Genomic DNA, 407,097 nt, shown 5'->3' with positions numbered 1-407,097 from the left:
CGAGTACTGCCTGGTTTTCGTATCACCTGATTCAGTAGGCACAGAGGTGGGAAGGCAGTTGCCTCTAAGTAATCCCATGGAAATCAAATCGACATGTGGCTGGGATGAGATTTGACTTCACGTCGTTCACTATCCAACCTAAACCTTGTATAGGACTTCAAAGGATTTTGTGGTTTTACATGCTCTTCATTGAGGAGTTTCAGATTGAGGATGGGACGCCATGGTGAAAAAAAAAATGAGGGCTGGAAGAGTGGTCCCACCTTTCCCAAAACCTCTATGACTGCCTGTTTTTGTAACAATGTCAAAATTTCCCCTGAAGAGCAAACTTTGGGACGGGATCTGCTAGTGCTGGCGTAACTCTTCCTCCTCCCAGAAAGGCGGACCAGAGGTAAACTATACTTTGTATCCTACTGATACCGTCTTCAAAACCCACTGATCTAATCTCCCAAAAAGAGGAGTAAAACAGGATAATCCACAATTAACAAAATAGTGATGGGAACACTATACATAAAAGTGAACAACACTGACATGCAATAACAGGTGGGAAAACTAGCATTAGCAATAAACTGCTACCCATACCCCAAAAATGTGGTACAAAATGGGACAAGACACACTCCCAAAACTGTTTCAAAGACCTCCCAAGTAAAAAAAGGTTACTTACCGGGCTGCACAGGAAATATGACCAGTTATTCCTTCTTCTGAAATACATCAAAAAGGTCCTGATTATTTATCAGGACCTGTGTTAAACACAGTTCCAAGCAAATTGAATTACAAATTAAATCAAAGCACAAAACAAACATTCTAGACACTTTAGGTGGTAGAATTAGAAGGGCATTAACCAGAAGGGTCAGGTAATAGAGGGTGCACAGTGTTTAAAGTTTACCAGTTTCATTCTAGAAACAGTAGAATAGAGTAATAAGGTTGTGAGGAGACAGGTAAGCAATGAGCAAAGTAAATGTCTATGTCAATTTAGGTGGTCAAAGGTCCATGTTTTCATTGATTTATATAACTGGTACTTTATATCACTTTTATAGTGGATCCTTACTAAAGCAACCTAAAGACCTAAAAAGTATTGGAATTGTAAAAAAAAAATATCCTCTGTTAACTTCCGTACAAAAATTTCAATCGTAAGCCTTGAAAATAATACAATTGTGTGATTTGATAATGATATAGTACTATGATTATAAAGTGACTTCACCTAAATGTGCTCGAGAGTTGCTGTACAGTATTGAAGCCTCGCCCCAAACCGTGTGCGGCCATCTGAAAAAGTTAACTTTCTGTTGCTTGCGATCGTGACGTTTTGTTTGTGTCGCTACAAAATGCAGACAGCAATGAAATGTGATACCTTGTTATCTTTAGCTGGACCTGAGATGTCCATCGCTATAATGTTTATACACTGTGCTGTGGGTATTGACCGCAGCTGTATGTACTGACTGTACAATAGTGTCTAATTACCGACGGTAGCAAGCTGTGTGTGTATTTTCTGGGATCGAACACTTCTGTTACACCTCATTCCAAACTAGTTCAGATGAGCGGCATAAGAATTTCTTTTTGCGCGAGTCTTCACACCCTTGAATAGCTGAGTATCTGCGTCTGTCTAACAATGGATCATCACCAGGGCAACCTTAAAGTACCAGAATTATAAACAATCCTTGGATGAGAGCAAACAATAACTAATGAAACGAACCAGGTAGTATAAACTGGATTGACATTGTGAAGATGGTGGGACAGGCCACATGCTTGTTGTTTGGTGCTTAGATCAAACAAAAACCTAACACTTGAAACAAAATCTCAAAGATTATGGAAGAAAATATACCTTTTTTTCAAGAATGCAACAGAAGATTTAATAAAGGGTAGATCATATAATATTAATACCTTCCCATATCAAACTACATAAACACAAGGCACACGGCATATATCCACAGTGAAGCTTTTAAAGAATTTCACTTCAAAGCTGGCAATGAAGTGAAAAGAACAGACAATAAATTTGTACTACAATTCACACCACCGTGCTGTGGATATATAACTGGCCACAACTATTGTTCCTGTTTGCCCCCATCCCAAGCTTCTAGATCAAATGGGGATGCTGGGCAGGGGAGTTGGTATGGAGGGGTTGGGGGGGAGGGTTGTTGCCTATAATGAGCCCATTGCAGAATGATTCCATATTTAATACCTTGATACCAATGCACCATATATCAATCTAAGGGACCGTATAGGGGCAAAAATATATTAGATAAACGGTGATGGTCAATTGCAAACTCCCAACAGATTTCCTCCATAATGTTGAATGCCCAGTTTGAACCATTATGTTTTAATCCCTTCAGTCTGACACAAACTGACTATTGCAATCCTCACAAGTTTTTTTTTTTTTTTTTTTTTTTTTGGGGGGGGGGGGGATTACCATCAAACAATGTCCCTTTTGTTGTAATCCCTTCATAGTATATTTAACATATGTTTTGGCTGTACAATGAGGCTCTTCAAAGGAGGCCTGCGCTGTCAAGACGGTCCAAATGTGTGCGATCTGTACTGTTTAATCAGATTAAAGATCTCTGACTTTAAGAAACATGATTCCATGCAAGCGCTCACATGTTGCGAACATGCCTGATGAACTTGCTTACTAACCAATGGCAGGTGATTGACTAGATCGTAGTTGTGGTCAACACAATGAATATTATGATTTGCAGTCATAGACAGCAACTTGCCAAGTTTTGCGGAAATTGTTAGGTTCAATAAAATAGCGCCCTCTGTTTATTTTAAGGAATGGCTAGTAAAGTCCCACTGCAAACACATTAATGATTCCATGAGGCCATCAGAAAATGGTTGCCAGTGCAACCATTTTAATAATTCCATGAGTCCATCAGACAATGGTTGCCAGTGCAACCACATTAATGATTCCATGAGTCCATCAGACAATGGTTGCCAGTGCAAACACATTAACGATTCCAGTGGCGTAGGAAGGTCCTTTTGCGTTGGGGGGCTGAAGACTGTTGGCCGGCCTGGGGGAGGGGTCTAAGGGGAGGGGGTGACCCCCTCCCCTTTGGATTTTTTTTGCATTTCCAGGTGGCCTCAGATGCAATTTGTTGCAATATAGCACACTTCAACACCCACTCCATTTTGTAAAGAATTTTGCATTTTCACCTGGCCTTAGATGCAATTTGGTGCTTCAAATGAGATTTTTATCTCATTTGGAAATGAAAAAGGGGTTTTCTGACTTGCGGAGCGGGGGGGCGGAACGATACTTCCGCCCCCCATATTTTTCACTGGGGGGGCTGGGCCCCCAGCCCCCCCGGTTCCTATGCCCTTGAATGATTCCATGAGTCCATCAGAAAATGGTTGCCAGTGCAACCATTTTAATAATTCCATGAGTCCATCAGACAATGGTTGCCAGTGCAACCACATTAATGATTCCATGAGTCCATCAGACAATGGTTGCCAGTGCAAACACATTAATGATTCCAGTGGCGTAGGAAGGTCCTTTTGCGTTGGGGGGCTGAAGACTGTTGGCCGGCCTGGGGGAGGGGTCTAAGGGGAGGGGGTGACCCCCTCCCCTTTGGATTTTTTTTGCATTTCCAGGTGGCCTCAGATGCAATTTGGTGCAATATAGCACACTTCAACACCCACTCCATTTTGTAAAGAATTTTGCATTTTCACCTGGCCTTAGATGCAATTTGGTGCTTCAAATGAGATTTTTATCTCATTTGGAAATGAAAAAGGGGTTTTCTGACTTGCGGAGCGGGGGGGCGGAACGATACTTCCGCCCCCCATATTTTTCACTGGGGGGGCTGGCGCCCCCCAGCCCCCCTGGTTCCTATGCCCTTGAATGATTCCATGAGTCCATCAGACAATGGTTGCCAGTGCAAACACATTAATGATTCCATGAGGCCATCAGACAATGGTTGCCAGTGCAAACATGTTAGTGATTCCATGAGGCCTTCAGACAATGGTTGCCAGTGCAAACAGTCAACAAAACGTATAAACAAGAAGGTATTCCATGGAGTTACAAAATAAATATTCATGCAAACAATGCAGTCACTACAGCACTTCTTGATGGATGGGACAATTTCAGCTATTTCATCGTTTGACATTAACAAGAACGTTTTTTGATTGCTAATGTTAATATTTCTAGCAATTTTGTTAAGCCATCAACTTTAGCTACTGGAATATCCTTGACTTGAAACTTGACATAAGTTAAGCACACATTGAAGGTCACTTTGGTACATGCACGAGTTTGGCCAAGTTTGATTTTTACTTCCTTTGAGCATGTGGCCTTTGGCATTTTACAAATTACTAAACAGACTGTAGATATTAAAGTCTGTGATAGCCTGATTGTGCTTCAATTTATGGTCTGTATTGTTATTTTGGTGTGTGTGTAATGGTCACATTGCTGTTTTTAGTAGCTTGACCTTTGACCTCTGTCTCTATGACATCCTTTAGTCACGCAGGCGCAACAACCTATGCCCAGACACATGCCCACCACGTTTGAAGTCCATCTTCCCATCAGTTGTCTGCAAAATGCTTTTTCGCCTTTATGACCTTTGACCTCCTTTGATCACATGACCTTTGACATTCGCTGCAAACTTGCAGAATGTTGCATCCCAAATGGATTTGAGGATTTTGTCATTCCTTATAAGATCATGGCTAAAATAATGTTTTTGGTTATTTGACCTCTGACTTCTCACCCGATGACATCATAAATCATGCAGGCACTACATCCCAAGTCTAAGTCAATTGACTGGTTGTACAGTTTATGAGGAGTTTGCGACACACTTTTCTGTTCAGAAACATACACTGACACACACTTACACTTATTACTTTTTGACCCCTTATTTAAATATAGTATTACGTCAAACGCATGTTATTGTACCAGCCTATGATGCCCCCAATAAGTCAAACAAACCACAAAGTTTCAGTTGAGCAGCTCAAGTGGTGTCAGGTGGGCAGTACACTACGACTACGTAACTCTGATTCATAGTTCAGATTCATTCCATTTCATTGTTGAACTGCAACAACAATTGGTAAAGTCTGCATTTTTGCATTTCACCTCATATTCATTCCATTTCATGGTTGAACTCCAACAACAATTGGCAAAGTCTGCATTGTTGTTTTTTCATTCCTAAAAGAAATTGAATGGATTCCCCATAATTGCTTTTTCATTTACTCCTTTCAGGCGATTAACAGCTAATTCAATAATGATATTACGTCACAAAAAGTTCAACAGGATACAACAGGATTGAATGATGAACAGATATGGGGGTTATTTCTTCGGGGCTGTCTTGACTTACCAGTTGTCACATTAAAAGAATAAAGGTTAGGTGTGAAACACAAACGACCCTGTTCGGTTTGATGGACCAGGTCAATACGAAGACATGTAGCCAGAATGGCTAAACTATTTGAAATAGTTTCTTTATAGATTCTGCATGTGTTAGGACACTGACACTAAATTAAATTGAAAAATAGGGTAGGCAAACAAAAAAGGCTAGGGCTTTTTTTTTTTTTTTAAAGGGGAAAAGTTCTGGAAAAAGTACATGCCAAGTAAATGGTTTGTTAAAAAAAAAAGGAATAATACAGATTTGATTGGCTTTTCCAAATATTTCTTCTGTACTTTCTTATCTAAAAAGGACATCTGCAAATTAAGGCTAGTTTGTTATAACTGATTGTACAGATGCTTAGCTAATTAACTAGAAATTGTCAACATGGGTTTAACAATATATTAACATAACATCCAGTACGCAGCATTGCGTTCCTCTAAACAGTCATCTTATTGGGTGCATTATTCAGTGGTAATGGTGGGCAGTAGGCAGGTACGGATGGTGCAACAAACAAACATTCCTCTTCTTATAGCATATATTGTGTTCTATCCTATTAAATCAGGTATTGTATCCTATTTATCAGGTATTCTATTCTATTAATCAGGTATTCTATCATATTAATCAGGTATTCTATTCTATTAATCAGGTATTCTATTCTATTAATCAGGTATTCTGTCGTTTTAATCAGGTATTCTATTCTATTAATCAGGTATTCTGTCCTATTAATCAGGTATTCTATTCTATTAATCAGGTATTCTATCCTATTAATCAGGTATTTTATCCTAATAATCAGGTAATCAATGCTATTAATCATGTATTCTATCCTATTAATCAGGTACTTTATCCTATTAATCAGGTATTCTATTAATCAGGTATTCTATCATATAAATCATGTGTTCTATCCTATTTATCAGGTATTTTATCCTATTTATCAGGTATTCTATCCTATCAATCAGGTATTTTATCCTATTAATCAGGTATTCTATTCTATTAATCAGGTATTCTATCATATTAATCAGGTATTCTATTCTATTTATCAGGTATTCTATCCTGTTAATCAGGTATTCTATCCTATTAATCAGGTATTCTATTCTATTAATCAGGTATTCTATCATATTAATCAGGTATTCTATTCTATTTATCAGGTATTCTATCCTATTAATCAGGTATTCTATTCTATTAATCAGGTATTCTATCATATTAATCAGGTATTCTATTCTATTTATCAGGTATTCTATCCTATTAATCAGGTATTCTATTCTATTTATCAGGTATTCTATCATATTAATCAGGTATTCTATTCTATTTATCAGGTATTCTATCCTATTAATCAGGTATTCTATTCTATTAATCAGGTATTCTATCATATTAATCAGGTATTCTATTCTATTTATCAGGTATTCTATCCTATTAATCAGGTATTCTATTCTATTTATCAGGTATTCTATCCTATTAATCAGGTATTCTATTCTATTTATCAGGTATTCTATCCTATCAATCAGGTATTTTATCCTATTAATCAGGTATTCTATCCTATTAATCAGGTATTCTATCCTATTAATCAGGTATTCTATTCTATTTATCAGGTATTCTATCCTATTAATCAGGTATTTTATCCTATTAATCAGGTATTCTATCCTATTAATCGGGTATTCTATCATATTAATCCGGTATTCTATCCTGTTAATCGGGTATTCTATCCTATTAATCAGGTATTCTATTGTATTAATCGGGTATTCTATCATATTAATCCGGTATTCTATCCTGTTAATCGGGTATTCTATCCTATTAATCAGGTATTCTATTCTATTAATCAGGTATTCTATCCTATTAATCAGGTATTTTATCCTGTTAATCGGGTATTCTATCCTATTTATCAGGTATTCTATTCTATTAATCAGGTATTCTATCATATTAATCAGGTATTCTATTCTATTTATCAGGTATTCTATCCTATTAATCAGGTATTCTATTCTATTTATCAGGTATTCTATCCTATTAATCAGGTATTCTATTCTATTTATCAGGTATTCTATCCTATCAATCAGGTATTTTATCCTATTAATCAGGTATTCTATCCTATTAATCAGGTATTCTATCCTATTAATCAGGTATTCTATTCTATTTATCAGGTATTCTATCCTATTAATCAGGTATTTTATCCTATTAATCAGGTATTCTATCCTATTAATCGGGTATTCTATCATATTAATCCGGTATTCTATCCTGTTAATCAGGTATTCTATCCTATTAATCAGGTGTTCTATTCTATTAATCGGGTATTCTATCATATTAATCAGTCTTTACAACATTTCAATTTTGTAACATATCTCGGATCACTCAATCCTAAGGTCCCTAACAGACATTCATTTACTCAATGCTGATTGGTCAACTTTAACATTTTCAGTGGCAGCATTATACGGTACACATTCATGGAGTAAAATAATATTACCAAAATACTATTTCAGGAGAAGTCACATGAATTATGCAAAAGGGCCACATTTTTATTGATAGCGACAATGATAAACTGTTAATAGTATGCCGGTGTGATATTACCAATATACCATTCATACCATCATGTTATTGAAGCCAATTTCAGTGGCCCTGTCTTGTTCTAGTCTGGTCCAGTCCTCATCTTGTTAACAATTGCACCCTGGCTCTTTGGACATGCAGCCAGTCAATATATGTATTTTTTTTCTTTCTTTCTTGGGAGTCCTTTACCTTGTTAAGCCTGAATTGGCTTTTTAGAGGACTTCCCTCCACATGTATATGTCTGTGGAAAATCAAATAAATAAATAAATAAAAATCATTACTAGTCCATATTTATAGCTTTACATAGCAATGTAGGATGAGGCATATACTGCACAATACAGTAAAAGCTGCAATAATCTGTAAAAAGAAATATGATAACAAAATATACCAGTTGGTAATATTATTTGATAGTTAAAATAAAGCAGTAGTGGTGACACCAACCAATATTCTCATTGGCATCCTGTTCAACAATTATACCCAAAAAAAAATATGATTTGAAATAACCTTTGACCTTCAATAACAATTAATAACATCTAAACTGCAGCTACTACTCAACTTGTGTACCACTAGCCATACACTGATGAGTTTATTTTCAATAATGCAAACAGTGGTTCTAAACACTTTCAATGAAGCTGAAACCATAAATATCCTTCAAGCAAGTTTTAGCCTCTGATTGCCTTAATATTCAAAATCTAGCATGAATCAGTGTCATAAATAGGATTGTATTAGAGCAATCTAGATTTTTCTGACTGACTCCAAAGAAGGGTGACTCAATATCCACAAACTAATACTTTCAATTCAGTAAAAAAATGACTTTCAACTTTTGGAAAAGATAATACCATCTAAATAAATTTGAAACACTGTAACTTTTTAACCTCTCTAGCACATTAAGAAAGATGTTTGTCGTTGCTTATGTAGATGTAGATAGAATGAATAGCTTTAAAGGGTCTATAGACAAAAGGATTTTGGCTATAGATTTCTTCACCTACATGGTAGAAAACAAGAACAGATTAGGCTTTTCAATAGCACTCTTCACATAATTTACAAAAATATAACGGGTATATCACCACATATGACATCAAAGCCGAAACCTGAAATTCAAACTGCAATTGTTAGATTAAACTTTTCAAAACTGTCTCAAGCAATATTTTTGGACGGTCAATCAGAATAAATCAGTTAACACTATAACAGTATTATTTTTTTATCTGAATTTTTCTCCGACTGTAATAAATTTAATAAAAATGATTAAATGATGTAAGAAACACAGTAAAAACAAATTGGAAAACTAAATCAAAGCCTTCATATAGCACTGCAATTAACTTCCGGTGTTTTAACTTTTGTAATTGAGCAGCCTATATTTTTGAATCAGAAATGATTCACTTAATAACAATAATAATAATAATAATAATCAGGCAGTTATTTTTATGACACTTAAGCGACCACAAATGTGGGAGAAACCCGCAAGGGCTTATGGATTACAACTTTCATGTCGGGTGGCTTCTAAGTCAACATTTTAACTCAAATTTGGAATCTTTTAAATTTAGAGAATCATTTCAGATTGGAAAACGTATATTGCTCTTGGCTGAAAAACCCACCTTACTATGAACGGGCCAGAGATCGAACCCCGAACCTCCCAATTGCAATATAAGCATTAAGAGATAGGGACATTTTGAAGATGTTCACTGCTTTCCGGTGATTTTTGGTTTATACATTTTTAGATTAAAAATTACGGGGTGTAGTTCACACGCATAATCAATAACGACACATCATTGTAAAGAGGACACAATATTCTTCAAAATGACATAAAAAAGAGTTTTCTGAGTGCTATACTTAGAAAGTTATGAAAAAAGTTAGCGCGAACTATGCTTATTTTGTAGCAATATTTGCTGCGTAACGGTTTGTTTTGAGTTCCAAGAAGGATTCCATGTGTTTACGTACATCAACTCTCTTTAAAGATGCTAGTTGCAATAATTTGGATTTAAAAATGAACATAATAAATTCTTCCTCCATTTGTATTCAACAGAAGTTTGCTTTAGCTAGTCATATGAAGTAACCAGTCAAGTTCACAATATGCACTGCAGAACCATATAAGAATGAATATAAATTTATTCTTTTATTGAAAATGATTTCTATTCAGTAGGTGCTTTATATTAACCCAAACTTGATAGTCTTAGAATGCTAACGGAAATTCGTCAGCCTACACAAATGAGTAATGGAATGTCAGCATAGTATGAAAGAGATCTGGGCTGTACAAACAATGTAACCAGGTTACCAGTGTTACGCCTGCTTTTGTCAAACAAAACAGTAATATATCAAATACAATACACTCTACACAACAAAAAAGGAGGAATTTAATTAATGTTCTTGGAAATACCTTGTCTTCAACCAATTCTGCTATGTATAATTGTCTTTATGTAGGTTTGACTGTAATTTTAGCTTTATCATGTAACTATGACCAAACAAACAAAGATGAAAAAGTGAAGGCTTTTACACCTTGTGACTAACATGTCATCATCAAAGCCTCCCCACCCCCAAGATAAGATATTAATTTGTTGATATGCACATGCACCTAGTGTAAAATGCATGTATGATGATTTTTTTTTATCTTGCTATAAAGATTTCTTGGGAGTTGTAGTTATCTTGAAATCATAAACTTCATTGACAAATTTCAATATTTATCACTTCTTTCTTGTCCATGATATCTCAAGATCTCAAAATGGTATTTATAAATGCTATCTATTGAATAGGACCTCATATGTACCACTGATTGTATCAATTGATGTGGCACAAACTTGCACATCTTAAATGTTAGAGTTATCATAATGACTTATATAGTTGAGGTATGTGAAACCTGTCGAGTTGACTTATACACACTGCATTGCACAAGAATTATAATTTTAAACAAATTTTTGAAAGAACAACCAAAAAACAGATGTGCATCTCCATCTCTGGTGTTAAACTCTGGAATTCATTTGATGATAAACTGAAGAACAATGGAACCCAGTCATTATTTAAGAAATGTACAAACAAATGTTGTTATCCACTGCTAGTTCAAATTGATTATCTCCATTAATGTAAAATATGTATAAATGCCCAATCTTTTCTTTCTTTCCTTTCTTTTTCTCTCAATCTTTTCTTTTTTTCCTCAATTTTCTGTTATTTTTGTAACTTTATGTATGTTAACTTGTCTTGACTACTTCTTTTGTCTATACTTTTCAACACATATTTGAAGGAAAACGATTCATAAGTATTGCACTTCAGTTTTTCTCCTTTTCCACACATTAGATCTTTGGTAGCTTTCATTGAATTATATATAATACCATGATTATTTGATTATATGTATTGAATTCTTGTTTAAAATTTACTTATCTTTTGTGTTGGAAATAAACAGTTTCATTGTCATTGTCATTCATAGTGCTACACTAATGCGATCTGGAGTGATTTACGTCAAGCATAACCAAAAAAAAATCCTGACATGCTATCCATCTCATCATCATTAGGATATTATTACTGTATTTTTAATCCTGACGTATATTCTGTATTATATATTTGTAGATTTTTCTTTTCTTTTCTTCCAGGGAGTCTCCTACCTTGTTAAGTCTTTTTAAGACTTTATAGGAGACTTCCTTTCCCATCGTACACAATTGGCGATAAAACAAATAAAGGAATTATAACATGCATATGTCTTGTCTGTTGGCAAATCTCAATCAATTAGAGTCATTGTAACAGTTTAATCAGTTTCAGTTTTGTTTCAGTGAGATCCATAGTCATTATTAAGGAGGAGAACAATGCCATAGAAACCTGCACTCTGTAATGAGTTACCATTTAAGCATAGTTCCTTGTGCAAATTGAATAGGGAAGTCTACTTAAATGGATAAGATGAGTCTTTCCCTTTAACCCCCCTTCCCCCCCCCCCCCAAAGTCTGGTCATAAACAGTCTTTGAACATGAGAAAAGTTAGGTCATTGGAAAGATAACTCTTTTATAGAAATCATTTTCCATTTCAAACTAACAAAAAAAGGAACTTTTACTAGTGAAATGGCCAGTTGAAGTTGTGTCTCTATGAAGAAAACCATAGGAACTACCTGAATCAGCTGATTCATGTGGTCATATTTAAAGGAAAGGAGTGAAAGGAAATTGTGAGTAACATATTTCTAAACATTTGCAACAAGCTAGCTATAGATAATTCATAGCGTTACACATCAAAGGTTTTGTTTGCAAAACTAAATTCAAATCATAAAAGCTCTCTCTACATGGTTCAGGTAATTGCTGCCACTCAGTCTCGTCAAAACAGAGACACATCTGCTCCCTCACAATCTGAAATATTTAGAACGAAGCAAACAAATCATCATTTCAAAAAAGTCTTCAACATGGGTAGAGGTTTACTGCATGCTGATAACTTGTCACTAATTTGGCAAAACACAAAAGGCTTCCAAACACGTTGGTATGGTTAAATCATACAGACAAGTCCTGCTTCAGAGAGTAGGGTTAAAGAGTAAACCAAAACAAGGGCATCAAAAAAAAAACACGCCAGTAGCACTATATGGTCTATATGACTACTGTGACAAATTTGACAAAACATTTCACTCTAATAAAATTTACACAATCGTTTCAAACATCATTTCCAAAGACTGCATGCAAACATGACCACAATAGAAACCCATAAACTTAACCATAAAGACAAAAGGCTTTGTGATTCAATGCATTACTGCCTATAAAACCATTTGAATACTAGACTGCACAGTCAGGTTTAATTCTGGAGACAACACCCAGCCACAAGAATTTTTTTTGTTCCTTCTTCCGTGGTTAGTTGCCCCAGGGGGAGTGGATTTTCCAGGGCTATGGCAGCATCCCCTCAGTGAATTAGTCAGCTTCCTTTCCCTATGGCTGCTTCTTGTTAGTTTTTTAAGCTTCCAATTCTGAATAATTGTTTGTCTACTTTGTACTTTTTCTCCCTTTTTACTCTGCTTTTCATAACTGCCATGTTGCAGGCGATGTGCTTGATCAGGCTTGTCCCACCTAATACCCCACCCCTCACACAGATTGCAAAAAAGGTATTCAAGTTTTGAGCATCATGGCCAGCACAATTACACACATGTGGCTCTATGCAACAAATATGAAGTTCCTCCGAGTTTATTTCTCAATCAGTTACCAGTTTTTAGACCAGTTTGACCTCTAATGTCCTTTTGACCTTAATGACCTTTCTGTACTCACTAGGACAGGTTTTATGTACAGTATGTATAAACATCAGCCAAGCATTTTTATAATGACTTTAATAAAAAGCACTGTACAGATTTGTCTATTTTAAACAATCCTATTGAAGCGATATTCATTGAAACGAATACACCTAGTAACGAAAAGTTTATCGTTGGTTGTGTATACAGAACTCCCAACAGTTCGAATGATGATTTCAATTTAAATATGCAGCCTACCCTGAGCACCATTGCTAATGACCACTGCAGTACCTATATTATGAGAGATTTTAATATTGATTTATCTAAAGCAAGCATATCTATTGACTTTCTTAACCTTATTTATTCGAGCGGGTTTTATCCCACAATAACTAAACCTAATAGGGTTAGTCCATCTTCTGCCACCATAATTGACAACCTTTTAGCCAATGTTGATGACGTCTGGAATACTTATTACAGATATTAGTGACCATTTTTCTATTATTTTTCATGCCTCTGGGAATCAGAGTACAGTTAGGTATTAACCCATTGCAAGTCTGTAATAAAAGCAATTAAGAAAATTAATAAGTTTATTTCTGAAATTAAAAGTAAAACATGAGATGAGGTGCTTACTAAGCCTGACGCTAACACTTCTTATAATGCTTTCTTTGATTCATTTAATTCAACGTACAATACCTGTTTTCCATTACATAACATCAGTAAAACAAAAAGGAGGAAAAAGAAACACCCTTGGATAGCTAATGGAATCTTAAAATCCATTAAGAGAAAAAATCAGCTATACAGACGCTACCTAATGAACAATACTAATGATAGTAGGTCAATAACTGTAATTGGTAAAAAGAAATTCTGGGACCAATGCATATTCATATTTGAAACCTTTGACCTGCACTCATATGTGATCTGTGTCTGACTTTTGTGGTTTATTGCACAGACCTCAACCAGGCTACTAATTCAAAGGGGGAAAAAAAGAATTATTTTAGGTTTCTTGTATTTCTTTGTCCATGATCCTGTGTATGTCACCAAAAGCATATAACTTATGTCCATTTAATATTGAAGAGGAAATACACTAGGCAGTGCCTTGTATAGAATAACCTGTAGAATGCCACCTGCATATAAAAGAATTTTATTTTGAAGGAAAAGTCCTCACAACAGTACCAGGTGTTTTCTATGTTGCAACTCATTGGTATTGCATAAGTTCATGATTTAAAATTATATGCTACATTTGAAATATGATATCTGTTTCTTACACTTGACCTGTATTAAAGTAAGGCCAGATAAATGCATATGAGAACTAACACAATAGCTTGCCTGAGATCTCCCTTAGTTTAGAATGACAGTGTTGCAAGGTAGTTGCTTTTGTTGTAGATTGTAACCTGTCACATTACAAGGTAATGCAGATGTTCTATAGGTGAGAAGAAACCTAACAAAGGATATAAGGTTAAAAAAAAATAAGTGCAGAAAGGCTATACGTATTTATCAGGAACACCATAGTGAGTTAATATTTGTATCTGTAAAAACAAGGTGATGTTGATTTAGTTATAGAAAACAGAAAAACAAGAGACAAGAGTTGTATAATAAACAGGTGAAGGTTTGAATTACCCAATTACAATGACTGTGAGGTTACATGGAAGCATAGAACAGAGGGCCTACATTTCACCTACATAACATACATTTCAACAATACGGTTACTACTATATCATTTTTCAAATTCCTTGCCATGTCTATCTATGCTAATTGAATAATGGCCTATATGTTAATTTGAAACTTTTTTTTTTTTAAGCTCACAATTAGAATTATTTTGACTTCATAAATAGAAAGATTTCTTTACAATCTGCAAAATCTAATACAAATAGCAGTTTAAATATAACCTGGTTTAAAAATAGATTACTTGAACATGGTTTGCAATTGTTCAATTTGATACAGAACATAACAGTCAATAGGTGTGTTTCATCTTGTTATAAAAAGCCAGTGCTATATATGTATATATATATATATAGGTATATGTTGATACTAGATGAGACTAGTGGAACACTAGTAGTTGTTACTCGGAGTTTCACGCGTTATAGCGATCTTCAGACAACTGGTATATAGGTATATATTTCTGCTAAACTAAGAAACTCATGAGTGAGTCAACACTACAGGCTGTAAAAACATCTCAACGGGTCACGATATATATCAATAAAGACAACTTTGGTCTCAACTTTTGGCAGGTTCAATACATAAGATTTGATAAAACTCATGGATATTGCTTGAAATCTGTTTATGACACACCTACAAATACTATATATATACTATACTATATAAAGGAATTATGAAGGCATGGATCAAAAGCAATTGATATTAACATCAATATGGAATTTCTAACCTATTGCATAATCAATGGCTGCTAACTGTGTATTGTGCTGAGAAGTAAGGAGCCAATTTTCAGAGTGAGCGTATTCAGAAACACAGAGAGCGAAAATTAGAGAGTTTAGAGGTTAGTACTGTATCATATAAATTGTCTTTGATCCCTGCCTTCGTTATTCCTTTAAGTTTCTTGTCCTTACTGATTGATCAACTTGAAAGTCAACTTGACAGTCATCATGAATTAATTTAACCCCCATTTGTTTTCTTTCTTGTTACCATGTTTTCTCACATTCCCATAAACATCCTGCCCTCATAAATTCCAGGCAGGGCGATGCTCATTTTCCAACATGTTTACCAAGAACAATTAAGTTTATTCAAATGCAAGGCAGCCAGCCCACTCATGGGTAGAACAAAAGGGAATTGCCAGACATCAAATATTTAGATTTGGTCTGGAGTAAATTGCCACAATAGATATTTTCAAATGATCAATTTGGCCTGTGCAGTTTCAAACTGCAATAGTAACTACTTTGAAGCAATCCTTTTATTTGATTGGATTTATCTTATAATTAAGGTTTGCATGTGTAAAGGGAATAATTCATCAGTCTCCCATCCCAAAATGCTGGTAAGCAAAACATTCAAATTGCTATAGAAGTTGAAAATTGTTTAGCAATTGTTTCCACAAGAATCTAAGTGTTTTTTATTAAATTATAGAAAATGCACAGCCATAGAAACTGCTATACAAACTAGATCACTAAACTATTCCATAATTTGGTCACTAATTAAGAAATTATCTGCAAGACAAAAATAGATTGATGAGAACCAACTATTCATTTCGGAGGGCCTGTTACATGTGAAGGGAGGCGGTGGTACTGTGTACATGACTTTGGGTCCATCTAATGGTATTTTACCCAATTCTTATTTCAGAAATTGTCCAAACTCTGTGCAATGTTTTAGGATCTTCCTGGTTACATCACTGTTTCTGGGATAACTAATTATTTATGATGTTTCCTACACAAACAAAGGTACCCACAGAAATAAAAAAAGTAACAGTTTTACAAGAAATTGTTGGATAAAAATTATCTTGTGCAGCTTTAAAGTTATCAAACACCTCAAGACGAAATGTAGGTGGACGCTACATGGTTTGGAGACACACCTTCATACATCCCAACCCCTCGCCCCCCCCTCCCTTACCACCAAATTTTCCATTCCTCCCTAAAAGTCTTTGATGTGCTTACAATAGCACTATTACAAGAGTGAACACATAGTAATGGAACTTGTAGACTTGCCCGAAGTCTCTCACGTGATTCTCTCTTCCACCTCTCATCTAATGCCTGTTCCGATCCTTCTCTCAGTGACTCCATAACATTGTACCGCTATAATCAGCCTACTTCTACTGTTCCTTGCAACACGCCCTCAGCTCACACGTACTTGTTTCAAATGGTTCGTGTGCTTTCTACATACACACGCACGTAAGTTGACGTAACGTACTGTTACTGAAGCGGTACTGTTTGATCGAGCTGCCTGGGGCGTATAGTATGAGTGTAGAATAAAAGCCCGCTCGTATCATATACGCTCGCTGTGCGTGTTGGTCGATATGGAACGTGAGAAATTGTCGTGCTTGGTGGCGGTGCAGTCGGAGAAGCCTTGAGAGGGTGTCATTATAAAGAGAGTGGACAGTGGAAGAGGAGGGGAGAATCATATAAATCCTATTAGCTGCAGTGGGAGAGAAAATCGCGAGAGACTTGGGGCAAGTCTATGGAACTTGTCACACCTCATAAACAAAGACCAACTCTCTCATCAACCCTTATCCTCCCCTCATGTCTATCCCTCTTCTTATACCCCCAACCTCCAACTTTTTAACCCTTTCTCTTTATGTAAAATGTACTCCAAAAATAAGGCCATGTTCACCTACAGTGGATTTGTAGTCCCAGTATAATACAAGCTGAATTTATCTCTTTTTCTCACAATATTCACCTGTTACACCTCTGTCACAATAGCTACCCCATTGCGGACAATGGACAATGGAAGTGTAAACAATAGTGTGGGAGTCTGGAGTGTGAAGTTGTACAGTTCAAAATCTTTGACTGAAACCTTGAAAGATAACACCATTTTTCATTAATTATTTACACTAATATTGACAATGAAAACCACTCTGTGAGACGACAAATGAACAAACAATTAAGAAAGGCTTTTCAAAAGTTCAAGAAATCTGGAACTATTTAGAGTTGAAAACTACCTCCGTGATCACACCAGGTTATTTTAAGCTTGACTTGGCATTCTACACAGAATCTGTCACTATTACTCACCTAAATTAAAAATAACGAGCAAAGTCGCCAAATTCAGAAAAAAGTGTTGAAAATCTCTGAAAATATTCGCTCAATGTACTGACTGAAGATGGTGTTTGTGGGAGGGCATGCACCGAGTAGAATAATTTATCCAGAATTGCAATGTCAAACCGAATTGTGACACAAATCCAAAGCTACATAGCAGTTTATGCACACAAAACCATAGTGCTTTAAGTAATTTTTAATTTTATGAAAAAATAAAATATGAGAAAAATTGCTAGGCAAAATGTAAACACTGCATTATGCCCAGTATTTCAATGACATTCAATTATCTGCATGCTTATTCTAGCTATTGAATTAGTCTGCTTAGATAACACTTTCCAGTTTTATAACTATTTAGGTGGAATGATAGAAAAGTTAAATAAAGTATGAGCACCCACTGCGTGGTATCACAGAAACTATCCCTAAAATAGACTTCTTCTATCCTCCCACCAAAACAATTTAAATACATTTCATTTTACTAAGAACTACACCAGCAATTTTCTTACCAAATCGTGCTTGACTTCCATTCAATCTAGGACCTGGTTTTGTTTAAAAAAAAAAATAGTTTGATCCCACCAGACATTAAACACACACACAAGTCACAAGATCTTTTCACCAATCCATGGTTTTTGTATTTTGACCTTTGACAATATTTGGACCAACCTTGCATAAGGAAATAAGCATATATATATATATATATATATATATTATACAATTACGCTTGCCTGTTAAACAGAAGGCAGGAGCTTCACACCAAAGTATCATGCCATTATCTCTGCAATCATTAGATAATAAAATGAGCGCCTGGGAATATTTGCATGAATGACTCTAAGACCATTGTCATGTGTTATCTGTCCACAATCTATAATATTAAAGACCACACAATGCTCAAGTTCACTTTTAGTGAGGCCTATGGTTTTCCATGGATGATGAACCTCTTGGATGCTAAGTAGTAAGTTTTATGGTTTTTAATTTCATACCCTTTGAGCAGTTGAATGCATCACACTGTAGTAGTAGAAGAAGAAGAAACATTTCCACAAATTCTCACGTTCATACCGACAATCCCCATACTACCTTACCTACAAGGTTGCAGCAGGAGTCCCCCTACAAACATGACATATGTATTTCCTTTTCCACAAAATAAGGCGCCTTTACATTCAGTTAGGATAAGCTGTGTTGAATGCATGAAGCTCTAGCTGTAAATATATAGTGTGGGAGAAATAGAGAATATGATAGTTGTTTCCCTGTTTGATCCCAAGGATGGTTGTCCTTCAGTGAGAATAGCCAAGAATAGTAAACATGCTTGGAGAGTGTGTTCTTTAGAAAGAGGAAATTATTGCAGGGAAGGAGGGGGGGGGTGGGGGATGGTTGTCACATTGTCTGAAGTTTTCTTTTCACTTATGTATGAGTCAACTTTATTTGAAAGACAAGAGATGAAAGGCAGAAACTTAAAAGGAGAGAGGGGTAGGTGGTTGATGGCAAAAAGGCCTAAGGAGTGTCTGGAGGTGGATAGGGGAAAGAGGTTTACATACACATACATATACAACTGCCAGCATCCTTCCATAACAAGATTTGGCTTTTAGGTTGTGCAATGCTAAATGGCTGGGACTACCATGAAGGTTTTTTATTTTCTCTGTATCACTTTTTGCCCCAAAAGGAGGGGGCGGGGATCAACTACCATTTAAGAGTTCAAGGGTCCTCACATTGCTTACCTTCCAGATACATTACCAAACAATTTGCTCCACTTCCTGACACATTTGATTATCATTTTTAAGAAACCCCCCCTCCCCCCCCCCCCATTTACTATGACACTTCCACTGAATTAGATTACAGATTGTGAAGTAGACCTATGAGTGGAAAAATTAGGTTCACAGGCTGGAAATGATATCCAGAACTCTTATAAGAGTTCAACCAAGTGGCACATAGAAATATTCAGATGATGTCATTGACAGAAAAGCCAAAGAAAGTTGGTGGCAGTATTGCTTTTCTCTTCTAACAAAGAAAAGGAAAGTATAGACCATATGAAAGTATAGCTTCGTTCCCGACACAAAATGACCATTTCTTTGTACTATATCAACTGCAAACCATTTCAAGGATTGAGGGTCTGACTTAGGGGTCAAATCAGGATGGCATTATTAATGAATAATTTAAAGTCAATCAAAATATTCATTTTGCTAATTTTGATAATTTGTAGCTGGGATGTACTGGGTTTATCAAGCCAATTGTTCCTATTGGTAGTTTATTTGCATTGCTTGCCTCCTGCTGTGTTCTATGTATTTATCATTCACTCCCTCTGTAAATTCACCCAATACAGGATACAGACAGATTGCTAAATTATGTAGTGCCCAAATGCAACACAAGCAGCACCATGTAGAATGATCAAACTGCAAGTTTAAAAAAAACATTATGAAAAGCATATTTGAACATAATATCTAGTAACAATTGACATACAAGGCACTTACTTCTATAAGTGTTGGAATAAAGCACATTTTGCTGAAATGATTGAGTCCAAACCATAAAAGTGTTAATTTGGGGGTTTGTGTACATTGTCTTTGTGTGGATGAAATTTTAGGAGATCCAAGGCCAATTCTCTGTGGCTAAAATTGGCTAAAATATGATACTTGCTCAGAGTCCCACTCATAAAAGTGTTAAGTTTGGGGTTTGTGTTCATTTTCTTTGTGTGGTTGAAGTTTTAGAGATCCAAGGCCAATTCTCTGTTGCTAAAATTGGCTTTTGCGTAGAATACTTAAAGGTGGCGGCCACAGGAATAAAACTAGGAATCATTTGCTAAAAAATATAATTTGGATCATTCTGTGTCAAATCACGGATGGCTATTGCTGGACCCTCCTAAAAAATTACCACTTTCATTGCATTGCTTCAAAATTGGCTGATATATCACACTTTGAAATTCCGCAGTTAGTCCCCACTATGGCATGTTCTTGATTTGTGAGGTCTGATATCTCAGCAATTAAACATTCTACTACCTACTATAGATTCTATCCCATATGGATAGAAAATAAAAAATTAGGCTACAAAAGCATTGTCTTCAAAATTGAATAGTTTGGCACTTTTAAGTTGACCTAACTCCACAAGACAATGCTTTTATAACCTAATTTTTTATTTTAAATTTTAATAATGGGTAAGGGGTCGGAACTGGCCAGATTGGCAACTTGATATAGTGGTTGGGGAAGAAGGGGAAATGCTGAGTAAAATTTCATTGGGTACGGGAAACTGTTAATGGTAACTTACGACACAGGCTCATAAAAGCTGTGAGCAAGTACTAGGCCTTTTAGGGGCTTGTTCTTGTATCATCAAGATCTTTTCGTAATATTATCTACATCAGTCATTTAAGGAACTCATGCAATAAAATCAGTTGAAAAGTGCAGTATTGTTATGCTCACAATTTCAGTCTAGGCACTCGTTTTACTTTATGCTGATTTCCTACATTCACAGCTAGTGTATTAATAACCTAAAACATTTTCACAGACGCTGTGTAAGGGAGCTGTATACCATACAGTATACATGTGCATGGCATGATGTCTAGGCCTGCATATATAGTAACTAGTCTATGGCATAATTTCCTGCCTGGAATTTGACCGGAAAGATCCGCTCTGTTTATATCTACGTAAATAAGACATATACGTAAACTTCAAACGTTACATATGGCGACGAAATCAAGTAAAAACATCACCTATCATCATGGCAGTAGCACTGGACGTGGATACGGTGGCACCGTTTAAAATGACGGGCGACTTTGCAAGTATGTCTCCTCGATGGAAACGTTGGAAAAGAGCATTCACCTTTTACATAACAAGTAGGGGGATAACCGACGACGTACAGAAAACTGCATTACTACTACACACGGCGGGCATGGATGTACAGGATCTATTTAAAACGTTGCCAACACTACAACCTTGTACTAGTAGTACAGATACGACGACAACGCAAAGTAAGTACGAGCTTACTATGAAAACATTAGATGACTATTTCACACCAACGGTCAACGTGTCCTTATGAACGGCACATATTCCGCCAAATGAGACAGGAGGAATCTGAAACCGTTAACCAATTCCTAGCGCGATTAACGCGACAAGCGGTAAATTACGAGTTTGGCCAAGAATTGAAGGAGCACGTTCATGATCATGTGATTGACAAATGTAATTCATCAGCTCTATGGCGTAAATTGTTGACTAAGGGACAGGGCTAAAATAAGATAATTTACAAGAAATTACTCGCGTAGTGGAAACCGTTGATGCACAGATGAAAACAATGGAGTTAGATAATATCCATGGGTCAAACTTGATCACTGAAAAGTCAGAATCGGTAAATTGTGTAGGCCAAAGGTCAGATCTGGTGAGGCCCAGCCTTAAAGGGGCACACTGGAATAAAAATAAAAAGGGAAAAGCTAATAATAAAGACAATGGTTGTTATCGCTGCAGTAGAGAAGGACATTCTTCACCCGATTTAAACTGTCCCGCAAAAGATAAAGTCTGCACAGAGTGTCACTGAATAGGGCATTTCGCGAAGATGTGCAAAACCAAACCAGGACATTATCAAAAGGGGAAGCAAAAAGGGGAAAGACAAAACCGAAACAGAAAAGATGATGATGAAGTCAATCTAGTTGACTTGGCAAATGACTTTGCCTTCGCAGTGACCAGTTCCCATAAGTCAGGCGTAACAGTAGATGTAAAAATAGGGGGAGTCAATGTCGAGATGCTGATCGATTCAGGCGCGTCATGCAACATCATCGACAAAAATACATGGGACAATTTAAAGAAACAACGGATAACTTGCGAGTTGACAAAAATAGATGAGACTTTGTATCCATATGGAGGCGGAAAACTGCTTAAAGTGCTAGGAAAATTTGCAACGACAGCAAAGATCCGTGAGGCTAAAACCGAAGCAACATTCTATTTTATCGATGGAGAAGGTTGCCCTCTATTAGGGAAAGAGAGCGCAATCGAGTTGAATGTGCTTAAAATCGGACTTGACATTAACCAAATAAAGAGATCACAGTATATCCCTGGGCAATACCGGCAATGTTTTGAAGGATTCGGCAAACAAAAGGATATCAAGCAAAAATCCACATTAATCAGTCCGTGAAACCGGCAGCACAAAGCGTACGCAGAATTCCATTCAGCCTCCACCCAAAAGTTAAGGACACGTTGAAGGAACTAATGAAACAAGATATCATCGAAGAAGTAAATTTAAAGGCCTGACACTTTGGGTAAGCCGGGTAATTATAGTTCCTAAATCTGGGGGCGATATTCTATTGTGTTTGGACATGAGACTAGCCAATGACGCGATCATCCGGGAGAGGCACCCTATCCCTACGGTTGAAGAAGTTCTCTAAGTGATTGGTAGTTGCACGCCTACTAATGCACGCCTACTAATGCATATTGTATATTCGGGGGAATTACACTGTAACAGTATACATTTAGTTATGGTAAGCATTAGCCTAAAGCTAAATCATACCTGATTTCTTGTTTCACCCTACTGTTATGGTTTTGCATCTGTATTACCAAAAAAAATCATTCGGTCCCAATCTATTGATTTTCAGCAGCTTCACCAAACGATCTGTCAGGCTAAACCAATAGGCAATATCCACGCATATATGCGCAAGTTTGTTTCATCATCAAGTGTATATAACGAAATGCAATAAATCATACTCTCAAAAATGTACCTGTGATGACACACTCCTGTACTGGCTTCACCTTTGTGTGTGTAAAAAGTATAACATATATGATCTATGCATGTCGTCATGCCTTCAACAATTTTTACAAAATATTTGGGCCTAGCTTAATGACATGTTAGACCAGGCTCTCCAATTAACTAAGCTAACTTCGGTGACCTCAACCATACTGCGAAAAGGGGCATAGGAAGCAGTAAGTGGGCCTAGGCCTACTACCGCCAGCAAAAGTAGCCTGAAAATGATAAAGCCTAACGTGCCTGACCTAGCATAGGCTAATCGATTCCTATATCAAACGCCACACGTACTATCACAACGTGCCTAGCCTAAACCAAATGTGTAATCTTGTAATCATATTATTCGAAACCGTTAAACCAGATTCATCTAGTGGTGTATTGCTGTTCTGTGTCTCGAACGTTACGTCGGTGTTTAAACGAGGATAGTACACAAGTAACATTTTGGTTTAGTTCTGCCGTGAACAGCTAATGTAGCTTTAGCAGACGATCAGCTAGTTGTCAATAGTACTAGAATATGCAAATATCGGCCGGTGGTACAGTAGTGTTACGAAAGTTGCTGGTGCCGTTGGTGTCCGCGTACACAATATGCAGAGCCGTGTGTATGGCTCTGACAATATGTAAGTAAACAGCTTTATTGCTGCTTCCGCTAAACCAGTTAAGTCTTTATTTGAATCGCTTGTATTATTTCATTATTATACTGATACATGGCACTTGCAAACGTTCATCATATTAATTTTCATATTCGTATTCATCATCAGGCGCGTATCCAGGGGGGGGGGGCGTTGGGGGCGCGCGCCCCGGGTAAGAAAAAGAGGAGAGAAAAAAGAGAAGAGAAAAAGGAAAAAAGAGGGAGAAAAAAAGAGGAGTAAGGAGAGGAAGGAAGGGAAAAGAAAAAGAAGAAAGAGAGAAAAAGGAGAAAAGGAGGGAGTAGAAGATAAACGCCAAGATACCGGGAAGAGAAGAGGAACAATCATAATTACATCACTATTATATACACAGGGTAGCCAGTGACGAATCGAGGATTACGGAGGGGGTGTGCGCCTCACCCTTCCGCTTACACCGACCAACTCCATTTTTGACGTTTCCATTTTTCCTCTCTCACTAATGTAGATATCTATATATATACCGGTACTATATATGATAAAGAGTGTGTATGTATGGACGCCTTAAATTGTACAATTGTGCTATGAAACCAACTGTGGCTGGTCTCGAACTCGACCGAGTCGTCGGGGAACATGACGAACTCATCACTTCTTGAGATTGTTCCCATCTGCATGAAAACGCACGCCCACAAACATACGCCCACCCCTCTTATCGCTTCCCGATGAGTTACGAAACTTAATTAATGACCTTCGCCCGTAGTACCAAGACCTTGACAAAATCCGACAACACACCACTTCATCGATAACAAGTGATCGGGTATATTAGTGACGTCTAGAGGTCGTGCAACTGACCTACATAGAGTGTGACCACTTCCGACTTTGCAATTTCCCAAGATCAGGCCCTCAAAAATTCCAAGAAATCCCAAGGGCACTGTACTGTATGGATATCTAGCAATATCTAGCGATAGGGATGAAAATCCTAAGATCTTCCCTTAACTGAAGGCAGATAAAGAATCGAAGCCTTCAGTGTGTAATGAACTTGAAACTGTGCGTCTTTCGAAATGAAAAGAATGTGGGGCAAAGTAGCCTAACTCCTATGGGCTCAGACCGTACTAACCAGGTGGCCCCGACCAAAAGGGGGCCCCGCTATACTGAAGCACAGAAAAAGGGTTTACCTCTTTGGATAGGGGGGGCCCGTTTTACTGGGAAAGAAAAACCCATGCAAAGACTGACAAGACAATATACATATTTTCACGTGACACGGAATACGGACATCATGATCATGGGCTCATTGGGTATTAATGTCTGTGTCGAGCTAGTTATGTTATTTATTATTATAATCGAAAACGAAGTATATTATTTAAAACCCAATTCCAGCCAATGTTGTACTGAGTACAACATCGGGACATATGATTTTTTGAAAAATTCTAAAACAATAACCCACCACCCAACAGACTTGAAACTGCGTTCATTTGAAAAAGAAGGCAGGGCTTGCATATAAATATAATATAAAAGGTAAGAATAAAGATGCCTTCGGTGTATCTGGTAAGTAAAAAAGCACGGGAAATTAGGCTTAGATGGAGACAAAGTTTCAGACGAAATTAGGTTTATGCTAAGGTTTGATTACTGTATTTGTACAGTAGTCTCCATTTTACTCCATACAGTATAGGGGGGCACTTGCCCACTCCCCCTGGAAAATCACAAATTAAAAAAAAAGTTAAGCATTTGACATTTCAATGATTCCCCCCCCCCCCCGTCAACCGACAGTTCTCTAGTTATGTTCATTGCATACGGACCCATAATGCCTTACTGAAATTATTGAAAGTCAAAATCCTAAGACATGAGATCTCAAAATATCCGATGTGTAAATGCAACGTGAACGGGAAGTGTCTTTTCCGACGATCTAGGAGTATATTTTGGCAAAGAAATCGTCGTGCGCTCCGCGCCAACCGATGGTGGCGCTCCGCTTAGATAGTATCAAGGAGTGTGTTACACTTTTATGACCTACTGACTCCCCCCCCCCCCCTTGTAAACATTTCTGAGGACGCCCTTGCTTAGACCTCCTGATAGGGGCCCCTTTGGGCCAGGAGCCCGCCAGGCTCATCGTTACACCCGGGTGGAACATTACACAATAAACAGATAATAGTTACTTATTTCAGTCTCCTTTCAACTATTCGATTTTTTAAAGCAAACAGCAGATATCACATCATATCAGTGAGCATGAAAATGGCGCTCCGGGATGAACAGCCTCCAACTGTAGATATGTGTAGTGCTCGGTTTCGGAAATATCTGGTATTTTTTTATTTCCTTCAACGAAGTTTTTTAGTAGCCGTTATAAGAGGTTTTAATAGATGTACACCAATAAATTAACTGTGTCTGAATTTTCGAAAATTCCCTGACCACCATTCTTCATCATTATTCCCTCCATGCAATTTTTACCGGTCTGTTAGGGGTTGAAGGTTTTCCTGTATTGGTTGTCCAGAAATTTTGTGCAACATTATGGGTATGTTTTGAAGTGAATTTATTCACGAGAATTTGTGAATTTTCAAATTCTGAACAAATAATGGGCTTAAAACCTTGAAAAGTGAGGCTTATGGGTATTGTGGGCCGCGACGTAGAATCACCTACAAAAAGCAATGATCCACAGGAGATGCGGTGAGGTCGAACATGATGTGTGACTGGTGACATCTTCTAAAAGGTTATGGATGAAAAAACTATTGGGAAATTCTTGGTTCTCAGGCAGAAGTGTAACATCTGGTTGGTCATTTCAAGCCCGAGAAGTGCCATTTCCGGTGATCTGGGGGTATCAAAACCAGAAATTATCTTGTACGCTGCGGTGGCGCTCCGCTTAGATAGTAATTCGCGCCCCCCCCCCAGGGTTAAAAAATCCTGGATACGCCCCTGATTACCATTGACATAATCATGATGAACACCCTTGCTAGCTTGGTAAATTTGGAACTATTTAATTATTCGCCCGCCTTGTCAGGTGACTGCACGTGATGTATCTTCACATGTCAATCATCACCAAAATCGGAATTTGGAATATGTTAATGAGCTCTATCGATGATATGACGATTTAAATAGGTATATGTCAATTTGAGTTGCTAGAAACTGGTATAAGTCCAAGGCAATTGACTTCTACCGATTTAATTCGACATATCATCGATTTAAACTAGTAGATGTCGATTTAACTTGACATATACCGATTTATTTTACATATCATCGTTTTAAATTGGTATATGTCGATTTAAATATGTCGATTTAAACTGGTATAAGTCGAATTAAATTGGTATATGTCGATTTAAATTGACATATGCCGATTTAATTCGACATATCATCGATTTAAACTGGTATATGTCGATTTAGATTGACATATACCGATTTATTTTACTTATCATCGATTTAAATTGTATATGTCGATTTAGATCGATGATATGTCGAATTAAACTGGTATATGTCGATTTAGATCGATTATATGTAGAATTAAACTGATATATGTCGATTTAAATCGGTAGAAGTCAATTTAAGCTGCTGGAAACTAGTATATGTCGAAGGAAATTGGTATATGTCGATTTAAATCGGTATAAGTCGATTCCCCACAATTTGAGACTGATTGCCCGCCATAGTGCTGTACAATTTTGGTAGGTTCTACTGCATACACCACTGCGCATAAACGTAAACAGTATACTGTATTCAAATTTCAAACCAATCCGTTTTACTATATTCATTACACGTTAACCCAGATTCAAATTTCTTACAAACATTTCAAATGGATGAGCGAACGATCTTGCTAGTCACTGTTTTACTGCTGATGTCGTATTTGAGGCTAATGCAACATCGAAGGCATTTAATATTAGGTCTTAACACCTAGGAAGGTATATGCGTAGGCTAATGTAACGTCATTATATGCTAGGCCATACGTAAGGGTTCTAGCCTTTTAGTAACTGCCGTAGCAACCGAGTCCAAAATCATCCGTTTCGAAGTAATCATAAATTACCGTTTTTTGGCCTCTTCAAAAACCTGTGAGTTTGGCGTACAATGAATTATGGTTTATTAGATTTAAGTGGACTGTCATTCAGTTTGTTCTAGTCTCACGAACTTAACGGTGAATTTTATGCAGTGTTGGTCGAATCGGTGCGAAGAAAAATAAAATGTGTTTACGTAGAGCGTCGTTAGGTAGTGTTTCTGTTAAGAAAGGCCCGGCCTGACATTTGAACAAACACAACGTAGGTATACCCATGGGGTCATGGAGCTATAAACAGCTCTATGGTATACCTCACGCCTACTGCACGTTCAAAAATACCCGCCAAATTACAACTGGATAGAGCGGATATTATAACTTAGTCGGAAATCTCAGGTCACCATAAGTCCGCGACCGTTCACATTACATTTATCAAGAACGCAAGAGGGATTGCAGAAACCCCGAAAGAAGGATTATTCTTAAAAACGCACGCAGACTTGAAGTACGAGTACGCGAGCGTAATTCACACAAACATACATACACATATACACACACACACACATACACACACACACGCATACATACACACACACACATACACACACACATACACCCATATGCACTCAAACCGATGAAAGCATCATACTTCTATGACATCGTGCAATAGCACCAACATAATATTGGGTTAAAATTGCACAAATTCATTTCTATGCAGAGCATATTTTTTTAATTCAAAATGGTATCTTAAATGATTTGATTTAATATGTATATTGATATTTCCTAATTATTTTCAGTTGACTAACACTTTGAAAACTGTTGCTTTTTTTTACTAACTCTTAATTTGCCTTTAATCGCTTTTATGGAATTTATCTATCATACGTTTTATTCTCTCTTATTGAAAATAATTGTATTTTATGCTATTTATACTGGAACGGAAACTGAAACTATAACTAGATCTAACAGCTAGGACATGTTTCTTTTGAATTTATGTGTGCTATGAAAAAGAGGTTCGACCCACACCCTCTACCCACTCTTGTTCAAACATATATTTATTGGATGCCACCATATACAATTTGAAATGATAAAACTACCATTAATTTATCATGCACAACCAACCTGAACATTCTGCAGCTTGCTTGCATTTTGTGTGCATTGAAACCTTAGCTTGTTTTAGTAAACTTGTATAACATTCTGTCCAGATGTTGATCAAGGAATGAAAAGAATGTATTTTCACAGGTTTACATTAGCAAGACTTGAGAAATCAGCAGAAAGCTGTACAAATAGAAAAATCTGATATTACTACCAAGTATTATTCTCAGTATTGTTACTGGGATTTTAAGAGTTGCGCCAGCGCCGGGATACAACATCTTAAAATTGTTTGCGTCCGCTCAGAAAAAAACTTGCGTCCCCACGTTCCTCCATGAAAACATGCACTTTAAATTACCTCTACAGGAACGCACAATACTTAGTTATAATGACCCCTGACAAAAACATTGGCTTGTGCGCAACGGATATCCTATAGTTATAGGTTTATAATGTGCATATTGACAATCATAAATGCAAATTATACAACTCATGCCTATGGAAGCGTGGGGACATTAATATTATATGTATTATCTTAGATTACAAATAAATTCATGTGTTTGCACTGAAACCCTTTACAAGGTGTACTTACCAGGTGCGTATCCAGGGGGGGCGTTGGGGGCGCGCGCCCCCCGGGTAAGGAAAAGAGAGAAAAAAAAAAGAGAAGAAAAAAGGGAAAAGGAGAGGAAAAAAAGAAAAGGAGGAGAGGAAGGAAGGGAAAAGAAAAAGAAAAAAGAGAGAAAAAGGAGAAAAGGAGGGAGAAGAAGATAGCCAAGACCTCGGGAAGAGAAAGATTCCTATTATATACACAGGGTAGCCAGTGACAGATCAAGGATTACGGAGGGGGTGTGCGCCTCACCCTACCCCTTACCCCGACAACTCCATTTTTGACGTTTCCGTTTTTCCTCTCTCACTAATGTACTTGAACTCGACCGAGTCGTCGGGGAACATAACGCATTTCGGGAAGGGGGCGACCGCCCCCCCCCCCGAGCAAATTTTCTTTATGACATCGCTAGTAATTTCAAAAAAGACAATGCTTAGATGCAACTTACAAGGCCTGGGAAGTGTCATTTCCAGCGATCTGGGAGGCATTTTCGGCCAAAATTTTTCTTGTACGCTTCGCGCCAACTCATGGTGGCGCTTCGCTTAGATAGTTTGCCTACAGGCTTCGCCCTCCCTTGGCAATTACTCGCTACACGCCTGTTCGAATTTGTAAAGCAAAGAGCAGATATAACATCATATCAATGAGCATTGAAATGCATGTTCCACGATGAACAGCCTCAAAAACTGTCAATGTGTGTAGTCAAAGGCATAAGAGCCAGATTGGATTTGGGGGCTGTAATGACTTGCCCGAAAAAAAAGCCAAAATTTTTCGCGCGCTAAGCGCGCATTCAACATGTCGATGCCAATATCATATAGGCAAGATCGCTCATTACATTGTATGGCATCGCGTACCGCACGGTCCGTCAAAGTTGCACATTATACCGCCGAATGCTAATGTAAACAACCAAATGTCTTATGTAGATGGAGAAAAAGCATACAGATCCTTTTTTGTCAAAACTCTCTTTTACAGTAGTAATGTCGGCCAAGCTTACAATTTTATTTAAATTACCAAGGAGATCATTTTAAGCTATTCATTGCTATTTATTTTTCTTTCAGTAGGTGCCCGAAAAAAATGGGAAAACAATTGGGGGGGGGCTGCAGCCCCCGCCTCCTACGGGACCTACGCCTATGAGTGAAGTGTTCGGTTTCGATATACCTGATATCGGAAATATCTGCTTATTTTTCTGTTCCTTCAACCAAGTTTTGTAAAAGCCATTATAAGAGGTTGCAATATTTCTACACCAATAAATTAACTGTGTCGGAATTTTCGAAAATTTCCTCACCAACATTCGTCATCATACTTTCCTCTACTCGTTCAATTTTGACCTGTCTGTTAGGGGTTGAAGGAGGTTTTTCTATATTGCTTGTCTATAGATTGAATTTTCTGCAACATTATGGGTATGTTTTCAAGTGATTTTATTCACGAGAAAAGTGAATTTTCAAATTTTCAACAAGTAATCGGCTTAAAACCTTGAAAAGTGGGGCTTTCGGATATTGTGGGCCGTGACGTAGAATAACCTACAAAAGCAATGATCCATAGGACATGCAATCAGGTCGAACATGATGTGTGACTGGTGACAATCTTCAAAAAGGTTATGGATGGAAAAAACTTTTGGGAAATACTTGGTTCTCAGGCAAAAGTGTACATCTGGTTGCTCATTTTCAAGCCCGAGAAGTGCCATTTCCGGTGATCTGGGGGGTATCAAAACCAGAAATTTTCTTGTACGCTCCGCGCCAACCGATGGTGGCGCTCCGCTTAGATAGTAATTCGCGCCCCCCGGGTTAGAAAATCCTGGATACGCGCCTGCTTACTATATAAAGAGAAGTGCAACTCATAGCAAGAATATTTTGACATAATGTGGTAGCCCATAGGGGCCTACATGCAATACAGACACAACTCTTTAAATGTACATTAATATTCACACAGATTGAAACAGATTGAAAGAGGAAGGTGCCAACTGCATTATCAGTACGCAGCTGGTACGGTACGGTGCCAGCATTATTTTAATATATGCCAGCATTAATTTGAATTTATGTCCACATCAAATCAATTTTATGTAGACATAAAAAAGTCCTGCCTCCTGATATGTCGTCATAATATCTGAATTTTGCCCACTGTGGCCAACCTTACACCAGGGAGTTCCATAACAACTCCCTGGTTACAAGTAGTTGCATTGAGACCGTCGGTATAATGCGCTGTATAAATAAGTTATTTAAACATAATACGTTGTGTTTATTGAGCACGATAAATGCAAAAATGTTTGCAGACAATGGTAGGGACTATTAGCCAAACAAATCACAGGAAATTTGGAAACGCATCATTGACTGCTTTCAGCATGAAACTTCTTTGTAACGGGAGTGTTTTTAACCTTCTACTTTGCGGTTAATTGTTATCATTTATTTGTTTTGAAACAAATTCAATCATCTATACAAAGGATTGGAAGAAATGTTGGTTCTTTTGAGAAGTTGCGGGTTTTTTTTTAAAGAAAGAAAGAAAGAAATATATTATTCCAGTACGAAAACATGTTATTGGAAACCTGCTCAAATACCGAATCCTGTGTACTCCTGTTTTTACACAATTTACACGTTGACACTGAGGGTGATATCTACGATTTGTGCAAACAGATGAATATTTTTTTCCATAGTTATAACACTAGACACTCAACTGCCATTCATTTGGATTACCCACGATTAGTTTTAAATACTAAGTCTGTAAGATTTACTGGTGCCACATTTTGGAATGCTCTCGAACCCAAACTTAAAAAATCACCAACCTTATCAATATTCATAAAGCAACTGAAGCTATATTTGTTAAACAATGATTTGAAATATATGCGTTAAAGTTATCACATTTAATAATGCTACTTGTGCTTCCCGTTCGGGAAGTGGGGGGGGGGGGGGGTAGTTAGCGTATTGTATTTAATTTGTTCATGGTGAATCTGCACTTTATGAGTGTACAAGCGTAGCTTTTTCAGATTTTCCATGCTTTTTTTCTTTCTTTGACATTGGTATTATACATTATTGTGAATGTAATTGTAAAAAAGAAAAAAAGTGAAATAAACGAAACGAAACGAAACGAAACCCCCTGGTTTAAAGTTGCAGGTAAAACAGCATATCTATTAAGTGTTTATATGAATGAGGAATCGTTAAAACGGAACGCCATTACTCTTTTAGAGATGAGTAACCATTTTCTTTAAAACTTTCCTAGCTTCCAAAATTGTTATTATTTTGAATTCTTATACATGAACTCATACTTTCATTTGTGGCTTCATCATCTGTTACTAACAATGTGTTCAAATTTGTTGTATCACAGTGTTCTTGTGTTTAATTGTTTCTACCTGGTAAGTTGCATCACATAATTTAAAAAACCAAAAAGCATCTATACGGTTTCAGTTTACCGTTAATCAATGAATCACAGGTAGGGATGTGTCTGTTGTATAAAGCTTTACAAGATTGATTGCCCTATACACAACAAATAATAACAACACCACTGAACTGAACAATGTGGTAACAAACACGTATTTAATGTAGATCCCACCCGTACAGTATACCTTTAAAGAAATGTGTAATACCCACACGTTTATAGTACTCGAGTCCAGTTTTCTGCACTCGGACTTTAGACCAATTCCAATTTGGTATATCATCTTGCTTGGAAGATCTTTTATTTCTGAAGTTTACTCTTTGAGTGTCCAGAATGAGCACTTATATGTAAGGAGTCAATACAGTCTTACACATTTAGCCACACATACAATGAATATCTTCTTGTTTAAAGCAAATCATATGAAGCCAATGCTTTGATAAATGGCTGCTATTCGTCATATCGTAGATTCTTTGGCATAAACGATAGTGGCTTTCTAATTTATATAGAGACTGTGTGTATACGGTAATTCTCACAATATAACTCCATTTCAATTAGATCCTTTCATTGTTCAAAGCTGTTTCAAAGTTATGGTTACAAAGATAAAACGGTGATCATTAGATGTCATTTTGATCTTAGTAATACAGTGAAAAGCAGTGTGATGTGACAAACAATTATTCACAATGACACAGGCTGTCCTGAAATGACCATTGAATTCAACAACTGGCTTCTTGTACTAAATGTGATACATCAAAATACTAAATATGACATCTGTCCTTGTTAAAATATTGTGATAAACAATGGTTTCCACAATTTGACCCCTGGTGAACTCAAACGAATATATGACCTCCGCCCACAACATATCACAATATCACAATATTGGGACTACTAGCCCCCTTCATCATCTACATGGCTGGCTGGTGAATGCCAGCTGAACATACACTCTCAGGCGCGTATCCAGGGAGAGGCGTTGGGGCGTGCGCCCCCCCCCCCCCCGGGTAAGAAAAAGAGGAGAGAAAAAGAAAAGAGAAAAAGGGAAAAAATAGGCGGAAAATGAGGAGGAAGGAGAGGAAGGAAGGGAAAAGAAAAAGAAAAAAGAGAGAAAAAGTAGAAAGGGAGAAAGGAGGGAGCAGAAGAAAAACGCCAAGACATCGCCAAGATGGTGGCGCTCCGCTTAGATAGTACTTTGCGCCCCCGGGTTAGAAAATCCTGGATACGCCCCTGTCATCCAATTCCATACCGATTTCATATTGCTCCAAAACATTTCCGAGCGTTTCTGCATTGCGCTCACATAATGATTTATTGACGCGTGTGTTATACAATGGATGATTCTTAGATTTTGTTGATTTCTTATGAGCTGTAAGCGGAAGAGGTAGTGATTTCGGGGTTGTCGTCCTCGAGCCCCGTTAGGCTAATTGTTTCTACCCCCCCCCCTATACTAATAAATTCTGTATCTTTTCCGAACGCTTTGTTTGAATATACTGTTTTATGACTGGGGGTCCAGTAATCATCGTCGTAGGCTATATAATTAAAGCTCATTTTCTATTTTTAATCATGCACCGCTGGTGTAAAGCAAATAACTAGGCCTTTATGAATAAGTTTGAAAGTAACACTACTGTACATGGGCCTCCGGAATCTTTCCTTACATATCGATGACTTGCACATTTTACAATATAAATGTATCATTACCATATCACTAACTGCGTCAGTTTTTTTTATCATAATAATTGCATCAGTGAGCTTGACTTATCGTTTCTACTGCTTGGTTAATATAATGTCTGGGTATTGCTGTATTTCCTCTATGTTTTACAAATATAAGTTCCATAATTTGACATCAAACGTTATTTTGCATCTGGATCAGTTGGTCGTCTCACTAAGAATATTTTACCATAGTTACCAAAGTTTGAATGAAATTATTAAATAAATTGTTATTTTGTTTGTTGTGCGATCATCGTTTACTAGTGTAGAGATTTTCATATAATTAGAATAACATAAGGGGTGTGCATTTTATTTGCCCTGATGGTATTACATTCCAGCCAAAATCTCAAACTGACTTGCGTTTTCAAAGTAAAAATATCAGCCAATAATTAGCGTAACCATTTTTTTTTTTTATAACTGTCAGTCGAAAAATGTTCGTATTCCAGTGGATGCACTAGAAACATCAACCGATTACTATTTCTGAAGTCAAGGTTGCAAATGTATATAGCGCCTCTTGTGGCAGCCTTCCTGTTTAGGTCCATACATAAAACTGACTGCACGGGCAACAGCACATTTAAACAGATTTCGTGATATCGGCTTTACACTGTAATGTTGTGTTATTATTAGGTGGCCACTGAGTGTACGAAAATGCCACGAAACGGTTGTTTTGATAACCAGAGAAAGTTAGTTTACGAATAACTGAATTATTTTAGATGTCGGATATTGTGGAACTAACAGTTAGTAATTTACTGAATCGCTTATTCACTGCAATTAATGATTGTATCTCTACAATCTGAAATGAAAATTAGGTGTGTCGTTGTAAGTTAGTGATTGGTAGTTGCCAAAACTGATCAATGCTATGTTATTGACTTGGGTGGATTTATAAAATAAAGACATGACAAGTCTCTGACTTCAACACATATCTATTTACAAGGAAAACATAAATATAACTAGAACGGAAATAACAACTTAGAGACATCAGGTAGGAATGTGAAGTGATGGCACACCTCGTGTACTGCATATACATCAATACTTGGAGACCTTTGATTGGTCTATTCGAGTAACATGTACACGTCACGTTTTAACATAATATTACGTAACACATCACATTACAGTCAGTTGTTCTGATGTAACACAACCTGGATAAGGAAGCACAAAAGCAAATTACAAACTAGGATTCTTGTGGTCTAGGGAACACCCGCTACTCATAGCTGGTATAGTATAACTACTGTTCATATCCTGTAACACATGTTACCGTGTTACGAACACAAAGTAGTAAATACTGTTTAATGCTATTCGTTTAATGGAAGAGTATGAATAGGCCTATGGATATACCCGAACGTGGCCTTTCTTCGTTCTCGACGAATTGGCGTAATTTAAAGGGAGGTGCAAACTGGAATCAACCGGTACCGAACCTCCTTTACTTCATCTCGTAGGCATTTTCGTCTTCGTAGACTCCTTGTCCAGTCGCGCAGTTCTTTGTCTTACACGGGAACAAGTTAACAGCTTTGCAGTTGTTACAGTGCCACTTGTAACACATGTTACCGTGTAACGAACACAAAGTAATAACTGATGCACGGTTGTGGGACATGAACAGTTGTTGCTGTAGCAGCTATGAGTATCGTGGTTGTGGGGAAATCGGGAAAATATTTCCTCGATGACAGCGTTACCGTGCTTCAGTAGGTACAGAGGTCAAGGTTCATAAATATATTACAAACAGTTAGTTTATTTCCAGTAACCTCTGGAGGATTACAGGAGGTACATTTCAATACTACAGAAATAGAAGTGCACACGGTAAGACTGTGATATGGGCAGAGGTAATAGGTCATTTTTGGTTGCGAGTAATAGCTAAAATGCTTCTTTTTTATTTAAAAAAAATTGTATTCATCTGATATGTGATTGTATGTCGTCTTACGTTACGTGGAATGCCATTTCATGCACCCATCATATCCATCGGCTTTATAGTTTACGAGGAAGTTTTCCCTACCGTCATTGACCCACAACCTACCGGTATATCTTTTCACCCTAATGATTATCCACTTATGTTATTGTGGTAAACTGTTGTAGCCTACCCCTCCCACCATTCACTAATGCTCAATTAATAATCCATCAAGTGCCAGATCAGTGACACAGTGGATGTGTAGTGGGCAGCATTTCATAGGTACCATTTTCCAAGTACCAAGTTGTTGATAAATTATCATGATCATGGTGAAGAGCCTACTCTCCTTGAGGGCAGCTGTTCTACAATCCTTTTACTACCATATAGCATGGTATGGCAATGTTCATCTGCCCCACCCAGCCCTCCCATCAATGTTCTTGTCTTTAGCATAACATTTAAAATCTGGAAACGTCATTAAGTTAGAGTGATATATATTAAGATGAGTTCTTATATGACCATGAAGCCTACAATATGAGACAAATCTTCCAACTTTCTGCTTAAAAAACAAATCAGAGGCTAAATAATTTACATCTTTATCATGTTTTCTACCCTAGCGTATGAAATTCATTCAAAGCCCAACGTCGAATGTAGCCTCCGACACCTAAATCGACCCGAACGGGAAAATTAGACCAATATCAGCTTGACATCATTCCTCGAATTGATATTTCTCACATTTTAACGATGGACTGACACGGTGCGAACATGACTTTCACCTTGACAAGTTTACATATTTCGTTGGTGACAAATACAAACAATTGTGACAACTACAAACAATTGTGTAGATATAAGAACAATACACTTATACCAAGTCAAAATCCTGTCTCACGGTGTATTGAATGAATATACGTTTCACTCTTAGTAAGTTAACAACCTTGTCAATTATAACGTTTGTTCACAACTAAAGAACTGTTTACCTCCAGCTAGATAAACATGTTCCATTTTACTTTGAGGCCTTATAAGGTCTTATTTGGAGGTAGTTTATATACATGGGTCTCACACTAAAGGTGTATACAATATAGTGTTTTTTATTAGGCTATCTGAATGATTATATAACCATTTGTTGTTGTTATTCTTGTTTTCTCGTTGTTGCTGTTGTTGTGGGTGTTATTATTGTTATTGATTTTGTTGGTACTTGTTTTGTCGGATTTCTCCTTCATTTTATTTAAATAATTTTCCGAATGCGGACAAAATGAGACGATGAAGCCCAATTTCCATTTCACCAACCTAACTCAAAATAAGGTTTGCTACTCTTACAACATTTTTACATCTAATGTACAATGCCAAAGAGAAAGTATGAATAATCTTATACGTTCACGTTGAAGAGCAGAAAATTTGCTTCAAATTTGGAAGACAAACAAGCAATTTAAATTTGTAATTTTGCATCTACCAGGACAAACGTGTTTGCTTCACTCCAGTACACAGTTTTCATACGGTTCGTACCAAATGTAATATATAAATTCAAATGGACATATCTCAAAAACGGCTTGTAAGCATTGAATGAAACTTTAACCAAGATGCATGTGTCGCTCATCAAATAGACCAATATCGCATCAGACAACATGATATGCGATGTAAAAACTTCAATCGCTTCCACACGATAGAATAAAACGTAACTTTGATGTATGTGAGGTGAAATTGTCATAGTATTGGATCAGCGGCTGATTGGCCTATACCGGCACTATAACTGCATGGGAACTACTGGCGTAAAAATGCGCTCGTTTTCCGCTTGATCACACGACTAACTTTTCTTAAGAGGTGCCAAATGCGCTGCTTGTGTCAAAGCTCCAGCGCCGTCCGTCGGTTTAATCACTGAGCAGGTAGCAGTTATTAATATTCAAATACCCACTTGTACTGATTTAGCCATTAAAGCAGTGGCGTAGGAAGGTACTTTTGAGTGGGGGGCTGAAGACTGGTGGCCGGCCTGGGGGAGGGGTCTAAGGGGAGGGGGTGTCTCCCTCCCCTTTGGAATTTTTGCATTTCCAGGTAGCCTCAGATGCAATTTGGTGCAATATAGCACACTTCAACACCCACTCCATTTTGTAAACTTAATTTTGTATTTTCACCAGGCCTTAGATGCAATTTGGTGCTCCAAATGAGATTTTTTTTCTCATTTGGCGCCCCCCAGCCCCCCGGTTCCTACGCCCTTGCATTAAAGACTTCTTTGTTAGTATGTCAGACATATTGCTGTAGCCATGTATATGGATATCTTACCTTGGCCTAGATGTATATAGATTAATTGACATATTTCATGGTTTCTCCACTGTATGACTCAACATACAAAGTATAGCTTTCTGTGTTGTTTCGAGAATTGCATATCAAAGCTTACCATGCATGGGGTTGATGGAAATAAGATTTATTATTTCAACAATTAGCTAAATCAGGAAATCCTCCTAAATAATTCGGTTGCCAATTTTGAGAAAAAACAAAACATTCTATGTATTTGAACTAAAATTCGTTGATTAACGGCGATGGACTGTGTTGATATGGTATTGTTATATATAAGATAACTTATCGCCAACAAGCTGTTTTTCAAGATCACAGTATACAAAAGACGTTCAACCCCATGGACACAATTGGTGACTTCGCTACCAAGCGTTGTTATTAAAAAGATCTTTCGCTCTGCTCTCTCTCTCTCTACTCTGCTGGTAATGTATAGACGTGTTAACCGGAACAAATTCTACTCAAATTAAAAGTCATATCTCTTCTTTTGAACTCTACCGCGAATAGTTGGCAAAAAACTAAATCCCTTGCTTATGTGTCAAAAACAACTTCCGCTTCAGATTCTAAAGATGTATTTAATTAGCACCATTTTTTTTTATGAGTTCAAATACTGTTTACACACTTCGTTTGGAGGAAACTGATTAAACTTGTAGATCACGTACTTACGTCTATCTTCAATACATAAATAAAATACACCAGAATGCCTCCATGCGTATAAAGGAAGTTTAACTAAATAAACAATTGCATTCGTTATCCTTTGGAAATTTATAACACACGTAGGGAAGGGGGTGGGGGGAGGTATAAATCCCTCATAAAATATTATTATCATAATAACAAGATAAAGGAAAAGGGTTGGGGTGGTGTGTGCGGGGTGGCGGGGTAGCGGGTTATCTGTGCAACCGATGTGAATGCTCCGCATTCGTAGGTATTACGAAGTGCTAAGTACAGAAGTAATACCCGTCCATGTCGCGGGCAAGGTAGCGGGGGTAGGGATGAGGTTGGCGCAAAACTAACTTTGAGTGTCTTGCGATCTGTGCGGTTCATTACTCTGTGAGCGTTTCCGTCCACCGTCACTTATACGATACATCAGTATGCAATATATAGATCAAAGGGCCATATTCTTACACTAATCGGGCATGATTCTGTACATGACATACAAATGAACTGGAAATAAATGGGAGGATTAAATGTATTTCTCAGCTATGGACAATGTGACAATGATATGACAAAGCGAAGTATTGTACACTGTTAGTCAAAATTTCCATAACAATTTTTTGTTAATAACTCTAGATATGTTGTTTCCTTAATGTAGACCTTTTTCTTCAAAAGAGATTTACTTTCCTACTATAACCTGCTTGCTGATTGATCCATATAATGTGATACATTTGGAATGTTTTCTCAGTTCTAATGTGGTTTTCAAGAATTTCATCAGCGCTTTGCAACTTGTTCGTAAAAACATTATTTTCCTAACTGGATATATGATTTTCTTATCACACACACGTATTTACAATATGTCCACCGGCCATAGGGCACTCTGCGCCAAGATAGACGCCAACCAACCAAAGGTATATATATATATATATATATATATATATATATATATATATAAAGTAGAGTAAGGCAAAATATGTCACCAAAAACAGAACTAGTATTGTTCGATATAGGTGACAAACGCCTACAGTGGAATTACGATCTTCCTTACCGGTTTCGAACCTCTGGACATATAATCAGCGTCCATAGCCTAGTGGTTAGGGTGTCCGCGTACAGAGCGGGAGGCCCGTGGTTCGAATCCCGGTGGAGGCTGAAAGTTTTTTCACTGTTCTTGATTTTCCAACTCATTACGATTTTCATTTATATATATATATATATATATATATATATATATATATATATATATAAAAATATATATATAAAGGTCAAAGTTCCATCCGAACCGCCAAATGCGCCAGTTGCTTCAATGCCCAACCGCCGTCGGTTGGATCCTTTAGCCGGTAGAAACCCATAGGCCTACCCCAGTCAGTCCCTGTCATGGATTCTGACTTTATAACTCACATGGAAAGATTTCGGTTCTTTTCATGTCTATTATGAAGCTAACAGTTCGTGCATGAACTCACAGTATGAAAACCGTTATATTCATTTTCCCAGAAGCATGACCAATCATTAGCCGGTAGAAACCCATAGGCCTACCCCAGTCAGTCCCTGTCATGGATTCTGACTTTATAACTCAAATGAAAAGATTTCGGTATTTTTCATGTGTATTATGAAGCTAACAGTTCGTGCATGAACTCACAGTATCAAAGACGTTCTATTAATTTTCCCAGAAGCATGACCAATCATGTGTGAAAGTACCTTGTAAGTTTCTACTGGCCAGGTTTAGCGTTTGTCTTTTACAATAACAGGAGAGTAGTAATTGTGAAGTAACTTGAAGGTGCACGACATCAAGTGTTTTCAGTTAAAGATATTGGTAAAACTGCTTCATAATTGCGATATGATCAAATCATAAACATAATGTCGCTTCGCAAAACAAACTTAGCATTTTGTCTCGGATTTGTTATTTTGATAATAGGAACAGCTGATATACAAGGTATGTATATATCATATGTTTTGTTCATATAAGTGTTTCATTATGATCATGACCTAACCAATTCTTTAGTTGAGCATGGTTTCGTTTCTTTGACAACTTGTCTAAACAATAGCTATATTGTTCTTTAACAGTTACAATGGCGTCGAAATGTACGTTTGAAAATCTACAATATTATGTTTTAAATATGTTAAGGGTTTTACGTTCGGGCTATTATTTCCTTCCTTAATGTTTCTATGTGGTCGCTTTAAAAGTTTCATAGCCTATAGTTCTAAATATGCTTCTGCACAGCTTTACCAAGCAAATGATATCTTTATATTACTGCAATGAAACGTATATGACTGCTTATAACTAATGTATGAATAATTATTTACAGCTGTGATTGTAGTCAGGGAAACATTCAGACCCAATCATTTAACAAGGGGTATAATTCCATATCAGAGCATTTAATCCAGCGAATGTTTCAAACTAGCATCAAACTTCCACGAGAATGGGATCATGGTACTTATATTGATTTACTAAAAGCATTCGACACTGTCGATCATGATTATGTTGCTACATACGCTTAAAGCCTTTAGAATGTCAGAGAGTGTTGTCTCCTAGTTCGCTTCATATTTGAAAGACAGATATCAGGTAGTCAAAATTAGTGGTGTGTTATCTGGTAGTAACGCTATAAATTGTGGAGTGCCTCAAGGTTAGAGTTTGGGTTCACTCATATTTTCAATGTCTTTTTTTTTTTTTTGGTCCTAAATTGGTTCAATAAGCGGGTGATTCTGCATTATTAGCGTCAAAAAATAATACTTATCTGAGTAAGGAACTTCAAGAAAATCTAAATTAATAGTAAATTTGATTAACAAACTGTCTTTACATTTAGGGAAAACTGAATCGATACTATTTGGACCAACTAGAAAGCTAAAGATTGCATCCTAACTTTAATATTCACTGTAATGATACCAATGTGATTTCTACCACTTTGTGTTGAGGATTTGGGAGCCGGGATCAATTCTGACTTATCTTGGTGAAAGCATCTGGTCAGGAAGTTATAAAGAAGGCAAATACTAGATTTCAAATATATACATATACGTTTGTTGTTCGTGGTTTTGTGAGCTAACTACAAAGACCGAAAACATTCTCCAAGTTTGTCAGAACACAGTTATACGTCCAAGTTACAGTTGTATACGTCTCAAGATTAACACCCTCTACCTCTGCGGGTGTGTATTGAAAATATCTTGGTACAAGAATGCAGCTTACCATATAGCCTACAACATACTTGCTATGAAAGCTACCAGATTATATAAGTTCATAGTGAAAGAGAACCGAGCAAGAAGATTGAATGCCATATAGAGAACTATGAAAAGAATGGACATATAATCAAATAATGCAAAAGTTTACCAATCCAGCTCAATATCCCCCCCAAAAACCGTTTTTAATGTAGTTAACATATTACTGAGGATGAAATAAAGCAAAAGTATTTTGAGGAAAATTGTCTGTTTTTAGTAAATAGCAAGATCCTAACATTGTATTCTTTTTTTTGGGTACATAGGCCTATATGACTAATTATTAGCTACTGAAGCAAATCATCGTTATTGCACTGCTATTATTCATTTCCAGTGAATCAGTGTTTGCTACCAGACGCTTTATGACAATAGCTCCTTGTACAATTGTTTGTGTGTTAACGCTATCGTCCACACAAAAACCTCTCACCTTTAACTGGTTCAATCCGCACGCAAATATTTAGAACGATTTTGTTAGAAAATAGTATCGAAGGGGTGTTTGGGTTTGATTATTGTGGTCTTTATATTCATTCGCTTTAGACATAAAAATGACAAACCACATTTGACATAAAAAAATTGAACTATAAGGATCCCTTTCACGGAACTGTTGCCTTTGATGTTGAATCTCGTGAGGTGAAATTTATGATTGATTTGAAAACGTTATAAGCTACTCGTATGCGCTACTTAACGTACCTAATGAATATTCATTGGTTGTCACGATGTAGTAAGGCAGTTATGAAACTCCCTCGCTATATGTGATAACGAGGAGGTATGATGCCTAAGGAATCTGCGTATTAATTTACATGCGTTTGACACGAGGTCAACCTTTAATAATTTGTATTGAATTTAGCTTGGTTGTGTACCACATCACTACGTTTTCTTTTAGTACTCTGGGCTTGGTTGAATCATTCACTTAAACTTCTGTGCTCTGTAAATTCTGCTCAAGAAAACGTCATTGAAAAGGGCTACGGGGGTTGTCAAGAAAGGTTTGCGAAGTCACCAAAATTGTCAACGTTAATTGCCTGAAATCTTCATTGGTTTCAAGATATTGGCTCCATATACCAGCCACTGTAAATTAAACTACTTGGCTCTGTTTTCAAGCACCAAACGCTGGAAAGTTTTGGCTCCTATTTAAGCCGCCAAACGATTGTTTTGACCAGGGACAGAAAAACTTTGTATGCTTGGTTCAATCTTAGCTGTGTATTCTCCAAAAGGTGAAATTACCTGGAACAAGCCGTTCATCTCTTGTTACCAGTTCCGTAAACGCGGCATTCGTATAGCCGATCGTCCGTGATTGGGTCGTCCGTAGCTGTTCGTCCATAGTTAGTCACCAGTGGTCCGGTATTGGTATAGGGCGTTGTAACTTAGCTTATGGAGTGAACCGATCTGTCACCCCAAATGAACAAGGCTAACAGCTAGAGCATGTCTCGCTATTCTTTATCAGCTGATCTGTCTGTGACCTCATTAAAGCGATCAAGCTGGACACGATCTAATTCCCGCGTAACTGACAGAGTAATCTAAGGGTAAACTTAAGTATTTGTTTTTGTATATTGTTATATGTGGACCATCGAGGAGGTCTTTTTAGGTATTGACTTATTAGATAATCACAAGGAGTGCAATTTTTCAGTCAATTTGATTGTCTTTTGTTTACCACATGTACCTCTTGGCCTCACCCACCCGTGACACATGGATCCCTTATGTTATGGGGTCATTCACTTTGTAGCAGATATGCTGTAGAACATAACCATAAGTCTTGTCGGTAAAGGTTACGTTGCGATATCCATTTTTTTTTTCTGGTGGGGAGGGGGAGGCCCAATTTATTTTACTGGACAAACATAGTCAGATGTAGGCCGATCCTGACAAGCAGAAATAAATGAAAGCAGTATATAGCGACTGATATGGTATAGTAGTTACATGTTCATAAAGTATGTATTACAAATTCATCACGCAAACGGCGTTTGTTGGTGTCTTGGCAGAGATTAGGCAGAAGTGGTCAATTCATTGAAGTAACTTTAACAATTTAGTCCTAAGAGATTATTGATGTTGTTATGTAGGAGTATTCCGGACATTAAATACATTGAAACAGAATATCTGTTTTTATTTTTTTTACTTTGTCTTGCATTAAATTTCTTAATCTATGACCAGCACAATACTTCTGCCTATGATAAAGCAGCAACTGCAAAACAACAAAAACCTCACGAATCTGTAAAGAGTGAAAATCGTGCCAAAGCTTTAAAAAGTATAAGATTAAAGTAGCTTATCATTTTATAAGTCGTAAACTTGGTTATGTATTTATACACAAAACACTTACACGTGTTCCATTGTGAGAGAGTAAAGTGATGAGGCTGGTGTGGAGGTTCCTTCGAGTCACCGGCGTAACGAGGCAGGACAAAGGATGGATGAGGTCCCTAAAGTGAGCGAAACGAGCAAGTCCGAGAACGTACTTGCGAAATGAGCTTTACACACTTGTTAAGTCTTGAGAGTATCTAAGCATCCTGGGTTCCCCCCTCTCATACCTTGGCGTCCCGTCGCTGCCATTGCTGTCCCCTGCTCCTTAAGTTTCTTCTTCACGTCGTTGTCCGCAAACACTATATGCAAATGTTTTCTATATCTTATCCTAGCTCAAACGTTCGATTCTATACCACCAGTCATCAATGGATGTCCAGATGACATTATTAAATTCGCCAATGACTCTTTGGAAGTTCCCGTGTTTTGGAGCCAGCCAACGGCCTCTGATAATTCACTGCAACAGGTGAACAGAATATCTACTCATTTACCGGGACACAGGTTTCCAGTTGGAAGAACTTTAGTGACGTATCACTTTCTGGATACAACAGGAAACGTCGCCATTTGTAGCTTCAATGTCAGTGTTATATCCGGAAGTAAGTTTAAATTATTATTTATGAAAATAAAAAGTAAACAGTCAGACTTGTCCGTGCTCGTAGTATTCTAGCAACGCTCTATGTACTCTCCCTAATGGATGTGTACTAGTATGTATTCGGGACATTTTAGCATATACTATTTACTGTTTTATGCCATTGTATTCTAGATTTTTTGTAAAGCGCATAGATGCATCGCGCGTGGTGCGCTGTATAAGATTTTATTTTCATTACATTAAATTGCATTACTATTGATACAAGTACAAACGTAAGTACTCAGACCCACGCTTAGAGACTTCCTATTCCTACACATATAACAATGGAATTATACTTGTAGTAGTAACCATGCTGTTGTATTTATAAATTGATGACTGCGGTCCTTGTGTCTCCTTTAAGTTCAAAGAAGAAACAAATTGATTAAATGTAACATAATGAAAAACCTGCTTGATAATAGTATGTCTCCATGCATGCGGTAGCCGTTAGGTCAGACAAATGCTAACTTATAACTTGCTTTCAGCGAAACTAAGATACGACTGATGTGATAGTTAATATGTTAAGCAATATATGGATCAATCCTTTCTTTGGACATATTTTACTTTCAAGGTATCGTGAGCCAATCAGCTGTCAATGGTCCAATGCCTACTTGACCCAAGCGCGCTATGAACTAAAGTATCTTGGTCAAAAAACACCCACATAATCGTATATATATATATATATATATATATATATATATATATAAATAACATTTCCAACTAAACAAATATTAATGCAGGAGGCTGTTACAACTTATTCTCTTCGTTACTTATTGGAACATTTTCAAATGTAACTTCAGTCAGTGTGATTCGATAAATCTACACATTTCATGAATTGTAGAAGCATCGATTGATCTTCAACCGCCGATCATCTCCAACTGTCCAAGCGATATAAACCGTGTTTCTGACGGTAACACTTTTGTACATGTCTCGTGGACCGAACCAAACGCCGAGGACGAGTCAGGGAATGTAATTACTGTTACAAGTCCCTATTCATCGAGTGGTTTCTACCGTATGGGATCTACAACCCTTATAACATACGCTTACAGAGATGACGCAGGCAACCGAGCAGAATGTGCCTTTAATATCATAATATCAGGTAAAACAAATTACTTGTATAGGTATCATGTTCTATGTGTTACACAAATAATGCTCTCTCACTAATAATGCAATGCTACTTAATTTATCTTTGGCCATTTGTCGAGGATACATTTATTCCAGATTAAAATAAAACAGGAGGGTCATCTAACCGTACATTTAAAATATTCATTTAACAAAACATTCATCACTCACGAATCCTGTTTTGAATCCTAAAGTACTTTCGTGATTTTATATTCCATATAGGTTTAGTTGACACGACACGATGTTACCCGTTTGATGTAAGACTGAATTTCTCTTGCGAGTCGTCACACATGTTGCTGTGAATTTTCGATTTATTTATATTTTCCTTTATCTACCGTTTTCCAGCTGACAGTAATGTCGACAATACTCCACCAGTTATCGATGATTGTCCTAACGACGCTGTTCTCAATATTAACCAGTACGATGGTCCGATAAGTGTTACATGGGATCAACCTACCGCCACAGACGACTCTGGTCTTCCTGTAATAAGATTCAGAACTCATTTGCCTGGAGAAAGCTTCCCTCTGGGAATCACTGAAGTTACTTACACTTTCACCGATCAATCTGGAAACTCTGCCGTTTGTAACTTCAATGTTAGAATAGAATTTGGTAAGACTGTGAGGTTGATGTTAATTTGGTTCAAGGGTAAGGGCATTACACGCTTCAGCACACACGGCTCTGTTTTTCACAACATCAACACAGACCACTAAAGCCCATCTACTGGCGTCATTTAGAAGTGATCAGCATCGTGAAAAATATTTGCGTCTATTTGATGTATTAAGAATCATGCACTGATTAGTCTCGCAATTCATTATATGTTTCAGAATTATAAGTAACAGTTCAACTTCAATTGTAAATGTTGGTTTGGATTATCAAAACTATTTCATGCATTACAAACAATAGAAAAGTATCTCCGCATGGTGCATCATATCTTATTTATTCCTTCAAAGGTTTAGTTGACATGACACCACCGGAGGTTTTCAACTGTCCTGATACGGTATCAGTCTCTGTACCATTCGGTACTCAAAATACACCAATTTCATGGATCGCTCCGACGGCTACCGATGATTCTGGAAATGTTAATGTGGTTCCAAGTCATAATCCAGGGTTCTCTTTTCCTATTGGCTTGTCAGTAGTGACGTACACATTTGCTGATAGGACGGGGAATGAAGCTAGTTGTACTTTCCTTATCTTTGTGACTGAAGATGGTAAGTTTGCGATGTTACCCCTTTTATGTAAGACTGAATTTCTCTTGCGAGTCGTCACAAATGTTGCTGTGAATTTTCGATTTATTTCTTTTTTTCTTTTAACTATCGTTTTCCAGCTGACAGTAATGTTGACAATACTCCACCAGTTATCGATGATTGTCCTAACGACGCTGTTCTCAATATTAACCAGTACGATGGTCCGATAAGTGTTACATGGGATCAACCTACGGCCACAGACGACTCTGGTCTTCCTGTAATAAGATTCAGAACTCATTTGCCTGGAGAAAGCTTCCCTCTGGGAATCACTGAAGTTACTTACACTTTCACCGATCAATCTGGAAACTCTGCCGTTTGTAACTTCAATGTTAGAATAGAATTTGGTAAGACTGTGAGGTTGATGTTAATTTGGTTCAAGGGTAAGGGCATTACACGCTTCAGCACACACGGCTCTGTTTTTCACAACATCAACACAGACCACTAAAGCCCATCTACTGGCGTCATTTAGAAGTGATCAGCATCGTGAAAAATATTTGCGTCTATTTGATGTATTAAGAATCATGCACTGATTAGTCTCGCAATTCATTATATGTTTCAGAATTATAAGTAACAGTTCAACTATAATTGAAAATGTTGGTTTGGATTATCGAAAACATTTCATGCATTATAAACAATAGAAAAGTATCTCCGCATGGTGCATCATATCTTATTTATTCCTTCAAAGGTTTAGTTGACATGACACCACCGGTGGTTTCCAACTGTCCTGATACGGTATCAGTCTCTATACCATTCGGTACTCAAAATACACCAATTTCATGGATCGCTCCGACGGCTACCGATGATTCTGGAAATGTTAATGTGGTTCCAAGTCATAATCCAGGGTTCTCTTTTCCTATTGGCTTGTCAGTAGTGACGTACACATTTGCTGATAGGACGGGGAATGAAGCTAGTTGTACTTTCCTTATCTTTGTGACTGAAGATGGTAAGTTTGCGATGTTACCCCTTTTATGTATGACTGAATTTCTCTTGCGAGTCGTCACAAATGTTGCTGTGAATTTTCGATTTATTTCTATTTTTCTTTTAACTATCGTTTTCCAGCTGACAGTAATGTTGACAATACTCCACCAGTTATCGATGATTGTCCTAACGACGCTGTTCTCAATATTAACCAGTACGATGGTCCGATAAGTGTTACATGGGATCAACCTACGGCCACAGACGACTCTGGTCTTCCTGTAATAAGATTCAGAACTCATTTGCCTGGAGAAAGCTTCCCTCTGGGAATCACTGAAGTTACTTACACTTTCACCGATCAATCTGGAAACTCTGCCGTTTGTAACTTCAATGTTAGAATAGAATTTGGTAAGACTGTGAGGTTGATGTTAATTTGGTTCAAGGGTAAGGGCATTACACGCTTCAGCACACACGGCTCTGTTTTTCACAACATCAACACAGACCACTAAAGCCCATCTACTGGCGTCATTTAGAAGTGATCAGCATCGTGAAAAATATTTGCGTCTATTTGATGTATTAAGAATCATGCACTGATTAGTCTCGCAATTCATTATATGTTTCAGAATTATAAGTAACAGTTCAACTTCAATTGTAAATGTTGGTTTGGATTATCGAAAACATTTCATGCATTATAAACAATAGAAAAGTATCTCCGCATGGTGCATCATATCTTATTTATTCCTTCAAAGGTTTAGTTGACATGACACCACCGGTGGTTTCCAACTGTCCTGATACGGTATCAGTCTCTGTACCATTCGGTACTCAAAATACACCAATTTCATGGATCGCTCCGACGGCTACCGATGATTCTGGAAATGTTAATGTGGTTCCAAGTCATAATTCAGGGTTCTCTTTTCCTATTGGCTTGTCAGTAGTGACGTACACATTTGCTGATAGGACGGGGAATGAAGCTAGTTGTACTTTCCTTATCATTGTGACTGAAAATGGTAAGTTTGCGATGTTACCCCTTTTATGTATGACTGAATTTCTCTTGCGAGTCGTCACAAACGTTGCTGTGAATTTTCGATTTATTTCTTTTTTTCTTTTCACTATCGTTTTCCAGCTGACAGTAATGTTGACAATACTCCACCAGTTATCGATGATTGTCCTAACGACGCTGTTCTCAATATTAAAGAAATATCATTAATTCTGAAAGTTTGAAATGACTTTTAATAGTTCAAGCCAGTTCCATTAGCTTTTAGACTCTTCATTTCATTTTTCTAGTTGATGATACACCACCTGATGTTACCTGCATACAAGACATCACAAGAATAGTGACAATTGACAGCACTGGTACCACTGTGTCTTGGACAGAGCCAACAGCTACTGATAACTCAGGAGTTGTTTCTCTTCAGTCTAGAAGTCATGAACCTGGAGACTTTTTCAGCCCAGGAACAACACAAGTGACATACATCTATGTTGACCCAAGTGGACAAACAGCATTTTGCATTTTTACTGTCACAGTTACTCCAGGTATGAGTACAATCCTGTAATAGCTTAAGATTTAAAGCTGTTGACAGAGAAGCACACCTTTATGGGTAACATTGTGCTAATAAATGGCAAGATCACTGTGATGTAACATTACACTGATAACTCTACTTGAAATCAAAGCTAAGCATCTGCAGTCTCCAAAACAACATTTTGTCTTTCCATATTTTAGAGGACAATGTCCCACCGGTTGTGAGCTGTATTCCAGATGTGACTGAAACAACACCATTAGAAACAGGAGGAAGACTCGTCTTCTATACTGAGCCAACAGCAACCGATGACTCTGGAGTTGTTTCACTTCAGCAAAGAACCCACGGTCCAGGAACCTTCTTTAGTTCAGGAGTAACACAAGTAACTTATACCTTTGTTGATCCCGCTGGAAGCACTGCTGAATGTTCATTCAGGGTCATTGTTACTGAAAGTAAGTCTTTTTAAATGCAAATAATTTAATAGCTAAGCCTTATTGGTCCACAATACAAATCACACTCAATGATTGTGTTGCTGATATATTAGATGGAAATGATTTTGAACAAAGCATCATCAGTTTGTCTGAAGTAGTTTAACAGCTTGCAAACTTTGTTATTTCTATATCAGCCAAATCTAAGTTGATGTCATCATTTATTATACTGTATGTTCAGTTTAAACTGTAATTAAATTGACAATTTCCTAGCTCTTTCAAAGTCAATTTGAAGCAAATTCTTGATGTAATTTTACAAATGGCTCTCTGTGTAAATATATGCTCTTAGCCATAATAGTTAATTCAAAGTTGAGTTGCCAATTTGATTAAAATATTAACTTTTAAATCTTCAGTTGACCAAGTACCACCAGTGATAGCATGTGTAGGACTAGATGTAACAGAGACCATACCTCTGAACGGATTTGGCACTACCGTCCAATTCCGTGAACCTACTGCTACTGATAACTCTCTGACTGCAAATCTCCAATCAAGAACACACACCCCTGGTCAATTCTTCCAGAGTGGAACCACAGAAGTAACATATGTGTTCATAGATCCATCAGGAAATACAGCGGAATGTTCATTTAACATCATCATAACTGAAGGTATGTCATAGCTTTGTTGTCTTTTCTCTATGTAATTAATACAACTGTCACCTTTATCAGTTTTTCCTACTAGCTTTGAACTAGATCTATGCTATGGTCTCAAGCAAGAATAGACATGTGACATTTAACAACCTGGCTACTGGGGTCAGCTTTCAAGGAGATTTGATAAAAATGGTTAATTGATCAAAATTGCCAAAGAAAAAGATTTATGCGTTAAGTTATATAAATACAGATGCACTATCATTAATGGTGTCTCAGAAAAAGTACATTAAGCAGCATCTAAAGGGTTAATCAGTACGATGGTCCGATAAGTGTTACATGGGATCAACCTACCGCCACAGACGACTCTGGACTTCCTGTAATAAGATTCAGAACTCATTTGCCTGGAGAAAGCTTCCCTCTGGGAATCACTCAAGTTACTTACACTTTCACCGATCAATCTGGAAACTCTGCCGTTTGTAACTTCAATGTTAGAATAGCATTTGGTAAGACTGTGAGGTTGATGTTAATTTGGTTCAAGGGTAAGGGCATTACACGCTTCAGCACACACGGCTCTGTTTTTCACAACATCAACACAGACCACTAAAGCCCATCTACTGGCGTCACTTAGAAGTGATCAGCATCGTGAGAAATATTTGCGTCTATTTGATGTATTAAGAATCATGCACTGATTAGTCTCGCATTTCATTATATGTTTCAGAATTATAAGTAACAGTTCAACTTCAATTGTAAATGTTGGTTTGGATTATCGAAAACATTTCATGCATTATAAACAATAGAAAAGTATCTCCGCATGGTGCATCATATCTTATTTATTCCTTCAAAGGTTTAGTTGACATGACACCACCGGTGGTTTCCAACTGTCCTGATACGGTATCAGTCTCTGTACCATTCGGTACTCAAAATACACCAATTTCATGGATCGCTCCGACGGCTACCGATGATTCTGGAAATGTTAATGTGGTTCCAAGTCATAATCCAGGGTTCTCTTTTCCTATTGGCTTGTCAGTAGTGACGTACACATTTGCTGATAGGACGGGGAATGAAGCTAGTTGTACTTTCCTTATCTTTGTGACTGAAGATGGTACGTTTGCGATGTTACCCCTTTTATGTATGACTGAATTTCTTTTGCGAGTCGTCACAAACGTTGCTGTGAATTTTCGATTTATTTCTTTTTTTCTTTTCACTATCGTTTTCCAGCTGACAGTAATGTTGACAATACTCCACCAGTTATCGATGATTGTCCTAACGACGCTGTTCTCAATATTAAAGAAATATCATTAATTCTGAAAGTTTGAAATGACTTTTAATAGTTCAAGCCAGTTCCATTAGCTTTTAGACTCTTCATTTCATTTTTCTAGTTGATGATACACCACCTGATGTTACCTGCATACAAGACATCACAAGAATAGTGACAATTGACAGCACTGGTACCACTGTGTCTTGGACAGAGCCAACAGCTACTGATAACTCAGGAGTTGTTTCTCTTCAGTCTAGAAGTCATGAACCTGGAGACTTTTTCAGCCCAGGAACAACACAAGTGACATACATCTATGTTGACCCAAGTGGACAAACAGCATTTTGCATTTTTACTGTCACAGTTACTCCAGGTATGAGTACAATCCTGTAATAGCTTAAGATTTAAAGCTGTTGACAGAGAAGCACACCTTTATGGGTAACATTGTGCTAATAAATGGCAAGATCACTGTGATGTAACATTACACTGATAACTCTACTTGAAATCAAAGCTAAGCATCTGCAGTCTCCAAAACAACATTTTGTCTTTCCATATTTTAGAGGACAATGTCCCACCGGTTGTGAGCTGTATTCCAGATGTGACTGAAACAACACCATTAGAAACAGGAGGAAGACTCGTCTTCTATACTGAGCCAACAGCAACCGATGACTCTGGAGTTGTTTCACTTCAGCAAAGAACCCACGGTCCAGGAACCTTCTTTAGTTCAGGAGTAACACAAGTAACTTATACCTTTGTTGATCCCGCTGGAAGCACTGCTGAATGTTCATTCAGGGTCATTGTTACTGAAAGTAAGTCTTTTTAAATGCAAATAATTTAATAGCTAAGCCTTATTGGTCCACAATACAAATCACACTCAATGATTGTGTTGCTGATATATTAGATGGAAATGATTTTGAACAAAGCATCATCAGTTTGTCTGAAGTAGTTTAACAGCTTGCAAACTTTGTTATTTCTATATCAGCCAAATCTAAGTTGATGTCATCATTTATTATACTGTATGTTCAGTTTAAACTGTAATTAAATTGACAATTTCCTAGCTCTTTCAAAGTCAATTTGAAGCAAATTCTTGATGTAATTTTACAAATGGCTCTCTGTGTAAATATATGCTCTTAGCCATAATAGTTAATTCAAAGTTGAGTTGCCAATTTGATTAAAATATTAACTTTTAAATCTTCAGTTGACCAAGTACCACCAGTGATAGCATGTGTAGGACTAGATGTAACAGAGACCATACCTCTGAACGGATTTGGCACTACCGTCCAATTCCGTGAACCTACTGCTACTGATAACTCTCTGACTGCAAATCTCCAATCAAGAACACACACCCCTGGTCAATTCTTCCAGAGTGGAACCACAGAAGTAACATATGTGTTCATAGATCCATCAGGAAATACAGCGGAATGTTCATTTAACATCATCATAACTGAAGGTATGTCATAGCTTTGTTGTCTTTTCTCTATGTAATTAATACAACTGTCACCTTTATCAGTTTTTCCTACTAGCTTTGAACTAGATCTATGCTATGGTCTCAAGCAAGAATAGACATGTGACATTTAACAACCTGGCTACTGGGGTCAGCTTTCAAGGAGATTTGATAAAAATGGTTAATTGATCAAAATTGCCAAAGAAAAAGATTTATGCGTTAAGTTATATAAATACAGATGCACTATCATTAATGGTGTCTCAGAAAAAGTACATTAAGCAGCATCTAAAGGGTTAATCAGTACGATGGTCCGATAAGTGTTACATGGGATCAACCTACCGCCACAGACGACTCTGGACTTCCTGTAATAAGATTCAGAACTCATTTGCCTGGAGAAAGCTTCCCTCTGGGAATCACTCAAGTTACTTACACTTTCACCGATCAATCTGGAAACTCTGCCGTTTGTAACTTCAATGTTAGAATAGCATTTGGTAAGACTGTGAGGTTGATGTTAATTTGGTTCAAGGGTAAGGGCATTACACGCTTCTGCACACACGGCTCTGTTTTTCACAACATCAACACAGACCACTAAAGCCCATCTACTGGCGTCACTTAGAAGTGATCAGCATCGTGAGAAATATTTGCGTCTATTTGATGTATTAAGAATCATGCACTGATTAGTCTCGCATTTCATTATATGTTTCAGAATTATAAGTAACAGTTCAACTTCAATTGTAAATGTTGGTTTGGATTATCGAAAACATTTCATGCATTATAAACAATAGAAAAGTATCTCCGCATGGTGCATCATATCTTATTTATTCCTTCAAAGGTTTAGTTGACATGACACCACCGGTGGTTTCCAACTGTCCTGATACGGTATCAGTCTCTGTACCATTCGGTACTCAAAATACACCAATTTCATGGATCGCTCCGACGGCTACCGATGATTCTGGAAATGTTAATGTGGTTCCAAGTCATAATCCAGGGTTCTCTTTTCCTATTGGCTTGTCAGTAGTGACGTACACATTTGCTGATAGGACGGGGAATGAAGCTAGTTGTACTTTCCTTATCTTTGTGACTGAAGATGGTACGTTTGCGATGTTACCCCTTTTATGTATGACTGAATTTCTCTTGCGAGTCGTCACAAACGTTGCTGTGAATTTTCGATTTATTTCTTTTTTTCTTTTCACTATCGTTTTCCAGCTGACAGTAATGTTGACAATACTCCACCAGTTATCGATGATTGTCCTAACGACGCTGTTCTCAATATTAACCAGTACAATGGTCCGATAAGTGTTACATGGGATCAACCTACGGCCACAGACGACTCTGGTCTTCCTGTAATAAGATTCAGAACTCATTTGCCTGGAGAAAGCTTCCCTCTGGGAATCACTGAAGTTACTTACACTTTCACCGATCAATCTGGAAACTCTGCCGTTTGTAACTTCAATGTTAGAATAGAATTTGGTAAGACTGTGAGGTTGATGTTAATTTGGTTCAAGGGTAAGGGCATTACACGCTTCTGCACACACGGCTCTGTTTTTCACAGCATCCACACAGACCACTAAAGCCCATCTACTGGCGTCACTTAGAAGTGATCAGCATCGTGAGAAATATTTGCGTCTATTTGATGTATTAAGAATCATGTACTGATTAGTCTCGCAATTCATTATATGTTTCAGAATTATAAGTAACAGTTCAACTTCAATTGTAAATGTTGGTTTGGATTATCGAAAACATTTCATGCATTATAAACAATAGAAAAGTATCTCCGCATGGTGCATCATATCTTATTTATTCCTTCAAAGGTTTAGTTGACATGACACCACCGGTGGTTTCCAACTGTCCTGATACGGTATCAGTCTCTGTACCATTCGGTACTCAAAATACACCAATTTCATGGATCGCTCCGACGGCTACCGATGATTCTGGAACTGTTAATGTGGTTCCAAGTCATAATCCAGGGTTCTCTTTTCCTATTGGCTTGTCAGTAGTGACGTACACATTTGCTGATAGGACGGGGAATGAAGCTAGTTGTACTTTCCTTATCTTTGTGACTGAAGATGGTAAGTTTGCGATGTTACCCCTTTTATGTATGACTGAATTTCTCTTGCGAGTCGTCACAAATGTTGCTGTGAATTTTCGATTTATTTCTATTTTTCCTTTAACTATCGTTTTCCAGCTGACAGTAATGTTGACAATACTCCACCAGTTATCGATGATTGTCCTAACGACGCTGTTCTAAATATTAACCAGTACGATGGTCCGATAAGTGTTACATGGGATCAACCTACCGCCACAGACGACTCTGGTCTTCCTGTAATGAGATTCAGAACTCATTTGCCTGGAGAAAGCTTCCCTCTGGGAATCACTGAAGTTACTTACACTTTCACCGATCAATCTGGAAACTCTGCCGTTTGTAACTTCAATGTTAGAATAGAATTTGGTAAGACTGTGAGGTTGATGTTAACTTGATTCACTGGTAAGGTTATTACACGCTTCAGCACACACGGCTCTGTATTTCACAACATCCACACAGACCACCAAAGCCCATTTACTGGCGTCACTTAGAAGTGATCAGCATCGTGAGAAATATTTGCGTCTATTTGATGTATTAAGAATCATGTACTGATTAGTCTCGCATTTCATTATATGTTTCAGAATTATAAGTAACAGTTCAACTTCAATTGTAAATGTTGGTTTGGATTATCAAAAACATTTCATGCATTATAAACAATAGAAAAGTATCTCCTAATGTTGCATCATATCTTATTTATTCCTTCAAAGGTTTAGTTGACATGACACCACCGGTGGTTTCCAACTGTCCTGATACGGTATCAGTCTCTGTACCATTCGGTACTCAAAATACACCAATTTCATGGATCGCTCCGACGGCTACCGATGATTCTGGAAATGTTAATGTGGTTCCAAGTCATAATCCAGGGTTCTCTTTTCCTATTGGCTTGTCAGTAGTGACGTACACATTTGCTGATAGGACGGGGAATGAAGCTAGTTGTACTTTCCTTATCTTTGTGACTGAAGATGGTAAGTTTGCGATGTTACCCCTTTTATGTATGACTGAATTTCTCTTGCGAGTCGTCACAAACGTTGCTGTGAATTTTCGATTTATTTCTTTTTTTCTTTTGACTATTGTTTTCCAGCTGACAGTAATGTTGACAATACTCCACCAGTTATCGATGATTGTCCTAACGACGCTGTTCTCAATATTAACCAGTACGATGGTCCGATAAGTGTTACATGGGATCAACCTACGGCCACAGACGACTCTGGTCTTCCTGTAATGAGATTCAGAACTCATTTGCCTGGAGAAAGCTTCCCTCTGGGAATCACTGAAGTTACTTACACTTTCACCGATCAATCTGGAAACTCTGCCGTTTGTAACTTCAATGTTAGAATAGAATTTGGTAAGACTGTGAGGTTGATGTTAATTTGGTTCAAGGGTAAGGGCATTACACGCTTCTGCACACACGGCTCTGTTTTTCACAACATCCACACAGACCACTAAAGCCCATCTACTGGCGTCACTTAGAAGTGATCAGCATCGTGAGAAATATTTGCGTCTATTTGATGTATTAAGAATCATGTACTGATTAGTCTCGCAATTCATTATATGTTTCAGAATTATAAGTAACAGTTCAACTTCAATTGTAAATGTTGGTTTGGATTATCGAAAACATTTCATGCATTATAAACAATAGAAAAGTATCTCCGCATGGTGCATCATATCTTATTTATTCCTTCAAAGGTTTAGTTGACATGACACCACCGGTGGTTTCCAACTGTCCTGATACGGTATCAGTCTCTGTACCATTCGGTACTCAAAATACACCAATTTCATGGATCGCTCCGACGGCTACCGATGATTCTGGAAATGTTAATGTGGTTCCAAGTCATAATCCAGGGTTCTCTTTTCCTATTGGCTTGTCAGTAGTGACGTACACATTTGCTGATAGGACGGGGAATGAAGCTAGTTGTACTTTCCTTATCTTTGTGACTGAAGATGGTAAGTTTGCGATGTTACCCCTTTTATGTATGACTGAATTTCTCTTGCGAGTCGTCACAAACGTTGCTGTGAATTTTCGATTTATTTCTTTTTTTCTTTTCACTATCGTTTTCCAGCTGACAGTAATGTTGACAATACTCCACCAGTTATCGATGATTGTCCTAACGACGCTGTTCTCAATATTAACCAGTACAATGGTCCGATAAGTGTTACATGGGATCAACCTACGGCCACAGACGACTCTGGTCTTCCTGTAATAAGATTCAGAACTCATTTGCCTGGAGAAAGCTTCCCTCTGGGAATCACTGAAGTTACTTACACTTTCACCGATCAATCTGGAAACTCTGCCGTTTGTAACTTCAATGTTAGAATAGAATTTGGTAAGACTGTGAGGTTGATGTTAATTTGGTTCAAGGGTAAGGGCATTACACGCTTCTGCACACACGGCTCTGTTTTTCACAACATCCACACAGACCACTAAAGCCCATCTACTGGCGTCACTTAGAAGTGATCAGCATCGTGAGAAATATTTGCGTCTATTTGATGTATTAAGAATCATGTACTGATTAGTCTCGCAATTCATTATATGTTTCAGAATTATAAGTAACAGTTCAACTTCAATTGTAAATGTTGGTTTGGATTATCGAAAACATTTCATGCATTATAAACAATAGAAAAGTATCTCCGCATGGTGCATCATATCTTATTTATTCCTTCAAAGGTTTAGTTGACATGACACCACCGGTGGTTTCCAACTGTCCTGATACGGTATCAGTCTCTGTACCATTCGGTACTCAAAATACACCAATTTCATGGATCGCTCCGACGGCTACCGATGATTCTGGAAATGTTAATGTGGTTCCAAGTCATAATCCAGGGTTCTCTTTTCCTATTGGCTTGTCAGTAGTGACGTACACATTTGCTGATAGGACGGGGAATGAAGCTAGTTGTACTTTCCTTATCTTTGTGACTGAAGATGGTAAGTTTGCGATGTTACCCCTTTTATGTATGACTGAATTTCTCTTGCGAGTCGTCACAAATGTTGCTGTGAATTTTCGATTTATTTCTATTTTTCTTTTAACTATCGTTTTCCAGCTGACAGTAATGTTGACAATACTCCACCAGTTATCGATGATTGTCCTAACGACGCTGTTCTAAATATTAACCAGTACGATGGTCCGATAAGTGTTACATGGGATCAACCTACCGCCACAGACGACTCTGGTCTTCCTGTAATAAGATTCAGAACTCATTTGCCTGGAGAAAGCTTCCCTCTGGGAATCACTGAAGTTACTTACACTTTCACCGATCAATCTGGAAACTCTGCCGTTTGTAACTTCAATGTTAGAATAGAATTTGGTAAGACTGTGAGGTTGATGTTAACTTGATTCACTGGTAAGGTTATTACACGCTTCAGCACACACGGCTCTGTATTTCACAACATCCACACAGACCACCAAAGCCCATTTACTGGCGTCACTTAGAAGTGATCAGCATCGTGAGAAATATTTGCGTCTATTTGATGTATTAAGAATCATGTACTGATTAGTCTCGCATTTCATTATATGTTTCAGAATTATAAGTAACAGTTCAACTTCAATTGAAAATGTTGGTTTGGATTATCGAAAACATTTCATGCATTATAAACAATAGAAAAGTATCTCCGCATGGTGCATCATATCTTATTTATTCCTTCAAAGGTTTAGTTGACATGACACCACCGGTGGTTTCCAACTGTCCTGATACGGTATCAGTCTCTGTACCATTCGGTACTCAAAATACACCAATTTCATGGATCGCTCCGACGGCTACCGATGATTCTGGAAATGTTAATGTGGTTCCAAGTCATAATCCAGGGTTCTCTTTTCCTATTGGCTTGTCAGTAGTGACGTACACATTTGCTGATAGGACGGGGAATGAAGCTAGTTGTACTTTCCTTATCTTTGTGACTGAAGATGGTAAGTTTGCGATGTTACCCCTTTTATGTATGACTGAATTTCTCTTGCGAGTCGTCACAAATGTTGCTGTGAATTTTCGATTTATTTCTATTTTGCTTTTAACTATCGTTTTCCAGCTGACAGTAACGTTGACAATACTCCACCAGTTATCGATGATTGTCCTAACGACGCTGTTCTCAATATTAACCAGTACGATGGTCCGATAAGTGTTACATGGGATCAACCTACCGCCACAGACGACTCTGGTCTTCCTGTAATGAGATTCAGAACTCATTTGCCTGGAGAAAGCTTCCCTCTGGGAATTACTGAAGTTACTTACACTTTCACCGATCAATCTGGAAACTCTGCCGTTTGTAACTTCAATGTTAGAATAGAATTTGGTAAGACTGTGAGGTTGATGTTAACTTGATTCACTGGTAAGGTTATTACACGCTTCAGCACACACGGCTCTGTATTTCACAACATCCACACAGACCACCAAAGCCCATTTACTGGCGTCACTTAGAAGTGATCAGCATCGTGAGAAATATTTGCGTCTATTTGATGTATTAAGAATCATGTACTGATTAGTCTCGCAATTCATTATATGTTTCAGAATTATAAGTAACAGTTCAACTTCAATTGTAAATGTTGGTTTGGATTATTGAAAACATTTCATGCATTATAAACAATAGAAAAGTATCTCCGCATGGTGCATCATATCTTATTTATTCCTTCAAAGGTTTAGTTGACATGACACCACCGGTGGTTTCCAACTGTCCTGATACGGTATCAGTCTCTGTACCATTCGGTACTCAAAATACACCAATTTCATGGATCGCTCCGACGGCTACCGATGATTCTGGAAATGTTAATGTGGTTCCAAGTCATAATCCAGGGTTCTCTTTTCCTATTGGCTTGTCAGTAGTGACGTACACATTTGCTGATAGGACGGGGAATGAAGCTAGTTGTACTTTCCTTATCTTTGTGACTGAAGATGGTAAGTTTGCGATGTTACCCCTTTTATGTATGACTGAATTTCTCTTTCGAGTCGTCACAAATGTTGCTGTGAATTTTCGATTTATTTCTATTTTGCTTTTAACTATCGTTTTCCAGCTGACAGTAACGTTGACAATACTCCACCAGTTATCGATGATTGTCCTAACGACGCTGTTCTCAATATTAACCAGTACGATGGTCCGATAAGTGTTACATGGGATCAACCTACCGCCACAGACGACTCTGGTCTTCCTGTAATGAGATTCAGAACTCATTTGCCTGGAGAAAGCTTCCCTCTGGGAATTACTGAAGTTACTTACACTTTCACCGATCAATCTGGAAACTCTGCCGTTTGTAACTTCAATGTTAGAATAGAATTTGGTAAGACTGTGAGGTTGATGTTAACTTGATTCACTGGTAAGGTTATTACACGCTTCAGCACACACGGCTCTGTATTTCACAACATCCACACAGACCACCAAAGCCCATTTACTGGCGTCACTTAGAAGTGATCAGCATCGTGAGAAATATTTGCGTCTATTTGATGTATTAAGAATCTTGTACTGATTAGTCTCGCAATTCATTATATGTTTCAGAATTATAAGTAACAGTTCAACTTCAATTGTAAATGTTGGTTTGGATTATCAAAACTATTTCATGCATTATAAACAATAGAAAAGTATCTCCGCATGGTGCATCATATCTTATTTATTCCTTCAAAGGTTTAGTTGACATGACACCACCGGTGGTTTCCAACTGTCCTGATACGGTATCAGTCTCTGTACCATTCGGTACTCAAAATACACCAATTTCATGGATCGCTCCGACGGCTACCGATGATTCTGGAAATGTTAATGTGGTTCCAAGTCATAATCCAGGGTTCTCTTTTCCTATTGGCTTGTCAGTAGTGACGTACACATTTGCTGATAGGACGGGAAATGAAGCTATATGTACTTTCCTTATCATTGTGACTGAAGATGGTAAGTTTGTGATGTTACCCCTTTTATGTATGACTGAATTTCTTTTGCGAGTCGTCACAAACGTTGCTGTGAATTTTCTATTTATTTCTATTTTTCTTTTAACTATCGTTTTCCAGCTGAAGATGGTAGGTTTACATTACAACCGCATCCCCTTTAATTTACGTTTTAAATATTAATATTTAAAGATTTTTAATAATGCCTAACGCTCAATAAGTCTGGGAAGAAATAAGATGAACTTTCTATTCACTATATTGTTAATTAGTCCATTAACGGATAATTTGCAATACAAGTGCATAGTCAATCACTTCGATTAAGCCCCAAATACTCCACCTACTGTGTGTATGTATATCACTTTTAATATGTAAACTACGTATGCATAATAGGCCTCCAGGCAGAACATTTTTTAAATTTGCAAACCATATCACCTTTTGTATCTTAGCACCCTTCATATTACCAAACTCTCCTTAGACCCCTCCCTTAGCACGACATGAAGTTATCCTCCCCCTTACCCCCACACACCACCACCACCGCAAGAATGGTAGCTGCACCTCTGACTCAGAAATATACGACATATGGTTTAAAGAAAGAACCCTGTGCATGACATGAACCCCGTGTTTTATTTTGGTGTTTCTTCAACTTGAAACGATTAAATAACATTGAGACATAAATGCCATGGGATGTTATGTTAAATTTCGTCAGCTACGAAGACTGACGAAAATTAACACAACATCCCATGGCATTTATGTCTCAATGTTATATAATCGTTTCAAGTTAAAGAAACACCAAAATTAAAACAGTGGTTCAAATTTCGGAGGTCTAAAAATTGCATCAGTGACAAACACTGACCAAAAAAACCCCACACAGTTTAAAAGTCTAGTAATGTATGACATTACAAATAATTGTGAAATGCACTGATCGAAATGAAATGAATTAACCTATCATATCCCTGCAGTGGAACTGTTGGCTATCCAGATGTAAGGTGGATCTTACACTTCGTTATTCCATTGCGTTCTTTAAAGTAATATTTTAGTGATTTTTTTCATCAAATAAACTTCAATCAACTTCTGCAGATGACATCGAACCCCCGGTGATCGACGGCTGTCCTTCCAATGAAATTGTGCAAACGAGCAATTCATATGAAAGAGTTTCATGGTCAGAGCCAACCGCTACCGATAATTCTGGTAGTGTAAGGCTTGTTGCAGGACCATCTTCGTCTGCTAGGTTTTTCTCAATTGGCGTCTCGACCATCCAGTACACCTTCAGAGACGAAGCGGGGAATGAGGCCAACTGTTCATTTAACATCACCATAATGACAGGTATTTACTTTTATTCTTAATCATAAGGTAGCCAATGGGAGTACTTTTTATATGTTACAAAAAAGTATGGGAGATTTTCAATTGTACAAAGTAAATGTTACCATAAGCCATTGATGACGGGATCATGTCGATATTTGAAATACACCTTTTTTCACATTCGGTAGGAAACAGAGGACGCCGGGAACTACGGGGGTTTTATAACGAATATCATTCAAATACGTCATCGGGTGAGTGTAATATTTTGTACCGTATAAATGCGATTTAGAACAGCAAAATTACTTAACGGCAAATTTTCATTGATATACTTTATGTAAACCCGTCCATATATATTGACCCTCCAATTATAGTATCGAAACAACATATATTATTAGTTATCGAGTAACCGTGGCATTGTGTGAAGAATTAGACTACTACTAACGGTGTAGATCCCCCCTCCCCCATTCCACTAATAAATTATGCCATACTCACACAAAGTATCTATAAGCGTAATCCTGCTTTTAGAGCTACTTATAAATGTAATAAATAGTCTCAATATACTCCACTTTAACGTCTGACTTTTTTTGTGGGGGAAGACCCCATACACATGGGAGACGGCTGCAAAGACCCCACGCAGAGATGCATCACCCTTTATAAAATTCTTTATGCCCCTCTGGCCCTTCCATAAATTAGGCACAGTCCCTGATCTAAATTAGCCGGGCAAACTATGAAATTGGCGCTGCCTTTGAAATCCTGTGCAAGCCACTATATGTCTTCTCCTGTATCGTGATTTACTTACAGTGTTTCAAATAAGCAGCATTAACAATAAGCATGCTCATATTTAATAATTCAAGAGGAACTGCTTAAACGTTTTGTTTTCAACAGAATTAATGTCAAGATCGTCATGCTTGAAAGGTGTTTTACTAACCGTCTTGGTAATTGGCTGTGTCATCATCGCAAGCTTGGCTCTGATTGGTAGAACCAAGTTTCGAAATAGATCGTCTCAATTTGAATGGTCTCCTCTAACCTCACCTTCATCGACAAGTAAAGTGTGACCCTTCCTCTCGGTGTTTCAACAGGATAACAATAGGTCTCTTACCAATTCCATAAGACATGTCTTACAACTAATTGATTTCTAAAAGTATGCAGATTAGAAATACATCGATAGATCATTGAATCAATACTCAGTCAGAGTAGCTTGAGTAATGATCGGACTGAAAAATGCTTTACTATAATTTACTGGTTGTATATGTAAACCGTAAGCTAAGCTGTGTACCAACGACAGATAACCCAACTGCCATATTTCTGTTTCATGGATTCAGTATCTTGTGTTTACATGGTGTACCCTTTGAAAATCCAACGGCAAACAATATGTGGATACTAAAAACAACTATAGAAAATAATTAGCCGAATGAACCAATTGAAATGCGAAACTATCACCTTGTTGAATGTTATGACAAAACACCGCTTTCATTATTGGCATTATTATAAACGAAGTGACGTATTGTACTTCATAAGTGTATAGATTGTTGTTAGCTGAGCTTTTGCTAGAGTTAGGAATAGCGAGCATTGGTTTGAACTAGAGAATGAACAAGGACATAGTGAATACGTTGCACATGTGATTTTTTTCCTGTATGGTGAAAAGGGTGTTGTAAATGACCGATGAACAAGGACATAGTGAATACGTTGCACATGTGATTTTTTTCCTGTATGGTGAAATGGGTGTTGTAAATGACCGATGACTTTTGTACATTGGTATGGTACGGGGTATAATGATGAAAGTAATGTGAAAAATGTATTAAAAAGCCTGTAATTAGTAAAAGTAAAATTGCTTCTTATTTCGTATTCTTCACGATCAATCTCCGAGTTATATGACTGATTTGGTGAAACGCTACACGCCAGCTAGGGCATAACCGGTACCGTCCCAAAGTCATCTTTCTCTAGTTATTCCTCGTACAAACAAAGTCACATATGGCGATTGTTCGTTCAGTGCAGTAGGTCCTAAACTCTGGAATTCTCTTCCTCGTCACTTGAAAAATATCATATCTATTGACACTTTTAAGAAGCATTTGAAAACTTATCTTTTTAGGCTTGAGTATGGGTATTAATCTTATTCGTCGTTTTATTCACATTACTGTGCCCATTTTTAAGTATATTTATATTTTTATGTTCTTCATTGTGTTTTACAACCCTGTCTTATATCATTGTTTTTTTTACTTTTACTGCTGTTGTTATTACTTTAAGGTTTTCTTAAGTTGTTATTTTATATTCCAGGTATTGGTTCTTTTGTATACAGTGCTCCTGAGCATGTTTTATTTCATGATAACAGCACTTTAATATTTGGTATTTATTTATTATTATTTCAGAAAAATCTACCGTGTGCAGAATGTGTACATATATGAAACGTTATTGCTAATTTTACAGATACAAGTTAGTAAAAGGTCCGTACATCAGTATTGGCCCCAAATTTTAGCACGCCCCAAATTGCTAGAAGTCTTCAAAATACATGCTGGAAGTTCTGATTCTTCGCTTTTTTTGTTTATGTTACAATAAACAATTAAATATCGCACTGTTGGGAATTTCAGTTAAGTGCTTGATGGAATTTCTAGCATATTTGAGAGTAATACTGATGACCTACTCATCATACTTGGCAAATATATATTTCCCCCCGGCACTTGTTCTCATATTTTTACGGGGATGAGTTTCTTAAATATTCATCTCTGAATTAAAGATAATGACACATTGTACTTAAGATCATCTTGTTTAAAAAGGTTCGATATTGTGTTTTGTATTTGCTAAACTTACCATATTTCTACGTATTTTTGTGATAATTAATCACAATAAGCACACAAAAGACATCCTGCACACTAGTTCTTTTTTTCTTTATTTCTAAATAGATCTTTAATACAAAAAATGTTCTCTCACCCTATGATTTCTTGTCTTGATGCTGTAAATATGCTGAAATTCATATTTTCATCATCAGTAGCGCATGTGTGAAGTAGGCCTACATATAACGACTTGAAAACAATTCTTACGGATAAACACATCATTCTTTAAGAAATTAATATGAATAACAGAAGCTGCTAATGTAATCAATTGCAAGTTGACACCTTATAACATGTTTGTTTATTTGTCAATGTACAATAATAACTAGAACTGAGAGTTTTATCATATATAAGCAGGTGCGTATCCAGGGGGGGGCGTTGGGGGCGCGCGCCCCCCGGGTAAGAAAAAGAGGAGAGAAAAAAAGAGAAGAAAAAAGGAAAAAAGAGGGGAAAAAGAGGAGGAGGAGAGGAAGGAAGGGAAAAGAAAAAGAAGAAAGAGAGAAAAAGGAGAAAAGGAGGGAGTAAAAGAAAAACGCGAAGACACCGGGGAGAGAAAGAGGAACAGTGACATCATTACAGCGCTGAAGGGTAGCCAGTGACGGATCAATGATTTCGTAAAAGTGTGACTCACCCTACCCCTTACACCGACAACTCCATTTTTTGACGTTTCCATTTTCCTCTCTCACTAATGATCTATATATGTACTATATATGGTCTATCATAACGCGTGTGTAGAATTGTGCTATGAAACCAACTGTGGCTGGTCTCAAACTCGACCGTGTCGTCGGGGACACATGACGCATTTTGGGATGGGGGCGACCGCCCGCCCCCCCCATTCAGCATTTTTTTAAATGATATCGCTAAGTAATTTCAAAATAGAAAGTGCTTAGAGGCAACTTACAAGGCCTGGGAAGTGTCATTTCCAGCGATCTGGGAGACATTTTCGGCCAAAATTTGCTTGTACGCTTCGCGCTAACAAATGGTCCTGGGTAGTGCCATTTCCAGCGATCTGGGAGGCATTTTCGGCCAAAATTTTCTTGTACGCTTCGCGCCAACCTATGGTGGCGCTACGCTTAGATAATTTGCCTACAGGCTTCGCCCCTCCCTTGGCAAATTCCTCGCTACGCGCCTGTTCGAATTTGTAACGCAAACAGCAGATATCACATCATATCAGTGAGCATGAAAATGGCGTTCTAGGATGAAAAGCCTCAAAACTGTCCGACTTGCCTGAAAAAATAACCAAAAATTTTCGCGCGAGAAGCGCGCGTTCAACGTGTTCATGTCAATATCATAAAAGCAAGCATCGGTTATTACATCGCATGCCATCATGTACCGTACGGTCCGTTAAAATTGCGCAGTATTTCGCGGGATGCTAATGTAAACAACGACATGTCTCATGTAGATGTATAAAAAGCATGGAGGTCCAATTATGTCAAAACTCTCTTTTACATTAGTAATGGCGAATTAGGGGCTGCACCCCCGCCGCGCAGTGGCGGAGCGTCCATACGGTCGGGGGTGGATGCCCCCCCCCCCCCCCTGACGGACTCAAATGGACTGCTGGCGCCTTTTTCAGCTCTTTACCACTTTTTACTTATTCTAGATTATTAACTTTTTTATTGCGCTCTCATCTACTTATTGACATTTCTCACATTTTGTTGGTGTAATTTGGCGATGACACCTTATTCTTCGTTTATCTGCAAATTAGCCAGGCCCGGAAAGGGTCATTTCCGGCGATCTAGGGAGTATCTTTATTCAAAAATTTTCTGTACGCTACGCGCCAACCAGTGGTGGCGCTCCGCTTAGATAGTGTAGAAAGCGCTCCTACAGACCATTCTCGCCACTCCTGACCAATACCCCTAGCTCCGCCACTGCCGCCGCGCCTCCTACGCCTATGTGTGTAGTGTTCGGTTTCGGAAATATCTGCTATTTTTTCATTTCCTTCAACCAAGTTTTATAATAGCCGTTATAAGAGGTTTTAATGTTTGTACACCAATAAATTAACTGTGTCTGAATTTTCCAAAATTTCTGACCAACATTCTGCATCACATTTCCCTCTACTAGTGCAATTTTGACCGGTCTGTTAGGGGTTCAAGGAAGTTTTTCTATATTGGTTGTCCATAGATGAAATTTTGTACAACATTATGGGTATGTTTTGAAGTGAGTTTATTCACGAGAAATGTGAATTTTCAAATTCTGAACAAATATGGGGCTTGAAAAGTGGGACTGACGGGTATTGTGGGCCGCGACGTAGAATCACCTACAAAAGCAAAGACCCACAGGAGATGCCATCAGGTCGAACATGATGTGTGCCGGGTTGACAAACTTCAAAAAGGTAAGGATGGAAAAAAAAACTATTAGGAAATACCTGGTTCTCAGGCAAAAAGTGTACATCTGGTTGGTCATTTCAAGCCCGAGAAGTGCCGTTTCCGGTGATCTGGGGGGGTTTCAAAACAAGAAATTTTCTTGTACGCTGCGCGCCAACCGATGGTGGCGCTCCGCTTAGATAGTAATTCGCGCCCCCCGGGTTTGAAAATCCTGGATACGCGCCTGATAAGTTACCTCATGAATAATTTTTTTCTTTTTGGCAAAAAAAAAAAAATCTATACTGTACAAAGAAAAACGAATATAATTTTATCTTAATTCACAAAGTCATGTATGTCGATCTATTCTTTGTCAGATACGCCCGTGAAATGTTCACAAACTTTATAAATCCTTTTAATTGTTATGAAACATGGTTATTAAACAGTGCAATTCTGTTAGGAGATGAAAACACTTCTGACCCATTTCTTACCCTTCACATTACTTGCACACATTATATAATCCTTCATTCCATTTAGAGCTACTTATCAAAACCTAAATGATAGCCTTAATTATAGGGCGGGACCCCACACCAACCATATATAGGTGTTGGCTGCAATGACAACACGACAGCACCCCCTCCATTATAACATACTTCATTCACATCTGATACTCCCATAGAGATTCATGTCACCACCTAAAGCAGCCAGGGTGGGACTTTTGTTGATTAGGCTACTAGGCCAATTTATTTGCACAACCTTGCGTTAAAGCAACATGTATCAGACCTAAATATTTGTCTCAGAATGCTCCATTTGTCTGTGGTCGACCAAAGACCCTCTAGAGAGAGGTCCGGTAAAAACGTGACCCAACTGAATTGCCCTCTTTTATGAAATCCTACATTCGCCGCTGGCCCTTCCACAAAAGTCCATACCGTAATCAGTCGGGGAAATTGGAATTTACCCTCCTACCCCGCCTTCAAAATCCTGTGCACGACACTGCCTGTAGGTCATTGATGGTGATTTATTTGTTTCAACACATAGTAATACAAGGTGAACAAGACAATATAACTGCAAATAAGTAATATATGTGAAAGGAAGTAAACTAAGAAACCCTTGTGGGCTTAATCGAATAGAGTACTCCCATCAAAGAAAATAGAAAACCTTAACACCTAAAAAAGAACCCACCCCCCAAGAAAAACAGATAACCTTAACAAATAAGACCAAAAACACTACCCCCCCCCCAAAAAAAAAAACACCACCACCTACTCCTACCCCTTACAACGGATACAATCAATAAAGGCTTTCATAGTAATTTTTCAGATGTCGCCTGAACGAAGCCACGGAAGTGTAGGATTTCAAGTTTGATCGAAAGATTGTTCCACAAAGAAATAGATCGATAACGGAGGCTTTGCATACTCTTTGAATTACGACAAAAAGAAGCACGTAAATGACCAGCTCGTCTAGTATCAAGGGCGTAGGAACCGGGGGGCTGGGGGTGCCAGCCCCCAGTGAAAAATATGGGGGCGGAAGTATTATTCCGCCCCCCCCCCCGCTTCGCAAGTCAGAAAACCCCTTTTTCATTTCCAAATGAGAAAAAAATCTCATTTGGAGCACCAAATTGCATCTAAGGCCAGGTGAAAATGCAAAAATTTTTAAAAAATGGAGTGGGTGTTGAAGTGTGCTATATTGCACCAAATTGCATCTGAGGCCACCTGGAAATGCCAAAAAAATCCAAAGGGGAGGGGGACACCCCCTCCCCTTAGACCCCTCCCGGGCCCAGGTCGGCCATCAGTCTTCAGCCCCCCCCCCCTTACTCAAAAGTACCTTCCTACGCCACTGTCTAGTATTATAACTGTGAATAGAGTGACCAATTGTATAAAAGGTAGCAAAATAACTTGGAAGCAGATTGTTCATAGCACGATAATTAAACGTCAGAACATTTAAGGAAATGAGATCTGTGAACTTGAGCACGTTTATGGAGGAGAATAAATGACTGGTATTATCACGTGGATCGGCTGTTAACAATTTTACTTTGTTGACCACCACCCCTAATCAATTTCTATGGTTTTAAGAAGGTAGCTACTTAGCTACAACTCGTTCCTCTTCACAGTCATAATAAATCGTGTATGCATTGCAATGTGGGAATAGTAGTGATTTGATTGATATGTAACCGTACAATATGTGCATCCCAACATACGTGCGTAAATGATACCCCACATTCACTGCCATTGTCACAAACATTGTCTGGCTAAGAAGCATAGAAAGATCCCGGGAAAGTGAGCGGTGGTCATAGAAATTGCGGTAGGTCAATGTCTGTGGCGGTGGTCAAACAGTTTCGGTTTTGAAAGATGGGGAACGAGATTTAATTGGACAACGTATTCCAAACAATGATTTTACCAAACATATGGATGACCAATGAATCAAACTGGGATATAAAATACATATTAGTGAACCGATTCATCATCAAATTTCTTAAAATAATTTATTGTGTCATTTTTTGTGTCGATGTAAAATCCGATGACGCTACCTGAAGAGTTGTATGTGAGACTGACAGAATTTATCATTTAACAGTACCCCCAGTGCAAATTCGACGTTTTGGAATGAAGTTCTTGTTAGGTCTTAATCAAACTTACAACAACTACACACAATGACCTCCGACGATGATGATGATGGCGAGAGCTTCTTTACCTATGGAGAACCATTAGATGATGATGAAGGTGAATATTACGCACATAATGAATCCATTTTATTTGAAAGTAATGTAGCTCATTGTAAATTTTTCGCCGCTAGTAGTATCATTTTATATGTGCACCAGTTGCACGAAATTTACGACGTAGATTATTCATCGGTAACTCAACAGCTCTGTACCTGTCCAGTAGCCGTATGAGTGGTAATGTTTTACCACTATTCGCGTGCAAAGTGCAATATTCACGTGACTTTGTCACGGTGATATGGCCATGGCAAGAATGGTACAGCGTTCAATTAACATGAAGTTGCACTTACAATTCTTGATTGAAATACAGTAGGCCTAGCATGAGTAGCATGTACATTCTTTTGACATAGAACAACACAATCCTTGGTATGCTGTTGAGAATCATCTCTCGTAATTGTAGGTAACATTTGCACAGCCTACCACCTCTGTCAAGTTAGTCGGCAAGTGCAGATAACAGGTTAATAATTCTAAACGTAATATGCCCATTTATCTTGACCCGGCAGTAGGCTACCTGTGTCTTTCAACTCAGGCCTCTATCAAATTTTACGAAAACGAGTCAAGTTATTCCCCTGCAGCTGGATTAATAACATGGCAGTCCTCCAATTTTTTGTTCAGCTGTGGGATAGATAACATGATATGTCTCTTTCATCCAGATGGTTGGGAATGAATGATAGTGCTTATTCATCCAGTTGCTAGCCCGGGAATATAATGATGCATTCCCTTATTCACCCAGCAGTCGGTTAAATAATGAGGGCACTACCCCTTATTCATCCAACTGTTGGGCGGATAACATGATACGATTCTCTTATTCTGTCGGGTGAATAGGCACGACCATAAACTAGATGCGGTCTCATCAAAGAAAGTTACCCTATTGTAAGTGCAGGGTGCAGATTTTTAGCCTAATTTTGCTCTCTTTATGGAACTAGTATAACAGGGATACAAAGTGGCACTTTTGAGCAAATAGTAAGTTAGGATATATTTACAGATTTCTCAAGTATTATGTCTTAAACTTTACTTAGACTCAGATTGGCTATTGACGTAGAGCATAGTATACACTAGCATAGTATATTACACCTTGTCTTCATCAATACACTAAACTAGTTGCAGCAAATATCAAGAAATTAAAATAAAGTCAATAGGTAGTAACCATGGACAATTGCCATTTCAAGTTTGGGTTTGGTTTTTAACTTTTTGCTAGGGTTATGAAGTAGATAGCAGTTTTGCCCGGATAATAAAAATATCAGCAACTTAACTTTTAAGGGCAACTGCTATTTGACATGACTGGAGATTTTATATATAATACATTTAACACATTTACCACCTTCTCAAGTTGAAGCAATTTCTTTTAATGTAACTTTGTAGTGTATACTGTAGGACGTTTTGCCAGTATTGTTATGAAATATCTTATATCCCTTAGCTCTTTGAATGTTTGTAAACACATGAAGTTCACTTATCTTCTTGAATTTTCCCCTTTATACAGATGGTCCAAAATTGAACTTAACTGCTGTTGAGAACCAAGTGGTAAAGGATGAACAGGGGCGAAGACGCTTCCATGGTGCCTTTACGGGAGGTTTCTCAGCAGGTTATTTCAACTCTGTTGGCTCAAAAGAAGGTAAGAAGTCATCTAGTTGACATGGATTTGAAGTTGCTTAAAAAGGCATTGAAGACTCGCCCCAAACCGCGTGCGGCAATCTGAAAAAGTTAACTTTCTATTGCTTGCAAGTGATGTTTTGTTCGTGTCGCTACAAAATGCAAACAGTAATGAAACATGATACCTTGTTATCATTAGCTGGACCTGAGATGTCCATCGCTGTATCGTTTATACACTGTGCTGTGGGTATTGACCGCAGCTGTATGTACTGACTGTACACTAGTGTCTGATTACCGACGGTAGCAAGCTGTGTGTGTATTTTCTGGGATCGATGGTGGTGTCTAACACTTCTGTTACACCTCATTCGAAACTAGGTCAGATTACCTACATGAGACGTTTCTCTGTGCACGAGTCTTCAAACCCTTTAAGGTTAAAATTTAAAGTGCTCATTTTTAACCACCTCAAAGTTCAGGTACAGAGATAGACATTGGTAAGGGTGTGTTTCTTTGTCAATTCTGTCAAAGACTGCCAAGTCTAATTTTACTGCAAAGTTTTGGTCCTTAGGGTAATAATGGTCAATATAATTGAATAGGAGTCAAGGAGTGGCTGTTGAGGAAATGCATTACTTTGATTTCATTTAAGGGATAAAGTATATTTAGTTAGTCAGAATTGTGGTGACTTTCTATGAAAGATTTGTCATTTTTATGCTTAAAAAAAAATGTGATATCCTGTTAATTCATTACTGTTGTCTTTCACAGGATGGACCCCATCAACGTTTGTCTCTTCGAGGTCTAACAAGAATGAGGGAAAGAAGAACCAAATTGCTGAAGACTTCATGGATGATGAGGCTAGTATATTTTGTTCTCCATCATGATGTACCATACTCAGTTCTTTGACAAAGAAATCATACAAATACCCTGAGAGTCCATTAAATCAAATAGTGGCTGAAATCATTTATGAAGCTATTGTACTGCTCATTATTATGTCTTTAACAAAAAACCATACAAATACCAGACAAATAGAATTATACTTCGTGGATGATGGTGCTACCATACTTTGTTCCCTTTCATGGCTATCATTATCTATGTTCAAACCTCTAACAGACACCATACAAGCTCCACAGTCGATTGAATCAAGCAGTCTCTGCATTTAAACAAATAGTGTCTGAACTGATTTGATTCAGACACTCTTGAAACTAAAAGTGTCTGAATTAAATAGTGTCAAGCTCCACAGTCAATTGAATCAAATAGTGTGTTTGTTATAGTGAGTATTTAAAGACCAGAGCATCATTCTTGCAGACTTTAAAATAACTGTATTTGAATTGACTTGTTGAAATTCAATGTTTAAGCCATAAATATTCCAATTTTCAGCCTTTCATGTATGATTTCAGTCACAAGAATTGCTTAACCTGTCGAAAAAACTGCCATTGTAGGGACAAACGAGGGTAAAAATATTGATATTTGTTGTTGTTCAATTGCAAAACTTTTTGTCAGTTTACTAGGTATGGCTATTGTCACCTTGCAAGCTGATAGCAACAATGACAGTTTAACTTTCCAGTTTCAAAGTAATACGTCTGTCAGTGCACAGATATTTTGACATTGTCGGATTCATCAATTTAAGTCAGTACATAAGTCTTGTGTTCCAATTTTATGCAGGATCTTGGTGAATATGGGATTGCTCCAAGAAAACTCAAGACTGCTGACAAGTTCACATCTTCTGCCAGAGTTCCCAAAAGAAGTGGAGACGATGAAACATCAACGATACCAGGCTTAGCACCCCTCAATGATTTGGTTACAGTCACAAAGTAAGTTTATGTTTGTAATATTCTACTGAAGATTTTTTTCATTTCATTTTTTACTCCATACAAAAGCAATGTGCTTCATTAGTTAGTCTTGTCTTCCATATTTTTTTTCCCTCAGAAAGTTGTCATTACTGTTGTTAATTGAGTCAATACTTGGATTGCCAGTTTCTTTAACATTTACAAACCATATGAAAATTGACCTATTGACCCTAAACCCTTACATGTCCTGCTGTCACAAAATATCTGGGGTGAAGGTAACTCCGTCTGAGCATTTGTAATGGAAAAGTAGTAAAACCACGTAGTACACTAGAAGGTTGGTAAAATTAAGTTTAATTCTCTCTCTCTTTCTCTGTTTTAGTGCATCCATTGGAGCTCAAATATTAAAGAGAATGGGTTGGAGAGAGGGCCAAGGTGTTGGGCCTAAAGTGAGGAAGTATAAGAAGAAGAAGAGCAAAGGTAAACTACTCTTTATTCTAAAGGAACAAACAACTTGTAGACTTACCGTGTTAGTCAACAATTTAATGTTTTTCGTCCAGATTTCCCCGTTAGTTGAAACTTGACAGAATCATCAAATATCCTTATTTAATGTGATTTCAAGTTAAGTATATAGAACAGCATCTCAGTGCTTTGACTATTATTGTCAAGTTATCACATTACCCTAAACATGCCAAGTCTACAAATATAGTTGGTTTGATGTGTTGTCAAGTTACAGGCAATGCAGCAACTCAACAGCGTGACAAGTTTTCGTCAAGATAAAACAACTAAAATGTACAAAGTCGTTGTGATGTTTCGCTTTCTAACACGATAAGTCTCAAAATCACCTGTCCCTTTGGAACCACCATAAACAGATGAATCTCAGAATTTATTGTGGATGTTGAAATCCTACATGTAACTACTTCATGCAGTTTTATCGGCAAATTATTATTACCATAAATAATTTGTAATTAATTAAATTATTACAATAAGTATTATTATGTAATTGCTGTGTAGCAAATGCCAGGCAAATGTCATTATTGATTCTTTCATTTTTCTTGGTCTAGTCCTTTTCCTGTTAAATTGTAACATTAATATTCTCTTGATAGTTATGGCAGTTCCTCTGGAGAATAAAACAAAAAGCAAATTAATAACCAATAACCAAATAATAATCAATAGTCAGGCTTTTACAAAGCTTAAGCGACCATGAATGTGGGAGAAGCCCGCAAGGGCTTTTGGATTACAACTGTCATGTTTGGTGGCTTCTAATTCAACATTTTAACTCAAAATGTTAGAATATTTTCAGTTTAGAAAGTCATCTCAGATTGGAAAACCATAAATTGCTCTTAGATTAAAAACCCACCCGCGATCGAACCGGAAACCTCCCAATTGCTAAGACTCATTGTTTCAATTGTTGCCGCCTTTATTCACTCGACACCAGTTGAATTTGTGAAGTGGTCTAAAATTTTGTTTGTATCTTACGTTCTTATCATCCAGGAAAACTTGGAAACAAGGATGAACAGGGAGGCGAAAGCATTCCAACGTCAGAGGCAGAGAAGTGTGAGGATGAGATGAGTAACTTCTTGTTTGGTCCGGATGATGTTCAACAATTTCTATTTCAAATGAAGAGCGATCAGAAAGGACTGGGTTACAGTGGGATCAACCGAGACACATCTGTGTTAGGAGGGCATATGAACCTTTTCGGTGATGCACCACCAGTGAAAGGCAAACGAAAAGGAATAAAAGGCTCGGTTGGTAGCTCCGTTTTCACTGCAAATTCTGACTAAAACTGTTTATTCACGTAACATTTCATGTTAATTCAAAATATACAGTGCTCTTAACTTATCCAGATTTACATATTAAGTAAAAATGTCTAAATGCCCAAAAGTTTCACAGTTATTGTTTCTTGGATCAGAAGTGAAGTCCAAATTTTTGGTCACATTTTGTTTCCTTTAATAACATAAAAAAAATATATAATGGGTAAATATGTGCTGGTATCGTTTGCATAAACACCATGCTGCGTTACCATTAGTGGTAGAGGAAGTACTGGAAACTGGAGAAATTTTGAAAAGAAGAAATCAAATTGTTTCTCTTGAAGAGCAACAAAATCTGCATTTTTTTGTGGGGTCATTTTTATACATGGCATATTTAAGCAGCCTATTATGTAAACTATACAGCAGAAATTTTGCTTTTAAAAGAATATTCTGATAGCAAGCAATGTATTATTCATCATAAATAGAAAAATATATATATATACTCCACAATGTTTGATGCCAAAACCCATTTCATGATCTTGTCCTAACTGGAGTAGTTGGTTGATTGGATTTTGACCTATTTTTGTGGCTAAATTACTCCAGAAAGTTGGTCACAGTAAGCTGTCTGGTAAATCAGCATGGTAGATGTTTGTCAGCAGTTTTACCTTTTGTATCATCTTCTTGTTAATTTATCTGTTCATTTTCAATAAATTACATTTTGATTCTTCACATAATGTCTTGTGTCTTCTAAGAGAGTTTCCATTAGAGAAATATGTTTTCAGATAGCTGTTTAATTTGCCTATGTAGTGTTTCAAATCATTAAGATTCCGAAGGCAACAGTAAAAAAATGTTGAGAATAACTGAAAAACAAAGAGCATTAATTTCTGTGACATCTTTTTCAGGCTTTTGGAATTGGTGCGTTTGAAGAGCAAGACGATGATATTTACTCAACTGATGATATGAATATGTATGACCAAGTCCTAGGGGGTGAGGATCAATCTGAAAGGAATTTTGGATGGACTGCTCCAAAGACCACTGGTGAGTTTGTCTAGTGATATCTGCTGTCCATCACATTAACTTCATGAAAGTGGAAACGTTTCGATTTCAAATAACGTCATCCATCTAACTTTTTGGAAGCACTTGTTTGTAATTGGGTATCCAGTATTAGATTATGTTTACAAAGTCCATGAAGTATACTAATCAAAATGAGATTTTGCATTTTTATAATTGTCAAGTGGAATAAATTCTCTAGATTCAGTATGAATTTGTCCTCCAGATAATTTGTCATGTTGGTATTGATGAGGTTCATGAAGGAATTTGGAAATTACTCAACGTTTTCCACTTTTTTCTTCATTATTTGAATTGAAACAAAACAAGTCAAGTTGATGAACTTTATTGTTTTGAAATTTGTGAACACTTTCAAATGTTAGGTACACATGTGATGCTCAGTTGTGATTCTTTTGGGAAGTTTCTGATGTAATTGTCGAAATGAGTGAGTTGCTGCCAGTAACTTACATTTTACAGGGAAAGCATCACCAACCATCATTGTGTCTCACTGAATGGAGATGTTTGAGATAAACATTCATCATTTACCCCCTCCCCATTCTTTGTAGAAAACTAAAACATCAAATGTAGCTATTTACATATGCCACCGTTTGAAAGTCATAAAAAAAGGTTTCTATTTTGTTCAATAAGTAATGTCTGTTTTTAGGGAAACCTTATTCTCATTCTGAAAGTGAAAATTGCCAACAATGGCAGAAGTACATAAAGTTACAGCCTTAAAAAGGTCATGGCAAGAAGCTGCGATTTTCGTCAATGTGTTGACGTCATTTTAGGGAACCATGTTTTGCTGGTTAGCATTAACATATTACACTTTTATTGTCAACAATGTCAATAGTTGATAAAAGACAGCCTTTGACATTTTAACAGCATCATCTACTGGTAACACCTATGTCACAGACTAATCAGGTCATGAATAAAGGAACATCATAAGAATCAAGAACTTACAGCATATACAATGGTTCTTGGTTTGCATAAGTAACCTTAAGCATTTTAAATGATCCTGTTTTCACATCAAAGTCCTGGAGATTTGGTCAATCTTGTATGTTAAGCAATAATGAAACAATGATGTGGATCATATATACTTATGATTTATATGTATTATTATTATTATTGCTTTTCCATGAAATGAATAGTTTACCATTACAGACCATTTTTCTTCTCTTTATCAAAACTATGTATACATAAGTCACTAAATCACCCATTTGCTTTACAGCAATGGCTTAAGGTCAGCTCTTCCTAAAGAAGCCTTTTTTTTTAACACGTCGACACCAGCAATCCATGCGATGGTGATGGCGGGTGTGTATGTATGTGTATGTGACATTTCAAAAATTTCCTGGTGGATTAACTTCAAACTTGGTATGTGGATCTATCTTGAGAACAAGAACCCTTTTCTGTGAAGGTCAAAGCTCATTTGTGGTCAACATCAGTCAAAGTCTGAAAACCTTATAAACAGGATAACTCAAAAGTACATCTTTGTGGGAGTTTATGTGTAGTATGTAGATCCAGCTTGATGAGTGTAAGAACCCTATTGAAATTGGTGGAGATCAAAGGTCATTTGCAGAAAACATAAGTCAAAGTCTGAAAACGTTGTAAACATGACAACTCAAGAAATACATATATGTGGAACTTCCTACGTAGTATGTAGATCCAGCTTGGTGAGTGTAATAACCCTATTGAAATAAGTGGAGGTCAAAGGTCACATGAGGTCAACATGGGTCGAAGTCTGAACACTTTGTAAACATGATAGCTCAAAAAGTACATCTGTGTTGAATTTCACACTTAGTAGGTAGATCCAGCTTGGTAAGTGCAAGAACCCCATCGAAATTGGTAATGGTCAAAGGTCACATGAGGTCAACATATGTCAAAGTCTGTAATCCTTGTAAACATGCCAACTTCATACAATTAACCTGTGAGTTCTCTGATGCTATATTCTTTTGGTGAACATTGTTTGGTCAATTTCAGTTTAGTTTTGTGAAGAGGCCCAACATAAAATAGATCTGAAGTGATCTTTAACAATACATTAAGTCATCCAGGAAATGAAATTAGCTGCAAAGAGTTGTTACTCTTGTATTGGGTGCTTTTAGACACACACTCAAGTGGCCCATATCAGTTTTCACTCTGAGCTTCAAGGTCAATAGTTACCTCAATAGGTCTCAAAATTAGCTCAAGGGATCAACAGGTTATCTCAGATGGTCTCAAACTTGGCCTGATTCTCTGTGATTTATACTACATGACCTTGACAGTAAGATGTGAAAATATTTCACAGTGTATAAACAATATCATGTAACTCTCATTCATTAATAACAATTATTAAAGGGATGGATGATGGCAGAGCTGATTTGCTAGCTCAAATTTGGTAAATGAAAATGTCCATTTGCTCATATAAGATCTATGTGTCTATATTCCACCTAGGGAGACTGTTCTATCTGAATATCAATTGATACATTTTGGAATAAAAATTCTATGCTTTAAAACCCTTACCAGTGAATTAATTGGTTGATTCCCACAAGTGAGTGCTAAACATAAGAGATGGAAATCTCTGATCTTTTCTGGTTTGACCAGTGAGTTACTTTTTGAAAAATCACAATAAACTTCCTTTCCTTCGGATGAAAGAGGCCTTCACAAGTACACAAATGATTCAGAATCGATATTCAGTCACCTACTTTTGTCATTGATATTTTGTGTTGTTTTGAATTGTCAATTCCGTAGCATCTTAATAACGTTTCAGTTCCTCCTTACCTAGCAAAGTCAAAGCATTTTTCCAGGTTGCCATAGACTTACTGAAGTCAAGAGAGGTAGAAAGGTTGACATAGCTTGCCCTTCCCACAATTTTTCAGGAAAGGAATGTGCTTACTCTTTTTGCTCAAAATGTGACCTACAGGGTCACAAAAATTTGGATCTCTACCAATTTTTACTCTCTTTTGTGTTTGCCGAAACCAATTCGATAAACTTGACAACTTTGAACAAAGACAGAAACTCCCACTCTGTTTAGGCTCAATCGGGCAAACATGGTCCATTTACTCTGCCTTTATCTTTAATCGGTCACCTTATCCCTCCAAAGCCTTCAAAAAAGTGTAGACGATATTAGCTAACTAGTTTTTCGTCTCGATTGCACGGTTGTTATTACTCTGCTTTCAGTCTCTGTCACATAGATAGAATATAGATTTGTAGACAATAAACGGTGCCGTTGTAAAACTGAAATATGCAGCTACGCATGAAAAGAAAATCAGTCATGCATTAACCCCAAAGTACAGCATAACAGAAAAGGAACATTTCTCAGAGCTAATGTACTTGACACCTCAGAAGTGTCTAGGTATTTCACTGAATGTGGTTATTGTCACCATCAAATTCCTTTCTGTAGAATTGAGCTATTTTTGCAGCACATTGTGATGAATTTTAATATAGCATTCTGATAACTTTATACTAGTCTGGGGAATTTTGACTCTGAATGTTAAAAGTATTCCTTCAAATGAGCATATTATAAGATCTAACTTTTGCATTGTTCTTTTGACCATCATGTGCAGCTATAATTCAAACGTAATTCTTTTATAAATATAACATTCTTGAAAAAACTCTTGGCAAAACGTTTCACCATTAATGGTGCTAATTTGGTACGTTTTGATGGCCGGTGTAGTCTACATGTGGATCAAAATGCATCTGAAATTCATATACTGTCGTTAACCTCTAAAAGACTTAAGAACACTGTTTGTTGTCATATGTGTACTGTATATGTGCAAGCAAGACAAATTAACAACAGGGAAGGTTAAAGATGGAATTAATTTTGCAATACATATACTGTATGATCTTTATACCCTACAGTAGAGATGTACAAATAACAGGCGTACTGACACATAGAGTAAAATTATGACACAAAAAAAAACAATATTGTTTTTAAACTGGATATTGATGAATTGGTTACTTGTAACGTCTCCTAGAAAAAAAATTGCGTCATCTCTTCAGTTTACATAATTTATGAAGAACATTTGAACTTGTTAAAGAGTTTTACACTTGTATGCCAACTTTTGTGTTTACTATGGAGCAATACTTAAACTTCCCAATGTGCACTGTAATATATATGCCCATGGTAGGTCCCAGTACCATACCATTTTTCTATGCCTGAATTGTAGCACAGTTGCTTTGATAAAGTGTTTATTGATATCTGAATTTTTAATACTTAAAGTATTCTATGATTTCTTTCATTAAATTTATTTGTTTCTTCACAATATAAATACAGAGAAGTTAACTAAGTGACAAAACATATCAACAACAGGGAAAATTGTGAAAGGAAGCACTTCAAAAAAACCCAGATGGCTTGTCTAGTAGAGCGCTCCCATAAGTAAATAGAGGGAACAATACAAGAAAGCAGTAACACTTATATCCACCCACACACCAACCCAATACGTATAACCCACACACCCCACCCCAACCACCCACAATACATATATATATGTATACAAAGTTGAAATCAAATACATATATACACACATGCATATATACATACAGTATATAAGTATAATAATTTACTATGCATTATGAACTGTATAATAACATGTAATACCATATAAACATTTAAGTATAATATATATATTTTTCAATCTAGCTTCATCCCAGGGCTGCTTGGATGGTTTTACTGCTGCTTCTCAAACAAAGGCTCTCGTTAAGAAGGTAATGCAATGGAAACATCATCATAACACACAATTATTACATTATTATTAGTCCAACTGAGAATAACTTTCGCATGTATATTTACTGTACCTTTATAACTATACATTTTTATTAATTATTTATGAATATTATGTAAGATGGTAAAGAAGTGTTACATGGTTCGATGCATATTTGGAATAAACATGATTTTATAATGATACCAACCATTCTCATCTATCAACATTTCCTTCTTTATGTATAAACATTGATTAAAATTGAAATATCATGTCATATTCCATTCTTCTTATTACGCACAGGTCTCTTATGGTATTTGGTATTTATGGTATTTATTTGTGGTATGTGGTATTATGTGGTATGTGGTATGTATTATGTGGTGTTATGGTATTTATTTGCGTACTGTATCCATAATGAGAATGTAGTGCCAACGTGATCTAGATGCGTGTTTGTCTACTTGTTGTATATTTACTTTGACAGTTCAGTTTAGAATGAATTGAAAAGGTTTGTAAACAGGAAGCTTTGGAATAAGATTAGATAATAAATGAAGAAAGCTGAGAAGTCTCTGTACACTTCAAACCTTAATATGTCCTATCACAATTGTGGATAATTTACTTTGTTTGGTTTCACAAATGGTGTTAGATTCACCCTGATTATGTCATATTGAATCAATGGAAGGAACACTTTCTTTTTCCAAGAAACAAACAGAAGCTGCTATCATTCTTTAGCAAAGTCTATCACGCTTAAAAAGCAAATATTATCCATTGCATCGGACGACTATCGCATGTTTTTCCATATGTGGTTACAGTGTAAAATTTAATAAGCAAATTCCAAACAGCTCTGCTTTTTCAGATGTATTTGGAAAGTTCATTCTTTTATTTACGTCACTGACATTATTTTGTATTTCAAGTGGTAGCATTGATTCTTGTGTGAGATTTTGTATTGAATTTCAGCTACATTGTTACACTTTGTAGGTAATTCAACATATGTAACCATGGGAACTGTAAATTCCATACCTCTTCTTACTTTACAGATTGTAGTGTGTGTATCTAGTTGCACTGTAAAAGTTATGGAGGATTTAAAGACTATTGTAATAGAGTGTGGTTAATACTGTAGATAATCATTTAAATGAACTCAGCCATTGGGTAGATCACAGTCCCCATTTAGGTAAAATTCAACTTATTTTAGTTTAGCACTGGCCTGGACAGATTTTCTCATCGAAGCAAAATCATGTTTGTTAATACAAAGTATAACTTTGCATAAGGAATACATTGAGCTACTACGTATGTATGTAAATGCAGTTGCTTCAGAGAACATTAACAGCAGAGGTTTGATCTACTGCACTGTATTTAACTGTACATAGTCTCTGCCTGGAATAAACATTTTCATGGCTTGATCCAGGTCAAACTCACTTTTCACATAATAATAAATGTTATCTCTTTTGGCTGTTCAAACTTGGTCCATTGAAGTTGATAGGATACTAGTGTAAATGGACCCACAGTGGATCCCAAATTATGTTGTTTCCTACAAACATTGATCACTTGCCCTTTAAATGAGAAACAAAGTGAACTAAGATTATCAGATATATGGAACGAGTAACATCAGATGTATTATGATCGATTCCCATAGGTGTTTGCTCCTCCAATTTTGCCCAGCGGATTTCAGCCTATTCACACATTTTCTGAGGTGGAGCCTCCCAAGGAAGTAGAGAGGTATTCACGGTTCTCCTTGAGCTCAAATCAGAGGTCAGCCATGCTTGGAGAAGAAGTTCTTCCAGGTAAAACTGAGAAATGAAGCAACTTTTATAGATTCAACCTTTTTTTTATTTTTTTTTATTATACTGCTGAACAAGGAGTTTGAGCTTTAATAAGTCATGAAAAGATGACATGTTAGTCCATCATATGGAAAATGCAAGATCTATGAAAATCCTTTTTTTCCGGTGATGACTAAATGTAAATGTCATTTCGCTAGATAGTAACCGTCTGGCCTATTTCTCAACAGTCCTATGTTATATACAGATGTCTACTGATTAATTCAACTTTTGCAACATTCAGTAGCAACAAATTTGAACCTGTAAAACCACTTTTAATCTTTAAAGGTAAACCTACCACACCGGAAAACAAGCTTAGTGACAGACAGGAATCAAGAATGGAATTTGGAAGAGACGAAAAACAACAGCATAACGAAAAGCAAGCAGGTAAGTTTAAGGCTAGGTCTGCAAATCGTTAGTATACGGTTCCTCAAATTTGACCTTAATATGCAAAGACAAATTTGCATATAAGAATTGGGACCGAGTTTTGTGTTGACGTCATCTTGTGCAACAAATGGCGATATAATCGCAGCTGTTAACAGGAGACAACATACCCTCATAGCATCTTTATTGTACATTTCACTGTAAATATACTCGAGTTAAGCCTGTATGAAATGAAACCCAACTGTATGTAAATCTAAATAGATATAAAGCAAACTAACAGATTTTACTCATTGGAATTCAATTTATTTTGTATCTAAGCATCCTACATTGTGTGAAACTGGAGGAAAGAATATGATGGAAATAATTTATATATCGTAACAATTTACAAAGTTTACTGAAAGTATTTGCATGTTAGAAAAAACATATTTTTATTAAGTTATTAATGTTTGAATGTCCTTCTTCCTCTCCTTTCTCTGATTTTATTTTTGTGCCCCAGGTGATGAGCAATCTATACCCCAGGGTATCACTGAATGGGAGAGACAGAGGGGCAGATCAGAGTTGACAAGAGCAGCTGGACTTCACAAACCAGTATCATCCATGATGGCTTCAAGATTTGTCTCCGCTCAGTACAAGGATGAGGAAGTAGTACAATATGGAGAGACTAATCAGGTAGATATATTTTAGAACAAATTATTTCCATGTAAAAAAAACTTTTTCGTCCCAGCAGGATCTGGGAATATCAAATTGTGGGTCTCAAAATGAGCCAATGTTAATCTGATTAGTAAAAAAGAAACTTACACAATTGGTTAATATCTGTCAGTATGTTGTACATAAATGCAGCTCTTTCATTTTTTCTGATGCCAATTTCACTCGAAAATGTTTCAAGCAGATATTTGTCCAAACAACGTCTCCTCATTCTCCTGCACAATTATCATCTGGTCTCCACTCGCTTGGTTTGCTTCATAAAACTATATTATTATTATTTTTTTTTTGTGTTTGACTCTCTTTAGGGGATTAATTCATTATTCCTGTTTTTATACAGGAGGATAAAAGCCAGCACGAAAATGCCGCAGAGATGAAGATGTACGGGAAACTGACCAGAGAGCTGTTTGAGTGGCATCCAGATAACCTCCTCTGTAAAAGATTTAATGTTCCAAATCCTTACCCTGGGTAATTTTCATATCATTTAGTTTTATCTTTAAAATATAGCAAAATATCCACATAACGACCAGTGAGGTATATCTCTTTTTATTTCTCTCTTCCTGTTTTGAGTAAATTGTGACGGTCCTTTGTCAGTTTCATTTCTCCCTATAGTCAACATCTTTAAGCTTTCGAGTATATTCCAAAAGCATAAATCTTAGTTAAAATCTTAGCGAAATAGTGACCATTCCTATAACTTTTTAGCATATTTGCATGAAATCTTAAAGTTGGGCGATATCTATCATAAGTTAAATAATAACTGTTTCATAAGAGCCTCTCTGTTGTACTTCATCGAATATATAAGATATGGCTTCTTACTGAACTGTCAGCATTCATTGTCAATTTAATTCTAAATCAAGCATTCAAACAATACAAAGTATCGTATTTATCTAACTGAACGTGTGGAACTTGATTGAATTGAACAATAGGGCTGGAAATAAGTGGTTAAGTATTTGCTATTGTCGGTATTAAAAGTGAAATTGGTTGAATGGAGGTCGTGACAGGTTGACTGTACTTTTTAAGACCTCTTTAGCTTCGTTCATACGTTAATTCGGTTATAAGCAAAACAGTGAAGAATAAAAAATAAAAAACAATAATAATAATAATGATAATAATATAATATCATTACAATTGCACTCATCCACTCTGCGGAGCAATCAAGCCACAGAAAAAGGAACTCCTTTAAGAGGTTTTTTTTGTTGCTTATCAATCTCAGGTACATAGCACATACATATCTAGGGTTGGGAGGGGAGGGGTAGGGAATGCAGAGATGCCAACCAGTACGATTTTATCGTATTTAGTACTATAAAACAAGTGAAATACGATAATACCATATTGCCTCTTGAAAATACGATTTTTCATCTTTCAAAAAAAAAAAAAAAAAAAAATTTTTTTTAAAGGAAGCGGAATCGCAAAGAAACATGTACAAGTAACCCCCCAAACCCTGACAAACACATTGAACAACGAGCCTACATGGGCGGGAAATACGCGGAATCGGCAGCTTTACAATTTTCTCATTAAATGTTAATGAAAAAGTAAACATTTTACTTGCCCGTTCTTACCAGTAAAACATTTTTCTGACATTTGACTGGCCCGGGGCCAACGGGCCAGTGGTAGTGTCAAGTTTTTGTGAAAATCTGATTTTTTAGGATATTCAGTCTGTTTTTTTGTGTCAAGAGGTTGGCATCTCTGGGTATGTGACATCGAAGTTTGATCAGATTTTCTTTGAAATTCAGAAAGTCATTATATAAGACCTCTTTAAAGCGCCCCATGTTGTTATACTTTGTGTTAAATGACTGGGCTTTGTGCAGGAGAGCAATTTTGACAATCACTCTCCCCCCCCCTCCAACTGTGGGTCCGTAGCCAGGCTTGACCATACCCCCCCATTCTTGCTACTGTGCCTCCCTCCCGCCTCAATTTGTGGCACCACCATGTGTACAGAATTTTCACAAAATATTGGATGCAAGTAGTTTGCAAGCCCTCCCCCCACCCCCCATAATATGTTGGTGGCCCTTCCCTTGCCCTCCCTTGCCTCAAGCCAGATTTAACCTTTTACCTCTGTAGTTAGATAAGGTCACATGTGACAATTGAGTGTGTGTGTGGCAGAGAACTGACCTCAATATCTGTAACCTTTTTAAATATTACCTAAAAGGGAGGTGTACCATCTGTGGATAACAAAACCATTGTGCAAAGAAGGTTCAATATTTCCCTCATGCAGTCTTTAAAATCAGGGCGATTTATTTAAATGAAGAAATCTTTTCCTTTTTCTGTACAACAATAAGCTAATCAAGCCTAAATGGTGGCAAGTTCAAATATTGACTTTAGTCCTGCTTTAGAAGTTGTCAATAAACTTTAAACAAAGAACCTTCACACAACAACAGGTATGGATATAAACTAGGGTCTCTTTTCATTGGTCCTTCATGGTTGAGTAATCATTGGCCCCCAGGGTAAGATGCCATTAAAAAGTTGCAATCTGTTTTCAGTGTAAACCCATAGTTACATTGTATATGTTGATCTAAAGGAGTGTATGGTTACTATACATGACAACTATATCAATATTTGTCCAGTTTTTAGTAGGCCTATGTATGCTGTTTTGTGAAATCTGATTCATTTTCTCATCCAAAGTAGAGTTGAGGACATTAAATTTCTTGTCATTTTTCAGATCATCTCTCGTTGGTGTACCGACCATGCAGAAGGAGAAAGTTTCTGTTTACAATTTTCTGACAAAGACGACTAGTCTTGATGAAGTCTCTGTACCAGCTATTACAGCACCCACTTCTATCTCTGTGCCCTCTGTGCTCTCTGAAAGGTCAGACAATGGTAGCTTGGCTCCTCAGTCAGAGAGCTCGAAGAGGAAGAAAAAATCCAGATGGGATATTAAACCAGCCATCTTAAGCATCATTGAAGAGAGGAGAAAGAATGTAACTTCGGATAAAAATGAACCCGAAACTAATGAAGAAGGAGAGGAGGTAAAATATCGATGAAAAAAAATTAAAACACCCCACCCCCACCCAACATCCCCCACCCCCACCCAACATCCCCCACCCCACCCAACATCCTCCAACCCCCCCCCCCCCACCGCAGCCAAACCCCAACCCCCCTTAGCTTGTTCCATAGACAAATTTCATTGTTGTTGGTGTGCAGCATTGTAGGTTTATTTGTTTACAGTAATTATGCCACTCACTGGTGGATACATTACTTGAATCACTTTGAGTTCAATTGTTGGCAAAATGCCATAGAATGTACTGTGCCTTCTAACCATCAGGCCACAGAAATATAACGTTTGGTAGTGATTCAAGTTACAGCTGTTTAACACACTTTTTGCAGAGCGTAGAACCCGTAGGGGTCAGTGGTTTGATTCCAGTTGAAATCAATTTGATATTGTTCGTTTTCAAGAAATGTTTAAAACAGGAGAAAACCCGTTCCAAAAACATATTTCTACAAGAAAGTTGTGTTGATTGGTCTTTAACTATCTGAGATTCACAACTTCAGCTCTCCTCCCCACTTCCTCCCCCGCCCACCCACCTCCTCCCCCGGCCCCTCCTCTTTTTCAAAGGATTTTACTTTCTTGGGTGCTTGGAGATGTTCTTGTCTGTGGATTTGCAGAGAAGTGACAAATGTCTTTCTCTTGATGACAGAGACTACTGGCATTTCTGAAAATTGAGCTCGATAACATTGCTGATTGTATATGTCTGTTTGTAGCCATGCATGTAGGTAAAGAACTGTTAAGCAAAAGAAGCCAATATTCCGTAGACAAATTTTCATGTGCTAATCCTCAAACTTCAATGTTTTTCCTTTTCTTGGTCCTGACTAGGAGACAGAAAATCGTCCACCGAGGGATCTTTTTAATGCCATATTCAATGAATCAGATTCAAGTGATTCAGAGAGCTCCGGATCTGATTCGGGCAGAGAGGATGATGACCAAGAAGGAAAAACAAAAGGTTTACATAACTGCATATCTAATTATTATAAAAAAATATTTTATGCTGTAACCATATATAAAACCATTTCTCGCAGCCTCACTTTCCCCTGCCCCCATCACCTACATTCCCCTATCACACCTCCCCTCATCCCCTCCCTCCCCCAACCACCACCTTTGAACTAAATAACTCCCCCATCATTGTTTATCATTAGAAAATGTGTAGCTGTTCATGCCTTTTTTAGACAGAGACCTATTTAAGGTCTCTCCTACCCTCTGTTGCTCAACCTCAAACCCACCCCTTAATTTCATGGATTTATCTGTATTCCAAGAATAGTGCCATTTACAGTTATTTTCTGCTTTTTCTTTTAACCTCAATGAAGCCTTCTTTCTTGTAAGGATAACAGTTAGAATCTGGGTGATCTTATGTTCGACTAAAGAAATTATTGCAGGTCCATCTATCTAGATGTTAGTCTTAATTTTCAACATACTCATATATTTAGATATCTGGAATGCTTCACGTTTGATGAACTTGAGCAGATCCTGATTGATAAATGTTATATGCTTAATGTATTGTTGACTGTTTGTACTTGAAATCACTTCTAACAAATTAAACAAATATGAAATGGAATCATAAAAATCATATCCTTTAGTTCTTCCTCTGAGGTACTGTTGAATGGTCCATGTGCAAACTAGCTATTTCCAGCTCCCATTGATTAAAAGGATAGCTTCTCTCTACGCCTAAGAATTTGGTATTAAATTGCAACCTGCACTAACGGTACAAACTAAACAATAGGTTTATAATTATTTCGTATTCGGTTATAGTTATTAATAGTCTGTAACATGGGGTAGCTAATATTTTCGCGTAACTATTAAAAGCAATGCTCTCATTTCATTTTCAGGTTCTGAAGAACCAGAAGATGTGATACCTGTCAAAGATGAAAAGGATCCAGGAAAACTAGAAGCAAATTTTCTAGTAAACACTTCCAGAGATGGTGCAGATCAGTCGAAGGAATGTATGAGCGAAGAGGACGAACTTTATGGACCAGCGCTTCCGCCCGCATCTTCCCTCGTGCCTACCCACGTTCATTCCTCCGGTCATGATGGGGCGAGTATCTCTGAAGCAGGAAAGAAACATTCTAGACATTCACATGGTAGCAGACACAGGAAGAAACACCAGAGGCATTCATCAGAATCTAGGAGCTCATCGAGGAAAAATAAATCTCAAAGCAGCAGCAGAAAAGAAAAGAAGAGGAAGAGAAGAAAAGTAAGTATTTTAGAAAAGAATTGAATGAAGAAATAGCAGCGACCGTTTAGCTTAGCAGTACCGTTTAGCTTAGCAGTAGAGATTCTGCCATGAAATATTATAATATCTGGAGTCTCAGAGAAGTACCCATGTTTCTTCAACTAGACCCTGCTTTTCATTAAATTTTAATACAGAAAGAAAACCGAACCAAACTTGTAAGCTCATGGTTGACCTCTCGACAACACATCCACCAACTCCTCCAACAACGCCGTTTGGAGATAGTTTCAGATTTGTCCTTAAGACTACCATTATTTCAAGGTTCTGTGGAACAGCATAGTTTGGTTTTTCAGAGATAATGCCTCAATAATGGGATACCCCCTTGCTACTGATGTAATGTAACTGGTTGACTTTCAGACAGGTGCCCCAAGGACGGTTTACTGTCTGTACAGAACTTTTGAATCTGTTTCTGACCACCAGGCAACCCTAATCATCGTTCCTGCATACCCATACATCTTGTGGAGTGACACCGAAAATGAAATGGGAATTAGTTTAACGTTATGTTCCAGTTACATGCCAAAGGAATTTAAGTATTTAGTTTTAACATATTTATGGTTGTGAAGTCGATGCCCTCGACATGAAGAGTTTACTCTTGTAACATGAATTACATGATTGAGTTACATTGTTCGTGTCTTTGAACGCTTGAAGACATCCTCTGTTTTCGTGATTAATTTGCAGGAGAAGAAACACCGTAAGGAATCACACAGAGAAAGGTCGTCCAGAGATAAACAGAAGAAAAGAAGTAATAAGAGTAGTGATTCTTCATACAGCAGTGCTTCAGAAGGTTGAAAAATTACTAACGTTGCCTCGTACGCGTCGACTATTGTATCGGAGGGAACAGCCGAGATGGGACACGCAGATATTTCCAGTGCTTATGTATGGTACTTACCAATATCACAGAGCAAATCCATACCCAAGATATTTACCAAACATTTGTTTGTTTCAAACTGACTTGTTGAGAAGTATCTGTGTACTGTGCAGCTTACTTTGTTAGTAACAGAAATGGAAAAGGTATCGAGCGTAGGTGTAGAGACATTCGCAGAGTTTGATAAATAATTGAAAATATGATGTTGCTATTTCAGATCCTATATTGAACAGTCCATGTGATCTTGGGTAGGAATTTCAAGCAGAATGTACCTCTTCTCCAAAAATGTGGAGAGTATCCTGTTTCATGATGCAGCATATGTGGCATAGTTGCAGAAGTCCGGAGCTTCTTGGATATGCCGATGAGGGATGTGGTTGATAGATGGCCCCTATCGGGGGGGGAAGGGGGGTATGGTTGACCACATTGCAGGATGTAACTTCTTCTTTTTTTCCCCGTTTTTTTCAATAACTACAGCACATCGTATTAAGAGTTAATTAGTGGCCCAGGAACTATACGATAAAGAATAAATGTATTCCCACTTTCTTCAGTTGTTCATGAATATTCCATGACTTTATGGAAACTTGACAAAAAAAGGGGGGTCCATGGCATAACTGTCCCATGGGCCCTACCTAGCTCGTGATGCCCTTGGGACCAGGTGGTCCGGTTGAAGCTCCTTTGAGGTTTAATTTAAGGTAATTGTTGTGTGATGATTGGGGTTTCTCTTTTTCAACAAGGCTAGTCAATTGTGTTTACAAGTACAAGCTATTCATTTTTGAATTTGACGTACCAGGTGTAAGAAGCTGTATCATATTATGGAATTATATGAGAAAATGAACGACAGTTTCCCTGTGTTTTTGTTTTGTTTTTGTTGTTAGTTTGTCTCCTGCATACACTAAACAAAATTTGTCTGTCTTCTTTTTTAGTGCGCTGTACCCATGGAAGGAACTTCATAAACGTGTTAAATTAGTTCTCTATCAGTAACAAACTTGTAGCTAAGTTAACTATCTTCAGTTTTATCAGGAATTGAAATTAATTTGAATTTATTTGAAATAAAATCAAGTAGTTAGAAATAGATCAATTTTTGCAAAGTGAAAAATAAAAAGAGAAAAATCGAAACATTGTTATACAAAGTTTTACACCCATTGCATGCACTTGAACCTTACAGAGAGTGAGGTTTTTTGCTTTTAGTAAATTGGAACGTTTACATAGGACATAGGTAAAAGTAGCACTCTGCTTGCCAACACTTAAGGGCTTGTTGATTGGTTCCATGAAGGATGACACAATTACATAATCTAACTTATGGTAACAGTTGAGCAAATTTCAAAACTAACAATGTGAGCAATTCATCCCTCCCTCAACTTAAATATAGAAATGTGTGTTCACTTTTCTGGTATGTCAAAAAATTGGCGACTTACAGATTGTAACCATATTTTTACACCTGACGGCAAGGGCAGGCCGACCTATCGGGCATTGCCAGAGCATTCGGGGCCCACTTAACATTATTGTCTCCGAAGCAAATCTGTACACTTACGTGCAATTGCTAAGTTTTGTTCCAGTATTGTTGGCTTTTTCCTTGTAAGATATGTTGAATGCAGATGTGAGCCAATTTGTCAATGGGGAAGGGTTGGGCTATGTCACTAGTTTAAGTGGTGACACAAAAGATCGTCTTTGGCCCGGGTGCCCAGATCACCCTCAGTCACCTGCCCGTTGCCTGACAGGGTCACTAGTAATATAAGGCAAAGCCGTAGCGATTTATATTCGCCAAGAAATAAAAAATGGTGGTGTTAGATCGTGCACTTGCTGACGTAACGTGATCCGATTAACTCGAAAGCCTTGACCAAAGGCGCATGTCGAGAGCCAGACCAGGAACAACAATCCGGCGTCCACTCTTAATCATCAGTCCCTTAATCCCCTGCGCCTCCCTTTTAATTCGCCAAGCCAAGGGCGTAGGAACCGGGGGGCGGCGCCAGCCCCCCCCAGTGAAAAATGTGGAGGGGCGGAAGTATCATTCCGCCCCCCCCGCTTCGCAAGTCAGAAAACCCCTTTTTCATTTCCAAATGAGAAAAAAAAATCTCATTTGGAGCACCAAATTGCATCTAAGGCCAGGTGAAAATACAAATTAAGTTTACAAAATGGAGTGAGTGTTGAAGTGTGCTATATTGCACCAAATTGCATCTGAGGCCACCTGGAAATGCAAAAAAATTCCAAAGGGGAGGGGGACACCCCCTCCCCTTAGACCCCTCCCCCAGGCCGGCCATCAGTCTTCAGCCCCCCCCCCACTCAAAAGTACCTTCCTACGCCACTGCGCCAAGCTATAACAAGTCATCGTTTGCTAACCTTGTGTTTACCTATATCCACGTAATCTTTTATTCCCCGTTAACCCCACATACCTGTCTCACACCCACCGGTTCCCTTTTCAATTAGGGCTAATGTACATTCGTTACATTGACTGTTATTTACTGGTCTGAACCTAATTATTACCGTGTGCTATTTCTCACACAGATTTTTTTTTCTCCTTTTTTTGTTTTTTTCAGTCTGTCCCAGTAAAATTTCGCAAATCGGTGTTGATAACCCAGATGATAACTTCTATTGAGAAGGCAACACTTTACACTTGGTGGTAAAAGCTCACAATACGCCTTTGTTCTTGAGAATAATGGTTGCTCTGCAATGCTATTGGATTTATACCAAATCGCAGCCCTACGTTATATTTCTCTTTAAACTAGTACATCAATTCCTTTCTCTCTCTCTCTCTTTTTCTTGCTGTCATTTTTTTAAATATTTTTTTTTATAAGCTGTTTGCTTTTAAATTGCGAAGGCGGTTAGCCTCCAGGACAATGTTTGCACAAGCTGGTATTATGCCACAAAGATTGCCAATTGGGTATGGGTATCAGGGGTCAAAAACATTCTGTTCAGTACAGACAGTTACACAAATAGCACAGTATTTCTGTGAAAACTGGAAATGGAACATACACGACTTAGTCTTCAGTTTCATTTCTTCAAGTAACAACAATCAGATTTGTTGTTTTATGAGTTCAACTAAAAGCTCCAAATCAGGGGCCGGGCATGAGACTGATCTTGTGCGCCGCAGTGATATTTTGCATCAAATCCTGATGTCGTAACACTAACAAAACAAAACTGAAAAAAAAAATCCCGGAAAATATTACTTTATATGGGAACTTAACGATAAAAGAGTTGTACATGCGCATTGCCCAGCTGTTGTGTTTAAATAGTCTGTCATGAGTGGGTCCTAATGAGAAACGTACCATATTAATGTTTCATGTATTCCCTTTTGGTTTGTCAGTGAATTTATTGTTTCAGTCTATTTATGGTAGAATAAAAAACAGTTGTTCCGGATGTTTTAATGATATGACTTGAAAAAGCGGGCGGTGGGAGGGGGGCGGGGGTTGAGGTTGGGAGGGGATTAAGTTCAATATATTCCCCGACTGATTTAGGTAGATACAGAAACCTTTATGGAACGGTCAGACCCGGATCCAAGATGTCAAATGGTTCTATTCTGAGGCATATTTATACAACAAAGAAGGTCCATCAATTATTAGGTCTATAAACGTATACGATTATTACGCACGAACGGTAATAAATACTTTTGAATTAAAAAAAAAATCGGCTGAAATTTTTGTCAGGCCAATTAACGATGGAGGTGGAGAAGATGCTCCACCCCATCGCTTGTGCAAACCATCGGTGTGGGCCGCATTGTTAGAGTTTGGACAATTTTCTTGGTGTCTTCCTGGCTTTTTTTCTCTCCCTAATGGTCCTTGATGGGGACTTGATTGTCCCTCCTGGTCGTTTATTTTCACCTATTAAAAACATACCATAGGTTGTGTCTGTAGGGTGTTGTGTGTATGCACGGAAGTGTTGCTAACCTGGGAAAATTTACCTTGTCAAGTGGAGCGTAACCAAAACTTCGTGTGCTTCAGACGATAACTTTACCCAATTGGGTCAGTAGTCAACAACTTCTTGTTATGAAGGGCCGCAATCGGATAACTAAAATGACGGCTCAGAGAGGACTCGTGTTAGTTATTTTCTTTGGATCCTTACTGCTCTCAGTAGATGGACAATTAGGCAGAAGTAAGTATCTTCTTAATTTAATCGACTTTCTGAAACTGTTGCAAAGCGCAAGATTTCAAAGCTCTGGAACGCGAGATATCAAAAAATCTTTGTAAAACTTGTAAAAATTATATGGATGGAAATACCATGCTCAGAGATAGGTGGTTAATGTGATGTGCGCTGTTATATATGAACGCATTTACGCTCATTCCCCAATGTAAAATGTTATTCCATCTTGAGTACGTGTAATTTTCAGAGTAATTGGCCATTATATGTGATTAATATATATAGGCCTATGCGCGTGTTTTTACCTTATCATACCTTATCATACGTTTTCGTAAATAAGTGCCTTTCCCGCAGGAGTTCTTTTGGTGTGATTATAAAGTTATTGTTTTAGCGATTCATAGTTAATCTTATCGCATTTCATGACTTTCATCAGAAAGAATGTGCTATTGTTGTCGTATAATTTCTTGGTGAACTATGTCTAATACAGAGTTATATTACCATTGTTCTGATGTACACAGACCTGCCGGAGTCATGTGAGCAACCATGATCCAGAAGTTTGGGCAAACAAGTACTTTTTACAATTTCGTGCGAGGTTGAAAAGTGGGACGTATATCCCTCAACCCATCCCCCCCCCCTCCCATCACACACAACAGCTGGATCCGCGCCCTCCGTTAAAACGTCCTTCATATAAGACCCCGAGGAGAGGTAGTTGGGACCGTGGTCGGTTCGTACCAAGCAGATGAGAACATTTTAATACAGGACTCGTAAAAGCTTAAAGCAGGCTACGTAATCAGAACATAATTTATTTGTAAATAGCAATAAAGCTCCGTTCTCTGACTAAACAGAGTGATTAATACAAGACTAAACTATGGTCCATACTTACAATTATTGTTGGAAAATTTGTTTTTGACCAATGGAAGTAGAAGATATAATATGCAGGTGCGTATCCAGGGGGGGGGCGTTGGGGGCGCGCGCCCCCCGGGTAAGGAAAAGAGGAGAAAAAAAAGAGAAGAAAAAAGGGAAAAGGAGGGGGAAAAAAGAAAAGGAGGAGAGAAAGGAAGGGAAAAGAAAAAGAAAAAGAAAAAAGAGAGAAAAAGGAGAAAAGAAGGGAGTAGAAGATAGCCAAGACCTCGGGAAGAGAAAGAGGAACAGTCATAGTGAAAGCGCTGATCCCTATTATATACACAGGGTAGCCAGTGACAGATCAAGGATTACGGAGGGGTGTGCGCCTCACCCTACCCCTTACACCGACAACTCCATTTTTGACGTTTCCATTTTTCCTCTCTCACTAATGTATCTATATAAATACTATATATGGTCTATCATAACGCGTGTGTGTATGGACGCCTTAAACAATTGTACAATTGTGCTATATGGAACCAACTGTGGCTGGTCTTGAACTCGACCGAGTCGTCGGGGAACATGACGCATTTCGGGAAGGGGGCGACCGCACTCCCCCCCCGAGCAAATTTTCTTTATAACATCGCTAGTAATTTCAAAATAGACAATGCTTAGTTCAACTTACAAAGCCTGGGAAGTGTCATTTCCAGCGATCTGGGAGGCATTTTCGACCAAAATTTTTCTTGTACGCTTCGCGCCAACTCATGGTGGCGCTTCGCTTAGATAGTTTGCCTATAGGCTTCGCCCCTCCCTTGGCAATTACTCGCTACACTCCTGTTCGAATTTGTAAAGCAAAGAGCAGATATAACATCATATCAGTGAGCATTGAAATGCATGTTCCACGATGAACAGCTTAAAAAACTGTCTATGTGTGTATTCAAAGGAGTAGGAGCCCAATTGGATTTGGGGCTGTAACGACTTGCCCGAAAAAAAGGCGTCCAACATATCGATGCCAATATCATATAAGCAAGCATCGGTCATTACATTGCATGGTATCGTGTACCTTACGGTCCGTCAAAGTTGCACAGTATACCGCCGAATGCTAATGTAAACAACCAAATGTCTTATGTAGATGGAGAAAAAGCATACAGATCCATTTATGTCAAAACTCTCTTTTACAGTAGTAATGTCGGCCAAGCTTAGAACTTTATTTTAATTACCAAGGAGATAATTTTTAAGCTATTCGTTGCTATTTATTTTTCTTTCATGCAGTAGGTGCCCGAAAAAATGGGAAAAATTTGGTTGCGGGAGGGGGGGGGGGGCTGCAGCCCGCCTCCTACGGGACCTACGCCTATGTGTGTAGTGCTCGGTTTCGATATACCTGATATCGGAAATATCTGCTATTTTTCATTTCCTTCAACGAAGTTTCATAATAGCCATTATAAGAGGTTTTAATATTTCTACACCAATAAATTAACTGTGTCTGAATTTTCGAAAATTTCCTCACCAACATTCTTCATCATACTTTCCTCTACTCGTGCAATTTTGACTTGTATATTAGGGGATCAAGGAGGTTTTTATATATTGCTTGTACCATAGATTGAATTTTGTGCAACATTATGGGTATGTTTTGAAGTGATTTGTATTCACGAGAAATGTTAATTTTCAAATTCTCAACAAATAATGGGCTTAAAACCTTGAAAAGTGGGGCTTTCGGATATTGTGGGCCGTGACGTAGAATCACCTACAAAAGCAATGATCCATAGGACATGCAATGAGGTCGAACATGATGTGTGACTGGTGACAATCTTCAAAAAGGTTATGGATGGAAAAAAAAAACTTTGGGGAAATACTTGGTTCTCAGGCAAAAGTGTACATCTGGTTGCTCATTTTCAAGCCCGAGAAGTGCCATTTCCGGTGATCTGGGGGGTATCAAAACCAGAAATTTTCTTGTACGCTCCGCGCCAACCGATGGTGGCGCTCCGCTTAGATAGTAATTCGCGCCCCCTGGATTAGAAAATCCTGGATACGCGCCTGATATGCATCTTCGTGAATTTTTTTTAATGCAGTTCCTACATTGCGTTTTTGATATAATTAAGAGTTGAAGTTGTCACTGTAAGTACCACGAACAAAATTGAAGTAACCAGGTGTAATGTCATAGTTGCACAATGACAAAATTGTTTTCTTAATGTTTCACTTTATTGCTTTCTTTGGATTGGATAGCGGTTTAAGTTTGCCTCAGAGGATGTGAATTTATCTACGCACGCCCCCACAACTGAATCTATTCATATGATCATACATCTCGATTTTGAAGAAGATGTACATTAAAAAAAACATCAAACAAAATTTGTCCGGGTGCATCTATGACATTACACACGCAATTGTACAAAACGTGTCAATTTCAAATGTGTTTATCCTGTAAACGAGCAGATAGAAATTAAATGGAATTTGGAAGTGGTGGGCACAGCAAAATGACTCCAACATGCGTGGGCACAGGAGGTAAAGCAACCTGGCACCAGTGCGAATGAACTGAGCCATGTCGGCGTGGGGTCCCTTGGTGGGAGAAAGCTGAAGATTTGCCGTTTCATTATTTCCAGAATTTATATTAGCTTCAAATCAGCAGTAGTTTTGAGGTAGACGTAGGCCAAATTAATGTCAGTCGAATTGAAAGAAAATTGTGTATCTTCCTGTCTCAGAGTTCCTTTTTGGACACGGCAAGGTTCCTTATTTTAGTGGTCGCCCTGTGAGCGGGACCGAACATGAGAGGGGGCATTTTCACTGCATGCGTATTGAGTGGACTCTGATTTACTTGATTGGGCTACTCGATAGGCCTACATGTATAGTTTGTTATCTAATTACTTAAACTCGACGTACTTTATCATTGTGAAGTTTCCAGAGAACTGCTGCATATGCACTCAGTCAAGTGCAGTGAGTAGAATTGACCTCAATTCCAACATGTTTGCATTTTATGCTCGAAGGATTCTCTTTCTTTCGCAACAAAGAGAAAACCAAAAACTTGTAGTGCAGTTTTGCGTGTGATGCTTGTAAAGAAGTTATAACAATTAGCTAGCCAAGAACTTGGGCATTCTTTGCAATAATTAAATCAGACTGCAAAAATTCTTGAACAACGCTCTTATAGAAACCCTTTGTACAAAAGTCTCTGTTTAATGTTGGGTTCAGGAAGAAAGGGTTCACCCCACCTTCTAAATGCAAATAATTTACCGCAATAAAACTCATCGGTGCATTTTGAATGGTATTCTGGTGACAAACAATGTGATACTTATATTGAAGAGAAAAACATTCCACACTGATAGTTCACAAGCCCGTCTTATTATAACCCCCCCCCCCCCATCCTAAGTCGAGATATGTTTTATTGAATGTGACCTTTTTTAAGCTGAGGCTGGCTAAACCTTCAATTACTCCAGTCACAGCAGGGTGTATGTAGTGTCATATGGGCAAATAGTCGTTGGAGGCATTGAAAACATGTACATACATATATAGGAATAAACAACATAGCGAACACTACGTATGGATGAGCGATTCTTTTGATAAATTTATATGTCCCAAATGACTAAGAATTAATGGTCGGTGTCGGGGCCGTAGCTGTAGAGGGGTGTGTGACAACACCTATTCATCCGTGCATTCGACAAAATTCTGCACCAGTTGAGAGTTTACCCTTTTTTTGTAAATCATTGTGGTGGTCAATGCCAATCTAACTTGTCTACTAAAAGTGAATAATTTGAATTAACAAAGTAAAATTTAAGAAATATTTACTAAAGATTGAGAATTCCTAAAAATATAATCAGTTTACAGCTTTACCAAAAATAGTTTCATTTTGCATCTAAGCCACGAGGGTTACATAAGCATTGACGTAAAAATGGACTCGCACTTCGTTTATAACACATATTGTTGGTATTGTCTTTCTTTTGGTCGACAAAATATGGCACTACCCCCCCCCCTATATAATGCTCTGGTGACGCCCCTAGTCGGTGTGTCTCTTATTGATGGGTCTTTGGCGTTTTAACCATGTAGCCTTTCACATAGTAATCTGTGTGCTAGATAAGGAAGTCTAGCCATTTGCTTTGTAAAGTCTCTCGCATGTCACTGTCATTTAGCTGAGCGTCCGGTAGTTAGGGGATAACCTCTCGAAGGAAAAAATACCCCAAAGCAGGGACGTAGCCAGGGGGAGCAGGGGGAGCGACCGCTCCCCCCTTTCAGTGTTGATTTTTTTTTTTTACAAACTGTCGTTTTTTTAGCATGGTATTTTGTCAGTGCTCTTTTGATCTTGAATACTCGTCAGCCCCGTTAACTCGATTGTAATCGTAGTAACATTCACGCCTACTGATTCAGCTACTTACTTAGTTTGGCAGATGCAATTAGCTAAATTTAGCTTATAGCCAATTACAAGCCTACAGTTGGCCACTGCGTAATAAAATACATATATATTGCCTACCTAACCGCACTCTATGGAATGTCATGAACTGTATGCACAACAACGTCGACAACGTTCGTTCTATGAGCTAGTCGTCCTTATAAGTTGTTGCACGAACAGCATGTTATGAAGCTAAGATAGCAATCGTACGTGATACGCACTTCCTATAATAATTATTACACTGCTAATACACTGCGATAACGATATTTGTTTTTAGGCCACTGCATATCTGACTATATTGCAAAATATGAAATTTTATATTGTCCATCAGTTAAAGTTCGTCAAATTTATTAAAGTCCAGACATTTGACAATAAACAAGAATCATCCTACTGGAAAAAAATGTAAAAGAGCACTATGTTTGTCTTTCGATATATTATGTAAAAGAACATGTAAAAGAATTCAAACAGGAAACAAAATCTGTTGATAATGATATCATATGATCAGGGGCGTAGCCAGTATATATGTAGCACTGTAGGCCCGGACCTACATTTTTTTGGCCAAGTTATCTTTTTTTAAAAACAGCCATAATTCAAATCGATAAGCTTGCTGGACGAGTTTAAGAGTCTATAGACAGGAAACACTATTGAAATGAACGTAGCAAGAATATGGCTAAATTAGGTGACCTATTCTTCTGTCATCTAGGCTGTCATTTCTATCGCGTGCCATTTCATTCAAAAGACTAGGATCCGATCTTGTCATTTTTTTAACTTGTAGTTAAGAACCCGTTTACGCAGATAATATTTCAGTTGAGAAAACAGTTGAGAAATTTTCATCAGATGGCAATCATCGGATAGCTCTCGCCTTCTCTTATTAGGCTAACTTAAACATTTACTAGCTACAGTTGTATCAAAGACAACTACTGGCCATAGTTGTATCAAAGACATTTCTGGCCTATCTTTGTATCTACAAGTATCAGAAGTTGAAAAGTAAGACTACTCTGTACATGTACCTTGCTAATTTTAATACATTATGTAGTATTGAATTACGTACTATTTTAACTCGTTTGTTTTTTGGGGTTTAAAAGTGATATTGAATGAGGTGTCTCAAGTTAGCAAGAGGCCAGGGAACCAGAATGAACACTCGGGAAGGGCCGTTTCCGGCCATCTGGGGGGTTTGTAAAACCAAAAATTTTCTTGTACGCTCCGCGCCAACCGATGGTGGCGCTCCGCTCAGATAGTCGTGCCTACAAATTTGAGAATCCATATCAATCGCAAAAAGGGCTCCCCCCCTTTCAAATTCCTGGCTACGTCGCTGCCCCAAAGCATGTAAAAACGAAACAATTGATTCATTCACTGTCACTGAATTTAGATAAAACCGAGCGAAATTCAGAGCTGTTCAAAAAGTGAGGTCTCTAAATCGATAATCTAAGTTTTTCGAGTCGATAAACTCAGTTTATCAGATTTTCTTGAGGAACTATGCTTTTCGATCGAAAAACATAGTTCCAATTCGATAAACTCGGTTTATCGAGCGATAAACTCAGTTTATGGATAAACTCAGTTTATCGAGCGAAAAACAGAGTGAACGGCGATAAACTCGGTTTATCCAATTATTGCACATGTGGCGTGCCATATTATCGAACAATTGTGTTTTCCGGTCAATAAACTGAGTTTATCTAAATCTGGGGGGGGGGGGGCTAAAATGTCGAAAAATAGACTTAAAGGCATTAAAGACTCGCCCCAAACCGCGTGCGGCCATCTGAAAAAAGTTAACTTTCTGTTGCTTGCAAGTGACGTTTTGTTCGTGTTGCTACAAAATGCAGACAGTAGTGAAACGTGATACCTTAATTGTTATCTTTAGCTGGACCTGAGATGTCCATCGCTGTATCGTTTGTATAATGTGCTGTGGGTATTGACCGCAGCTGTTTGTACTGACTGTACACTAGTGTCTAATTACCGACGGTAGCAAGCTGTGTGTGTATTTTGTGGGATCCGTGGTGGTGTACATTTCTGTTACCGTCATTCGAAACTAGGTCAAATTACCGGCATTAGCATTTCTTTTTGCGCGAGTCTTCACACCCTTTAATAATATCTTTTTATCATTGTTAATTTTGATAAAAATAAAATAAAAAAATGATTTTTTCCCCCAAAATAAATGGTTACAACTTTCTAACGTTGTAACAAACTATGTCTGCCAGGAAGTATAAAAAGGCAAGGGTAAATGGGATGGGGGGAGGAAATGAAATAACAGTTATGTCTTATATGTTATGCCCAAACAAATGGATAACCTGCTCAGAATTAACGCCAACCAAAACAGATTTCTCAAGCAGATGCCTCTACAGCATCGCTGCTATTGCTTGAATAGTTTGGATATCCACATTCCTGGTATCAGTTGCCCGATCAAGAATTGAAGTTAACGAAATTGTAGGACCTGAACGAAACTGGGACCACTTATTATAGTATATCAGAACAGAACGTGCAACTTGTTTTCCATCATAGTGAATATGAGTCCATTGAAGAAATTTAAAATAAAAAATATTCAATATATATTACTATCATTAAAAAACAGTTTTAATTAAATATTAGCCTACCTATTATCCCCTGTGACCTTATTTTTTAAATAGGATACAGGGTGGATTTCCCATGAGGACTGTACGTAGAACTTCAACCAAGCTATATGCGATGGCATAAAGTGTGTCTTAATCATTTTGACTGTAGTGTTAGCCTTGGTCTATATACCATAGACTTCTGTTGGCTTATAGCCAGCCTAGTCCAGGTTCCGTAATTCTTTCTTACCTCATGCAATACTCTTATTTAACTCGCGTGCAAAGCGATTTGGCCACAGTGTGTGATCTGTCACTTGCAGCCCTCTGTGCTGCCTCTGTTACTGTTCTGGTTCTGCTTATTATAGCTGTTCACTTATAGTTTGTTTATTGTATGACTGTGTTTGTATTCACTACTATCCATCCATCCATCCATCCATCCATCCATCCATCCATCCATCCATCCATCCATCCATCCATCCATCCATCCATCCATCCATCCATCCATCCATCCATTCTAGGTACAATGTCTGTAAGCATTAGGCCAACTTATGAACTCTAATTTTATCTTGGGGTTTGTCAATTTTTGGAAAACAAGTTAGAACTTTTTAGTTGTAAAAGTAAAGTCTTCATAAATTCAGTCACAACTTCCTCAGCTTTTACCAATTTTGTGAGTTGAACAGTGCATAAAGTAAGAGAATTATTTAGATTCATGAAGTATGATGAAGTTAGAAGTTTAGAGAATATAGGCCAATAGGTACAGAATAATTCTTACTGAGATTGAGAAACCCATTCACCGTTCTTGATGCAATTTACTCCTGATCTGTGAATGCGCAAATGTATGCTTTGACATGCAACCTGGTGAACCGAAACAATACAATCTGTTTTTAACTGGTAGACCTTAGAATCATTTAAAATGAAAGGGAAAAAAGAAGAATCTTTTCTGAGTCTTCTCCATACAGTCTTCTCTGACCACCAACACTATTAATGTAGGACATATATGTTAGAGCATGGAGGTAAAACCCTCCATGGTTAGAGTATGCATTCCACTAAGGTTTGATTTGAATCTCTCATGTCTGCACATTCGTACATGACTACTGTTTAAAATGTTATTGATGGGGGGGGGGGGGTGGGAGGGGGTTGGTTGGGAGAAATTCCAAGTGTCATTTTCTCTTAACCTCTACTTTATGTGAGTAAATGCTTTTGGTGTAGTATTGCAGATGTTTCTATTTATTTGTGATAAATATAATGAAAACCCTTGGACTGTTCTCAGTATTTAAATAAACAGTCAGGCATGTAATCATACCAGTGATTGTGATTTTCTCTTTGAAAATGCTGCTGTGAACATTCCTTGGCAATCTGCATGCCTCACCACTACATTGCTCAATTTGTTACCGGACGTAACCTATGAGAACAAGTTTCTTGTAGGTGTATAGCCAATGGGATCCTCAGCATTTATGCAAAGGGCACTGTTACATTCATTCTTAACATAATAAATATCTTACACCAGTTTTCTGTTGTACCATAATGCTGTGCCTGGATTTAAAGAAAGATAAACCACAGATTCTACAAAAATGAGACCAGAGATATGGGTGGAAATTCATGTTTCCTTGTGATAATAGATATACTATGTTCAAGCAATGTTGTAATGAGTCACTGAAACTGTAAACTAAAGCGGACTTTGTCAACTTTGTGCTATTTGATATGTATTATAATATCATCTTGGTTTTCTATCATATTTTATTTTTCTCCTAGATAGAAAACAGTTTTTCTTTTTCTCTTTCCTTAGGTTGTGATAACCCTGCTGTTTGTTCACCACCTAGTAGTTCCTGCTTCAACAGACCACTTCCACTTAGTCCTCCACCTTCTGCTGTTCCTTATGTGTGTGACTGTAGTGCGGGAACCAACATTGGATTTGACTGTGCCAGTGATAACAGTATGTCAAAAATATGATTATGCCTCAGCTAAAACAGTTCCATCTCAACTTTTGCTTTATTATTATTTACGAGGGGCAGAATGTGATAACTGTAGTGAGAATTTCAATGAAACCCCTGCTTTTGCTAAAATACAAACTGACAATGACATTTAAACAGTTGATCTCTGAAGAATTGATTTTAAACATTTTACATAATTTTAATTTAATTTAATATATTTTAGTTTAATTATTTAATGAGGCTACCTGTTTGACTAATGAACCAAGTTGAGAAGGTGTATAAAATATATAATGCACAGTAAACATCACTTTTACAATACATTTCTTCCAGGATATTTTTATTAGAACATTTAATCTTACAGTTTGCCGATTTTGTATGAATAACTGTTTTACTACATGTTTGATATTATTAAGAATCAGCACAAAAAATTGTTTTATAGCATTATGCTGCCAACAAATTCCATGTTTGCTTATATCTTTCATTGTACTATCTGAGGCTAGTTTGCATATCATTATAGGGATAACCATTACAAGTAAATTCCTGAGCTAAGTAATTTTGCTTTTCTCAAGGTTGTCTAACAACAAAAACATATATATACAAATATAACTGCAAACGTGTGATGTTACATAGGGTGTGAACGAAATTGTTAAGGTGCGAACCAGGTGCCCTCATTTAGTCCTAGTGACTTGCTTACAACAGCCTGAATCGGAAAATAGATACTAGGTACAGTAGACTACTAGACATGTTTGCATATGACATGTGATAAAGGATCGAAAAAATCAAAACACATCCTGCAGGTTTTGTGGTTAGGGTCTCAACATGTAGTGTTGAAGGACACCAGTAATTATTATACACCACTATCAAAGTACTCTGAACGATTCATTTAAGAGCACCATGAATTTGAGATATTGAATTATTAACTTCGTGACATAATTGCTATTATTTATACATTATTGATACCTTTGCTTAATTTATATGGTAAAAGTTTTGTTGCTGGGATTGGACATTCTTTATTTAAATTATTGATTTCATTATCTTTGGCAATATGATAGTCAAACCAATGAAGCAGGGTTATCTATTAGACAAACATTTTGTTGATGTGTCAAATAAAAGGAACGCTACATATTAAACGTCAAGCTTTTAGTTGATAGTGTTTCTTTTTTTAACTTAAAAATGTGCATTATGTTTACTTTAAAATGAAAGAAAAATACATTTGTAATATGTTGTAAAATATATATAAATATATATTTTTTTTGCAGTTGCAAGAGATCTTATCACATGCTATGGAAATGGTTGTCGCACTGGATCCTTCCAGTCTGAGAATTACCCAAACAAATATCCCAACAGATGGTCAGCTACCTATTTACTTTATATTCCTGGGGCAACCCGCATCAACTTTGAGTTCACTGGAACTGGTGGATTTGGTCTGGAGTCCTTCAAGGATGACCTCTATGTAGGGGCAGGACTAGACTTCATTGAGACAGATTTATCAGAAAATAGCACCGCTGTACTGGATGGCACAATTCGTTTCTTCGACAATAGAACACTAAATGGACAAATATATCCACCACCATTTAGTCTAGAAACAGATACTGTATGGCTCTTCTTTTCTTCAGACAAAAATCTTGTATTTAACGGTTGGCAGTTGAGTTGGACTGCAGTTGGTAAGTGGTACTTTCCTGTTCTTTCCTGTGTTTTGGCTTTTTTCATTGCCATCTGTGATTTGCAAATAGAGAAATTATGGCAGTGTTATTTATTAAGAACAAATTAACTCATGGAAATAGTAATGTAAATCTCTTTTATTTGTAATAGTATAAACTGTGATAGCACAGAATCAAGATGACATATATGTACAGTAGTACACAGAGCTTCATTCACATGAGTTATTCCATCAAGTGAGAAACACAGTCAATTGCCAAGTGTAGTACATTCAATTTATAAGAGAAAAGGGTAAACAGTTAATCAATCCATTGTGTTTGAGACAAAAAAAAATCTAAAAATAAATGACATGTAGCGTTGTAAGCTGCTTTGAAAGCTGCACATTTGTTGTGCAAATACGTATGTATCAATTTAACGTAAAATTTATCAGTACAGACTGTCAACACTCGGTCATTCTCTGTGATACCAGTTAATTTTTTTACACAGCATGTACCGTATCTAGAATTCAGGGTTGTGCTAGTTAGGATGTGGCCTGTCGATATTTGAACATTTCATCTGCTGTTTTGAAACATATCCTTGAAGATCATTTGTGGGGCTTTGCAGGACAGTTCATAGGAAATATAAACTTTTGGAACTGCTGTAAGCCCTAAGATGCCTTTCACATCTTGTATAAAGCAAACTGCAAAATGACCTTTCTTCTTTGTTTTAGTTGATACAACACCCCCAACTATCATACAATGTCCAATGGATATAACCAGGATCATAGAAAGGGGTACTGCCACCCCTTTGGTAATAACATGGGACCCGGAACCTTTTGCAAATGATCTTAATCCACCGGTAACACTTGTTGCCTCACACGATTCAGGGGATTTATTCGACATCTCAACAACTACAGTGGTTTACACATTCCGGGACCGGTTTGAGAACGCCGCCAACTGTACCTTTGTTGTTGATATCATTGCAAGTAATGTGGTATTCGACTTCTACTTTGTTATGCTCTTTACATTTTAAATGCAATAAGTTTTTTATTATTAGAAAAAAAACTAACAAAGATTGTCGATTATACTGATTATGCACAAGCTAACGAAAATATAGACTAACAATAACTCTTGCCAAATATGATTTAGGATTTTGTCATTAGGTATAGTGCTATATGAACGCAGTAAAAGGGAATACCTTTAGTCAAATAACTCCTGAAATTGATATTTGACAGAATTTACATAAAAGTACAATTTTCCATTATACTTGTTACAGTGGAATCTTGAAACAAGCTTTTGAGGAATCACTCTTGATACAATTTGGCAGGATTCGAGTTCAGAAGCTGGAGAATTTTTACAACACATCACAATTGCCCAAAACTTGAACCAATAGAAAAGCAGAACATTGACATTGTACAGTAAACTATGTTTCACTGATTGGACTTTTGTGTTGCTATATGGACTTTTGTGTTGCTATATATATATATATATATATTTATATAAATATATGTATCTTTCCAATTCAACACTCCAAGTACATTAATATATCAAAAATTGAAATTAACTCAAGCAAATATTCGCCTTAATTTCCTTTTTATTCTGACTTATATCTACTTCAAATTTGTTTTAAAACATTAGATTGAATACATACCATGTAAAATATTCCCACATACTTTGTCACTTAGCAATTAATATCATTTTGCATTCTGAATGGATAGCGCTGATAAGAAAATTTCATCAACTCAAAAATGTCAAGTTTATGTGTAATTTTTGGATTAAATTCCTTGCATCATGACATCCTGAGTCAATATATTACTACTACTAATAATAATAATCATAATACGTAATATTACTTAATACTTAATACTAATTAATACGTAATATTAATATCCTATACATGTTTTGATAATTAACCAGTTGACAGAGTGCCACCAGAAGTGTTTGGATGCCCTGAAGATATCAACAGAGAAATAGAACTTGGCAGTGCAGATCCTATCATTTTTTGGGTGGAGCCTTTTGCTACAGATCTTGGTGAAGTAACCACTGTGAGAAGCCATGAACCCAGTACTCCCTTTCCGGTTGGGATTACTCAGGTTATATACACGTTTTCTGATGATGCTTCACCTCCAAACACTTCCCCTTGCCGATTCCTAGTAACGGTTACCACAGGTAAAATAACTTGTCGAACATTGCATCTCTTTTTTTGGCACGATATCTCAAAATAAACTTTTCTCATTATAACTTATTATGATTTATATCATCAGAGCAAACTTTTTTCATATAGTTTTCCCAACTGTCAAGTCCTTATCTCTGTAATTAAAGCAACTTTCCATGTTTTCCACCATTATAGTTTTACTCAAGATAAGATTCCATTGATCAAACTAAGACAAACTTCCATATTTTCATTTTCCACAAAGTGATGAGCTAGCTGAGCCAATGAGCTAGTAATGAATTATTCATTTATTCTCTGAATAAGTAATGAATAAATTGAGACATTTTCTTCAGTGATTCTCTTTGAAGCAATGAATTTACAGCTGTGTTGGTCACCTCCAGTAGCTTTTCACATTGCACATGTGAAGCTGGAAGCATGAACTGTTTATGGTCACACACATTAAGGATATTCTGCACTGGTATTTGAAAGAAGAGTTTGGGGTTCAAAGAGAAGATCATGTCATACCATTGATTAAGATTCTTTTACTTTTTTTTATTGTACTAAGAACCACTTAATTACATGAGTTCACGACAGGCATATATTACAGTGGTTTAACTATCTCGTATAACTGGAATGTGATAATGTCTCTATGATATTTCAACTGTAGTATCTGAAATATGATTCAATTTAACATGTTATGGTTGGAGATACAAACAGAAACTTTCTCAAGGAAATATTTAAGATTAGCTCTCATTGATTGATTTTCTAAGCAAGGAGTCCTCTCGGTGCTACGTGTTGACATTGATTTTGTTTTATTGAAATTTGAGCTTTGTCACAGTCAGTTGTAACACAGATTTTAAGGAATGTATGACCTATTTGTTTACTCTCTGTGGTATTTTTCCTTTTCTTTCATCTAGTTGACACAATTCCACCTGACATAAGCAACTGTCCAGAAGAAGGTGTCAGAGAACTAATTGAGTTGGGCACTCAAGGAGTAGTCATAACATGGACTGAGCCTTCCGCTACTGATATATCTGGGACAGCAAGGCTGATAGACAGTACCAGGAGATCAGGAGACTTTTTCCAGCCGGGCACTGAAGTGGTCACTTACACCTATTCTGATGCTTCCAACAATATGGCAACATGTACCTTTATCATTGTAGTTATCGAAGGTACTAACAAAATGGATCTAACTACTACGTTTGTCTCACATACCCTCAATCATACTGGCTGTTTTCTTTTGCTGCAAATGACTTGCTGAACTTGAAACAATTGAATTGTCTTCCAAACCATAAAAGATTATGGGTATGACGTTTCAGAACAGTAGTACTGCATGACTATGTTGCTATTGACTAGATGCATGCATGTGTCAGGCAAATCTTAGGACAAATTAATGCTTTGCATATGCATACAATGTACAATCACTGTAGAGGCTTGAAGATTTATTTTGGTATGACATATATAATAACTGACTGTACAGCTAGTAATTACAGAGATGATAACTTTGCTGGCCACTGTTAATCCCAGCTAGGTCATTGGCCACCTGATAGTAAGTCACACGTCACTAAAATAATTGATGGCCACTCAAACCATAACTCATCATACACTACTAACCACTTCATCTAGAGTGATTGACGATAACTACTGATGTGAATAGCCTACTGACTGCACCGGCAGTGATAACACAAATGATAACACAGATGCCCACTGAAACTCCCAAGTCATTACTAAAAGTCACTCAAATTACAGATGTCTCACTCAACACCATAACTCATTATACACTACTAACCACTACATCTAGAGTAATTGATGATAACTGCTGATGTGAATACTGACTGCACCGGCAGTGATAACACAGATGATAACACAAATGCCCACTGTAACTACCAAGTCACTCAAATTACTGATGGCCTCTCGAAACCATAACTCATTATACACTACTAACCACTACTTCTAGAGTGATAGATGATAACTGCTGATGTAAATACTGACTGCATCGGCAGTGATAACACAGATGCCCACTGTAACTACCAAGTCATTCAAATTACTGATGGCCTCTCAAAACAACAAATAACTTTACACTATCATCCACCGTTACTCCCAAGGCACTCCACTCTGATGCGAACTCCAAACCACCAAAAACTATATGGTGGAGACCCTTGTAAGTCTCTTTCTCTTTAAATAATATTCAAGATTTGTAGAATCAAAAGTTGAAGAAGATTTGAGAAAACTGCTGTGATGATCAGGGTTATCATAATCTTCCTTCTTTCAGTCGATACAACTCCTCCCCTGATCATTGAGCGGGTAGGCAACATTGAGCAAATAATTGAACGAGGTGTTCCTGGAATTGAAATAATTTGGCAGGAGCCGTCCTCCACAGATGTTTCAAATACTGATGTTTTGCTCTCAAGAAGTATTGCACCAGGATTCTTTTTCACTGCTGATGCAACAACTGTGATTTACACCTTTACTGATGAGACGGGAAACACGGCCACGGATTCATTTTGTGTGACTCTCATCGTTGGTGAGCGTCTTCCTTTTAAATCCGTCCTTCTTTCGGGATGGTTTTTAAACTGTGATTTATGTTGTTCTCAAAATGTTGTTTGCAGCATGAACAATATTAAAAGGATATTTAGTGTCCCTGCATTTTGTTTTGTAGTAATAATGAAATGATAAAACAGTCAATAATAAATGTGACGTGCTATAAATCAGATACTTAAAGTGATTATTGGAAAGTGGAAGGTTCAAAGAACATTTGATGTGATCAGATCTCACAAAAGGTAAAAGTGTTTTTCAATCATGCTCGGAGGATTATTCATTAATCACAAACGTGAAACAAAAGAACGGATCAGATTGCCTGACTTTCTCATCTCTTACATTGGGAGGATGAGATATTGTACTACCTTTGCCAGTTGTGCCATATATAGCTATTTCAGTTGTTATACAACAGCTGCCATGGTAATGGTTGATTTTCCTATCGAAATATGTAGTTGCCATGAGAACGGAGGTCGGAAGTCACATAGATAAATGGCAAATGTATATTTTATACTAGTACCCAGTCCTTAATTACAGGCCTCATGAAAATTAGGAGCATAAACCTATCCTTCACTAAACCGAGATCCAGCTTAGGCCACACTAGCCTGAACCTAACTGTTATGTTAGGACTGGGCAAATGGTTAATACAAATTGGCTACAAAGTAAAAATATTGGGTCTGGCCTGATCCAGTTATGTGTCAATACTTGGCATAATTGGCAGGGATAGAGGTTTCCAAAAATGTCTACTTGCCACACAGGGTTAGAACGAAAATGGGAAAGTTGCAGTTTTGATACGTGTTTCACTTTGGGTTCTTGCTCCAGCCTATCACTTGAAAACCTGTGCGTGTTTATGAGCCATATGTACGCTGCAGTGTGCCTAGGTGCGAAGCCTATGTCTATTTCCTGCGTCTAAGCGTGCAACAGGACAAAGTCGGCCTAGTCATGTATAATTATCTTCATGCGCCATTTGAATTTCACTAATTGACAATAAGTGGTAGTCTTTCTAGTGATAAAAGTTAGTATTAAATAAACGCAAAACAAATTACAATTTCCCAATAATTTTATCACTGCTAAAAGTATGATTCAGGAGTCAAGACTCCAAGCCTAGCTTTGTTCAGTGCTAGGTTCGCAAAAGAATGTAGTCATGTTATCTTCAAAAACATCATTGCCAGATTGCGTAGCTAAAAATAAATTTACTGATTTGAAATCAGTGTTTGCTTATGGTGATGAGATATGCAACTCATTGGATTGCCCTCTTGTCAATTGTGTTTCTAATACTCTCAGAGCTGTTCTTGCAAGGGTTTTGAATAATATTGGATGGATTGTGTAATAAGCATGAAAGAATGGTAGAAAATATGTGTAGCATGCTTTAAAAGTATAGTGGGTTATTTGTGGATAATAGTTCTGATTATGACACACAGTGATTATATATGATAACTAACAATCAGCTGTTGCTTGCTACTCCTATTAATAAAATAAAAGTTCATGAGTTTAGAAAGCCTTATTTCAGGTTCTTAGCAGAAAGACTAATTATTTTGTTCTAAGGAAGATTGTGCAAATATATTGTCGGCAAAGAATAGTGTGTGCTTTTATGGATGATGCTTTTCATGATACACAATGTCCGTGATATCTATCAAGTATGGTAACTTACAATCAGTTGCTGCTTGCTTCTCTAATTAATAAAAGGAAATAGTTAATGATGTTAGAGAGCCAAATGATAAGATTGTACAAGTCTATCGTCTGCCAAAGGTAATGCTAGCATATCTATTTGTCATCTCTGTTTGGCAAAGTAACTGTTGAGGAGTACTTATATTTGAAGTCACAGTTAACAAATATACTTATCATTGCAGAAAAAAGGGGAGAGGGAGGGGGAGAAGGGGGAGAGTGGAGGAGAAAAAGGAGAAAAAATGGAAACAAAAAAGAGGTGTAATTGAAATATATATCTAAAAAATGTAGAAATGTAGATAATTAGTTCTACCTCATGATGCCTTTGAATTTGCATAAGATGCTCTGGTTGTGCGATTCTGAAAAAAAACAAAACATATTTGTTACCATTGTGCTATATTATGAATGTGGTGCAGCTTCATGCCTGTAGTGCATGATATCCAACTGCATACCAATGCTCACTCTTTTCATTGCTTTCTCAGTGGATACTACTCCCCCAGATGTTTTTGGATGCCCAATGGACATCACAAGAGAAATAGAACTAGGTAGTGAAGATCCCGTCATCTTTTGGATTGAGCCGTTTGCAACTGACATTGGTGAAGTTACTACAGTTAGCACTCATCAGCCTGCCACTTCATTTCAGGTGGGCTCGACACTGGTTACTTACACGTTTACAGATGACGCGACTCCTCCTAACTCCGAGTTCTGTGAATTTATGGTGACAGTCTCGACAGGTATTTGAATATATTGTTTCCCTCTGAGTTTCTTTCTAATTCCATACTGTGTTATATATTAAATGCTGACTTAGAGCTGAATCAATTAAAATATATTTATTTCCTGGAAAACCTTGACAATGCATGGAAAATTCAAAACTGAGTAAGTTAGAAGGTAAAGTTTGAAAGTCGGGAAATAATAATAATAACTAAAATTTATAATGCGCTAATTATAAACAAAATAGTTGTCAAAAGCGCCGTACATATATAGTATATAGAAAAATAAGACATATCATTAAGTCATACAAATATGGGAAGACAAATGGAACTTTCTGCAAAAGACAGCAAGTTTAAAGAAAAATGTAATTGAAAAAATATATTGTGATGATATTCAGAGTAATTGTTACAAAACTAACAGGGCTTCTCAATGTGACTCATAGCACCCTGACAAAGGTATAAGAAAACTAACTCCACAAATGGAAGGACATGTTTGTTTTTTCTTTCTTGGATGTGATTTTGCATAATGACGTCTACAGGGAATGTAGATTGGAAGGGAAACTGCTAAATAGATTGAAGAACCAAACAAATATCCTGATGCCTGCCGCACTGTTTTATTTTTGCTTTTACTTAAATTTTTTATGTATTTTTGATTCACATTTGAGTATCATCTTGGAAATTTTGAAAGGAAAACTGCAGTTTTCTTCTCTCAGTTGTAGCTGTAAGAGAAGTGTAGAAAGAACGCAAATCTTAACGTTTTTTTTGTTTTTTTGTTTATTTATATTTTATTTCTCTTATATTTCTCTTGCATGTGCACAAAAAAAGTTAAATCAGAAGTGGTATCGTGGAAGGAAAAATTCTTAATGAAAGAAAAGACAATAAATTAATTAGAATAGGCACGACAAAATATTTATAATACATGGTGCAATTGAAGAAAATTATACCAATATTATTATTAATATTATTTGGTAAATCAACAATGGAAAGCTGACTGGGAAATTAGAAACAACAAAATTTCAAGGAAATACTTTTGAGTTAAACAAGAAATCTCAGCAATTGTAGGAGTTTGAAGTGGTATCAAATTTGCAAATCCACACGTTTTGATCTTAGTAGGACCAAGGGGTAGCTATAGGTAGTACCTTTGAGACATGTGCCTATAGATGCTGGCTGATTTGGTAGATTGAATAAAATGCTATTTTTTTCTCATCCAACTATGTCTCCATTTAGTAGAAAGTCAAAACAAGAAAATGATTGTAACAAGTTTGTTCATTTGTGTCAAACTTTGAGTCGAATAATTTGCACCTACAATGATATGTTCTTGAAATCTTTTAAAAATGAAGGTGACTTTTTCTTTAATACAGATACTTTAGCAAATTTGTGATTTAATATCATGTTAACTTGAGGTGCTTACCCCTTAATAGTTAATCTGAGAAGGATGCTTAGGCAAATTGGTTATTAGCTATTTTATCTTATTTCTTTCTGTATTCCAAAGTTGACACCACTCCACCTGCTGTCACTTGTCCTATGAATATCTTTGATACCGTTGAACTTGGTATTTCTGGACTTCCGATTACCTGGGTAGAGCCTGTGTTTTCAGACGTGTCTGGTACAGCTTTCGTGTCTGAAAGGTCAAACTTTCCAGGGGAATTTTTCTTGGTTGGAAGTACTGCTGTCATGTATTCAATATCCGATGCATCTCAAAATACTGCAATTTGTGCATTTACTATAACCATTTTGTCAGGTGAGTTCATGTACTTTTTTATTCTTGATGAGCTTTGCAAAACGTAGTCATTTTCTTTTTTAACTTTGTTGTTTATCGGTGTATTTGGCTATAGCTTGATCCGTCCATTTCAATCACGAATTCCTGTACTAGACGTAGTAGCTTGGTAAAGCTGTTTCTTCTTAGTTATCATTTAGAGGTTTAAAAAGTGGGATTGGAAACAAAACAAGTCTATCCGCTTTGACACATTTCATAGAATAGGAAGCACTAGCAACATATTTCTGGAAGAGTAACTTACCTTGAGACAATCATATCATAAGTAATTAAGCAGGGCTCTTCTGGAAAGCAGTGCTTCTGCACTGAGCAGGACTACCCTCATTAAAGATGACAATAATAAAAAATATAAAAAAATACACTGAAGTGATCTGTTAACTTGTAAAGGGAGAGTTTTTGCATACAATTTATTTGCTTCCTTCTTTCATTCATTAATTTTTTCTCCACAGTTCCACATTTGTACAGTATAGTTACTGTGCGGTTACAAAATATTGGCGTGCAAAATAGTAAAGCTGTAAGATCCAGTGTGGTTTCAAAATTAAATTGGCGTAAAAGTTGTTAAAGGAAGCCCCCCCCCCCAAAAAAAACACCCAAGGGCTAGTGGGGTGCAAGAAAGGTAAAGAGAAAGATTAAACACAAACAACAGCTTAGTCACAAAGTATGCAACCTTCAAAGGATGACTAAGTGTGGTCTGTCATAAACTGGGTAGAAAGATAACAACATGAGAAGTTGTCTCACAGTAAAATAAAAAAATTAACTTCATTGGTACTTGTCTGCCACCAATTTAACTTCAAATGGTTCTATTTGCTTACTTTTCCTTAAAATATAATATACATTGGTATCAAGCTTCCCTTCCAATGTATTCTGAATCCAATGAATGAGTGAATGATTTGTATGAGAATAGCAAGCAAGAAACATTTATATGTTAAAATAAGTAGACTAATAATTAATGATTTTATAGTGCTTTGGATGGGCCATGATTAATGAAAATATTGTTTACATATTAATTCTATAAATCTTAATTTTTATTGTTTTACTAGTGGATACAACTCCACCGTCAGTCACATGCCCAGCGGACATAACACGTGTTATTGAGCTAGGCGAAAGTGGAATAAACGTAGAATGGGATCTACCCTCCGGAACTGATCTGTCAGAACCTGTTACAATTGTTTCGACGACCCGTCAACCTGGCTCATTTTTTACTGTCGGCCAAATAGAGATTACCTACGTTCTAACAGATGCTGCCTCAAATCAAAACTCATGTAACTTTATGGTTACTGTTACTACTAGTGAGTTTCTGGACTTTTTTTGTCTTTTTATGTTAAATTTGTTTTAGCTCAAAAACCACAGCCTGTGATTAGACTGAAGACGTGTACCGGTCAAGCGGTGTGGTATAAATCTGCTCTTTGCACTTGAAAAATATTTGTGCAGCTCTCCTGTAAAATATGCTGCTCATTTTTCACTTAAAGAAACTCAATCTAACCAGTTTTACTTTGTAACGCTATTTTCTCTTGCTATGGGATCTACCCAGGGTTATTCGCATTAGATACGTGTTGAAGCTGAACACAAATGTTGAATAATTATGATCTACAATTGTCATGTAGTACATAATTGTTATTCCTTCCCCAGTGGATACAACTCCTCCCAGCATCATTGGCTGCCCAGGAACACAGGAAGCCACCATTGAATTTGGCCTGCAAGGAATCGAAGTGTCGTGGATAGAACCAACAGCTTTTGACATATCTAATGTAGCCAACCTAGTGTCAGTATCAGCACTTCCAGGTTCCCTCTTCATGGTTGGCGATACCAATGTGACTTATGTATTCGCAGATAGCAGTGGAAATTTGGCCACGTGCTCCTTCATAGTCACAGTTTTAACGGGTGAGAAACAAGCAAATTCAGCCTGTAAATGTGAAATACAGGGAAAACTTGATCTTTCTTCTCAAAAAGCAAAGGAAGTGGTTTTCATCATTGATTTTTCAAGAGCAACACACGTTGCCCTAAGTTGATATCAATTTCAAATGATTTAAAGTACCTATCGTTATGAGCCTCCAATGTATTTCAGATATGGGTTACTATAGACTATTAATTGTCTTCAGTGAAATAAAACGAAAAGAATCAAATGTGTATTGATATTTAACTATATAGGTGACCAATGCTCTAACATTTTTTTCTTGGGGAGTAAGAGGGGGGGGGGCTATATTGATGACCCTTGTTTTGAGTGGGTGGGGGCACAAGTTGGACCCTGTGCAAGACACTGCATTTATCACACCGAGCAATGTTATTGCCAAATTTCATATTGGCAATTTAATTGCTCAAGACTGACCAAGGCTGATTTGGTGGGCTGTAATAATGTATTTCATCCCATGCAATGAATACATACATGCATAGCATAGCATAGTGAACAATTTTTCTCTTTGAATATTAATCAGTGCTTCGAATCACATCTTTTCATACAGGGATCAGATATTGAAATTAACGAATATCACCTAATGATATTATTTAATAAATTATATTAGACTTAACAGTATATTACATTTTCATTTTAATGTTGAACAATAATGTTTAACATGTTTTCCTTCCATCAGAGGATACCACACCACCAGAAATACCAAATTGTCCGAACACTATACAAGAAACAATTGAGTTGGGCAGTGATGACCCGATAATTGTATGGGTTGAACCAGTTGCTACAGACCTCAGCGGTGCCTCAGTTTTCAGTAACAGCCATACCTCAGGCAGTACTTTTCAAGTGGGAGAAACAGTGGTCACCTACTTATTCAGTGATCCTTTCGGGAATATGGCAGTGTGCTCTTTCTCAGTTGTTGTGAATACAGGTATGAGGAGCATAAACTACATTTATAGTGTCAAAGAGGTATACTAGCTTACTGTATTTCATGGACATATTTTTTGTTAAGAACATCATTGAAAAATTAACTAAAGCTCAGCTGTTTGAGACATTGCAATATATACCAAGATTTGGATCCAGGTTTTAGGGAGAGGAGGGAGGTGGTGTGTAACCCCACCCCCACCCATTTTAACATCACATAAGAATTCAAAAGTAGGTATCAGCACAAAAACTTTCATTTGGACCTGGGCAAGGATGCTTCTAGACCACTTGCATTAGAAATTGGCTTCAATGACCCCAGGGTCACATCCCGCCCCTTTTGAAAGCTAAGTATAATTAAAGAGCTATATTTATTTTCTTATATATCCTGCCAAAAGGGTCTCTGAAGTTAACGGCAAGACATAAACATTATTTATTACACGATAGCTTACAAATAAAGCCGCCATTCCAATGGGAATCAGACCCTGATTTCTGATTTAAAGACATGGATGTTCATGTGGCTCTCAATGAAATTCCAAGCAGTTGAAATAAGAATTAGTTTGAGTAGTATGATGTAGATCCACTGCTACATGTTACTGCTGGTTGATCTTCGTGCATAGAATTTTTTGGCCCATGTATTTGCATTTTTTCTCCCTACAGTTATCACAGTTGACGTATTAGGCTACAATAGTTAATAGTCCAGTGGTAAATTTTGTAGGAGTAGCTTAATAATCATAATGACTATTCCTATCCTTTATCCTTCTTTATTTGTCTTCATATTTTATTCTTTTTTAGATGTAATCCAGTGATTAAATACTTTTACCTTAGACAGAGATAAAAGAATTCTATTATTTAAGGGAAGAGAGCGGCTAAAAAGTTTAAATAGAATATTTGTCTAGAATGCCCCTGTTTCATATTTAACATTCTTTATTACCTATACATGTATTCTACTGATCCTAATGAATATCTTTTATTGTAGTGGATACCACCCCACCAGTCATCTCAAATTGCCCTGTAAACCAGGATGTAGTGGTTGAACTAGGAGACGAAAGTGGGACGGCCCAATGGGGAGAACCGACTGCAACAGATTTATCAGGAGTAGCTATCCTATCGACAAGGACCCATATACCGGGGGAGACCTTTCCAGTGGGTCAGACAGTAGTGATGTACATATTCACTGATCCCAGCATGAATTCAGACTTATGCCAATTTGTTGTAATTGTTCGAACAGGTGATTCAAAAGTTAATTTCACCCTTTACTTATAAAATCACACACTGCTGTTTTATTTCTCTCTCTTTAAAAAGCAATGTTTGCAGTCCTGAAGTTAAATAATTTGCCTCTTAATCCTGTTAAAGTTTCTGTCAGTTGCTTTCTTGATATTGTTTCAGAATTGTTTTCTTTTAGCCCTTGAAATTGTATGAACTGGACGTTATTCGATAGTATCCAGAAGTCTGATCTTCCTATTATACCTTTAAGACGGAAGTTGTGTAATTCCATGATGGGTAATTTTGGCCTATTGTGGGCTGATAGTGACGTTACAGAATGATTAAAGTGCTGAAATTCCTGCAATGGGACAGGAACTTAATGAAATGCAAATATAAGTATCAAAATGATGTAAGTTGAGTATCAGACGATAAAGAAAGGCACAGTGAGGAGTAGAACAATACATTGGCATTTTTTATCCTTTTCTTGCAGATTGAGCGCTGACATTGAAAATAACATTTGCTGATATTGTCAGAATACTTCAAAATTATTTTGCCCAAAGTCCAACATATGATTTATACTACTTGTAAAGAAATTTAGAAACTGACACTTCAGACTGCCTGAACCTTGCTGTAGGTTACCCGAATGTTCAAGTTTGTCGGCTCAGAAAGTTCATGTCAATTGAAAGGTCGTTTACTACAAGTGAATTAAAGTAGTAAATTAACTTTTTTCTCAGTTTTGACAGTTAGTAGTCTCAGGATTAGACAACTGACCCCTCACCCTGTGCCCAAACAAGAGCAAGTTCAAAACGGTTTTAAGAAAAATGTGTTTGATTTGCCAGATTATTTGTTTGAATTTCAATCAATTTTCTTTTTCTTCTTTGTTTGCTTATCTTTGAAGTTGATAGTATCAATCCAGTATGTCAAGATGTTCCAGAAGGTATTTCTGTTATGTTGGAATTAGGGGAACAAGGTGTAACAGTTGAATGGACACCACCAACTTGTTTTGATTTGTCCGGTGTGACTACCTTGACACCATCTCATCTCTCAGGATCCTTCTTCCTCATTGATACCACAACAGATGTTACATTTACTTGCGTGGACCCTGCCGGACTGACAGGAATGTGTTCATTCCCAGTCGTTATAATTCCAAGTAAGCACGTCTGCATTTTAAATGTACATTCGTTTTTACACAGAATACTGACTTGGAATTTTGGGATGCATGCTGAAATTGGCCAAGAGCTTTATTAGTTTCACAAATGGATAATAAATAACATTTATTGGGAATAGAGATTAGCAGCTATGACTTATTTTGTTCAGGTAATGTTTCAACAGTAGAATGGATGCTAAGGTGGCTGAAACATCCTGCAGCCGAGCTGCACACGATGCATTCTATTTGCACTTTTCAGTTTCAAAAAATAGGTGCTGCTGGTCTGCCAAGGTAATCTCTGTTAATTTGTTTTGAGTCAACCTTGCTGCAGGGGATTTTGCAGCTGCTGTTAGCTTTCCCTTTTGACACAGTGCCTTAATTGCTCTGTGTTTAAAAATGTCCATGTGCTGTTTAATGCAAAGGATTGCCAAAGAGTATGGGGTCCATCAATAGTTGATACAATTTTGTATCTGGTCTGTAAAAAACTTTGCTTAAAGATATGACTGTGAAACTGCTATCTTCCTCATCATTGTCATATCTTGAATGGGATACTTGCCTCTTTCCAGTTGACACCATAGCCCCTCGGATCATCAGCTGCCCCTCTCAAGAGTCTACGATTGTAACCATCGAACTAGGAGAACCTGGGGTTATGGTTACATGGCAGGAACCGATGGTATCAGACTTGTCTGAAGTAGTGCTGGTGTCCCAATCACATATGTCCAATCAATTCTTTGTGGTAGGACCCACAACAGTAACTTATGTCTACAGAGATTCCAGTAACAACATGGCTAACTGTCAATTTGTTGTTTCCGTACAAACAGGTTGGTATCATTCCTTATGCATACTAAGATATTGCACAATAAGTTTGCTTGTCCCAAAATGTTGTTTAAGTTTCCTTTTATATGGGACACATATCATTTTCCTATACTATATTTTAGTAATCTATTCGTATGTTGTGTTCAGTTAAAATTGATGTAGTTGTTAATTTGCTATTACATTAATTTGTTGTGTAAATATTTATCCAGATGTTTCACCGGTATATATGTATATATATGTTGCACCAGTAAATATATTGTAATGTAATTAATAAAAAAAATTAACGAAGTCAGATGGGAGCTTAGTGAAAAAAAGTGAAGATAATTATAAATGCTAACAGCAAGTGCATAATCCTTACGTGTACAGTGCCCTTTCATTGATCTTACTTGACATTGGTATTAAACCAAAGATAGTACAAGATTTCAAGTTGTAAACCTAGTTTGGTATATTTGAGATGGCAGAGAACGTTTTCGTGAGTTCTGAAAGCTATAAATGTCAGCATGTATCAGTTTAGCGAATGGGCATTTGCTAGTTTCCTAGTGGTGGGTATGAGATCCAACTGAGTTGTGCAGTATAGAAGCTAGAAGGCAAAGTGATCATGTGACATCACAAGCTTGTTTGTACTGATTTCTACTGTTGGGCTCATTTTCAATTTCTCTCAACCTGTTGCACTCAGAAGTGTGTTTCTCTTCTTATGTTTTATATTTTGTGCAATAAATATGAACTCCTGATTTTGAGCTATGCCAGTATACTAACAGGTGCTAACAGTCATATTACTAATAACAAGTCTGAAATTGTTCTTAACTAATAATTAGTAACATAAATGCAAAACTGCCCCCAACCTGTGTCACCTGTGTGCTTGCAATTCAATCTGATTAAGAAGTCACTTAATCATGAAAATGACAAAGTGTTCACTATTTTAATTTTAATTCTGTTTCAACTGGTTTTCATGTGCTGAGATATATTCAGTGGTTGGACATTCTTATCATCATCAGTTACTACAAGTCCTGATGTCTTTTATTATTCAAAAAGCTTTAAGTTTTGAGTTTATCATAAACAGATATGTTTCAAAAGTTTGCCATTTTAGACTGAAAGACTTAACTTCAAACTAAAAATGTCTTGTCTTGTCATTTCAAGGAATAAGTTTAAAAAAACCTTGCATTATTTTACTGAAATTGCTATTTTTTCTGCACTTATGATGGGGTTAAAGCAATGCCCTCAGCAGGTTTAAGTGCATGCAAGTTTCCAGATAGATACTTATCATAAACCTGTTGTTGTATGGACATCAATTTATATTCACTCTCAGCTGTATACAGAACCCTGAAGTGCTAGTCTTAATACAGCCTAATATATATCTTGAATACTACTTGCTTCCTTGACTTTCAGAGAATTGAAACTTCTACTTGTTTCACTCTTTTCTTCAAAACAGCGCTTACTATGCTAACAATGTTGTAGACATTACCACTTATATCCACTACTTCTTGCATTTGTATAATGCACAATCTATCAGGGTTTCCTACAACATATGCACTGACTTCCTTTTTAGGGATAAAGGAACAGCAAGACATAAATAAGAGCTAGTGAGAATCGTGCTTTTATGAAAAAATGTTTTCCTTGTCAGATGTGGAAAATATGCTCACGCTTCATTTAAATTACTTTGAACAGTTTTATTAAACCAAACCAAAGGTGTTAAACAATTTTATTGAGATTTTTACATAAATAAACTTCTCCTTTTTTCAGTTCAGAAACATTAAATCTTACTGCAAACAGTAACATACATTTTCAGGACCTTCCTACTAGCTATAAAAGAGATTTAGGATCATAGGTGTTTGTCTTAATGTAGTTCGAAGTAAATCCAAAGCATTGACGATTATCATTTGTGTCTCTTCTCAATCACCGCCTTTCTTCATTCATCCTTCAGTCATCTGAAGTATTGCTTGAATTTCATTTGCATTTAAGCTTCACTGTATGAGCTTGAAACTCTTGGAACCTTTATACTCCGGTATTATATCAATAATTGAAATGATCATTTACATTTTTACATTCAAAATCTGATCGTGTAACTCTTTGCAGTTGATACAGTTGCTCCAATCATCAGTTTGTGTCCAGTTGAGCAAACTATTCAAGTTGAATTGGGAGTTACTTCGGCTGTGGCATTCTGGGTGGAACCAACAGCCACTGATGTTTCAGGAACAGCAACGTTATTGTCAAGATCAATTGGTCCTGGAGAATCTGTTCCTTTGGGAACCACCATAGTTAACTACATCTTTACTGATGCCAGCTCAAACACTGCAACATGTACTTTCTCCATAACTGTTAGTCCAGGTAAAACAAGTTTTCTTTGGGTAACTTTTAGAAAATATAGAGTTTATATTCAATATCAGATATATAAACTGATTGCTGCTTAAGAGGTATCATTTACGCAATATGGTAGATTGTTCGAATGTGTCGCAAAATTAACATAGTGTAGCATGTGGCAGTATTTCTTGGGTAAATTATCTGCAACTTTTCAATTAGTTGAGATCAACTTTAACCACGTTGTTATCATATTCCTAATTCAAATAACAGAGTGTCATATGGGGGTGTTTTGAAGAAATTTCCAAAATGGCTTACTTTCATACTGTTGTTTTTATGTATTATAGTGGACACAACACCACCTGTAGTAGTATGTACAGAAGATGTACCGTTTGAAGTTGAGCTTGGTACCACTGGGACTATTGCAGTGTGGACAGAGCCAACAGCTACAGATATCTCTGGAGTTACATCCCTTACAGAGAGATCTCATAGCCCAGGGTCATTCTTCTCTGTTGGAAAAACTACTGTGACATATGTGTTTTCTGATAATACTGGCAACTCAGCAACTTGTATATTTTGTGTATGCATAACAACAGGTTAGCATATTTCAGTACATGATGTTGTAACTGGGTGAACATTTAGTTCATATATCCGTATTGAATCTTTACAGTTAAGAAGACTACATTTGGTCATTTGAAACCATATACATGTGATGATTGTGGATAAACATTTCTCTTATGAATTAGATACACAGAGATTTACTAGACAGCCATAGAATTGTTGCATCCATTCCTTCACTAATTTAAGTCCTCATTCAGTGGTTGCACAGCAGCAATTTTAGTAGGTCAAAGGATCCTGGTTCCTTGTAGGTATTGTACCAAAACCAATTGTAGTTCTTCATTGATGAGCTTTGATTCTTTCATATCGATGACGTTTGTTTACACATTCTCATAGTCACTTAATAGCTACCAGTCTCTTGTCTTTGCCCTATAAGTAAAACCCATATCTCTGAATATGTGACTTGAAAATGATTTACCCTTTCTTTCACAGTTGATACAACACCACCAACTTGCGCAAATGTTCCTCAAGGAGTATCTGGTGTAGTAGAACTTGGAGTGACGGGCACATTAGTAGACTGGGTAGAACTAACATGTGAAGATCAATCTGGAACAGCATTTGTGACTGAGCGAACACATGTTCCATCTTCATTCTTTGAAGTTGGAATGACAACAGTGACTTACACTTGTACTGATACTTCAGGAAACTCACAGTTATGTCCGTTTGTAGTTACTGTAATAACAGGTAATGGTGGTTTCCAGACTTGATATTGATTGACTCAGTGGTGAAACATGTCACATAAATGATCATAGTGCGTATGCTGAAATATGAAAGATCATTTATTGATTAAAACTTTAATCTTCACTGTATATTTGTGGGTAATGTAATTGATCTTGTTGTCTCTGATTTGTGATGAAAATGGCAGTAGAGGTAAAAAACAATGGGTAACGTAGAAGGTGTTTTGTTTGTTTGTTTGTTTATGAGTCATGACTGTTTCTTTATGATCTGATCTCTTTGGTTTCAAGTCTATTATACCAGAGTTTGTAAGTGATTGAAAAACTCAGAATTAATCCTTAAAGTCACTTTGGTTGTTTATATTGAACAAACTATTTTGTCACTCATATTCTTGATGACTTTTGTTTCTTTGATACCAACTTGATTTAATACTTCATTCACCTCCTATATGATTATTTTGTTATTTACCGCTTTGAAATAATCTACTTTAAGATGACTGCTTGTTATTTTTCCTTCCCAGAGGACACAACTGATCCTACATGTGTGAATCTTCCAACTGGTGTAGCTGAGTTAGTTGAGTTGGGTGTTCCTGGAGCCATTGTAAACTGGCAAGAACCAACATGTGACGACCTTTCGGGAACAGCAACGGTGACAATGAGATCAAATGCCCCCTTTTCATTTTTCTCGGTGGGAATGACAGTTGTGACCTACACCTGTACAGATCAGGCAATGAACAGTGGAATGTGTTCCTTCACAGTCACTGTAACTGCTGGTAATTAATATTGTCTAAGTTACAGAAATATCTAGTTTAATTTGAATTAACTTGAAAGTAATTGCTATTTCTTATAGAAATCTCTCTCTTTCATCTGGTTTCACAACCTATAAACACAGCAGTGAAGAGTTGACATCATTTTGATGAAGTATCTTGCAATTTATATTGAAGAGATTTCCTTATCATATAAGTTTCAGCGGAAATGGTTTATTTGTGGACAGATCTCAAGAGCTAAAGGATCCTTATGTGGAGCTGAATCTTCAGCCAATGTGCCTGTGGGGACTAAATCATGATTTGGCAAAACTTAATAGACATCTGAACGACACTGTACAACCTTTGACTGCACTGACTGACTTCATTTTCCCTTCAGTCGATAGAACGGCACCGATGTGTGAGAATGTTCCAATGGGCCCTGTTGGACAAGTAGAAGTTGGTATGGCAGCTGGGACTCAAGTCAGCTGGCAAGAACCAACCTGTAATGATATATCTCAAACAGCAACTGTAACAGATAGGACGTTCCCTCCAGGCTCATTCTTTACTGTGGGACAGACAGAAGTTATATACACTTGTACTGATGCCTCAGGGAACAGTGAAATGTGTGTCTTTAGTGTCACAGTTTTTGAAGGTAACAGTTTCATATTATAGAGCAGCTTTTCAAACTATTTTATTTGCATCTGAGAGTTGTAACTGAAGATCAACTTTGGCTGAATAGCTTTTCAGTCCAACTGAGGTGGTTATCATTTACATATGAGGTAAGAAAATTGTGTATTTGCTAACTTTCAACATACTTGTGGAGGAAAACAAATAGCGATAGTTTGGTTAATCAAGCACTATTTTGCTCAGCTTGTGTCTCGTGAGCTAATAATATGATCAAGACTGTCATCTCCCTTAATTGTGGCTCTCATGTATAATGTTAGTACTGTAGTTTATATCTGATAACCATGTTGTTTCTATTAATGAAATCAAATCCTTAAATTCCTCTGTTCTTGTTACATTTTGCATTTATTGCTGAAGGTATTCTTTGTTGTTCCTGCTGACCCCCTTTATGTTTTTTGACAGCTTAATTTCTTTCATCTTGTCATACTCTATTCGTATCTTGATTGACAGTGGACACAACACCACCTGAATGTACTAACCTACCAAATGATATTAGACAAATCGTAGAGCTTGGAACAGCTGGTACTGAAGTCTCCTGGATAGAGCCTACTTGTTTTGATCTGTCAGGAACTGGTCGAATTTCTATGCAATCAGCCACCTCGCCGTTTTTCTTTTCTGTTGGGATGATGCTTGTCACATATACATGCACCGATGCTTCGTCAAATCAGAATACTTGCTCCTTCACAGTGACCATAGAAACTAGTAAGAACATATCAATATTCATCATATATTCTCTCTAGATACCCATGTTAACCTATAGAAGTATTAATTGTGCTATTTAAGTGTTTCTGTGTATACGGTAACGAGATTATCATGTGAAGTTTTCAATCAATGGACGATAACAGGTAATACTAGCATTTAGTATGCTTCACTTGTCAATAAAAGCAGGCTGGGTTGTCTGCCAAATTGACTTTTGATTATGTATATTTTTCAGAAGCCACAATATTTGTTCTGTTTTTTTCTCTGAACTTGCTCAAGTTTGTTAATGAAATGAATGTCAATGTCAAACCTTTGTGAATGTGAATGTCAAACCTTTGCAGCTTACCACATTTTTCATAATCTGCTCCCAGCAAATTTCTTTGCTAACAATTCTGAAATCCACAAGTATAACACTATGTCGGCTGATAACCTTCACACCTCTCGTTTTAGAACTAAAACTGCAAATCATTGTTTGAGAATTTGTGGAAATTTTTCTTGGAACTCATCGTCACAGGATATTAAACATTATAGCACTATTACATCTTTCATAAGAAAATTAGGAAATATCTATCTGAGAAATTACCACATTTCCCTCTTCTGCATTTCTTTTGTTATATTTTGATTTGTTATGATCTTAGTATATACATTTCCTTATCCATTTGTATTGTTTTGACTGCATGTGACGTGCTAGACAAGCCTAAAAAGGATTCTTTAGGTCACTTTCTTTACAATGTACCTAAACGTCGTATTAATTAATATATGCTTGTTTTACGTTTGTACGTTTTGATAAACAAATAAATGAAATGAAATTCTTAGTACATGGTATCATATGAGTTGTCTGAACATCCAGAATTGTGGAATGAAATTGAACAGATGAAGGCAAACTTTGCATAACCACCGTGATTTTGGTGGATTAGTTGTTGAGTGTATATTGAATGTCTAGATTTTACCAACCATTTCTATAATATGCCTTCAGTCTACTATAAAATACAAATTATGATCGTGTTACTCTTTGCAGTTGATACAGTTGCTCCAATCATCAGTTTGTGTCCAGTTGAGCAAACTATTCAAGTTGAATTGGGAGTTACTTCGGCTGTGGCATTCTGGGTGGAACCAACAGCCACTGATTTTTCAGGAACAGCAACGTTATTGTCAAGATCAATTGGTCCTGGAGAATCTGTTCCTTTGGGAACTACCATAGTTAACTACATCTTTACTGATGCCAGCTCAAACACTGCAACATGTACTTTCTCCATAACTGTTAGTCCAGGTAAAACAAGTTTTCTTTGGGTAACTTTTAGAAAATATAGAGTTTATATTCAATATCAGATATAGAAACTGATTGCTGCTTAAGAGGTATCATTTACGCAATATGGTAGATTGTTCGAATGTGTCGCAAAATTAACATAGTGTAGCATGTGGCAGTATTTCTTGGGTAAATTATCTGCAACTTTTCAATTAGTTGAGATCAACTTTAACCACGTTGTTATCATATTCCTAATTCAAATAACAGAGTGTCATATGGGGGTGTTTTGAAGAAATTTCCAAAATGGCTTACTTTCATACTGTTGTTTTTATGTATTATAGTGGACACAACACCACCTGTAGTAGTATGTACAGAAGATGTACCGTTTGAAGTTGAGCTTGGTACCACTGGGACTATTGCAGTGTGGACAGAGCCAACAGCTACAGATATCTCTGGAGTTACATCCCTTACAGAGAGATCTCATAGCCCAGGGTCATTCTTCTCTGTTGGAAAAACTACTGTGACATATGTGTTTTCTGATAATACTGGCAACTCAGCAACTTGTATATTTTGTGTATGCATAACAACAGGTTAGCATATTTCAGTACATGATGTTGTAACTGGGTGAACATTTAGTTCATATATCCGTATTGAATCTTTACAGTTAAGAAGACTACATTTGGTCATTTGAAACCATATACATGTGATGATTGTGGATAAACATTTCTCTTATGAATTAGATACACAGAGATTTACTAGACAGCCATAGAATTGTTGCATCCATTCCTTCACTAATTTAAGTCCTCATTCAGTGGTTGCACAGCAGCAATTTTAGTAGGTCAAAGGATCCTGGTTCCTTGTAGGTATTGTACCAAAACCAATTGTAGTTCTTCATTGATGAGCTTTGATTCTTTCATATCGATGACGTTTGTTTACACATTCTCATAGTCACTTAATAGCTACCAGTCTCTTGTCTTTGCCCTATAAGTAAAACCCATATCTCTGAATATGTGACTTGAAAATGATTTACCCTTTCTTTCACAGTTGATACAACACCACCAACTTGCGCAAATGTTCCTCAAGGAGTATCTGGTGTAGTAGAACTTGGAGTGACGGGCACATTAGTAGACTGGGTAGAACTAACATGTGAAGATCAATCTGGAACAGCATTTGTGACTGAGCGAACACATGTTCCATCTTCATTCTTTGAAGTTGGAATGACAACAGTGACTTACACTTGTACTGATACTTCAGGAAACTCACAGTTATGTCCGTTTGTAGTTACTGTAATAACAGGTAATGGTGGTTTCCAGACTTGATATTGATTGACTCAGTGGTGAAACATGTCACATAAATGATCATAGTGTGTATGCTGAAATGAGAAAGATCATTTATTGATTAAAACTTTAATCTTCACTGTATATTTGTGGGTAATGTAATTGATCTTGTTGTCTCTGATTTGTGATGAAAATGGCAGTAGAGGTAAAAAACAATGGGTAACGTAGAAGGTGTTTTGTTTGTTTGTTTGTTTGTTTATGAGTCATGACTGTTTCTTTATGATCTGATCTCTTTGGTTTCAAGACTATTATACCAGAGTTTGTAAGTGATTGAAAAACTCAGAATTAATCCTTAAAGTCACTTTGGTTGTTTATATTGAACAAACTATTTTGTCACTCATATTCTTGATGACTTTTGTTTCTTTGATACCAACTTGATTTAATACTTCATTCACCTCCTATATGATTATTTTGTTATTTACCGCTTTGAAATAATCTACTTTAAGATGACTGCTTGTTATTTTTCCTTCCCAGAGGACACAACTGATCCTACATGTGTGAATCTTCCAACTGGTGTAGTTGAGTTAGTTGAGTTGGGTGTTCCTGGAGCCATTGTAAACTGGCAAGAACCAACATGTGACGACCTTTCGGGAACAGCAACGGTGACAATGAGATCAAATGCCCCCTTTTCATTTTTCTCGGTGGGAATGACAGTTGTGACCTACACCTGTACAGATCAGGCAATGAACAGTGGAATGTGTTCCTTCACAGTCACTGTAACTGCTGGTAATTAATATTGTCTAAGTTACAGAAATATCTAGTTTAATTTGAATTAACTTGAAAGTAATTGCTATTTCTTATAGAAATCTCTCTCTTCCATCTGGTTTCACAACCTATAAACACAGCAGTGAAGAGTTGACATCATTTTGATGAAGTATCTTGCAATTTATATTGAAGAGATTTCCTTATCATATAAGTTTCAGCGGAAATGGTTTATTTGTGGACAGATCTCAAGAGCTAAAGGATCATTATGTGGAGCTGAATCTTCAGCCAATGTGCCTGTGGGGACTAAATCATGATTTGGCAAAACTTAATAGACATCTGAACGACACTGTACAACCTTTGACTGCACTGACTGACTTCATTTTCCCTTCAGTCGATAGAACGGCACCGATGTGTGAGAATGTTCCAATGGGCCCTGTTGGACAAGTAGAAGTTGGTATGGCAGCTGGGACTCAAGTCAGCTGGCAAGAACCAACCTGTAATGATATATCTCAAACAGCAACTGTAACAGATAGGACGTTCCCTCCAGGCTCATTCTTTACTGTGGGACAGACAGAAGTTATATACACTTGTACTGATGCCTCAGGGAACAGTGAAATGTGTGTCTTTAGTGTCACAGTTTTTGAAGGTAACAGTTTCATATTATAGAGCAGCTTTTCAAACTATTTATTTGCATCTGAGAGTTGTAACTGAAGATCAACTTTGGCTGAATAGCTTTTCAGTCCAACTGAGGTGGTTATCATTTACATATGAGGTAAGAAAATTGTGTATTTGCTAACTTTCAACATACTTGTGGAGGAAAACAAATAGCGATAGTTTGGTTAATCAAGCACTATTTTGCTCAGCTTGTGTCTCGTGAGCTAATAATATGATCAAGACTGTCATCTCCCTTAATTGTGGCTCTCATGTATAATGTTAGTACTGTAGTTTATATCTGATAACCATGTTGTTTCTATTAATGAAATCAAATCCTTAAATTCCTCTGTTCTTGTTACATTTTGCATTTATTGCTGAAGGTATTCTTTGTTGTTCCTGCTGACCCCCTTTATGTTTTTTGACAGCTTAATTTCTTTCATCTTGTCATACTCTATTCGTATCTTGATTGACAGTGGACACAACACCACCTGAATGTACTAACCTACCAAATGATATTAGACAAATCGTAGAGCTTGGAACAGCTGGTACTGAAGTCTCCTGGATAGAGCCTACTTGTTTTGATCTGTCAGGAACTGGTCGAATTTCTATGCAATCAGCCACCTCGCCGTTTTTCTTTTCTGTTGGGATGATGCTTGTCACATATACATGCACCGATGCTTCGTCAAATCAGAATACTTGCTCCTTCACAGTGACCATAGAAACTAGTAAGAACATATCAATATTCATCATATATTCTCTCTAGATACCCATGTTAACCTATAGAAGTATTAATTGTGCTATTTAAGTGTTTCTGTGTATACGGTAACGAGATTATCATGTGAAGTTTTCAATCAATGGACGATAACAGGTAATACTAGCATTTAGTATGCTTCACTTGTCAATAAAAGCAGGCTGGGTTGTCTGCCAAATTGACTTTTGATTATGTATATTTTTCAGAAGCCACAATATTTGTTCTGTTTTTTTCTCTGAACTTGCTCAAGTTTGTTAATGAAATGAATGTCAATGTCAAACCTTTGTGAATGTGAATGTCAAACCTTTGCAGCTTACCACATTTTTCATAATCTGCTCCCAGCAAATTTCTTTGCTAACAATTCTGAAATCCACAAGTATAACACTATGTCGGCTGATAACCTTCACACCTCTCGTTTTAGAACTAAAACTGCAAATCATTGTTTGAGAATTTGTGGAAATTTTTCTTGGAACTCATCGTCACAGGATATTAAACATTATAGCACTATTACATCTTTCATAAGAAAATTAGGAAATATCTATCTGAGAAATTACCACATTTCCCTCTTCTGCATTTCTTTTGTTATATTTTGATTTGTTATGATCTTAGTATATACATTTCCTTATCCATTTGTATTGTTTTGACTGCATGTGACGTGCTAGACAAGCCTAAAAAGGATTCTTTAGGTCACTTTCTTTACAATGTACCTAAACGTCGTATTAATTAATATATGCTTGTTTTACGTTTGTACGTTTTGATAAACAAATAAATGAAATGAAATTCTTAGTACATGGTATCATATGAGTTGTCTGAACATCCAGAATTGTGGAATGAAATTGAACAGATGAAGGCAAACTATGCATAACCACCGTGATTTTGGTGGATTAGTTGTTGAGTGTATATTGAATGTCTAGATTTTACCAACCATTTCTATAATATGCCTTCAGTCTACTATAAAATACAAATTATGATCGTGTTACTCTTTGCAGTTGATACAGTTGCTCCAATCATCAGTTTGTGTCCAGTTGAGCAAACTATTCAAGTTGAATTGGGAGTTACTTCGGCTGTGGCATTCTGGGTGGAACCAACAGCCACTGATTTTTCAGGAACAGCAACGTTATTGTCAAGATCAATTGGTCCTGGAGAATCTGTTCCTTTGGGAACCACCATAGTTAACTACATCTTTACTGATGCCAGCTCAAACACTGCAACATGTACTTTCTCCATAACTGTTAGTCCAGGTAAAACAAGTTTTCTTTGGGTAACTTTTAGAAAATATAGAGTTTATATTCAATATCAGATATAGAAACTGATTGCTGCTTAAGAGGTATCATTTACGCAATATGGTAGATTGTTCGAATGTGTCGCAAAATTAACATAGTGTAGCATGTGGCAGTATTTCTTGGGTAAATTATCTGCAACTTTTCAATTAGTTGAGATCAACTTTAACCATGTTGTTATCATATTCCTAATTCAAATAACAGAGTGTCATATGGGGGTGTTTTGAAGAAATTTCCAAAATGGCTTACTTTCATACTGTTGTTTTTATGTATTATAGTGGACACAACACCACCTGTAGTAGTATGTACAGAAGATGTACCGTTTGAAGTTGAGCTTGGTACCACTGGGACTATTGCAGTGTGGACAGAGCCAACAGCTACAGATATCTCTGGAGTTACATCCCTTACAGAGAGATCTCATAGCCCAGGGTCATTCTTCTCTGTTGGAAAAACTACTGTGACATATGTGTTTTCTGATAATACTGGCAACTCAGCAACTTGTATATTTTGTGTATGCATAACAACAGGTTAGCATATTTCAGTACATGATGTTGTAACTGGGTGAACATTTAGTTCATATATCCGTATTGAATCTTTACAGTTAAGAAGACTACATTTGGTCATTTGAAACCATATACATGTGATGATTGTGGATAAACATTTCTCTTATGAATTAGATACACAGAGATTTACTAGACAGCCATAGAATTGTTGCATCCATTCCTTCACTAATTTAAGTCCTCATTCAGTGGTTGCACAGCAGCAATTTTAGTAGGTCAAAGGATCCTGGTTCCTTGTAGGTATTGTACCAAAACCAATTGTAGTTCTTCATTGATGAGCTTTGATTCTTTCATATCGATGACGTTTGTTTACACATTCTCATAGTCACTTAATAGCTACCAGTCTCTTGTCTTTGCCCTATATGTAAAACCCATATCTCTGAATATGTGACTTGAAAATGATTTACCCTTTCTTTCACAGTTGATACAACACCACCAACTTGCGCAAATGTTCCTCAAGGAGTATCTGGTGTAGTAGAACTTGGAGTGACGGGCACATTAGTAGACTGGGTAGAACTAACATGTGAAGATCAATCTGGAACAGCATTTGTGACTGAGCGAACACATGTTCCATCTTCATTCTTTGAAGTTGGAATGACAACAGTGACTTACACTTGTACTGATACTTCAGGAAACTCACAGTTATGTCCGTTTGTAGTTACTGTAATAACAGGTAATGGTGGTTTCCAGACTTGATATTGATTGACTCAGTGGTGAAACATGTCACATAAATGATCATAGTGTGTATGCTGAAATGAGAAAGATCATTTATTGATTAAAACTTTAATCTTCACTGTATATTTGTGGGTAATGTAATTGATCTTGTTGTCTCTGATTTGTGATGAAAATGGCAGTAGAGGTAAAAAACAATGGGTAACGTAGAAGGTGTTTTGTTTGTTTGTTTGTTTGTTTATGAGTCATGACTGTTTCTTTATGATCTGATCTCTTTGGTTTCAAGTCTATTATACCAGAGTTTGTAAGTGATTGAAAAACTCAGAATTAATCCTTAAAGTCACTTTGGTTGTTTATATTGAACAAACTATTTTGTCACTCATATTCTTGATGACTTTTGTTTCTTTGATACCAACTTGATTTAATACTTCATTCACCTCCTATATGATTATTTTGTTATTTACCGCTTTGAAATAATCTACTTTAAGATGACTGCTTGTTATTTTTCCTTCCCAGAGGACACAACTGATCCTACATGTGTGAATCTTCCAACTGGTGTAGTTGAGTTAGTTGAGTTGGGTGTTCCTGGAGCCATTGTAAACTGGCAAGAACCAACATGTGACGACCTTTCGGGAACAGCAACGGTGACAATGAGATCAAATGCCCCCTTTTCATTTTTCTCGGTGGGAATGACAGTTGTGACCTACACCTGTACAGATCAGGCAATGAACAGTGGAATGTGTTCCTTCACAGTCACTGTAACTGCTGGTAATTAATATTGTCTAAGTTACAGAAATATCTAGTTTAATTTGAATTAACTTGAAAGTAATTGCTATTTCTTATAGAAATCTCTCTCTTCCATCTGGTTTCACAACCTATAAACACAGCAGTGAAGAGTTGACATCATTTTGATGAAGTATCTTGCAATTTATATTGAAGAGATTTCCTTATCATATAAGTTTCAGCGGAAATGGTTTATTTGTGGACAGATCTCAAGAGCTAAAGGATCATTATGTGGAGCTGAATCTTCAGCCAATGTGCCTGTGGGGACTAAATCATGATTTGGCAAAACTTAATAGACATCTGAACGACACTGTACAACCTTTGACTGCACTGACTGACTTCATTTTCCCTTCAGTCGATAGAACGGCACCGATGTGTGAGAATGTTCCAATGGGCCCTGTTGGACAAGTAGAAGTTGGTATGGCAGCTGGGACTCAAGTCAGCTGGCAAGAACCAACCTGTAATGATATATCTCAAACAGCAACTGTAACAGATAGGACGTTCCCTCCAGGCTCATTCTTTACTGTGGGACAGACAGAAGTTATATACACTTGTACTGATGCCTCAGGGAACAGTGAAATGTGTGTCTTTAGTGTCACAGTTTTTGAAGGTAACAGTTTCATATTATAGAGCAGCTTTTCAAACTATTTTATTTGCATCTGAGAGTTGTAACTGAAGATCAACTTTGGCTGAGTAGCTTTTCAGTCCAACTGAGGTGGTTATCATTTACATATGAGGTAAGAAAATTGTGTATTTGCTAACTTTCAACATACTTGTGGAGGAAAATAAATAGCGATAGTTTGGTTAATCAAGCACTATTTTGCTCAGCTTGTGTCTCGTGAGCTAATAATATGATCAAGACTGTCATCTCCCTTAATTGTGGCTCTCATGTATAATGTTAGTACTGTAGTTTATATCTGATAACCATGTTGTTTCTATTAATGAAATCAAATCCTTAAATTCCTCTGTTCTTGTTACATTTTGCATTTATTGCTGAAGGTATTCTTTGTTGTTCCTGCTGACCCCCTTTATGTTTTTTGACAGCTTAATTTCTTTCATCTTGTCATACTCTATTCGTATCTTGATTGACAGTGGACACAACACCACCTGAATGTACTAACCTACCAAATGATATTAGACAAATCGTAGAGCTTGGAACAGCTGGTACTGAAGTCTCCTGGATAGAGCCTACTTGTTTTGATCTGTCAGGAACTGGTCGAATTTCTATGCAATCAGCCACCTCGCCGTTTTTCTTTTCTGTTGGGATGATGCTTGTCACATATACATGCACCGATGCTTCGTCAAATCAGAATACTTGCTCCTTCACAGTGACCATAGAAACTAGTAAGAACATATCAATATTCATCATATATTCTCTCTAGATACCCATGTTAACCTATAGAAGTATTAATTGTGCTATTTAAGTGTTTCTGTGTATACGGTAACGAGATTATCATGTGAAGTTTTCAATCAATGGACGATAACAGGTAATACTAGCATTTAGTATGCTTCACTTGTCAATAAAAGCAGGCTGGGTTGTCTGCCAAATTGACTTTTGATTATGTATATTTTTCAGAAGCCACAATATTTGTTCTGTTTTTTTCTCTGAACTTGCTCAAGCTTGTTAATGAAATGAATGTCAATGTAGCTACCTTTGCAGCTTACCACATTTTTCATAATCTGCTCCCAGCAAATTTCTTTGCTAACAATTCTGAAATCCACAAGTATAACACTATGTCGGCTGATAACCTTCACACCTCTCGTTTTAGAACTAAAACTGCAAATCATTGTTTGAGAATTTGTGGAAATTTTTCTTGGAACTCATCGTCACAGGATATTAAACATTATAGCACTATTACATCTTTCATAAGAAAATTAGGAAATATCTATCTGAGAAATTACCACATTTCCCTCTTCTGCATTTCTTTTGTTATATTTTGATTTGTTATGATCTTAGTATATACATTTCCTTATCCATTTGTATTGTTTTGACTGCATGTGACGTGCTAGACAAGCCTAAAAAGGATTCTTTAGGTCACTTTCTTTACAATGTACCTAAACGTCGTATTAATTAATATATGCTTGTTTTACGTTTGTACGTTTTGATAAACAAATAATTGAAATGAAATTCTTAGTACATGGTATCATATGAGTTGTCTGAACATCCAGAATTGTGGAATGAAATTGAACAGATGAAGGCAAACTTTGCATAACCACCGTGATTTTGGTGGATTAGTTGTTGAGTGTATATTGAATGTCTAGATTTTACCAACCATTTCTATAATATGCCTTCAGTCTACTATAAAATACAAATTATGATCGTGTTACTCTTTGCAGTTGATACAGTTGCTCCAATCATCAGTTTGTGTCCAGTTGAGCAAACTATTCAAGTTGAATTGGGAGTTACTTCGGCTGTGGCATTCTGGGTGGAACCAACAGCCACTGATTTTTCAGGAACAGCAACGTTATTGTCAAGATCAATTGGTCCTGGAGAATCTGTTCCTTTGGGAACCACCATAGTTAACTACATCTTTACTGATGCCAGCTCAAACACTGCAACATGTACTTTCTCCATAACTGTTAGTCCAGGTAAAACAAGTTTTCTTTGGGTAACTTTTAGAAAATATAGAGTTTATATTCAATATCAGATATAGAAACTGATTGCTGCTTAAGAGGTATCATTTACGCAATATGGTAGATTGTTCGAATGTGTCGCAAAATTAACATAGTGTAGCATGTGGCAGTATTTCTTGGGGAAATTATCTGCAACTTTTCAATTAGTTGAGATCAACTTTAACCATGTTGTTATCATATTCCTAATTCAAATAACAGAGTGTCATATGGAGGTGTTTTGAAGAAATTTCCAAAATGGCTTACTTTCATACTGTTGTTTTTATGTATTATAGTGGACACAACACCACCTGTAGTAGTATGTACAGAAGATGTACCGTTTGAAGTTGAGCTTGGTACCACTGGGACTATTGCAGTGTGGACAGAGCCAACAGCTACAGATATCTCTGGAGTTACATCCCTTACAGAGAGATCTCATAGCCCAGGGTCATTCTTCTCTGTTGGAAAAACTACTGTGACATATGTGTTTTCTGATAATACTGGCAACTCAGCAACTTGTATATTTTGTGTATGCATAACAACAGGTTAGCATATTTCAGTACATGATGTTGTAACTGGGTGAACATTTAGTTCATATATCCGTATTGAATCTTTACAGTTAAGAAGACTACATTTGGTCATTTGAAACCATATACATGTGATGATTGTGGATAAACATTTCTCTTATGAATTAGATACACAGAGATTTACTAGACAGCCATAGAATTGTTGCATCCATTCCTTCACTATTTTAAGTCCTCATTCAGTGGTTGCACAGCAGCAATTTTAGTAGGTCAAAGGATCCTGGTTCCTTGTAGGTATTGTACCAAAACCAATTGTAGTTCTTCATTGATGAGCTTTGATTCTTTCATATCGATGACGTTTGTTTACACATTCTCATAGTCACTTAATAGCTACCAGTCTCTTGTCTTTGCCCTATAAGTAAAACCCATATCTCTGAATATGTGACTTGAAAATGATTTACCCTTTCTTTCACAGTTGATACAACACCACCAACTTGCGCAAATGTTCCGCAAGGAGTATCTGGTGTAGTAGAACTTGGAGTGACGGGCACATTAGTAGACTGGGTAGAACTAACATGTGAAGATCAATCTGGAACAGCATTTGTGACTGAGCGAACACATGTTCCATCTTCATTCTTTGAAGTTGGAATGACAACAGTGACTTACACTTGTACTGATACTTCAGGAAACTCACAGTTATGTCCGTTTGTAGTTACTGTAATAACAGGTAATGGTGGTTTCCAGACTTGATATTGATTGACTCAGTGGTGAAACATGTCACATAAATGATCATAGTGTGTATGCTGAAATGAGAAAGATCATTTATTGATTAAAACTTTAATCTTCACTGTATATTTGTGGGTAATGTAATTGATCTTGTTGTCTCTGATTTGTGATGAAAATGGCAGTAGAGGTAAAAAACAATGGGTAACGTAGAAGGTGTTTTGTTTGTTTGTTTGTTTGTTTATGAGTCATGACTGTTTCTTTATGATCTGATCTCTTTGGTTTCAAGTCTATTATACCAGAGTTTGTAAGTGATTGAAAACTCAGAATTAATCCTTAAAGTCACTTTGGTTGTTTATATTGAACAAACTATTTTGTCACTCATATTCTTGATAACTTTTGTTTCTTTGATACCAACTTGATTTAATACTTCATTCACCTCCTATATGATTATTTTGTTATATACCGCTTTGAAATAATCTACTTTAAGATGACTGCTTGTTATTTTTCCTTCCCAGAGGACACAACTGATCCTACATGTGTGAATCTTCCAACTGGTGTAGTTGAGTTAGTTGAGTTGGGTGTTCCTGGAGCCATTGTAAACTGGCAAGAACCAACATGTGACGACCTTTCGGGAACAGCAACGGTAACAATGAGATCAAATGCCCCCTTTTCATTTTTCTCGGTGGGAATGACAGTTGTGACCTACACCTGTACAGATCAGGCAATGAACAGTGGAATGTGTTCCTTCACAGTCACTGTAACTGCTGGTAATTAATATTGTCTAAGTTACAGAAATATCTAGTTTAATTTGAATTAACTTGAAAGTAATTGCTATTTCTTATAGAAATCTCTCTCTTCCATCTGGTTTCACAACCTATAAACACAGCAGTGAAGAGTTGACATCATTTTGATGAAGTATCTTGCAATTTATATTGAAGAGATTTCCTTATCATATAAGTTTCAGCGGAAATGGTTTATTTGTGGACAGATCTCAAGAGCTAAAGGATCCTTATGTGGAGCTGAATCTTCAGCCAATGTGCCTGTGGGGACTAAATCATGATTTGGCAAAACTTAATAGACATCTGAACGACACTGTACAACCTTTGACTGCACTGACTGACTTCATTTTCCCTTCAGTCGATAGAACGGCACCGATGTGTGAGAATGTTCCAATGGGCCCTGTTGGACAAGTAGAAGTTGGTATGGCAGCTGGGACTCAAGTCAGCTGGCAAGAACCAACCTGTAATGATATATCTCAAACAGCAACTGTAACAGATAGGACGTTCCCTCCAGGCTCATTCTTTACTGTGGGACAGACAGAAGTTATATACACTTGTACTGATGCCTCAGGGAACAGTGAAATGTGTGTCTTTAGTGTCACAGTTTTTGAAGGTAACAGTTTCATATTATAGAGCAGCTTTTCAAACTATTTTATTTGCATCTGAGAGTTGTAACTGAAGATCAACTTTGGCTGAATAGCTTTTCAGTCCAACTGAGGTGGTTATCATTTACATATGAGGTAAGAAAATTGTGTATTTGCTAACTTTCAACATACTTGTGGAGGAAAACAAATAGCGATAGTTTGGTTAATCAAGCACTATTTTGCTCAGCTTGTGTCTCGTGAGCTAATAATATGATCAAGACTGTCATCTCCCTTAATTGTGGCTCTCATGTATAATGTTAGTACTGTAGTTTATATCTGATAACCATGTTGTTTCTATTAATGAAATCAAATCCTTAAATTCCTCTGTTCTTGTTACATTTTGCATTTATTGCTGAAGGTATTCTTTGTTGTTCCTGCTGACCCCCTTTATGTTTTTTGACAGCTTAATTTCTTTCATCTTGTCATACTCTATTCGTATCTTGATTGACAGTGGACACAACACCACCTGAATGTACTAACCTACCAAATGATATTAGACAAACCGTAGAGCTTGGAACAGCTGGTACTGAAGTCTCCTGGATAGAGCCTACTTGTTTTGATCTGTCAGGAACTGGTCGAATTTCTATGCAATCAGCCACCTCGCCGTTTTTCTTTTCTGTTGGGATGATGCTTGTCACATATACATGCACCGATGCTTCGTCAAATCAGAATACTTGCTCCTTCACAGTGACCATAGAAACTAGTAAGAACATATCAATATTCATCATATATTCTCTCTAGATACCCATGTTAACCTATAGAAGTATTAATTGTGCTATTTAAGTGTTTCTGTGTATACGGTAACGAGATTATCATGTGAAGTTTTCAATCAATGGACGATAACAGGTAATACTAGCATTTAGTATGCTTCACTTGTCAATAAAAGCAGGCTGGGTTGTCTGCCAAATTGACTTTTGATTATGTATATTTTTCAGAAGCCACAATATTTGTTCTGTTTTTTTCTCTGAACTTGCTCAAGTTTGTTAATGAAATGAATGTCAATTTAGTTACCTTTGCAGCTTACCACATTTTTCATAATCTGCTCCCAGCAAATTTCTTTGCTAACAATTCTGAAATCCACAAGTATAACACTATGTCGGCTGATAACCTTCACACCTCTCGTTTTAGAACTAAACCTGCAAATCATTGTTTGAGAATTTGTGGAAATTCTTCTTGGAACTCATCGTCACAGGATATTAAACATTATAGCACTATTACATCTTTCATAAGAAAATTAGGAAATATCTATCTGAGAAATTACCACATTTCCCTCTTCTGCATTTCTTTTGTTATATTTTGATTTGTTATGATCTTAGTATATACATTTCCTTATCCATTTGTATTGTTTTGACTGCATGTGACGTGCTAGACAAGCCTAAAAAGGATTCTTTAGGTTACTTTCTTTACAATGTACCTAAACATCGTAGTAATTAATATATGCTTGTTTTATGTTTGTACGTTATGATAAACAAATAATTGAAATGAAATTCTTAGTACATGGTATCATATGAGTTGTCTGAACATCCAGAATTGTGGAATAAAATTGAACAGATGAAGGCAAACTTTGCATAACCACCATGAATTTGGTGGATTAGTTGTTGAGTGTATATTGAATGTCTAGATTTTACCAACCATTTCTATAATATGCCTTCAGTCTACTATAAAATACAAATTATGATCGTGTTACTCTTTGCAGTTGATACAGTTGCTCCAATCATCAGTTTGTGTCCAGTTGAGCAAACTATTCAAGTTGAATTGGGAGTTACTTCGGCTGTGGCATTCTGGGTGGAACCAACAGCCACTGATTTTTCAGGAACAGCAACGTTATTGTCAAGATCAATTGGTCCTGGAGAATCTGTTCCTTTGGGAACTACCATAGTTAACTACATCTTTACTGATGCCAGCTCAAACACTGCAACATGTACTTTCTCCATAACTGTTAGTCCAGGTAAAACAAGTTTCTTTGGGTGACTTTTAGAAAAGATAGAGTTTATATTCAATATCAGATATAGAAACTGATTGCTGCTTAAGAGGTATCATTTATGAAATCAGGTAGATTGTTTCAATGTGTAGCAATATCAACATAGTGTAGCATGTGGCAGGATTTCTTGGGTAAATTATCTGCAACTTTTCAAGTAGTTGAGATCAACTTTAACCATGTTGCTATCATATTCCTAATTCAAATAACAGAGTGCCATATGGGGTTGTTTTGAAGAAATTTCCAATATGGCTTACTCTCATACTGTTGTTTTTATGTATTATAGTGGACACAACACCACCTGTAGTAGTATGTACAGAAGATGTACCGTTTGAAGTTGAGCTTGGTACCACTGGGACTATTGCAGTGTGGACAGAGCCAACAGCTACAGATATCTCTGGAGTTACATCCCTTACAGAGAGATCTCATAGCCCAGGGTCATTCTTCTCTGTTGGAAAAACTACTGTGACATATGTGTTTTCTGATAATACTGGCAACTCAGCAACTTGTATATTTTGTGTATGCATAACAACAGGTTAGCATATTTCAGTACATGATGTTGTAACTGGGTGAACATTTAGTTCATATATCCGTATTGAATATTTACAGTTAAGAAGAATATACATGTGGTGATTGTGGATAAACATTTCTCTTATCAATTAGTACACAGAGAATTACTAGACAGCCATAGAATTGTTGCATCCATTCCTTCACTAATTAAAGTCCTCATTCAGTGGTTGCACAGCAGCAATTTTAGTAGGTCAAAGGATCCTGGTTCCTTGTAGGTATTGTACCAAAATCAATTGATGGTTCTTCATTGATGAGCTTTGATTCTTTCATATCGATGACGTTTGTTTACACATTCTCATAGTAACTTAATAGCTACCAGTCTCTTGTCTTTGCCCTATAAGTAAAACCCATATCTCTGAATATGTGACTTGAAAATGATTTACCCTTTCTTTCACAGTTGATACAACACCACCGACTTGCGCAAATGTTCCTCAAGGAGTCTTGGAGGTAGTAGAACTTGGAGTGACGGGCACATTAGTAGACTGGGTAGAACTAACATGTGAAGATCAATCTGGAACAGCATTTGTGACTGAGCGAACACATATTCCATCTTCATTCTTTGAAGTTGGAATGACAACAGTGACTTACACTTGTACTGATACTTCAGGAAACTCACAGTTATGTCCGTTTGTAGTTACTGTAATAACAGGTAATGGTGGTTTCCAGACTTGATATTGATTGACTCAGTGGTGAAACATGTCACATAAATGATCATAGTGTGTATGCTGAAATGAGAAAGATCATTTATTGATTCAAACTCTAATCTTCACTGTATGTTTGTGGGTAATGTAATTGATCTTGGTGTCCCTGATTTGTGATAAAATGGCAGAAGAAGTAAAAAATAATGGGTAACGTAAATGGTGTTTGGTTTGTTTGTTTATGAGTCATGATTTTTTCTTTATGATCTGATCTCTTTGGTTTCAAGTCTATTATACCAGAGTTTGTAAGTGACTGAAAACCTCAGAATTATTCCTTGATGTCACTTTGGTTGTCTATATTGAACAAACTATTTTGTCACTCATATTCTTGATAACTTTTGTTTCTTTGATACCAACTTGATTTAATACTTCATTCACCTCCTATATGATTCTTTTGTTATTTCCCGCTTTGAAATAATCTACTTTAAGACTGCTTGCTATTTTTCCTTCCCAGAGGACACAACTGATCCTACATGTGTGAATCTTCCAACTGGTGTAGTTGAGTTAGTTGAGTTGGGTGTTCCTGGAGCCATTGTAAACTGGCAAGAACCAACATGTGACGACCTTTCGGGAACAGCAACGGTGACAATGAGATCAAATGCCCCCTTTTCATTTTTCTCGGTGGGAATGACAGTTGTGACCTACACCTGTACAGATCAGGCAATGAACAGTGGAATGTGTTCCTTCACAGTCACTGTAACTGCTGGTAATTAATATTGTCTAAGTTACAGAAATATCTAGTTTAATTTGAATTAACTTGAAAGTAATTGCTATTTCTTATAGAAATCTCTCTCTTCCATCTGGTTTCACAACCTATAAACACAGCAGTGAAGAGTTGACATCATTTTGATGAAGTATCTTGCAATTTATATTGAAGAGATTTCCTTATCATATAAGTTTCAGCGGAAATGGTTTATTTGTGGACAGATCTCAAGAGCTAAAGGATCCTTATGTGGAGCTGAATCTTCAGCCAATGTGCCTGTGGGGACTAAATCATGATTTGGCAAAACTTAATAGACATCTGAACGACACTGTACAACCTTTGACTGCACTGACTGACTTCATTTTCCCTTCAGTCGATAGAACGGCACCGATGTGTGAGAATGTTCCAATGGGCCCTGTTGGACAAGTAGAAGTTGGTATGGCAGCTGGGACTCAAGTCAGCTGGCAAGAACCAACCTGTAATGATATATCTCAAACAGCAACTGTAACAGATAGGACGTTCCCTCCAGGCTCATTCTTTACTGTGGGACAGACAGAAGTTATATACACTTGTACTGATGCCTCAGGGAACAGTGAAATGTGTGTCTTTAGTGTCACAGTTTTTGAAGGTAACAGTTTCATATTATAGAGCAGCTTTTCAAACTATTTTATTTGCATCTGAGAGTTGTAACTGAAGATCAACTTTGGCTGAATAGCTTTTCAGTCCAACTGAGGTGGTTATCATTTACATATGAGGTAAGAAAATTGTGTATTTGCTAACTTTCAACATACTTGTGGAGGAAAACAAATAGCGATAGTTTGGTTAATCAAGCACTATTTTGCTCAGCTTGTGTCTCGTGAGCTAATAATATGATCAAGACTGTCATCTCCCTTAATTGTGGCTCTCATGTATAATGTTAGTACTGTAGTTTATATCTGATAACCATGTTGTTTCTATTAATGAAATCAAATCCTTAAATTCCTCTGTTCTTGTTACATTTTGCATTTATTGCTGAAGGTATTCTTTGTTGTTCCTGCTGACCCCCTTTATGTTTTTTGACAGCTTAATTTCTTTCATCTTGTCATACTCTATTCGTATCTTGATTGACAGTGGACACAACACCACCTGAATGTACTAACCTACCAAATGATATTAGACAAACCGTAGAGCTTGGAACAGCTGGTACTGAAGTCTCCTGGATAGAGCCTACTTGTTTTGATCTGTCAGGAACTGGTCGAATTTCTATGCAATCAGCCACCTCGCCGTTTTTCTTTTCTGTTGGGATGATGCTTGTCACATATACATGCACCGATGCTTCGTCAAATCAGAATACTTGCTCCTTCACAGTGACCATAGAAACTAGTAAGAACATATCAATATTCATCATATATTCTCTCTAGATACCCATGTTAACCTATAGAAGTATTAATTGTGCTATTTAAGTGTTTCTGTGTATACGGTAACGAGATTATCATGTGAAGTTTTCAATCAATGGACGATAACAGGTAATACTAGCATTTAGTATGCTTCACTTGTCAATAAAAGCAGGCTGGGTTGTCTGCCAAATTGACTTTTGATTATGTATATTTTTCAGAAGCCACAATATTTGTTCTGTTTTTTTCTCTGAACTTGCTCAAGTTTGTTAATGAAATGAATGTCAATTTAGCTACCTTTGCAGCTTACCACATTTTTCATAATCTGCTCCCAGCAAATTTCTTTGCTAACAATTCTGAAATCCACAAGTATAACACTATGTCGGCTGATAACCTTCACACCTCTCGTTTTAGAACTAAACCTGCAAATCATTGTTTGAGAATTTGTGGAAATTCTTCTTGGAAATCATCGTCACAGGATATTAAACATTATAGCACTATTACATCTTTCATAAGAAAATTAGGAAATATCTATCTGAGAAATTACCACATTTCCCTCTTCTGCATTTCTTTTGTTATATTTTGATTTGTTATGATCTTAGTATATACATTTCCTTATCCATTTGTATTGTTTTGACTGCATGTGACGTGCTAGACAAGCCTAAAAAGGATTCTTTAGGTTACTTTCTTTACAATGTACCTAAACATCGTAGTAATTAATATATGCTTGTTTTATGTTTGTACGTTATGATAAACAAATAATTGAAATGAAATTCTTAGTACATGGTATCATATGAGTTGTCTGAACATCCAGAATTGTGGAATAAAATTGAACAGATGAAGGCAAACTTTGCATAACCACCATGAATTTGGTGGATTAGTTGTTGAGTGTATATTGAATGTCTAGATTTTACCAACCATTTCTATAATATGCCTTCAGTCTACTATAAAATACAAATTATGATCGTGTTACTCTTTGCAGTTGATACAGTTGCTCCAATCATCAGTTTGTGTCCAGTTGAGCAAACTATTCAAGTTGAATTGGGAGTTACTTCGGCTGTGGCATTCTGGGTGGAACCAACAGCCACTGATTTTTCAGGAACAGCAACGTTATTGTCAAGATCAATTGGTCCTGGAGAATCTGTTCCTTTGGGAACTACCATAGTTAACTACATCTTTACTGATGCCAGCTCAAACACTGCAACATGTACTTTCTCCATAACTGTTAGTCCAGGTAAAACAAGTTTCTTTGGGTGACTTTTAGAAAAGATAGAGTTTATATTCAATATCAGATATAGAAACTGATTGCTGCTTAAGAGGTATCATTTATGAAATCAGGTAGATTGTTTCAATGTGTAGCAATATCAACATAGTGTAGCATGTGGCAGGATTTCTTGGGTAAATTATCTGCAACTTTTCAAGTAGTTGAGATCAACTTTAACCATGTTGCTATCATATTCCTAATTCAAATAACAGAGTGCCATATGGGGTTGTTTTGAAGAAATTTCCAATATGGCTTACTCTCATACTGTTGTTTTTATGTATTATAGTGGACACAACACCACCTGTAGTAGTATGTACAGAAGATGTACCGTTTGAAGTTGAGCTTGGTACCACTGGGACTATTGCAGTGTGGACAGAGCCAACAGCTACAGATATCTCTGGAGTTACATCCCTTACAGAGAGATCTCATAGCCCAGGGTCATTCTTCTCTGTTGGAAAAACTACTGTGACATATGTGTTTTCTGATAATACTGGCAACTCAGCAACTTGTATATTTTGTGTATGCATAACAACAGGTTAGCATATTTCAGTACATGATGTTGTAACTGGGTGAACATTTAGTTCATATATCCGTATTGAATATTTACAGTTAAGAAGAATATACATGTGGTGATTGTGGATAAACATTTCTCTTATCAATTAGTACACAGAGAATTACTAGACAGCCATAGAATTGTTGCATCCATTCCTTCACTAATTAAAGTCCTCATTCAGTGGTTGCACAGCAGCAATTTTAGTAGGTCAAAGGATCCTGGTTCCTTGTAGGTATTGTACCAAAATCAATTGATGGTTCTTCATTGATGAGCTTTGATTCTTTCATATCGATGACGTTTGTTTACACATTCTCATAGTAACTTAATAGCTACCAGTCTCTTGTCTTTGCCCTATAAGTAAAACCCATATCTCTGAATATGTGACTTGAAAATGATTTACCCTTTCTTTCACAGTTGATACAACACCACCGACTTGCGCAAATGTTCCTCAAGGAGTCTTGGAGGTAGTAGAACTTGGAGTGACGGGCACATTAGTAGACTGGGTTGAACTAACATGTGAAGATCAATCTGGAACAGCATTTGTGACTGAGCGAACACATATTCCATCTTCATTCTTTGAAGTTGGAATGACAACAGTGACTTACACTTGTACTGATACTTCAGGAAACTCACAGTTATGTCCGTTTGTAGTTACTGTAATAACAGGTAATGGTGGTTTCCAGACTTGATATTGATTGACTCAGTGGTGAAACATGTCACATAAATGATCATAGTGTGTATGCTGAAATGAGAAAGATCATTTATTGATTCAAACTCTAATCTTCACTGTATGTTTGTGGGTAATGTAATTGATCTTGGTGTCCCTGATTTGTGATAAAATGGCAGAAGAAGTAAAAAATAATGGGTAACGTAAATGGTGTTTGGTTTGTTTGTTTATGAGTCATGATTTTTTCTTTATGATCTGATCTCTTTGGTTTCAAGTCTATTATACCAGAGTTTGTAAGTGACTGAAAACCTCAGAATTATTCCTTGATGTCACTTTGGTTGTCTATATTGAACAAACTATTTTGTCACTCATATTCTTGATAACTTTTGTTTCTTTGATACCAACTTGATTTAATACTTCATTCACCTCCTATATGATTCTTTTGTTATTTCCCGCTTTGAAATAATCTACTTTAAGACTGCTTGCTATTTTTCCTTCCCAGAGGACACAACTGATCCTACATGTGTGAATCTTCCAACTGGTGTAGTTGAGTTAGTTGAGTTGGGTGTTCCTGGAGCCATTGTAAACTGGCAAGAACCAACATGTGACGACCTTTCGGGAACAGCAACGGTGACAATGAGATCAAATGCCCCCTTTTCATTTTTCTCGGTGGGAATGACAGTTGTGACCTACACCTGTACAGATCAGGCAATGAACAGTGGAATGTGTTCCTTCACAGTCACTGTAACTGCTGGTAATTAATATTGTCTAAGTTACAGAAATATCTAGTTTAATTTGAATTAACTTGAAAGTAATTGCTATTTCTTATAGAAATCTCTCTCTTCCATCTGGTTTCACAACCTATAAACACAGCAGTGAAGAGTTGACATCATTTTGATGAAGTATCTTGCAATTTATATTGAAGAGATTTCCTTATCATATAAGTTTCAGCGGAAATGGTTTATTTGTGGACAGATCTCAAGAGCTAAAGGATCCTTATGTGGAGCTGAATCTTCAGCCAATGTGCCTGTGGGGACTAAATCATGATTTGGCAAAACTTAATAGACATCTGAACGACACTGTACAACCTTTGACTGCACTGACTGACTTCATTTTCCCTTCAGTCGATAGAACGGCACCGATGTGTGAGAATGTTCCAATGGGCCCTGTTGGACAAGTAGAAGTTGGTATGGCAGCTGGGACTCAAGTCAGCTGGCAAGAACCAACCTGTAATGATATATCTCAAACAGCAACTGTAACAGATAGGACGTTCCCTCCAGGCTCATTCTTTACTGTGGGACAGACAGAAGTTATATACACTTGTACTGATGCCTCAGGGAACAGTGAAATGTGTGTCTTTAGTGTCACAGTTTTTGAAGGTAACAGTTTCATATTATAGAGCAGCTTTTCAAACTATTTTATTTGCATCTGAGAGTTGTAACTGAAGATCAACTTTGGCTGAATAGCTTTTCAGTCCAACTGAGGTGGTTATCATTTACATATGAGGTAAGAAAATTGTGTATTTGCTAACTTTCAACATACTTGTGGAGGAAAACAAATAGCGATAGTTTGGTTAATCAAGCACTATTTTGCTCAGCTTGTGTCTCGTGAGCTAATAATATGATCAAGACTGTCATCTCCCTTAATTGTGGCTCTCATGTATAATGTTAGTACTGTAGTTTATATCTGATAACCATGTTGTTTCTATTAATGAAATCAAATCCTTAAATTCCTCTGTTCTTGTTACATTTTGCATTTATTGCTGAAGGTATTCTTTGTTGTTCCTGCTGACCCCCTTTATGTTTTTTGACAGCTTAATTTCTTTCATCTTGTCATACTCTATTCGTATCTTGATTGACAGTGGACACAACACCACCTGAATGTACTAACCTACCAAATGATATTAGACAAACCGTAGAGCTTGGAACAGCTGGTACTGAAGTCTCCTGGATAGAGCCTACTTGTTTTGATCTGTCAGGAACTGGTCGAATTTCTATGCAATCAGCCACCTCGCCGTTTTTCTTTTCTGTTGGGATGATGCTTGTCACATATACATGCACCGATGCTTCGTCAAATCAGAATACTTGCTCCTTCACAGTGACCATAGAAACTAGTAAGAACATATCAATATTCATCATATATTCTCTCTAGATACCCATGTTAACCTATAGAAGTATTAATTGTGCTATTTAAGTGTTTCTGTGTATACGGTAACGAGATTATCATGTGAAGTTTTCAATCAATGGACGATAACAGGTAATACTAGCATTTAGTATGCTTCACTTGTCAATAAAAGCAGGCTGGGTTGTCTGCCAAATTGACTTTTGATTATGTATATTTTTCAGAAGCCACAATATTTGTTCTGTTTTTTTCTCTGAACTTGCTCAAGTTTGTTAATGAAATGAATGTCAATTTAGCTACCTTTGCAGCTTACCACATTTTTCATAATCTGCTCCCAGCAAATTTCTTTGCTAACAATTCTGAAATCCACAAGTATAACACTATGTCGGCTGATAACCTTCACACCTCTCGTTTTAGAACTAAACCTGCAAATCATTGTTTGAGAATTTGTGGAAATTCTTCTTGGAACTCATCGTCACAGGATATTAAACATTATAGCACTATTACATCTTTCATAAGAAAATTAGGAAATATCTATCTGAGAAATTACCACATTTCCCTCTTCTGCATTTCTTTTGTTATATTTTGATTTGTTATGATCTTAGTATATACATTTCCTTATCCATTTGTATTGTTTTGACTGCATGTGACGTGCTAGACAAGCCTAAAAAGGATTCTTTAGGTTACTTTCTTTACAATGTACCTAAACATCGTAGTAATTAATATATGCTTGTTTTATGTTTGTACGTTATGATAAACAAATAATTGAAATGAAATTCTTAGTACATGGTATCATATGAGTTGTCTGAACATCCAGAATTGTGGAATAAAATTGAACAGATGAAGGCAAACTTTGCATAACCACCATGAATTTGGTGGATTAGTTGTTGAGTGTATATTGAATGTCTAGATTTTACCAACCATTTCTATAATATGCCTTCAGTCTACTATAAAATACAAATTATGATCGTGTTACTCTTTGCAGTTGATACAGTTGCTCCAATCATCAGTTTGTGTCCAGTTGAGCAAACTATTCAAGTTGAATTGGGAGTTACTTCGGCTGTGGCATTCTGGGTGGAACCAACAGCCACTGATTTTTCAGGAACAGCAACGTTATTGTCAAGATCAATTGGTCCTGGAGAATCTGTTCCTTTGGGAACTACCATAGTTAACTACATCTTTACTGATGCCAGCTCAAACACTGCAACATGTACTTTCTCCATAACTGTTAGTCCAGGTAAAACAAGTTTCTTTGGGTGACTTTTAGAAAAGATAGAGTTTATATTCAATATCAGATATAGAAACTGATTGCTGCTTAAGAGGTATCATTTATGAAATCAGGTAGATTGTTTCAATGTGTAGCAATATCAACATAGTGTAGCATGTGGCAGGATTTCTTGGGTAAATTATCTGCAACTTTTCAAGTAGTTGAGATCAACTTTAACCATGTTGCTATCATATTCCTAATTCAAATAACAGAGTGCCATATGGGGTTGTTTTGAAGAAATTTCCAATATGGCTTACTCTCATACTGTTGTTTTTATGTATTATAGTGGACACAACACCACCTGTAGTAGTATGTACAGAAGATGTACCGTTTGAAGTTGAGCTTGGTACCACTGGGACTATTGCAGTGTGGACAGAGCCAACAGCTACAGATATCTCTGGAGTTACATCCCTTACAGAGAGATCTCATAGCCCAGGGTCATTCTTCTCTGTTGGAAAAACTACTGTGACATATGTGTTTTCTGATAATACTGGCAACTCAGCAACTTGTATATTTTGTGTATGCATAACAACAGGTTAGCATATTTCAGTACATGATGTTGTAACTGGGTGAACATTTAGTTCATATATCCGTATTGAATATTTACAGTTAAGAAGAATATACATGTGGTGATTGTGGATAAACATTTCTCTTATCAATTAGTACACAGAGAATTACTAGACAGCCATAGAATTGTTGCATCCATTCCTTCACTAATTAAAGTCCTCATTCAGTGGTTGCACAGCAGCAATTTTAGTAGGTCAAAGGATCCTGGTTCCTTGTAGGTATTGTACCAAAATCAATTGATGGTTCTTCATTGATGAGCTTTGATTCTTTCATATCGATGACGTTTGTTTACACATTCTCATAGTAACTTAATAGCTACCAGTCTCTTGTCTTTGCCCTATAAGTAAAACCCATATCTCTGAATATGTGACTTGAAAATGATTTACCCTTTCTTTCACAGTTGATACAACACCACCGACTTGCGCAAATGTTCCTCAAGGAGTCTTGGAGGTAGTAGAACTTGGAGTGACGGGCACATTAGTAGACTGGGTAGAACTAACATGTGAAGATCAATCTGGAACAGCATTTGTGACTGAGCGAACACATATTCCATCTTCATTCTTTGAAGTTGGAATGACAACAGTGACTTACACTTGTACTGATACTTCAGGAAACTCACAGTTATGTCCGTTTGTAGTTACTGTAATAACAGGTAATGGTGGTTTCCAGACTTGATATTGATTGACTCAGTGGTGAAACATGTCACATAAATGATCATAGTGTGTATGCTGAAATGAGAAAGATCATTTATTGATTCAAACTCTAATCTTCACTGTATGTTTGTGGGTAATGTAATTGATCTTGGTGTCCCTGATTTGTGATAAAATGGCAGAAGAAGTAAAAAATAATGGGTAACGTAAATGGTGTTTGGTTTGTTTGTTTATGAGTCATGATTTTTTCTTTATGATCTGATCTCTTTGGTTTCAAGTCTATTATACCAGAGTTTGTAAGTGACTGAAAACCTCAGAATTATTCCTTGATGTCACTTTGGTTGTCTATATTGAACAAACTATTTTGTCACTCATATTCTTGATAACTTTTGTTTCTTTGATACCAACTTGATTTAATACTTCATTCACCTCCTATATGATTCTTTTGTTATTTCCCGCTTTGAAATAATCTACTTTAAGACTGCTTGCTATTTTTCCTTCCCAGAGGACACAACTGATCCTACATGTGTGAATCTTCCAACTGGTGTAGTTGAGTTAGTTGAGTTGGGTGTTCCTGGAGCCATTGTAAACTGGCAAGAACCAACATGTGACGACCTTTCGGGAACAGCAACGGTGACAATGAGATCAAATGCCCCTTTCTCATTTTTCTCGGTGGGAATGACAGTTGTGACCTACACCTGTACAGATCGGGCAATGAACAGTGGAATGTGTTCATTCACAGTCACTGTAACTGCTGGTAATTAATATTGTCTAAGTTACAGAAATATCTAGTTTAATTTGAATTAACTTGAAAGTAATTGCTATTTCTTATAGAGATCTCTCTCTTCCATTTGGTTTCACAACCTATAAACACAGCAGTGAAGAGTTGACATCACTTTGATGAAGTATCTTGCAATTTATATTGAAGAGATTTCCTTATCATATAAGTTTCAGAGGAAATGGTTTATTTGTAGACAGATCTCAAGAGCTAAAGGATCCTTATGTGGAAGCTGATTCTTCAGCCAATGTGCCTGTGGGGACTAAATCATGATTTGGCAAAACTCAATACACATGTGAACGACACTGTACAACCTTTGACTGCACTGACTGACTTCATTTTCCCTTCAGTCGATAGAACGGCACCAATGTGTGAGAATGTTCCAATGGGCCTTGTTGGACAAGTAGAAGTTGGTATGGCAGTTGGCACTCTAGTCAGCTGGCAAGAACCAACCTGCAATGATGTATCTCAAACAGCAATTGTATCAAATAGGACGTTCCTTCCAGGCTCATTCTTTCTTGTGGGACAGACAGAAGTTATATACACTTGTACTGATGGCTCAGGGAACAATGAAATGTGTGTCTTTATTGTCACAGTTGTTGAAGGTAACAGTTTTACATTATTAAGCCGTTTTTTATTTTTTCTTAATATTTGAAATGTTCCTATCTTAATTTTTTTTTGCTTCATCTAGGAAATGTGGCAAATCTATAATGTTTACTTTTCTGTAAATTTGCTCTGTTCTTAAGTCTTTATTAAAATGGAATTTAAATGGTATTTATTGCTCTGTGAACTAATCGGTGACTGAAATATTACCTAGAGGATCTAATATCCTATTTCAGATCAATTGTCATGACGATGTCATTCTCTCATTTTTTTTTCTGCATTTTTTCCTTGTATGTCAGAATGTCCTTGTTGGTATAATTTGTTGAGTTTAACCTTCTTCTTTCCCTTTTGCCTCGTAAATCTGAATACATTTTGAACATTTTATATCCCAGTTGATAACACACCTCCAGTCATCGATTGCCCTGAAGATGTCTCTCTGGTGGTAGAGATTGGAACTGGCGGTGCCACAGCGACTTGGATTGACCCTGTGGCTACTGATTTGTCTGGTATGGCGACAGTTTCATGTGATTTTGTTCAAGGAATGTTCTTTCCTACTGGAGAGACAACAGTAACATGCATAGCAAGAGATAACTCCAACAATGTCGCCTCATGCACCTTTATAGTCATCATAGCGGAAGGTAAATCAAGAGCTGCTTTTTATCTTCGAATGATGCTTTTATTCTCCCATGCAGTCAATCTTAATAATTATATATATATATATATATATATATATATATATCCGTTTGATACATAATTATGTTCCAACGATAAGAAAAGATTTAACTTCATCTTTGAATAAATTAAATGTTGTAAAAATGCGTTTTCGACGTGCCTCACTTAAAACATCTGATAAAAGAAAGATGGTTGAAACTTGTTATGTTTATTCATTATATATATATATATATATATATATATATATATATATATATATATATATATGTTTATTCATATGTGATTCATATGTGTTATCCTATAATAATAATAATCACACACACGTGTGTGTGTGTGTGTGAAATCCTATCTTGAATTTGTTGTATTTTTGAAATGTAACTTATTAAGCTAGGTTGTGTCGGTATAAAATTCATTCACTTTATTACTGGTTTATGTGTTGTATTTTTGGACTTTTACTTTAATATCCATCTATAAATCATAAAGGCAAGTAGTTTTAGTTGTTTCTTGTTTTTCATTGTTGGATAGTCACCTGTCCAGCAGCTTATAGGATATAATAGATAAGAGATCTATTGCAAGTACAGTATTTATTCTGTGGTCATGGAATATCGTTGGGGAAAAGTGTAAGTATAGGAGCTCTGTTCATGAATTTTTAATTTTTAATTTCAGTTGACTCTATACCACCAATAGTGACATGCCCACCAGATACTTCAAGAGTCATTGAAGTCAACAGTGGACCGGTGCCGGTGTTCTTCCAACGACCAACAGCTACCGATAACTCTATGGTAACGCCAACAGTAGTATCTCAGAGTCATAGTTCGGGTGATTTATTCGATGTGGGTAAGACAACTGTGGTCTTTCTGTATGCCGATCTAGCGGGCAATCAAAACCAGTGTTCCTTTTGCATCGAGGTACTTGAGCGTAAGTGTGTTTTTAATTTACCTTTCTCTTCAATCAAAACAAACCCAAAGTCAAATAGTGATTATTTGGAGCAGGTAAATGCACATATTAAGTGGTTTTTTTGGTAGAGTAGCTTCTGTATTCATTATTGCCCTCTTTTTGAGATTATTCTGTGCTAAACTCCAATAGCTATGCAGGTCATAACTTGAATATAATCACAGATTTTTACATTAAGTAACAGAAATTTCCTAAAGTTTTTGTATGTGGTGTAAGTAATAGATACTAATTTAAATGTTTAAGGAGTCAACTACATATTAAAACATGCCACCAGAGTATGTCAACCAGATATTAATAGCCTAACCTTATTCATAGAAGGGTATTTGAGGTCAGATAAATTGTGATTGGGGAGATTAAAATGTTCGGCAACAGGGAAACCTGGATTATTATTGCGGATACTTAGCAATAAGGTCTAGTTTCTTCCATTTCATTAGTACAACTGAAGAAGAGCCGTGTAAACGCTCGATATATTTTGTTACCTATTTAACGTTCTAAGTAATAAAGTTGGAAATGAAAGTATCATTTTTTCCATTTTTTCCTTGTATATATATATAGATATATATATATTCTATAGTAGGTGATTTGAAGTAAATTGGTCCAGGGTGGAATTATGTAACCAATGGTACCATTTTCGAACTAGTTTGACGAGTTTTGTACGTCAATGTTTTGGTGCGGGGTTTGCTTTTGGCCTCTTTGATGGCAGCTTAAAAAAACGAAAGAACTGTCTGTTAACCTTCTCAATTGGTGTTGTGACTATTCTTTGGTGAGAGAATCAAAATCGACTTCAGAGGAGCAAATGCGTTGAATGCGCAAAGCTTGACTGTATGGAATGTTTCTGGTACAATGACTCGGATGGCAACTGCTTGGTAAAAGGTAGTTGTGCTTGTTTGTGGGTTTATCGCACAAGCCATTTTGTAGTGTCACAGTGGTGCACAGAAAGTGAAAGTCATGTCTAGAAAAGTCTGCAGTAAATTTGGTTGTGTGATGAAACAAGTACATGCCATCAATGAAAAGTTTGAGATATGCCTTACCATGGGTTCATATCATGAAGATGTCATCAATGAAAGGTAACCACGGATGTGGTTTCAAGTTATGCTGAGACAGACATTCTTTCTCGCTGTTTCCCATAAAGATGTTGGCAAAAGAATAAGCCATTTTGATACCCATTGCTTGGGTATGAACCAGAGGGGGGAAATGTTTGTTGCCAAATACCAGATTATTGCCAATTTAAAAAGGTTTAGGTATCGGCATCACCATTCCAACTACAGACTATACCATAAAACAAAATGTTACCAAAAACCTTTCTGCAAAACTCCAAACATTGACTGTTTTACTTCCAATCACCTACTTAATTTAATTTTTGTATCTCACTCTCACTCTAAATGCAGCATAAGTTGAATAGTTTTTTTTAACATTTATCATGATTGATCTCCAGTATAAGGAAAAACGTGTCACAAAAAGGTCGTAATTCCACTGTATGTATTTGTCACCTGTATCGAACAATACTAGTTTGTTTCATCTATATAAATATATGTTCCAGAAATCATGTTCCAGTGAATTAAAATATTGTAACCTTCAATTTCCTGGGTTTTTTTTCCTTCTTCTTTCTTTCAGAGGATACCATGAGTCCATTAATATCAGCATGTCCTAGAAATTTAGAGCAAGAGACAACTTTGGAGCTGAATACATGTTTTGTGTCATGGACCGAACCCACGGTTAGCGACAACTCTGGTTCCGTATCATTAATAGAGCAGAGTCATCAACCATTCAGTCAGTTTGAGGCTGGAGTAACCACCGTGACATATACATACGCTGACTCTGCTAATAATCAAGCCATGTGTTCATTTACTGTAACCTGTAATCCTGGTGAGTATAAATAAATAAATAAATATTCTCCATTTCTTGGAACTTTTTTAAAGGATGAAGTATTCCGCAATTGCGATTTCGTGACTCTGCGAGCAAGCAATTACGGTAAGTTGCGGTGGGGGGGGGGGGGGGAGTGGTGAGTCTACATGTCTTCAGTAATTATGCTCATCAAATATTAAGACAACCATGTACTACATTTTGATTGTCAGAAAAGCAAATATGGTTGCCTGAAAAAATATAGCAAAACAACAATGACCAATATGTACTGTAGAAGAGATGTGTAAGTATGGTGAATAGAACACCAATACGTACACTTTAGGAGAGATGTGTTAGGTTTGGTGAATAGAATGTCCAGCTTTTGAGGGTGATACCATTGTTTCTATTTGACCTATTTGAGGATTTGTTTTAGTCTGAATTTGACATCTCAACCATCATTTTCATCACATATGATATGGGTTTGATCAGTTTATGTTGAAATTTATATAGGATGCCTTCATCTCTCAAAAATTCCTGAAAATGATTTTGGATTTGTTTGCATTATTCATATCCCACTAATTTCTTTGCGTGACTAGCGTGACAAGCGTGACTGAACACTTCTTCTAGAGATTTGTGATCTCCTCCTGCATTTCTGACTAATAGTCACAGTGTAGGCCTGTTCCTGTAATATTTGTTATGAAGCTTTCTAGGGGAGTCTTACTGTGTAGTATGGGTGCATTGATTTTCTGAATGCTTGGTGACTATTTACAGTGACTTCTCCCTCTGCCATGAACACAATATGACAGGTTGTTTTGTGGTCTCCTGTGATTTTTTTTTCCTGCAAATTGTTATATACCAATAAAGAAATAGAACTTTTGTGTATGTGCAAAGGGTAATGTAGTAATCGACGGGAACATTATAACAAATCATTATATTTTGTTATTGTTATAATGGCTGTCTGCCATGCAGTATGAATGTTTTTTTCTGAGTAGAGGTGACATTAATGAGATGGTGTGTCCCCGGTATGATGTAAGTTTTATAATCCTAAAAGCAACAACATTCTGCTAGTTTGTTGTAAGGTATTTAGCTGCTTCAGAGAATGTCGTAGCTTTTATGTAGTAATATTGTGTTGTAGCTATTTCCTTGAATGAAGTTATATTGTGTTGTAGCTATTTCCTTATATATAAATTATTGTGTTGTGGCTATTTCTTTCTTGTCATAATTTCAGTGGACATGATAAGTCCGTTTGTCTCATGTCCTGGAAATGTCTTGGAGACCATCCCTCTTGAGTCTAGTTTCTGTTTTGCTACCTGGCAAGACCCTCAGGCATCGGATAATTCTGGCACTGTTTTCTTAAACAGTCAAACACATCAACGTTTGACCTCTCCATTTCCTGTTGGAGAAACTGCTGTGACCTACACCTATGGGGATCCCTCCAACAATATAGGAATGTGTTCATTTACTGTCACATGTGAACAAGGTGAGGAAGATAGTTAATGTCAAATTGCTTCTATTTCAGTCCCTCCACAACTACTTTCACATACTCACCATCCTCTATTCCAACCATCTTCAGCTACCACCTTTTACCTAGCCCACCATCCCTTACTCCATCCCTCCTAAACTACCATCCCTCTCTAGTCCAGTTTCTGATTTGCTACCTGTTACAGACCCTAGGTCACCTTATAAAGTTTGGCACAGTGTTTTTAGAAAATCAAACACATCAGTCATTTATGTTTTGTTACCAGAATGACTGAAACATCCAGCCACTCCCAATCACCCCTACTCCCAACCTTTATGCCACCATCCTTTATCCCAACCATCCTCTACTCCCACCATCACCACTGACCCTTCCCTCCAACATATGTTATTCTCATTATTTGCAAATGTCTCCATTCCATCCGTGTTGGATATGAATAGAAGTTACAGCGGCAGACAGCAGCTGTAAACCTGAGTCGATCATATTTTTGTTTCAGTATATACAAGTACAGTAAAACTCGAATTATCCAATCCCCCTTGTACGCAAACCCCCGATTTTCTGAACCGTCCATCCATTCATTAATAAAAGTCTGGGGGCCTAGTGTTCTTGATTCCAAGTACTCTACAGTACTCAATTTATGTACGACGTATTTAATGTACAACTATCTTCGGTCCCGACCAGTTCGGATAATCATAGCTTTACTGCATATACATTCTCTTTTCTATTCTTGCTTGTCTTTCTATCTTGCCCTCAGTGGATGGAGAACCTCCAGTATTAGTTTGTCCCCAAGACGTAACAGCCGTTGTAATCGAGGGTCTCCAGGGTACGATGGTCTTCTTAAACCAGCCGACAGCTACGGATAACTCCGGGCAAGCTCCTTTCGTTTCCCTCAGCCGTGAATCAAACAGCTTCTTTCCGGTGGGAACTACGTTAGTGGTGGTTACAGCAACAGACGCTTCTGGAAATGGAGCCACTTGTTCCTTCAATGTTATTGTTATAGAAGGTACTGACAACTTAGTCAAGGATATTCTCTGACTCTGCTATAATTGCATATAATGTGTTCTCTGGTTGCATGGCTGCACTAGTCATTAGATCTGTGGCCTGCATGATGATCGAACATCTCTGGTTACATAGCTGCACTAGTCATTAGATCTGAGGCCTGTATGATGCTCATCTCTGGTTGCATAGCTTCACTAGTCATTAGATCTGTGGCCTGCATGATGAACATCTCTGGTTACATAGCTGCACTACTCATTAGATCTGAGGCCTGTATGATGCTCATCTCTGGTTGCATAGCTGCACTAGTCATTAGATCTGTGGCCTGTATGATACAAATCTCTGGTTGCATAGCTTCACTATTCATTAGATCTGAGGCCTGTATGATGCTCATCTCTGGTTGCATAGCTTCACTAGTCATTAGATCTGTGGCCTGTATGATGCTCATCTCTGGTTGCATAGATGCACTAGTCATTAGATCTGAGGCATGTTTGATGCTCATCTCTGGTTGCATAGCTGCACTAGTCATTAGATCTGAGGCCTGTATGATGCTCATCTCTGGTTGCATAGCTGCACTAGTCATTAGATCTGTGGCTTGTATGATACAAATCTCTGGTTGCATAGCTTCACTAGTCATTAGATCTGTGGCCTGTATGATGCTCATCTCTGGTTGCATAGCTTCACTAGTCATTAGATCTGTGGCCTTTATGATGCTCATATCTGGTTGCATAGCTTCACTAGTCATTAGATCTGTGGCCTGTATGATACACATCTCTGGTTGCATAGCTTCACTAGTCATTAGATCTGTGGCCTGTATGATGCTCATCTCTGGTTGCATAGCTGCACTAGTCATTAGATCTGTGGCCTGTATGATACACATCTCTGGTTGCAAAGCTGCACTAGTCATTAGATCTGTGGCCTGTATGATGCTCATCTCTGGTTGCATGGCTGCACTAGTCATTAGATATGTGGCCTGTATGATGCTCATCTCTGGTTACATGGCTGCACTAGTCAGTAGATCTGTGGCCTGTATGATACACATCTATGGTTGCATAGCTGCACTAGTCATTAGATATGTGGCCTGTATGATGCTCATCTCTGGTTGCATAGCTTCACTAGTCATTAGATCTGAGGCCTGTATGATACACATCTCTGGTTGCATGGCTGCACTAGTCATTAGATATGTGGCCTGTATGATGCTCATCTCTGGTTGCATGGCTGCACTAGTCATTAGATCTGTGGCCTGCACGATGCACATCTCTGGTTGCATAGCTACACTAGTCATTAGATCTGTGGCCTACATGATGCACATTTTCTTATCACCTATTTTGTACTTCAAGAAAATATGTTATGTTTTAGTAATCTGTACATCCACATGTATACTTTGAAGACAGAGTTGTATTTTCTTTTTTACGAATTCATTTAAATTAAAAAGTAAAACAAGAGACAAGTGTCCTCTGTTTAATAAGAACTGTTAAAATCAACATTATTTTCATTTCTACAGGGAATCCCTGTGACCCGAATCCATGCAGTAATGGTGGTGTTTGTGTCATTGACAGTCTGACCATGTTTACCTGTGTTTGTCCTGACTGCTTCGAAGGGAGGATTTGTGAAATTTGTAAGTTTGTAGCTTGTTAAAATTGCATAAATTTGTGTTTTCAATTTGAAAGAAATATTGTTATCACATGCCAACTTGTTCCTCTGTATGAGTAGATCTATAACAAACATTTTCACTGACTCACTAAACACAGGAAACTTGCTTATCTGATCACATTTTGACAAAGTTGTCTTCAATATATGGATAGTTTCAAAACAATTCAATGTGTTCTAGCTGCAAATTAATGTTTTATTTTGTCTTTGTATGACTGACTTAATTATTTTGTAGGACTGAAGGAGTCATTTTTTATGACTGGGGGAGTTATTTTGCATGTCTGACACTGTTATTATATGACTGACCTAGTTATTTTGTAGGATGGACTCAGCTATTTTGTATGACTGACTGTTATTGTGTAGGACTGACGGAGCCATTTCATATGACTGTCCGAGTTAGTTTGTATGACAGACTGTTTTTATATGACTGACTCAGTTATTTTGTATGACTTACTCAGTTACTTTGTATGACTGACCTAGTTATTTTATATGACTGACCCAGTTATTTTGTTATGACTGTCTCAGTTACTTTATATAACTGACTCAGTTATTTGTTAGGACTGACATAGTCATTTTTAGACTGACAGGGTTAGTTTGTATGACTGACTCAGTTATTTTGTATGACTGACTCAGTTATTTTGTATGACTGACTTAGCTATTTTGTAGCACTGACTCATTTATTTTTTTATGACTGACTCATTTCCTTTTATGACTGACTAAGTTATTTGGTAAGTTTTGTATGAGTGACTGTTATTGTGTATGAGTCGTTTTACTGGTCAACAGAGTTAGTTTGTATGACTGACTGTCATTTTATATCACTGACTCAGGTATTTGGTATGACTGACTCAGTTATTTTGTATGACGGACTCAGTTATTTTGTATGACTGACTCATTTATTTTCATGACTGACTCATTTACTTTTATGACTGACTAAGTTATTTTGTAAGTTTTGTATGACTGACTGTTATTGTGTATGATTCACTTTAGTGGTCAACAGAGTTAGTTTGTATGACTGACTGTCATTTTATATCACTGACTTAGTTATTTTGTATGACTGACTCAGTTATTATGTATGACTGACTCGGTTATTTTGTATGACTGACTCAGTTATTTTGTATGACTGACTCAGCTACTCAGTTAGTTTGTATGACTGACTCAGTTATTTTGTATGACTGACACAGTTATTTTGTATGACTCATAGGCGTAGGAGGCGGGGGGCTGGGGGGGCTGCAGCCCCCCCAACCAAAATTTTTGGTGAAAATTCGGGCAATATGGTGATAATTTTTCGGGCACCTACTGAAAGAAGAAAAATTTGTAGTGTGTTTTTCAGTTTGTTTTAGTGAAAATTCGGGCAATATGGTGATAATTTTTCGGGCACCTACTGAAAGAAGAATAATTTGCAATGTGTTTTTTCAATGAGTAAACTGATATTATGATTGTAACGACTTCCCCAATAATTATAACCAATATGGAAGGGTAATAACACGGAAAATATAACCAAAATTTTTCGCGCGCTTCGCGCGCGTTCAACAACTTTATGTGCATATATAGGCATTTATCGGTTATTTGCATATGATTTCCGTAATAACCGATGAATGTCTATATGATATGCACTTTACAATGTTGAGCGCGCGCGCAGCGCGCGAAAAATTTCGGTCATATTTTTCGGGCAAGTCGTTACAGCCCCCCCAAATCAAATTAGGCTCCTACGCCTATGGTATGACTGACTCAGTTATTTTGTAGGACTGACTCAGCTATTTTGTACTATGGCTGACTTCAGGATTGAGCTTCAGGCTAGAAAAAAAAACAAGACCTTTAGTTCTGGACAGTATATAAACAATTTAAAACATCACGGGTCAGAATATTTTAGTTTACATAATCAGCTTTCGATGAATTTTCTATAAATGCAACATTTTCTCCTGATGAAATCAAAGAAATGTTATCAGCTATTAAATTATTATTATTATGATTTTGTTTCAAACTACTGTAAACAGCTTTTAGATGGATTATCAATGAAGGCAACATCTTATCCTGATGAAATCATGCAATTTTATGAAGCTTATCATCATTAAGAATGACATTCATATCTCTTCTTCTTGTTCCCCTCAGCACTTGACGCTTGCTCTAATAACCCCTGCCAAAATGGTGCAGCCTGTCGGGCAGTCGATGGTTCATGTGATGTCTTCACCTGTGAATGCCCACCGTGCTTCTCTGGAGAATTTTGTCAAGACTGTGAGCCTAATTTTAATTTACTTTATAGCTCTTTGCCTTTTATTATTTATTTTTGTTGGTGTGTGTATATCAACCTGTTTTTGTTTATTTCATCGTCACTTGTGCTTTCAAATTAAGATAAAGTCCAGTTCAAGCTAAACGTACCCATAAGGATATTCCAACACATGAAAACATGTCAGTACTATGTATTCAATATTTCAATTTCAGTAAATGGCAAAAGTTTCAAAATTTTCATTTCACAATCTGTATTTTAGTAATAACAAAATAGTTTTTCGAAGATAACAAAGAATGAAAATTTAAAAAAAATTATATTCTAATGTATGCAGTGTCCACCATTTCTGGTGTGCATCTACGTTATAATGCTGCTCTTCACATATTGGTCTTTCTCAAAAGTTATGGTCCAATTTCATAGAAATGAGGAATTGTCCTTTATTTTTTAAGGTTTTGTCCCATTAAACAGCTTAATAGGCTTGTCGGGTCTGTTTGTAGCAGTAAAACCAAGAAATGTCAGCAGGTCGTCTACCTATAACAATGCAGGATAAGTCATGATAGACTAGCTCTTCAGTTTGCTGCTTAACTTGAATTTACTCTAGCCTGAATAAATCAATCATGTTGCACTTAGTTATTGTGCCAATTACATGTGTAAATTATTGTGTTATACCCTTAAAGTATAAAGGGTTAAAAGTTAATCACAGTCAAACAGTTTCATTATCTTTGAGCAACGGAATAAACGCATTCCGACATATTTTAGTATCGGTTGATTACCACCTCATTTATTCGTTCTCTATATACTAATTTTATATAAACATATAGAGGTACAATCCTTATTTTTTTTCTTCCTTCATTTTCTTTCTTCCTTTCCTGGGAGTGTTTTACTTCTGTAAGCCCCGAATCTTCCTAGAACTTTCCCTTCCTGATTTATATTTAACTTTATCAATTATATGTGCATAAAATATACTGTTGTGGAAAAGCAAATAATGTAATCATAGAAGCAGAAATGACTTTTGGCAGTGTATATACACGTTTCTGTCAAACACCTTGCAATCTTCCATAGGAAGTTTTACCTTCTCATTCATCTTGTCCATAGTTTGTACATTTTAAATAATTGCTTAATAATAACCTTCAATATTCTTGGTATTATTTATATTTTTGTTTTTTATTATATCATAGTCCGTGATGCTTGTGAAAACCACCAATGTCGGAATGGTGCCGAGTGTTGTCCCGATGTCAACTGTCTTACGTACAGCTGTCAGTGTCCGACATGCTTTAATGGACCTTTCTGTGAAGTTGGTAAGTTGTTCAGATACCACACAATTTAAAGATCATCATATTAAGTAATTGCCCCCGAATATATGCTAACGAGATCAATTCCAAAACCCCAGCAAGTACTTTATAGTGACTTTCTAAGACAGAAAATTAATTGTCTAATTTTTAACATTCTTCAATCTCCGGGACTTATTTGGAGGGTTAGAAGTACTTTCGAAGAGCAGTAGCATTCAACCTTTAGCAGCAAATAATGTGGAGTCACTGTTGAAAAAATCTATCCATTGAATGGTAACGCACGCACAGCACACATAGGGGAAACCCGATAATCAGAGCAGTTCCTGGAAGATTCAATATTCAAGATACTTACTGGCAGGGTCAGGGTTAATTCTCTCCTCCTAACTTGGGAAGTTATTATTTGATGCAATCATTTTGATACCGAATAGTAAAATAGTCAATAGTTTTACCAGCTAATAATCTTACCCTAGTTCAAGGTAAGTTATATTACGACAGACAGAAGTCAGCAAAGCCGTCTTTTACTGAGAATTAGTTCTCGGTTTGCTTTAGTCTACTACCAACACCGACACCGCATTTACCGCTCAGCTTCGAAGGATGTTGTGGTCGAGTGGCTAAAGGCAGAAATAGGAAATCCAGGTTCAAGTCCTGGACAGATCATTATGTTGTGGCCTTGGGCAAGGCGCTTTAGTCTCCATTCGCCTCTCTGTTCCCCAGGTGTTTAAATGGGGACCTGCAAGGTAACTTGTGAATATAGTCCTGTGCCCTGGTTTGTAGTTGCACCCTATGGTTAGTCCCCCTCCCCCCCTCCCCTAGAGATACATTGAAATTCTGCACAGTGCCTTGGGAATGACTGTCTGAATCGTGCAGACCTGGGTGTGACAAAGTTACCAATGGCCAGATTCTAAAAGTTGTGTGAGAAGGCCTTGCCTATACAAGACTGTAAAACTTTAGCTCTCAAGGTTGTTGTATGGAGATAACATTGCAAGAACCATAGCGATTGTTTGAATTTTGTAAAGAAACATTTGTAATACAACCAAGGTCCTGTAGTACAATATTACTAGAGTAAGAAGAGCATTTGTTTCTTGAAACATCTGAAAGTTGATGGCAATAATATATGAATTAGAAAAATTTGCTTAGTTTTTGTTTCGCGCTCCAAAATACGAAAAGAAAACAAAAAGAAAGAAAGCGAAACAAGTAGTAATAACAAAATATCTCACTACTTATTGTAAAAGGAAATTATACTATAGGATACTAAGTATATTCTATGTGAGGACTAGTTCTGTTTATCTACATCATTCATGGAAACATTGCACTTCATCTGTATAGTAACTTTATATGAAGCTAAGTTCTTTAAATCTGATATCCATGAGTGTTATCATCCTGTTGATGAATATGATGATTATTAAATAATGCTCTCTTGTTTGGCTTTCAGCTATTAATCCATGTACCACCAATCTCTGTCAAAATGGTGCACAGTGTCTACCAGACTTTACTGGAGATTGTTCAGGCTATGCATGTATTTGTGACGGCTGCTTTACGGGCAGACTATGCAATCAACGTAAGTAACTTTACAATTTTATTCCCTTTATTATTAATTTGTTTTCCTTTAGAACCTGCTATGTATTTTAAAGTGCTTTATCTCGCTCTGTCTCTCACTCTCTCCTTTTACAGTTGAATTTTCACTTAAAATTATATTTCATATTTTTTTACGGACATCTCTTTCGTTGGAGCAGCTGGGTATATTTCCTTACCCATAGTTTCATAATATTACACACCAGGAAAGCCTATCAGATTCTCTCAGGTAGTGTAGCTACTGCAATGTTCTGTACATGGGTATCACTTCCTCCTGACCAGGAAGGATGCAAAAATGGTGATAAATTTACCCTCAAATTGAATTAATGGTTGTAGCAATTTTGCCCTCTTTGTAGGCTTATGCTACTGTGAAAGTGCACTAGGCATAGACTACATATTTAACCTAGCTGCTTTAAGGGTGGTTACACAGTTACCACGGAATTGATTTCACATATCATTTTTTCAAGCTTGTCTTCTGGTAGAAATAAAGCTGCCACTTTCTATCATATTTTGTTTTGGTACACTCGATGTAAAAGAATAGAAAAGAATGAAATCATCGTCCCTTGTGCTTTTAAGGGGGTTTTGTTCCCAGGATGACTTGAGAGGCCCTGAAATCAGAGGTTTTAGTTAAGAAATGGAGACCATATGTTCAAGACAGACTCAGGGGATGGTCCTGGGGACATTTGCTGCTCCTACCGAAGGTTCACAATCGCGTATTGCAAATGGTGCTGATCAGTCTTACATGACAAGTTTGACATACATTATTATAAGAGTATTACAGATCAAACATTTAATACATTTTGCAATATTTTCAATTTGAAGACAGAAGCCAACGGTCTCTGCAAAGAGTTCACATGCATGAGTGGTTTTGTATTTGATGACAGCCTGTAAACTGGTTTTACTTTCCCTTTAATGTTTCCATTAATTCATAGCATTCGATATCTGTCAGACCAATCCATGTCAGAACAATGGACTGTGTACCAACGATAACAATGACTGTTATCGATTCACCTGTCAGTGCTTTGGATGTTTTACTGGACTCACTTGTGAAATAGGTAAGTTTTTGAAGCCATTAATAGCAACTTTCTTTAATATTCAAAACCCTAACACATTGCTTGTATCAATAACTTGATATGGCAAAGTGACAAAAAAAATCCAACACCACATATTTCTTTGTAAATAATTATTTTGTTCTTGTTTATGCTGAGGTTTTGTGTGATAATGTGCTAAATAAGCATGTTGACATTTAAAAAAAATACTACAGATCGATATTTGAGCAATTTGTTTTCATCTTATTTATCTCTTTGGCCTAAGAGTTGCTTACTTTCAAATGTTTTCCTCAAATGGAAGACATGTTTGTAAATATCACAGATTCCAAAACAATTTTCAGCAAATTTATCCTAACTTGGTGTTAAATTTTCGGTAAAAATTATTTTTGAAAACTTTACCAATATTGTGAGATGTATAGTATATGTAGATGTTACTCATTTCAAGGCAATCTTCAAGCAGTTTAACCCAGTTCTAGATCCATCATTTCTGTGAAGGGAACCTGATGTGTAATCAATACAATAATTATTATTAATTTCTCTTCAACCAGCATTCCAAAATCCATGTTTGCCAAACCCTTGTACCAATGGTGGACAGTGTACTGTAGTTGAGACATCCTGCAGTTCATACATTTGTAACTGTCCTAAAGGGTTCATAGGCATCAACTGTGAAACTGGTAAGTCAATTATTTTCCTTCTTGTAGTGTATGTTGTTTTTAGAAATACTGTCAATGATGTGAAAACCAAAATAATAAAGAAAAAAGGGAAGTAAACGCCCCTCCCCCTCTCCCCTCCCCCCGGTCTTGAAAAAAACCCAGATGCTGAGCCTCCTACAACTGATGGTTCTCAAGGGATGTTACCCTGGTGGTCTTAGACATGTTTAATTTTTTTCATGCTAGGCTATAAGAAGTTAATAATATTGCTTTCAATGAAACGCCAAATTAAGCAAACATGCAACTTTTTGGCCTGATTGGCTATCCTTGTAGCTTTGTCTCCTTTTGAGAGCTGTTGATATCATGTAATACATATGTCTCATGATGTTTAATTTCTTTCATGTACCTCATCACTACAGTACAAGTTGATAACAGCAATCCCTGCAATAGCTTCCCCTGTGAAAATGGAGCCACCTGTGTTGCATCTGGCATTAACTACATTTGTATGTGTAGAAATGGATTTGCAGGCATCAACTGTGCTGACTCTCTTGGTAAGACATAGTGCAAAGCTTAGATATATTGCAGATAATCCATACGTTTAAATAAGATAAATATGCAGGCTTGTCCACGACAACATTGGTGTTTAGAGATGACTTTTAATCCCGAATTTGATCTGTGCTAGATAAGTCTGTCTGCGTAGTTTATGTTGCAATGATACCTTTTTTCGTTGTTTGTAAAATGTCTCATTAAACAATTGTTGCTCATCTTTCATGATGTTTAGACACTTAAACGGTTAACCACACAGCTGTCCATATATCTGTTTAACCAAAACATCATTGAGAATTGCATTAAGAGTTTAATAGCCAAGTGTGTTCTTGCCTGGGTGGCATATTGGTAATTACACCTCAAAGTGTTAATTCTACATATTTTAGGCAAGTTTTCATAGGTGGACCAATTGAAGAGTATTTCAGAAATATCTAAAAATGTATTGCCATGAATTTGCAGTTGCAAAACTTGCAAAAGAAACCTGTAACATTATCAAGTAGTGTTTTGCAGATAAAATAGAGAAAATGTGGAGACAGCTAGGAGTTCATTAACAAATTTTGAACGATTTTTTAAATGTTTTTGTTTTAGCAAGTTGATGTTTATATCTGCACTGAAGACAAAGTTGGCATCATTACAAAGTGCAGAATTTTGCACATCCTACACATCATAGTTAAAATCGTTTTGGTTTATCGTTTATCAATTCACGCATGACAGTGCATGACTTAAACCTACCAGGTTAATTACAGTCATCTTTGGGCAGACTTAAAGCCCTGAATTGTTCTAGAATTTGAGTTTTGATGACCAGACATTCCAATAAAAAAAAGATTGATGAACTTATAAACCTTCATGAAGACGAGACATTACATGTTATTTCTTGAAATGATTACTCTATACTAAGTTTGCATATGTAACACACCCCCAATACCCTAATAATAGCTAAAATCACTGTTGGATATAAGAAGTGGATGCGGATGACATAGAAACACACCCTCCAAATAGTCACGGTTGGATGGTCCTTGTGGCAGAACTCTTTAACGGTAGGGTATTCTCGATTTTACCATTGATGATTCTCTGTCTAGGTGAACGACTTCTAGGTTCATTCGACATATTTTGACCTTTCTTTACAGTTGCACAACCTCAGTTGCAGCTTGCTTGCCGCTCCAATCCATGTCAGGCAAATGCTGAGTGTATTAACAGCTTCCATAGTGCATCGAACAACTTTGTATACCAGCCTCAATACAGTTGTAGATGTTCCAATCAATTCACTGGACAAAATTGTGGAGACTGTAAGTAAAGTGATTATCCATGCTACCTTTTGTCTTCTGTTGACTACTTTGACATTCAGCGTAACTCGTTAACCTCATTAAAAGGCTCCTGCCAGATGTCGTCCCTTTATGAAACTGATTATTTCTACAACTACTCGATTCCATCGGCTCATGTCATGAACCATTTCTCAGTTTAGCTAGCCCTCATCATGTACCCCATCTGGTAGTTTAAAATGACTCTTGAGTGATAATTTTCTCTATAATAATCAACTGCCGAAACTAAATATATTCTCATATATTATTATATATATTAATATATGGCTATTGTAAATTAATAACACAGCAAAAGTAAGCGGATAGACTAGGTGAATACATGTGTTATCTCCTTTATGTGTTATCTTGCATTTATACTATCGAGATCTGTGGAGATAAGCTAAGTAAAGAACATCTGATGAAGTTGGAAAGAGTTAAAGACATAAAGCACACAACATATGACCTTCAAGTGTCTTGCTATATTCACTATACATATATTGACTATAATGTATAGAGCAGCAGTCTTTTTCGGCCCAGTACCCAGGGCCTTCCATAATGACTCGGCAGCAGCCATTGGAATCGATCCTCAGAGTGCATGAAAGCTACGGCTTTGAATATGCATGAGGTCATCGTCAGGGGTGAATTTGCACTCTCGTCAAAGTAAAGTAACAAAATTATTATTCTTTGTAGTATTCATGTGTAGGATTTTTTTGCAAACGGGAAAATGATAGTTTATGACCGTACCTGTGTCTCCTGCAGTCGCCGGAGTTGCATTATCTTTCTGCAATCCAAATCCGTGTTCCAATGGTGGCAGCTGCAACAACGCTTACCACAGCTTTATGAGTGAGGTGGATTATGTCTGCACCTGTCCTGTAGGCTTCAGAGGACAGGACTGTGAATCCGATGGTAAGTGATAAAATTGGCGATTAAATATGCGATTAAATGTGCGATAAAACAAATAAATAAATGAAGTGTGTAATCGATTCTTGTGTATCCTTCTTGATATTTGTGTTGAGTTTTGACCATAGAACAAGGCAGACAAAAAATACACTTGATTGTGAGACCGAAGACGTTATTAAAAGATGTGAAGTTATCTTTTTTCGAGCTAAATTAGTTGCCTTTGATTTGACATTTGGTGTTAAGTAACACTCCTCACCAATTAATAGAGCACTTCAGTATTTTATTTGCCAGCTGCCAGTATCATCAATGAAATGTTTTCAAATATTTTGATTTGTTCCAAAGTTGGTAATCCGTGTGACAGCAGCCCGTGTCAAAATGGAGGTACCTGCACGCCGTTTAATACATACTTTTCATGCTCATGTTTGTCTGGATTCAGTGGACTCTTTTGCCAACTAGCAAATGGTGAGTGGCTTCGTTTTTTTTTCAGACGTTTTTTTATTATCTTAACCTCTGTGTACAGTGTCTAATTCCGTGCAGCATGGTAAGGATGAATTTTAATAGTAGCAACAAAACGAATGGTCTCATCATAGGAGTGTTAGCTCAGTGGATAACGCTGGTGCCTTTCGAAAATAATGTCCCGAGCTCGAGTAACTCCAAAATTAATGTATGTCGTCCAGTTACAGAGTTGTTTACAATTGACAATTCTCTATCATGGACGTTAAATATGAATGTAAGAGACTGACATCGGTCAGCTCGCGGCTTTGATAAGCCAATGAGGCTTCTTCGCGAGTTCCTGCTTGCAGGAGGATCTAAAAAGGAGGATCATTAGAATATTTGGTTTGAAAATATAAAATCCCAGAATAAATACCATTTCTAAAGTATTTTTGATAATGTGCATGAGCTGTACCTTCAGGTTTGTGTAACCATCTCCTGTGTTTGTTGTGAGGTCGTTGTTGTTTAGAACACACACAAAAAATCCCAAAGGTAATACAATTACTAGGGTATGTAGTGTTGCAACAGCCTTTGCTTGAGCATATTCTACCTTCCTCTACCTGAATAACTCCATTGTTTCAATAAATATGGAGAAACCAAACTATAGGCCCTATAGAACAACTACCACATCTAACATATTTCAACATATTTAGGGTTATTACAATCTTTCTTCTAACCTTCACAAAAGAAAGGAACATTTTGGTGATAACAGGATGAATTTGATAATGGTGGTTAGTTTGGAAAGGGGGCAGGGGTAAGGGTTCATTGTTTGGTGTGGTAGGAATTTTTCTCTGTTAATGATTAATGCCATCATATGCCCTCTATGTAACTTGAAATTTAGAATGTGTGTAATACTCCGTTGACAAATGAAGAACTAATTAATTTACTGATTTTGTTATTTTTGCCCAGCTGGAAATGTCCCTAGTGTGTTTAACTGTCCATCGGACATCACAGTATCTACAGCGGGGACATCGAGCCAAGCATCCTGGCAGGAGCCTATTTCCTTTGGTGGAGTTGGTACTGTTGAACAGGTATACAACTCTCATAACCCTGGAGACTCTTTTCCGGTTGGAGAAACACCAGTTACTTACGTGTTCATGGACTCCGCACTTCAGTTTACGACCTGTTCGTTCTTTGTGATAATCAGAGGTGAGTTAATACCTAGAACAGAATGAAAGTCTGACCTCACAGTACTGTTATGGCATGCACATTTCAACAGTCTGATCAATTTTTGTGGCCATGTTAGAGTGTAAAATGTAAGTTTGTGGTCTTTTATCAAGCAAGAATTATATGCCTTTTGATATTTTTTTTTGGCAGGCAAAGCAGATATTTCTTAGTCTTATCTATAAAATGTCGATAAATGTTTTTGCTCTTGTCTTCATTTAATATAATTTTCTATAAAATGGTTAGGGTTAACGAGTATGCTTTTCTTATGATCTTAGATACAGTTTTAGGACATTTGAGTGGTTAAGGCCAATCTTTGATACAGTTTTAGGACATTTGAGTCCTTGAAGCCAATCTTTGATACAGTTTTAGGACATTTGAGTGCTTGAAGCCAATCTTTGATACAGTTGTAGGACATTTGAGAGGTTGAGGCAAATCTTTCATGCAGTTTTAGGACATTTGAGTGGTTGAGGCTAATCTTTGATGCAGTTTTAGGACAGTTGAGTGGTTATGGCCAATCTTTGATGCAGTTTTAGGACATTTTGAGTGGTTAAGGCCAACAATTATTCTTGGTCATTTTGGGGTATAATTCAGGAAATGCAATGCTCTGTTCTTGTTATGTTGTAAACGGTATCTGAGGACCTGTAGGGGTGTGACACTAGTAGAACTAGCCAAGCAGAAAGACTACTAAAAGCCCTTCAAGTAAAGTTCGTCTCTTTAAACTCTGGCCTGCAGTACAGGCTCTCTATTTTTAACCTGCCATAGCTCTTTATCTTGCATGTACAGATAGACTGTAGTTTTTGAACAATCAACTAACCCAAACCATGTGTGCTACAACAAAAGTACACCATTTGACTGAAGAATTATAATAATTAGTAACAATCCTACCGAAAGCCTTTTGTAGGGCCACTCCATAATTTAAAGAAACCCAAATAAAAACATTAAATTGATATTTGCCTTATCAATTTCCTTAACTGTCTTGTTCTGCTTGTCACATCAGGAGCAGCAACCAACAGTCCTTGTGATACAAATAACCCATGTCCACCAAATGAAGTGTGCATCTTCTCTGAAATAACTATGACGTTGACCTGTGAACCTTTTGGCAACCCACCTAATTTCATGCCTGGTAAGATGCTATTAATTCCCCGCGGTGTTAAAATAGTCTAAGCTTTTCGGACATATATGCAACAGACTGGGCTGTTCTGTGCTTTTCTTTCAACAGTAGTAGTGTCATTATATTTCGGACTGATGAGTTAACCCATTGTATCATAAAGTAAGATTAATGAATTATGACAATGTTACTATAATCTCAAGATGATGAGTGATCTCATTGTATAATTACGATAGCTTGATGGATGATGCCAAATGTTATCATAATCTCAGGATAATGCGTTACCTTATTTGTATCATAATTTCATGTAACCATAAGAAATTGAGTCTTTGGATATGGTATAAGTCTCATCGAACATAACTTATAGTTTACCAACTCATTCTTCCCATGTTAATTCAGTTTGTAAGGAATACTATTTTGTCCAGGTACATGCAGATACATGTCAATTTAAAATGCCTTCAGTGTGATAGCCCTATACTGGAATATGTGGAAGAGTTTCACAGTTTCCATATTCTTCAAAGTTGTTGTCTGTCAAATTGTGTTTGTTTGATTTTAATTTATCAGCTTTTGAGAGTAGAAGGAAGAGAGATGTCTCCATACAAATACTACGAGACGATGGTAAGATATTCCTCTCCTATGGGGTTGATGGTATTCCTTTCATATATGATATAGTGTTCCTTTCATATCTGATATAGTGTTCCTTTCATATATAATATAGTGTTCCTTTCATATATGATGTAGTGTTCCTTTCATATATGATATAGTGTTCCTTTCATATGATATAGTATTCCTTTCATATATGATATGGTGTTCCTTTAATATATGATATAGTATTCCTTTCATATATGATATAGTGTTCCTTTCTATATGATATAGTGTTCCTTTCATATATGATATAGTGTTCCTATCATATATGATAATGTGTTCCTTTCATATCTGATATAGTGTTCCTTTCATATATGATATGGTGTTCCTTTCATGTATGATACATGTCATGCTGTGTTGTTAATGATACACCAGACAAAATCTTGATGCATTAGCCAGTCAAGAAAATGATTTAACTGAGAAAGGAAAGAAATCCACCTTTCGGGATGATGTACCGATCAATTTGGGTATATACATAGGGATATCAAAATAGAAATCATTTAATAACCAACCATGAATTGTTACGTTGCAATTTTTATTTCTCTTCTCTGCTGGGAAATCTATCTAGATTATTTCCTGTCCAATTTAAATGATTCCTTCTACACAATGTGCCACTTGAGTTCTTTTTCTAAATGAGTTGTATACTTCCCATGCAATATATCAGCCATAATGATGCACGCTAAGTACATCCACAACGCCTTCATCAAATGTCTTTTTGAACAGAGTAAAACTCTGTAAGGCTAGCGGGAGAGTTGTGCAGTCCCACATCTTCCATGATAAAACTGTTTAACATTAGAACTGAAACCTGAAGTAGTCGATGACAGTCTAATTACTGTGTACAATAAACATAGATGATGAGGGCTAGAGGGGCTATCCACTCTTGTTAAGACCAAACACAGAACAACTTACTACTGCTGAAAAATAAACACTTTTATAGCTGTGGAAGATTATACTATCCTCCTTGTTCTATATTTAAAGGCATTGAAGACTCGCCCCAAACCGTGTGCGGCCATCTGAAAAAGTTAACTTTCTGTTGCTTGCAAGTGACATTTTGTTCGTGTCGCTACAAAATGCAGACAGTAATGAAACGTGATACCTTAATTGTTATCTTTAGCTGGACCTGAGATGTCTATCGCTGTATCGTTTGTATACTGTGCTGTGGGTATTGACCGCAGCTATATGTACTGACTGAACACTAGTGTCTAATTACCGACGGTAGCAAGCTGTGTGTGTATTTTCTGGGATCGATGGTGGTGTTTAACACTTCTGTTACACCTCATTCGAAACTAGGTAAAATTACCGGCATTAGACGTTTCTTTTTCCGCGAGTCTTCACACCCTTTAATTGTTAACGTTTTACAATGTCATGGTCTTTCTTTACAGAGTACGGTACAGAGTGTCCCTGCTTAAACGGAGGAAGGTGCATCATTCTTGTGGGTAACGGAACTTTCTGCCAGTGTCATGCTGGTTACCATGGCAAGATTTGTGAAGGTAAGGCTGTGCAGAAATATTCTCAAAGTTAAATATTAGTTCTAAGGGAATAATGATGAGTGTCAAAAGTATAAGATGTTTAATGAATGCCGGGTCAAGGCACATGTTTACTTACTGTACGTCCATTGTAGAGTAGTTTAAATTACACTTAATTTTTTTTATCTTGTAGTTTATTTGTGTGATAAGTGCAGCTACTTTACCAGATTCAAAGCTGTTGGGGAAAAAATATTCAACTTGTACGCTTTATTAGATGTCTATATATCCTGTAATGACTTTTTGCAAGAGCTAATTGGAAGATTATTTCATAGCCAAGTATGAAATTTTCTTACCAAACTCACAGTGTAAGCAATGTCCCTACACTACAGGGAATGTATTAGTATTCACACTTTGCAAAGCAGCTTTGAAGTTAGATAACTTTTGTTTTTCATAAAAATGATGAAACCTACATACAAACAAACAAAAAACTGCTGAAAATGTTTACAATTTGCACAGAATTTTGCTAGGTTATTGCAATACCCACTGAAGTATTCCATAAACTTTCTTTTCTTAATTGGTTTGGTTTGTCTTCTAGATTCTAACGAGCAATTGGAAGAAGTACTGACAGGGGATGATGAGGAGGAGAGGCAGGAAGCATTATTTATAAAAGTAATCCTGGGTTCCATGTTGATCATGATGGTTCTTTCTTTAATAATGCTGACTATAAAAATGATTAAAAGAAAACAGGAAGTCAAAACTGATGAGAAACCAGTAATCACCTAGATAATTTAGCTTTCTGTTATATCGAATGTGGAAAGTACTCTATACACGTATTGCGTTTATTTGTTTGGTATGTGGGATCAGACAGTGTTTGATGACTTCATGAATGAGACACTTGGAATATAACGAGCACAAATATTTGGGGTACCACTGACATCTTCTGTGTAATTGTGAAATATGATTCGTATCTTAGCGATATATATATTCCTGCATTCAATTTCACTTGCATGAAAATCAAGCCAAACTGTGTATTCTTTTAATTCTGCCTTTCCTTTGTTCTGTACTTATTACATATAAAACCTAAAACTATGGTTGAAATTTTTATTATTATATCAACTGCTTTCTATGCAATTCATAATCTTCTCAAAACTATCCTCAGTGTTGTTAAATCCAACTGTACAATGAGAGATGAAGTTATAGGGTAGATTTTGGTCACTGTTCAGAGAACATATTAAAATGACTTTGGAAGCCCTCATGTGAGGGTGTGATGTCATTTAGACAAAGACATGTCTTATCTGTCTGTATGCACTGTCATTGAGGAAACTAGGAATTCTATACCTACTTACAACTGCATTTTGAGTTTACGGACAATTGCATCCACATCACTTTATCAAGGACGTTATTTTTCAGTCTGGAAATGCTTTCATTAGGTCTGTTCAAAGTGCAGATGATTATTTAAGTCTTGTCAGGTACCACTCAGAACCGGTTTGAGACTTCACTAGTTTATTTCTCTCTAGGTGTTGTAGTACAGGGATACTGAAAGTGTTTAACTTCTTCATTTCCTATAACAAAAGCCCCAGTTGGATTGTACAACTATCTGGTAGTATCTCCAAAGCCAAAATTAGAAAGATATATCGGCCTTCAGAATATGCCTCATTGATCAAACTATGAGATCAAACTAATGATCCTGGTACAAGACATATTCGGGATTTACACAATTCATCCTCAGCAAGTTTTCTGTTACTTTGTGTTTTTGTAATGGACTAGAACATTTGTCACTTGAAATGACTTGTATTAACCGAAAAAAGAAGGGGGGGGGTTAAAATCATGACTTTAAAAGGTTTGATTTCTTTCTTTTTCTGATGCGTCCAATTTGTAAGACATATCGAAGCTTTTGGAAAATAACTAAAAAAAAAGCATTCTCACTTTGTTTTCTTGTCCAGTGTGGAAGAATTGATAAATTTTGGAATTTCTTAAAATTATACTTGTATTGGGACTTCTTTTGAAATGTTAGTTTGCTTTTTGGGCACTGCAGATGTATTAAGTAATAAATCAATTTCTTTGCTATTTGATTTGATTTTAAGGGTTACTGGGAAAGAGAACAGTACTATAGCACAAGAAGATGAAACGTTGATTTAATAGGAAAGAAGCGTATAATTTTATTATCTTTCGTAAACCATCCTGAAATAATGAAAAATGCCACCAAAATCATGGAAATGAAAAAACTGTTGCATACATTGCAAATGGTACAAAGTAAACATTTGTAACGTGTTGCCACTGTTTCTTTATTCACAATTAACTCGTAATTTTGATATTCAATTTCTTTCTTTTTGCAAATTAATGACTTTTGTACAAGCTTGCAATAAATTAACTTCTGCCATGATATACCCTGTTGTTTCCATAAATTTTACTTCAAATTAATCATTTCAATTCCTTTTTTAACCAAAGTAATCTTCAAAGATGCAGTTTGGCGGAAGTTAAGTTGTGGACCAGACTCCCCGCTTGATAATCAACATTCAAACAGCTTCAATTGATTTTGAACCTCTGGCGCTCACTATCAGACCCAGCGCTCACACTATTAGACCCTGCAATCACACTATCAGATCCTGCGCTCACATTATCAGATCCTGCGTTCACACTATCAGACAGTGTGCTCACTATAAGACCCTGCGCTCACTATAACACCCTGCGCTCACATTATCAGATCCTGCGCTCACATTATCAGACCATGCGCTCACTATCAGACCCTGCGCTCACACTATCAGACCCTGCGCTCACACTATCAGACCCTGCGCTCACTATCAGACCCTTTGCTTTTGATCACTGAAAAGGAGGTTACCGCACTATAAGTAAACGTGCAAAAGCATAAGCTTTGTGTTGTACAGCGCTGCTATTAATCCTTACTACTATTGTGTCAAGCAACGGAGGAAATAGGTGAAAGCCAATCCTGAGACTGCATTACATTACAAAGTTAACACCAAGTACTGATAATGCACAGGATCTGATCCGCTCCTGATCGTAGTCTATCACAACGTTCAAATTGTGGAGTCTGATCCACGTTTAAAATATATACAGTACAAACCAAAACCACCCAGTGGGGGCGGGAGGGGGGGGGGGGTAAAGAGCTTGCTTATTCTCAATTTAAAACAGTACTTTTGATTTACAAGCAGATAGAGAGTGTCGTAAGTGACAAACAGCTGCAAATGAGATGCTAGGAATCCAAGGAGTTTGGTAAAGAAAGTGGATCCAGAAATGTACATGATTTAAATCCACAGTACCAGGTAAGGTATCCATGAGTATTATGTCTGATGGTTTTGTCCAGTTAGGTTAGATCTTCATGAGCTGTATAACAAAGAAAATGTTCAGAGAATTAAACTATCACTAAATATGAGCCATTGACATATATCTTTGTGTCGAGAGAAATGAATTTTAAATTTAATGATGTCGTCTTTCATATGAATGTTTTGCTTACATTCAAATTTGTTTCTTTTGGGAAGTGATTAACTTCACAAAAATGACACTAATTGCATCATCGATAGATATACTCACCATGATTGTTGTTGCTATGGCTCTATTAAACTGTCAATGGAAAAATAAAATACATATTTCAGATATGAATACAAAGGAAATAACAGTTTTGTAACTTTTAATGTGACAATGGTATAAGCAAAAATATGCGAGAACAATCTCATACATTTCAAAAATGGTGCAATTATTTCAGAGTCGATTTTTTTTTATATTTAGGGTCCTCTTTATTAGAATTATAATGAATCAATGGAATAATATGGATTTTACGTGCCATTTTAACTGCTAATATAAAAATGCTTTTAAGTTAAAGAGGGCCTCCTAGCAGGATCTTCATCCTATTTACAAATACCCAAGTACCCAAACTACCTCGGCAGATGACATTGGATTATCTCCTCCCGAGGGGCTCGCACATAGGCGTAGGAGCCCAATTTGATTTTTGGGGGGGGGGGGTTGTAACGACTTGCCCGAAAAATATATCCCCAACATTTTGTTGGCGCGCCCCATCCGCATTCAACATGTTAATGTGCATATCATATAGGCATGCATCGGTTATTACATCGCATGCCAATAACATACAATCATTTGCCGTGTTATTACCTTTCCATATTGGTTATAATTATTGGGGAAGTCGTTACAATAATAATGATCATAATAGTATCAGTTTAACCATTGAAAAACACATTGCAAATTATTTTTCTTTCAGTAGGTGCCGGAAAAATTCTCAGCATATTGCCCGAATTTTCACAACAATTTTTGGTTGGGGGGGCTGCAGCCCCCCCCAGCCTCCTACGCCTATGGGCTCGCATATTAGTCTCACTGTATCATGTGACAACATGATTAACCTTATGGGTGGTTACTGTAATTCCTATGCAGATGGTTAACCTCTGTTGATTGACATTTATGACATTACGGCTCTCGTTGCTACCTTGAAACGCTTGTGTCGAGTACTCAATAGTATCTCTCGCTTTGTGTAGCAAGCATAAAAATGTAAATACACTAGAATATTGAAGTGAAATGTTAGATTTTTTACCTGGAGCTACAATAAAGAAACTGCAGACAGCTGTGTTTGTGAAAGCATCTGTAAAATGGTAAATGACATTAATGGTTTGGCCCCTGCTAATGAAAACTCCTGGGAAATGTGTCTCGGTACGAGTGACTGGTGGTGATGCATCTGTAGCTGTAGGAACTTGCCAAGTCACTTGCTCATAGTTGGATGTAAATGATGTCACTGTTATATTTCCAGGACAGCCTGCAATGTTTGGGGCAGTTGTATCCAGAAGGGCTTTCAAGAGAAACAGCAAAAAATCATGTACGAGTTTGTAAATCTCCGGGTACACTTTACACCTCATCAAAACAAATGGGAGAAATTAAATAAGAAACGTACATGTGTGTAGGCATACATATATCATAGAATGAACACGAATAGTACATAGTCTGTAAATTACGAGCAGGTAAAAGCATCAAACTCTCGATAATTAATTGCAGATGATTCACACACACACAAAACAAAAATGTACATTTCACACAAAAAAATTGATAATATTTGGTAAAAAGGGATTTTCGGTCCCAACTTAACTGCTACCTACTGTAGGCTACTTGCCACTACTGATTATCATTAAGACACTAAATGCGTATGGAAGTATAAAATAAACTGAAAATAGAATTGAATCAAGCAAAAAATAAAATAAATAAATAAATAGAGCAATCAGTGGGTTAGGGAAATCGGTTATGAAGAGTATGGGAACCATCCACCAACCTTGTTGACACAGTGGTCCCTGGAGGTTTGCTCGACATATGCAGAAGAAGTCTGGTGCATTGGCAGACGGGATGCATGTCCCTCCATTCAGACAAGGAAAGGAGTTGCAAGGGTTACCTAAATGTTAAAGATGTTACAGATTGATTTACATTAAGAATAGTAATGTATACATTAATATTGTAGATTTCAATATATTGTGACTCCTAGACATACATCTCAGCCACCTAGCTTATCTCTAATTGAAAGTCTGCAATATATCTACCCACTTCATTCACTTTTGCAAATGATTTAGATATGTCAAAAACAAGAAGAAGAAAAAATAGAAAAATAAAACACATTGTTTTGTAGGAGGGAGGGGGGTTTTAGTAACCTTTTAAGGTAACCCTACAACACCCAGTGGTTAGGATGTGAATGTCTGCAAAATTCTACCCAATTCTTCTATTTTTTTTGTAAATGCTTCGCACATGTCAAACACAAATAAGTAAACACAAGTTAGAAGATGAACAAGAAGAAATTAAAAGGGGATTGGAGAGGTAGGGGGTAAGTAAAATTTTCAAGGAAGGGGGAAGAGAGGGAGTGGGTAAGTAAAATTTTAAGTAACCCTGGTGCACCCGTAAGTTATGCTGCTTGCACTCACTCACACATCACATATCTAAAAGATGGATCTTCATTAAATCTTGCATTATTTGTATTACATACATGCATGGAAATGTATACCGTATAAATAAGTACAGCTTTAAATAACCTTGCTACAAATTTTCTCAGCATCACTGCGAGCCTACTAGGTTTAAGTGACATCAAAATCATCAGTATTAAGTTTGCTTTACTCTTACCAATTCTCTCACACAATTGTCCATCAAAAGTGGGTGGACAGTTGCAGACAAACCCATTTACAGCTGTTCGTTTTATTACAAATTTTATTACAATTTATTACAAAAGTTAGGGAAACGCTTAAATAAACTTTATGTAGTTATGTAATTAAACTTCCATTACAAAGGAAGCATGTAACAGCAACGAGTGCATGCAGAGATGAAGATGAACGGCATGGAAGTTTCTACATGAAAATTAATGATCGATTCAAATATCGAAAAAATTGAATGCTGCACATTCAACAATAAAATTTTGCAGAAATATATATGAAGCTTACCATTTTGACATCTGTCTCCTTCAAACTGGCCTGTACATAAACAGAGAATGCTTGATGCCGCTATCTGTACACAGGTACCTCCATTTTCACAAGGCTGAGAGGCGCATGTTACTAATGCTGTGAATAAAAAGTAACCCTTGATCTTTAAATTCAGTGAACGTAGACAATGACTTTGAAACATTCATTACCAGGATAAGATCATAATTGCGATTTACAGGTTGCAAAAAATTTACATTAAAATATAACCCCAAACCTGCAAATTTTCAATACTTTGAACAGGGTTGTACTGATTCACCTTGGTTCTGATTGCATACTCCAGCACTGAACAAGATACCCCAGCACAGAACAAGATACCCCAGCACAGAACAAGATACCCCGGCACAGAACAAGATACTCCGGCACAGAACAAGATACCCAGGCACAGAACACGATACCCTGGCACAAAACAAGATACCTGGCACTGAACAAGATACCCCGGCACAGAACAAGATACCCCGGCACAAAACAAGATACCTCAGCACAGAACAATTTTTGGTCGTCTAAGCTAAGTATGTCTAATCGATTCTTTAAGATTAAGGAAATTAAATTCTTACTATTAGTCTGGCATCTGTCTCCTTCAAATTGGTTTGGACATTGACATAAGAAGCCTGTCACACTGATTTGCACACAAGTACCTCCGTTCTGACATGGCGTAGAACTGCATGGGTTTGTCCCTGAAAATTGTTATCATCGTTAAAGTTATACATATAAAGGAATATATTTAAGCAAGTCATTAATAACTGAGAGAGATGTACATACAGAAAGAAAACAATGTTGTCCCTAATCCTTTAATCTTCTCACATGATCACAATAATTTAATTCATCAAGTGAAATGCAAGTCAAGGTATGTAAGGTCAAAACCCTTCATATTTTGACTCTTTGTCAACTTTTCTTATGAAGTGCATATGAGTTGTTATTCCCCACATTTAACACGATTAACCAATATTTTTTTCAATACAGAGATTCAAAAATGAAATTCTAAACCTCCCCCATCCCCACCCCCATCCCACCCCCTCATGCTGCAGGGATAGCTTCACTTAGGCAGTGAGAAATAGACAGCTCACAAGTTTCACTTTCCAGGATACTCACTCTGTGAACATGTCTGTCCAGTAAATCCAGGTGGACAGATGCAGGAATCTACGCCGGCGACCTGACGACAAGTTCCGCCATTCAAACAAGGATTTAGTTGACAACCAGTGGAAGTACCTAAGAACAAATAAAAGAAAAATATATTTTGTCATTCTCAAAGACAATATTCATGCACCAATCTTAGCTAGAAAAGCAAAAGAGGAAAGATCTGGTTTTCGATTTCAGACAATTAATCGATAACACTGAGAAAAAAACACACTTCTTCCTGTATACATGTTAGAAATCACTGTTCACATAATATGGGGCTTGTTTCGTTTCAACCGTTTATTCGTTCCGATCTTTCCCGCAAGTAGCTTTCTGGGCCTTCTTACTCAGTTATGTAAGGTAAAAGACGGTATCAGAATCCCTGGTTGGTTTAGTTTCTAACTCCAGTCTGTTGTCCCCATAATTCCTTCACCAAAACAAACGACAGGTCAAAGGTCGCATAGAACTTATGTTTTCAGATACTAAGCATGAAGACCTCCGTCGAAAACCATGATGTGTTAACAATGAAACATGCACAACATTTCATACAAATCTGTTGCCTGCAAAGAAACGGGAAAATGAAAGAAGAAAAGGGGGCCCTTGACTGAAGATCCATTGACTTGCATATTGGGTAGAACTTGTCTAAATTTCAAGTTTCATGATCGTTGATCCAGTCAGTGATTTACAGATACTGAACATCGTACTGCATACAACATATAGTAGTTTTTGTCACAAGATGCTTACATAATACCCGCAAAAAGTTTATTAGGGATCTTTATTGCTCCCATAGGATAAACAGGTAATAAAACTGTGTCACTTTTGTGTTCTTTTACATGATAATTACACAGCTTCTGAGGAGAGTATGACCTAGTTTACAAGATATATTTCTTGTTGACTATCATTTACCTTGAGTTACAATAATGAAGAAAGAACAGCTGTTTCTATTTCCCGATACATCCTCGTAAACGTACTCGACCTCCTGGTTGGTCCCGACGCCGTAGAAGGCCCCAGAGACAGCGTTCACGCTAACTAGTTGGACTGGACCTCCCGAATTATCAGAAACCTGTGGTGTAGGCCAACTGACCTGGGCACTGCTGGCCCCTGGGGATGCTTGGACAACAATGGTTTGTTGAGGGCAACCACTGATTGTTGGTGGTATAACATCACCTAAATATAAGACAAGACATGCAAGGGGGAAAAAATAAAACTTACAGAAATCACAATTAAAGTTAACGATTGTGCCCAAGAGATCACTTAACATCTCAAAGTCATCAGAATATAGATAATTCAAACGTTGGAGGTTTAACAGTCTTGTTTGAGGCCAAGGCCCTCTCACATGACTTTACAACTTAACCCCTGGTCATTGGTAACTTGTCACACCCACACACCAAAGTGTGCACAATTCAAACAATCCTTCTTGGGCCACTACAGCGCACCACAGCCATGGGTCCCCCAGGGGGATTTCCCACAGGATGCAGATACAAACCGGCGCACGCAACTATATTTACAAGTTACCTCGGTTACCTGGGTTATTTTACAAGGGGAAAATGTGGTTAATTCAAGCAATGAATTCACTATAACTTGTTACAAATCTCACCCAGCAATCCACAGGTAGAGCCTGAAAAGCCAGGACGACACTCACAGACAAAGTACTGATTGAAGGGAACACAGGTCCCCCCATTACTGCACGGAATAGTAGAACAAGGATTGCCATCTGCAAAGAACAAGAGCTACTATGAATCAGATTTTTTTTTAAATTTTTACTATGGTTGAGTTTTCTCACTCTGTTATTTAAGTCAAAACCGGAGATTGAAAAAAAGACACGAAAGTAGAACAATACATAAATTAAGGCTCAAAACAAAGCTCAGGTGAGCTTATAAGCATCCTTACATAAGTAGTAGCGACAAAACAAAAGAGACAATATCAGAAAGAATATAAACAAGAGGAAGAGAGAGATAGAAGAAAACAACCTGCAAATTATACATCATTAAATAATTAGGTTAGTTTTAATGAAGCAGTGTTTAAAGATTCTCTTCAAGGAACATAAAGAATTTCAACACTGAATGTGAACCCCCCCCCCACCCCAAACAAAAAGCCCATAAAGGTCTTCCGTTCACTGTGTTTGTCTCAGAGACCATTCTAAATTGTCTACTTTGCCTCCCTCTTCTATGTACAGCTGCAAACTAGAAGGCATTTGGACCCTTTTAATGGGAAAGTGCTATGGATGTTGTGTTGTAGAGAGTAATTCACAAGTGACTACATTGTTAATGCATTCTCACCTTAGTTTCTCTTTTGAATGATTCTCACACAAACACCTGTCGAGCTTTCATCGCGTTGTTAAAATCTTCTTACCTTATTTTCTCTTTTGAATGATTCTTACACAAACACCAGTCGAGCTTTCATCGCGTTGTTAAAATCTTCTAACCCTAATTTCTCTTTTGGATGATTCTTACACAAACACCTGTCGAGCTTTCATCACATTGTTAGTACCTCTCTTTTGCTGCTCAGTTTAGTGAAACTTTATATAAAATTCTCAGAAATCACCAGTTGGTTGGTAAGGAGTTCCACCTAGGTATTGCACTTGAGTACAACAACAGTCATCTCTAGGTATTGACAGGCGTGGTCTCAACAAAGGAGAAATTAGACCATGCCCCCGGATATCTCTATCTCTCTCAAAATATATTTCCCAGAGAGATGGTAATTTCTTCTGCATACATTGCTTTAGATCGCTTAAGACTGGATCATTTCTCCAACCATCCCTAAACAGTCAATCAACAGATTATCAAGCAATTATATACTTTCATCAAGAGAAGAATCACCAGAGATCTCAGTCCAACCAATGTGCACCAGCAGAATCCTACATTAATACCATAAATTGCTTAAACGATAAAAAGCTCAATTATTTGCCAAGTGACGTAGACAGCAGGGTGGAAACAGATGGCTAAATCCAATTAAATGCATCCATTTCAAACTAGCTATATATTTTGGCTAAAATCCTGTAATAGTTGTCAGTTGAATACTCAGTGTAAAACATTACCTCACCCTGCTGCACAAGTGTTGATACTTACATGGTATGGTGCAGACTTCACCAATGAAACCGATTGGACAATCACAAAAGAAATCGACCCTGTCATCAAAGCTGCAATAACTATTTAAACAAGTCCCTCCATTCTGACATATATTGCTTGACTGACATCTGTTCAGCTGAGGGACTAAACCTATGGGAGAAAAGTGACAGTTGAATGAAATATTTACACCCATTCCGTCTGCAGAGAGCCTTTGAGTAGAATTTGGTGAATGGCCTGAAGCCGACTGTTGCATTTTGTCTGAAACTATATATCCTCTTTTAGGGAGCTACAACATCAAGTTTCAAAATTCTAGAAAGATTTTATCTCTCCACAAAAAATCAATCAAATAAAATAACAAAACAAAACAACAATAATTACAAAGAACAAAACAAATAGTGAAACTAGTTGATAATCATAAGTAAAATATCTATAAACCGAACTGCTCTGTGCAAAGTAGTCTAGGCTAATATGCACATCTGTTATGAAAGTTCATTTATACTAGGTCAAGGCAAACTGCCAAATACTTGTTGTAAATATATTACTTTTCCGATGAATATTTAACCCACCTGCATCAAAGAAATATTTTGGAAAGACAATCAGTGTAAACGATACTTACTGGTCAAAACGGTACACCGTTCTCCCGTGTAACTATTTGGGCACACACATGTGTATTGTGGGGTGTAGGTGAGGGAGCCACTACTGGTTGAATAACTGTTGAAACAACTGCCACCATTAGCACATGGCGATGACACACATTGATCAAAAAAGCTGTTACTACCTAAATAAAATGGGGGAGGAAACATAAACATTATAACAATTTAAATGAAAGAACTTTCATGGAGTAGAAAAAAAACAGTAGACATAAATCAAAAGTGATATTATCCTCTATCATTATATGTTTACTTTCATTTCTTGTTTTAAATTCAATAACAACAACTTTATTCAAATAATATTAAATAGATAGTGGAGCTCCATGGTCAAGATGGTTAAATTTTAATTAAGTAGTACATTTTTGCTTAGTCACTTTTCATGACCATATATAACCTGCTTAAAACCAGATTCGTTTGGATTACTTGTACAATTTCCTATGCAAAGTCAATGACAGAAGTTGTTTCTTTCCTTGACTTTTGTTAACTTAAAGATTCGGTATTCTGCCCGTGAGAGTTATTCAGCCCATAGTTATAACCACCTGCTTTGGTATTCTGCCATGAGTTATTCAGCCCATAGTTATAACCTCCTACTACGGTATTCTGCCATGAGTTATTTCAGCCTTTAGTTATAACCACCTGCTTCCGTATTCTTGTCATGAGAGTTATTCAGTCCTTAGTTATAACCACCTGCTTGGGTAAACTGGTCATGAATTGTCCAGCCCTTGGGGTTATCACATCCCATTTTGGTATTCTGTTGATGAGGTATTTAGCCCTTAATTATAACCACCTCCTCTCATATTCTGGTCATGAATTGTCCAGCCCTTTGGGTTATTACATCCCATTTTGTTATTCTGTTGACGAGGTATTCAGCCCTTGGTTGTAATTTCCTGTTGAGGGTATTCTGTAATTCTCTTAATTGACTTAGCTAGAGTGATGTTATACCAAAGGCTGCAGCTCTTACCTGTCTGCTGTCTACAGTTAATGCCAGTGTAGCCATCCCGACAAAGACATTTATAAACACTCCCAGAGGAGACACAAGAGCCGTCATTTTCACAAGGAAAGTTGTTGCATGGATTTTCCAGGATATTAACAGCTATATCAATAGAAAGTATAGATATTGGTAAGTATGAAAAATATGGTAGAATGAAAATTAAATAAATATATATAAATCAAACATGGACTAATCGAGCAGTTAAGAGAAGACATATTGATATGTTTTACCAATAAGTCATGTGAACTTCAATGTATGATAGATTGTTACAATTTATCAAACACTTTTTGTTTACAAATTCACCTTAGAAAAAGAAAAAGAAAATTGGGAATGTAGAAAATTTAATTCACAAAGCATCATCTGCCATTTCCATTTTTACGGACACAAGGATTAGATACATCGATAAGAAATTGTTTTTTTACTTTAATCACAGAGACTTGAAGCTTCTTAGCCACAGCAGGCTAGGTCTTATTTAATCTATCCTGATTTTATTAATCAGACATCAGTTGCAGATTAAGAGGCTATTTTTGTCATGCCATTCCTTGAAAGGTAAGTTTGATGGCTTGTAGCGTGCCTAGTAGGGATCAAACAATGAAAATTGCAACAACTAAGAAGTCAATCTAGAAGCAAGAAAAACAGTGATTAGCTGTGTTTATTCAAATAATCAGGGATCTGATTATAATTCATGAATATGAACAAAAATTCATCAAAATTAATTTACGAAAACAAATGAATTTTAAGTTCAAAGTCACACAGATCCTGCACCTTTGAGATGTGCAGTTAGACAGTAATAACTGCTTAACAAGAGAGAACAGTAAATACTACTATCAATCAGTCTGCAACAACATTACCCTTTCTTAGAATAAAGGCAAAGTTTTAACTTGCTAATCTGCATAATGCATATGGTCAAAGGTCAATTCATTCAAACGTGGTACGACGCAGGAGATGACTTACAACTTTCACAGCGTTCTCCACTGAACCCGGTCTGACATGCGCAAAAGAAGCCGTAACACGAGTCCGACCTCCTGATACACTGACCACCGTTAAGGCAAGGAGTGCTGCTACATGGATCAGGAATGGCTGGAATGACAAAAAACAGACCACAAAATATAAGCAAAATATTAGAGAAGGTCGAGGCATTTTGGGGTTACAGGTAGGGGTGTAAAAGAAGGGGTGTAATAGAAGGGGTGTAATAGAAGGGGTGTAATAGGGGGGATAATAGGGGTGTAAGTAGGGGTGTAATAGAGCAACTAATGAGACAGGATAAATGATGATTCATGAACTAGGAATTGATGAGAGAGACCACAATAATTTATTGGATTATTGGAGTACTGTGAGATGTTTTATGGCAAGACATTTATCCACCAGGGTGTGAATACATGGATAAGACAGAGATTCCAAACTATGTGGATGTCGGAAATCAATTAGTATTACGCACTATCATAGATAGGAAATGCCAGAGTAGAAATGAAATCACTATACTGCAATTCATTTAACAATAAAAGCTGTGCTATCACAGTACAGTCAACACTAATGTAAATTTCACTTACTTCTTTGAGTGCAGCCGATCGCAAATATAAAGTTTTCATATCTTACAGGACAGATGGGGGGGGAGGGGGGAGGTTAGGGGCAGATGGGTCAGAGGGTTATAGTTCCAGGGACTGGGGAAAATATGGGAGGAAGATGAATGTAGACTTCTCTTCATAATATGCTTTAAGATAAAATGAAGAGTTTCAAGTTAAAGGAGGCCTGGTCACAAAACTGTCAAAGTGGGTGTCCAACCTGGCCCTTGGCGACATGCCGAATAATGGAAACCAATTCATTTACCTATTGCACAAAACTCTCCTCGGAAACAGTTAAGACATTCACACGTATACTGATCACACTCTACAGGGTCTGGTATGCAACTGGCTCCGTTCAGACATTCATGATTCCGGCAGGCACTGACTCCTGCGAAATGAAATTAATTTGGATTTCAAAATAGAAAAACAATCTATAATATTGATAGATTATCACTTTCCAATTAAAAATTTTGAAGCAATGATTATACAATATTGGTAGTTCATTATTAGCATGACGCTATAACTTATCAATTCCGCAATTTTCATAAGAGTACTTTTGACTTATTCGTTACCAATATATATAGATATATATATATTACAAAGAAAATCAATTTTGAATAAATGACAGAGTACATGTCATATTGTCATATGAAGGATGCAAGAAACTTAACATATTTTAATTTTCCATTTGCTTTTGATTACCTTGTGCAGTTTATAAATCTACATTGCTAAATATGAACTGTCCTCAGACATGGCTAAGTGAATATTCAGTTAACGTTCATAGGAAAATCATTCCACAATCAATAAGATTTTCATATATATGTTCATGCATGGCCTGCAATGTACTGCAATGTGTAATACATTTTGTATAGACTACTGCTAGACCTAACTAGATAAATATACTATATTTGGCTATACCTGTTAAATGAGATGTAATGCTACAAAATGCCTGTTACGTTAGGGGGGCGGAAGGGGTTTGGTTGGGGGAGAGAGAGAATTGTTAACATGCTGCTGAAAGTCTGTTTAAAGGATTGGTTCAGGTGTTTGACATGTCTATTTTGTATGAAAGAGCACAAAAAGACAAAAAGAACAGTGAAGAAACTACCATGATAGCATGCTCTGTTAAGGAGATATATGACACTTTGAAGATATCAAAATTTCTTTGAAAATGACTGGTGTAGAAAGACTTACTGTGAGGGTGTGATGTCACATCCTCACTTCCTTAACATGTGTGAATATATTTCTTTAAAAATTATTTACATTTTTTAACACATTTGAAAATAATATAATCAAAAATTCTTCAGATGTTCAATCTCAAATACTTCCTTTGACAAATTTGAGATCTCCTGACATATCTTTTGGTTGAAAGTCATGAAATTTCACAAATATTTAGAGAAAAAAAACAAAGACTTTTCAGAAATGTGAGGATGTGACATCACAGCTAGTCAGATTTCAGCAGTTTCTACTCAATCTGATAAAACTTTACACTTGAATATCTCTTTAACCGAAAATGATATTTGAACAGTTTTTTCACCATTGTTTCTTTTATTGTCCTCTTTCATATAACATAAACATGTATGACAACTGAACCAATCCTTTAAGTAAATATATGAAAGAGGACCTGACATTTGTTACTAGCAGATTCTTTCCTTCTTCAATTACAGAGCAGTTTAAGCTCTCTGCAGAAGACTCTACCAGCTATAGGTTTCAAATTTTAAGGCCCTCGAACATAATTTATGTATTTGTGAAAATGAACTAAACTTTGTAAAAAGTGCTACTCACTGGTCTGGCAACTTAAGCCAGAGAAGCATCTCGGACAGTCACAAGAGGAAGCAGTACACGAATCTGCAAATGGTATACATACGCCCCCATTACTGCAACTGTTCAAGTTGCACGCCCCTGTTGCTGTAGATATCAATAAAATGAAATTAATGACAGAAATTAAATTAAAAACAATCACAATAGTTTAGTGGCATGCTTGGGTTAGTTAATTTACAATACTCAAAGTATCATCAAAACCGGTGATGTACTAAAGCGGGGGAGGGGTCTGCCCCGGGTCCAGTCAGAGGGATGCCACTTCAAAGCCCAAAACGAAATGAATATTTTGAACAAACGATAGAGCAAAAATTAAGAATGAAAATTCCTAACTCACATTAATCAACTCAAAGCTGTGCCAAAGATCATAGCACCATTTTGCATCTATGCCACCTTACCTAAACAAAATTTCTCAAAGGGGAAGGAGAAACCCCCACCCCCCAGGGCAGCATCATCCTGCACGGGGTGACAAAGGAAGGATCTGCCCAGGTGCCAACTATTCTAGGCGACCACTGACATTGCGTTAACCAGTGACATGGTGGTATATGGTATCATATAACAGGGGTGCAAAAGATACTTTATTAACCTTTCCAAAGAATCCAAAGGCTGCATTAAAAAACAAAATGTTATGTTGGTCAATTACCATATGTAAGCAAAGGTAAGGTTAATAGTTTAATAGAGGTAGTTTACTGTAGTTTCTATCAGGGTTGGCCAGACCGTGGCTCGTGAGCCACAAGCTGGTCTTAACATTTTAATGTGCGGCTTGTTGGAAATATGTTAATAATAGCTCCTTTTTGCATCACATATATTTTATATATAAGGTAAATTTGACAGTTTCAGTCAATAACTAGCATGTCTTGGTGCTCTAAAAAATCCCAAGTTTACTGTTATGTAGCTATTTATGGTCCAAATTTCTAAAGGGGGCTCAAAACTGGGTCCAATTGATGACGGAATGACTCACAGATCTGACAGGTGGAACCGGTAAAACAGCCAGAACAAACACATGCGGCATCGGTCAGAGACATTGCCTGGCAGACTCCTCCATTCTGACAGATCCGAGAACTGCAAGGATTAACTTCAGGAGGAAGACAAAATACTGATAGGTTACAGATCTCATCTTTCAAAGCAACTTTGTGTTGCTTCGGCATAATTTGATATTGATAATTAAGGGCTCAATTGATCTCCAAATCCCCATATTAATAACATATGCTTTTAGCTTGAGTATCATAAAGTTGTCCATTCAGATGATGCAACATGAGATAGAAGTTTGTGTTCAATTTTGGTCAATATTTATAAGAATAAAGTCCTCTAATAGAATCTCTTGAATTGAAATGAATGCTAATTCATTATTTTTCTATGATAACCTTCATTTGGTATAAATAAATATATATATATATATATATAAATAAAAGAAATTAATCTGTAGCAAGTGGTATGACAGATACATAGTACATAAATAAAGATCGTTCTGTGACACAAGTTCGAGGGTTCGATTCCTACCTTCGCCTGATGAGTCCCAAAAGGACGAAACCGGTCGTGAAGTGGAATTTTCTGGTGTGTTGATCTTTATATATATATATATCTATATATATATCTATATATATATATATATACATATATAGTTCCTTATAATTGTAATTGAGCAACAAGCAAATGCAAAACATTGTTTAAATCATCATTAGAGAACCTGTTCCCTTTCCCTTTCCCTGCACCCACCCACTCACCCCCCTTCCCAACCAATGGTGAAACCAACAAGGGTTGTTAGAAAATAGGCTACGTACCACCAACCAAAGTGACTGAAAATGAACATTCCACGGTGTTGCCTGAAGGGTCTGAGAAAACGTAAGTCACTGGGGTAGTTCCGAGGGGGAAAAATGAACCTGGCACAAATATGACGTCATTGATTATCTGTACGGATCCTGATTCATCAAAAGCAGTAGGGGCATCGTATTGTACTATGCCACCTCCCATGGTGATAAGCACCTGGTCTGTAATGTCATCAGGACATCTGAGCAATACCGGTGCAGTATCTAACGAAAAAGAGGCAGATTTAACAAAATAGAATTTGTGAATGCATCACGTTTACATTCCTTAGTAACAAGTTCATACTTGTTGGGCAAAAGATTAATCAAAATGGCCACAAATTTAAAGTACAACCAACATCTTCTTAGAGATCATTCTAAGCACAAATCGAAAAAACAAAGCATACGCCCCGTAATGTCATCTGAGCATTACAGGTGCTGTATCTAATAAGAGACAAATTTAACACAAATAATGGTTTTTATGTAACACATTTTTGATACATCTGGTAATTTAATTAATGTGTACCATTATATTTATACAATTTGTGCAATACACTTATCTATTCCTGATATATAGACATCAAATATGATGCCATATTTTTTTTTATGACACAGCCAATTCTGTGTTCACTGGTTTTCAGACTACTTTATTGGAAAGTTTATCGGCAAGTATTTAACTTACCTTCAGACAGCTAACTTATAGCATTAAGAAGAAAATATTGTAATGAAATTTCAACTAGGGTAAGAGTCGACTATTGATTCTCTCGACAAATATATATAGTTTGAGCGGATACATTACGGAACCTAACACAGACCAATAGCCAAAAAATAATGACTTGGGCCTAATTTTGCAAACCTGAATTCATCTATTGATCGACTTCACGTACATCAAATTTCGCCACAGTATAAATATGAACCGTGCCTTGTTTAGTTCCAATGTAATGAACACTCAGCAATACTTAAAAAAGGACAGACATACTGACTAATGAATGATAATGAAGTCCAGTGGAGTAGCCAGCATTCTATTGTTAGGGGGGCAAGATTTTGCTGAAGAGGGGGCAACCCCGTGATGGCTGATGGTAGGAATTACCAAGAAATATATGTACTAACGGGCACCTCGTCTGCACAAATACACATCCACCACGATATTGATCAACGGTCTCCGTATGTGGGTATGACGAAGGCCCAAAATGTGTAATATCTCGGTCTGATTACCAAGTTCTGACCTTATATGAAGTAAGAACATGAGCCCTTAGGTATGCAGAGATGCCAAGGTCAGATGTTTTTTAGGCGGGTGAAAATTATCTGGTGCTGTTGGTTACGTACACCATCTAAGCAGAGCGCCACCATGGGTTGGCGCGAAGCGTACAAGAAAATTTTGGGATCTTACGGCCCCTCAGATGGCCGGAAACATCACTTCCCGGGTCATCTAAGCTGAATCTATACTGTCTCCATATTTGTATTGTGTCTATTTTTTTTTCATTCCAGAGGAAAAAATATCTTGAAATAAAAAAAATCTCTGAAATTTTGCGGACGCTGTAGCGTTCACGTGTGTCGTAACGGTATTATTTTTCACGAATCGTATAGGTAACGTTGCTTTCAGCCGGGCATAGTTAGCACGATCGGCTTTGAGTAATTTCCGATCCTGGTGGTTCTGAGATAATTCGCATTTTGGTGTGATGAAATGAATTTCACGCTAGCAATGATACACTTTCACAGGAAAAACTCTGTGGGCCTACAATGCGGGAGATTCTTCAAAAATGCGGGAGTTTTTTGGAAAATGCGGGAGATTCGGACAGGTGGGCGGGTGAGCGGGAGACGACCCGAAAATGCGGGTGACACCCTCCCAAAGCGGGTGACTTGGCAGCACTGGGTATGAATACTTGTGAATAGAGCGCGAAAAAATGTAAAACAAAAGTATTTTGAATACATCACTGGATTTCATTTGGGAGGCAAGACTGTAACACAAAGCAAATTTGGGGGGGCATTGCCCCCCCTGGCCCCCCTCTGGCTACGCCACTGGTGAAGTCCATACACAGCTGGCCTACCTCTTGTAACGACGATATCAAAGGAACCGCTGCCTGTGTTTCCTGCACCATCTCGGAATGTAAAGACCACAGCAGTTGTACCGACGGGAAAGCAGTCGCCTGACTGATGGCTTTGGAAATCCAATACAGGAGGTACCCCTGAGTTGTCTGTTGCAGTGCAAGGTGCAAAGGACACAACCGCACAGGACCCAGTGGTGTCGGCGTTGATATCACGGCCAGCACAGTTCACAGAAGGATCAATTCCATCGAGACCTACAGAGGAATAGAACGAGGTACATACCAAAACATCGATAGTGTACCCTACGGTATGTACGGAGATCAAAGGTGAACGACACGAACACAGGGAGAAGAGTTGGACCTCAGATCAGAGACAGAAACTTAACTATCCCGGGATGCATTTTACCAAATCTTTTACTTTTACGTTACAAAGTATGGAAGGTAATCAATTACAATCCTCTTGTATCGATTTGATCCCCGGTATGCAAAGTGGGGTCGCAACCCTTTTAAAGCCGCCAAATATATTTTGGAGGAGTGCTAGATGCTTGGGAACCAAAAAAAAGAGGAATATATATGTGGGGAATAAAAAGGTGAAGTAACTTAAATTTCACAAAGTATAACGCCAGAGGTCGAACAGGATTTGTCTAAGAGGAAATGAAGTCAGAGAAAAAGATATCATAATAAACTGAAGAAAAACTTCCATTCCTTTAGCCCCCAAATTTCTGAAAATATTCTCAGAAGGTAGTAGAATTCTAAGCAGATATGAGAAATGAATCCGGCTTGACTTTTTGTAGATCCGGCAGATATCATTATCGGCCCGATGGGTCCAACCAGACCAGTTTCTTGGTGTATCCCTAATTTGACATCTTTGTCAGGTTAGCGCAGACTTTAAAATATAAAGGAATTCAATTTAACATTAGTGGATGCTTCAAACTCCCACATGGCATTATAATCTCATCCCACCACCTTCAAAGCCCTTCTTCTTTTTTTTTTTAACCTACCAAATCTAAAGCATTAGCAACAGTTTACTTCCCCCTTACCCACTCCTCCCTTCCCCCCCCCCACCTCCTCCCATCAGTTACATCAATACCCTGTACCTCAACCGCCTAATAACTAACTTTATTGATAAACCTTAGAAATGGCATACAATGTGAGAAGCACTTTACCTTGTACGATAACGTTAAAAGTGTCCGTTCCAGAGTTGCCTGCATCATCTAAGAATATCACCCTCACTTCCGTGCTTCCTATCGGGAAAAATGAACCTGATGTTGGTTGGTAGGAGAGCAGAGAAGGAGGTCTCCCAGAGTTATCCACTGCTGTGCAAGTGTTAAGTTGTACGATGGCACCAGACTGTCCAAATGGTACTGTACGCAATATGTCTGCACAGGTAACATCAGGGCCTTCAATGTCAACAACTATAAGTGTAACAGATCAGAAATAATTGAGGTTTTTAGATAAACATTCTACTCCTCAAAATTCCCTGTCAGTTGAAGAAGTTTCCCTGGATCGCCGAAATAAATTAACTACCAGCATAGAGAGCGGCAATATTTTGACAATATGAATGTAAGAGACTGACTTCGGTCAGCATTGCGGCTTTGATAAGCCAATGAGGCTTCTTCGCGAGTTCCTGCTTGCAGGAGGATCTAATATACATACATACATACATTATCTGGCGCTATTTTATCACTTAAACTAAACTCAAGACTTTACTCGGACCATCAAATTGAAATGTAGGTTAGTAATTCGAACTCGTCACAACAAAAAGCTGCTGATTTTTCTTAAAGATACGCAGATATCGAAAAAATTGCTGTAGCTATGTCGCTCTGCGACATATCTTGTATCTGATAGGGATAAGGTTACAGATCTTCAAAATACGTCTCGGCATGTCGTCAATGTTTTCGCACAATATTATACAAAAACTAAAAGGAAAAAGACAAAAGGAACTATGATCAAGTTGCAACAGTGGTTTAATTCTCCACCATACTCTTTTTCTGAATAGAGAAGGGGGTTATTGTCCCTAGTTTTTTGACATTTTGTGATGAAGCGTTCTCAACAACTTAGGATCGACTTGTTCTCTTGTTATGATTCGGATCAAAATGACTCTATTCGATTTGCATTTCAACTCTTAAAATTGAAATGATCCCTTCTTCATGTTGTTAATGAAATGAAATGGTGGAAGCAATTTGCAGATTTGTCATTGGCTGCTTTTCAATTCTACAACCATGAAAAGACCGCAGCCCTAAGATGTTCAAAGAACAATAAGTGTTCAAACCTGTACCTCTGGCTTCCTATAAATTATATTATCTTTTTTTCCCCTGTGAGACAACTTTTAAAGTTTAAGTCCGAAGTCTTGGGGTTAATACTTGAATATCTTCTCAATAAACCTACCAACGACGGTTACTGTGAACACATCAGAACCTCGGTTACCACTATCATCTGCATATTCGTTAGTAACCGGTGTAGTACCGAGTGGAAAGAAAGAACCGGACGTTGGTGATTGACGAACCAGCGATGAAGAGCCAGAATTATCAGAAACCTCACATGATGGTAACATGACCGTCGCACCGCGGGCTGGTGGCAGCACCATCACGACTTCATCGCGACCGGAGCAATCTACTGAGGGTGGCATCACATCAGCTTTATAGAGGAAAAAAAGCAATGCTAAAACTCGTCGATTTAAGACTTTAATTATCAGATAAGAGAGAAACTGCAACATCAAGGGGAAAAGAAGATCCTCATTCACATCATATGAAAATCTCAACTTGAACAGCGATGTCACACTCACTTTATTTGACATTTTTAGCATTTCTCAGATTTTTTCATTATGGGCTGGATCATTTCTCAGATTTTTTTAAGAATTTGACAATACATTTTCTTCTTGCTAACTTTCCTTAAATTTAACATGAACACAATGATTGATTCACACTACAAACTTGGTCGTTTACATCTCATAATTTGATAGAGCTGTGACCTCTGTTCAGAAGGAGTAAAGTCCTCTTACTGATATCATTGTACTGATGTAGTTCTTCCAACATAAGTTTCTTTGGGAGGGATTTTAATAATACAGTATTCACTTGGCATCATCAAGTAATATCAAAAATCAAGGCAAGCATATTTAACACCCCAATTAACCGGTTGCCATTATGTCTAACACAAAATAATTCAAGACTCAATCAATTGTCACAGTGAAGATCTAAACAAATTGATTAACCATTGCATTATATGGTCCAGTGTATAAAGTCTGTAGCATGAGAAACAATGAAACCAGGCATCTGGGAAGTCCCGTGTCCTGGCGGCTTAAGTATGACAGAATTTTTAATCCGGGGAAAATTTGCCCACCTAAAATGACAACCTGCGAATTGGTGGCGCATGCCAGATATGAAGTGTATTAGGTATACCGCCATTAGGCCGTGCAAATTATGGCCTATTTTATGTCATCAGATAACTCTGGCAATTCTGGCATGTAGTTGCAAATCGTTCACTGTATTAGGGTACCATAATATAATTTTCAACATGCACAAAATATCACTTCTTCCTGAATATTCTGAAACAAAAAGTGACTTTTAATCTCCTTCTGATTTGTACTTTTGTTGATTTCCTGACATTGACATTGTGAATTGTTTTATTTTCCTTTTTTCTCTCTCTCTCGTTTCGTCGCCATTATTCTTAACCTCGAATACAATTTATGGATCACAATCTCCAGATTTTCTGTGCCAAATGGAATTGTAAAATCAAGACTAACCATTGAAGATGGCAAAGGTGCATTCATCCCTCTGCCCTCTGACGTCTGTGCACGAACATCTGACGACTGTAGTGCCAAGTCCGACAGGAGTACCTGATGCAGGGTCACAGGATGTCGACAAGGTACCTGAACTCCCTGTGCAGATTGGGTTGCTCCAGGTAGCAATGAAAGTACCAGGGGCCACCTCATTCCCACCTGTCCCATCAGAGGGGCAGGTAATATCTACGAGACGAATCTCTTGAAGGGCCAAAAATATTGATACAAGATTTAAACGTAAACTCACTACCTAATCAGCTTAAAGTTCATCTACAAGTTTCTACAAGAAGTTCACATATGGTTGTTTTACATCTAATAAGTGTATATGCTGAGATGACAACAAATATGAGACAACTTTATTATTTGTAAAATGTTTTTTTGTTTTACACTTCTAAGCACCAAAAATAAAGTATATCAATGTTTCATAATTGAAATATTGTATGTGATGCACAGACAGAAGATATTTTTTTGAAAAGAACAAAGAAATATGGCTGGAACAGGATTCCAAATAGTGACCTCTGGATTACTAGCCCGGTGCAGCTCTAACGACTGAGCTATCCTGCCCTTAATCAGTGCATGTGTGTAAGGGTGTATGTATGAATGTATTTTAGATCCTCCTGTAAGCAGGAACTTGCGAAGAAGCCTCATTGGCTTATCAAAGCCGCAAGCTGACCGAAGTCAGTCTCTTACATTCATATTTAACGTCCATGATTATGAATTGTCAGCAACTCTGTAACTGGACAACATACATTAATCTTGGAGTGACTCGAACCGGGGACCTTAATATTGGAAGGCACCGGTGTTAACCTTTGAGCTAACACTCCACAATATATACTTAGCCATTTCTTTTGCTGGGGGTGCCAGTTATAGAAGCCATCGTATCTAGTATGGTGTGCAATGAAGGAAAACACCTCTGTTTTATTCGATACAACCCAGAAAGCGTCAGGGATGGAATTTCATGAGCACTTTGGCTGTATATGTGATTATGTATGTAAATGATTGGGTAAACTTTAGTTCAAGGAAAAGAGCGGAGTAAAATGATCTTTTCTGTTGTCTAGAGTTTAACAGGTTTCCTATTAATCATTTACTTTATATAAGGATCATCAGTGTGGGCAAGTTATTACAGACATGCCACCTACTTCTCTGAACATTCATTCAAATGAGAAGATTCTGTATAAGACATTGTCTATATACAAACTTCACACACAGAAAGTGTTTAAATGAATACATACAGCCTTACTAATCCTGGGGATTGATTGAACTAAACTATAAAGATACATATTTCTTTCAATCAACTACATACAATAATTTACAAAATTATTACACTATGATTTCATATTAATACAAACCTGGATTTACTGTAACAATGAATGTATCTGTAGCTGTGTTGCCACAGGCATCTTCAAAGGTGTTTATGACTGTGGTGGAACCAATAGTGAAAAATGATCCCGATCTTGGAGATTGGTTCATGGGTAGGACAGTTCCAGAGTTATCTGAGGCTCTACATGATGGTAGTAGAACAGTAACACCAGATGCACCAAATGGAGCCATCCTGGTAATGTCCAGACCACTGCAGTCAACCGTGGGAGGTATATTCTCAGCTTAATGTCAAATAAAAATGAGGAATACAAAAGAATATTTTTAGATTCAATGGGAAGCAAAAGCAGAACGATCATCACCAATCTTTGTGTAAGAAGTCAAATGAATGTACAACTACCCACACAATTAAAGAAACGTTAATTCTATTTCAAAGTAAGGATGGCTCAGATGCGTCTTCACATGGCATACTGAAAACTTGTCTTTAGTCTAGAAATGAAAAAAAAAACACACACTATTTTTGGAATAATCATTATTTATCTAAACATATTAATAACTTTGATATTTTCTTAGATAAAGGCTTATTGATACTTTCTTGTTGAAATATTAAAAGGCAGTAAAAAAACCTACATTCACTTGGCACTGATTTGATGAACAATATTGTTTTGTTTTTGCACCAAGAAAGAACATTGAAAAGTAAAACAAATAATAACTAGGAGGTTTCACCTTCCAATAAAATTGTGATATCTCACATTGAGAAAATGGCAGCCACATGTACAATGGCTTTCTTGTAATGGTGTTAAAATAAGTCTCTAACCTGCAGGTAGATTAAAGAAACAGGTTTCAGTCTCTCCTGCATTATCTACACAGGTACAGATTGCAAATGTTTGTCCTGAGCTGATATCACTGCCAGAGGAAGGATTGCAGCTGGTGGTTATAGGTTGTACTCCTCCTGTGCAGTCAGGATCACTCCAAAGTCCAATGATAGCATTAGAGTTAGTCTGGCACTTGGCTACAGCATTGGTGGGACAGATAATCTGAAGCCGTGGACGATCTATCAAAATGTTAAGAAAGCATCTTATGGTTACAACAGAGGGGAGAAAGTAGAAAACAATACAACTACATATGTCATTATTCCAAACATGCTGCGAAAAAGCTGTGACAGGGCCAACCATTATTACCTGCGATATATATATATATATATATATATACACATATATATATATGTGTATATAATTGTACCTTTCTTATATTACTGCCTGATTCACTATTAAATAAGCTGATATATATTTTCAAACTGCTCAATAATATCCCATTGCTGTCAGGATCATTCAAGCCATCAAATTAAAGCTTAATAGTCAGATCGAAGGGTATGGTTCCTCCTGGTATGGTTATGTGCAATGTGAGTGTTAACTTAGGACTGGTGTAATGGTCAATGCACAGACTAATTGATACTAGGCCTTTGATAATCTCCACCATTTTCATTTCCATGTTGTACAACAACACTATTGTACAATTATGGTAGGAATGTTTTCTATTCTCTTAGTGTCAATATTAAATGTTTGATCAAAAAACTTTGGCTTTCCTCTTTCACTAGTTCAAAAAAAAAGTTCAGTCCAAGATAGCTATCAAGTGTGGAACAGTTTGAGATTAATTACTTCAGCCCTGCTGCTTACATGTACATTGGTTGAGCTAGGTACATCAGCTATGAAAGATTGGTAGCTGGGTTTGTGTCAATGTTTAAAGGTCTGAAAAAAGACACCCAGTTTCCCTGTTTTGAAACATCTTCTGTGACTTTCAGATAACAAAATTACAGGATGCAATTTCAGTTTAAGCAGCTCTTTCCAAGTATTCAATTTATTATTTCAGCAGCTGCTTTATTCAACAATTTGACTAAATTTGTCATATTTAAATAAAAAATAAGATTGCAAATGGATGAAACAAGAAGATTACAGAAAGAAGATTACAGATCAAGTTTTCAGAGAAATTCTGCAATTTTGAATCTACTCTGTGCAGCTGATGGACAATATCTGAATGTTATAATGGTCAGCCTCGCCTAGAAACTTTCAACACAATAGATGTGTGACATAACAAAAGCTCTGGTGTCTAGCCAGCCACTAATAGACATTATCTGCAAGTACTAATGTTCAGCTGTGCTGCGAAAATCTCCACCACATTGGACGTGTGGCAGTGCGATGGCTTTTGCGTCCAGCGAGCAGCTAATAGACAATATCTGCCCATGATAGTGGTCAAAAGTGCCTAGAACTTCACTATGTATATTGCATCTTACATAAATAACAAAGGCATGTTTTTTTAAGTGGTAGCAGATGTGCTTGGATTTGGCAAATGGGATTATCAAATATTGAGACAGAAACTTGAGGTCTGATCTGATAAAAAATGTTGTATGGCTAAGTACTTGTAATAAAATAAAACAAACAGCTGTTTAAACTATATATAGGCTTCAAACTGACCTTCAATGATCGTCACAGTATAAAATCCTGTTGCCCGATTGCCGCTTGGATCTTCAAAAGTGTTTCCAACCATCGTCGGTCCGACAGAGAATGGTGTACCTGGTGGTGGGTTCTGGGGCAGAGGCAAGACTGTTCCAGAATTATCTGTAGCAGTACAGTCCGGTAGATTAGGAACCACAAGACTTTGGGTTCCGGCTGGGACAGTCCTGGAGAAACTGAGACCGTCACAATTAACAACTGGAGGCTCATTATCCACTGAGAGAAAAGGAAGGTTCCAATACAAAGAACAGTGAATACCCCTTTAATAAACACTCAGTCTGTCACCCTAAGGCTTGCTTGAGAAGATATTAAAAGGCTCATATCCTTACATATCCACTATGGAGAGGATGTGAATGTTCAGCACAGGAGACAATGTTTGCAAAAGATTAAAGTAATCGATAAATGAATAAAGACTTCATGGCAATGGTTGTCTTTATGGCAATGGCTCACATGAACAATAATTCATATAATTCTTATTAAAATAAAAATATTAAAAAAGCAAACCAATTTTTGTGATAATCAATATTGTAAGTTAAATGTAAGGAATATTTAAAGTTATTAGACCAGTAATACGAGACTGAGGTCATACAACATTTAATCTGTTCATAACAATTGTGCAGATATATCCAATGATGTGACTATGTATAATTATATTGGTCAAATTGTTAATGTTCTTCCAGACATCCCAGTCATCCAAAATTCAGTTCTGAAGACTAAAAACAGCTTTGGGGGTGTCCGGCAGCGACCACTTGCTTATATCAAATTTAGATTCAACTGTAAGTAAATCCCCTCAAATGGGTGATACGACAAAGATTTATCACCCACCATCACCTTGGAGATACTGAAATAAAGCATAAAACAGTGGACAAGCCTACCATACCACTGGTCCATAACTGGTGTTCTCTTTACCAGATCTACACATCTCTCCTACAGTGTAAATATTGCTGTTCTCTTCACCAGACCTACACATCCCTTCTACAGTGTACATATTGCTGTTCTATTCATCAGACCTACATATCTCTCCTACAGTATACATAATGCTGTTCTATTCACCAGACCTACACATCTCTCCTACAGCGTTCATATTGCTGTTCTATTCACCAGACCTACACATCTCTACTACAGTGTACATATTGCTGTTCTATTCACCAGACCTACACATCTCTCCTACAGCGTTCATATTGCTGTTCTATTCACCAGACCTACACATCTCTCCTACAGTATACATATTGCTGTTCTATTCACCAGACCTACACATCTCTCCTACAGCGTTCATATTGCTGTTCTATTCACCAGACCTACACATCTCTCCTACAGCGTTCATATTGCTGTTCTATTCACCAGACCTACACATCTCTCCTACAGCGTTCATATTGCTGTTCTATTCACCAGACCTACACATCTCTCCTACAGCGTTCATATTGCTGTTCTATTCACCAGACCTACAAATCTCTACTACAGTGTACATATTGCTGTTCTATTCACCAGACCTACACATCTCTCCTACAGTGTACATATTGCTGTTCTATTCACCAGACCTACACATCTCTCCTACAGTGTACATATTGCTGTTCTATTCACCAGACCTACACATCTCTCCTACAGTGTACATATTGCTGTTCTATTCACCAGACCTACACATCTCTCCTACAGTATACATATTGCTGTTCTATTCACCAGACCTACACATCTCTCCTACAGTGTACATATTGCTGTTCTATTCATCAGACCTACACATCTCTCCTACAGTGTACATATTGCTGTTCTATTCATCAGACCTACACATCTCTCCTACAGTGTACATATTGCTGTTCTATTCATCAGACCTACACATCTCTCCTACAGTGTACATATTGCTGTTCTATTCACCAGACCTACACATCTCTCCTACAGTGTACATATTGCTGTTCTATTCACCAGACCTACACATCTCTCCTACAGTATACATATTGCTGTTCTCTTCACCAGACCTACACATCTCTCCTACAGTGTACATATTGCTGTTCTATTCACCAGACCTACACATCTCTACTAGTGTACATATTGCTGTTCTATTCACCAGACCTACACATCTCTACTACAGTGTACATATTGCTGTTCTATTCACCAGACCTACACATCTCTCCTACAGTGTACATATTGCTGTTCTATTCACCAGACCTACACATCTCTACTACAGTGTACATATTGCTGTTCTCTTCACCAGACCTACACATCTCTCCTACAGTATACATACTGCTGTTCTATTCACCAGACCTACACATCTCTCCTACAGTATACATATTGCTGTTCTATTCACCAGACCTACACATCTCTCCTACAGTATACATATTGCTTTTCTATTCACCAGACCTACACATCTCTCCTGCAGTGTACATATTGCTGTTCTATTCACCAGACCTACACATCTCTCCTACAGTGTACATATTGCTGTTCTATTCACCAGACCTACACATCTCTACTACAGTGTACATATTGCTGTTCTATTCACCAGACCTACACATCTCTACTACAGTGTACATGCTAGTGATTCTTTGCCATTTGGATGCCTTTTTTTCGGACAACCAACTCTGCCGTTCGGATAATCAAAACTGTAAGACCTGCTTGTCCAAGGGACTATCAAAGAACTTCTTTGCTAAACCAAGATAAAGGCAATGACAGTTAACTAGGAATCAAATATTACAGGACATTTAGATCTACCAACATACAGTCTGCAGGGAACCAATTGTTAAAATCAGCATATAGGAAGAGTCATTTCCTTTAGATCAAAAAAGAAAGATTGCAAAAACCAGACACAAATACAGAAATGACATTGATGAAGAGTAAGAAGGTGAAAGAGGGATGACTTGCCTCGTACAAACACTACAAATGTATCCTGTCCTCGGTTACCGTTGGCATCCTGAAAGATATTGGTGACCGGTGTGGTACCAATCGGAAAGAATGAACCCGATGGCGGTGACTGTGATACTTCAAACACAGTTCCTGAGTTATCAGTAGCAGTACATGAGGGTAAAACCACCTGAACCCCAGATGAACCTGGAGGTGCATTCCTGTTGACTGTTATTCCACTGCAATCCACAACAGGCGGTTCATTATCACCTGTAGAATAAGGACGTTATAGTCAATTAGGCTCTCTTTTGACCGTGGAAACAGAAATCACGCAAAACTTGACAAGCTGTTGTTTCTTTAACAGCCAAAATATAAAAAAGTATATATATATATATATATATAAACAAATGGTTATTTGGAGACTTGTTTGGCCTTAAGAAAAGAATTCTTTCTTTAACTTTCCTGCCTGCTTAACTTTGATATCAAAAAAACTTTAGCCCCTTTAACTTTTAAACATCTATTATCATTATCAAATGCATATTTGAATTCCATTTGCCAAATGAATTTGGGTTGGCAGATGAAAATAGAAAGTAAAACCAAAAAGAGGGTAAAATACCACTGGCAACTTGCACTTACCACTGATGATGACTTCAAATGTACCCATGCCTCGATTCCCACTTGGATCTACAAAGGTGTTGGTGACCCGTGTGGTACCAATCGGAAAGAATGAACCCGATGGCGGTGACTGTGATACTTCAAACACAGTTCCTGAGTTATCAATAGCAGTACATGAGGGTAAAACCACCTGAACCCCAGATGAACCTGGAGGTGCATTCCTGTTGACTGTTATTCCACTGCAATCCACAACAGGCGGTTCATTATCACCTGTAGAATAAGGACGTTATAGTCAATTAGGCTCTCTTTTGACCGTGGAAACAGAAATCACGCAAAACTTGACAAGCTGTTGTTTCTTTAACAGCCAAAATATAAAAAAGTATATATATATATATATAAACAAATGGTTATTTGGAGACTTGTTTGGCCTTAAGAAAAGAATTCTTTCTTTAACTTTCCTGCCTGCTTAACTTTGATATCAAAAAAACTTTAGCCCCTTTAACTTTTAAACATCTATTATCATTATCAAATGCATATTTGAATTCCATTTGCCAAATGAATTTGGGTTGGCAGATGAAAATAGAAAGTAAAACCAAAAAGGGGGTAAAATACCACTGGCAACTTGCACTTACCACTGATGATGACTTCAAATGTACCCATGCCTCGATTCCCACTTGGATCTACAAAGGTGTTGGTGACCGGTGTGGTACCAATCAGAAAGAATGAACCAGATGTTGGTGACTGTGATACTTCATTCGCTGTCCCTGAGTTATCAGTAGCAGTACATGAGGGTAAAACCACCGAAACCCCTGATGCCCCTGGAGGGGCATTCCGACGAACTGTTCGTCCACTGCAATCCACAACAGGCGGTTCGTTATCAGCTGAATGTGCAGAAATTTGTTGAAAATTGTTTGCATTAGAACAGAATCAAGTGAGCAAACTCAGTCCAAGCAAAATAGCAGTTCTGACAGGCTGCTTATATATTCAATGGTTAAAATGAAAGCCTCAATTTCGAATGACTGCTGCCTTTCCAAGACGAGGCTGCAAATGTCTACAAAACAACATCAAGGGGAGACAGTGTTCTCTGTCTAAAGCTTGAGAGCTTCATCATATGATTAGCTTTTACATCTAGCAAGTAAGTAAACAGTTATGAAACCCTTTTGGTTTACAGGCCATATTTCTTTTTTAAGCTGAGTCTTTGCAGACCCCTTTGCCCTCCTGAACCCCCCCTTACCCCACCCCATCCAAAGAAAAAAGTTAAAGGGGCTGTATCAGGTCAGGTAATGAATCAAATGAATGATCTTCTAGTGAGGATTGTTAATCAATATTCTTCTGGTGAGGATCTGATAAAAGTAAAATATTTGGCGGATGAAATTAGAAAGTAAAACCAAAAAGAGGGTAAAATACCACTGGCAACTTGCACTTACCACTGATGATGACTTCAAATGTACCAACGCCTTGATTCCCACTTGGATCTACAAAGGTGTTGGTGACCCCTGTGGTACCAATCGGAAAGAATGAACCCGATGTTGGTGACTGTGATTCTTCAAACACAGTTCCTGAGTTGTCAGTAGCAGTACATGAGGGTAAAACCACCTGAACCCCTGATGCCCCTGCAGGGGCATTCCGACGAACTGTTCGTCCACTGCAATCCACAATAGGAGGCTCGTTATCAGCTGAATGTGCAGAAATTTGTTGAAAATTGTTTGCATTAGAACAGAATCAAGTGAGCAAACTCAGTATATTACAAGTCCAAGCAAAACAGCAGTTCTGACAGGCTGCTAATATATTCAATGGTTAAAATGAAAGCCTCACTTCGAATGACTGCTGCCTTTCCAAGACGAGGCTGCAAATGTCTACAAAACAACATCAAGGGGAGACAGTGTTCTCTGTCTAAAGCTTGAGAGCTTCAACATATGATTAGCTTTTACACCTAGCAGCTTCAGTTGACAGAATTTTCAGTTCATCCCTTATAAACCCCCCCCCCCCAAAAAAAAACATACTGAAAATGAGAGTAAAATATGAAATCACAGTGGAGAGTCAAAAATTTCCAAATTTAAAAACATTTGCAAATTAGGAGTATATAAAGAATTTACTTTGTTTTGAATGTGATTTCAGTTTGAAAGTCTACCCGTTTAAAACCATTTTCAAAATAAAATAAAACTGGTAGCAAACTGCTTATCCACTAGAGACCCTGTGTAATAGAATATGTAAAAGTAGGTTGGCCTGATGTTTCGTTCCTAGCAGGATCTTCTTCAGAGGTCATAAAAAAAAGAAATTTTAAATTAATTAAAAAAGGCATTTTCCTTAAATTTCATTACTTAAAGGAATTTATTACCTGCATTCACTGTAACTGTAAAGGAATCACAGCCTCTGTTTCCATCTGGATCGACATAACAAGTTTCCACCACTGTCGTTCCGAGGCGAAAGAATGATCCTGATGGTGGGCTCTGTGAGGAAAAGGTCGGCAATCCTGAATCGTCAGTAGCTGGACATGGTGCATATGTTGCAGAACTACCGGTTGCTACCAGGGATACAGTGAGTACAATATCTAATCCGCTACAATCCACTACTGGTGGAGATGACACTGCAGGGAATAGTAAAAAGGAAATAGGAACATTTCTTACACATTTGTAGGATACGTAATGAAAAGATGAAAAGGTAGTTGCAATCTGCTAAAAGAGATTAAATTATGTGTCACATTGCTTCCCGAAAATCCATAAAGATCCCCAAAACTACTAGTTTGTAACAATTTATCCAACACTATTATAGCAAACGTGCTGAATTATAATTTACACGTAAGTTGAACTGCAAACAAAACGGTTTATCTTAATTCCAAAAATTTTAACCAAAAAGGAAAATGAACCAATTGAATTTTATTTGTCTAGGGTGCTACTTTCCAAAAGGATTTAAATCTTTACAAAAAAAATAAATAAAAACATAAACAGAACAAATGAACTCATTCAAAGTTCTACTACTTTGGCTCAAAGTCAAATTGTCAACTTTTAATCATGATGCTAAATTGGTAGCCATACAAATTTAGACAGTCTTGCCACCATAGTTAGAGCTATAATCAGCAAAATGCCAGTTTTCTTTGGCAAAGGAGAGTAGAATATTAAACCTTCATCAGACTGACTATATACAAGTAAGTAAACAGTTACGAAACCCTTTTGGTTTTACAGGCCATATTTCTTTTTTAAGCTGAGTCCTTGCAGACCCCGTTGCCCTCCTGAATCCCCCCCTTACCCCACCCCTTCCAAAGAAAAAAGTTAAAGGGGCTGTATCAGGTCAGGTAATGAATCAAATGAATGTCCTTCTAGTGAGGATTGTTAATCAATATTCTTCTGGTGAGGATCTGATTATAAGTAAATATTTGGCGGATGAAATTAGAAAGTAAAACCAAAAAGAGGGTAAAATACCACTGGCAACTTGCACTTACCACTGACGATGACTTCAAATGTACCAACACCTTGATTCCCACTTGGATCTACAAAGGTGTTCGCGACCTGTGTGGTACCAATCGAAAAGAATGAACCAGATGGCGGTGACTGTGATACTTCAAACACAGTTCCTGAGTTATCAGTAGCAGTACATGAGGGTAAAACCACCTGAACCCCAGATGCCCCTGCAGGGGCATTCCGACGAACTGTTCGTCCACTGCAATCCACAACAGGAGGCTCATTATCAGCTGAATGTGCAGAAATTTGTTGAAAATTGTTTGCATTAGAACAGAATCAAGTGAGCAAACTCAGTATATTACAAGTCCAAGCAAAACAGCAGTTCTGACAGGCTGCTAATATATTCAATGGTTAAAATGAAAGCCTCACTTCGAATGACTGCTGCCTTTCCAAGACAAGGCTGCAAATGTCTACAAACAACATCAAGGGAGACGACAGAGGTAAAGGAAAATGAAGAGATCTGTGAGCAATGTGACCAAATACATTCACTTCTCCAGAGGTATCAACCAACTGTAATTGTTAATTTAGGCTTTCTCTTAAACTAATAATTATCTACACAACCAATTACAGCATTCCCGAGGTAGGTTTTAAGTCTATCAGAATGTGATTGTGAAACCTCTTATTTACGAAGCAGTTAGGGAGTCATCGTCAATCCTCCGAACAAACAGCGAAATAAAAAATGAGGATGTGTCGATTGGTTCACTCCAAAGTCAACTCAGACCGTGAGGCTCTGCGGACATTGTCCTGATCATGAGCAGTGCAATTCACCTTGTATAAGGAATCCAATAAACCATACAGATGACTGTCATGATTGAGTGAAGCAATTCTGTGACTGTCTGAACGTGATGGGTAACGTCCACACAATCACAAACAAAAAAAGTTTATGTTACTAACGATGGTTAAGGCCTTCTCACTTCTAGACTTTACAGCAGTTAACCTGTGGTATTTGTTAACTTGCCACACCCACACACCCAATTGTGCACAATTCATACAGTCGCTCCCAGGGTTGTACAACGTGCCACATCTACTTGTCCCCTGCCCCCGGGAGGGGGGGCTTCCAGTAGTGTGCAGCCACAGACCCATTCCTGCAACTATATTTACAAGTCACCTTACCCATGTATACACCAGCTGGGTGAATAGTAACATACACTGTAAGGATCTGGCCAGAGATCAAACCTGTTTAACAGACTGAAAGTTCTTTAGCCATTGACCTCATTTGATCTCATTGGCTGGCCACCGTTAAAATGAAACAGGAGAGACATGATAGTGTACCTTCTGGATTCACAGTCACAGTGAAAGTACCAAAGCCTTGGTTGCCATCAGTGTCTGCAAAAATATTGGTGACAGTCGTTAATCCAAGTTCGAAGAAACCTGATGGCGGAGTTTGGCTCACAAAGATGGCTTGTCCAGAATCATCAGTTGCCGAGCAAGTAGGTAATGTCACAAACACACTGGAGAAACCAAACATTGCAGTTTCTACTATATCTCGTCCTGTGCAATTCACAACCAGAGGCAGAGTTGGTTGATTTACTGCAATAACATGGATCAAAAAGAGAATAGGAACAATAAAAATAAATTCATAATGCATTGAAAACAATGTATAAATATTGCAAAAACATACTATGAGTAGAATTACCAATGAGAATGTCATCTCCACTTGCCTCCCAATTTGTCCATCGTCAGAATTATCATCAGTTTCATTAAACAGAGAAATCTGTCATTAAGAATTTCCGAAAATTTCTCTACTTTAATATAAATTATACTAGCTGCCTTCTCTCCTAGAACTCAAACTTGGTATTTTAGATTTAGTTCTGAAGGCATTTTTAGACCACTTTATGACTTTGAAGACCAGAATAAGAGAACATCATCTGTGATAAGCAAAGAACATTGGCTTTATAAGTGAACAAATGTTGTTCTACCCAACTTTAACTTTCATGTAGGTCATGATACAGGCAAATTAAAGGTTCAAGAAATGGGCATTATATGTCATCTTGTGAGAAGGTACAACATTTACTGAAAAATTTGACCAGGCTGTGGATACCACAGTAGTGTAATGATTTAGTGTGTAAAAGCCAGTGATGGGGTATTTCATGAATTATGATACAATATGGTGATTTAGTGTGCTCACTGGGTACCAAAACATTGTCATGACCAAAGTTGAAATAAACATGCAGACCCAACTGAGGGTTTCACAGATTAGAAGTGTAGTATATTGATAAAGTTGGTGTATTCTGATGTAGTCGTCCCAGGGTTCTTCGTAACTACCGGTTGGTCCGTCCGCTGACCTTATGACCTACATATCATTACATCAGATTGTATATACACCAATGTGTATCAACTTAGATAAGTTCACCGTTTACTCGTTAAGAATAAAGACGCCAAATTATAAGTCCGTTCTCGTTTGTTGTTTTGTTTTGAGCGTTTCGTTTGGTTAATTAAGGGAGTCAAACCAGTGGATACGTCAAGAAGTTTTATACCACTGGAAGAAAAATGCAATTAGACACAGATTGTTTTCATCTTGTAGCCACATGTAGTCAGGTACCATAGTGCCATGGCTAATTGAATGTGGCAACGGTAAAGGTGTCATATTAGTATGTCTTCCATGTTTGTCTTTCAGTGGTTTTTCACTTTAATATCAAACCTTCATGATCTCTCTCCTTCACCTCTACGGTTGCTGTTTTCAAATGCTCAAGTTGCGAGTATTTAGTAAAGTGAGCACTTCTGGTTAATTGGTTACTGTCCTGTAGTTCAATTGAAACTCTATTCATGTGACCATTAGGAAGAACACTGGTTGTATGAAACCAGCTTGATGGGTATTAGGATAATATATGAGGCTGTTATGTGGCTGTTGTACCCCATTTCTGTTCCCAGTTGCCACTTATCATTCCCTTATGATGAATAAGAGTTATGCAAACGATTCAACTTTACTGCAGTGCATTCATAGAACAGTAATTCTTTAAGACCCAGTGAGAAAGGCACAACCAAACCCCAAAAATACCAAATTTTGGAAGCTTATATTCAACGCCAGTTGCACGAATGCATGGATGGTAAGAGGGCTGGGTGGGGGAGGGGGTCGAAGGTGTGTGGTTATATGTTTGCTATTTAGTTGTTGTCTTCATCATACTGCTTGCTCGATATTATAGTCAATGCTCAGGGAACAATGAAATATCAATGTGGTGCTATGTAATTTACAGCTTCCTGTTGGACAAAACAATAGCCATAACATGGAGGCATATAAAATACTATTGTGTCATAGCTGGACTCCTACACTACGTTAAAGGCAAATTATCAAAGATAGAAAAGCATCACGACAGTTGTATGCAGGTTTATGTGTTAGCTCAGTGGTGTTTGCTCAGTGGTTAATGCCGGTGCCTTCCAATCATAAGGTCCCCGGTTTCGATTCACTCCAAGATTAATGTATGCCGTCCAGTTACAGAGTTGTTGTTGTAGTAAAGTGGAATTTCCAGAGTATGTTCTTGTTTTGGTCCCCCATGTCGCTTTAACTTAAACAGATCTCACCCAAGGTTATCCAGGGTAGGCATGATTTGTTCCCTGTCAGTTGTTCACGCTGATATTAGTGGGCATCATACAATTTAGTGCCTGTATATTTTCTCTTAATGGGTTGAGGATCTTAGTATTTCTATAAATTTAACTTTCATTTGTATCTAAATGATTGTTTCCTACCTTGTATTAAATGTTTTCCCCGTAAACATTCTTGTTACTGGTTAAAATTGATAGTTACGCCATGTGATACGTCTAGATGCTCACATGCGGTGCTTGTGAGCTAATTGATCTTTGTTCTGGCGCTTGGCCACTCACCGATCACTGAAGCGAGACGTCCGATTTCCGTGCAGAATATTGTTAGCCAAGAAGTGACTGTTTATCAAGTGATTTTTCTTGTAGGAATAAGTGGGTGAGTTTAATAAGTATTTTTGTACATGCGTGCAAGTATAGATGTAGACTTAATGTCTATTTGAGACCAAAATGAACTTTATTTTGTTGAAGCTAAGTTCCGTAACGAAGTATTTTAAGTAGCGTGTATCGTAACCTGTTATACTAGTTTTGCGGATGTATTAGTTACGAACATTCCTTCACCTCGATTGTCAACTTTGGATCTTGTGATTTGAAGATGATAATTTTTAATATGAATAACTATGTTAAGCTCATCTCTAGTTGTGACTAGCGGTGATTATCGATGTTGATTATTTCATATTTTTAGAAGTAACGATTATGAAATGTATTGTACTTTTCAAGCTAAGGTATCACAGTGAGTGTACATATATGTGAGAGACGGACACGCTCGATGATTTTACGGAAAGAGGGAGACATTCTGATATGCACTATGAATGTTGATAATATGACGTACTATGAGAAAATAAGGTTATTTGGTAATGAAGTATGATATTATTCCAATGTGAAAATGGATTTCGTTTTTTAGTGTTTTCTATTGTCGTATGTTGGTTGGTTATCACATCGTTTCAACTCCTAATTCTTTATTGATTATTTGATGTCAAAGTACATTTAGTTGCCATGGTAACGAAGAGTCTTAGTAAAGAATGAACTCAGCAATGGAGGTAGCTGAATTTATAAGATGTTTACAAAAGAACTAATATTTTATTAGGATGGATTCAGATTTATAAGGTATGGGTATGATGGGATTTACAATCCATTGTGGATGCATATCTTTGGTCTTTTCATTGTATTCTTGTTATATATTGTACATACAGTAGTGTTATTAGATAAAACAAAGGTCAAGGTTGTTGTGTTGAGAGTGTCACCTGAGCTCTATTGATATTTGGAGAATTAACCTGATAGTATCGCTGGAATGTGTGATTATGACAGCATTGAGTGTTCGTAACATGAGTTGATTTCATTCTTTGGTATTTCCAGACATAACACTGTAGCAGGATTCATATCAACATTTCAATGATTGAATTATGGGAATGGGGTGCCTTCATTATTTTATGTCGTAGTGATCAATGTTATATGATTTTGGTTGGCACATCTCTATATTACCTGTTATATTTACTTTTTAGGTAACTGTCCTTGAAGGTGTAAAACTATCTTTGTGAGGGTACATTTTCTACTGGGTATCTGGATGGTGAGTCATGGTGTTTGGTAGTGATGATTATCTTATTTTTCAGCACAGTTCTGCTAAATTACTGCAAGGATATGTATTGGTATCATCTGAACACAATTTTATTGCTTTTTGGAAACTGAATGTTTTAGTAACAGTTTTGTTTATAACCATATATTTGGACAATACCCTCTACAGAATTTATGCTTCATATTTTATTGCATGCACTTACAGAGAGAATTTAGTAAGCAGTTTCAGTAGAAGAGGTGACTATGGTAAAGATGATCATGTACCTAAAACTGGCAACATGGGCTGTGACTTGCTTTAATTTAAGTTTTCTCTAATCAACTACCTGGATTATTAAAGTGATGTTCCAGGTTGGAGATTTTCTATGTTTGATAACATTTGTTTAACTTGCATAAGTTTTATACAGAAATCCCATGTTGATTGTTTACGATGAAGCATGGAGCATAATTATATTTTTTTTTCCTTTATTTATCCAAGTCATTTGAAACATGCTGTTGTGTGAATGCAAACTTTATTTTATCGTTTATTTACTTTGGTTTGTAACTTGTGAATTCCATGTTTCAGGAGCTGTTTATCCAGTATTGACAATATAGACCGACAGACCGTATACTTCCTGGTTGTGTGATTCTTTCCCGAGGCTTACTACCTCAAAATTTGCGTTCTTCTTCATTGACAATTGACAATTCCTAATCATGGACGTTAAATATGAATGAAAGAGACTGACTTTGGTCAGCTTGCGGCTTTGATAAGCCATTGAGGCTTCTTCGCGAGTTTCTGCTTGCAGGAGGATCTAAACTACATACATACATACATGTAAACCTGCTGGAAAACAACAACTGTACATCCACAAATTCAATAGCAGTATTGTGAGCCTAGATCTGGAGCAAATTCTTTAAATGGCAATAGAACAATACTTTAATTCATTCCTTACCTACAGTAACTCTAAATGTGCAAGTATTGGCATTGCCAGCAGCATCTTGAAACAAGTATGTAACCCCTTCCGACATTCCTGGAGTGAAAAAATCTTGGAAATTTGGTGGCCCTAAAACCAACATAGGAGGAACTCCAGAGTCATCTGTGGCTGTGATAGGGGGCCAACGGACCAGCTCCTGCCCTGTTCCAGATGCCTGCTGAGTAATGTCATCAGGGCAATTGAATATTTCTGGTCGGATCAGATCTGGCAAATCTGCAAAGAATAATGTTATAGCAAAACCTGCTCTAATACTTTCTTGTACACCGAAATAATTTTTATATGGAAGAGCAAAGTGAACAACAGGTAAGCGGGCATTGACCTGTGATTACAAAATAGTTTTTCCTTTGATTTAGTCAAAGGAGTGAACGGTATTGCAATCGTGAGATCCGTTGACCTTTGCAGTTAGTCAAAATGTCATCGATATGGTCAGAGGCTTGTAGAATTTCTATAGCAATGAATAAAAGGGTGAGGTGATGTGTTGAAATGGAGGGCTAGTTTGCACCTCTTAGATCCGATTTATGATTTTCTAGATCTTACTTTAAGGCTTAATAAATAATATTGTTAGAAGTATATATGTTAGGTGGCAGATATATATGTTATATATCAGGGGTGGGTAACCTTTTTGAATGAATAGGCCAGATATAAGGGGTGAAAACTTGACTGGGCCGCACCAAACCAAAGACCTTCTGTTGATTTCAAACCTTTGATTCAGAGGACTTTCAAGCAATAGGTGTGTGTACTTAATCTGTATTCACAAAAACATAATGTCAATACAGTACAGTTGATAATTAATGGGGATAAAAGGCCAACCTGACAGCATCATTAGTGACGATAAATTCTAAGCACCTAGCTCGTTTTTTGTAATGATGTAATATAGATTGATTTGTTTTCTTTTTCTTGAGACATCTCATTGCCCACAAAAAATCACTGGCGGGCCGCATGTGGCCTGCAGGCCGTAGGTTGCCCACCCCTGGCCTGTTATATATGTTAGTAATATATGTTAGGTGGCAGTTATATATGTTATATCTGTTAGTTATCTACGTTAGGTGGCAGTTGATTGAGCATTTCTTGCCGGCAACATAACTCACAAAGTACGGTCTCTCATGGAAAAGGGAATGACAAAAGGTCACAGCATTTTAAAGAGCATTCTCTTACAACAATGTTTGGGTTTGTTGCCTTGGCATCTTGAAAAAGCACACATTTCTATTAGATAAGGAAGACCTGGGTTGTAATATATCATCGAGTGATACTATCTGCTTTTCTTTCTATATGAAGTCAGCATTTACCTAACTTAATGTCTATCCACATATGTATGTACATTTGTTGTCAATCACAGTCCCACAATGACATTTATTTGCAGCAGCTGTGAGTCACATGATATCTAAGCAATTAATAATGGCTAATAGCTTCTACAAATTATTTAACAAAAACCCAAAAAAAAGCTACTTTGTAGCGGAAAGACTAGAGCTCATACTATTCACTGCCTCTGAAAAGTAATTCCATCAGACCAAGACTGAAAATGATTACTGAAAATTTATTTGATCAGAAAAATTAATATCTTGGAAACAAATGGAAAGAAAATTTGTTGTCCATTTTCTAAATTCAACAACCCTGTTTTCGTAGCCATGTGTCCCAAACATATACATAATCTTTCGCTCATACTTCGAAGACTATACCACTTCGATGGAGCAATTGCTTACCAGATACGATAACTGCAAATTCACATTGGTCAATGTTGCCACTTTCGTCACGGAATTGATAGGTCACAGGGGTAGTTCCTAGTGGGAAGGTTTCCCCGGGGTTATGTGTTGATGAAGTGGTAACAATGCCCAAGGAATTGTCAGTAGCTGTTGGAGGTGTGAAAGAGACGGGTGTCTCGCTTCCATCAGGTGAAAGAGTGGCTGTTATTGGAACTTGAGGACAGCCAAAGATCTGTGGAGGTGTTTGATCTTTAAAACAATAGAGAAATTAACTTAAAAGTATGCAAGGAAGCTTTGTTACAGAATACTAGAAGTTAATTAATCGACAATTTTAAGAACACATACGACACAAAAAGACAGAAAGAATGTTTCACTTCAAATTATTCACAGAGAGAAAAAAATTATTAAAACTCACCTAGGATAGTAACTGTAAATCTACACGACGAAACAAGGCCGCCACTATCTGTGAACGTGTATTCTACATCAGTTATTCCGATCGGAAATAGTTCAGGTGGAACGTGGGTTCTCCCTCTCGTTGGTATACCATCATCATCTTGTGCCCTGGGTTCCTCCCAAGAGACGGTAGAACCACTTTGATCACCAGGTGCAATTTCAGTTATTGGCATAGGACAGTTCATTACTACCGGAGGCTCATTTTCCGCTGCAATTAAAGGAAAGAGACAGATATATTAAAACAAAAATAGTTCCAAATAGCCTGATGTTTGTAGCTTTTGAGTACCATAAAATACCCTTAAAAGTCACTATTTGATGCAAATGATTAATTCGTCCCTGTGTCAGATGTTTATTACTGCTGTAGAAGCTTCGTTATTTTATTTGGCAAAGTGGAGAATAGATTTATACCGAGGCTTATACTGTTTGAATAACTTTCTCAAAGTAATGTTAAAATGACCTTCAACACAGTTTTACTGAAAATGATATAATTTTCATTGGCTTGAGAGGAAAGCATTCTGCTAGGATATAATGTATTTCAGCACAGTTTTTTTTTCCAAATTAATATCTGCTGGACACAAACACAGAGTATCACAAGTTATTTCTGGAAATTCTGCCCACTTTGCTCCAAACACTACATTTTAAGTGTTAAGCAGCTTCCTAGCTTAATGGGAAGCCAAATGCACCTAAACTTCTATTGGGAATCTGTTGCTGGGGTCTTTGCCACTCTCAGTGATGGATAAGGACTTCATGGACAACGACAGAATTTTCTTCGCATTTAAATATCAATTTATCAATGATTGCATCAAAGATTTAGGATGTTACTGATTCTTCTGAAGACAAAATATTGACAATTAGCAATGAATTTTCACTACAGATGACGAAAGGTGATTGTTTACAAAGACTAATGGAAAAGAAAGTATTTTCTAGAATTTCCAAAAATACAGAAAAAATTATATCCTACCATAGTTAAGTGTATAGCAAATAGCCTAACCACCTCGGCGGTTACGGATCTCACGTAACTAAGAAAACACAACTAATTTTTCACATCCACATATAACTTTTGTTATGACTTACTGTCCCGAGTCAGCACAACTCTAAATTGGCAGGTTGCCATATTGTTCGATTCATCTCTGGCTGTTAATGTCACTTCAGTTGTACCCTCAAAAAAGAATTGCCCAGACTCATGAGTTCCGGTTATGAACGTCATTCCATTGGAGTTATCGACCGCAACGATCGTCTGCCACTCTATTCTCTTACTTGTCTCGGTGACGGTTAGAGTGTCCATTATATCAACTTGAGGACAATTCTGGAAGACAGGAGGTGTGATATCTGTCCAAGAGGAATAAGGAAAGTTACTGTAGTTTCTTTGACTGTGAAAAGGGGGTATGGGTTGAAATAGTTAAAGTCACAAATTTAGTTGGTAAGCACTGAAGTCATGTTATTGCAGTCCAGTTCTAAACTGTAACAAATGTATAATTAAAGGATTGGAAACAATAACATAAAGAGTGTTCAAAAGAAAGGTTTAATAAGAAACAGATTGAAAAGCTCAACATTTGAATTTATTCTCCATGTTAATGCAGGCTGAACAAATTTTCTACTTTGAAAAACAGAAGTTGCAGCTATGAAAACTTAAGAATGTTGAAAGATTTACACTAAAAGTTTGTCAATATCCATATATATTTTTTGCCCTTTTGCTTAATTTTAATAATATCATCCTTATATCACTTTATTTTCTTAACTTTGGCTATGATGGTAAACAAACGATAAGCATATTAGTATCATGTTTCCTATTCTAGAAACTTTGTAACTTTGTTGAAAATAACACAACTATAAAAGTCACCAATGGCAAGCTAACATTTCACCAGGGCATATTTTAAGCGAAATTAATTGATTAGCATGTTTTGCTAACCAACTGCCATTTTGATTAGCACTACATAAAAATCGATTAGCATTGAGAAATTTGTGAATCTAGTAATCTTCATTTCTCATTTATGTATAAATGTATGTACTGTAGCCTAGATACGCCTGATGCTATCATTCCACAAAGTATGCATCAAAAGGAGGACATATAAATAAATTCCTTGTGTGAAAATGCAGGTGGTATCCGTTTCTCATTTCGCTCAACTAACCTACTCGCGCCGGGAGTCAAGTCATATTCCAGCCACGACCAATTGTTCTCCGAAATCCATTTCTTAGCCGTTTCCTCCTTTAAACCTTAAACTGCCATGACGAAGTATTCGGAAGTAAATTACAAAACGGAATCTGTGGAAACTGCGCGATCACAAATCCAGAACTCCTGATTCTGTAACAATGTAATTTCTGTTCAACCGATGGCGATAAATCCGATAATCCGATTACATTCTGAAACTACAGTACTACACAGTGCAATATTATTATTGTAATGTTAGCCTATAGCCAGCACCAGTAGCCCACAACGTGGTATTGCAATTAGGGTTGGGCGATATTTGCTTTTTAACGTCACAATAAATAGTTCAAAAATTATCGCGATAATTCGATAATTACGATAATTTTTCCTTGTTGTGTTTAGTGTGTTCGCGAACACACTAAAACAACTGCCGATTTCCCACCGGTGGTTTCGCGCAGCGAACATGCACACCAACCCCTGTTGCATGCAAGCATAGTGTCGTGGGGTCCAGGGGCCCGCCTTAGCGCCCGGTGGTGTCAAGGGGTGGAACCCCTTGTGTGGGGTTCCAGGGGGCGAAGGCCCCCGGAAAATTTTAGTATTTTTGCGTGTCTGGCGATATAAAATTCGCAGTTAAGGATTCAAAATACTGACAACTTTTTGAATTTAAATTGTCACGAAACTGATGAAAATTTTAAAATGACAAGTTAGAGTAGCTATATTATGTGATAAAATGAAAAGAGATTTAATCTGTCTTACAATCTTTAAAAAGTGCAACTTACAAAACTGTCGATATTATGAAACAAATTACGATCGGCAAAGCCCCGTTTCTAGACTGCCTAACAATGAACAGCGTGCACTATACGTACATCAGTTTACAACTGCAGTGTTTATCCCTACTAAAATATCACGGTAGGCTACATGTGATGCGAATTTTCACAGGTACCTTGCCAAACAACCCCCCTGTCTAACACCTGTTTGTTAACATTTTTGGCACGTTTCCAATAAAAACTTTTCATGGAGTTAACTATTTTGGCTCCATTCTAGAATTAATTAGGTCAGTCAGTAAAGGATCGGTAAAGTTATGCAAAATATTATCTTAGACGTTCAAGAAAAGAAGGTAAATATCCCCGTAACATTAAGGTAAGTAAAACACACCTCAAGTCAACCGACTCCTCCGCATGAACAAAACAATCTATTCCCCATGATACACGAGGCACAGTCTATACCATACAGTCATAGCACAATATCAAGGCCCCAATAGCTACAGTATGGCCATCTTTATGAAAGTAAGAATCTTGTAATCCCATGTTTTAGGCCACTTGGCATGATTAACTAAATGCTAAATATTGTTTCCTTGTCCTTGTAGAAAATGTCAACTTCGCAAAATACAATTAGTTGTGTTTTTGTTGTTACGTGAGATCCGTAACCGACGATAATACACTTAACTATGGTAGGATATTATTATTATTATTTTTTTTGGTGGAAATTCTAGAAAATACTTTCTTTTCCCCCGCTTAACACTAGATGTGGTCTTATGGTTTATTCAGAAATGGGTGTACTAGAGCCTTGTTTACATGACATTAGTTGCATTTAGCACGATATGCCAGTTTCGCGTGAATTTTTCGAAACTATTTTGCTCGACCTTTCGTAAAATTTGAAAGGTGTACCAACTTCCTGTTCGTACACAATTGGTAATGTCTCTACTGATTTTCAGAGTTTTTTCTCTGTACAGTCAATGTTGTAAAGGACGGGTTTTTCAAGAAGTTCAAAAGTCAGTAAATGAAGTTGATAAACTTTATTTCTTTTCAACTTTCTAAACCATGGAATGCTAGAAAAACATTTACACTTAATACGGAAAAAGGATAATCGCATTTTTTCCACATTTATTTCAAATTTCTTTCACAAGAAATTATCGTCATTTGTTCAATCCTCAAAAAATATCGTCTTGAAAAAAATATAAGCAATATCAGTTACGCGATGGTCCGTATCATAGTGGTACAGTACGGATGTATCAATGACCATGCTTCTAGTAGTTTATACTGCCCGCACATACCTAGCGCCCGTTCGCGGACTACGACTGTCATAGATATAGTACATACTACGGCGCTGTGTAAAACATGCATTAGCAACTTGATTGTGATTTCCAGTTAGGCTATATTGATGATGGAAAAACGTAACGATTCATGATTCGCAGAACTTGCGAATCAACTAGGGAAATGATTCGCAAACAGGCTATTTCGACTCGCAAACTGCGAAGCGAACCCGGTTAAAATATACTTCAAATGTCGAGAAGAATTTGGTCTTTGCTTGTAAACCAATGTTCACCCAACTTCAATATGGATAAATTTTGAATGGTTTGACATTTTGCTTTAAACTAATGGAATAACTTTCTATATAACACAGTTGGTGATGTAGTATGGAATGGGCATTAAAGGTGCCAATTCGGGGCAGCGCAGAGAAAATAATTTTTAATGTCTGAAATTACATCGAAGTGTCAAATTCATCTTTTGGTGGTGTCTGCATACAATTTGTATGTTATAATAAAGTTTGTCTTGTGAAAATGAATGTGGGGATGTCAATTTATTCTTGTGTAAAGTATTTAGGCTGTGTTTATAATGTCATATCACGATAGATTTTGTTGTACTGATGTGAATCGACAATGATCTAGACCATTGGTCTGCAAACCTGCAAACCCAGGATCTTCCTTGAGGACTGAGCCACAACCCACCTGACCCCCCTCCCCACTCCCACCCCTCAGAATTGACGCTCAGAATACATGAAGACCATCTCGGAACGTGGATTTGACATTTTAAAAAATGGTAACCTAATCCATCTTTGTCAGCATGTTTTTCTGTAAATTTTCTGAAGTATGGGGAAAATCCCCATTGTTTTGTAGGTACATAAACGAAATGAAAATATGAAATTTCATTTTATGGTATATGATGCTTCTTATTAAAAACCAACACTAGAACTGTATGTTATATAATGAAGTCTGTGTTCTGACGATGAAATGCAGCCTCAATACAACATATCTGTAGTTGTAACATACGTAGGTTATCATGGAAGCTTAAATATTGCATCAATGCAACAGGATATAAACTGGTTGTTGATTGGTCAAATGGGGATGATCAAATTTTCCCTACATTTTCATTGGATACTGCACAAAGTCAAATTTGTAAAGAAGTAATGTTATCGAGCTATTTGATGCGATTTCGATATCAACATGTAAAATATGTTGTTTTTCTTAATTATCAAAGGTACCCCATTGACAGCACTGACAGATTTTTTTACATCTGACTACCTTACCAAGATGAAATAGACTTACCTTCAACTATAACATTAAATGAACAAACTGCGACATTGCCAACAGCGTCGGTGAAGGTATATTCGACCAGTTCTGTGCCAATTGGGAAAGTTTCACCACTTTCAAAGTTTGAAACTATTTGAACAGGTAGGCTCGCATCAAATTCAATTGTTGGAACTGTCCAGACTACCACAGCATCACTGCCAGAAGCCACTCTTCGTACATCGCTGTCAGAGCACCTGATCATTGGGGGATCCATGTCCACAAAAGCTATGAAGAAAGTAAACAAGAACCATTAATGTTGCAATTGCTTGAAATGATCTGCAAATTGTCGATCCCTTGAGCAGATCAAAATTGATTCATTTCGTGAAGCAAAATCATACACTGTTTAGTGCGCCGCGAGTTTTCTTATTGCGGAAAGGGAAGATTTGAAGATGTTTTGTACTAAAGGAGACGTTTGCAGTGATATCATATCTGAACTGAATCATCGATGCTTGTTCATCAAACTACAGCTAGATATATTGACATTAATGAAAATGTCTCCTACTATAGTATGTACATGAGAACCCCCCCCCCCCCCCCAGGCCTGCATCACTTCAAGACTGTACTGTAAAGCTGGGTTGTTATTGTGTGTAATTACTCCTCACCAAAGGCATGAAGAATTCACAATTAATTGTATAAACCTTAAAGTCTAACCCAGCAAACACAAAACATTATCATAACGTTTTTAAAAGAGCCTCTAAAATATGTTTTCATAACCTTAAATGTGGTGTTATGAAAACTTGGCCATAACGTTTTCATGGGATGTAATATTTTTCTCACATTTTGAAAACGTTATATTAATGTTTTAACGAAAATATGTTTTAAAATAATAGCCTGAAATTGTTTTCGTGACATATTTATTACACCACAAATATTGTTATCAAAACAAAAGACGAAACATTTTTATAACGTTTTAAAAACGTTTTTGTGTTCGCTGGGAATTACGAGATACCTCAAAACTAACCTGGTCTGGGTAGTTACTATTTATGAGGACAAAATTGACCCGTCTCCTCCCAACTGACACGCTCTTACGTCTGCCGTGTCTAAAGTGAGAGTGTTACTTTTTGCTGATCTGTCCACCTATGGTGTCCCTGTCTATTCTGGACTACTGCCCTCACCGTCAAACAACGTCTCCCAAATCACAATCTGCTTGTCTCCTATCACAATCCAACTAGAGCTGTATAATTTTTGCATTGGAATTGATAATTGGCCCGATGCAGATTAGCTAACCGATTATAGGTCAAACGTTACTATTTTTATGTATTGGAAGTCGGGTTACTGTGTGTTCCCCCGTGTGTCTACAGGATATCTTCATATTCCAGAAGGTGTGTTACAGCTCAGGGTAACTTTGTGTTCCCACATGTTTTGCTGCCATTGAATAACTGGGAGTTGCGTAAACAATGGTCCCGTAAGTTATTGTCATTACATTTATTTTAGAATCCAATTAATTAAAAAAGAGTTGCTTAATATTATATTAATTGGACTCTGATGGAATTCTCGCACATACAGTAGTGAGGGAATATTAAGTTAATATACTGTATGAATGTAACACTGTGTCCGTATATATGTTATAATATCAAAATATTCATGTGTGAGGGCTTATGGTGTTATGTGCACACTCTAACATGTTGAGAACATGCTAACATTTTCATCATTCTATTATTCCTCTTGCAGGGTTTTCGTTTAATCTTATAATAAATTAGAAACTCTACCACCAAGCCATTGTCTATTTCCTGACCACCGCCTTACGTAGCCTGTGAAACAACCCTCAAAACATTATACCCTTACAAGTGACTCTACTCATCAACTCAGTGACACATCACACATTGAATCATTAATACTAGTAAAAAGCATTTATGGTTGATAATGGGGAAAAATTTCTATTAAATCAGTATATTTGGTATATTTATAGCATGAAAAAACAAAATGCTCTGCTCTAATATGTATGTATGTATGTATGTATGTATGTATGTGTGTATGTATGTATGTATGTATGTGTGCGTGTATGCGTGTATGTGTGTATGTGTGTATGTATGTATGTATGTATGTATGTATGCGTGTATGTATGTATGTATGTACGTATGCATGTACGTATGCGTGTATGTATGCGTGTATGTATGCGTGTATGTATGTATGTATGTATGTATGTATGTATGTATGTGTGTGTGTGTGTGTGTGTGTGTGTGTGTGTATGTATGTGTGTATGTATGCGTGTATGTGTGTATGTATGTATGTATGTATGTATGTATGTATGTATGTATGTATATGTGATCTTCCCGCAAGCAGGAACTCGCGAAAGAAGCCATGGAGGCTTGTAGACTCGCAAGCTGACCGAAGCCAATCTCTCGGCACACATCCATTTAACGTCCATGTCGGGAAGTTGTTATTGAACAACACCCTTGCCAGACGACACACATTGCTGTCGGCGGGGAATCGAACCAGGGATCTCATGACTGGGAGACGCCGGCGTTAACCACTAGGCTATACACTCCGCCTACACTCCGCCTAATATAAACTGAAGGACAGGGGCGGGATTTGAGTTGTGAAAGTGGGGGGGCAAACCTGCCAGCAAGACTATCTAAGCGGAGCGCCACCATCGGTTGGCGCGGAGCGTACAAGAAATTTTTTGGCTTTACTAACCCTCCAGATGGCCGGAAACGGCACTTCCCGAGTGCTCTAAGCTGCATGTACCCATCCTTGAAATATGGATCTCATGTCTGCAATTGTATCTAGATAGTTAATTATCGTTTAAAAAATTGAAGAGGATTGGTAGTAGAACATATGGTCAGATGGTGATGTGCAACTTTTGTTATACGTCACTATCTAAGCGGAGCGCCATCATCGGTTGGCAAGGAGCGTCGAAATTTTCGATGAAAGGTACCCTTAGATCGGTAAAATTAACACCCATATAGGCTTTAAATCTAAACAATTAATGAATGTGTTTAAAGTTAGGGAGGACGGATAGAAGAACTTATATGGTGATGTACAACTGAAGCTTATACGTCACTATTAAGACGGTGCACCACCATCAGTTGGCGCGGCGCGTCGAAATTTAAGCAAAAAGGAAATCCTAGATCAGCAAAAATGGCACCTCCGGTAACAATAAATCGCATCTAGACAGTTCTTTCCCCCTAACATTATTTGTATATTGTGCATTGGACCGATCAAGAATATGTTCAGCACCCACTTCGAAATTCTCCCCGCGGTCCCCACTTCTTGGAGAACTTGGCAAATATTGGGGGCTGACATACCTTTACCCCCCCCCACACTTTTTCATGGGGGATAAGCCCCTCAAGTCCACCGGTTCCGTCGCCACTGAAGTCGAGGCGGGGTGACTTTTTGGATTTTACAATGCGACTATAGGTGCAACATGGAGCAATATATTTACGGGTCATTTCATAGTACTGGCTGAGATTTGAAAAGGAAATTATTACCTGGCAGTACCAGCATTATGTTTGAACTATTGCCAGATTACCAGGCAACATAGAAATTCATAATAAATACTTGAATGTTGCTTACTGTTAATGAAGGGATAGACCACTGGGGGTGGGGTGGGGGTGTGTCATGTGTCAGTGCATTGAATTTAATTATTGATATACCCAATATGCAATTCTGGCTTTTGTAAATCGTTTCTCTGGATTTAGATATTCAACGCATTCAGTAGAGCAGCAACGTTGAAAATCAGTTCCTGAAGCTAGCACTGTAGCACATGCCGTGGATTCATCACATGCAGAATTGAATCGCTTGTGTGTTAGCTCCAGGATTCGTAACCTGTGCTGCGAACCATGTGCTAGCTCCAGCTCCAGTTATTCATGCTACATGTTACGATGTTAAACACAAATTCGACTAGATTCAAAACATATAGGCCTATTTGAGAGGGAACAATTTCGATTAGGGTTGTGCACATTTGTCTGCAAAAACGACAGAAAAAAGTGAACTAAGGTTTGGGAAAAAGTGGGGGGGGCAAATGCCCCCTCTTGCCCCCCCGTAATCCCGCCCATGCTGAAGGACTTACCATTTACGGTGACATCAAACATGCAAGAAGCTACATTCCCTGAGCCATCTGCGTAATCATAACGGACGGTCGTGACTCTTCCAACAGGGAAGGTTCCCCCAGTGAGGCCTTGAAGAGATGATGGACTGGAACTGATCAATTGTGGTGTTTGCAGTGAATCATCTGTTGCAGTCACAGCAGGCCAGGAGACAAACCAAGTTGCTGCTCCAGCCACTGCATTCTCTAACTGGTTTTCAGGACAGTTAATGACAGGGAGTTCCATATCAATTCCTATGGAAAGTAGATGGAAGAATTTGTGTTTGCAAAGAGCAGACAACCATGGGAGGAGAGAAGAACATAAGTACAAAATATGGAACATCAAATAAGGAGTGCTCTGACATAAGAGACTGTTTGATCTGAAACTTACAAAAGACAAGATACATTCTAAAGGGTAGCAATATATTGTTTCATCTGACCACCTCTGTCAAATATTTGCAATCTTAAGCAACCCCCCTCCTCCCCTTAGATACAGTACACCCACCTGCCTGCTTCCTTCATATTTTCTGTGAATGAAGTATTTCTGGGCGGTAAAGGACACAATTTTAGTAAAATGAGCACTCCAAAGTTTCAATTAAACAAGGGTGATAAAAGCAACATACAAATCCTTTCACTTTGGAACTATGAGTATGACTCTCCCATGTACATGCATGTATGCTTGAAATGCAAACGTTACGCTGAAAAATATCTGAAGAAGTGTCTCACCTGTTACCATTACATTAAATTCACAGATTGATGTGAGGCCTCTTGTGTCTTCAAATGTATAGGTGACAGTATGAACACCCACAGGAAAATCAAAAGGTGGTACATGACTAGAGGTACTCATAAAAGGTCCAGCATTGTCAATAGCTGTAGGAACATTCCATGACACAGTCACTGTAGATGCACCAGCTGAAAGAGTTCTGACTATTTCACCAGGACAGTTTTGTATTTGAGGTGGCTGGTCATCTCCGAACCCTATGATAGTATATATATATAATAAAATAAAGCATATGACAAAGAGGTGAAATAGTTAATGAAACTCAAATACAAAATAAATATTTGAAAAAAAAACTTTGGGCCTTTATTGCCTAGCCTACACCAAGCCTATTATAAAGTCATGCAGGCTACCTCGAGTCACATCGTAGGCCTAGGCCAAGACATAACTTGGTCCTAACGCTAGCTAGCCGTTTGGCTTACTTACACAGTAGCAAAGACCACTAGCTCTGTGGTTCTTTTGCACGTTGGTGTGCGACAAACCTCCATGGCTTTTACACCTTCCTGGTGTATGCATGTTATTCTGTGACAACGTTGAAATCACTTGCTGTGTAGTATGCTCTAGTGCTGCTGACAGTGATACTTGAAATATCTAACTCTCCTTTCTCTGCATTCTAGCCTACACAGAAAGCGTTATGACCAGCTTCAAATAAAATTACCAATGACCAGCTTGTCACACACACGATGCGTGCGTGTGCCGGGAAGCACAGCATTAGTAACAATTGCAATAGTTTATGTGGTGTGAAGCCGTTTTCTTTATTGTTTTTCTAAGTAAATAAAGAATCAATCATTCATGGCGTACATATAGGGGGACGTACGCGTTGGCGTTCACAAAAGATGGGGGGCGTGGTGCATTCCCACTAATTTCCACCGTCAGTTGGGGAACTTGGGTAAAATTGGGTCAGTCTGGCGATTTGGCATTCAGCCGGGCGAGAATTGGACCACCGTACTGTAGTGATATCACATATGTCTCCACACAATCGGGGACGTCGCTAGAGGGGGGTGGGGTGTCTCACCCCCCCCCCAATCTTGGTAAACATGACGATAGTTGACAAATTTGAGTGCGACAGTCGGAATTTCCGACTGTCGGAATTTCCGACTGTCGCCAGCTTCAATTCGGAATTTCAGACTGTCGCACTCTAATTTTTCTGACTGTCGCACTCTAATATTCACATGTTTTTTATTAGTGAGTGACATAAAATTTTCGATCAAAATTGACCTTTAATCAGTCATATTTACCACGTTTTCCTCGTCACATCGAGAAATTGTATCTCGCGATCCTTATACTCCACCATACAAAACTTCGTTTGATTTTGAATACAATACTCTAAAAAAAAATACAACGTTCGATCGCCAGCTTCAATTCGGATATAATAATTTATGTATTAATTTTGCTTTTGGGTGGGTTGACCCTGTTCGCTTGCTTCAAGTAAGTTCAGGCTATACCAGGTACGTAGCCAGGGAGCAGGGGAGCGACTGCTCCCCACTTTCAGTGTCGAAAAAAATGTTTAAAAATATATATTTTTTTTTTAGCATGGTATTTTGTCAGTGCTCTTTTGATCTTGAATACTCGTCAGCTGCGTTAACTCGATTATAATCGTAATAACATTCAGGCCTACTGATTCAACTACTTACTAAGTTTGGCAGATGCAATTAGCTAAATTTAGCCTATAGTCTATTTCAAACCTACAGTTGGCCACTGCGTAATAAAATACATATTGCCTACCTAACCGCACTCTATGGAATGTCACGAACCGTATGCACAACGACGTCGACAACGTTCGTTCTCATCCTTTCTATGATTCTTCCTAAGTTGTTGCACGAACAGCATGTTTTGAAGCTAAGCTAGCAATCGTACGTGATACGCACTTCCTATAAATAATTATTACACTGCCAATACACGGCGATAACGATATTTTTTTAGGCCACTGCACACCTGGCTGTCTTACAAAATATGAAAGTTTATATTGTCCATCAGTTAAGTTCGTCAATGTATTAAAGTCCAGACATTGGACAATAAACAAGAACCATCCTTCTGGAAAAATTGTAAAAGAGCACTATGTTTGTCTTTCTGATATATTATGTAAAAGAATTCAAACAGGAAACAAAATCTGCTGATAATATGATATCATATGATAATGGCAAAACATTGCACCAGATCGCATCTAAGGACCTTCAATTGTTCAAATAACATAAGCAAAACTTTGCCCCATAAGGTACAAATGTATCGAAGAAAGTTCGTAACATAAGTGCAGTCGCGAAAGATTGGGTGTCTGACTGACACTGTGCGGTAGGGGGGGGGGGACAAGGCAGCAGTCGGAATTTTCTGGCTCCAAAACCCATCCAGATGGGATTTCAGCCACTACTCCCCTCCCCCTCCCCCCAATCATCAGGCCTTAGCTACGTCCCTGCACACAAGTTTGTACTTTTAATTCGTTACAAAAGGTTAAGAATATTTGAATGATTGTAGCATCCGGTGGGTCCCCCCCCCCTGTACCCCACTGGAGTTTGAGATACACTCCAGAGAAATTTCATAGTAGGCCTACTGATCTATTCTTTCTGACATGTAGGTTTATTTATTTTGCTGCTAATTATTCATTATATCGATGCATTTTTCTTCACGATAAAAATATAATCGCCCGCCAGACGTCGTTCGAACCCTGATAGTTTTAAATTCAATTTAAATAAGTATTAATTAGGTTCTCCGTCTACAATAAACAACCCTTGTCTATACTCACCCCCCCCCATCCCAACCCACCCACCCCCCTTGCCTCCTGACCTTACGGTAGGCTGAAAGGTGATACCTGTATTCTGTATGATACTGTCAGCCTGTTAGAAGAAGAACTTGAAGAAACACTTACAGAACACTATAAATAAAAAGGTACAGCTTCCTTCTTCTCCGGTGGCCGTGTTTTGAAATTCATAAATAATGTCATGAAAACCAACTGGTAACATAGCTTGTCCGGGAATATGACTTCGAAATATTCGTTCCGCATTTGCAGTTGGTTCCGTCCATGTACCAATGATTGAATCGTCTTGATTTGGGACGCCCAAACGGACTGGGAGTATTGGACATCCTTCGATCGAAACACCTGTAACAGTAATCGACAAGATGTGGGCTTGAACGTCGGTTTCTCAGTAACACAACTACAAGAAAATATCCTTTAAAGGGGCACTTACACTTGCATTAAAAGTACTCCGGGAAGTTGTGGTGACGAATGCACGGAGGATCCCATTTTGTCGGAAAGTGTTGAGGTAACTTTACGGGTATATCAATACCGTGGGCGCAATAATACATTTTGTAGGGCCAATGAAGCATACAGTCAACTGTTCTTGCTTTATAAAGACGGTTTAATTGAAAAGATCGCACTGCGTTTATGGTAGGCGAGAAATGAAGCTAAAAAAGAGCCGTACATTCACGATGATGCATAAATGTAGGCATGAAAAAATTCTTATCCCTGGCATTTGGTGGGTGGTATATGGTGTATTACATCCCCTCCACCCATTTTCATGGGGGATATATCCCCCCTCCCCCCCCCCAGGATCGCCGCCCATGCACATGTCCCACTACCTCCTCGAATTCCACCCCTCAACACTGCCCGATCGCTGCCTTTTACGACGCGCAGCGGCTGTGTGATCAGCAACCTTCGTGAACGTACGGTACGGGAATTTTCATACATCTTTTCGGGTATGGTGCCTATAAACCTAGTATCCGTTTCTTAGTAACCGACTCACGATCCATATATTATAGCTATTTATTTCATGGAACATTCCCCACGCCTCCTCAACCTGATGTAGCTCTATAGGCCTTTCCCCTGAGCCAGGGGCGTAGCGAGCGGGGGGGTGTGGGTGGTGTCACACCCCCCCCCCCCCAATAATTTGGTCGCTGTCGGCAAATTTTGGGTCTGTCGGCAAAAGGAGAAAAGGTGAAGAGAGCGGAAGGGGAAGAAAGAAGGAAAGCTGAATAGAAAAAGGAGAACGGGAGCTTCTTCCGTGCCAAATTTGACTTAAAATATGCACCAGATTGCATCTAAGGACGTTCAAACTAATTTTTCCAAAGGGGAGGGGTATACCCCCCTACCCTTAGACCCCTTCCCCATTTCAGTCACCACTTCCAGATCCGTCGGCAAATCAAATTTGACTTAAAATATACATCAGATTGCATCTAAGGACGTTTCAAAACTAAAAATTAGACCCCTCCCCCATTTCAGTCACCACTTCCAGATCCGTCGGCAAATCAAATTCTCCACACCCCCCCCCCCCAACAAAAACCCCTTCGCTACGCCCCTGCCCTGAGCTCAAAACCAATATCTACGGTATATATAGTCTGTTCACATCGTCAGAGTCCCAACCGCTGATATAGGCCATATATTATTTAACCGTTCCAGGGAAATCAGTTCGTCAGTATTGGCCCAAAATATGCTAGATATAGTCAAATAGTTGCCCCAATGTCATCAAGCCAGACCTCATGTAGTTTTCTTTACTGAAGCATATAATTGTCTCATTTTAATTATAGGCTATTTAACATTCCTCAATATCTGGAAGAAACTTGGAGATGCAGAGTCACTAGCAAATTAGATTTTGAAAATATCTAGTAGTTTTCAGCAGGCTAAACTTTGGGGTAATGATGTGTAAGCTACAAGCTTGACTTTCATCACTTTTATCGCATATAAATGTGAGGCTTATACAAGTAACTCGCCATTCCTGGGTGGCAACCATACGTCTATAAAATAATGTACCACTTGGCGTTTATATAATAATATTGGGCGGTAAGGGGGGGGGCGTTGGGGAATGGTGAAATGCGATCCAAACACGGGTAAAATGTCTACGACTTAGAAACTGTGATTACTGAGTAGGACTTTGGGAATACGATGGTGGGCCGAAGAAGTTGAATGTTTGGGCGTGGGAGAGGGGGAAGGGGTGCTGACAGACATGAATCATCACCCGAGCAAGAAGAATCCGAAAATGGTGCCGAGCTAGACCATGTGTTAGACTATAGGAGTTAGACATGTGTTAGACTATGAGCATACTATGGAGTGTTAGCTCAGTTGTTAACACCGGTGCCTTCCAATCATAAGGTCCCCAGTTCTAGTCACTCCAAGATTACTATGTAAGTCGTCCAGTTACAGAGTTGTTGACAATTCATAATCATGGACGTTAAATATGAATCTTAAAGACCGACTTCGGTCAGATTGCGGCTTTGATAAGCAAATGACTGGCTTCTTCACGAGCCTTCCTGCTAACAGGAGGATCTACAATACATTCACGACTAAGTCAATAGAATATAGATGAGACCTACCTTGTGCTGTAACATGTGATATCCAAACAAAGAACAGAAAACAAAGCGTTAACGAATGGTCCATCGTAGACCAGCTGTTGCATAAATTGTTCCTCTCCAGTTCCCTCCCAAAAAAATTACAGTTTTCTCCAAAACAGTGGCGTTGAATTTAAATTAACGGAGAATAGCGATAACATTAATGGTATTTACTTCAATTCAATGTTTTTCTGTTTTTATTTGCAAAGTAGAGTATAACATGTTAAAATATTATGTACTATACTGTACTGTTACAATCATGTACGTGCCTAATTTACTACGTCGGTTCTGCTTTTTCTATAGCTTTACCGAAATTTATATAACAGTACAAATAATATGATTTTTTGTCGCATTTAGGGCGGTCTACAAGTTGTGCAGTGATCCGTTTATCTATAGTATGAAACAGACTATTGCGCTTTGCCAGGCAACACACACGCAGACATCTATTGACCTAGCAAAATAACAATAGACATTGTCTATAATACTATAAGAAATATTATTAATTTTATGAATTCAATATATGCTATTCTTTGTGGTTTAGGCCTAATCTTTTGTGTATAGTTCAAAGTAGTCTGTTACAAAAATAACTTTTGCAGATCAAACACGTACCCACCTATAATTGTTAATAATGGCATTCCAAAGTCGTGAGTAATTACGAAAGTTAATCGACTTCATGCGAATGCTTTAATGTATGAGAAAGTGTATTCGCGTGAAAAACAACATTGTAGACCAGAATGCATTGAGGTTTCGATGACTTCATTGCACTACACTTCTGCTTGTTATGTAACCAGAGCTAGCTAGGCAATAACACCACCATTTTGATACAATTACACAATGGCATGATAAACACATGTCAGTCCACTGTACGTGGCAATTCACACCTCCACCAAAACCAATAGGGGTCTTGTACTCAATGTGATCATCCACACACCAACTGTGAGAAGTATCAACGTTTCCCATCAGTAGATATCATTTAAAAGGATTTTCAGATGGTAACCTCATATGAGATTTGACCTCACAAGCAACAGGGTTCTCGCACTCAATATGGCAAATCCATGTACCCAGGTATGAAAAGTATCCATGATTTCTACCATGAGACTTAATGTTTTCAAGGTTTTCAGGCCTTGACAAATATTTTTAAAAGTACTCGCTATTTGGCGACCGTGACTAAAAATCTTCTCGCAAAAATTTCACTTGCCAATAGGCCTATGATTTTTGTTCAAGTCTCCATAGTACAGATCTGCAATATCGATACTTTCTATGAACAAAGGTTAGGCACTAAAGGCTCGGATACATGGTGCTACGTAATTGCAGATTGGAAAATTATGTTTCTGTGCAGTATGAAATTTAAACTTGATTCCACCACAGTGTTGAACAAAGTAAAACATGTCGCATAATCATAAATAAGCAGTTAGGCCTACTGTAATGTCTCAAACAATTAAAAATAAAACATCTGCAAAAACAGCAACGAAGATAGCTTGACTTCTTTCACATTGTGGTTCCTTTAATACTAGGCATATACTATACAGTAACTATAGGTGTGCGCGAGTCCTAAGCCTATGCAGTACCTCACTGTTACTTTGAACCGCTACTCGATTAGCACGACTTCGTACATTTTCCCAATTATTTTATCTTGTCTTTAGATGCAGATTAGTGCGCAAATAAAATATCGCTATTACTCCATTACACTGCCTAAGTCAAAGCGATCTTTTACGCAATGAAAATCTGAGGTTGTATAAGAGCATCTATCTTCCAAAAAATCCCAGCAGCAACAACAACAAACTTGTCTCAAAACTCCTTAAATTGTTGTATATTTTGCGAATTATGACTGATAGCCAGTGGGAAAATGCCTTAAGAAATAATTGAGGAGATGTTTTGCCATCTGAAATGTATTGGTATTCTGACTGGTATTCTTCGCGTTGTTGTGTTAACCCAACTTTAAGTCTTTATACCCCACCATTGGTGAACTAGACTACATATAAATGCCAATATGCCTAGCCAGGTTTGTTCGAGTTGTCCCATAATCATAAACGTGACGAAAGACGAATGTTTCTTGTAACTGGGCCTAGCTATGCTGAAATTGTTGGAAAAGACTACATAATTTGAGATCAGCCGATCCAGACACAGCTCGTAAAGTCAGTGACAAACTAAGACCGTTTCACACAATTAATTCGTATTGAGTGAGGGCATAGTCAAAAATCGAACTAGGCGACAGTTAAGTTTCGTAAACGGCGCCCGGTCATTCGAAATACGACGGAACACTTCCAATAGCACCGCTCTATGTATAAAGAGTACACCATGTTGCATGTGTATTAGCGAAAGTCTCCTCCGGAACGACATGTTGAAGCCTACGGATATGGTAGGCCATACGGGAAATAATTGCTGATTTAATGTCCGTATGAACTAAAATTATTACCGGTGATAATTCTTTTTAATACCGGCATTAATTCTCAGCCAATCACCGTGTAGCTTCATATGACGGTATATAATATAATTAATACCGGCATTAAATAGAATTAATACCGGCATGAAATAGAATTAAAGCTGGCATTAAATAGACCAATCACATTAGCGAATTTTGAAGCTGTTATCATGCTCTGAGCTAGTCTTAATCCCTCTTGCTGTAGCGTGAAAGCAGCGCAGTTATTTCTGCTCCATACAAATAGGGGTAGGGGCCGGGGGAACTGGGGACATGTTCCCCCTCCCCCACTTTTTTTCTAATATAGCAAGTGTATCAAACTGGCAAGCATACTAACACATAATATATATTTAAGTGATATGGCCGGTGTATATCGCTTTATAGCATAACGAATGGTGGTTGTGGAATGAGAAAGTTTTTCTCCCACCCCCACTTTTTGGAAGCTTCCTACCCCATGTGTAGAAAGCAAAGTACAACGCAATGGCACGCATGACAGACACAATACAATATCTGCGTGATTTTCGTCGAGAAGCGAACGATACTTGTAGGTGATTGACAAATGTTGACTCCCAATCCCACACAATCCGATGTTTTATATACCAGTTCGCAATGCTTTGAACCGGTTTGTTAATCTTCGAAGTGCATTATACGCTATACAAAGCATGGAAGACTCCTGAATGAAGACGAGTACAATGTCGCACCAGTGTCCCTGGATGAATTAACGGGGAAGTTTCACGCCTGGCACAATAGCTGGAAACTTGTGAATAACATTGCATATTACACTGTAGCGCAGCTTCAGTTGCAGTGCCAACTAAACAAATATGGTCTTTATAATGCCGGTATTAATTCTATTTAATGCCGGTATAAACTATATGTAATGCCGGTATTAATTCTATTCATCGCTTCAGATTATTCAAGAGAGCCTGGCTCTGTCTCATCTCTGTTACGGGACCTAAACCTGGTGCCCTTGGCAGAGAGGCGCAGACAAAGTAGAATCATCTTATTTGCTAAGGGCATCTATGGTCAGGCTCAGATCCCTATTGACTGCCTAAGAAAGCCTCTGCGTAGGAGTCGGAACATGCATGATATGCATTTCTGCCAACTGTATGCCAGTACCAATTGCTATAAGTATAGTTTTTTTCCAAATACAATTAGGGATTGGAATAGTCTGCCTTCAGACCTCATTAGTAGTTCCAGTGGTTCTGTGAATCCTGTCACTTATGTCAGTACTCGGGTCAGATTTAACTAGTTATTCTCTTGACGTGTGTGTGGTGAGATATTGTCCCTTTTTGCGGATGTGTCACCGTATCGAAGACGAAGACGAATGCCGGTATTAATTATATTAAATGCCGGTATTAATTATATTTAATACCGGCATATGAAGCTGCATGGTGATTGGCTGAGAATTAATGCCGGTATTAAATAGAATTGATAACGGTAATAATTTTAATTCGTATGGACATTAAATCAGCAATTATTTTCCGTATGGCCAACCATACTCAAGTGAACATTATTATGTGTAGATTGCGTCAATAAGGGAAGACTTAGACGCTGATTTCGGGGATAATTTGTAAATATGTATAATGAATTATAAATATATAGATACCTTAGATTAAAAATTATTTTTCGCGTAGAAAATATTTCTATAGGCAATTGCAGTGAATACGTCGTCTGTTCCTCGTGTCGAAGCTATCTAGTTGCCGTGAGCAACACAATTACGTGTACATAATGTCTGGAAGCAACGTGTTCAGGGGCTTATCCAGGATTTTCCAATAGGGGGGGCGCCAGGCATGAATGATCGCCGTCCTGGGGGATGGGTCTAAGGGGAGGGGTGTACAATTTTTGCTTTCGAAGAAGGGCTGAAATGCAAAATGGTGTCATATGCATGGGCGGCGATCCGTACTTCCGAGTGGGGGGGGGGGGGGGGATATGACCTTGTTGACTATCTAAGCGTAGCGCCACCATGAGTTGGCGCGAAGCGTACAAGAAAATTTTGGGATTAACAAACCCTCTAGATGGCCGGAAACGGCACTTCCCGAGGTTTCCAAGCGGCATATACCCAACTTTAAAATAGGGATGTCATGTCCGAAATATCTCATAATCAGGATCCAAAATACTTTTTTTTTAATTTCGGGTGTTATTTTGGGAAAATTGCCCCTGTCAATCTTGTTTCAGGCGCAACGTTAGAATGTTCGAGAGCTCTTTTATATTATTCGATGAAGAAAATGGCCTCATGCAGGCTATTACAGGCCTATACACATGCAATACACAATTACACATAGTTACATTCCTAGGTACCGATTGCTAGGGCATCCAGGTGAAACGTGTATTAAGCATTACCCTGGTTACATGAGATTCTCAGCTGTTCGAGGGAACATGTACGTGTGTAGGCCTACTATAGGGCCTATATGAATACTATGAGGGTGCATATATGTACTATATCAATACCGTGGGCGCAATAATACATTTTGTTGTTATAGGGCCAATGAAGCCTACAGTCAACTATTTTTGCTTTATAAAGACGCTTTATTTGAAAAGATCGCACTGCGTTTATGGTAGGCGAGAAATGAAGCTAATAAAGAGCCGTACATTAACGAAGATGCATAAATGTAGGCATGAAAATATTCTTATCCCTGGCATTTGGTGGGGGGGGGGATATGGTGCATTACATCCCCTCCACCCATTTTCATGGGGGGATATATCCCCCTCCACCTAGGATCGCCGCCCATGGCCATATGTGATCCATTTTTCGACCTTAATAATAAGCAACATTTCCAGTAAATATGGACACAAAATGCACAATTTAGTATGGCTGGCATGTCACTTAGTGTTTATAGTGATAATACAAACACAATTACCATCTATGTTTCTAAAACTATTATGCCGCCGAACTTCGCCAGAACCTTTTTTTTGCAAACAAAAAATAAAGCATACGGGAGGGGGGGGGGGTTGAGCGATCACCGACATCTCACATAAAGGTCGTCATCAATTTTTTTTTTTTTTCTTTTGCTAAACTTTTTTTTTTTTTGGTGACGGCCAATAGGGGGGGCGCGCGCCTGTTGCGCCCCCCCTGGATACGCCCCTGGTGTTAGTGGTAAATGCCCCGTCGCCGTTGGCACTTTTATTCCTTCAAGCCCAAACAGGCTCAAGTGAGCATTATTGCGTGTATATTGCGTCAACAAGGGACGTCTGAGACGCTGATTTCAGGGATAATTTGTTAATATGTATTATGAATTGTCAATAGATACCTTAGGGGAACCATTTCCAAGGTCAATAAATAGCTATTACCGATCGGCTATAGGCAATTGCAGTGGTTACGTCATCTATTTCTCGTATCGAAACTATCTAGTCGCCGAGAGTACGTCAATTACGTGTAGATGATGTCTCGAAGCTACGTGTATGGTAGGCCGCATGGGAAATAATTGCTGAATTATGTCCGACATAATTCCGAAATATTTACCCCATAAATACGAATTATGTTCGACATAAATCCGAATTATGTGCCACATAAATATGAATTATGTCCGACATAAATCCGATTTATATGCCACATGAATACGAATTATGTCGGACATAAATCAACCAATCACGTACAGAATAATAAAGAATGTCACTCAACTCGACACACCGTTAACTCGACACATTCCAACTCGACCAAACTGTCATCTCGATACACGGTCAAATTGTCATAAGCTACTTATGTCAACTCGTCACACTGTCTCGTTTTGTCGGGTGCGTGTGCCGTCGAGGTTGTTGGTGGACGGTTAAAGGGGGGGGGGGGTAAATGGTTAATTTCCATTTTGTGAAAGTCTGTTGCTTAACTTTTTATCCACCCTAATTAAAACGTAAATACCGGACAAACTCCCCCCGCCCCCTCCTCCCCATTCCAAAAAAAAAAATGATTGAACACAAGTTTACTTCAACAGTTGCAAAATATAGCACAGATTACATCTAATGATCATTAATTATTAGGCCCAATATATCGACACCCACCCCCTAAAACCTACCGTACTACTTATAGGACGGTGATCAAAATAGTTTCCTACGTGCCTGGTGTGCCGAGACTACTCTCTCTTGATAAATTCTGTCACCGGTAAAACAAACATCCACAACACATTGAACACACTGCATGAACACACAAGCAACCCCACAACACAAAAACTGCAACCCACCGAGCGAAAACGTATAAATGCGGTACATAATACGGATTTATGCGGTACATAAATACGATTAATGTAACGCATAAATAAGCATCGAGATGCACTCACCTGATTGGCCGATTTATGTGGCACATAATTCGTATTTATTTGTACATAATTCGGATTTATGTCAGAAATACTTCAGCAATTATGTCGGAAATAATTCAGCAAGTATTTCCCATGCGGCCTACCTGTTACCATGCCCTGAGCTAGTGTTCATTCCCTCTTGCTGTAGCGTGAAAAGAGCGCAGTTTTTTTTTTTGCTGTATAAAGCAAAGTACAACGCAATGGCACGCATGATGGACAAAGTACAACATCTGCATGATTTTCGTCGGGAAGCGAACGATACTTGTAGGTTATTGACAAATGTTGACTCCCAATCCCAAATAAATCCGATGTTTGTTCGCAATGCTTTGAACCGGTTTGTTAATCTTCGAAGGGCATTACGCTATGCTGAGCTTGGAAGACTCCTGAATCCAGATTTATGTGGTAAATGTACGATTTATGCGGTACATAATTCGGATTTAAGCAGTACATAAATATCTGTATTCACCTGTATTCACCTGTCTTCTCGGGCTCCTTGGTAAGACGAAGTCTTATAATGCCCACCCAAAACTTATCAAAAACACCACTGCAATGGTTTATTTGCTGATAAGCTTATATAGACTAGCTGGATGACTAGGGAAAGACTCAAGAGGATTAACACCTGCTGGGTCTATAACTGAACTTGTTACTGTGTGGTAAGATACGCATCCACCTCTGATTTGAGCTGTTAATGGTTGGTGCAGATACGATTAATGTACCGCATAAATAAGCATTGAGATGCGCTCACCTGGTTGGTAGATTATTATGGTACATAATTCGGATTTATGTCGGACATTATTCAGCAATTATGTCTGACATAACTCAGCAATTATTATTACCATAGCCGTATAGTAGTAGATCTACAGTGGATTAGGTTTGGTGAAGGTACGTCACTATCTCTGATGAATATTATTTTGCTATACCGCCACCCTTTCTAAGCTATCGGTCTCTTCTAGCTCCCATTTTTGCTGAAGAGTAAAGCAAAACTACTGCTCGCAATTATCATAAAATATTCCTTTTTTTCATCGTGAATGGACTCATTCTTACCAACAAATAGAGACTCAATAACGCACGGCTAAAGTGTGCTGGCCTTCTTGGTCGTTTGAAGTTTTAAATGGTGAAAGAATGAAATAATGAATCTTGATTCCCTTTCTCTGGCCTTGTCGCAGATTTCCATCTTAGTGGCCAACCTCACCAAGAAAAACTACAAACAAAGCGTTGGGGAAGTCGCACGGGTAAGCACATTCCTTGAGCATTTATGTCCTTCACACCCCATGAACATACTTGGTTTGTCGTACTTCTTTTTGATTGTCAGGATCACAGTATTGCACTTAAGTCCTACCTCAAGAAATAGAATGATTTACAAGTTGCATTGCGCTAACCAAAGCAACTATGGGCACCTGTCAATCCGCACGTTAGGCTAGCCTCGACCAAGCCTAAGCTTTGCTAGTGCAGTTTCCTCGTCATGTTCTGCCATATGGAAATCCTAATTAAGGTTACTGTGACTGTCTGGTAAAGTTGTAAAGAGAAAGATACATCGCTTACATATGATAGTTTACAACTATGTGTCTATAGGTTCTCACCATTTACAGCATTGACTCAAAGATGGACTAGCTTGAGCAACTGTGGTTAGCCAATATTTGATACAAACTGTTCAAAAGTTGCCACTGCAGTGTTAGGCTTAACTGCAGATTACCCAGCAACCATGTAGTTCCACTTTGATGCTGGCCTCACAGTTACAATCACTGAATAATCTATAGCCTAAATTATGGTAACTTCACACAATAATTACTAATTGAATCGACCGCAACTTTGAATCTACAACAATGATAATAGAGAGCAGTTGTGGACTGGCCACACGGGCGTTTGGGCAATGCCCGGTGGGCTCGGGAGCCTGATAAAAATTACAGCCCATTTTCAGAGTAGTTAATAGAATACAGACAGGCTGTGTAGAAATATTTTTTATCTGTGGGAATCAGCTCATGAAATCACCATGTTAGTTAGTCTGTTACGTGTTAGTTAGTAACAAAAGATTTAACATGATATTGGCTTATGGCTGTTATTAAGGTTTTTTTCCCATTTTTTTCAAGCATGTTGTCACGAAATGCTTGAAAAACTAAATAAAATCCAGTCTAAAACATATATTTTTGTCTATTTTTGTTTACGCTTTTAACTTTCCTCAGTTTAATCAAGTGATGCTTCTGGAATTTTATTATAATTGGGTAATTTTTAAAGGATTATTGCAACCTACATTTGAGAAATATAGCACCATTTTGCATAAAGGTATTCCGTAACTTCAAAAAATTCGCAATGGGAGGGGGACACCCCTACCCTTACATCCCTCCCCCAGGACAGCGACCAGTATGAAGTAGCATATCAAAGAATAATGGGCCGGTCTAAGTGGAAAATGCCCGGGCCGGTTTAAAGACCCAGTCCGCCCCTGTTAGAGAGACACACACTGTAGGCGTATTAATACCACTGTGACTGCGCATACGAGAACTCGCAAAGCCCCGTCATTGGTATTACTTTGGACTTGATATAATTTGGAAGAGTGAATCTACCAACAACAGCAGTGCAGTAGGCTATATTGGTCTGTTAGTTTAAATACCATTTGCCACCCCCAAATGATGCATCCTCATAATCCATTATGTCAGTCTGTATGCAAGACACAATCTTTGAAGAACTTTTTGTTTACACACGCACATGCAATTTTATAGGAAATGATGTGTGTGTGACGGTTACAATGGTTAAGGCCTCTGCAACTTTAAAGGCTATAGGAATATTCATAAAGCTACCATCCCATCCCACGGCACTGTTTGAAGAGTATTCCAAATGTTGCAATTATTTTATTGACTGCTGTGGGCAATTTCCTGTTCGTAATTGTAAATTATGGCCTGATTTGTCTTAACGTGTGAAGTTGACAAAATGGATGTTTTCTATTCTCACCTGTATGAAGTGCACAGCACGGTCTAATTTAAGAGGCTAGGGAGATGCATTCCTCCCCCCCCCCCTCATGCTTCATTGGTCAACCAAATTTTAGTCCATCACCATTTTGTTGTTTATGTTAAGGATAAGTTTGGATTACACTGTATTTTTCTTAACAGAGTCAGCTCCCACTCAGTTTCAGTATCTTGTGTAAATGTTGTTGCACTTCTATGTCAGCTATAAATTTGCATGTCCAATATGCAAGTGCACTGTGCACTTTTCAAAATAAGATTGGAATGGATCAAAGCTGCCATTTTCAACATTTCTTCCATTTTTTTTTTTCCGGCATATGGAGGTTTCATAAGTGAGTACTGAATAAATTAAACTTCTTATCAATGTTTCATCACCAGGACACTTTTATTCGTACAGTTTATTTGCATGTCAAAATCAGTTCAAAAAGCTGCTTTTTAGAGATTTATTCTAATATTTTGTATCATTGTTACAGCTGGTGTCTCAGCACGGGCCTGAGGCAGACAGGCACCTGTTGCGCTGTCTCTTCTCCGCTGTTGATTTCTCGAGTGAAAGTAAAACCAACGGAAAAGACGCACACCAAGTGAGTGAACTGAGGACAGTATGTCGTTTTTAAGAGTGGTTGTACACACGTTGTTTTGTGTTGCAGATATGCATTTTTACTATTTCAACTTGGAGAATGTGTGCAATGTACGGAAAATTACATTCTCGCTTCAGTGAAATGTTGTTCCATCCGTTTTAGCGGCCCAGGGCAAGTTACTATTTTTATGCATATCGCACCTTATTACGATATAGAATAGACCCAGTATTCATTAATTAACAAGATTTGCAGACTATATCCAAACTGGTAAATTACTGCATGATATTAGCTGTTGCTTGCAAGCATTGGTAATGGAATTTGTTTCAATAATGGATGGAACACTTGTGATGAATTGTTTGAATTTTTCATTTGACAGACCTGTGTTGCAAAAAGTGTCAGAAAACTGTGTTACCAGGAGGGTTGTGCATTCAATAATGGTTGATGGCGGGGGGGGGGGGTGGGGGGTGGAGGATCCTTACAATAAAATGATGACAGTTTTTATCGTTGTTTGGTTGTTTGTTAGTGGATATATTGCTTTGTTTAGTTGTTTACTAGTATATATATATATATCAGAACATGTACCTCTTGATTCCTTGTCACACAGACCCAGTATCTCGTTGATGAATGCTCACAGCTGGTGGCAAAACCTAGTTTCATCAGTAGCCTGTGTTTTGCTGTTGACAACCCACTTAGCCATCAGAAGGTCAGTCTCAAATTATCAAAAGAATTGATATGCTTCATACTATTGTATTTAGCAGTTCAAGTAACATTACTTTAAGTGGAGGTAACGGACTTGCTTAGAGTTACCACATGCTTATAAAGTTTGTGTGTTGTATGTTGATGCACCTTGGTGTGTACAAGAACCCTATCATCATTTATGTTCAGGTCAAAGATCTCTTGAGGTCAATAGAGTTTAGGGTGTTAAGAAGTCCCTGTAAATACCATAGCTCAAAAAGTAAAGCTTGGAATGACATTCATATTTTACCAGTTGGGGCCACAGTGATTCTGGAACCTGGTGATCTGTAATGGTAAAATCTTGCATCCAGTGTTGTCCTTAAAAACCAAAATATTATAAACTGTGGCAAGAAATCCCTAAGATTGTTGGATTTCTGCTCTTCCTTCAGTGGTCATGTCAGCTTGAAAGTAAAAGATCGTTGAGGTTGTGATGCGGTCAAGTTTGGAAGAAGCAAATCCAAATTGCCTACATAATGGATTACATGACATCATTGTTGATGCTTGTTACCGCGGTTGCTTGACTGTGTGTAGTTTTGTGTAATAATGGACATTGTTCCCTTTATTTTTTTTCTTCTTTTAAACAGACTTTAAAGCCATCACCTCAACTTCTTCATCAAATCAGTAAAGTTCTGAAACTCACCAAAGTCAAGGAAGTGGTCTTCGGCCTTGCTCTTACCCATTCTGCCAGTACAGACCTCAAGAATTTTGGTATTAAACCTATATTGTTTGTTTCATTGCATGAAAGATCACAATTTCCATTAGTGAGCTTATCCACACCTGTGTGTCACAATGAATTGTTTTTTTTTTCAGGAAAAAGGAATAAATCAAATTCTTCTTTTTCATATGGAAGGTAAATTGGAGGATATATAAAGTAAAATATAAAATAAGCAAGACATGGATATTGAAAACAATCTGATGTCAGAGGGTTCGATTTACAAATCTACTTTTAAGAGTTACAAAACCGAAGAAGAAGATATTCAGTTTTATTGATTAGGACAACAGCAAGTTGTATTGCCAAGTATGAGATAAGATATGACTTGGTTTCTGTGATAAGTATGGAACTATGTAGTTATAAGAGGAAATGTTATATAACTTCACAAAGAAGTGTTTATACATGGTAGAGTAGGTTTATAGAGCAGTTTACACATCTTGAGTGAACCATGTGTATAAGGCAGATCAGGTGTATAAACCAAGTTACACATCTTCAGTAAACCGTGTATATATATAAAGACATGGTAGATTTGGTGTATAGAGCGAGAACCGTGTGTATAGGTAGAGTAGGTGTATAGAGCAGGTTACTCATCTTCAGTGAACCATGTATATATATGAAGATTTATGGTAGAGTAGGTTTTTAGAGCAAGTTACTCATCTTCAGAGAACCGTGTATATATATGAAGATATATGGTAGAGTAGGTGTATTGAGCAAGTTACTAATCTTCAGTGAACCGTGTATGAACATATATGGTAGAGTAGGATTATAGGGCAAGTTACTCATCTTCAGAGAACCGTATATATATATATAAAGTTATATGGTAAAGTAGGTGTATAGAGCCAGTTACTCATCTTCAGTGAACCGTGTATATATATGAAGTTATGTGGTAGAGTAGGTGTATAGAGCCAGTTACTCATCTTCAGTGAACCGTGTATATATATGAAGTTATGTGGTAGAGTAGGTGTATAGAGCCAGTTACTCATCTTCAGTGAACCGTGTATATATATGAAGTTATGTGGTAGAGTAGGTTTATAGAGCAAGTGACACATCCCAAGTGAACCGTGTGTATATATATATGAAGTTTTGTGGTAGAGTAGGTGTATAGAGCCAGTTACTCATCTTCAGTGAACCGTGTATATATATGAAGTTATGTGGTAGAGTAGGTTTATAGAGCAAGTTACACATCCCAAGTGAACCGTGTATATATATGAAGTTATGTGGTAGAGTAGGTGTATAGAGCCAGTTACTCATCTTCAGTGAACCGTGTATATATATGAAGTTATGTGGTAGAGTAGGTTTATAGAGCAAGTTACACATCCCAAGTGAACCGTGTGTATATATATATGAAGTTTTGTGGTAGAGTAGGTGTATAGAGCCAGTTACTCATCTTCAGTGAACCGTGTATATATATGAAGTTATGTGGTAGAGTAGGTTTATAGAGCAAGTTACACATCCCAAGTGAACCGTGTATATATATGAAGTTATGTGGTAGAGTAGGTGTATAGAGCCAGTTACTCATCTTCAGTGAACCGTGTATATATATGAAGTTATGTGGTAGAGTAGGTTTATAGAGCAAGTTACACATCCCAAGTGAACCGTGTGTATATATATATGAAGTTATGTGGTAGAGTAGGTTTATAGAGCAAGTTACACATCCCAAGTGAACCGTGTGTATATATATATGAAGTTTTGTGGTAGAGTAGGTGTATAGAGCCAGTTACTCATCTTCAGTGAACCGTGTATATATATGAAGTTATGTGGTAGAGTAGGTTTATAGAGCAAGTTACACATCCCAAGTGAACCGTGTATATATATGAAGTTATGTGGTAGAGTAGGTGTATAGAGCCAGTTACTCATCTTCAGTGAACCGTGTATATATATGAAGTTATGTGGTAGAGTAGGTTTATAGAGCAAGTTACACATCCCAAGTGAACCGTGTGTATATATATATGAAGTTATGTGGTAGAGTAGGTTTATAGAGCAAGTTACACATCCCAAGTGAACCGTGTATATATATGAAGTTATGTGGTAGAGTAGGTGTATAGAGCCAGTTACTCATCTTCAGTGAACCGTGTATATATATGAAGTTTTGTGGTAGAGTAGGTGTATAGAGCCAGTTACTCATCTTCAGTGAACCGTGTATATATATGAAGATATGTGGTAGAGTAGGTGTATAGAGCCAGTTACACATATACACTGTAGATTAGACCTGTGTATAGAGCCAAGAACCTTGTGTATAGGGTAGATCAGGTGTATAGATCAAGTTACACATATTCAGTTAAGTACAAACTTCTTGTATAATGTGAGAGTTGCTGAGAATGTTTTGTTTAAATCTTTGTAAAGAAATCTTTACAAACCTGTGGTAAAATAGAAATTGACCAGATTTAAGTCTGACGTAAAGGATCCTGTAGATAACATCTGTAAGTATTTGATATTACTAGTAGAATTTAAATGACTTCCTATATGGACATTTATGACATGATGTTTCACAATGAATTCCTCATCTCTTGTCAGTAGATCATCTAAACCCCAAAATCCAGACAATTCCCTCATTTTTCTTATATTTATTTCTTTGACATTGCTTCCATTCTCAATTGGTCACTCTGTTGGTTATATTTACAGCACTGCAGTACGTTAAGCAACGTTTGCCTGACTTCCTGAGGCTTTACATTGACGCAGACCAACATAGTCGACCCGAAGCTAGTCTTGCCGATCTCTCGGTGGAAATATTACACTTGCTTCTGACTCATCTTCTGTATCGATCCAAAGATCAGCTAGGAATCCCGGCCACTCAGACCGCTGCATTCCTTAAAGCTCTGAAGAAAGGTAAGTCTTGGTCAAACTAGGCTGCTTTTTCGGTCGGCTTACAACACATAGTCGTTACAAGCATTTAGGCAGACCAGCATTTCATGTTTGAGTAGGTAAACTTGTCGTCACTTCTCAAGAAGGCTACTTTGTTTAACAGACATTAAAAACAGTCGTTATCATTTCTCCTGATGCTCACACTTAATGTTGATGCCAAGCCAGAATTTGCAGTGACCATGGATGGATGAATGGCTTTCAGCCATGTCTGTATAGCTTCTTGTCTGCAGTCGGCAGTTGACGAAAACACAGACTTTAGACCGTATTGTCGTGATAGCCAAATAAGGCTTAACACACTGCTGCGAATTGAACGGGAATTTCCATGCATGGATATGCTCTGACAGTATACATGTACGTGCAGCAGTATGTTGGTTTCATCTTCTCTGGTTATGTAACAGCATTTTAACATGATTCAGCTGTTTCCCTAGCTTCAAAGCTTAGCTGTTTAAAAGAGATTGTTTTCAGTTTCTCAAAGTCCTCGATGATGTTGGCTTGGTCCAGTGATTGCAGACTTTGATACTTGTATATTGTATTCATCACTGTGGGCAAAAATTGTGCAAAATCACATATTTCAACAGTAATATTTCCAATCATGCCTGTTTTTTTTTATATTGTTGCAGAGTTTCCAGTAGAGCAAGTGCCTGTGGTATTGGTACCGTTGCTCTACTCAGACAGACAAGATATCACCATGGACAGAATCACAAATGACCCTTCAAACATTCCAAAAGGAGTGGTAAGCATTGCAAATGAATCATACCAAATAATTTGGGGAATATTTCAGTGGCAAACAGTGGGGAAAGAATCGAGTGATAATGATGCAGCAAACTTGAGATACACAGATCGGGTGTTTCAGTCATTTTAAGGTCAACATTGAGTGTTTGACCCAGTAAATGACATCAGGATGAACACTGAGTGATGTAATGATGTGCTTAGCAGATAAACCTGGCTTATCAAGTCTCCATGGACCGAAAGTGATTCAGTGGCTCATCGTTTGTGTTGTATGTTAATGCATTGCTAACCAACTTGCAAAGAAATTGACTTGTAATGTGCCAAAGCTTTTGATAGGGAAACAAATTTCGGGATTTTTTCGTAGAATACAAGGCCACAGTTACAACGTTAGGCCTTTGAATGAGGTGTCAAGCAGACTTCTCCACTCTTTGTGAACCAGTGAATAATTCAAAGGATCATCTCAGGAGGGTTCATTTCTTTTCCTTTTATATATTTTTTCCAGATGGATGCTTCTCTTGCAGACATGCTCCAAGAGATGGGGTATGCCTGCTGTGCTAGTCCAGACGATTGCAAGAAGACATTGAAGATGGTAAATCCCAACCTCAATCCAGGGGTAGTTGCTAAGGTCATTGGCATGATGGCCAGGACACATGATACCCTTACAGATAGCCATCCCTTACAGGTAAATATCTAAACGGATTTGTGAAGGGTTTAATTTCAAAGTAGAATGTAGGTTGCAATATCCCAAAAAAAGTTGTCTTGGGAAGTTAATTTAGTACCTGCTTGGGTCTGGAAAGTGCAGGAGAGCTTATAGCTACTGTAAAATATTATGTAAGGAATATGAGAGGAGTAATATTGAGAGATGTTCATGGCAGCTATATCTATCTAGGTTTGCTTCTCCTGGCTGTGGAGGGTGGGGTGGATGAGGAAGATAGGTGAGGAGGGTATGATGGTGAGGAGGGTGTTATGGGTGGGGTGGGTGGGTTGTTCTGACAGTTATATCTATCACATAGACCATTATCAATGGTAGGGTTTGTGTCTTCCTTAGGGAGACGTAGAGATTGATAAATGTCCCCACCAATTGTACATACACATTTTATGTAGTAAGGTATCAATAAATTAAATTTTGATTTTATCCTGAAATAGCTAGACCAGGCTGATTATGAGTTTGTTGTGTATTGAGAATTCAATTTACCTTTGGGATGATAACCAGACTTTTTAAGAGTTGATATTTGTTGAATTCTGTATCAATACCCATATTTGTATTGACACTTACATTCACTTTAACATGATTATGATGGTGCTGTCACATAGTTTGTAGATCTTCTCAAATAATTTTCTACAAGGGCGTAGAGGAAAACATCAGTTGGAGCAAGTGGCCAAACAGAATCAAAATTTCACAATACATAGATTGAAAAAGTGTACTACTGGGCAGGCTGTTCAGTTGCTGCAGGGGCTATTTAAGAAAAGAAAAACCAAATATTACTTTCCAAGGCAACACTGAAAACCTTTGGTGGCCCTGATTTTGCCCACAGGCCACCTATTGAGAACCCCTGTTGTTAGATTGTACTTAAAAAAATCAGAACCAAATAAACAAATTGACTGTTGGCATAACCTTTCTTATTTATTTTGCCTCCTGATAAGACTCCTGGTGGCACCATTTGGGGTGATGGTAGGGAAACCAGAAGCGATGGGTCAGCCAACTCATGGAATATTGATGCCTTTGTGGACGTCATAAAAGAGGTAGCTCCTCATATGAACTTTCATGTCGTTGCCATGGAGTTAGACCATCCAGCTTTGATCATTAAGGATGGCAAGGCATTGCAGATGGTGAAGAATGCCATTGTTAGAGCTACACAAACAGAGTTTCCTGTCGAGATATTGTTCAAAGTGTGGAACAACAAAGATGGACAGGTAAGCCTCACCTTAAATTAAGCTTTTGTTTCTATTTAACAGACATGAGCTTTTTCTTCGAATTTGTGGAATATCCGTGATTTCTTTTCTACCTCTGAGATTAACACCTCTCATGTTCCGTGAATTTCTAACAACAGCTTTGATCCGTCGTTCTCATGTTTTTCATTATCTATGGATATCCAACCTGCAGGGGGACAAAAACTATTATCCTAACACACTGTAGCATAAGCAAACTGGAGCCTATACCGCAATTTTGGCAAAGTTCCGTGATTTTATTTTTACCCCAGGGTCATCCCTGATTTAAAGAATTTTATTTTTTGGTGGGGAGGGCATGGGGGTCGGTGGCATCTTATTTCCTCATCAACCGAAGTAAACGGATTATTCAAACAAAGTTTGATGCCCACCTCGTACCAGATCTTTTTAAGGATTTAGTGTAGTTTAAAGTAGCATTGTTATGAGTTACTCCTCCATCTGTAGTTAGCAGGGGTTTTATCCTCGACAGATAATAATATCAGCAAAGTTCTCTCCCAAGCTGGTTTGTACAACGGTAGGCTAGGCTAGGGTTGAGTTGCAGCTGCTTGAGTGAGAGTGGTCTGCTGCATCTTTGCCAAGGGTTGATCATATCAGGTCTGCAAAATAATAGAAATGTTTATTAACATCTGTCTGTGGCAATAGTGCAACAAACTGACAGTGGAGTCCATAGTGATATACTTACAGATGATAGATGCTAAACTGTTCTTGGATCATATTAATCAATCAAACAGAATAATTAGTCGAACGAGACAACCTTATCTTCCTCTTTCGACTTGTGTATCCAACTTTAGACGTAAGTTGTGTCAAATATCATCGTGTTTCCAACATAACATGCAAGTGCAAGTTGTGTCAAATAACAACGTACCAGAGTTATCAACTGCTGGTGCTCTTGTTCTTTAGAAGGGGAAAAAAGGGGGGGGGAATAAAAGAAAGAATGTGTTTGTTTGTTGATTAATTGACAGAGTCAAATCTTAGTGATTGTCCTGATGATTGTCTCATGACAAGGTAAATGATGCGGTAATCACTTGTCGCTGTTGTGATGTCACTAATGTTTCTTGTTTGATTTTTTGACGGCAGCTCTCTTGGATACAGCAGGCCCTGAAGTTCCCAGAAGTCTTCTGCTTCTCCGACTTTCAAAGCAGCCGTAAAGTCGTCACCGACATCCTGAAATCCCCTCCAGAGGATGAGAACAAGAAGATAGCGACTTGGTAAGATTGGACAAGAGTTAAAGCTGTTAAAAACACCTTAATTGCTGTGAATTTAATCTTTCATTGATGATGCGAAAGCATCTGAAAATTGTATGTAAACATTTTTTTTATTTGGGTCAGGAACAAGATTTTGTAGAAAAGAGCTGGTGACGATAGTGTGGTTTTGAGCTGCGTAGTTGTAGCTGCTGAGACTATCACCGGTGTAAGAGGAGGGAGAGTCAGCGACCTGACATTCAGATTCATGTGAATTTAGTTGAGTATTTTATTGACAGCTTCTCTCGACCTTCTCTCCTAGGAAATCGTTGGAACTCGTCGAAGTCCTTCTGAAATTGGCAGAGACAGAGAAGGCTGATCAAGTTCAACTCCTTTTCACGTTTCCGATTAAAAATTGCCCCGATCTGCTGCTTTTAGCTCTCCTACAAGTTCAGGTAAAAAGTAACAAATTTATTTGCAATCTCGCAAATATTATGCCAATCTTCCCTCTTTTTTTTCCAGTTGTAATTCTTTGGTCAGGTTACTGATGACAGCAACTAGTTTGCAATACATAAGACCAGCCAAGACACGATTTCTGGAAAAATGCAGATAATTCAGTACGATCGAGGCTTATAACAAGCACCCTTAGCAAAAATTAGGGATCACCCCCAACTTTGTAATGAGAATTCACCACAAAATCAATTTATAATCATTGCCCTTCACAAAGAAAAGTAGTAGACATCTTCAACTAAGTCATTAAAACTTAATGCAGGACATGGGTTAATAACTAGCACCCTCATCAAAGAAATGATTAATAATGATCGTTCATAAATCTATTGCCTGGACCTGGCTTTGTCGATCCCTGCGGAATTAATCCTTCGTAATGATTAACTTCTCGTGGTTCTAATTGAACCCATCTCTCGGCCCATAGCTTCTCAGATAGCAATGTATTGCAGAATTATGGTCACTTAATTATACTGACTGTTGAATAGAATCAGAAGAGATTGCATACGGAATGACATGTCAAATTTTGTATGATTTCGGTTCTTTTTGACAGTCCTCGTGGTCTTTCATGAAGTCAGAGCTGATCCGAGCCTTGATGCCGACCTTCTTGGGTAATCATGCCAACTCAGGGATTATATTACACTATGCATGGAGTGGACAGGTACGTTATGGGCGTTGTAAACTATTTGAGTACGAAAATCAAGTGGAAAATATGTCAAACTTCAAACTGTACTATAAAACCCATCCTGTGCTTTATCTACGAATAGAATTGTCACACATGTCTGGTAAGGTACTTGTACATCTCTGGAATCTTTAACAATTTTAGCCACGTTGTAGCCACAAATGCAAACTTGTGCCTAACATATCTACTTGTAAAATCAAGTTTCCACTTACATTTTCCTTACAGTGCATGTCGGTCATCGTATTGATTTTGATGTTCTATGTTGCACTGGCAGAAATTTCAAGTGCCTTTTTTTTTTACTACACTACAAATCCACTTGCATTTAGCTTGTAAATAGTCTAGAAGTCGAGGCCTGCATCTACTTAGAGAGTGTTTTACATGTGTGAACAGTGGCCATTTTGCGTCAAGTTTTTGCACTTTTTTGAAAAACTTTTTTAATCATTTCTTTTAACATTTAAAACATTCATTTGCATGTCACTGTGTGTTCTATGAACCAGCCCGAGTTGTGTAACGTGTTTCACCTGTTCTCTTATTTTCATGGGTTAAATCACAATAAGCCCATCGGATTTCTGGTTAATCGTTTCTTTTAACATTTAAAACATTAATTTGCATATCACTGTGTGTTCTATGAACCAGCCCAAGGTGTGTAATGTGTGTCACCTGTTCTACAAAAGTGTCTTGTTTTCATGTGTTGAATTTTGTCAGACTTGTTAGGAATCAAACTGAAAGCTACTTACGGTTAATCATGTGTCGAAACAGCAAATTGACCTAAAATCATAGCTGCTTTATTTTCTCATCCTTCCTGAAGGAGTCCCGTAATCATGAGGAAATGAGATTTTCTAAAGCTATGTCTAATCTCGATCGTGGTATTTTACTTTCGCCTCTCAGGGTCGATCTCCGACCATTCAAAAGATCATAATAAAGTCGATGGCGGAATGGTACCTCAATGCAGAGAACGATCAGACCAGGCTGTCACGTATCCTGGACATCGCCCAGGACCTCAAGGCACTCCTGTTGCTACTGAGCACACAACAATACAACTTCATGATCGATCTGGCATGCCTTGCTTCCAGACGAGAGTACCTGAAACTAGAGAAATGGATGACGGACAAGATCAGAGAAATTGGAGTGAGTCTAGTTATGTATATATTAGGAAGTTAAAAAGAGTTGGAATGTGTGTATGTATGTATTTTAGATCCTCCTGCAAGCAGGAACTCGCGAAGAAGCCTCATTGGCTTATCAAAGCCGCAAGCTGACCGAAGTCAGTCTCTTACATTCATATTTAACGTCCATGATTATGAATTATCAATTGTCAACAACTCTGTAACTGGACGACAAACATTAATCTTGGAGTGACTCAAACTGGGGACCTTATGATTGAAAGACACCGTCGTTAACGTTAATGTCTTTCAATTTGATTTGGTAATTTCACTTTTGAGTTTAGGTCAACTGTTTTACTAAGCAGTTATAGTGGTTTACATCCTGTTACCTAAGCTCTCCCCAGTTATGTTTTTATATGTATATTGTAAATAGAATAATGTGGAAGATTATGCAATCTGCTTATCCAAAAATGTGGCAGTTCTGACTAAAGTTGAATTTTTTTGTTTGGTACATTTTTAGGTTCAAGCCGAAAGAATGATTTGACCTTTGCATCTATTTTGACAGTCCCTGTAAAATATGTTATTGAGTTGTTTTGTCAAAAAAAGTGAGAATGTTTTGGTTACAAAGAAGTGTGTAACTTTTATATCAGCAAAGGATTTTTGGGGGCTGTGAAATGTATAAGGAAGATGCTTGCTTTGTAGCTCATTTAGCTTCAAATGAGGAATCGTTCTTTTCTTTTCTTTTTTCCTAAACATGTTTCCTCCCAGTCAATTATTTGAACTGTTATCTCAGGACTGATGTGAAACATGCAATAATTTGTTTCCCCTCAATTTGTCTACAGGAGCCTTTTGTGAAGAGTACCCTTACCTTTCTTAAAAGGAAAGCTCCTCAAGTCTCTGGTCTGGTTCCTCCAGAGCCAAGAGATTTACCCGGGGGTGGAAAGACCGGTGTTCTTCCAACGGAAACGATCGCTACAATACTGGCTTGTCTTCAGGCTTGTCAAAAGTGAGCTATCTAAAAAGTATCTTTCTGATAATAGCAGTAAAATAACTGAGAATGGGTTACCAAGTGGTAACAGGAACCAATTTACTGTATGACAAAGTAAAGTCAGGAGATGAATGCCCTGCCCCCCACCCCTCCCTCCCAGTTATAAGATCATCACGAAATCCACGTAAAGAAACTGGTTTACTCGTGTTTGTATGCATCTTGGTCATGTTGCTCTCCATCAGGAACAAACTTTCAATCTCCCCCCCCCACCACCTCGCCACCTTCCCCCCACCCACTCCTTTATGAAATCTTGATCTTTATATTCTTCTTTGTTATTTTCTTGGTCAACTCCTATTGTCTGAAGTATGATGCTTTTTTTGCACTTGTTTGACAATTTTACCAAAATCTAACAATTATTAGAAATATGAAATACAATTCATCAAACAAATCCACTCTCTTAGTTTTCATCTTCTTTCTCTTTTTCATCAGATAAAGATAAATAAAAACTATATAAAATAAAGGTTAATGAATTCCATCTCATACATATTCATTTCTTCTCCCCGACACTTTGGACGACATAAACAAGTGACACGTAAAGAGCGAACTACAAAGTCTTGACTTTCACTTTATTGTTCACCCAAAAAAATGGACTGATGAAGGTAAAATGTTCTTGAGAAAGTGATCAAAATCTTCCCACACCACTGCCTTTAGGTCACAAGCAGTAGTCAGTTTAAAATTTAAAAAATTGTTTTGTACATTTTGATGATACCATTTTGTTTTCTGTTCCTCTACCCTAGCAACGTCTCCCCAGAAACCAGTGATGTCATAATGCAGATGGTATCTAACTGTTCTCCCCTGTTGAACAGTGTGAGGCCCCCTCAGGGGGTCATTCAACCCCAGAATGCCCTGCCAGCTCTGTCACCCCATATTGGTCCTGGATTAGGACCCGGTCTAGCTCCAGGGATCAACTCTCCGGTAAATGATCTCACATCTTTACAACATATAACATTGTGCTAGTCACAACCAACTAGGCATCTCCTTCATATAGGTGTTGACGTGTGCTTAGGTGCATTGTCTTGAAACATGACAAATGTTTCTCTCAAAGTGGTATACCGGAAAAAATTCTAGATCTCTTTTTCTGAATGGTGCAGTGACTCATTGTAAAATATTGCAGGTTTCTCTATGAATTATTATATATCACATTTTATTCAAATTTCTGGCTTGACTTCCAATAAATCGACATCAGTTTGAAATGTTGTAGAATTGAATATATATCTTTATGGTTCAGGTAGCAAGACCTGAACAACTTGAAAGTATTATATCTGCTGTTAATATTTTTGATATTGTTTTTTAAGTGTTCAGTTTGATTTTGTTTATAGATGGATCCTATGCCACCCCTCCAAGCGCCTATTGGTACCAGTGCTACTCCAACAACACCAGGGGCTATACAAGGCTTTCCTCCAGGTGGTCCTTTGAGTGGAGCCTTCAGTAACCCTCCTCCAGCTGCACCACAGTTTCCGCTTCTTAGCACGGTCGGTCTTGGAAGCATGAACAACCCCTCTCATGGTATGAACATTATTAACTTGGTAATGCAGTTGGTATCTTGTTTATTTGACTGTTCCAGTATCATTGGTAAAGGTTAAGTTTGAAAAACAGTTTTTTTTGGCAGATTTATGAATTTGACATATTTTTCTTTTGACATTTTACATTTCTGCCAGGCATGGATAACAGTCTCCGTAGCAACATGAGGCCTGGAAACATGATGACCAATCCTGTAGGGACTGGAGCCACCGGTGCTGCACTTAACCAGCCACCAAGAACTCCTGGATCAGTCAAACCAGGTTGTTGTCAGTATTTACAATTTTGGGAAAAATTTTCCTCTTTTAATCGAAAAGTTGTAGAGTAGAAATACTGCCTGTTAGTGGCAACTGCATAATATCAAAAGCCGTAAATCTAATGCTAAAAGTTTAAAGTCTCAATACGTGTTTGCTGATGAATTTTGGAAAACCAACTTCCGAAGCAGATTCAATGTTTCTTATTCTAAATGCACTCTGACTAGTCACTGCGACCGCCATATCGGCATGTTCGTTACACAAAATGTAACCTATATATATATTCGTATGGTCCTCTCGTAAGTCCTATGCCCAACAGTCTAAAACAAAACAGAGAGATGATGATCTGTTGGGCAGGTCTTGCAAATTTTGAGTGAAATTTGTAGAATCTACGGACTCGTTAAAAAAATCTGGCGAATTTTATTCAGCTCAAAATGTTTTACGACAGACAACTCAATAAAAATAAGGATCATTTATATGAAAATTGCATAGAACGGTGTTATTTTCACTGAGCTTTTAGGGCAGTATGCTGGAATGGTCGAAGTTCAAATTTAGCAAACACACATTGAGACTTTAAGATTTCAAAGTTTCTAGTATTGTATGAAGGCAAGGCCTTCGCACACGACTTTTAATAAGATTTAACTCCTGTTCATTGGTAACTTGTCACACCCACGCACCCAAATTGTCTACAATTCAAACAGTGGCTCCTGGGGTCATACAGCGTGCCACATCAACTTGTGGCCTGGGGGACTTCCCATAGTGTGCTCCCACACACCAGCACATGCAACTATAATTACAAGTTACCTCGCAGGCCCCCCCCCCCCATTTGTACAGTTGAGTAAAGAGAGGCAATGGAGATAAAGTGCCTTGCCCAAGGACACATCATAACTATCTGGCCAGGATTCCAACCTGCAATCCTTAGATCACAAGTCCATTACCTTTAGCCATTTAACCATGATGCCCAGTAAACAAAGAACATGATTCCAAAGTATGTACAATTCCTGTAAGCTATTGTGGCAGGTAACTGTGGAACAGTTGCATTGTTGTTGCCTATCGATGTATTAGCCTTGTGCTATCATTTACCAGTATGGTATGGTGTATTTTAAACTATTTGTTGCATTCCTGATTCCTTCTGAGACTTTTTTGTTTGTTTCCCAGTCCAGGGGATGGAAAGTTTATTTTCAATTAGGACCTTAAAAGCTAAAACTTAGGACCTTAAAAGCTAAAAAGCTTGTATAAAAAATGACTTCAATCTCATGGTTATCTATGTGAGGAGGTATCACAGAAATATGTTAGATAGATGAATTTGTGACATGTTTGGGAGCCAACTGTCTGTGATGTTAATTTATATTTTTCAGCTGACATTTCAAATCTCTGGCCAGAACTAAGTCAGACCTTCCCACCGGAAATAGACGAAGAAGCCAATAGAATCTTTCAGAAGATTTATAATCAGCCGCAGGACCAAATCAAAGTGGATGATGTTCTCATGAAGCTCAAGAAATTTAAGGACTCAACAGTCAAGAAAGAGCGGGTGAGGAGAGACTCTGTTTTCTTCGGTAGCAATTTGATTTTGATGTCGTCACTATGGACGATGGAGCTATAGGATGGATGGTTGGATGATTAATGCTACAATATTAAATTCTTTCCGTTTTAGAATGGCATAGGAAGGAGAAGCAGGAGGCAAAATGCAGGTGGTGGGGGTTGAGGGAGGGGGAAGGGGAGGGGAGAGAAAGAATGGCATTAAAGGAAAAATTTGACTTGCTTGCACTACTTGACTACTTGATCAGTTCGTTATCACTGCTGTTGAGATTTGACCCGAATATATAAAGGAGAAGAGCTGGTCATTGTTGTCATATGGGATTTAGTATTAATCTGTGTTTGTTTCTACTCAGGATGTGTTCATGTGTATGCTGAGGAACTTATTTGAGGAATACAAGTTCTACCATCAGTACCCTGAGAGAGAGCTGATGATTACAGCTTGTCTGTTTGGTGGTATCATCGAGCAGGGTCTTGTCACGTAAGTATATCATGTAATCTGTCACCTGGTTAGTGATGTAGATAAGTGATGGTAATAATTTCAATTGCCTATCTCCACCCAGGGGTTAAATGGGGGTACCTGTGATGTAACTTGTCATTGGGCGCAGTATGTAACTGCAGCCGACTGGAGGGATTGTCTCTGGGACAGGTTATCTTTGACCAGGGGTAATATAACGTCTGTATTGTGCATTGACACCTATCGCTGGTATAAAGCGCTATATAAATCAAACATTATTATGATTATTTTTATTCAACTGTAAACACAAAGTTTTCCAAAGATTGATTGTATTGTAAGAATGTGGATGGATCACGTTTGATACCTTGTCACTGCAGTAGTTTCAAGATATTTGGAGGTGATAAATGTATGAAGAATGTAGAAGGCAGTGTGTATACTCCCCAGCCCTTCATACTGCCACAAGATGGAGTGAAAAAATGATGAATATATGAAGAATGTAGAAGGTAGTGTGAATACTCTCCAGCCCTTCATACTACCACAAGATGGAATGAGAAGATGTATGTATAAAGAATGTAGAAGGTAGTGTGAATACTCCCCAGCCCTTCATACTGCCACAAGATGGAGTGAAAAATGATGAATATTGTAGAATGTGGTGTGTGTACTACCCTTCATACTACCATAGGATGGAATGAGAAATTGAATGTATGAAGAAGGTAGTGTGTATACCCCCTAGCGTTGTGCGGTAGTCGGATTTCACACAACCGGTAGTGTTGCAACATGAATCCCGGTATCGTAACTACAACCGGTATTTTCCTCAACTTTCATCTATAGTTCAATGCACTCAGTTACGAGACTCAATGTCATACATTCAATATGCATAGCGTACAGTACCGCTCACGTATAACTGGACATGTGTACGCGCACATGATCGTATAAAGACGTATAAACAAGTACAATCACGTATAAACGCGTTGACAAACAAATTGCTGCGTAGACACCTCGTATAATCCATGTAAGAGTTTATACGCAGGAAATGCTATTATGCTCAATGATTAGGGATTAAAGTCGCCGAAAAAATTTGTGAGATGTTTGAAACAGCCGTTTCTTAAATGGTAGTTTAAACATGCTTGTGTCTGGTCCATCCTTGCCAAATTCAGATATCCTGTTTTGTTCTGAACCAGTTTACTGTCTGTCTATCAGTTTCAGACACTATGGTACAGTGTCACTATCTTGACATCTCAGCTACACCTTTACACACATTGTGTTATCCACTGTGTTGAATCATGTCTTATCATCCTCAGGTACATGGCCCTCGGCATTGCCTTACGTTACATTCTAGATGCCCTTCGTAAATCTCCCGACAGCAAGACCTTCATGTTTGGTATCACCGCTCTGGACAAGTTCAAGACTCGTCTGAAGGAGTACCCTCAGTACTGCCAGCATCTAGCATCAATTCCTCATCTCTCACAATTCCCTGAAAGACTGATTGAGGTAAATAGACAATCTCCCACCCCATCTCTTACCCTTACCCACTGCCACAATTGTGCTTCGGTCTTGTTTGTCGGCCATTTTACCCGGTGGAAGAGAAATGAACCTACTTGCTTCTGGTGCACAATTTAATGTAACAGAGATTTGTCTACTCGTTGTCAGAAGCGGGTCTGTATTCTCTAAGATCTAATGCAAGAAGAGAACTTGTGAAGAACTGACTTATGAAGAGAGCTTCAAGAAGTGACTTTTTTTAGATATCCTATCCAAAAAATATCTAGCTGGGATAGGAACCAGAACATTAAGAAGTATAAGACATCTGAAGGTTTTTCAACATTAATAGAACGACTGTAAAGTCCCAGTTGGATCTTTGACAGTTGCATCGTGCAGTAGGGAGTACAAGCTGAGTGACTAGGAGATTGTCTTTTGGGAGATTTCAAATGTACTGGGATGCTGCGAAAATATTAAAACTGCTGAATAGTATTGGAATTTGTGATACTAAACCACTGTTGCATTTAGTCACCACAAAATGTTTGCATTGTTTCAGCATATTCAACAGATATGTCTCTGCCATTTCTTCTGGGGGAAGGGGGGTGGGCGAGTGGAGGTATTTTCTGTGAAAGTTTGAAAGCCACAACTTTTAAATCCCTTTTGTCCTCTTGTTGTTGTTGTTTGTGTCTTTCTGTAAACAGTTGTTGATTATTAATTTCAGTACATTCAGTATGGTCAGCAGTCCATGGAGCCGCCGTCTCGTCCAAATATAAGCTCAGCTCCAGTACCAGCCGGTCCGACGACTACCGTCAGCGGGCCGGCAGAGACAGGTGTGGTATCCGTTCCCAAGACAGCCACCACTACTACAACATCCGTCAGCAAGATACTTCCAAAGAGTAACCCGGTGAGTCCCACATCTACAAGTCCCGCATCGGAACGGTTTTATTAATCAAAGGAAGTTAGCTAGCATCGTGGCACCCCTAAAGAGGTCTCCTCTCAGGACTTTTGTGAATCTTTTTCAGGTTTGGACATTGTAAGCCTGAGCGTTATGGAAATAGAGTATGAAAATTTCAATACCCACTAGGCCGTTATAAACCTAATACCACCGTATGTCTTTTAACCAGCTTCCATCTCAAACCGTGCAGCTGCTGGTGTCTGCACCCAAGATTAAAATGTGAAAGACTGGTGTGTTTTATCAGATCCATTCTGTGTAACACCGTCAGCTTTTGAAGAGAGGTGTTCATTGCACAGGCGCAACTTTAAGGCGACACATACACAAAGAGGTCGCTAGTGTACACATGGTATGAATAGTGGCTTTTGTCTACATCAGTGGAAGAAAAGGGTCGGAAAGCAAAATTAACGATCCCACCGCGTTGATATACACACTGTATAAATGCTGATTGAGAAGTGCGGAGTTAAACTATTCGTAAATATGATTTGTGGTAAATGCTCACAATGGTTGGTAACCTAGTGATGACCACTCAGTCTGTTCTACCTTCCCTCAGCCCTCCATCGCTAACACCACCAACATCGACACTCTGCTAAGTGCAAAGGACAAGCGTTCAGAACTCCGTGAGGAACCTCCAGAAGCCATCCAGGAGAAAGTAGCCTTCATCTTCAACAACCTATCTCTATCTAACATGACACAAAAGGTAACAGTTTCTTAACTCTTCATGAGTGGGTTTTTTTTTGGGGGGGGGCGGGGGGGTGGTAGGGGTTGTTTTTGTGACAAAAACAATAGTAGCTCTACACTGCTAGAGAACACCATATTGAGTATTGTTGCTATAAGCACCCCAGTTTGTATGTAGGGGGTACTTGGTTTCTATATGTAAAAGCATTCAATCGCTGGTTTCTTTAACCTTTTGTAATTTAGAAAATTTGTATAGGGAAAGCCTTGTAAACATAATGCAAAGACTATTTTCTTTTATATTTCAACAGGGAGAAGAATTGTCAGAGGTTATTACAGAGGAGCATATTGATTGGCTAGCACAGTATCTTGTAATGAAGAGAGCTAGTATCGAAATCAACTTCCATCAACTTTATGCCAATCTGGTGGACCATCTGAAAATCCAAGGACTCGTAGAGAAGGTCATGTTGGAAACATACAGTAACATTGAGGTTAGTCTACTGTTAGTCTAACATGTTCACATATGTAACATTTCTGTTAAAGTATTTTCCAATCATTGTGATTTTCAGTTAGCTGTGGGGATTCCAGATCTACCTTTTCTAGGACATTTTACATGCCCTGACCATTATAAACAGTTTCTCTCAGCTCGAAGAAAAAAAAGTAGATTTCATTTCTGGTTTGTCCATATCGAATATTGCCTTCTGGACGAGCTCACTCCCACATACACTGCAATGAAGCAAGGCCATTGTACGGTAGGGCAAGCAATGAATGACCAAGCAATCGCCGGGAGGAGCTGTAATCAGCTCGTGGTGGTGGATAATGTTTCTTGGCTATTAATAAATTACTGTCATTGGAATGCTACGCTTTGGTTTAGGATTGGAAAATCTGATAAATCTCTTAATTATATTCGGTGTTAACTAATTATATGAAATGATGTGATAGATCTCTAATTATATGCGGTGTTAATGAAAATGCCATAGTCATAATATTGTCAAGCATCAGAGATAACAAATGAGGTGCATCTGACCGTCATGGATCACCCAGAGGTGAATCGGTCGTTTGAGCGGTTCAGGTTTGTCAAAACAAGACAAAATGGTAACTGGTTGTAAATTTAATGCCAAGTCCAAACAGATATTTTAAATTCTCACTCCATTTTGGGATTGGCAAGAGAGAGTTGTTATAACTAACCACAATCATGGTGTCATTTCTAATGTAGGAACTAACCTAGGTTTAACATAGACATAACTTTAGCAACAAGCCCTAGCCTTGAGCCCACTGTAATAATTTGAACTTTAAAACGGATGTAAATTTGCCATTTTCTCGCAAAGAGACTGCAATCTGGTATATTTGCAAAATGACACCTAGTAAAGGGAATATAGAAAAAAGGTCATTTGAGTATGTAGTAGAAAGAACACTTGATAAACTTGTTGATGAGAGCTTTGAAGATTTTTGTTTACTAGAAAAATTGCATTCTTTTCCTTCAATGTTAATGTTGCAGTTTATAACATCAATCTGTTTTTTTAAACAGTTTTTTGACAGTTACTTTGTCATGATCGTCTTGATCCTGTTTAGATATTGTCTTTTCATATTTTGCCCAGGTTCTCCTCAGCTCCGACAAAAGTGCCTCCAACTTCTCAGATCGTTCTCTTCTGAAGAATCTGGGACATTGGCTTGGACTGTTGACGCTTGCAAAGAACAAACCAATTTTGCAAATAGTAAGATTAATTTTTTGCAGTAAAATTCATACCTCTTCAGAGATAGCTATTGATTTAGTGCCGTACAATAGAACATCGGTCATTCATCAATCATGCTTAAGTAAAAATTTGTTTAATATGTCGATTTAACATAGAAAAATTTCTGTGAATGCTCTGTGCAATTCTTTCAGCTGTGATCTTGTATTAAGGTATTTCTTTCAACTTCAAAGTGTCTCCTTTTTATTCTTTCTTTGAGAGACAATGAAGAGAGAGAGAGAAAGAGGGGGAGGGAGTTGTAGATTTTTCAAGTTTGATTTTATAACGGCAGTAATAAACTCACGTTGTTATCCTTCTCAACAGGATCTGGATCTCAAGTCTCTCCTCTTCGAAGCCTTCCACAAAGGCCAATCAGAGCTCCTTTACGTGGTTCCATTCGTCGCCAAGGTGATGGAGGCGTGTCTGAATAGCCGGGTCTTCAAACCTCCAAATCCGTGGACTATGGCTATCATCAATGTCCTGGCAGAGTTGCATCAAACACCCAGCTTGAAGCTCAACCTCAAATTTGAGGTGGAAGTTCTCTGTAAGAACTTGGGCCTGGATATCAATGTGAGTACACCTTGTGTTACTAGTCAAGTGTTTCGATGGGTGCAGTATCACATCTGGTCTGTGAGACTACACTCTACAAAAGTGGAGGTGTGTCTCCCAATTTTTTTTGCTTATTCTTGGAAGATGTCATGACACGTTTCAAATAATCAAATGCAAATTTTTTTTTTTGGTGCTATTTTTCATTGAAACGTTTAGATGTAGATGTACAAACATGGTACCAACATGATTTTGCATGAACCCTTTCATAGCACATAAAAATTAAATATTGCCTCGTTCTGTTCATCCCTCAAGGAACTGGATCCACCTATATTCCTCAAAGAGATTGACCGTTTGCGCTACATTAAAGAGAAGCTGTCCGTAGGTAAGCCAAAGGAAGAAAGCTTGCTCCTAGCACCGGTATCTGAACCACCAGCTGCAATCACCACCACAGTGACCACAGCGGCAGTGACCCTCGCCCCCACCACGACGACCACAACTGCCGGGAGCCCCTCGCAGATGCCTCAGTTCAACTTCCACGACCTGAACACGACATCACTAAACGGTCTGGCTCCACACATAGTCATCAATTCTCAGGTGAGTTCTAATAGAAACAGCATAGGATGATATTTCTGTTGAAACAGTTTGATTGTAGGATGTCCTAACCCTACCCTTTTTTTTCCCACACCACTCTTCTGCCCGGGAAAAACCTGTTTTTCCCACTAAGCGGTAAAAACCAGGTAAAAACCGGGAAAAACTGGTAAATACCGGTAAAAACCGCCTCCGTCTCGAAAACTAGTATTAATTGTCCGTAAAATGCAGGGTCATCAGTAGGCACAATATTGTTTCATGACAGGCATATTTTATTAAATATGGGAGTTTCTTAGCTTCATTTTGAGCTATTTTATCACATTCTTATTCTACTTTTTGTGGAAAAAAGAGTATTTTTCGTATTGCACATGTATAGTTATTCTGTCACGATCTCTTTAGCAGTATGCATTGCCTATTGCCCAAACCATTATAGGTCTACACTGGGACATTCACCCCTCCTAAATTCTTCAGGCCTATTATGTGGCATAAACAGCGGAGGATAGAACGAAGTGGCGAGCCATGGCATCCAAAGCCTCAAAGGGACAAGGAACCATATTATAATATAATATTATGTGCTCAGACAGTTCATTCCATTAATACAGTAGGCAACAGTCTATTGAGGCGAACTTCAATCCAGGGAGCTCAATAGAAACTGCTTTGAAACTTTGCAAGGCACATGGGCCCAATTAAAGTATTAAACGCACAATGGCCCTATGGAGCCATTCACACAACCAAACTGTTTACCTTGATGCAAGCATGGTCCAATTATTATACAACTTCATGCATGAGTGATTAAACACTTTGAGGTGGACAGGTGAGGTGATACTGGGCACTTCCTGTGTATAGGCTAACTGAAGAGGTAGGAGTATCAACAACACAAGTAACTGTTCCAATTGTTACTTATTCTCAAATTAGTTGATGTCACAACAGTCACTTAGTACAGTACCTATAAGCAATATAAGCATAGTACAGTGCCTAGTGCGAAGTGTGAACAGAGTACAATTTATCGCAGACATGAAGTGATCGTTCTTGGATGTGAATCATCATTTGGATCTGAGCGGACTACTGTGGCATGTATAATATGACGAACCATAGCCCTAGGAGGCACCAACAATTTGATACGAGTCCATTCTCTAGATAATGGAATTATGCATCTCGATAGGAAAATAAAGTTGGTTGATTTGAGCATCCAATATATTATTTATTTGAATTATTTATAATAGTCTAATCGGTAAACTCACAAGTTATAGATCATAGCTGTTCTTTGGATGTAACCCAACCCCCTACCATAAGATGCCATTTTCTTGTAGATTCTATGCTCCTCCACAAGTTCCACATGAGTTTTTAGGAATTCTATATAATTTGAGGTTTTTCCCAGTTTTTCCCACTTATAGGTGGGAAAAACCTCCCGGTAAAAACCGGTAAAAAACTTGTTTTTACCGGGGCGGTAAAAACCGCCCGGTAAAAACCGGCCAACCCTGACATAATCTCAGTTTGTGCCCATTCCATGTAAATGTAACTTTATATAACAACATTTTGTTGCCATATCGTGCCATGCGTATTTCTTTTTTTTTCATTCAATGTCACTTTATTTTCTTTCCCTGTTACAGCTGGCTCTCTTTCAGAACCATCCTCAGTTGCGCAGCTGCGTCAGGCCCGCCATTGACAGGGCCGTCTCTGAGCTGGTCCACCCCGTCGTGGATCGATCCATCAAGATAGCTCTCACTACTTGTGAACAGATAATTAAGAAGGTAAATATCTTTGCAAGAAGAGTTCTGTATTTGGTGGTATCAAGTCGTCTTACACACACACGGAAGCCTGTTTCTTTCCCGAACATTCTTCTAATAGAGAAATGAAACCTACGTACTTTCGAATAACAGCACACATCCAAAGTAGTTTATTTCACATTCCAATATATTTAATTATATTTGCAGGACTTTGCATTAGATCCGGAAGAAACCAGGATGCGACAGGCAGCCCACCACATGGTCAGAAACTTAACAGCTGGTATGGCCATGATTACCTGTAGAGAACCTCTGATCCCAAGTATCAGCAACAACTTTAAGACCTCTTGCCTCAGTGCTATCAATGTAAGTTTATCAGCAAATTCAAACATCGGCCAATAATACTTTGGTTTTTATGGCAGGGCGGTGTATTTTGCTGAGACAGTAAAAGTGACTGTGAGAGTCCCAGTGGGATCGTTTCTTTGCTGGACTTAAATATGGGTCAGCAATGATCACATCCTTTTAGCGATACGGAAATTTCTTCTTTCCTGCTATTAAATAGGAAAAATGCACTTTCCACTGGCTGTCTTCAACAGCCTTATATTTCTGTTAAAAGCTGAGAGAGGCGCTCATCATCATCATCATATTTTATAACAGTTTATAATAGCAACAGTTGATGTGATTGGTTGAAACTGTGAAGCAGCTGCAAACATAACTCTGTGGTGACCATCACCTGGTATATTGCTGTATTTGGTATACGGTATATGATATCCTTTATACAGCAAGTTCATTGGTGGAAAAGTCTTCTATTTTTGTAGTTCCTTGTAAGAAACCCTGACAAGATAGTGATGATGGTAGCCAAAAATGGTATTATTAATTCATCTTATATAACTGAATACATATTTCTTCCTCAGGGTGGTACCCAGCAGCAGAAGGACATGATAGAGCAGGCCAGTGGAGTCATTGCTCAAGAGAATGTGGAACTAGCATGCTGCTTCATCCAGAAATGTGCTGTGGAAAAAGCCATTCCTGAGATGGATAGACGCCTTGCCACTGTAAGTCCCGCCTCAAAATTATATCCTTTAACTTTTCAATTATTGTTGGCAAACAAATCTTATCGATAACAGATACTCAATGGTAAAGTTGTGATGTTGATGTTATTTTCATTCTTCATATGTTAATGATGTTCTCTTGTTTGAGTTCGGTTAGGGGTGGGGGGGGGGGAAGGGTGGTATATTCAAATAGGACCATTTCATTTGAGAATTTGCTTAATCTTCATTCAATGTATGTTGTTGTTGCTTGAAGCATTGCTTTTGGAATATGTGCTAATGGCAACTGATGTGTGAATCTTTCGCTGTCGTAGGAAATTGAACTCAGGAAACACGCCCGCCAAGAAAATCGCCGTTACTGTGATCCCGTGGTACTAACCTATCAGGCAGAACGAATGCCAGAACAGATAAGATTAAGGGTAAGTAACGTCACCTCTCCTCACCAACTGTAAACAATCCTGTCAACTTGGCTTGCCTGCCTGTCTGTGAATAATTACAAGTGGTCTGCTTCTTTCAGTGAAGGCTACCATTCAGCATATTAGCAACATAGTATTTGTTGAAACAGATTGTTGTTATATTAGTAAAATGTTGTACCATTTATTTAGCTGATTCACTGAATAATTTGGGATTCCAACTATGAAATTCTCTGTTGATACGTCGACATCATAAATTTAATTATTAGTTAAAATTTCATAATAGATGGGGAAAATTTTGTCGTCCTGGCGACACTAACGTCTCTTGTGCGTCTCTTGTGCACTTCATCTACAATTTCTTGTAAATCTGTAGAAGTATTCTTGTGACACCTCACTGCCTTATATGTTGGTTAAACTTAAGGTACATAGGTAATCGACTTTCCCATTTCCAAAGTATTTAGCTTGGTCTTGCCCGGTCGTGCAGCTTTAATGAAGAAATCAAAGAGTCACCAACTGTTTGTGTTTTTGTTTTTATGCTCATTATAACACTGAGGTAGCTATTTGCATGGTCAGTAGTGGTGCATTGCTCATGTCAGCATTATGAAGTAAACCCTTTCCTTCGTCTAAGGCCATACTAGTCTGTATTAACGGTTGAATCATGTTGCCTGCATCATGGATATGCTATCTAGTGTAAAGAATACTGGACACCATTTCAGTAGTATAGATCGTTTCTCTAGATAATCGTCCTCTTCAATTCTGTGACAAATCCTTTCATATAACAAGTCTTGCTTGTCTCATTTTTCCATCACTATAGGTCGGTGGCGCACCGACTAACCAGATAGCCGTTTACGAAGAGTTTGCTCGGAGCATACCGGGATTCCTCCCCACCCCAGAGGCGAATCTGCCGTCAGGATTCCTGGATAACCCGCCGCAAGCATTTGTACTGGATGACATGTCAAAGATTTATGAGAAGTGCATGAGCGATATCGAAGCTCACCTTCATGCCTTGATTCAGACGGCTCCACACAGTCAACATCTGCAGGTACTCCACACTCTATTAGAGGCGGTTGCCATGGCGAGAAACTCCAGAGAGGTGGTCACAGCTCTTGCCCTCCTTACCAAGGTATAGTTCATCAAAAGTTGCTACTCTTGTTTCTAAAGTGTGGGGGAGGAGGGAGGGAGAGGAGGTAGGGGGTACATAGTAGAATTGTTCTTAATCTGATGGTTTCTTGCATGTAGGTTATTACATATATATATAAGGGCTCTTTTGTCATCTCTATACTTTTCCTTTCATGTCAGTTTTCTGTAACATATCAAGATCTGTATCATATATCATAACAATGACAGCATTCTATTCCTTTTGATTCTACCATTCCGATGGCAATATTCAATGTGATATATCTTTGCTAAAATCCAATGACTTTTAAATTCTTAATTGTGTTTAATATCAAAGACTATACACTTCATATAGTTATTTGTATTGTAAATTGATTCCTTCTAACAGATGTTTATCAATGTGGAATAAGTTAATGTAATGAGCTTCATGAAGAACAGGGAACAAAATAATCATCAGTTTTTATCATTTAACACAATTTATTCATGTAGGCCGTTGAGGGCATCTTAGAAGGTTACACTCCACCAGCAACCGTTGATACTCCAGAATTGGCCCAGAGGTACAGGGACTGCCACATTTTGGTTCTGAAGGCCTTACAGGACCAGAGGGCCTATGGCTCACAGTGGACCAACAAACAGATCACAAGGTATGAGTCAGTAGATGCAATTTGATATCCCTTCAAATAAATGTGAAGAATTCCATTGAAAGGGGCATCGATCAAAATATGACATTGTTTACTCTTTGTTTAGTGTTGAACAATGTGTTTCATTCTCCTTTGTAAGTCAACAATTTAGAGATAAACTTGTAATGTATAAAAAAAAAGGAAAGGTTTGAAAGAGGAAAACCTGTAGGTTGTAGATATATAACATATGTCATGATGAACGAACCGTTTCTTACACATTCTTCTCGAGAATGCACATGATAAGATTCAAAATATACCACTATGTATTCATAACATCAGAAAAAAAAGAACAAGAAATAAGTTGAATGGAGAGAAAAATGTAGATTGTCAACTGAGAGATTTTTAAATGTTTATTTTACAGAGTCATTTTTGAAACCACCGGAGACAGAAAGTACAACCTGGATGCCATCGAGCAGCTGCTACGCAGTCACCTGATTAATCTGCAGACCTTTGACCAATATTTGGCCGGGGTAGGTCGAAAATAAATAAATAAAGTTCACAGTTCAGGTGCCAGGAAGAGAGTCAGAGATATAATACAGGACCCTGTGTGAAAGTTTCTCAAAGATGAATTCTTGTAAAATTCTGTCCACATGGCCCTGAGTGTATGGATTACGGTACTGAGAAAAAAGAACAAAACTGCCACAACCGCTGCAAAATCTTGCCGATTTTATCTGGCAACCAGAGATGCCTATTGTGTGAAATATGGAGCGCAATAGTTTATGTCCTATGTTGCCCAGCTGTAGTGATGCTGCAGACCTCTCCCCCCCCCCCCCCCCTCAAAGCAAAAGTTTTTCTATGTCTAGTTTGGCTTACAAAATAATGGAAACAGACTTTTCTTCAGCAAAACTAGATACAGAATATGTAACATTTTTGACAGAACCCTGTACTGGAACTTTGGAGTACAGCAGACATACTAGAAATTTACCTCTTTTAGTATCATCAGTTTTTCTTCATGTGATTCGCACCTAATTCTATGAATGAATTATTACGGTAAGACTAAAATTAGAGTTATGGCTTTGTATCGTCATGTTCTCCTCTTTTCTTTTTTTTTTCATTTTCTCATTAGTCTATGGAGTCCGGGTTGAATTTCAACTATGTGGCATTTGCGATGGGTGTCGCCAAGCGTTTCCTGGTCGACGACCAGCAGAGTAACATCGTGAATGAGGCTGACCTATACCAAACCCTTCATATGCTCTCCAGAATCCTCACCCAATCAGCCAACCCACCAGAAGGGTGAGTTTATCCTATCTGGAATAAAAGAGAGAGATTGGCCTTACTAAATATCCTACTTCTCATGAAATCTTCTCAAGCACTGGTCTGTTTGAAACATTGCAACGATAAGCTTTTTAATTGTCTAACACTTGATTACAGTTACATTTAATTATAGAGCAAATTTCACCTTGATACTTGTGTACAAAAGAGACGCAGGTGGGCAAAATGAAGCCTGTGGTCAGCTTGTGCTTCTGAAGGTCTCTGTGGCCTGCCAGACTTTCAACACCCTGTTAATACAGCCCACAGAATCTTGTAGCATACCTTAAGAATCAGTTTTACTAGATTTGTGAAAACCATTGCAAATAATGAATTTGGCTGTAACTCTGAGTGATATTAGGATGAATATGAAAAATAAACTTCTACAACTTTTTGACCATAACTTTTTCCATAAAATGACACATTTTCATTCAATTCAATGAATGTAATGTTACCCACCAATTGGGTGCGAAATTTCAAATTTGTCCTGTGAGATAAATGTCATACCTACCCCTGTCGAAGGTGGACTTTCTAATTATAGGCAAAGGCTTAGTGTTGGTACTTGTTTTAAGAAGTAGCACAATCCTTACGTTATTCAACATTTGGCTGAAAATAAGCAAGCTAACGATGAAACTTTGAGTTCTTGTTTTTACTTGATCAGTAATGTTACTTTGTAAAACGACTGAGTTTTAACTTGCACCGCCTTTGTCGTGTTACTGGAGAAATAATATTGATGGATTTGATTATCTCTATGGTAGCCCATCTGCTATGATTGATTGATAGATTCTATTGATTGATTGATAGATTGCTTCATTCACATTTGTTGTAGCCTTCAGCAGCTAATTGAAATGATCAGACAGAACCAAGACCCAGCCTTCTTGGATAAAGTACCTGGAGGTCCAACCTCCATGATGCATTCTGGGATATCTCAGGCCAGAGAGTACGATGATCCTCACGGCCTTCGAGAGAAGACAGAGTACCTCTTGAGAGAGTGGGTTCAGAAGCACCACTCTCCTGCCGGTAGCCGTGACAACCTTAGGGCATTTTCTGCCTTTGTCAGTCAGGTAATATTTTATTTATTTTTTGTTCAGAACTTTTGATACGTCAAGTAGAACACTAAATATAATATTATACTGCACAGTTTTGAACTTGGTTGTAAAAAAAAAAAAAAAAATTATTCGAAAGAAGTGATATGAGTAACTTCCAATGATGACAGTTTCCTCCAGAAAACTCAAATAAGTTTTAAAGTATTGTTTAACAGATCTTTTTTTTTTAATTAGTACTGAAGACAGTAAAATAATTTAACAATTTTCATTTCCATTGAGGTTCCAACATTGTCCTTATCATGAAATACTGTGGATGAAAGTTAATGGACATCATTAGCACTGTACAGCAATTTGAACAACTTTCATAGAATTTCATATCTTATTCACTTAATATTTATATGATCATTTATGAGCTGTCCGTGTCCTACAAGTTTATGTCAAGTATTCATAGTATTTCCTGCCTTTGATTTATAATCAGATGCACCAGCAAGGCATCCTGAAGACAGACGACCTCATCACCCGGTTCTTCCGTATCTGCATTGAGCTCTGTGTGGACCTCTGTTACAGGGCCCAGGCTGAGCAGGCCCATAACCCTACCATCACCAGAGCCAAGTGCTTTCATACCCTGGATGCCTTTGTAAGGCTTATTGCACTTTTGGTCAAACATTCCGGCGATGTCAACAACCCGGTCACCAAGATCAACCTGTTGAATAAGGTTCGTATGCTAGTTTTGGTTGACACGATTCAACAATGCTGCAATTTAGTGGTTTGTTAATCCATTGTGTAGTAAACCATATCAAATTTTGGTAAAATAAATGTGTAGCATCACTGAATGTCTCATGCAGTGGCTTGTACATCTTTCTCATGCTATCTTTATGTAGCTGCTGATGTTGCAATGAAAATCTCTCCCTTCAGCCACACCCCATTCCCATGCACCTCCTTCATCCCTTCCCTACCTCCCCATCTCTTTCCGTCGCATCCCTTTTCTAACCCCTACGTTGTCATGTGTAGGCATTGGTTTATCTTTGCCGGTGTGCTTGTATGTCATGTGTAGGCATTGGTTTATATTTTCCGGTGTGCTTATATGTCATGTGTAGGCATTGGTATATATTTACCGGTGTGCTTATATGTCATGTGTAGGCATTGGTTTATATTTTCCGGTGTGCTGTTTTGTCATGTGTAGGCATTGGTTTATATTTTCCGGTGTGCTGTTTTGTCATGTGTAGGCATTGGTTTATATTTTCCGGTGTGCTTATGTGTCATGTGTAGGCATTGGTTTATCATATCCGGTTTGCTAATTTGTCACTTGCAGGTGTTAGGCATCGTTGCCGGTGTGCTTCTTCAGGATCACGAGGCCAGACAGACTGATTTCCACCAGCTGGCATACCATCGTATCTTCAGCATGCTGCTACTGGAACTCAACGCACCTGAACAGATACTTGAAGCAATCAACTTCCAAATCATGACAGCATTCTGGTAAATGTTTTTACATTTTACAACTTATTGCAAGCATTGTAGTTTTTGTAGTTTCTTTTACCTTTTGTTAACTGAAGCTCAGTTTGGTAGCATGTTTGAGCAAAAGTGACAAGATTGCAAGACATATATTATTCATGGAACATAAATACCACCTCATGAAAGGAGAGCCATGAATTAGACTCTTTTATACAACACCTAATTGTATTCCGGTCATTTGATTGGTCAATTGCTCGTGGATTGCATGCAAAATCCGCTCTATTCCACTCTATGAAATAGAACCATGGGTTATACTTTTTTGATAGCACTTTTTTCAATGGTAAGAGAGCAGAGAAACCTGTCTGTTCAAAATAATCTGTTGCATGAGTGCATTTTACATCCAATTATATCCAAATTTGAAGGTGTCGTATAAAACAAATAATAAATGGTTTCCATTCATGCAATAGTGAAATATTTCATTCGTTGAAGATGTAATTTGTTCCATTCAACTCGGCTGCGCCTCGTTGAATGGAACATTCCATCTTTCAACATGAAATATTTGCACTATCGCACTCATAACCATTTATTATTTGTATATTAATGCTTAGAAGACATGATAAGGAATGTTTGCCTCTCCACCATTTACAGCAGAAACGTTTATACTTTTCACAATTTGTAAACTTAATTGTAATCTTAAAAAGTGATAGAGAAGTATTAAAACTTAATAAATATTCTTGTATTATCCATATTCCCTGTTTCAGTAATGCGCTCCATGTTTTAAGGCCAAGCAAAGCTCCTGGATTTGTTTACTCTTGGCTGGAGTTAATTTCACACAGGATCTTCATAGCTAGAATGTTAGCTGTGCTTCCTCAACAAAAGGTACGGTTAGAAAAGAAGCAGATTTGTGAAGAAAGTAATAGAACTTTTGTTTGTTTTTTTTCAAAATGATGTTTGATTGTAATTCAGTGTAGTTACACTATATATATATATATATATATTTATATATATATATATATATATAGACATGAAAATGGATTTCTTGTGTAGAGGAGTAAAATAACATTAAGCTTTTCATGGATACATTCAGCATTTTAAGTATGGTAGGTTTACTCTCATATGATACACATCTATGCACTTCATGCACATTTAGAGGTACTGAAGGTATTTTGGTGGATATCTTATAAAAAAAAATTCACATTTTCACAAGGAAACAGACAGACCGATTCTACGTTGCATTCGATAAATATGGTAGAATGTTGCTGTCCATTTTGCTTGTAGTAAGACAAGATTGTTTTGTAACTACCCTCTGGTTAGTCTAAAAGTAAAATTGGTGGTCAGAGTAATTACTCCCAGTGAACAGAGGATGGATATGTTTCTCTCATATCTGTTTTATTTGGTCGTTTTTTTCTCTCTACAGGGTTGGCCGATGTACGCCCAAGTTTTGATTGATCTGCTGAAGTTTTTGGCACCTTTCTTGAGAAATGCTGAACTTCCAAAGCACACGTTCCTGCTGTACAAGGTAAAAATGCTATTCAAATCTCATTCTATCAATTGTCTTTATGAATGCGTTATCGATAGTATATTTATTTTCTAACATTTTGGCAATAAAGTTGATTGCGTATTGATTCCATCAGCAACAAAGGTGCCAGTCTAAGCAGATATACATAAACTGTGCCACTGCTAATCTGATGGCTGATATGAAAGTGATTAGTGGCTGTCTGTACCAGTTTCTGTATGTCACATTTCTGCGTCCCTGGCCTTCTGGGTGAAGACCTGTGTCCGATGCTCAGCCCTCTTTGATGCTGACAAATTAATTCTCCCTTTTTAGAAAGGGTTATAATCCTTTCAAATTGTATGTCTGTTTGGGGGGGAGGAGGGGGGGTTACTTAGATATCAATGTATCTCACAAATTGTTTGCAGTTCCTATAAAGGGAACATTCTCTCCCTCTGGCATGATCATTTGATATAATATGTCTCACCTGTAGAGATATACAACATGTTCATACCTTTTAATCATTCCAGTATCTTGTTAAGGACCGATCCAAAAATTCTGTTTGTTTCGCACCATTTATTGGCATCTCAACTAATTTTGCAGATGATCTGTATGGTGTGTTAACTTGTATTTTTACCTCCTATTATTTATTCTTTTATTCACAGGGAACTCTTAGGGTCTTGTTGGTCCTTCTTCATGATTTCCCAGAATTCCTCTGTGATTATCACTACGGTTTCTGTGATGTTATTCCACCGAACTGTATCCAAATGAGGAATCTAATCTTGAGTGCGTTCCCACGTAACATGAGAATGCCCGACCCTTTCACCCCAAACCTTAAGGTAGACATGCTGCCAGATATCACCCAACCTCCAAGAATCCTGACAAACTTCTCAGCAATGATTCAACCGACATCTTTCAAGAAGGTCAGTAAATCTGTTCTTTTCCAAAGTTCACAAAATCTCTGAGGTTGATGTCTGTTGGTTAATTTAATTTGCATGATTTCTACCATGTTTGCTATTTACATTGTCTTATTACTTGATTAATTTCAATAGCGGTTTATCACTTTGAAATTTGTGGTTCACAGTCTGTGACTCTTTTGCTTGCATTTTTAGGACTTGGATTCATACATCAAAACCCGTGGACCAGTGACATTCCTTTCCGAGCTGCGTAGCCATCTCCAAGTGTCGAATGAAGCTGGCCAAAGATATCATGTATCGCTAATGAACGCATTGGTGCTCTATGTGGGCTCACAGGCGATAGCTTACATCCATAGCAAGGGCGGATCTCCCTCAATGAGTAACATAACTCATTCATCCCATATGGACATCTTCCAGAACTTAGTGGCTGACTTAGACACTGAAGGTTGGTTTAACATTCCACACTTAACCATCTTCCCCCCCCCCCTTCCCCTCTCCACCAGTCTAGTCCCAGCCAAATAACAGAATATTCAACATTCCAGCATATATATGACACTGAAATAGTTCCCTGAGTTTACAATGTTGAAAACACTGTAGCTTAACACCCCAGCTTATTATCTTTTTGTAAACTTCTACAATAACACTCAAACTTTCCTTGTACTTGATAATATGAAGAGCTACCTTAGGATACCTGTTGACAAAGAGAGAAACCTTCCATCATAGTTATAAACATTGTTAAGTATCCCTGTATATCTGAACCCTTTTGCAAGAGTTAGAACATAATAAACATTCAGTGTTGTTTTCACTTTTTTTTATCTTTCATGTGAACACAAACAGACCAAGTTAATCAACTTCCCATTGAATATTACACCCCTTTTCCAGTGTTATTATGTTATCACCTCGGGCAATGGTAGGAGGGGAAAGGTTTGGAAATAAACAAAAAACAGTCTACTTATGTATCATTCATCTTAACACTATAGTATCTCGAAAGCCTCCTTTGATACAAGTAAACATATTCTGCTTAGATTATCAAAAGATGTATGTTATTCTAATCATTGATCTATATCGATAATCCTACCAAACATCTGTCTCTTCCTCTTTTGCAGGACGTTACATTTTCTTGAATGCCATCGCCAATCAGCTCCGTTATCCAAACAGCCACACTCACTACTTCAGTTGTACGCTACTCTACTTGTTCGCAGAGGCGAACACCGAGGCCATCCAGGAACAGATTACCAGGTCAGCCCTTCAATATGAGTTAAATTAAGAGTTTGGTTGTGAGTCATCATATGAAGGAATTAGCTAGAGCAGGGGTGGGGGGGTCGGGAGGGGGGAGGAATTTCCACTGGTGTGATGGATAAATTAAAGCCAGAATAAATTTACTAATCGATGTAACCTCATGCCACATGCCTTTCAAAATTAAATCAAAGTTGGTGAAACCCAACTGGAAAAATAATAATATATTTATAGAGTGCAACAATATGCAAATGCATTTCTATGCGCTTTACTAAAACGTTGAAAGCCAACCGAAGAAATGGCCTCTTGATGCATGAAGGTGATAGAAAATTTGACAGGAACATATCAATTTGCATGTTGAGTAGCTCCTTTTGGCCTGGTTCTGGCAGTAATATGTTATGGATCAATAGACATTTGACAGTAGAGCTGTGTTCTACAAGCATGTAACACTCTTTACCAGTCGATGCCGTATTATACGTTTGTTCCCCCCTCAGGGTACTCTTGGAGAGATTAATCGTTAACAGACCTCACCCCTGGGGATTGTTAATCACCTTCATCGAGCTCATCCGTAATCATAACTACAAGTTTTGGAATCATGAATTCATCCATTGTGCACCTGAACTAGAGAGGTAAGTCACCTTTGACATATCACCGAATACAGGGAAAGGGAATGAGGATCATCACAATGTCTTTATGTCTTGTGAAATAAATTAACACAGCCATGCAAAATCCTCAACTAAAATGTGACTATTTTGTTATCATTTACTCTATCCCAATGGGGTAAGCCATTAGCACACCCCATGCTGATAACATCAATTTAATATGACAATTAATATGACAATGAATAGCCCATCTTTCTAGAACTTATCTTTTTCTTCTCGTTGTACGGTAGGCTCTAGTGTTTTGTTTTTGTTCTTTTCGCTGTCATTTATAGCCCTGTATCAAATGTGTTAGTATCTATTATAATCTATGAACAAATTGGTCAAATGGGATGATTGATGACAGAGTAATTAACATTAACGATCAACTTCAACAAAAACAAGTTTTCTCTCGTCCCGTACAGACTCTTTGAATCAGTTGCTAGGAGCTGTATCCAGCCGAAACAACCAAGCCAACAGGGACGGACCTCTCAAGAAGGGGGTGAAGCCCAAGAGTTATCAGCATAAAACAGAAAACAACGGAACACTCTCAGAGACAATGATTTTCAGTTTTATGGAACCTTAATTCATTGCGAGGAGATCCTGTGAAACTGTGCTGATTAACTATGTAAATAATTGGGTTGAGATGCATCATTGGTTGCCGATAACTTACTCTTCTTTTCTGTGGCTTGATTCCCGGATTTTGATCCCGGGACTCCTTTAGTTTGTAATTTTTCATTATATATACGAATCACAAACAATGGAGTTTGCTCAAATTACTTCAAATGGGTCGCCGTTCGTGAGGAAATTGTTAGAAAGCAAAGTCTAGCTTTTTAACTTTGCCCCAAACAATTAACAGTACAAGAAAGTACTTGCACCCATCTCAAATAGACTTGAAGTCCATGATGGTAAACTTTCAGTGATATGCAGCAGTAGAGGGTACATTTTTCTATGGTTCTGTTATCGTTGCCAAAAGTGAACCCGGTGGACGCTATACGAAGACCCTGATTTTGCTACCGTTGAGTGGATGTCCATGATGAGTTTCTCTCTGATCCTGTTTAATCCTCTGTCATACGAGAGGTAAAGTTGTTATATAGAGTGTGGCGGTGTATTTATGTACATACAAGATTAGTACGTTTGATCGAGGGTCGAGGCCAGGTAATCTTCAGCTGTGCTGGTTTATTTCGGAGTCACTCTCATTGCCAAGGTCAATCACACTATGACGTTTTTTGCTTTCTTCGTCTTCTCTCTCTCTTTCTGCAAATTTTTTTTTTAAATTTTCTTGGAATCAATTTTCCTGTTATTATATTTCTTCAGACATTTTCTGCAAATAGTTTGTGAAGTACATTTATCATTGTTTATCGTCAGCCCTCTGTATACATATTCTGGCAACAAGCCAAAAAGCTGTTTTGTAAATGAAGATTTGAATTATAAGAGAGAAAAAAAGAAGAAAATATTTGTAACATTTCCACCAAAGAGAAGAAGTTACTAAGTTGATAAAAGGCAGGTTCTGTATGTAGCAAAGTTTTGTGCCTTGTGGTTTTGACATGACTGCTCTGCTCTGGTGTGTGTGTGTTTACTGGCATATTTGTATAATCTTTGCAAGTTTGTCCATCTGGAGATTATATCAATGGGTACTGATCAAATGTTTGGGGGTTTTTTGGTCAATTTTCATAATTTTGTCTTGGTAAATGTAATATTTGTCTTTTGTAGACACACTTTGTAATAATACTGAGGGGAACTTTGTTTTATTGCAAAGTAGTTAATATGTCCTTTTTTTACCCCCATCCAATTTAAGTACTTCTATTCAAATACTGTTTGTGTAACATTTAAATTTTAAATTTTGGTATCATAATTTAAAAGGTTTTTTTTTTTTTTTCTTTAGTAGAATCTTGTGTTGCAGATTTCGATGTACTTCACGATTTTACTTACGCCACTAATTTAGAAAAGGGTTAGACTAATTAAATAATCGTTGGGTGTTTAAAAGGCGTCCATGTGTAGAACAACATTAATGGTCAGTAATGAGTTTTATACAGCATCCAGCTGACCCAGTAAACATTCTCCATGTGGTAACTGAGGCAAGGAATAGTGTGTAGCATGAAAATGTTCAAACTTGACCAAACCAGAGGGATGTAATCACCTCTTAAAGGAGTATGACAGAAGACCATGAGCAGCTTGATTTATATTCAAGTAGTAGCCCTTTAATCTTCTTTATCTCTTAAAGTTGACTAACCTCAGTGATGTGCTCATCAATTAAAGCTGCTGTGCTTCTACCCAAGTACAGTGGGGGACTTGCTGTACTTGTTGTGAGATTGAAGTGTTACTGTAACACTTTAACAGGCATTGCCTATTAAAGTAGTGATGTGACTAAACCACATCCGTTTTTTTTCTCACCAGTCAAAGCAATGCTTTGACCTGAGCACAGTGACTTGGTCTACTACTTTTATAGCAGTAGCTTGACCTTAGAACTTTGGCTTGGTTACCTGTTAAAGCAGTAGTGTGATCAAACCACAGTAATGTTCTCACCACTTAAAAGCAGTGGTTTGGCACACTAGTTAAAGAGGTAGTGTGACCTAAGCACAGTGGTGGCATGCTTTTCTCCTTAAAGATGAAATGTGACCTTAACACTCTGATCTGCCTTATTAACTCTAACATGTCAGCAAAGGGAACAATCTTCAAATGTTTGAAGAAATGGTCCACTTGTCCATGTTGTGTAAAACTTTTGTCACCAATGAAAGAATCCTTTCCAGGAGTCCCCAATAATTGTTATAGTTTGATTTCCTGTACAGAAGGCATTAAGAACAACCAAGTATTAAACAATTTAGTTGGGTATTTATTTTGCAGTTCAGAGTCAGTGTGTAAAAGTTTTGAGTCAGAAATGAATTTCTGTTTTTTTTTTTCTTCTTCCAAGTAAGATTCATAAATTGGAAAATATTTACCCTTATTTGTTAATTTTCCATGGGATGCTTAGTTAAAACGATGGATGGTACTCATACACCCTGATGGTAGATATGTTGTTTTGATCAAAAGAATCAGTTTATTTGTAATTCACAATTCATGATTATTTCTTACTTAGCAGACAGATTCAGTTAACCATCTTCCTGGTCAATCACACAGTGTTCTTAAAAATTCTTCAAATTGGGCATTCTTTATGTCACATGAACAAAACTCATTTTGTGTGGTTGTAACTTTTCTTGTTATTTTTAAAGTTTCATTTGAAGTTAATCCCTTGATTTGAAGGGGATTGGATGTTGTCATTAGTGCAACCTTAAATTTGTATCCACGATCCCTATGTATGTAATTTTGTTGCCTGGGTTTTTAAGTATGGGATTTTTTTTTTTTGGTTTTCAGGGGAATGAAGTTTGGCATTCAAGAACCTGTCTTTAATTAGTTTAATATTTTGCTATAGCAGTGTGTAATGTTTGCTATGACAATTGATGAAAAGAACTCAAGAAGAGAAAATATGTCCTGTCACTTTCTTTCATTCTTTTTTGGTGGATTTTTGGGACCTGATTTTTTTAAGGATTTATTATGAACACTGCCAAATTGATTGTAAAGCAGTGTGTTGAAACCACTACAAGGACTCAAAGCTGCCAAATGAGGGTTTAGAGCCAATGGCCCTCTCCAATCCCCTCCCCCTCTCCCTCTCCCTCCCCCATCTCACTCCCATTCTAGAACCCTCACCAAAGTATTCAGAAAACGTATATATGTATGTATGCACTGTTGTTGCCCATCCCCAATTAACAATTCATAATCATGGACGTTAAATATGAATGTAAGAGACTGACTTCGGTCAACTTGCGGCTTTGATAAGCCAGCGAGGCTTCTTCGCGAGTTCCTGCTTGCAGAAGGATCTAAAATACATACATACATACATTCATACTATATGTGCCCCTCCCGATAAGTCCGTACACAAATCACAGGCTTGAAGCAGGTAGTCCTAACCCAGGTTAACGTTTCCAACCATGCTAATAACTCTACTGTTACGCAGTGTATACATACGATTGGTGCGCGCAGTATGTACCACAACGCCCTTCAACTGACCTCCCTTTGAAGATATTATAGAGCCCGCATCTGTATCAAAGCTGAAGAGGTGCAGGAACCAAATCAAACGAAATGTCCCTGACTATGCCTAAGCATGAGAGCACAAGAACTGCTACTTGTAAATTGAACTACCGCCCTCTATTATTGACAGTTCTTTCTGTTCCTCACCCTGTTTGCTCAACACTTGTCATTGAAATTCCTGAATCGATGATATTTGGGCAAGTTTGTGCAATAATGTAACTATCAAATATAATTCACAATCAACAGATTAGGAGGCTTGGTAAAGATCAACTGCAAAGTATTTTGTGGTCCTTATGGCCCATCGTCTCCACCTATTAATATATTTTTTTTTAGCAGGAAATTGTCCAGATACTCCATCTTATACGACGAACCCAGATAGTGGATGAAAATAATTAGAGACAATTAGTTTCAAGTTTTCACAAAAAATGGTATCACTAAAGACGGAACCGCTACAATAAAGAATGAATTAAATCACGATCATTCATCCTACCTACCCGCATTCAACACCCCACCTAACACAGAAGAGAGTAGCCGGCGGGGAGAGGGGGGGGGGGTTAGTGAGTGTGGAGTGGACAAGAGCGAATAGCGGTGATGATAACGGGTTTTAAATATGCATACAGTAAGACTTGTATGCCTAGGTCGATGTCAGGATATGAAAAATAGCAGGTGTTTCGTATCGTTTAATCATGCTCTGTTAATACAACAGAGGTCTATGTTTTTATGCCATATAGCTATAGTATGGTCATCAAGTTCGCAACAGAACAAGCTATCAGGGTATGTTTCTCAGGCGCGTAGCAAAGAGGGGGGGCGAAGGGGGCAGCCGCCCCCCCTTGAGCATATTTAAAAAAAAAATTATGATATCGCTAGTATTTTCAACAGAGAAAATGCTAAGATGCAACTTACAAGGCCTGGGAAGTGCCATTTCCCGGCGATCTTGGAGGCATTTTCAGCCAAAATTTTCTTGCACGCTTCGCGCCAAGCATGGTGGCGCTACGCTTAGATAGTTTGCAATGCCGAATCTACAGTTTCGCCCCTCCCTTGGCAAATTCCTGGCTACGCGCCTGATGTTTCTTCCACTGGTTTGTCACCACTGATCTGTACACTAAGTGTACAGATCAGTGTACAGATCAGTGTTTGTCACATATTTGCTTACTACATTTATTTGACTTTCGCTATAATCCTTTCCTTTCATCTTCCTCTGTTCTTCCATGAATTATTTCTGCCATAAATTCAAGAGTATATGTCGAAGTGAACACTGAAATTTATGTACACGAATGGTTGATACCGTTTCTGAATATCCGATTTATTTGTATAAGAAACACTATGGGCGAAAGATAATTAATATCAGAATTGGTAACGAATTTTAGCATGCTTAAAAGTGCTAAAAAATTTCAAAAACACTTTCCTACAGGCTTTGATTATTAATGTTATTTCCATCATGTTATAGATGGGGTTTAAAGAGACATTGAAAAGTCTCGGATAGGCAAAGCGCTTTGATTGTGGCAATAAACAAAGTGATTGTCTGAAATATGAGCAAGAATGACCATTATTTGACAATCTAGCATATTTAGGGGCAATACCGATGACCTCTTATTGTTAGGTCTCTATTAGCTCTTTCGCTTTTAATAAAATCTAAACGATGTATTCGGTAGTTTGTTCACAGTCTTTCTCCGGATATGTTGGGTAAAGTAATCAGTAATTAAAAGAATAAGAAAGGAAAGTGCCGTTGCTTCTCTCAAAATAAAAATAAAAACTAACAAAAGGGTAAGGTTGACTCGGATACTATTGCGTGACGTATGGGCATGATAGCACTTCGCGGTAATGTTGCTATATAAAACTACAATGTGTGCGAAGTCATACTTGCTCATAACAGCCTCCGCCTTAATGCTTTTGTGACTAATATCATAGCAATGTTGACGTTTTTAAGTGACAGCGAATTGCCCCGCCCACAAATTACTACGTTGTATCCAACCATCGACTCTAGTTCGCTCTGCCGTGTACGTTTATTTTCCATTTACTTGATTGGTAACCAAAAAATAGGTTGAAGAAATCGCTCACATCTTCCTTTCACTATGTTTGATAAGACATTTTCTTTTGCTGATTTTATTCATAACACTTTTAACTGGACAAAAATTGGGTAGCATCAAAACCTGGTTTTGGTTTAGAATAAGACACGCCCTCCATTCGCTGTTGCGTTAATAGAAAATGAAACTCTCGATATTTATAAGTTAACAACTTCTATTAGATGTTAATAATTTTGTACAAATATTTAACTAGTGTCACTATATTGAAATTTCAATCGTATGTTCATGAACTTAATGTTCCAAAAAGAAAATAGCATTTATTTTTGTGTTTTTACTGAACACAACAAATTTTTAAATATAGGGAGTAAGTATATTAAAAAGAACACCTTTAACTTTCCTAACGTTTGAAATTCAGTTCATCACCGAGCGGAACTACAAAATCAGACCTAAGCTATATGTTCCGTACCTGACACCAGGCTAGTAAATTGTTTATGTTGTATATATACAGTAGCGTTACAGGTGATTACCACGAAGACGACAGAGAGCGGTATGTCTACTCGTTTTTCCCAACACATTAGGTTTAATTTAATATTTTATTCGGAAACTGTTGGAACAGATACGAATTGATTTTCCTTGTGCCCATTCAATATGATTAACTTCATTGAGAATAAGAAGCACTTTTGGAGACTAAGTTAAGTTAACTGTTATCACTGTCAATCCAAACTTAGGCTACTGTAGTGTTGCCTACTGTAACTTGTGTAACTTACCAGGCTAATTGAATAATGTAACCCAGCCTAGGCCTACACTTGCAACTGCAAGTTTATTTGCCAAAAAAAGTTCACAGTATAACTAGGCTAAATTCATACAGCAAAAGCAGTAGTACTAGTACGTCGCGGTAATAATAAATTATTAACACCGTTCAGCCTTTTTAGTTAGTCCTACTTTACCCAAGGCAAAAAAGTTGTTGCTATCCTAAGTAGTAGCATGGTGACTTCGAAGTTCGGACACTTAAGACTTAAAACACCCCAAAACTAAATCTTCTGGTATAAATCATTTGAAAATATACTTCATATGGTGGGAGAATTTTGTTATAGTACGATACACGGCCAAACTTTCTTTCCTGAAAACTGTTTTCACTTTGTTTTCCAAGAAGATTCTTCGTGATTGTGGAACTGGTATTTCTTTGCTAGAGTATTGCGAAGTTCGGACACGCAACCCACAGTGTGGCGCTGGTGATAAAATTGGTGGCGCAGTTGCTCTTTCAGTAATTATAACAGACTTCATAAATCTTCGTCATTTTATTGACAAATATGTATGTAATTTCTTGCACACTGGTCATTTTGGAGAGAAAATAACTGTAGCTTCATACTTTTAAGTGAAATTTGACTCTTCCTGTAGATTTTCATGGTGAAATCGTGTATTTCTTAGGGTGTCCGAACTTTGCAGTATGCCGAACTTCGCAGTACTGACTATACTAGTACTAGTAGTTAGTACGACTGCTAGTACTGATTAGTAGTACATTCATTATGCTCTTGAGTCTTCTCACTGAGTTATCATTAGAAAATTAGAAATCATGAAAAACAGGTTATTAAGCCTATGAATCCTAACACATTCAGTCAAACATAATGGGCTTTAAAATGTTAGGCAGGTTTCTATCAGATACATATTTTTTCATCTTTACTTTATCTGCTAGCCAAAGTCAGTGATTTATAATACTAGGTTATCATGAGTTGCCACCTCAGTTATTTTCTGCCACGGAAAAACACTGCTATCCTCCATTGCAAAAAGCATCATTTTATGTGTGCATTTTTGTATTCATGTTCAAATATCCATACAAACTGAAAAGTTATATTAGCCTAAGAAGGGTAGGAGTACTTTTTTAATAATAAATCATCTTTGCTGATCAATAGTGGATCTAGACAGTATTAAGCAAGAAATGTGTCTTTATTTTGCTACTTTTAAAGTTAATGTAAATGAGTTAAAAGTAGATTGATAGTGGGTAATCAAGAAAGTATCAAAAACATCTTAGTTTGGCTCATACTTACCACGAGACATCTAATTTGCCAAAACAGAACCAAGAAAAGTAACTTACTGCCATATTAACCATGTGTTTAAGTTTTGACTGGAATGCATGCTTTTTAAAGTGCCAGAAATTAATTACAGAAACTTAAGTTCCCCTTTTGACATTCACTGCAACTGTAAGTACAGTATCCCCTTCCTCGGAACCCTGTCATGCTAAAATGGATTAATCTAAGTAATCTTCCAAAGGCATTTTAATGTGTAGTGTAAAATGCAAATAATGCAGGTCTAGGCCTAATGTTAGAACGCTACTTCTTCATTGAAAGTAGGGGTATTTTAGCAAGAAAGTTGTTGTCATTCACAAATTATTTTGAGAATGACACTTCTCATCTCTTACTTATTTTAATTAATTTGAAATAATGTAAGAAAGAGAGGTTTTATACAACAACAACTTGGCTGCTGTAAAATACCACTAATAAATAAATGGAATGATTCAACCAGGAAAATAAGATACTTGATCACAAAGCTCATCATTTGTAAATTCAAATTCATTGCAAAATAATGTACATCTATATCATGATCATATAATATTATATAGCCTAAAAGTATAAAATTCAAGAGTAGCTAGGTTCTATTTTCACAGCTCATTCGGTAACTCAATCCCTACGTTAATCGTCATGGATCTCTTTAACTAACAATGTTCTATCATTTTTTCCCATTTATTTTCAGATATTTGGATGTGGAAAATAATCATTTTATAAGATCAACAAACACATCAGACTGATTTGAACAGAAAGAAAGTTTTTTTTATATTCCCCCGGTTATCCTTAAGGGCTTTCTCCCTTCCTGCGCCAAGTCCAATAATGGCCACCTGCAGGACAGCCTTGGCCATTTTGGTGCTATGCGTTCTTTTCATCTTGCCAGTCGTATTCAGTCTGGCTATTTCTTCGATATCAGTGCCTTATGATGCCCCTCTAGGATACGACATTGCCACAATAGAAACAGATGGAGAGACTGTCAGGCTTAAGCATGTCGATGATGCCTCGAAAGTGTTTAGACTTTCCAAAGAGGGTAAACTTTCTCTGAAATATCCATTACAAACTCTACTGCACAAAGGGAGGACTGCGGTCGTGGTGGTTGTTCAACACGGCCATGGCTTTGGGGAGTGGGAGGAGCTCATCAACGTGCATATATCAGGAGTGAACAGCAAACTCCACTTTACTGAAAGTTCCTGCATTGCTCGGGTGACGGAGAATAGTCCAATTGGAACCCCGCTGGAAGGCTTGGAGAACCTTTCCGTCTGGCGAGGTGACGCCCAGGTTTTGCAAGTGCAGCTTACCGGCCTGGGCAGCGAGATCTTTACTACAGAGGTGTCCTCAGACGACGGACAGATCAGAATGTTCACCAACAGCATTCTCGACAGGGAAGAAATTCAATCCTATGATTTACGCTTGTTCATCACCGGGGACGGACCAAATCCCGAAACAGCAGAGGCAGAGATACATGTAGACGTTGGAGACGAAAATGACAATCCACCCGAGTTCTTTCAGCTGGAAAACGTATTCAGCATAGCACTTTCATCACCTGTCGGAACCGAGGCTGGGAGTATCCATGCTGTGGATCGAGATTCGGGGGACAACGGCGATGTCACATACTTCCTCATCATGGAGAGTCCATTCTTTGACGTCGACTCAAAAACTGGTGTCATCTCTGTCATGGCTCCAATCGGAGAGGCCGGAGAATTTAACCTTTTCTTGTTCGCACAGGACGATGGTAACCCATCCCTTACATCGGAGAGTGCTGCCCAAGTGAAGATCATTGTAAAGCCTCTTTCTCCCGACTTTGTACCCTACGGGAACGACATGCTTTATCCTGCGGACCAGATAATGGAGTTCAAACAGGCCAGATCGAAACGTGACCTCAGGATGGTATCCATCGACGTCGAGGAGAATAGCCTCGCCGACACGATCATTGGGACAGTCACGGATTATCCACGGGACACAGATGAGTTCTCCACCAATTCTACTCTCTTTGCAGTGGATCAATTTACTGGAAATATTACTCTCAAGATGGCGCTTAACTTTGAGCAGGAAAGTCGTTATACCTTTATTGTGCAGATCGAGAACGTCTCTGACACAGGTTTGTTGAAGTGTCTTTTCATTGTTTGTATTTCTTGTTTAACTTTTGGGGGGTTGGAAAGCATCACAACAGACAATCCAGCCCTTGGATCTGAATATAGAAATGAGTGTCAATATGTAAGAATTGACAGTTTGATATTCTCTATCACTGATAGAAGAACTTGATACTCATTGTAGTACCTGGCTGAAATCTGTTGTGGCTTCAAATAATTGATTCAATTGCAGAGGCTATTGTAAGATTAGTGTTTACACGGGTCCATAAATCGGGAACCGGGTACCCGAGGGCCGTTACCCATCGGGTATCCGGGTACCCGGAAAAAATTTGTTTACCCTCGTGTATCACGATTTTCAAGAAATTACATATTGGGTGCTGTAGTAAATCCATTATATTCTCTACTGAAAATGTTTTCATGTTCAAATACGTAGGTGTAAGATTAGGTATAAAACCTTCCTCAATAATTTTTATTTGCTTTTGTTTCTTTCATTAACTTGTTAATAAATTAATTATTTAATTAGAATTAGCATTACTACTAACATCGCATTGCCGCCGCTGGTTATGCTTGCTCGTGCACGTCTATTGGATCAAACCATATAAATATCCAATTTAGCTCTTAAACAGTTGTTACTACTACTACTATCTATCATGCAGGCCCAGGGTTCGCATTAGCCGCGAGATTGCGCAATTTGATCGCATTTGGAATAAACGATTAGTAAAAAGCCACTTGCGATTACTATTTTTTAGTTATCCCGTCTATAATCCATAAACATCTTGTAAAATTCCTTGTCAGTCTTTCCTTCTATGAAATAAACGAATGAATAAATAATAATTTCTTCCACATGGTAGCCTAACATCACACTAAGTCAATGAGAAATCTAGCTAAGCCTAACCATCTGTTTATTTGCTGAAGTTGTGACGCAGTTATAAGACATCCATGGAATACTTTCGTTATTGCTGTTACGTTCGACCACATGGTTGCCTAACACCACACTAAGTCAATGGGGGTAATCTAGCCTAGCCATCTGTTTATTAGCTGAAATTGTGACGCAGTTATAAGATATCCATGGAAGCTTTCATTATTGCTGTTATCTTCGACCACATGGTAGCCTAACAACACACTAAGTCAATGGGAAATCTGCCTAACCATCGGCTTGCAATTTATTTTTTTTTAAACAATCACACTTTGCGTAGTATTCGGGTAATAAATTACGAACCGGGTAGTATCGCGTCTGGTGGGTACCTTCGTAATTGCTGTTATCTTCGACCACATTGTAGCCTAACACCACACTAAGTCAATGGGAAATCTGCCTAACCGTCGGTTTGCCAATTTTTTTTTTTTTTTTAAGTCACACTTTGCGTAGGATTCGGGTAATAAATTAGGAACTAGGTAGTATCGCGTCGGGCGGGTACCCGGATAACCCGTGCAAACACTATGTAAGATAAGAACCAAATTGAAAAAAAAAGAAGGAACTTAACAAGAAAATAACAACTTAGATTTAATTTAACAAGTTCAATAACTATATATTTGTGTTTTCAAATCATTGTACTCTGGGAATCATTTTGGATTTGTATTGAGAAAAAATGAAGTTGTTTTCCAAAAAGCGGGTTATTGGAGTAGAAACCACAGCAGTCTTTTATCCTAAAGTTGGAACTTGAGTGCTTACTTTTGATTTACTTGAAAAACTCTTACATAAATTCTCAGACAGAAACAAGAGACGTAGAAAAATGATATCTCTTTACAGCAAACTGTAAATATTTCCTTTCGGTTGAGCCATAGGAAGCAAACCGTAAGTGCAATTGAACACAAGTGTTGGGCTTTAGAAGGCAAAGCAAAATTACCAAACTTGTAAATTTGAAGGAAAAATGGCAGTAAGACCGAGCAAGCTGAACACATCAGTAATGCTCCACCTTATTGATCATAATTTGAATAAATGAGTTCCTGAAAAATCTTTCCAGTAACAAAACAATTTTTTTTTTGTAATCTTCTTCACATTTGACATATTCTTCACCGCAGACCAATTTCAGTTGTACGAAATAGTGGAGAAATGCCTTCAATATCAATTTCAGAAGAGGCCAAAATATTCTAGGTTTTACTTTCTGCAGGTCTTGACTTCCAAGAACTGTTCAAGAAAGTTTCAAAAATTCTTTCAGTGATAGTATTAAAGCAAAATAATGTAATAATTGGTCAAATCTAACAGGCCTGTATAGATGTCTCCAAGGAGAACTATTGATTTTGTTTTTGTCTGTTTTTCATGAGAAGTAAAATTCATAAATCTGTAGAGCACTATATCATTACAACAGTAACACTTAACTTGACTGTTCTTATTTTAATAAATTTATAATTAAAAAATTGAAATCCTGCTAACCTCAAAGTAAATGGCATCTTTATAGTTCTAAATTTAAAAAAAAAAACAGCTAAGGCTAAGGTAACATTTACATCCAAAATCATCGTCAAATTTAGATTTTAATGTAACAGATCTTTCTCATCGTAAAAAGAAGCCAACTTATATTTACTTAGTTTTACTAGTGTTTGCACAGCTTATCACAAGTACTCTCAGATCAGCTGATTTGCCCCTAAAGAATATATGAAGAACTCTGTTTGCTTTTTGATGTAAAAAATACAAACTTATTTACATTGCATACTTGATCTAGAGTACTGTTGTGTATTAAAGAAATATTTTGATATGGTAAATTTGATAAAGGTTCAAGTATATATGTTTTGGCTGTGTCCTGGATATGTACAATGGTATTACTGACTCAACTGTTCAAGAGAGATCACTTCACTAGAATCTTTAGTATTTAAGTAGTTTGAACCAGCCCCCAAAAAAACCTATAATAAATATTAATTTATGATAAACCCTGTCTTGTATGAATTTTGACATATTTTCAGTTTGAGTCATCAGAATTATTGCCAACATGGACACCTTTAGCTTTTGACTCACTGACAGGAAAGGGAAAATGTTGTTAAGCAGATAAGTAGATGATTTAGGCAAGAGACAGTCTGTAGTCTAAACAGTCTAAACAGAAAACAACATGACTGTACTACTTGTGCCTGTAACATTTATTTCAAACAATTTACAATACGAGATGTAAAGATAAAATAATGTGTATATCCATAGTTAGTGGCGTAAAAAGACAAATTTCAGACATAGTGCATAAATCAACTTTTATCAGTGACAGAATAACACAGGATGCTTGCATACTTTGTTTTTTACCTCATACATTTAATCCATACTCTCTGTCTATGTAAAGTTACCTTGTGCTGTTAACTTTCAATTTTTTTTTAATTCTTTTTTATGTTAACGATTTTTCAGCAGTACCTAATTATCTCTGGTCTACTTTTAGGAGAATGGAAAAGAAGGTCTTTGTGCCTTGATCAGGGAATAGTTTAGATTTTAAAATGATATTTAAAGCTGCCAGTTTTGAAGGTTTTAAAGTCTGTCTCTTATTAAATACTAAATATGTTTCATGTATACAAAAACTGTTACATATTTTTCCAATTGTAGAGAAATTTGACTATTTTGTATAGCATTCTGCTAGATACAATATACAGTAGGATACAATATTCTGTTTAGGAACTTCCGTCCACTTTATAGGATTGCTTAGGAGTTTTAACTTGATGGATTTTGAAGTAGAACAAGTATGTTCTGACGGATTCATCACACCCCCCCCCCAAAAAAAACCCTTTTTTTCCCCGTTCATTTTAGGATGAGATGGAGGGTTTGGGCAAGGGGAACAGGGAGGGCTTAAATATCAATGTGTACAGTATTTTAATTGTTGGCATTGTTGTTTCATATCCTGCTTATTTCAGTTTTAAGCCAAGACATGTCTGTACTGTATACATGTATACACACTAAAGTACTTACATCCTGCTTATTATTCAGTTCACCACCATGAATGCTCAGTTTTGTCCAAATAATAGCACCTTTTCATGTCCTTTTGTTCTGGGGGATTAATGCAGAATTTTCTCTCAATTAGTCACAGATGAAAACCACAAAACCCACAGTGCATTGAGTACAGTTACACATCTGAATGCCAGACACAGACTGTGTACTAGTATACACAAAGATTGCTATTGTGTGTTCTGTGTTGCTCACACTATGTACCCACTACAGTATATGGTGTGTATCATACAGGGTTTAGTACCATGTTAAATATATTATATGTATATTATATGTATGTATGTATGTATGTATGTATATGTATGTATGTATGTATATGTATATTATATGTGCAGTATTATTCACCACTTGTATCAACTGTAATATTTTTCTTAAAACAATGGCAGTTAATTAATACTGGAATATTGTACTATCATGTTTACTTTGTGTGGTTTACAGTGCATCAAAATTGGGTTTAAATGATCACAATAATAAGGAAGGGATTTGACAACTCCATAACTTTTGACTAGAAAAATGTGTATTTTTAACTAAATTTTAAATATATTCATCAGTCAGAGGAGGCCCTTCCAGGTTGAAAAACAATGCAAGCAAGCACCATCATGCTTCTCATACAATTCAAATGCATATGGAAAAGAAATGAAGGTATCATCTTGAGCAACGATGTGGCTTTATTTTGGCACTTTAAAAACTTTGGAAGCCTTGTGTAAATGCCTTTGTCATATTTACCAAATTTCTTTAGACCTGTTAAAACTTTCATTGGTGGCTATAAATATGTTGCACTACAAGCCTACAAATATATTCACTCGTTCCGGTGAACTTGTGTATCAATGAAATTCACTGCAAGCACTTCATGTAAACTTGTCTGACATGTACGGTATGTGAATTTCAAAAGACTGTCTGTGTGTAGTGTGTACATGTATTATACTGTCAATATGATACTGCTTCTAAAAGTCCACTGCAAACTTGCATAATTTTGTAATGATGAAAACAATAAAACAGTTATTGGATATTAATTAAGATAAACTTATGTTCAGAATCAATAGCAAAAAAATATGCCGATTAAACATTGATCACATTCCAAAGGGAGTTAAAAAGGATGCTCATAACGGAGCCAATCTTGAGTCAATCCTAAAAACATCAATGTTGGAATTCATGTGTACATCCTCAAATACACCCAGCCAATGTATTGTCGACATCATGACATACTGTAACATTCAAATCCAACCATGACAATCAAAGGAGAACAGCACCGACATGAAAGCAGCAGCTCTTTAACCTGTAGGAGGTACAGAATGTACAGTATTTAATGGGCATCACTATGTAACCATTCCCTTCAGATCTTACAATGTGATACTAATGTGAGAGGTTCCTTCCAAGTTCCAACCTTTCCTTTGAAATTTCAAGTCGTCAAAACAACAGACTCTGATAACAAGGACTATTTTCACTGGCCTCATTCATATCCATATCGTACCAGTGTGAGTTACATGCACAAGACCAGATCTTATAAAGGCTGTCTGCCTGCCTGCCGTAACAAGGTGAGACATAAACCATGGTATTAAGGCGGTTAGAACACTGAAGTATTACCCTGCTGACAGTTAATGCACAGCAGACTATAAGCACAAAGGGCCTCTGATTGTGGTCTGAAATGAAGACCAGCTGAGTAACACTAACGGAATGCTCAACTATAGAAACAGAAATAAACACTACATTAGACGGGGAGGGTAGCAGAATGGTAGACGAATACGATACGTATATCACTTGAATTGGAACTTCAGTGTCCTCTGTAACGACATAGACAGACTATAGTACATTCCTGTACTTAATAACATTAATGAAGGATCCATGTGAAGTCATGAATCTTGATGTTTGGCTAAATTTAAGAATTATTTTCAAATGTTTGCATACATGTGATAATAAAGAGTGGTAAGTGTGAGTTTCAGTGGAGCTTTTCATTTTCCTTACAATATTAAAAGCTTTCCAAAAAAAATTCTGGTCTCAAGAATTTGTCTGTTAATTTGAACAATATGGCGATATTTAGTGCAAATGGAAGAATCAGAAAGCCTGAGAAATGAAATAAACTAAAATTGCTTGTTGTCTTTAGAAAGAAAGAGAAGGAACTGTGACAGTTTCTACCAAAGTTGTTGTTACTATATTAATATAACTGTAAAAGTCTAGTATATATATATTATTAATTGTGATTCAAGACTTACTGTACAAGGGGCTATTGTTGTCTGACAATTATTTGGTACCTATTCAGTATTCACAGTACTTGGTATTTAACATACAACCAGTAGTGCATCAATCTTACATTTGGATAGTGTTGAACACACACAAATGTTTCACCTGGTTTAATACTACAAACCTGTATTGATCCATTTTGATTCTTTTCAACCGTGTTGCCTTTGCTATGTACAGTACCCTGCTATGCATACATCCAACATAAGTATTAATTAAGTTCATGTGTAATTTCCATACAAAAGCAAGCTCACTGTGTGAGATACCCTGCAGAAATATACACGAATCTCTTTAATGTAGAGATAACAATACAATAACAGTACAAAGCAATGAAGTTATTAATTCACATTACAATTTGATGTATATATCACATTAGTTTCTTTAAATCTACAGTGCGAACATATTATTGTGGACTGGAAAATGTACTTTCTTGCTGCCAATGGATTGTACAATAAATAAAAAAGAAAACAAATCTTCAAGTTATTAGGTGTGCAACAGGGAATTTGTGCTAAGCCTACAGCATATCCCTGTAGCTGTTGTTACTGTATGTACAGTAGTTCTGTGTTGCGAATATATATACAAGTTTGCAATATTGTCAATGTTACTGTTGTTAGCAAATAACTACTGTACAGTACGCTAATATACTTCAGTTCTGACATGTTAATTAGGCAACAGATAAAAACTACCCAGCACAAACACAGGTCAATACTGTGTAGTCAAGTTTTGTAAAATATGCTGGCATGTTAAATGAAAAAGGCTGTCAGTGTTGCAAAGAAAACAGGCCGATCTTGGGACAGATTAGACACATGAAGGCATGTGACTAACAAATTATACTGTACTGTGGTAATTGGATATCACCTGTACATTAGAGGATATAGTTTGAACTAAAGAATATACTGCAGGCTCTAGGACCTGCGAGCAGATGTAGTGTTAACAAAAATTGAAGTGCTCCACTATTTCATTTATACCTAATTTGGCAAATGTACGATATTTTAAATTCAGTGTTCGATATAGTGACTGAAGATGTGTGGATTTTCCATGAATTCTTACAATTACAGAATACAAGATGTAATGGAAAGTTTAACTTATGGGCCACTAGTTAGGTGTAAGTTTGCATAAATTTATGAGAGATCAGAGTCATCAGACTTGGTTGCACTTCAAGTTGACTTTTGGTAATTTGTTTGACCAAAAGATATGAACTTCAAATGAACATATATAAGCAACAAGTGGCTATTGAATAGAATTTTCACAAAGATTGGTGGTATATTCTTCTTTTGAATATGAATAAGAAACAAATAGTTAAAACCCTTGAACTATCCTTTAAAAAGTCAAATGCAACATGTCCTTGATTTCGGTGCACAGTAAACCACTAGCAATTTTACAGTGTTGTTCGTCATTGCCAGCTTGCCTTAATAAAAATGCATGGTCAGAGGCTCAATTAACAAAAGAACAGATTATGGTGCTGGACTTTGTTGTTACAGTTTAAAAATCTGTACACTGCCCTGAGCTGTCTGCTTCGCCTTAAGGCAAAACAACTAAATGCTAATGAGACGAAATGGATAAATTTAAGAAAGAGTCAACCTTAATGTATGTGCCCTTGAGGTGCCTGTCAATAGAGATATTATAATTCACATACATTTAGTAGTAGTAGTACAGTACTAAATATTATTAAAGATGTGGAGTATTTGACATTAGTTTGTTTTCTACACAGACTGTTTGTGGTAAAACTCCATACAGTACATCTCTTGATAATTCAGACAGGTGGTCTCTTGTGCCAGTTCAAACTTGCATGATATTGTCTGCCATGATAGGAAAACCTCACGTAAATGGTCGATGAATGATTTATAAGTCACTAATTAGGTAAATAATTAAAGATTTCAAATTTTATTGATACACTTTTATTAGAATACAGTACTCATTTTTGTTATGTCTACACAGGCCCCCCCCCCCCCAAATGAACCTATGGTATGAGCACCTAGCCACATTTACCTTATTTTGTTTGTGAATGCAACATACAAATTTATGAGACTAGAAACTATCGGGGTTCCAAGATATCAACAGGAGGTGTGTTGGTGGAGAACATCATTCTTACAAGGAATTATCCAAATTACAAAGATACACATTGCAGTGTTTATACTTAAGGCAATTTATATTGACATTACTAGTTTATGACCCTGGTAATTAAAGAAGGGAGGGGAATCAAGACCGGAGAGTCGAGACCCTTTCTTTGGATGAAACAGAAAAATTTTAATATTTGTGTGAGAAAGTGGAAAAATCTTGAACGTAGATTACTTCAAAAGTTGCAAAATAATGACATCCTTTTGCAACTATACACCCCACCCTTATTCATCCCCAATAATTCTCAAGTAGGAGGGTGATATCTCCTCCCTAACCCTTCCCTTGGCCACAATATCTACCACTGGGGTGTTGCCAAGACGATGAAGGTGAAGATTAGGGTCGCCAAGCAAAAATGGTTTGAAAACCAGGGCTTTTTGTTATTAATACAAATCCATAAACCCTTACAATTACAATTATGCAAATGTCATTGAATACTGTAGAGCTCTTCAAACTGAGATAGCTTGGAACACAGAACATGGTTTTGTAATGCTTATCAAGTATTTGTTACTGCTGTAGAAGAACCATTATTAGTATTGTACACTACAGCATACATGTCAGTATGTGTACATGTATGGCAGTTGCTTTGTGCTTCATATGCTTTGATTGTTGTCACACTTCAAAGCATACTGTATATATTTTGGGTTGTGGCTGATAAGCTTCTTAAACTATTGAAGCAATTTCTTTATATGCCTCAGTCACCAATCACAATGGGAATACACTTGGCTGCATCGTTCTATAACAGTTCCTAAAATTGTGGGTTTTAATTGGTTTTAGTCACCCTGCTGTATCTTGACAAAATATTTCACTTTGCACTGTGTATCATACATTGTGCAAACTACAGTTTAAGATAGATATATTAGAAACAGGTTGTAAGTTCTGTATTGTTACTTTTACAATGGAACTGCATGTCATTGTTTGCAAGTTCATACTGAACTAGTGACATGACCTTTTGGTTAGTGTGTTGGAAGTGTTGTTTGTATTGGTTTGGAGTAGAGCCAACTATGTTAAACATTAATTAAAATTGTGTTGAATTTACATTTCTGTTTAATAGCAGTATACCATCTGACCTCCTTCCCTTCCTCAGGATATATTTTCTCTTGGGTCATTCCCTTCTTACTTTGCTTCTCTCTAAACAGTCTTCAGTACTGTGTGCTACCTTGTAGTTGAACACACAGTAGAGAGCCGATCCCAGCTGCAAATCTCCTCTTCCACTCTCTCTAACTCCATCTCCTAAGCTCTCCTTTGAATTAATTGGAAGTCTATGCATGCTTCAGTGACATGTTGATTAATCGCTCAGGTCACACATAATTGAGTCGGGTCTCACAGGGCTGCTTAAGCTTATCTTTTTGATATCAATCAAGTGGAAAGAGAAATCTGGTTAACATGATTGAAATGACTAGAGCATGTAACAAGTTAGTACACTAATGTGCACTGTTAGTTTACATGCTATTACATATATGTACATAAATAATGCTAGCTGTGGTGGCAAGTAGTGTGCTGTTGTGAGGAGTAAAGACACCCACAACAATTGGACAATTCCATTTTACTTCCCTCCTCTCTTGTTCAATGCCCTGTCTACTACAATAAATGCAATTTCCCAGCGGTGACTGCTGAGATAGTTACAGGTATGAGCTTTTTCCGCGAATTCGCGGAATATCCGTGATTTCTTTTCTACCTCGGGGACAAAAACTATTATCCTAACACACTGTACCGTAGCATATATGAAAACTGGAGCCTATACCGCAATTTTTGCAAAGTTCTGTGATTTTTATTTTACCCCAGGCTCATCCCTGTAGTTAAGTACAGTGCACATACTGTATGATTACTCTGTTCTGGGAAAAAAAAATAAGGCAGGTTTTTTAAGTCAGTTGGTGTCGATAACTTTTTCAAGCTTTTTAAATCCCATAACAATGTAAGCAATAAAGATTGAGTTATGTTTTTAATTCAAGAAAGGATAAATAATTCAAAATTTTCATGTTAATAAAAATTAAATTTTCAGGTTGCCTACATGTGATTAATGCTTAGTTTATGAAAAATTTGACAACACTACAAAATGTGGTGAAATTAAAAGAAATTCATCTCATGCTTTCCCGTTAACCTTTATTTGGTGAATTTTATTTTTAAATGTGTCCTTGCACAATCAATTGCGACCTTATTTTGAGTATGTGTATTCTGTAAAATTTGAAAAACTGCTGTGAAAGCAGCTAACATGAAAACAATAATAAGTATGATATCGGTATGTTTCATGTATAAATAATAATATTAGTATTCATAATAAATAGTGAGAACTCCTGTGCTCTCTTTACAACTGGTCCTTGTCAAAATAAAAACTTGGGACTTTGAGATTTAAACCTGAAGTCATTAATTTAATATTAGACATCACTGCCATTCTCAGTTACAAGATCTCAACTAAAAACAAAATATTATAATTCCCCATCTAGCTATCATTTATTAGTACGTAGTAGCCTCCTCAGGATTACATACAAAGAACATAACAGTTTGCATTACATACAGTTCAGTATGTAGGTCTTTGATTTCTAAACATTAATTATGGAAAATCTGTGCTTTTTCTTCAGAATCAGTTGAAAAGGTTGAAGTGAGCGTGTCAGTACTTGACGTCTCCGACCCACCCTTCTGGACCAATACAATTCTGCCTTTCATAGCTGTTGTGCCAAGTGATGCCCCTCAAAATGCCCCTGTATATCAACTTATGGCTGACGACGAGGATGGAAATGCGCTTCTACGGTTTTACATTCGTACAGGTGTGTACAAATTATCAACACTTTGATTGTTTGACATTAAAATATTTCTTAAGGAAAAACAAATCGAGACAGAGATTACACACCAGTGCTGATGGAACATCCCTTCCCTCTACATTGGATCCGTGATATGCTGTATTGTCAAGAAAAATGAAGGAAGGCCATTTGGGCCAGTGAGGGTGTACAGTGTTAAAAGATTACCAGGGCATTCTAGACACGGTAGAATGCGGTGCATAGGTTGTGGGGAGACAGGTAAGTGGGTCACTCGTAAATATATAAACCAGTAAGTTTTATAATGTATAGATGTAGCCTACAACAAGACGTATAGTGTATATTAAATGTGTGGTTATGCAATACAAGCAGGTAAGACAAGCTGCTCTGTGAAAGAAACTAAATAACTTTCATCATTCCTGTTTTTAAAAACAAGTTATGTGCAATGGTCCAGTGGCATTAAAAGCAATTCATATATTGTAGTAAGATTACATTCAGTTCTGTTTCACTTGTAACAGAAATATAGTATATATATGCTACACATTCATTTACAAGTGGTACGACAGATATAAATCAAGATCAACACACCAGGAAAATTCCACTTTATGACCGGTTTTGTCCTTTTGGGGCGAAACCGCTCGTGAAGTGGAATTTTTCTGGTGTGTTCATTTTTATTTATTTACTATATATATATATATAATGTATATATAGATATTTACATGATTATGGTAGCCTGTAAGTGCAGTGATATGCCGTTCCCCATGTCAGACTCTCTCTTTTACTGGTTCTAGGCGAGGGTTTCTACATCGATGAGGAGACGGGTGAGATCAAGACCGAGCCGGGATTCGTCTACTCTTCGGACGATGCTCCTTACATCCTCAGCGTTTATGTGGAAGATATCAATTCTGTCTCTGAGGATGACGCCTTGAGATTAGTAAATGGGCAGGTTGACATCTTTGTTGATAGCCACCCTCCTCAGTTCACAGAAGATCCTTACCAGGTCATGGTATCAGAAGATGTGCCAACTCAAGAGTAAGAAGCTCAAGTCAGTCATTTGGTCAAAGATCGTTCTCTAATGCCGCTACTACTCTTTGGAACTCACTTCCACTGCACATCAAGTCGGCACCCAATGTTAACATTTTCAAAAACAGACTCAAAACTTATCTATTTTTGACTGCCTTCCCTGAGCACTAGCGCCACTGAGCATTGGTTTTCCTCTGGATATTGGTGTATATACATTTGCATTTATTATTATTATTATTAATGAAAACTGGAAGACATCTTGTCTAAAGTAAAGGTTGTTCCAAGCAGTGTTTTAATTTATAGTCTAGTATAGCCAACTTTGTTTTGCCTCTTGATTCCCTGATTTTTCCCTACAGAGCACAATTACGCAATTTTCATACATATCAAAAACCGTGCAAGTACCATTGACGTGTCTCTTCCATACAACCTAAGCAGTGTGAGATTCATTGTATAAAACCATGCTACTGTGTTGACAGGTGATAATATTCACTGTTAACTGAAAAGGATCATTTTACTGGACAAACAATGTTTACTGTATCAATAAACAGATCCTGCTAATTGACACGACCAGGTTTTCATGGTGAATTTACCATACCCATTTGTCTTATGTTATTTGTCTTTACATCAGCACTAACCATGTTCTACTTCTAGCCAAATTACCTGAAAAAACGCTGCACGACTGTTCCTTTGATATATTGATCTCTTTAAAGTTTTGCTTTTTTTTTAACTTAAATTAACATTTGTTTCCTCTGCAGTGTTCTGACAGTACAAGCCATTTCATTCACTAATGAAAGGCTTGAATACTCACTGCTACAGGCTCCTCCCGGAACTCCAGACCACGTTATTGATGCAGAGACTGGAGCCATCACTCTCCAAGAAAGAGTGGATCGAGAAATACTAGACCGCTATTTTTTAGAAGTTAAAGCCACAGAACAAAGAGGCGATAGGCTTTCCAGCATTGTGAGGGTATGTATCTGGAAAGCCTTGCAATGTAACTGACTTAACATCTTACTTCATTTTGTTAATTATCAGGCTGTGTTTTTATTTATCATCTGCAATCATTCAGGCCTAACAAAACCATCCAAGTGCTAATAGAATGAATTGTCTCCGATCAAGTTTTCACCAGCATTTTCTCAAATTACAACTTTCATCAGTTTACTGTACAGGCCTTTGGGAGCAGCCCGATAACATTTGCTGATGATCAGCATTCACACAGTTGTTATGAAAAGTACAGAAATACAGATTCTTTGACTGATGGTGGTCGGCCCGGCGTCTCATGTGTGTTATGTACTTAATGTCTACCGGCAGAAAAAAAGCCAGTTCCCTGTTTTCTTTGCAACTGGCATTTAGCCAGCAGATAAACCCAAACTTCTAGGTCTCCCATATAAATGAGCATAAGATATATATATTGCTGACTTGTTTGCACTATCTTTTGCATGTCAATGATGGAAATGCAGACTGGGAAGTTATAAACAAAATGGGAAAGCAGATTCAGATCTTTCTTTATTTGTGACATCAGTTTCGCAGGGGGGAAAAAAACCTGATATGGAGTAATAAATTATGTCAGATATATATATATATATATATATATATATATATATATATATATATATATATATAGTTATCTGACATAATTTAGCATAAATTTAGCAAATTAGCAAATTTAGCAAAATTAGCAAATTAGCAATTTAGCAAAAAAGCATAATATGTACCTTAGGTCGACAGTTTATGGTAAAAAAGTGTACCCTAGGTCAACAGTGTACCTTAGGTCGACATTTCAGTGTCGACCTAATGTTTTAACTACCATTTTAAGACACTTTTTTATTGTCGCAAATAGCTTTATAATGTTCTCCGTCCTCTAAAACATTCATTTAAAAGTTTTGGTTAGGGTCGGTTCAGGGTTAGGGTTAGAAAAAAGGGTTAGGGTTAGAAAAAAGGGTTAGGGTTAGATTAAATTTAGTGTGTAAGTCAATGTAACTGTCGACCTAAGGTAGGATCCATAGTTATATATATATATATATATCTATATATATATATATATATATATATATATATAAATAATTGAAAACATAATGAGTTGGAAAATCCAGAACAGTGAAAAAACTTCCAGCCTCCACCGGGTTTCGAACCCAGGCCTCCCGCTTAATATGCGGACACCCTAACCACTAGGCTATGGACGCTTGTAAGGTACGTCGTAATTCCACTGTATGCGTTAGTCGTATAAATATATTCGTGTTTGATCTTTCTCACGACAGATTGATGTCAAAGTGGAGGATACTAATGATAATGATCCAGAGTTTGACCAAGCAGCATACTCGTTTGATAACATCACAGAAACTATCGGAATGGATGAAGTGATTGGATCTGGTAATATTTTGACAAGTTCCTTTTCTCTTGAGAGACTTTTGCCAGTAGTTTCATCTCTTCACAAAAAGAAGATGAGCTGTAAACTATTATTCTTGTAATTCAAGATGGTACAAACACGCCCAGCCGTCAGATATTTAGGCAAATTAAAGGCAAATGTCTTCTACTCTTCATACTCTAGGAGGACCTGCTTGTGTAGTGTATAACAGATGGTATTTCTTGTGTAGTGTATAACAGATTGTATGCAGTGTAGCCAAAGCGTCATCCAAATTCATAGATTGCAAATTTTCTATGGCGAATATTAGTCTTATTATTCATCATTCCGTGTCAAATAATTACTCTTTGGCTACAACTTCTGACGAAGAAGTGATGGTAGTTTATAGGATAACCCTGTTTTTAAGCGTGGTTGGGTTTGAACAAAACCTTAAAGACAAAGAAGAAGCTAGATGCTTCACACCGAGTTAAAGCTGATAATCCATGCTATGCAGTTAGACATGGAGAGGGTTTGCTGTTTAGTGTTTATATCTTTAATATTGCTGTACATTTGCAGATATAACTCCACTCTCTGTTTCTGTAGCCCCACAGATCAATAACAGTTTCATATATACAAAATGATCTGTACTGATATTACCTAGATTACGGCTTGAAGGCTAAAGTAGAAATTACAGGATTATGGAGATTCAACCGCATTGTTACTCTTGTTTTAATAATGTTTCCACATTCTTTGAATGTTTACACTTTTGTGTGTGTGTGTGTGTGTTGATCTACCTAGATGTACAACATAAAAACTCTCCATGCTAGGCCAGGATATGGAATGACTTTTCTTCTACTTTATAACTGCTTTTGCTTTACATATAAACAGTCCAATCCACCCTTCCTTACACTGAGAAATATCTTAGCACAACACCCACCCCTACAGGCTTCATATATGGGATAACGCTGACTTGCGCGTAGAGAAAATGTCATGTTTATATGTTTACACCTCTTTTTCATCTTTTTCTTATATTTTTCTTAGTCAAAGCAATAGATTTAGACGAAGGAAAGAATGGTATGGTCTCCTACACTCTCTCGGGAGATGACGCCTCATATTTCAGAGTGGACTCAGATGGAAATCTCTTTGCCGATGAGGAGTTGGATTTTGATTTGAGAAGTGAAACCTACTTCTTCTTTGTGATGGCTTCCGACGGGGCTAGTGTTCCGAGGTCTACGAGAGCGTCTGTTCGTGTGAGGGTGACCCCAGAAGATGACGAATTTCCTGTGTTTGCTCCAAGTAGTTACACCTATTACGTTGATGAGATTGCTGGGGAGGATTATAGTATCGGCACAGTGTACGCCAGTGATGCCGATCTGCATGTGATCACCTTCTCCATGGAGACTGATGCAGGCGGCCGTTTCAAAGTAGAAATGAGCACAGGTTAGTTTTATGCAAGGCAAAATAGAATGCTAGAAAACTTATTAATGATAATTTTTTAACTATCGAGTAAGGACACCAGAGCGTAACATAATCCTTGGCAAGGTTTGATTTTGGTGTTAGACATGATTTTCCATCCTGTTTTAGGAGTAACTATTTCCAAAAAACAGCATAGGGAACAAGGACTTGAGAGTAAGGAGAAACTATTTTGATCAAGACTGGTTTTATAAAAAAGAGAAAATACAACTACAGCCCCACCCCTCCCCCTCTCCCTTTATCCTGTTTTTGGTCTGCTACTGTAATTTGGGCTAATACTGTCTAGCGGGTTTTTTTCACCTCAAACGTGTAAAGAAGTCATTAGGTAGTTTCTGTTTTTCCGGTTACTTTCTTCATTTTTCTCCCAGTCCTAGGTATGTCATGTACCTTTTACTTATATGTGAAGATCGGCATGTCCCTTGCATTCAGATTACGTTCTGTAATCATATTTTGAGCATTCTATGTCCATAGTCATTGGGGACATGTTTTAATGTCTCATTAATATCTGGTTAGAATTTGGTTTCTCCCTATTCTGTTTTTGTTACTTTATATCTGTTTTAATTTTTAATCACGTGGGCATAAGCATACATGTCATACACAGAGAATTTTTGTTCACCCCTCTTCAGTTATGGTTATTTTAAGTTTTCCATTTCAACCACCTGGCGGCCATCATGAATGTATTTTCAACCGTTACAGTTATGATTCTTCGTTTTCAGTTTCAGTTGTTCCATATTTTTCATGTTTTACTTTTTTAATCGTGTGGCTATAATAACGTCTCACGAATTCTGTCTCCACCTGATCTGTCTTGTTTGTCCCTCCGTCGTGGTCGTCCACGTTAAATCCTGTGTAAAATTTCTGTTCTCGTACGTCAGGAATTCTTTTTCATTTTGGTAGATGTGGATTGAACTTGTTTTGTCTTTTCTTCCAACCAATCAATCACTTGCTCAACACACAAAATACCTTATTTGTGTTGTTGCTGACCTTTTTCCTCTCTGAAGACTCCAACCACAAGGGTAAGAAACTATCCAATCGGTGGTTGCATTCCTCTACCCTCACAAATGTAGCCAGTTTTGGTCACCCCCTTAGTGACTGTGTCAGTTGCAAAGTTTTTTATTGCTAAAAAAGTTTGGTGTGTAACCAACATTTTGTCATCATTGTATTCATTCGTGACCATCATCGACATAGTGAATCGAAAAGTTTTTTCATTCGTTTATGAATTTCGTCTCCATCCAATCATAAAAAAAAATGATCATTGTATTGCTTTTGTGTAATATTTAGCATGTGCATTAAGACATCCAAACTAAACTGTAAACAGGAAATGTTAAGGACCCCTTTTGTTGGGGGGCAGTGTGCATCCAACAACTACATGACATAGTTAGGCATGTTGCATACATTACCTTTTTTTTTTATATATATACCTCCTTGTTCCAGGGTATGTATGGTTTGAGGGTGGAAACATTGCCAAATATGTTGTTGTTGCATCATGATCCAATTATTGATTTTTAGGGGTTTGAAGACTACACCAATATGAAACTTAAGACTAGCAAGAATTTTCATTTTTATCAAATCCAAATCCAAATTAATGAATCTGATTCATAAAATGGGACAACATACATCTCCTCTACGTAAATATTTTCTTTAAAATTTCTGTCTTATTCTGAACAATCAGTCGTCTGTCCTTAGTGAAAAAAAAATATTGGACATAGCAATGGCTGTGCTCACCCTCCTGTCTCCTCATAATGCACTTTAGTTTCCTGACATTTGTACAATATTAGCACTGTAACCTCATGACATTTTGAGGGGCATTTTTCTTGTCTTGGTCGAAATTTCTCCAGTTGGTGTCAAATCGTCTATATATGCTTTACCCCAATATGGATTCTTTGATATACATATATACCAGGGCTCACACTGTAACATAATCAAAGTTTGATAGTCTATCATTTCCAGCAAGGAGAAATAATTTTTATTGAAACTGATTTACTGGTTTTGTTCATCAAAGCAAGAAATTTGATGTAAATACCCACACAATGTGCAATACTTGTTTACCATCTTTCCTCCCCAACTCCCACCCCCCCCCTTTCTTTATATTCCATTGTGATATTTGCATGAAGTCAGATCTGTTATGATTCAAATCTCAAGAACTGCTTGAATATGATTGCACTTCCTAGTTATAATGATTGATGACATAGTTTTAGGTACTGTTTTTAATTTTTTCACCTATTAGACACTTTGCTGGAAAGTTTTAAAGCAGTTTCCCCAATCAGTTTGATGCCCCCCCCCCTCGCACCCTTCCCCCTCGCCCAATTTTGTGTTTTTTTGGTCATTGCATTTTGTTGTGCGTGTATGAATAGTCTCTTGAGTACTTTGTATTCTGTCCATGCCTCACCCTCTCCTGATTTATGATTATAGTTTAGCGAGAAGATCGTAGCTTGTTTGATATTGTTACTCAGAATACCAGACAACTCAATATCATTTCTTCATGTGTATTAAAGTGTGATTTACAATTAACACCATTGGTATCACACTTTTATCCTACGGTTATCCCAATTTAGACTTCAGTTAATATGAATCCTTCCCGTTATCTCACCAACCTTTGTTTTTCGTCATCCCTTCGGCCACAATTGTTTTTCCTCTCCATTTTTTGAAAAACTATAAGAAAGGTTTTTGTTTACCTTTTGCCTGTTTTGTCTTGCTGGATTTATATTGCATGCACTTCAATATCCTGTGAATGATCGTTAAAATAGCTGTTATTTTAATAAGCACTACTGGGGTATGTCAAATATACCGATGAATGACCTATCGACACGGTATGGTTCATAATCCAAGGGTTTATACTTCATAGGATTTATATGTTCTGTAACCTTTTGCATGTGGGATAATGAAATTAAAAAACTGGGATATGATATTGGGTGCATGAGTAAATCTATGGGTTCTGAATCTTGAATCTTTGTGCAAAAAATTTCTTCTAAGCATTGTATATTTAATTAGATATATTTCCTTTTAAATAATAATGGTGATCTAAATGGTAGACTGTGTCTAACATCGGAACTTGTTTATGTTGGCATAGATCTCTGTAAAGCCCGGGTCACATCTGCGCGATTCAACACGCGATTCAACTCGCAATACAATTGAAGGTTGAATCGCGTAGTTAGACACGGGTATCAACTTGTTGCGCAATAAAAGTTGCGCGGTCGATTTGGGTTGATTTGCAATAGAGCAATGTCCTAATCAGCGCAACTTCTTAGAAGCAACTTTTCTGATTCGCGTGAATTTAGTTGCGAGTTGAATCGCGTGTTGAATCGCGCAGATGTGACCCGGCCTTGAGGAGAATTTTCAATTTCCGATCTGGATGATACAGTCGTTCCATTGTATAGTTTACTACAGTGATAGATGATCATAGTGAAACAAAAACAGAAAATGTTGATTAATAATAAGTTTTATTTTTTATTTTTTTAAATAAAATGAAACAAGTTGTAAAAAAAAGAAGGCAGGGTAAAAAGAGAATGCAGGCAAGCAGTGTTAAATATATTCATAAGGAACAACTTTGTCATGACAAAAGGGAGTTAGATAAAGATGAGGCCCTCAAACTTCAATGTAATATTCTGTGTTTTCTTAGCTGAAGTTTGCACCTGTACATCAGTTGGAGCAGTGGTTTTTATTTCCCTGGGAAAAGGAAATGACAAACCATCATCTTTACCTTCTGTTAAAAGTGGTATGATGGGGGGGCGAGGTGGGGGGGGCTTTTTCACTCTACCAACATATCAAAGACTTAAGTCATATTCTGGGGTCATTTTGTGCCATTCGATAGTGCTACCAGGAGGTGAAACATGTTCTTTTTGCCTATGAGCATATTTATCACGTTAAAAGGAAGACAGTATTGGACAGAGTCTAGTGGGTTAAATGTTGAAGCTGTTAGCAATGACATTTGCAATTTATAGCACCACTTTCAGATAAATTAAACAATTAAACAAAGTAGGAAAAAGTAATGAAATTTAACATTGAAGATTTATTGGGTTGATGATAACATTTTAGATTCCGGTGGAACAAGTAAGAATAAAGTAATGCATGAAACAACCAGGCACTAGTGGTTCTATGGCAGGATTTTAGACTTACCCAAGTCTGAGGTCTTAGGTGTCACTTAAAATCAATGAGATTTATCTAAGCTGCTTTTATGAGTCCTATCATTTTATAGTATTTCTCTATCACAGAGCGCACTCAGAGCCAGTTGTATATTTCACCAGAAGTAATGTCTGACAATTTCTCTTGAATTATAGGCATTGATGCTGGCTATATAAGAAGAGGTCAATTTGCATGTTAAACCTACAATGCGAACCAGAATCCCTAGTCTTATTGATCTGAATTTTAAGAAACAGTGAAGTTTGAATTGTCTGTCTAGTGTGTTCTAATGCAAGTGGAATAATAATTGCATACTGAAGTTTAATTGTTAAAATAGAGGTTTTAGTCTTTTTGCAGCGTTTTTACCATTTCAGTCTTATCGTCATATCTCACTCTTTTTGTTTTGTTTGTGTGTGTGTGGCTGTTTTAGGAGTTATTAAGCTGACGGCTGTAGGGGACAAAAACCTACCGGAAGCAGAATATGATGTGGTTGTAGCGGCTACTGATGAAATTGGTCTCAAGTCCACAGCAAATGTCAAGATTGTGGTAAATGATGTCAATGATAATGCTCCAGTCTTTACCAATTGTAGCACTTACAGACCAACTGTTTCAGAAGTCCTAGATGAAGATGCTACAGAAGACCCTGTTGTATTGCAGGTAAGCACATGTGCGGGAACGTGTAAGGCTAACGCTAAAGACGGTCAAATACGCAGTGACTGACGACAAGATGCACGCATGTCCAGAAAGATATTTAAAAAGATATTTTTCTTTATACATATATATACAGATACATACACACATGTATGTCTTTTACGGTTCCAATGCTTTGCATCCATCGGAACCTATGCAGTCAAGTTTGCGTATGTGTGTGTGCGTTTGTTTTTCTATCTGACCGAGGACTTGAACAAAAGAATTCCAGGTCCTCGGTTGTGATTTCTAAAGAATCACCACGTCCTCGGAAGAATTCTATTGTATGGGGTATTGTTAAAGTTAGGGTACGTGGATTTGAACAATGGAAAATACAATGGGGTCCTCGGTTGGAATGTAATACAAACATGTATGTGTGTGTGTGGAGTCCTTGCTCGTAAACATGGTATCTCAAGAAGGAAATTGTGATTGATGTCATACTTGGTATCTAGGTCAGGGTCATCATAAACATCTCTATTCTCAGTAGTTAAAAGTGCACCGAAGACCTTTTTTTCCCCATATGTATCACAGTCCATTACAAAATCATTCAGGAAATCATACAATTTTCACTACTTTGTTTGGACAGGTTTCTGCTACAGATGCTGACAGAGGTTCTAATGCTGAGCTGACTTACAGGCTATTATGGGAAGGCACCGGTGAAAATCCGTTTGTCATGGATGCAGAGACAGGCGTGATAACTCTTACCTTCGCCCCCGACCGTGAGATGAATCCATCTTATCAAGTGACTGCCCTGGCGAGAGATAAAGCTAGAGACCCCTCTGTCGGTCTGTGTACATTTACTATCTTGGTGGAAGATGTCAATGACGCAAGACCACGCTTCAGGAGAAACCAGTACGAGGGTAAGTTTGTACACATTTTGTCCGGTTCTCTTCGTATTCAGGAGGTCCAGGTTTGGAGGGACTAACTGAAATTAGCTAACAGATATTTGGTAATTTAGAACATAAACATCTCCATTCTCAGTAGTTAAAAAGTGCACTGAAGACCTTTTTCCCCATATGTGTCAAAGTCCATTACAAAATCATTCAGGAAATCGGCCTTAAAATTTAATTGTGATCATTTTAAGGGATAGTAGAAGTATATAGAAATCCTGTCACAAGTCACAAGCGGTGTCACAAATGTTGCATGCTGAGGGGGCTGCAGCATGACTGCAGCCAGGTTGTGTAGGGCAAAATCTTTTGTGCTCGCCAATTTCACACAACAGGCAATGCTGGTCTGCAGAAAAGATCTCCATTGTTTTGTTTTGATGATAATGGAAACCTATGCATTCATGATAGCGTATGTGTGTATGTATGTGTGTGTGTCAGTGCGTTTGTGATGCCCAGCTTGTAAGTTTACACGATATCTCAAGAAGGAAAGGTCGGACCAACTTCATACTTAGTGTGTAGAAGTACCACATTGAGTACAAGAAGCCTATTGTATTTAATGGAGGCCAAAGGTCATTTGTGGTCAAATTGTGAAACCCTTGAAAACATGTACACCCTCACTATACATTACATCAGATATATGCTGAAAACTGCTCATGTTAAATCATCGAAACCACAATGCATTTTTGCATTCTGGTTATTATGTTCATTCAGCCTCTCGACAGCATATTTTTTGCGGCTGCTGCAGCTTCTACTCTGACACAGTGCTCAGAAGGGAACCACTTTAACCCTTGTATGTAAGCATTGGTTCACGTGATCGACGCAAGCAATAGGTTAAACAAGCTGAATTGTTTGGATTTATTGCAGCTACGATTCCAGTAACTCATCCAGTCGGACAAGAGGTGGTAACAGTAGAAGCGGTGGACCCGGACTTGAACTCGGAGATAACATATTCATTGGACTCCTCTGGTATCGAATACTTCAGAATGATACCTGCTACTGGTATGGTCATTGTGAGGCAAGACTTGAGTCCAGTAAGTTATGTTATCATGTATGCGTGCCTCATGAATATGACAGTATCATTTGCATTCACGAGCCACTTAATTTTTATACCCTGTCAAATTCACCCTGCTTTGTTCCCACAGTTGAAGCAGCTGGCATTCCACTGCTTCTTCTTGATAGTATGTGAGGATTGTTTCAGTTAGTCACTGGGTGGGGTCATTGGTTGCATAAATGTAACATGTACTTACATGTTTGTGTACAGGTCAGCAAGTTACTTTCACATTTTCAATTTCTGCAAGATAAATTGTCAGCCTATGTTGATGGATTGGTTTTGAGGGCTCCTCTGGAAAGTGGTGCTTCTGCACTGAGCAGGACCACCCTCATTAAACATGACAATAATATAAAAAAATTGGTTAAGGGGGTGATAGTACTGTTTCTATAAATTAAGTGGCAAATACTTCTTCATCCAGAGATATCAACGAAAAGAATACATGCCACATTTACTTGATGGATGGTCTTACTGTTGGCCCATGGAAGTCAATTAATTTAGTATGAGAGCCGGGGAGAAACATCGGTAGGACTTAGCAAAGTGCCAGACAGAATCAAATCTGACTTATACCTAGAATATGCAATGTGCAGGCTAGGCTAGTGGTAGGGTGCTCAAGCCTACGGCGTTATTGGCTTCACATTAGACTATTACAAGGTCATTGGCCAATTTGCTTTTCACTGGCTGGTTTCTGCTTGCCGGATTTGGCAAAAAATGGCCTAAAAATTTGCCTTTTTCACTGATATTTATGCTAGATGACATGGCAGTAGGTTGTGAAAATATTTCACAAAGGATAAACAATGTCATGTAACTCTCATTCATTCATCTAACAACTATTAGAGGGATGGTTTTTTGGTTGCCGAAATGATTAACTAGTTCAAAATTGGTGAAAGAAATTGTCCGTTTGCTCATACATTTATGTGTCTATATTTCATGTAGGAAGACTGTTCTTCCTGGATATTAAAACATTTTGGAACACAAATTCTATACTGCAAAAATCATATACCAGTGAATTACTTGGTTGGCGACGCCCACAAGGAAGTGCTATAAACAAACAAGCTTGAAATCACTGATCTTTTCTGGTTCTTACTTAAAATCTTGGACAAAATTTAACCCTACATCAGTCAGATAGGAATGCTGATATTTTGAGCAAAATGATATGACAAGGATTCACCAATCCCAACAGGCCTTCTGGTTTCCAATTTTAAATATGGCCATCTGTGTCTTTGATTTCCCAGCTCGCTGATCAAACTTGGACGGGAACCATCAGAGCCTCAGATGGCAAACACCAAACCACAGAGACTCTCACCGTCAGGATTGTAGACTCAACCGATGCTGCTCCCATGTTCCGCCCCTTTGACGAAGTAATTACTATCCCTGAGAACTTTTCCACCAATGCACTCGAAAATGTGATCGGAGAATACAGTGCTGTTTTTCCTGAAGACGTTGCTGATGACAGGATCACATACAGTTTGCTGAGAGGCGCCCGACCGGGGACGAACTTTCCGGCGAAGTTTGTGCTGCTTAATGACGAAAGCTTTACAAAAGCAACCATTATTGTATCAGCAGATTTAGACTTTGAAACTGTCGAAGAGTGAGTTAAAGCTTGTTTTGCTTTTGTAAATGGATTTTTTTTTCTAAGATTCAATTGGTAAAAGTTGGAAAAGAGACACAAAATTAGCTCAAGGAAATGTGGTCAATGGTCCTTTTCAAGTTCTTAATGGTTGAACACACTTTCAGTCAAACATTTTCACTCACAATTGGAATTGATTTTATAGGTCAGTTGTCACTTATAGACTATAACTTAACCAAAGGTCAGTTGTAATGTAACTGCATGTATCATCGTTCAGATCACACATTTGTTACAACAATGCTTCTTCTGTATTGTAATTGTAAGGCTTTCATTCCATCGATGCACCATATTGTGCTTTTTTTCCCCCTCTCAGAATTGACCTGACTATAGTAGCTGAAGGAGTCGTGGGGTCGTTTCCAGCTCAGGCAAATGTCAAGATCATATTATTGGATGTCAACGATAATCCACCACGGTTTCCCTTAGTTGATTTTGATGCTACTGTTCAGGAACATTCGGTGATTGGTACATCTGTAGCTACCGTGGTTGCAGAGGATGCAGACAGTACTCCACAATTCCGAGAGGTTTGTTTCATTGTCATCTGTGTTTTGTCTGTTAACCCATGTACAGTCCTCGATCCCCTTGTCAAAGTCCAAGTACACAGTACTTCAGCGGCCAGGAAACCGATACATACCCAGAACTACGACTTCTTCCGATTTTCCTCAAATTTTTCCTTTTTAATGACCAAATCTGTCAACAGTTATTGTCGTATACCTTGATGAGGTGACGGCAATATCTTTTTCACATTCTTTGAAACAACTTCAATAATCCAAGCTTTTGTGAAAGTAGCGTGATTCTGCAGCTTTTCTCAACCAGTTTCAAAACTGTAGTGAACCGAACGTCAAACATAGTCGCTTTTTTTTTATGTAGACAGACATCTTCCAATCGGGCACTCCAGCCTGCCACCTAAACATTCTTTGTCTATAATTATGGAAGAGGAGATCGATTGATTTTAAATATTGTTTTTTTCAAATTTTTCATCAAGCTAACTGTTTTAAGCACTTTGACTTGTGTTTTCTAAAGCGTGTTTTTCCCATTCGGTGAAATGGTGAAACTTTTCCCATTCGGTGAAACGAGTGGAACCGTGTACTAGTCGATCACCCGATGCAAGGTCATCATTCATGTTTGAAATGCTTTGACTTCTACTGCAAAGATTGTTAAACAGATATGAAGTGTGCTGTCATAAGAAATGCTATACTATAAGTATGTTTTTTTTTTTTTTCAGATGAGATACTCCATAGATCAACCACCTGAAAATGTGGATTGGCAAAACTTTGCTATTGACCCTACCACTGGAGAAATAACAACCACTTTTGAATTTGACAGAGAAATAACTAAAACCTATTTAATAAATGTGATTGCGCAAAATGTCGAGCCCTTAGCTGGAGGAACGACTCTACCGAACAGAGGTAAGTCATGAAGATGGTGTTGCCTGACCAATTACTTATCGTTTAATTAATGCCCTCACATTGTTACAGTAGCCGTCATGGGACCATAAGAAATTCTTAATCTAATCTCTACTTTGTCTTCTTTCCCCAAAAAAAGTTATCTCGTAATTCGATTGATTTTTTCCTCATTTTAAAGTCAAAACTCCTCTCTCCATTCGAAGCATTTTTCTTTTTTAAAAAGTTGCATGATCACTTATTCTTCTCAGCACAAACGAGTGTACGGATTGACATATTGGACATCAACGATAACCCACCCACTTTTGAGAGTGAGTCATACACTGTAAGTGTTAGTGAGAATTTGCCCATAGGATTTGTTGTAACTCAAGTGACAGCCTCTGATCTAGACATTGGTAAGTGAACAGTCCTATCATTAAAGCTCTCTGATTATTTGTTTATACATATATTTCCATTTTTATATCTTGTTACTTATAAATTATTATAAATTGCTGTATGCACAAGTCGTGTAATTTCTTTTAGGAGAAATAAAGATTTACTTACTTAGAGATAGAGATAGAAAATTTATTGTCCATTTCAGAAAACAGAAAACTGAAATTATTTCCCGTCGACAGTAAACATAAAACAATAGTGAATACAAACATAATCATACAATAAGTAAACTATAAGTGAACAGCTACGAGAATAAAACTAAATAAGCAGAACCAGAACAGTAACAGAAGCAGCACAGAGGGCTGCAAGTGACAGATCACACACTGTGGCCAGATCGCTTTGCACACGAGTTAAATAAGTGTGTTGCCTCAGGCAAGAAAGAATTACGGAACCTGGACGTTTTAGTATTGGGCACCTGTAATCGTATCCCGGATCTGTTGAAAATGATATGACTATGAAAAGGGTGTGTGTGATCTTCTTTTATATTTTTTAGTTTCTTTAACAGACTCTCTTCATATATAGTTGAGTGACTTACTTACTTGTGCATATTTGCATCACTCCACTTTGTTTGTAGTTCCCCAAAGATATATTTTTACTTGTTCCATGCAAATCCTTGTTTGGCAGGTTTGGTATGTATTGGGGCCGTCATTTTTCATAGGAACAAGATGGGGGAGGGGGGTGGGGGAGGGATAAACCACAAGAAAGGAATGTTTCATGATTGATTATTTCTGTTTCTCTCATGTGTATCATTGTCATTGCTCACAGACAGCACATTGAGATACTTCATCACCAATGGAAACACGAACGGTGTCTTTGAAGTGGACGCAGATTCGGGGGAAATCTCCATTGCAGTCGGACTGGATTTCGAAAAAGTTCAAAATTACACTCTGGAGTACAGTGCGAACGACGGACTGCATTCGGCTGTCACGATCATCTACATGAACGTGATCGACATCAATGACAAACGACCAGAATTCGATCAGATACTTTACCAAGCTGAAATTGAAGAGGAGAGTAGTGTTAATATACCAGGAATCCTCCTAGAGGTATGTGGCATATCCTAAATGTTATGGTAATGGAAGAAGGTGTAATACTATAATGTGCGGGCTGATGGAGGGGGGGGTGGGATGATGATCTGTTTTTTTTATATTTTTTTTATTAATCAAGATGTATAACAGCTATTATACACAGAACTAAAGTATTTTTTTATATAATCATTTTGTTGTGACCCCTCTAAACTCTTTAATGTTCTTTACATAATGTAGTCGCACAAATAATTCTCAAGGATATACCCAAGTCAAAAGTTCAAAATCACTTTTACAATTTAAAAAACAGCTAAAACGGTCTTTATTAAATAAGCACGTGTAAAGTTTCTAGTTTCTTTTCCTATGTATAAGTGTTTTTTGGTGGGGAGGGGGGATTGTGTTTGTTTTTTGTTGGTAGCCCGGCCTTGATAAGCTGTTGAAGTGGAAATAAATAGTTTTCAATTTCAATTTATTCAAGCGGTGTTTGTTTGTTTTTTTCCTCTCTACCAAGGTTAACGCGATCGATGGTGACACCGCTGCCAGTCCAATCGAATACAGCCTAGATGGTACCGGTGCCAATGGTATCTTCTCAATTAATAGACGGACAGGTGTTATCACCATCAATGAAGTATTAGACAGAGAGGAGCAAGCTTCATATGTCCTCATCGCTATAGGGACGGATGAAGATGGACAAGGTCTCTCAGGATACACTACAGTTTTGGTAACCGTGACTGATATCAATGACAACGAGCCCAGGTTCCCACAGGTTGAATATGCCGGGTCCGTTCCAGAAGGGTCTCCGAGAGGTATGTCGTCTAGGAGGTTATAAACTTAAAGTGTAAAAGCCCATGAAAATTTTCCATTTCGGATAATGAACAAAGTTTGTGAAAGAAATTTTCATTTTTTGATAGGTAAATAATTAAAAATAGTGGTTATAGCTGAGACTGTCGGTAAGAAAAGTTTTTTTTTTTTATATCCTTTCCGAAATGAACTGCGTTACATCGAATAACAGTCAATCGTAAAATTATGATCCGTAGTTAATTGAAGGTATTTCAGCAGACTATAACATTGATACGATAAAAAATGTGATACTTAATTCTGAAATGAAAGTCAAAACTTGTGATATATTTGATGATGATGATAATGCTAAAGAGTTAAATATTACTTTCATTTAGTATTTATAAGGGATGATTTCTCTACCAATTTAAAATCATGTTGCTTGTCCACAGATGTGTTCACACTAATACTGCTCCTGATTACTTTAAGAACCTTATTATTGTTTCTCCCCTGGCTCCCCTGTTACTTTTTGTACCAGGGGTACGCACCAAATTTAGTACAAGAGCCTTCGCTTTTGTGGGGTATAGCTTTGGAACTCTGTTTCTATCGCTATCCGCATGACCGACAAGCTTTATAGATTCCAAGGTCATGTAAAAGTACATGTTCTTTTTCTAATAGACTAAAATTTTATAATAAGGTTAACATGTAAGTTTCTGTCTTTTTCATATATTTACCACCTGTGCATGTCTAATTCATCTTGGCATAGATAGAAGGCGGGCTATCTATCCATCTATCTATCAATAAATCTATCTTTCTGTTTGTCTATCTATGTATGTCTATCTGTTTATCTAGCTGTCTGTCAGTTAATCTATCTATGCCTGTCTGTCTGTCTGTCTATCTATCTATCTATCTATCTATCTATCTATCTATCTATCTATCTATCTATCTATCTATCTATCTATCTATCTATCTATCTATCTATCTATCTATCTATCTATCTATCCATCCATCCATCCATCCATCCATCCATCCATCCATCCATCCATCCATCCATCCATCCATCCATCCATCCATCCATCCATCCATCCATCCATCCATCCATCCATCCATCCATCCATCCATCCATCCATCCATCCATCCATCCATCCATCCATCCATCCATCCATCCATCCATCCATCCATCTTTCTATCTATCTATCCATCCATCTTTCTATCTATCCATCCATCCATGTATCTATCTTTCTGTCTATCTTTCTATGTATCTATCTTTCTGTCTATCCGTCTATCTATCTGTCTGGCTATCTATCCATCTTTCTATCAATATATTTATCCATCTTAGATATTTCTTTAAAGCCACTTTGGTGTATACGAAGCTAATAATTAACGGTTTTATCCTATAGGTACGGAAGTAATGGAAGTCATTGCCGAGGACAGAGACGATCCTAACACACCCAATGGTCGTTTAATGTATGCCATAGTACCCGACCCAAATGATCCAAATGACGGGAGCGACGAGTTTGCGATCGATTCCGATACCGGAGTGGTTACTACCGCTGTAGCAGCTAACGAACTGGATGCGGAGACACAGGATACTTACACAATAAAAGTCACTGCTACAGATGGTACTTCTACTGGTAAGATACAACCCAAACCAAACAGAATAATGGCAAAAAGAAAGAAAAAAAACCCAATGTGAATTGGGATGTACAGTATGATATGACAGTTTGACCTACCATTCTATATGCATTGAACTGTTGGACTACAACCAAACGGTGTTAAATCAAACAATTAAGGAATGAATTGGTTACAAAAGACAATTATTCAAAACTGTTACATATTAGCTGATGATGCAGTCTTAACACTCAGATATACTTTCTATCTTACTTTGCCGGTCCTGTTATTAGCATTACCTTAATATTCAGTATTATGTACTTGTGGCCCCTAAGTCACCAGTGCTCTTTGATTATTCCGATTTCTGCAGTATCATATAATAAATGAAATATACCATCTGTGAATTGGTACCTCAACACATTATTCTGCCTACCACTTGGATATATGGTGTTTCCTATGCTGATTGCCAAGGAGCAGTTATCCTTATATAATGCCAAATCAGTTGCACTGGTAAAATTCCTGTCAGTAATTAATAAACTGTTGTACCTTTTCCTGTTTCTTGAAAGCTGAGACAGTTGCAACCATTACCATTGATGATGTCAACGATAATGCGCCAGTGTTTGATCCAAGTTCCTACAGCGAGACCATTCCCGAGACCTTGCCTCTCGGAGACACTGCCGTAGAAGTGATGGCCACGGACGCCGATCTGAAGCTTACACATGAGGTGTCTTTTGTAATTGTGTCTGGTAACACAGACGACGCATTTGCAGTATATACTGATACACCAACACTACGAGGCCTGATTTATCCCCAGAAGGTAAAACTTGTTCTCTTTTGTCTTCCTGTGTCTATTAGGTCAGTCATGCAATGTAACCTCCTGCACTTTCAATGGGCGACTGAATGTGAGAGATAATTTGGAGTAGTAAATGTCAAAGAGGGGGGGGGGGGGGGGGAATGTTAACCAACTTTGTTTTTATTTCCTCCTTCAAAAAGCCTGTGAAGGTTAATGCATATTTAAAAGGTGGAGGGCCTGATGTGTCCATACCTAGTAGGGAAAAAAGAAGCGTTCAAATAGATTAGACAGACATTAATTGGGAAAGTAAGAAAATGAAGATGAGTGAACAAGACAGAAGACAGGACATTTGGGAGTAAGATTAAACTGTCAAAGAGCCGCAGTCGGTGACCTGACCTGAGAATAAATAATGCAGAAGAGATATATATATAGCCAGGGATTGGAAAGGATAAACAATTGTGAGTGCATTAGAAGTGGAGAGAAGAGGGGAGAAGATGGGAGACAATGGCAGGAGCAAATAATATAGTTCTGAGAAGCAGCTGGGGGTCTGTTGTTACCTTCTTGGACATTGATGTAGTCCTTGTTTGGATGGTACAAAAGTCATTCCTGTTTATGGCAACATTTGTTGAGGCAGCCAACTAAGAGTCCCATGCCATGAAGCAGCGTTGTATGTTACAAATCTGACGAACAGTTTCACTCAAAATCATGTAACTGCTGAGTCATCTTAGTCTCCTGCCAACTCAACACAAAACTCAGCAGACTTATTATGGGAGGTATCGTTCTTTTGCTCTTTTTTTTGCAGGTGTTAGATTTTGAGAGCGGGCAGACATCTTATACCCTAGAGGTCGATGTTAGTGATGGAAAATTCACAGATAGGGCTACTGTATCGATTACTGTGACCGATGAAAATGAACCGCCTATATTTGATCCGTCGACTTATTCGAGCACTGTACTTGAAAGCATTGCCCCCGGTAATACAATCATAACAGTGATGGCTAGTGATCCTGATGGAGTTTCACCTAATGATCAGTTCAGGTATGGCATGTTTCCATTGTTAACAAAGCAAAATAACCAAACTTCAAGTACGTGTGTGTGTGTGTATGTAGCTATGTATGTGGGTGAATGGATTTATGTGGGTGTTTGTGTTATGGTTATGATTGCAAGGAAGGCGGTCACAGGCTGCGAACATGGTTTGGGAACTGACTGGCTGGGTGACCGACTAGTCCATGGTGTCACTCGTGTATTTAGAAAAACACACAAAAGTTCTCTTCTCAAATAGTTATGATGATATTGTATACTACTAGTGATCAACACATGGTAATATTATAATCCAATATATTGCAACTTGTCAAGTCGAGTAACTAGATAGGACCACTATGACAGTGCCCTCTGTTGGTTTTGGGCATGGCCGGAGAGCCACATTTTGTAACCATAAATTGATCTGGTTACTTAGTATTAAAATTGTTGCGAAAGAGAGGAAAGTGCTGCTCTCATATCTGACTTTTTTCTTTCTTCTGACAGTTACTCTGTTGACCCCACCTCTGACCCTGAAGGACTTTTCACCATGATTGGCAATCAGTTGCAGGTCGCTGACGGCAAAGAACTGGACAGAGAGACCGTTGAAGTTCACAAGTTGACCGTTTTGGCCACAGACGAAGGTAAGTGGAATAACAAGAAGGGTTTTAAACAATTCCAGCCTGCTTAGCAGTTATTACATGAATTTTGTCATAAGGTTTGTTAAAATGAAACTAAACTGTTAAATTAAATAATGGATACAGAATAATCTCTGTTGGGATTAAAAATGTTTGTAACTAATCAATTAGGGCCAAGTGAGTGAGGGCTTTCACCACAGAGATGTCTTTGTTAGGTTGATCACTTTCCAGTTATTTTTGGGGATGAATGTTGCTGCAGAGTTTGGTCAGAAGCATGTACAGTTATAATATAGATCCAAAAAGCAGCTCTAATGATGCACAGGAGTTAAAATAATGGTCTTTCTGGCAATTTAAGAAATTGCTGATCTACAAAGTTAAGATGACAACCTCTCTTTTACTCATAATTCAACAAATTAAGAAGTAAAGTCTGTACCTGATTCTTTTCAAAGGCACCCCTCCACTTTCCGGTTCAGCGACGGTCGAAGTGACCCTGACAGATGTCGATGACACCGCTCCACGGTTTGCCGAGAACTATGTCGGCTACGTGGAAGAGAACACTACCAGAATCCAGTGGGTAGCGGTGGTCGGTGCGGTAGATGACGACCTAACACCACCTGACCCAGATTTCAGCTTCTTCATTCCCTCAAATCAGCCTGGAAAGAACTTCTTTGCTGGTACCAACAACCAAGGTATGCATATATTTTTATCAATATATGTTTATGTAACCAATTCATTAGTGTTATTTTAATCATAGATTTTTCAACAACAGTAGTATTACTTGCCAATACTTACCACATTTCCATGAACATCTTGTTTGTTTTGTTGAAGGATAAAAATCACTGATGGTGATATTGTAGTACATACACCTCATTGGACAGTTGAGTGTTCACAAAGAAAACAAGATTGACTTAAGCATAATTATACAAATTAAGAAACAGATTTGAAAGAAAAAGAAATTCAAGCTGCTAGATATTAGCTGGTGATTCAGTCTTCGCACTCGGTGTGCCTGCTGAGGCATCTTGTTAAAATGGTGTAACAAAAGGGCAGTTTGTTTTGAGAAAAAGGCAAAGATTCTGATGGATAGATGAAGGCAAATTCTTCCAGCATTTAAGCACCCTGAATAAAAAGATAATAATAATAATTGCCTTAGGGGACTACCCTTCACCTAAGACACCTCCCCATGGTCAGAATTGTTGAAGGAAACTGCAGCCTTCTTGATGTCAGTGTGCCTTATACTGTCTCTGAGTAGCTGTATGTATGTATGCTTCACTCCATCATTCATGTATCTGTATGTGCGTATGATTCATCATTCATGTAGTTGTATGTATGTATGTATGCTTCACTCCATCATTCATATTTCTGTATGTACGTATGAGTCATTATTCATGTAGTTGTATGTATGTATGTTTGCTTCTCTCCATTCATTTGGACACTGGGAGTTAAGTTTAGATTCCATGGTGTGTGTTTCAGAACGGCGTATTGCTTATTGACTTCACAGGTAACGATTCCTTCACGATCAAGACAAACGGGAATGTGAACATTGACAGAGAAGTGAACCCAAGCTTTGATCTTGTCATAGAGATCAGCGATGAAGGAGGGAACACAGGACAAAACGTGCTCCCCATTGTAGTCATAGACAAGAATGATAATCCACACCACCCAGTCACCAAATCAATGTTGGTCTATGCCTTTGAAGGTGAGTATTATGATAGAAATAAAACTGGAGTCTGTCAATTCTCTCTCAAGAGATCCTGTGTTTCATACATTTATTTATTTCTGGGGTGTGGTCAAGTATTTTATTATTTTGAATGTGTGAAGAATCCATAAATATCAATGCCAGAATTAATATGCCTTACAGTTTACATTCATATAACTTATAAATAATCTTCAAGTATAAGACAGTTTTCCGTTTTCATCAACACCCCTACCCCTCTCTACCTCCCCCTCTGTACAATCCCCTCCTCTCTCTACAACCCCCTCCCCCTCTTTACAACCCCATCCCCCTCTCTATAACCCTCTCCCCCTTTCTACAACCCCTCCCCCTTTCTACAACCCCCTCCCTGGGCCAGCATTGAATCCATATGTACCTTTAACAACACAAATCAGCGTTTATATATTCTACTTATATATTAAGTTATAAATTATATATTAATTATAAATTATTATAAATTATAAATTATATAAATTATATATTAAGTTATAAAAGCGATGTTATCAAAATTACCTTATACATCTTGCTCATTTTAATAAGCAGGCATATTATTCTGTATCGTCATTAATCTACTTACATACATTATATATATTATAACCATTGGCCTCCCCCCCCCCCATTTTATGAGGTCATACATATTAATTACTTAATTAATTTTTAGTTTAGTTTGTGAAATATGACAAGGTAATATGCCCCACGTTGAGAATAAAAGTGAGATCAGCATAGGAGAGGAAGGAATAATTTGAGTTGTTACATTATGCAGTTGTATACATGACCTTCACTCACCTGACCAAGGGAGGAGGTTGTAGAAAGAAGGGAGGGGGTTGTAGAGAGGGGTTGTAGAAAGGGGAGGGGGTTGCAGAAAGGGGGAGGGGGTTGTAGAAAGGGGGAAGGGGTTGTAGAAAGGGGGAGGGGGTTGTAGAAAAGGGGAGGGGGTTGTAGAGAGGGAGAGGTGGTTGTAGAAAGGGGAGGGGTTGTAGAAAGGGGGAGGGGGTTGTAGAGAGGGGGAGGGGGTTGTAGAGAGGGGGAGGGGTTGTAGAAAGGGGGAGGGGATTGTAGAGGGGAGGGGGTTGTAGAGAGGGGGAGGTAGAGAGGGGTAGGGGTGTTGAGCTGCAGAAAGGGGGAGTTTGCAAGTTTGTTGCATTACATTACTTTGAATCCATATATAACCTTAACAACACAAATCAGTGTTTATATATTCTATTTCTTTAGTCAAAAAATCCCATGGTTTGATAACAATTTCAATAATTGAAGTTCAACGATATTAATATATATGATATATAAATTGCTCAATAATTCCATTTAACACTGTTAATTGCATATTCACTGCAAACATATATATATATTTATACCACCACCAACCTCAATATACTTTCCTCCTACTACTGTGTCTACTACAGGAAGTGTACCCATCCGAGGTAGGTGGTTTATCCAGTGGTCTGCTTACACCGTATCCTGGTCGCTTGGCATCTTATTATCTGTTCTCTTCTCTGTTTCGTTTCCGGTGTCTGGGTCTTTAGAGATTTGCAATGCATATATCAAGTGTGCCACCTTTGCAGCCTTTTTTCGTTAATATTTTTTAATGGCATGTGTTTCCCTCCAAATCTGAAGTTTTCTCCCCATAGCATTTAATTCACTTGTAGAAATGCATCATTGAAATGAAATGAACGACAAACTTGTGATTCCAAAATAAGCCTTCCTGACAAATGTCTTCGAGTGTTTATTTCCCTCTGGTATTAAAGTTCATACCATGTTCTTTTAAAATCTGTTTCAGTTTTGCTAGAGATTCCCCCCAAAAAATTCCAGTTTCTCTGACTACACACAAAATGTAATATTTTTTCCCTCAAAATATGACGTAGTTTGTAAAAGATTTAAAGTGTGCAGATTGATATATGCAGTGTTGTCGCTACTTGCCTTCTTGTCATTACTGTGCATAGTCTGTTCCTGACCTCTATCCTGTTTCATTTGATTCTTATTTCATCAACGTCTGCTCTTTGGGAAACATTCCATCATCCTATCGTACTAACGTGCTCTGACCGTTTAGTCGGAAACCGAGACCTCTCTAATTTCAGCCGGTTAGGTTGTGGTGACATTTCATCTTCTGTAATATTACTCTCTCGATACTGTCAGGGATCAGTACTTGTCTTGTTGTTAGACAATGATGCTGGCATGGGCGTCTAAAGAACTCTTGTTAGTTATGAATAGAAATATTCCAGCAATCTATAAAAAATGGAATAAAAAATAGAGAAATAAATTAATATAGAAAAAGAAAACGAAAGAAATGTTAATCCAGACTTGACTTCAGATTCTTGAAAACATTTCAGTTATCCATCTGGACAATCTCTTGTTGAATGATTTGGTTGGTGGTTTCCATTGGGGGAGGGCGGGGTGTTAAGGGGGATGATAATTCCTGACACTTTACAAGGGCATAACCTCGTTCAAAGAAGTTAAAAATGTTAAAAACAAACTAAATATTGCTGTATTGTGACAGGCTTCATTCTCATTTTTTCTCGAAGAAACTTATCTCTTCCTACCCTTACCTCTCTTAATTTCCATTTTTGTCTAACTATTTCACGATAACCATATCTCTCTAACAATCGTTTAGTATCGATTTAATATACATAGGTGGACAGTATCAGATTATATCTGGTGTGACCTTGTGTAAATGGATGGAAAGCTTTGGCAATATGACTCATTAGTTTGTTTTGTTTTTTACTGTTGAACTCATAACCTTCAGTTCAATGCACATCAAACGGATTACTCTCACAGTTTTAAGAAAGTGTAGGAATAATTTCCATCGACACAAAATAATTTGACTCCTAAAGAAACTGATTCCCCTTAATTACCTCACCTTCCTTGTTGAAATAGTTTGGTGATAATTCATGTTGCATATTCAGTAACCCCTCATGCTGCATATTCAGTAACCCCTTAAGCTGCCTATTCAGTAACCCCTCATGTTGACTCTAACAGTGACTCTAACAGTACAGCCTAACCTAATTTTCTATTCTTTATATGTATGTTATCCTAATCCATACCTAGATATGAGTCTTCTTTGCATGCTTTTGTTTGTAGGAAGTGACTTCCCTCGGATGGTTTGGTTGAACTTTATTTATCATTTAAGGGATTTGAGTTATTATGTTACCTGTGAGATGAACTCATGTTGGACATCTATCCAGTAAGATGGAGGCATGAAACACTTTCATTGTTGTTCCCTAATTTATTTTGTACAATCCGAGATACAAACCACTAGTTACCCTGTTGTTAAAAAGACCTCTTTGAAGGGAAACTTGGAAGAATGAGAATTGTTGATAATTGGCAGACTTGTCGCAGTTTGCATAATTTTTTGAAAAAGTATGAAATTCTGTGTTACCACATATTTTAGAAAATAATATGAAATTAAGAACTACAGTAAATTGGATGATAATGAACCATCTAAGTGCAATATTTACCATTTAAATTTGTCATATTGAAGTTATGAGTTCAGAGACAATAAACTTGTTGACACTTACTTGATGAGAATGAAACTCTATTAAATTTGGTTCAAAATGAAAAAGTCAGCAAACAATTCCTTCTTACATTGTTATTATTTATACAGAGGTTAAAAAAAAAATCAAGAAAACATAAAACAGCAGTTGAAAGAAAATGGGACAAGAGTTCTTCACACTAGCCTACAATGATATTTGATGCAGCCGCTCTCTATTTCGATTCGGTAAAATATTTGAGAACTAATATTAGACTCGATGATCCTGTAACATTGCAGGTTCATTAGCCTAACTAGTTATTAGAATCATCTGAAAAAAAATAAAATGGAGCAATGTTCCAAGTTGTTGAAACGTTCCATTTTGGCGCTAGATTTTGTTTGTTTTACTGGAATCGGTCATTTATGAGAAAAATATAGAAAAATTCTTAGATCATCACTTGCAATCTTTCATACTCTGAGGTGTTACTCAGAAGGTTGTGTGAAAATTCCATAAATTTGTGACCGAATTTTAATAGTGTTAAAGGTTAAAAAGTCAACCTATTTACTGACTTTTACTCTTCTTTTTATATCCTCTTTTTAGTCAAATTAACAAAATCCATCCCAAGATCTTGATATTGCCATTCACGTTTTGATTAACTCTGTCTTTAAATTATTTCTCAGGTGCCGTTCCTAACATTGGCATCGGATTCGTGGGAGTGAACGACCTAGATATCCTGGAGGATAAGACCTACACTGTTATGAGTGGAGAGAGCCAGTATATAAATGTAAGTTAACCTCACCAGTTTGTTGGTTCTTGATTCTTTTGCCGTGAGAGATACCAACATTTAACACCAATTCTTAAAGATCTTCACTGGCTTAGAATTGTGGACAGAATCAATTATAAAATTCTTGTCCTTGTGTTCAATGCAAGCAATGGTTTAGCTACAAGAGCTTCTCCAAGAATACAGCCCTAGCAGGGTGCTTCATTCAAGCGTACAACATATGCTAAGTGTTCCTATTGTTCGCACTTCCACAACTGGATAAAAGCGGTTTTCAAATTCTAATATTATTATTATAATTATTATTATCTCAAGACACTAGAGAATTTGAGACTGCCCCGACATAATTTGCTTGTCTCCTTTGATGTTGCTTTTCTTGTATGTCGACCGTATATTGTTGTACAGTATTTTCACAATGCTTGGAAGCAACAATGTTCGTTTGAAGTCGTAGCAATGATCTTTCTGATCTCCGCTCTGCTATATTTTTATCCTTTAGTGTGATGTACAAGTTTCATTTGTTTGTTGGTTTTCGTCCAAAATAAGATGGAAAGATATGTTGATGGTAGAGGAAGTTGCACTAAGCTAGCAGAAACTTTGCCTTGCATCATGAATCCATTGTTTTATAAAGTATGTTTTGATATGCTGTGATGTATAGTATAATGTAGCTGTAATGGAGCCATGTTTTAACGTTACATATTTAATGTTATTTGATACAGTATGTGTTGCTGCTTTGTGGGGTCTATGTTGTGATATGTAACTTGGTCTGACACTCGTAGCTGCTTTATCTAATCAGTACATAACAATTTTCATGCGATGTTTGTATTCGGTTTGAGGAATTTATGCAGTTGTATAATTGTTGGTAGTTAATAAAAGAGATGAAGGGGAGAAAAAACCCAGAAGGTATCTACTATATAATTCCAATCTGCTGTTAACATCACTGATTACACAACGTCTGTTTATGATTTCTTGTCATAGGTTGATGTAGACACCGGTCTGGTGGAGATTGCAGCCGGTACCCCCGCTACCGATACCGGTGGTCCGTACACTCTGGATGTGTTGGTGTCTGACGGTGGCAAATACGATGATGTCACCAGCACCATCGTCATCACCGTCAAAGAGGTCCCTCGGGAGGCAGTCTTTAAATCCGGCTCCCTGAGGCTGTCGGGGATAACACCCGAGGAATTCATCACCCCTATGGGAGGTCCGAGTGCGATGGAAAAACTCTTGAAACTCCTGTCGACTATCACAGGAGCTAAAGAGGAAAACATTGATATCTTCACAGTCTTACCGGTGCCCGACATGGAAAACACCGTCGATGTACGATATTCCGCTCACGGATCTCCTTACTACTCGGCCGAGAGGCTCAACGGCGACGCGGAAAGTAAGATCGCCTTGGTGAGTCACAAGAAGCCCGGTCTATTACAGAAGTCTGGATAAATTCAGTCTCCCTGTGCTATTGTGTAGTAATATAGTTTAGTTAACTATCCATGGGTAATATCTTCTGTACATACCGAGATGTGTTCTATCATGTGAAATGCAATATTTGAATTAAACTTCGCTCCTGTTTTGTCCGTTTTTGTCAGATCGAGTCTACCCTTACAGGCGTCACCGTAGAAGCCATCTATATCGATGAATGCGGTTCTGCAGAATGCGAGGCAGATTGTTCCAACGTCTTGACGATCGACCCCGATCCAGTGGTCATAAATTCGGTCGAGGCATCGATGGTCGGCATCAACGCCTTCATTTCACCGTTCTGCGGCTGTGCCGCCAGGGATGGCGATGTGGGAACGTGCATAGGTCACTACTGTCATAATGGTGGCACCTGCGAGGATACGTTTTCAGGTCCCAAGTAAGGACAGAAAAACTATGCTCTTTTTTTAGCTTTTTTGCAGTGATATCCTGTAAGAAATGCATATTTAAGCAAATTATTGTACCGTTACTGAAGAGGATTTTACTTCCATCCTTTTTCTCTTCAGTTGCCTGTCATTTATTTTATGTGTCAAATATTGAAAACGTGCAAACAGTTAGTTCATATAGGTGTATTGCTATAACATAGGCTGGAGAAACATATCTCACATTTTCAGTGGATGTGGCTGTTAATAGGCTAACATCAATGATGTTCCATTGAGAACTATTAGTTTCTCTCTGAAGATCATGCTTGAATCGAAAAGTGAGGCTCTTTAAATATTAAGTGTTTCTTGTGAAGTATTATCAAGTGGGATACAGCCCCACTTAAAGAACAAAGTCAGTAAATTCATGTGCCCCTAAGAGTAATTTATAGTTTCAAAATTTTCAGTCCAAAATAACATGCCACCATAGCTGTCCATGAAGATTCTTTTTGACTGTGTTGAACTCTGCCATTTTCTTTGATGAATGTTTCATGGACTAAGGTTGACATAATCTTTAAACTCAAAGTTTTTGCGTTCACTCCCACAGATGTAAATGTGAAGAGGGCTTCACAGGGCCCGACTGCCAAGGCACCACTCGTTCCTTTGGGGGTGACGATTACGCCATCCTTCCCACCCTTGAGATGTGCAGCGAGACACGAACCAGTGTGGAGTTCATTACCAGGGAGTCCTCTGGACTGATATTATATAATGGACCCACCTCAAAGTTAGGCCCACAGGATTACATCCTCCTGCAGCTTAGGGCAGGCAAACCCCTCCTCAGAATGGACTTAGGTGCTGGGGACCTCACTATGGAGGTTACCAACAATGGTGCTCTAAATGATGGCAAATGGCATAAAGTAGACATCTTTAGAAATGGACTTGTAAGTTATTACCATTTTTGTGTAACCCATATTTTATGAATGCAACATTTATTCTTCCTAGTCTTGTGGTACAAACTGTACAAAAATAATTGCTGAGTTTAAGGTGATATCCATCTCAAGCAATAAATCTCAATAAATTATCTAACCATAAATTTGAAACACTGCTTTGAAAGGAAATAGTCAAACCAGTTTTTTCTATTTTTCTTCTTTTTTTTTTAACTATGTTGAATGACCCCCCCCCCCCCCCCGATCTATTTCAGTTTTGGATAAACTGGATAAACTTTCCTGTCCACAGCCTAAAATATGTTGTGCCATTAAACTTACTTGTATCGTATATTACAAACCTACAATCTGCTTGGATTGCCATCACGACTGTAATATTTCCTGTTTATTATTTTGTAAGCTATTAAGTCTTGGCGTTTTCCATCTTACCAGAATCAAAGTTCATTGGGCTTTCTTTCTACTTTCCCCCATGTCTGTTTCTGTAGCTAGAATGGTTTGTATCCTTTCTTGTCATTTTGCTTTTTTGATAAAAAGTAGGCTAACATGTTGGTTTACAGACTGCTTAGTAATTAACACAACAACTATTTTTTTTTTATCAGTAGGTAGGCTTATTCATTGTTGTTTTTTTTTCCCTCCACAGGATGTTGAACTTGTGATCGATGACTGTGCATCGGCTTCCGTCTTTGAGAATCACACAACCAGCGTATTTTCAAACTCTGATTTATGTAAGGCCAGCGCAACGCTACCAGGAGACGAAACGTGAGTTATGCCCTAAAAGACCGTTCCTAAAATGCCAAGAGCTGTTTATTCACAGAATATATGTAATCCTCATGCAAACTTTTACCTGCACATAGCATCTTTGGACGCTTCCTTGCAAGCAAATAACAGACACTATAAACTATATTAGTGTTGCAGTCACAAAACTGTCCACAAGATCATTTACTGATAACCATATCTGTAGTCATACAATTTTTTGCTACATTTATGTACATCCGTTTCATTGTTTAATGTTCCATATTTTGTGCATAATATTCAGTTTGGTAGATCCATCAGTGATGCTGGTCTGTTATCATCTCGAGTTTTTCCTTTGGTTGGCTGTAAATAATACTTCTCTTCACACCATCCATCTCTGTGGATTGTAATGTTACTACGAGTGCCCTGATGACAATTCCTTGCATTATATTTTTACCTACAGAGTCTTCCACGCCAATAAACCGTTGCAGCTGGGAGGTGTGAATCCAAATTTAGAGTATCCGCAAACCCTGGGCTTGGATTCGGTGGATGGATTCAACGGCTGCATTCGAAATGTTGATCAGGACAGTACTCTATATGATCTCTACGATGTGGATGAAGCGTCCTCCGGCAGCCAGCCAGGATGTCCGGACGCAGACAAACATTGTGATGCCTTGAGACCTCCCTGTATCAACGGTGTCTGTGATGCAGACTTCTCTGGTGCTGTCTGCATCTGTAATCCTGGCTGGTTTGGTGACGGCTGCGACCAAGGTTTGTGACCAAAACTCAGTATTGGTAGCTAGTCATGACCAAAAGTCAGTATTGGTAGCTAGTCATGACCAAAAGTCAGTATTGCTAGCTAGTCACGACCAAACTCAGTATTGCTAGCTAGTCACGACCAAACTCAGTATTGCTAGCTAGTCATGACCAAACTCAGTATTGCTAGCTAGTCATGACCAAAAGTCAGTATTGCTAGCTAGTCACGACCAAACTCAGTATTGCTAGCTAGTCATGACCAAACTCAGTATTGCTAGCTAGTCATAAATGATGATGAAGCATGAATTATTTAGTGAAAGTTTGCTGTCCAGTTTATCAAGTCAGACCAGCTATTTCCATTATTGAAATGCCTCTTTCTGAAGTGAAGTAAGTCTTTTAAGGAGAAAGAAAGCCTAATTAAATTTGTTGCTGTACACATCAACAGCTTTGACCATATCCTATTGGCTGCGGGGACATAAACCAGAAAGTCACACAACCATCGGAAGTTAGACATTTGACTCCTTCCTTGGTATTTCAAAGAGCCTTTATGTCAGTCATACCTTCATATTTAATTTATCCTGTAATAACTTCATGAAATCTACAAGCAGCAATCTTAACGGAAGAGAATGATCTTTCATGCCCTCTTTTCTTCATCATTTTGCAAATACCTTCTAGGCTCTCATTTTCGTATCATTCTACGAACGATTACAGATAGACCCAGAAATATCATCAGATCTCTCTACCTATGCACTCTGCTTTATGTCCAAAGTCACTTGGACAAAATTGATTTAATCATAGAAACTAGACAAGTTTGAAGATAGCTGTCTTCACAGACTGGTTAATAGTGATATAGGATCACATAACAACTTTCTATCTCTCTCTCTCTCTTAGTAGTTTGTTATCTTGTTATTTGTTTCATTTGCAGAACTGGATGCTTACGACTTCTTGGACAGCAGTTATGTCACATACCAGCTGAAGACAAACCTTCCTTTACCGGACAGAGAATCCAGTTATAAGATTATGATTAGAACTAGACAACAGACTGGACGGGTCTGGCAGATAACTAATGCAAATACATTTGAGCATGTAACCATGCAGGTAAATATCTGTTGTACCACTATCCATGCCCCCACCCCCCCCAACACCCTCAATCGGCCACCCCCTGTCACACATCGCCTTCACTTACATTACCATGGTTCTTGCATTTTCTCTAAAATAAGACTGGGTCCTCTTTTCAAGGTGTGTTGTTTTTCAAGAAGAGAAACAGAATGAAGGCGATGCCATTGCTCGCTATTTGTTGCGATATTGAAACAGTTTTTGATTACATATCCGTCAGATTTTGAATCCTTACTTTTGATTCATGCAGCTTCAAGATGGCTACCTGATGTCTTCTTGGCATCTTGGTGATAACACAATATCGGTCACCTTGGATAAATATCCCCTTGACAACGGAGAATGGCACAGCATATTCTTCTATCGCTATGACAACTACATCCAGATCAAGGTAGATGGCGGGGGCGGTGTCCGCCAGGCAGAGAATCGTGACAGCTCTTTCCGTGTTTTGCAAGTTGATCGAGACAATCTGGTGGTGGGGGCTGAACTCCTATACGGAGTGACAGTTTCCAGTGATTTTGTGGGTGAGTTTTAGTTGAAATATTCATTGCTAGGGTAACCTAACCTGTTTGTTCATTGTTAAAGTAACCTCTTTGTTCGTCGTTAGAGTAACCGCTTTGTTCGTTGTTAAAGTAACCTCTTAGTTCGTCGTTAGAGTAACCTCTTTGTTCGTTGTTAAAGTAACCTCTTTGTTCGTTGTTAGAGTAACCTCTTTGTTCGTTGTTAAAGTTACCTCTTTGTTCGTTGTTAGAGTAACCTCTTTGTTTGTTGTTAAAGTAACCTCTTTGTTCGTTGTTAGAGTAACCTCTTCGTTCATTAGAGTAACCTCTTTGTTCATTAGAGTAACCTCTTTTTTCGTTGTAAGAGTAACCTCTTTGTTCGTTGTTAGAGTAACCTCTTAGTTTGTTGTTAGAGTAACCTCTTAGTTCATTGTTAGAGTAACCTCTTTGTTCATGGTTAGAGTAACCTCTTTGTTCATTGTTAGAGTAACCTCTTTGTTCATTGTTAGAGTAACCTCTTTGTTCATTGTTAGAGTAACCTCTTTGTTCATTGTTAGAGTAACCTCTTTGTTCATTGTTAGAGTAACCTCTTTGTTCATTGTTAGAGTAACCTCTCTGTTAATTGTTAGATTAACCTTGGCGGTCTTGCTTTAATGAAATCGCCCTTCTGCTGTGCCTATGTTAGAATATTCTAAACACTGCCCTATTGTCATCATCTTATTCTAAATCTTTCTGCTTTTGCATCCTGACAGGTTGCATGAAAGATCCAAGGATCGGAGACAATTACCTCGGAGTGACTGAAACGAGCGAGTTTGCCAGTCCTATGGCGGTCAATGTAAACGAGGGATGTCCTACCGAACCCTGCCCGGGCAGTAGTATGTGTATTGCCCCATTAGTTTGTTTCGACATCTGGAGGGCTTTTGAATGCAGGTAAAAATAGCGATTTCTCTTAAAAAAGTCCAATCCTCTCCAGTTATTTCAAACATTTTAGAGAACTTTGAATTTGTAGAAAATTGTACACACAGTCCTTGCTTAATCTACATGTGCCCATAAAATAAGTCTTTGAACTATTTAAGAAATAAATTGATTGCAACTGTGATTGACAGTGAGGATCGGACAGAGAACCCCGCCCACCCCCGCCCCCTTCACCCCCCACCACCATCCATTATTATGATATGTAACCTTTACTTGTAAGGTCAATTGTGAGCACTAGTCCCTGAATATGCTAGAAAGACAAAGAAATGGTCAGGTATGGTCAATCTGTTTACTCCATCAGACAGTAGCGCAAACTAACTGAGAATCTGTAAATGGCGGATATTTTTAATAGTGTTTGCACGGGTTATCCGGGTACCCGGGTACCCGCCCGACGTGATACTACCCGGTTCCTAATTTATTACCCGAATCCTAAGCAAAGTGTGATTTAAAAAAAAAAAAAAAAAATGACAAACCGACGGTTAGGCAGATTTCCCATTGACTTAGTGTGGTGTAACGCTACAATGTGGTCGAAGATAACAGCAATAACGAGCTCGACGCGATACTACCCGGTTCCTAATTTATTACCCGAATCATACGCAGTGTGATTGTTTAAAAAAAAAATTGCAAACCGATGGTTAGGCTGATTTCCCATTGACTTAGTGTGTTGTTAGGCTACCATGTGTTCGAAGATAACAGCAATAACGAAAGCTTTCCATAGATATCTTATAACTGCGTCACAATTTCAGCTAATAAACAGATGGCTAGGCTAGACTACCCCCATTGACTTAGTGTGGTGTTAGGCAACCATGTGGTCGAACGTAACAGCAATAACGAAAGTATTCCATGGATGTCTTATAACTGCGTCACAACTCCAGCAAATAAATAGATGGTTAGGCTTAACTAGATTTCTCATTGACTTAGTGTGGTGTTAGGCTATCATGTGGAAGAAATTATTATTTATTCATTCGTTTATTTCAAAGAAGGAAACGCTGACAATGAATTTTACGCGATGTTTATGGATTATAGACGGGATAACTAAAAAATAGTAATCGCAAGTGGCTTTTTACTAATCGTTTATTCCAAATGCGATCAAATTGCGCGAATCGCGCAATCTCGCGGCTAATGCGAACCCTGGGCCTGCATAGTAGATAGTAGTAGTATTAAAACTGTTTAAGAGCTAAATTGGATATTTATATGGTTTGATACAATAGACGTGCACGAGCTAACATAAGCAGCGGCGGCAGTGCGATGTTAGTAGTAATGCTAATTATAATTAAATAATTAATTTATTAACAAGTTAATGAAAGAAACAGAAGCAAATAGAAATTATTTAGGGAGGTTTTATACCTTATCTTACACCTACGTATTTGAACATGAAAACATTGTCAGTAGAGAATATAATGCATTTATTACAGCATCCAATATGTAATTTCTTGAAAATCGTGATACACGAGGGTAAACAAATTTTTTCCGGGTACCCGGATACCCGACGGGTAACGGCCCTCGGGTACCCGGTTCCCGATTTTTGGACCCGTGTAAACACTAATTTTTAACATGATTTATTGTCCCGTCAATATTATTTAAGCTGTTCTGCACATCTGCCCCAAATGTTAACATACGAACGTTTCTAAGAGTTCTCAGTACGAGTGTCCCAGAGGAGTCTGACCAAGCAAAGTATATGTAGACGTCGATGAATGTTAAAATCAGACAAATATATGGATTGTGGAAATGATTTGAGAGTGGAAGGTAGGTAAAATAGGTGTTTGAAATTTGACCAGGTGTGACCATTATTTAACTTCTAGTTAATTGTGGCATATTATGGATAACATTTTAAGAGTGCATTAAAAAAAAGTAATGAGAGTAAAATAACCTAGAAACCAGTTTAACCATCCCCACTTATATAAACCACTGCTTCTGGCAGAAACATTGTCAAAACCTTAGGCTTTATGATAATACATTTTGCAGATTCTTCCTTGTAAGAATATTATTCTGCTAATAATTTTTTGATGGACTCTCTGCTGTTTCTATCGATAGATGTGCCATGGGGTATACCTTATTGGACGATGCCTGTGTGGACGCACAGGACTGCAGCAGCAATCCATGCCAGAACGGTGCGAAGTGTATGGACAAGTTTGACGACTATGAATGCATGTGTCCGAAGGACTTCACTGGAAAAGATTGCGACTTGAAGAGTGAGGCGGTCTTCCTGACGATCAGAGCCGGAGGAATCATCCCTATCGTGGCTTGTTTGCTGCTGTTACTCCGTAAGTTTGGCAGCTTTGAATCCATCGTTTTGCAAACCATTTCATCTTCAGTTGATTTGGGTTTAATCGGCTCAGGTTCACTCACAATTAGATTTAACAGAGAGTAGATTGTAAAGTTGAACTTAACTTGTTGCATTTATTAACGAGGTCAACAAGTTGCTGTCTAATACCTTGAAGAAGTATGTTCCTCGTGAAAATAGGAGGGAAGGAAAACAAGCAGTGGACGCTCAGACCTACAGCGTTGTCGTATGACAGTCTATATTGGCCTAAGCTTAGTACTTTGCACTGGTGTGGTTTACTATGGCTAATTATGTCTCAGTTTTATAAGAGAAGAAAACTTTGAAAAAATAAAGAGAATCAGAACCTTTGGGAAAAGTACCATTGGAAACTTCTAGCGATGCCTCAGATTGCTCAAATTTAGGGCTAAATACCCCGGAAATAGGCATGGTGATTTCCTTGTCATGGAATTTTGTATCGAGGCATTGTTGGTAGAAGTCATCAAGGGTCTTACAGGTGCAAATTTTCGTTGATAGGAACCAAAGCGCCCTAACAGGTTCACATGCCAGTTCTGTCGATAGGAACCAAAGCGCCCTAATAGGTTCCCATGCCAGTTCTGTTGATAGGCACCAAAGTGCCCTAACAGGTTCACATGCCAGTTCTGTTGATAGGAACCAAAGTGCCCTAACAGGTTCACATGCCAGTTCTGCTGATAGGCACCAAAGCGCCCTAACAGGTTCACATGCCAGTTCTGTCGAAAGGAACCAAAGCGCCCTAATAGGTTCCCATGCCAGTTCTGTTGATAGGCACCAAAGTGCCCTAACAGGTTCACATGCCAGTTCTGTTGATAGGAACCAAAGTGCCCTAACAGGTTCACATGCCAGTTCTGCTGATAGGCACCAAAGCGCCCTAACAGGTTCAAATGTCAGTTCTGTCGATAGGAACCAAAGCGCCCTAATAGGTTCCCATGCCAGTTCTGTTGATAGGCACCAAAGCGCCCTAACAGGTTCACATGCCAGTTCTGTTGATAGGAACCAAATTGCCCTAACAGGTTCACATGCCAGTTCTGCTGATAGGCACCAAAGCGCCCTAACAGGTTCACATGCCAGTTCTGTCGATAGGAACCAAAGCGCCCTAACAGGTTCACATACCAGTACTATTGATAGGCACCAAAGCGCCCTAACAGGTTCGCATGCCAGTTCTATTGATAGGCACCAAAGCACTAAAAGACAGAAATCTATGATAGTTGTGTATTATCAGTCCTGCTTATATCCTGAACAATTATGACAGCATCCGTTAGCCGGTAGTCAAACCCCCCCCCCCCCCCCCCCGGTAAGACTGGTACAAAATAAATGATTTTCTCTCCTTTGGTTACAGTCCTTTTACTTCTGTTCATCGTCTATAAACGAACGGAGGACAAGAAGAACGCTCTGGCTTTTGCAGTGGATCCGGAAGATGACATGAGAGAGAACTTTATTAATTACGATGAGGAGGGAGGGGAGAAAGACCAGACAGCATACGACATCACCATGCTGAGAAAACCGGTGCAACCATCTCCTATAGTACCCAGACCAGTTAAAACACTGGAGGATGTCCCTCAGAGATCAATCCCAAGGGGTAAGATATAGCTACTTGGTCTTTGTGCTGGGGCAATTTACAAAGAGTTGAAAACATGTAAATAGAGATCTTGCACAATGTGTTCTCTTCAAAAGTCATCCTGTCAAATTTTTAGCAACTTGGTGTGTAACTTTGGGTCTCTTTGAGGTGAAATTAGGGAATTTAGAAATCTTTAATTTCCACAAATAATGTCAGCCATTATGGAAAAAAAAAATATGCCAAAATCGCAATAATTTGCTCATGGCAGACGCTTCACTACAGTTGGTGGAGTATTAGCGCTCTTACTCAAATAATGGTGTACTGTCCTGTACAGCTGAACAGTAAGCAGTGGGGTATGTTCGGTGTCTAACCTAAATACCCTCCACTTAATGATCAAGTTTCTTACGTCTCGTTTGGTCGTATTGAATTTCCATCGATGCCCTCGTTAGTTTGGCGTGCAGGGGGTTGCGTTAATTACGTTAATGGTATCTATACCGTGATCAATGCATTTTGTTTTTATCAATATTTCACTTGTCACGTTTTCTTTTACAACAGATGGTGTCAATGTTGGTGATTTCTTAGAAGAACGTCTCGGTGACACTGACCACGACCCGAGTGCTCCCCCATACGACACACTGCACACTTACGACTACGAGGGCGAAGGATCAACATCTGGGTCGCTGAGTTCATTAAACAGCAACAGTAGTGACGGAAGCCAAGACTACGACTACCTTAAGGGTCTAGGACCGCCTTTCAAGAGACTGGCAGATATGTACGGAGGAGTGGAATAAATAGCAGTCCCTTCACCGAACAGAGAGACACCGTTAAGAGAAAGTAACAAAGACAAAATAAAAAGTCCTCATCTTGTTACTAAATATTTGTAGTACTAATTAATTCTAATTGCATTGAAAATTAAATTTCTGGGTGGGAAGGATGGGGCATTGGGAGTGTGGGAGGATGCCTCACCATGTGGGTCAATTTTCACCATGTGGGGGGGGGCATTGTGCCATGTGGAGGGGAAGCTTCACCATCCCTTAAAAATGCAATACATGGTGATTCTGTTACATTTAAATGCAATAATATCATGTATTCCTTTTTTTTTTACCACCTTGGAAGAGAAAGAAAAGCTCTTTATAATACTCATTGCCTCTATATATCATTTGCATATTATTCATAGTCATCAAATAAATTGTGATATTTCTTGCAGGCCTAAAAGAGGTTTGTTCTGTATTCTCAATCGATGGGAGGGGGGGGAGGAAGAGGGAATGGTGAGAGGGGTTTCTATAATTTAGACAGGCTGAGGCTGATGATAATGTCTGCATTGTTCATAGCGCTTCTGCTTAAATTTTTGCTGTGTAATCTCAGCGGTAAGTTCTTCTACATCCAGCATGTCACATGACATTTTCGGCGTTTTGATGTTTTCAAGTCCACGAGGCAGGGTAAATTAAAAAAACAAATATGCTGATAAAATCGCAAAGATACTTTGGCTGAACTTGTTAGGTACTTTGTGTGAAAGTGTGAGTATTCAAGAAATATCAGTGCTGTACAAAAAAAAAATTAAAAATCAAAAACAATAATATTGTACATATTATGTATTGCTAGGGTAGGTTTAAGTATTAATAGATTGGTTTGCACACAAAGGTGACAGTGGCTATTAAATTTTTGATGAAAATATTCAAAATTTTACTAAATGAAAAATTTGTTTTTTGAATGGGGAATGGTGGATCCAGTTCAGATTAACATCCAACAGGAATCTTGAATTAAAATTACAGAAGTAATCTGACCATCAGTTAATTAAAAACTGTTTAATCTGTGAGTTCCATCTGTAATTTTTTGGGGTTCATTATGTACTGGTCCATCTTTGTTCTCTTCTTTTTTTGGAATCGGTGTATTTTTGTACAGTTTTGGTAGTTTTTAAAGTACAACTGAAATTTGCTAGAGTTAACTATTTTTCAGGATTCTGTACATAACTTGTATTTTTTCAGCGTTAGGTATTCCCCTTCATTTCTTTGCAACCAAATTCATGTTTATATTTACTTTACAAAACTTTATGAGAATTCTTTAATTCACAACTTCAAAGATACCGGAAAATATTGACTGTTTTCCATCGAGGTCCAACTGATGTGAATAGAATTACGATACAAGAAATTCGAGATATTTCAAGATGCCTTCAAAGAACAATTCAGGAAAATTTAACCCTTTACCTTAAAAGTACATCTCTTTGCTTCACTGTGAAACCCATTTGTGATAGAATTTTTCAGAGAATATTCAAAACTTTTGAAAACGTATTCACTACTCAGAGATGTATTTTGAAAAGTGAAGTTGTGTTGTGTATAACGTTGTGTTGGTTTTGGAAGCTTTAAACTATTTGCACATTCTGGTATTCATTTGAAAGTGTTCATTACTATTATTATTATTATTACTACTACTGTCTTAAGCAGGGGATAGCTTTTTCACAGATATTAAATACCCTAGTTTTGCTCAATGACTGCTTTTCTTTAAAACGATTGACCTAGTTTCCATTAATTCTCTGTATCGTGAGCACTTGGAAATAAATGCAGTAGAACAGACAAACAGTAGTCTCGTAGCTTTTTTATTGGATAAGTCTAAAAATAAGAAAACTGTCCATAAGATTTGTGAAAATTCTTTACAGAAGAGAGGATATTTGTTTATTACTTGTGACAAACTCTCATCTATACCTTGATTGTCATTGGACTGTTTCAAAAGTGACATGACAAGGTTCTTTCTTTTATCATAGTTCTTATGATAGGAGTAAGGGGTTGAGGTTGCCACACTGTGGTGCATTACAAATACGGAATGAAACCGTACATGCATGCTGTATGGGTACCTAACACCAGGGTATCATCCACACGATTCCTTTAATGTGATGAGTCAGGAATTCACCGGCCAGTTCTATTAGCTGACCAGTATGTAGGATATTTGCAGCTTTGGGCAGAACTATCCCCAGGCTGGCCTGATGAGGGGGGGGGTGTGGGACAGCCCTGGAGTCAAAATGCACTTACTGAAAACTTCAAAAAGGGGCCTAGTGACATCACCCCATTCTCAGACATGATTTGGCTATCTATGCCTGTCTCCAGGGTGCATTCTATTTGATGAGTCCATTCCTTTGAAGAGTCACAGATACATCATCCATTGAGTACTGCAGTTTGATTATTCAGACACTCAAACTGATTCCCACCATCATATGACGAGTCCTATAACGAGATGAATCAAACGTTTGCACCATTAGGGGTGAGAAACCCCAGGGTACAATATTGTTTTGAGTACACTAATTTTTAAGCGTGAAATCACTGTCCCGTACAGCATCTGGTCCTCGATGCTCCTGCATCTACGGCACATTCATTTTGAAGACGATTCCTTTCAAGAGTCAGATAATTGGATGATTCAGACATTTGCACCATTAGGTGTAACTACCCCAAGGGTGTCCTCCAGCTGAAGATCTCCGAGTTTCTTTGCTTCCTCGACTTTTTCCAGCAGCTCTTTCCTCATTTTGGAATACTTGGCAATTAACAATCCGACTCTCTTGAAAAAGTCTTCACCGTAGGCAGAGAGACCGTCGATTCCCGGGTTGGTTTCATGACTACTACCATCACTGACTGTTTGCATTGAGTTTGCACAATCTTGCAACTGTGATAGAGAAACCAGTGAAAGCAATATGGACCAAAGATCATAACATTATACATAATAACATTACAATATACCTCAAGTATAAATCACCAACAGCTCATTTTGAACACAATTGGGTATGCAACGTTACTGACAAAGAACGCAATACACACTCCTATGCCTGTGTTATCCAGCCAGCAGTGTTGTACAATGCGTGGGCAAGCAAATTGATCTAATGGGATACAGTAAACTTTTTTGTCTATTTCGTGCGCCACAGTACTAGAGGATGTACCTACTAAAATTTCCACAAGTCCCTACATACGAACACTCCAAGGCATACGTAATGTCAGTTTGTCCTTTCAGTCAATACAGTAAAATTAATATTTGATTTATGGTTGGATACAAACATCGCTCTGAAATTAGGTGATTGCAGAAAACTAGCGCGCATATGACAGCAGTAGCTCACAGTGGCGTAGGAAGGTACTTTTGAGTGGGGGGGGCTGAAGACTGATGGCTGGCCTGGGGGAGGGGGTGTCCCCCTCCCCTTTGGAATTTTTTGCATTTCCAGGTAGCCTCAGATGCAATTTGGTGCAATATAGCACACTTCAACACCCACTCCATTTTGTAAACTTAATTTTGTATTTTCACCAGGCCTTAGATGCAATTTGGTGCTCCAAATGAGATTTTTTTTCTCATTTGGAAATGAACCAGAATGAAAACATTTCATGGTTCCTTGCTGCTGTTCATTAGTTCCATTCATAGGGAAATTTCTAACAAAGCCCTAATACAGAAACAGTAATTTATGCTCACAAACTTTTGTTGCCAAAGTAATGCTAAGCCCTGATATCAATTGCAACACACATCAGTGTGTGAAGACTATCTACCATTATCATCGTACCAAGTTTGACGAAATTCCGACTAGTAATAGTAGCCAAGTAATTGCAATTTGGAGTATTTCACGTTTGACCCCATGACCTCATTAATATTCATGATATGAGCACCAAAATCACCAGGGTTAATCTACTTACTATGGGCCACCCACTCACCAAGTATGGTAATGATTGGTCATTCCCTTGTTGAGTTATTGTGCATACAAACTTTTCATAACGAAATAATGCTAGGCCCCCCCTATAAACATGCATGATATCAATTGCAACACACATCAGTGTGTGGAGACTATCTACCAATATCATCATACCAAGTTTGACGAAATTCCAATAAATAGTAGCCAAGTTATTGCAATTTGGGAGTTTTTCACGTTTGACCCGTGACCTCATTAATATTTTTTAACTTTGGCCTCGTATAACTTCGCACACGAAGGTCACACGGGGGTCAACCTATTGACATTTATGATCAGAAGGCACCTTTGACATCTGAAAATAGCATCGAAACTGTAAAAATCCCCAAAACACGAAAAGGTCACCAGAGGTCAAATTGAGGTCAAGGGTCACCCAGATGCGGGTCGACAGCTGGATTACATTGAAGCAACTCCCAACCTTAACGGACAGTTAGTTCTGAAGTTATCACAAAAATACTAGTTTTTTTATCATTAATTGACCTTTGGTGACCTCGGATCACATGACCGTTAAGTTTGAAAATATTCCCCTATACCATTTGCAACTTGTCCCAAAATATCAACCGTGTCACACCTTGGAACTGAGAGTTATTGCATTAAATGTCTGAAAATTAACTTTTACCTCGTATAACTCCACACACGAAGGTCACACGGGGGTCAACCCATTGACATTTATGATCAGAAGGTACCTTTGACATCTGAAAATAGCATCGAAACTGTAAAAATCCCCAAAACATGAAAAGGTCACCAGAGGTCAAATTGAGGTCAAGGGTCACCCAGATGCGGGTCGACAATTGGATTAAATTGAAGCAACTCCCAACCCTAACGGACAATTCGTTCTCAAGTTATCGCAAAAATACTAGTTTTTTATCATTAATTGACCTTTGGTGACCTCGGATCACATGACCGTTAAGTTTGAAAATATTCCCCTATTCCATTTGCAACTTGTCCCAAAATATCAACCGTGTCACACCTTGGAACTGGGAATTATTGCACTAAATGTCTGAAAATTTACTTTGACCTCATATAACTTCACACACAAAGGTCACCTGGGGTAAACCTATTGACATTTTTGATTGGTGAGACGTGAATATAGCATCAAAACTGTAAAAATTCAAACATTTTTTTCTTTGCCCATTTTCTCACCCAAAATACTAGTTTTTTAACATTAATTGACCTTTGATGACCTCGGATCACATGACCGTTAAGTTTGAAAATATTCCTCTATACCATTTGCAACTTGTCCCAAAATATCAACCTTGTTACACCTTGGCCCTGGGAGTTATTGCATTAAATGTCTGAAAATTAACTTTGACCTTGTATAACTTTACACACAAAGGTCACCCGGGTGTCAACCCATTGACATTTTTGATCGGAAGGTACCTTTGATATCCAAATCTAGCATCAAAACCAAACATTTTCTTTTTCGCCCGTTTTCTCCCAAATTAAGCACATTTTTTCTAATGTGACCTTTGACCTTTTGACCTTGGTTTCAAATGTAGTTTGATCTGCTGATTCCAAAAATCAACACGATAAGTCTGTACAGCCATCCTAACTCCGACCGAAAACTTTGACCCCTTATAAGTTCGCACACAAAGGTCACACGGGGGTCAACCTATCGATATTTATGATCGGAAGGTACCTTTGACATCTGAAAATAGCATCGAAACTGTAAAAATCCCCAAAACATGAAAAGGTCACCAGAGGTCAAATTGAGGTCAAGGGTCACCCAGATGTGGGTCGACAATTGGATTACACTGATGCAACTCCCAACCCTAACGGACAATTCGTTCTCAAGTTATCGCAAAAAAACTAGTTTTTTAACATTAATTGACCTTTGGTGACCTCAGATCACATGACCGTTAAGTTTCAAAATGTTTCCCTAACCAGTTCACAACTTGTCCCAAAATATCAACCTTGTCGCACATTGGCACTGGGAGTTATTGCAGTTTCAGTATTTTGGGTTTTTGGACCATAACTGACCTTTGGTGACCTTTGTGGGCACCAAAAACAATAGGGTTCATCTACTCACTATGGGCCACCCACCCACCAAGTTTGATCATGATCAGTCAATCCCTTGTTGAGTTATCGTGCATACAAGCTTAAGCGTCACACACACACACACACACACACACACATACATACACACACACACACGCCAACCTGAATACATAGGTTCCTTTGCTTTTAGCAAGGAACCAAAAAGGGGTTTTCTGACTTGCGAAGCGGGGGGGCGGAATGATACTTCCGCCCCTCCACATTTTTTACTGGGGTGGCTGGTGCCCCCCCCAGCCCCCCCGGTTCCTACGCCCTTGGTAGCTCAACTGCAAACTACCTGATGTCAACCAGACATTGAACAAAGAATGTAATGGTTAGTTGTACTCCAAGAATTATAAAATAGTGTTATATTGAAGAATAGTGTTTATCTGTTACTGGTGTCTCATGTAGTGAAGCTGGTGTGTTGTGAGTGGGAGTGTAAGTAGGTGACATGCTGGCTTTGAGAAACATTATCTCAAGATGGCTAACTACAGTTAGATTTAGTAACTGAACATCATGTTGTTGAGGTGTAGTTGAGCCTGCTTTACAGTAACATCCAGACACAGCTCATGTATTGGGTTGATAGAAATCCTATTTGAAAAGTTCAGTTCAGTTACAATGACAGGAACCCAGTAGGACCTAGTTGAGAGGAGTCTCAGTTGAGAACCTAGTTGGGCCCAGTTGAGAAGGAAACCTACTTAAGAAACCCAGCTGGTGATGCTCTCAAACACATTTTGACTATGTTTCTGAGGCAGTATTTGATATCACTCAGATGACTTGAGATGACCCCTGACCAAATTACAAATGAATCACTTTGTGGCCCATTAACTGATGATCCCATCCACAGCCAACTAAAATTATAATAACACAAAACACTTGTCAGAGGAGTAGGCTTTGATATGAATTTCACATTTTGACCTCATGTGACCTCAGCTGACCTTTGACATCAAAAGTAAGAACACATTTTATGACCGATCACTAACTGTACACTGTGACCAAGTTTGATCAAAATCAAACATTAACCCAAGGAGGAGTAGGCTTTTGTGTGATTTCACTGTTTGACCTCTCGTTGACCCCAAATGACGTTTGACCTACTTTTTGCTAGCATGAGTAGCAACCTGTTGATATGCGTCATAACCTCACCAAGTTTGACAAGAAATGACCAAACAGCAAGCGCACAGTGGCCTTTCAACAACTGTTGACAGACAGACAGACAGATGCATTGCCATGACAAAAGCTCAACTAGTTGAATGAGTTAACGAGAGAGCATAAAGGGTCTCTGTGACATAATTCTGGCCCTCAGCGCTGCTGTCTCTATCATTATTATTGTCTCTGTAGCTTCATCCTATTATTGTTCTATTGTTCCAACTACTCATCAGATAGTCCTCCTCTCTATTACAATCTTACCTCGTCAGCATGATCTTTGAAAGATGAAAGGAAAGACTTGAGGGCCTCCTCCGAGGAACTGTCCTTTAAGGTGTTAAATTTGGCTAAAATATCTACAAAGCAGGGGAAAAAATGATAGTTATTTGTACTGTCTAGATATATGGCAACACACACTGAATATAAAAACTACAGGATTGGTTTAGACCAAAAAGGTGCAATTTTAGTTTTTCAATGGCCAAAATCATTCTTTTGATTTTTTTTGGCAACAAGATTCTGACGGTATTCACCAGCCCCCTTGCAAAAAGTCTTAAAGGGGAATTCAGGTGGCATACAACGTAACACTTATCATTAAGAGAAAAGTGTTCCACACTATATTGTCCCAAACTTGAGATATGGTTACAGAGTGAATGCAATTTATTTTGTTAGGCTTGCCAACCTTGACTCTTCCAGGGAGTGGATCATGGTAGGTAGGTAGGTGGTGTGAGAAACCTCACCATGACAGATGTTCTTCAAAAAGCTTTACTTGCCTACCATACTCTTCTTGATAATTTGTCCTTGAAAAGTGATACATATTGAATATTTGCTTCGCTACTAATATTGTCTTTATAAAGATGTCACAAAATTGAGAACTTTTTGTAGAAATCTTATTTTCCTTGTTTGAGTAAGTGAGTTGAATATAAATAAAGAAAAACAAAATCGGTTTGAATTGAAATGACATCATTCACCCTTCTGTTGCCAGATACATTATTTAACAAAATAAAACCAAATTTAAAGAATTCATCCTTTTGCTGTACAAAATGATGTGAGGATGTGATTTTGAACCTACATATGCAGATAAAAAACAAATTCCAGCCATTTTTGGTAAGCAATCAATTTCAGCCAACGGGATATCCTGTTAAGATGTTGGATAATAACATCTTTCTATTAATGTCAAAGTAATATTCATATGTTTTAACCATTTCTAGCATGCTAACAGGTGAAGGAAAAATTGATGACCTGTATATAAGTGAAGTAATGAGATATCCACATAGGCAAGACCTTTGAAACGACAAATGATATTAAAAATCCACTTTAGATTGAAACTTTGTGATAGGAACATTATTATTCTGAATATTTCATCTCTAGCACCCAGCATTACTATGTGAACTGTCTGAACATCACAACCTGGGTTGAGTTTCTTACAATGACAGTTAAGAGACTCACATTAATAATATGGGAAGAAATGGCAATAAAAAAAGGACAAAACACATCATAAATAAATCATAAATCAAAATCATAAATAAATGATAAAAGCAAAAGTTACCTAGCAGGGGCATGCATATAGAATCCTTCATATCTTTTTCAAATATTTGGTAAGATTCCCTAATAATGTGGTTAAAGAAAGCAAAGACAAAAAAAATATATATTAATCTAAAAGAAATTCTGAAAGTCTGCCAGAAACAAGTTGAAGATTACAATAATGAGAAGCTTGTTAAAATAAGCATAACAGCTGAAGTTATCCCATAAATATGGTAGGGGAAGGGAGGGAGTTACCTAACACATTATTTATTGTTAAAATGAAATGTCAATGGTGGGAGGAAAGGGGGGGGGGGGGGGTTGGTGCATCACACTAGCCAAAATTTTGAACACTAATTATTAAATCACATGCCAAAGCAGTGCAAACATTCAATACCTTGTTAGTGCAGTAGCAAATGTTGCATTGCAAGGATCAGAACATACTAGCTTTTTGTTTTCAAAGAAGATAATACTGTTATTTCTATTTAAATCAGTCTGTTTGTTAGTTTGCAGAATTATCATCTTGTCTTTGTGAGTAGCTTTAAAAGCTTACTCTTCTAGAGTTGTATTTAGCACTATACAAGTGTATTTATAATACTTTATGACTCAACAACTATTATATACTGAGTCCGAAGCTTTTTATCATTTAATCGTATGAGAATGCACTTCAAGAAAGAATCCTAATCCAACTTACTTCAAGGCATCAAATATTGCACGAGTGTATTCCATATGTAAATCATAGACGTCCTGATGAAATCTTAGTTCCTCAGAACATGCCTTGTACTGTGAACAAGATTTGAAAACAACAGCATGTCTCAGAAATTAAACAATAAATAAAACATTATTTTCTGGTTCACATGGATATGCAATACATCCTTCTTTCACATGGAAAAGTGGAAAATAATATCTTGTGTCATGGCAACAACCAATCAAATGAGTGGATAGATATTAAACCATACCTAATAATTTCAAACATTTCAGGGAAACCCACTCAATTACTAGTCATGCACTCCTTTGATATAGTATTGGCAACTCATCCAGCATAACTCATAGAATCAAAATTTATACATGCCTTTCTAGAGTTCTAAAATTATAGAGTTCTAGAATTATAGAGTTTTCAAATTCTAGAGTTCTATAATTCAAGAGTTCTACATATGTAGAGTTAAAAACTCAAGAGTTCTGCAATTCTAGAGCTCAACATTTCTAGTGTTCTACAATTCAAGTGTTCTACAATTCTAGAGTTCTACCATTCTAGAGTTCTATAATTCTAGAGTTCTATAATGCAAGTGTTCTACAATTCTAGAGTTCTACAATTAGCTTTTGGAATGAAGTCTTGTAAGGTTTCCTTTTCTTTTTTTATTTTATTTCAAAATTTGTAAGCATCTTCTGTGACAGTAATGTAACAAAATAACAGTAAAAATTCTCTTCAAGTTTATGAAACAGCAAGAGCAGGAGAAGGTGTAGTACTACTATAATCAGCCTGTAAGGTAAATACCATAACAAGTAATGTTATACTCTATTTCCTTAAAGCCTATCAAGTTTATAACATAGCAAAAGAAAGTATAATGATGTACATATATCCACTCCTTGATTCCTTATAGTTTCTTTCAAGTTAACTCAATATTACATACAAAGGGGCATACCTCACTCCATTTTCAAATTCTGATGTTAACACTATTCTAGACAAATGAAATGAAACGACATAAATAAATTCCTTTTTATTTTATTTTTTTAAATGATTACCTCCAACTTAGCAACTTCTCTGGAATAATTATTGGCCTTCAGAAGAGCATCTACAACAGCAAGTGCCTATAAAATGAAGGAGAACATTTAATATTTCTTAAAGACTTGAGTCATGGATTAAAGATGACATCATTTCATACTAGCTTAAAGCAGCTATTTGCATTTGGTCATCAATTAAGATTACAATAAATGAAACACACACTACGATGTATTTTTGTTAAATTAATGTAATTTACAGTGTAAACAGTGATTTTAATTCAATTCCAAAAATGCTGGCACCGTGAATGTTTTATTAGAAGTATTTCTAACACACAAAATGCAAATCAGACCTTTTCAAGGTTATGGACTTTTTCTTCATTATTTGACATTAAAGCAGATTGGAAATTTTGGAAACAGCGTTTCACATTTATTAGAAACACATCAGTGTACTATTATCAAATGTTACCTATAGAACACTCTAGCATGAAACAAGACTACAGAAACAACTCTTCAATACAAACTTGACAATTCAGCACATTTCCTATTTATGTCATATGAGCGATCAGTCCAGTTATGGCATAGGAAAATTAGCACAGAACAACACCTATCACATACCACTCCCATCAGAAATTGTAAAGTTGAGTCTGACAATTAACAGCTGGTATCATCATCCTCGTACCAATTTGGGCCTTTAAACCACAGACATACGTACTGTCAGTTGAGTGGACCACCAAGGGCATTGTACAGTAAGTGTGCAAGCATCTCAGATTCGACAAAGAAAATCTCCTTGATTGGATATCCTTCTCACTAACACATCCCTGATATTAAGCTTTTAGTCTGATATCACACTCATTTACTTACTCACTTACATACCAGTTATGTAATTGCTCAGGAATACTTGAAGGCAGGCAGGATTTGTGCGGTACTGTGATCCACGTCCTACGGGAGGGTCTCAGGGGTGGAGTTTCCCCCTCCCCTCTGGAGAATTTTTGTAAATGAAGTATGCTTAGATGGCAAATGGTCAAATCTTTTCCTATTCTGGTGCTAACTGCTGTGCCAAGCATTCACCCATATTTTGGGAATGGCAGAATTTGTTAAAGTAATCATCAAAAAATGTGCCGGGCGGAAATGTTTAAAATTGCTGTTTTTGCTGGGTCGGCATTTAGAACTGCTGGGCGCAGCCACCTGCTGCCGTTCGGTGTGAGCACATCCCTGACATACAGAACCTGTCGTCTAACTTCACATTGCCATTCATTGAGATAACCTCTAACCTGTTTCTGTTTGCTTCGAGGAAAGGATGGTAAGGCGGAGAGAACACTCTCTGATGTAATCTCGGGATGGATGCTCTTCCTGAGAGCAGGCTGGAGAAAAGCAGGAGAGAAAAGTTGAGATACAAAAACAGAGCATATTCAACCTATGGTGCAGAGGATACAAGTGGGTATCAAATCGATGGTGCAGAGGATACAAGTGGATATCTATCCTATGGTGCAGAGGATACATGTTGCAAAGAATGTTTTTGAATATGTTACCTATGGTGCAGAGGATACAGCACACCATACCTATGGTGCAGAGGATACAAGTGGATATCTATCCTATGGTGCAGAAGATACAAGTGGATATCTATGGTGCAGAGGATACAAGTGGATATCAAACTGATGGTGCAGAGGATACAAGTGGGTATCAAATCGATGGTGCAGAGGATACAAGTGGATATCTATCCTATGGTGCAGAAGATACAAGTGAATATCTACCTAAGGAGTAGTAGGTGCAAGTGAATATCTAACCTATGCTACAGAGGGTGCAAGCACACATCATATTCAATCATTAATTGCTACATACAATCATGTATGCTTTAAACAAGTTTCTCACCCATGGTGCAGCAGGAACTAGTAAAGATAGTTCCATGAGATTTTGACAGCATTCAGCCAATAGAGGCAGGGTTGTAGCGAGCAAAGACTCTGACCTATCCTGTAAGATTTTTGCAGCTGGGAGGCTGACAGCACTTGTGGAGGATGGAGCAGTTGTTAGATCATGTTGAAGAACAAGAAGCTTCTTGAGCAGGGAAAACAGCTTGGACTCTAATTTACTCTGTTGTTAAAGACAAAAATAATGCAAATTTCAAGCATTGGCAGAAACCAATTTGTTAATCATGTTTCTGCAATTTTATGAAATCAAACAACAAGAAAATGATTCACATCAGTGACAGCCAGGCTTTGTCCCTGTAATGGTAGAGGTACAGATATGGTACCTCACTGGTGGAGGTACAGAGATGGTACCTCACTGGTGGAGGTACAGATAGTACCTCACTGGTGGAGACACAGAGATGATACCTCACTGGTGGAGGTACAGACATGGTACCTCACTGGTAGAGGTGGATACATTGTACCTCACTGGCAGAAATATTAATAACTTACTGGTATAGATACAAACATGGCACTCACTGATAGGAATATAGGGGGGGTCCTTTAAAAGTCCCAGTCAAATTGTGATCTCTTGAAATAACTATTCTTTTAAGATCATTCCAAGAAGAGGATTTGTCATATAAATGACAATTACTTCTTATAACAATATAAAGGATAGCAAGCCAAAGCAAGCAGACAGGAAGTTATATAAATTGTGGTATCATTAACTTTTGAACAACAAAAGAGCATACTACTAACATTGAGGGTAGTGACAGACAAACAGCTAAACTCATCATAACATGTGCATGGATAAACAAAGGTTATAACTGGCTGTAAACTCACCACATGCCTCAGATTAAGGTGATCTGTGTGTCCACGGCAAACATCCAAGAGGCTTATTTCACTTTGGTCTGAACGGATCGGTTTTAAGAATTCACCCATGAACAGAGCTGGTTGTGCCAGATGTTTGGTATCACTAGTCTGGGAAAGGAAGATGAAACCGCTTCATTTGACTTAGTAGTTTAGTAAACTGTGTCTCAGTTTGACATGGGTCTTAACAAACTTACTGAGGGGATCTTATTTAACCACCTTGGCAGTGTGACTTGGTGCCTATTAATATGCTTCAGTTTAATAGCCTACCTGACACTCATCAAACTGACACAGTGCAACACTGTGATTTATTGAAATGCCACTGTTAGCCATTATTTGCAAAATACCTGTCTGACACTGTGCCTATTCAAATGCTTCACAGATACCCAATACTTATTACAATGTTTATGTAAAACATGTGTAGATTACAGGGCTGCCTCTGTGTGACCTGTTGCTACCCGATACTTATTAACCCCCCCCACATGTAACCAGGTGCATTTATAAATTGCTCGTTTGATCCTGTTGCTGGAGACTATCCACTGGGTTGACCCACTACCTCCAAATAAGGTCTCATATGATCCACTCACATTAAGAAGTAATCTATTTTGACCAAATTATTCATATAAAAAATATAAGTTTGTTGAGTTGTTACTCTTGCTTTGTATACCTTCTTCTACATTCTTGCTTTCCTAATCTTTCTTACCTCGACACTCCTATATAGTCTTCGTCTTGCCCCCTCTGTATCCTCGATGAGTCTGGTCAACTGGGACCGTTCAATTGTAACCTTAGGTCCTGGTGTTTCAGACCCCAGCAAGTCCCTATATAGATGGATATATAATTGAAAGTGTAATGAGTTGGAAAATCCAGAAAAGTGAAAAAACTTCCAGTTGCACAAGTTTGTCCACTTTGTAAGATGTTGAGCAAATTATCTATGTTTGAGCAAAATCCTCTTCCCCAAGCCATCCTTGTGACCTACCTCCCCCCCCCTCCTCAGATTAAATAGATGATGGTTATATCTTATGTGTGTTTGTGTTTAAATGGTAGACTATCAATATGGAATATAACTCTGATGCCTACCCTACAGTCAAACACATACACATGTGTTAAATGCAACCTTCAATTATAAATCTGATCCCCAAGCAAGGTGATGTACAAACACCCATACATAGATCAGATCCATAACACAGTTAATATGTAAATGTATATGTATATACATGTATATACCATAATTCTACATAGCCATCTCTGTTTGCTTTAGTTTTTGTTTTGTAACTGACAATGTGTCAGTTCCTAATGAATAATAGACCATAAATCAAGGGCTGGGGGGGGGGTGGTGGGGGGAGAAAAAGTCCAAAAGATATTATTTCTAGATGACTGTACCTGAATTGTTCAGTGATTCTTTCTAAAATATTTTCCACCTCTAAGATGACCATACTTCTTTTGCTGAGTGCTTCCATATCCAGCATAATCTAGAATCCAGAATAATAAATGAAGAATCTGTCCTTTTTTAGTAAACTCCCCAACAATAATAATAATTGATGCAGTTATTAGTCTTTGCTTGTCTTGTCTATTAAATGTAAAACAAATTTAAGATAATTTCAAAATTCTATAATAAAACAAGAGATCACAACCATCTGTATTCTGTTGAATATTCATACCACAATTTTTTCCATGAAATAATTTTTATTAAAATATTGAAATGAGTGTTATCTTTGCAATCTCTCTTCCTACATACCATTCCTAGAGTACAAAAGAGAAACAGTGCAGTTTAAATGGAGGTCACTTGGGGGGGAAAAAAATGTTTTTATTCAAAATTATGGGCATAGAAGGTAAACTATATCTTTGCAAAACTGGCATTATATTTAAAAATAAAAGTAATACTTGGGAGAAACAAATTTTTTGGGGGAATTTTAGAAATATGTACCCAACTGGCATTATATTTAAAAATAAAAGTATAGCTTAGAAAATACCAATTTTGTTTTAGTAATTTTAGAAATATATATACCCAAAATTTCTTATTGTATTGCAGAGCATGATTTTTGCAACATGATTTGCAACATGCTATTTGACCTTACATAAAGAAATAACTAATCATAACAAATCTATTGCTTTCTTTGTTGCGATAGTGTCTCACTCTCAGCAGATGAATAAAACATGAAGGAGTCTACTGCTTTTCAAACTGCTCTTGATTTACTAAGCTGAGATATGCACCACCTACATAGCAGATGTACCTAATCCCAGCCGACTTTGCATATAAGAATAAGGACAGAAGTAGCTAAAGCAACCACAAGTAAAGACTAATTCATCTACTAACTACACCTGTGTGAGTGAACAGGAAAACTTGCTACATTTGTTTAAGAAAAATTCGCTTTTATACTGAAGTACATGAAACCATATTGGAAAATACTGTAGGATTGGAATGAACTCAGCTCCCTTTAAACTAGCAGAACTGTTTCTGATTTTCTTTTCATCATTCAACTTTGTGAGATTAGACTACGATTCTCATCAGAATTTCAACCAAAGTTATCCCTGAGGATGTTCAAGGGAGAAGCAGTTTGTTTATAATTAAAGCACTCGCTGATACTCTCCCAAAATAAATTGCAGAGGTGCAGCAAGCAAAAACAAAAATTAAGCCTTGGCTTATAAACTTTGATTTACTTCTTCTTTTACAAAGTTAGAACAAAGTTATTTTATTTATTTATTTATTTATTTATTTATTTCTTGAATTTTTTCCTTTTTGGTTCAGATCACACAAAGCGATTGTGGTAATATTTATTAACCTATTTTGACAAACTTGCAAGAACCCTCCATTTGATAAGTTGTGACATTACTTCCCCAGTATAGTTATTGTTTCAAATGTCATTTTCTGATTTAATCTTTTTCTAGCACTAAATTCCATCTTCTCTAATCCACATACTTGAATCAACCATGGAATGCTTCAATATTCAATGGTTTGTAATTTTGGAAGATTTAGCTTCCAAGAGGACATTAAACCAGTCTGTCTAAAACCAACTGAGGGGTCTGTTGTCATGGAGATGGTACAGAATCTAGATATAAATAGCAACACTTCAATTTCTCAAAATAAATTCCACCCTTGGAAAGATTTTGTATTCTTTGTCATCACTGCAGACTTTGCATCACATCTGTATCTGCCACAGTTTGAACAGAACTCTTTTCCGACAGGGCTGAGAAAATTGTTATTAGAATTTACAAGAAGAAAATCATTCATTAATCAGGTACAGTGTGTGAGAGGCTAAAGAATAGCAAGAAAAGACATCTTTAGGTTCATTGGCAATGATCCATCATTATAGCTAAAATATCAAGTTCTGGTCACCGACCCCCAAAGATTTTGCCACCATCTTCAAGGCAATGTTCCTTCCATGAGAAATTTTGTTCATAACGTCACCCCCTTCAATTTAGAAGATTAATTTGAAAGCTGGAAAACTTGGGTCCAATATTGGTGACTAAAACCCTTTAGTAGTGTAGGCCATTGATTTGATTGGTCAACTTACATTTTTTTAGAATCATGAAGAAAAAGGCAAGCATGTTAGAAATTCTAAATAAAAAACTTAGAAATAACTAACAAATTACAAGTAATGAATAAAGCTTAACTGACTGGAAACTTATCTTCTGAAAAATATTAAAAATTTGTTACAAAATTTAAGACGTAAAATTAATTAAAAATAATCAATTTGGAGAGTCCCTTTGATTGTGTATCAAACATCATAATTGAAAACTTTGCATTCATTCACATTTTAGAAAAATATTAGTCTATTAGGAACAATGTTTGAAGTTTTATATCACATGCTTACCTGTCTTTCAAGCTGAATAACTTGAGACTTCAACAGATTAACTCTTCTTTCTTCATATGTCTCGCAGGGTCCTTCACGAAGGAGTTGGTTATACATTTCCCTTGAAAAATAAAATAAAACCACTAACTTGAATTAATTCTGTGTAGGTAACATACATCAAAAGACATATCTTTGTTTCTACACCTCAATTTCCCTATTCAGTATTACACATTGAACATATAGATAAAATCATGCAGCACAGGACTTGTTGATAAAATTAAGAATTTTGAAACAGCAAAGAAATTGCATGGTACTCTCACTTCTGCCTGTCACACCACCAGCAAAGAAATGGTTGTATAATGATGGCCACCAACTTACAGCTGGTTTGTTCTGTTTGGTAGAGCAGAGGACCTGCAATCATGATCCCTCATCTACAATGTTTTTGTTTTGCCCTTGCAAAATTTGTTTATAGTTTCCCTGTCCATGACATTATGAAAAATATCTAGACTCATATAACTAAAAAAAAAAGATTATGAAATACATCTAGAGATGTAAAAATGTTACAAAATGTAAAACCTATTTATTTATCTATATGCACACAAACACGCACTAATTATTGATTGATATGGAATATAAAAACTCACAGATTTCAAGTAACACTGCCAAGATTTTGAGAGATATTTTTCTTTCTTTCCAGACACTAATTTATGACCACTCAATGAGGGAGACGGGGAAAAGACCATGTCTTCGCAATATTGTTCACTGCAACTTCCAACATATCGCCACTGTGCATCTAGATACCTAAATTAACAATTTAATAGCACATCTCATGTTAGATGTTAGATCTAACAAGGAGTCTGCTATTAAACTAGGTCGGTAAGTGACACCGACATTTGTTTACGTTAGATACCATTTCCCCCGGCAATAAAGCTGCTTCAGGGATGATTAATTAGATTATGAAATCTTGACTTTCTCATGGACTTAAGTCACCAAGAAGAGCCACACCAGATGTCAAAAAGTACTGTTTATTTCACCCCCCCCCCCCATTTTTTCTCTCTCTACATCTGTAGTTAAGTGTTAGTTGATGGCAAAAAGCACCAGCAAAAATGTATGAAACTAAAAGTAGTTTAGGTTATGCCACCACATTTTCTTTTATCAACGGAATTAAAATCAGAAGAAAATTTGCAACACTGGAATTTTAGGTTGCACGTATTACAGGGTTTTTTTGGTTTGAATCCCACAGGCTTTTTCTTACAAAACATTATTGGGAAATGGGACGACTTGTCAATTGCGAAAAGGAGATCGGATAATGACCCCAGAAGATGTATGGGGAGGTTTAGGGTATATTGCGACGGAGGTTACCATATTAAACTAGCCTTGATACTGTAATATAAAAGGAGAACCCAACCCTCCTCTTTTAACTTCTATGATTTAAAGCTCACTTTAATAAAACATTTTGCCCCAAATGACAAAGAACAATTTCTCTCCATTTGTGAGATATCATGGTTTATATAGTAGCTTTTCAGGGCTTCAACTTTGTCAACCTGTAATATATCATAGTCGACTACCAGGTGTAACAGGTGTTCTAGGGTGGAGGGGCGATTGAAGAGAGAGGGGGAGGATTAGGAGGGGAGGATTTAGAACTGTTTAAGTGAGAGAATCTGTTGGAAAGTGGATGCAGTTCACCTCAGAACAAACCAAATGCAGCCAGCTGCTCGTTACATAAATCATGACGCTAATTACAAGGTTACATTCAGATCCTTATTACTGATTACGGTACCCCTCATTAGCTCATTCCAAAGGTCCCGAGTGTAGCCAGGGTACCTTATATTTAACAGCTGCATGTGAATATCTGATGACAGGTTCATTTTAATATGGATCTAGGTTAACAAGTTACAAAATGTCAAAATGTTGCTTAAATACTCAACCTTGATCCAGACAGAGATAAACATGAATTGATAAGAGACAATTTTAATTAAACAGACTATATATATATATAATGACACAAGAACCTGCTAAGGTATGCTAAATTTTGGCGACAAAGTTTCCAAAACATTCATTCACAGCACGCTTTTCAGCATTTTACTGACAGTTTTGGGAATATATAGTTGCAAGATATTTCATAATTTTGCGACAAGTCTTTGTTGTCACAGATTTCAGGGAACTTGGTATAAACTCAATAGACTGACCAAGGCAATCTCAAAGGCAAAACCAACATAAAGTTATGGTTTTGGGTTTTTTTTCCACTTCACTACATATAGTTCCTTTAAAGAACTGGTCAGTGTTTTTGCATATATATAAATATATATAGATATATATATAAATATATATTTGAAATTGTAATGAGTTGAAAAATCCGTATATATGGTGACTTCACCTTACCTGATGGAATCCAATTCATTTTGCAATCGTTCATTTTCTTCTGTTAGTCTCTAGACATGAAAAAAAAACTTAAATCAATATACCGAAGATTTCAAATCAAAGATTAAAATTTTTACAAAGCAGAAACAACATAATGGCAGTAAATATAGACCTAATTTTAACCACAAGGACAGGCTCATCAAGGTTGAGAAGTTAGAACTTCCAGTTGTCACAAATATTCAGATGCTATTTCTCAACTCTTTGTTTAAAGGAGCAAAAAATAATGAACTGTTTCAAATAGCACAAAGAGAAAAGATAAGATAACAAAACAATAAAGAATAACTCTACAAAGAAGAGAGATGTACTGTATTAATAGATGACTTTAAAACCTTGTTCCCTAAAAAAAAAACTAGTATGATCAGTACATATTTATCTTTTCACAATACGTTTTCTTTTGGAGAAATCAACTTGTGCACCTTATAGTTCACGATTATATGTTGAACCAATAATTTAAAAGTTCAAGAAACTCATGACAAAGGCTGCTCATTAAGCTTTGCATACCTACTGGGCAACCATGCATGAAACCAACACTATCATACTTCACAAATTCCTCACAGTTCTTTCTATATGCCTATTGAACATGTGAGATACATTGTTAGTTATCAAAAAAAAGATAAACTTCGTTATTTGTGCATATTGTCAGAGAATCTAATATCATTAGTTTAAACTACGTACAATAAATCAACAGATACTGGTGGTGGAGCTGTTGACATAATGTAAAACACATGAGAGGGTGGAGGGATTGGGGCACTCCAAAAGGGGTAAACATCTTGTAATAGTTGAGTTGGAAGGCCTTCCCCAAGCCTGCATATTATGTCCGGCTGAGTGTTATCATCCCATATATGGATAATTAATTTGAACTAATAAAAACATATAGAACCGTATGGGACCATTAATGCTCGCACACTCAAGTAAGCAATTTACCTTGGTATTATTATTATTATTATTATTGCAAACATGATCTGCATGCATCTGACCCATTAAAAAGATATATAAATCCCATCTTATTTTTTTTTCATTTATGAGTTTTTTCATTGTCAATGATCTCTATATAAATTTCTCCATGATAACAGACGATGGCATTCCTGTTACATATTGATGCAATCACCAATTACCTTTATTTCTATATGATCCACTTTGATACAATCACCAGTACCTTTATTTCCATATGATCCGCTTTGATGCAATCATCAATAACCTTTATTTCTATATGGTCTGCGTTGATGCAATCACCAATACCTTTATTTCTATATGATCCACTTTGATGCAATCACCAATACCTTTAATTCTATATGAGCCGCTTTGATACAATCACCAATACCTTTATATCTAATATCTATATGATCCGCTTTGATGCAATCACCAATACCTTTATTTCTATTTGATCCACTTTGATGCAATCACCAATACCTTTATTTCCATATGATCCGCTTTGATGCAATCACCAATACCTTTATTTCTATTTGATCCACTTTGATGCAATCACCAGTACCTTTATTTCTATATGATCTGTTTTGATGCAATTACCAATAACCTTTATTTCTATATGATCTGCGTTGATGCAATCACCAATACCTTTATTTCTATATGATCCGCTTTGATGCAATCACCAATACCTTTATTTCTATATGATCCGATTTATCACCGGTGACCAACCTCTCCTCTTCTTTCACTGCCAATCGTCTCTGCTCCTTTACCGTACCTCGACTTGAGGCTTTCCCTTTCGCTTTCGGAAGAGGAGACTTGTTACTACCCTGGCATACCTTCCGGATTTCTGTTTGGCCAGCTGCCGATCCAGCCAGCCCTGGTAATCTTTCACTCATTCTCACTGAGTAAATCTCTATCAGCCAATTAAATCACTCATTTATCATCTCTCTAGGTGGCATTTCTCTGAAACAAAAATAAAACAAAAAAATGTACATGTATATTTAAGAATGAACCAATCTGAAGGTATTCTGTAGTAATTTAAGTGTTTCCCTATTTACACTGAAAGGGCAAAGGGCTTTAGGGGAAAGTCCCTTTAGTATTAATTTCCAATATAAACTTACAGGTACACATCTAAAAGATTTATATAGACACACCCACACTATCATTGGTTATTACCCAAAATGATCTTACTGCATAAGTATTTTTTTAAAATGTGTTTCAAATAATTAAAATATAAAATTCATATAATGTCGATATAATCGTTCTTGCAATCTATGACAGCATATATACAGTGTAGTGATAGGTCACTTTTTATGCTGTGGTAGGTTTACTAAGTTTCTCTGTCTATAGATAGTTTTTTAAGTTTCAGTAACCTTCAAGAGGTTTTTAAACTTGCAAATTAATTATACAGATTTTGAAGGGATCAGTTGGATGGTTAACAAGCGGTTGTATCGCAAACCGATATTACTGATAACTATCCTGCGGGCCCTAATGGACAAGTACGTAATTTATCTTGAAATTTTGCAGCTAAACACTTAGGAGTGTTCCTACTGCCATGACAGGAATGAAAATATTACATCATATCAGGGAAAAAAAGCTCTTCATTTGAGTTGATTCAAAGAAATTATGATGCAACAGTGCCAGATAATGACCACTTATCATGCTTTTGGAAGAAGCAAATGAACGTCTGATAAGCACACAATGTCAAATATACCAGCTAAGTAAGTGTTCTGGACAAATATGGCCGAAAGAAAGAACGAATCATGTTGAAATATTATGTTGACAACCTATATCGCTTCGTTTGAGAACTAATTATTCTCAAACAGAGTCAGGTTTCTTGACTCCAACTCAATCCGAAAAATGTCTCTAAACAAATTGGGGTTGGCTGTACCAACAGCAAGTTCCAGGAAAAACCAGGTACGGTTCTCTAATTAAACTTATCTGCCGTAACCGTTAGCCTGGAGCAGCCGTTAATTATTACGTTCGACAGATGACTGACATTAAACCATACATTGTAATTAAACTCCTGTATCATAAGCTTACACTACATATCTGAACATCTCCACAATAGTGTCGATGCGGTAACCGTCCAGAGTTACAGCAAAGGTTAACAATTAATTGTTAAACAAGGGCCAGATTGTGCAACGCTGATTGAAGCATTGAGCCAGACAGAATCATAATCTCTCTATATCGTACTTTGATGGATCAATGTTCATGTAAGATTGGCTAGGATGCATATTCTTAAGGCCTCATGAGCCTGCACAACCTTCTTCTTCATTTTTTTCTTCTTTTCTTTTTGTGGGTTGGATTGAAATCTTTCACCGGCCATATTTGGCATATATGGGTCACCTATTGAGAAGCCCTGGTTTTAGAGACAAAGGACTCATTACTAAGATTTAGAAGCTAAAATATGATCCATAATAATAGTAAAGCTAAAATATGATCCATACTTATAGTTAAGCAAAAATGTGATCCCATACTGTAGTAAAGCTAAAATATGATCCATACTTATATTTAAGCTAAAATGTGATCCATACTTTATTAAAGCTAACATGTGATCCACACTTATAGTAAAGCTAACATGTGATCCATACTTATATTTAAGCAAAAATGTGATCCATACTTATTATTAAGCTAAAATATGATCCATACTTATAGCGAAGCTAAAATGTGATCCATACTATAGTTAAGCTAACATGTGATCCATACTTATCGTAAAGCTAAAATGTGATCCATACTTTATTAAAGCTACCATGTGATCCATACTTATAGTAAGCTAACATGTGATCCATACTTTAGTATTAAAGCTAACATGTGATCCATACTTATAGTAAAGCTAAAATGTGATCCATACTTCATTAAAGCTAACATGTGATCCATACTTATAGTAAACTTAAAAATGTGATCCACATTTATAGTAAAGCTCAAATATGATCCATACTTATAATTAAGCTAGAATGTGATCCCATACTTATAGTAAAGCTAAAATGTGATCCATACTATAGTAAAGCTAAAATACGTGATACATACTTATAGTTAAGTTGAAAATGTGATCCATACTTATAGAAAAGCTAAAATGTGATCCATACTTTATTAAATCTAACATGTGATCCACACTTATAGTAAAGCTAACATGTGATCCATACTTATAGTAAAGTTAAAACTGTGATCCACATTTATAGTAAAGCTAAAATATGTTGCACACTTATAGTAAAGCTAAATGTGATATAGTAAAGCTCTTAAAGTTGATTATACTAATGTAAAAACAATAGCACTTAAGATTCACAAATTACCAAATACTTTCTTCATTTTTTTTAGTCACATAATCAACACTGATAACATGACAGTGCCTATGTGACCTGTTAGTTTTTTTAGAACAAATCAATGGAAAGTTGTTTGTGTTAGCCCATCCAGTCTTCTTACTTACTACATGAAATAAGCTCAGTTGTTCCATGCAACATGCAATTATACATTAAATGTCAAAATCATTCACCAATCCACTGCTTATGCTATTTTTATGGGGAGAATTGTAGTCTGTGGTGCATATTTAATGTAATTTTATTTCATTTAATCCAGGATGGAATATCCTAAATCAAGTAGACACTTGTTATGGGTGAGGATGTGGCATGTTTCTGACTAACCTTCTTCTTTTTTTTGGGGGGGGGGGGACAGGAGAGGGAGATCAACATTTTGTATACAGACACCCTTTTAAATAATGTTTTCTTCAAATTGTAGGGAGATATTCCTTAGACACTTGCTCGCTTTCTTTTTTATACAAGTTGTTGACAAGTACAACAGTAGAAGTATGAATACAAGTAGAATTTCCCTTGGTGTGAGTACAAGCAAAAGGCCTTAAGCAAATGTATGGGTACAAAATTCTGCATTAGTACCTACATTACGAGTAAAGACTTACTACAAGTCTCCAATTTTGAAGGTCTCTCACAGAGAGAGAGAGGAAGAGAGTCTAGAGACACATGTTATTTACGATGCTGAACTTCTCCTATAGCAGATGTCCTTCTCTCTTTTTAGATATTTTCATAAATTGAAATACATAAATTTGGCCTATAAAATTGCAATATCAAACCCTACATTGACAAGTTTTGAAGTAATGTATTAATTAATGGCATCTGGGAACCCTCAGGGGTTTTTCCCACAACATGACTAACGTAAGGTGGCGGAGAGTAAACTGATTTGACAATGTTAAAACAAACAAGGTTACCTAGAAAATTGCGGTTCTTGAGGGGAACTTGCTGCGTGCATGCACCAAAAAGAAATAAGTGGGCAAAAACACTGAAGGCATTAAAAAAATTACAAAGAAAATACATCGGCTTAGTGTTTGACTTTTCTATCACTGTACAGTATGCTTTCAACTTCAGATATGGTTTTTAACCACTTTGCTTTTGTCCAACATCACTCAATAAGTACAGTAGCCATTAAATATTTTACGATGATTCGATTGTGTCAATAGCATGTCTGAAAATATTTTAGTTACTTCCTACTTATAGGATGCAATACTGTTACTGAGCTTCGATCCTTGTCAACCTTACTTTTATTATGTGGAAACTTGTGTTAAACTTGTTAGCCTATCATATTGTAACCATCATTTCTTGCAACACAATGACTAGAAAGGGAATTTGGAAGTTAAGGCCTAAAGTATACACATGGTCAGACCATAATGACTGTGAGGCATAGTATCCTGTGCCTAATTTGTTTCACACTAAACCACGATAGTGACAAAAGTTAATGATTTAAATGCATCATACCATTCTCCCTTTTTATATGAGTACATATATCCCAATGTGTAATATGTGCAAATGTGTCATATATCCCAAATATTTGTTTTCTTTGTCATTTAAGAACGGTCTTAGGCCTTACATTGACAAAAATGTTCAAACACAACATTAGACCTATACATTCCCCCAAAACCTGTAGCAAAAGAATAAACTGGAAACAGTTTCTGGTAACAGATTTCACGAGAGAAAGCCAACTTAGTTTGAACACATAGAAATCCATTGCTGTAGGTAAAGACCAAAAAAAGCGCAAAATTGTGTTACTATTTAACAAGTTGGAACATGGATATTCATAGTTTTCTTAAATTAAATCATGCATGAAAACATGACCCATGAATCTGTTAGGGTACCGTAGATATAAGAATCCAATCCTTGTGTCACGCTTTTTGCTTTATTCTAGTAAAAACATTTGCAATCACAATGTAGTGATAACTGATAAGGCTTCATTGCGACATATACTAACAACGGTAGAACAGTGCTCATCTGCTAACTCAGACAATGAAAAATGTCGACTGAACCGTACACAATAGTTGTAGCAAACTTTTCATGATCGATGTGATCGATGTGTCAATTATCTACATGACATGGGGTGTGCTTCACACAGTGTGCCAAATATTAGGTGTTTTGAAAGATATTTGCTGTTCCTTAGATTAACTTATATTTGGTAAAGGCAGGTAGTCTCACCCGAAGCACAGGTTGCATTCAAGTGATTATCTTTGTCAAACTTAGATTTTGAAAGCATAAAAGATTGGCTTGATCTAAGAAGAGTTTTAACAGAACAGCTGTTCATATTTGGCACATAATATTACAAGCAAAAGTCTTTAAAAACATCTGACCCCAAATAAGGACTTATTGCTCCACTCCTAAGCTAGAGTCTTGACCCGGAGTAGAAGTCGGGTAACTTGTCCAAGCCTACTGGAAAGAAGCTGTAGTGATTTCTACTTGGGGGATGGGTGGTAGGAAGGGACTGAACAAAGTTGTAAACATGATCATAACTTTCTTCAAAGTGTACCAAGATTTTTTGCCCTTTAGACTTTAGCCAAGCAGTGTACATTTCGTGTGTGCTGAGGTTAAATTTAAGTTAATGTTAAAACTACAATGTACTAAGTATAAGGTCACGGAAGGTATCATGTTTACCATTACATATAAAATATATAGAATGCTTCAATATCCACTTGCATAACAAACCAACGTTACTTCGCCTAGGCCTACTGTTACTTTGTTAGGTCATATGGGCCTAATTCTTAGTTGTTTGTCACACTCACAGTGAATGTGTATGCAGGCCATCATGTTAATTTACCAAGGCCAGAGTGCTACACTACTATTGGCATATTTTTAATTAACTATGCCTAAGTAGTCTACAGTAATTCTTCTGCTGAATGGACGTCTTAAGGTAGTCGCAGTTGGCCTAAGCTACACCTGCATTCGCAGCTACACTTTGTGAAATTGTGGTAACTCCGTGCAACCAGGATAGCCTCCTGAAGTTACTAATTACAACCAGGCCAAAGCTACGATCTTTTACATCACAACAAAATGAAGGCATTTGAAACACTGTCAGGCCCCTTTCCACGAAATCATATTGTCCCAGCAGGTGTGCCTGCAATCACAGAATGACATCACCGGCCCAACCCGTTTCCCGTTCTAAAGTAACCAACGCCTTAATCTGCAACTATTGGGGGAAATTAAGCGAAATATCACATTGATAATATTTGCCTTTTATTGACATTTCGTTGCAGTCCGCGAAGTCCTTCCATGGCAACCATTTGCAGACGAAGATGAAATGAATGAGTTTTAGTAAAATGCTGCCCTCAGTCGTAACACTTTTTTTTCGCGAAAAGGGCAAAGGTGAATATTCTGAATAACCGGAATAATATAGTTCCAAGGAATACTTTTGCAAGCCATTATTTTCACCTTGTCTACATTCTACATGTAGATGATATGGGAAAACGTCGTAAAGCACAAGTTTATTGTATTCGTTTCGGATCTAAATGGTAAGTTTGATAAATTGTCGAGAAATAGTTGAAACAACTGCGAATAAATAGATCGTATTTACGTTACAAATACTACTGACATGTACTTTCATTACATTGAAGTTACGACCTACTGTAGTCTGTAGCCTAGTTACATCCATATACCATACAGTGTGTAGTACTAACAATCGCACGGTGACAAACCACGTAAAGTCAGTACCCCAATATTCTGACTTAAATCTGGTCTTTATCGACCATAACTTACACTAGGCAATATCACTGAAGCACTGTAATATATTTAACGCGCCAGTTTATTTGATGTCACAAATTTTTTAACATGTTACTGAATTTTCAAGTCGCAACTCTCAAGCCCAGTTCTTACAAGTTGCATATAATGTAGGCTAGGCACAACACACTGGTCAATGTTTCAAATAATTCTAGTTGTTGCTGATTTATAAAAGGGTTTAATGGGCCTATCAGCATAACTTGGCCATCAGGCTTGTCCAGAGGAAGCTCTTGTGTATTATGTTGTAAGTTTATTGATGTGGTTCTGGTAATCAGATAACCCAAACTTTGTCCATAGACTTTGTTTACTGAAGTGGAAAACCACAACATGAACTAGCCTTGGGTTAACCTTTGACTAGTTGGACCAAGACCTAGGCCCAATACTATATCATTTGATGGCAAGGAAGATCAAATGCTCCTATTCAATACATTTAAAAAGGTTCCATGCTAATTTCTGCTCAATGTACTGAGCTGTTGGTAGCCTTTGTAAAGTGACTTGGCTGAAATGCCTATACCCCTAAGCTTGTAGAAATGAAGAAAAACATCATGCTACTACAGTTCCAGTCTAACTGTAAAGTGTTAGCCTAGGCAAGGCCTATTCCAACTTTTTCTATTTGCCAACCTGACATTTGTTCCGAAGGTGCTTCCATAATATAGACCGTCTCTCTATTTGCACATATGGCAAGGTAAACTTCCATTTGTAGCATCTTCAGTCTTCTGGTTTTTCTTCACCTGTATAAATTGGTAAATTTGTGCAACCATTCAAGATCAAATTATTCCTTGCCGATCTTGATTAAGGCTACAAAATGGCAATATATGTACTAGGCTGACACCACTATACAGATATATAGAGACAGGTGTTTAAAAAGCAATGGTGATATGGTCCATGCTTTGGACTTTCCTCATTTATAATTCAACATCTAATTTCCAAAAGTTGGTAAATGGAATACAGAGAATAATTTATCTGGAATTGAATCATAAAATGATACTCGAAATGGGCAAATTGCATACAAGTGAGAAAATGTGTAGCAGTTGTTGTACACAGGAAACTGTGCTTCATATGAGACAGTTGAGAGCCATCAAAGTTGAGCACTACACAAATTTTGAACACTAACTTATTCCCTGGAGTGTATTCACTTTCATATTTGTATGTCATTCAGGTAAAAATTCCTCAATATTATCAATTGGCAATATTACTTACAGCGTTCAGAAAATAATTGGTCTTTCTCAAGAGTTTAATGAAAAGCAGAATGATCTGTTCTTTGATCAAATGGCTACAGAAATGCAAGATGATAGTCTGATTATAATTATTTGTGTACATGTGAGATCCTTAATATTAACTTGAATGACAATCAAATTTGACAGATCATATAGGTCTCTAGGACTCAAAACTGTTGCACAAAATGTTAATTTATAGGGAATTTAATTTATCTGTCATGATGTCATCTCATATGTAGCAAGCTGCTACTTGTAATTGTTTAATTCCTACACAATCCTGTTTCAGTACTGTTTTTTGTATCTAGTACAGTATACAGAACCTTTGTATTTTCAAAATTCATTTACCATGTGAATCATTCTCCTTGACTTCGATAGATACAAAATTACACTGTTGAAGACTATGTACACGTATACCAATACGATTGCAATAGAACGACAGCCCCTAAAGTATGGGACTCCACCTAAGAGTTTATGGGGTTGCAGAATTTTTTTTTTGCATTAAAATGTTGCCATTGAAATAACATTGAGAGTGAAAGTTGTAAGCTGAGCTTTTGACCTTTTGTGGGTTCTAGTTTAGTCACAGTTTGCTTGTACTCTTATGCAGACATGTGTTAGAGATCCCATTTGATGCCAAACGTGACATTTTACTTCACTGTCTGAACGTTAGGTTTGCCTTCCATGTTAACTATTTTTCCCTCTTTCTCTGTTTGTTTGTGACACTCCATACCCTCTCCTTCCTTTTTCTTTTTACCTGTTGCTCCTTCTTCCCCCCACCCCCCTCACTCCCTCATTTTTGGTAAACACAAATCCTGAAATACAGTATTTTGGTTTTCAAAATTTGTTCTACTGTAGATATGTTCACCATATATTCAAAATATGCTAGTTAATGATGACTCAATTACTCGTAATTAGTAATGCTGTAAATATCATGTATATACAGTATATGCTGGTATGAAATTGGAAGTTTAAAGTTTAGAAGTTAGAAACACCTGGAAAATCACGATTTTAATAAATATTTATGGTTGCCAAGCAGTCTGGGAAATGGGAAAAGTTGGGCAAAATAAACGCCTCTTTTGTTAGTTGTACTGTACAGAATACTTGAAAGTAATTAGCGTAGTCTGAGAAAGAGATGACATTTCTCACTTAAAGACGTCGTCTTATTGATGTGTTTTTCATGAGTACTTTACGTACAGCATACACAAATGTTTTCTCTGCATATTATTTTTTTCCTGCAGCGAATCAGATTTTGGATATTTACTGCACTCTCCAGAGATTTGAAATTTCTATCATAGCGATCATGCAATTTAGCATCCTGTCTAGCCTAAAGGCTTAGATCGTATGCTGGATATATTAATGTAAGCAAGGTTTTTTTTTTAAGAGAAGTCTGAGATAAACTTGGCTGCATTAAGTCAACTGTGGTGACAAATTAGTCTACGGTATGGCATGTTAAGGGTATATATGGCTCCATCTTTTGAATGGGCCCCTCATAACTTATTATGATGGGAGTTAAGATCATTTTAGCAAGGGTTACAAATGCTATGTAGGCCTAAGTTAAAAGTCTGTATAGCCTGACATTACTACCTCATTATTGTGTAGGCTTCTTTAGTATAACTGTCAAACATGTTTGGTCTTCCAATTTTTTTTTTTTAATTTTTTTTTTTAATATGTGAACTGTGGCAGTCTTTAAAAAGTTCAAAGTTTTTTTGCATCAAGAACTAAGAGACATACTGACAGTATCAAAGTATATAAATGTCCCTACCGTTGCATGAAGTCAAACAACGGTGCAAGCTATCGTAAAACCAGGTTAAAAAGAAGACATATTACTTTGAACATTTTCGTGTACAATAAGACGCACCAGCTAATAGCTTGTTGATTCGGGACTGGTAAAATAGTTTTAACTCTATTGTTTTTCTGCAGGTATTTTGCACAATCCAAATTTTGCGCTATTTATAGCCCCTCTTTTGAAGCTTGGATCTGTTGTTATTAACTCCTATATCTGGCTTACAAGTTCCTAGATTTTAGAGAATAAAGCTGTCCATGTGGCATTTTTGAGTTCTGCAATTTTTGATTCCCATAGCTTCATTCACTTCAGTTTATTACCGTAAAAATCACAAAACACGGATCCATTAATTGTTGACAATGAACCAGAGAAAGAACGTGTCCTTTTCCAAGAACAACGCTATTAAAAGGGAAATTCCCTAACCTAACATTGCTTACACTGTGTGGTAAAAAAAAAACGCTGGAAATTTACTAATCTGTACTGTGAGTCAAACCCACATCTTCATAGTAGTTTATGTAGGACGAAGATTTGAATTTTCCAAATTTGTGAATGCATAGTTCTGTCAACAGCTTAGTGAATGATGTCATCACAGCAAAATACAGCTTCAATATCTTTCTAAAATGTTGTCTTTATAATAATTTACTCACTTATTCACAGAGAAAAAGTAATATTTCTATAGAAAAATATCAATATTCATTATTAAATATGTGGAAGTTTTGACTTAGTAACTAGAAGGAGAGTCTTTTCACATTTTTTCATTTTTTTTTATTTCATCTTTCTGACGAAGATATAAAAATTCCATAATTTGTGAATGCATTAGTTCTGGCAACAGCAGAGTATATGATGACATCACAGCAAAATACAGCTTCAAAATTGTTTCTAAAATTTTGTCTTTATAAATAATTGACTCAACGTAACAAATCTTACATACATGTATTCAAAAGCATGATTGCACATAATTGATTGAATCACCGTCAATTTTTAATTTTGTTTCTACCAGCATTTCATGGCGTCTCGTCTTTGTTTTTAGAACATTGAGTGATAGCACATGACTTGAAACCAGTACAGTAGTTGTTGTCACCCCCGGATGGCAGCTCTACCAAGTCGACCGAGGACAATAGCACAGTAAAGTTGTTTGTCACGAGTTGTCAAAACCTACCAGTATCAGTTAATATCTGAAGAGTTGAGAGCTCATATTTAGGAAGGTTCAATGATACAGTGTACTTTGCTTTAATGGGCCACTTTTAATTACAGACCTGCACATGATTCAGTTTGTTTGCCTATATACTTTATGTAGTATATACTGTTGATTATACAGAAGGACTTGCAATTTATTTACTTGTAGGCATCTAGCCTAGCTAATTGAATTAACATTGTCACATGTGTCAATTCTGTTGGCATGCGTAGATAGTATCAAGGTTTTCTGTACTGTACCACATAGGCAGTGAGGATGCCACAATTATGTGTGTACACCTTTCTATGTGACAGCCGTTCAGGTAGACAGCATGCTGGTGGTGGTGGTGGTTAAAAATAGTCAGAACTTTACAAGACAGGATAAACTAAATAATAACATCATGTGAAAGTACAGATTTATTGTCACACTGTATATAGGACATGTACATATATGCCCTATATAGGGCAGTACAAAGGTATCCCCTATTTTTAGTGCAGTAACTGTCAGGTATATACATATGAATATATATATATATATATATATATATATACAGTTTATAGTATCGTTCAATAGGAAGAAGTTATTCGGTTGCCAGAAAATACTGCAGCCACACTAAGTCTCGAAACTACAGACTTCAGTTTAATATTTTCATATTTAGGAAGACATGTATGGAAAATAATAATGAACTTATCTCCATCTTAGATGAACATCCCATAAATAGGGTCTTGTAAAGTCCAGTAAAGTTTCAAAGAAAAGTCTGTTAATTCAGTTATATACAAGCAAGAAGGTCAATTGCCTTTTTGTTAGCTTTCCGGTGAAGTCGTAAGGCTTCAGCCTCACTTTCGTTTCCGTTTATAATTATAAAATCAAAAGCACAGTAACGACAAATATTTTGGAATTATGAGTTATATACTGCGAAGTGGTGTTTAGTTATAATAGTTTCAATGCTAAGGACATGTTAGAGAACTGAACCGAGCACTCCATATGTAAAGTATTAATTCAGTTCCTTCTAAAGTTTCAATGTGCAGTAAAGTGTGCACTCCAGTATCTGTCAACATCTCCAAAATGTGGAAAATGATAAACAGTTTGTGAATAAAGATATCTAATGACTTAGTATGGGGAAGAATGGAACCAGATGTGTGTTAATCATTGTTAGTAAATATACATGAACAGAAGGACTTAGGTGAATTATAGCTTTTTCTGCAAGACATTTGGGTCGAAAAAACAAGGTATTTTTCTGACTAATAATGCCAGTGGAATTCACAGTTTGTCACAGTAGAAAAAAATGCATTTTTTTGCATTTTGTGGCAGTATAGACATTAAGAACATTAATCTCACATTATAAGAAGGGTATTAACAATCGTCAGTCAAAACCTCACACGAGTTCTTTGCAAGCCAACATATGTAAGCCCATATCAATACTTATCATCAGTAAATATTATTGGGCTCAGTGGGCTGCTCCCACAAGCCTGCTCAGTAACAAATTTGTGCTATGCTTCAGGAAAATGCCAGTGGGGACGTGATTTAGCCAACTGATAGATTCTTAAAGCACTTGCATTTTTTAGCTAAAAACTGCAGCAAAATAGTTGGAAATTCTTCGTGGAGTAAGGGATCACGCCATGTGGAGGCTTAATTTGTTGTGTGTCTCTGAATGGTCTCTGAGTTTAAAAATACTGTTTATGTAAACTGATCTCAGAAACTGAACTGAACTTGGAAATTGTTCACGCTAACGAGCGAGATTTTCATAGACTATGTACTTTTAATCGAATTTCATTTCAGTAGTATATTTTGAAGGACTGTTCATAATTTATTCAAAAAGCACATATATAAAGTCTCCCGAGCCAAGACTGGTAGGTAGTACTATACAACAATCCAAGAACTAAATATTTTAGATTTATATAAACATGTGAGATTGGCGAGATTTCCAGGAAATGTTAACACAGACAGCCCGGAGGTCTCGGAAGAAATTGGGGAATACTAAATAAAACATTAGATCTATGTGCAAATCAAATAGTACAAAACTGGTTCAAGTAAAATTACAGTCAGTATGAAAAATTAAAAAAAAGTCACAGGACGTGAATAAAAGAAAAGGAAAGAATAGACCAAAATATTATAAGAGAAAGACTTCTTATGAACTACATACTTATCTAGAGAGCTGAGTAGTTTTCTACTGGGACTTAAACTGAGCAATCGCTTATCATTCCAAATGTTTAGACCAGAGAGACAAATTATATCGGTGTTTTTAATTCGATGATAATGGTAGACAAGGTTATCTGCTTTGTGTTATTGTATCTGGCGAAAGTGCGGCTTGACTTGTGTGGACATATCTACACACTGTCGTTTATGTTATCGATGACAGACCTGTTAGCGTTAAAGTTAATTACCTTCGCTGCCTCGCTTACTGTACCTGTCTCCCCACAACTCCAGTACTGCTCACCATCAGCGACGGTTCCCTGAGGGAATACAGTGCTGATGTTGCTGGGGGGACAGGTAAGCTCATCACTCATAAATGTATCCAAACTCTGTCAGTTTTATTGTTTATTTTACTACAAAAGAATCACCTTGCCATTCTAAAGATCTCTGTAGAGCTCTTCATTTTTTTTTAATCTAACTTTACTCAAAACATGAGTCAGAAAATTAGTCACACAGGATGTCATTGTTCACAGAAGAAGGAGTACGAAAATTGAGCGTAGAAATGCAAGAAATCTTTTTTATTGCATTGCTCAATTGACTTCCTCCTTTGCATGATATTCACCTGTAAAGTATTTAGACGTTTAAAAAGAAAAGCATTGTAAAGCTGTTAAAGCCTGTAATATTTGATATTTAATAACTATATGTCAGTTTCTAAATTTTAAAACATTGTCCAATGCCTTGTAATTTCGAATTACTCTATGTCAGTACTTCAAAATTGCCTGGAACCATTTTTCTCTATCATAATTCATATAAAAAAAATGGATTTTTTTTTTTTTTTTTTTTTTTGGGGGGGGGAGGCTTAATTGTGACATGAATTAGTCCCACAGGTCTAAGACCAAAAAAGATTACATGTGCAGTATTTCAGTTTAAAATCTAGATCTTTGTACATGAAGTGTATTGGACACATGTATGACAATATGAAGTAGATACCTGATGTGTGCGCTGGTTATCATATCATTCTGCATCTAGACATTGTACAGAAGTACTCTATACAGTATCCTACTGTTTATGAATATTCTAGTTGGAACCAATTTAAGCCCATCCCTCAATCCATCCCTATCTCCTCCCCCTTCCCTCCTTCACACCTATCCAGGCTCTTCCACCAAGAGCAAAAAGTATATTTCTGAGTGTCCAGAAAAAATTATTACATCATTCTGAATTCACTGTACGGAAGCAAAGCTCACGGTTCTATTCTGATATCTTTTAAATAACTGCATTACTTTGAGATCCTCAATACTTTCTCATTCAGTTGAGTGTCAAGTGTCATGGCCAAGTAAATATATTTGTGTTTACAATTGTCACCTGCAGAGAATTCCGATACATTTTCAATGGAATCTCAAATTCAGTGGACTCTCACTCATGCATTTCATCCTTCAAAAAGCTAATCTCTCCTCGGAATATTTAGATCAATTTTGAAACCGCCGTTTTCTCAGAAAATGTTCCAAACAGGAAATGATTCAGAATTTCAGACTTTTCCCTAAAAAGTTAACATTTTAATACAACCATAATATTTTCATTCGAGTAACCAATTGTTCTGTTTGAGTAATTGTGTTTTTAATTTATTTATACTTTTTGTCATCCTTGCAGTACTATCACTGATTGCACATTTAATATTTAATTTATTTGAAAAGCCCCAAAAAATCTCCGTGGGTGTACTGCACTATTTAACTGCATATTAGTGTGCATGTACAGTAGATGAGCTGATTGGACATCTAAGATGCTGTGTAAGAAAAAGTGTACTTCGTTCTTTAGTTAATTACTTTCATTTTTGGGTAGTATAGTGCTTGTCATACATGGATATCCTAGTAACTGCCAAGTATTGGTTGCCATGGAAGTTTAACTGCTGAGTACGATCAGACCAGGAGCCTTTTGAGTCTAGAGATCTCCGTGTTAACAACGGCTGTATTTTAGCCAGCACTTTATCGTGTTCAAAAGCGCCTCTTTCCAAGTGCTGTCTAATTATATATAAATAAAAGTGTAGCAGTTAAGTTCAAGAAATCATTAAAGTGACATTATAAATCTAGAATGTTTGTGACATGTATATACAAACCTGCACAAAAAGAAGAGAAACTATTTAAGAAAGAAATATTTTGGACTCATGAAGGCAGATGTTATATCTTTAACTACTCTCACCTAGAAGAGATCATACAGTTTAGGATTTACATGCGTGGTAGTTTCAGAAAGCTTCACTTTAACTTGAGAAAACTTAGTCTAAAAGTAGTGTAGACTGTAGGACAGGCCTAGAAAGAAATGTCACAATTTTCAGCCACTTGCTAAAACATTGCAAGTGCAAATAAAATGTAATTGGATAAGATCAAGTTCTCGCATTTGCATTTTCTTGAATCACAGCACACCTCATCTAAACTAAAGTACTGGTCTATGGGAGCAGCCTATCAACATATGCTGATAATGAGCAATAATACAGGGCTAACTATATATGCTACTGTACAGGTACAGGAATCATGCACTATAGGTACAGGAATCATGCAATAATACAGGGTTTCCTACTTTTGAGTTACTGTAGGTACAGGAATCATGCAGTAATACAGGACTTCCTACTTTTGAGTTACTGCAGGTAAAGGAATCATGCAGTTTGTTTCTATTTACGACTGTTATCCTGTTTCGTTCTTAATGTGGGCTGGCAGAGAAATGCAAGTTCTACTTTCGTCTACTGGCAAAAGGCAACATGGAACTGGCATTTAAAAGCCAGGTAAAGCCTGAATTTAACCAGGTTATAGACTGACATAAACAGCCTGAATTTACCCAGCTATTAGCCTGAATTTAACCAAGTAATAGCCTGAATTTAACCAGCAAGTAGCCTGAATTTATAGGCGCATAGAGTTTTAGCGAGCTAGTTTTCCTAGGCGGGTAGAGTTTTAGTGAGCTAATAGCCTGAATTTAACCAAGTAATAGTCTGAATTTAACCAGCAAGTAGCCTGAATTTATAGGCGCATAGAGTTTTAGCGAGCTAGTTTTTCTAGGCGCGTAGAGTTTTAGTGAGCTAATAGCCTGAATTTAACCAGCAAATAGCCTGAATTTCTAGGCTTGTAGAGTTTTCAGAGTTAATAGCCTGAATTTCTAGGCTCGTAGAGTTTTAGCGAGCTCATAGCCTGAATTTCTAGGCGCGTAGAGTTTTAGTGAGCTTTGACGTAACAGGTCTTTACTTTAAGATGATGATAATGATGATGATGATGAAGACGAAAGATGACTGTTTAATCTGCAGTGGCATTTACGTAAACGTAAGTCAGGAGACCTCTCAACTACTACACGTGTAAAACTCTACGGAGGTCCTCGTTAATAGCCTACTGGATAATTAAGTCGTAAATGAGTTTACTCATCCCCCTGTAACACAATTAGAAACTTCATAAAGACACCTTATCTGACAACACTCTGGGGTCTGTTTCAACAAAAAGGTGACAAAAGGCAAACAGAGCGAGTCCCACCATCACCTTTGGTATTAAATATCATCGACATGGAGTTAACCAAACCGACCGATGGGATCTTTTTAACCGCCGCTACTTGGAGCCATTAAATAATTGTGCTCTTGACTGCTATAATCCTTGACCTTTAGAAGATTGCTTACTTAAGGGCCGGAGAGACGAGTAGTTGGTTCTTGGCTTTTTAAGTACATTATAGCATACTTTTCACTACTGACCGATTGAATATTTACCGATTGATGACCAGGGACTAACAAGTAGGGTACATGAGAGACCTTTTGACGACTTACTTTAAGTATCGTAGGCACACTTCTTATGTCAAACTCGGTGTTACCTATTATATAACAGTGTCGTGGTCTCAAACAAAGGCGCATGGTCAACCTGGGCTGTAACCTTGCTTACATTCCTTACTTTATCTGCACATGGCTTTGATAGACCTAGCCCATTTTGGCAAGCTATCAAAGAACAATGTCATTGTGTAGAATTTTTTTTTAAATTTTTCTTACCCAAAAAATTTCATACTCTGCATTTCCTGTTACACTTCTTAGTGAAACAGTGATTAATGCACAACACACATGCACAACATGATTGTAGTCTGCAAACTTGAAAACTTAAATCCACAATATCCATCCTCTTCCTTGAAGTTTAAAATAAAGCACCCACCACTGACCACTGGGTTAATAACCTGCCTTCTCAACAATAGAAAGTCATTGGGTAACTCAATATTTCCTCTGTCTCCAATAATGTTTGATCACTGCTATTGTAGGGAGAACCAAACCAGAATGCAGTTTTTTTTTGAGTCATGTACAAACTGTATGAACTTTATCTACATACTTTTATTAGTACTACATGTTTTAGCAGAGAGTAGTATTGCAGCGATGTGCTCATACCGTGCGGTGGAGGTCGGCGGCTGCGCCCGGCAGTTGTGAATGCCACCCAGCACCAAACAGCATTTTAAACATTTCTGCCTGGCACTTTCCTTGATGATTAATTTCACAGATTTTACCAAAATATGGGTGGATACTTGGCACAGAAGTTTTAGTGCCAGAATAAGAGAAAGATAACACCATTTGCTAATCTAAGCATACTTCATTTGCACAGATTTTCCAAAGAGTAGGGGGTAGCCCCACCCCTAAGACCCTTGCCCCGGGACGTGGATCACACTACCGCACAAATCCTCCTGGCACTCTTATATTCCTGAGCACATGCCTGGTCTTGCCCTTGATACCCACAGTGTACACTTGGCATAATTCATCAGAAGAAAAAGAACATGAAAAAAGCACACCATGATCACACTAGTGTCTCACATGTAAATTAGCTGATAAGTATCACAGTGTTATTTAATATCCTTTTGTGTGCTTTCAAAACTGACAGTTGAAGGGAGGCTTATATACAGTTTGGAAATCATTGAAATTGTTTACATCAATTCTGATGAGTGACATGAGTATAATAAATTTATTGCAAAGAAGCAGAATTTCCTGCGAGGATCTAGCTACAATCTGCATATATAATATTGTAGTACAATGTATGTATGCTAACAAGAACAGAACTTAATGGGAATGCAGTATAAGTTGATTGATATTGTGTGCAAGGATACTACAGTAGAAGATGTTTGATATTGTGTGCCCTGATGCTCCCTCTATACCTAGCTTTTAATCAGGCTCTTATAGCTAGAGTTCTATTTGGGGGGGGGGGGGGAGGTGGGAGATGGTATCCTACTTCTATGAGAAATAGTTTAGATAAGGGAGCTACAGTAAGATGCAGCATGGTGCCATAATTTGAATCATTTTAACTGCAGTGAATTTTTCAGTAGAAAGCATCCATTTCTTAGTGAGTGTCATTAAACATAAGCTATTTGGAAATAAAAATTGACATCCTCCCCCCAACCCAACCCGCCACCCACCCCCCACATCAACCTCTTCAGTCATCTCTCACTCTTTCTCACTCATATACTTAACTAAGTCCATACAGTAATTTAGGAAAGGGAGGTAAGAAGACTAATCCGTTACAGTTCAATTCATTTATTGTGTTCAAAATTTACTTTCAAGCCCTTAATAGTTCTCCGCTCGTTTCCCACCTGGTGAGGAATGAACCGCAGACGGAGTAAATGACGTAGGCGATTAGGTGATGCATGCGGTATTTACATAAAGCGGCTAAATTCATGACACGTTTCACAGATCAACAAGTAACGGTTCAACTCACTTAACTAGGTTAAAACTATTCCTCGTCTGCAACTCCCCTTTCAATGTCTACGATCCAGTGAGGAACAATTAATTTACTCCATCAGTCATGCTTTAACTGTGTTAATTGGACAGTCTTTTAATAGAGTTAATCTGCAAGTGCATTGTACGATCGTTACCCGGGAAACATTGCCCTTACGGTGAACTCATTAAAGGAACAAGCTAGAACTTTGTGACAACTTGATCCCTGTGGCTTGTGCTATCGATCCAATTTACGCAATAATCCTACACTAACTTAGCTGTGTGTGTGTAACTAATTTGCTAATTTGAAACATTTCAGAGTGAAAATTTTCCACAGTAAGGGAGCGTTGCATTCATGAGCCCTTTTGAAGTTACAAATCCTCACATCCTCTAGGTACAGCTTGCCGCCGAGGTGCTGTGAGATTAAACAGTTTTGCAAAGTTCTGTTGAAGTGCAGTATCTGTACATGTTACTGTACACTTTGTTATATTTCATGTACAAGAGTTGTTCTGTAGAGCTCTTCAACCGGTTGATCACCATGGCAATGACATTAAGTTTACTTTTCAAATTACTTGCTGGTGGCAAAAAGAGAGGTAAAAGAAGGCAAATCTACTTAAACAATCACTTACAAAAAGTCGTACTCTGTACCAGAAGCACACACCGTACATACGTTTCTCTGTTGTTTTTTGACTATATTACATGCATATATACGTGAATTGACATACAGTGCTAATTAATTAACAAATTGATTTGTTCTTATTCCTATTGTTTTCTGTCCTTTAGGTTTCAGTGAGCTCTCCCTGGAGTCAACAGGCCAACATGGGTACTACCAGGGAGGAGCAAGAGTCGTGCACGGAGGTGAGGGTCATCGACTCTCAGCTCCAACACTTCCGCAACTACTTTGACATCTTACAAGTCTACAAGTGCCGACTATGCAACTTCTGCAGCCCCCACGAGCACGTCATCGCCAGTCACATGTCCGAGGTGCACTTCCCCCGGCGGTGCTTCCTCTGCAAGCAGTGCCTCTTCGTCTTCGAGGACCGCGCCCAACTCGCTAGCCACTTGGATTCAGCCCACGGCTCGCAGAGTATCGTGGTTTGTTTCGGCGAGTCCGGTTCCTACACCAACTCCCCTCCGGTGTGGAGCATGGCTAACCGGATGGGCAGCGAGGGGAGGGAACAGTCGCTACAGAGTACGGACTCCACGGAAGAGGTCAGACCAGGCGAGACCAGGAACGGCAGAGTGTCGTCCAGTACGGGAAACCTTGCTAATGCCGCCAGGGAAAGACCAAACCACTCAGTGGTAAGTACACAAAGCGTTGTAAAATAACTTTCTGATTCTTCGGTAGTTAAAGAAAACTGTAAGAAGCAAGACAAAGGTAAGTTCACTGCACTCTTACAGGTCACTCAAAGCTTGCAGATGTCTATTTATTTTTCACTATTTGGGGGAAACAGGTATTTGCTATTTTGTGGTGAATCTGCTAAAATCTAGTGAAACCGTTCCTGACCGTCTAAGGAAAGAATCAGGTACAAGGTATGATAATCTCTTTCTTTTGTTCAGCAAAATCGCGCCAGGAATTTGAATGTGGGCATGTAGGGTTGGCAAACTGTGAAACAAAAATGGTACGTGAAGTTTGAAGGACAAAAAATTAAATTTGTTTATTGGATTAAACAGTTCCTAACTCTCTATCGAGAAGCGACCGAACCGTTGGATTGTAGAAAACAGGTATCTTTTGACTTCATCAAAAGTGGCAGTCTTTGGAACTAGGTCTTTTCTTTGAAGATTCCCCCCCCCCCCCCCCCCTTGTTCTTCTTCTGTTGCAAGTTTGGAAAGTTTGATACAAGGTCCTTTCTCAATGACTTTTGTTCTTTTCAATCTTTCTTCATACCTGATCACAAAGGACTGTTAAACAGTTAGGGGACCGCTGTTCTTTGTGTTCCTAAAACAGGAAACAGGGATCACAAAAGAACAAAGAGGTTATTGTGAGAACCATTGTGGCGCTCTCTATTGTGAAAAGTTTACGTAAGACCGGGTCTATAGGACTGGGAATCACATTGACGTAGGTTTGACGTTATCGCTTGCCTAATTATAAAAACGTAACTCTGGATTTAGTCACCAAAAGAATGCGGTTCAATTAATTTGGTAATTTTCCAAATAAAGGTTGAACTTAAAAATAATTTTGTACAATTTTTTCTTTGTATATATCTATATATATATATATATATATATATATATATATATATATATATATATATATATATATATATATATTTATATATATATATATATATATATATATATATATATATATTTTATTTATTTTTTTTTATATATATATATATATATTTTTTTTTGTATATATTTTTTTTATGTCCGTTTATAAATAAATGTGTTGTAAAGTTGGAAAGGGCACTTAAATGAGGACATGTTATACCTCTGCAAATTGGTGCAGCAGCAGAAGCTTCATCCAATCTGCCACTGATGTGGAATATTATTAGATCCTTTATTGGTATGAATTGCTGAATCATTTTGTAGAGTACTTTTGGTAGCCTTTGACTATTTCAAAATTGCATGGATATTTTATGTGGATATAGGCCCTTTTGCCCAAATTTGGTCAATGTGTCAATCTCTTACAGTATATGTGATCTCTGCCACGTTTTATAATGGCCACAAGATTCACATGCCTTATAAACCCAGGCTAAAACAGTGTTGACACAATTTTCACATACAAGAGGCATGTAAATGCAATTCTGATGAAACCACAACAAAACACCCGGGGGGGGGGGGAACACTTTTAAGACTGAAAAAAGTCGCAGTTTAAGCGAATTTCAAGGACTTGCTGATATTTAAACTTCAATGTTGTAGCCAGAGTGGGAATGAGCCAGAAGACTCCCTCAAATGATCTTTCCAAGAATTTTACTGGCTGTTCACAAAATCATCCCTTGGTAGTCCATGTGTAATCTCTATATTATTTGACAAATTTTAGTCCTAAAGCCATCTTGCCCCAAATGTAACTTTACTCACCCTGTGTTCTCTCCTTATAACCTCAGAAGCCTAACAATCAATTTATAATTTTGATTGTCATCTCTTGGCAATTCATGGCAAGATTGTCTTTATTTTAAAAGCCAAATTTGATGGGCTTTTTTCTCAAGTGGAATGCTAATTGTCACTGAGAAGTGCACATAACAATCACATTTCTTCGATACATCTTGTTCACGGACATAGGCAGGTCTTTTTACCAGGCAGAGCGAACTGGAGAATAAACTTGAATATTGACCGTAACGACTCTGTCCTGGTTATTTAGATATTCTATCGTACAGGCCTAAGTTGCAACCTGATCATGACACTATATTCACTATATGTGTTAACTGTATGTATAGCTCTGCATAGCCCATTTAAAAGCGAATATTGTTGATATAACATTACTCCTCCTATAAATGTAGTCATAAATGAATTACATTTAGCTTCACTGGCTTACTGCAAAAGATGAGCAGTTTGGTTATGATTTTCCCATCCCTCTCTTTCTCTTTAATTAAAAAGTGCTCAATAAAACTTTTGCCCCCCCCCCTCCTCCCTTTATTATGATTATTTTTTTTTGGTAAAAGTGTGATATTAACACTCACTACATTTAATTCAGTAAAATGCATAAAGCGCATACAGAAAGAGAAAGTAGTGGAAGGGATTTTTTGTTATTGGTTTCAAAATTAACTAAAGTGTAAAGTCTGTTTTCATACTTCATTTTATCCTTCGAGTGATGATGAATTTATTGTACGTCGTCGACAGTCCAGCAACATGCATATAGTATATATACCAGAGCCACATGATTCAATCTCTGAATGTAAAACTAACAGGATATCCTTAGTTCAGTTAGTTTTCCTGTGCTTCTAACCATCTCCCTTTATAGTCTGTTTATAATACACAAGTTCACATACTAACTGCATGCGTATGCCATCAACCGTAGCCCGTTTTGATCAGCCACCAACTTTTAATTGTCAATAACTGTATAATGTGCTATTGTTAATACCATTATGTATGAAACTTGACAGCTAGTAATAGCCTGTCAGACATAAATTGAGTAGGCAAGTTTGACAGACAGTACCCATTTATCGTAGGTAACCACCGAAAACCCACCCCCCCCCCCCCCAAAGAAAAAAATGTCAAATTAGAACAATCGGTACTTATTTTAAATCAGTAATAGCATTCTATACCAAAGGATTTACATTCAGATTCATTGACAAGTCTCAATGAAGTGAAATTGTCTGGTCAAAAGTGGCATCTAACTAAGTACATTTGAAAGAACCTTTGAATACAGGTAATCCTCTGCATGGAATAACTGATAAATCGTCACAGCCACCAAAGTTGTAAAATGCCACAACATTTGATTGGAATCATAGATGGAAGAGATTTTTTATAGCTTTCCTGATCTATTTTCTGTTTAATTTCAGATCCAAACTGTCCATCTTTTCAAATCAAATGCTAAACAACTTAAACTTGATGATCCTCATTTTATCTCAGAGAAATTACTTAAGATATCTAAAACCTCGCTTCGTGTATCTGAACATTCGGTTTTGGTCATCAGCATTGGCTACAGATTTTTTAGCAAGCTTAAACTTGCTAGAAGTTTTCAAGAGTGCTCTCCAAATATTTCTCGGACATTAATAGCATTATTAAAATCTAGACAAGGTCTGTTTATTCCCCTTGGCAAATACAAGAAAATTGGTGCAAGGAATCACTAGAAAGCCAGTTGGCTTTCGGGGTTATGATGGACCCCCCTGGGTTTTGACAGAAATCAAATCTAATACCTTGATACAAAGTTATTAAATTTCATGTGAGCATCTTAGAGACATTGGCACAACCTGAACAAACAAGTAAACCAAATTTGGAATATTATTGATGCGGCTGATCAGGTGTGAAGATTAATATCAAAAAAATATTTGTAATCCTAATATTGACAACTTGAGAAGCACTGATCTCGACATGATCTCAATCTATGAAAATGTCTATATATATATATTGATCCTATGTTTTCTCACTTTTGCTGGATAGTATAGGCGTAGGAGCCCAATTGATTTCGGGGGGCAGCAGCCCGAAAAATATAACCAACATTTTTCACGCTCTGGGCGTTCAACATGTTAATGTGCATATTATATAGGTTTGCATCGGTTATTACATCGCATGCTAATAACAAACAATCATTTGCCGTGTTATTACCCTTCCATATTGGTTATAATTATTGGGGAAGCCTTTACAATAATAATGATCATAATAATATCAGCTTAACCATCGAAAAACACATTGCAAATTATGTTTTCTTTCATTAGGTGCCCGAAAAATTCTCAGCATATTGCCCGAATTTTCACAAAAATTTTGGGTTGGGGGCTGCAGCCTTCCCCCCTCCCCCCCCCCCGCCTCCTAGGCCTAAGTGGATAGTAACTCGGGCTGGGACCTGCATAGTGGACAAGTGTGCATTGATGAATGCCAGTATAGTTCTCCATCTTGAGTGGCCATTATAATATGATTTCAGTGTACCCCATAGGTAGTTCCCATGTGTTTGAAGTGGGGTGATTATGGCACCTACTTCAAGTCCATAGTGCAGGGAGACCATGATAAACAAATCAATGTGTAAACAATTGTTTAGAAAAGAAACTTAACTGCTTTTTAAATATATACATAATTCTTGAACATAAAAGAGCTAGTTGTTTAAAGAGTGACTCTAGTTTTTAACTTTGTTTATTATTATCAAAATAATTAAGTATGCTGTTAATTGCAATAAAGGTTTGCACTGCACTGTACTTAACAAATATGTGCATACAAGTGAGCAGTTTAACAACTGGAAATTTAAGTAAACAATCACAATGAGCTTAAATAACTACTGGAATGGCCCATCGTAAATACACTGTAAGCTATTAAGCATGCTTTAATGGTATGCAGGACACCACAAATGACATACATACACATGCCATATTGTCAATGGCTCGTACCAACATCTACTTTAAGTTCACTTTGATCCTTCGATGTTCAAGAAAAGTTTTTTTTTTGCCCGCTTTCTGTTTCTCTTTCTTCTTGTTAAAGCCTTTGAGTTAGGTTTGTAACTCAGTGTCATTCCAACTAAGCTTTATATATATGTAAGGCATGTAGTGTCCAAATACAGTATATATACATGTATTAATTGGAACCCAATGATATTAAATGTGGTAGACATTTGCTTGCACCATATGAACATATTATATAATTACCCTTTTGATCCAATATCCCAAAAAATGTGTCAAAATTGAAGTTAAGTGATGTGTAACTTTTCTTTATTGTTTAACAAGTTATATAATTACCCTTTTGATCCAATACCCTGAAAAATTATGTGTCAAAATTGAGGTCAAGTGATGTGTAACTTTTCCTTCATTGTTTAACCACATCACATATTGCAACATATGGTTGTGGAAATTTCCCAGTTTATGTTGTAATTTGGGGGTGGTGACCATCATGCTTCCTTTAACACAGTTTCATTGTGTGATACGGTCGTGCTGATATCGCCTCATCTAAATGGCCATGTCATGAAAGTGATCATGAATGTTGTATGGTATCCTGGGTAATGTTTAAATACCCATAGGGAAGCGTTAGTTTATGTAATGTGTATGAACCAAACCCATCTTCTGCAAGGAAGAAGGGACTTTTTCCTGAATTCTATAAGTAACATCTCAGTTCCTTGAATATATGCATTCATTAACTAGGGTAACTATTTGTAACAATGTCTGTTTAATAGTGCACCAAATATATTTCAAAACTCTTTGCAATGATGCAAGGAAGCTAAAAAATAGAAACGTACAACACTCTACATAACATGAGTCATTAATATTGTTGTCAGATAACAAATTTTCTATACTGCCTGCTTTATAAGTAGTAGGTGGACATTTACCACAGTAAAGAATACCTAAGTTTGAAACAAAACTATATAACATTTATCTGTAACTAAACTAGCCAACAACAGCCTTTAAGTAGAAACAAGAACTTGTGAGCGAGGAGATACTGTATCTCATGTTCTTCTGAACTAGTAGATATTGAATTGATCAGTTTTTTTACCACATTTTCACCAATTTAACATTGAATAAACTTTATAGTATACATAGTGCCTGGTGTGAAACGTATTCGGCACATACTGTACGTACTGTATGTATTAGGCTGACCAGTTTTGACCTGTATAGCAAATTAGTTGCAATGCTGAGGCACTTAATCCATCCCATGGCATACCGTATAAATTATTTCCCTGAAAAGTTCATAATGTATGACCACTCTCATCATTGGCTTACAGAACTTAGTAGTACTGTGACTCCAAAGTGATTGTAATTAAGTTATCAACATTACAAAGCTGTCATGTTATTGATGGTTGGATATGTACATTTTGTTTTGTGATTTCAGTATTTTCAGGGATTCAAGATTTCAGCACGGCCTGAAAAAATGCCAGTTAACTTAGCAGTAACCCAGAACTGTTTTAAGTTTTTTTGTGATGTGTTAATACAAAAGTTAAACAAAACAAAACTGAAGAAACTCGAATATCGAATATCGAATCTACTGCAAGGATGTTAACGTGCAATGTTAAAACAATTGTTTTCTTATATCCTAATTGGTCAGGGTTTCAAATAGAGAAGTAAACTTTCAACTTTAATGTGAGGGCAGGGATGCACTGTACCACTAAGTGTTTTGCCGACCGTGTAATACTTAACAGTAATTTAATTTATATAAAGTTTATACAGTACAAATAGCACTTATGTACAAGAATGCCAATTTATAGCAATGATAGCACTAGAAACTGGCATTTCTACATTGACCCGAATAACGTTTATCACATACAGCATGCTTGAGAATTGCCACTGAACACCTTTCCCTTTAAATCTGTCTTTCAATTGTGTTGTAGACAAATATTACACACGTCTATTGTTTCCGTGGTAACATGAAATGTAAATACATTAATGTAAGTAAGGTGCAGTGTTTAGTCAACAGTGTGATCATAGTTCTTCCTTGACTTTATCACACAATTTGTGTTCATTGTTATCTTTATAGATAAACTAAAGTTTGCTTCCAAAGAGATTCATCTTAAAAGTGACAAGCCTGTTTGATAGCTTCCTCATTGTAACTTTTGATGCATGCACCAAAGTATAATGACCTGCAGGTAACACAGAACTTTGACATATCCCATTAGCATAACGTTTGTATCAAGTCAGCTAATTTGTAATGCTGTGATTACATATTATATAAAGCTGGGCAGTCGAAGTAAACTGTGCTACATTTATGCTTGCATGGGCAAATGTGACATGGGTACACAATGTCTGAAGAATGTTGCCCAGTTATTGTAAATTATTATATGTTGCATGAGGTCTGTCTGCCTACAATGGCCAGACATGGATGGTATTCAGTGACTACATTTTGGTAAAAAACTTTTCCTTTCTACTCTTCTTTCAGAGTCTTGAGAGAAGTGCATCTTCTGGATTGGTTTCAGGGGAGGACCAGCATGGCAATATTGTTAATGCGTCTGAAGGAAACTTGGAGAGAATGCAATCTGCTGGAAGTATCTGCCATCCAAGCACTACTACTCGCTTCTGTGAAAGCACAGAGACAGATTCAAATCATGCTCACCTGTCACATGAGAGCTCGTTGGAGAATCAAAACGACATGGAACACTCTCCTGAGCAGGTAGCATCTCCAACCCCCGGAGCCCAACGTCCAGATAATCACTCCAGAGGAATGTCCATCAAGCTTGAACCTGTCAGCCCAGCTATAGGCATGCCATCTGGGGGTTCTAGAGGGTCACTCTCTGAGGATGGTGATGGTGAGAATAATGAGATCACCATCGAAGATTCAGATGGAATTGAAATTATCCACTCAGATTCTCCTCCTATACCAAGATCAAGTACCGTAGAGGCAGCTGATAAACCAAATGGAATTTCGACAGGTACGCATCCCTGGAGGCAAAATTCATTGACACCATCTGAATCTGGAGGAAGGGGTGTCCTTAGGCGACAGGCAACAGTAGATTTACCAGACTGCGAAAATGAAGAGGATGAATCAAGGGGCTCTGGTATTGATGTCTCAGAACATGACTCTTCAAGAGGACATTCAAGGAGTCAGGAAGATGTTGTTCATGATGAGAGAGCAGTAAGGCGGGATAGCCCTAATGGACACATGCAACATGGAGAACATTCCACAGGTGAAAAGAAAAATTTACAGCAATCACCCATACCTCAACAACCAGATGTTTATCCTCCTGCTACCTTGAGAGATTTAGTAAGTCGTGGCAGAGAAGGAGGATTACACACCTTAGGACACGAGAGAAGCGTGCTGGAAACTAGTAGAAGTATGGAGATCAATTCAGAGCCACAGCCTATGAGTAGATCTGTCAGGGTTAGAAGTCACAGCATAAGTGAAGGAGAAATCTCTCAGAATCCAGAGGCAAGACCACTAGTCAAAGAGTATCCTCACCAGACACCTCCAGCTGCAGGTGGTACCCCAAGGGTGCCATCCATCCAGGTCAGTCAGCATCTCCCTGTGCCTTCCTATTGGCCGCATGGGTACCATGGTCTGGTTTACCAACCACGGTCATGGGATGGTGATGCATCCAGTATGTATCGCTCTTTAGCTCCTCCAGGCCATCATAACCATCCTGACTACAGAGGAGGGCCAATTCGATCCAGATCAGAAGAGGTTCCATCCATTTTACCATCTAGTGGTCCTCCACCAACTGAAGACTCTGTCCTTTACAAGTACCTTCAAAAGGGTGGAAAGCCTAAACGGAATATAGGTAGACCAACTCTCTCAGGATCTTCTCATAGTGCAGATGCTGATATGAGTCATCCAGGATACTACATGCCAGGGATGGGAGATATCACCAGGAGACAGTTACATCATCCCATGATGATCCCATGGCCACCAAATGGTAGCTTGCAATCTCACGGTAGTTTTGGTCTTTACCATGATCAGTCTGCAGCATCACCTGGTTCTCAAGCCAGCGGCTCTGGACAACCTAGTCCTGAGGGTTACCGCTATCATCGAGGACTGGATCTGAGAAATGCAGAGAGCAGTCAAGATCTAGCACATGTGGATGACATCACAAGACAAGTTCAGCGTGCTGTCGGTGGTGCATCATCGTTATACGGATCAGAGCACCCTATGGTTGCCCATAATGAAGGCTCCCCATCCCATTCCTCCAGGGAAGAAGATGAAGTTGGAGCAAAAGATGGAGAGGGATCAGAGGTAAAGAAACGTAGCAGGAAATCAACCTTTAACATCTACCGGGAGATTCCAGAGAGGAAGAGAAAGCTGGACAGGGATGAGGAAGAGCGAATAAAGCACAGTTACAACCCAGATGGGAGCTTTGATTACTTCTCTCTCACAGGTTGGAAAGCTTACAAATGCGCCTTGTGCAAGAAGAGAAGATTCAAGACAGCATCGGAGCTTGAGGAGCACAAGCAGAGTAAACACCCAAACGAGGGTGACCTCCTTCGCCGTCAGTCACCAGTACCTCCACCAGGGGCTGGGCCCAGTATGGTGCAGGAGAGGGCCTTCTCACCTGCGACTAATGGTTGAGATCGGCCACCTGTCTCCTCTGGGTACCACATTTTCCCAACTGCCAATTGTTGGCAGTTGTTTGGCTTTGATCAGGGCGTTTTCGCAGCTGATTGACGAAAGCAGCTTTAGCGGCATAGAGGCCCATGGCTCTTCAACTGTGAATTGTTGAGTTGTTGTACAGTGGATGATTGGGTGTTCTAGTGGTCTGTTGCTACACAAACAGATAGATTGGATGAAGAGAGGTGATCATGTCCATCATTCGCCCTCTTTGAAAAGTTTAGTTTTCACTCTGTTTGTTACATTCTTCTTCTTCTTTTTTTTTTCTGTAGACAGCTTATCTTATGTAATGATAAATTTGTGAACTATTCTATATTTGCAACATCAGCACTTTGTTTTTTTTTTCTTTTTACATATATATATATATAAATATATCTATATTTCAATGATGATCTTGGTCCATTGTAAATGGTATTGCATCAGTTATGTTTACTCTCTGTGACTCGCAATTAATTTCAATTATTTTGTTGTATAAAGAAGATGATGTTCTATTGTATATATATACACAATCAACTATCTGTCTCACCATAAATACCTATGTAAAATCAATCATACTATATGGTAGGTCTAAATTGGCATATCATCAGCATCTATTTTTAGGGTTGAAGTTTGTTTTAACACTTATCCAGGAGACTGTTTTCCATTTTGCTATATTGTGGCAATGAAATCTAAGGAACAGTGGTAGTTGATTGGTTGATGGTATAAATGGAATGACGTTGTCAGTTCATAATGAGGAAAGAGAGCGAAAGACAAAATTTTAGAAGGGGAGAGTGTAGCAATGCTTTTGGTGATACATTTGAAAGGGTGTATGGAGTATTAAAGAAGTACTTTTAAAAACCTTCTCTGGCAGCTGCAAGAAGTTAATTGTTGAATACAGCTGAAGTCTATTTTCATGATCTTAAAAAAAAGTTTTTTAGTCAGAGTTTTCTATCGGTTTGCTGATATCTATTGGATACTTAGTGTGAATATTTGTCCAAGTAGTTGGTCTATTGATGGTTTTGCAGATCATGTACATATGTTTACAACTTTTGTTAGTTTTATAAACCTTGTGTGTACAACATGTTCTTAACTTGATTATTACTCCTTTATTGATATCCAGCCATCATTCAAGATATATCTATGGATTATGGATTCTTTCTGCCATCATGAATAGATCAGATATTAATCATTGTTGTCATGTGGAGGAGAAGCTGATTATTGTCACAGAGTCCACGATCATTTCTTTACAAGCCTCCGTCATGAGATTTGGATTTTTAAATTTTTTATTATTTCTTTTCCCTTGTCATTGTGAAAGTGCCAAGCACTTTGAAATGTGATTTTAACAGTATATCATTTTAGTAGGAAAGATCAAATATTTAGGACTACTTTTCTTAATACCTGTGTCAGTTATTGCAATTAAATTGGTTAGAACAGTAAAAGGTGTCAGAACACTAAAGAGGAAGTGAGTCTGAGAAGTGTCTGTAATAAAAACTAACAAAATTGAGGGAATGGTGACAAAACATGTCTGTAATGTCTCAAAATAGAAGGGTTTGTTTACTATCTTTCTCAGTCTGAGGCAGATTTGAAATCATCACTCTCAAGCTTACAAGAAGTCAGCAATGGAATCATTTTCACAATTTAGGAGTGAAAATAATTTTAAAACTAGGAATTTGTTCAGAATTTACATCGCAAAACCTTACACGATATATCAATAGGTAATCCTAGTGATTTTACTTTTGATGTTTTCATCTTTTAGTTTGTACAAAAATGCTCATTTTAGTATGTACAAGTGTAATATGTTTTTAAAACTGGGAATCTGTCATTTTGTGTGATGGATAATAATACCATTGAAGACCTTTGGTGAAGTGAAAAGTTTGTGGAAATGGGTTTTTTTAAGGTAGCTTACCTTGCAAAAATTTACGTCCTTTCTGCAATCTAGGTATTAATGATATTGCACTGGTACTAGTATCCAGTAGGTTGTTGATGTTTAGTTGATTAAACAAACACAAAAAACTTTTAATAGCTACAAAAGAAAGGATGGAGAAGCCTTTTAGAAAGCATGGCATCTGAATTGTTTGTTGGATTAATATGTTGCAACTGTTGATTTCAACAGAATGTTGTAGATAGTTGAAGCAGCATTACAGTCCATTCATACAGAAGACACAACAGTGGGTTTTAGTAAAGAATAGCTGAAGAGCTGGAATTAGGATTTGATTCAATTCTCTCAATAGAAATTTAAGTTTAACCAAGCAAAAGAAAGGAATGCCATGGTATTCAAAAGAAAAAAAATTTGATTGTTTCATCTCACTGAGAAAAGATAATTTGGAATGTTCCATCACTGAGAAGAGTGGGCGGTTGAGAATTAAGGGAGCTGTGCTTTAAATGGGTCAGAAACTTCCTTCTTGGCCTCAAAGACGGGATTTACTATTTGTGCATTTTTAATCATCTGGCTGGTCCAGAGTGCACCTGGAACTCATTTGTTGGTTCAAAATTTTACACTTTTGGTGAATTGTATAGCGTTATAGATGATTTATGTGTCACGGTCACGATATGTTGATAATTATAACACAGCGGTGATTGAGTATAATTAGTTTTGCAGGCAGATTTTGGTCTTATCGTGACAGAAACATGCCTAATGCCAACATGATGTCTGTGTATGTCTGGTTTACACGATCCGATTGGTCAGCTATTTATCTGTGGGGAACCAATAGGGGTCAGACAATCTTCTATTTGGCAGGATTTTTCCTTGTTCTTCTTCTGTTTTTTTTTTTCAAATCACTAGTGTCTCATCCTTGTCGATATTTGTATTTGTGAAAGCAGTTTTCAAAAGTTGAAGCTGGTCCGATCAGTACCTGTGAGGCCAGAAGCTTACATTTCTACAAGGAAGTTCAGAACTAACATAATTGAAATTAGCAACTTATTTACAATACTTGGTGGTTTGTAAGTGAAGCAGTTGACTGATTGCAGTAGTCATTAATCAAAACTCAAATGACAAACTAAAAAGAAATTGTTCTTATCCCCTTTAAAACAGTTTGACTGGTTTAGAGAAGAGAGCCCTTTTGATAGGTTGTTTGTTTTAAAAAGACTCTATTCATGACTGCCTCTGATTTCTGCAACTATCTATGAAGGGTTAAATGTCGGTGGGATCTGGATGTGTTCTTCTTTCAATTTTTGAATGGTTACTGCTTTTGATTTTCATGAATTGCTCATGCAAAAAAAAAGTCAGTTAAATATGGAATTTTTTAATGATATTCATACAAGTTCAGTTTGTCACATACGGGTTGCTTGACTCGTAGTAAACTGGTTAATCTTCAGTGATGCTTAATTTATCATATGTCCACTGTGCACTTACTTAAGTATGTGTATGTGAAGAGTATGTCATTACAGTTCTGCCAAGCAAGATTCAGCAGACCTTTTATCGCATTTTTATCATTTTACTGCACATATATTTATGTTAAGATCTTGTGCCTAGTTTCTACTGAATGTACTGGTATACCACATTTACAATCATACATGAGCCAAGTAAGGTTCTACTGAACTTTTCCCTTTAACTGAGGTCATGTCTGGTACCTATTCCCATTCAAAGGAACTTGTGAAACCCTATGTGTCGTTACGCTGCCGTAACAGTTTCGTATGGGTTACAGTCTCGGTGTTTACGGGACAGGACTCTGACAGACGATCAGGTTGTTTGGATTTTCTGCACAATCTTTATAAAAACTGATGAATTTTATTAGAAACATATCTGCTGAATTTTTACTGCATTTACTGAACAAACAATCATGGAAGTGTTTAGATTTTGTACTTTTAAGGTTTTGAACTGCAGAATTGACCTTAGCTCAACTGCTTAAAGGTATGCTGTATTGGCCCCAAATATGCTAGATATTCAAATATGGTCACCTGTGGTCAAAAATTCTTAAACTGTTTTTATTACAACCTTGAGGAAATTTTCCTAACTGGGACATTCGGTCATCCTGTGTGTTACTTAACAATGTCTGAGAACAATTTGGAGAGTAAAGATCTCCAGGAAAGTACTATTTGAAAACGTCTAGCAATTATAGCGTGCTATAATTTGGGACCTATACTGACTACCTTTAAATCAATAGCCTAGTTTAGTCTTGTGCTAAATTTTGCTGCAAGTTCAACAATGTCACTGTAGAAAACATGTATCATACTTATTATAACTGTTAGTTCTACATTTTTCATCACACATCAGTGTTATGATCAAACATGTAGTAATAAATCATGACGTCAATGCAAGCAGCGTATTTAAATACCTTAGCCTTGGTTCTGCTTGATGTATAACCTACTTCATCCATTGCACAAACTATCATGTCAGTTTTAGCATCTATCCTACTTAAGGACTTATTTAGCTGTTAATTCTGGTAAATTGGTATTATATTCACTGCCCATACAATAATGTCTACTATGTTAACTAGTATAGGATCACTAAAGAAATCACGTAAACAACATTCATACTAGTAGCTTAGGCTTTGCTTACTAGCATACTGTATATGTACGCACTTCATAACTGCACATCATACAACGATATGTCAATGTTTTTCTAGCTAAGGTAATAGGTTTGGCTAAATTATTTTGTGCTACATCATTAAAATGATGTCATTGTTTTGTTCGTTTGAGATCACCATACATATACTTCAGATGCAGTGATGTCAATGTTGCAAATTTACTAAGTTTTACAAGGTTAGTAAGTTCTACTGAATGTAACTCCATGCACTATTTATACAGTGATGTCAATGTTAGTATCAAGTCCTGCAAGGTTAGCAAGTTTTGCTGATTGTGACTTTCATATACACTGCTCATACAGTTATGTCAATGTTAGTAAGCCATATTACTAGGCCTACAATCTTCGACAAATATAGATGGGACACCCCACTCCCCGTATCAATGTTGCAGTTTCTGAGCGCTTTTGGCTACAACATTGAATGGGGGGAAGGGGGTGCGCTTAAGCCAATATCGCTCGTTGTTGCTCATACTGTCCCATCATTTTTGTCGAGGATTGAATCTTCGACAAAAATAGATGGGACACCCCACTCCCTGTATCGATGTTGCAGTTTCTGAGCGCTTTTGGCTACAACATTGAACGGGGGGAAGGGGGTGCGCTTAAGCCAATATCGCTCGTTGTTGCTCATACTGTCCCATCATTTTTGTCGAGGATTGTAGGTACAGTTGAATTCACCATACATGCTGTACCCATAAAAAGATAGTATTGTTAGTATCTCATTACTAAGCCTAGGTTCTGCTGAATGCATAGATGCCACTGCTCATACGGTTATGTCAATGTTAGTATCCCATATTACTATACCTAGGTACTGCTGAATTCACACATGCACTACTCATACAATGATATTATTGTTATAGTATCTCATTACTAAGCCTAGGTTCTGCTGCACTGCTCATACAGTTATGTCAATGTTAGTATCCCATATTACTAGGCCTATAGGTACTGCTGAATTCACCATACATGCTCTACTCATACAATGATTTAGTATTTTTAGTATCTCATTACTAAGCCTAGGTTCTGCTGAATGCATAGATGCCACTGCTCATACGGTTATGTCAATGTTAGTATCCCATATTACTATACCTAGGTACTGCTGAATTCACACATGCACTACTCATACAATGATATTATTGTTATAGTATCTCATTACTAAGCCTAGGTTCTGCTGCACTGCTCATACAGTTATGTCAATGTTAGTATCCCATATTACTAGGCCTATAGGTACTGCTGAATTCACCATACATGCACTACTCATACAATGATTTAGTATTGTTAGTATCTCATTACTAAAGCCTAGGTTCTGCTGAATGCATAGATGCCACTGCTCATACAGTTATGTCAATGTTAGTTTCCAATGTTACTATACCAAGGTACTGCTGAATTCACCATGCATGCACTACTCATACAATGATATTATTGTTAGTATCTCATTACTAAGCCTAGTTTCTGCTGAATGCATATATGCACTGCTCATACGGTTATGTCAATGTTAGTAATCCCATATTTCTGACAAGGCCTAGATTAGCCTAACTAGGGTTCTGTCAAATTTACCTACCTTCACTGCACTCACCTGTCATTGACTCCCTGCCAGGGATTTTTATGGAATTATTTATTTTTGTGGTATTAAATTGTGCACAGTGTGTGCAATATACGTTTATTTGTATGTTTTCAATCTTTGTACTTTTCGTAACGGAAATAAATAACAAAAGTTGGTCAATGGTATATCGGTTGAGAAGAATGGTCAGAAAGTGAGTGGCTGGTATGACATGGTTTATAGTGAAGAGAGATGGCCTTATACACTGTAGCATACATAGGGAGCTGTGAGCTGATCGCTAGCTGTCCTTTGGGAGTAGTCAATTTTTAATATGATTGTAAACCCATTGGGTTATAGAAATGTAGTACTCCAATAACAGAATTAAGATTTATCCTCGAAAATGTCTCCAGAAGTGGTCGCTGTGGGACCAGTTACAATTTATTGTACCACTTTAGTTTACAATCCAATTTTGCCAAAAATGTAACTGTATATCATGATTAAATGTCCGGATTGCTCCTTTAAGGCATATAATGCAATGACATCACTCCTCAGACAAGTTCTTACTGTAATGCATGTCAATGCATGGTTTGATTTATATATCATAACCCATCAAATGGTGTATTTTAACCTCAACTAAAGGGTGTGATGCATTTGGTCAATCCAGTCACTTTGTTTATTGAGCCTCTCTGACGGATTAAAGGTTATTTTCATAAGAGCTGAAAGTTCGATTGGAAATTTTTACCTTCACCGATGGCAGTTGTTTTTAATTATCTGTAAAATATATTAACTAAATCTATTAGTAGATCGATCCATCAGTCATGACAACATGTTGATATTGGCACCATTGGTGATTTCAATCCATCCAAACGAAACAAACAAATTTGCATTGCCTTCGAAGGATTTCCTCGTCAAAAAAAGCTGAAATCATAAAAAATGTAAACACAAACTGTGTAGCCATGTTCAACAATTTCCTACATCCTCATATCTGGGAGTTGTTCCACATATTAATAAAAAGTAAATGTGTTTCGATTTCATTGCAGTTTGATCCGCCCAACCTGTTGCTAAGCAACGCACCGTTTTTTGATAGACTGGAAATTCCTACCTTTGGTCTAACTTTGGTCAGATTCATTAGATGGAGACCACACCACTTGGTTTTCCTACACACACATATACACACATAACATGATGACATTGTACACCTGAAATGTGTAGAAATTGGTTTTTTATATTTTTTTCTGAGAAAATCGAACCAGATTATCAAGGTTCAAGTGACCTATGCTAACTTTTGCGAGAGAAAAAAATATATAATTTTTTTTTCATATCTTGGAAATTTAGTTGTCTTTCCTGAGACGTTAATACAGTAATCATTTTGATGCCATTTTCTCAATGGAATTACATATCTAATTACACAATGTGTCTGTTAAGTTATTAAATAAGCCCATTAAATTACCCTTACATTCTTTTTTTCTTCATTTTTCTGATAGATTTGTTATAGGAGAAGTCAAATATGTTGTTAAAAATTAAGATATTTGACAGGTATTTTTGTCATTTTACCGCCATCGTTTAATTTTATTATGTTAAATAGTTACTATACATACTCTTAAATGTGTAAGTTTCCAAGAAGGGGCTATTAGTTTATCCACACGTTTGAATAATGAATCGGAAACGCATTTTCTCCTTGGCGTTCCATTTACATGCAAGGGAAATTCCCGGATTATTCAAAATCCCCCGTTGAGCGAAATAAAATCTCTCTTTACAATATCGTGCAAGGATACGGAAACAAGCAAATACAGCTGTAGTAGAATATTAAATGAGAAGGATATTAGAAGAGAGAATGACAGTACGCAAATGGTAGAACAGGTACTAATGGTAAAGGCTAAGAGTTGAGATAAATATAATAGAGGGAGGTATATGAACGCGGTGACGTCAATATGCACACATCGATAATGAATATGAATGAAGTTATTGCTGGTGCTGCTAGAGATTGGAATAAAGATATATATATGTACCTCGACAGACCGACTCATCGTTTCTATTCTTTGTTTTACAGATAAATTTGTTGTTAATATTTATAGGAAACACGAAGTAAATGATGAAGCTTGGGATGATAATTATGACAATCCTCTCCGGCGAGATTTCCTCCTCCCCCACCCACGCGTTCCGGCTCAGTTCGCCCACTTTGCCCCGTGGCGTCTATCTCCCACCACCTCCCTCGTGTCCTTCCTCATGTCTCCATGGTGACGAAGTGAATTATTCAGATGGATGAGTAATAAAATATACATTAATATAGTCATGAAAAATATAGTCAATACATCGTTGAGATGATTCTGAATACTTTGTACAATAGTATGTCCGGATATCAGGAGGGAAGTTAGGAACACTCAGTTGTGTTACACGTATTTAGTGATGATCCTGTGCGTGAATGGTAAATTCCCTCTCTGACATGTCCTGGTGAAGGAAAACGGGACAAAGACTTCGATTAACCCCCCCCCCCAATATCATACATGGGCGGCGATCATGGGGGGGGGACGGGGGGACATATCCCCCCAATATTTTAGGTGGGGGATATAGTATCTAATATCCCCCCCCAATATTTGGTGGCATACTTTTTTATTCAGCAAATGTTTTGTATTTTTTTATGATATCGCTAGTAATTTCAAAATAGAAAATGCTTAGATGCATTTACAAGGCCTGGGAAGTGCCATTTCCATCGATCTGGTAGGCATTTTCGGCCAAAATTTTCTTTTGCGCTTCGCGCCAACTTATGGTGGCGCTACGCTTAGAAAGTCTGGGCACAAGCTATGCCCCTCCCTTGGCAAATTCCTCGCAAGGCGCCTGTCTAAATTTTCGAAAATTACTTGACCAACATTCTTCATCATACTTCCCTCTGCTCGTTCAATTTTGAACTGTCTGTTAGGGGTTGAGGTTTTTTTTTTCTATATTGGTTGTCCATAGATGAATTTTTTTGCAACATTATGGGTATGTTTTGAAGTGAATTTATTATTCAAATTTTGAACAAATAATGGGCTTAAAACCTTGAAAAGTGGGGCTGACGGGTATTGTGGGGCGTTACGTAGAATTACCTACAAATGCAATGATCCACAGGAGATGCAATGAGGTCGAACATAATGTGTGACTGGTGACAATCTTGAAAAAAGGTTATGAATGAAAAAAAAAAAAACTATTAGGAAAAACTTGGTTCTCAGGCAAAAGTGTACATTTGGTTGGTCATTTTCAAGCCCGAGAAGTGCCATTTCCGGTGATCTGGGGGGCTATCAAAACCAAAATTTTTCTTGTACGCTGCGCGCCAACCAATGGTGGCGCTCCGCTTAGATAGTAATTCGCCTGCACCCAAGCAAATGTCCCCCCCCCCCCCCCAATATTTGAAACAGATCGCCGCCCCTGATATCATAAGTCTATTATTTGATGAAGTTCCCTTCTTGTTTACTACAGTGGTATATTCTGATATCAGTGGTATAGTATACAAATAATGAATGGTTTATGAGTGCAATAGTGCAAATATTTCATGAGTTGAAAGATGGAATGTTCCATTCAACTCGGCTGCGCCTCGTTGAATGGAACAAATTACATTTTTCAACGAATGAAATATTTGCACTATTGTACGAATGGAAACCATTCATTATTTGTTTTATACAACATAATATATTAAGATGGGTAAAATGCACTCATGCAACAGATTGTTTTGAACAGACAGGTTTCTCTGCTCTCTTACCATTGAAAAAAGTGCTACCAAAAAAGTATAACCCATGGTTCTATTTCATAGAGTGGAATAGAGCGGATTTTACATGCAATCGACGAGCAATTGACCAAGCAAATGACCAGAATACAATTAGGTGTTGTATAATATAGCATAGTCTTGGAATAGTCTAATATAGCGTGGTTACGGTGCACAACTGAGTGTGTCGTGATCCTTTACCGAAACAACACAGAGTGGCCTATATCTCATTAAATTAGTAAATCTCTCAAAATGATGTTAAAATATAATGCAAAACTTGTTTTTGCAAAAAGTTTTCTTTTCGGGCAAAACTTGGTCCATATATCTTCGTGGTAACTTCAATTCGCGCATTTTAGTTGTGGTATAAACTCTACTAAACTCAGCTTACTGTCGTTTCTGGCCAATGTAAACAATTAAGAAATATCCTCAAATTATTCTATAGAAACTGTTGTGTTGTATTTGTTGTCATAAAGCCAACTTTTCAATACTAACTTTAGGACAGCATTTAAGTAAACCCTTTGATGCCGTTCAGCAGTTGAATTCTACTTATTAAGTCCGATATAATATGTAGCAAAACGGCGCGAAATGAATGACAGAAAATGCCAAAAGTTACATAACGTTTACGTCAAAATTGCGATAAACATCTATTGGTATTATGAAGTCAATACAGCGTAGGGGCGGTATAATATGAATATTATTGGCGGAAGTTTATGTTAGCCTGTGTGCACGTTTCATCGATATACCTTACATATCATAAACCAATCACGTGGGCAGAATTTAGTTTGAAGAGGCGTGGATGCGCCCTCCCACAGTTTAATATATCCGTATATAACGTCCTTATTTGGCAATACATAATTGGGCTATTATCATCTCCTTTATATTTGCAAATGATGCCCCAAAACAACAATTGTTAATTTAAAAATCAGACCCTGAACGATAGTAGTCCACAACTTACTCATTTTCTCTCAAGTAAATGTATAGGTGGGCGATTGGAGCTGTTACTTGTACATTTTTTAACTTTGGGTCGATAGAAATATATATATATATATATATATATATATATATCATGTATCCTCATGTGATTCCCATGAATGTAGCTTATTTAAGAAGATCACAAAAGGGGAGCCTGGTAACACATTTGTCGCGGTACCAGACCTGACTCTCGAATCCCTTGATAATGAGCCAAACATCTGAGATTCAATAACGTCTAGTAAATTGAGAACACTCCTTATAAGGATCCCATGACGTGCCTGATCACGGCGTTGAGGTGTTTCCCGTAAACATGGGTGCCACACCCTTTCAGCATACCTCCCTGCCCGTTCTCATCCGTCTCCCGCTGTGATGTCATATAACCGTGGTATAACTGAACAATGTCCTCGTCTGACCACGACGAGTAAATGGACTCGTCGGGTGAAAAATATAGTTCGTGCTTAGAGAGCATCTCAGTATTATGAGCCCGGTTACCATACGACTTGTCCGGGTTTTCCTTGCGGCAGCTCATGTTTTTCTTTCTATCGTCTGTTTTTCTGCTGCGTGAAAATGCAAATGGATTTACATAATTTAAACCAAAACGTACCGATTAAAAATACGTAGAAAAAAAGCTTTCTCGCTCTATTTTGCAATTTCAGAATAGAAAGCCCAATCAACATTAATATTGTCTAACGTTAAGATTAGCCTTTTTAACTTTAAATTTGATACGTACCATTTTCCTGTAGGTCACCCTCCCGCCCCCTCACTCTGTTGCTATACGCCTATATGTTATTGGTAACAATTAAAACGCTTTCCATGCATGCATGCATGCGGGCTTCGGAGTATATTTGCTGGCATCGACGAATATCATATTTATATACCAAAATTCTTCAGTCAGTGGTTCTACATAGACTAGTATACCAACCCATAAAACATACAAACACCCCGGCATGTAGACTAGAAGCTTGTAGTAAACAGTTTAAGATATATATACACATAAGCAGAGACTATAATTCTAGTGGACTCCCTCGACTAAAGTACGATATGAACTTTTACTTAAAAGTTCAGAAGCAGCATGTAAACTACCTTCAAAACTGGAAACAATAGACCACCTGCCGACGCTTGACCTGTCTTTCTTTATATTCCTTGTTAACTTTTCTTCACCCCGAATAAAAAAAAAAATACCGCAAAGTTTGATTCGTCTGTACGTGTTTGCATCTTCTTCATTTTAAATCGTATCGCATTCCACGCATATTTAGTGTTATATGTTTCAATTTGGAGCCATTAAGATATTGACAACCCGTAGCTACGGTATGACCTTATGACGGCCAAATCGATGTCAAACACGTCCAGCAGGGCCCCCTTAATTCCTGGGTCTCGAACTCTACCCGTTCGTGACGCAATGTTTTTTTACGTACGATTGTTTTGAAATAGTGGCTTGAAAAGGGTGTCATTTCAAGTTAGCATAATTTACATTGTCTATACCACAGTTACAATATTATTAATATTATATTTATATATATATATATATATATATGACTTGCTGGAAATGACAAAGAATTTGGAGATGTAATAGTTTCACTACCTGACGTATGGATATACGTAGGCATGACGTAAAGACCATGACAATTTACTCCTTTTTTTATCCGTGATAAAGTTGAGGGAAGGATCAGTATTTTGTTGCATTTACTCAGGCTATTCATCAGGAACCAAGAAAATTATGGGATTCCCCCGTTTTGCAAAATGATGTAAACGTATAAAAAGCAAAGTAAACTTGCAGGTCATGTACACATATATGCCTATATATATATATATATATATATATATATATATAATGGTTATGCAGGTTCATAGTTCTGTCGCAGCTAGCACTAATATACACACTAATATACAACATATGTCTCCTTGACTTTATAATCACACGGTCACTGTCTCGGTGTTAGGGGACCGGGGATTTGAGTGGATCAGTGCCCAAACTATATCTTTGGTGACTTTTCTTTAAAAGACGGTAGAACGGTCTGTGATCCGAACTCAGTACAAATAATTAGATGCATCGTACAAGTTGATGGGGGTGTAGCTGTCTGGGGGAGGAGGGGGTGGGGATTATTATGCCCTTCAATGCAGCAATGTTCTCCCAACGGCATTACTCACCCATCTCTCTCCTTCGTCCCCACACAAAACCTACAAACTGGTTAAATCAAAGCTTGAACGTGAATTGAACTAAGCTATATTTTTGTTTAAAATGGTGAACAAGTGTTTAATTGATGTTGGTGACCTGTTTGTGTTACACAGTTTGAGCACGAGTATAGTGATACCAGCAGTGGTGGACTGGCCACACGGGCATTTGGGCAATGCCCGGTGGCCCGATGGGCCGGTGGGCTGGGGAGCCTAGTAAAATTTACAGCCCATTTTCACAGTAGTTTATAGAATACAGACGGGCTGTGTAGAAATATATTTTTAATTGTGGGAATCAGTCATGTAAAGGCTGTCCTCGATTTCTGCTGCTAAAAGGGACAAACTAAAACGAATGACAGCGAATGACCGAATGACAATTGACTTTGTACAGGGTTAATTATCATTTGCGAATGACAGCGAATGACAGCGAATGACAACGAATGACAACGAAGGACAGTGTTGAGAAGAGATAGAATGATTAACGGAGTGGAGTAAATGCGGTTTTTGGTTTTCTGCGCAAAAATGATTTGAGGAAAATCGCATGTTACGTGGTTGCAGGGTTTTGGTGTAATTTACGGATAGAAACCACAGGGAAAGTTTTTGTGTGAGAATGCGCTTGAGTGTTGTGCTTTTTACCTCTGTAGATTTATATAGAAAGATAACTGAAGCCGTTCCAAGATTATAGTATTGTTAGACTTGTTAGTTTCTAACAATTAATAAAATCAAACTTACAATTTCGCTTACTATAAGGTGCGTTTTTATCTTGTCCGTACATTACTAGATCTAGATACCCACGAAGTCTGAACTGTGATATACCCGGTTGAAGCAAATGTCTGTGCTGTCGTTACTGTCATTCGTTTTAGTCAACGCAATTTTTTAGTGTGTAAAACATATTGTCATTCGTTATGTGTAACGCAATTGTCATTCGTTTTAGTAACACCCTGCTAAAAGGTGCTTCTCAAGTTGAACCTTTTCACCGATGCTTACAAGAGCATTGGGCTTGCCTACAAGCTGCTGGTAACGCTACCTGTGTAACAAGTGGCATATGAACGTTCTTTCTCTGCCTTGAAGAAAAATAAAAAACCGTTTGAGAAGTACAATGACACAAGAACATCTTGAGGCGTTCATGTTGATGTCTGTGGAAAAAAGGATCTTGGCCCAACTTGATAAAAATATCATTGATGGTGTGGCTGCCAGAAGCAGCGAACTGCGTAGGCTCCTACTCTCGTAGACATGACGTGTGCTCGTGTTATTGAACATATATGTTTTAGTGGATTTTATTGAGGTTTTTTTTTTTAAATTTTCAAGCATGTTGTCACAAATGCTTGAAAAACTAATTAAAATCCAGTCTAAAACATATATTTTTGCCTATTTTTGTTTAAGTTTTTAACTGTCTTCAGTTTAATCAAGTGTTGCTTCTGGAAAGTATACTTGGGTCTTTTTTAAATGATTATTGTAACCTACAAAATTGAGAAATATAGCACCATTTTGCATCTATAGGCATTCCTTACCTTAAAAAAAATCTCAATTGACACCCCCCTGCCCTTAGACCCCTCCCCCAGGACGGCGATCACTAGTAAGTAACATTCAATGAATAATGGCCCGGTGTAGGTGAAAAATGCCCGGGCCGGTTTTAAGACCCAGTCCGCCCTGGATACCAGCTAACATACAGGCATTTTTTTCTGGCTCTCTAAGAGACAGTGACAATCGATAGGTCTGTGGAACGTTTGTGTTTTTAGTGCTCGACAACTTGCTCGGGACGTGTGTATTTAGATTGCTTTACATTGATAACGAATATCCACAAAGGACTCTCAGCCTGCTGCTATTGTTGTTGTTTTTTTCTGTTTCATTCAAAGCTTTTAGTTAATGATAAAGCATATAACAAACATTGGGAGTTACCATATTTTGTACCAAACGTGAACTTGAAGCCAACATGTGTGATGTTACATACTTTTTTAACCTCACTACTTGCATTGTATCTGAACAACTGTATATGAATACTACGGAAGCGTAGAAGAGACATGTAAATTGACGTTAAGATGAGCTGCAACTACTCGTCAATATGACAACAAGTTGAAAACTCACGTTTTGACAACAAATTCTAAATCATCAAAATATTGACAATTTGAACTTTTACGTTTTGTCGAGATGCATCAACTCGTCATGACTACAGAAATATGAAAATTGACGTTTTTACGACATCAAACCAACTCGTCAAAATGACAAAAATCTGTAATTTGACGTTTTGGTGAGATGCATCAACTTGTAACAACGCCTCAAACCTGACAATTGCCGACTTGCAGCCTTCCAACCCTGCAAAAAAAAAACGAACACAAGTCTGGTAAAATATCGTCAAAACGTCAATCTTTAGGTATTCCAAATTTTGACGATTAAATACATGATCTCAACTAAACGTCAATTTTCAGATTTTTTGCCATTTGATAAGTTGGTATGATTCAATTTTCAGATTGTTTGCCATTTTGACGAGTTATTGCATCACGCCGAGATGTCAGTTTCAGATCTTTGTCATTTTGATGAGTTGATGATATTGGTCGAGAAAATGTCAATTGTTGCATCTATCAAAACGTCAATTGACATGTCTTTTCTACGCTTCCGTAGAATACATTTCCGTCGTTGATGGTAGTGTATTGTTGAATCCACATCCGATCAATTAATTCAACTACAAAAGTTGACACCCTATCACATCCAAAGTCAAAACAAGGGAATTGTTAGTGTGCAACAAAGCGCCTGATTCAAGGTCAATTGTGGTCACACACAAAAAAATGCGACAATTTCAACTATCAAAACCTTGAAAATGCTATACGTATAGGAAGTGAATGTAGGTTTCACCGAGATACTTGGAATCTGTTCCTCTTTTAGCAGTCGAAAATAAAATTACGCTTGAAATATCTCTGTAATGCGGTCAGTATCAACTTCAAAGTCACGCATATATTGTAACTATTCAACGAAGTAGTTTCTGCTAATTTTGTCAAATTTTCTGTCATTGAATTTATATAAACACGTGATCTATGTTTTATTTATTTTTTCATATTGAGTATACTTTTTGCATAATTGAAGCTGAAACAAACCTTTCAACACTAATTTATTTGTGCGAGTTTAATTATAGGTCTATGATACATGGAAATTATTGTGGATATGACGTGAACTTGAAACTGCCTTTGCGTATATATAGGAGAACTATGCAGAGCCAATCCTCTGCTTTATAGTTGACCTGACCCAAAATAATAACATTGACCTGCGCGATGGGAATCATCGAACGGCTTAGTATTAATACCTATCTCGGTGACATTTTGGATGACGTCACCGATAGTAAAAATATCATCCAACGCCAATATAGTCATTACACAATGTGGTCCAATGTAACAAGCGGATGTTGCGTAATGATTATACGGATTTGTCGTGATCGGGTGGTGAACAGCTCGATATGACCATGACGTGTTGACGTCAGACGACACTGCCCTCTAAATATCCAAATTCAGTGGCGTAGCTACGGGGGGCCTGGGGGGGGGGGGGGGGCCGGGGCCCCCCATGAAATCGGCTGGCCCCCCCACTGGCCCCCCCACTGGGAATGGGGTAAAAAAAATTGTAAAAAAAAAAATTGTAAAAAAAAAAAAAAAAAACTTATCAGTGGGATTCACTAATATTTTTTGTTCAATAATTTGGGAAATAGAGTTACACAATTTTCTCGTCTGCATCTGGCAGAATAAGAATAATACAATATCTGTAGTAATCATGAGAATGGTCATACAGCATGGCATGGCAATGGTCGATGCGACGGTTGCGACCATACACCACGAACCTTGTGCATGTGCTGCGCGATATCGATATCTACCAATACATGTTATCGGTCATCGATTGGCACAAAAACCCAGATTCTGATGACAGCTGCCTCAAGAAACCCAATAAATGGCCTAATTAGCACCGAGCCACCAATGTGGACCATTACCGAAACATCGATGCGTGTTAGTCTTCCATCCCCTTCCTCTAATGCTATTTAAGTCCACATGTGGGCATATCCTGCAAACCTACCGGTAGCCTACAGGGGTTTGAGTTGGGAGAAAGGCCTTGACACCTTGAAACAACAAATGATGCCAACCATAGGCGTACGAGGCGGGGGGTGCAGGGGGGCAGACTGCCCCCTAAATTTCCAGAGGACAAGAAATTCGGGCAAAAGTCCTGAAAAATTCGGGCAGCCTAAGAGGAGAAAAAAAAAATATATATATATATATATATATATATATATATATAAATATGCAGTAGCTTGCCCGAATCTTTTTCAAATTTTTGCCCGACAATTCCATGATTTTCTTTATTTAGCATCATGATGCCCGAATATTTCCGTGTAACACCACCGTAAGCGCAGTTCATCTGGGCTACCACGCTTTTTGCACGATCAATTTTTTGTCTTCTAACTAGTCAATTGTATACCTGGACCAAGGGCGGCGGAACCGGGGGGCACAGGGGGCACGTGCCCCTCCCCCAATTTTCCTCAGGTTAGAAATGTGCCTTTTTTCTACATAAAACTTGAGGTGCCTCAAGTTAGCAAGAGGCCATGGAACCAGAATGAACACTCGGGAAGGGCCGTTTCCGGCCATCTGAGGGGTTTGTAAAACCAAAAATTTTCTAAAAGCACGCTCCGCGCCAACCGATGGTGGCGCTCCGCTCAGATAGCCGTGCATACAACTTTGCAAATCCTGGCTAAGCCCGTGACTTTTAACAAATTTCTGTGAGTCAAACTCAAAGCATTTTCGAATGGAAAAAATTTGTTAAGATATTAACAAGAAAAAAACTCTAATTCGGAAGATTCCTACATTAGCAACTAGCATGATTTCACCTCATTTTGTCTCAAAAGAAAACTTGTTCCTTGTTTCCCAATTTGCGCATTGGATATTGCAGTGCTAGTATGCATATTTTGCTTGGGGGGGGGGGGGGCGTTGATGGAGTGATGTGTATACACAAATAAGATAATACAATAAGAGTTATAAAGGGTACTGAATATAACGCTGCATCATTCCAATCGAATTTCTGCAAAGTGCCCTTTAATGTCGGTGCCCCCCCCCCCCCCAGATTAAAAGTGCTCCCGCCGCCCTTGACCTGGATATCCCCGACATGAGTGTATAAAAGAAATATTTTCTTTTTCATGGATGGTGGGGGGGGGGGGGAGTGTCTACAAGCCTAGAAGTACAGGTTTATCATATTCTTTGTTATATTTTATACTTTTTTTGTGAGACAAATTGCAGTCTCACCCGACACAGCGACATTATCCCGCCTACGTGTCGTTGAACAATGTTTTTCTGGAGGTAGCTGAGTACTGTGTTAAAATAATAAATAAGGTAACTAAATATAGCAGCTTAAAAAATATACTGTCCCATTTTTCCCCTTCAAAGTGATGTTACAATTTTTTCTTCTTCTAATTTACCAAATTTTTGGGGAACTGTAAATTTCTAAAACGTGAGATTATAAAATAAAGAATGTTTAGATGCAACTTGCAAGGCCTCAGAAGTGCCGTTTCCGGCAATCTGAGAGGCATTGTGTGCCAAAAATGTTCTTGTTCGCTACACGCCAACCGATGGTGGCGCTCCGCTTAGATAGTGTCACGGGAACTTTCGGGCACAAAAAGTTCTGCCCCCCCAAACTGAAATGGTCCCGTACGCCTTTGATGTCAACTTCACTCAAGTTAAAAGTCTGGCTGAGTTGGCAAGGCCAGTCAGCATGAAAGAGAAAATTTTTTTTTTGGCATTTCTGTCACCAAAGTTGCACATCTTTTTGGATGCTATTTGCCTCACAGGTGCCATCTCCTGCGATCTGGGGGGTGCTGAAATCTCAAATTTTCTCTGTACGCTCCGCGCCAACCAAGGTGGCGCTCCGCTCAGATAGTAACCTCCGGCCCCCCCCCCACAAGAAAGAACAGCCCCCATGGCCCCCCACTCAAAAAATCCTAGCTACGCCACTGTCCAAATTGAAAGGCGATCGTCAAGGTTGAACCTTTGTTGGGGGAAGAGGGGGGGGGGGGGGGCATTTCTGTCAAAGAAGATTTTTTCGTTTTAAGGCGTTTTATATTTAAAAACTAAAAGCTTGTAAAGTTATGCGTAAGAACAACCTCAATGCAGCAAACGCAATCCTCACTTTCCGCAATTCGCGAGTTCCTGCTTGCGGGAAGATCACATATACATACATACATACATACATACATACATACATACATACATACATACATAC

General features: G+C 37.5%; 8 protein-coding genes, 1 long non-coding RNA gene and 1 other non-coding gene across 23 annotated transcripts; 7 read left to right on the top strand and 3 right to left on the bottom strand.

Annotated features, from left to right (window-relative positions):
- The first annotated feature begins 41,219 nt into the window (after window positions 1-41,219).
- On the top strand, window positions 41,220-64,974 carry LOC139965571 (hyalin-like). The gene is made up of 26 exons (XM_071968081.1): window positions 41,220-41,459; window positions 45,352-45,612; window positions 46,483-46,740; window positions 47,109-47,372; window positions 47,714-47,971; window positions 48,088-48,351; window positions 48,693-48,950; window positions 49,067-49,330; window positions 49,672-49,929; window positions 55,420-55,683; window positions 56,025-56,282; window positions 56,399-56,662; window positions 57,004-57,261; window positions 57,378-57,641; window positions 57,983-58,240; window positions 58,357-58,620; window positions 58,962-59,219; window positions 59,336-59,599; window positions 59,941-60,198; window positions 60,315-60,578; window positions 60,920-61,177; window positions 61,294-61,557; window positions 61,899-62,156; window positions 63,227-63,472; window positions 63,637-63,699; window positions 64,334-64,974. Exons 1-26 carry the CDS (start codon window positions 41,384-41,386, stop codon window positions 64,501-64,503), a joined length of 6,294 nt encoding a protein of 2,097 aa, XP_071824182.1. The 5' UTR covers window positions 41,220-41,383; the 3' UTR covers window positions 64,504-64,974.
- A 5,913-nt stretch (window positions 64,975-70,887) lies between these two features.
- On the top strand, window positions 70,888-91,943 carry LOC139965573 (G patch domain-containing protein 1-like). The gene is made up of 16 exons (XM_071968085.1): window positions 70,888-71,287; window positions 72,764-72,895; window positions 73,633-73,721; window positions 74,530-74,678; window positions 75,034-75,131; window positions 76,146-76,399; window positions 77,305-77,440; window positions 82,065-82,129; window positions 83,753-83,900; window positions 84,222-84,320; window positions 84,814-84,986; window positions 85,360-85,487; window positions 87,679-87,985; window positions 88,831-88,957; window positions 89,838-90,202; window positions 90,917-91,943. The coding sequence occupies exons 1-16, from the start codon at window positions 71,218-71,220 to the stop codon at window positions 91,025-91,027; spliced, it is 2,451 nt and encodes an 816-aa protein (XP_071824186.1). The 5' UTR covers window positions 70,888-71,217; the 3' UTR covers window positions 91,028-91,943.
- Window positions 91,944-95,054: 3,111 nt separating this feature from the next.
- On the top strand, window positions 95,055-178,490 carry LOC139965574 (uncharacterized). Its single transcript, XM_071968086.1, has 76 exons — window positions 95,055-95,189; window positions 104,716-104,862; window positions 106,120-106,524; window positions 107,229-107,483; window positions 108,415-108,666; window positions 109,567-109,821; window positions 110,922-111,173; window positions 113,332-113,583; window positions 115,052-115,300; window positions 116,374-116,622; window positions 116,963-117,214; window positions 117,922-118,170; window positions 119,140-119,391; window positions 120,265-120,516; window positions 121,080-121,334; window positions 123,403-123,654; window positions 123,972-124,220; window positions 124,675-124,926; window positions 125,438-125,689; window positions 126,060-126,314; window positions 126,797-127,048; window positions 128,064-128,315; window positions 128,633-128,881; window positions 129,336-129,587; window positions 130,103-130,354; window positions 130,725-130,979; window positions 131,461-131,712; window positions 132,728-132,979; window positions 133,297-133,545; window positions 134,000-134,251; window positions 134,767-135,018; window positions 135,389-135,643; window positions 136,126-136,377; window positions 137,371-137,622; window positions 137,940-138,188; window positions 138,643-138,894; window positions 139,409-139,660; window positions 140,031-140,285; window positions 140,768-141,019; window positions 142,013-142,264; window positions 142,581-142,829; window positions 143,262-143,513; window positions 144,017-144,268; window positions 144,639-144,893; window positions 145,376-145,627; window positions 146,621-146,872; window positions 147,189-147,437; window positions 147,870-148,121; window positions 148,625-148,876; window positions 149,247-149,501; window positions 149,984-150,235; window positions 151,229-151,480; window positions 151,797-152,045; window positions 152,478-152,729; window positions 153,233-153,484; window positions 153,856-154,110; window positions 154,501-154,746; window positions 155,447-155,698; window positions 157,349-157,600; window positions 158,805-159,056; window positions 159,808-160,056; window positions 161,554-161,667; window positions 163,809-163,931; window positions 165,102-165,221; window positions 166,645-166,770; window positions 167,717-167,839; window positions 168,382-168,507; window positions 168,903-169,034; window positions 170,157-170,315; window positions 171,087-171,233; window positions 171,570-171,689; window positions 172,629-172,868; window positions 173,884-174,009; window positions 174,559-174,612; window positions 176,022-176,129; window positions 176,701-178,490. Exons 1-76 carry the CDS (start codon window positions 95,111-95,113, stop codon window positions 176,886-176,888), a joined length of 17,244 nt encoding a protein of 5,747 aa, XP_071824187.1. The 5' UTR covers window positions 95,055-95,110; the 3' UTR covers window positions 176,889-178,490.
- On the bottom strand, window positions 178,412-234,300 carry LOC139965570 (uncharacterized). 6 transcript variants are annotated; one of them, XM_071968075.1, is made up of 40 exons: window positions 233,957-234,299; window positions 231,519-231,749; window positions 228,607-228,858; window positions 227,866-228,135; window positions 223,830-224,078; window positions 219,433-219,687; window positions 218,321-218,566; window positions 217,906-218,154; window positions 216,164-216,418; window positions 211,401-211,658; window positions 210,110-210,358; window positions 209,009-209,257; window positions 208,098-208,346; window positions 207,303-207,551; window positions 206,692-206,940; window positions 206,077-206,325; window positions 203,188-203,442; window positions 201,534-201,770; window positions 200,749-201,000; window positions 199,364-199,600; window positions 198,010-198,258; window positions 196,788-197,036; window positions 195,625-195,876; window positions 193,556-193,804; window positions 192,736-192,849; window positions 191,742-191,864; window positions 190,225-190,347; window positions 189,352-189,477; window positions 188,368-188,499; window positions 187,373-187,534; window positions 186,757-186,906; window positions 185,286-185,402; window positions 184,595-184,855; window positions 183,665-183,781; window positions 183,130-183,249; window positions 182,537-182,653; window positions 181,390-181,506; window positions 180,664-180,915; window positions 179,655-179,684; window positions 178,412-179,447 (listed from the first exon to the last, which is right to left on the bottom strand). In XM_071968075.1, the coding sequence occupies exons 1-39, from the start codon at window positions 234,018-234,020 to the stop codon at window positions 179,680-179,682; spliced, it is 7,839 nt and encodes a 2,612-aa protein (XP_071824176.1). In that variant the 5' UTR covers window positions 234,021-234,299; the 3' UTR covers window positions 178,412-179,447; window positions 179,655-179,679. The 6 variants fall into 6 exon arrangements, with proteins under 6 accessions (XP_071824176.1, XP_071824177.1, XP_071824179.1 ...); XM_071968076.1 differs by lacking the exon at window positions 182,537-182,653 and having other exon boundaries at window positions 233,957-234,300; XM_071968078.1 differs by lacking the exon at window positions 206,077-206,325.
- A 7,318-nt stretch (window positions 234,301-241,618) lies between these two features.
- On the top strand, window positions 241,619-281,920 carry LOC139965568 (CCR4-NOT transcription complex subunit 1-like). Of its 2 annotated transcripts, none has more exons than XM_071968069.1 (43): window positions 241,619-241,908; window positions 244,104-244,211; window positions 244,813-244,911; window positions 245,528-245,651; window positions 248,278-248,481; window positions 249,138-249,250; window positions 249,749-249,928; window positions 250,891-251,160; window positions 252,271-252,401; window positions 252,697-252,829; window positions 253,432-253,539; window positions 254,449-254,688; window positions 255,503-255,666; window positions 256,446-256,623; window positions 257,028-257,214; window positions 257,367-257,489; window positions 258,839-259,011; window positions 259,373-259,497; window positions 260,775-260,964; window positions 261,671-261,853; window positions 262,455-262,601; window positions 262,888-263,067; window positions 264,175-264,291; window positions 264,631-264,876; window positions 265,168-265,449; window positions 267,054-267,194; window positions 267,378-267,533; window positions 268,082-268,222; window positions 268,531-268,635; window positions 269,444-269,752; window positions 270,235-270,389; window positions 270,787-270,895; window positions 271,492-271,658; window positions 272,503-272,737; window positions 273,198-273,434; window positions 274,032-274,195; window positions 274,933-275,050; window positions 275,589-275,690; window positions 276,329-276,586; window positions 276,776-277,025; window positions 277,687-277,819; window positions 278,311-278,445; window positions 278,880-281,920. In XM_071968069.1, the coding sequence occupies exons 1-43, from the start codon at window positions 241,807-241,809 to the stop codon at window positions 278,980-278,982; spliced, it is 7,125 nt and encodes a 2,374-aa protein (XP_071824170.1). In that variant the 5' UTR covers window positions 241,619-241,806; the 3' UTR covers window positions 278,983-281,920. The 2 variants fall into 2 exon arrangements, with proteins under 2 accessions (XP_071824170.1, XP_071824169.1); XM_071968068.1 differs by having other exon boundaries at window positions 257,367-257,495.
- A 3,015-nt stretch (window positions 281,921-284,935) lies between these two features.
- Window positions 284,936-339,825, top strand: LOC139965564 (neural-cadherin-like). Of its 3 annotated transcripts, XM_071968059.1 has the most exons (36): window positions 284,936-285,090; window positions 287,292-288,701; window positions 299,530-299,715; window positions 300,495-300,735; window positions 301,482-301,692; window positions 302,982-303,093; window positions 304,106-304,504; window positions 305,536-305,550; window positions 309,084-309,310; window positions 309,927-310,200; window positions 311,092-311,258; window positions 312,511-312,866; window positions 313,219-313,426; window positions 314,128-314,311; window positions 314,557-314,700; window positions 315,503-315,783; window positions 316,274-316,568; window positions 317,940-318,173; window positions 318,717-318,967; window positions 319,746-319,978; window positions 320,465-320,601; window positions 321,045-321,284; window positions 322,094-322,291; window positions 323,707-323,724; window positions 326,448-326,551; window positions 327,521-327,940; window positions 328,129-328,394; window positions 328,982-329,315; window positions 329,959-330,077; window positions 330,514-330,821; window positions 331,732-331,904; window positions 332,173-332,443; window positions 333,172-333,349; window positions 335,429-335,658; window positions 337,033-337,272; window positions 337,807-339,825. In XM_071968059.1, the coding sequence occupies exons 2-36, from the start codon at window positions 287,426-287,428 to the stop codon at window positions 338,040-338,042; spliced, it is 8,766 nt and encodes a 2,921-aa protein (XP_071824160.1). In that variant the 5' UTR covers window positions 284,936-285,090; window positions 287,292-287,425; the 3' UTR covers window positions 338,043-339,825. The 3 variants fall into 3 exon arrangements, with proteins under 3 accessions (XP_071824160.1, XP_071824161.1, XP_071824162.1); XM_071968060.1 differs by lacking the exon at window positions 305,536-305,550; XM_071968061.1 differs by lacking the exon at window positions 323,707-323,724.
- On the bottom strand, window positions 302,835-302,906 carry Trnan-auu (transfer RNA asparagine (anticodon AUU)). The gene has a single exon. It is a non-coding gene; the product is annotated as a tRNA-Asn (tRNA).
- Window positions 339,112-364,897, bottom strand: LOC139965566 (uncharacterized). 4 transcript variants are annotated; one of them, XM_071968064.1, is made up of 14 exons: window positions 364,787-364,897; window positions 358,973-359,246; window positions 357,318-357,367; window positions 354,957-355,056; window positions 352,525-352,613; window positions 351,848-351,962; window positions 351,118-351,255; window positions 350,243-350,461; window positions 349,645-349,734; window positions 348,395-348,460; window positions 347,346-347,434; window positions 346,680-346,738; window positions 345,398-345,489; window positions 339,112-340,899 (listed from the first exon to the last, which is right to left on the bottom strand). In XM_071968064.1, exons 2-14 carry the CDS (start codon window positions 359,177-359,179, stop codon window positions 340,657-340,659), a joined length of 1,557 nt encoding a protein of 518 aa, XP_071824165.1. In that variant the 5' UTR covers window positions 359,180-359,246; window positions 364,787-364,897; the 3' UTR covers window positions 339,112-340,656. The 4 variants fall into 4 exon arrangements, with proteins under 4 accessions (XP_071824165.1, XP_071824166.1, XP_071824167.1 ...); XM_071968065.1 differs by lacking the exon at window positions 364,787-364,897 and adding an exon at window positions 364,339-364,738; XM_071968066.1 differs by lacking the exon at window positions 364,787-364,897 and adding an exon at window positions 364,374-364,738.
- On the top strand, window positions 340,906-344,115 carry LOC139965567 (uncharacterized). Its single transcript, XR_011792286.1, has 2 exons — window positions 340,906-343,649; window positions 343,804-344,115. It is a non-coding gene; the product is annotated as an uncharacterized lncRNA (long non-coding RNA).
- A 14-nt stretch (window positions 364,898-364,911) lies between the features above and the next one.
- On the top strand, window positions 364,912-395,991 carry LOC139965565 (uncharacterized). Of its 3 annotated transcripts, none has more exons than XR_011792284.1 (4): window positions 364,912-365,064; window positions 378,115-378,633; window positions 385,783-393,530; window positions 393,665-395,991. XR_011792284.1 is itself a non-coding variant. In XM_071968062.1 (3 exons), exons 1-3 carry the CDS (start codon window positions 365,062-365,064, stop codon window positions 387,901-387,903), a joined length of 2,643 nt encoding a protein of 880 aa, XP_071824163.1. In that variant the 5' UTR covers window positions 364,912-365,061; the 3' UTR covers window positions 387,904-395,991. The 3 variants fall into 3 exon arrangements, 1 of the variants encoding a protein (XP_071824163.1); XR_011792285.1 differs by having other exon boundaries at window positions 385,783-393,740; window positions 393,887-395,991; XM_071968062.1 differs by having other exon boundaries at window positions 385,783-395,991.
- Window positions 395,992-407,097: the final 11,106 nt, after the last annotated feature.

This window comes from Apostichopus japonicus, chromosome 3 (assembly GCF_037975245.1).
Source record: "Apostichopus japonicus isolate 1M-3 chromosome 3, ASM3797524v1, whole genome shotgun sequence".
In the NCBI taxonomy this organism is placed as follows: domain Eukaryota; kingdom Metazoa; phylum Echinodermata; class Holothuroidea; order Aspidochirotida; family Stichopodidae; genus Apostichopus; species Apostichopus japonicus.
Note: the sequence above shows the minus strand (reverse complement) of the source record. Positions and strands in the feature narration are given on the sequence as shown.

Excerpts from the sequence above, each read along its gene's own strand:
- LOC139965571 (XM_071968081.1), top strand. The coding sequence starts at position 41,384 with ATGTCGCTTCGCAAAACAAACTTAGCATTTTGTCTCGGATTTGTTATT. Across the intron at positions 48,951-49,066 it reads TATCTTTGTGACTGAAGATG|CTGACAGTAATGTTGACAAT; the intron begins GTAAGTTTGCGA and ends ATCGTTTTCCAG. Across the intron at positions 57,262-57,377 it reads TATCTTTGTGACTGAAGATG|CTGACAGTAATGTTGACAAT; the intron begins GTAAGTTTGCGA and ends ATTGTTTTCCAG.
- LOC139965573 (XM_071968085.1), top strand. The coding sequence starts at position 71,218 with ATGACCTCCGACGATGATGATGATGGCGAGAGCTTCTTTACCTATGGA. Across the intron at positions 75,132-76,145 it reads TAAGAAGAAGAAGAGCAAAG|GAAAACTTGGAAACAAGGAT; the intron begins GTAAACTACTCT and ends CTTATCATCCAG. Across the intron at positions 82,130-83,752 it reads CAAAGGCTCTCGTTAAGAAG|GTGTTTGCTCCTCCAATTTT; the intron begins GTAATGCAATGG and ends CGATTCCCATAG.
- LOC139965574 (XM_071968086.1), top strand. The coding sequence starts at position 95,111 with ATGACGGCTCAGAGAGGACTCGTGTTAGTTATTTTCTTTGGATCCTTA. Across the intron at positions 136,378-137,370 it reads CACAGTGACCATAGAAACTA|TTGATACAGTTGCTCCAATC; the intron begins GTAAGAACATAT and ends TACTCTTTGCAG. Across the intron at positions 154,111-154,500 it reads TATTGTCACAGTTGTTGAAG|TTGATAACACACCTCCAGTC; the intron begins GTAACAGTTTTA and ends TTTATATCCCAG.
- LOC139965570 (XM_071968075.1), bottom strand. The coding sequence starts at position 234,020 with ATGGACCATTCGTTAACGCTTTGTTTTCTGTTCTTTGTTTGGATATCA. Across the intron at positions 195,877-196,787 it reads TTTTAACGTTATCGTACAAG|GTCTCGATGGAATTGATCCT; the intron begins GTAAAGTGCTTC and ends ATTCCTCTGTAG. Across the intron at positions 192,850-193,555 it reads TTCAGTCACTTTGGTTGGTG|TTAATCCTTGCAGTTCTCGG; the intron begins GTACGTAGCCTA and ends TTCCTCCTGAAG.
- LOC139965568 (XM_071968068.1), top strand. The coding sequence starts at position 241,807 with ATGAATCTTGATTCCCTTTCTCTGGCCTTGTCGCAGATTTCCATCTTA. Across the intron at positions 244,912-245,527 it reads ACCCACTTAGCCATCAGAAG|ACTTTAAAGCCATCACCTCA; the intron begins GTCAGTCTCAAA and ends TCTTTTAAACAG. Across the intron at positions 257,496-258,838 it reads ATCAGTCAAACCAGGTTGTT|CTGACATTTCAAATCTCTGG; the intron begins GTCAGTATTTAC and ends TATATTTTTCAG.
- LOC139965564 (XM_071968059.1), top strand. The coding sequence starts at position 287,426 with ATGGCCACCTGCAGGACAGCCTTGGCCATTTTGGTGCTATGCGTTCTT. Across the intron at positions 314,701-315,502 it reads AGCCTCTGATCTAGACATTG|ACAGCACATTGAGATACTTC; the intron begins GTAAGTGAACAG and ends CATTGCTCACAG. Across the intron at positions 321,285-322,093 it reads TGCTGGTACCAACAACCAAG|GTAACGATTCCTTCACGATC; the intron begins GTATGCATATAT and ends TTGACTTCACAG.
- LOC139965566 (XM_071968064.1), bottom strand. The coding sequence starts at position 359,179 with ATGAGTGAAAGATTACCAGGGCTGGCTGGATCGGCAGCTGGCCAAACA. Across the intron at positions 351,963-352,524 it reads AGAATCACTGAACAATTCAG|GGACTTGCTGGGGTCTGAAA; the intron begins GTACAGTCATCT and ends CCATCTATATAG. Across the intron at positions 349,735-350,242 it reads TAGTTCCTGCTGCACCATGG|CCTGCTCTCAGGAAGAGCAT; the intron begins GTGAGAAACTTG and ends GCTTTTCTCCAG.
- LOC139965565 (XM_071968062.1), top strand. Across the intron at positions 378,634-385,782 it reads AAAGACCAAACCACTCAGTG|AGTCTTGAGAGAAGTGCATC; the intron begins GTAAGTACACAA and ends CTCTTCTTTCAG.